The sequence below is a fragment of the Neofelis nebulosa genome, chromosome 18 (genome assembly GCF_028018385.1).
Source record: "Neofelis nebulosa isolate mNeoNeb1 chromosome 18, mNeoNeb1.pri, whole genome shotgun sequence".
NCBI classification, from domain to species: domain Eukaryota; kingdom Metazoa; phylum Chordata; class Mammalia; order Carnivora; family Felidae; genus Neofelis; species Neofelis nebulosa.
Genome location: NC_080799.1, coordinates 9,120,210 through 9,559,453, shown reverse-complemented (window position 1 = coordinate 9,559,453; position 439,244 = coordinate 9,120,210). Strand labels below are relative to the sequence as shown.

Here is a 439,244-nt window from a genome sequence, read left to right as displayed (position 1 = left end):
ATTTAAAAAGAAACCTCAGTTCTTTCCTCACACCATATACATAAATCAACTCAAGATGGATCATAGACCTAAGTGTAAAAACTAAGACTATAAAACTTATAAAAGAAAATCAGACAAAAATCTTAGTGATCTTAGGTTTGGCAAAAGTTTCTTAAAAGCATGAAGTATAAAAGGGGAAAAAAATAGAACTTCATCCAAATTTAAAACTTTTGTTCTTCAAAAGACTGCTATAAAAATGAAAGGGAAGGCACAGAATGGAAAAGATATTTCCAAAACATTCTCTCAACAAAGGACTGTATCTAGAATTTGCCAGGTATACATTTTTAAAGTTTGACATGGTTTGGGTTTTAAGTTGTTCACAAAGATTATGATGACTCAGGCACAAGAGCACAGCGTAGGGGATCACTAGGGGATTGACAGGGATCTAAGCCTGAGCCTCTGTTCCACTGCACTTGAGTTGTGGCTTCTTGGGCAAGTTGCTTAATATTCCCAACTGTAAAGCAGGAAGAGTAATAAAACAAGTGTTCATTCATCCAGCAAATATGTTAATCTCCTACTCTGGAGCAGGCACAGTACCAAGAAGTTTATAAGTTTACTATGTGATCATGGATATACATGTTTTTGTTTTTTTAAAAGCATATTCTACACAAGGAGGCAAGTACTGGAATAGAGGTATGAGGGTTTCTCCAGTATTTGGAGGATTAAACAAGAAAAGGATCCCATTTATGCAAAATTATCTCTCTATGTGTGTGCATAGATACATAAGAAAACAAAGATAGAGTTAGATCTATATTTACTGCATTGCAGCAATGAATTGTCAAATGGAAAAGAAACTGTCTGCAAAGTAACGCATACAGAATGATTCTACTTCAGCAAAAACTAGTAAACAAGATTTTCATAGAACTGCGTTTATGCTTTTGTATGTAAGTGAACACAGAAAAGGCTGTGACAGGGTACAATCCAGGCGACTAATCGTGTTATGGAGTAGAGATAGGATTTTATATATATAAGGAGAGATGATTGCTTTTATATATATTTTAATTTAAAAAATAAGGGCTCCTGGGTGGCTCAGTCAGTTAAGCATCCAACTTCGGCTCAGGTCATGATCTTGTGGTTCATGGGTTTGAGCCCTGCGTCGGGCTCTGTGCTGACAGCTCAGAGCCTGGAGCCTGCTTTGGATTCTATGTCTCCCTCTCTCTCTGCCCCTCCCCTGCTCGTGCTCTGTCTCTTTCTCTCAAAAATAAATACACATAAAAATTTTTTTAAACAAATAAAAAATAAAATTAAGAAAACTTAAACACAATAGTTGATAAACACAGAAACAACAAGAACACATCCCAAGATGTGCTTTTATGTTGATTACAACAGATTCTCAGCTAATTACTAGCTGGTGGCCAGTATGAGCTCCCTTTAGTCAGGTAGGGGTGACCTACACTTTACTATCTAAAGGCTTTGTCAGATGTTGGAATATTCATGCCAGTACCCAAAGCATTAAGTGTGTGTCTGTGTGTGTGGTGTGGGGGGAATCACCATCCATTGGAGAGAAGGGTAGTAAACCATAGGAGGCAGCAGGGCCCTGCCAGGAGTGGTCCGGGGTGCCCCGCACCTGCCTAGGGCAAGTAAGCCAGAATTGGGTGCCTATCCTGGTTGAGTCAGGAGCTAAGGCAGGACTTGAAACTGGAGCCCAGGGCTGTGTCAAATCAGTAGCCGGGGAGACAGGAACCAAGCCAAAGCCAGACAGGCAGCCTGTAAACCAGAGTGGGGGATGGATCCCTGTGATGGACCAGGGTCAGGTGTCTGCCGGGCAAGACGATCTCACCCTTCACTAGCAAAATAATGCCATTGACCAAAATGAGGAATATTCTGAGGAAAGATAACGAGTCCACAGATGTGTGGACATGCTGAAGTTCAAATGCCATACAGAGATGTCCACTGGGCTATTAGAGCACCAGAAGGGCTGGGTCTGTAGATATAGTTGGAGTTGTAGATGTAAGTTGAGGGTCACCCTCTTAGAGATGACAGGGAAACTATATGCCTGGATGAGAGAAGAGAAAGTGCTCCAGAGAGAAATTTGGGCAAGCCACATGGTGGGACAAAATATTTGCAAAACACTTACCCAACAGAGGATATATATCTAGAACACACCAAGTACATATACTTTAAAAAATTTTTTAATGTTTATTTAAAGAGAGAGAGCAAATGGGGGAGGGGCAGAGAGAGAGGGAGACACAGAATCTGAAGCAGGCTCCAGGTTCCAAGCTGTGAGCCCGACGCGGGGCTCAAACCCACGAACCATGAGACCTAAGCCAAAGTCAGATGCCCAACAGGTGAGCCACCCAGACGCCCCCCCCACAAGTACATATTTTTTTAGTTTATTTACCTATCTTGAGAGAGAGAGAGAGAGAGAGAGAACAAGTTGGGGAGGGGCAGAGAGAGAGAGAGAGAGAGAGAGAATCCTAAGCAGATTCCTCACTGTCAGCCCAGAGCCTGATGCGGGGCTTGAAACCGTGAACTGTAAGATCATGATCTGAGCCAAAATCAAAAGTCAGACACTTAACCAACTGAGCCAGTGAGGCGCCCCACCAAGTACACATTTTTAAGCTTTATCTGGCTATTAGTTATTCACACAGGTCAGGATGCCTAAGGAGCAAGAGGACAAGGTAGGAGACAAAATCAGGGATTTGCAATGACTGGGATGTGAGTCCGTGCTTCAGTTCCACCGTGTTTAGCTGACACTCAGATAAATGACAAGAAGCAGCCCCAAGAAATGGTCAAGGACCAGCAGCGAAAGCAGACTGAGGAATAAAGTGGAGCCTGAGAAGTGGAAGGGAAGCTGGTGGATTTCAAGGTCATCAGAGCCCTGGCAGGAGAGCATCGCAGGAAGGAAGGGGGTTGATAAACTGTCAAAGGCCAGGATGCCTGGCTGGCTCAGTCAGTAGAGTATGCGACTCTTTTTTTTTCTTTTTAAAAAATATTTATTTATTTATTGGGAAAATGCAAACAGGGGAGGGGCAGAGAGAGGGGGACAGAGGATCTGTGCTGATAGGCTGACAGCAGTGAGCCTGATGTGGGGCTTGAACCCCTGAACCAGGAGATCACGACCTAAGCCAAAGTTGGGCACTCAACCAACTGAGCTACCCAGGTGCCTTGAACATGTGACTCTTGATCTTGCGGTTGTAAATTCAAGACCCACATTGGGTATAGAGATTAGTTAAAAATAAAATCTTAAAAAAAGGGGGGGGGGTGTCAAAAGCCACAGAGAGGTTGGGAAAGGATGAAGACCCAGAAAGTAGAAACCCACGCCTTGAAGACAGGAGTGTGAGTAAATGTGTAGATGCTGCAACATTCAGGAGTCCCCAAGAAGGATTCCCGGGATTCACTGAGAGCTGCTATGCTTATGCTTACAGTTTATTATGGCAACAGGATACAGATTAGAATCCACCCAGGGGAGAGTTCAGGAAGGCTCCACACTCAGGGCTTCCCAGTGAAGTCATGGACAAGGCGAACTTTTCCCAACGATGATGTGTGACAACATTTTCAGGGTTTTGCCCACCAGAGGAGCCCCCCCGCCAAGCCTTGTGTGCAGAGTTTATTGGGGCTCCGTCCCATAGACATGGTGGTTGCCGTGTTGCTGACCTTTAGCCTCCAGTCCATCCAAAGGTAAAGCTGACCCTGCGTGGCCCAAAGCCCCCATGATAGGTCACGTTGTTGGAGTGTCCAGTGTGGCCAAGTCTCCCAGGAAGACAAAGACATTGCAAGGGCTTCTAGATCAGCGCTCAGGAAGGGCAGGCAAAGGTCAGACCTCTCGTGGGTAGGGTTGGTTCTTTGCTGCACAGATGCTCAACTGCAGTGAGTAGAGAGGTAACTTAAATATGAGCCAGGATGTAGTCACTAGGACCTACCGCAAGGCTCCAAAACACACGTGAGGAGAAAATGAAGGTAAAGGGTTTGCGGAGATTGGAGGAGGAGCAGATACACGGGGGAGATAGGGGGCGCTGCAGGGCTGCAGGCGGCTGGGTGAGGCCCACGGAGTCCATGCCACTTGCGAGAAACCAGGATGGGAGAATCTCAGGTTGCACCCAGACAGGGATGCTTTGGGGGCAGGCACTCTTCCGGGGGGGGGGGGGGAGGGGAGGCTCCCCGTTTGGTGGTAAGATTCTGAACTGGGACAGGGGTGTCACTTCCTGGAGAGGAGGAAGCTAGGCACTGGGTGGCAGGAGCTGATGGGGTCATCCAAAGGGGATGTGAGATTGCCCAGAGCGAAACGGGAAGCAAGGTTCCCCAAAGGGAGACATCTGTGAATAAGGGTGTAGCAGGATAGCGTTTTGAGCGAAGTCACTGAGGTTCCCCTTCCCCTTTATCCCCTCATCCATTCTCTTTCCCCTTTGCCCCTTTGTCTGTGGCATTTTCTGCCTCAGGGAAGGAGAGATCCCTCAGAAAAGTAGAAAGAAATGCTTTGGGCTAACAAGAGCCTAGGGTTTGAGCTTCAAAAGCCTGGAAAGACACAATTATGGGGGAAACAATAGGTTGGGAAGAAGAGGGGAAGGATCAGGCTATTCCATCCCCAGACCAGAGAAAGTTCTCTGACCAGGGGTTTGGGGACAGTCAGGAGAGTGCTTAGACACCCATCACGTTCCTGCAAATGGATTCTTGATCCTGGCTCCCTGGGCTGTGCCCTGGGGATGGAGAGATTCGGAGAATCTAGGGCGAGGGAATCTCCATTTTCCTTTTCCTAGGTGGGGCCCAGGGCAGCACTAAGATCCTAGAGACCCAAAGGACACATCCAGTGATTTTAAGACGTGTTCACAAAATCTTTAATATGCCGCCTTCAAAGGGTGGAGCCTAATTCTCCTCTCCTTGAATGTGGGTAAATAGAATAAAGCAGAAGGAACAGTCTGCGACATGTTAGCTGCCATGTCATGAGGACGCTCAAGCAGCCTAGGGACAGTGCACAGGGGGAGGAACTAAGGACTCCTGCCAACAGTGAACAAGCCATCTGGGAAGTAGGTCCTGCAGCCACGTTTAAGCTTTCCCAGTGGGAGGGGTGCTGTCGGGAAGAGAAACAGGTGCAGACTACTTGTGCCTGAGGGAACTCAGATTCTTACCACAAGAAAGAGGGACTCACAACAGAAGGGACCAGTGAGTGTCAAATGAGAACTACTTGCTTTACTGAGACCCCGAGCTGGACGATTCTGCCCTCTTGTAAAGGAGTTTCAGGCATCAAGAGCTGACAAGGGACGAGATGGTGGGTCTGGAAACTTCCCAGAGCCCGGCACACCAGGCAGCCGGCCATTTCTTCCCGGGACAATGAGGCCGCGCAACCAGGGAAGCACAGGCTTTGCAATGAGCTGACCTGCGGCCCAGTGCCAGGCCCGCTTGCTCACTGCCTAGTAATCACTTAACCTCTTTGACCCTCAACTTCCTCAGCTGTTAACTAATACCTACCCCAGTAAACTCTTGGAGTCAAGGAAACAATGCTGTAGTTATTTCTTTTCCTTTTTTTACCTTTAAATTTTAATTTTTATCAAAGTTGTAATATATAGGGGCACCTGGGTGGCTCAGTCTGTGAAGCGTCTGATTTCGGCTCAGGTTATGATCTGGCAGTTTGTGAGGTCGAGCCCCGCGACGGGCTCTGTGCTGACAGCTCAGAGCCTGAAGCCTGCTTCGGATTCTGTGTCTCCTCCTCTCTCTGCCCCTCCCCTGCTCATGCTCTGTCTCTGTCTCTCAATAATAAATAAACGTTTTTTAAAAAAAGTTGTAACATAGAGTTTTAAAATATCAAATAGCTCCCCGAGGCCAATAACAAAAACCCCAGTCTCCTCCTCTACCTTCTTTTTCCTCCCCCTTTCCCTTCTCTCTCTTCTCTTCCCCTCCCTACCCTTCTCCACCCTGACTTTCCTACTCCCCTCCCTGATTCTCTCCTCTCCTCTCCCTCCATGGAGAGGAGAGACCCACCTCCCTGACTCTCCCCTCCCTTCCCTAACTCTCCCCACTCCCCTCCCTAATTCTCCCCCTTCCCCTCCCTGACTCTCCTCTCCCAGAGACACCCACTTTCAATCCAGAGTCCCTTGGAAGCCCCGGGAACTTTAGAAACATCTCTGACTTTCCTTTAAATGATATATTTTTAGTCCTTTAAATATCAAAGACCAAAACGTGTTATCTACCGAATCTTGACATACATGAGATCATCCACTGATTTTATACAATTTCACTTATACTTTTGAATTTATAATACATAAATCTCAGTTTTACTTGTTTGTTTTTTTTTTTTTTTATATTGTGGTTGGTTCCGTGTAAGATTTTCATTTTGAAAATTCGTTTAAAAGAAAACAAACAACAAAAAGATGTGAGGGGGGCGGGGCGGGGCTGCGCGGGGGTGGGGGAGGGGCAGAGTCGCCCTGGCCTCCACAGCCGAAGACACTGCCTCCCTGAGCCTGGAAAAGGGACGGTGCCAGCGTGAGCCCTCGTTGTCCCTAACCCGCGCCAGATAAACACAACAAGGAGAAAGAATCCCCTAAAAGCAGGGGGAAGTGGAAAAAGTTCACGAGAAGGACCAGACATAATAGAATCAGAGTGCTTCTAAGAGCTGGGGCTGCAGAGCTTGAAAATTACCACCGAAAATTCCTGAACCGGCAGGCCCTTCTAGTGACACCAGAGGTAATGTGGCATATTAAGCATGACAGCAGATCACCGCGTCAATTATTTTGCAGGAAAACAAATCGAGGCACTGCAGTTCATCTGGACGTTGGGTTGAGCCTGACTTTTTTTTATTGCTGTTTTCCCTTCTCAGTCTATATCTCGGTTCTTCACCTCTGGTTGCACCCAGGTACCAAATAGGGTTGACTCGCTCAGGTGCATGAAACCCTCATCCTTGTCCTCTCCTGTCCGTGTTCCTCTGAACGCAAGTCCAATAGGACTGGTATTCCCGTGCTGGTTTTCAGACCTGTTCAATATCCCGTCACCTTCACAGCCGGCCCTCGCTCAGTGTCAGCTTGTGAACTCCCTTGTGTTAGGACAGGTACCACACTCAGGGCTTCACAGCCTGAGAAGCGTGCAGTACAGGTGTCTGTCCGGTAGCCTGGCTTGGGAAATAGTCCTAACAGAGAAAACGTAAAAGAACTCAACCTAGGGTTGATTGACTTAACATGCCACTTCAAGACTGGAAAAGGTCCTTATACTAAACTCCTGGCTGGCTTATAATCTAGCCTCAAGGAAAACAAACGAGCAAGTGGTTTACACTGCAGAACACTTTTTGGTTATAACAGGGGAACATTTGACCCTGTGGGGTTTTTAGTAAGGAAGATGAAGTCCTGCAGGAAAGGAAAGAATGGTATAGGGGTAAGTATTTCAGCCCAGGAATTAGATAATAAAAATGCTACAACTCCTGATTGCCATAAATGATGTCACCAAACTTGTGTGGACCTGTTTCCTCACCTCTAGAAAGACTTGGTGAGCCTCAGATTTGGCCATCTTGAATGATACAGGATAGATTAGGCATGACCCTTCTTGAATGAAATTTTCCTGCAAGATGTAGGCAGGATATATCTTCTAAGGTAAGAAAATACTGTCGCGGTGCCTGGGTGGCTCAGTGGGTGAAGCAACCGGCTTTTGATATCGGCTCAGGTCACGATCTTACAATCATGATCTCATGATCGGGACGTGGAGCCTTGCATCAGGCTCTGCACTGGGCAAGGAGCCTGCTTAAGATTCTCTCTCTCTCTCTCTCTCTCTCTCTCTCTCTCTCTCTCCCACTGCCCCTCCCCCTGTTTGGGTGCACTTGTGCACCTGTGTGCTCTCTCTCTCTCTCAAAAAAAAAAAAATACACTGTTAATATGACCTTCAGTTAAAGGTCATAACTGCTGCCATGCAAATTCTGCTTTCTCTAGAAATTTCTACTCTTTGAATGATGTGTATTGGTACGTTTTCCTTTCTTTCTCTTTTCTTTTCTTTTTTTTGTTCTTCAAACAGAATGTTTAAATTTGACTTACCCACACATGTCCTGGAAATAAAAGTTTCTGCCCAGTACTTACTGCTGGTTTATACATTCCTAAAGTCCATTTTGGAAGATCGGACCATGCCATAGTGGTTTTTTTTTATAGCAGTTGTTTTAATTTGTATAATTAGGTCCAAAGTTATGTTTTAAAAAGTGTTAAGGCTCTTTGTAAAGTGATTTGTGCTAAGCACATTAAAAGGTTGGTCAAGCGTTTAAAAAAAAAAAAAAGAAAGGATTTGCAAACCACTGAGAATGGTTTTGAAAATGCTTCACATGCTATTAGATGCTAAGGAGCACATCTCTGACCTTTGGGGGCGGGCAGCATCCCATAGGGCAGCTAGGGTGCTCTCCCCCTCACCTGGGGGACGTCTGATCCAATGCACCTGGGAGCCCTGCTCGTGAAGTTGGAATCAAGTTGTACCAACCAAATCCTGGAATGCAGGACCTCCCGTCTCCAGGCTTCTTACACCCCATCAGCAGGGGGTCAAGAGGGAGCCCATCATCTCAGACTCCATCTCCGCTTCCCTGGGGCTCCTCAGTGCCCTCAGGAGCCGGGAGGGAGTCCTGCCCTCTAGGAGTAAACCTGGCCCCCCTTGAATCTGCCTTCATCAAGAGGGGCCCATAGAGAGCCCACTAGGAGTAAATCCACCCTCCCTTGGCAGAGATCAAGAGTGAGACTCACTCAGAGGAACCAAGCCATACCTCCAGGGCTCTTACCCTCCACCCAGGGGTCAGCGGAGGGCCCTGTGTGCTCTGGGTAAGCCCACCACCCACCTACCCCCACCCTGGCCTCGCCCCTACTACCCGCCTTGACTACCCCAGCACTGCTATCACTGGGCCTCTTACCTCCAGCAGCCCCGAGAAGCAGCCTAGGCTCCCAGCTCACAGCTGTCCTCCCATGCTCTTATCTCCACCCACCTCCTTCCAGGCCCATCTGGTCCCCGAGTCCTACCTTCTCCCCAATTCTAGAAACTCTTCTGTACACTCTGGAGCTCATATCCTTCATCAGCAAAACTCCACATACCCTCAACCTTTTCCTCAATCTTCCTTCCCCTTCTGGCCCAGTGAACCCTGGCCCACCACTCAGGGTGGCTGGGAGGGGTGATCGCTTTCCCCCCACACCCAATAACCAGTGGGAGACAGGGTAGGAGTCTTCCCAGCTGCTCGGAGTTGCTTACACACTGTCATCCCTGCCCCCTTCCTTCAAATCAGAGCTTCAGCTTCTCCCTTAGGGCATCAGCTGCACTGCCTGGCACTCCTCCTCCCTGCTGATGCCATCGACTCCCCCCTCTCCCCGGTAGTTGTCCCTTCCTTCCCGATTGGATTAAGTGGGACTGTTATATTCTGATGCTTTTCCACCTTGGGAGTTCACTGACCCTGAGAGATGATCGCTCCCCGGGTTAGTTAATCCCCAGAGGTAGCAAACAACTCACGTGCAACTGTACCTTTCAGACACAAACCAGCCACTCCAGATCTACACCCCAACCACCCCCTCTATGGGGCTCTCGCACCCTGGGCCACTACCCATCTGCCCTGATCACCCCAAGGCTGGGTACCACACAGCTAGAGGCAGCCGCCGTGACCCAGAGCCAGCTGGAATTGTTCAAACTAAGCCTGTTTACTCTGCCCCGCCTGTTCCTTTCCACAAAAACCATAATAAAGGCTCTTGCTCGGGTTTCCTGAACCCCCTCTGCCTCCCGACCAGCCCTGGTGCTTCCCTGTGTAGCCCCGTGTCATTCCCTGTTCTCCACCTAGTCTCAGCCGCCCATATCCCAAGCTCGTACCCTTGACCTCATAGGTACCAATTACCCAATTCTGTGCTTGCTTCTCCCTGGCCACCTCCTCCTGTCTTTCCATCTTCCTTCTCTGGAACCCCGACTCCAGATTACTGGGTTTGCAATCCTTCAAGTCTACTGCCTTTTTGTTGGCCTCCCAACCCCACTCAGCCCTCCCCTGTTACTCTCTCAGTGACAGCCAAAGTCCCAGGTGGCTCAGTAGGTTAAGCATCTGACTCTTGATTTTGGCTCAGGTCACGATCTCGTGGTTCATGGGTTCAAACCCCATGTCAGACTGCGCTGAGAGTGCAGAGCCTTCTTGGGATTCTCTGTCTTCCTCTCTCTGCCCTTTGTCCCTTCCCTACTCATGTGTCTTCTCCATGTCTCTCTCAAAATAAATACACATTTAAAAAAAAAAAAAGAAGAAGAGGTGCGCCTGGGTGGCTCAGTCGGCTGAGTGTCCAACTTCAGCTCAGGTCGTGATCTCGCGATTTGTGAGTTTGAGCCCCATGTCAGGCTCTGTGCTGACAGCTCAGAGCCTGGAGCCTGTTTTGGATTCTGTGTCTCCCTGTCTCTCTGTCCCTCCCCCGCCCACACTCTGTCTCTCTCTCTCTCTCTCTCTCTGTCAAAAATAAACAAATATTAAAAAAAAAAAAAGAGCCAAAGTCCTGACAGTAAGTCACAAGGCCCTACACACTGTGTTGCCCATTAACTCCAAGGCCACTTGCCACTCCTTTTCACCTCATTCATCCTTCATTCATTACACTAGCCTCTAACAAAACCAGATACACTTCTACCCCAGGCCCTTTGCACTGACTATTGCAGTCGCCTAGAACATTCTTCCTTCAGATACCTGCAGGGCTCATCCCCTTACCTCCTTCAGATCTCTGCTCAGATGTCACCTGCTCAATGAGGCTTTTCCTGACCACCCCTAACCACTCCCTGGCCCCCTTACATTGTTCTAGTTCTTTCAGAGTTCTTAGCTTCTTTTTTTTTTTTTTTTAATGTTTTTTTTTTTTTTTTTTTTTTTGGACAGAGAGAGACAGAGCATGAACGGGGGAGGGGCAGAGAGAGAGGGAGACACAGAATCGGAAACAGGCTCCAGGCTCCGAGCCATCAGCCCAGAGCCTGACGCGGGGCTCGAACTCACGGACCGCGAGATCGTGACCTGGCTGAAGTCGGACGCTTAACCGACTGCGCCACCCAGGCGCCCCGAGTTCTTAGCTTCTAACACACTATCTAGTTTACTCATTTATTATGTTTGTTGCTTATCCTCTATCTCTCCCACTGAAACGTGATCTCTGAGGACAGAGATTTTTCTTATTCACTGTTGTATCCTCAGCATCTGGAAGAGTGCTTTGCGTATAAGTGATCCTTAATATTTATTTAATGAATGAACAACATACTGGCGCCTTGTCCAACTTTCTCATTGCATTAATAATAAAAACAAGACAAGCAGCAGTTGACTTTGTTACTCGCTGACTATACATGTCAGGCACCGTGCCCTCAGCTTTTTATGCGTTATCTCGTTCAGTCCTCAGAGCAGCGCTGTGAGCTCAGTATCGCTACGATCTCCATTTTGCTAGAAAGGAAATGGGTTAATGGAGGATCGTGTTCAGGAATTTATCTCAGACTTCCAAATTGATGAGTGGTGACCCTAGGATCCAAACCCAAGTAGCCTGAGTCCCTGCTCTCAGTCACTCACTTCGAACACGTGTGTGGAAGGTCGCGGCATGATTAAACTGCTTCGCATGTGGGAAGAATGCTTACAAGGGACACTGAGGCCCAGGAAACTGCTTGGTGCAGACACACTGTCAATCAAGCACCTCGAATCCGCTGGGGTCGCTTGGGAGGAGAAAGGGGGGAGTGGAAGAGGCAGCAACCCAGCTCCTCCCAGGCAAGCCCAGTCAGCTCCTGGTGCCTTTCTGCCTGTGCTCTAATGCGCTCGGCTCTAATGCACCCGGTAGGAGCCTGGCTCCCCCGGGAGAGCCTTAATGGACCCACAGAGTCACAGCTTCGGCTGAAACAGTGCATTAATAATGGAGGAGACAAGGTCATTAACAAACAGAGCAGGGAGGTAGAGAACAGAAAAAGAGGGATTGGTTTCTAAGGATCTATCCCCATTCCGGCTGATTCTTGGCTCTTGTCTCCTCAACCACAGCTTCTTTCTGCTCTGTTCCAGGGTCCTGTGTCTGCTGAGCCCCAAATAATCTAGATGGCTGGGCTCCTTGCCTGCCAGGAAACCATTTCGCCTGGGTTCCCTTGCCCCCAGCTTCCGTCCCACCTCAGAGCACACTGGAATTTGGGTGTGGGGGCTGGAGAGGATCTATCGAAGGGCAGAAGCGTGTTTGTTTAGGAAAAGCTGACCAGGTATTCTCAGATGTGACCCCCTCTCCATGTCCGCCAAGAGCTGCTGCTGCTGCTGTGAGTTCTGGTTTTATCTCCACCTTCCTTCACCTGATACATGGTGTTAAGAATTTACTACGCAGGGGCGCCTGGGTGGTTCAGTTGGTTAAGTGTCCAACTTCGGCTCAGGTCATGATCTCATGGTTCATGGGTTCGAGCCCACGTTGGGCTCTGTGCGGAGAGCTCAGAGCCTGGAACCTGCTTTGGATTCTGTGTCTCTGTCTCTCTCTGCCCCTCCCTCACGCATGCTCTCTGTCTGTCTGTCTGTCTCTCTCTCTCTCTCAAAAGTAAATAAACATTAAAAAAATTCACTATGCAGGGGCACCTGGGTGGCTCAGTCAGTCAAGTGTCCGACTCTTGATTTCGGCTCAGGTCATGACCTCACAGTTGGTGAGATCGATCCCCCACGTCAGGCTCTGTGCTGACAGTGCAGAGCCTGCTTGGAATTCTCTCTCTCCCTCTGTCTCTGCCCCTCCCCTGCTCTCATGTACTCTCTCTCTCTCAGAATAAATAAACATTAAAAAAAAAAAAAAAGAATTCACTCTGCATCAGACATTGGCCCAGGCGCTGGGCCAATCGATACATACAATCGAAATATGTATTCGATTATTCATAGAGGGTGGCGTCACAGAAGCAGAGAATTTGAAAATAGAGTCCAAGAGCACGAGCCCTGGAGAGGCCCCTGGTGGGCACGGCAGCCTCTGGAAATGAGTCCTAAGTCCAGCCCCCCCCCACCCACCCATCCCTCCCGTCCTGCTTGCTTGAGGTCCTCAGTATCTCTCCCATGGACTGTGCAGCAGCCTGTCTGCCTTTTAAAATTTTAACTAGTTTTTATTGTGGTAAAATACACACAACATAAAATTTACCACTTCAGGGGCGCCTGGGGGGCTCAGTCAGTTAAGCGTCCAACTTGGGCTCAGGTCATGATCTCGCGTTTCGTGAGTTCAAGTCCCACATCAGGCTCTCTGCTGTCAGTGTGGAGCCTGCTTCAGATCCTTTGTCTCCCTCTCTCCCTGCCCCTCCTGGGCTTGTGCTCTCTCTTTCTCAAAAACAAAGAATGTTTTATCTATTTATTTATTTTTAATTTTTATTTATTTATGAGAGAGAGAGAGAGAGCACAAGGGGGTAGGCAGAGAGAGAGAGGGAGACAGAATCTGAAGCAGGCTCCAGGCTCCAAGCTGTCAGCCCAGAGCCCGACACGGGGCTCAAACTCACAAACCACATGATCATGACCTGGCCAAAGTCGGACGCTCAACCGAATGAGCCACCCAGGTGCCCCATCCCACAAATATTTTATTTATTTATTTATTATTTTATTATTTAATTTTTAAAAAAATTTACACCCAAATTAGTTAGCATCTAGTGCACCAATGATTTCAGGAGTAGATTCCTTAGTGCCCCTTACCCATTTAGCTCATCCCCCCTCCCACAACCCCTCCAGTAACCCTCAGTTTGTTCTCCATACTTATGAGTCTCTTCTGTTTTGTCCCCTCTGTTTTTATATTATTTTTGTTTCCCTTCCCTTATGTTCATCTGTTTTGTCTCTTAAAGTCCTCATATGAGTGAAGTCATATGATTTTTGTCTTTCTCTGACTAATTTCACTTAGCATAATACCCTCCAGTTCCATCCATGTAGTTGCAAATGGCAAGATTGCATTCTTTTTGATTGCCGAGTAATACTCCATTGCATGTGTGCGTGCGTGTGTGTGTGTGTGTGTGTGTGTATACACACACCACATCTTCTTTCTCCATTCATCCATTGATGGACATTTGGGCTCCTTCCATACTTTGGCTATTGTCGATAGTGCTGCTATAAACATGGGGGTGCATGTGTCCCTTTGAAACAGCACACCTGTATCCCTTGGATAAATGCCTAGTAGTGCAATTGTTGGGTCATAGGGTAGTTCAATTTTTAGCTTTTTGGGGAACCTCCATACTGTTATCCAGAGTGGCTGCACCAGTTTGCATTCCCACCAGCAGTGCAAAAGAGATCCTCTTTCTCCGCATCCTTGCCAACATCTGTTGTTGCCTGAGTTGTTAATGTTAGCCATTCTGACAGGTGTCAGGTGGTGTCTCATTGTGGTTTTTATATTTATTTCCCTGATGATGAGTGATGTTGAGCATTTTTTCATGTGTCGGTTGGCCATCTGGATGTCTTCTTTGGAGAAGTGTCTACTCATGTCTTTTGCCCATTTCTTTGCTGGATTATTTGGTTTTGGGGTGCTGAGTTTGATCAGTTCTTTATAGATTTTGGATACTAACCCTTTATCTGATATGTCGTTTGCAAATATCTTCTCCCACTCCATCGGTTGCCTTTTACTTTTGCTGATTGTTTCCTTCGCTGTGCAGAAGCTTTTTATCTTGATGAGGTCCCAATAGTTCATTTTTGCTTTTGTTTCCCTTGCCTCCGGGGACGTGTTGAGTAGGAAGTTGCTGCGGCCAAGATCAGAGAGGTTTTTGCCTGCTTTCTCCTTGAGCATTTTGATGGCTTCCTGTCTTACATTGACGTCTTTCATCCATTTTGAGTTTATTTTTGTGTGTGGTGTAAGAAAGTGGTCCAGGTTCATTTTGCATGTCGCTGTCTAGTTTTCCCAGCACCACTTGCTGAAGACATTGTCTTTCTTCCATTGGATATTTTTTCCTGCTCTGTCAAAGATTAGTTGGCCATACGTTTGTGGGTCCATTTCTGGGTTCTCTATTCTGTTCCATTGATCTAAGTGTCTGTTCTTCTGCCAATACCCTACTGTCTTGATGATTACAGCTTTGTAGTATAGCTTGAAGTCTGGGATTGTGATGCCTCCTGCTTTGGTTTTCTTTTTCAAGATTGCTTTGGCTATTCGGGGCCTTTTCTGGTTCCATGCAAATTTTAGGATTATTTGTTCTAGCTCTGTGAAGAATGCTGGTGTTATTTTGATACGGATTGCATTGAATGTGTAGATTGCTTTGGGTAGCATCGGCATTTTAACAATATTTGTTCTTCCTATCCAGGAGCATGGAATCTTTTTCCATTTTTTTGTGTCTTCTTCAATTTCTTTCATAAGTTTTCTATAGTTTTCAGTGTATAGATCTTTCACCTCTTTGGTTAGGTTTATTCCTAGATATTTTATGGTTTTTGGTGCAATTGTAAATGGGATCGATTCCTTGATTTCTGTTTCTGTCACTTCATTGCTGGTGAATAGGAATGCAACCGATTTCTGTGCATTGATTTCATATCCTGCAACTTTGCTGAATTCGTGAATCAGTTATAGAAGTTTTTTTGGTGGAATCTTTTGGGTTTTCCACATAGAGTATCATGTCATCTGCCAAGGGTGAAAGTCCTGGCCGATTTGGATGCCTTTTATTTCTTTGTGTTGTCTGATTGCAGAGGCTCCCACAAATAAATATTTTAAAAAATTATTTAAAACTTTACCATTTTAACCATTTTTAAGTACACAGTTCAGTGTCAGGAAGTACATTCAGTGCTGTGCAATCACCACTGTCCATTTCTAGAACTTATCCATCAAACCCAACAGAAACTGTGTACCCGTTAGGTAATCACTCTTCATTCCCACCTCCCGGCTGGCCCCTGGTAACCTCTATTCTGCTTTCTGTCTCCATGAATCTGCCTCTTTCTAGATCCCTCATGTAAGTGGAATCATACAGTACTTGTCTTCTGCATCTGGCTTCTTTCATCCGGGATAATGTTCTCAGGGTTCATCCATGTTGCCACACGTATCGCCATGTGTCCTACTCAAGGCCGAGTAACATTCCATTGTATGTGTATCCCGCGGTTTGGCTATTCATTGGTCGATGGGCCTTTGGGTTGTGAATAATGTTGCTGTGAACATGGATGTAGCCCTCCCTTAGATAGTGTCCCCAGCCTGTTCTCCACACAAATAACAGTCATGATTTCCTAAAACTCAGACCTGATCATTGACTTTCTTGCTTAACATCCACAAAGAGCCCCTGTTGCTCACAGGGTGGACTCCTGATGCCATGGTGCAGCCATTTGCGTTTTCACAGTTCCTGCCCACCGTTCAGCCCCTCCTACCTTGCCCCTGCCATGCTGTGTGTTCTCTGGGGGACACCCTGCCCTTCCTGGCTTTCTGTGTTTCTGCACATGCTCATCTCTGTGCACAGAAGCACCACTCATGTTCTGAGACCTGGCTGAAACACCCAGCCTGCTTGGACCCTGAAAGTGAATGAACTCTACCCACCACCACATCCCAGCATTTACGGACTGGGTGGGGAAAGGGAGCATGGGCTCTGAGGCCAGGCAGAAAGAATCAGAATTCCCACCTCTGCCACTTGTTAGCTGGACGACTTCGGATGAGTTTCTTAACCTCTCTGTTTCTCTTTCCTCATCTCTAAAATGCATCATTGAAAGATGCTTTTCAGGAAAAGGCAAGGGGTGCCTGGGTGGCTCAGTCAGTTGAGTGTTCAGCTCTTGGTGTCGGCTCAGGTCATGATCTCACGGTTCATGGGATCGAGCCCCGTGTTGGGATTTGTGCTGACAGCGCTGAGCCTGCTTGGGATTCTCTCTTTCCCTCTATGCTCCTCCCCTGTTCACTCTCTCTTTCTCTGTCTCTCAAAATAAATAAAAATAAACTTAAAAAAAAAAGAAAGTAAAAGGCAAAATCATCGTTCTCATACAGGTAGAAAAATGAACACATTAAAGACTTTGTTTTACTCAGAATGAGGGAACAAGGCAGATGTTCTATCTGGTTCAAAAGAGAATTAAAAATTTTTTTTTAATTTTTGATGTTTATTTATTTTTGAGAGAGAGAAACAGAGCATGAGCAAGGGAGGGGCAGAGAGAGAGAGGGAGACACAGAATCTTAACCAGGCTCCAGGCTCTGAGCTGTCAGCATAGAGCCCAACATGGGACTCAAACCAAAGTCAGATGCTCAACCAACAGAGCCACCCCACTCCCCAAGAGAGAATTTGAAAAGCAGACACCTTCATAGATCAAAAATATTTAAATGAATGTGCAAATAGAGACAAATTGGGTCTTCCATAAGGAAAGGGGGTGTGCTCAATTGAACCCTTATTGAATGGAGCAGGATCCATATGTCCACCAGTTATCTCCACCTACAGAGTTGTAAAATAGAATCAGAATCTGATAAAGCAGAATGTTATTCTATTAGACGATGCATTTCTTTCTCTACTTGACTTTAGTCCCCACCAATATATTCTTTCTTTTCTTTCTGGGTGCAAGGAAGACTGAACTTCCGGTCCCCTTTGTGGTACAATGGGTTGTGAGCAGGATCGACAGGTGTCCCTATGGGTGACAGCACTCTGCTGCTGGTTCAGAGTTCTGTTTATCCTGAGTCTGCAATCCGGAAGGCATGGTTGACTTGGAATCCCTATTGGCCTGGATCCCTGAGTGTCTCCATGACCAAGGCTTCCTGCCCACCTGTGCTGGACGTGTGGTATGATGTCTGGACATAAATTGAGATTTGGGCTGATTTGTCCTGCAGCATAACTTAACTTATCCTGACTCGTCTCAAAGGAGGTTGTGACAAAAGCTTATTATGTGGGGCCTGGCATATAGATGTCACGTCATCACTCTTGTTACCTTTCCTAACATCACACTGTAGCACTTACTACCTTGCATCATGATACTGTATTCCCGGGTCTATACTTCTTTTTTTTTTTTTTTTTTTAATTTTTTTTTTCAACGTTTTTTATTTATTTTTGGGACAGAGAGAGACAGAGCATGAACGGGGGAGGGGCAGAGAGAGAGGGAGACACAGAATCGGAAACAGGCTCCAGGCTCTGAGCCATCAGCCCAGAGCCTGACGCGGGGCTCGAACTCACGGACCGCGAGATCGTGACCTGGCTGAAGTCGGACGCTTAACCGACTGCGCCACCCAGGCGCCCCCCGGGTCTATACTTCTTGCTAGCACATGAATGCCACGAGGTTACAGACCATGGTTGTTGGCCTTTGTATTCTCAAATAGCACCTGACCACCCAATGTTTGTAACAAATGTTTACGAATAAATAAGTCAAGTATTACTGACTTCAACAAGTTTAAATTTTTTAGAGCCTTAGATTTTTAAAAATTTTTTAATGTTTATTTATTTTTGAGAGAGAGAGAGAGAGAGCAGAGGAGGAGAAGAGGGAGGGAGACACAATATCCAAAGCAGGCTCCAAGATCTGAGCTCTCAGCACAGAGTCCAACATGGGGCTTGAACCCATGGACCATGAGATCATGACCTGAGCCGAAGCCAGACACTTACTGAGCCACCCAGGTGTCCCTGGAACCTTAGATTTTTTAAAATCTCTAAACTGGAGGGGGGAAAATTCCTAAGGGAGTTGTAGTGAATGAAAAAAAAAATCAAGGGGCTACGGGAACACTTTATCGTTTAAAAGTATGTGAACGTGAGGGGAATTTTTATGAATTAAAGAAACCAAGGCCTCCAAAGTTGGAGTGCCTGAATTCAAACCAGAACTAAAACTTGAGATTTTAGTACTTGAAGTCCAGAGGTTGAGAGGCCCTGAGAGGCCCTTCTATAAGTCTCCTTGGAGACATCAGCCACATGCATCTCTGGGGACCTACAGGGGGATGCTCCTTTTTTGCCCAGATGGAACTACAGAATGATCACACACTGATGTCAGTGAGTCCGTGGGGAGGGGCAAGTGCCTCCTGAGATTCCATCAGCCTGGGACCAGTCTGAGAGGCCCCTGGGAGCCATTAACCAAGGGACAGAGCAAGCACACCATCTTCTGGAAGTCACTTTGGGAACGTATGCTAGCTAAGTAGCTCAGGACTGTCCACGAGGCACGAAGAGATTTGTTTGTTTCCTAATTAGTAAAGCATTTTTCTGCCGTTTTGGTCTGAGGTCCAAGACTTTCAATTTTGTAGCTTCCCTGGGGGGTCATGTTGTTATAGGCAGCATGAGGAAGTGGACAGAACCACAGGGTGTGGGTGAAGAGACTGGGTATAGCCTGTGTTCCATCGCTCATGGAAGCGTGACCTCAGACCCACCGCTTCACGTCTCTACTTCTGTTTCCTTGAAAATGGGAACCATTCTGTCTTACTGACCTCACAGGGTTGAGAAATATGACAATTGTTATTCCATCAGACTGTACAAGCTGCACTACAATTATTGTTGGCATGCCAGCTTTCCATTTGACCGTGAACTCCTAGGGATTAGGCAAAGCCCTTGCCACTTTTATACAGAGTAGGTGGACATGCATGGTTGTCCAGTGGATGGAAAGAAGAAAAGAATCAATGAGAAGAAGAACCAGGTGCATTCCGGACAAAGGTGTTTATTACTACAATAGCCTTACGAAACCCTGGCAATCTTTCTGGACCCACCTCCAACCTCCCTCATGAAGCCTTATCTGCACACACTGGTCTCTCTTTTGGATTGCTCATGAGCATGCTTTCATGCATTGACAGGATTCAGGAGTTCTAAGGGACCCTGAACATCTATTCCCAGTTCCTTGTTTTAGGAATGAAGAAACTGAGGCCCAAGTAGATGGTGTCTCCAGTCAAACTCACACACGCCCCTTATCTTCCTGGGGTCTTGATCGCTTTGTGTGTGCTTCATTCCTCCCCTCCTCCCTTCCAGCACCTCCAACCCCTAAACTGTACCCTCTGAAGACTGAACTAAGTCTTCCTTTCCTCATCTTTCCCCTGCCCTCCTCCTGGTGCTTGCACAGGACCTTGGATCTCAGGCGGATCTTCAGTAAAGACTGGTAGTTAGAATGAATTTGTAAATCTGCCAAACTGTCAGGGAGAGGTAGTCTTTAAAAAATGGTGGGAGACTGTTGCCATCTGCTGGTAGACTCATGGAACTACAGTTAAAGGTCGGTCTTGCAGATAGGACCCATCAACGTGGGTTTGGTCTTGTTAGCTTGTACGTCTCTTCTATATACACGGCTCTGACTCAGAGTTGAGCCTGGGCAAAGGGTGTCTGGTAAAATTTTGCCTTTGGTGGCATAGTCCACAAATGATTGCGCATTCCTTCATTTGTGCAAACATATTTAGACTTACCCCTTGACCTCTGGGAGCCTGCATGCAGGTAGAGAGCTAAGACTATCAACTATCTTACAGCTATAAACAAGTACTGCCATAGTTGGAGAACAAAATATGCTGGAGTCCTTCAGAGGCAAGAAGGGGCTTCTGCCGTTTGGGAGCATGGAGGAAATCACTGAGATCTCATGGAAAATATGACCTTAACATTCTCATCAAATGGAAGAGGCATTTGGCATTTTGCTATTTGGGTCTAGTTTGGTGAACAGAATTTTGTCAGGGAGAGACTGGGAACGAAGAAGGAATGTTCCAGAGGAGGAAATGATGGAAGGAAATGACCACGTGAAGGCCTGAAGCGAGCGAGGGCTTGTCTCGTTATGATTCAGGAAAGCAGAGTGTCCCAGTGTGTTCGGTTGGGTGAGTGGCAGGTGAAAAGCTGGAAAAGTAGGCTGGGGCCCGGTCCAGGGAAACAGATGTTGGCAGTGCCCCACTCACGCCCTCAGGCCTTACCATGTACCCCAGCCTGCCAATATCTGCGTCTCTTGGAGGGCCCTCTCCGGTGGCTGTTCTGCCCTCATACACAGCAGGTGGAAAGTGCACCAGTCCCCTAGCCCCTCCCCCTGACCATCAGCCAATGACTGACTGGAGATGGTGTATAAATACCCTTGCTCCCTTGCTCCTTGAGTTGTGATAACTCTGAGACGTGTGTTTGACCGCCATTTCCCAGAGGTCCCTACAGGATTGAGCTCAGCTGCCTACGGTGGTAACTTGCCTGATAGCACACTCTTATTGGCTGCCTTCCCTTCCCTGTCTCACTTCCCTATTTCCTACTGGTGCCTCCTGGCATCACCGCCAAAATGTATTATGTGCACTAAAATTCTTATCTCAAGGCCTATTTCCAGGGAAGCTCAATCTAAAGCATCACAGAAGACCCTGGGATGCTAAGTTAAGAAGATTTGACTTCATGGGGCACCTGGGTGGCTCAGTCAGTGAAACATCTGACTCCTGATTTCAGCGTGGGTCATGATCACACGGTTTATGGGTTTAAGCCCCGCATCCGGCTCTGTGCTGACAGTGTGGCGCCTGCTTGGGATTCTCTCTCCACACCCCCCTCTCTGCCCCAATCCTGCTTACTCTCTCCCTCAAAATAAAATAAAAAAATAAAGAAGATTAGACTTCAAGTAGTAAGTGCTACCTTAAGGCCAAGTCATAATAGCCATTATTCCCAGACAGTGTCTTACACACTGCCATCCCTCCCTATGTGCTCTCTTGTGGCTGGGGCGGGGAGAGGGGGGGATCTCCCAGACAGTCTTTTTTTTTTAATGTTTATTTTTTTTATAGAGAGAGACACAGAGTGCGAGTGACTAATCTTTTGAGAGATTATTTGGAGAGAGAGGGAGACACGGAATCCGAAGCAGGCCCCAGGATCCGAAGCTGAACTGTCAGCACAGAGCCGGACACGGGGCTCGAACCCACAAACCGTGAGATCATGACCTGAACTGAAGTCAGACGCTTAACTGACTGAGCCACCCAGGCGCCCCTCCCAGACGGCCTTAATAGCTGGGTACATATTGCTATGCAGTAATTCAAGAATGCATATATCCCAATCTCTGTCCTCACGTGACGATCTGGCCCAAGCCTAGTACAATGCTGTTTTGGGGGTTCTGTTTTTGTTTTTGTTTTGCTTCTACTATTGGCCACAGATTTCCAAGCTTCCTTCTTTTATTTCCTTTCTGTTTAAAGAACTTCCTGTAGCCCTTCTTTTATTACAGGAAGCCAAGATTTTCACTTCTATCCAAAAGCAATAAGGCATCCCTGTCTTATTAGTTAAATGGATTAAATATACCAGTTAAAAGACAATGATTGGCAGAACAGATCTTTTTTTTAATGACCCAACTATATGCTGTCTATCTACAGGAAACTCCCTTTAAATATAACAATATAGGTAGGTTAAAAGTGAAGGCGGAAGAAAGACATAGCATGCAAATATTAATCAAAAGAAAGCAGGAGTGGCTAAATTAATATCAGATAAAGTGGACTTTGGAGCAAAGAAAATTACCAGGGACACGGAGAGACATTACAAAGAGATAAAGGTATGGTCAATCCACCAAGAAGACGTAGCAATCCTAAACAGACAACAGAGCTGCAAAATATGTAAAGCAAAAATTGAAAGAAGTGAAAGGAGGAATAGACATATCTACAGTTATACCTCAAAACCCCTCTTTCAACAACTGATAGTGTAGCAGGATTCTTGCCCAGAGAGTTATGACACCAAGACATTTTTTTTTTTTTCCAGGAACTTTGTTCCTGCCGGCACCACTCAGTTGGGTTCGTACCAGAAGAACTGAGCCCCGAACACCATGTGGCACGGTTTTTTTATATAGTTTTTTTTTAATGTTTTTGTCTCCCATACATGGTAACACACAAACGTGCAGTCTGATTAAGTGGTCTCATGTTACAAGGTCGTGAGGGATGGTGTCACGTATGCGTATAGCCAGGTTGCCTTGAGGTTTTTCTTTTTCCCCTGTCCGTAGGGAGCGGACCCTACCACTGCTCCCCTACCACTGTAGCAGAATGACTGCTACAGACAATCAGCGAAGAAATGGAAGAACGCAACAACAGCATCGACCAAGAGGACCTAACTAATGCTCAGAGAACATTCCACCTAAGAATAGCAAAGTACACACTCTTCAAGTGCTCAAGGAGCACATACCAAAGTACACTATATATTATGGGCCATAAAACAAACCTCAAATTGAAAAGAATTGAGCGCCACCTGGGTGGCTCAGCTGGTTGAACTTCTGACTTCAGCTCAGGTCATGAACTTGTAGTTTGTGAGTTCATGCCCCATGTCAGGCTCTGTGCTAACAGCTCAGAGTCTGGAGCCTGTTTCAGATTCTGTGTCTCCCTCTCTCTCTGTTCCTTTCCCGCTAGCACTCTGTCTCTCTCTCAAAAATAAATAAAGATTAAAAGTTTTTTTTAATAAAAAAAGAAAAGAATTGAAATCATACAGAATGTATTCTCTGACCACACTGGTATAAAACTACAAATCAATAACAGATAAAAGACACTTGGGACAAACACTTGGTAACTAAATAAGAGAATTAAAACAATCCATGGGCCAAATAGAAACTCTCAAGGGAAATAAATACACTGAATTGAGTGGAAATGAAATTGCAACATATTAAAATATGTGAGACACAGCCAAAGCCGTGCCAAGAGGGAAATTGACAGCATCCAATGCTTACGTCAGGAAAAAGGAAAAGTCCCAAATCAAGTCTAAAAGTCCCAAATTAAGTCTAAGCTCCGACCACAAAAAAACTAGAAAATAAAAACTCTCAACAAAGTGGGTGTAAAGGGAATGTACCAAGGGTGCCTGGGTGGCTCAATTCTATGAGTTGGTTCAGCGTCCGACTCTTCATTTCACCTAAGGTCATGATCTCATAGTCGTGGGATCAACCCCTGTGTCAGGCTCCACGCTGAGTGTAGAGCCTGCTTAAGTCTCTATCTCTCCCTCTGCCCCTCTCCCCTGTTTGCTCTCTTACTCTGTTTGAAAAAAAAAAAGTGGGGGGGGGACTCTATTTCAATGTAATAAAGGCCATATGTGACAAGCCCACAGCTAACATCATATTCAGTGGTGAAAACTGAAAGCTTTTCCTCTAAGACAGGAAACAAGACAAGGATGCCCACTCTTGCACTTTTATTCAACACAGTATTGGAAATCCTAGCTGGAGCAATTAGGCAAGGAAAAGAAATAAAAGGGGTGCCTGGGTAGCTCAGTCATTAAGCGTCTGACTTCGGCTCAGGTCACGATCTCACAGTTCGTGGGTTTGAGCCCCTGGAGGGCTCTGTGCTGACAGTTCAGAGCCTGCTTTGGATTCTGTGTCTCCCTCTCTCTCTGCCTCTCCCCTGCTGTGCTCTGTCTCTCTCTCTCTCTCTCTCTCTCTCTCTCTCTCTCAAAAATAAACATTTTTTAAAAGTTAAAAAAAGAGGAAAAGAAAGAAAAGACTTCTAAATTGAAAAGGAAGACATAAAACTGTCACTATTTGCAAATGGTGTGATATTATATGTAGATAACCCTAAAGACCATACCAAAAAAACCTGTTAGAACTAATAAATGAATTGAGTAAAGCTGCAGGATAAAAAATCAATACAAAATCAACACAAAATCAATACAAAAATCGGTTGCATTTCTATCCACTAACAATGAATTCTCAGAAAGAGAAATTAGAAAACAGTCCCATTTACAGTTTCAGCTGAAAGAATAAAATACCTGGAAATAAATTTAACCAAGGAGGTGAAAGACCTTTACCTTGAAAACTATAAGACGTTAATGAAAGAAAACTGAAGAAGGCATAAATAAATGGGAAGATATTCCATGCTCATGGATTGACAGAATTAATATTGTTAAAATGTCCATACTACCCAAAGCAATCTACAGTTCAGAGCAATCCCTATCAAAATTCCAATGGCACTTTTCACAGAAATAGAACAAACAATCCTAAAATTTGTATGGAATCATGAAAGACTCTGAATAGCCAATGCATTCTTAAGAAAGAACAAAGCTGGAGGCACCACGCTCCCTGATTTCAACTACATTACAAACTCATAGTAACCAAAATAGTATGATATTGACATAAAAATATACACACAGATCAGTGAACCAGAATAGAGAGCCAAGAAATAAAGCCACACATATATGGGCAATTAATTTATGACAAAGGAGTCAAGAATATACAATCGAGAAGGGACAGTCTCTTCAATAAATAATGATGTTGGGAAAACTGGACAGACACATGCCAAAGAATGAAATTGGGCCATTGTTTTCCATCATATGCAAAAATAAACTCAATGAATTAAAGACTTAAACATAAGACCTGAAAGCATGACACTCCTAGAAGAAAACATAAGTTGTAAGTTCCTTGACATCAGTCTTGGAGATGAGTTTTTGGATTTGACATCAAAGCAAAGGCAACAAAAGCAAAAGTAAATAATCAGGACCATATCAAACTAAAAGCTTTTGCATAAAAACAGAAACCATCAACAAAATGAGAAAGCAACCTAATGAATGGGAGAAGATATTTGCAAATGATATATCCTATAAGGGGTTAATATCCAAAATATATAAAGAACTTACACAACTTAGGGCACCTGGTTGGCTCAGTTGTTAGAGCATGCAACTCTTGATCTCTTGCGTGTGGAACCTACTTAAAAAAAAAAAAAAAGAACTACAACTCAACACAAAATACAAACAATCTGATTTAAAAATGGGCAGAGGGGGGTGCCTGGGTGGCTCAGTCGGTTAAGTGTCCGACTTTGGCTCAGGTCATGATCTCGTGGTTCACGAGTTCGAGCCCCGCGTCGGGCTCTGTGCTGACAGCTCGGAGCCTGGAGCCTGCTTCTGATTCTGTGTCTCCCTCTCTCTCTGACCCTCCCCCCATTCATGCTCTGTCTCTCTCTGTCTCAAAAATAAATAAATGTTAAAAAAATTTTTTTAAATAAAAAAATTTAAAAAAAATGGGCAGAGGACATTTTTAAAACAGGCATTTTTCTAAACAAGACATGCAGATGACCAACAGACATGTAAAAAGATGCTAAACATCACTAATCATGAGGGAAATGCAAATCAAAACCACAATGAGATATCACCTTACACCAGTCTGAATGCTTAGGATAAAAAAGACAGGAAATAACAAATGTTGATGAGGGGTGTGGAGAAAAGGGAACCCTCGGGCACTGTTGGTGGAATATAAATTGGTGCAGGCACTATAAAAATCAGTATGGAGGTTCCTCCAGAAACTAAAAATAGAAGTACCATATGATCCAGGAATTCCACTTCTGGATACCTACCCAAGGAAAACTTAAGTTTGAAAAGATGTATGCATCCCTGTATTTATTGCAACATTATCTACAATAGCCAAGATACAGAAACAACTTAAATGTTCATTGCTAAATGAATGGATAAAGATGTGGTATATATACACAATGGAATATTACTGAGCCATAAAAAAGGACGAAATCTTGCCATTTGCAACAACGTGGACGGAACTGGAGGGTATAATGCTAAGTGAAAGAAGTCAGACAGAGAAGGACAAATATATGACTTCACTTACATGTGGAATCTAAAAGACAAAACCAGCCAATCAACCAACAAAACCAGAAACAGACTCATAAATACAGAGAACAAACTGGTGGTTTCCAGATGGGAGGGAGTAAGGAAATGGGAGAAATAGGTGAAGGGGATTAAGAGGTACAAACTTCCAGTTGTAAAGCAAATAAGTCACATGGATGAAAAGTGCAGCATAGAAGGGAAAGAATTCAGTAGGCCAGGAAAGTAAGCATTTTTGCTGTTGTTATAAAAGGTATGAGGTATGGAGATGCACTTGTGTTGAGGGAAATAAAAGTGATTTTGTCTTCAAGTAGAGGTGGCAATTTCTCAGGGAAAGAGAAAAGAGACAAACTGAAATAAACATAGCAAGTTGTAGACGATTTGTGGAAGAGGAATCTCAGGAAAAGACTTTCATTATGATCCAGCTAGATAAGGTTAAATAACTTTGTAATAAGGGTTTTAAAAATAAGCTTTAATATCAGTAGTGTACATATATAAAAGTAAACCTTAATTTTTTTTTTTAATCTTCTGAAAGGACAAAGTTTTCTCAGATTATTGGTCTGCTTTTGATAAGATATTGTAAAGAGCTTTTCTTTACCTTTTGAAGAAACCTGCCTCAAAAGAAAAGGGGGGGGGGTTTCATCAAAATAATGTCCTGTTGGCTGTCTTTATCTAGTTCTTGATTACTTAAGTAAACTGAGTGTTCTAGGTATTAAAAGATCTAAGTTTTTGCTCAGCACTATGTGACTTTCTAAATTTGCTTTTAACATCTATTGTCACCATGGTTAAATGGATAACTAAGTATTGTTTTATAGTGACCTATGATTCTATTGACCTTGTGTTTTAAAACCTTTTTTAATTTTATTTATTTATTTATTTTATTTTTGAGACAGAGAGAGACAGAGCATGAACAGGTGAGGAGCAGAGAGAGAGGGAGACACAGAATCCGAAACAGGCTCCAGGCTCTGAGCTGTCAGCACAGAGCCCGACGCGGGGCTCGAACCCACGGACCGTGAGATCATGACCTGAGCCGAAGTTGGACACTCAACCGACCGAGCCACCCAGGCGCCCCTAAAACCTTTTGATATTTTGACAAATTTCCCCAAATCAAATTCTAAATATAGTCTTTTCGACCTTGAGTTAACTTTGAGTTTTTCCAGAGGGTCTCTGGAACATCTCAAAGGATCTGTTCTACTCCTTATAAAAATGGAGATATTGGGGTGCTTGGGTGACTCAGTCAGGTAAGTGTCCGACTCTTGATTTCAGCTCAGGTCAATAGTCCAGGGTTGTGGGATTAAGCCCCGCGTTGGGCTCTGCTCTGAGTCTGGAGCCTGATTAAGATCTCTCTCTCTCTCTCTCTCTCTCTCAGGGTGCCTGGGTGGCTCAGTCAGTTAAGCATCTGACTTATGCTCACGTCATGATCTCACTGTTCATGGGTTTGAGCCCCGTGTTGAGCTCTGTGCCAACAGCTCAGAGCCTGGAGCCTGCTTCGGATTCTGTGTCCCCTCTCCCTCTGTCCTTCCCCCATTCATTCTCTCTCTCTCTCAAAAATAAATAAACATTAAAAAAAGAAAAAATTTTTTAAAAAAATGATTCTCTCTCTGGCACAAAAACAGACACTCAGATCAATGGAACAGAATAGAGAACCCAGAAATGGACCCACAAACGTATGGCCAACTAGTCCTTGACAAAGCAGGAAAGAATATCCAATGGAAGAAAGACAGCCTCTTCAGCAAGTGGTGCTGGGAAAACTGGACAGCGACATGCAGAAGAATGAACCTGGACCACTTTCTTACACCACACACAAAAACTCAAAATGGATGAAAGATGTCAAGTAAGACAGGAAGCCATCAAACTCCTTGAGGAGAATGCAGGCAAAAACCTGTTTGACCTTGGCCACAGCAACTTCTTACTCAACACGTCCCCAGAGGCAAGGGAAACAAAAGCAAAAATGAACTATTGGGACCTCATCAAAATAAAAAGCTTCTGCACAGCAAAGGAAACCATTAGCAAAACTAAAAGGCAACCAACAGAATGGGAGAAGATATTTGCAAATGACATAGCACATAAAGGGTTAGTATCCAAAATCTATAAAGAACTTATCGAACTCAACATCCAAAAACGAAATAATCCAGTGAAGAAATGGGCAAAAGACGTGAGTAGACACTTCTCCAAAGAAGACATCCAGATGGCCAATCGACACATGAAAAAATGCTCAACATCACTCATCATCAGGGAAATACAAATCAAAACCACAACGAGATACCACCTCATACTTGTCAGAATGGTTAACATGAACAACTCAGGCAACAACAGATGTTGGCGAGGATGCGGAGAAAGAGGATCTCGTTTGCATTGCTGGTGGGAATGCAAACTGGTGCAGCCTCTCTGGAAAACAGTATGAAGTTTCCTCAAAAAATTAAAAATAGAACTACCCTATGACCCAGCAATTGCACTACTAGGTATTTATCCAAGGGATACAGATACGCTGTTTCGAAGGGGGACATGCACCTCCATGTCTGTAGCAGCACTATCAACAATAGCCAAAGTATGGGAAGAACCCAAATGTCCATTGATGGATGAATGGATAAAGAAGATGTGGTCTATATACACAATGGAGTATTACTCGGGGATCAAAAAGAATGAAATCTTGCCATTTGCAACTACATGGATGGAACTGGACGGTATTATGCTAAGTGAAATCAGTCAGTCAGAGAAAGACAAATATCATATGACTTCACTCATATGAGGACTTTAAGAGACAAAACAGATGAACATAAGGGAAGGGAAATAAAAATAATATAAAAACAGGGAGGGGGACAAAACAGAAGAGACTCATTAATATGGAGAACAAACAGAGGGTTACTGGAGGGGTTGTGGGAGGGGGGATGGGCTAAATGGGGAAGGGGCACTAAGGAATCTACTCCTGAAATCATTGTTACACTAGATGCTAGCTAACATGGATGTAAATTAAAAAAAATAATAAATTTAAAAAATATATATCTGGCTATGACTCTCCCAAATAACATTTCCAATTTTATCCCACCCTTCTGATGTGGAATCACTAGGAACAAAGACTGCCCTTGAGCCTCCTCGAAAAAGACTATGCCAGGTCCTCCTCACTGCTTAGATGGTAGCCAGACCCCAGGGACCTGAAGCTTGGGGACAGATCTTTCAGCTAAAGAAGCCCTCCACCTGACAGCTGGTCTTTTTTTCCCCTTAAGTTTATTAATTTACTTGGAGAGGAGAGAGAGGGAGCAGGGTAAGGGTAGAGGCAAAGAGAGAGGGGAAAGAGAGAATCCCAAGCAGGTGCCTCAGTGCAGACCCCCTTGCAGGGCTCGAACTCACAAACCGAGAGATTATGACCTGAACTGAAATCAAGAGTCGAACGCTTAACCGACTGAGCCATCCAGGTGCCCCCTGACAGCTGGTCTTATATGAACACTGGAGACCCTCTGCATCAAAGGACTAGAAGGAGAAGCAGCTGATATGGATGGAGACTGCTTCCACCCAAGATCATTTGAACCTGAAACTCTTTCTTCTTCCCATTCATTCCTTAACTCTGGTATTAGCCTGGAAAGATAACACCATCATCGGTATCTCCCAGGTCATTGCTGAAGGGGATAATCTCTGGAACTTAGAACAGTTTTTTATTTTGGGCTAGGAGGAAACCTGGCCTAACTGACCCCTGGTCTTTTGATCTCTTTAGCTGGTTACCTTCAGGTTTCAGCTCCCGATCTAGGACCATTGGGTTTATTATGCTGCCCCTCGTTTTGTTTTGTACAGTCATTTTTTAGCCTTGTACCTGTGGCCCATCAAACCCTTTGTAGAAATGATGGACCCCATGGGTGATGCTGGCTCAAAGTTTCAAGATGACCTCTAGTGATTACAACCTTGATAAGATACGGACTTTAAATGGCGAACACCCAAGAGTTATTTCTCTTACCTTTCCTTGTTACTCAAACGTGGTCTTCAATGGCCTCCATTTGCTCTGCACTTTTCCCTTTGACATGCAACATGATGATCAGGAAAGGTGCGGGACAAAACCACTAGATATGGAAAGCCTGACTCTGGAACAGTGATGATTTCGAGGAAAGATCTTGATCAAAAGGGGGGCGGGCAGGGAATGTGAAAATGAATAAAGAAAATCTCATTCAAAAATGGAGCTGGGACATCTGGCTGTCTTGGTCGGTATAGCATGTGACTCTTCAACTCAGGGTCATGAGTTCAAACCCCATGTTGGGCGTGGAGCCTACTTATAAAAAAAAAAAAAAAAAGAGTGGGGAGCCACAAAGGGAGAGGACTGAGGCACCACCACTCACACAGAGCAGCAGGAAGAAGGGAGATTTCCAATCTGCCCAGCAACTGCACGCTGCCCTCACCTGCAGCCAATGAGAAGCTGCAGCCAATGAGAAGCTTCAGCCAATAAGAAGCTAGCAGCCCAGTTCTAGCTCTCCTTTTCCTCCAAGGAGCTTTTGTGCCAAACAATCCCTGGAAACTTCCTCCTTTCCTCTGTAGAAGGTTGAGCTCCTCCTTTGTTCTCCAGACTTGCCCATGGTTCCCCCTAGTTTGCAATTTCTCTGCTATTTCAGAATCAACTCAATTGATGCTCCATAAACTTTGTTGCTTAATTTTTTTTAATTTTTATTTTGAGAGGCAGAGTGCATGCCAGCAGGAGAGGGGGGCAGAGGGAGAGAGAATCTTTTTTTTTTTTTTTTAATGTTTTATTTTACTTTTGAGAGAGAGAGAGAGTGCGAGCGAGGGAGGGGCAGAGAGGGGGCAGGGGGACAGAAGATCCGAAGTGGGCTCTTCGCTAAAAGCAGAGAGCCTGATGCAGGGCTTGAACGCTCGAACCACAAAATCATTACCTGAACCAGTTTGATGTGCAACTGACTGAGCCACCCAGGTGTCCCGAGAGAGAGAGAGAGAGAGAGAGAGAGGGAGAGAATCTTAAAATCTTAAGCAGGCTCTACACTGAGCCCCTGACATAGGTCTCAATCACATGACCCTGGGATCATGACCTGAGCCGAAACCAAGAGTTGGATGCCACCCAGGCACCTCTGTTGTTTAATTTTTAAGGTTGACAGTAGATAGACAATATTGATGTTTATTGATTGATACCTTATGAGCAAACACTGCCAAATATGGAGGCATTTCATTTACCCAGCACCAACAGGCCATGAGGGGTTGCACAGAACTTAATTTTCCAAACAACATAAACTTACCTCTCTAACGTGAAAACATTTAATGGGCATGCCCAAACATTAAACTTCCCCTTGTTGTTTTGTTTTGTTTTGTTTTGTTGCACAGAAACAGGAGGAAGAATTCCATACCAGTGTCAGTGCAGGGAACTGGGGGGACAAGCCAGGCAATCAGCTGAAAATACTGACTCAGTTTCTTTTCTTTGAAGAAGATTCAGGTTTTACTGAATAAGGATATTTAGGAGTACATCAAATCTTAATGGAGAAATCTTTATTAAAACCTTTCCTCCTCCTCCTCCCCTCTCCCCCGCCTCCTCCCCCGCCTCCTCCTCCCCCTCCTCCTCCCCCTCCTCCTCCCCCTCCTCCCCCTCCTCCCCCTCCTCCTCCTCCCCTCCTCCCCCTCCTCCTCCTCCCCTCCTCCCCCTCCTCCTCCTCCTCCCTCCCTCTCCTCCTCCTCCCCTCCTCCCCCCCCCCTCCTCCTCCTCCTCCAGCCCATGGGCCTCTTGCTGAAGAAAATCTCCAGGCTCCACCAAGGATAGCAATCTCAAGAGCAGGGTCCAGGTACCCTGGGGCTGAAGGTTCAACAGGTCACATTTGCTGCTGTGCTCTGAATAAAGAAATGTATCTTTGCACCCATTTTTCCTTTGGCTGTGCACAGACTTTATGGCCTTTTTTGGTAACGAATCTGCAGAAAAGAGAAGCTGACAGTCAGTACTGAGAACTTTTGTCTCCTGAAGAGATGGAAAGGGAGGGTCAGCCACTTGACGGACTCTCTGGCCTTGCTGCACCTGTTACATAGTTTCTGTTCCGTCTTCTGATCCTTCTTTCCCCTTGGCCCTGTTTTCTACTGGAGACCATGCTTCCAGGCCCACCTCCCCCAGGAAATCATTTCCAACAGCTCTAGTCCGAAGCATGTAACCTGTACCATGCCTCTTAATTCTTTTGTTTTAATGGAAAAGCTTTATTGAGACATAATTCAGGCACCATGCAATTTACTCTTTAAAGTGCATAATTTAGGAGCACCTGGGTGGCTCAGCCGGTTAAGTTCTCGACTTCGGCTCAAGTCATGATCTCATGGTTTGTGAGTTTGAGCCCCGCGTCGGGCTCTGTGCTGACAGCTCAGAGCCTGGAGCCTGCTTCAGATTCTGTGTCTCCCTTGCTCTCTCTCTCTCTCTCTCAAAAATAAAATAAAACATTAAAAAAAACTAAAAATAAAGCCTATAATTATAATTCACTGCTTTTTAGTAGATCCACGGATGATGCAAACATAACTATCACCCAGTTTAGAATCTTTGCCTCAACCTCCCAAAGGGAACCTCATATGCATCATGCTGCTTAATTCTTCTTCTTTTTTTTTGTCGTTATTTTTAATTTGTGGAATTATAGCACATGAAATCTTTAAGCAAAAACAGGCGATAAAAGCCCATCATGGTGTTTAATTCTTTTTTTTTTTTCCTCAACTTTTTTTTTTTTTTGGGACAGAGAGAGACAGAGCATGAACGGGGGAGGGGCAGAGAGAGAGGGAGACACAGAATCGGAAACAGGCTCCAGGCTCCGAGCCATCAGCCCAGAGCCTGACGCGGGGCTCGAACTCACGGACCGCAAGATCGTGACCTGGCTGAAGTCGGACGCTTAACCGACTGCGCCACCCAGGCGCCCCATAATTCTTAACCACATTATCCTGGGCTGTTTGCCGTGGCCGCTTATACGGGATTCCTGCACTCTCACGATGCTGTGCACTCATGGAGAGTGGGGGGTCATGGTTGATATCCCTGAATGTCCTCCAGCCTTCTGTCCCCTGAGACCACTCCTGAGGGTGATGAGAACCTAGGTCCGGGGCACTTTAGCCTGGAACAACTTGCAGGGTACAGTAGTATTTACGGGGCTCTCAGGCGGGTCCCAGCACAGGCAGAGAAAAACAGCCCACAGTGGGGAGGGGTGAATAAGGGAGAGGCAGAGTTTTGTGAACGTTTGAAAGCATAGCTGGGGAGCGCCTGGGTGGCTCAGTCGGTTAAGCGTCCGACTTCAGCTCAGGTCACGATCTCACACTCCGTGAGCTCAAGCCCCGCGTCGGGCTCTGGGCCAATGGCTCGGAGCCTGGAGCCTGCTTCCGATTCTATGTCTCCCTCTCTCTGCCCCTCCCCCGTTCATGCTCTGTCTCTCTCTGTCTCAAAAATAAATAAACGTTAAAAAAAAATTTTTTTTAAAAATTTTGAAAGCATAGCTGGGAATGTCTCTGACATCACTCCCATTGAAAGAAATATAGGCCAGCCTTAGGGACTGGTTGACCGGTGGCAGATTGTGGCAGAAGTGATGGTGTGTGACCTCACAGACAAAGTCATAGAAGGTTATGGAGTTTCTGCCAGGTTCACGGGACACTTATGCTGGAGCTTAGAACCACCTTGTTTTTTTCTTTTTTCTTTTTTTCTTTCTAGTTTTTATTTAGTTTTGAGAGAGACAGAGACAGACAGAGAGAGAGAGAGAGAGAGAGATGGAGCATGAGTGGGGGAGGGGCAGAGAGAGGGAGACACAGAATCTGAAGCAGGCTCCAGGCTCTGAGCTATCAGCACAGAGCTCAATGTGGGGCTCAAACTCACAAACCATGAGATCATGACCTGAGCCAAAGTTGGACACAATTGACTGAGCCACCCAGGTGCCCCCCTCTTTTTTAAAAAAATTATTTTTTATTAATTGTATTTATTTATTTTGGAGAGAGTGACAGAGACAGAGAGAGTGAGCAGGGAAGGGGCAGAGGGGGAGAGAGAGAGAGAGAGAGAGAGAGAGAGAGAGAGAGAGAGAGAAAGAATGAATCCCAAGCAGGCTCCACACTGTCAGCACAGAACCCGATGTAAGGCTCCAACTCACAAACCGTGAGATCATGACCTGAACCGAAACCAAGAGTCAGACGCTTAACCAACTGAGCCACCCAGGCGCCCCTATTCTCTCTTTTATACCCAGCACTTAGCACATTGCCTGGCACATGGTTTGAAAGTTAGGAAACCAAGGCTAAGGGTCACACTTGTTAGTGACAGAGGCAGGGTGATGATGATGACCTAAGTTACCAGGCTCCCATCCTGAGCTCATCCTGGCACTGTGGGGGTGTGCCCAGCACCCATGCAATCACATGGCCAGTAGGAACCCTGAAAGCCCAGACAAGAAATACTCACATCACAGCCCGCTGGGAGCAGCTGTTCCTGGTGAATTTATAGGAATGCACCCACTTCCAAGGAAGGATCTTGTGGCTATATTGGAAGCAGCAGAACTTGGCCACATTGCTGCCACCTAAAAAACAGGGAAAGGAAGGAGCCTGGAGGTGGCCCTTTGCTTCTCCTCCCAGCCTACCTGAGAAGGGAGTGGGACAGCCCCATACGTGTGGCAACTCCGAGGTGGACACTCAGGATGAAGATCAGGAGAACAAGAAAGCCAACAGGAAGGCTCTTCATGGTGCCACAAGCGGGGCCCTTCACAGTGTCCTCCCAAGTTCCTCCTCACTCCACTGGACTCCCTTTTATAGGGTTGAGTCGTCCCCGAAGAGAATTCCAGAGAATTTTGTGGTTGAGGCAAAAACAGCTCTTTTGACCCTGTCAGGTAAGAACAACCTGTTACCCAAGGAAGAAGACTAGAAAGAAAGGGAAAGTCCTCTGAGGGAAGGGGAGGAGCCAGCACCCCACTGGGAGTTTCTGCCTGCCTCTCCCATCCCCTGCTTTTTCTGAATCAATGCTTTCCTGTTTGAAAAGCAAAAGCAGAGGGAATGAAATAATAAATCTTGAGAACTGACTTAAATCACCTTAGAACACAATTGATGTTGTTCTGGACTGATCTCTAGCTCTTGACCCTAGCTTTCTTTGCTTCCTAAACACTGCTTATCTCTTGGTGAAGTACAGACAGTCTCAGGACAGGAGCACAGAGCAGCCCAGCCATGATAATGAATGCTGAAGAACAATGCTCGGGCGTGTGCCCGTCCTGTCTTCTCAGCGCCACACATCACCTGACACACAGGGTCAGAGCTGCTTGGGGGCACTTCAAGCTACCTCTTCAGGGTTAGAGAGCTCCAAATCAGACAGAACATCACAATTGCCTGGAGCCTGAACACACACACACACACACACACAACTATATTCCCTGTTCCTGCTTTGTACCTCCTGGATCAGGCTTTTTGGGAGGGGTATCCAGGAATCTATATATTAGCCAGATTTGGCCAAAATGGGGAAAGTGAATTCTAGAATGGGGCAGTGAATTTCCCCAGGAGAGTCTGGGGGGCAGGTAGAGAGGGACTTTCACATCTGTGTTTCATAACACTGTGTTCAGTCATATCCACCCCCGTCCTCCAGATAATGCCCCCTGGGGCTTTAAAATTTTGAGTTTAAGGTAAAAGAAAAAAATCCACTAGCCATCTAGAACCATAGAATTTTTCAGAGCTGTCTGAGACCCTTTAAAACAACACCCGCCCCCAACCACCCACCCAAGTCATCCAGACTGTTCTGACTGCAGTTCTGAACTCACTGCTGACCTTGTCACAAGCTAAGACAGCTCAGACTTTGACAAAGTCTTTTTAGGTTCTTTTTAAAATTTGGCTGAAATCTGGGGTGTCTGGGTGGCTCAGTTGGCTGAGCGTCCGACTCTTCATTTTGGCTCAGGCCGTGATCCCAGGGTCGTGGGATTGAGCCCCACTACGGGCTCTGCGCTGAGCTTGGAGCGTGCTTGGGATTCTCTCTCTCTTTCCTTCTGCCCCTCTCCTCTTCACACACACACACACACACACACACACTCTCTCTCTCTCTCTCTCTCTCAAAAAAAAAAAATTTGGCTGAAATCTATATTTTCATTGCTTCCACCAATTCACCAGATCTGTTTAAAAATGCCTAATTTCTCTTAGCTTCTGTTAGAAGATGAAGAAATTGAGGTTTTGGCCGATTTGAAGACCATTGTTTTAGTTTGGGTTCCCCTCAAGCAGGAGAGGAGACGAGGACCCCAGTGTAAGCAATTCGTGATCCCAGAAGACACCAGTCGAGGAGAGGGGACGGGAGGTGGGGGACAGGAGGACACCAACATGGAGGCGGGTGATCACGCAGGTTACTGCCAGGAGCAGCCACAGCATGGGGGTGGCTCTGAGGGGCTCGGGGCACCGGTGCAGAACAAGCCTGAGTTGGCCCGACTGTGGGGTGAAGAAGTGGGGATACTAACTCTCCACCTCTCTGCTTGTCAGTGACTGAAAGCTGCGCCCCATCATCCCTGTCTTGTCCTAGGAGCGGGCCAAGCGTGCTTGGGATCAGGGGAAGGGCTCTGAGGCAGGGGCAGGTGTCCTCAATAAGCAGCCTTTGGCTCACAGAAGTGAACGATAAGGGGATATGCATGGGGCCCCAATAGCACCTGCCACGATCATTATCATGTTTGTCCCCGAACGTTCTCTTTTTCAGGCTGAGCCCCCACCCCCACCCCCATGCCTTCAATTTGCCCCGCAAATTGGCCACCTTCCTACTGGCCACCTTCATGCCCCAGTTTCTGCTCCAGTAGCTACAGTGTGCTGGGCACCCAAAGGTTTCGTACATGGGGCACAATGAACAGTAACCACAGCGTTCTCCAACAGCATTGGCTATTGTTGATAGTGCTGCGGGGTACATGTGCCCCTATGAATCAGCACTCCCGTATCCTTTGGATAAATTCCCAGTAGGGCTATTGCTAGGTCGCAGGGTAGCTCTATTTTTAATTTTTTGAGGAACCTCCACACTATTTTCCAGAGCAGCTGCACCAGTTTGCTTTCCCACCAACAGTGGAAGAGGGTTCCTCGCCAGCATCTCTTGTTTCCTGAGTTGTGAATTTTAGCCACTCTGACCAGTGTGAGGTAGTAGTATCTCAGTGTGGTTTTGATTTGTATTTCCCTGATGATGAGCCACGCTGAGTGTCTATTCATGTGTCCGTTGGCCATCTGGACATCTTCTTTGGAAAAGTGTCTATGTATATTTCAATACCTTGGTGAAGGGGGAGGAAATGATATGGCAGATAAATTACTGAATCCTGGATCCTGCTCTCTTGCCCCCGTCCTCTTCCCTGTGGTTGAAGCCCATGACCCCTACCCTCCAGCCTGCTAGTTGGCCTTCCCACCTCATGTATGTATGGATATCTCAGAACCCTCAATCCCATATGGCTCCCGAGGTCTGGACTATAATCTGCATTCCCCACTACTCTGGACACTCTCCCAGAATTGGGCCTCTCCTGGCTCACCTCTCTGGGCCTCCCCCGCTTCCTTTTAGCTGATTTGCCTCACTATAGACTGAATTGTGTTCACTAATCCCCAGTGTGACTGTATTTGGAGATAAGAGCTTTATAGAGGTAATTAAGGTTGGTGGCTCAGTCGGCTGAGTGTCCGACTTCAGCTCAGGTCATGATCTCATGGTTTGTGGTTTCAAGCCCGCGTTGGGCTCTGTGCTGATGGCTCAGAACCTGGAACTTGCTTAGGATCCTGTGTCTCCGCCTCTCTCTGCCCCTTCCCCACTTGCACTGTTTCTTCTCTCTCAAGAATAAAGAAACATTAAAAAAAAAAAAAAAGAGGTAATTAAGGCCAAGGGTGGGGCCCTGATCTGATAGGACTGGAATCCTTATAAGAGGTGGAAGAGACTTCAAGATGTGTGCACACAGAGCAAAGGCCGTTTGAAGGCACAGTGAAGAGGTGGCCACCGGCACACCCAGGAGAGAGGCCCCGGGAGAAACCAAGTCTGCTGACACCTTGACCTTTGACTTGCAGCCTTCAGGACTCTGTGCTCCAGAAATAAATATCTGTCATTTATGGCAGCCCGAGCTGACTGGGTTCTCCCAGAAGCAGATCCTTAGGCAAGGATTTGAGCATAAACAAAATATTTTGGAGGATATTTTGCAACGGAATATCCTTCTGCTGGGGGCAGAACACTCCGTTCTGTGTCTGCAAAGACTCCACCCTCCCAGCCTACAACCCATGTCATCTGTTGGGGGAAGCCTTTCCTCCATCGTTCCCAGCTGGATCCCCTGGCCATCCTCCAGCTCCACATTATACAGAGCTGAATTGCAGATGGCACTCTCCACACACATCGGCTTACCCGTCTGCCTTCCTTCTTGGACGGTGAGCTCTTCCCGTTCATTTCTTCACTGACTCATTCATGCAACAAATGATTTTGTTGTTGTTGTTCTCCACACTGTGTGAGATGCTGAGATCCAGAGATAAACAAGACAGATGTGGTCTTGCTGAGGACGTTCTCGTGGAGGGAATAGACATGGAGCAGAAAACAATTACCCAATACCTTATCAATTACCCCTGGGGCATGTACTTTGATGCAGAAGCTTAGGGAGCTTCAGAAATGTACATCGAGGGAATCTGAAGGAGGCTAGGGTGCCAGAAGAGTCTTCCATTAAAGAAAGTGATCTTTGCATTTAGCCTTGAAGGACAACGTACTGGTTATTCCCCATTTGTACCCTCACCCTGCCCCTGCAATTCATCATCAAGGAACCGGGAAGAAGGCTTCTTGTTGGTTTTCATAAGCCTTCAGCACAGAGTCTGGAATCCATTTATGTAACACACGTTTGCTGGGTTCTCACAAGGCACCCAGGCACTGCCGCAGGCCCTGGAAGTACACGGTGGACAAGACCAGAGTTGAGTGAATGGAAATGGATCCTCTGTCTACTGTCCCCAGTGAGATCTGGACATCGGGGACAGAGCAGAAGGGGGCCCAGTGTGTTAGGAGGGTTTTCCCAGAGCTGGGCAGCCCCCACAAGAGGTAGGCTCCTTCCTAGTTTGGGTCTGATAGAAGCAGGGTGGAGTCAAGCCAAGAAAAACATATTCCCTGGAGTCAGAAAAGACAAACCTTTTTCCCATTTGCATGTTCCCAGTTACTCCACTTAATCCCCAAAGCAGTCCTGTGAAGGAGGTTTTAGTGGGCCAACCATCTCCCGCCAAGGAAACTGAGGTTCCAAGAGGGGAGAGAATTTGTTCAAGGTCACACAGCTCTCAGGCAGCAGAGCCAAGGTTCAAAGCCAGGTGTGTCTCAAGTGTGTGCCCTCTCCTGCCTCTTGAGCATCCCCTGTCCCCTGCTCCCCTCCCCTGAGAAAGGGCCTCAAGGTTAGCTTGCTCCGGGTTCTGTCCTGGATCCAAAACTAACCTGCAGTTAAGTGAGGATATCAAAGGAAAGGGCAAATAATGACAGGTACAGGTAAGGTGTTGCACCTGTTCGGGCTGCAAGAGCTGGTAAAGTTTCAAAGAGCTGACACAGAAAGGGAGATGCACTCAGTCCCAGGATTCACAATGTCCAGAACATAAAAACCAACCGCTCGTTGCTTGGGAGAATACAGCTCTTCCCGATTCTGAGCCCCATGAGAAGTTTCTCCTGGTAATCCCCGGAAAGCGTCACCCGGCACTATTGTGACCGGGCCATAACCACGGCGTCCTGGCAAGAAGCGCCCGTGCCATAGAGCTTGTCACTACTCGGAAGTTAGAACGCCAGAAGGTTGGTGACGTTTCTAGGGAAAGCCAGTAACAGGGTATCTTTTCCTGGAATCAGAAAACGCAGAGGCCAAAAAGCGACTGCTTGAAAGTGACCAAGGAGCAGCAGCATGACCGCAGATGGGATTGGGTGGGAGCCAAGGAAGAGAGGGAGTTGGGAGTGTAGTGGGTGGGCTGAGCATTCAAGGGGTCCTCTTGCTGTCTGGTTTGGGCCGAGCATTCGAGGCCTGTGAGTCCACCCCACAGCTTCAGGGGGAAGAAATCTTTAAGTGTCCTGAAGGTGTTTTCTGGAAACTGACAGAACTATAATTCTGGGAAGTTAGATAACTCTTAATAGAGATTCAATTCAGAGAAACAAGGCCGTGGAATTCGGCAGAACAAATGGATCTGCAAGATCTCAAAGAGGATTCAAGTACTTCTGATGGCAAAACATCTCCCTCGGCCAGATGAGCCTCTCCAGGCAGGTCTGCTTCCAAAATGGAAATGGGGATGGGGAAGAAGAGAAGCTGTCTCTCTGGAAGAACTGATCCGCTCGGGGGGACAGCCGAGCAGGGACTGCCATCATCACATGGCTGTCCAGAAGCACTGCCCTCTCAGCAGATGGATGGAGCCTTGCTGAGCCCAGTAGGTAGGCTGGCTTTTTGGGGAGAGAAGAATAATCAGGCGGGGCGGGGGTGGGGGGCAGGGGGCGGACAGAGGGAAAGGGTGAAGCTTGAAAAGTTCAAAGGCTTTGAACAAATATGAGACTTTATGACGTCGCCACCTTTATTTTACCGCTGCAGCCGCCATCTGAAAGCAGAAGGAGCCGAGACCATAGAACATTGTATTAGTGTCAGGGGTACAACATAATGATCGGACACGTATATATTGAGAAATGGTCACCGCAGTAAGTTAACATCTGTCCCCACACACAGTTACAACTTTTTCATGCAGGAAGAACTTTTAAGACCTACTCCCTTAGTGACTTTCATATATACAATACGGTATTGTTAACTCTAGTCCCGGTGCTACATGGGACACCCCCAGGACTTACTCATCTTCTACCCGGAGCTGGTACCTTTTGACCCTGCTATGCTCATTTCACACCCCACCCCACCTGCCTCTGGCAACGACCAATCTGTTCTCTGTATCTGTGAGTCCGTTTATAAAAAAAAAAAAAAAGATTCCACGTATAAATGAGATCATACAGTATTTGTCTTTTCTTGTTTAATTGACTCCGCTTTGCATAATGCCCTCAAGGTCCGCCCCTGTTAATGGCAGGATTGCTTATGGCTGAATTATTTTCCGCTGCATATATATACATCACCTTTTCCTTATCCATGCATCCGCCGATAGACACTAAGGTTGCTTCCATATCTTGGACTTTGTAAATTATGCTGCAGTGAACATGAGGGCACACATATCTTTTCAATTTGGTATTTTCCTTGGGAATGCAAGCTGGTGCAGCCACTCTGGAAAACAGTATGGAGGTTCCTCGAAAAACTAAAAATAGAACTACCCTACGACCCAGCAATTGCACTACTAGGCATTTATCCAAGGGATACAGATACGCTGTTTTGAAGGGACACATGCACCCCCATGTTTATAGCAGCACTATCGACAATAGCCGAAGTATGGAAAGAGCCCAAATGCCCATCGATGGATGAATGGATAAAGAAGATGTGGTCTATATATACAATGGAGTATTACTCGGGGATCAAAAAGAATGAAATCTTGCCATTTGCAACTATGTGGATGGAACTGGAGGGTATTATGCTAAGTGAAATTAGTCAGAGAAAGACAAAAATCCTATGACTTCACTCATATGAGGACTTTAAGAGGCAAAACAGATGAACATAAGGGAAGGGAAACAAAAATAATATAAAAACAGGGAGGGGGACAAAACAGAAGAGACTCATAAATATGGAGAACAAACTGAGGGTTACTGGAGGGGTTGTGGGAGGGGGGATGGGCTGAACGGGTCAGGGGCACTAAGGAATCTACTCCTGAAATCATTGGTGCACTAGATGCTAACTAATTTGGATGTAAATTTTAAAAAAGAAAAAAGAAAGTTAAAAAAAAAAGAAACAGAAATGAATAGTTTTCGTGAGTGAAGTGCCTCAGAGTGAGGTAAATCCCTATATGGTAACATTACTGTTGTAGTCATTGTATGTTATCTGATGTGTCAAATATTTTATTTTTTGCCAATAGGAGACATATACTGATTTTGTTGCTAGACTAGAAGTTTAGAAAAGAAGTTGGAACTATTTTCACGACATGAAGACCTTTTTAATAAATGGAAAACAGGAAAAACGAAATTTTCGTTTTGATTGTTATTCCAATGTAAACATTTTCTATCAACAACTAATTTTCTATATGTGTATGTAGTATCTATGCCCTGTTTTGACATTCTATTCTTATTATAATAAAATAATATATATATTAAAAATTTGAGATCAAATCAAATAAAATGTTTATTTGAGAGTTAATGAAAACAAAAAGTTAGTATTTTCCTTTCCTTTGGAGAAATACCCAGGAGTGGAATTGCTGAATTAATAGTTCCATTTTTATTCTTTGAGGTACCTCATACTGTTTTCCACCGTGGCTGCACCAATTTGGGCAACTGAAAAAAAAATTTTTTTTAATGTTTATTTTTGAGAGAGAGAGAGGGAGAGCGACAGAGTGTGAGCAGGGGAAGTGCAGAAAGAGAGGGAGACCCAGAATCCGAAGCCAGGCTCCAGGCTCTGAGCTGTCAGCACAGAACCCGACACAGGTCTCGAACTCACGGATCGTGAGATCATGACCTGAGCTGAAGTCGGATGCCCAACTGACTGAGCCACCCGGGTGCCCCTGGGAAACTTTTTAAAAGATTGCAACCCAGGTGCCCCCGAGGACTTTTAATTCACTTTTTTTTTTTTTTAATTTTTTTTTTCTTTTTTTTTTTTTTCTTTTTTTTTATTTTTGGGACAGAGAGAGACAGAGCATGAACGGGGGAGGGGCAGAGAGAGAGGGAGACACAGAATCGGAAACAGGCTCCAGGCTCCGAGCCATCAGCCCAGAGCCTGACGCGGGGCTCGAATTCACGGACCGCGAGATCGTGACCTGGCTGAAGTCGGACGCTCAACCGACTGCGCCACCCAGGCGCCCCTTAATTCACTTTTAAAGAGTCCTCTGACAGGTTTTGCTGGTGGTGGAGAGCTCTCCCAAACACAGGTCAACTTTGCCCTAACATGGCCACAAACGGAACCCAGTCCCTCCCTGACCAGCCCCTGGCACCCCGTCCATCTCCAGAATATGTCCTTCCCAAGGGAGCCTGAGAAAGAGTGTGGGTGACTCAGTGCATGTGTCATTGTGCTGGTGGCCTGTTCAGAAGTAGGATAGGAGGGTGTCACCTCACCATACGCAGAGCGGCCATCCAGGTCCATGGCTCGTATTCTAGAGCAAGGCCAGACAAAGGCAGAGCAGGGCATCTGGTGGACAGTTCCCATGCTCCCCACCGGTGCCTTCTTTCCCCAGACACATTTAAAGGCCACCAGAGAAATGAGACAGGAGGGAGCAGGGGCACAGAGCCTGCCGGAATGGACACAGAAGTGTCAGCCGGGGGTGAAGGGGGTTAAGAGGTACAAACTTGCGGTTACAAAGTAAGTCAGTCCTGAGGATACAACATACAGCCCAGGGAATATAATCAATAATACATTTTTTGAATGTTTATTTATTTTGAGGGGGGAGGGGCAGAGACAGAGGGGAACAGAGAATCTGAAGCAGGCTCCTCACTGTCAGTGCAGAGCCCTACGCAGGGCTCAAACCCATGAAGTACGAGATCCTGACGGGAGTCGAAGTCGGGTGCTTAAACGCTGAGCCACCTGGGCGCCCCTACAGTCAGTAATACTGTCATACCTTGTATGGTGACAGATAGTAACTACACTTACTGTGGGGACCATATCGAAATGTAGAAACATATCGTATCACTCTGATGTACACCTGAAACTAACAGTATATTATTGAATGTCATTTATGTTTCAATTAAAGAAAAGAAACTGTCAGCCAGATGCCCTGGCCCCTGCAAGACCAGCTTCAGCTTCTCCGCCTCCCAGCTGGGCTGGGTCATGCCCTCAGCTAACATTAATTGAGCCTCTACTATGTGCCAGGCACTGAGCTAAGTGCTTCCCATTAATGCCTTATTTAGTCCTCACAGTCAACTCATCAAATAGATAGTTCTATTATGCCCATTTTATAGATGTGGGAAGTGAGGCCAGACTACACGCCTACCTTGTGGAAATTAACAAAGACCACCCAGATGAAGACCAACACGTTATTCATTCAGAGCTTGCTACAGCAAGACGGTCAGCCGCTCTCACTGGTGTCTGCAGAGACTCAAAGGCAGGCCAGGGAACGGGGGTGGGGGGGGCTCAGAGTGGACAAACGGGGAGGCACAGGGGTGCTTCGGTGGGAGGTGGTTGGCCTGGAGAAGCGAAGAGCTTCTGTGATTGACTTGGGAATATATAGCTGGCTCCCTCTGGCTGGTCCTGAGTTGGAAAAGGGCTGGGGGGTGGGGTGGGACTAGGAAGCTGGCAGTCTCTGACCGAGTTGTGATGGTTCCGGGCCAGTTGCTGCAGAGCCCGTGGGTCAGACTTCTGTTGTCATCTGTGGTCTGGCCCCTGTCCCTCGCCTTCCTGTCTCCCCTCCCTGAATGCTCCAGCTTTCATCCATCCCCAGAAATAACGCTCTTCTTGCCAAGGGAAATCTCAGTCACCATTCAGATGCCAACCTCGTGCTGAGGATGTCTGCAGGATCCCCTCAACGCACACCCATAACGTCCCTCGTTTGTACTGTTAGCGTTACTCTTTATTCTGCTTTGTGGTCGAGTTGCAAGAGCCTCAACAGCAGCTGCACCCAGAACGCCTCCCGCCTTCTCACACCTTCTGTGACTCTCCACGCCCGAAGGCTTGTTTGCAACCGAGGGAGGTTGCTCTACTCCCACCTGCAGAAAGAGCACCCCTGCGCACAGCTGGCAATGACTGACGCAGCAGGGCTGTGATGACGGGTGGGTCTCACCCACTTCCCAGCTCTGACTGAGCTCTGCCTGGTGATCCTCCGTTCCTGGCCACCTTCCTTGCCTTGTGTTGTCTGGTGCTGCCTCCCCATTCTCTCGAGGTTACTCCCTGTACCTCCCTGTGCAATAATCATTGCACTCGGATCTTTGTTTCAGGGTCTGATTCCGGGGAAAACCCAAGGTTTAAAAGGGCTTGTTATTCCCATTTTACAGCTGAGGAAAACCGAGGCACAGAGACCGTGACATGTTTCAAGGTCATGCAGCTTACAGAGTAGGATTGGTACTAAACCCACACTGCTCTTGATTTGTGAGTGTGTGTGAGTGTGAGTGTGTGTGTGTGCGAGTGTGTGTTATTTTTCTCCCTGATTCTCTGAAGCCGGAGCCCCTCTTTGTCATTTTACAGCCTTGTCGTGCCTGCAACAGTTCCTTGTGCAATGATGTGTTCTGTTGAACTTTTTAAAAAATCTAATAGAATCCTGCTGTGCGTGAATGTTTTTACAAAGTTCATGACAGGACTCCCAGGAACAGGCTAAGACCACTCCTGGGATGCCCGGGGCTCAGGCTGCCTTTATCCCCTCCAATGGGCAACTCCGGATCATCTCTGGGGCACACACTCCCATTGTTCAGACCCCAACCCTGTCCCCACAGGAAGAGAGCAGGCAAGACACAATTACCTGAGAAGGAGAAATCACATTTTATTTGAACTGTTATTTGAGAAGAGCAATTGTGTCTACACTTTTGGCATACAAATCACACAATATCTCATACATGGGGGGGGGGGGACCCTGGAATCCTTCTCCTACCAGAACCCCGACTCCATCCTCACATTCCAAAAATGTAGGGAAAGAACCGGCCTTAAAGGCAGAGCTGGTCTTTGTCCCCAGAGAAGCACAGGGCAAGCCAGTCCATAAAGCGGAATGCCTCCCCCAAACCCTTTCTTCCCAAAGGAATTTAACAACCCAGGCTGGCCCCTCATCCTCACCCTCCAGGTGCATTTCATCACAAAAACCAAAGAGTCCCTGAAAACGTCATTAATTACATCCCATGAGCTGTGTGCGAGGAAGGCTGGGGATCTGGCAACGCGTGCAGCAAAGGAGCCCTAGATTTTGTTGGGTTTTTATACACCCGGGATTCTGGAAGTGGGGCAGGCTCAGGGCTTCTGTAGAGTGATGAAGAGCCACAGCTGTTGACAGGTCACCCGTACCCAGACAGACAGACAGACAGATCCCACTGCAAGACCCGAGGACCCAAGAAGCCAGCTCTAGGCTAAGCTTTGAGACACAAGCAGTGCCTGTCTGCAGGTGGGGCCCGATGCACCTGGGCTCTGGGTGCCTGGAAGGCAGGGAAGGGCCAGCATAAGCTCCAAAGGAGGGCGGACGGCTGCCACCATCTTCCTTCCAGAACCTTCTCCGCCAGCTCAGGGAAGGCAAGGGGCCCAGGGTGCATGAGCTCTCCCCCTCTCATCACTGGTGCACAGGCCCCAAGCTGAGGGCCGGGTGGTGGTTAGATGGCAGTGCTACTGGCAGGGGGCCTCTGCGGGAGGGCTTTGACACCCATCGCCCTGAGCCCCGTGGCCGCCTTCTTCCGCTTGGCATCCAGGTTCTTCATGTACGTCTGGACCCAGCGCTGCTCAGGGTCGCCACAGAACTTCTGGCCCTTCCGGGTGGTGAAGCTGCAGGAAGAGTGACAGGGCACACTTGAGACCTGGCCATGACCTTGGACCTCTTGACTTGATGAGGACGTGGGTGTGGAGGCCCACAGAGGGCAAGCTGCTGCCCGGGGCCCCCCTAGCAGTTCCTGACACGGTGTCTTCTCTCTGGGTGTCAGCATCTCTTTGCATCACCTGTTCTCAAGCTCCCTGTCAGATGGGGGGAGGCCCAGCCCTGCCTTTAGTTAATGTTGGATCTGAAGAGAGAGACACAATGTCTACCCACAGGGAGGAGAGGAAAGGAGAAAATGCACTGAAAACCTCCAGGGAGTGGCGCCTGGGTGGCTCAGTCGGTTGAGCATCCGACTTTGGCTCAGGTCATGATCTCTCGGTTCGTGAGTTTGAGCCCCACAGAGGGATGATCCTCTGTCCCCATCTCTCTGCCACTCCCCCACTTGTACTCTCTCTTTGTCTCTCTCAAAGTAAATAAATAAACTTGAAAGAAAGAAAGAAAGAAAGAAAGAAAGAAAGAAAGAAAGAAAGAAAGAAGGAAGGAAGGAAGGAAGGAAGGAAGGAAGGAAGGAAGGAAGGAAGAAAGAAAGGAAAGAAAGAAAGAAAGAAAGAAAGAAAGAAAGAAAGAAAGAAAGAAAGAAAGAAAGAAAGACAAGAAAGGAAGAAAACCTCCAGGGGTTAGTTAAGGTAATGGGATATGCCCCCAAATAGTGCCTAGTATATGTATATATTTATATATATCTGGTGCTCAAGAAATGATTGTTGTCTCAGAGTCCTCTTCCTAATCTCTTGGGGGAGAAAGCTGAGGCTCAGGGAGGTGAGGTGGCTTCCCCAGGATCAGAGAGCCAGGCCCTCCCAACTTTACTCCCCAGTGACCCTGAATGGACGGTCATCTCCCCTGCCCCTCTCGCGCCGGGGGTCCAGGAGAGGAGGTTACTTACATCACTCCTGCCTTGGGGCAGAGGCTCCCACTGGACAGCTGGTAGCTAACCACTCGGCTCTCTGGAACTTTCTTGGAAATGAAGGACATACAGCAGGAAGAGGGGATGGTCACAGAGCCTAGAGGATGGGAGAGAGAAGAGCCCGGGCTGCCTGAGACTCTGGGCTGCCGAGCCTGAGCCCAACACCTCCCAGCCCTGGGGCCACCGCTCCTCAACGTTCCGCTCCAGACCCAGCCCAGTCAGTCCTCCACCCTCCACTGTGCTGTCCCAGCCACACTGTCCTGCCTGACAGCCCCGGGCTGAGGCTGGAGCTCTTACCTGCAGGGGCAATGCGGTGGACACACAGGGCCAGCAGCAGGAGGCTGGCCACCATGGTTGCAAGGCCTGCCATGTGTGGGAGAGGGAGTTCAGGACCTAAAGCTGGGGTGCAGGAGGAGAGGGCCACGTTCCTTTCAGATCACCTTGACCTCCCTCTGCCTTTTATAAGGGCAGCTGGGAGGAAACACCCACTGATAGAACGTCCCCTCACCCCTTCCAGGCTTCTCTGAAAGTCCTCAAGGCCCACGAATCCTGCCAAGGGGAAGTTCTTGTGTAGCTGAGTCAGGGGTTATTTGGCGTATTCTAAGAAAGGGCTGGGGGAGGAGAGGATCACCCAATCTAAGTGGAGTGCAGAAGTTTTAGGGGCATAGTTAGAAGGCTGATGAGGATCCTTGGGGTGCTAGCTGTTCATTCCTGTGGGATCCTGGAGAAGTCCCTCACCTTTCTGAGCCTAGTTTCTTCCGTGGAAAATGGGTAAAGCCATCCTATCTCCTCCCACTCATTCATTCATTCGTTCATTTGCCAACTTGTATTCGGCATGTGCTATGTGCCAGGCGTCCAGTGGGGAGACATTTGCAAGTGTGTGCAATACGCGGTTACAGGTGCTGACCAAGTAGGCCTGGGCAGAGCAGATACTCTCATTGTCCACGTGCCCTTGGAGTCCTTTACCTCATTCACACACACTGGCTTTGGGTGGCCTTGCATTTCCAGTGCCCAAGCTGCCAAAGCCACCTCACTGGCAGGCTCTAAGAAGTGGGTAAGGACCCAGAAATTTACATCCTCCGGGCAGACCTTGACCAACATCTGTTGGAGGGTTACACACTCCAGATGCGGCATGACCTGCCCCACTTCCTGAAGTCCTGGCGGAGTCAGGCCAGCTTCCCTCTGTGTGGTAGGGCTCTGCTGACCCCCTTCCCTTCCGGATCTGCTTCTCCCTGCATTCCAGAAGTGAGATGTGGTCAGAGTTGGTTTCCCCTGGAGGCCTTGCCTAATGAATTACTTGCCCATGAATCCTCCTTTTAGGGTCTGTTATGAGGACCCCAATCTGAGACAAAGGGTAGGGAACATAGAAGGAACTGGCCATGGCCAGTTGTGCTGGAAGGAAAGTGGGGGATGCACTTGGAATTGACAGCTGGGCTGAGATATGGAGAATGGAAGAAAATGGTAACCATGGGTGGGGGGCTTTGTAGATCATGATGAGCAGTTCTGTTCTTAGAGATGGAAGTGACCTTGTCGGACAGAGGGAAGTGTGGCACTCGCTTCAGTCTGCCCCCCATTCCAGGACCCCAGGGTGGGACCCCATATTTAGACTCTTGTCACTGCTGCTTCCATGGCCAACCCCCTCCCCCAATTCTTTCCTTTCCACTTCTCATGGAAACATTCGGCTTTCTCTGGCCATCCAGGGCACCCAGCCACACACTGGTCACTCAGATGATGGCCAGTTGTGAGTCTGTGTCTCCCACGTGCCCATGAACACCAAGATCGATGTCCAATTTCCACACCCACCAATTCCCAAGCAGATCACCTATCCCATGGCCAGTGTTTGCAGAATGAATATACAATGGACCAATTCTGAGTTGCTCTCCACTGGACCAGGGACTCCCACGTGGTCTCTGCCTTGCATGGCCGGGGGTCACCATGCAGGTGGACAAGTCAGTAGGCAAGTCCTCCAATTGGACCAAGACCAGCAGCACCTGATCTCGCCACTGCCCTTCTTTACGGAGTGAAAAATGCCGAGTGCCCCACTCAGCTCCTCACTAGCCTCACACTTCCCGTCACCAGCCAGCAGTGACAATCCTCACCTGACAGAGTATGGGGAGCATTAAATGAGATGCCTTTTACACATGCAGGGGCTTTTGATTCCATCTTATGACATGCATTCTAATATTTGCTTCTCCACAGTGTAGGGGGGACTTTATGACCAAGGGGGAGAGGGCTGGAGAAGGAAGAGACCAGGCAGAAACAGCAAGCAGGAGAAGAATGAGGACAGAGCTGAACAGGGCAGGAAGCCCTTGCTGTCTGTGTGTTGCAACCCAAGTGAGTCCGTATGTCAGGGTCATTGGGTGAGAGCGTTTGGGGTAGGGTGCTTCGCCCTGATTGGGAACATCCTTCAGAGGCTTTTCCAAGGCTCTTAAAAAAAAAAAAAAAAGGGGCGCCTGGGTGGCGCAGTCGGTTATGCGTCCGACTTCAGCCAGGTCACGATCTCGCGGTCCGTGAGTTCGAGCCCCGCGTCAGGCTCTGGGCTGATGGCTCGGAGCCTGGAGCCTGTTTCCGATTCTGTGTCTCCCTCTCTCTCTGCCCCTCCCCCGTTCATGCTCTGTCTCTCTCTGTCCCAAAAATAAATAAAAAACGTTGAAAAAAAAACAAAAAAAAACAAAAAAAACCGCCAAATCTTGATGCTCTGACTGGGGAAGTAGGCAAGGCAGGGATCACCAACCCCATTTTACAAGGGCAAAATGGAAATCTACAAAGGGTAACTAACTAGACAACATCACAGAACCACCTATCCCGGCTCCCAAAATGGGAACATGCACCCTTCCAGCTTGAAGGTGTGGAGTCCAACAGACAGAGTGATCGTTAAATTTAAAGTTAGGGGCGCCTGGGTGGCTCTGTCGGTTAAGCGTCCGACTTCGGCTCAGGTCACAATCTCGCGGTCCGTGAGTTCGAGCCCCGCGTCGGGCTCTGTGCTGACAGCTCAGAGCCCGGAGCCTGTTTCCGATTCTGTGTCTCCCTCTCTCTCTGACCCTCCTGCGTTCATGCTCTGTCTCTCTCTGTCTCAAAAAAATTAATAAACGTTAAAAAAAAAAGTTAAAAAAAATTTAAAGTTAGAGCAAAAGAAGGAGCTTCTATTCTGCAATAGAAAGGGAGGACACAAATAGAAAGGGGGAGGAAGGGGGATAAAGGGAAGGAAGGAGGGAAGAGGGAAAGGGGGAGGGGAGGGAAAGAGGAGGGCAAGACAGCATGTACAGACCCAGTAGACTTGAGGAAAGGAGGTGGACAGGAAAGGGAAGGAAGAGGGGCCCTGTGAAATGTCCCGACCCCAGCTGAGCTCCAGCTCAGACCCTGCCCCTCCCTCACCTCCTGTGGCTTCTCCATCTGAGAGGTGGCAGGTGGTCAGAGCTGTGTTTCCCCAAGTGTGGCAGCCACATTACCACGTGATACAAAGCAAAAGATATATATATGAGAAATAAATAAATAAATAAATAAATAAATATATAAATAAAGTAGGTAACAGGACAAATAGCATGCACATGTGACAAAAATTGTGACCATGACCCAGGAATAGCTGAAGCCTGAGAGACGGGGCCAAGATGCCCCCTGAGGGCCTCTCCCATCCCACGTGCACCTAGGCGACAGGCGCCAGAGAGGAGGGAGGAAGAGGTTGGAGGCCAGGTGGGCACCTGGGAGGGGAGGAGCAGGTGAGGAAAATGGAGTCGTGCCTGGCAGGGAGCAGGGAGCAGTGGTCCCACCCTTGCAGAACGGCAGTGAGGGTGGCTGTCCTGGTTGCCTCTCCTACGTGAGCCACCCCAAGGGCAATGATGTCGCGCCAAACCCAAAGCTGCATGATGGGGGCCAATGGACATGAGCCAAGGGGGTGAGGGGACACTCTAAGACACGTCCCACTGAAAAAGAACTAGAAGTGGGCTGCTAGCTTGGACAAGAAATTACTTCCAGGAGCCGTGAGGTCACGACTTGAGCAGAAGTTGGTCACTCAACCCACTGAGTCACTCAGGTGCCTCCAGTCAATTGATTTTTGACAGGGGTACCAAGGCCATTCAATGGGAAAGGATAGTCTTTTCAACAAATGGTGCTGGGACAACTGGATATCCACATGCAAAAGAACGAAGTTGGACCCCCTACCTTACACCATATATGAAAATTAACTCAACATAAATGTAAGAGTTAAAACTATTGAATTCTTAGAAGGAAACATAGGTGTAAATCTTCATGGATTTGAATTAAGTAATAGTTTCTTTGATGCAACACCAAGGGCACAAGCAAGCACAGAAAAAAAATCATTGGACTTCACTAAAATTAAAAACTGCAAATCAGGGGTGCTTGAATGGCTCAGTCAGTTGAGCGTCTGACTTCAGCTCAGGTCATGATCTTGCGATTTGTGAGTTCGAGCCCCATGTCAGGCTCTGCGCTGACAGCTCAGGGCCTGGAGCCTGTTTCAGATTCTGTGTCTCCCTCTCTCTCTGCCCCTCTCCTACTCGCACTCTATCTCTCTCTCAAAAATAAATAAAAATTTTTAAAAAATTTTTAAAAACTTTGCAAATCCAAGGATACCATCTAAAAGATGAAAAGTCAGCTCACATAATGGGGGAAATATTTGGAAATCATTGGGTAATTCCAGTATCCAGATAGATTCTTCAGAAAGCTCTTACAGCTCCATAATAAAGACAAAAAAAATTTTTTTAATAAATGAAGAATCTGACAAGACATTTTTCCAAAGAAGACATTGGCATGGCCAATAAACACACAAAGAGATACTCAAATCATTAGTCATTGGGGACATACAAATCAAAACCACAATGAGATACCACTTTGCATCGATGGCTATGGAAAAAAAAAAAAGAAAATAAGCATTGGCAGGGGAAGAAATGGAAACTCTCATACCTTGTTCCTGGGAATGTAAGATTGTGTAACCACTGTGAAAAAGTTTGGCAGTTCCTCAAAAAGTCAAACATGGGGTTACAGCATGGTGCAATAGTTCAACTCCAAGGTACATACTCTAGACTCTAGAGAAGAGAAAACATGCTCATGTTCTGCCAGTGAATGTCCACAGCAATATTATTCACATTAGTCAAAAAATGGAAACCAGCTAATGCTCATCAGATCGTGAATTTATAAACAATGATGATATATCTATATGGTGGAATTTTATTTAGCTGTGAAAAGGAAGTACCGATACATTTATTGTGACAGAAGTCAGACCCCAAACGTCATATAGTGTATGATCCCATTTAGAAGAAGATCCCATTTGTTTAGAGTGGACAAATCCACAGAGACTTAAAGTAGATTAGTGGGTGTCAGGGGCTGGGAGAAAGAGGGAGTCGAGAGGGATGGGATTTCTTCTTTCGGGTGACAGAAATGTTCTGGAATTGGGGCACCTAGGAGGCTCAGTCGGTTAAGCAACTGACTCTTGATTTCGGCTCAGGTCATGATCTCACAGGTTTGTGAGTTTGGGCTCTGCTCTTGGTAGGGCAGACCCGCTTGGGATTCACTCTCTCCTCTCTCTACCTCTCCCCTGCCTGTTCTCTCTCTCTCTTTCTCTCTCTCTCTCTCAAAAATAAATAAACATTAAAAAAAAAGTTCTAGAATTAAATAGTGGTGAAGGTTGTACCAACTATGGATATGCTACTCAACTGTACACTTTAAAGGCATTAACATGATGAATTTTGTGTTATGTGGATTTTATCTCAATGAAAAGCTAAAGAAAAAAAAAAGAGCACGCAGAAGGTGAGAGAAGTTTCAAAATATTTGCCCAAATGGTGTGGCCTACATGAGTTTATTGAGGCCGCACCCATTCTCAAAGCCTCTCTCCCGTGGCTGAATTTGATCCAAAAGTCTGACTTATCAAACTGAACATAGGAGGGTAGGGGTGGGTGGGAGCAGTGGGTTTTTTCCCTGGTCCTTCCTGGACCCTGCACACACTTCCTGGCAAGCAGGCAGAAAAGGAGTCTTCTTTTGATCGGTTTCATGGCCATCTTCATAGAGTGGAGGTTTCAGATCCCCCTGACTCTCTTCTTTTTCTTCCCTGATAACCCTCCTCAGGGCCCAGCACCTCCTTACTGCCTTTATCCCTTGTTATAGAAACCTACTATTTTATAGAAAGGCAATAAAAAGGTATTTGCTCCAGGGGTGCCTGGGTGGCTCCGTCGGTTAAGCATCCAACTTCAGCTGAGGTCATGATCCTGCAGTTAGTGAGTTCGAGCCCCGCATCAGGCTCTGTGCTGACAGCGCAGAGCCTGGAGCCTGCTTCGGATTCTGTGTCTCCCTCTCTCTCTCTGCCCCTCCCCCACTCACGCTCAGTCTCTGTCTCTGTCTTTCTCAAAAATAAATAAACATTTAAAAAAATTTTAAAAAAAAGCATTTACTCCACAGATAAGTGACTGACAACAGTTTAACTGTAAGAGGCTTCTTGGATTCGAGGCCTCTGCAAATGAAGACAATGGGAGCCAGGCTTCTCCCTACTGGAGAAGCCCATTGAACATGGAGGGGGGGAAGGAAGGCTGTTGGAATGAAAGCAGAAGTATCAGTGAGTATACGTAAGTAAACATTTAGAAACGATGACATACCAGTGGCGACGAACATACCTAGTAAAAAAATTACTTCTTGGAAAAACAGCTGAATCTAGTCCTGGAGCAGAGAGGGTAGGGCCTGGAGCATCTTTTTGGGCCAGAAAGTGCTCAAAGAACCATGGGAAGGGGCGCCTGGGTGGCGCAGTTGGTTAAGCGTCCGACTTCAGCCAGGTCACGATCTCGCGGTCCGTGAGTTCGAGCCCCGCGTCAGGCTCTGGGCTGATGGCTCGGAGCCTGGAGCCTGTTTCCGATTCTGTGTCTCCCTCTCTCTCTGCCCCTCCCCCGTTCATGCTTTGTCTCTCTCTGTCCCAAAAATAAATAAAAAACGTTGAAAAAAAATTAAAAAAAAAAAAAAAAAAAAGAACCATGGGAATACGTCAAAAGGACATGGAAGGCAGATTGTAGGAGCTCACACAGGCCAAATCTTGGACAATTTGACCAGTAATAGTGATAATGATGGACTGAGAAACATGAAAAAGAATCCATAAATATGTTTTGGGTTGAATTGAGTCCCCATCTCCACCAAAAAGCATGTATATTGGAGTCATAACCACATTCTAGAATGTGATCTTATTTGTTTATGTTTTATTTTTGAGAGAGACAGAGCATGAGCAGGGGAGGGGCAGAGAAAGAGGGAGACACAGAATCCGAAGCAGGCTCCAGGCTCTGAGCTGTCAGCACAGCGCCCCATGCAGGGCATGAACCCACAAACCGTGAGATCATGACCTGAGCTGAAGTCAGACGCTTAACTAACTGAGCCACCCAGGCACCCCAAATGTGATCTTATTTGGAGACAGGGTCTTTGTAGAGATAACCAAGTTAAAATGGGGTCATCAGGGTGGACCCTAACCCACGATGATGGGTATCTTACTAAAAAAGGGAAATTTGGACCCAGTTATAGACATGCATAGAGGGAAGACCTTATGAAGACACACGGGGAGAAGGTGACCATTCACAAAGCAAGGAGAGAGGCCTGGAGCAGAGCCTTCCCTCACAGCCCTGAATGGGAACCATCCCTATGGACACCTTGACTCCTTGGACTTCCAGGCTCCAGACTTTGAGACCATGCATTCCTGTTGTTTAAGGTCCCTGCCCTGCCCCAAGTTGGTGGTACTTCATCACAGCAGCCCTCGAAGATTAACACAGGGGGAGGAGACAAAGCTCTACCTTGCAGTGGGATGCCAACTAATAAACAGAGAAAATGCTAGAACTAGAAAATCACTCATGGACACTAAAGCTCTAAGGTGACAGTGTGATGGGAAATGGGGTATGTCCATTGTCTCATTGTGTCTCCCCACACATTCTAGCTAATTACGAACAGAAAATCAGTAACTCGCCAGGAGGACATTAAAACAAGCGAATAAAAACAAATTCGAGTCTTCCTAATAAGGTTTGAAACTGGACTGAGGGTCAAGGAGAGGAACAGCTATGGTATGTTGGAACATTCTAGTCCCGGACCTGCTAAAAAAACAGCAACATGAACTTGGGCAAATCACTCACTTCTCCCAAGCTTGGATTTCCTCACCTCTGAAATGGGGTGGGGTGGGGTGTAGACTCATGTGGTCCTGAGAATCCAAAGAAATTATGGATGTGAGAGCTTTGGGTAAACTTCGAAGCACGGCACACCTACAAATCTTCACCATCCATGGGAAATAGATAAGCTGACAAATTGAGCCCCTTCCTTGGACAGCACAGAAGCGAATAAATATTTGGGGTCAGCGGGCCTTTCTGGGCCCCTAAAATTGGATTTCAAGGCATTCTGGCTCTGCTGTTTCTTGAATGGACTTTAATGATGAAGAAAAATGACTAGGAATGTATGTCCCACACTATTGGGGTTGTGTTTTTCTTAAGACCTGGGCCTGGGTGACAGCTATTTCAGGATGTGCTTTGAGGGGTGGAGAAAATTTCTCCCTCTTCATGATATGGACCATGGAGTTACCCTCTGAATAATGCCTCCTTTGTTAAAATGAAAATATGTCTCTTGGCAGGGATAACAAATCCCTCACACACACCCACTAATAAAACTGAAACCAGTCATCCAACCATCCATCCACTCATTGAACACTCATGTGTGCCAGCTTCTTGTTCACCAGAAGCACCTGAGGGTGTATTGCCCTTGGGGTCCTCACCCGGGGCTGTGAGAGACAAAAGCAATCACAATTAGAGGGGGAGGAAGTACACCTGGCCACACTGAAGAGTGGATGAGGACAGAGAACACGTTCTGGAAGACGTACCTCCTGAGCTGAGTAAGGCTGATTGAGGTGGGAAGGCCTGGGAGGGCAGCTGTGGAGACCTGAGAGGTGTGTTCCAGACCCTGGAGGCCACAGGTACAAGGTCAAAGAAGAGAGGTGACTTGGTCCAAGTCTATAGAGTTTTACAGAGACCACTCTGGCTGCAGGTAGGCTATGGGAGGGATGCAGGGGGTGGGGACAGTAGGAGGCAGTGAGGGGTGGAAAGAAGGGGATGTTTTTGAGAACTACTCAGAAAGCGGATTTGACAAGATTTGGTGCTTTGGTGATTGAGGAAGGAGCAGGAGCGGCCAGGATACCATTCAGGCTTCAAACTCGGGTGCATGGTGGGGATGGGGCCATTCAAGGAAGAGTAGAATCCATCAGGGAAAGCAGGTCTGTGTGGAAGCTATTTGGGGCTGTGGGGTTCAGAGTTGTGGTGGTCCTAGTAGAGCCTTTGAGGATGTAGCAGGCCCAGAGAGATTGCACGGTCAGATGCCCCCACCCGGCCCAATCCCCAGGCATGGACAGTAGAATGCCATGAAAATGGTGCACCCCCTACAAGCAGACTTTCCTGGGTTTGTTCCCTGCTCCTACTTACTCTCTTGGTGGCCCCGGGCAAGGTGTTGAACATCTTGGAAGCCTGGCCCATTTGCAGTAAAATGGGAATATGAGGGCGCACCTGCCAGGACGGTGAGGGGTCCTGAGCCTCAGCGAGGGACTCTATCCCAGGCCTGCATTCTAGGACTTGGCAAGTCGCCGCCAGACTAGACCTGCATCCCTTAGGCTATTTCCTTAAAGACCCACTTGGCTCCTTCGAACTCTCACCTGACTCTCTTATGGTCTCCATTCTGTAGGGAAGAAGCGGAGCCTCAGAGAGGCTGCGTGACTTTGCTCAAGAGCCCGAAGCCATAATGCAGCCCAGCTGGTCCTACGCCTTCCTAATAAAGAACCTGTACCCTTGCCACGGTGCCAGGCGGACCCAGGCTGCTGCACAGTGCCAATTCCGACAGGCAGAGTCCTCTTCCTCAGTTGACCCTCACTGCCACCCCGTTTCCTCAGGCTCCGTCAGCTCCCTCCTGGATTTCTGTCCCAACCTCCTAACCGAAGGTGGCTGAAGATGGACGGAGTGTCGGGGGTTTGAAGCAATGGGAAGTGACAGGAGGGTGCCAGGTGGTCAGATGGGCACAGGGGTGGGGAGCACAGGGGATTCAGGAAAGCAGGCTGGGGGTGTTGTTGCTACCTGTGTTCCCCTCCCCCCCTCCCCACCAAATGCACACACACACACACACACACACACACACACACAGTCCCACTGGAAACAGTGTGTTCCTGGGAACCACTTACCTGGAGATAACAAAGGGACAGCCTCAGCACCAAGTGCAGAAGCATTTCCTCTCGTTTAGTAGATCTGGGGTGGCAGGGAGAGTGGGTGGGAGAAGGGGAGAGTGCCCCCCCTGATCCCCGGGCAAGGAGAGGAGCCGCCTGCACATCTTACCTTTTTTTTTTTTTAATTTGAAAGAGAGGGAGAGTGTGTGAGAGGGGGAGGGAGGTAGAGGAAGAGAGGGGAGAGAATCTTGAGCAGGCTCCGTGCCTAGCTCAGATCCTGACACGGGGCTCGATCTCATGAACCTTGAGATCATGGCCTGAGCTGAAATCAAGAGTTGAACGCTTAACAAACTAAGCCATGCAGGTGCCTTTACCATGTTACCTTCAATTGTCTTGGAAATTCAGGAGCCCAAGTTTCCACAAGGACTTTTGAGAAGTTGGCTTCGTGGCAATACACAGACATCGACAGGTGCAGATGCAGGGGTGGGGGGACGTCCCCACCAGGAGAGCAGTGAGTCCACTGTTAAAACCGACTTCTCCCCCACCCCGAGCCTGGTCCTGGAAGGAGTGTGTCCCTGAGGGGAGATGGGTGGCAGCTATGGAGCAACTTGCCCTTTCGTCTCCTCATGGTAAGGCTTGAAACAGCTCAACTTAATAGGAACCGGAGGGGACAGATAGCAGCTAAACCCGAGAGCACTGCTAACCAGCTGGCCCAGTCTGCATAGTGCACTGGAACAGCAAGGGGCCTCAGGGATCCCCTTGTATGTCTCAGTGTCATTGCTGCCTCCTATACTTTGGAGGTTAAGGGAAACAGAAGCAGAGTTAAGCGGTAAAGCTCAAAGGAGGAAGACATCTTGTGGTGGGCAAAGCCATCCAGAAACAGATCTGACTGCCTTGGATGATAGTGAGGTTCCCACCAAGGCGGGTGGGGGTGGGGGGGCGGGGGGGGGGGGTCGTGCAAGCATCTTTTGGCAGAGCTCCGAGTAGGAAATTCAGGCTTCAGATAAAGAAGCTCCATCCAGCTCTGGGGTTCTGGGATGGAGGGAGAGACTCATTTTAGACTCAATGCCATTAGAACTCAGAGTCCACTGAAAGAGAAATACATAAACACATAATCACAGTATAGTGTGAGAAGGCATAGGGAGCAGAGAGGTTAAGAGTGTGGGCTGTAGAGGCAATTAGGCCTGGGCTCAGATCCTGGCTTTTCTAGCCTCTGTTTTGTCATCTGTGAAGTGGAGATAAAACCTTCTGCTTCCCAGGGTACTGTGGGGAGACAGAGTGAACCACTGCACATAATGTTCCTGGCATGGTACCTCACCTGCAATAAATGTTAACAAGGGGAAGTCATTGCCAGTGAGAGGCACCTGACTGCAAAGGGCTCTGGGAAGATGCAGCTCTGTGCTGGGGATCAGGGAAGCTTCGGAGGAGGACGAGCAGGAGCTCCAGAGGGACAAGGGGTCAAGGGCATTCCAGGCTTAAGGGGAAGAGCATGGGCAGAGAGAAACTGGATGAGCAGTGGAATATGCTGAGTTCTGGAAGATGCTAGGAAGACGTGAGATTGGGAGGTAGGGGGCAGGGGCTGGGGTAGCACATGGCATCTCATCTGTCCTGCCCCAGATGCAACTGGTGTATCATTCCTCACTGTCCAAAGAAGGCACTGTTGTCCTCCCTCCCTGTATCTGATAATGTCTCTGCTATTCTTGATTCTACCCATTTAACAACTCCTGGACTTCTCCATTGCTCCTCAGACCCATTCTGCTACCTACCAGCTTGCCTTCCTCCAAGCTATTCTGCGCATGGATGCAAGAAAGCCCCACCCTAAGATGCAAACCAACCCTGGTCACTCCCCTGCCTAAGACGCTTTGCTAGTTTCTCATCACCAACAACCAACTTCATCCATTCTCTCATCTCCATAATTTTTACCATCTCTGTCCACCACTTAATCTGTCATATACTTAATGGCTTTAAAAAATTGACTTCATTCAAAAATATCCATGAAATTATAGGTTTAGTATACTGGCTCTATTTCCCCCAATACACATTGAAATAAACCCAAAAGTATTAAAGTAAACCAGGTGTGGGTGCGTGGGTGGCTCAGTCGGTTAAGTGTTGAACTCTTGATTTCAGCTCAGGTCATGACCTCAAGGTTTGTAGGATCAAGCACCACATTGGGCTCTGTGCTGGCAGCATGGAGCATGCTTAAGGATGCCATGCCCATCCCCCCGACTCTCTCTCTCTCTCTCTCAAATGTGTGTGTGTGTGTGTGTGTGTGTGTGTGTGTGTGTGTGTGTGTTTCAGTCTGTAGCAGAAACTTATCCATGTTCTGCCCATATCCCCTTGTTCTTGCTAATTCAGGGAATGCTGGCTTGATTTCTGCCTGCCACCACCTGGCTGGCCTGCCCCCTGGGCCCAGGCTGACCTATTGGAGAGGAAGGCTCAAGAACTCCACAGGGAAGTGGCTGATACCAACACCAGTGATTCTCAGCAAACACCGTGGCAGATCTTGGTTGACGGACAGGTAAGATGGGGCCAGTGATGTGCTGGTAAATGTTTAACAACTGGCCCTGTGGGGGGAACTCTGATTTGTAGCATTTGCTGACTCCTATGGTGCAACACCCCTAACACGGCTGATTTCAAGCTTTCAACCTGACGTCACTGAAACCGGAGCTGGGAAGAGATGCTCTCCCAAGTAGACATGAGCCTGCTTTGTGTACCAGTGGGTGGGGCCCAGGAGAAGCCCTCTAAGAGGGTTCTTAAGTTCTGGGAGATGCAAGGAGGGAGAAAGTGGTGTGGCAAGGGAGGTTGGAAGATATTTACTAACCTGAAGCTCACTGAAATCCAAGTGGGTGCAGGAGGAGGAAAGTCCTCTGAGTATGTGCCCAAGGATACTTCAGGTGGGCCACAGCTGAGGCCAAGAAGGCAACGAGTCCCAGAGCAGAAGGAGACAGAAAGCCCTAACCACCCAGTTTTCCTGTCTTGCCTGAGGTTAGGCCCCATCCTTCTCCTTATAGAAATAGCTCTTATACAGAAGCCAGGGAAGGATCAGATTCTGCTGATCCACAGTATCTGGTAGCTGAAGAGCTCACTAAATGAAGAACTGAAAGACCATTCCTCCTGACGACTGACCCAGCTGGATTTCTTCCCTAAGACAGAAAAACCTGAGGCTAAAGTCACAGAACCCTAGGTCCTTCTCTGGGCTGCCCAAGGCTATTGAAGTTCTGGGTCTGGAGTCAGACATATGCTTCTCACGTACTTGACTCCCAAGACTCATGGGGTCCGTTGGAATAGTTGGGAATCTTGCTCTCTGGGTTCCAAGAGACAGTGTGTGGCAGGGAAGCTCTGTACCCTGGAGAGCTGGAGCCAGCGCCCTGATTCTGCCCTGTAGGGGGGATATGAAATTGGACTACAGGCTCTTCCTCCGTGCACTCATGAGAGAGTCACAAAAGCACTTTGCAAACTGCAAAGCCTTGAGCAGAAGTGAGCAATGGGATGAGCGTCCACGCAAGATCCCTGGGGAAAGGCTCCTGCACATTAGCTCAACACCAACCCTCACGCTGTGCCTGTGAACCATCTCTATCCTCAGGTGCCTTGCAGGGAGACAAGGTACATGAGAAAGCCAATTTTGTTCATCCTCTCCCTGGTGTCTGCCACTATGGAAAATACTCCTAAAGAATGTCTCCTTACAAGGAATGATCTCTTTATGTACACAGTCTGCCAGAATATAATGACTCCAAGAGGAGTAGCCACCGATACGATGGTAGTTCGGATGACTTCGCAATCTTTGAGAAACAAGGGAAGACACTGGATCGAGAGCTGATAGACCTAGATTCGAATTCCAGCTCTAACTTACTAGCTCAGTGGGCAAGGTACAGACTCTCTCTAAGCCTCAGTTTTCCTACCTGTAAGATGGGTAGAGTGATCCCCACCCTGTGTGCCAACCTGAAAGCGATGTCAAGAACTTAACTGAGTTAGTGGGTGTGAGTTGGGAGCTCCCCATTCAGGTATGAAGACTGGTAAGTGCTAATTTGGCTGGACCATAGACCTGGATCCTTAGAAAGGAATGAAGAATACCAGAAATGATAAATATGTGGGCAAAACCAAAAAGCAATCTTTTTTCTTTTAATTCATATAAAATACATAGACTCTTTATAGCAAAAGTAAAAACATTTTATTGTGGGGTTTATTACATATGTGGGTGCAAGACATATGATAACTACATGAAGGATGAGAAGAAATGGATCTACGTGGTTGCAAAGTTCTTAGAATTTCTGTCAAATGGTACAATATTAGCTCTAGACTGTGAAAAGTTAATGATGCATATTGTATTCTTTAACCATCAAGGTCATGCAAAGAGATATTGCAAAAAAAGCCAACAGATAAATGAAAAAGAAATTCTAAAATAAATATGCAACGAACCCCAAAGAAGATAGGAAAGTAGGAACAGAGGAACATAAAAACAAAAACAAAGGGTAGAATGAGCACAAGCCAAATAAAATGGTAGACTTCAACCCTAAATCATTACATTAAATGTAAATGGACCTGTGTTGGGCCTCCAACACCAGCTTTACATTCCAAGACTTACTAGAAGAACTCAAGACTCAGCATGCAGTTGTGTGGTTGCACTGATGTATTAAGGATGCACAGCTGGGATTATAAGGAAAAAAGACTCAGGTGGAGTCTGGAGGAATCCATACGCAGGCATCCTTCTTCTGGCTCCCTCCCATGAGAGATCACATAGAGCACACTTTTCCATAAGCCATGAAAATGCAGCAACACATGTGTGTTCCTGCACACAGAAACCCATTAGAGACTCAGTACTCGAGATTTTTATTAGGGGCTGGCCAGGCTGGCCTCTGTCTGACCTCTGTCAAAATTTCAGACTCCCTAGGGGCGCCTGGGTGGCTCGGTCGGTTGAGCTTCTGACTTCGCCTCTGGTCATGATCTCACGGTCTGTGAGTTCGAGCCCTGCGTCAGGCTCTGTGCTGACAGCCTGGAGCCTGCTTCGGATTCTGTGTCTCCCTCTCTCTCTGTCCCTCCCCCTGCTCATGCTTTGTCTCTCTCTCTCTGTCAAAAATAAATAAACATTAAAAATTTTTTTTTTAATTTCAGACTCCCTAAAGGAAAACAGATGCTCAGGGTACAGTGAATCATTTTTATTAGTTAATTATTGACTAGGAATATTCCAAGAGCCAAATTCCCAGAAGCCAACCAAAAGCCAAATTTGCAGGATGCCTGGGTGGCTCAGTCGACTAAACATCTGACTCTTGGTTTTGGTGCAGGTCATGATCCCACGATTCATGGGTTGGAGCCCTGCGTCAGACTATGTTGACAGCATGGGGACTGCTTGTGATTCTCTCTCTCTCTCTCTCTCTCTCTCTCTCTCTCTCTCTCTCTCTCTGTCCCTCCCCTGCTCATCCTCTCTCTCTCTCTCTCTCTCTCTCTCTGTCCTTCCCCTGCTCATCCTCTCTCTCTCTCTCTCTCTCTGTCCCTCCCCTGCTCGCTCTCTCTCTCTCTCTCTCTCAATATAAATAAATAAATACACTTAAAAAAAAGAAGGCCAAACTTGCAAGCAAGACTTTCTAAGGCTAAGTTTCAGCTATGCTACATTAACTCTTTTCTGCACAGGACTAAACACTCCAGTTAAAAGAGATTGTCCAACTGGATAAAAGAGCAAGATCCACTACCTGCTGTCTACAAAAATTGCATTTTATTATTTTTTAAAATTTTTAATGTTTTTTAAATTTATTTTTGAAGGAGAGAGAGAGAAAGAGCATGAGTGGAGGAGGAGCAGAGAGAGAGGGAGACACAGAATCTGAAGCAGGCTTCAGGCTCCGAGCTGGCAGCACAGAGCCCGACACAGAGCTCGAACTCACGAACTGTGAGATCATGACCTGAGCCGAAGTCGGATGCTCAACCGACTGAGCCACCCAGGTGCCCCCAAAAATTGCATTTTAAATATAAAGACACAGATAGGATGAAAATAAATTGATGGGAAAAGATGTACTATGTAAATAGAAGGATAGACATTTCACAGTAACTCACCAGGAAGACAGTACAACTGTGTGTGTATACATAATTATGAGTTAAAAATACATAAAGGTAATTTTGCCATAATTAAAGAAAGAAACAGGTCCACAATCATAGTTTGAGATTCTAATAACACAGCCTTCCCAGTAATTGATAGAGCAAGTAGATCAAAATCAGCATGTACATAGAAGACCTGAAGCACCATGACTTAACTGACACAGAACACTGCATCCAATACATGCAGAATACACATTTTCCCCCCAAACACACATAATATGGCCACTGAGATACACTATATGCTTGGCCAGTGGTTCAATACATTGTAAGAATTGAAATGTTAAAGAATGTGTTTTCTAACTACAATGGAATTAAGTTAAAACTCATAACAATAATGTACCTAGGAAAACATATTTAAAAATTAAACCAAACATTCCTAAATAATCCATGGATCAAAGGAAATTATAAAAGCTTTTTAATTAAATAATAATGAAAATGCAACATATGAAAAGTTGTGGGATGCAGTTAAAGCAGTGCTAGTTGGAGATTTACAGTGCTTAATGCTTATATTATTAAGAAAGAGAATGAAAAGAGAAAGTTCTAAATCAGTGACCCAAGTCTTCATCTTTATTTATTTTTATTTATTTTTTAAGTCTTCATCTTTAGAAACTAGATAAAGAACACCAAGATCAGGGGCACCTGGCTGGCTCACTTGGCAGAACATGTGACTCTTGATCTCAGGGTTGTGAGTTCAATTGGGTGTGGAGCCTACTTAAAATGAAACAAAATAAATTTTAAAAAAAAACCCACCAAGTTCAACCCAAAGTAAGCAAAAAGAGGGAAATAATAAAAATAAGAGCAAAAATCAATCAAATGAGTAACAACACAGAGCAAATTAACAAAGCCAAAAGTTGATTGCTTGAAAGATTAACAAAATTGATAAGATCCTAGCTAGATGGATAAAGAAAAAAAAGAGGATTGTCAGTACAGATTCTATAGACATTAACAAGATAAGAGAAACAACCAGTAGATCAGAGAAGAAATCACAAGGAACATTAGAAAACATTCTGAGATTAACAAAAATGAAGACCCAATACACGATGGGATGCAGCAGTACTTCCAGGGGCATGTATATCTGTACATGCCTATACGTAACAAAAAAGAGAATAGAAAAAAAATTGATGAAACCCAAAGTTGGTTCTTTGAAAATATCAACAAAACTAACCAACTTTTAGCAAGACTGGCCCGGAAAAAAAGGATCAGTAAAATTGGGAATGAAAGAGGAGACACTACTACCATCCTTATAGAAATACAAAGGATCATGAGGGAATACTATAAATAACTGTATATACCAACAAAACAGATAACTAGGATGGAATAGATTCCTAGTAGGGCACAAACTATCAAAATTGACTCAAGAGTAACTCAAAACTCTTAATAGACATATAATAAGTAAAGAGATTGAATTCATAATAATAATTTTAAAAAACCCACACCCAAAGACAAGTCCAGGCTCAGATGGCTTCTCTGGTGAATTCTGCCAAACATTCAAAGAAAGCTAACATCTAACTCTTCACAGACAAACTCTTCCAAAAAATAGAAGAGGAGGGAATGTTTTCCAAGTCATTCTATGAGATCAGCATTCCTCTGATGCCAAAGCCAGATAAAAACATCACATGAAAACTACATACCAATATCTCTTATAAATATAGCCACAAAAATTCTCAGCCAAATAGTAGCAAACTGAATCTAGCAGCATATAACAGTTATTACACACCATGACCAAGTGGGATTTATCCCAAGAATCCAAGGTTGGTTTAATATACAAAAGCCAATCAATATCAATAGAATAGAAGAGAATAGAATAAAGGGGGAAAAAACATATAATCACCTCAGTAGGTGCATAAAAAGCATTTGACAAAATTCAACAGTAGGCATATAGTACTCACCCCAATAAAGGGCATCTACAAATAACCCACAAATAACTCGTGGTTGGTGGCTTCCAGCCCCTCATTGGTCTCTGTGCTGACAGAGCAGAGCCTGGAGCCTGCTTTGGATTCTGTGTCTCCCTCTTTCTCTACCCCTCCCCCACTCACACTCTGTGTCTCCCTCTCTTTCAAAAATAAATGAACGTTAAAAAATTTTTTTCACTTAATAGTGAAAGACTGAACGCTTTCTCCCTAAGATCAGGAACAAGACAATGATGTCTATTCGCATTACTTTTACTCAACATTTTACTGGAGGTTCTAGCCAGGATAGTTAGGCAAGAAAAAGAAATAAAAGGCATCCAGATTGGAAAGGAAGAAATAAAACTATCTCTATTTGCTGAATACATGATATTATTTATAGAAAATCCTAAATAACACACACACACACACACACACACACACACACTAGGGCTAATAAATGAGTTCAGCAAGATTGTAGGATAGAGAACAACATAAAAAAAACGGTTGTAGGGGGGTGGCTGGTGGCTCAGTAGGTTAAGCGTCTGACTGAGTTTCAGCTCAGGTCATGATCTCACAGTTTGTGGGTTTGGTTTCTGCATCAGGCTCCACTCTGATAGTACAGAGCCTGCTTAGGGTTCTCTCTCTGCCTCTCTCTCTCTCTCTCTCTCTCTCTCTCTCTTTCTCTCTCTCTGAAAATAAAATAGACTTAAAAAAAACACAACAGTTGTAGGGGCACCTGGGTAGCTCAGTCAGTTAAGTGTCCAACTCTGATCTCAGCTCATGTCTTTTTTTTTTTTTAATGTTTTTATTATTTTTGAGAGAGGGAGAGAGTGCATGAGCAGGGGAGGGGCAGAGAGAGGGACAGAGAACCCGAAGTGGGGTTCCCCCCAATGTGGGGCTCAAATTCACGAACCATGAGATCATGATCTGAGCCACCCACGCACCCCTCAGCTCAGGTCTTGAGGTCTTGATCTCAGTGTTGTGCGTTCAAGCTCCATGTTGGGTTTCATGCTGGGTGCGGAGCCTACTTTAAAAATAAAATAAAAAACATGGGGCGCCTGGGTGGCTCAGTCGGTTGGGCAGCCAACTTCGGCTCAGGTCATGATCTCACGGTCCGTGAGTTCGAGCCCCGCGTCGGGCTCTGTGCTGACAGCTCAGAGCCTGGAGCCTGTTTCAGATTCTGTGTCTCCCTCTCTCTGACCCTCCCCCATTCATGCTCTGTCTCTCTCTGTCTCAAAAATAAATAAACGTTAAAGAAAAAATTTTAAAAAATAATAATAAAATAAAATAAAATAAAATAAAAACCAAGAAACAGTTGTAGGGCGCCTGGGTGGCTCAGTTGGTTAAGCATCTGACTTCAGCTCAGGTCATGATCTCATGGTTTGTTCGAACCCCCAGTCAGGATCTGTGCTGTCAGTTCAGAGCCTGGAACCTGCTTCAGATTCTGTGTCTCCATCTCTGCTCCTCTCCCACTCACACTCTGTCTCTCAAAACATGAATAAACGTTAAAAAAAAAATAAAAACAAACAGTTGTATTTCTACATACTAGGAATATACAATCAGAAAATAAATTAAGAAAACAATTCCATTTACAGTAGCACCAAAAAAGAATAAAAGAGAATAAAATAATAATAAATAAAATAGCCAAGAATAAATTTAATCAAGTAGGTGAAAACATTATATACTGAAAACTATAAAACATTTTTGGAAAAAAGAATCCCTAAAAAAATGGAAAAACTCAATATTGTTGAGTTAAAAAACTCAATACTGTTCGGGTTAAAAAACTCAATATTGTTAAGACAGCAATCTTCCCCAACTTGATCAACAGATTCAATGCAATCCCTAGCAGAATACCAGCTGGCTTTTTTGCAGAAATTGATGAGCTGACTCTAAAATTTATATGGACATTCAAAGGACGCAGAAGAGCCAAAATAATCTTGAAAAAGAAGAACAAAGTTGAAAGACAAACACTTCCCAATTTCACAACTTACTACAAACTAATCAAGGAAGTGTGGTCCTGGCATAGGAGAGACATATGGATCAACAGAATAGAACTGAGAGTCCAGAAGTAAACCCTCACATTTATAGTCAATTGATTTTGACAAGGGTGCCAAGGCCATTCAATGGGAAAGAATAGTCTTTTCAACAGATACTTACATGCAAAAGAAAGAAATCAAACCCCTACCTCGCACCATATGCAAAAATTAACTCAAAATGGATCTGAGACCTAAATGTAAAAGCTAAAACCATAAAATTGGAGAAGGAAACCTAGGAGTAAATCTTCCTAACCTTGGATTTAGCAATGGATTTTTAGATGTGGCACCAAAAGCAAAAACGACCAAAGAGAAAACAGGTAGACTGAACTCATTAACATTTAACATTAACATTTAACATTTAACAAAGAATGTCATCAAGAAAGGGAAAAGACACAGAAAAGGATAAAATAGTTGCAATTTATATATTTGATAAGGGACTTGTATCTCAAATATGTAAAGAACTTTTACAACTCAATAATAAAAGGACAACCTAATTCTAATAGGCAAAGAATCTGAATTTCTCCAAATCTCCAAAGAAGATGCTCAAATGACCATTAGGCATGTGAAAAGATGCTCAATATCAATGGGAAATGCATTCAAAATCACAGCGATAGTACTTTATACCCACTATAAAGGCTACAATTAAAAGGACACTAAAAAGACTCGTTATAATACGTATTGTGAGGATGTGGAAAAATTGGAACTCTCATGCAGTGCTAGTAAAACGTAAAATGATGTGGCTGTTTTGGAAGATAGTCTGGTAGGTCCTCAAAAGGTTAATCATACGGCCTTAGAATTCTGCTCTAGGACATAGAACCAAGAGAAATTAAGACACATGTCCACGCAAAAGTTTGTTATGTAAATGTTCATAGAAACATCGTTCATAATGGCCAAAAGGTAGAAACAACCCAAGTATCCATCAACTGATGAATGGATAAATAAAAGGAAATATATCCATACAATGGACTGTTATTGAGCAATAAAAAGAAAGGAAATACTGACATGTGCTACGTGATGAATCTTTAGCAAATATGCTAAATAAGCCACAAAAGATCACATATTGTGTGATTTTATTTAAATGAAATGTCATAAATGAACAAATCTATAGAGACAGAAAGTGTATCAGTGGTTACATAGGTTTGGGGGCAGGTGAAGAGGAAGAGAGGGGAAAAGAGGAGTGACAGCTAATGAATACAGGATTTTTGGAGGAGCGGGAAATGAGAGTGTTCTAAAGTTGTTCATAGTGGGGGCGCCTGGGTGGCTCAGTCGGTTAAGCGTCTGACTTCAGCTCAGGTCATGACTTCATGGTTGGTGGGTTCCAGCCCCTCATTGGTCTCTGTGCTGACAGCGCAGAGCCTGGAGCCTGTTTCGGATTCTTTGTCTCCCTCTTTCTCTACCCCTCCCCCGCTCACACTCTGTGTCTCCCTCTCTCTCAAAAATAAATGAACGTTAAAAATTTTTTTTAAATAATAAAATAAAATTGTTCATAGTGTTGGTTACACAACTTTGTGAATATGCTAAAAACCAATGAATCAGGCCTTTCAAGTGGATGAATTCTATGCTATGGAAATAAATCTCAATAAAGCTGCTATAAAAAAATAAGGGAATATTATAAGCAATTTTGATGAGAAAATTCAGCAAGTTAGATGAAATGAACAAATTTCTTGAAATATAAAACTTGCCAAAGATGTGTCAGAAAATCTGATTCTCTTTATAACTCTTAAGTAGATTGATTTCATTGTCAAAATCCTTTCCATGTCTCTTCAATAAATGATGTTGGGGGGAACTGGACAGTTACATGCAAAAGAATTAAACCTGACCGCGTAATCACCCCATAGAGACAGAGCGTGTGCGAGCAAGCAGGGGAGGGGCAGAGAGAGAAGGGGACAGAGGATCCGAAGCAGGCTCCGTGCTAACAGCAGAGAGCCCGATGTGGAGCTCAAACTCACAAACCATGAGGTTGTGACCTGAGCCAAAGAGGGACACTTAACCGACTGAGCCACCAAGGCGCCCCCAAATAATCCAATTTAAAAAATGAGCAGAGGACTAAAAGAATAGACATTTTTCCCAAAGAAGTCATGCAGATGGCCAACAAACACTTGAGAAGATGTTCAACTTCACTACCAGAAAAATGCAAATCAAAACCACAATGAGATATCATCTCACACCAGTTGGAATGGCTAGAATAAAAAATATAAGAAATAACAAATGTTATTTCTTGTGCACTGTTGATGGGAATGTAAATTGATGCAGCCACTAGAAAAAATAGTATGAAGTTTCCCCCCAAAATTAAAAATAGAAATACTTTATGACTCAACAATTCCACTTCTGGGTATTTGCCCAAAGAAAATAAAAACACTAATTCAACAAGATATATGCCCTCTGATGTTCATTTCAGCATTACTACAATAGCCAAGATATGGAAGCAATCTAAGTGTCTATCAATAGATAAACAGATAAAGAAGATGTGATATATATACAATGGAATATTACCCAGCCATAAAAAAAAAAAAAAAAGAAATTTTGCCATTTGCAACATGGACAGACCTGGAGGGTATTATACTAAGTGAAATAAGCCAGACAGAAAAAGACAAATATTGTATGATTTCACTTATATTAGAGTCTGAAAAACAAAATGAAACAAATGAACAAACAAAAAAACAGACTCATAAATACAGAGAATAAACAGGTGTTTGCCAGAGGGGAGGGTGGATGGGGGATGGGTGAAATAGGTGAAAGAGAGTAAGAAATACAACCTTCCAGTTATAAAATAAGTCACAGGGATTTAAAGTATGGGGGAGGGGGTGGCGGCTGGGTGCCAGACAAGCCTCTGACTTCGGCTCAGGTCATGATCTCACAGTTGGTGAGTTCCAGCCCTGCATCGGGCTCTGCACTGGTGGTTCGGAGCCTCCTGAGGATTCTCTTTCTCTGTCTCCCCTCCTTCTCTCTTTCTCTCTCTCTCTCTCTCTCTCAAAATAAATAAATAAACTTTTAAAAAATTTTAATAAGAAAAAATTCAATTCCTTGGGGCACCTGGGTGGCTCAGTTGTTTAAGTGTCCAACTTTTGATTTCAGCTCAAGTCATAATCTCACTGTTCTTGAGATTGAGCCCTGCATTGGGCTCTCCACTGAGCATGGAGCCTGCTTGGGTTTCCTGTTCTCCCACTCTCTCTGTCCCTCCGCCCTCTCAAAATAAATTTTTAAAAATAAATAAAACATTAAAAAAATAAAATAAAATAAAAATTCAATTCCTCCAATAGTGTCAAAATAAAATCGTTAGGGATAAATTTGGTCACAGATACATAAGAGCTGAATGTGAAAACTATAAAACGTTGCTAAATGAAATCATAGAAAACTTAAATCAGTGAAAGACTCAATATTTCTAAATAGTTAAATCTTCCCAAATTGATCTAAGGATTCAGTGCAATCCCAGCAATAAATCCAGAAGAATTTTGGAGAAACTAACAAGTTGATTCTAAAATTGATATGGAAATGCAAAAGACTTAGAAGAGCAAAACAATCTTGAAAAAGAACAAAATTAAAAGGATTTATATGGGCCACTGGGTGGCTCAGTCAGTTACGTGCCCGAATTCAACTCAGGTCATGATCTCACGGTTCGTGGGTTCGAGGCCCATGTCAGTCTCTGTGCTGACAGCTCAGAACCTGGAGCCTGCTTCAGATTCTGTGTCTCCCTCTCTCTCTGCCCCTCCCCCACTAGCTCTCTGTCCCTTTCTCTCTCAAAAACAAAATAAACATTAAAAATTAAAAAAAAATGTATACTCCTTGACTTCAAAGTTTACTACAAAATTACTGTAAACAAGGCAGAGTGATATAAGGATAATCATACTGGGGCACCTGGGTGCTTCAGTTGGTTAAGTGTCTGATTCAATTTTGGCTCAGGTCATGATCTCACAGTTCATGAGATTGAGCCCCGCGTGGGCTGTCAGCACAGAGCCTGCTTGGGATTCTTTCTCGCCCTCTCTCTTTGCCCCTCCCCTGCTCATGCTCTGTCTCTCAAAATAAATAAGTAAACATTAAAAAAATAAGGATAATCATATCAAAGGAACAGAATAGAGTCCCCAGAAATGTATATGCGTGTCCGTGGGTTGTGGTTTTGGTTAGCAATCGATATATAACAAGATAACCCAAACCCCAGTGACTTAAAAACGACAAAAATTATTTATTTGCTCACAGTGCTGCAATTTGGGCAGGGCTTAGAGGGAAAGCTCATCTCTGCGCCTCATGGCACCAGCTGGGCTTTTAAATCAGTGATCCCGTTTGACTAGGACCAGGGGATCTACTTCTAAGATGGCCTCTCTCAGAGCTGTTGGCTGGGAGCTCACTCAGCCAGAGTCCTCTGTTCTCCTCCAAGAGGTTCCATGGAACCTGTTACTGCGTTGTGGTCTCAACATAATTCAGTTTTATAGGCTTTGCCCAGCATGAGCATTACAAGAGGACAAAGCCCAATGTGCATGTACTTATCAAGCATCTGCGTGCATCACACCTGCTCATGTCCCATTGGCCAAAGACAGTCACGTGGCTAAAGCCAGCATCGACGTGGAAGTGTAAATGCAAGGGTGTGAATACCAAAAGACACGGTTTATTCCCAAAGTAGCACTCCACCCTGGTCCACTCACTGGCTGCTTCTCGTCTCTCCCACATGCAAAACACAATTATCGTCAGACTTTATAACCTATGAGAACGTGGTAAAGGTCAAACCATCCCAGCAAAAAGTCTGAATTCTGGACCAATCGACTTTTGTTTCTAACTAGGCTTTCTCTTTTAGAGCAGTTTTAGGTGCATAGCAAAATTGAGAAGACACAGAGATTTCCCATGTACGCTCTGTCCTCACACGTGCATAACATCCCCTGTTATCAACACCCCCCAACAGAGGGGTACGTTTGTTACAATCGATGGGTATACATGGACACGTCATTGTCACCCCGAGTCCTCAGTTTACGTTAGGGTTCCCTTTTTTTTTTCTTTTTTTCACATTTCTTTATTTTTGAGAGAGGGAGACACAGAGTATGAGCAGGAGAGGGGCGGAAACACAGAATCTGAAGCAGGCTCCGGGCTCTGAGCTGTCAGCACAGAGGCCGACATGGGACTTGAACGCACGAACGGTGAGATCATGACCTGAGCCAAAGTCGGACACTTAACTGACTGAGCCACCCAGGCGCCCCTCTTTTCTTTGTTAAATAAGCTCTAGGCCCAACATGATTCTTGAACCTACGCCCTGAGATCAAGAGTCACATGCTCTACCAAGTAAGCCAGACAGGCACCCCAGCATTTGAGTTCACTTTTGGTGGACCAACCAATTTTAAGAAATAGTGCTGCTTTCAATGCATATGTCACACTGATGACAGGGATAAAGAGTGTGTGTGTGTGTGGGTGTGACTACCTGTGCCAGCCAGTTTACCCATTCTCCACTCTTTCAAAGACTCACAAATTTGTAATTGTGGGGTGTTAAGATTCTCCATATTCCCCCTTGCACCAAAATTTAAATAAGAAAAGTAACTGTGCAATATTTTAAAAATCATTTCAGCTTTAAAAAATCTTTCATGTAGGGGGCGCCTGGGTGGCTCAGTCAGTTGAGTGTCTGACTTTGGCTCAGGTCATGGTCTCACAGTTCATGGGTTCAAGCCCACATTGGGCTCTGTGCCAAGAGCTCCAGATTCTCTGTCCCCCTCTCTCTGCCCCTTCCCTGCTCTCTTTCTCTCTCTCTCTCTCTCAAAACAAAAAAGTCTTTCATATTTAAAAATAAAATCTAAAGGGGTGCCTGGGTGGCCCAGTCAATTGAGCATCCGACTCTTGATTTCAGCTCAAGTCATGATCTCAAGATTCATGAGATCAGGCCCCACATTCGGCTCTGCACTGAAGCATGGAGCCTGCTTGGGATCCCCCCCCACCTCTCTCTCTCTCTCTCTCTGCCCTCCCTCCCTCTCTCTCTCTCTCAAAATAAATAAATAACATTAAAAAAATAAAATCTAGGCAGTTTTGATCAGAGCCAATGGAAGAGTGTCACAGCATTTACTGAGAAGGAGAAGGGAAAAATAAAAAAAAACACTTGATGCATTGAAAAGAAAATAGGTAACACGTACTTTACAACAATCACAGTGGTTTGTATATATTTTTTGAAATAAGTATTAGGCCCAAGCAATACCACCGGCCCAAGAAATACCATAATGCTCGTAAATATTTTATTCTTTAATAAAGAAAAAAGAAAAAGAAACACGTATTTTCTAGCCCCATCCACTGAAAAGGCCTGAAAACAATGACATTATGCAAAGTGCTCTATTTAAAACCTGAGACAACTTACGGACACCATGCTCAGGACACTTTCCTGAGTGATCCAAATGTTTCTCTGGGTGTACATGTGTCGGAATAAAGTAGTTGCATGAAATGTGAGAACAGGAATCAGGCTATTATTCCCTATAATATGTGCAACTATGTGAAAATTGGATATTATAAGGAAGAAAGAGACTTCAACATTACAGCTGAATGCAGTGTGGCTTAAACCAACCGCAAAAAGACATTTAAAAAAAATTTTTTTAACGTTTATTTATTTTTGAGAGAGAGCATGAGCAGGGGAGGAGCAGAGAGAGAGGGAGACACAGAATCAGAAGCAGGCTTCAGGCTCCGGGCTGTCAGCACAGAGCCCGATGCGGGGCTTGAACCACCAACCTCGAGATCATGACCTGAACCGAAGTCGGATGGTCAACCAACTGAGCCACCCAGGCGCCCCCTAAAAAAGACATTTTGACACACCTGGGAAAACTAAATACAGACTGGGTATCACGTGATTCCAAGAAATTACTGCCCATTCTGAAGGATGTCATAATGGCATTATGAACATATTACACCCTCCCAAAAAATCTTTATTTATTTAGAGACAAACTAAACTGGATAAAATGATATGTGGCCTGGGATTTACTTTAAAATAATACCAAAGAGGCACCCTTTCGGTGGCTCAGTCCGTTAAGCATCAGACTCTTGATCTCAGTGTAAGATCGAGCCTCGCATGGGCCTCTGTGCTGACAGTGCAGAGCCTGCTTGGGATTCTCTCTCTCTCCCTCTCTCTCTGCCCCTCCCCATCTTGGGCGCATGTGTGCACATGCACTCTCTCTCTCAAAATAAATAAAGTTAAAAAATAAATAAGATAAGGGGCACCTGGGTGGCTCAGTAGGTTGAGTGTCTGACTCTTGATTTCCACTCGGGTCATGATCTCACAGTTTGTGGGTTCGAGCCCCACGTCAGACTCCCCACTAACAGTGTGGAACCTTCTTGGGATTCTCCTCCCTCTCTCTGCCTCTCCCCTGCTTGTTGTCTGTCTCCAAATAAATAAATAAAGGCCAAACCTGAATCTGGCCCACTACCCCTCCACACGTGGAGCAAAAACATCTTTGCCATGATGTCTAGGGTGCAGCTGGCCTCAGACGCCCTCCTCAGTCTTCCTGGGCCTGGATGCCGCAGGGGAGGCAGAGAGTGAAAATGTGATGTTCTGGAAAGTGATGAGCTGATTGAACGGGGGATTCTGGAACATGTTTACATATGTAATTACCTGATGCCTGAAATGTGCTTCAACATATTATGAGAGTCTATTTTTTTAAAAAAGTTGGGGGGGGATAACAAGTATTGGTGATGATGTGGGGAAATGGGAATCCTGATGGCGGGTTCTTTTTTTTTTAATTTTTTTTTTTTTTTTTTTTTTTTTTTTTTTTTTTTTTTTTTAGAGAGAGGAGGGGAGCAGCAGGGAGGGGCAGAGAGAGAGAGGGAGACACAGAATCTGAAGCAGGCTCCAGGCTCTGAGCTGTCAGCACTGAGCCCGACCCAGGACTTGAACCCACAAACCGGGAGATCATGACCTCAGCCAAAGTCAGATGCTTAAACAACTGAGCCACCCAGGCGCCCCTGATCACTGGTGCCAAGACGTCGCTGGTGGGAGTGTTAGAACAGTGCAGCCGCTGTGAAAGATAGTACAGTGTTTCCTCCAAGTGTTGAAAACAGAATTACCCGTATGAGTCAGTAGGTTAAGCTTATCTTTTTATTTTCTGTATTTGGATGCTTTGACATCCGGGCATGGTTGAGACCGCCCCTCCCTCGGTTAGCTAATTCCTAGAGATAACAAACACCTGTGAGTGGCCTGTGAGTGGACCTTTTGCATGCAAACCACCCCTTCCAGGGCCCACACCCTTAACCACCTCATCTACGGGGCTCTCACACTCGGGGCCACTATCCCCCTGCCCTAGTCATCCCACGGCCGGGTACCCATGACCTAGAGCCTGCAGAAATTGTTCAAACGAATCAATCCTAACCCTGTTTCATGCAGCCTGGCCTGTTCCTTCTCACAGAAACCGCAGTAAAGGCTCTTGGCCACATCTCGCCCCTTCCGTCTGCCTCCCGCATGACTTTGGTGCTTCTTCCAGTGGCCCTGTGTGGTGTGGGGTGCCTCCTGTTCCTAGGGGTCTGTTCCTATAAACTTTCTCCTTCACCACAGTGATCTCCACGCACGCATGTCTTACCATACTGGATGGCTCCGTTGGTTAAGCGTCCGGCTCTTGATTTCAGCTCCGTTCAGGTCATGATCTCACGGTCTTGAGATCGAGCCCCGCATCAGGTTCCGCACTGGGCATGGAACCTGCTTGCGATTCTCTCTCTCCCTTCCTCTCCCCCTCCCCTGCTTGAGCACATGCGTGCTCTCTCTCTAAAACAAACAAACAAATAAATAAATACATAAATAATAAAACAAATTCCAGAAATACCCAGAAATTCCACTTCTAGGTATGTACCCCAAAGAATGGAAAGCAGACACTCAAACTAATACTTGTACATCAATGTTCCCGGCAGCATTATTTACAACGGCCAGAGGTGGAAACAATCCCAAATGTCCATCAAGGGAGGAATAAAAAAATTGTGGTATGTATATGAAATGGAATATCATTTAGCCATAAAAAGGGATAAAATACTGATCCATGCTACAACGCAGATGAAGTTTGAAAACATTATGCTAAGCAAAAGAAGCCAGATACAAAAGGTCATGTGTCCTACTCATCCAATTGTATGAAGTGACTTAAACAGGTAAATCTATAGGGACAGAAAGCAGATTAGTGGCTGCCAGAGGCTCAAGGGAGGGAGTCTTGAGCCCAAGGGAGCTTAATGGATTTATGGTTTCTTTGGGAGGTGATGAAATATTTTGGAATGACATAGGGCTGGTAGGTATACATCATTGTGAATGTACTAAATGCCAATGAGTGGTACATTTCAAAGTGGTGAATTTTACATTATGTGACTTTTAGCTCAATTTTAAAAGAAGAAAAGAAAAAAGAATATGGGATAGACTAAATGAGTGGGCATAAAGGAAATAAGATTGGCCAGGCATTGGTAATTATTATTATTATTTTTTAACATTTATTAGACACAGAGAGACAGGGTGTGAACGGAGGAGGAGCAGAGAGAGAGGGAGGCACAGAATCCGAAGAAGCAGGCTCCAGGCTCTGAGCTGTCAGCATGGAGCTTGACCCAGGGTTCGAGCTCACGGACTGTGAGATCATGACCTGAGTGGAAGTTGGTCGCTTAACCAACTGAGCCACCCAGGCGCCCCATTGATAATTATTGAAGCTGGTGATGGGTACTTGGGTTTCACTATACTGTTCTCTCGACTTGTATATATATTTAAAATATGCCATAAGAGGGGAACCTGGGTGGCTCAGTTAGTTGAGCGTCTGGCTCTTGGTTTCAGCTCTGGTCACTGTCTCATGGGTTTGTGAGTTCAAGGCCCTTGTCCAGCTCTGTGTTGTCAGTGGGGGAGCCTGCTTGGGATTTCTCTCTCCCTGCCTCTCCCCCACTCATATTTTTCACAGCAGCTGCACCACTCTAACATTTGTGTGCGTGTGTGTGTGTGTTTAAGAGGAGGGTTCCAGTGATAATACACTAGTGTCAAAGATTCAGGGAAAGATTTAAACAAAACAACAATAGGGGCACCTGGGTGGCTCAGTCAGTTAAGCATCCGACTTCGGCTCAGGTCATGATGTCACAGCTTGTGAGTTCGAGCCCCGCCTCGGGTTCTGTGCTAATAGCTCAGAGCCTGGAGCCTGCTTGGGATTCTGTGTCTCCCTCTCTCTCTGACCCTCCCCTGCTCATGCTCTGTCTCTCTCTCTTAAAAATAAATAAACATTAAAAAAAATTTTTTTTAAGCCATCTTCATTCATGGAACAGGGCCAAGTCCCCACCCCTTAGCAGAGCCCGGCGACTCTCAGCACCTCAAGAGACTAATCACTTTATGATCCGAGTCCTTGCCCACCCACCACCCCACTTCACCAACTCGGTTTCCATGTTGAATGATTCTCATCTTCTGTCCACAAAAAGGGAGAGTCGAGACCTTTCTAAATAAGGTCACATTATTTTCACTAAACCCTCAAATGAGATTGACTTAGAGCCTGCTTTGCCTATATTGAGACCCAGGTCCCCTCACATTATCCACCTCTGATTTCCGCATATCCCTCAAAGTGCTGCTTCTCATGGACACAAAGAGAATCTCCAGTAGGGTTTTTTCCCCTCTGACCTCTGACCACACCTACCTTTTATGATATGACCATGTCCTCATGCCCTGGGCACACACCTTCTCTCACGGTGGTCTCCACTGCCCCCACCTCTCCGACTCTTGGAGAAGCCATCGACCTTCCTTTGACATCCTACGTCCCTTAATTTCCCACAGAGCAGCTGAGACCAGGATTTAACATCTGGTAAGAGTAGACCGAATATTAAGGGATACTGGTCTATTGCCAGGTTGGCGCACTTGTTTCTGTGAAGGGCCAAATCATAAATATTTTAGGTGTTGTGGGCCACACACAGTTTCTGTCACATAGTCTAATTTGCTTGTTTGTTTGACAACCTTTTAGACATACAAGAACCACTCTCTTTTTTTAAAGTTAATTTATTTATTTTTGAAAGAGAAAGACGGAGAGAATGTGTGTGTGGGGGGGGGGGCGGGCAGAGAGAGAGGGAGAGAGAGAGAATCGCAAGCAGGCTCCGCACCGTCAGCGTGGAGACCGAGGTGGGGCTGGATCCCGCGAACTGCCAGATCACGACCTGAGCCGAAGTCTGACTCTTAACCGACTGAACCACCCAGGCGCCCCCCAAACCACTCTTAACTGTGTGAAGTAGACACAACGGGCTGGGGGCCGCTTTGGCTCCCAGGCCAGACTCTCCTCTGATGGTTCCAGCTGAGTCTTAGAAGGGGCTGCAATCAGAATCCACGGGTGTTAGCTCATCCCCAGGATCACTCACAATACTGTTCTTGCCCAATTTCCAGGGTCGGCCCTCGCAGTGGAGGGCAGTTTCTAGAGAAACTGCTGGTGTTTAGTCAGGGTTTTCAGAGAAATACACCCAAGAAAGTATAAAGATACAGCAATACAAATAGAGATAGAGATTTCCTTTAAGGAATTGGCTCACATGACTGGGGTGGCCAGGAGGCCACCAGGCCAGGGGAGCAGAAATTCAGGCTGATGTCACAGTGTTGAGTCCAAATTCCACAGGGCAGCAAACTAGAAACTCAGGGAGGAGAGCTCCAGTTCCAGAAACCCTCATCAGAAACCCTCAGGCGCCTGGGTGGCTCAGTCGATTAAGTGTCATGATCTCACAGCTCATGAGTTCAAGCCTCGCATCGGGCTCTGTGCTGACAGCATGGAGCCTGCTTGGGACTCTCTCTCTCTCTCTCTCTCTCTCGATCTCTGTCCCTCCCACTTGCTCTTTCTCTCCCTCTAGCAAAATAAATAAACGAACATTAAAAAAAAAAAAAGGAAACTCTCCATCTTTGCTCATACGGCCTTCGACCAATGGAATGGAGCTTATCCACATTATAAAGAGTAATCTGCTTTACTTTGACAACATTTACTTTTAAATGTCCACAGCAACATCTATCTTGGTGTTCAGCAAACAACAGGTGCCCGAGCCTGGCCAAGTTGCCACGGAATCAACCATACCGTGGCCTGTGTCTCGGAATTCGGGTTCAGTCGGCCTCGGGCCAGGAAAGAGAGGAAGCACTCTCTCTCTCTCCAGCCGGAGGCCCGCCTCCCTACACTCGATTTACGTCCAAGGATTAGCCTTGTTGCTGGACAGCAGACAATGAAATGTCTACTCTTTTCTGGGGAAATCACATGCCCACCCCCCAGTGATAAAGGACACCTCCCTAGTACTGATAGGAATTGAATTCTGGGACGTCTGGGTGACTCAGTGGCTAAGCATCCAACTTCAGTTCAGGTCATGATTTCGTGGCTCATGAGTTCAAGCCCCATGTCCGGCTCTGTGCTGACAGCTCAGAGTCTGGAAACTGCTTCGAATTCTGTGTCTCCCTCTCTCTCTGACCCTTCCCCCCTCAAGCTCTGTCTCTCTCAAAAATGAACATTAAAAAAAATTTTTTTTAGAACTAGTCTTTGCATCTTCTCCAGGACTTCAGCCATGCCTCATGTCACCTCTCCCCAAGCCCCTTTCCCACCCACCTTGTCAGCTCCCCCCCCAAACCCACAAAATTCAGTGATTCTCAGTGGTGGCCACTCCCCGGAATCATGCAGGGAGCTTCAATAAATATTGCCACCTGAGAAAGTTATCCTGAGGAGAAACAGGATATTTGCATAGTCCCAAAGTATATCCTTCAAGATTTTGTTAAGAATAAAGGGAGGGGTGCCTGGGTGGCTTGGTGAGTTGAGCGACCGGCTCTCGATTTCAGCTCAGGTCGTGATCTCACGAGATGTGAGATCGAGCCCCGAATGGGGCTCTGCACTGACCGTGCAATTCTCTCTCTCCCTCTCTCTCTGCCCCTCCTCCCACTTATTCTCCCTCCCTCTCTCAAAATAAAGAAGTAAACATGAAGAGAAAGAATAGAGGGAAAAGTAGTAACTCTGCAGTGCAGAATCCCAGAAGACACCTTTGTAACCAAAAGATCAAGGTGAATATCGCCAGAAATAAGATTTTATCAGGGGAAAAAAAAAAAAAGTAGCTTTTCCTCCTGTGAGTCTCCTATACTTTCACACAGAACACTTCACTTTTTTTCTTAAGTTCCACGCCCAATGGGGAGCTTCAACTCATGACCCCAAGTTCAAGAGTCACATGCTTTACCGACTGACCCAGCCAGGTGCCCCAGAACGCTCCACTTTTGACCCTTCTGGTCATCAAATGTGTGAGGTTTATCCCCACCAAGAAATTCTGTGTGACACCAGCTGGGTGTCCTACAATTTAACTCAATTCTATCTGGAATTAGCGTTGGATCCCACGAGACTTGTCCTCACTTCAGACGCCAGTCACCAAGTAGTAGGTCCCCAGGTTACCCACAAATTCTGTCCAACTTGGCTCCAAATTGGAGGTTCCCATGACCGACTCCTGCTCTGGATTCAATTCTGCTCACATAACTCAGGGAGACACCTGCTTACATTTACCAGTTTATTAAAGGCCATCACGTAGTCACAATTGTTAACTCCATTTTCAGTCCCTCTTCTTATTCTGGAGAATGAATGGAAGGTGGGGCTGAAAATCCCAAGCTTCTAATCATGGCTTGGTCTCTTTCTGGTGACCAGCCCCCATCCAGGAGCCCATCTACAGTCACCTCATCAGAACAAAAGCCACTCCTTGGGCACCTGGGTGGCTCAGTCGGTTAAGCGTCTGGCCCTTGATTTTGGCTCAGGTCATGATTTCACAGTTCATGGGTTCAAGCCCCAAGTGGGGCTCTGCGCTGACAGCAGGGAGCCTGCTGGGGATTCTCTCTCTCTCCCTCTGTGGCCCTTCCCCGCTTGCATTCTCTCCCTCTCTCTAAATAAATAAATCTTTAAAAGAAAAGAAAAGAAAAGGCAAGAGTAGAGGAACAGATTAAATTTAAATAAGGTCTGTCACCCAGTTAATAGTATTGTACCTGTATTAATTTCTTTTTAAATTTTTTAATGTTTATTTTATTTTTGAGACAGAGAGAGACAGAGCAGAGTGTGAGCAGGGGAGGGGCAGAGAGCAGGGGAGACACAGAATCCGAAGCAGGCTCCAGGCTCTGAGCTGTCTGCACAGAGCCCAATGCGGGGCTCGAACCTACAAACTATGAGCTCATGACCTGAGCCAAAGTCGGATGCTTAACCAAGGAACCACCTAGGTGCCCCATGTACCAGTGTTAATTTCTTAGTTTTGCTCTTTGGGATGTGATTATGTCAGATGTTACCATAAAGGGAAGCTGGGTGAAGGGTATATGGGAATTTTCTGTATTTTTTTTTTTTGCAACCCTTCTGTAAGCCAATATCTATCTATCTATCTATCTATCTATCTATCTACCTATAGATATCTATATATATCTACATTTATCTATATATCTATAGATCGAGGTCCAGATATTTCATCTCCTTAGATTTGGTCCTTTGTTCCAGCCTATCAGGATGCTGAATGCCTCCTGCCACATTGTCTCTACCCTTACTCCCAGATTTGGGCACACGCACTTGAAAATCAGGGTTTCTCCATCTTTTTTTTCTTAATGTTTATTCATTAAAAAAAATTTTTTTTTACATTTATTTATTTTTGAGAAACAGAGTGAGACAAAGCGTGAGCGGGGGAGGGGCAGAGAGAGAAGGAGACGCAGAATTTGAAGCAGGCTCCAAGCAAGCGGTCAGCACAGAGCTTGATGCGGGGCTCGAACCCACAAACTGTGCGATCATGACCTGAGCCAAAGTCGGACGCTCAACCGACTGAGCCACCCAGGTGCCCCTTAATGTTTATTCATTTAAAAAAATTTTTTTAATGTTTATTTATTTTAGAGACAGAGCACGAGTGGGGGCGGGGCAGAGAGAGCCAGAGAGAATCTGAAGCAGGCTCCAGTCTCTGAGCTGTCAGCACAGAGCCTGACGCGGGGCTTGAACCCACAAACCGTGAGATCATGACCTGAGGCGAAGTCGGACATTCAACCTACTGAGCCACCCAGGCGCCCCAAGGGCCTCTCTATCTTTATTTAAGACACCAGCGACAGCCTTGGACGGGAGGACAGAACTCTACAGCCCATCCCTAGATGTCCCAGTTACCATCCATCTGGCTGTCTCTGTTAGGGGACTGGGCTTGTGGTCTCAAGGGGCAAAGATAGTTTGTCAGGGAGGTTATCCAAAGCGTCCAGGATGAGCCAAAGAGAAAGTAGGAGCCAGGTCCTTACAGGACACCAAAGGTCAAGCCAGGGAAGCTGCAGTTGGTTACCAAGTTCACAGGGCAGGGCTGGCAAAGAATGGAGAAGACAAGAGGTTGGGAGACATGCAGACCCCGAAATAGAGAGGAGAGCAAGAGTAATGATGGGAATACCGTGAGGGCCACCCTGAACAGCTTCCAGTTCCCCAAATGTGCCAGCTGCCATGACTTTGGCCAAGCATTCCCTCTGCCTGGGTTGCCTTTCCTCCTGAGGCGACCTTGAGGAGACGCTGTTTACAGGCCATCTCTTCTGGGAAGTGTTTGCCATCTTTCCCAGGTAGAACTGCAGAGAATGGGAAGGAAGGGGGAAACGTTTCCTGTCTCTCAGGACAGAGAGCCAGTCCAAATACGGAGAAGCCGGGAATGGTTCAGGAGGTGGAGGGATACACCAGCCCTGGCCTGGAAGAGGCAGACAGACATGAGGCAGGTTGTAGCCCAAGAAGACCACACATTGTCAGAATGCACCACACGGGCTTCTGACTGTGAGCTCCTTGGAGGGGCAGAACCTTGTTCTAGTCACCTTCACAGCCAGGGCCAAGGCCAGCACCAAGGCCAGTGCTGACAGCTGGCCATTTTGGAGTGGACTTTTGAGTGATCCACTGACCAGCCTGAAAAGAACAGTACTGTGCACTCGGTCTCTGTCTCTCTCTCAATAATAAACATTAAAAGGGGCGGGGTGCCTGGGTGGCTCAGTCGGTCAAGCGTCTGCCTTCAGCTCAGGTCATGATCTCGCGGTTCATGAGTTTGAGCCCCACATAGGGCTCTGTACTGACAGCTCAGAGCTTGGAGCCTGCTTTAGATTCTGTGTCTCCCTCTCTCTCTGCTCCTCCTCTGCTCATGCTGTCTCTCTCTCTCTCTCTCAAAAATAAATACGTATTAAAAAAAGAGAGAGAGGACAGCACTCTGCCAGGTGAGCAGCGGTGCGGAACAGTGGAATCTGGATCCACACGGTATCTCAGCAGTTAAAACAGTGGAACAGAAGAGCTAAGGTAACTTTTAACAAGGAGGCTTGCAAACACCCAAACCTAAGCCCATCAACCCAATAGACCATTCAGAAATCATGGCTAAATGGCAGCCCTTGTGAGACAACTCAGGACTCCAGCTGATGCTAGACAAGGGGATGCGATGATACAACGAGGCACCTCCCACAGCTGTGATGGCCGAAGCTCCAAGGCTGGTTGGACTTTAGCCACGGTCCACTCTGGCCGCCCCTGCAGTAATGTCTAGCTTAGAGGCCTCCCGATTGAAAGGATGTGTTTCCCAAGTTTAAACCACATGTAAAAACCGTTTGCAATGTCACTGCTTCTTTTAGACGTGTGTATGTACGTGTGTGTGTTTGTATATGAACTAATGCTCTATATAAAGTTTCACATCTTGCTAATTTCATCTATCATTGTGACACGAACACTTTCTCACACTGAAAATTATTCAGTGAACATAGTTAACGGAATGAATGAGTTCTAACTCAAAGAGAGAGAGAGAGAGAGAGACAGCACAAGGCAGAGGCAGAGAAAGGAAGAGAATCCCAAGCAGGCTCCACACTCAGTACAGAGCCCAACGCGGGGCTCGATCCTCCAACCACGAGATCATGACCTGAGCCAAAATCAAGAGTCAGATGCCCAACGACTGAGCCACCCAGGCACCCCAAACACAAATTTAAACTGCAGCATAATACTGTGTGCAGTTATATCATCCTGGGCTGTAAACACACACCCATTTTACTAACACTGGAGACAATTTTGTGATTCTTTCTGCCATTACAAACAATGCTGTGATGAATAATTCAGTGTGTGAAGCCTCGCATATATTTGGGGTTGTCTTCTGTGTAAAATGGACGTGGATGTGTTCAGACCAGAGTGTCCAGGATGGAGATTGAATTTTGAATCCACACAATGCAATAACGTGTGTGTGTGTGTGTGTGTGTGTGTGTGTGTGCATGTACGCGTGTGGCACTTTCCATCTGATCAAACGCTTACCTCTTTCTCTCTTTTAAAGATACATCAGGGGCGCCTGGGTGGCTCAGTCAGTTAAGCGTCTGACCCTTCACTTCAGCTCATGTCATGATTTCACGATTTGTGAGATCGAGCCCCACATTGTCTGTCAGCGCCCAGCCTGCTTGGGATTCTCTCTCTCTCTCCCTCTCTCAAAATAAATAAATAAACTTAAAAAAAAAAAGATACATGAAAACCATGGGGATATTTAACCTGAAGAAGAGGAGACTTAGGGGAGTCGTCATTGTCATCCGTAAATACCCGGGTGGCCATCCTTTGAAAGGGAAGAGACCAATTTGATAGGGTTCCAAAGAACAGACTCTGCCCTCTGTTGGCCAAGCTCTGCCCTCTGTTGGGGTTGCGCATTTTCTCCCAGCCTTTCTTATTTTTGTACATCTACTTGTGAGTCAGAGTGAGACTCCATACTTCCTGTGAAATAAAGATGGGTTCTAGCCAGGAAAAATAATTGTCAAATCTTTAGCAAAAAAGAGATTGATCTAAGCTTATGCTGTCAGCAGAGTTGAGGTTTACCACTGAGCTGACCTCCCGCAAGAAGAGAACATTTTGGTCTGGGGTGCTGTGAAGGGATTGAGGTGAGGGCATCTGTGTTTATACGGGTGTGTTGAGAAATTTGGCTGCAGCTGGGAAGGGGGCAGAGGAAGTTGGGTCCAAATGTGCAGAAGAAGTTGCGGTTGGGGGCCAGTCAGTACTGAAGGATTTTTGTTTCTCTGGAAGTCATGAAACACATTGACCCAGAGAGCAATTGGCAACATCTCAGAAAGTGACCCTGGAGGTAGATATGTGTTGCTTGAAGACCTGTCAATCATTGAGAAACACGGAACTCTTGCCAGCACTGGGCCATAAGAATGGAAGGATAGTTGCCCTCAAGTTGCTAACGTTGCTGATGTAATGCTAAAGAAGGTGACGTTTAATTTAATGATCACGTATTTTAATAAGTACTTCTAAACCCCGCCCTCCCCCGGGGATACCTTGCAAAAGGTCTCTACCAGGGAGTAGGGGAAATGCTTCGACTTCCAGACACCCGCCCCCTCCCCGATATTTACCCACACACAATAGGAGAACCGGAAAAGGTTAACCACATCCAACAGTCTCAGGTAAGGGAAAGATGAAAGGCTGCCTACCCGGGATTGGGGGAAATTACTTAGCTCGCCCCAGCGATTCCCGGTGGCGTGTGGGTCCACTCTACACCATTACAACCAATGGCCATATCTGAAACAGACAATGGACTATGTGTTCCCCATGAAGGCTGAGCTGCTTTCTCATCTAGCTCCCTGCCTGTAAAACGTTGGGAGACCCAAAAGTTATTTCAAGTGTTGAACTAGTCGCTGTTTCTTTTAGTTCAGATTAATGGTTCTTTTGGCGCCATGGCTTGCAAAAATACTTAGTTGGCTTCATGATTTTTTTTTCAAGGGCAACCAACCACCAGCACCCCATGCTACCAAAACTCTGTTTTCCCATTTCTGTATCGAAAGCCCAAACCTTACTAGCCGGATTATCTCCCTACCAAGTTGTCTCAGATGAGAATTTTAACGAAGGTTTTGCCATTGCACAACAGGACTGCCACTTTCCCAATCGTGAATGACAGCGCCCTCGCGGTCCTCCATCCGGACCATGCCAATGCCTCTTATTTTTAGATTTTTGTACTTACTTCAGGCACTGATTTTTGTGTAGGTCAGTATTCACTATTATGTTACCACGGCCGCCCCTCAATCTCAGCAGCCTACAGAAGAAGGTAAAGGTTGATTTCTTGCTCACTTTACATGTATTCTAGCATCAGTCCCAGCTGTGCTCACATGTCCCAGGCTGGCAGAGCAGCTCGTATCTGGGACAACAAACAAGGCTCAAGACAGAGAAGGAGGACAGAGAACAATGGTGCAAGAGCACCGGCTCTTAGGACTTCTTCTGGGAAGTGGCCCATGTGACTCCTACTCACATGGTTTGTTAGCCATATTAAATAAATGACCAAGGGGCGCCTGGGTGGCTCAGTCGTTTAAGCCTCTGACTTCAGCTCAGGTCATGATCTCACGGTTCATGAGTTCAGGCCCTACCTCGGGCTCTGTGCTGACAGCTCGGATTCTGTGTCTCCCTCTCTCTGCCTCTCCTCTGCTTGTGCTCTCTCTCTCTCTCTCTCTCAAAAAATAAACATTAAAAAAATTAGATAAATAAATAAATAATCAAGGCAGGCTTTGTTGGCGGTGGAGGGAATCATCTTCTCACAGGGAAGAACTGAATATTTGGAACAATAACACAATCTACCACAAGGCCAATAAACAGAACCCTCTTTCTCCCCTGAGTTCTGAACTAGGGCACGGGACAGCTGAGCCAACACATAGACAATCAAAATGATTCCTTTGTTACCAATATAAGCTAGATTGAGGACCGCAGCTTGGCATGAGAGCCGACAAGGGACTGTGGACAGAAAAGGCCAGACTTGGAAACCTTACTGCCCAGCCGTTGCTTTGCTGGAAGGGGCAGGCCTGTAGGGGCGACCCTGCTCATGGGGGAGCAGAGAACTCGCTCCAAGGGAAGAAACAGGTTCTCAAGCAAAGGCAAAGGGGGCGGGGGAGAAACCTCACAAACTTTCCAGGCAAATAAGTTATTCCAACTTCCCTGAACCAGAATTAAGTGAACAGACAGAGGAAAGTCAGGAGGGCCATGCTAAAAAGCTCCGGCCACTTGGAAAGAAACAAGAGCAGTGGGGAAAAAAACCCTTGGGGAGTAGGTATCTTTCAGATGAGGAAACTGAACCCAGTGAAGACCAGTCACTCGTCCAAGTCCCAAGTGGGCAGCCGAATGCTCCCCAAGTCCAGGGAAGGGGGGATAGATTTCACTTAAGAGACATTACGGGGTGCTTCGGGAAGAAGAATTTGTGATTTAGGCGAAAAGCTTAAGACTGGAGGAGTATTTTCTATGTGCCTCTATGTACTCACATTTGTAGCTGCTGACTTCATAGAAGTCTTCTCTTTGTTACTGCCATGGACCCTTGCCCCTATTCCCACTCCCCAGGGAGGTGGCAGCCCAGGCCCATGAGATTGCAGGATCCAGGCCAGTGCCCCGGGGGGGTGGGGGGGGGTGGGGGGGGGGTCCACTCAGCCCCTCCACCGCCCCTCCCCGCTCCCCCGTTCCCCGCTTTGCCTTTCACAGGAATGTGATTCCTTCCTGGTAGCAAAGCCGAAAGACAGAAGAGGCCGACGTCACCGACGTGCAATTCCAGGATTTTAGGCCAGCTGCGTAGCCTGGAGGCGGGTCTGCAGCACAAACCCTTCCCCCAGTTCTTCCCCCGCACCCCCCTCCCCCGCAAATCCGTAGGGAAGCGGGAGAAAAAGGGAAGGCGCCCCAGTGTTGATCCCCTAGGACTCTGGTGGAGCGCGGTGGGGGCGGAGTCTGTTGTCAGGGCAACCCGGGGTGGCGGGCCCTGGGTCCATCTTTTCTTTTTTTTCCGGTTCGCTCTGTGTGCTCGCCTTTCCTCACTCTAGTTGCCAGAAGAATGCACACGTCATCGTTCTGCTTCCTCTTCTCTCCTTAGTTTGCTTGTTTCTCCAAGGTCTGAATCTCTCCCTACGCGATCAGGTTGACCTCTGTCATTTCCCCGGGTTACTCACATCCCGGATGCCTCCAGCCAGTCTTGATGCCTTGGCCTGTGTGATAGGCAGTCTCTCGATTTCTCCTTTAGGTCCACACTTCCCAAGCGAGGAGTTTGTACTTCCCTTTCCTGCCGATGAGCGGCCACAGCTGGATTCTGAGCCCAACCTGTTTTTTGGAGAGATTGATCTGGCACCGGTGGGGTGCGTGGGGTGCGTGGGGTGGGGTCAGTAATAATAGCTATAATTTATTGCTCACTTGTCTTGCCAGGTGTCTTACATACATTGCTTGTAATGTTTTGAGGGAAGCCTTACTGTGCACAGCTGAGAACATTAAAGCTAAAAGGATTAAGTCAAATCCCCAGCTGTGGATTCAAGCCATCACGGACTTGGCTCCAATGCCTGTGTCCTTCCTGTTCCCTTCCAGGAAACAGCCAAAGGCAGGGAGGCCACTTGGGAAGCCCCTAGAGATAACGGTGGCCCAAATGAAGACAACACAGTGGGAATTGCTGGGGCGGGGATGCCAGGAAGAGGCAGAGAGAAGCCTAGGGAATGCAGAGTCTGGGATGGCTGTGGTCCTGAGGAGGGACACACAGAGGTAGGAAGTAATTAAGGTCAATTATTTTTGTATACTACTTTATACAACTTCCACAAATATTAACTTGTTTGTTCCTCTTCACAGATTTGGGAGGTAAATCTCATTATCCCCTTGAATTCAGGTATTCTGGTTCAAAAGCTGATGCACTCCACCCCCCCTCCCCCACTGCCCCATCACAAACTCTAGGAATAAACTCCTATGAAGGACGTCTGACTGTTAGCCGTGGTGTAATTTAGGGTAAAAACAGTGGTGGCTATAACAGAGTAGGTGGGATCATTTCCGTCCTCCAGACACACCCTCCACCCTTCTCCATCATTCTCCGTGGAGTAGGCTGACCTTTATGCACTGAATCAGGAGTCTCTCTGGTCAGGGCGCCTGGGTGGCTGAGTAGGTTAGGTGTCCGACTTGGGCTCAGGTCATGATCTCACCCTTCATGGGTTTGACCCCACATTGGGCTCCGTGCTGACAGCTCGGAGCCTGGAGCCTGCTTCAGATTCTGTGTCTCCCTCTTTCTGCCCCTTCCCTGCTCACGCTCTGTCTCTCTCCCTCAAAAAATAAATGAACATTAAGAAAAAAAGAAAAAAAGAAAGGAGTCTCCCTGGTCCTCTCTACCCGGGACTCCTCTACCAGACAACTGCTGTCATCTGGCCTTTCTTTCTTTCTATTTTTTTTTAATATTTATTCATTTTTTTGAGAGACAGAGCGCGAGTGTGGGAGGGCCAGAGAGAGAGAGGGAGACACAGAATCTGAAGCAGGCTCCAGGTTTTGAGCTGTCGGCAAAGAGCCCAATGTGGGGCTCGAATTCATGAACCATGAGATCATGCAGGCGCCCCTAGAACATTTTTACCACCCCCCAAAAAGACACCATACCCATCAGCACTCCTTCCCCATTCCCCTTTCCCCCCACAACTTGGTGGCCACTAATGTATTTTCTATCTCTATGGATTTGCTTACACTGGGCGTTTCATACAAATAGAACCATGTGATCTGTGCTCCTGTTGGACTGGTTTCTTTCAGTGCACATGTTTTCGAGGTTCGTCTGTGTTGTAGCATGTGTCAGTCCATCGTTCTTTTTTTTTTTTTTAATGTCTACCTGTTTTCGAGAGAGAGAGAGACAGAGCGCGAGCAGTGGAGGGGCAGAGAGAGGGGGAGACATAGAATCTGAAGCAGGCTCTGAGCTGTCAGCACATAGCCCGATGCCGGAAGTCGGTCACTTAACCGAGCCACCCAAGTGGCCCAACACATCATTCTTTTTTACAGCCAAATATTTCTCTGTATGTACATACCACATTTTATCTGTCCATTCATCAGTTGATGGATATTTGGGTTGTTTCCCCTTGGGGGCTAATTATGAATAATATTGCTATGCACATTCCTGCGTACATTTTTGTTTGAACAGCTGCCTTCTCTTCCCTTGGGTATATTCATAGGATTCGAATTGCTGAACCATCTGATAACTCTATGAATAACTTCTTGAAAAACTGCCATTGTTTTATAGTAATGTCACCATTTTACATTCTCCACAGCAGTGTATGAGGGTTCTAGCTTCTTCACACCCTCACTAACTCTGTCATTTTTTCCTTCCTTCCTTCCTCCCTTCTTCCCTTCCTCTCCCCCTCCCTGCCTCCTTTCAATTTAGAAATCCTACTGAGTATGAAGAGGTATCTCACTACAGTTTTGATTTGCATTTCCTAAATGATTAATAATGTTGAGCCTGCGTTTATTCTGGAGAAGTGTTCAGTCAAATCCCTTGCCCAATTTTTCAGTTGGGTTGCCCTTTTGTTGTTGAATTATGACAGTTCTTTATATATTCTGGATCCTAGACCCTTACCAGATTTGTGATTTACAAACATTTCTACCATTGTATCATTTCACTTTCTGGATGATGTCCTGACACACAAATGTTCTTTTTTTTTTTTTTTTTTTTTTTTTTAAATTTTTAACATTTATTTTATTTTTGAGACAGAGAGAGACAGAGCATGAATGGGGGAGGGTCAGAGAGAGGGAGACACAGAATCCGAAACAGGCTCCAGGCTCCGGGCTGTCAGCACAGAGCCCGACGCGGGGCTCGAACTCACGGACCGCGAGATCATGACCTGAGCCGAAGTCGGCCGCTTAACCGACTGAGCCACCCAGGCGCCCCGCAAATGTTCTTAATTTCAGTGATGTTCGCCTTGTCTATATTTTTCTTTGGTTGTTTGTACTTTTGGTGTCAAAACTAAGAAACCCATATCTAATCAAAAGTCACAAAGATTTACACGTGTATTTTCTTCAGAGAGTTTTCTCCTGTTCCATCCTCTTCGTAGGGTCCTTTGATGCACAAGTTTTTCATTTTGATGAAGTTCAGTGTATCTCTTTTTTATTTTATTGCCTGTGCCTTTGGTGTCACATCCAAGAAATCATTGCCAAATTCAAAGTCATAAAGATTCCCCCCCTGCCATGTTTTCTTCTAAGAGTTTTATAGTTTTAGGGTTTTGATCCATTTTGAGTTCATTTTTGTATATCTTTGTCTTTTTTTCTTTTTGTACAAGATGAGGATCTGACGTCACTCTTCTGAGTGTGGATATCCAGTTTTCCCAGCACCATTTGTCAAAAAGATTATCCTTCCATCAGGGAAAGTTGCCCGTGGGTCTTGGCACCCTTGTTGAAAATCCACTGGCCACGTATGTGAGGGTTTATTTCTGGGCTCTCTATTCTATTCCATTGTCCACATGCCTGTCCTTAGGCCAGTACCACACCATTTCGATTACTATGACTTTGTCCAGACTCGTTCTTCATCCATCCTGCCCCCTTGCCCCCAACGCCTTCCCTGCCCTTTCAGGGTCTCCTGATCCTTCCTCTCCTCCAGAATGATTTCTACCATTCCCCTAATGTTGCTCTCCCCCTCCTTGTCCCCAGATCTTCAAGGGGCACCTTGAAGGATTCTCCCCCTTGATCTCTCCCTTTCTCTCACTCTGCAAACCCACTCTGTCAACCATCTCATGGGCTCTGCCTCCACACTATACTCCAAACCCATCCTCCTCTCTCCGTCCCCACTGCTACCATATGTCTGACCATTGTCATCTTTCTCTAGGACACTGCGCTACCTACTGATGGGACCCCCTATTTTTACTCTTGTCCCTGCCACACAGTAACCAAAGTCACCTCCTTTTTTCCCGTTTTTATTGTTTTAAGTTTCCTTACTTTGGGGGAGAGAGAGAATTCCAAGCAGGCTCCACACTGTCAGCGCAGAGACTGATGTGGGGCTCAAACTCACAAACCATGAGATCATGACCTGAGTCAAGATCACAAGTTGGACACTCAACCCACTCAAGCCACCCAGGAGTCCCTCCCCCCTCCCATTTTAAATATTTTATTTGTATTCAAGCATTCCACAGAATGGCCAACAAGCTCTTGAGAAGATGCTCACTGCCCCTAGTCATCGTGGAGAGATAAATTAACACTAAAATGAATGCACACCCACGTTGACAAAGACGGGAAGCAGTTGGAACTCTTAGTTACTGCTGGCAGGAGTATCAAATAAGAGAACCACATTGGAAAACTGGTGACCTCCAGTAACATTCAGTTGGTGCTGTTACAGGTTTGGGCTCTCCAGGAAGCACATTCTGAGATAAAGATTAATATTTATTGGCGGAGTGCTCTGGGGATCAGAACTTAGGGAAAGGAAGGAAGCACGATTGTGGAGGAAAACTAGTGCGTCATGCTGTCTCAGTGGGGGCCTCAGCCAACCCTGGGGAGTTTGAAACCACCGTGATGATTTAGCATTGAAAAAAATGAATTTTTATCCCCCAGCATCTTTATGGTAGCACACTATTTCCAATCATTAACCTTGCTCCTCCCACACTGCAAAATATTTTAGATATCATTCCATATTGATATATAGCTTCCTCGGTTTTTTGTTACATTTTGTTTTTAGGACTGTATAGAGTATTCCTTTGAAGGGCCAGACCGTAATTTATTTTTTTAATGTTTATTTATTTTTGAGACAGAGAGAGACAGCATGAACAGGGGAGGGGCAGAGAGAGAGGGAGACACAGAATCCAAAGCGGGCTCCAGGCTCTGAGCTGTCAGCACAGGGCCCGACTCAGGGCTCGAACCCACAGAGTGTGAGATCATGACCTGAGCTGAAGTCCGACGCTCAACCGACTTGAGCCACCCAGGCACCCCCCCCCCAAAAAAAATTTTTTTTAATTAAAAAAAATCACCGATAAAATTTAAAAAAATTAAATGTTTTGTTTTTATTTATTTTTGAGAGAGAGAAACAGAGGGCAAGTGGGGGAGGGGCAGAGAGAGAGGGAGACACAGAATCCGAAGCAGGCTCCAGGCTCTGAGCTGTCAGCACAGAGCCCGATGCGGGGCTCCAACTCACAGACCGTGAGGTCATGACCTGAGCCAAAGTCGTTGGAAGCTCAACCGACTGAGCCACCCAGGAGCCCCCAGACCGTAATTTATTAATAATTCCTATGGCAATGTACATCAGGATGTCTCCATTTTGTCATTGCAGCCAACACCACAACGCATAAGACATTTTCCACTTTACATCTGTCGCTCAAAATACTAGAGGTGGAATTGCCGCTTCAAAGATATGCCCGTTCGTCATTTTGCAAAATATTGTGAAATTTCCTTCCCCAGAAATTGTACCAATTTTCAATCCTCTCAGCAATGTGAACAGTGCTCATTTCCCCAACCTTTCTAAAGCATGAATGGGTCATGACTGCCCCAGCTTAACCCCTGTAAACTGCAGCGGTCACAAGATAACATCTCACCCCCCCCCCACACACACACCCGCAGCCTGGGAGGGCTTCCACAATTTGGCTCCTGCCCACCTCACATTCCATGACGCACTGAAGCCCAGTGCTGGGGGAGATCCTGAAGATCACTGTAGAAACCTGGATGCCATGCAGAAGGGGGTGGGAGGGAACTGGCTTTCCGTCCTCAGTCGGGGGGGGGGGGCGGGGGGGCAGGGGAGGCGGAGGGGAGATGCGTGTTCAGGCACCAGGCTTGCTGCTGGGTGCCCCCAACCTGTGAATGTGGAACAAGAGAACTGGGGAGAGATGGTGTGGCAAATGAGTACCACGGCAGGCTGCAGTTACCTTACCTTGGGGTGTTGCCGTCCAAGATTTGGGACCTAAACAGGACTACTCAACTGTTACAGGATTAAACTGTCTGGATGAGGGCCGCTTCCCGGGACAGCCAGCAGGTGGCAGCATTCTGCTTTGGGACCGGGCCTTTTCTCCACCATAGAGGAGCCCTGCACGGAGCTGTCCACCAGAGGGCAGTAAGGACGTGGCTCGGAGGCCCCAGGGCGGCGAAACGAAGCTCAAGTCGGGAACTGGCCGCCCACGTCGTTCTGCCCTTCCGCCATCCTCCAGCAACTGACGAGGCAAGAGAGACAAGTGCGGGGCATCAAGGAGCTGCGCTACTCAGTGCGCTCGGGCTGAGAGGCTGGGACGCCTTGGGAGGTCCCCCCAGGGACCTGATGTCCCGCGCCCCTGGTGCAGCTCCCCAGCCTCCCGCCCCGCCCCCAGCCCTAGGGAGCCCTGCAAATCATTCTGTGCCTTTTGCAGACGTGCCCTGGGATGGGGGGCGGCAAATCCAGGACACCCCAACCCGCCAAGATGGGTGGTTAGCCCTGGTCCCAGAGCTGTCTCAGCTGTGCAAAGTGAGGCATCTGGTCCTTGTTTCTCAGCTCCTCAAACAACCATTTCTTCCCCACCCAAGGACACCAGCTGTGCAGAGGAGGGACTAACAAGTGTGTATGAGCACCCACTATGTCCCAGGATCTACTCCAGGTACCAGGCCATAGAGCAGGTCTCTGCCTTCAGGGACCTCACAGTCTAGTGACAGTGACAGAGGAGGAAAGATGAGAATAGGCAAGATAGTTCGGGACAGCAGCAAGCACACCAAACAAAGAAGTAACCGGGAGAATCTGGGACCTGGGGAAGGCCCTTCCGAAGGAGCATCCGAGCTGGAGACTTGACAGCTAGCAAGGAAACCACCATACTAGGAGCCAGGAGAAGAACGTTTCAGCAGTGGAAGAGCAGGTGCAAAGGCCCTGAGGCGAGAAAGGCCTTGGCCTCTTTGAAAAACAGAAGGAAAACCAGAGTAGTGAGTGAGGGAATGCATTCATTTCCTGTCGCCGCTATAAGAGGAAATTGCTACATTACTGAATTACTACAAACTCAGGGTCTTAAAAGCAACACAAATGACCACATCACACCCCTTAGGATGGCTACTATCAAAACAAAACAAAACAAACAAAGCAAAACAAAACAAAACACCAAAAAACCCCCAGAAAATAGCAAGCATTGACGAGGATGCAGAGAAAGTGGAACCCCCTGCTCTTCGTTAGTCGGCATGTAAACTGGTGCTTTTGCCACGGAAAACAATATGGCAGTTCCCCCCAAAATTAAGAAGAGCACTGCTATGTGATCCAGCAGTTTTACTTCCAGGTATCTATGCGAAAGAATTAAAAGCTAAGTCTCAAAGAGGGATGTGTTCGCCCCTGTTCTTAGCTGCATTACTCACGATAGCCACAAGGTGGAAGCAAACCCAAGTGTCCGTCCTCTTGGACCCGGAGAAAATTTCGTATATACGGAGAATGGAATATCATGTACCCTTAAAAAAGGAAGGACATTCTAACACCTGCTACAACATGGATGGGCCTCGAGGACATGAGGCTCAGTGAAATAAGCAAATCACAAAACACACACACCCTGTATGATTCCACTTCTGTGAGGTCCCTAGAGTAGTCAAAATCATGGAGACAGAAGGTAGAGGGTGGTTATCAGGGGCTGCATGGAGCCGGGGAACGGGGGCTTAGTGCTCCATTGAATACAGACTTTCAGGTCTGGAGACGGATGGTGGTGAGGGCTGCACAACAGTGTGAATGTTTTTAACACCCTCCAAACTGTGCACTTAAAAATGGCCGGGATGGTAAGGGTTAAGCGTATTTTACCACAATTTTAAGACTGGAGTGAAGCCCCACAGATTTATAGTCTTGACAGTTCTGGGGTTCAGAGTTCGAAATGGACTTTACAGGACTAAAAGCAGAGTGTGGGCGGACCTGTGTTCCTTCTGGAGACTCCTGGGGAGAATCAGTTTCCTTGCTTTTTCCAGCTTCTAGAGATTGACTCATTCCTTGGCCGGCAGCCCCTGCCTCAACCTTCAAAGCCCATAGCTTTGACCCCTGCTTCTGTCTCCTTACCCTCTCTTCCTCTTGCCCTCCTGCCTCCTGAAAAGGACCCTCCTGTTTCCATGGGCTCAGGATAACCTCGACTCCTAACTTCATCACGTCTGCAAACTAGCTTTTGCTGCATGAGATAGCGTATCGATAGGATATGGATATCCGGAGGTTAGGACACAGACACCCTTGGGGGCCATTATTCTGTCTCCCCCAGGGTATATAAACTGGCAGAAAGATAAGCTGAGAAAGATTCGCAGGGAATAGGACACAGATGCACCTAGGCTCTTATGAGCTCTTATGCATAGAGCTCTTATGAGCTCTTATGCATAGCAGCAACACCTTCTGATTTACTTTTGTAAAAAACCACCCAATCGCACTTGCTCATGGATTTGATCTAGAAACTCCGTGTGCATGTGTGTGTGTGTGTGTGTGTGTGTGTGTGTGTGTGTGTGTGTGTTTTCTGTCTCTCAGCCTCAAAGTCTGGCACCTGGAGAACCAGACACTCTCCAAGCAGGAAGAGAATGCCTGGAAGAACAGAGGCGTCCCTGGGGAGCACACTTGAGGCCCGGAAGTCTCTCTGTAGACCAAGGGCAAAGTGGGTAGAACAAAAATGATTCATAGTCGGGCCCCATCCTCAAGGCTGACGATAGCTCTTCTTGGCTCATGCCAGTTCTCTACCCCCTGAGCTTAAGAGAAGGTCTTGGGGTCTTCTGGAGGCATAATTGGGAGAAAATGAGGAGGAGGCAGAGTCAGAGAGACAGGAGACTGTTGGAGGCTCCCTTGACTGTAAGATATGTGACATCACTACAGCTCTCGTTCTGCCAGGAGACCAAATGCACTTATCGTGGACCCCCCACTAAGTGGTAAGTGCATCAACCCTCCATATGTGTTTGTGTTTGTGGAGACTCAGAACCGGAGTATCCAAAGGGATTTTAAAAGCCATCGACTTCTACTTCCAAGTGGATGCTTGAATATCTTCAATATTCTCATCAAGTCACCACATGGCCTCTGCTTGCACACTACTAGTGACGGGGAGCTCACTACTGATCAAGGCAGTTCATTTCATGGGTGGACAACCCAAACCATCAGAAAGGTTTCCTTCCTTGTGTCCCGTGGTCTCGCTGCCATTTCCACCTTTCTCTCTCAATCCTTCCCTCTGGAGTGACACAGGATAAACCTACTCCCTCACCTTCAGGAAAAGCCTCCAGATAGTTAAGCCAGTGGTCAGGACCCCTGACGCTTTTCCAGAGAAATCTCTCTGGTTCCTTTCATTGTTCCTTGTCAGATATGATTTGAAGTCCGCCCACCCCTCCTGCTTCCTTCCGAATCCTGGTCCCTTTGGGTTAGACAAGCGCTAATTTCCTACATTCTCTTTCAGGGTCGGTGTCTAGAAGTAGACTCAGAACTCCGAGGGCTGCCTGACTGGCACAGAGGAGCTGGGACCACCACCCCCTTCCTCTTCTCAGGGCCTGGACCTGATTCTAGCAGCCCAAGTTCCCACACTCCTGATTCATATTTCGCTTCCTGTTGAGTAAACCTTAATTTTTATGCCCACTGCTGCACCATGAGAAGCATGAGTTAAATATACCCAGTGTTCATTTAAATGTGTCCCATTGATGGGGTGCCTGGGTGAGTCGGTCAGTTAAGGGTCTGACTTCGGCTCAGGTCGTGATCTCATAGCTTGTGAGTCCGAGCCCCGCGTCGGGCTCTGTACTAACAGCTCAGAGTCTGGAGCTTGCTTCAGATTCTGTGTCTCCCTCTCTCTCTCTCTGCCTCTCCCCCGCTCATGCTTTATCTCACTCTCTCAAAAATAAACATTTAAAAAAATTTAAATGTGTCCCATTGCTGTGTGTGTGTGTGTGTGTGTGTGTGTGTGCGTGTATATATATACACATACACACATATATACGTGTGTGTATACATGTGTGTGTATACATATACATATACACACACACACATATATACATATATATGTATATATAGAAAATCTCTGGAAAATTATACGGTTATATTTTAGTACTGAACACAAAGGACAAAAACAATCTCAGGTTCTCTTCCTGAGGCCCATGGGAACACAGACAGGGCCAGAACTACAGAGCGGGCAGAGTAGGGCCAGAGAATGGACATGAATGTTCTGCACAAAGAGCGAAGCATTGTTTCTTTTTCAGTAGCCCGTGTGGCTTCGAGTCAAATTTACATACAGGTAGCAGTAGGCGGGATAGGAGGGGGTAATAATGAAAAGGGCAGAAAATTGGAGCTTGGTAAACCAGAGTCAAATCCGAATCCTACCACTTCCTGCTTGTGACCTCGGGCAGGTTGCCTCACCTTCTTGGGCATCTGGAATCAGGGAAACACATTCTAGTTGTCTACCTAAAATAGCTGTACTCTGGAGAAGCCGCTTGTCAGATTTGAAGAGTTGAAATAGACCTGAAGGTTAAGGTGTTTATATTACATTCTAACGCTTCCAACGTCATCTCCTGCCCCTTCCTCTCCAATCCAGCCACTGAAAGCCGCCCCGGCTGTACTCCCAGCCAATTATGGGCCTAGTAGTGGGAGGATCTGAGTTCGAATTCTGTCGGCTACTCAACTGAATTGCTCAGGGCCCTCCTTAGACCTCAGTTTCCTCATCGGTATAATGAGGATAATAAGCACAGATAAGGCAGGTGCATGTGTGTGCGTGTGTGCGTGTGAGTGAAAGAGCTCTGTAAACCGCAAGACACTGTAATCATTGAGGCGATGGAATTCAAACCCGCGTCCCCCAATTGGTCCCGGCAGGGCACCTGCGCGGGCCCCAGGGTTGCACGCCAGAGGGCGCTGCTCCGACTCTCGGCGGCCAGCGCGCGCGGGAGGCTGGCGGCGCGAGCGGATTGGACAGCTCGACGCGGGGCGGGGCCGTGAGGAGGCGGGGCTTCCGGCCACCGCCGCCGCTGTTGCCAGGGGAGACAGCCGCAGGGAGGCGGAAGGAGCCCAGGACCAGCCGGCGCCGAGGCGTGGCGCAGGCACGATGGCGGCCATGGTGGTCTCGGAGCCCGGGTCTCGGAGCTGGTCCTTGTGTCCCGAGGTGCCATCCGCCACCTTCTTCACCGCGCTGCTCTCGCTGCTGGTGTCCGGGCCCCGCCTGTTCCTGCTGCAGCCGCCCCTGGCGCCCTCGGGCCTCTCGCTGCGGTCCGAGGCCCTGCGCAACTGGCAAGGTGAGCAAGCAGGGGCGGGGCCGGGCCGCGGGGGCCAGCCCTCTTCCTCCCACCTCTCCCGGCGCTCCCAGTACCCGAGCCGCGGGCTACGCCTCCGGCCACTCCATCCGCAGCGTCATTCTCCCCATCCTGTGAACCAGTCCCGTTTCCCGCGTCGTTGCCCCTCCAGAGTCCCATCTTCCCATTTACTCCATCTGTAGTCCTAACCTACCCGAATTTGTTCCCTACCTTGGCGCCACCGGCCTGGTTAAGGCCCCACACCCGTTCGCTAGCAAACCGGCTTCGTTCACCCATTGCTCGCTCTCCGAGGAGAAGGATTGTTTCCTCTCCCTGTCCCGTCGCATACACACCTCCTAACCTCCCCACTGGCAAAAAATGTCTCTCTCGCCTTCATCAGGACACTTAAGCATCCTCTGTGGCCACCCTCTATAAGCGTCCTGGCCTCTTTGGGGTTTAGAACGTCTTCTGCTTACTTGCGTGTATCTTAGGACCTGACTCCCTACTCCCAGCTCATGGGAGGGGGGAGGCATCTTGTACCTTGGGAAAGGTGTTTGTTTTCTCTAGGTGATTGAATATAAACATCCGCTCATGAGAGACATTCGTAGTCTTTGTCTCTTCCCCGTTCTTTTCTGGGGAGGAAAATGGGAAATTTGTATAGCTTTTGTTGTTTTGCAAAGCACACACTCATGAGCTTTAATCTCCATCCTGTGACGTAGGCTTTGTTATTCCCCATTATTTAGGTGAAACAGGCGTCAATAGGGAACCGCAGAGCTATTAAGTCTTGCAATTGAGACAGGAACACGGGTTTTTTATTGTATGATGTTTGGGAACTGGCGCCTTGAAGGTGTATTATGATACCCAAATCATATAGAGTAACTTGTAGAATCTTCACATTTATACTTGGAATTTCAGTTTATACTTGGAATGGTTTCAACAAATCATAAAGTACTCATCAGATCATGAAATTTTATAGAGATGGCCTGAGGTATATGGTTGCCTCCCACCACCACCCTGGATACACAGAGCGCATCCTCAGAGATATTTAAGATGTCAGGGTAAACCGAGCTCCCCCTTTTTCCCTTTAGCTCACAGCTTCTCTGAGTGTGGGGTTCGTGGGCATGTGAGTATCTGACAGATAAGAGACCTTTGAAGTCCTCAGATGTAATGCTATCATTTTAAATGAAGAAACCGAAGCTCGCAGGGCCCATGACTTGACTCAGCTTCAGCCAGCCTGGACATGACCGAGCCAAGATTCCACTTCAAGCCTTTAGGCCTCCAAGGTTATTACTACTGCCTCACCAGTCCCCTCCTTCACTTTAGTGTTTTGGCCTGGGGGGACATAAAAGTACATAAGAAGTGACTGCTTTTAGAAAAATAGGAGTAGTATTCTTTGCTCTCTTACTGCCATAAAGCATTGCTCTACCTGTAAGGTTGGGTACGCACTTTGAAGAAAGATGTCTGAGTTCTATATTTTATTAGTGATAGTTTTATAATCGTTGCAGGTGCAAAATAATTCATGGTCCCTTTTTTCTTCTCTGAACAGCCACTATGGAAGGAGAGGTCAGGATTACAGCCGAGGAGACTGGCACACAGAGTGTTAAGTGATACCCACTCAATCCACCCTGAAGCTGTTACAATTAATTAACCCTCAAACTGCCCGGTGAGATAGGTCAGTATTAAAACCTGAAATAAAAAATTAAAAAGGATTATGAAGCACGTTAACAAATTCCCAGACCATCCCATGCTAAAAAGTGTCATTTTTTCTTCCCCCCACTTGGAAGCCAGTCACAGACTCGCTCCAGGTCTGGGGAAGAGAGCAAGGACTGGATGCCACACTTCTGCTTTGAGTCTTGGGTCCTTCAGTGCTGTCTCCCACTGCCTTTCATGGCTCCTGGCTGATTTGCTCTGGTGCTGACAGCCTGCCACTCCCCCTTCCCGAGGTGGGTTGTAGCCTGGCTTTCCCTCCGGTAGAGCCCCTCGCGGTCAAGCCTCTAACCCTGTCCGTCCCCTCTGCAGTTTACAGGCTGGTGACGTACATCTTTGTCTACGAGAATCCAATCTCCCTGCTCTGCGGTGCTGTCATCATCTGGCGCTTTGCTGGCAATTTCGAGAGAACCGTGGGCACCGTCCGCCATTGCTTCTTCACCGTGATCTTCGCCATCTTCTCTGCTATCATCTTCCTGTCGTTTGAAGCCGTGTCATCGCTTTCGAAGCTGGGGGAGGTGGAGGATGCCAGAGGCTTCACCCCAGTGGCTTTTGCCATGCTGGGCGTCAACTCTGTCCGCTCTCGCATGAGGAGGGCCCTGGTCTTCGGCATGGTTGTGCCCTCGATGCTGGTGCCGTGGCTCCTGCTCTGTGCCTCCTGGCTCATTCCCCAGACCTCCTTCCTCAGTAATGTCTGCGGACTTGGGATTGGGCTGACCTGTATCCTTCGCGGAAGGGGACTGTAGGGTGGTGACATGGCAAGCGGTGAACCACGGTGGAGGGTCTGGGCGGAGGGCGGAGGTAGAGCCGCGGGCTCCGGTGTAGGTAATCCAGGTTTGAACTTCAGCTTTGAAACCCATGTGGTCTTGGGCCGGTCACTTCCCTTCTCTGGGCCAGAATTTTGCCTCCTGGAAAGTGTCAACATAGCTAGCTTTCTTTTCATGCCAGCGTAGCACTGCCAGTTAGTGAAATATTCTGACTTGAGGTTTTTTCATCCTCGTAAATGGAGGCATAGACCCTACGTTTGGCTAGTTATGGCATGAGTTTTCATGGGAAGAATCTGAGATACCCATGAGCTGGAGATGTTCCATGAAAGGAATAGGAAATAGGTTTGTTCGGGTTGGGTTGGGTTGGGTTTAGTCTTTTTGTCAGAAGAAACAATGTTTAAAATTTATTTTTAATGTTCATTTTTGAGAGGGAGAGAGCTCTTTCTCTCTGCATGCATGTCAGGGAGGGGCAGAGAGAAAGACTCACACACACACACACACACACACACACACACACACACACAATCCAAAGCAGGCTCCAGGCTCCAAGCTGTCAGTGCAGAGTTTGACACGGGGCTCGAACTCGTGAACCATGAGATCATGACCTGAGCCGAAGTCGGACGCTTAACTGACTGAGCCATCCAGGCGCCCCCAGTAGAAAATTTTTTAAAGACAGGCAGGGTCCTATGGGTGGTTAAAAACTTAGGATAAGCCTTCCAACCCTTGTATAAATATTCTGGCCGTTGCGGGGGGGGGGGGGGGGGGGGGCATTCTAAAATACAACATGGGTTACCTTTCTTCATTGTTTAAAAAAACATTTTTGGGGGCGCCTAGGTGGCTCGGTCGGTTAAGCGTCCGACTTCGGCTCAGGTCATGATCTCACGGTCCGTGAGTTCGAGCCCCGCGTCGGGCTCTGTGCTGACAGCTCAGAGCCTGGAGCCTGTTTCGGATTCTGTGTCTCCCTCTCTCTGACCCTCCCCTGTTCATGCTCTGTCTTTCTCTGTCTCAAAAATAAACAAACGTTAAAAAAAAATTAAACAAAACAAAACATTTTTTTAAGTGATCTCTATGCCCATCATGAGGCTTGAACTCACAGTCCCGAGATCAAGAGTCTCCTGCTCTACCAGCTGAGGCGCCAGATGCCCCCATGTGGGTTACTTTCTTCAACATTAGAAATGGTTAGTGTTGGAGGTTGAATAAGGTACATTCTTAAGATATTTTTCTTTTCTTTCAGTTTATTTATTTTAAGAGCAAGAGAGTGCTTAAGCAGGGGAGGGACAGAGAGAGAGGGAGAGAGAATCCCAAGCAGCACAGAGCCTGACACGGGGCTCAAACTCATGAACCGTGAGATCATGACCTGAGCCAAAGTCAAGGGTGGTTTGCTTAACCCCCTAAGCCACCCAGGCACCCTCTAAAATCTCTTTCAATGTGTGATTCTATAAGCTATTAGGGTAGGTAAATATATATTGATCACATAGTTCTTATTTATCTTATTTTAAAAATTTAATTCATTTATTTTGAACCTTTTTTTAATTAAAAAAATGTTTTTAATGTTTATTTATTTTTGAGAGAGAGAGAGAACGCAAGCAGGGGAGGGGCAGAGAGAGAGGGAGACACAGGATCCAAAGCAGGCTCCAGGCTCTAAGCTGTCAGCACAGAGCCTGACATAGGGCTCGAACCCATGAACAATGAGATATGACCCGAGCTGAAGTCGGAGGTTTAACCAACTGAGCTACCAGGCGCCCCAGACCTTTTTTTCTAATATGAAAATTTAAAGCTATAAACTCTTCTGTAAGCACTGCTTTAGCTGCATCCCACGAATTTTGATGTTGTCTTTTCATTTTTAATGGGTTAAAAGTATTTTCTAATTTTCTTTGGGATTTTTTCGTAGATCCAAGGGTTATTTACAAGTGAGTTGCTTAATTTCTATGTTTTTGGTGCTTTTTCACATTTCTTTTTGTTGATGATTTCTAATTTCCTTTCAAAAGGTCAGAGCACATTCTTTTGCAGATTGTAGTCCTTTTAAATTATTTTCTGGCTCAGCATTTGATATATCTTGGTGAACGTTCTGTGTGTAAGAAGAATGTGCATTCTGCGGTTGGTGGGTGTAGTGTTCCATTTATGTCCGTTAGGTCAAGGTGTTGGTCTTATTCTAGCCTTCTATACACTTACACTTGTTCTGTCAGTTACTGAAAGGGGACTGTTGAAATCTCCAACTAAAGTTGCGGATTTATCTATTTTTTCCTTGCAATTCTTGTCAGTTTTTGCTTCAAGTGTATCGAAGGTCTTACTGGATGCATACGTATCTAGGATTGTTATGTCATCTTGATGAATTCACCCTTTATCATTGTGAAATGGACGATTTTAGTCTCTGGTAATATTCTTTGTTCCAGAGTCTTTGTTAGCTGATATTACTATGTAATTCTACCTTTCTTTCTTAAAATTAGGATTTATAGGGTATATATATTTCCATCTTTATAGATCTTTTTTAATGTTTATGTATTTTCAAGAAAGAGAGCAAGAGCACGAGTTGGGGGAGGGGCAAAGAGCGAGGGAGACAGGATCTGAAGTGAGCTCCACACTGTCAGTGCAGAGCCAATGTGGGACTCGAACTCACGACCTGAACCAAAACCAAAAGTTGGACATTTCACTGACTGAGCCACCCAGGCACCCCTCCATCTTTATAGTTTTAATATGTTTGTGTCTTTAATTTTTTTTGTTAATGTTTATTTACCTATTTTAGGAAATAGAGATAATGAGCAGGAGGGGGGAGTAGAGAGAGAGGGAGACAGAGAATCTCAAGCAGGCTCCACGCTGTCAGCACAGAGCCGAACGCGGGGCTCAAACCCACACACCGTGAGATCATGACCTGAGCCAAAACCAAGAGTTGGGCGCTTAACCAACTGAGCCACCCAGGTGCCCCTGTGTCTTTAAATTTAACACATATTTCTTGGGGTTCCTGGGTGGCTCGGTTGGTTAAGCACCCAACTGTTAAAAAAAAACTCTTTTTTTTAAGTTTATTTATTTTCAGAGAGACAGTGCAAGCAGGAGAGGAGCAAAGAAAGAGGAAGACAGAATCCCAAGCAGGCTCTGTATTGTCAGCACAGAGCCCATGCAGTGCTCAAACTCAACCAACTGTGAGATCATGACCTGAGCTGAAATCAAGAGTTGGACGCTTGACTGGCTGAACCATCCAGGTGCCCCATATACCCAACTCTTGATTTTGATTCAGGTTATGATCTCATGTTGCTCATGGTTCATGGGATCCAGCTCTGTGTTGGACTCTGTGCTGATAGCACAGAAACTGCTTGGGATTCTCTCTCTCTCTCTGTCTCTCTCTCTGTCTCTCCCCCCCATGCTCTCTTTCAAAACAAATAAACATTAAAAAAAATAAAAATAAAACATGTTTCTTATAGATAGCATATAGTTGGTTCTCCAGTCTATCTCTGCCTTTTAAATGGTACATTTAGCTCATGTGCATTTAGTATAATTATTGATATGGTTGGGGTTAAGTCTGCCTGCTTGCTTTTTGTTTTTTCTTTGTCCCAAATGTTCTTCGTGCCTTTTTTTTCCTCTTTTCCTAACTTCAACAGAATAATTTTTTTGGTATCTCATATTTAAAGATAGACTCTTATGGGTTTGCTGTGTTTGCTATTAACTATACCTCTTTGTCTTATTTTTTAGTGGTTGCTGTAGAGTTTACAATATACATTTTTAATTTATCACAGACTACTTACAGATTATATACCACGTTGTATGTAACTGAAGAATCTCACGGAATTGTGTTTCTGTTTTCCTTCTTTTCATTCTTTGTGTTGTTATTGTCCTACGTTTTATTTCTACTGTTGTCATACGTGTTATAAACTTCACAATACATTGCTATTACTTTAAAAAAATTTTTTTAAGATGTGCATTTTTTAATGTTTATTTATTTTTGAGAGAGAGTGCAAACAGGGGAGGGGCAGAGAGAGAGGGAGACACAGAATCTGAAGCAGCCTCCAGCTCTGAGCTGTCAACACAGAGCCCAGCGCAGGTCTTGAACTCATGAACCATGAGATCAGGACCTGAGCTAAAGTTGGACGCTTAACAACTGAGCCACCCATACCCCTACATTGCTATTACTTTTGTTTCAAACAGTCAGTTATATATTTTTTAATTTAAAAAAGCAGCGTTTACCCACATACTTGCCATTTCTAATTTTCTTCATTCTTTTGTGTGGATCCAAGTTTCCATCTGGTATCATTTTTCTTTTGCCTGAAGAACCTCCCTTCATACCCATACCCCCCAGTAGGTACACTGGTGACAAATTCTCTCAGCTTTCAGTGCTCTGAAATTGCCTTTATTTCACCACATACAGAATTCTGGCCTTCTCTGATCTTCTTTCACTTTTAAAGATGTCATTGCATTACTCCTGGTTTATATTCTTTTATCATGAGGAGGCAGTAATCATTTTTATTGTTTTCCCTATATAATTCGTTGTTTTCCTCTGGCTTCTTTCACAGTTTTTTATCATTGGTTTTCAGCTGTTTAATTATCATGTACCTTTGGAGCGATTTTCTTTGTTTTCCTTGCTTGTAGTTGGTCATTGGATCTTGGATCTGTGAGTTTACAGTTTTCATACAAGTCTAAAAAAATTATCCTCGTTATGTCTCCAAGTATTTTTTTCTCTTCTACTTTCCCCACTTCTTCCAGGGTGCCAATTAAACATATGTTAGACTACTTAGTATTGTTCAGTGGGTCCCTGAGGCTCTGTTTATTTTGTATTTTTTTTAGCTTTCTTCCCCCTCTCCATTTCAGTTTGGATATTTTCTATTCCATTGCCTTCCAGCTGGGTGATCTCTTTTTCTTCAGTGTGTGCCCAGCTGTTAAACCCATCTGCTTGGGTTTTTTCCCCCTCATGTTGTATATTTCAGCTCAGGAGGTTCTTTTTTTTATATATATATAGTTTTCATTTCCATATTGGGATTCTTCATCTGTTCCTTCATTGTGTTTTCCTTTAAACCCTTCATATACTTCCGTATAGTGGCTGTTTGTAAAATAGCTATTTATAGTAGCTATTTTAAAACATTTTGTCTGTTAACACCATCATGTCTGTCATTTCTGGATCTGTTTTTGACAGATTTTCCTGCTGATAATGGACCCACTTTCTTGCTTCTTCACGCGTCTCGTAATCTTTTAGTTTATACTAGACACTGCGAATGCTGTGGTATCCAGGGCCGAGTTGTGGTTTTTTTTCTTTTTTTTTTAACAAGTGTTGATTTTTTTCCTGATAGGCAGTTCATTTATTTGGCAAGGCATTACCTTTTTGGGAGTCTCGTCTGAATGCCCTGGTGTCAGCGAGGTCTCTTTCCCCTGTGTGGTTAGAACTCGAGCATGTCCCTGCCCCCTGTGAGCTCCCTGTTGCTAAGCGAACAGCTCCCGGAGAGTTGTTCCCTCAGTAGCTCAGTAGCTGTTCTTCGCCTGGCTTGAGGCGTCTTAGCCTGTGGGTGTGCACATTGGCATTCAGCCAAAGACTCGGGGAACCCCATGCATGTTTCTGGAGCTCCTTCCCAGAGCACCTCCCTTCTCTCCATTACTCTGATCTGGAAATCCCAGGCCCTTTTTCCTCTCTGAATTCTTTATCTATCTCTTCAATTCAGGAAAAAAAAAAAAAAAAAAAAAAAAAAAATGCTCTTCTCTGCTTGGATTCCCCTTCGGATGCTGTAGTTTGGAAAGTGCCTCCAGGCTGAAAGCCAGTTCCATCTTGAGGCTCACTTAATTGTTTCCCTTTTCGTAGGTATCACAGTCTGGCAGTGTTTGCCACTCAAAGTCTGAAGGCAAGTGTGTAAAATGTTGTATCCTGGCTCACAGTTATCTATGGTGGGAGGACCAGTCTGGCATTAGGACTTCCGCAGAGTCAGAGGCAGAACAGACCTTTGAGGTCATTCTGAAGTCATCAGCCGCGACAACTTTGAACTCCTTCACAGCATCGGTTAATGCTGGAACTCAGCATTTGGAGATGTACTCCTCCCTGAAAGAATTTAGTAACACGCAGGGGGCATTTTTGGTTGTCACAAAGACTAGGTGCTACTGCCCCTTAGTCGCTGGTGGCCGGAGCTGCCAAGGGAAACAGTCGAGCCCCACAAAGAACTGTCTTGCTCACATTCCAGCAAGGAGCGCTGGCTTGAGGAACGTTCTCGGTGCTTCCTTACAGCCTTCCCTCCATCCCCACCCCCTCCCGGCTACTGCTGCTCCCCACTTAGGGTTCAGCATGCATGTCACTTCCTAGAGAAAGTCGTCTTGATCTCCCTAGACTAGCTTAGGGTCCTCAGCCTGGTCTTCCGGATAATCCCTTTCTTATCCCTACTGACCCTACCCTAGTGACTTACCCCTTGCCTGGCACTCCTCATTTCTTAGTTCCTGGAAGTAACAGATGTTCAGTAAACATTTGCCAAAAAGATGGATGGGTGGACAGACGGACAAAAGCTGAGTCTTTATGACTGCCTAGGCAGTGGTGGGTTGACACGGGCCAGACGGCCAGAGTGCCGTCACACCACTTGTTTGGGGCGGTGACGGTGTGGGGGAAATTGCTGCCGAAGAGGCCCATGTGAAGCTCACTTGGTCACGTTGAGGCAAGGTGCCTTCTGTTTGGGGACAAAGTACAAGATGTCAGTCCTCCCAGAGGGTGCTGGGACAGCCTCCTGCCTCATCCCACTGCAGGCACAGAGGCGTGTGCAGGAATGACAGGGCTCAAGGGATGGGCTGGGTGAGGTATCGGCACCGATCTGGCCCCCCACCCCCTGCCTCCCCCGACGGTTGGTTCATGTTCCCTCTGAGGTGCAGGGAATAGAAACTCAACTCTTGGTCTCCCGGAGCTCAGGCTGGTGGCAGAATGAGCGCTAATCCCCCTGCAGAATAAACGTGGGAACCTGTACTCTGTGAGGAGTGTCCGGCCCGCCTCCCTCGAGCTGCCTCCAATTTCACTTAATATGTCGACCTCAGATGGCCTCACCTACTGCTACTCCATCGACCTCTCAGAGCGAGTGGCCCTGAAGCTCGACCAGAAGTTCCCCTTCAGCCTGATGAGGAGGATTTCGGTGTTCAAGTACATCTCGGGCTCTTCAGCCGAAAGAAGGGCAGCCCACAGCCGGAAGTAAGTTACAGAATTCTTGGAGCTTATTCTTGAAGCAATTCCAGGGCTTGTAGAGAGAGTGTGGCTGGCTCAGTATCATGGGAGAAAGGGCCAGGGTGTGGGCAGATCCGGGCCCAGAACACGCGTGCACAAATGTCGTCTGAGCACTCGGGACTCTGGCCAGCCGGAATGGGAAAAGCCTTCATACGTCATCCTGACTGACTTGTGACAGACTGTGGGAGGGAGTGGCCCCATCTAGCGTTGTCACCAGCCTTCCGCACTGACGAGCACCCTGCACAGGTCCAGCCGGGCCCTGGCAGGGAGCCCTGGTAAGAAGCAGACAGTCCACACACAGCTGACGAGGTGGCTTGGACGTGAAACAGCACAGGGCCTGAGAGGCAGAGTTTTCTTGGCCACCCGGCAGGAGGTGAGGTTTCCAGTCTTCTGGTCCAGGCTCACTTCACGGAAGGTGCCAGGCAAGCCGCCCAGGCCCATGTAGTCTCACTCCTTCCTACCAGAGAAGAGGACCAAGGAGTTCGAGAGTCTTTCTCTAGGTGTCAGGGGGATAGGAGAGCCCAGTCTCGAGCTAAGGTCGCTTCTTCCAGGCCCAATTCACCCCCTTTCCACTGTTCCCCACTTCTGGCCTGTGGCTGCCTCCATGCTTAGACTTTACCATGTAGGAAGTTTTCTTCCCTTCAGTGGTCTCCCCAAAGGAAGCGACTCACTGTGAAGTTCAGATGCTTTGCCAATGGCCCTTTTCTACCTTCAACCAGCTGTGGAATAGATTCTGTGCTCTGGCCCGACCTAGATGCAGGGTTTCGGTTGACTTGGAAGCTGCTCTTTGTAGCTGATTTCAGGAGGTGGATGCCCCTGGCCTTCACCAGCTCAGGGCCCTTTGGCCATTTCCTAAAAAAGGGGACATTGGCAGGGGAGGGCACTGCTGGGGAGTACTGGGAAAACTAGAAATGCGCATGCACCCAGTTTGCTTCAGGCAGGTGATCCCTGGGGTCTAAATGTGGGGGAGACTGTTGAAATTTAGGTGTATTGTGGCTTGTAGGCTTTTCATTGTTGTTCTCATAAACTCGAGAGGGGACTTAAGGGGCCTTTGGGTGCAGACTTGCACCCTGCGAAGGAACCCTCCTTTCAGACAGCTGAGGGCGGTCACCCGGCATGAACTTACACCCCCCTCCCAGCTGGGAGCTCATCATGAATGAGAAAGTTCTCCCATGCTGAAGCGCAGCTGCCTTTCTGTAACTGGGACACTTGGGTGGTACATCTGATTCTGTTTCATCACGGCAGACAGATCCGGGTCAGGGAGGTGATGATCCCCCAGTTCTTTCCGCGTTCCTCACATGGCATGGCATACGGTTCCTCGTTATCCTGGCCTGGTACAGGCACCCGGGACAGAAAGTGATGTTTCAGATGGCCTGACGGGGACACTGGCATGACAACATGTGTGTTTGTCTTGGCAGTTACGCGGTCTGGACAACTTTGCGTCCTTGGAGGCTCTTGCAGAACTTCTGGTGGCCCAAATCCTCTGTTCTTTTTTTTTTTTTTTTTTTTTTTATTTTAACGTTATATTTATTTTCGAGACAGGGAGCATGAACAGGGGAGGGTCAGAGAGAGGGAGACACAGAATCCGAAACAGGCTCCAGGCTCTGAGCTGTCAGCACAGGGCCCGACGCGGGGCTCGAACTCACGGACCGCGAGATCGTGACCTGAGCCGAAGTCGGCCGCTTAACCGACCGAGCCACCCAGGCGCCCCCCCAAATCTTCTATATTCTTAAGAGTCCCAGAAGTGCCATTAAGTGCTTTGTTCCTGTACTTAAACTGCTGATTTGTAAAATCAGGTTCTTTTTAAAAATTTTTTTGATGTTTATTTTTGAGAGAGAGAGAGCGTGTGCAAGCAGTGTAGGAGCAGAGAGGGAGACAGACAGAATCTGAAGCAGGTTCTAGGCCCCGAGCCGTCAGCACAGAGTCTGACGCAGGGCTCGAACTTACAAACCATGAGATCGTGACCTGAGCCAAAGTCACATACTTAACTGATTGAGCCATCCAGGCACCCCATAAAATCAAGTTCTAACTGAAATATCTACAGATTCAGTGCAATCATCCACCACAAACATCAGTGGTATCGGCCATCATTGTCCACATTTGGAAGTGCGCCAAAGTTCAGGCTGTGTCTCCATTCGTGGTCCCAGCCACGTGGTCTGTGGTGGGGTCTTTAATCTCTGCATGGGCAGCTCCAGACATCTGGCTCGATGGTTCCTGCCGGCCGGAACTTTGAGCTATGAGTCTTCATTCCTGAAGCCACAGGTAGAAAACCTCACAGCAGACAGGGCCTGGGCCCGAGCCCTGTGTTACCCATTAGAGCCCTTCTGCCCTTCCTCCCTTAGAGGTTGGTCTATTCTCTTTGGGTGCAATTGCTGAGCCAGCCACAGGCACACTGATGGCCATGATCCGGTCCCACCTTCATCTCATCTGGGTGGCAAAGTCTGTGAGCGGTTCCCCCTCAGGTGGCCTTAGGAGCTCAGCGTCCCTTCATCCTACAGGCTCACTGCAGGCCTGTGAATGGGCGCTTCCCTCTCAGGGCATTTCCTGGCCGGCTGAGATTAACCTTCCTCCCCACTTGGTGCTCAGAGCTAGTTATAGAAAATGGCCAAAGCATGTTGTCCTATAAAGCCGTACGGTGATCCCAAGCTTTTCTCATGTACGATGATAGCTGGGGGGGCCTTGGCATCACCATGGGAATGACCGTTTTCTCTCTTGTTCCTTTCCAGGCTGAACCCTGTGCCCGGCTCCTACCCCACGCAGAGTGGCCACCCTCACCTGTCCCCGAGCCACCCTGTCGCCCAGATGCAGCATGCCAGTGGCCAGAAACTAGCCCCCTGGCCAGCCTGCGCTCCTGGGCACATGCCCAGCCTGCCTCCATACCAGCCGGCCTCCGGCCTGTGTTACGTACAGAACCATTTTGGCACAACCCCTAACTCCTCCCGTGTCTACCCGGCTACCGCGGGTGCCTCCCTGGGGGTCCAGCCCCCCACCCCTCTCAACTGCCCTGGCACTGTGTATTCTGGGGCCCTGGCCGCTCCAGCAGCTGCGGGCTCCAAGGAGTGCTCAAGGGTCCTGATCCCCTGATAGAGAATCTCTAGGGAAGTTCTCTCCCATCTTGCCTTTCTGAAGAAGGTCCTCTCCGAGCTGAGCTAAGATTTTCTTGACAAAAAATTATTTATCAAACACCTCTACGTGCCAGGCTCTGTGTCGAGTATTTTGATATATATCCTATTTCAACCCCGTTCATCCTCACAACTTTGTGAAGTGCGATTTAGCGTCACCAGTTTACAGACCTGGAGGGCGAGATGCTCTGCAGCCACATGAAGTCACGTAGTTTTCGTAGTGGCACATCCGGGCTTCTGGGCTCCGGGCCGGGGCCCCTCCCACCTGCCGCCCTGCCTCCCTGCCTCCCAGAGAAGGCCTGGGAGGTGAGGGTCGGCAGCGACTGCCAGCGGCCAATCCTAACTCTGCGTTTCCTCCCTGTGTGTGTGGTGCTCTTGGTTCCAGTGCCCGCTTGTCTGTGTCTACTCTTCGGGAGCTCCCAGCTGCCCTGCCGGGCAGTCCCCGAGCCCGTGTAGTATTTCTCCCCTGCAGTGGCCCAGCCCCCGCCCCGGCCTTGTGCCCAGGGGCGGTGAGGTGGGGCCGCGTGAGCCACAGCAGAATGCTGATGGATCCATAGTGTTGATTACCTTTGTATAAAGAAACAACCTCCAACCTGCCGGTGGTGTGTGGTCTCTTTGTGGTCTGGCCGGGGCCGGAGAGAGCAGAGCTGGGCAGCGGAGGAGGGGGGTGTGATGGTGAAGAGGAGAGGTGGATCTGGGTTGAGCGGGGCAGACGACCTACACGCGGTGGGGACCCGACGTGGCCGGGGTGTGGGGAGCCGGGGAGGGGCAGCAAAGGTGGTGGGGTAGCCGGAGGCGGAATCGGGCAGCTCGGACAACCGCGAGCTTGGCAATGGCAGGAAGCCACCGTGCCCCTAGGGAGCAGCTGCAGGCTGGGACCAACAAGGAGGGCTGCCTGGCAGGACCTCCTCCGAGGGGTGAGGCGGACACTGGCTGCACTGGCATGCGAAGCCAGAGGCCTGAGAAGAGGCCAGCTCCTCTGCCCATTGTCTCATGTACCGTCAGGGCTTCCCACGGACTAGATTAGCCAGAACCCACCGGCGAGCAAGCCCAGGAAATGGAGTTTGCAGGGGTCTGTCCCTCTCATGGAAGGCAGGACAAGGACAGGGCTGTGCCTGAGCCCGGAGGCGCCTGCCCAACCTGAGGGCCGTGGCTTCTGATCCATCGGCTGGAGCTCCTCCCGGTGGTCAAGAAAGCACGCCAACTGGCAGGTGTGTTCATAGATTTTACAATGCGTGGCCTTCATTTATTCCAGGAGCTGAATGGCCTGCTCTGTGCCGGCTTTTTAATGGGTCCTGGGTATGAGAAGTGGATAAGGCACACCCACAAGTCCGCCCAGCCGTGGGGGCCAGGCAGTGACAGGCACACCCTGGGTGGCCTGCCCTGGGTGAGGGGGTGGGGGACAGACTGTGAAGAAGGTTTCACTGGCTGAGCAGTTGGGTGTCTAGACCACAGCTGAGAGTTGTCTGCAAGCATAGAGCGAGTCTGGCAGGGCCCGGCCTGGGGCCTCTGTTCAAGCACCTGGGGCACCAGTCCCACGGTGTCACTCGGTGAGTGAAGTCTTCTGTGTGTCTCTGCAAACGTTTCCCCGACACTCCAGTTCCAGGCCTTTGTCCAGAAGCAGGTACGAGGACCACGTGTTCCCGGTGTGACAGGGCCACATCCCTTGTGTCCGGCTTACTACGTGGACTGGCTGGTCATCGCTGTGGGGGCTGTGGGGATGATCAGGCTGACGGGCCCTGTCACAGGTCCCTGAGTAGCACGGCTGGAGGGGACTCAGAGGTCATTCAGTCCCATCACCTCTTCCACTGCTACGTTTGCCAGGAGGCAGCGTGGGTCCAGCAGGACAGCCAGCAGCAGCCCCCAACCCGGGCCCCTGTAACAACCACTGCTCTGAGACGGATTCTGCCAAGTCCGTGTGATCCCTGGGCTTCCGTTGGTCTGGCTGCAGCTCATTTTCTAGGGCCTGGCGGGGATCCCAAGCCCCCTCCCCATGTACCTGCTGAATCTGCCACTAGTGTGTCCCCTGTCCATGAACACTGAGTGTGTGCTAAGTCTCTGGCTGGGACGAGAGACTGAGATAAAGGCGAGTCCACAGGACGCATGGGGCTGGCGCTCAATAAATATTTGCTGAATATCTAGATAGGTGAGCAGGTGATCCCTGCCCTTTGGAAGCTCGGGGGTGGGAGGGATGGCCAAATACGGAATTGAAATTCAGCAATGCTTTTCACGCACTCGTTGGGAGGCCTCCTGACCAGCCTGGAGAGCTGGAAACCGGTTGGATGCCAGGCACACACCCTTCCATAGAGAGAGAGGGAAGGAGAGAGGCGTTAACCACGGCTGTCTGTCGCATTCAGCTTCAGAGAAAGCCATTATTCCGTGCTCGTTAGAGACTGCTCTTGTCTCCCCAGGCGAGGCAGGACTCACTGCTGCCAGAGAAGCTTCTAGATGTTGTCTAGTTGCCCTGCTTTGTCAGCAGGGGGAGGGGGCCTCTACAAACATCCCTGGGCTGGGCTCCCCAGGTTGGGGGTCCAGAAGGGAAAGACTGGCTCCTATCCTATGAGGGAATCAGATTCACAGATACGCCCCACCTTGCGAGGCTTCCTTCTGTCACACACCTGTTCTTTCCTTAGTTCTTCCGTGTAGTGAACGCTGAGAGCAACCGCTGAGTTCCAGGCCTGTGCTAGGCTCTGGGGACACGGAGATGGAAGAGGACCAGTCCTGCCTTCGATGCGCTCACAGTTGGTTAAAGGAGACCTGCCCAAGGGCAGGGGCCAGGTGGATAGAGGGCGGACAGCCTGAACAAAGACCGGAAGGGGAGAGTCCAGGAGCCGGGAGAGGGGAGGCATGTGAGTATGGGGGCCGGGAGGGTGCGTGGGAAAGAAGATGGTTGCAGCAGCCCAAGCTGGAAGTGGTGAGAGCGGCCCGAGGGAGAAACGCAGCCTAGCACACACAGCGTCTTTCTGGGGTTACACAGCTTTCCCACTTGAAGCCTGGTGCTCCTGCCCTGCCCGAAGGTACCTGTTCACTCCCAGTGAGCAGGGTGGGGAGCGGCCCATAGTAGGGTTGGAAGCAGGACAATCCTAGAGGATGAGGTTCCCCCAAGCATGGAATGTGGGGGGAGAGCGGGGGAGGGAGAGCTGGCCTCCGAGTTGGGTGCTGGACTTCGGACTCTTGAGACCCGCAGGGGCACCACCCAGAAGTCCATCCCAGGATGCTTCCTGAGTCTGACCTGCTGGTCCATGCCTGGACAACTGCCAGCTCTGAGAGCGATACCCCAGCCCCGACCTGAAGCCTAGAACCTCAAGGATGTCCGTGCCATCTCCAGAGCTTGGGCCACCTGAGACCTTGCTCCAGGGTCCTGTTTTGAGCCTAGAGCCCCTCCTCCAAGAAATATCTCCAAAGGCTTGCCTGTGCAACCCTGCCCTTGAACCACGGTCAGGTCACATCCTGAGGCTGCCTCCTTAATGGAACCACTTCTCCTGGGGGCCTAGCTACAGCCCCGCCGGGAGCCAATGGCCAGGCGGGCTACCCACAGAGGTGGCACTGGGACAGTTCAGGCCTCCGTGGTGCACAGGGCAGTTGGCCCGTGTGTGCGCGCACACACACACACGGCTCCTACACAGGAACACGTAAACACAGATGTGACATTTTGAACTCACATATCTGGGCTCTCACCACACATCGAGTTCAAACCGGTAGGTACCCACCTGCAAAAACCCATATGTGGTTAAGGCACACGCCTACATGTATTCATACCTGTCCGTGCACAGATTCATGTACAAGCTGACCTGTGCACGGGTGCGTGCTGTGTATACACGCTCACATACGTGTTCCTTCGCAGGTGGGGGCCGCCTAATCCTCTCCCTCTCCCCTGCACCTTGCCCAATCTGACCCCAGCCTACCACTCCAATCTTCTCTCCCACCACCTCCCTGCCTTTGCCCCACACACCGTGCTGCTGGCACTGTGTGAATTGATCAGACAGCTGACAGGAAGCATCTTAAAATTGAGCAAAATCTTCAGAAACAGTCATGGCCTTTTGTGGCTTGTGATGAGCAGGGTAACAGGAAAGCCCTCTGGGCCCAAACCTCCCCTGCCATGTGCCTGTCACACACTGCCTGCAATTCTGCCATCAGAGGCCCATTCCTGTGAATTAGGCCTCATCAAGGTTCATCACTGAGGGAACACTGGAGAAGACCGTGAGTCCAGCCCTCACGCTGCATGCAGGAATGTGAGGCCCAGAGAGGGGAATTTATCTGGCTAAGGACACACAGGGACTCCGGTGATGGGGCCAACACAGAACCCGGGGCTTCTGACTCTTGTCTTTGCTCCACTGTTCCGGTGGCTGGGTAGAGTGGGCTAGGGGACAGCCGGGAGAACAGGTGAGGACTCCCATGTGGCCCAGCTGAGCCCCCTTGAATGCGCCGACTCCAGGAGCCCAGGCACAGAGTCTGGGGCACTGGTGCTCACAGGGCGCCCCGAGATTCTCTTCCATCAGACTCTCCTGTGGAGGGTGGTGGCATTGGTGTGTGGGAGCACTCCACACCCTTCCAGGATGGCTGGGGGTTCTGGAGAGAGACCCCTTCTTTCATCAGGCAGAGCCGGGCCCTGGAGCCGGGACATGCCTAGATGTACCCATTCCAAAGTGCAGTCGGGGATCTCCCTGGGGAGCAGCGAGCAGAGAAGGGCCCCTCCTGAGACTGGATGGGACTGACCTCCACCCCACCCGTAATCCCATCACCCTCCCCTTGCGGGGACCAACCCCACCCCCACTCCTGAAGAGAGATTTCAGCAGAGGCTATAAGGGCACAAGAGAAGTGTTCTCTCCCCCAAACCCTGGCCTTGCCCCTTGCCCCGTGCAAGGCCACACCCCCTGTACCCTTGGCAGAGTCCAGGCATCACCCAGCAAGAAGCAGACCAGGGTGATGAGAGACACCAGTGGCAGCCGCAGGGTGGCCTCACGCGGCACCTGCACACGGGCCCTCAGCAGCCCACCCACTGCCAGGGCGACTGTCCCCCTCTCCCCAGGGACCCAAGTTTCAGCCCCCACCCATCAATGCAACAGCCTCCGGGCCCAGCTTCAATCATGCCCAATACCTGGCACCCTTTGGTCAGTGCTATGGGTTGTTGAACCGTGTTCCCCAAAAAGATATGTCAAAATCCTAACCCCAGTCCCTGTGAACGTGACCTTATTTGGAAATAATGTCCTTGCAGATGTCATCCAGTTAAGATGAGGTCCTACTGGAATAAGGTGGGTCCTAAATCCAACACCTGGTGTCCTTTTAAGAGAAGCCCCGTGAATGGGAATGCAAGCTGGTGCAGCCACTCTGGAAAACAGTAGGGAGCTTCCTCAGAAAACTAAAAATAGAACTACCCTACGACCCAGCAATTGCACTACTAGGCATTTATCCACGGGATTCAGGTGTGCTGTTTCGAAGGGACACATGCACCCCCATGTTTATAGCAACACTATCGACAATAGCCAAAGTATGGAAAGAGCCCAAATGCCCATCGATGGATGAATGGATAAAGAAGATGTGGTCTATATATACAATGGAGTATTACTCGGGGATCAAAAAGAATGAAATCTTGCCATTTGCAACTACGTGGATGGAACTGGAGGGTATTATGCTAAGTGAAATCAGTCAGAGAAAGACAAATATCATATGATTTCACTCATATGAGGACTTTAAGAGACAAAACAGATGAACGTAAGGGAAGGGAAACAAAAATAATATAAAAAACAGGGAGGGGGATAAAACAGAAGAGACTCAAATATGGAGAACAAACTGAGAGTTACTGGAGGGGTTGTGGGAGGGGGGATGGGCTAAACGGGTCAGGGGCACTAAGGAATCTACTCCTGAAATCATTGGTGCACAAGATGCTAACTAATTTGGATGTAAATTTAAAAAAAAATAAAAAAGTTAAAAAAATTTAAAAAAAAGAGAAGCCCCGTGAAAACACAGGGCCAGGGAGAGGGCAGCTGTGTGAAGACAAGGCAGACACTGGAGGATGAGTCTATAAGCCAAGGAACACCAACAATCTCTAGAATCTACCAGAAGCTAGGAAGAAGCAAGGGAAAGATTCCTTCGTAGAGCTTTCTGAGGAAGCATGGCCCTGTCGATGCCTCGATTTTGGACTTCTGGACTTCAGGACTGAGAAAAAAATTGTTGTCTGAAGCCACCCAGTTGTGGTGATTTGTTCCACCAGCTCCAGGAGGCAGATACAGGCAGGTTCCTCTCCCCAGAAGCCTCCATTTGGCACATCACCGTCCTGCTCGGAGCCCCCAGGGGCCCCCCCACCAGCTGCAGGTAAATCAGGGCACGAGTCTGCCCAAGGCCCCCACCCCGCCCCTCGCCACCTCCCCACTTGCAACCTGTTGACTCCAGAGCATTCTGCTCTCGTGCGATGGGAGGGAGAGGAGGGTGGGAAGGGGGAAAGGAGTGAAATTTTGAACATGGGTGACTGGTGTCCTGCTGCAAATAGGAGGGCCAGAAGAGGGAAGTGGTCTGCAGGCAGGGGCATGGGGGGGTGGGGGGCGGGTTGCCATTTAGGGCAGTTTGACTATGAGGTCACCAGGGTGTGCAGGCAGAGATGGCCAGAGGCACTGGGAAGGAACTCGAGCTAGGACCCAGCCCCAGGTGGATATAAACAAGGACCTTCAGCTCCCTACCCTGCCCCCAGGTCTCTGCGCAGGACTGAGGTTGGGGCGGTGCAGGGGGGTGTTGCGCAGCCCAGAATTGGTTGAGGGCCCAGGGAGGCTCTCTGGTCAGAAGGCAGAGGGGAGCTTCTGAGTCTCCAGCTCCTGTCCCTGGCCATGAGGGCAAGTCACCTGGCTTCCCGGAGCCTCAGGTCCTGGTCTGGAAAGAGAGACAATTGCACCTGCCCCGTAGAGGGAGATTATAGACACAACAGAGAGGGAGAGGGTAAAAAATGCTTCTTTCTAGAGTTTGACTTGTGTGCCAGGTGCCGCTCCTTGCAGACCTTCCACCCCTCCCCTGCAGAATCCAAAGAGGAACCCTGGCCTTTAGGGAGGCTGCCAGCAAGAGGGGCCTGCACAGAGGGGCCTGAGGTGCTGTGCATCCAACAAGTGCGGCTCCCTCGGGGGCTGGAAAGGCTCTGTCAGCTTATCAGTGACAAACTGTGCAAGGTGGCCTTCTTCGGCAGGTGTCTGTCCACTGGAGGACAGGAACCACCTGGCAAAGCTTGTGTTCATTCACCGTACATCTATGGAATACCTACCGTGTGCCAGGCACTTATGCTGGGTTCAGGGGGCACAGCGGTGAGCAAGGTGGCCAATGCCTGCCTTCCAAGAGCTTAGTGATCTGTGCATGTATGTGTGTGTGTGTGTGTGTGTCTGGGGGGGAGGGAGGGAAAGACAATTAGCCAACAGACAAACAAAGCCATGAATTAACGAGAGCACAACACAGGGCAGGAAAGCCGCTTGATGAGACACAGAGAGCGGCAACTTTAGATCAGGGAAGGCCATCTGGAGGAGGCAACATTGCCACTGAGACCTGAAGGAATCCAAGGAGCAGCCATGAGAGGATCAGGGTGAAGACCTTTCCAGGTAGACAGAGGAACAAGAGCAGAGGCCCAGGCATGTTCTCAGAACAGAACAGAGTGGCTGGGGGGTGATGCACACAGTAAGTGCTTAATAAGTGCTTAATAAGCCCTGGGAATCTGCACATGGCTTGGGAGGCCACACTTGTGCTCTGAGCCCACCTGGTCCAGGATGATGGATCCTGGGAGCCTGAGCCCTGGCAACGGCCACCCTCTCACCCTTTTGCTCATTCACTCATTGACTCTTCACTCATTCATTCTCTCATCAAATAGTTACTGAGTACCTGCTACCTCCTGGGCCTCATCATGGGCTGGGCACGCAAAGGCTGCAAGGCTTGGTCCCCAGTATGTTCTGGTAAGGGAGACAGAACCCACACTAGTCCCGGGAGGCTCCAGGAGAGGCATCTGCTCACTTCCTGCAGAGCACAGAGAAGCGATCAGCCAGCACTTCGGGACCCAGGAGAGGCGTCCCAGAGGAGGTGATCCCCGAACCCGCCCCGGAGGGCCGAGCAGGCCTCTCCAGGACGGAATGAGAAGGGTGCTCTGGGAGGAGAGTATGTGCCAAGATGGATGTGTTTAGCCTGTTAGACCAGAAAGTGAGGTGAGGAAGCGTCCACGGGGAACCATGGATGTGGAGAGGCCATAGGGGCCAGGTGGGAGGGGCTCTGAGGCTCAGCCTAAGGGGTTTGGACTTAATCCTGCCGGTAGTGGAGACCACTGGGAGCCTTCTCTGCTTGTTTGTGCCCAAGTCTGAGGGGAGCCGCACAAATCACCCAACGATGAAGCAGGCTGAAACAGGCCTGCTTCTGGGGCCACTGTGCACCCAGGGCTCAGGGGGCTTGAGGAGGGAGGGCATTTAGAGACCGGCAGACCAGACCCTTCTGCAGGCCTGAAATCTCTGCCAAAGGGCGAGCCAGCTCTCTCTAGATCTCTCGTATGTTGGGCCGCCCAGGGGCGTTCCTGTGGTTGGCAGAGAAGGAATCTAAAACCCTTGAGCCTCATGTCTGTTCTTTGTTGGTCTCCACTCCCAGGTGTGGTCCCTCTTTGACTCTAGGGGCTCCAGGTATGCAGAAAGATCATCTGGCCTTAGAGGTGAGGTTGGGCATAACCAGATGCCCCGGATGGAAAGGTGGCGTGCGAGTGTCCCACTCCCCAGCTCCCACCTGCCCTGAACTCTTCCCCTCCCTGCCATCCCAGAGAGATCCCCAGGGCCCTGCCATCTGGAGGAAAGCTGTCGCCTTGGCCGTGAATGCTGGAGAGCAGGGAGCCCGAATCCCTCCCTGTCCTGTAAAGGAGGACAGCTGGCCTGAACCACAGGTGTCAAATTCCACTAATCTGATTTCTCTTCTTCTTACCTGGGATGCAAGGAGGGAGCCTCTCCTGGGGTCTGGGGTGGGTGGTGGCTCCCAATACCAGCATCCCATCAGTCTTTCTTGCCTCGGGGAACCCCATAATGGACTGGGGAGGAGTGAGCATGTGAGTGAGACACCAGAGTGTGCATCACCAGTCCTTGTGCCGGCTGGTTCGTCTCAGGGACAGTGCTGACTGTGCGGGAAAGGCCTTTTGATCGCCTCTGGTCCTGAGAGGAAAGAATCCTGTCCTGAAGCTGCATGGAGCGTCCCATCGCTTCCAGAGACTGCCTTCTCTGGATGAGGACAGCCCCGTCCCATGCTGGCCCTGTGTCAGCTTCTGCCCGGGCCTCTTGAGCCAATGTGGCTCAGTACCCCTTAGTGTTAGCAAGCTCTCTGGAGTGTTTGGGGTGGACGTGTCAGCCCCAACCCCTCACGCTGCAATCCCAGTCCTAATGCAAGAAGCCTGGGCCTCCCTGCAGGCCCTGGGCCCCTCCCGCCCCTGAGCTTCTGGTGGTTTCTGCACCTGGGAGAGGTTAAGCTTTCCTGAGAACCAGGCTCCGGCTGGGAGTCCTGTTACATTGGGCCACAGGGAGAAGGGAGCTGGAGCTTAGGTTGCTGCTGGCCCTGGGAGGCTCTGGGTGGTGTTAGGTAACAGTTCCAGCCCTCTCCAGCTTTAGGGAGCCTGGCCCCAACCCCCATCACCGGTCCTGAAAGGCAAAAATCCTGAGCTAAGTCCTGAGATCTGGCTTCATTCTCTCCAATGGGCTTTCAGGGGTCCTGAGCCTGTCACCCAACCCTGGGAGGCACGACTCTTACTACCATTTTATGGATGAGCATATTGAGGCTCAGGGAAGGAAGTGACGTGTTCGGTAAAGGCAGAGTCTTGATGGACACTTAGGTCTTCAGCTCGCTGGTCCTGCCCTGCTCTTCCTACTCTTCAGGCTGCCCCACAACCAGGGAGGGGGGCTTGCCGGGCCGAGAGCCAAAACGTCTCTGCTGAACGTGGCTTAACCAACACGGGTCTTCTCCGAGCTCTGTGCATGTGTGTGTGTGCGTGTGTGAATATGTGTGCATGCACGTTTCCTGTGTGCATGCATGTGCGCCCATGTGGATACGTGTATTGTGTGTGCACGCACGTGTTGCTATGTGTGTGTACGTGCATACTTGTTCACATATCTATGTGCCTGTGTGTGCATGTGTGGGGGCGGGGGGACTGAGTGCCTTTGTCTTTGTCTTGCCCCCATGTCCTTGCCCCCATGGCACCCTGTCTCCCCTCCCTTCAAAGGGAGCTCCCCTTCCTTCTGACCCCTCAGGACCCCCTCCTCTCACCCAGCCCCCTCCCCACCATAAACAAAGCTGCCATTTAACTTTTTTTTTTTTTACATTTATTTATTTTTGAGAGACAGAGCACAAGTGGGGTGGGGGTGCAGAGAGAGAGACACGCACAGACTCCGAAGCAGGCTCCAGGCTCCAAGCTGTCAGCACAGAGCCCTATGTGGGGCTCAAACTCACAAACCATGAGATCAGGACCTGAGCCGAAGTTGGACGCCCAATCAACTGAGCCACCCAGGTGCCCCTCTGTCATTTAACTCTTGAGGGTCACTTGGAAATCCCTGCCCTTGGCCTTCACTTCTCACTCCTACCCTGGTGGTCCAGGAGGCTGGGAGCGGGATAGGGGGACTAGTGGTTCTGTCTCTAGAGAACAGCTCTTCAGTGCTCTTGGCCTCTGGCCTGGGAGAAAGACACCAAGTAGCTGCCCTGATGGGGTTTGGGGGGCACCCAAATCTTGTAGCTGCTAATGGGACCTAGTCCCTCCCCAGCACCCCTCCGGTTTCTTTGTTTTGCAGCTCGGTCTTCCGAGAAAACTCGATACTGACTGTCTACTGAGTGCCAGAAGATCTGGGGACATCTGGCCAATCTCTACAGTCACTGGGCCCCTGCACCTGACCTAGGGGCGCAGATGGAAGAAGAGCCCTGTCCAAGGTCGTACAGCTGGGACACACGGCCAGGTGAAGTCTGGATCTTTCCTCTGTGCTTCAGCTGACGCTCCCTCCAGCCCAGGCTCATTGGTTAGGGGAGACAGTGGGCCCCTGGCTTTCAAAGCAGCCCATTTTGTGCTGAGCACTTGAGTCCAGGGCTGAATGTGGAGCATGCTCTCCCCGCCTCCCGGGGCCTTTGCACCTGCTGCTCTGGTTGCCTGGAGGCTTCTCCCCCAGATGTATGCATGGCTCATGGCTCACTCCCTGACTTCTTCCAGGTCTCACCCTACTTGTGCACTCATCAGAGATGCCCCATGTCTAAAACAGCACTCCGAGCTTTCTCACCCCTCGTCCCTGCTTTATTCCTTATAGCACCTGCCTACCCTCAGCTGACTTCTTACATAGGAAGCCTTCCCACAGAGCCAGCCCCAGCACCCCCTGTCCTGCTCAGCAGGCTGCCGTCTGCTGGTGTCCAGTTAGCATAGGTTCCTGCCTGTGGCTGTGCTCACCAGCCTTCGCAATGAGCCAGTCGGGCCCCAGGCTGTGCCAAGGGCCCACCGTGTGCTCATCCTGGTTTTGGACCAGGCGCTGCCACTGACAAGTATGATCTTGAGCAAGTCAAGCCCAGCTCTCTGAGCCTCAGTTTCCCCCTCAGAGACAGGGATTATAATCACCTCCTGCAGCTCGTTGCAACAATGAAAAGTTGGCTTATGTGAAAATGCTCTGTGAGCTGTAAAGGGAGGTGGGTAAAGCCATGGGCCACGTGGCTGGGGGACACCCAGCCCCAACCCCACACAGTGGTAATAATAATCTTCCCTTCCTCTAGGAAGGACGGCAGGAGAGTAAGATCATGGTGCTCTAGGTCCCTGTATTAGTTGGCTATTGCTGCATAACAAATGATTCCCAGATCCAGCAGCTTGGAATAGCAAACATTTATTATCTCACAGTTGTTGTGGGTCAGAAAATTTGGAGCAGCTTAGCTGGATGGTTTGGCTCAAGGCCTGCCTTGAGGTTACAGGTGGGGCTGCCAGCATCTGAAGCTGACTGGGGCCGGAGGGTCTGTTTCCCACTCACTCGCACAGCCATTGGTGGGAGAGCCCAGCATCTCGCTGGGTTTTGGCAGAAGGCCCCAGTCCTCTGCCGTGAGGGCCTCTTCTTGAGGCTATGTATTCCCACAGTGTAGCAGCTGGCTTTTCCCCAGAGCTGATCAGAGAAAAGGAAGTAAGGCAGAAAAGTTGCAATGTCTTTGATGGCCTAGCTTTGGGTCATATGTCATCCTCCTTCCTGTGTGGCTCGTGGTCACATAGGCCAGTCCTGATAGAGTGTGGGATATCAGGAGGTGAGATCACTGAGGGCCACTCTGGAGAATGGTGGCCAATGTCCCCTGCTCCAGGACTTACACAGTCACTTCATATGCCAGAACCTTCCCTTCCTCCTTCACCCTCTCTCTCTGTCACTAAAGGCCCATCGTAGGGCCTCTACAATGCCTCTTTGGCCAGGTCCTCAGTTCCTCCCTACTGGCCCTACCCAGTGAAGATCCTCGTGACTTCTCTCCTGAGCACCCAGGCTCTTCTGATCCAAAGTGCACATGCTGCATGCAACCTTTGTTGGCTCCCCAGCATAGACAGACTCCCAGGTGAGCCCCTCAGCCCCTGTGACTGGCCTCCTCCACCTCCCCAGCCTGAGCTGGTAGGCAATGGGAGAGGCCTTAGGCATCTGTCCCAGGCAGGGTGACCTATTGAGAAAATAGGGTTGTTAAGATATATTTGGACTAGTTTCCAGATCCCTCACTGTCCTCATCATCTTTCTGGTCATTCATTCATTCATTCATTCATTCAAATAGTGACTGAGTACCTACCTGCTAGGTCCTGTGTCAATCCTATGAAGTGAGTGTTATAATTATTTCCATCTTAGAGATGAAGAAACTGAGGCTTGGAGGTGGCATAACCTGTTCAAGTTCCCAGAGTAGGTGGGAATAGTCATATCTGGCTCCTGATGCCAGGGTCTGAAGCTTCCAAGCATGGACTATGGGGTGCTAAGGATGTCATATGTCCCAAAGAGGCCTCCCTCCCCTGGGCCCTACTCATAAACGCACAAGAAGCCTGGGCTTGGCTGAATGGGGCATCTTGGCTGTTTTGTGAGGGGTGAAGGCCTTGGCCAGGGCAGAGGCTGTTCCGGAACCAGCTCCAGCCTGACCTCGCCGTTTTCGGTGCCTGGCAGGGCCACTCAGGGTGGAGGCATTTCTCAGATACAGATACCCTAAACTAAGCCATCACACCATGCCCCTTTGCCCCATAAAAGGCCACTATGGGGCTCGAGTCCTGGGAAGGCAGGACGGTGCCCAGCATAGGAACTGCCCCTGCTGATTGGCCCTGCCTAGGGCATCTACACCCCCGGCTGCCCAGGTGGGTGCATCCTCAACATGGGGACAGGGCAGGTGCAGGGGTTAGGAGGCTGGAGACTGAGCACTAGGAGGTGGCAGGACTGCCCCCACCTTGTCCCTCTGAGGGAAGCCTGGTCCAAGGCAAGGAGGGCAGAGAGCAGGCTGTCCGTACCTGGCAGGACGGTGGGATTGAGACCTGAGAGGAGCTGGGGATGGGCAGAACGGCTTGGAAAAGGCTCGGTGAGGAGGCAGGTAGCTGGTGGGGCTCTGGCATGCCCTCTGTCCACCCCAGCCTGTGGGGGGTTGAGGGGAGGAAGGAGCTGGTGTGGTGCCTGTCCCCGACCTGCACCAGGCCTGGTGGTGTCATGGGACAAGTCCTGGATAGGGATGCTGAACCGAGGGCTCTACTCCCAGTCCTGCCAACCCATTTACTGTGTGACCTTGGGCAGGAGCTTCAGCCTCTCTGGGCTGAGTTTTCACATCTCTAGATGAGGAGGTTGCATGTGATGATCTGGAAGTTTTGTCTGTGCTGACTGTTTTTAAGTTTGTGGAAGGACCAAGTGACGTGCTACCCTCTTCCATTCTCTTCCACCTCACCGGCTCCCACCCTGTCCCAATCCTTCGTCCATTTCCAATTTCCAGCCCTGAGCCCCCAAGCCGAAGACCAGTGACTTCGGGGGAATTTTCCAGAGCCTTGCAGTGCACAGATCTTCACGGTCAACCTCTCTCTTTCCTGGAGGCTGGCTGGGCAGGCATTTTTGGCTTAGAGAAGCAGAGCGGAGTGCCCAAGGCCACATGGCCTGGGAGGCCCAGGGCTGGCCTGTCAAGGGCAGTGCTTACTACACACGTCTAGCAGGCCTGGGTGGGCAGTGGGGGACGCAGGGGAGTGCTGGCCCAGCTGCGGGGTGTCAGGCTGAGTCCCTGGAGAAAGACCCCTTATTTCTCTAGCTCTGCGCTTTCTGGACCATCCACGGGATGAAAATGTATACAGATTCCTGGCCCCTGGCCTCCTGAATGGGGTCCCTGGAATGGTGCATGGGGATTGTTCCGCCTCCTGAGGTTTGTAGCCGCTGGTCTGGATGACTTGGGAAAGGTGGGATGGGGTGAGGCCTCTCTGCAAGCAGGCCTCAGCCCTGCATGGGGGTGCCGCCTGCAGCCTGCCTGGGAGGCCGGACTCGTAGTGGCTGCTGTCTCGAATTGGGCACCCGAAGACACCTGGCTTGGGCCAGGAGCTAGGAGGGAGTTTATAAGGCATTCTTGCAAAACACATTCAGGGCAACAAGGCCGTAGCTGTTTTCTCTTTCCTGAACAACAGCGTCATCTTTTCTTCTTGGCCAGCTTGGCAGAGCCAATGTTGCCAAAAGGATTAAACTAATCCTGTTATCGTCCCTGTGGATCTCCGTGAGGGGCCTGATCGGATTTCCTTCCTTGTGGGGCACGACCCACCTGCCCTCCGCCCCAAAGCCAAAGGGTTTCTCGAAGGCCCTGGGAAGCTGCCTCTGGGGTGAACAGGGTCTCTGAGACCACAAGCCGTTTCTCAGAAATGCACTGAGGGCCGCTTGGGAAAGAATTTTGTGAAAAGTAATCCTGAAAACCAAAAGTGATTGGTAATGAGGGGTTGATCAGTGTCTTTTACTAGAGGGCTAGTCCTCTGAGGTCACTGGTTTTCCCAGAGAGATTTCTCCTGGGCTTCCCGCATGCAAAGCGCTGAACCCAGGCACCCTTCTGTCCCTCTCCTCGCCTTAGGAGCCATCTACTGGTTTCCCCAGCCATGCGGGCTCCCAGCAGTCATCTTTACAAATCGGAGAACATCCCAGCAGATATTTTCCCCTTCATTCAGCTTGTTACTCAAACCAGCTTTGGAAAGTGGGTAGGCTAGGGGTGCCTGGGTGGCTCAGTGGGTTGGGCATCTGACTTCGGCTCAGGTCATGATCTCACAGTTGTGAGTTTGAGCCCCGTGTCAGGCTCTGTGCTGACAGCTCAGAACCTGGAGCCTGCTTCGGATTCTGTGTCTCCCTCTCTCTCTGCCCCTCCCCTGCTCATACTCTCTCTCTTTCTCAAAAATAAATAAACATTCAAAAAATTTTTAAAAATTTAAAAAAAGGAAAGTGGGTAGGATCTCCCCTGTTTTGCAGACAAGAAACTGAGGCCGGGAAATGGGGACAACACACCCAGGGTCAGAGGCACATTTCCCTGAAGCTGCAAGACCCCCGTTTGCTGTAAAAAAAAAAAAAAAAAAAAAAAAAAGAAACCTGAAAATTATGGCTAAAAACACCGTGAGTGAGCTTTAACTTTTCTGTCGTTATAAAACATCCATCTGTGACTTTATTTCTCAAAATGGAACAAAATCTGGGTCATGGTATTTATTATATTCTATCCTTTTTTCTTATTTAAAAAGAATTTTTTTAATGTTTATTTATTTTTGAGAGAGCAGGAAAGAGCACGAGCAAAGGAGGCGCAGAGAGAGACCGAGACAGAATCCGAAGCAGGCTCCAGGCTCTGAGCTGTCGGCACAGTGCCCAACGTGGGGCTTCAACGAGCCATGAGATCATGACCTGAGCCGAAGTGGGACGCTTAATCAACTGAGCCACCCAGGCGCCCCTTACAGCCTTTTTTCTTAAAGGGGGCCCCAGTGTGCATCGGCCCTTGGGAAACCTGCTCTAGTCCTGCCAGGGTCCCTCGGGACCAGGTGGCAGGATGGCTCCAAGGCAGCTTGGAGCTTTCCTTCTACCTCCTCCTGTCCTTCCTCCTGCCCCTCCCTACCCCCACCCTGATCGCGTTCCCGCTGTCCTCAAGATGATGGGTCGGTATGTTTCGCCTTCTCTGTTTCTCTGCGGAGGTGGGTGGTGGGTTCATGAGCACGGACTGGCATAGATATTCTTACTTCATATGGTACTTGGAAAATAAGTCTATAATCTCTGTTAAAAGGGATTGGATTAACTCATATTGTAAAGGTGGAAAAGACACGGGGATGTATGTCAGCTCATTCAAAGGGAACTTGAGCCAGCCAGAGATTTCACAGATGGATGGGTTGCCTGAAAAGGCAGTGAGTGCCTCGTCAGGGGGTGTATGCAAAAAATGGCTGGAAGCCACTAGTTACTGAAAAAGTAGATTCCAAATTTGGGGAGGGGTGGTGTGTAAGGTTTTCAACACCTCCGGGACCCTGCGAGTCTGTGAGGGCGGGTGCATGGAAAGAGACCAATGCAGGATATAGGTGAGTGAGCACACAACAAGAGGTCTCAGGGCTGGGTTTGGGCAGGAAGAGGCTTGGAAGTGAGGGTGGCCTTGGCTGGATGAACACTCTGTCAGCTCAGCGTTGCCACATTTGGGGCAAGTGGTTGTCACCAGGGTGGCTCTCCTGACATTCCTCCCAGCTGTTCTCTGTCCTGTTGTGAGGCTCTTGTTTTTTTGTTTTAAGCTATTTCTTTAAGTTTATTTATTTATTTTGAGAGAGACAGAGAGAGAGAGAGAGAGAGAGAGAGAGAGAGGTGGGGAAGGGCAGAGAGAAGCAGAGAGAGAGAATCTCAAACAGGTTCTGCATTGTTGGCACGGAACCCGATGTGGGGCTCGATCTCATGAACCACAAGATCATGCCCTGAGCTGAAAACCAAGAGTCAGACACTTAACTGACTGAGCCACCCAGGCGCCCCGAGGTTCTTGCTTTCTGAGAGCCTGTGTCTGCACCAGGATGCTCGGGCCAGCTCAGCCCCTGCCCCTGCTGGATGCAGTGTACGATACCTCCACGGGGGTAGGCTTCTCCAGGTGGGACCCCGGAAGAAGATCTGCTCGTTACCTTCACACAGGTGCTACAGAGGTAGAACCTGACAGCTCAGAGGGACCCGAGAGCCTTACCTACAGCACGTCACACACCAGACCAGGTCAGAGCCTCAGTGTCCTCATCTGTATTATGGGAACATTAGTACACACCTTTTGAGATCATGTGAGGTTTTAATGAGATCTGTGGTTCTCAAACCTCAGCCTCCAACAGCATCCCTTGAGAGGGGGGCTTTCATTGACACATAGATTTGGGGGATCCCCTCTCTCCCAGAGTTGCTGATTCAGTGGACTTGGGAAGAGGTCTGATAGGTGGCATTTCTAGCCAAGTCCCAGGTGTGATGCTGGTTTGGGGACCACACTTCGAGAATCACTGAACTACACCAGTGTCCAGGAGACCACCAGCCCCTCCGGGCCAGGGATCAGCTCTACCCTACTTCTGTTTCTGCGAGGTGGCCGCTCAGGGCGGGCGCACGGCGGGTGCTGTCAGTACCTGTGCGCGAGCCGTTTGAACTGCGCTTGAATGGAAGCCAAGCAGTCTCCTCCTCAGAGGCCCTTCGAGATGGTTGTCAGCGGGTTCCGGTCGCCATAGCAACAGCTGGCCGCAGCTCGGCGATTTGGAGAACATAACCACGGGGCTCTTTGCGATATTGGGGAAAGAGCGCAGAGGTCCTGTCCTAGAGCACGTGGACAAGAACGTGGGCAATGTGGCTTTCGAAACCTCCCTTTGCCAGGCCACTGTTTTGCTGTTTGCTGGCAGTGAACCTACGAAGGATTTAAACTTTGGTTGCATAACAGAGAAAGGAACAAAGGGAAGGGTGGATGTGTGGCTAGGTAGGGAGTGGGAAAGAGGAAGGAACCCTTATTCCTGAGAACCACTATGCGCTTGGCCTTGACACACATAGACCTGTGTTATCCTCACCCAGGCGCTAAGGGGCCACGTCACAAGGGCCCTCCGGGGACCCTTCCAAGGCCACACAGCTCGCAGGGCCTTGGCAGTCCAGATTGGAAACCCAGTCTGCTGTTGCCAAAGGCCATGTTTGTTCCTTCACTTCAGGGCTGCCTCTTTGAAACTGTTGAACTTTGGACATGGTTAGAGGGACCCGGGGGTGTGGGAGTAGCAGGGAGGCGGTGAGGAAGGCTTGGGGAGAAGTGTTTTCAACACCTCCGGGAGCCAGGCCAGTAGGTTGGTCGTATTCTGGACTTCGCCCTTCGTAGCAACCGCCCCCTCCTCTTTATTCGCTTTCATGTTTGGATCCATCTGAGCCAGACTTTGGATGACGCACCCCCACCCCCAGTTCTGGCCAAGTTAACCCAGTAAGGCAGTGGTTCTTGTATTCCCATGTGCTGATTGATTTAAAGTTTCAATTTCTGTCTTGCCTGCAGAGATCCTGACCCAGTGGCTGGGGGTAGGGGCGCCCTAGGAATTGGCGTTTAACAGGCCCCGTGATGACTCTGTTGGAGGCAGCCCATTGCCTGCCCTTTGAGACATCCAGAGCCTCTGCCTTCCCCCGTATGTTCCAGGTGCCTTCTGGAAGCCCCCAGCTTTCAGGGCCTTCTTATTCTAGTGCCCCAGCCGCTTCTGCCCTCTCCTCTCTGCTGTTCCCTGGGAACAATTTATCCAGCCCCCACAGCACTGTGTACACACAGGAGAGCCACAGCTGTCCCCAGCTGGCCAGCACAGCCTGCAGCCAGCTTGGCCACATACACCTGGCTCATTAAGCCCAGCAGTCCACCCCTCTGCTCTGTTTCATAAGGACCTGGCTCACGACCAGAGGCCTGAACTGGGAGGGTCTGCGCAGGCCAAGCCAGCTGTCCCTGACACCAGAAAGGAACTGTGATGTCTTGAGCCCTTTGGAAAAGGGATTTGGGCAGAGGAACATCCCATCTGTTTTTGGGGTGCCCCAGCCAGAAGGGGCTGCTGCTCTTGTTCCCTGCCTCAGTTTCCTCCCCTGTAAGAGTGGGGACAAGACCAAGGGCTCATTGAAGAGCTTCAGGAAGTCCAGGGTCCTAGGCATGAGGTTTGGCCGTGGGCTCAGAGGTCAGGGAGGTGCGTCTTCAGGCTCTGCCCTCCTCTCCTCTTTGACGGTGAGGCTCACCTGTGTACTGGCCTTCTACCCCGCTGTCACACATCCATCCTTTTGCTCACGATCACAAGCCTCAGGATGCCTGTGAGAAGTGGCAAAGGCAGGCACAGGATACCTGCCCCCGCCCCCACCCCCCATTTTGCGGGTAAGGAAACTGATTTCTTATCCAGGAAGGGAAATAAAGAGACTAACCACGCATCTGGTTAGCAGTCAAAGCAGAATTTGGCCCTTGACCTCCTGATGAAGGTTCTGTGCTTCAGCGCTTGGGTGACTGCCTCATCCCTGGCCCTGCAGGTATCAGGAAATCTGCCTGTGGCATCGGGAAATCTGCAAAATCATTTCCCCTGCATGCTTATGGAAACCTCCCGAGGGAAGAGGGCCAGGGCGATGCTTAATTTGACAGACTTGGAGGGCCCTGGTGGCATTTCAGACACCACGTCAGAGAGCTGGTGTGACACTTAGCATTTTTGAGCAGTGAGGAGGCTGCCTTCAGTTTACCCGCCGCACCCCTCTGCATCTGTGGGCGGTGTCGACCCAACTTCTCTGAGCGCCCAGCTGACCTACGACCCACTTTGCTGTCAGCACAGAGCCGGACGGTGGGGGCCCGAACCCACAAACTGTGAGATCATGACCTCAGCTGAAGTTCCACGCTCAACCGACTTAACCACCCAGGCGCCCTGGGCATGAAGACTCTTAAAGAAACTCCAAGGTCATGGGGCACCTGGGTGGCTCGGTGGGTTAAGTGTCAAACTTCAGCTCAAGTCATGATCTCACAGCTCGTGAGTTCGAGTCCGGTGTCAGGCTCTGTGCTGACAGCTCAGAGCCTGGAGCCTGCTTCGGATTCTGTGTCTCCCTCTCTCTCTGCCCCTCCCCATTTGTGCTCTCTCTGTTTCTCTCTCTCTCAAAAATAAATAAACATTAAAAAAAAAAAAAAAAAAGAATCTGCGTGCCCATGAAAGAGGAAGCCTGAGTCAGAAGGAGTAGAGAAGAGTCAGGCCCCTGGAACAGGGGCCCCGAGAGGCTAAGGCCAGAGCCCTCAGCAGAGGGGGCTGCCTGGGCACAAGTGTGGGGAGTCCATACCAACCTGGGGAATGGTACCACTCCAAAGTAAGAGCTGAACAGAGACCTCAGGAGCTGAGTGGGTGTCCCAGGGTAGGGGTTGGGGGGAAGTGGGGTTGGGGAAGACCCAGCCTGACACTCCCAGGGATGGGGTGAGGTGGGAAGGGTTTGAACAAACTTGACAAGCTCACATGGGCACCAGGTTTGTCATAGTTCACACTTACTAGTTGTAGGATCTTGGGAAACTTGGGACAAATCCCTTCACTCTCTGAACCTTTGTTTACTCATCTGTCAAGTGGGGATAAAAGTGTATACTTTTTTTTTATGTTTATTTATTTTTAAGAGAGAGAAAGAGAGAGCACGCAAGCAGGGGAGGGGCAGAGAGAGGGAGACACAGAATCCGAAGCAGGCTCCAGGCTCTGAGCTTTTAGCACGGAGCCCAGTGCAGTGAGATCATGATCTCCCCTGAAGTCGGACTCCTAACTGCCTAACTGACTGAGCCACCCAGGCGTCCCACGTATACTTCTGAGAGAAGATTTGCAGTAACATGTAGAGAGTGATGAGCCCAGAGCTTGGGATCTATTTGGTACTCAATAAATGGTAGTTAGTCCCCTCTATCCAATAGCAAGTGGGAGCCCATTACAAGTGCTCAATAAGCATTTGGTTCTATAGAACAAGAGAAGGTTCCAAGGGATCATGGTGATCAAAAGTGATACAAGGTAAGATTAGCTTTGGAGGATGCTACAGTTTAAAGGCTGCTCCCAGGGAAAGACACTTTGTTGCAGGTGCAATGAGTTTTCACATTGTTCATGTTCTGGAGAACCTTATGGGGGAAATGTGTGGGACTGGACTGCCTGCAGCAGATAATAGCCCTGGTGCCCCCCCCCCCCATCACTCCCTTAAAAGATCACACATTCACGATGAACTGTTAATGCGGTCACACCTGCACCTGTTCAGTGGCGATGGCTCCCCCGCTCCAAAACCCAATAAAACAGGGCCCTGGACAGGCCACCAAGTCCTTGTCCTGCAATGACCACAGTCCAGTCCCTAGCTCCCACCGACCCCAGTCTAGTCTCTGTAACTCCAGCCCACCTTTCCCGAATCTTCTGTGGCTCATCTAACACATGCCTCCTGTTGCCTGTATTTGGCAAGACTTGGGGGCAGAGAGACAGACAGAGGAGACCCCAGACACAGACATGACCTGGAAGGACTCCAGATCAAAAGGAGACCAATATTCTGGAGATGTGACTTAAAGTAGGAAATAGTTGGGGCCTTGGAGGGCTGGACAGTAGTGAGAAGCCATCACTCCAGGAGGGCTAAGGGCAGCTTTTCGGAGGTGGGCACATTCGTGGGACACAGACATATAAACGTGAAACAAGAATGACATTCCTGATGGCTCAGAGGAGTAAAAATGCACAGCGCATACCAAGATTTGTTCAATTTTGCTGGAGTATAGAGTTTGTGGAGGAAAGTCATAAAGACCAAACTGGAAAGATAAGGCTGGCTTTTGAACACCCTTGCATTCCAGACTAAGGAGATCCATCCTTTCCACACACTTTGATTGTGCACCTGCTATGAGGACTGAAACAGATAGGAACTCACACTCCGTCCTTGACAGTGACTTGTCTGGATGGGGGCAGGGGGTTGTTCAAGAACCCTGGAGGGGGTCTCTGCAAAAAGCTTGATAAACCAGATCCAGGGAGAGACAGAAGACCTGTTTCTTTTACATCATGCCGGGGTGGGGCGGGGTGTGGGGGGGGGGGGGGAATGAACCTTTGGAAAGAGGGCAGCTGCACAGGAAGAGCCCTGAAGTCACAGGGCTGATTGGCTCATCTGTGCACACTCTGCCCAATGTTACAGCAATGTCAATGCCGCTTGTTGCCTGGACTTCCCACGTGAGACAAAGCCAAAAACACGTATAGAATGTAAACATTATCAAGCTCATTCGTGAAAATGTCGAGGGGCAGATGGCTGAACGTGGGAAGCAGAGGTGGGGGCACAGAGCAACAAGGACAAGGATACATCATGATAACGCCATCATGGAGTATGAAGAGATATGCCTGCAGTGGACGGACGGAGAAAGGTCCAAGGCTGCTGCTTCAATTATAAAGATGACTAGTAGAGGAAGTAAAGTAAGTTATAAGTAATTATGTTGAAATGCGCGGGCAAGGGAGACAGGTTGTGGTTTTAATGACCATTAGCAGGACTGAAGAGGTAGCACCTCAAATATGGGACAACAGTCAGCCACAAAGACATTTATTTACCAGCATGGAAATAAGGACCAGAATAAAGTGGTAAACAAGTTAAGAGGTGATTCTTTCTGGGCAGTGAAGATAAAGGGGAAAAGGAGGAGAATTGGCAGGAAACTCTTGTCCAAAACCCACATGTGTCTGATTTTGATTTCAGAAAAATCGAGTGTGTAGTTACTAATCTTTAGGGACTGGGAACCAGTAAAAGAATTGGTTCTTTGGCCAGAGACAAGGTTGTTTGGGTATTTTTAAAAAGTGTGTATGCATTCAACTTAGGGTAAGTAAATAGTGTTTTCTTTTTCTTCTTTTTTAATTCTTTTTTAAATGTTTTAAATGTTTATTTTTGAGAGAGAGAGAGACACAGAGTAGGAGTGGGGGAGGGGCAGAGAGAGCGGGAGACACAGAATCGGACGCAGGCTCCTGGCTCTGAGCTGTCAGCACAGACGGGGACAATGTGGGGCTCCAACTCAGGAACCCGCGAGATCGTGACCTGAGCTGAAGTCGGACGCTCAACCGACTGAGCCACCCAGGCACCGCAGCAACTTTCTCTGAAAACACAAACAGTAGGTCTCTACAACTGCTATCACTTTCATTTTTTGAAATCAATTTATTCGAGATTGTTCTATGTCAGCAGTGAACTTCCTCATTTGTCCTTTTAATTTTTTTTTCAACGTTTTTTATTTATTTTTGGGACAGAGAGAGACAGAGCATGAACGGGGAGGGGCAGAGAGAGAGGGAGACACAGAATCAGAAACAGGCTCCAGGCTCCGAGCCATCAGCCCAGAGCCTGACGCGGGGCTCGAACTCACGGACCGTGAGATCGTGACCTGGCTGAAGTCGGACGCTTAACCGACTGCGCCACCCAGGCGCCCCTCATTTGTCCTTTTTATAGCTGGGTGATATTCATGTACTGATGTAGCAACAATAAATGACAGTGTCTATTTCCCCGTGGCTCCGCCCACAGTGTCTCATCAAGTTTTTGGGGTTTGTCATCATCATAGATTAAAAAGGTTATCCCCCCAAAAAAAAAAAAAAAAAAGGGGCACCTGGGTGGCGCAGTCGGTTAAGCGTCCGACTTCAGCCAGGTCACGATCTCGCGGTCCGTGAGTTCGAGCCCCGCGTCAGGCTCTGGGCTGATGGCTCGGAGCCTGGAGCCTGCTTCGGATTCTGTGTCTCCCTCTCTCTCTGCCCCTCCCCCGTTCATGCTCTGTCTCTCTCTGTCCCAAAAATAAATAAAAAACGTTGAAAAAAAAAAAAAAAAAAGGTTATCCCACACTGGGTGTTGTATGGAAACCATTTTGACAATAAATTTCATATATTGAAAAAAATAAAAAATAAAAAAATAAAACTCCTAAGGAAAAAAAAAAACCCGTTATCCCAACTGAGTTTTGATTTGCATTTCTTTTACATGTGAGGTTGAAAAACTCTTCCAATGGTGAAAGGCCATCTGTATTTCTTTTTTTCTGTGAACTGATGATTCATATCTTTTGTCCGCTTATGTTAATTCGTTTTTTCTCATTAATTAGTGCAGCTCTTTATGAGGGAAACTAGTCCTTTGATTCTTAATAATAGCAAATATTTTTCATTTGTCTTTTGACTTTGCCTGTAGGTCTTTTTTTTTTCTTATGTTTATTTTTGAGACAGAGAGAGAGTACGAAAGCAGGGGAGTGACAGAGGGAGAGGGGGGTGGGGACAAAGGATCAGGAGCAGAGAGCCCGATAGGGGGCTTGAACTCATGAATTCAGAGATCATAACCTGAACCAAAATTGGATGCTTAACCAACCGAGCCACCCAGGTGCCTCCCGTCTGCAGGTCTTTGGCACACAAGTTTTTATTTTTATGTAGGCAGATTTCCCAACCTTTCATTTATGTCTTTTGGAGTTTGTCATAACTCAGAACTCCCTTTTGGAGATTAACAGGAAATTCTCCAATGTTTCCTTGTAGGACTTTGCCTTTTTCTTCTTTTTTACATCCTTTAAATTTTTTATCCATCAGGAATGTATATTGGTGTGGAGTGTGAAGTGTGTACCCAACCTACTTTTTTTTTCAGCGGGCCAGCAAGAGTGTGTTCTGGGGAGGACGAGACAGGGACAGGAAGGCAGGCAGCGAGCAGAGAGGTACGTGAAGAAGCTTCCCTGGAAGTGGGTGTAGAAGAAACCGGAGTGACACGCACAGTCTTCAGGAACCGCTGACATCATCCAGGTGAGAGATGAACCCAGGGAAGCCTGAACTAGGGCAGAGGCAGCAGATAAGGTGAGAAGGGGGAGGGAGGGTCCTGGATATAGAATCCATAGGACTTGGTTACTGGTTCAATGGGGAAAAGCAAAAGAAGGTGTCTGTTCCTGCCTCAGTGATCTATGATTAGCGATCAGTGTTGTAATTTGTGGCTTCACGGAAGCAGGGTACAAGGATTCAGAGTCAAAGGCTGAAGCCTCCCAGGGACACCCAGGGAAGATGTTCAACAAGATATTGGGAAGGTGGGAGGGAGTAGCAGAGATCTGGAAGAGGACTTTCCCCATCCCTCTCTTGAGGGCCAAGTGAAAGTTACACCTTTCCTTGCTTGGTTGGACAGGGTGCACCTCACCCTGAGGGCTATTACATTTATCACATCTGTTGGAGGGACTGGTTCAATGGGATGGATCAGACTGGTTCTTGACAGACTGGCTCCAGAAACCTAGAACTGGGGCCACAGGAATAATCTCTCTCAAAGTATTGTTGTTGGTTGGCTGGTCCCGTCTTTAAAGATGGAGAATGGGCTCTGAAAGAAGTGAGTTGCCCACTGTTTCAAAAGGAATTTGCAACAGAGCCTCCACTACTACCGCTATGACGACTACCACTGCTGGCAACGACTTCCATTTCTAGACCACTTACTACTGCACTGAGTTAAATCTTTTAGAAACACAAGTTATATCGCCTAGTCCTCCAAAACCAGTAACAGGCTCCCAGAGGTCAGCGCACAGAGCCTGATGCGGGGCTCAAACTCACAAAACCGTGAAATTAGGACCTGAGCCGAAATCAGGAGTAGGACGCTTAACAGATAGAGCCACCCGGGCGCCCCCAGAGGTGGGGTTCTTAACCACGACCCAAGCGGCCAGACCTTTCCAGCCAGAGGCGCCCTCTGCCCCTTCTCCGCCTCCGAGGTCCAGTGCTCGCCCCCAGCCTGATCACCTCCCGTCCCCTACCCCAAGCAGGCCCGCATTCCCGTCCCGGCCCTCCGCGAACTGGGTTAGGGAACTGGGCCGCGGAGGAGAGGAAGCGCGAACACACGCAAGCGGCAGCCGGCAGCAGCAGGCCAGACAATCTCGGCGCACAGCCACGGCCCCGCGGTGACCCACGAAGCGGGGCAGCCCGCCCGGGTACCGGCAGCGTAAAGAGCACTGAGACGCCCGCCGCCGGGAGAGCCCCGCGCCAGGCTCTCTGGCCCGGCGGCGGGGCGGGGCCGCTAAGGGGGCGCGGCCGGGCCGGACCGTACCAACAGCTCGGATTTGTGGGGGGGGCGTAGGGCGGAGGAGCCCGGCCCTGACAGCGTGCGCGCAGCTCGGTGGGGCGGGGCGGAGTCCCGAAGGCCACGCCTCCACCCCCGCGGCCGGCGCGGGCTGTGGTAGCGCCTCAGTGGTGCGGGCCTGCGTCCTGCTCTGGTGGCCACAGTGTTGCCTGGCCGCCCGCGGTGAGTGCGTGCTTTCGTGGGTGTGGGGTTGAGAGGTCAGGGCGCCGGGGCTCTGGGTGTCGGCGCTCCTGGGCCGGACGGCTTTCGGCCGCTTCAGCCGCCCGAGCCCTCGGCGCTGGGGCGGGCTCTCGGGCCGGGTCGCTGCGTGTCTCAACTGGCGCTCTCACGGAAAGCGCGGCTCCCACCCTGGCTCTTCCAGGGGCGGCCTTTCCCCTCGCGCTGACCTCTCGCGGAGGCTTGAGGGTCGTGGTTTTCACGGCCGAGGGCGCCCGACGGGCCCTTCCGCCGAGGGCCGAGCCTCGGTGTCAGAGGGCTCGAGCTGCAATCTCCGCTCCGCCACCCTCGGCCAAGCTGCTTTTCCCCTCTGAGGCTCAGTTTCCCCATCTGTACAATGGGCCTCAGGAGAAGGCCAAGTTATTGCGGTAACTCACGTAGGAGATGCTCTGTGAATGCGACTGGAACCGAATCCGACCCTACAGCATCAGGTGGACTCAGTCGAGGGCTCAGGGGAGCCTGCCAGCCCTTCCTCTCCTGAGAATCTTACGGGGTGCGGGCAAGGGCATCCCTGGGGAACAGTGCCCCCTCCAGGGCAGGTGCCTTGGCGGCCGCTGCGACACATCGTTGCCGGGGTCTGCTGATTAGTCGTGACCCCCTTAGCTCGTGGGAGGAATTGGGTAAGAGGTCAAGGTCTCCTGGGAGATGAGGGGGCTGCAGGGAACTTGCCCTCGACATTTTGCTTACATTTCTCAAGCCCGTTGTGTAAGCTGATGACCAGTACGGAAGAGTTTGGGTCCCTTTCAGTGAAGGTGGCCGCCCCTTCTCTCAGACCCACAAAACACAGCCTTTCCTCTGAATTTGGCTGGGCTGGGATTCTAGAGCTCTAGCATCCAGGGAGATGGGGCTGGAGTGGGCAGTTCTGGATTTGAATCTTGGCACCTTGGCAGGACCCTTAACTTCTTGGAGCCTTTGTTGCCTCCTCGGGAGTGCAGCTACTGATACAGCCCCGTCTGCCACCCACACAGGGTTGAGGTTCTGAGCATCAAAAGAGGCTTGGAGGGTGCCACTGAGAACGGTGACCTTCCGTGTGAGCAGATCAGTTAACTAACCCTCTGGGATCCAGTGTCCTTACTGCGCTGTTACTCCTCGGGCCCTCTCGTTTGGGGAGGAGACATTGGTTCCAACTCCTCGCAAGTTCTGCCCATGCAGATGGCTCCCCTTTGGGTGGTTGTGAGTCGTAGTTGGTAGAGCAGTGAACCCAGAAGGGAACGCGTTCTTTTCTCGGTGGCCCTCTGCGGAGGTCTTCTTTCCTTTTTTGAGAGAATGGACAGTCCTTGTGTTTCTCCTGGTTTGTGTACCAGCTGAGATGAGAAACTGTTTCATCAGGCAGATAGCTTCATCATTGTCTCGAGTGTCCAAAAAACAGGGCTGCATTTCAGAGAATGGAATATTAGCCTTCAGTTGTGTTGGGGTGTTGAAAACTGCAGAGGGGTCTTAACTGTCCCAGATTCTTTGTGTCTAGCACTTGGGGGAAAACAGCAAGTAGGTTTGAGACAGAGAGAACCCCAAGGATGTGCCTCAGCACCTGGGAAGAGCATTGACTGAAGCCGACGTAAGGCAGGTGAATACTTCTGGGTCGTATGAGTTTGTGAAAGGCCACGGGTTTGGTTGGTTGCCTGACAAACCTAACATTTTGGGACCTGCCAGTGTCTCTGAGTTGGTTCTTCCTTAACCCTTGAAAGTCAGGATCTGAGTTACAGAAGTCCACCTGTGCTCAGGAGAGTATTTGGAATCGGGACTGCTTGGCAAATCTAGAACATCTATTTGCTAAACCTATGGAGCGTTTCAGGTTAAGAAGAGTTTAGCTTTTAAACAAAAAAATTTCCCCCTGATGGAAGCTTCTGTAGCTGTATGACCTTCTGTGGTTCCAGAGATCCCAGCTGCCCCTGCAACATCTCTGCTTCCTTGTGCCTTAGGAAGGAGCAAAGCACAGGGCTGGGGGTCACGGAACGTGACTTCCAGCTATGACACTAGCACCGTGTGCCTTTTGGCAAACCACATCGGGCCTGTGGGCCCTCAATGTAATGCTTTGGGATTTAACTTCTATGTCGGATTCATTTGAAAATTAAAATCAGAGGGGTGCCTGGGTGGCTCAGTTGGTTATGCATCTGACTAGATTTTGGCTCAGGTCATGATCTTGCGGTTTGTGGGTTTGAGCCCAAGCGCAGAGACTGCTTAGGATTCTCTCTCTCCCACCCCCTCCCCCTCTGCCCCTTCCCTGCTCATGCTTGCACTCTCTTTCTCTCAAAATAAATAAATAAACTTAAAAAAAAAATTAAAATCAGAAAAAAATGAGATGGAGAAATGGCTGTTTTTATAAAAATGTATTTTTTTCTGTTTACAAAACTATTAAGTGCTCATTATTAAAATTATAGAAATACACAGTGTATCCAGTGAACATCCCTCATAGCCTTAGACTGAGACAAAAAATCACCACTGATGGTATAATACGTGTTTCCAGATATTTTCCTTCACATATAAAGACACTTATTATCTAACTTTGTTTTACTTAAAACGACAGAAATCTTTTACTATTTATTTTTACTATTTAAAAATTTTTTTAATGATTGTTTATTTTTGAGAGAGAGAGAGAAAGAGAGAACACAAGTGGGAGAGGGGCAGAGAGAGGGGGAGACACAGAATCTGAAGCAGGCTCCAGGCTCCGAGCTGTCAGCACAGAGCCCGACACGGGGCTCGAACTCACGGACCATGAGATCATGACCTGAGCCGAAGTCACACACTTAACCGACTGAGCCACTCAGGAACCCCTTATTATTTAAATTTTAAATACAGAGTCATACTGTTAAACAGTCATACTGTTTTGAGGCTTGCTTTTTACTCCTTACCATGATGTCTCTATCACTTTGTAAAGATCTACCTCATTCTTTTTTAAAATGACAGAATATTCCAGTAACCAGAATTATTGGGAAAAAATGTATTTTTTGCAGCTTTTTGCTATTATGAATTCTGCGGCAGCCTTTGTTCTTTATCTTTGTGCCATTGGGCAACTATTTTTGTAGTATGAATTCTTAGAATTAGAAGAGCTGGAACAATGTTTATGAGCTTTTAAATGTATTATTTAACAGATACTGAATACCATATACCAGGCACTACTTAGGTATCGAAGGTTTGGCTATGACAAAACAGGCAAACCCCCCATGAGTCTGACCTCTTATGGGGGGCAAACAACATAATGGTTTATCAAATGATACCTAATTTGGGATTTAACTTTTTATTGCATAGCAGATTCACTTAAAAATGAAAATCAGAAAAAAAGTGAAATGGAGAAATGACTTTTTATAAAAAATGTATTTTTTCTGCTTACCAAAAAAGAAGTGCTTTTTTATTTAAAAAAGACTATTACAGAAATATGCAATATAGACTGTGAATGTCCTTCATAGCCTTCCACTGCGACATTTTCTTTATCGAGAAAAATAATACAAAGGAGTGTGTGTGTGTGTGTGTGTGTGTGTGTGTTTATAGAAATGGTGTGACTTTAAATGTCAATTGGTATTAAACTCCCCTCCAAAAACAGTCCCTTATTATGTTCCCACCGGCAGAGACTCAGCATTTTTAAATTCAGAATTCTCAGATCAGTTGTGACAATGCAATGCTAATGGCAAAGAGTGTTTTTATTTCAGGAGAATGTATGCCAGACTCTGTGTTAAGTTTGTATTATGTATGCACACGTGTGTGCATGCACACACCCAATATTGTGTGCGTGTGTGTGTATTTTTAAGTTCTTCCGATGACCCCAAAAGGCTAGTGTTTTCATGACCACCTCACAGCGGGGGAGGCCATCTCAGAGATGCAGTCATTTGCTCAAGGCTGAGGGTGAAGCTGAGGCCTCACCAGGGCCCCTCTGCCTCCAGAACCTTCGCTCTCCTTTTGTGCTGTGTTATCTCATTTTCTGACTGTACAGGTTTTTTTTTGTTTTTTTTTTGTTTTTTTTTTTTGGGTGGAAGGGAAATCACATAATCCATGTAGTTGCTCAATAATATGATTGTTCCTCCCCACTTCCAATACCAAAACACCGGTAAGTATGTCTGTCTTTTCTTTTTTAATTAAAAAAAATATATATTTATTTTTTTAAGTAAATTCTACCCCTGACATGGCTGAAACTCACACCCGTTGAGATCAAGAGTTACACGTCCTTTCTACTGAGCCAGCCAGGTGCCCCTCAGTATGTCTTAATACGTCTCACTGTATGTTATAGTGTAAGAAACATAAATGAAATGAGTATCTTATATAGAGAGAGACAATGCCAGTCCATTATTATTATTATCATCATCATCATCATATAGGCTACAAAACAAAGCTTCTTTTTCTGTGTAGTTCTGTTGTCTGGCATTCGACAGAGATTTAGACTCCCCTGGCAGGTGGGAGAAGCTCCTGGGTCAGAGGTAGCATACCAGCTTATACAGGTGTTGGCTTGCTCCAGGCCTTATTTGGTTCAGCCATGAAGTGGGAGAAAGAATCCACACTCCACCTGCCTCCTGGAACAGTTCAAAAGGTGTTTATTTTCCAGCGGTTAATTCTCCCCATTCTTGGCAGTGTTTCCATCCCTGTGGAATGATGCTTAAAAACCACGTATTTGGCCCTCAGGTTCTAAGAGTCTGTTTAGAGCCTGGTGCAGGCGCTTGAGAATTCTGTCAGGGAGGAGAGCAAACATAAAGCAAGCAATTATGGCAGAATGTGTTGAGTTCGTTCTGGAGATAGAGCGTGTGAGATGCTTATCCTTGGTGCTGAGCCCAGCATGTGCTGGGGAACACTCAGGGTGAGCTGCTTTTATATAGGGGTCATGCAAGGCTCCACAGAAGAGGTGACATTTTATTTGGGTCTTGGAGGGTAGGTGGGATTTCACTGAACCCACGAAGGCACACTTCCCCCAGGGGGTGTAGGGTAGAGGTTGCCTGGGGCTTGGAAGCAATCTGGGGCTTATCTGAAGGGGTCTTGTGATCCATGCTAAGTGATGGGAAGGCTTTGAACTAGGTGGATGATGTGACTAGGACAGAGCAGCGTATTCTTGTAGTGGGTTTTCAGACCCTCTCACTGCCAATATCCTCCCTTCTGGGTGAATTGCTCATTTGGGAATCTTACGCCGCTTAAATCTGTACCCTACTGTTTTAGTCTTTTACATCCTGAAAGCGTTGTTCCTTTCCCAACCCCCTCCCTGGGTGAGGTGTTCACATTAGTCGTGTACCTGTCAGGGTGTGTGTGTGTGTGTGTGTGTGTGCGTGAAGGTGGTGGAGGAGTCCCATCAGGCAGACTGTGGCTCTTAGAAGGCTGGTGGCTCCTGTGGGTCGGGTCCACTGGCACCAAATTCATCAGCCTGTTATGCCTGATGCTGGTTGGTGTGGCCACTCGGTTGACGCTGGAGTATATTGTGAACAAAGCATCTCGGGGACCTGGTCCTTGTGGGTGTCTTGTGGAGAAAACTGCTGATGTGGGGGCTTTCTTTCACTTGTAAAAAGGTGACTGTGGAGGGGGGAAATCTCCTTTGATTGGGGTGCTGGAGGGGGAGGGATTCTGATCTTTGCACAGCACCTGCACATGGCTCAGAGGACTGGACACGCACCTCCCAGAAACTAATCAGTTTCTTTTTTTTTTTTTTTAATTTTTTTTTTAAATGTTTATTTATTTTTGAGACAGAGAGAGACAGGGCATGAACGGGGGAGGGTCAGAGAGAGGGAGACACAGAATCTGAAACAGGCTCCAGGCTCTGAGCTGTCAGCACAGAGCCCGACGCGGGGCTCGAACTCACGGACTGCGATATCGTGACCTGAGCTGAAGTCGGCCACTTAACTGAGCCACCCAGGCGCCCTGAAACTAATCTGTTTCAAGACTAAACTAGAATATAATGATGGGCCAAATGGTGGTATCATCAGCCATGGACTGTTTCTCAGGGAATTGGATTCTTTCATCTTTATGTGTTTTTGAGAGAGAGAGAGGGAGAGAGAGAATGATCGGGGGAGGGTCAGAGAGAGAGGGAGACACAGAATCCAAAGCAGGCTCCAGGCTCTGAGGTGCCCTCTGATGTGGGATTTGCATAATTTGCTTCTAGGTGAAATTTATGAATTATGTTTAGTCATTTTTTTTTTAATCTCCCCTCATTTAATCTTCAGTGCCTTTTCCAGTGCCCTCCCACCCCCTGCCTCCCTTCCATATGATCTGTTCCTTTGGTGCTCACGTAACAGCACTGTGACCTTGTGATACTTTGATCCTCACTGGCATACCACCTCACTGCATTGGGTAGGCTGGGTCTGTACAAAGGTTTGAGGGCGGTGTTGGAACACATGAACTTATGCTCACCTCTGAATCCAGAGGTGTTGACTGTATCTGTAGGTCACTTGGGGTCGGTTTTCAACACTGCAAACAGGGATGGAATGTGTTAGCCAATTGGGCTCAGCTGCTTCTGTGGGTGGGGTTTGGGTTGGGACTCATTCCAAACATCAGCAGGTTTCCTGGCTGGGATTTGTAGTCTTGTGAAGAGCATCGTTGGTTTCAGTTAAGGGTTTCAGAACCTTTGTGATTGTTTAAGAAACCACACAGTGTCATGTGGATAGGTTGAGCGCCGTCCTTTATGTAATGTGATTTGCAAACTCTAAAAGGTCGTGTAGCATGGCGACAGAGATGGAAAAGCTCGCTCCACCTGCCTGAAACCCCACCAGCAAGGTCTCTCTCCCTGTTAGTGACCTCACCCAGTTCCTGGTCCCTGAAGCTCTAAAGGCGAAAGACCGGTTGACCTCTGCCTTCCTCTTCATTCTCGGTTTCTACCACCATGCAGTCCTGTCTGTTTTTAGTCTTTGACTCTCTCTCCCCTGCTGTGGTCTTATCGCAACCCCTTCATTTCCTGCTGCAGTGGCCCCTAATTGGCCCCCCTGAATCCATAATTCCTTCCCACTCCTCTCTAGCACTTCTCAAGATCTATCCATGCTGGTTGATCTCCAAGCCCTGCTTTTTTTTTTTTTTTAATTGTTTGTTTATTTATTTATTTATTTATTTATTTATTTATTTATTTATTTATTTTGAGAGAGAGAAAGTGCATGTGTGCAAGCTGGGCAGAGAGAAAGGGAGAGCCCCCCAAGCAGGCTCCGCACTGTCACTACAGAGCCCAACACAGGGCTCGATCTCGAGAACCGTGAGATCACGACGGGAGCTGAAATCAAGAGTCGGATGCTTAACTGACTGAGCCACCCAGGCACTCCCTCCAAGCCCCCCTTTTATCAACCCCCCCTTTGCTCAAAAACTCATAGTCGCTCTCACTGATATAATTGTTTGGTGTTTTTTCCTTTTTCCTCCATCTACCCCTGTAAAGGATATGGAAGTGGCTTGTAATAAAAGGAGAGCCTACTTCTCTCTCTCTCCCTGATGGCAGTGTGGTTGGACTAGAACGTGAATTCAGTAAGAACAGGGAACCTCCCCATCATTGGCATGAGAGTCAGCCAGTGCGTGGTACAGTGCCATGTAAGGCAGGCACTCTTGCTGAATACCAACTGAAGAGGAATGAATGGGTGAATGAATGATTATGGCCCCTTTCTCCCTATTTTCCTGCTAAGCTTGTTCCTACATTTTGATTGAGCCCAGATGCCAATGTTGGGTCTGATCTGTATTTTTTGAGATTATTCTAAGATGCAATATGAACCTTTTGGAGGATTTTAGTTTCCCGTCTAGGTATGAAGATTTAAATGTTTCAAGTTTCTCCTGCAGTTAGTCGTTTATTCAGTAATTCAATGATTAATCATTTTAGGGGCGCCTGGGTGGCTCAGTCGGTTGAGTGACCGACTTCAGCTCAGGTCGGATCTTGCGGTTTGGGAGTTCGGGCCCTGCGTTGGGCTTTGTGCTGACAGCTCAGAGCCCGGAGCCTGCTTCGGATTCTGTGTCTCCCTCTCTCTCTGCCCCTACCCCACTCATGCTCTGTCTCTCTCTGTCTCAGAAATAAACATTAAAAAAAATTTTTTTTAATAATCATTTTATAATTGAAAAAGAGAAGGAACTTGGGTACCTTCCCTGTAATATTCTAGGTCTTCCTAGATATTTCTGGACTTGATCTGTGTGTCAAAAACATGAATAAATGTGTTTATTTAAAAAATTCTGAAGTGAAAAGAGGGTTCCAGTGTAACCTTTGATTGCTTCTCGGCCTTTTGGCTAAGATCAAGTATGGTGTAACCTTTGAGTGTCTGTTGCATGTCAGGTCCTGTGCTGGGTATTTTATATCTCATGTAATCATCCTAACACAGTGAGGATGGTCAGTGAGGGGACTGAGGCTGAGTGACAAGAGTGCCTAGGGTCCCACCGTGTGTAGGTGGTGTATCTGAACCACGGTCTGTCTGCCTACAAGGCCCATGTTCTTTCATGTCTCAGCTGGGTTTTAAGTTAGTTGAGTTCCAAGGCCAATCCTCTCCTCAGCCAAACCCCAAACCAAGGAGCCAGCTAAAAGCCGAGAGTCTAGTCATTGAGAGAAGTACACTGGGAGGCAGGTAATTGCACCAGAAGGCGGTCAAGGGAAGCTATTGGGTTAAGCACAGAAACACTCAGCTCAGCACTTCCTAGAAGGCAAGCCAGAGAAGGATGGGAACGAACAGCAAGCATTACTGAAAAAAGGAAGTGGGCCAGTTTAATACAAGAAGCCCTTTCCCTGGGCCTTCATCTGAGGCTCACTGAATAAGGCAGCGGAGCGGGTCCCGTATCCAGCAGGTGTTGGTAGGGCACTTGTGAGTACCAGGCCCTGTTAGAGGTGCTGGGACTGCGCCCATGTGTGGACACGACCGACGGGATGAGGGCGGCTCAGGCCTGGGCAGAGGGAGCGTTCCATAGAACAGAGGAGCATGGCCCACAGGGAGCCCTTCCTGGGACCCGCTTGGGTAAAGGCAGAGAACTTCAGTCTCCGTTATACTCCTGCAAGGGCAGACCTTTGGGGGGTGGGAGCAAGAGAAGGCTCGGCGTCATGGGGAAAGCAGTAGAATCCAGGACAGTGAGTGTGGAGAGTCCCTTTGCCAGAAGCAGGAGGCAGGCAGGCCAAAGTGGAGGCCCTGAGGGTCTTGGCACCTCCCACGTGCAGTGTCCTGCCACGCTGCTGTGGAAGTTGAAAGGCCTGGCTTGGCTTCGTGCCCCCTGAGTGACCATGGGCAGAGCTGAGATTTGTCAGAAAGCAGTCCTGATTGCGTTCCAGTGCTCCTGGCTGAAGGGCCAGCAGGCCGGGCCATCGGGTGTGGAGTGGCGAGTCTGGCCCAGGAGATTTTGTTGCTTCAGTCGTGTAGCAGCATATTCTGAGCCTCACGTTATGCCAGGCCTCCTGAGCACTGGGGGTACAGAGATGCGAGGTAGCTGCAGCCAGACACCAGCCTCTGTGTGTCTCCAGGGATGGTTTAGTTTTGAGCAATGCTTTCACCTGTCAGTACAGCCAGGATGTTAACTGCACAATGAAGTCTCATTCAGTGAAGCATTGATGGAAGCATCAATAACTCTGCCCTGCTCTGAGAAGGTTTTGAAAGGCAAGTAAAAGGAGAGGGTGGCTGTGATGCCAGCTGGTCTGGGTTTGAATCCTGGTCCTACCACTTATCCTTTCCCTGCCTTTGGACGAGGTACTTTAGCCTGTGTGGTAACTACTGCTCCTGTGCCTCAGAGGGTTATCGTGAGGATGAAATGAAATAATAGAATGGCATCTTACAGGTGCTTAATACATGTTAATTTTTGCAGTCAGTATTTGTTTAGGAAAAAAAATAAATAGATGAGGAAAACAAAATGATGGCAGTGGGGGGACCCGGGATTAGGGATGGTGTGTGTGACTGCTAGAGGCTCTTTAAGTTTGTCCAGAGTTCCCTGATGTCCAGAGAAAGGGGGGGGGGGGAGACAAATCAGGAATGGGGAGTGACTACTGATGGGTAGAAGACTTCTTTTGGGGGTGATAGAAATGCTTGTGAATTAAGCAGCAGTGGTGACCGCACAGTGGGTGAATATTCTGAAAACCACTGAGTTGCATACTTTGAAACGATGCATTTTATGATATTAGGTGAATTAGATCTCCATTTTTTAAAGTATATTTATTTATTTTGAGAGAGAGAGAGAGAGAGAGAGAGAGAGAGAGAGAGAGAGACAGAAGCCCAAGCAGGCTCTGTGATGTAAGTGCAGAGCCCAGCGCAGGGCTCGAACCCACGAACTGCAAGATCATGAGGTGAGCTGAAATCAAGAGTCGGATGCTTAACCAGCCGAGCCACCCAGGCGCCCCGAGAGCTCCATTTTAAAATTAAGAGGCCATGAGTCCTTGAGTAGCTGGACTCCCTCTGGCTCTGCCACTGGCCGCCCGTGCCCTCTAGCAGGTTCCGTACACCTGCGGCACACACATTCACTGCTCGCTGTGTATTTCTGTGCTTCCCCACGTTTCTTAGCCCCCTTGAGAGCCGGTGATGTGTGTCACTTCCAGCCGGAAGCATTTAAGAGCTGGGGCTGACCCCTCGCACAGTCTTCTCCCCACCACAGCAACATGGAATTTATATGGCGAGGTCGTGGAGTCACAAGGAAAAAGCTGCTTGAACTACTGAGTCCCCTTATGGAGACCAAGAACCTAGTGGTCACCTAGCTTGCTTCCACTAGACATTGCATAACGGTAGGCGTTAAGCCGCCTGGGGGTATGTCGGTGCCAGAGGAGGACACCTTTTCCTAGTAGGGTGGCCTGGAGAAATGTCCTCATCGCCCTCGTCCAGGTGCGCTGTGTGATGTGGTGCACATCTTCTCTAGCAGGAAGCCGCTGCAGATGCAGTGAAGCAGTGGCATTCATAACCCAGGTGTGTCCCCGCAGCTTGCTGTGGCCAAGTACGCGGCAGCTCTCCTGGAAGCATCTGTCAGAGGGAGCACGAAACCGTCAGCCTCAGGAGCCTCTCATGCAACCTGGTACCCCAAGTGACAGCACGGCCCCAAAGGACTTTGTTTTCCTAGTCTCTAGGAGAACGTGGTTCTCGTCTGTTCTTGTCTGTGGGTTGCATAGCGGGGGTTGTAACAAGCAGTGACAGAGAAGGTCTCAGGCCCTTCACTGTCCCTCTGGATTGCTGGCTGTGGGACCGTCAGTAATTTGCTCGGCCCTTGGGTCTTTGAATCTATGTCTGTAAAATGGGTGAAACAGGTTTATCATAAGAATTTAAAGGAAGAGCTCTTATGAAATGCCCGACCTTGTGTTTGGCACATAGTAGGTGTCGAGTCAGTGCGAGTTCCCATTGCCTGCCTCCTGCTTAGTGCGCGGGCCCTGCACTTGGCACTCAGTAGGACTCCACGGGCCTTTCTCTCTCCTGCAATTCTGACGATTTGTTTTTTGAGACCCAAGGGCACCAACCCTTGTCTCTTGGGGTTCATGAGGAATCCAGGTCATCAGACATTGATTCAGCACTTGGCTGAAGGACTACAGAGATGAATAAGCCATAATTCTTGACCCTAAGTTGTTCATGACCAGGTAGGAGACGTAGATGTGGAAGTAAGGAACTGTCTTACAAGGTGCGGCTTCATGGCGTCACTGAGCATGGGTAGGAAGGAGGGCAGATTTTATGGAGGAAGTGGCACTTGAGTTCATCCTTGAAGACACAGCTTTGATAGCCGCAGACAGAGAGGGAAGAACATTCTTAGTAGGGAGAACAGTGAAGCAAAAAGAGGCAGCAAACAGGGTGTAAGATATTGGGAAGCTGATGGGAAGACCTTGGAATAAGGATGCCACTGGATTATTTCTTTTAAACTTTTTATTTCCCACCAATTTTGGACTTACCGAAAAGTTACAAAAACAGTACAAAACAAGATTCCTTTTATTTCTCACCCAGCTTCCCCTGACGCTAACATCTTATGCAATTATAATACAGTTACCGAGAATAAGAAATTAACATTGGTACAGTATCGTTAACTATTAACGGAAGGCTGGCAAACTTTTCCTGAAAGTTTGGGGCCAGAAAGGAAATACTTCAGGCTTTGTGGGTTGTAAGGTCTCCATCACAACTCCCTGACTCTGGTGTTTTAGCAAGCTGTAGTAGGTCATCTGGATATGAATGAGCATGACTGTGTTCGAATGACACTTGATTTTCTTTTTTTTTTTTTTTTAATTAATTTATTTTTATGTCTTTTATTTTTTTTTTAGTTTACATCCAAATTAGCATACAGTGCAACAGTGATTTCAGGAGTAGATTCCTTAGTGCCCCTTCCCCATTTAGCCCATCCCCCCCTCCCACAACCCCTCCAGTAACCCTCAGTTTGTTCTCCATATTTATGAGTCTCTTCTGTTTTGTCCCCCTCCCTGTTTTTATATTATTTTTGTTTCCCTTCCCTTATGTTCATCTGTTTTGCCTCTTAAAGTCCTCATATGAGTGAAGTCATATGATTTTTGTCTTTCTCTGACTAATTTCACTTAGCATAATACCCTCCAGTTCCATCCACGTCCTTGCAAATGGCAAGATTTCATTCTTTTTGATTGCCGAGTAATACTCCATTGTATATATAGACCACATCTTCTTTATCCACTAATCCGTCGATGGACATTTGGACTCTTTCCATACTTTGGCTATTGTTGATAGTGCTGCTATAAACATGGGGGTGCCTGTGTCCCGAAACAGCACACCTGTATCCTGTGGATAAATGCCTAGTAGTGCAATTGTTGGGTCATAGGGTAGTTCTATTTTTAGTTTTTTGAGGAACCTCCATGCTGTTTTCCAGCGTGGCTGCACCAGCTTGCATTCCCACCAACAATGCAAAAGAGACCCTCTTTCTCCGCATCCTCGCCAACATCTGTTGTTGCCTGAGTTGTTCATGTTAGCCATTCTGACAAGTGTGAGGTGGTATCTCGTTGTGATTTTGATTTGTATTTCCCTGATGATGAGTGATGTGGAGCATTTTTTTCATGTGTCGGTTGGGCATCTGGATGTCTTCTTTGGAGAAGTGTCTACTCATGTCTTTTGCCCATTTCTTCACTGAATTATGTGTTTTTTGGGTGTTGAGTTTGAGAAGTTCTTTATAGATTTTGGATACTAACCCTTTATCTGATATGTTATTTGCAAATATCGTCTCCCATTCTGTCGGTTGCCTTTTAGTTTTGCTGATTGTTTCCTTCGCTGTGCAGAAGCTTTTTATTTTGATAAGGTCTCAGTAGTTCATTTTTGCTTTTGTTTCCCTTGCCTCCAGAGACGTGTTGAGTAAGAAGTTGCTGTGGCTGAGATCAAAGAGGGTTTTGCCTGCTTTCTCCTTGAGGATTTTGATGGCTTCCTGTCTTACATTGAGGTCTTTCATCCATTTTTGAGTTTATTTTTGTGTATGGTGTAAGAAAGTGGCCCAGGTTCATTCTTCTGCATGTCGCTGTCCAGTTTTCCCAGCACCACTTGCTGAAGAGACTGTCTGTCTTCCATTGGATATTCTTTCCTGCTTTGTCAAAGATTAGTTGGCCATACGTTTGTGGGTCCATTTCTGGGTTCTCTATTCTGAGAATAGAATTGATTCTATTGATCCATTCTCAGATCCATTGATCTGAGTGTCTGTTCTTGTGCCACGAAACCTGATTTTCAAAAGGAGTCAGCCAGCGGGGCCAGTGCTTGACTGTGATTTGCCAGCCCCGGACTACACAACATCCCTTATTTGAAATCGATCAGTTTTTCCACCAAAGTCCTCCCTCTGTTCTAGGATCCTGTCTGACATCCTGCCTGGCACTTAGTTGTCATGTCTCCTTCACCCCTTCCCATCTGGGATAGTCCCTTCACCTGTTCTAACCTCACTATTTTGAGAGAGTACCAGTCCATTATCTTCTAGAACACACCCCACTTTAGGTTTGACCAGTGGTTTCTCACGCTCGGAGGGAGGGAGGCAAGAATACCACAAAGGTGGTGTGTGCCCTTCTGAGTACACTGTTGAAAGGGATTCATTACCAGTGACCTGTGCCTTGATCTCCTGGTTGGGTTCGTCTCTGCAGGGCTTCTCCTCCATAAGGTTTCTACCTTACCCTTTGTAGTTAATGAGTATCTGGGGAGTGGTAACTTTGAGACTGTGCAAATCCTGCTTCTCCAGGGACTTTTGCCCACTAATTTTAGCACATCCAGTGGTAGGTCTTATCTGCAGTAGTACTTACTGTGGGTCTGATGCTGATTTTCTGTTTCCCTCTTCCCTCCTACATTTAGTAGTTGGAATTCTGTGAGGAGGCGCTGTGTCCGTTTATTTATTTGTTTATTTGACTATTGGATTATTTATATCAGGATAGACTCATGGATATTTATTTATTCTACTGTTAAAAACCCAGTACTCCTCTAGCTGTTAACAATCCAAAGAAGAAATTGAGAAAACAACTCCATTTACAACAGCGTCAAAAAAGAATAAACTACTTAGAGATGAATTGAAACAAGGAGGTGGAAGGGTTTTCCACTGGAAACTACAGAATGTTGCTGGAAGAAAATGAAGACAGTGGGAAGACATTTTGTGTTCATGGACTGGAAGTCTTCATATTGTTAACGTAGCCTCACCCCCAAAACAGCACACAGGTTCAGTGCGGTCTATCAAAATCCCAGTGGCTTTTTATGCAGAAATGGAAAAGCTGATCCTAAAATTCCTGTGGCATTGCAGAGAACTTCACATAGCCAAACCATCTTGAAAATGAAGAACAAAGTGGGAGGATTCCTACCTCCTGATTTTAAAACTCACCACAAAGCTATAGTCATTAAGGCAGTGTGGTGCCATTATAAGGATAGACCTATAGGTCAATGGAATAGAATTGAAATCTAGAACTTAATTCATGTGGATGTGGTCAGTCGATTTTTGACAAGGGTACCAAGGCCATTCAATAGGGGGAAAGTCTTTCCAACAAATGGTGCTGGGACAACTGGATATCCACATGCAGAAGAAATAAAGCTGGACCCCTTACCTTACTTTACACCATATACAAAAACCAACTCATGGTGGATCAAAGACCTACACACATGTCCAAGATAAAACTGTAAAACGCCCAGGAAAAAACATAGAGGTGGGGCGCCTGGGTGGCGCAGTCGGTTAAGCGTCCGACTTCAGCCAGGTCACGATCTCGCGGTCCGTGAGTTCGAGCCCCGCGTCAGGCTCTGGGCTGATGGCTCAGAGCCTGGAGCCTGTTTCCGCTTCTGTGTCTCCCTCTGTCTCTGCCCCTCCCCCGTTCATGCTCTGTCTCTCTCTGTCCCAAAAATAAATTAAAAACGTTGAAAAAAAAATTTAAAAAAAAAAAAAAAAAAAAAACATAGAGGTAAATCTTTTTTTTTTTTTTTTTTTTTAATTTTTAATGTTTGTTTATTTTTGAAAGAGAGAGAGAGAGAGAGAGACGGAACATGAGTGGGGGAGGGGCAGAGAGAGAGAGGGAGACACAGAACTCGAAGCAGGCCCCAGGCTCTGAGCTGCCAGCGCAGAGCCTGATATGGGGCTCGAACCCATGAACCGTGAGATCGTGACCCGAGCCGAAGTCCGATGCTTAACCGACTGAGCCACCCAGGCGCCCCATAGAGGTAAATCTTAACAACCTTGGACTTGGCAGTAGTTTCTTAGGATGTCAGAATCATAAGCAACAAAAGAAAAAGCAGATAAATTGGGCTGTTATTAACTGAGTGTTTCTGTGCCCCTAATCAGCATATGTTGAAATCGTCATCCCTAATGTGATGGAATTAGGTGGGGCTTTGGGGAGGGAATTAGTTCATGAGGGTGGAACCCTAGTGAATGGGATTAGTGCCCTTATAAGAAGTGACAGGAGGGCTTGTTTCCTCTTCGCCTTATGAGGCTGCAAGAAAGCAGCTGTCAACCAACTGGACAGCAGGCTCTCACCAGACACTGGGTCTGCTGGTGCCTTGATCTGGACTTCCCAGTCTCCAGAACTGTGAAAAATAAAGGTTTCTTGTTTAACTGCCTCCTCTAGGATATTTGTTACAGCGGCTTGAGCTAAGACATGGACTTCATAAAAAGTAAAAACTTTGGCGCGTCAATGCTATCAAGAAAGTGAAAAGACAACTCACATAATGGGGAGGGGTATTTGCAGATTCTGTATCTCATAGAGGTCAAGTATCTAGCATATGTAAAGAACACTCATAACTCAACAACAGCGTGAAAACAACCCAATTGAAAAATGAGCAAAGGACCTGAATATTCTTCCCAAGAAGATACACAGATGACCACAAGCACATGAAAAGATTCTCAACGTCATTCGTCATTAGGGAAATGCAGATCTAAAACGCCAGGAGCTACCACTTCACGCTCCACCAGCATGGCTGTTAACAACAAAAACAGACCCAGCAAATCACTGATGTTGGTGGGAACATGGAGAAATCGGACCCCTCGTATGCTGCTGATGGGAACGTAAAGTGGTGCGTTCGTTGTGGAAAACGGTCTGGCCGTTCCTCAGGGCGTGAAGCATAGCATTACCACATGACCCAGCAATTCCACTTGTACTCATGTACCCTGAGAATTGAGAACAGGCACTCAAACTATACTTGGACGTGAATATAGCAGCATTTTTTACGATAGCCAAAAAGCGAAAACAGCTCAGATTCTATCACCTAATGAATGTGTAAGTAAAGTGTAGTAGATCCATATGATGGAATATTATGCGGCCATAAACAGGAATGAGTGGCTGACACCTGCTACAACATGAATGAACCTTGGACACATTCAGCCAAGTGAAAGAAGCCAGTCACAAAGGACTGCTGAATGTGTGCTTCCCTTTATGCGAGATGTTCGAGATGTTCATAATAAGCAAATTGACAGACGGAATGTAGAGGAGAGGTTGCCAGGGGCTGGGCAATGGGGATTGATTGCTTCCAGGACACAGTGTTTCCTTTGGGGTGATGAAAACCTTCCATAACTAGATAAAGGTGACGGTTGCACGATATTTTGCATGTACTTAATTCCACTGTACTGCAAATTTAAGATGGCAAATTTCACATGTATTTTGCCACAATAAAAAAAAATAACCTTAGAGATGAATTACACCTCCCTGATCCAATAATATTATTTATTTGGGTGCTTAAATTGTTCTAGCTTTAGCCGTTTGGGACCTCCTTTGGGAGGTCTTCTGGTTCTTTCGATAGCCTCAGGTTTTCTTGAGCTTTTCCTTAATTTCTGGCACTATGCTGATGTTCCATGCTTGTTTTTTTGTTTTCCATGCTCCAGCCCTGGAACCAGCTCTTTCTTTTAAAATTTTTTTTTTTTTTTTTTTAGCATTTATTCATTTTTTGAGAGGCAGAAAGAGACGGTATGAGTGGGGAAAGGACAGAGAGAGAGGGAGACACAGAATCCGAAGCAGGCTCTAGGCTCTGAGCTGCCAGCACAGAGCCTGACGCGGGGCTCAAACTCATGAACAGTGATATCATGACCTGAGCCGAAGTTGGACGCTTAACCGACTGAGCCACCCAGGTGCCCCAGAACCAACTCTTTCTTTAAGGAGCCCTGGTTCTTTTTATTGGAGAATGGTCTTTAGAAACCAAGATGTGGGTGCTTGGTGACACTGCTGATTTTCACTCTGCTTTGCCCCAAAGAATAGGAATGGGAGGGCCAGTAACCCAACGTTCTTTGAGCGTCTGCCATGTGCCCTGTGCAGTTTCCCCCCTGTGACTCGCCCATAGCCCTGGTAGAGTTCTCCATGGTGATGACTCTCCATTTTAGAAAAAGTGGCCGAGGGAGTTGAGACTTGTCCAGCGTCCTGGAACTATTTGGTGGCAGAAGCAATTTTGAACTGGCTTTTATTTTTTTCTAAAGCTGCGACACCCCCGCTCCCCCCACTTGCCCTTCAGACCCTTCTGGACACTCCTCCCCCAACCTTTCTCATTTTGTGCCTCCTTCGTCAGGAAGCCCTCCCTAGCCACTTCGGCTCACACCAGCCTCACCCAACTGTGAACTGGCACTGGCCTCCTGTGCCATTCACTTTGGCAAGGAAGTCACTGCCACTTGTCTCTTTTCAGCAGAAGGGCAGAGAACATTCCCTGACTTAGTTTGTCTTCCCTTGTCCAGCTGGCATGGTGTTGAGCACTTGACGGGTGTGAAAGAGCCACTGTCTAGTATGAGTGTAGTGTTCCACCTCAAGGCAGTCTTACCTTTGACCATCATCCTCAGTGTTTCTGTGACACTTCACAGAATGCTTTCACATGCCTCATTTGTACCAAAGCTAGACAAGGATTCATAGTCCATCTCATTGGCTAAACCTTGACGAGGAGAAGTGATTTGCTAAGATTACGGTAAAGCCAATACCCAAATGTGATTTTTTGAACTCGACCCTTCTCACTATGACCCTCTGTCTGCTTTGCTACTAATACTATTTTATAATCCAGTGGACTAGAGAGAAATCAAGGAAAAAACCCGGGGCTGTTTGCCCCAGTCAATATTTTAGTTGAAGCTCAAATACTACTTTTGAAAAAAATTTTTTTAGTGTTTTTATTTATTTTTGAAGGAGAGAGAGACAGAGCATGAGCAGAGGAAGAACAGAGAGAGAGGGAGACACAGAATCCGAAGCAAGCTCCAGGCTCTAAGCTGTCAGCACAGAGCCGGATGTGGGGCTCAAACTCACGAACCGTGAGATCGTGACCTGAGCCGAAGTCGGACGCTTAACCGACTGAGCCACCCAGGTGCCCCTCAAATACTACTTTTGGAAAGTAACCTTGATTTCCTTTGCTGTGCCTAAAATCTAGGGGAATTCCACGGTCAGTAGATGACATAGAAGTAAGTAGTTACTCCCTTTCCTTAGGGGCTACTGGAACGGGGGCATTTGAAAATTTAATATAGTACTATCGCTGTGGAGGAATTCGCAAAAGGTAGGTAGGTTTTTGTTTTCTTCTGTGTACCTGCTGAAATGGTCTGAACAAGTAGAGGCTACCTTTCACGCCAGAAAACACGTGAAGTGGGCTAAAGGTGCCATCACTTTTCCATTCTGGCTAGTGGGAATTCACAGAGACTGAGGTTTGCAAAAGACTAGCCTCGTCTGCTGATGGTAGACAGGCTTGGCAGGATTTCAGAATCCTAAGCCCTGAGGCCGGAAGGGCTGTTGCAGTCCCTTTTAGAGGGACTTTAGACCTTCTGGGCTCTCTTCTGTGCCTGCCCTTTGCCAGGCGTTGTCTTCTGTCCCCCTCACAGTAGCCGTTGTTCACTCCCTGCCCCCCGCCCCTTTCGCTAGAAGGATTTGTACTGTATCAAGTGAGTAGGCTCAGACATATCTACGGCTTTCCTGTCGGAAGTCAAGGTGAGTTGATCAAGGACTGTTGAAAGACGACGCGTGCGAACTCACCCTGCTCCTGTGGGCTGTGGGGTGGGGGTGGGTGGCATTGGCTGAGGGAAGGGAGCTGGTCCCTCCAGGTCCAATTCAGCTGGAGGCAGATCTCTGGGCAAGTCCTGGTAGATGGAAGCCAGAATTGGACGGATTCTGGGAGTTCTAGACCTCAGAACCCAAACCTTACTTTCCCTTCAGTAAAGAAAGGTTGGCTTTCTCCAGATCCTGTTTCTCTAAACTCTTAAGGAAATACAGGAGCTTCTAGAAGTCACCCAGACTGGCTTCCAGGGGGTAGAGCTGACGCATTCCACCATTTATCTGCAAGTATTCTCATAGTTTGAGGCACAGAAGCAAACAGCAGAGGTTCTTTTCTTCACTATTTGCCTTGCACACACCTTGGTCTTGTACGATTCCACCAACAGCCCCTGTGAGGTAGGTAGTAACAGCCCGATTTTATAAAGGAAGAAACAGGCTCAGAGAGGTTTTGCGATTCGTGTGTGTGTGATGTTGTCATGACGTAAGGAGTTTAAACATACCTGTTTCCAGGCATAGGTAGTGTAAATGATTATTGAAATGTGCTTCCCCAGGACCCGGGTTCTTCCTTTCCATGTCACCCACTGCCCTGCCTTGACAGTCTCCCACCGGGAAGGGCTCAGGGGACAGAGGAGCAGCAGGTAATGAGTGCCTCACAGCAAGCGGAGGGCTAAGCGGTGGAACTTGTGTGTCCCCAGGCTGTGATCCTTGGGTTGGCGTGTGGTCATGACCCTGGGCCAGCACCTCCCCACACACACCTTTCCCACTTTATACCAGAGGGGTCTTATTTCCTGGGAATGATTTCCATCATTGAGAAGGCCCGTCTGGTCTGCACATCCATGTTCCCGGTCTCCTCTCTCTTTTTGCCCTTCTGGGGCACACGTGTCATGGCCTCCCTGGAGTGCTTACTGATTCTTGGATTTCGGGTTTGGTTTTCACTTCCTTTCCTCCCGGGCTTCTGTGAGCACGGTGCTTTGTAAAGTCGTTCCCTTCTCTCCAGGTCAGCAGGTGTCCTGCAGAGGGAAAGCTGCAGAGAAATGTTGTAAATTACTCTTTGGAAAATAATTTGTCGGTAAGTCTCCTGACTTACCTTGAAAATATTTATTCCTTTTGGGGCTCCTGGCTGGCTCAATCAGTAGAGTATGTGACTCTTGATCTCGGGTTGTGAATTTGAGCCGCACGTTGGGTGTAGAGATTACTTAAAAGAAATAAAAATACTTATTCCTTTTGACTCAGAAATATTTCTGAGACATATTCAGAAATTCCATGTGCAGATTCATCCTGAAAAGCTATCACTCATCATGATTATCACGGCATTGTTTATAATAGTGAAAATATCCAGCAAGTGACTCTTACGTTCATAGGCTAGAATAACATTTGAGAATTTATAACGTTCACAACTTAATACATTAAAAAAAAGTGGGACCAAATTATATATGGTATAAAACCAATAATGATAAAAACGAATTTATAATATACACATAAACAAATTGGTGAACCAGGGGCGCCCGGCTGGCTCAGTCAGTGGAGCATGGGACTCTGGATCTCGGGGGTTGAATGTTCGAGCCCTCTGTGGGGTGTAGAGATTACTTAAGAATAAAATCTTAAAAAAAAAAAAAAAAAAGCCTGTTAGAACAAGAACAACTAGTACATGTGTGGGTTGCATTCTTTAACTTCATGTGTTTAAATTTAGCATATTTTTTTCAATGGTCATATATATTAAAAAAAAATTTTTTAATGTTTATTTTTGAGAGAGAGAGAGAGAGATAGAGCACAAGTGTGGGGAAGGGCCAGAGAGAGGGGGAGACACAGAATCCGAAGCAGGCTCCAGGCTCTGAACTGTCCGCACAGAGCCCAACGCGGGTCTCGAACTCACAAGCTGTGAGATCATGACCTGAGCCGAAGTCAGATGCTTAACCGACTGAGTCACCCAGGCGCCCCAATCATATATACTTTTAACTTGTTTTATTTTGAAGTAGTTTTATTTATAGGAAAGTTGCAAAAATGGTGAATTCTTGATTACTTTTTACTCAGTTTCCCCCAAATATTAACCATGTTTGCTAAATTTTACCATGTTTGCTTTATCATTCTCTCTTCCTCCCCACATATACGTGTATATTTTTTAAACATTTTTTCCCCTGCTGTACTTGAGAATAAGTTACAGATAGGGTGCTCATGTATCCATAAGTAATTCAGTGTTTATTTTCTAAAATTCAAGGATTCTTTTTTTTTTTTTTTTACATAACCATAGTTTTTCTGAATGTGGAGTTTATTCATATTTTGCCATTCACCTCTCTTATAGCAACAGAAACTAGTTTCTTTTTCTTTTCCTGGCCCAAGATTGCATTTGACTGTAACCACTCTTCTATGCCCTAAAGCAGTTCATTATTTCCTTATAATATTTGCCCTTGACATTTTCCAAAAAGGCCATACTTTGTAGCATGTCCCTCAGGGTGGATCTGACAATGATAAGATTCAGATTATGTATTTTTGGCAGAGTATCACAGAAATGGCATTGTGTCCTTTAGAGCACCATGAAAGGTGGTGGGCAGTGTCACTTTGTCCCAGTATTGGAGCCATTACTGTTTTTTATTTTAATTTTTTAATGTTTGTTTATTTTTGAGAGAGAGACAGACAGTGAGTGAGGGAGGGGCAGAGAGAGAAAGACACAGAATCTGAAGAGGCTCCAGGCTCTGAGCTGTCAGCACAGAGCCCAATGCAGGGCTTAAACTCACACGCCGTGAGATCATGACCTGAGCCAAAGTCAGACACTTAACCAACTGAGCCATCCAGGCACCCCTGGAGCCATTCCCTTGGATCACTTGGTTATGGTGGTATCAGCCAGGCTGTCCTCCCTTCTCATCAAACTTTGACTTGCAAGTTATTTATATCAGTATTGACTTGGTCCTGTTCTTTTGTCCAGTGGGTTCTAATCTGTCGCTCTGGTATTTATTTAGGTGTTCAAATTGTCCCAGATTTGGCCAGCGGGAACCCTTTCCAGGACCCTATGTCCTTTTGACGCATCCCCCTCATTCTTTAAGCCCTTCGTTACTTTTCTGCACTGCAAGGTGACCCAGGCCCAGTCACTATTTTCCTGTCCCAGTTCTGGAGTCGGCCATTTCTGCAGGGAGCCCTGGTTCCTTCTGATGGGGAACACTGTTTAGAAACCAGGATCTGGGGGGCTAGATGGGTCCTTGGTCCTGGGGTATCCTCACTCGGCCCTCTCCGCAGACAAAACTAAGAAATACCCCCGCACACACACGTTTCCATGCACACACACACCCTCCAATTCCAGTGCAACAATGCAGCTGGCATCCCGTTTCTGTCTGCATTTGTAGCTCCCTTCTACAGCAGTAAGAAACCCAGCTGCCGTGTATTTATTTTTAATTTCCGATGTAACATGTGAATGTCACGAATGCCAGCCATCTCATTAAAGCGGACAGACAGGGACACCTGGGTGTCTTAGTCTCTTGAGCATCCGCCTCTTGGTTTCGGCTCAGGTCATGATCCCAGGATCATGGGATCGAGCCCCACATCTGGCTCTATGTGGAGCACAGAGCCTGCTTAGGATTCTCTCTCCTGTCCCTCCCCCACCAGGTGTGCACACTCTCTCTCTCTCTCAAAAAAAAAAAAAAAAAAAAAGACAAAGCAAAGAGCTCTTTAGACACTTACCTCTCTGGTCATAGTGTAGACATTCCCTAGAGGAAATCCCTCTGGATCATTTTTCTGGAGAAATACATAATTTTTCTATTTCATTAGTGGTTTCACGAGAGGAATATAACTTTTCATGTTCAGTAGGTTTTGGCCGTCTTCCAGTGAGAGGCCTATAGTTCTCCCTGCTTAGAGCCCCCATTGTGTGGCTTGGATACCTGAGCGTCCAGCTTGGGGTTCTTCGAAGCTGCAGTGAGCATGCTGTCAGTCCTAGTGAGAGGTGTAGCTCGAGAAAGGGCTCCCTAGACCCAGAGGGCTGGACGTTTTTGGTTTTTTTTTTTTCCCATGAGAAAACAGCTTTCAAATATTCTGGTCCAGTAAGTAACGCACACTCATTATTTAAAATGCAAACAGGGGCGCCTGGGTGGCTGAGTTGGTTAAGCGTCCGACTTCAGCTCAGGTCACGATCTCACGGTCTGTGAGTTCGAGCCCCGCGTCGGGCTCTGGGCTGATGGCTCAGAGCCTGGAGCCTGCTTCTGATTCTGTGTCTCCCTCTCTCTCTGCCCCTGCCCCGTTCATGCTCTGTCTCTCTCTGTCTCAAAAATAAATAAAACGTTTTAAATAAATAAATAAATAAATAAATAAATAAATAAAAATAAAATAAAATGCAAACAAATAATACGTTAAAAAGGAGTTGGGAAAAAAAAATTAAAACCTCATCCCTGAGGCACTGTTTTTGGGGCGATCCTCTGACGTGTCACTTTATGTGTACATGTACATGCTTTTCCATCACTGAGACCAAGCACACGTGCCTTTGTATTGTGGACATACACTCGCGCTGCGGTGTGACTCACACGCGGCCAAGGGCACAGACCATGAGTGCGCCACTCGCGGGAGTTTTACGTGGACAGACTCCCTGCTGCTGCCACCCCAGAGCAAGATAGTGCGCATCGCCCAGTGTGCCAGGAGCGTCCCTGGTGTCTCCCGCTCGTGACCCGGGCCCCAGAGGTAACCACGAGTCTGATGCCTGTCCCTGTAGATTACTTCTGTCTATTTCTTGAAGTTCATCCATAAGCGGTTGGTGCTCTTACATATTTGACTTCTCTTGTTCAGCATCGTGTCTGTGAGATTCAGCCCTGTTCCCGTGGGTGGGGGTAGTGCGCTCCTTTTTCATAGCTGCAGGGATCGATACTTTCTGTTGTTGCTCTCTTCTTCAGGACTGCTAACAGTAACATCTTGAGTCTGTGCAGACCGAGGTGGGTGGGTAAAGACGCAGTGTAGACATGATGATGGCGTCCCTGGGAAGGCAGAAGCCCCAAAGGGGCTCCTCATTAAAGCTGAAAGCCCCACTCTGTGTGAGGCCCCAGTGTTCTTGGGACTGGTGTCTTAATCCAGAGAGTCAGTACGTCCACCTTCCTTTTTCAGAGCTCTGTTCTCAGCCTCCCTGTTTTTCTTCCTCTTTTCTGAGTCCTTAGGCTGTGCTGTGTGATCTCCCATCACTGTGTCATCATCTGCCTTTGCTTTCCATGGCTCTTGTTGACTATGAACTAGAACTGTGTGTGTCTGTGTGTCTCAAAGGGTTCCGTGAAAGAGATCCAGGAACCCATATTTCAGTATTAACTCAGGTCAGAGACTTGGGGTTTGCCCCTCTGGCCTTAATCACCAACCTCAACCAGTCCAGGTTAATGAGCATACACTTGGCTGATCTAGTCCCAGGCTCCGGGGATGGCAGGCACTCTCTCTGTCATTGAGTTACCCAGCCTTCTGTTGACACATCTCTTATGATGGGGGCCCTGCTTCACAGCTACTCATTCTCCCTTCAGACTCCTTTATTAGAAAGTTCTCCTTGAACAGCGTGTAAATCTCTGTCCGCCATTACCAGGGCTCACTTCTGCCCTCAGGAGGCCTCTCCCTCCTCTGTTCTCTGATTACCCAAAGAGCAGATGGTCCCACTGCCTCTGAATCCTCTTTACGGTAAACCTTCCTGTACTGTTTCTCATGTGGCATGTTTTGAGGACCACTCCATCCTGGGACTCTTTTTTTTTTTTTTTTAATTATTTTTAACATTTATTTGTTTTGAGAGAGATAGAGAACAAGCAAGGAAGGGGCAGAGAGAATCCCAAGCAGGCTGTCAGCACAAAGCCTTATGCGGGGCTTGAACTCACGAACACTGAAATCATGACCTGAGCCTAAATCAAGGGTTGGACCCCCACCTGACTGGGCCACCCGGGCGCCCCAGGGGACTTCCCATCCCGGGGACTCTTTCTGATTGTGTTTCAATTTGTCTTTGATGCTAAATGTGGAGCCCTTCTGTAACTATCCCTCTCTCTTTTTTTTTTTTAAAGAAATTTTTTTTTAGCATTTATTCATTTTAGAGAGACAGAGACAGAGCCTGAGCAGGGGAGGGGCAGAGAGCGAGGGAGACACAGAATCTGACGCAGGCTCCAGGCTCTGAGCTGTAAGCACAGAGCCTGACACGGGGCTCAAACCCCCAAACCATGAGATCATGACCTGAGCTGAAACCAAGAGTCAGATGCTTCACCAGCTGAGCCACCCAGGTGCCCCTCATTATTTTTTTTTATTATAGAGAAAGAGCTCAAGAGCAAGGATGAGCAGTGGAGGGGCGGAGGGAGGGAGGGGAGAGAGAGAGAAAATATCTTAAGCAGGCTCCACACTCATTGCAGAGCTGACGCGGGGCTTGATCTCACGACCCTGGGATCATGACCTGAGCAAAAATCAAGAGGCGGACGCTAAACCGACTGAGCCACCCAGGGCCCCCCGGTCCCACTTCCGTCAAGCATAGCAGAGTACCATGGTCCGTGCTGAGGCCTCCTGCGTGGATGTGTCGTGTGAACCATAAGCTGCCCTGCGGGGAGGGTTCTGACTTGTTGGGGCTTCTCAAAAGCCTGTCGCTCCTATTCCTGCTGATGCTCTAGAGGCAGAGCAGACTTCAGAACTGGTCTGCCCAGAACTTGAGCAAACTAAGGCATGTCCTCCAGCTTCCTGTGTTTCTCATTTCCTCATTTGTATTAAGAATTAATTGAGGCAAAGGTCTAGGCAGCAGGATGAACTGGTATGACCTTATATGAGAAAAGCCCACACTCACAGCACTTCTGACCCCAGATGTGGGGGTGGGGGTCCCCCACAACAAGCAATTCTGTGACAGGAACTGGGTACCCTTACAGTTGAACTCAACTCTGACTCCATCTACCTGGGGCTGATGTCAGATCCCGCACGTGAAGGGCTCGGTCCCACAGGGCTGCTCCCCCCCCCCCCCCCCGACTTCAGATACCAATTGCAAATCCAGGTTGTCACCTGTGCATATGACTAATCAGCAGTAAAGGGGGGGGGGTCCTACAACCCTCTCCTCAAGTTCAGTTTACTTGCTAGAGCAGTTCACGCCACGCAGGGAAACACAGTTATTAAAGGACATGATAAAGGATACCGGTGAACAACAAGGTGAAGAGATACGCAGGGTGGGGTCTGGGAGGGGCCCCAAGTGCAGGAGTCGGGGTGCATCACCATGCTGGTATGTGGACACCCTCTGAACCGTGTACTGTTGGGATCTTGGTGCTCCCGCTTCCTCGGGTGGCATGCTTAGTCATTAACTCCCTCTCAGGAGAAGGGGACAGGCAGGGCTGAAAGTTCCAAGCTGCCAGTCATGCCTTGTCTCTCTGGTGGCCATCTCCCCTCCAGGAGCCCACCCAGAGTCTCATTAGAACGAGAGATGCTCTTTGTGCTTTTATCGCTTAGGAAATTACAAGGGTTTTAGGAGCTCTGTCCCAGGAATTGGAGGCAGAGACTGATATATATATTTTCTAGTATCTCATAGAGCTCCTGTGAAGTATGTTGTGCCCATCAGTTGCTCTGTGCTAACTTTTAAAACATTTTCTTTCTTTTTTTTTTTTTTTTAATGTTTATTTTTGAGAGAGCATGAGTGGAGGAGGGGCAGAGAGAGAGGGAAACACAGAATCCGAAGCAGGCTCCAGACTGTGAGCTGTCAGCACAGAGCCCGATGCGGGGCTCGAACTCACAGACCGAGAGATCACAGATCCCTGAGTCAAAGTCGGATGCTCAACGGACTGAGCCACTCAGGCGCCCCGCCCTGTGCTAACTTTTAATGGTGTTACTAAGTATCCCCACCAAATGCCCTGGAGTATTTGCCAAGAGTGTAGGAGAGCTGTGGGTTCACCCCACTTGGAGTTCAGGCCAGGTGGCCGTGGCCCCAGAGGAGGTGGTAGGAGCAAGCCTGTGTGGGCCTCTATGGCAGCTACAGTCCCAGTGGTCTGCTCCTCTAGGCTTTGTCAGCTCAATTTGTGCTGAGTAATGCTGGCTGTCTTGCTTCCTTCTTGCCAAGTCATGCTCTGACACATCCAGTTCTCCTGGCTTCCTTCCTCTTTTACATCATTGCATCAGATACAGGCCCAGTCATGTGTCTCCAGATCACACCCACAAGTCCCATTTTGTGTGTGTGTCGGGGGGGGGGGGGGTGGTCATCAGCTGGGGGCATTTAGGGCGTGCTGTGGAATGTTGGCCTGAGCACTTTCCAGATCAGGATGCCTTGGTCAAGGCCTCGTGATTGTACTGACATGGTGGGTGGAGGCACCATTGTCCAGGTTCCTACCAATGGGCATAGGTGTAATCATGCCACACCCCTGCCCGGTTATCCCTGGCTGCCCAGGGCCCAAAGACCCCAGACACATATAGAGGGCTCCTGGCCCCTTTGCACACTGGTCTCGGCCTATTTCCAAAAGCTTGTCTCTTTCTGACCACCTGTGCACCCACACATACAAACACATCCCATCGTAGCACACTTGAGTCGCTCCGGATTCTGTAGCTACTGCTCTTCTACGGTTCGAGCCTTGGTATGCACTTCCCCTGTCTAAACCCTCTTATCTTCCTTATCTGGCTGCTGGGCCTGGGTCATTTTTTCATGATGCTAGTCCCTGGGTGTCCCTTCTTTGATTGTCTCAGATGATCTTACCTTCACCTTCCTCAGAGCTCAATTTATTCCCCCATGGCGTTGTACCGGCTGGGACATGCTTATGAATGACAGCAATGAGTTGGCGCCTTCCATCCCCCAACCCTCATGGTGGCAGAGAAGATCCGATGAAAGAGAGCATATAAATAAGACTCAGAGTGTAACAACGCTATTCCCAGAATGCCCAGGACACAATCACAAATCACTCCCGTACTGAACACTAGGAAAATTTCAACTTGAATGAGAAAAAAACAATCAACAGTGATCAAAGTGACATCGATGTTGGAATCCTACAAGATATAAAGGAGAGCCAGACAATCATCTTAGAACTGAAAAATACCATGGCGAGAGCTCCATGGATGGTGCCATAGTAGAATGGTGAAGACAGGGGTACTTGAAAGTAGAGTGCTTGATGGAATTATCTAGTCAGCGGGGAGCAACGGAGAGACACGAGGCGGAAAAAAGTGAACGGAGCCTCAGGGACTTGGAGGACCCGTCACAAAACACGTTTACATCATCATCATCCTGGCAGTAGAGAAAGGGGGTGGGGAGCTGGAAAGATAGTCAAAGAAATAATGGCTGGAAGTCCTCAAACCTACAGATTCAAGAAACCAAGTGAACTCTAAAAATGGTAACTCCAGAGAAATCCACACCGGCCATGTCTCGGTTTGCAGGATCAACTTGGTGGGCAAGTTGCTAGAGAGGAATCTGCTGCTTTCTTGAGCCCTGCTTTTTAGAGGCCGCCTTGGGAAGGGCCCTTCCCCTGAGCACCACCCCCCCCCCCCCAATCTCTGGAGGATATTAGGCGGGAGCAGGCTTGGCTCCCTTGAGGGTTTTTCCTCACCTTTTTTTTTTTTTAAGTTTATTTGAGAGAGAGAGAGCGCAAGTGGAGGAGAGGCAGAGAGAGGAGAGAGAATCCCAAGCAGGCTCCACAGTGTCGGTGCAGAACCCGATACAGGGCTAGAACTCTTGAGATCGTGAGATCATGACCTGAGCCAGAGTCGGACGTGTAACCACCTGAGCCACCCAGGAGCCCCGGTCTCCCCTCATCTTGAAACCACTACTCATTGGCAGAGATTTGTGAACTTGAGCAGATGCTATTCCCACCGCAGCTGAGGGTGGACGCCATAAGGTGCCGGTGACTGCCGCTGGGTGATGTGCATGCCTGAGGGACAAACTAAATCGCTTGTTCAGGCTTCTTCCCTCCTCGTTGCTGCTTTAGGAGACCGGCTCACCCCGGTGTCGGTGCCGGGTTGCTCAATCAGTCTTGTTTACTGACCAGAAATTGCATACAGTAAACGCAAAGCCATAAGTACTTCCTTGAGGATGATTTTACGCTGCGATGTTGTGAAGAGTCAGATGGAGAAAGGGCCCTTCTGCCTTGTTTACCTTTTCAGACGTGCCAGGACGAGTCACCCTTGGCCTGCGGCATCACCTGTTGAAATTCAGGAGGAATGGTTTCTCTCGTATCTGTCTGCCTACCTACATATGTCCTTTTCTGTATGTAATTGTCTTCTTTTTTTTTTTAACGTTTATTTATTTTTTGAGAGAGACAGACAGACAGTGTAACTGGGGTTGAAGCAGAGAGAGAGGGAGACACAGAATCCGAAGCAGGCTCCAGGCTCCGAGCTGCCAGCACAGAGCCTGACGGCCGGCCTCGAACTCCAGAGCCACAAGACCATGACCTGAGCCGCAGTTGGACGCCCAACCGACCGAGCCACCCAGGCGGCCCATGTAATGTTCTTTTATAATAAAAACAAAAGCTCTATGTACAGACCTAACTTGTAGTAAAAGATCAGATCTGATGTGCCCTTTTTTCCGTGCCCAATTTTCCAGAGGAGAACATTCAAGCCACAGCCCTGTGGCCGAGAGCCTGCTCTGGTTAAGAAGTTGCTCTGTTTTCTCATGTACATTTTCCTTTTTGGTTTTGTTTTTTTGTTTCTGCTGCGGACAAGTGTTGCCTTTGGCCCCAAGAGCTCTGCACTTCACAGCGTTCCTCCATTTCACTAAATGTGGAAAGAAGAAACGGCCTACGGATTAGAGACTGTTCCAGGGCAGAAAGAGTGCACAGGGCTCCCAGAGTCTCCTTGGAGGGTCTCTGAGGGACTGTCCTGCAGTCAGTCACCCTGCCATACTTGAAGTGGGGAACATTCTTGTAAAGCAGGACATCCAAGATTTTCTCATCACAATCTTTCAGCCATCAGAGGAGAGTGGTTTTATACCAGATCGTGTGGAGGTGGCTCAGGGCACACTCCCAGAGGCACCTAATCTACCAGCGCGGTGCAAGTGACATCTGTCAAACTCTGCGTGAAGTATACCAGCTTGGGTTGCTAGTTTTGAACCTTAGCTCACGCTGCCTTTCTTTGGCCCGACTTGTGTCTTTGCCAGGCTGGGTTTTCAGGGGCTGTTTGGACCTGACTGCTGCATAAACAAAGTAGCCACGGGCCTGGGGAGACCGTGGAAATTTTACTAAGCTACCAGGGGCTCCGTGAGCAGATTAATTTTGGGAACCTCTGTCCTAGCAGATCACCACTTGGGCACACCGCCAACACCAGATGCCTTTTAAATCTGCTTGTTATGTATTATCGGTTCATGCAAATTTTATATTTCACGTGTCATAATATATTCACTGACACCTTCCATCCATTCCACGGGTAGTTATTCTGCATTAGATTGTGTGCCAGGCACTGTGCCAGGAAAGTATGACCCTGGCACAGTGCTTGGGAGTGACAGTCGAGCTGAGATTGTCAGGAAGCAACTGGAGGAAAAGCGTCTCAGGCATGTGTAAAGGCACTGGGGCAGGGGTGCAGAGACTTAGGCTGGGGATATAGGTGGGTGTCTTGTGTGTGTGCTTCAGTGTGAAAACAGTGACTCGGTGTGAAAATAATGGTTTAGCAGCTGTTCATGGCTTCAGCCCCAGTCACACTGCTGCTGTCCTCGAATGGGAAGCGTAGGGGTAAAGGGCTTTCCTCTCAGCGTGGCTTCCTTCTTGCCAGTCTGCCAGTCCTTCCTTTCCACTCTGTGCCAGATACAGAGGTACTTCCAATACTATTCCTCGTTCGGGAGCTCACAGCAGAGCAGGGGAAAGGCTCGTGTCTCTTAGGTCATTCTGCCTAGATGGGTCCTGAACACAGCCCTCCCCTGGGAAGCTGGGGCCCCGTTCTTGGTGTCAGCAGTCCTTGTGGGAAGACTTGTGGGAAGTCCTTCACTTCCCCAGAGTAGAAGGAGGCCTCGGATAAAATGATCATGATCTCCGGGTCTTTTCTACTGCTCCTCTGCCGCTCTTGTCTGAAGTTTTACACCTTGCAGTCAAAGCTGCTCTCAGTGCTTTTGAGACCCCTGAGTGCTGGCCTTGTCCCCCGTCCCGGTCAGGCCTCAGGGCCTGAGCCCCACCCTGGCTTGCTGCAGGGAGTCAGCATCCCGGTGGGCAGTGCCTGGTCGTCTCCCTGGGGTGCAAGAATGTATGGGGTTTCTTCCTCTGAACTTGAGGGGAGTGGCCCGGATGCCGAAGGAGGCAGTATGGTCAGGTATCAGAGCCAGAGGGAAGGAAAGTGCACGTAGCCTCACAAACTGCGGTAATGATATGTTATCTGTGTGATGCTTTGCAGATTATAAAGCCACCCGGTAATCTGTATGTCAGGCTGTGAACAAAATGAAGTCCTGCTCTTGTGGGCTGACTCTGCAGTCAGTGGAAGGAACGTATAACATAATGCCAGGTAGTGATCGGTGCTGAGAGGGAGTATGGAGAGGGAGAACGACCAGAAACTATGCTGAGGCAGAGTCTCTCTGAGATGGTGACATCTGAGCAGAGATCTGAACGAAGTGAGGGAGAGAACCCTACAGATAACTAGAGGAATGGAGTCCAGGCAGCAGCATTAACGTGTGCAAAGGCCCTGAGGCAGGAGCAGACCTGGAGGCTTGAGGGGTAGCAGGGAGGCCAGTGTGACTGGTGAGGAGAGGTGAGAGCGGTAAGAAAGGTGGAGGGGGCAGAGCTTTTAGATTTTGTGCTCAGTAGGACATGAAGCCATTTGAGGATTTGGGTTAGGGAGGTGACATGATCTGGCTTACTTTTTTAAAAGGCTCTCTCTGGCTTCTGTATGGAGCAGGCCCCTTAGAGGTCTGTGGCAGTGGCCTGGGCAGCTGGAACCAAATGTGGGACTGTGAATCCACTGCCCTCCGGCACACCATCCCTGCGGGAGCCCCCTGCAGAATGAGCTTTCTAGATGGCGTGGGCAGCTCACATAGGTGTCAGGAAACGATCATTGGTCATTTTCCTTCATGGCCAGGAGTCTCCCCGCAGTAAGGGGGGCTGGGTGACCTGAGTCAGGGGGAGAAAGGGCCATGGGACAGGGAGCTGACATTTGCTGTTCTGTGAGCTGGTGGGGGACAGGGGGGCTTTCCTGTGTCAGCCGGGCTCCGAGGGTCTGCACGGCATGACCCTGTGGGACAGATCCTCTCCCTCCATGGTTCTGTGAGAGCTTGGCAGACAGAAGACTTGTGGGTGTGCCAGACCACACTGGCAGGGTTGGCCAGGAGAATGTGCAGAACGAACATTGAATAAATCTTCAACGTGCATGAGTTCATCCTTGAATATGAAATATATCAAATATGATTATCGCAGGAACTGAGTCATTAGAAAAGCACCTCAGATGAACGAGAAAGCAGACAGCTGAGCCCAAGAGTCTGCTCTGAGTGGCCCGTGCCCGACAGGCCCCAGAAGGGCAGAGCTGGTGCTGGGGCCCTCGGATGCCAGAGCGGCTGCGGGGGCCAACCCTGGAGTTGTTTCCCAGCGGCCGGGACAGCGAGCGGAAGGCAGATGTGAGGCAATCTCGTGTGCCTGAGCTGCCGAGATGTGACGAAGGCTTTCCCCGCTGAGGCTGGGAAGCCTGGTAATGGTGAGAGCTGCCCGCTTGGTTAACAGCGGCAATTGCAAAATCGAGTGACGAGGTTGCAGAGGCGAGCTCAGCCTCGATAAGTGGCAGAAGCGTCCTGCCGGGCTTTCAGGTTCCCCGCGTTGCCCTTTGTGGACTCGGACCTGCCTCTCTGCCGGGTTTCAGTGGTGGCAGGACCGGGGGGGGGGCATCTTTCCAGGGAACAAATGAGGTTGGTGTGCTGAGGGTCCCTGGGACCACTGTCAGGCTCCGTGATTCGCCAGGACTCGCAGAGCTCAGAAAAGCTCTCTCACCCCCTGTTGCAGTTTATTATGGCAGAAGGATATTATGGCACAGACAGAAACCAGCAAAGGAGAAGGCTCCATAGGCTGAGTCCGGCAGAAACCAGGCACGAGCTTCCAGTTGGCCTTGCCCGCTGGAGTCAGCAGCCAGGGCTTAACACTCCCAGCAACGACGCGTGGCGACACGTATAAAGTGTTAGCAACCAGGGGAGCTCATCGGCGCCTTCTTGTGTGGGGTTTGTATGGGAGTCAGCCTAGCAGGCGTGGAGTGCCGCATCGCTAACCTCATCTACCCTGTCTCCCGCATCCCGGACGTCAAACCCAGACGATGCGATCCAGAACCCCAGCCATTCATCCTGAATGGCATGGTTAACGTAAACCATCTGAGCCTGGCCCAGTGTCTCAGTAAACCATCTGTAAGGCCCACGCTCATCAGGCGGCGTCTTCCCAGGGCTCAGAAGTGATTTCCCAGCAGCCGTCCAAGGGCCAGCCCTGGAGGCCTTTGGAATGTACAGGGTTTAGGGCCACCCAGGCCTGTTACACAGTTGGGGAAAAGATTTGCCCCGAAATGGTCCCCGTTCTCATGTGGAACCAAGCCCATGTGGGGCTGGAGGAGGCTCGGTGTCCCTGAGAGCCTGTGGCTTCTGTTCTCTATTTGCAGGGGGCCCAGTCCCAGCTCCATCTGTAGGACGTCCTTGGACTCCACAGGGCCATTTAATATTTTAGTTTCCACCCAAGGCTGCACCTGTGTCTTGGAGGGGCCAGCAGCTCCTGCCCCAGTGCCTTGCCTGCTGCTGCAGCCCTTGGGGCCCTGAGACCCAGGCTGAAGCTTTGAGGGGTGGGGGTGCGCCCCCGTGGGCCTCAGGCAGACCCCACTTCTCCCTGCTCATACGTGTCCCTTTCTCTCCCTGCAGATTCCTCTCGCCATGGGGGATTCCAACGTGGATGCCAGCGCCACCGTGTCTGAGACAGTGGCTGAAGAAGTGTCTCTTTTCAGCATGACGGACATGATTCTGTTTTCACTCATCATGGGCCTCCTGACCTACTGGTTCCTCTTCAGAAAGAAAAAAGACGAAATCCCCGAGTTCACCAGAATTCAGCCAGTGTAAGTGACTGTGCTCCAGATCCCTCTCTGCGTTCCAGAGCCCGTCCATCAGTCCCAGCGGTGCCCTGTCCTCAGACCTCGGTCAGGAGAGAGCCAGGCGACAGAGGTGCAGGTGGCCTTGCAGCATTTGGGGCTCAATCGGGGACATCGCCTTATCGGTGGCCTGTGCCTCAGAGCTACCTTAGCCTAACCCCTCGTGTTTCCACAGCGCGTTAGAGTTTACGAGGTTCTTTTACGTCTGTCCGCTTGTTCGAATCTCTCGTTGGCACCTCACAGGGACCAGAGTACAAGGTGCCATTTCACAGGTAGATAAGCTGAGGTTCAGGGGCACTACAAGTACTGCCCGAGGTCATTAGCACAGGGCAGAGCTGCAGCCGGCACCCGGTTCATGTTTGACCCCAGGCCCGTGATCTTTCTGTCTGTGACAGTTTTGTGAACAGATGGGTTGTAGCGGAGCTGTTGGCAAAGGACCACGTCGGGAGGCGCAGCTCACTGTCTTTCCGTCCTGTGGCATCACTGACACGGACAGGGTCGCAGTTTGGTGCTGAAGCATTTTTACCACCTAACGCTTGCCAATTTCCCTTTTCAACTGAAGAGAGCAGCCTCAAGCTTAGAGCTTTGGGGGCGACAGCAGAGGAGGAAAACTGGTTTTCTCTTCTCCTCGAGACCCGCACTGAATAGTTCTGTGACCAGATGTATGGGGAGTTCTTGCACACCCTTGGGATGCCTCCAGGTGTGATACCGTCTGCCTGGAGTTAGCCTCGGGTCCTCCGGGTGGGGGGCCCGGTCCCACAAGACTGCCCCCAGCTTCAGACACGAGTCTCAAGTCCCAGCATCACCTGTACTTATCAGCTAGAAACCAGAGCTAGAAACCAGCCTCCTCAGGTTTGATTCATTGGCTGCTATGGCTCACAGAGCTCAGGAAAGCAGTTTCCTTATTACAAGGTTACCAGTTTATTTTAAAGGATAGAAGACAGTAACAGCCAGGGGCGCCTAGGTGGCTCAGTCGGTTAAGCGTCCGACTCTGGCTCAGGTCATGGTCTCACGGTTCATGGGTTCAAGCTGCACGTCAGGCTTTATGGTGACATCTGTCCCTCCTCCAGCTCCTGCTCTGTCTCTCTCTCTCAAAAATAAACATTAAAGAAAGAAAGAAAGAAGTCCTTAACAGCCAGATGGAAGAGATGCAGAGGGCAAGGTATGGGGAAAGCTGCGGAGTTTTACACCCTCGGTGGGGGCGCCACCCTCCCAGCACCTCCAAGGAAGTGTTCAGCAGCCTGACACTTGAAGTTCTCCAAACCCTGTGCTCTTGGGTTTTAATGTAGGTGCAGATGCGACTGATTAAACCATCTGCCGCTGGGGGTTCATTCACCCACCAGTCCCCCCATCCCCGGAGGTCAGCAGCAGGCCTGGAAATTCAAACCCTCTGACCACATGGTTGGTTCCCCCTGGCAACCAGACCCATCCTTCAGGGCTTTCCAGAAATTGCTTTATTCACATAAACTCCAGAGTGGCTGAAAGGGGCTGGTTATGAGGAAAGGAAGACACCTTTATTGTTTTTATCACTTAGGAAATGCCAAGGGTTTTAGGAGCTCTGTGCCAGAAACAGTACAAAACCCAAATTCGTATTTATTATAAGTCACGATCTCACACACAGTCTCTGGCTTGAGTTTACTAATGGCACTGTTTGTTTTTTAATGTTTTTTTTTTTCCCCTAAGTTTATTTTGAGAGAGAGAGCATAAGCAGGGGAGGGACAGAGAGAAAAGGAGAGAATCCCAAGCAGCCTCCTCACTGTCAGCGCAGAGCCTGACATGGGGTTCGATCTCATAAACCTGAGCCAAAACCAAGAGTCGGACCCTTAACCAACTAAGCTGCCCAGGTGCCCCCATATTCTTTTTACTTTACTGATGTTTTTCAACCTTCCAGAAAGCTTTCTTGCAAGAAGTTTAAGTACAAAGGTAAATTAGCTTAATGAAAATATTAAGAGTGCACATGGTTGTTAGCTATAAAAACAGGACAGTGAAGGAGTGATATGGTGACGAAACCACTGTCCCCCCAAGACTGAGTTCCGAGTCCTTCCTGCAATCAGGTCACTTCTTCACATTCGCTGTTGGCTATGTTCTACCCAAACTCCAACCCTGGACACCTGCAGGCAGCTTTGAGTGAGGCCCTGGGCGGAGGGAGCCCTGGGGCCCAGCCCTGCCCTTGGGGGCTCCCTGAGTCCTGCCGGGAGTGGGTCTCAGGGGCAGGCCGTGGTTTCACACACTCGGGGCCAGGATTCCCCAGGCTGGGCAGGCTGGGCGCTCGGGGTCACATCCCCTCCTAATTCCCTCTCCCAGTTTTGGTAACCATTGTCTCCCCTGGAAAAGTTACGGTCTTCAAGCATCACAGGAGATATTCAAAGGACTCAGTTCTTGTACCACTGACAGGACATTAGTTTCCTGTTTGCCGAAAGCTCAGCAGATATCCACTGAGGCCCCGCTCTGCCCAGGTAGCCACAGATAAAATAGAGGAAGTCCCTGTGTTCGAGCTCACATCCTGGGTGAGGTCCTCCCTTCACCTTGCCTCAGTTTTCCCCTCTGGAGGGGAATGACCCCACCTCCTGGGGCTCGTGTGAGCATTAAGTGAGGTGCTGGAGGTGACGGCACCTAGTACGTTCCTGGTGCTGGTGGCTGCTGAGTCTGTCAGAGTGTATTTCGTGTCAAGAAGACAAAGGTGGTGTTTGCATTAACAAAACTGAGCCGTCAGGACGTTCAGAGGTACTTGTAGAAATGCTTTATGAAATGCTTTTGTGTGCATCGCCTAAGCATGGCCTCTGCGACAGCCCGGCACGCTGGGCAGGGCGTGGCTGGGAAGTCTCGGGGCCAGGCCAGGAGACACAGGCTCCAGGAACTCTGAGAAAGAGGGGGCAGGAGGGTGTGCTGAGGGAGGTGGTGTTGAGCAGGTCCTAGAAGGTGCTGCCACATCCCGAGGCTCAGAGGGCTTTGCCCGCAGAGGGCCAGCAGAAGGGACCGGCAGGCAAGCAGGAATCTGGCCTCTTGCATCCGGGGCTGGTCCAGCCAGGTGCCTTCCTGGGGTGGAAAGTATTTGGGGGGGTGGGGAATGTGGTACTCAAGATAAGGGATCAGTGTCCGGGTCCCAGTTTCCAGTGGCCCTGAGTTTCCTTGTCTGTAAAGCAGAGATGTCCCACCGCACTCCAAGAGAGGACGTGGGCGTGCCATAGGAGCACATGGAGCCACCGTCCTCCCCGTCACCTCTCCAGCCTCATGAGATGGACCTGAAATAAAAACAAAAGCCTAAAGTTTGTAGATTCTGTCTCTTTGCGGGGATGCTAAAACTGCCCTTCCCTCTTCGTAATCCTGAAGTTTCAGCCTTCCTGTTTCAGTGTCTGCTCGCTCCACAGGGCCTCTTGTCCCTCAATATACCATGTGGAAGCCTGCTGGGGCCGGGTCATGTGTACCCTCCGCAGGGGACCCCTTCATAGTGCAGGGGGTATGTTCTAGGGCCCAGACTTGGGTGACAAAGGTTCTAGTCCTGCCTCCATCACCTAGAAGGCACGTGAAGACGTTGGCCGTGACTTAATCTTTTTTATGTCTGTGCTCTGGAAACGATAAGCGTCCTTATCTCATGGGGCTGACACTGAAATGACATCATCAGTGAGCGCTTTGCCCAGGTCCTGGTGCTCTTGGTCATGGCCTTGCCCTTGAATGGCACGTATTATTGCTTTTATCCTTACTATTAATATCACATCCTGTCTCACAAGAGCCCTACAAGGAAGGCTTTATTACCCCACTTTGCCGATGAGGTAGCTGAGACGCAAGTAGCCGCAGAGTTTGCCCGAGTCCCGTCACTTACAAGTCGCAGAGCCAGCTTATCAAGCCACACCTGCAGACTCCACAAGCCACACTTCCCCCTTTGCCACGCTGCCTGATTTCAGCAGGGCCTCTCGTGGACTGCGTGGGGGGTGGATGGAGGGTCGTCGGGAGGCAAGTGGTGGGGGGCACTACAGGACGTGGGCCCGAGAGAGATGGGGAGGCCAGAAAAGGGAGTCCCGGGGCTCGCACAGTGAGGGCACAGTTGATGGGACATGCGGGCCTGGCTGGGCGTGAAGAGTCTGCACCAGGCAACTGCTCAGAGCAGGTTTGGGAAACGGGGAGACAGGATGCCTCTGGGCGTAGGCGGAGCAAGGGAGCAGAGTAAAACCCAAAGTGTAGAGATTTGGACCCTTTGCAAGCAGCAGGGGATGGGGTGACTAGAGAAGAGAGGCCAGGCTGCTAGAAGGAAGACACTGGCTTTTTCTCTTAGGCTTTTGTTTCTCGTGTTAAGGCTGAGCATGAGCTGTGGGTAGCAGGGTGAGGCCACTCGCCACTCCTCTGTCTCTCTGGTCCCCGTGGCCGACGGGGGGAGGCGAGGAGCAAGAGACCAGGGAGGGCCAGAGGGAAGGTCAGTTCTGGAAGGACTGTTTTGTTTTGTTCGTCACCTTTTTGCTGAAGTGTATATAACACGCAAACAGAAGGACACGGTTGTAGTGCACGGTTTGAAGGACGTGTGTAACCAAAATGGCCCCATGTTGTCTGTGTCACGGAGCATGCACTCTGAGGTTTACATGGAGTTCTTTGGTCGCATTTGGTATTCCATTCTGTGAATAATCTGTGATTTATTCTTTCTGATGATGACGGACATTTCGACGGTTCCCGGTCGGGAGAACAGTTGCAAACAGTGCTACCGTGAACATTCTGGTAGGTGTGTTTTAGTCCCCATAAGGCCGTGTCTCTGTTCTGTGTGTGCCGTGACGTGGCACTGGCAGGTCACGGGCACGTCCCCTCCTCATGCTTACTTTTATCACCTTTTTTATCGTAGCCACTCAAACAGGCGTGCAGTAGCATCCCGTCGTGATTTGCGTTTCCCTGAAGACCTACGACCTTGTCTGTCATAATGTTTATTGGCCATTTAGATACCTTTGTGAACATCTGTTTGCTCAAGACTTTGCCCGTTTCTTCCACTGGGTTGGTGGCCCTGTTCATTTGCCAGGGTTCTTTATAGTCTAGATATGAGGCCTTTGTTAGATAAATGCACTGCAGATACGATCTCACTTCTGTGACTTGCTCCTTACTCTCTTACTGGTACCTTTTGATGAGCAGAAGTGCTTGACTTACACTTAGCCCAATTCCTCAACCTTTTGGTTGACCTTAAACCTTGACGGTTGATGGTTCTGTGTCCAGTTTAAGAAATCGTAACTTATCCCATGGTCCTAAAAACCGTTCTCTTTATGTTTCCTTCTGAAAGCTTCCTTTGTGTAGCCTTTAAACTTAGACCTCCATGCAGCTGACGTTGACTTGGCTTTGGCAAGTTGTGTGTGGTGCTTCGAGGTTCATTTTTCCCCTGTCGGACATCCATCCACTGGACACAGCACGAGGTGTTATAAAGGCCATTCTCTTCCCACTGCCCTTCAGTGTCACTGGTGATATAAATCAGGTAACTGTCTGTATGCGGGTCAGTTTCTAGACTGTTCTGTCCTATGGATCTGTTTTCTGTTGCTTCATCGGGACCACACTATTCCATTTTCTGTGATCCCATAGTCACTCTGGACTTGATAATCTGTAGGCCAAGTCCCCCAGCTTTGTTCTCTTCTAAGATTCTTTTGTCTTCTTCAGGCCCTTGACATTCCATGTAACTTTTAGACCAGAATGTCAATGTCCACCAAAACCAAAGCGGGGAGAAAACAAACCCTGCTGGGGTTTTAGTTGGGATTGGATCAAATCTATGAATTAATTGGCACTTTACAGTATTGAGCCTTTTATTTTTTTATTTTTTTAATATTTATTATTTTTGAGAGAGAGAGAGAGAGCGCACGCACGTGTGCAAGTGGGGTAGGGGCAGAGCGAGGGGGACAGAGGATCCGAAGCGGGCTCTGTGCTGACAGCAGCGAACCTGATGTGGGACTCAAACTCACGAACCGTGAGATCATGACCTAAGCCAAAGTCGGACGCTCAAACAACTGAACCACCCAGGTGCCCTTCAGTATTGAACCTTTTAATCCACAAACATAGTTGTTTACCCCAGGGAGGTCTTCTGAGTTATATTAATAGCAATTAAAGGCTTGTTCAAGAGAGCAGCACGTTCTCTTAGTGATGGTGGTAATAATCCCGAAAGTGGCTCCTTGCCATCCACTCACACTTAGTCCTCAGCCTTCACTCAGCTTGTGCCTCTGGACAGAGCATTCCACGCTAGGGCAGCTCTTAGTCGCAGGGCGCCTGGGGTGTGATGGTTCCCACGGGAGTCTGAAGCTCCAGGACCCCCCCGGAGCCCCCACTTTGCTCGCACACGTAACACAGCGCCCTGCGTGGAGCACCCCTCTTGTCGCATGGCCATTTGTATTTCTGCCTCCCATGATGCAGAGACAGCGTCCCATTCCAGTCCGGGTCCGCTGTTGGACTAGCACTAACATGTACCTGTGGCTGCCTCTTGGGCAAAGTGGCCCACAGGCTGACCTTGGCTTACACGGGAGTTTTACATTTTTTTAATTTATTTTATTTCATTTATTTTTTAATTAAAAAAAATTTTTTTTAATGTTTATTTTTGAGAGAGAAAGAGAACTGTGAGCGGGGTAGGGACAGAGAGAGAGGGAGACACAGAATCGGAAGGAGGCTCCAGAGGCCTGAGCCGCCCAGGCGCCCCAAGGGAGTTTTACATTTTTAAATTACGACATTATTTGAAATTAGAACGCTGAAAAGGGTGGCACATCAAACCCAGACTTTCAGCTTCTCTTGAAAAAGAATCCGAGGCTCTGGCCCCACGGTGATGCCCGCCAGTGGTGGTAAAGCTGAGCAGGTGGCCAGCCTGGGCCGCTGGGCTCCTCCTCTGCTCTGCTGGAGGCAAGAAGCACCCAAGTGGCCTCCGCACATACCTCTGGCCTCACGTCTGGCGCCTGAGAGTGCTTTAAAGAAAAACAAAGCTTTTTATTGCGGAACGTTTCAAACAAACGCCAAAGGACAGAGCCCAGAAGATGTGAACACAGCCCCCCACCCACCGTAGAGGCTCGTTTCCTCCCGTCCCCGCTGCTCCTGGCTTATCTTAAAGCAGTCCTATTTCGTAATCAGTCATATGTGGATCCTGAATAAAGGAATGTGGATTTCTTAGCAAACTGGAAACACTTCATGTGAAATGTGAAAATAGTTCGGTCTTCTCCTCTCCTTTTTGAACGCAACTCTGTGCCATTGTCCTCACACCCCTGAGAGCCAGCGGCAAGCTTTGGGACTCTCAGACACCCAGGTGCGTTTGTTTGTCGTTCCCTGATTGACCGATCCGTATCTATTTTTTTCACACTTCTTCAAAAACTCAGGATCTAAACAAGATTGCAGCTGCACTGCCGTTGATAAATAAATCTTAAAAGTCTCCCTCCCTCAGAGGGCCAGGTATGTGGAGGTATAATTTATGTGCAGATGAGTCCTAACAGAGGTATGCGGTTGTGCAGCCAGTGTTAACGATCAAGATCTAGAACATTGCACGTGTTAGGGTGGCCGGTGATGGTGGGCGGCAAAGAATTGCACAAAGAGTGGGGCAACAAGCAGGACAGAGTTTATTCACTTGCCAAGGGAGGACGGCCAGACATCAAGAGAGGTGTCACCCCCGGTCAGGCTGGACCTTGTAAGCGTTTTTTGTTTTTTGTTTTAAGGATGTGATAAGGGTCACAGCTGTGCCCCGGGGGGGGGGGGGGGGGTGTTATGGGGAGGGGCTTGCTTCTTGGCCGGGCAGAACAGAAAGTGGCAGGTTTTTGGAGGGGGCTCATCTGGGATGCAGATTGTGGTCAGGCTGGAGGAGAATACATTTTGTAGTTGGGGTCTGTTTTCTGAGAATGTAGGGCACCTTGACCTAGAAAAACAAAGAGTTAGGGCCAAGTGCAGAACACCTGTGAGTTTTGTCTTTAAGTGTTGATTGGGGGGGAGGGGGAGGGACTTTGAATAAATTCCTTTTACCCAAAATCCCCGTGACCCCCTCCCCCCACCCTGTGTCCCTTTGCAGTTAACACCCACCCACCCCCACCTCTAGTGACCATGATCTTATTTGTGTCCCTGTACTTTTGCCTTTTCCCAAATGTCATGTGAATGGAAATATGTGGCTACAGCCTTCGGAGCCTGGCTTCTCCTCAACATGACAGGAAGTCTCTCACTGAACAGGCTTCCCCTCCATCCCTGGTTTTTCCCTGCAGCGTTTTTTTCCAGAACCAGATTGTTTGTTTCAGTTTCCCACAGTCTGGATTTTGCCCATTCCATCCCACTGGGGCTTGCTTCTGAAAAGCCACAGAGGAGCTCATTTTCCTATGTGATCTTTATCTGGGGGCTTGCTCTCGACAGAAGGGCCAGGAAATCCAGGAGCCAAGACCGCCAACTTCGTTTCCATCCGCCTGCGTCTGGCGGGTGCCGACAGATGGAGAATGAGCCGGACTTCGTCCGCATCCAGTTCAGGGTCACTCTTGCTAGAGAGACGTCCTTGGCTCTGCCGAAGGTGAAAATAGAAACACACAGGAGTTGTGCAAAGAGGAGAGTGTGTAGGATAGGCTTCTGTGGACGCGGAGGGTGGACAGTGCCTGAAGCCTCCCGCCGTCGGGAAGTGGCGAGAAGAGGGGCTCTGGGGTATTCACGCCGCCCCCGCAAGCGCAGGCCTGGGTTTTCCACTGCCCCCCTGACCGTGAGCGGCTTCACTGCCTTTCCTTCCTCCCTGTCCCCTGATGAGACCGGAGTGGCTTTGCCATTCTGCCTTGTGCCTACAACTCCAAAGGTGGCCTGTCCGGGAAGGCGTGGACCTCTTGACCTCGCTGAGTAGCACCCAGTGCTCACTGCTCGTGGTTCCCTCTCTGTGCCAGGCACCAGGGCGCAGGGGTAAGCAGTGTCCTTGGGGGCTCTCGTGCATGTGGGAGAGAGGAGTGTTGCCAGAGGCGGTGGGAATGCAGAAGAGGGTCAGCCCTCCGTGGGTGGGCACGTCAGGATTGAGGTGCCCCCAAACTGAGTCTGGGAGGCTAAGTAGAAAGCTGGCGTTGGCATAGACAGGCGGACATCGGCGAGGGTCCGTGGCACAGACAGAGCAGGGCTCACAGAGCAGAGACGTGTGCAGAAGCCAGGGCTCCACTGGCAATGGTGTGTCTGCCAGAGCCCAGGTAGAGGTCCCCGAGGGAGTTAGGTGTCATGAAGGGAGTCGAGGGTTGCTGACGGAATTGGGAATCATGAAGGAGTCGGGGGTCCGCAAGGGAGTTGGGGGTCACAGAGGCATTGGGGCTCATGGAGGGGACTGAGGTTGATGGAGGGGGTCGGGTCATGGAGAGCATCAGGGTTACTAGTGGGTTGGGAGTCACAGTGGGGGTCAGGGGTCATGGAGCTGAGACAGGAGAGAAAAGTCTGGGGGTAAATGTTACAGGGCCTCGGGCCTTCCTCGGGGTGGGTTTTATCTGACACTAAAGGGGACCCAAGGGAAGGACTGAACCGGGGCAGAGTCCTGAGAGCAGCTGGAGTGGCTTGGAGGAAGGTCACCCAGTGGCACTGGCATTGACCGGCGGGCACTGGCAAGGGGCCTGAGGTTCCGAGGAGAACAGCGCACGCAGAGCAGAAGGTGTCAGCGCTGCGGAGAAAGGGTTCTGGGCTGGGGCTTTTGTAAAACGGGGCTCTCATCTCCATTTGCAAATGGCAAAGCCGATGGAGACAAGAGACAAGGCATCTGAGCAGAGGATGACTTCTCTCTGTCACTGTCACTGGCGAATAACCCTGAGCAGGGCCGTGGACCTCAGTGTCTCTCTCGCTCTCCTGCACAAGAGCGCTGACCCTGCCTGCACCCAGTCTTCCAGAGGCACCGCCCCAGGGGTCTGTAGGGCTGGAAGGGAGAGGCCAGCGTGCTGCCCCGCGGTGTTGGGAAGGCAGGCCACCTGGGCCACGCACGGCAGGTGTGGAGGCCTGATGTGCGTGTTGGTGGATACGCGTTGAAGGCTGTATGGTAGGATGTCCCTGAAGGAAACGGCAGTCCCCTCGAGCCTCCGAACATGCCAAATGACAAGGGCCGAGGATCCCCGGGAGGGGCCGGGAAGTGTGCTCTCTGAGTGTGCCTGGTGACTCCTGTCAGCGGTGGTTGGCCCCACGGGGTGGGATGGGGGCACACAGTCTGCTCTGCTCATGGGCGCGGCCGTGCGCTGCTGTGGCTCTGGGCTTCCACAGGCCCAGAGTTGGCTTCCCACTGTCCCCGGAGCCTCGCTGCCCTTGGCTGTGAAATCCAAGAGCCCATCTGGCAGGGTGAGGAAGATTAAATGAAATACAGTATAGAGTTCCTTGAATACTAACTGTCATACAGTAGGCACTCAATAAGTTATACTTCCCATTCCCTGCTTTGGCTTTGACTCATGACCTCCCACCTGCCAGAGGGCAGCCACTGCTGGTGGCAGTGCCCTCCTGGGGTGCCCCCTGCTGATCTGCCCTTGTTCACCTGCTGGTTCTTATTTAAGCTCCGGGGAATCACTTTGTATTCACAAAAGGCGGCTCTTGCACACCGTTTGCTTTCAGCCACAGCCCTGGCTGGCCTGCCCCGGCTCACCCCTCTCTGGTGGCAGGCTCCTTGCCCCTGGGGGTGGAGAACCGGCCACCACACCGGCCCCAGAAGGCAGCTGTCCCACAGCGGCTGCCTGGCTGCCTCGTGTGTCACCAAGGGCAGGGGAGAGTCTCAGGAGAAATCCGTGCTGTAGAAAAGGACACTCGAGTCGGAGTTTTCCAAACTCCTCTGCGTGTTGCCGGGACTGGAAAGGAAATGAATCACCCCAGGGACATCTTGGTTCATCTTCATGCGAGTGACTCAGTGCTTTCATCCGCCCTCCCTTTCGTGCATCCCGCAGTTGACTTCTGAAGCTTGGATGGAGAGACTCCTGCTCCCAATTTGGGAGTAGAAAATTCTAATTGGACCCGCGTGGTCTCTGGGCTCCAAGCCCGACCCAGCTGCCATCTCCTCTGCTGGCTTTTTGTCCTGGGGGGCCACTGATGGGCTGCCCCCCGCCCCCCCCCCCCGCCGCCGGGAGGAAATGTCTCCGCAGCGAATGTGGGGTCCACCTTGTGGGGGGCAGGCCTGCCCTCTGCATACATGCTGCTCCCAGGTGACCTGGGCCCCGCGTCTTGGGCTCTGCTGCCCATAGTTCTTTTGTGGGGAGGAAGACAGGAACCAGAACTAATTTAATATGATCCTGAGGCGCCCTGGCAGCGGGATCAATGCCGCTTCCTTTGTGGAGAGACAGCCCAGCCATAGCAACCTGCACAGCTGCCTTCTAGTGTCTAGAAGAGCTCTATTCAGCCTCAAGACTTCCCCTTTTTTTTTTTTTTTTTAATTGGGAAAGGGGGAGGAAGTAGGGAGAAAGGACTCCGATATAAACAGTTACCAAGGAGACCCGAGTCGGGGTTGGAAAGGTTTTCTCCTTCCCTCGGTCCATACAGAAGGAGGAGGGGTGTACGCCCAAACGCAGGGCATCATGGGAGTCTCAGGCTGGAGTCCCAAGTCCTGCCTGTGCCCGTGGGGACAGACGTAGGCAGGGGCTCAGCAGACACTTCGAGAGGGCTGGGGAGAACTTTTAGAGTCCCGGGCCAGTCTGCCGGCCCTGCCAGCACTGCGGAGAGATGGACAGAGCCCGACTTCCTAGCCGCGGGCTCCCTGCCTGTTTCCCGGAGACAGCCGGAAGCTGCCTCTTCCCTTAAGTCGGGGTCGGGAGAGAAACCATGGGGTGCACGTACTCCTCTCCGCGGGACGAGCCAACCTTGAGAAGGTCAGTTCCAGACGTGTCTCTGCTGCAGACCACGCTGATGCCCCTCGGGAGGGGGCCCCTTCCTGGACAGGGATGCCCCAGATGCATGAGGAGGGTGCCCTGTGGAGTTGACCAGCAGAGTTGGAGCAGTCCCCTGGGGGGCTCAGCAGGGCATAGGACCATCAGCCCCTTTGGTCCTGGCTTGCAGGCTGCATTTCCCCACTTCCAAAGGAAGGGATTTGGACCGGAAACCAGGAAGGCCCCGGTCACCGAGTCTTCCACCTGGGGAAGATCAGGTTCCAGGTGCACATCCCAGGATGAAGCTGTCAGGTTGGGTTAGACCTTTTGAGGGCGCTCAGGTGTGGACCTGCACAGGCCAAGCAGGTGAATTCTGCCACCTTAAGCCTGGCATCAGGGCTTTGTGGGAAGCGGGGGGAGGGGGGGGTGGAAGGGTGGATTCTGCAGTTCCTCGAGGCCACGTGTGACCAGTAGGAAACTGTACCGTGTCATGTCGGGCCAATGACTGGAGGCAAGGGGTCTTCCTTAGTGTCCTTGGCTTTCCCTTCCCCCCATGGGGTGCGATCTGCCCCCGATCTCTGGAAGCCAGCCCTGGAGCCAAGGGGAAAAGATGGGAGCATTCCTCCTTTCCCAGGGGCTGAAGCACAGAGGTGCTAAGGCTTCTTGGGAGAACTTCCTCTAGGGGCAGGAGGGCTAGCCCATCTCTCCCCGCCTCGAACATTCTCAGCCAGACCTGGAGGGCCCCCCGGCTCCCGGAGCCACCAGCCTGGCATTCCGGCCCCATGCGTCTGGGTCAGAGGCCACGCACCCCTGGGCCGCCAGAGCTGAGCTCCCCACTGGCTGCACGGGCCTCATCCAAGAGCCTGTCAGCTGCCCGGTTTCCGTGGCTTTCCCTTGGGATCTGTTTTCTGTCTGAGAATAGAGCCCAGCCCTTCTGGGAGGCCTTTCCCGGTTTCGGCAGATGCCCTGTGGGTGGACTGTCTGGTCCCCCCTTTTGGTCTTAGCACATGCCACTTTGTGCCACTGGGCGTTTTTGAAATTACAGAGTGACCCAGGTGGCTCTCTTCTAGGGAACACCCTCTTTATCCCTGAGAGTTAACCACACTCCCAATGCTGTACGAGGAACAGGGAGGGGTCGTTGCAGAAGCCAAGATTCAATGTTTTCAGTAAGAGAAGTCCAAGGCCTTGCGATGCCACCACAGGCCCAGTTGGTGGCGGATCCAGGATTCAAACTGGAGCCTCCTCCCCTTCAGAGGGCTGGGCCGGCCCTTCCCTCCTCCATGATGGCCCTCGGAGCCTGTCTCTCCCCTAGCTGGTGGGAGGCCGTCGGAAGGCGGAGGCTGGCGCAGGCACTCAGGGCGGCAGGGCACCCCTCGTGTCTTCAAGCCCCCCTTCTTCAGATGTGGCTTCTATGGAAACCTCAGTCCTTGAGAAGAGACAAGAGTTTGCTTTTCTGCTGATGGCAGACCCTGACCCCTCCAACAGCCTCTCAGGCCTGACGCCCCAGAGGCCGTGCCCAGTGCCAGGCATGGTGCCCAGTGCCGAGGCCCCCACAGCTCCCCCAGGCCTCAGATGGAGCGATGAGTCGCGAACATCGAGTCGAGGGCCTGAACCGAGGCCTGTGCCCTGTTGAAGGTGGTGACAAACAGGGTGCGCTGAAGAGGAAAGTGTATGTTGTGTCTTCAGAGATGGGGTACATAGGAGCTCGTGGGACAAAGTTAGAGAAAGGGCATTGTGGGCAGAGACGGAGGGCGACCCAGGGCAACCGTGAGCAGGAGGTCGGTGAGGCCCAGGGGATCTGCAGGGTGGAGACGTGCTCTGCATCAGAGGCCTCTGTGTTCCTCAGCCCTGCATCTCTGACGCTGTCTCTACTCGGGACTTAGCCATTCCAATTGTCCTTATCGGACGGAACGTCCCAAATCTGTCCATATCCACGCACGTTTCTAAACCTAGAATGTAATTCTTATTTTCTTATTACAGAAGCACTACGTGTTCACTGTAGGAAGAACAGGGGTGAGGGGGTTAGGAGTAGACATCAGCCGTAGAAGGAGACAAAAGAGACTCCCAGGCGTTTAACACTGGGAGAGAACAATCCTTAACGTGCTCACGCATGCCCTTTTTTTTATTAAAACTGTTTATGCATTTAATTTTATTTCAGAGACCATGTGAGAGGGGCAGAGGGAGAGAGGAAATCTAAAGCAGACTCCACACTTAGCACGTAGCCTGACCCAGGGCTCGATCCCACCACCCTGGGATCATGACCTGAGCTGAAATCAAGAGTTGGATGCTCAGCTGACTGAGCCACCCAGGCGTCCATCACATGTGCGCTTCTGTACCTTCCCTTCTAAACAAAACGGGATCGTGTCGCCTGCATTATCCTATAACCTGCTTTTTTCCACTTACTGAATCAAGAACATCCTTCCACGCCCATAGAGGCGATCCACGCTTCCCTGTTCAGTAGTGAACAGTGTCATATTGTGCTGTGTAACCTGTCCAGCCTGTCCCTGATTTTTAGACATTGGAGTTGCCCCCAGTTTTATAACTATAAAATGTATTAAAAAAATTTTTTTTAATGTTTATATTTGAGACAGAGAGAGAGAGAGAGCACACAGTGGGGGAGGGACAGAGAGGGAGACACAGAATCCGAAGCAGGCTCCAGGCTCTGAGTTGTCAGCAGAGAGCCCGACACGGGGCTTGAACCCATGAACTGTGAGATCGTGACCTGAGCCAAAGTTGGACGCTCAACTGACTGAGTCACCCAGGTGCCCCCAAGCCTCGCGCTTTTTAGGTGTCAACTAAATGCATTTAGTTTGTTCCACTTTTCAGTTGGGGAGAAATTCACACCTCTTAAACTTCATCTTTCTGACCATTTTTTAAAACGTACGATCAGTGGGTCTTGAACACCCACAGCACCGTATGAATGGAAACTGCATGTGGTCCTGTGCCTGCTCTTTTCTTAGAGTATCTAATCAAAAACGCTCACCTAGCTGGCTGATACGTAAGCATCAGTTTGGATTTGAGTTTGATTTATGTTGAAATGCAGGCAGTCTGTTTTCCCAGCTCAGAACTCAGACGGTGAGCCGCGGTGGGAGTCCCAACCCTGTGCGCCTTGCTGTATTCACCTGACGGGGTCCTGGGAGAGCATGCGTGTGAGCGCACAGGTGGGCACAGGTGGGCACAGGTGGCAAGCGCTCTGGTTTAGGCGGAGCGTAAACCGGAAGGGCAGGGAAGACGTGGCTGCTCGTGGCAGGGCAGGGACAGAAGTCGGACATGCGATCCGAGATGTCCAGACAGACACCAGATTCTTCTGGAGTACGGGTCGGAGTGGGGGGTGGGGGGGCCCGGCCTGAGGGCCTCCATTCTTGCTCTTGCCCTGGCCCTGCCGCCATTAGGGGTGGGCCTTCCCCAGGGGGTGCTGGGTGGGCTAACGGGGAGTCAGGGAGGGCCTGCTCGGGGTTCCAGGGCAGCTGGGCCGTGCTGTGCTCCCCGCCAGAGCTCTGCCTGCGTGTGATGTGCTCAGTCTCTCCCGTGGTAGCCATTCTGGTGCGTGTGCAGAGCTCACTGGGGTTTTGTTTTCCGTTTCTCTGGTTACTACTAACGTCCAGCACCTTCCCATATGTCCCTTGGCCATTTAGAGACTGTCTTTAAGAAAGCGCTTGCTCAAGGGGCGCCTGGCTGGCTCAGTTGGAAGAACACATGGCTTTCAATCTCGGGGTTGTGGGTTCGAGCCCCACACTGGGTGTAGCGATTACTTAAAATCTTTAAAAAGATAAATAAAAAGGAAAGTGCTTGTTCAAGTCTTTTCACAGTTTTTCTGTTGGATTATTCATCTTTCCCTAATTGATGTGTAGGGATTCCTGAGATTCTCAGCTCAAGTCCTTTGTCAGATAGACATAAGTTGCAAACATCTTGTCCCATGCTGTGGCTTGCCTTTCATTTCCTTAATTTTTTTCATTTTTATTTTTTAGTGTTTGTTCATATTTGAGAGAGAGAGAGCAGAGGAGGGGCAGAGAGAGAGAGGAAGACACAGAATCCAAAGCAGGCTCTGGGCTCTGAGCTGTCAGCACAGAGCCTGACGTGGGGCTCAAACTCACGGATTGTGAGATCATGACCTGAGCCAAAGTCGGACACTTAACCGACTGAGCCACCCAGGCGCCCCATTACTCATTTTGTTTTGAATGGAGACAGCCATATTTTAGACGGGCTGTATTTCACACAATCTAAAGATTTACCATTCAGAGAAAGGTATGTTTTTGCACCTTGCTGGTGTAGGCCTGAGAGTCCCTGGCACGGCTCACTGGGCATCTTTACCTGGCCCTGCAGGCCTGGGGCAGGGAGAGAGAGAAGGGACAGGATAGGAAATGGGAGGGAGTGGGCACGAGGCCAGCAGCAGGGAGTGGAGAGTAGACGGGCTCCTCTCTGGAGAGGACGAGGTCCAGGGCTCTAGAAGGTGCCACGGTCACAGAGGAGGGAACAGGTAATGTGGCCCAGTGTGGGGGACGGAAAGGGGGTTCAGGGGTGGAGCAGGGGTCTGTCAGCAGAGGAAGTGGCTGGAGGCCGCGGTGGGACAGAATGCTGAGGGCCATCACGAGGCAGTGGCATATAAATTCGGTGCATCCGAGTGTGGAGCAGAATGTCAGGCGAGGCTGGGACAGCTTCTGAAGGGACTTGCCTGCCCCGGTCTGTGGCCCTGGGAGCCTGTGGGGATCAGAGGGGTGACCGGGCCATCGGAACTGTTGGCTGGATGGCGCGGGATGGGAGTCAAGCCCTCGACCCTCGTTCTCCTCTGTCTGGGGCCGCAGGTCCTGGCTCTGAAGGTGGTGGTGTCTCCAGAGGCTTCGGGCCTGCCGTAGAGGACACGGGGAGGCCCCCGCCCAGGGTCCTTTCCCCCAGCCGGAGGCGCGGCTCGGGCCGGACCTGGGGCTCCCCTCCGTGCTGCCACATGTGCCCCCTGCCCATCGGCTACTTCTGTTTTTCAGGACCCCCTCTGTCAAAGACAGCAGCTTTGTGGAAAAGATGAAGAAGACGGTGAGTTTTCTGTGTGTCTGTGCTCTTGGCGGGGGGTCGCGGCCCTGGCAGCCGGGGGAGGGAGGTCCAGCAGAAGGCCAGCTTCCCTGGAGCGGAGGGAGGAGTGGGCTAGAACATTCTCCTCTAACCAAAGCGTCAAAGGTGCTCTGCTTTCCTGGGACAGCTTACCCTCCGATGTTTACCTGGTGAACAAACCAGACTGTAAGGGTCTCCCCTCGCTCTGACTCTGGGGACTGTCCCTCGTCCTCCCTCCCGGTCCAGGCTCTGCCCACGAGCAGACGGAAACCTCACATAGCTGTGGCCGGAGCGCAGCTACAGCCTGATCCGGTTTTGTTACACGTTACGAGAAAGTACCTCATGCGCATGGTCAGAATCCCAAACTATTCGGGGGAAAGCCTCTCTCCTGCCACTCATCATCGTTGTTAGTATTTCATGGATCTTTCTAGAGCTTCTTGATGCACACGCGGGGGGGAGAAACCCAGATTCTCATTTTACATCTTTTTAAAACACAAAACGTGGCCTATTACGTACACGGTTATAAACCATGCTTTTTTTTTTTTTTTTTTTTTTCTTCAACGTTTTTTATTTATTTTTGGGACAGAGAGAGACAGAGCATGAACGGGGGAGGGGCAGAGAGAGAGGGAGACACAGAATCGGAAACAGGCTCCAGGCTCCGAGCCATCGGCCCAGAGCCCGACGCGGGGCTCGAACTCACGGACCGCGAGATCGTGACCTGCCTGAAGTCGGACGCTTAACCGACTGCGCCACCCAGGCGCCCCATCTTTTTTTTTTTTTTTTTTGGCTGATCTATGTTGGCGTTTCTTCCCTAGCCATTCAGAGACCCCGCCCTCGTTCCTTACTGTAGCTGCGTAGTGATTTCATCATGTGACCGTGAATCCTAGAATTTGTTTGGACACTGCCCTGCCAGTGGGCACTCGGACTGTTCCCAACTTTCACCTCTTACAAACGATGCTGCTCTGACTCTAGGCCAATTTCCACATCTGCTAATACGATAAAATCCCAGAAGTAGAATCATTGGACCCAGAGGTGTGTGCATTTGTAGTGTGATAGAAGCTGCCAGATTGTCCCTCCCCTGACCCCGGCTCACACCAGGGCACTCTCGTTAGCCGTGTGTGAGAAAACCCGTTGCCCCAAAGCCTTGCCAGTAGAGTGTATTGCGTGAGTCGGGGGGGGGGGGGGGGGAGTGCTAGTTTTCTAGGTTAAAAGCAGGTATCCCTGTGCACTTCTAATTTGCATTTTCCTTATGAATGCATTTCAGCAGATTTTTGTAGCTGATGATGGCATTTCTTTCTTTATGGATTCTCTGTTCAAATCTTTTTTGTTTTAAGTTTATTTATTTTAGAGAGAGAGCAAGAGCAGGGGAGGGGGCGAGAGAATCCCAAGCAGGCTCCACAATGTCAACGCAGAGCCCAACTTGGGGTTCGATCTCACAAACCGTGAGATCATGACCATAACCAAGCGTCAGATGCTTCACTGACTGAGCCACCCAGGCGCCCCCTCTCTGGTCAACTCTTTTGCCCACTTTTCTGTTGGGATTGAGCCCTCTCGAGGAATTCCTTAACATTATTAGGGAGATTAACCCCTTGTTTGTGACACGAGTTAAAGATATTTTCCCCAGTTAGTAGTTTGTGTTTTCACCTGGCGTTTTGTGTGTGTGTGTGTGTGTGTGTGTGTACAAGTTACACAGTGCACTTTATTGTTCTTCCTGTGACTCCTGGACTTGGAGTCATTGACTCTAAGGAGATGAAAGAATTCTTGCACGTTTTCTTCTGGTGCTTCCTAGTACTTTTTCCTTGTTCATAATTAACGTTCAGTCTGCCGGGAGTTTATCCCGGCGTCAGCCGCGCAGCATGGGTCCGGCTCCTTTTTGTGCACCGCTCAGTTCCGTGTAATAGCATCCGCCTTTTCTCCACTGCTTTTATCAAATACATAACTCCCGTATGTATTTGGACCTTTTTCTAGATTTTCCTGTCCCAGTGCTTTGATCTGGCTTTCTGTGTTCAGTATCCTACAGTTTCAGTTACTGAGGTTTTAGAAAGCTTATTTTGATAATCCTTACTGCTAGGCTCTGCCCCAGCCCCACAACTCTTCCCCTTTTCCTGGCCATTATTTCATATGTATGCATTTGGGGTAACAGCTTTAATGAGACAGTGTGCATTCCACACAGGTCACCCTTTTAAAGTAAGTATACACTTCAGGGCGCCTGGGGGGGCTCAGTCAGTCAAGCGTCTGATTCTTGATTTCGGCTCAGGTCATGGTCTCATGGTTCATGAGATCGAGCCCCACGTTGGGCTCTGTGCTGAGTGAGAAGCCTGCGTGGGATTCTCTGTCTCCCTCTGCCCCTCTCCACTGCACTCGCTCTCTCAGATAAAGATAAAAAAAAAAAAAAAAGCATATCCTTCAGTGTTTTTTAACGTTTTCCCAGATTTATGCAAACCATCACCACTGCTTTAGAACCTCTTCACCACCCCAAATGGCCACCCCATAGCCATTAGCAGCCACTTCCCACTAATTCCTAACCCCCACCCACAGCCCAAAGCAACCACTCGTCCACTTTACTAATTGCCTGCATCCCTTATAGAGTTGCCGGTTTGGGACATTTCGTATAAGTGGAATCATTCACTTAGTATCACGTCTTCAGGGTTTGTCCGGTCTGTGTCGCACATCAGCACTTCGTTCCTTTTCGCTGCTCAGTCCTGTTCCAGCAGATGAATTTATATTTATTTTTTGATATCACTTTGAGGAAGTAAAAAGAGCTGTTCAGATTTTTTGCCAGCTCACGTTGCATTTCTGGATCGATAACGGAGAACTGGACCTCTTCTATGTTGAGACTTCCCCTGCAAACCCAGGGCCTTCCCCTGTGGTTGAACCCTTAATCCGTAACTTCTTGCAGGTTCCTCCTAAGGCTTAATTTTTTTTTTAAGTTTATCTTGAGAGAGAAAGAGTAGGGGAGGGGCAGAGAGAGAGTGCGAGAGAAAAATCACAAGGAGCGTCCGCACTGCTGGTGTGGAGCCCGCATGGGACTTGAACCCACAAACCTTGAGATCGTGACTGGAGGCAAAACCAAGAGTCGGACGTTTAACCGGCTGAACTACCCGGCTTATTTTGAAGTTCTTCATATGTTTTGATGCTGCTGTAAACATTTAGCTGCTATTTTATATCCTGTTTTGTCCCCTTAGCCTGATATTCTATAAGCCTTTCTTTTTTATAAAGTAGTTTTTGTAAGTTATTATTTTAAAATAACTTTTTAGGGGTGCCTGAGTGGCTCAGTCCATTAAGTGTCCGACTTCGGCTCAGGTCATGATCTTGCGGTTCATGGCGTCGGGCTCCGTGCTGACAGCTCAGAGCCTGGAGCCTGCTTTGGATTCTGTGTCTCCCTCTCTCTCTGCCCCTCCCCAGCTCACGCTCTGTCTCAAAAATAAACATTAGAAAAAAATTTTTTTAATAAAGTAAAATACCTTTTTAAATGATTGGTAGAAAATTCAGGAAGTGTAAAAGGTATGCAGACATTTTAAAGCAATTATAATCCATACTTTTTTTTTTTTTTTTCCTTTGTACCTATATGTAGGGCTCCATGCAAAAACCAGAGACCCCTCTAGGGGTCAGGGCACTGAAATCCTACTGCTGAGAAACCTCATGGCTACATAAAGGGACCAGAAGGTGGCCAGTACCTCACTTCCACCTTCCAGACCTCATAAAGCACGTGGATTGGCTGGGCCAAATTTGCTGCCCCACCTTGAGAGTCTGGGGAGTAGAGTTCCAGCTGTAGAGGCCACAGGAGGAGGAGGGTGGAATGAAGAATGTGGGAGCCGGCCCATTGGGCACCTTTCCTTTTGTCTAGATTTTTATAAAGAATAGGTATTCAGAAAAACTTACCCATGATTCTCCATTTGGAGACTCTTGGTATACTTCTTGCTAGATTTTTTTTCCCTTGTGTGTGTGTGTGTGTGTGTGTGTAAATGTATATATGGACACCATTGTGCATAGAGAACAAAATTGGATTGCGCTAGAATACTGTTTGGTCTTTTTTTTTTTTTTTTTAATTTTTTTTTTTAACGTTTATTTATTTTTGAGACAGAGAGAGACAGAGCATGAACGGGGGAGGGGCAGAGAGAGAGGGAGACACAGAGTCAGAAACAGGCTCCAGGCTCTGAGCCATGAGCCCAGAGCCCGACGCGGGGCTCGAACTCACGGACCACGAGATCGTGACCTGAGCTGAAGTCGGACGCTTAACCGACTGAGCCACCCAGGCGCCCCATGGTCATCTTTTTTTTACCGAACATTACATTGTGCTTTTTAACGTGTCCTTTAAAAATCTGTCCGAAGTGTGATCTTGAGCAGCTGCATGTCTGGGTGGCCTTTGTCACTGTCCTCCACAGTAGCTGGCACTGTGGGACGATAGCCCCGGAGTGACTTAGGAAGACTTGGGGCAGGAAGGAAGAGGATGCCTTGGACAGACCTCACCTGCCTAGCCCACCTTATGGCCACCTAGAGTCTCTGGAGAAGCCTCTGGGCTCTTGGTCCCTCACTGACCCCACGTGTCTGGCCTTCCCTAGGGCAGGAACATCATCGTGTTCTACGGCTCCCAGACGGGGACGGCGGAAGAGTTTGCCAACCGCTTGTCCAAGGACGCGCACCGCTACGGGATGCGGGGCATGGCTGCAGACCCCGAGGAGTATGACTTGGTGAGTAGTCCCTACTCCCGACCCTTCTCCTGGCTCCCTCAGTAGCACTGACCAGGGCATCCGGATCGTGGACGTGTGTGTAAAGGGCGAGTCAGCCACAGGGACGGACGGGCCTCTCCTGTCGTTTGTCCAGGCAGCCAGCCGGCCCCAGGCATGCGCATGGGCCCCTGGCACCGCCCACGCTCAGCCTTCCCAGCTCAGCTCTGGGCGGGGCAGGGGGGGGCGAGGGGATGCAAGAGGGAGGGCGGGGGGCGTGGCCTGTTAATGAAGGGGTCTCCGCAGTCTGGGGAGGAGGGGTCTCCGCTTCTCCCTCCGCCCCCCTGCAGCCATCTCAGGGAGCCCTTCACTGGGCTTTGAAAAGAGGCTGCATTAACTGGTGTGTCTGGCCACTTGGGGACGGGCCCGGGGAGCCTGAGGTTTGGGGGTAGAGGCCCCCATTTGCCGTGGACCTGTCGCTCCCTCGGGCTACCACTGGACTCAGTCTGAAGGACTCAGTGTCCCTTCCAGGTGCTCTGCCCCCAGCGTGGCGCCGAGGGACAGGCTCACCTTGCTCACTGTCCTCAAGGGATCGGTTCTCTGCCCTTCCCCTAACATGGAAGCAGCTCTCAAAAGCCCAAGAAACTTCTAGCCGTCTGCTTGCCTCTTTCTGGGTCAGGGAGCTAATGACAGCCAGGCCACCAGCCCCACATAGACGCGGTGGACAGTAAGGGAAGAGGCTGACGGGCAAGAGGTCCTAGTTGCCATCTTTCTCCTCCCCTGATGGGGCTGCTGCCAGATGTACTTTCCCCCAAAACCAGTCTCTCCTGAGTTCACCACACAAGCTCTTCTGTCTCCCAAACCCAACCGTCCCCCACCCGCTCTACCCCCACCCTTGGGTCTTGGGGACCGGCACCGCCGCCCGTCCGTCCACAGACCTGGGTTTTAAGTTAGCCAGCGGCTGGTTAGGAATTTGCGAGAGCCCGGGCCCTGCTGTGGTCCCAGGACGTTGTGGGACCATGAGGTTCTCCCCCAGGGCCCAGAACCCAGCCTGCTTCTGCCTGTCAACACCCAGGCCCTTACACATGTTCTTTTGTGCCTGCTGTTCCCTTTCCTTTGGAAAGGCACTGGTTCAAATGTCAGCCCCCTCCATGCAGCCTTCTCTGACTGCTCGTGCCCCTTCCCAAGGGAATCATTCCCTCCCATCCCACAGCAGCCGCCCTGGGCAGGGCCTAGGCTCTCCTGTCTGCATCCCATCAGGCACACCCCTGACATAGGCTCAGTCACGGTCGCTGGGCCCGGGCCCTGCTCTCGTCTCTCCAGGCCGACCTGGGCAGCCTGCCGGAGATCGAGAACTCCCTGGCGGTGTTCTGCATGGCCACCTATGGCGAGGGGGACCCCACGGACAACGCACAGGACTTCTACGACTGGCTCCAGGAGACGGATATGGACCTCTCCGGAGTCAAGTATGCGGTGAGCCTCCCCATCTTCTCTCCCATGGCTTCTGCACCTTACGGTGCCTCTGGACCCTCAGTTCCCACCTCGTCCTGATGAGCCAGGGCAGGCCAAGGTGTCAGAACAGAGGCTTAGAGCGGGGGACACGGCGGGAAGGGCTGCTCACAGGTCAGGCCTCTCTTCTGCCCTGGGCCCCAGTGCTGACAGTCCCTGCTCCCGGGTCCCCAGCCCCACTTTGCTCCGGGGGCACTATTTGCGGTAGACCAAAGCAGGCTGACCGCTGTAGGCCGGGCCAGGAACACCGGGCGGGGAGGGTGAATTGACCCTGCTGGCCGCCCAGGGTTGAGGCCTAGGGGCCGCATGCCACTGAAACAAAGCCACTTCCGGGGGCCAGAGGTGGCCCGCCTCACAGTGCAAGTTGTCTGGAGGATGTAGAGGCCCACGGGTGCGGTGTACCCTTGGGCGGCACGGGGGAAACCCACCCCTGACCGCTGACCAGGCCTCAGACCCGTCCCTGGGTCCACACAGGTGTTTGGTCTCGGGAACAAGACCTACGAGCACTTCAATGCCATGGGCAAGTATGTGGACAAGCGGCTGGAGCAGCTCGGCGCCCAGCGGATCTTCGAGCTGGGGATGGGCGATGACGACGGGAAGTGAGTGCCCGGAGCCCCGACCCCGGCCGGCATGTCTGGGGAACCCACAGGGTCAGGGCCGACTCTGGCACGTGAGGGGAGCGCAAAGCCACATGTACAGGCATCACCGAGGGCAAGGGAAGGCCGGTGCCATCCCCCCCCTCACTTTTCTACATCCTCTGGGCTCCCAGCGCCCCTGCTTAGCACAGACGCCCCAACTGCCACCTGGTGGCTCGGGCCCCATCCCAGGGGGCTCCTCGGGCCGGGCGGGGAGAGGGGCTCCCTGGGGCCGGCCTCATTCCCTCCTTCCGCCAGCCTGGAGGAGGACTTCATCACGTGGCGAGAGCAGTTCTGGCCGGCCGTGTGCGAACACTTTGGGGTGGAAGCCACCGGAGAGGAGTCCAGGTGAGTGTGTGTCCGCACACGGGGTGGGAGACCTGGCCCGCTGGGTTCTGGCGGGGACGCCAGGAGAAGCTGGCAGATGCTCAGTCACAGGACCAGGGGGTCCTGGGTCCCACGTTAAGGCACTTGGGCTTTGCCTGGAAGGGACGGGCACTGGGGGGGGCTTTCCTCACCTTCTCCCAGAATCGCCTCGAAGCCTGCAGCACCCGAGGCTCCCCAGCCCTCCCACCATCCTCCGGACCCTCCCCACCTCACCGTCTCCCCTTGCCAGCATTCGCCAGTACGAGCTCGCGGTCCACACAGACATAGACGTGGCCAAGGTGTACACGGGGGAGATGGGCCGACTGAAGAGCTACGAGAACCAGAAACCGTGAGTAGTGAGCACGGTTGGGGGCCTGTGGCCGTGGGTGCCCCCAATGGCTGGCAGTCCTGTGTGTCCCTGCAGGCCCTTGCCCGCGAGTGGGTGTGGGTGGGAGCACCCATGACTTCACCTCCACCACACGGGAGGGCGTAAGGCCCAGAGCAGAGGAACAGAGGCAGACCCCCACCTAGGCCCTGCCCCCCTGGCTCTTCCCAGGGGTCCCTCAGTCCAGGGCATGGCCACCAGGAGACAGACACTTGCTCAGTTTGTACTTAATGTAACATTTTGCTCTAAGTATCCGGGGGTGGGGAGGCCCCTACCAGTGCCTGGAGCAGGACATCGGGAGTATGGCTGTGGGTCCAGGTTGAACCCTGGCAGGAAGGACTCACTTTCTTAAAACCTGCCTCAGTATTTGGACTTTTTATCCAAAAACAGCATTCCTCTCTTGGGCCCCTGACTTGCCTTACCCCGGGGCGGTGCCCAGATTCCTGGAGCCGCCCAGGAAAAAGTCCCCCTAACACCCTGAGGATTTAAGACCAGTGGCCCTGCTTTAACAGGAAACCCAACATTTCAGTGACTGTGCAGGCAGGACCCAGGCACCTTCTGTCATAGGGAGCCATCTACAAGGGGCCTGGTCCTCCTATGCACTCAGCCCACAAACAGGTAGTGGGTGAAGGGTCTCCCCCACATTTAGGAACCGGCTTCAGTTTCCTTATCTGTAAATGGAGACACTGATAACCTAGCTCTGCCCACTTCTGGGGGTCACTGGGGGCACTGCCTTGAATCTGGTTGGGAGAACCTTTTACATAATTGGAGAGGTTTCCTGGGGCCCTGGGAGGCTGGCTCTAAGGTTCCCTGTGTTCTGTGAAACCAGAAGGGTCCCTTGGGGGCAGGAAGATTCAGATTGAGGGCCTGGCCAATCACTGAGCTGCTCTCTTTCCCACCCAGCCCCTTTGATGCCAAGAATCCGTTCTTGGCTGAGGTCACCACCAACCGGAAGCTGAACCAGGGAACTGAGCGACACCTCATGCACCTGGAATTAGACATCTCAGACTCCAAACTCAGGTGCTGGCAGCCACCCCCTCCCCCAACCCACCCCTCTCAGAGCTTCCGGGCCCTGCCTTCCACCCCCTCCTGAGCCTCGAATCCACCCCCCCACCAACCCTAGGTATGAATCTGGGGACCATGTGGCCGTTTACCCAGCCAATGACTCTGCCCTGGTCAGCCAGCTCGGCAAGATCTTGGGTGCTGACCTGGACGTCATCATGTCCCTGAACAATCTGGACGGTGAGTCCTGGAATCGAGGCTGCCTGCCCTCCAGCCCGGGACCCGAGGCAGCCGGCAGGAATGGGCCCCTGGCAACGCCGTAGATAGGTTGAGCTGCTTAAGCCCAAAGCCCTGGTGCCCTCGTGGCCCTCAGACACAAGACCCCACGATTCCAGGTTCTGGAACAGATTAGCTGGGCAGCGGCCACTAACCCCAAATGCTTTTCCCCTCTCCCTGCAGAGGAGTCCAACAAGAAGCACCCCTTCCCCTGCCCCACCTCGTACCGCACGGCCCTCACCTACTACCTGGACATCACCAACCCGCCACGCACCAATGTGCTCTATGAGCTGGCACAGTACGCCTCGGAGCCCTCTGAGCAGGAGCACTTGCGCAAGATGGCGTCCTCCTCGGGCGAGGGCAAGGTAGGCCTGCTGCCACCGCACCCGGGGAGCCACCACCTCAGCCCTGTCACCTGGGCCACGGCGCCTCCCCTCACTCCCCTCCAGGTCTCACCCCGCATTTGGCCTTCCCCAGGAGCTGTACCTGAGCTGGGTGGTGGAGGCTCGGCGGCACATCCTGGCCATCCTGCAGGACTACCCGTCCCTGCGGCCCCCCATCGACCACCTGTGTGAGCTGCTGCCTCGTCTCCAGGCCCGCTACTACTCCATCGCCTCATCCTCCAAGGTGCGAGGCCCAGCCCACGTAGGGAGGACACAGCCGATGGGTGCCCTGAGCTGTGGCCCCAGCTCTGCCCCAAGCGCCTCATGTCCAGCGGGCTGGACCACGAGACTGCAAACGGCTCTCTACTGGTGTTGAGAGCCAGCCAGGACAGCTGCTGGAAAGGGGCTTTTGAGGTTTGGGCACCAGGAAGGGTGAGAAGAGCCCCCGTGCTGAGGAGGCTGGGGTGACAGGGCCAGGGGGGGCAGGAGAGAAGTGCCTCAGGTGTCTTCACCCCTGCCCCACTCCCACCAGGTCCACCCCAACTCCGTGCACATCTGTGCCGTGGCGGTGGAGTACGAGACTAAGTCTGGCCGCATCAACAAGGGGGTGGCCACCAGCTGGCTACGGGCCAAGGAGCCTGCAGGGGAGAACGGCCGCCGGGCCCTGGTGCCCATGTTTGTGCGCAAGTCCCAGTTCCGCCTGCCCTTCAAGGCCACCACCCCTGTCATCATGGTGGGCCCTGGCACAGGGGTGGCACCCTTCATAGGCTTCATCCAGGAGCGGGCCTGGCTGCGGCAGCAGGGTAGGTGTGTGGGCACGGGGTGGGGTTCCGTGGGGCTCCGTGTGCCTGGGTACCTGCTCACCCCTGCCCGCCGCCCCAGGCAAGGATGTGGGGGAGACGCTGCTCTACTACGGCTGCCGCCGGTCTGACGAGGACTATCTGTACCGCGAAGAGCTGACTCAGTTCCACAAGGACGGCTCCCTCACCCAGCTCAACGTGGCCTTCTCTCGGGAGCAGCCCCACAAGGTGAGGCCTCGGGCGACCCCTCTGGGCTGGGCCTCAGGGCCGCGGGACCCGCCTCGTCACCGTGCCACCTCTGCCCCCCCCCCCCCCCCCCAGGTCTACGTGCAGCACTTACTGAAGAGGGACAAGGAGCACCTGTGGAAGCTGATCCACGAGGGGGGTGCCCACATCTACGTCTGCGGGTGAGTGGGGGCAGAGGAGGGGAGGGGCGGGGTGGGGTTTGCCTGCCCGGGCTTGGGGGGGGCCCCTTGCCCAGTGCCACCTCCATCCTGCCCCAGGGATGCTCGGAACATGGCAAGGGATGTGCAGAACACCTTCTACGACATCGTGGCCGAGGTGGGGGCCATGGAGCACGCCCAGGCCGTGGACTACATCAAGAAGCTGATGACCAAGGGCCGCTACTCCCTGGACGTGTGGAGCTAGGGGCGGCCCGGCCCTGCCCCTCAAGCCCCACAGACTTGCTTTTCCCTGTAATCACCTTCCTTGCTCCCTTCTGCCAGTCTCCTGGCTGGTTTCTTGCCATGGGAGGTGGGCCGAGGGACCGGTCCAGGCCCCAGATGCACCCTCTGGAGCACCCCGGCCCCAGGGCATGTGGTCAGGGGAGACCAGGGCCTGTGTTTTGTGAACATCTCCGGCCCTTGGTGGCTGTACAGAAGGGGCTCTTCTCAGCTGAGCTGGGGCCCAGCCCCTCCGCATTATTTTCAATGACTGTAAATAATTTTAAATAATCTCTGGTCCTTGGAATAAAGTTCTGTTTTCTGTATTTTGACTGGTATTGCTTGAGCAGATCCGGGGCCTCCCCCTGGGTCTACTCAGACCCCCAGAGAGCAGCTCAGGAGCCCCGAGAACCCATGCTGTGGTGGCGCGGAGGCCCTGCCTCACCCTTCGGAGAGCACACGCCTCAAGCCACCTCTGTGCCGCTCTTCCTTTATTGAGGCTGCCGGCCCCCAGCTCCCCACAGGCCTGGGCCATAGGCCCAGGCCCCTCCTCTCCAGCACAGCCTTTGGGGCCCACAGAGCCCACAACACCCCAGGGAGAGCAGAAGAGACCCTCCCGGTTGAGGGGAGCCCCCTACCCCCTCAACACAGGGGCCAGAACCCGCTTCCAGGCCAGGGGTGTCGTAGGGAGCCGGGCGGGCGGGGGAAGGCCCAGGCTCATTCTTTCTTGCTCCCACGCCTCTGACTGTGGAATTTCTGGTGCACAACCCGCAGGGTGGTGAAGAAGTTGCCAAGGAAGAGTAGGAGGAAGGGGAAGCCGCACATGAGCACCTGGGGGAGGAAGCGGGGGTCAGGACGGGGCCGGGCGCCGGCCCTCCCGGCATGCCTCTCCGGGGCCCCCCCCCCCCCCCCCGCTCACCTGCCACTCCTTGCACTCAGGATCCCGGGCCAGGTTGAACAACGTCAGCGCGTTAAAAAGCTGCCAGAACTGGGAGGAATGGGAGGTTTCAAGCAGCAGATCCCGGTCCCCACTCGGGCCCAAAGCCAGAACACGGGGATGCCCAGCCAGACGCGCAGGGGCAGAGACGACTTACGTGTCCAAAGAAAAGAAAGGGCAGCAGGAAGGTGAGGCCCCGCCACATCCAGGACTGGAAGCCCTCTGCGGGGAGGAAAGAGGACAGAGATGGGCACGGTCTCTCAGACCCACGTGGACAGGAGAGGACTTCCCTTTCCGGCCCCCCTGTCAGGGCTCCCAAGCAGGGCGGCCACGCCCGACTCACCCACAGTGAGGTCCATAGTGTGCCTCTCGCCCAGGGCCCGCAGGCGGTACAGGCAGCCGCTCTGGTAGTAATACTGCAGGAACTGCACAAAGCCTGGGGCAGGGGCATCAGAACCAGGCTGGGGCCCCAAGTCCTCGGCCCGCCCCTCCCCGTGACGGATTCCTGAGCCGAGCGGGGCCCTCTGAGATACTCACTCTGGTACATGGAGAAAGACAGGAATTGGTTCCGGAACTTCTGGTACATGAGGCCGTCAGGCCTGAGGGAGAAAGCGGTGGGAAGGGTAAGGAGCTCGGGGGGCACCACCTTTCTGGCCCACACTCGCCCCCTCGACCCCCCAGGGCCCGGGAGCCAAGCCCTGCCACTCACCACGTCAGCATGACTCCCGACAGGAAGGTGGACACGTAATGATGGAAAACCCACCAGCCTTTGATCCTGCATACATAGGGAAGCCAGAGTCACTCCTGTCCCCTCAACCCCCGGGACTGGTGCTCAGGGACAGGGAGCAAGGCCGAGGCGGGAAGAAAGCAGCACCCCGGTCCGGTGCCTGCTTCTCGGGGGCCCGGGGCACGCACTCCCCCCCCCCCGCCCCGGGGAGCTCCAGCGCCCGCCTCGCCCCCTCGCCCACCGGGAGCCGTTGTTGATGAGGATGCTCTCTCGGATGGTCAGCGTGCAGTAATACCAGACCAGCAGGAAGTTGAAGGCGGCGTCTGTCACCCTGAGGAGGGGACAGAGGGTTGGTGCCAGAGCCTGGAGGGGGGCGGGGCCTAGTCCTGAGCAGCGCACCCACCTGGAGTTGAGGAGGAAGCGGCAGGTGAAGGAGATGACGATGAGGATGATGGTGAGGTAGAGCTTGAACTTCTCGTACTCGTCCTTGTAGGCAAACCTGGGTGGGCACACACTCGTGGGACAGGCCGGGGTGCCGGCAGGGCCCACCCTCGCCTCCACCCGGAAGGGAGGCTCCTGTTCCAGACACGCTTCCGCAGGAGGCACGGGCTGGCCCGGGACAGCGACCCCGGCGCTGACCGCTGCGCCCTGAGGCTTAGCCGGGCAGCTGGGGCGGGATGGAAAGGACCCGGGAGGGTGGCGAGCAGGGTGGGGACCCAGCCCACGACAACAAATTACTTAGCCTGCTTGCTCAGGAGTGTCACGTTGACATTGCCCAGAACCAGGCTCAGGTACAACCTAGGAGAGGGGACACCAGGTGAGGAGAGGCTCCGACGGGGAGGGCAGCCAAAGGCGCAGAGCTGGGGCCGCCATCCCTACCCGGACTTCCCGTGGCCTTGGCCTAGGGTTCCGACCTTGGGGGTGCTGCGGCCCCACTCGAGGGGAGGGAGACGCCAGGGCCCAGCCTCCCCGCCTGCTCCCCAGTCCCGCTCCAGGGTAAACCAGCAGCGTCCCCTCCCTGGTCTCTCCCCAGGGCCTCCAGGGCGGCCTGGCTCTCCCACCCTCCGGCAGCCGTGCCCACATCTCGGATGGCCCCTGCGAGCCCGGGGCAGGGCTCGGTGCCTGTGAGCGCACACACCCGCCATCACCTCCCCCATTCCTGCTACCTGACAGCCTTCAGCCCCCAGTCCGCCCCGCCAGGGCCCCCTCCCGGCCCAGAAGGGCTCCCTCCGAAATTCAGCCTGTGCCCTGACCCTGAGCCTCCCAGGTGGGTTGCCCCATGTGGACCCTGGCCCTCTCTGAGGCTTCCAGGCCCCCCAACCCCAGGCTCCTTTCCCAAGCCAGCTGAGGTTTCGAGCCCCCCTTGCACGTCAGCCACTTTGTCAACCCCATAACCCCCAGCTCCCTACGCCATCCCTGCAGTGGCCTCGTCAAACCCTCCCTCCAGGCGGCTGACCTCTCCTGGGCCTCCCTCCTCACCCTCTCTGCTCGCCCTCCCCTCACAAATGAGAAGGGCCCACGCCCAGCACTTCCCACCTTCCCAGGGATTTCCCTTTACTGGGTCTCTCACTCCGAGGGTCTCACCTCCCCGAAGGTATATGTGCCCAGGTCTTCACCAGGTACAAAGTAACACACTCACACACACACACACACACACACACACACACAAACGAGGGCGCAGCAAAAGCACTCCCCCACCCCCACCCCTAGGCCAAGTTCCAGTTGCTGGTTTCCCCTTCCACTCACAGCCAAGCTTGGGAAGAGCTGCCTAAATGTGCCCGTCCCCCAGCTCTTGGTCACCCGCTTACCAACTTCCACCTCCACCATCCTGTGGAGTGGTTCTCTCCAAGGCCGCCCTGACTTCCAGGAAACATTTCCCTTCCGTATGGCATCTGACCCCCCAGGCCATCTGGTCTGAGGCTGCTGTCCCCTCCTTCTGGAACATGCTCTTTCTCAGCTGTCTTGCTGCCTGCGGTCTCTTTTACTCGGCCAAGGGTTGTACACCGTCCCCTGCCACTCTCCTCAGTGACGGTGGCTGATCTAAAGGTCCCTCTGCCCGACCTACTGGGGCCGAAGCAAACTCCGAGGCCTGGTTTCCCCTCTGGTCGCCCACCACCTCCCTGAGCTCTGGCCAGACCTGCGGTTTCCACCCTCCCATGCCCGCCAGGCTCACTCCTTCGTGCTCCACGCTTTCCCTGACCTTCAGGTTGGGTGAGGCACCCCTCACTGTGCTCCTCTAGTTCTTGTCCTTCCTCCCCAAAGCACCCATCTCCGTGAACTGTCACTGTCACTCGTGCCATCTCCCGGACACAGGGCTGAGCCTGACTGTTCGGCCCAGAGTAGGTCGAGGGAACATTTGCCAGCCAAGCAACCAAAGGAAACTGCTCTTCAGGCCGCCGCCCAGGAGCATATTGAACGGAGTTTGGGGGAGGGGGGTCTCACCCATTCTTCTTGGGCAAATAGGCCTCCATATCGAAGAAGAGGCCTTGGCGCTCCTTGATCTGGTTCTCCAGTTCCCGTGCAGCCTCCTCAGCCTCCGACTGAAGGGAGGGTTTGCATCTGCAGGTGGACAGAAGCCAGAGTCAGGGCAGGGGGCCCCCAGGTATCCCCCGCCGACACCCGTGGGGCGGGAGGGTCAACAGGACCCAGCGAGGGGAGACGCCACGCCCGGGACACTCGGGAGTCCGTGCCAGCTCTCCCCCAACCCAGATCCGACGCCCACTCCCCAGCCCTAGGCCAGGGCGGTACGGGAGGCATGGGGGACTGTGGAAGCGGCGGGGGAGGGTCCTAACTTCTTCAGGACAAGAGCCAGCTCCTGGAGCCGCTTCTTCTGCCGAGTGATAGAGCTGGTACAACTGTTCTGCAGCTTGATCAGCTCCTCCAGCTTCAGGCGGTACAGCCGGTGGGTCTCCTGGGGAGCAGGCAGGGGAAGGCTCAGGCTGGTTAGAAGGCCCCTGAGCCAGCGCCTGCTGGACAGGGCGTGGGGCAGAGACGCCCCAGGGGCTCCTCTGGAGGGTCTGAGAAAGAAAGGAGACAGCCGGCCCAAGGACCTCCCCGAGGTTGCCCTCTCCCCAAGGCAGGCAAGGGGATGGGGCTCCTCCTCAAAGCCCAGAGGCCATCATGACCCCCTTGTCCCAGAAACAGACTAGTTTCTGAAAGTTTCTTGGTCTCAGCCCACCTACTAGTTGTTCCCACCTCGAGTTCGGCTTCTAGGCCCAAGGTCTACCTTCTGGACCAATCAGGCTGCCTGAAGCCACTCTGGTCCTCTCGGATCCTCCCGCCTACCCGGCCTGCTAGCACAGGGGAGCTGAGGTTGTCCAAGACGCCTGCTGCTCTGGCACTCCCCGCATCTGCTTCCCAGGTTAAAGGTCATCAGGCTCCAGCCCTTAGACCTCCAGCTGTAAGATCAGTCCTTCTACCCTTCCCCCAGCACCTTTGGCCCAAAGCTTCCCAGAGCACTTTGCCCTGGTGGGTGAGTTTCCAGAGGAGAAGCCTGGAGACAACCATAGGAAGTGTGAGGAAGGTCAGGCAGGGGTGGCCAGGCTGGGAGACTAAGTCTGCTCTGCTCAGGACTCCAGGAGAAACTCTAGTGACAGTAGCCTTGGCCAGGCCCAGGCTGGGCTACAAGGCTTCAGTGCAGACAGGAAGGAGCTGGAACCAGTACAGGAGAGATAAAGCCATGACCAAGTACCCAGCCGGCCTAGGTACTCTACCCTTGCTAGGTCTTCTTTTGTTTCTCATGGCCCAAAGGGGCCACCACACCCCCCTCAGAACCCAACATGTGCTGCATCTGCCACCCCTACCAACCAGTTTCTCCTGTCCAGAGGAGACCAGCAGCCTTCACCCCTCCCCTCGGGGCTCCCCACAGAACAGCACAGGGTGCATACAAGTCAGATCCAGACACTTCCTCCCATGGCTCCCTACTGGTATCAGAAAGATTCCAATCCCGTCCATGAGGTCCCTGCAGGGTCTGGCCCACCCACTTCTCCCCTCACTCTCTTCACAGTAGCCACATAGTCCTGCCTCCGTGGCTGCTGTCCTTCACCCTGGATGGGCCCCGCCCCCATCCAGGCACTTCACCTACACACCACTACCCTGCCTCCCGGGGGAGCCCAGACCTCCCAGCGCTGTCCTAGGGCGGGGACCGCGCTGCTGGCGCTGCTCTGGCACCAGCCGTGCCGGCGCCCGAGGCATGTTTGCGAGGTGACCGACCCAAGACTGGGCCTGGCCGGCTTTGACTCAGGAGGCCGCTCTCCTGGGAGAGGACGGGGCAGGGACCTCTTTCCGAGGCCCCCGCACAAGGCCCCAGGTCCGCTAGGTGCAGCGGGTCCCCACCAGGGTCGCAGCAGCAGTGCCGGCGATGGGGGCTGCCGCCGGACACTCATTTGAGGCCGAGAGGAGGGTCCAGCTAGCGCCACCAGCACCCAGGGCCTCCTCGCCCTCCAGTGCCACGCCAGCGTCCTCGACCCTTGGCCCTGAGCCCCCACTGCCTGACCCAGGGCTGCCCGACCCTTGACCTCGAGCCAGAGGGACGTGGCTCTGGGCCAATGGACGCCCGCACTGGCACTCACCTGGAGGCTCTGGAAGTCCTGCTGCAGCTCCTCCCAGTCCCGCAGGCAGTCGCCTAACGGGCCCGGGGCCGGGGGGTGCATGGCTGCCGGGCCACACGCCGGACAAGCCGAGTCTTGGGACCTCGCCGCAACCCCGGCCCGCCCGAGGCGCCTCAGCCGCCTCCGCCGCCGCCCCCGTCCGCTTCCGGGCTCGCGCCGCCAAGACCACCAATGGGAAAAGGCCTGAAGCTACCAGAGCGCTAGCCCCGCCCCCTGCCTGAGCCAATCCGAGCCCTGGGCGGGGCGGGGGCGGGGCCACGTGTGCTGGGGCGCTCTCCCCGCCGCTCGCAGCTCACAGCCCATCCTGGGGCTGGCGCGCGCCGGGGTCGCCGGCTCCAGCTCAAGCTCCACGGGATCGTGCCAGCCACGTGCTACGCCCCGCAGAGCTCCGCCCGGTCACGCTGACAGTAAACTGAAGCCCACGGGGGTGACCCCTGCCTCAAACACTTTCGTCCTTGGGAAAGCAGCACCTCTGCAGGAAGAGGATTCTAAGCCTCTTTTCTGGCTTGGATTTTTACAGCGTTAGCCTTACGGTCTCCCAGCCTCCAGACTCACCGCTACTGTCCTTGCAGGAGCCACCAGACTGCCCGTCCTAACACACAAGGCTAATCCCCACCAGGTCCCCAAAGAAAACGTGCCAGCGGCTCTGCCCTTCCTACCAGGAGGTCCCTAACCCACAGAGCCATTGTTTGCAGCCTTCCCAAACTCTGTTCCTGTTCCTAGCCCAACGGATTTCAGGCCTGAGCTGGCTGGAAAGCCCTTATCCGTCGGGCAAAACCCCACTCCTTGAGGGCTTGGGCTTCCGTTGGGGAGCAGGACAATTTCACCCTTCTGCAAAGAGTCCTGGAAGGTGAGATGGCCTTCACCTCTAAGTCCCTCCCCAGCCGCAGGTGGGTGGCAGAGAATGTTTGGTGACTGAACAGGGGCAGACATCCCAAATTCCCTGTCAGTCCCATCGTCTGTGCCATCTCCTGACTTGTGCTGTGGGTGCTTCCAGGGCTTGGAAGCACATTCCGAAGAAAATCCCCCTAAGACCTGAGGAATTTCTAGAAGCATGGGTGTGGGAGATAGGAGGGGTGGAAATCTCTTCTTGGGGAAGCCAGCCAGGAGGAAATGAGTGGGGAGAAGGAAAGGAACTCTGAAGAAGCCATCGGACTGGCTGGGGAGTTATAGGACCAGGGATGAGGCAACGGTGTGCCCCGTGCCAGAAACCTGTCAGAACTGTGGAGACTGACACCTGGGCTAAGGCTGGGCCTGGCATCTCTGGAGCTGGGCGGGGGGGGGGGGGGGGGGGAATCTCTGCCCATAGGTGGGCACTGTGACACCCCTGTGGACCAACGTAAGGCAGTTCCCCTGGAACTCCTCCCAGATAGCCTCCAAAGGGTCCAAGTCACCGGGGCGTGTGGGATAGCTGTTCAGACAGCCAAATGCTTTTCCAGAGGCAGCCTCAGGAGTGCAGGAAGGGTGTCCAGGATGACCCAGGGATGGGGGGATTCCTGCTGAGTCTTGCCTGCTCTGTGGCATGAACGAGGAGCCGGAGAAGAACCACTACAGGAGGCTGCTACATGACTTCAGACAGCAAAGGCCTTCTCTTTCCACACCAACCTGGTTACACAGCCTGGCCCAGTACCCACAAGAAGCCCCCAAGCGAGGTTCTTCAGGACCCATAGCTGGGCCACAAAAAAGATCAGTAGAGTGGATCCAAGATGTCTGTGACACGGTCTCCGAGGACGACCTTCTCCCACTCTGACAGCTGAGCCACCAAGCCCCGGTTTGGACTCATGTTGGTTTTACACTTCTTGACGTAGGCCCAGGACTTCTGTCAATGCAAGGAGAGAAAGCAGACCTCAGGGACTGGACCTGAGCCCTTCCACCTCTATCACAGCCAGCTCAGGAGGGACAGGAGGCACCTGCCCGTGGGCCAGCAACACGGCTTAATGGCTGGACACAGAAGCAGCAGCAGCCTGGAGTTAATACATCAGGGCAAGGAGTCATAGGAGCTGGCTCTGCTTTGAGCAGGCACCTCTGCGCATCTGCTGCTGGATATGGGGGCAGAGATCATTCTTAGTTCAGACGGCTCCTGTGAAGGCTGAGACAACACGGTGAAAGCTTCTGTGGGCAGGAGAGTACCATGCCCATGCCCGGCACACAGTGCAGCCCCAACAAAGGTTGGCATTGTGAACAGCTAAATGAATGGAAAGGGGAAGGGAACTGTGGGGAAATTCTCTGAAGAAGGGAACTCGCAACTGCTTTCCTTCAGGTGTCCACCTTAAAATGAAGGAAGGGTCATTACCTGAAGGAAGAGGACAAACTGGTCTCTATCTGCGTTGAGGACAGAGGAAAAAGGAAAAATGGGCCTCAGCAAACTAGGAACCGAAAAAACATACCTCAACATAATAAAGGCCATATAGGACAAGCCCACGGGTAATACCATACTCAACGGTGAAAGACTGAAAGCTTTTCCTCTAAGATCAGGAACAAGACAAGGATGCCAGCTTGCACCACCTCTATTCCACATTGTACTAGAGGTCCTAACCAGACAGGAAGGGAGGGAGGGAGGAAAGAAGGAAGGAAGGGACACCCAAATTGGAAAGGAAGAAGTAAAATTACCTCTGTTTGCAGGTGACATGATTTTATGTGTAGAAAACCTTAAAGATTACACCAAAAAATCTGTTAGAATGAATGAATTTAGCAAAGTTGCAAAATTACAAAACCAACACTCAAAATTAGTTGTATATCTATGCACTAACAACAAATGATCTCAAAAGTAAACTAAAAACAAAATTCCATTTACAGTGGCATCAAAAGGAATAAATACTTAGGAATAAACTTAACCAAGGGGGCGAAAGACCTGTAACCTAAAAATAATAAAACATGCTCTAAGGTATTTTAAAAGACACAGATAGGAGTGCCTGGGTGGCTCAGTTGGTTAGGCGTCAGACTTTGGTTCAGGTCATGATCTCGCAGTTTGTGGGTTCAGGCCCTGCATCGGGCTCTGTGCTGACAGCTCAGAGCCTGGAGCCTGCTTCCAATTCTGTCTCCTCGCTCTCTGCCCCTCCCCCGCTCATGCTCGGAGTCAGTGTCTGTCTCTCTCTCTCTCTCTCTCTCTCTCTCTCTCTCTCTCTCTCTCAAAAATAAATGAACATTTGGGGCGTCTGGGTGGCGCAGTCGGTTAAGCGTCCGACTTCAGCCAGGTCACGATCTCGCGGTCCGTGAGTTCGAGCCCCGCGTCAGGCTCTGGGCTGATGGCTCGGAGCCTGGAGCCTGTTTCCGATTCTGTGTCTCCCTCTCTCTCTGCCCCTCCCCAGTTCATGCTCTGTCTCTCTCTGTCCCAAAAATAAATTAAAAACGTTGAAAAAAAAATTTAAAAATAAATGAACATTTAAAAAAATGAAAAAGACACAAATAAATGGAAAGACAGCCCATTCACATGGACAGGAAGCCTTGATACTGTTAAGATGTCAGTACTACCCAAAGTAATGTATAGATTTAATACAATCTCTACCAAATCCCAACAGCATTTCATGCAGAAATTGAAAAGCCCATCCTATAATTCTTATAGAATCTCAAGGGACCCCCACATAGCCAAAACAGTCTTGAAAGAAAGAGAACAGCACTGGAATTCTCATATTCCCTGATTTCAAATCTCTGAAGCTATTACAAAACTATAGTAATCAAAAACAGTGTAGTAGTGGGATAAAGATAGACATTTAAGCCAAAGAAATAGGATAGACAGCCCAGAAATAAGCCCTTGTATATGTGGCCAAATGGTTTCAAGGAGGGTGCCAAAACCATTCAATGGAGAAAGCCCAAGTGGTGCTGGGAAAACTGGATACCCGCATGCAAAAGAGTCAAGTTGAACACTTAACCTTACATCATATATAAAAATTAACTCAAAAACGATTGAAGACCTAAGTGTGAGAGCTTAAACTACAAAAATCTTAGAAGAAAACATAGGAGAAAAACTTCATAACACTGGATTTGGCAATGATTTCTTGGATAGGATACCAAAAGTAGAGGGGATTAAAAATGGACAAATTGGACAAATCAAAAACAAACACACAAACAAACAAAACAAAACTTCTGTGCATCAAAAGACACAATCAGCAGAGTGAAAAGGCAAGCCGCAGTTTGGGAGGGAACATTTTCAAGTGATATATCTGATTGATATCCAGGTGCTAATATGAAGAATATAGAAAGAACTCCTAAAACTCAACAAAAAACCAAACAGCCCAATTGAAACGTAAGCAAAAAACTTGAATAGACATCTTCCAAAGAAGATACATGAATGGTCAATAAGTACACGAAAATACTTGCTCGACATCACCAATCATTAGGGAAATGCAAACCAAAACTATAGTAAGATAATGCCTCACTCCTATTAAGATGGTTATAATATTAAAAGAAAAACAAAAAACAACAACAAGCATTGGTGAGGATGTGGAGAAAAGGGAATCCTCATGTACTGTTGGTGGGAATGTAAAATGGTACAGCCATGGTGGAAAAACAGTATGGAGATTCCTCAAAAAATTAAAAACAGAGATACCATATGATCCAGGTATACACCCCAAAGAATTGAAAACAGGGTCTTGAAAGAGATATTTGTACACCCATATTCGTAGCATCATTATTCACAATACCTCAAACACGGAGGCAACCCAAGCGTCCATCAACGGATGAATGGAAAAACAAAATGTGGCATATATACACAATGGAATGTTATTCTATCTTTAAAAAGAAGGAAATTCTTGGGGCACCTCGGTGGCTCAGTCGGTTGGGCGTCCGACTTCGGCTCAGGTCATGATCTCGCAGTTTGTGGGTTTGAGCACTGCGTCAGGCTCTGTGCTGACAGCTCAGAGCCTGGAGCCTGCTTCAGATTCTGTGTCTGTGCCTCCCCTTCTCTCTCTGTCCCTTCCCTGCTCATTCTCTGCCTCTCTCTCTAGAAACAAATAAACATTTTAAAAAAATGTTTTTAAAGAAGGAAATTCTGACACACGCTACAACATGGATGAACCTTGAGGACATCGTGAGAAGTAAAATAAGCCAGTCAACAAAAGAAAAAATACTGTGTGATCTACTGATATGAGGTAACTAGCAGAGTTAAAATCATAGAGACAGGAAATAGAATGATGGTTGCCGGGCTTGGGGGGAGGGGAGAATGGGGAATTACTGTCTAATAGAGCTTAAAAGAGTTTCAGCTTTACAAGATAAAAACAGTTATGGGGATGGATGATGATAATGGCTGTACAACACTAGAAAGTATTTATTTATTTTTTTTTTAATTTTTTTTTCAACGTTTTTTATTATTTATTTTTGGGACAGAGAGAGACATAGCATGAACGGGGGAGGGGCAGAGAGAGAGGGAGACACAGAATCGGAAACAGGCTCCAGGCTCCGAGCCATCAGCCCAGAGCCTGACGCGGGGCTCGAACTCACGGACCGCGAGATCGTGACCTGGCTGAAGTCGGACGCTTAACCGACTGCGCCACCCAGGCGCCCCTAGAAAGTATTTAAAGATTTAAAAAAAAAATTATTTGAGAGAGAGAGAGCGAGCGAGCTCAGGTGGGGAAGAGGGGCAGAGGGAGAGAGAATCATAAGCAGCCTCCACCCTTAGCACAGAGCCCAACACAGGGCTCAATCCCATGACCCTGGGATCATGACCTGAGCCAAAATCAAGAGTTGGACACTCAACTGACAAAGCCACCCAGATGCCCCTAGAAAGTATTTAATACCACTGGACTGTATACTTTTTCAAAATGGTTAAGATGCACATAAGTAAATAAATGGTTGAGATGATAAGTGTTACATTATGTGTATTTTAACACAATAAAAAGAAAAAAACTGCAACGAGATATCACCTTACACCCATTAGGATGGCTACTATTTAAACAACAACAACAACAGAAAATCAGAAGTGTTAGTGAGGATGTGGAGAATCTGGAAACCTGGCACACCTTTGGTGGGAATGTAAAATGGTGCAGCCGCTGTGGAAAACAGTACAGTGATTACTCAAAAAAGTAAAAATAGAATTACCATACGATCCAGCCATTCCACTCTGGGTGTACACCCAAAATAACCAAAAGCAGGTGGCCAGTGGGGCTTGTGTTTATGGGTTCAACAGGACAGTAGCAAACAAAGAAATAGTTCTTAACTGGCTATCATCCCAGTGGCTCAGTGTAAAAGGAGCAGACAGAAATGCCTATGTTCCCATCTTCCCCTGAAACGGGTATATTTGCATACTGTTTAAGCTGCTGCCTGAAGGTCAGGCTTCCAATCAGCCCGAATCTAGATGCAGACTTAGATCCTCCCCTGGACCCCTGACAGGTCTTGGCACACCCTCAGCTATGGGGAGCCACTAAGAACAAAGCAAGCTGCTTTGACAATCAAAAAGGTGTGAGAGACAACCAAGAAATAGGGAAGGGTTGAACAATAAGGTTCATTTCCTACACCAGGCCATTCCTTCAAAAGACTGGAAGAGGTGGCTGTTTTCCCCACTGCATAGAAACCAACAGAGTCAAGGAAAATGAAAAAAAAACAAACAGAGGAATACATTCCAAATGACTGATATCCAGGTGCTAATATGAAGAATATAGAAAGAGCCCCTAAAAATCAACAAAAAAAAACAAACACCCCAATTGAAACATAAGCAAAAAAACTTGAACAGACATTTTCCCAAAGAAGATACATGATTTGTCAATAAGCACATGAAAATATTTGCTCACAAGATAAATCTCACAAAACAAGATAAAACCTCACAAAAACATCCTCATGAAATGGGGATAAGTGATTTACCTGATAAAGAGTTGATGTCATAAAGACGCTCACCGAGGTTCTCCTGAACCCCCTTGGTGGCAATTCCAGCTAAGAGACAGAAAACATAAGAAAGTACCAAACAGAAATCACAGAGCTGTGGGATACAATAACTAAACTGAAAAAGTACAACTAAAGGATTCAACTGCAGACTACATGAAGTGGAAGAAAGGATCTGTGGACTCAAAGACAGTGCAGTGGAGTGCATCCAATCAAAGCAGCAACAGAAGAAGAAGAAGAAGAAGAAGAAGAAGAAGAAGAAGAAGAAGAAGAAGAAGAAGAAGAAGAAGAAGAGGAGGAAGAAGGAGAAGAAGAAGGAGGAGGAGGAGGAGGAGGAGGAGGAGGAGGAGGAGGAGAAGAAGGACAAGAAGGAGGAAGAAGTGGGGGAGGAGGAGGAGGAGGGGAGAAGGAAAAGAAGGAGGAGGAGGAGGAGGAGAAAGAGAAGGGGGAGGAAGAAGAGGAGGAGGAAGAGGAGGGGAAGGAGAAGAAGGAGGAGATAGAAAAGAAGAAGGCAGAAGAGGAGGAGGAGGAGGAGGAGGAGGAGGAGGAGGAGGAGGAGGAGGAGAAAAGAAAAACAAGAATACCTTAAGGGACTTATGGGCAATATCAAGAAGATCAATGTTCGCAGTACAGGAGTCCCAGAAGGAGAAGAAAGAGAAAGGGACACAAAACTTATTTGAGGAAATAACACCGAAAACTTCTCTAACCTGGAAAAGGAAACAGATACCCAGAGCCCAGAGAATTCTAAAAAAGAGGAACCCAAAGATCCACACCAAGACATATCACAACTAATTAATCAAAAGTTAAAGACAACGAGGGAATCTTAAAAGCAGCAAAGGAAAAACAACTTGGTACACACAAGGAAGCCCCATTAGACTCTCAGCAGTTTTCCAGCAGAAACGTTGCAAGCCAGAAAGAAGCGACATGATATATTCAAAGCTGAAAGAAAAAACTGTCGACCAAGACTACTCTACACAGCATAGCTGTCCTTTAGAATTGAAGGAGAAATACAGAGTTTTCCAGGCAATCAAGAGTTGAAGGAGTTCATCACCTCCAGACCAGTTTTACAAGAAGTGTTACAGGGACTTAAAGCTGAAATGAAATGGCACTAATTAGTGTTAGGAAAAAAGGCAAGTATAAGAATCACTGGTAGAGTAAAATTCAAAATAATCTAATGTAAAGGTGGTAGGTTCACTTATAAATCTGGTGTGAAGGTTAAAAGACAAAAATACTACAAATAACTAAGACAAAAATATGTAAATTAGGATATCAAAAACATAAAACATTGGGAGGGGTAGTAAAAATGTAGAGTTTTAGACTGCGTTCAAACTTAAGTTGTTATCAACTGAAAACAGGCTGTTATAAGTTGTTTTATGTAAGTCTGATGGTAACCACAAAGCAAAAATCTGTAATAGATACACAAAAGAGAAAGAGAAAGGAATAAGCAAACCACTACAGAAAATCATAAATCACAAAGAGAGCAAGAAAAGGAAAAAAGGAATTATAAAACAGCCCCCCCAAAAAACAGTTAAAATGGCAGTAATTCCAAACCTATCAATAATTACCTTAAATGTAAATAGACTAACTTCTCCCATCGAAAGACACAGAGTGGCAAAATGGATTAAAAAAAAAGAGAAGACTCATCTATATGCTGCCTAAGACACTCACTTCAAAATTTTTTTTTTTAACGTTTATTTATTTTTGAGATAGAGAGAGACAGAGCATGAATGGGGGAAGGTCAGAGAGAGGGAGACACAGAATCCGAAACAGGCTCCAGGCTCTGAGCTGTCAGCACAGAGCCCGACGCGGGGCTTGAACTCACGGACCGCGAGATCATGACCTGAGCCGAAGTCGGCCGCCCAACCGACTGAGCCACCCAGGCGCCCCAAGACACTCACTTCAGATGTTAAGGAGACACACACACACACACACACATACACACACATACACACACACACACACACACACACACACACGCACACACACACACGCACACACAAAGTGAAGGGAGGCAAGAGATACTCCAGGCAAATGGAAACCAGAAGAAAGCTGAAGCTGCTATATCAGACAAAATAGACCTTAAGACAAAGACTATGATAAGAAACAAAGGTCACTATATAATGATAAAAGGCTCAATCCAACAAGAGGATGTAAAATTTGTCCATATTTATGCACCCAACATAGAAGAACCTAAATATATAAAGCAAATATTAACAGACCTAAAGAGAGATATAGACAGCAATATAACAATAGTAGGGGACTTTAATACCCCCACTTGCATTAACAGGTCATCCAGACATAAAATCAATAAAACATTGGACTTGAAGTACACATTAAGCCAGATGGACCTAACAGACATTTACAGAACATTCCCTCTCAAAGTGAAATACACATTCTTCTCAAGTGCACATGAAACATCCTCCAGGACAGATCATATGTTATGCCACAAAATAAATAATAAATTTAAGAAGACTGAGATATTATCAAGCATCTTTTATGACCACAGTGGTGAAACTAGAAATGAATTACAAGAAAACTGGAAAGTACACATATACATGGAGATTAAGCAACATGTTACTAAACAAACAATGGATCAATGAAGAAATCAAAAGAAATATCAAAAATATACTGAGGACACCTGGCTGGTTCAGTCAGTGGAGCATGTGACAATCTCAGGGCTGTGGGTTCAAGGCCCACATTGGGTGTAGAGACTGCTTAAAAATAAAATCTTTAAAAAATATCTTGAAACAAATGAAAATGAAAATACAACATATCAACATTGTATGTGGGTTCAAGGGCTGTGGGTTCAAGGCCCACATTGGGTGTAGAGACTGCTTAAAAATAAAATCTTTAAAAAATGTCTTGAAACAAATGAAAATGAAAATACAACATATCAACATTTATGGGCTGCAGCGAAAGCAGTTCTAAAGAAGGACGTTCATAGCAATAAATGCCTACATTAAGAAACAAAAACACCTCATGAAACTAGAAGAACAACAAACTAGGAAGTGGGAAATAACCAAGACCAAAGTGGAAATAGAGACTAAAAAGACAACAGAAAAGATCAATGAAACTAAGAGATGGGTTTTTTTTAAAGATAAACAAAATAGACAAGCTTTTAGCTAGACTCACCAAGAAAATAAAGGGCTCAAATAATATCAGAAATGAAAGTGGAAATGTTACAACTGATACCAAAGAAATGCAAAGGATAAGAGATTACTGTGAACAATTATACACCAACATACTGAACAAAATGGAAAAAATGGATAGATTCCTGGAATTTACAACCTACCAAGACTGAGTTATGGAGAAATAGAAAATCTGAACAGACCAATTATTAGTAACAAGATTGAATCCATAATCAAAACCCCCCAAGAAACAAAAGTACAGGATCAGATAACTTCACTGATGAATTGGACCGAACATTATTAAACACTTCGTTATTAAACACTTCCCAAAAACAGAAGAGGAGGAACACTCCCAAATTCATTCTACAAGGCCAGCATTACCCTGATGCCAAACCAGACAAAGACACAACAAGAAAAGAAAATTACAGGCCAATATCCCTGATTAGCATAGATGCAAAAATCTTGAACAAGATCTTAGCAAGCCAAATTCAACAATACATGAAAAGAATTATATACCAGGATCAAGCGGGATTGACTTCACGGATGCAAGGATGGTTTAACCTTTGCAAACCAGTCAATGTAATATACCATCATAACAAAATGAAGGATAAAAATTGTATGATTATCTCAACAGAGGCAGAAAAAGAATTTAGCAAAAATCAACATCCAGTTATAAAAATTCTCCAAAACGTGGGTATAGAGGGAATACAATACACTGCAACGTAATGAAAGCAATATATGACAAGCCCATCATCACACTCAATGGTGAAAAGCTGAAGAGCTTCTCCTTTAAGATCAGGAATAAGAGAAGGATGCCCACTTTTGCCACATTTATTCAACATAGTATTGCAAGCAGGAGCAATTAGGCAAGAAATAAAAGGCATCCAAATTGGAAAGGAAGTAAAACTCTTTACAAATGGTATTATATTTGGAAAGCCCTAAAGTATCCATCAAAAAAACATCAGGAATAATAAATTTGGTAAAGTTGCAGGATACAAAATCAATACACAAAAATCACGTGCACTGATAATGAACTATCTATCAGAAAGAGAAATTAGAGAACAATCCCATTTATAATTACACCAAAAAGAATAAAATCCCTAGGGATAAATTTAACCAAGGAGCTAAAAACGTATACACTGAAAACTGTAAGACATGAATAAAAGAAACTGAAGAGGATACAAATAAATAGATATTCCAGGCTCATGGATTGGAAGAATTAACATTGTTAAAACATCCCAAGTACCCAGAGCAATCTACAGATTCAACACAATCCCTGACAAAATTCCAATGGAATTTTTCACAGAAATAGAACAAACAATCTTAAAATTTGTATGGAATCATTAACAGACCCTCAGATAGCTAAAGCAATCTGAAGAAAGAAGAACAAAGCGGGAGGCATGACATCCTGATTTCAAACTATATTACAAAGCTATCATAGTCAAGGCAGTATGGCATGGACATAAAAATACACACATAAGTCAATGGAACAAAATAGTCCAGAAATAAACCAACATGTATAAATCTTCTATTAATTTATGACAAAGGAGACAAGAATATACAATGGGTAAAGGACAATCTTCAATAAATGGCATTGGAAAGCTAGACAGCCACATGCAAAATAGTGAAACTGGAACATTCTTCCTCCATACACAAAAATCAACTCAAAAAAAATTAAAGGCTTGAATGTAAGACCCCAAATCATAATGATCCTAGAAGAAAACATATCTGGTAAGCTCCCTGACATCAGTCCTGGTGATGATATTTTGGATTTGATACCAAAAGCAAAGGCAACAAGAACAAAAACAAACAACTGCATCAAACTAAAAAGCTTTTGCACAACAAAGGAAACTATCAACCAAATGAAAAGGCAACCTACTGAATGGGAGAAGAGATCTGTAAATCATATATCTAATAAGAGGTTAATATCCAAAATATATAAATAACTCTTGCAATGTAATAGAAAAAAATCTGATTTTAAAAAGAGCAGAAGATCTGGATGTCTTTTCCCCAAGAAGACATACAGATGGCCAATGGGTACAGGAGAAGATGCTCAGCATCACTAATCATCAGGGAAGTGCAAATCAAAATCACAATGAGGTAACAAATCACAATATGGCTATTACCAAAAAAATGTAAGAAATAACAAGTGCAAACAAGGATGTGGAGAAAAGGGAACCTCGATGCACTAATAGAACTGTAAATTGGTACAGTCACTATGGAAATAATATGGAGATTCATAAAAAATTAGGAATATGGGGCACCTGGGTGGTCCAGTCCATTGAGCATCCAACTCTTGATTTCAGCTCTGGTCACAATCCTAGGCTCCACACTGAGCATGGAATGGAGCCTGCTTGAGATTCTCTCTCTCCCTCTCCCTCTGACTGTCTCCCCTACTCACATGCACTCTCTCTCTCTCTCTTAAAATAAAAAATAACAACAATAAAATAAAAAGAAAAGAATTACCATATGATCCAGAAATTCCATTTCTGGGTATTTATAGAAAGGAAACAAAAACACAGGGCGTCTAGGTGGCTCAGTTAAGCATCTGACTTCAGCTCAGGTCATGATCTCACAGTTTATGAGTTTGAGCCCCACATAGGGCTCTCTACTGTCAGCATGAAGCCTGCTTTGGATCCTCTGCCCCCCTCTCTCTCTGCCTCTCCCCTGCTTGCACATGTGCACTCTCTCAAGAATAAAAATAAACATTAAAAAAAAATGAAATACAAACACTAGCCCAAAAAGGTATCTGTACCTCATCTTCACTGCAGCATTATTTACAATAGCCAAGACATGAAACAACCATAGTGGCCACTGATGGCTAAATAGATAAAGACAACATGGAACAGAATGGAACACACAATGGAATATTATTCAGCCATTAAAAAGGAAGGAATCCAGCTATCTGCAGCAACATGGATGGACCTTGAAGGCATTATTCTAAGTGAAGTCAGACAAAGAAAGACAAATACCATATGATCTCACTTATATGGAACCTAAAAAACAAAACAAAAACACACAAAGGCTGAACTCAGACACAGGGAATAGACTGAGGGTTGCCAGAGGTAGGGGCCAGAGGTGAGCAAAATGGGGAATGTGGTCAAAAGGTACAAACTTCCAGTTACAAAATAAGTCATAGTGATATACACAGTATGGTAACTATAGTTAATGCTGTACTGTATAATTTACAGTTACTAAGAGAGTAGATCTTAAAAGTTCTCCTTACAAGAAAAAAAGTTGTACCTATATGTGGTGATGGATGTTAACAAGACTTATTGTGATCATTTTGTAGTATGTACATAACACTGAACAATTGTTATATACCTGAAACTGATGTTATATATTAATTATATCTTAACAAAGAATAAAAAAGGAAAAAAAGAACTGAAAGCAGGATCTCAAAGATATTCACACACCCACAGTCACAGTAGCATTATTCAAAAAATAAACAAAAGGTAGAAGTAACCCAAAGGTCCATCAACAGATGAAGGGATAAACAAAATACGTATATACATACATACAATGGCATGTACCTAACAACATCAATATATGTGAGGCAAGGAGAAATAGATGAATCCACTGTCTAGAGACTTCATCACTTTTCTATCAGTAATGGACAGATATGGCAGGCAGAAAATCAATAAGGTCATAGTTGAACTCAACAGCACCATTAATTAACTAGATATAACTGACACCTATAGAATATTCCATCCAACAACAGCATATACATTCTTCTCAAGACCAAATGGAACATTCACAAGATGAATGTTCATCTAAATCAATCCTCTAAGTTTTCCTTCTTAGGAAACTAAGAAGAGTAAATTAAACCCAAAGTAAGTAGAAAAAAATAAAAATTAAAGCCAAAATCAATGAAATTGAAAACAGAAAATCAACAGAAAAAAGAAATCAATGAAATCAAAAGCTGGTTCTTTGGGGGAAAAAATCAGCAAAATTGATCAGCTTCTAGCAAGACTAAGAAAAGGAGGGAAGATACAATTCATTAATATCAGAAATGAAAAAGGGACATCACTACAGAGCCCATGGACATTAAAAGACTAAAGGAATACTATGAACAACATCATGTCCACATAGCATCTAGATAAAACAGACCAATTCCTTGAAAGACACAATCTGCCAAAACTCACACAAAATCACACAATCTGAATAGGCCTTTATCTATTAAAGAAATTGGATTAAAAACTTATCTTCCAAAACAGAAAGCAACAGGCCCTGATGGGCTCACTGGTGAATACTACATGCAACAGAATATCATTCATACTTAAAAAGCAAGGAAATTCTGGCACATGCTACAACATAGATGAACCTTAAGGATATTATGTGAAGTGAAATAAGCCACTCACAAAAGGACAAATACTGTATGATTCCACTTATATGAAGTACCTGAAGGAGTCAAATTCATAGACACAGAAAGGAGAATGGTGGTTGCCAGAGGCTGGGCGGAGAGAAGAATGTGGAATTTGCTACTTAATGGGTATAGAGCTTTAGTTTTGCAAGATGAAAAGAGTTCTGGAGATCAGCTGCACAATAATGTGAATGTACTTAACGCTGCTGAACTGCATGCTTACAAATGACAGAATGGTAAATTTCATGTTATCTGTACTTTGCCATTTAAAACAACAATAACAACAACAGTGGTGCCTGGGGCAGAGCTATGCAGTTGTAAAGTTTACTAAGTCCTGATCAGGTCAGATGGGGTCCCTGAGGACAAACTATAATCACAGTCCCCCACACTCACTGCTCACAACCCCTTTCAGCCCACAAAGCATCTGCTTGGACTCACAGAAAACACCAGTGAGATCGAAGGATGAAGGTATGTGGCCAGGTCACTCTTGGTAAGAGGCAGCAGCCAGCCCACAGCCCCATTCTTCAGGGTGCAAGGCCAATGCTCTTCCCACCACCTTGGGCTCTGTGTAAAGCCCAGATTCTCAAACTGTGCCGTGTGGTGGTTTTGGATTCCAGCTTTGCCACTTACAGCTATGGGGCCTTGGGCAAATTACTCAGCCTCTAGAAGCCTCCTGCAAAACAGGGATAATAACAATCTGCGGGGTCCTTGTGGTTTCATTATGCAAGAAGTATTCACAATGACCTGGCACTCTGCCAATAGTAGCCATTATGGTGCCTCAGGAGTTGGGTTTTGTTTTATTTTGTTTTGTTTTTCTCTGAAGATCTTTTAAGGGACAAAGTTACTGTCAGCAGTTTAAAAGAACTGAAATAGATTTCTGAAGGACTTGCTGGCTCTGGGATCCCACACAACCTTGTGCCAAAGCCTTGAAAGCCCAGGACAAGCAGGGTGGCTCAGGGTTCACCCCTTAACTTCCCACTTCTGGTCTTGGTGCCTCAGTGAGCTCAGCTGGGACCATAAGCCCAGGAAGCAGTATATTGCCCCAGTGTGGCCCACACTTTTTTTTTTTTTTTTTTTTTGCCAAGCCCATGGGCTCTGACCATCTCAACTGAGCTGACAACAGCCAGGGACATGGCTTCCCCAGTGCACGGAGGAGGACCCCAGGACCACACAGACAACAGGAGGAGGGAATGTCTTTCTGGACCCCAGGCAGCAGCAGAGCTGAGCCCAGGTCAACCTCTGTCAGTAATGCAGGGCATTGCTTGGTAATGGTTAGGAAAACCTAACCACCACACACGACTAACTCAGTCTGGAAAAGACCCAGCAAGGTCACAGTGGCAGTTCTTGCTGTCCACAGCTCTGGTTGCATAGCATTTTTTGTCAAGTTATCTAGATGGCATCTCAGGGCAGAGCCCTCAGCAACAGGACATCCCTGCACACAACACAGATTACTAATCCCAGGTTCCTCCTGAGAGGAGGACTTGGGTCCTTCAAGGACCCAAGCACCTGTCCTCCCACTGAGCAGGACAGCCACACCCAGATGGCCCTCGAATTCACTGCTGGAGTTCTTTGGGGACCCGTGGGTGGGCCCATGGGTGCCACCACATAGCCGAGGGGGCCTGGCCTTCACTGCTAGAGAACTCGGAGGAGCCAGGTGGGTGAACCCTCCCTCTTGCACTCACCCCAGCCAGCTCTGGAAGCCTGGGAGCAGAGAGAGGACTGTGATGTGCTTGTCAGGGCTGGGAAACATCACTAAATATCAGAGCTACAAGGCTCTCGCTCGACCTTTTTGTACCCAAACTTCACCATCCCATTCGAACTCCTGGGGAGCTCCTATCCTGGAACACCCCCTGCAAGCAGTGAGCTCTCCACACCTTCTGCCAGCTCCAGTCTTCTCCACATTCCAGCTCAACAAGGCAGCGGAGAAAGGGCCCCTTGCAGGCCAGCGCCCATTCCTGGGGAGGTGGCTGGAGAGGCATCTCTACAGGAACAACGGCACAAGCCTCCCTCCCCAGATTTATCAGCAACGTCACACCCTTCCCTGCAGCACACACCAAAACACTCAAGCAGGCAATGACCTCCGACAATTCACCTTGCACGGGGTGAGAACAGGGGTCTGGTTCTCTCGCTCCAGGCCTGCGATTCTGCATCCAGATGCTTTTCTTTTTCAATGGTGTCAATTGTGGTAAAATACGCATACAGAAAACTTACCACCGTAACCGGGTTTGGACGTACAGTTCAGTGGCATTAAGTGCATTTGCCGCATCACACAACCAGCACCACCATCCATCTCCAGAACTTTTCCATCTTCCCAAACCAAAGCTTCATGTCCATTAAACAGCTCCCCGTTCCCGCTGCCCCCTGCCCTCGGCACCCACCATTCTACCTCCAATGTCTGTGATTTTGACAACTCCGGGTACCTCATATAAGCGGAATCATATGGTATTTGTCCTTTTGTGACTGGCTTATTCTACTCCACACAATGTCCTCCAGGTTCATCCATGTTGCAGCAGGTGTCAAAATGTCTCCCCTTTTTAAGGCTGAGTAGTATTCCATTATTTGGATACACTACCCACTTATTTTCCCATCTGTCGATGGACACTTGGGTCACTCCCCGCTCCCGGCTACCGTCAGTGCTGAACCAAGTGTAGAACCAGGAACGTGGTTCTACAAACTTCGGAGTCTTTGCTTTCACTTCTGCCAGGTACGTACCCACAGGTAGAATTCTTGGCCGTCTAAGACTCCTTCTAGCTTGCAATTTCACCCCCACAGAGCACGTGGGGTCAATATCTAAAACCATCAGCAGTAGGCCCTGACCATGGTCATTCTTCGATGCTCCCCTTCCTCCAAGCACAGCCCTGGGCATATATGGGAGCTGTGTGGGTCCTACCCAAGTCCTCGGAAATCACGCACAAGCTGTTCCTCCCCTCAGGGCAGATCTGCCATTTCCCAGCGCACTCAAAACACACTGCCCTCGGCACCAGGAGCCCTGGTTCCACAGGGTTTGTGGAGATAGGTCTCTGCCCCCTTCTCCAATCTGGGTAAAGACTGTCAGGGTAGGTGCCCTTGGAGCCTGGGGGCGCTGCAAGTCTCTGGCTCCAAGCAATAGCCAAAACTTACCTCCCTGGGAGAAGCCTGAACAAATGCCAGTAGTCAGATTGAAGAGGGACGTGACGAGGGTGTGGCTGGCCATGGCCTTGCCCAGCCTGAGTCTCTGGGCTTGCCCCACACGCCAAGCCTCAGGTCTCTAATGTCACAGCCTCAGCCTCTGGCCCAGACCTCTGGGACCTTGCCCCTGGGTGTGTATGCTGGATAGAGCCCTAGACTTGGAGCTCCTTTCCCTGACCCCTCTCCCTCCCGCCCCCCAGTTAGGGCCCCAAGGTAGTGCCTGGGCCCCCTTCCTCCCAGGTCCAGCTCTGACGCTGCCTGCTGGAGGTAGCTGCAGTCTGATCCTCGCCTGGGGAGTGCGTACCTTCAAGGTCTGCCCGTTCCAGTGCATGAGGAAGGCCAAGATGGCCGCACAACTGCGACTGATGCCCAGGGTGGAAAAGACCAGGACGACAGAGCCAAGCTGGAGGTGAAGTTCTGCAAGAGGAAGGAAAGGCGGGGGACCTGCATGGCCTCGTTCCCTGTGGACCTTAGTTGCTGTAAGCGGACTGGCTTCAGGGGCCCATGGTCCAAGAGTGAGTTCGGACCCAGCACACCATGGCACAGGCTAGTCACGCAACATCTCTGGGACACTGTTTCATCACCTGGCACATGGAGGTCCTCAGACCTCACTGGCAGTTCAAGAGAATCACACTGGGTGTTCAGCATTATCATGCAAAGGTCTTTTTTTTTTTTTTTTTTTTGGCTCTCCAGGTTTCTAGCCCAAGAAGCTCAGTTACCAGCTGGCCTCCTGAGTGGGATGAGAAGATGGTCCCCCCAGGACATGGGGGTGCTGACAGAGGCAGTACGGCCTGGGTATGAATCCTGGCTCGGCCACTCACTGGCTGTATGGCCCGAGCATGTTACTCTAAGGCACAGTTTTATCCTCCAGAAAATGGGGTTACAGTATACTACCTACCTCAAAAGGTTTTGTCCTGTGCTTAGCCCCATGCCTGACACAGACAGGTCAGCTATGATCACACTTAATAACGCCCCTGAGGCTGAGGCTCGCCCAGTGAGGGGTGGGGAGGAAATCTAAGCTGGCATTCTGGGCTGATCGGGTAACCTCTGAGAACTGGAGATAAACATACCACATGCGAAACTGCAGACTGTCAGCACCGGAGGAGATGGTTGAGGCCAAGTGCCTCATCATATGGACAAGGAATCAGAGACACAGAGCAGTTAAGGACTGGCCCAGCAAGTCCCACCCAGCAAGGTAGGGCTGGAGAGGGGGCCTCTATGGCACAGGACTCTGCCATCCCAAGGTGGGACACAGGGCAAGTCACAGCCTAGATACTGGTCAAGTGAATCTTGCAACCTCCCAGGCAAATAAGGATGTTTGGGCCAAAAAGCCATTCTCTGGCCCCTGGTGCAGCCATGTGGGCTGGGGGCTAAAGTGGTACCCAGCAGGCAGCCCTGGGGTAGGGCCCCTGACTGGACTCAACCTCAATCTCTCCAGCCATCTTGCTCTCCTTGGGCAATCGTGAGCCCTGGGGTGACTGAAAACTGCACCCTCAATGAGGTAAGTGATTGGTGGGCACTGCCATGTGTGATGGGAGAACCAAAGGGACACTGGGCACACACACACCGGGGATCCTGGAAGTCAGAGCTGGGAGGGTTCTGGAATTTTCCATCCATTCCACCCATTGACAGGACAGGAGGGCAGGGATGGAGTATGATTCACCTCTGGGTTCCCAGAGCCCAGAGCAGGCTGCTCTGACCATATGCACCCACAGCAGGTGGTGGGGGGAGGGAGGCGGTCAACACTCTCATTTCCCAACAGGTGCAGTGAGGCCGGGACCAAGGGTTAAGTGGACCCAAAAGGGCCTACTGGTCCAGCCAGGGTCAGAATGCAGGGCGCTCAATCTGCAATCCGGTGGTCTTATCTGGCCCCACTACCCCCAAGGTAAACACGTGGCTGCCCTCATTGTCAAGGGCTCCTGAGGGACAGTTTGTCCTGGGGCTTGGCCACACCTAGCCGGGCTTGTGCTTGGCCCCACCCTTTCTTTCCTCAGTGCTGACAGTCACAATCAGAAGCAGAAGCGTGGACAAGGTACCACAGCCCTTCTGGCCCCTGGGCACAGACCAGTGGCTTCCTGGTTGGAGATTGCCCCTTACCGAGAAAGTGACAGAGATGCCTTAAAAAGGGGGAAAGGTTGGCTTCCGGGGAATCTTCTATCTTGATGTGCAGGAGGCTGTCAGCGTCATCTACAAAACTAAACAGAAGGAAAGCAGGCAATCGGGCAGCCTCACACACAGGCTCGCTGGAGCGGTCCTCATCCACAGCAGCAGGCAAATAACTGGACCTCTCGCAGAAAAAAAAAAAAAAAAGCCCCTACCCCATTGGTGTGTCATGTGGGTGAAGTCCGTTCATCTATGTAAAGCATTTGGCAGTCTGCTTGGCACACTTTTGAATAAACGCTCAAGAAACAGGACATCGTTATTATTATTAACCAAACGTGGTACTTTCCTAGAATATGGTGCAGAAAGTAAAATGAGGATGGGAAGGAACAGGTAATGAGCTGGGAGAATGCACCTGTCATGTTAAACGGAGAAAGCCCCAGATAGGAGATGGAGAGTGGTAGGGTGGCTGTTTTAGCGGTCAGGGAAAGCTTCACTGAGGAGGTAACATTTGAGCACAGGCTTAAAAGAGGTGATGGAACAAGCCAAGCAGTCATCTGAGGAAAGAGGGCCCTGAGCAGAGGAGAACAGGGCAAAGGTGCAGAGATGGAGTATGTTTGATGGATTTGAGAACCAACAGAGAAATCAGAGTGGCTAGAACTTTATGAACACAGGAGAGAGAGGAGGAGAGGAGGTATGTGACACGTTTAACGAGAAGATGCCTGCAGGGAGCTTGCAGAATGTCCAGCATGCCGTAAGTATTTGGTCAATGTTATTTATGAAGACTGCGGTCTACTGGTGACATTCAGCAGTATGCAGACCACTGTGGCACGCAGGAAGTTGCAGCAGATTCAGAAACAAAAATAGCCTGGTTTAGCAAATACAATTCCCATCCATCCATCCATCGATCCATCCTTTCCTCCTCCATCTATCCCTCCCTCCCCCCTCCCTCCTCCATCTATCCATCCACACCCATCTATTCATTCTTTCCTCAGACACTCACTCAATGACTATTTATTGTGTGCCAGACCGTGGGCTGGACCCTAGTGGGCACAAGATGAACCAAATAGGAGCTGGCCTCTCCCAACGTCAAGGAGCTCCCGGTCTGATGGGGGAGGCAGACACAGAAACAAATGGTCCCAATCCAACTGGCTAGGTTTGGGGATAAAGACCTGCACGTGATACTGGAGAAGAAGAGCAGAGAGAAGTTGAGGGAGCTGGGGAAAGCTTCACAGTGTAGGAGGCATCTAGATGGAGAAGGTAGAAGGGTACAAGCTTACTATAAAAATCAAATGCATTTCTATATACTAGCAACGAACAATCAGAAATTGACATTTTAAAAATACCATTTATAACCACATCAAAAATATCAAATACTTAGGAAGAAATCTGACACAAAGTGTGTAAAACATGTACACTGGGAAATTATAAAACATTTTTTAGAGAAATGAAAGAGCTAAGTAAATGGAGAGATAGACTATGCTCATGGATCAGGAGACTCAATGTTGGTAAGATTCTCCCCAAACTGACCTATGGATACAATTCAAACCCAATCAAAATTCCAGCAGGCTTTTTGTAGAAACTGGCAAGCTGCTTCTAAAATATATACAGAGGGGGGCGCCTGGGTGGCTCGGTCGGTTAAGCGTCCGACTTCAGCTCAGGTCATGATCTCACAGTCCTTGAGTTTGAGCCCCAGCGTCGGGCTCTGTGCTGACAGCTCAGAGCCTGGAGCCTGTTTCGGATTCTGTGTCTCCTCTCTCTGCCCCTCCCCTGTTCATGCTCTGTCTCTCTCTGTCTCAAAAATAAATAAACGTTAAAAAAATAAAATAAAATAAAATATATACAGAGGAGCACCTGGGTGGCTCAGTTGGTTGGGCGTCCAACTTGGACTCAGGTCATGATCTTGCAGTTCGTGAGTTCAAGCCCTGCGTCAGGCTCTGTGCTGACAGCTCAGAGCCTGGAGCGTGCTTCGGATTCTGTGTATCCCTCTCTCTCTGCCCCTCCCTCGCTCGAGCTCTGTCTCTGTCTATCTGTCTGTCTTCTCTCTCAAAAATGAGTGAACATTAAAAAAAAATTAAAATGTATGTGGAAATGCAAAGGAGACAACTTTGAAAAAGCTACAATAGTCAAGAGTGCAGAACTGGTATAAAAATACAGGCCAGTGAAAAAGAATAAAGAATCCAGAAAAAAAAAAAAAAGAATCCAGATATAATCCCACACACACATGGTCAATGGATTTTCAACAAAGGTATCTAATCAGTCCCACAGGAGAAGGATCATTTTTCTTTCAACAAATAATGGGGGCCCCTGGCTGGCTCAGTTGGTAGAACATGTGACTCTTGATCTCGGGGTCATGAGTTCAAGCCCCATATTGGGCACAGACCCTACTGAAAAGCAAAACAAAACAAAACAAAAAAACCCAAAAACTATGAACTTAGTTCTACATTTGGCACCATATGCAAGAATTATTTCAAAGTGGATCATGGACTTCTGGGTGATTCAGTTGGTTGAGCATCTGACTCTTGATTTGGGCTCAGGTCATGATCTCAGGGTCGTAGGATCAAGCCCCACACCCGGAAGAGATAAACCATGAGATCAATAACCTGAGCCGAAATGAAGAATCAGATGCTTAACCAACTGAGCCACCCAGGCACCCAGAGATGATCCATTTGTTATCAGGTGATTAGATAGCTTGAGTCTTTCAAGGAACGGGTTCATTTAATTGAAATTTCAAATGTGTTGGCATAAAATTACTCGTAATATTTCCTAATTATTTTTAAATTTTTAATTAAAACTTTTACTGAGGTCACTCTAGAGTCACCCGCAGTTATAAGAAATAACACAGAGAGATTCACTGTATGCTTTGCCTAGTTTCCCCAATGATAACATTTTGCAAAACTGTATTATAATAGCCCAGGATATTGATGCTGATGCAATCTACCAACTGTATTCAGACTTCCCCAGTTTTGCTTGTATTGTGTGTGTGTGTGCGTGCATGTGCACATGCATGTAATAAGTTCTATACAGATTTATCACCTGTGCGGATTTATGTATCCAGGAGATAAGAGCCAAAATACTGAACGGTTCTCGGGCACCTCAGTGGCTCGGTTGGTTAAGCGTCTGACTTGATTTCAGCTCAGGTCATGATCTCACAGGCTTATGGGATTGATCCCTGTGCTATCAGCACGGAGCCTGCTTTGGGTTTTCTGTCTCCCTCTCTCTCTGCCCCTCCCCTGCTTGCACATGCATTCTCTCCCTCAAAATAAAGAAACTTAAAAAACAAAAATACTGAACAGCTCTAACACTAAGGATTCCTCACGTTTGCCCTTTTGTAACCATACCTGCCCCACCCCGTGCCCCAAACTCAAACTTCCCTAATTTCTGATAACCACTAATCTGTCCTTTATTTCTAAAATTTTGTGATACCAAAAATGCTATACAAATGGAACAACAGGTAACCTTTTGGGATTGCCTTATTATTATCATTATTATTATCATTATCATCATCAGCTTGGTGTTAATTCCCTGGATATTTACCCAAGTTGTTGCACGTATCAGGAGTTCATTCCGTTTATTACTGAGCAGGATTCCATGGTATGTGTACGCCACAGTCTGTCCAACCATTCATCCGCTAAATAGCCACTGTGGACATTCGCACACAGGTTTGTGTAATTATAAGTTTTCACCTCTGTGGGATAAATGCCCACAGAATGCTTTTTAACATTTGTAGCATCTAGAATGAAAATTTTCCTTCCTCTGTACCTAAGATTGATGATTTTTGTCTTCTCTCTCTTCTTTTTTGATCAGTGTGGGATGGGTTTGGCAATATTATCGCTCTTTTCAGAGAGCCAGCTTTTGGTTTCACTGAGTTTCTGGAATTGTTTTGTTTTCTATTTCACTTATTTCTGCTCTTAATCATTTCCTTCCTCCTGCTTACTTTTTCTAATTTTTTTTTTTTAAGTGGAAGTTTAGGTCCTTGATTTGAAACTCTTCGAATATAGGCATTTAGGCTATAAATTTCCCTCTATGCACTGCTGTAGCTGCATCCACAAATTTTGACATGTGGTGTTTTTATTTTCATTCCGTTCAAAATACTTTCTAACTTCCCTTTTGGTTTCTTTTTGACCCATAGGCTACTTAGAAGTGTGTAACTTAGTTTCCAAACATTTGGAATTTTTCCGAGATACCTTGTTATTGGTTTCTGACTTAATTCCACTGTAGTCAGAACATAAAAACATAATTTTTATAACAAATTATTTGTCTTTTGACACTTGTTTTAATGCCCAGAATATTCTATCTTGGCAAAAATGTTCCATGTTCCCTTGAAAAGAATGTGTACTATAGAACACATTCAAAGACCAGAAGAACACTACTTTTATTGGGTAGAGTGCCTTATAATTGTCACCTAGGTAAATGTGGATGGTAGTGCTCTTCTAATCTTTAAAATTATAACCTATTGTCTGTCTGTCAAGAGAGATGTTGAAGTCTCTGATAATAATTGTGGATTCCTGGGGCACCTGGGTGACTCAAGTCAGTTGAGCGTCCAACTTCCACTCAGGTCATGATCTCGCAGTTTGTGAGTTCGAGCCCCGCGTCGGGCTCTGTGCCAACGGCTCGGAGCCTGGGGCCTGCTTCGGATTCTGTGTCTCCCTCTCTCCATCCCTCCCCTGCTCACACTCTGTCTCTCTCACTCTCTCAAAAATAAATAAACATTAAAAATTTAAAAAAATAATTGTGGATTCTCTAGAATCTAGCACCTAGATTAACTGACCACCTTCCCTTAATGAAATGAGGGGAATTTTTATGTGGTAGTATTCTTTGTTGTGAAGGTCAATTTGTCTAATAATGGAGTCACTCCAAAAGTTGTGTGTGTTTTTTTTAAATTAATCTTAGCCTAAATTGTCTTTTCCCATACTTTTATTTTTAACCTCTCTTTGTTTTGTATTCAAAGTATGTTTCTGGGGCACCTGGCTGGCTCTGTCAGAAGAGCGTGCAACTCTTGATCTTGGGGTCATGGGTTCGAGCCCCATGTTGGGTGTAGAGGTTACTTAAACTTTACAAAAAGAGGACGTTTCTTACAAGCAGCCTACAACCTCTGCCTTATAATTGGAGTATTTAGACCATTTGCATTTAGTGTCATTATTGACATGATCATCTTGCTATTTGTTTTCTATTGGTCTCATCTCTTCTCTGTTCCCCTCATCCTGCCTTCTTTGGATTGATGTTTTTTTAATTTTTTTAAATCTTTATTTATTTTTGAGAGAGAGACAGTATGTGAGCAGGGAAGGAGCAGAGAGAGAGGGAGACATAGAATCCGAAGCAGGCCCCAGGCTCCGAGCTGTCAGCACAGAGCCTGACGTGGGGCTCGAACTCACAAACTGTGAAATCATGACCTGAGCGGAAGTTGGACGCTTAACCAACTGAGCCACCCAGGTGCCCCTGGATTGATTTTTTTATGATTCCTTTGTATCTTTGTCTTATTCATTATAATTCTTTATTTTTTGTTCTATCTTTTGGCCACTGCTTTAGAGTTTCTAGAACACATCTTCAACTTTTTATTACATTGTACCACTTCATGTAAATAGGGTAAGAATCTTCCAGGTGTATACTTCTATTTTTCCTCTTCCTGCTTTAGTAAACTGTGGGCCATATTACCTCTACATATGTTATAATCCCAAAATACATTGTTACTATTTTTTCTGTGGTCAATTATGTTTTGAAGAGATTTAAAAGTGATGGGTAAAGTATTTTATATGTATCCACATAATTATTATTTCTAGTGGTAAATTTTATTTATGGTTTATCAAATTTGAAAAAATTTTGGCCATTATTTCTTTAAATATGTGTTCTGTCTCCTCATTTTCCTCTCCTTTGTAGATTCCAATTTACACATATGTTTGGCCTCTTGAATTTTCTTAATCTCACTGAAGTTCTGTTCTAGTTTTTCTTTTTTGCTTTTTCTTCTCTAGGTTTTATTTTGGACACTTTCTACTAGTATGTCTTCCAATTCACCAATATTTTCTTCTGCAGTGTCTTATCTGCCATTAATTCCAGTCAGTGTATTTTTCATCTCAGACATTTTCTTTTTCATCTCTAATCTAGGCCTCACAACTGAGGCAATACTTTTTTCTTTTTAACAACCATTTATTTTTAAGTAATTTCCACACCCAACGTGGGGCTTGAACTCACAACCCTGAGATCAAGAGTTGCATGCTCTACCAGCTGAGCTAGCCAGGCGCCCCGAGGCAATACTTCCCTGAGTGCTCTATTTGATGCCCAATATATAGTCAGTTTTGTCTCCTCTGATTGGAAACGCATACTACTCTGGCCTGGAGATCAGTACTGGAGACTGTACCATTAGCTCATTTCTATTGGTTTTTCTCCCAGCCTTGAGTAGTTTTCCTCACATTCACGTGTTTAGCAGTATCCAGCTAAAAACTCGGGGGAATTCAAGAGCTTTTTCTTTTCAGTTTATCTTATTTATTTTGAGAGAGACAGAGAGTGCATGCACAGGAGGGGTAGAAAGAGAGAATCCCAAGCAGGCTCCACACTGTCAGCGCAGAGCCCGATGTGGGGCTTGAACTCAGGAACCATGAGATCATGACCTAAGCTGAAATCAAGACTCAGACACTTAACTGAGTGAGCCACCCAGCTGCCCCAAGACCTTTTCTTTATATTCAGCTCTCTATTCTCCATGCAGTTCTCTCCCGCAAATTCTAGCCAGCTTGACCTCTCTGAATTCTCAACTTCATACCCTCAACTCAGAAAGAATGACGCAATCTGTCTTGGCCCCCTTCCTGTACTGTGACTTGCGAACAGTCTCCTACCAATACACTGGATCAACTGAGGGGCTCATCTGGGTTTTTTTTTTTTTTTTTCCCTTGTCTGAGGAATCAATCTCCTGTGCTGTCTGCTGGCCATTGTCTGAAAGCCCTCACTCTCACGTTTTGTCTGGGATTTGGGGGTTGTTTAAAGTGAGACTGTAAATGGGAATGCAAACTGGTGCAGCCACTCTGGAAAAGAGTATGGAGGTTCCTCAAAAAACTAAAAACAGAACTACCTTACGACCCAGCAATTGCACTACTAGGTATTTATCCAAGGGATACATGTGTGCTGTTTCGAAGGGACACATGCACCCCAATGTTTATAGCAGCACTATCAACAATAGCCAAAGGATGGAAAGAGCCCAAATGTCCATCGATGGATGAATGGATAAAGAAGATGTGGTCTATATATACAATGGAGTATTACTCGGCTATCAAAAAGAATGAAATCTTGCCATTTGCAAGGATGTGGATGGAACTAGAAGGTATTAATGCTAAGTGAAATTAGAGAAATACAGCTATCATATGACTTCACTCCTATGAGGAATTTAAGAGATAAAATAGATGAACATAAGGGAAGGGAAACAAAATAATATAAAAACAGGAAAGGAGACAAAGCATAAGAGACTCCTAAATATGGATGACAAACAGAGGCTTACTGGAGGGGGTATGGGAGGGGGCATGAGCTAAATGGGTAAGGGTCATTAAGGAATCTACTCCTGAAATCGTTGTTACACTATACGCTAATTTGTATGTTAATTAAAAAAATAAAATTTAAAACAAAAGTGAGACTATAAATCAGTCATGAGGGTGGAGCCCTCATGGATGGGATTAACACCCTTGTACAAAAGGCCCCAGATCACCCCCTTGCCCCTTCCACCATGTGAGGACACAGTAAAAATAGGGGTATCTATGAGTCAGGAAGCAGGCTGTCTCCAGGAATGAAATCGACTTGATCTTGAATTTCCCCAGCCTCCACACGGTGAGAAAGTAAATTTGTTTTATGAATCACCAGAACCATCAGTCTATGGTATTCTGCCATAGCAGTCCCAAAGGACTAAGACGGGGGTCATTTCTCAGAGGGCCTAAGATAAGCAAAGCAGGGAAACACAGGATACTTTGCTCCATAATGCTAAATGCCAGGAAAGCATTAATTGTGGTGAGTTGTTTTTTTTTTATGAGTACATTCATTTTAATTTTTTTTTATGGTCTATTTTTGAGAGAGAGACAGAGTACATGTGAGGGAGGGGCAGAGAGAGAAGGAGACAGAGTCCAAAGCAGGCTCCAGGCTCTGAGCTGTCAGCACAGAGCCCGATGCAGGGCTTGAACCCATGAACTGTGAGATCACGACCTGAGCCAAAGTCAGACGCTTAACTGACTGAGCCACCCAGGTGCCCCTGACTGTGGTGAGATTTAAAGGGCAAGTACTGAGTCTCAGTTAGAGGCAGAGGGTGCCATGGCCAAGCCAGGAAATAGACTATAAACCAGGAACAGATGATGGTAAGTACAGAGCCTTCAGCTCTATAAATGCACAGCACCAGGGATCTTACATACATACTTAATTTTTAAAAATCAATAGTATTTCTACTTACAATGGCCCTGCCTCCATGGAGACGTTGACATGTGCTTTGATTTTCAAATCTTTCTGAATTTTCGGGTCACAGGCTTGCCTGAAATTGCCCAGGTAGATTCTACCTGGAATTATTTCAACAGGGTAGGGCTGAAATGCATCCAGTTCCTGAAAGGAAGGAGAAAGTACTATAGAGAATATGTATGGTATATAACAATATAGTAGTATTTTCTTTCCCTAGGGAAGAAAATTTTTTTTATTTTGTTTTTTTTGTTTTTTTGTTTTTGTTTTTTGTCTCTCAAAATGTGGCTTAGCAAACAAACTTAAAAAGATACTCCAGAGGGGCGTCTGGGTGACTCAGTCAGTTAGGTGTCCAACTCTAGATTTCAGCTTGGGTCATGATCTCATGGTTTGTGGGTTTGAGCCCCACACTGGGCTCTGTGCTGGCAGTGTGGAGCCTGCTTGGGATTCTTTCTTTCTTTCTCTCTCTCTCTCTCTCCCTCCCTCCCTCCCCCCCCTCTCTGCCCCTCCCCAGCTTGCTCACTATCTCTCTCTCTCAAAGTAAATAAACTTAAAAAAAGGGGCACCTGGGTGGCTCAGTCGGTTAAGTGGCCGACTTCGGCCAGGTCATGATCTCGCTGTCCGTGAGTTCGAGCCCCGCGTCGGGCTCTGTGCTGACGGCTCAGAGCCTGGAGCCTGTTTCGGATTCTGTGTCTCCCTCTCTCTGACCCTCCCCCATTCATGCTCTGTCTCTCTCTGTCTCAAAAATAAATAAACGTTAAAAAAAATTTAAAAAAATTAAATAAACTTAAAAAAAAAAGATAATCCAGAACAGTGAATGAGACGGACATGTGGGCATTCAGAGAGACTGACAAGTAAGAACTTGAATAAGAAGTTAGAAGGCTGGTAGTAAGAGACGGGCGGAGCCACTGAATCATTGTACAGCACACTGCATCTGAACACCAACGTCCCACTTACCCCCACGGCACCTGTGTGCACTTTTCTGGGTGCACGAAAATTGGTGTCTAATCCCCCTTGACGCAGAACTGTGTAAATCCAGGGTGTGCTCAGTAGGATAGGGAGAGGGGACAGCCTTATGTTATGATATATCATAATTATATAATTACTGAAAGGATAGCCTTTTAATTATATAACTGTATATTATAATTATATCCTATTATTTTTGGAGGCCACCAAACTTTTAATACCTTCTTTAAAAAAAGAATGAAACTGGGGCGCCTGGGTGGCGCAGTCGGTTAAGCGTCCGACTTCAGCCAGGTCACGATCTCACGGTCCGTGAGTTCGAGCCCCGCGTCGGGCTCTGGGCTGATGGCTCAGAGCCTGGAGCCTGTTTCCGATTCTGTGTCTCCCTCTCTCTCTGTCCCTCCCCCGTTCATGCTCTGTCTCTCTGTCCCAAAAATAAATAATAAAACGTTGAAAAAAAAAATTTTTTTTAAAAAAAGAATGAAACTACCCACACGGAGCCTATTTGTCATCAGGAAATAAATTCTGAGGAGTTCTGATGTAGACAGGTAGGGAGAACAGGACACCACTTAAATGGAGACTCACTGCATTCCAGGTCCAAAGTTATAATATGAAAAATTGGGGTTTCTTTGAAAAACAAAGATCCTACATTTCCCAAAGCACGTTCTAGGAAACTGTGGTCCCTTCGCAATGCACTATGAAAAAAGCTTCAGAGAATCAAGTACATATGGGAAGCTGTACCTGACATCCCCATCTCAGAAATTGACAATGTACAGGGGTGCCTAGGTGGCTTAGTCGGTTGAGCATCCGACTTTGGCCAGGTCATGATCTCATGGTTTACAAGTTCAAGTCTCTTGTCGGGGTCTGTGCTGACAGCTGGAAGCCTGGAGCCTGCTTCAAATTCTGTCTCCCTCTTTCTCTGCCCCTCCCCCCACCTCTCTCTTTCTCTCTCTCTTCCCCTCTCCCTCTCTCTCTCAAAAAATGAATAAACACTAAAAAAAAAAAAAAAAAAAAAAAGAGGGAGAGGGGTGCCTGGGTGGCTCAGTCGGTTAAGTGCCCGACTTCGACTCAGGTCATGATCTCGCGGTTTGTGAGTTTGGGCCCGTGTCAGGTCTGTGCTGACAGCTCAGAGCCTGGAGCCTGCTTCATAGTCTGTGTCTCCTCCTCTCTCTGCCCCTCCCATGCTCATGCTCATGCTCTGTCTCTCAATAATAAATAAATGTTAAAGATAAAAATTAAAAAAAAAAAAAAAAGAAATCGACAGTGTACATTAACAAGTAAAGGTTCAAGAAAGTCCTGTGATTAAAAAAAAAAAAAAAATCCGCTCATTACAGTCACTATAGAAAACAGTATGGAGTTTTTTTTAAAAACTTAAAAATAGAACTACCATATGATCCAGCCATCCCACTTCTTGGTATATACCCAAAAGAAACGAAATCACTATTTTGAGAAAGGAATATCTCCCATGTTCCTTGCAACATTACCCATAGTAGCCAAGACACAGAAACAACCTACGTGTCCATCGACAGATGAATGGGTAAAGAAACGTGGTATGTATACAGAACGGAGTATTACTCAGTTACGAGAAAGAAGGACATCTTGCCATTTGTGACAACATGGGTGGACCCTGAGGGCATTATGCTAAGTGAAACACAGGAATACCTCCTTTTATTATGCTTCACTTTATTTTACTTCAAAGATACTGCCTTTTTCTTTTTCTTTTTTTTACAAACAACATTTGTGGCAACGCTGCATCGGGCAAGTCTATCAGTGGCATTTTTCCAACAGCATCTGATCACTTCTCTCTATCACATTTTGGTAACTCTCACAAAATTTCTAACCTTTTCATTATTATTCTATGTATTATGGTGATCTCTGATCAGTGATTATGACTCACTGAAAGCTCAGATGATGGCTAGCATTGCTAAGTAATAAAGTACTTCAAAAAAATTTTTTTGAGGGGCGCCTGGGTGGCGCAGTCGGTTGAGCGTCCGACTTCAGCCAGGTCACGATCTCGCGGTCCGTGAGTTCGAGCCCCGCGTCAGGCTCTGGGCTGATGGCTCGGAGCCTGGAGCCTGTTTCCGATTCTGTGTCTCCCTCTCTCTCTGCCCCTCCCCCGTTCATGCTCTGTCTCTGTCCCAAAAATAAATAAAAAACGTTGAAAAAAAAATTTAAAAAAAAAAAAAAAATTTTTTTGATGTTTATTTTTGAGAGAAAGAAAGAGCACACAAGTGGGGGAGGGGCAGAGAGCTAGGGGTACAGAGGATCCAAGGCAGGCTCTGTGCTGAGCAGACAGCACGATTCAGGGCTTGAACCCATGAACCATGAATGACCTAAGCCAAAGTCAGATGTTCAACCAACTGAGCCACCCAGGCTCCCCAGTAATAAAGTATTTTTAATTAAGGTACATTCATTGGTTTTTTTTTTTTTTTTAGATGTAATGCTTTCGTGCACTTAATAGACTACAGTATCGTCTAAACAGAACTTTTATATACACCAAAAAAAAGTCATCTGATTGGCTTTATTGCACTATTTGCTTTATTGTAGTGGTCTGGAACCAAACCCACAGTATTTCCAAGGTATGCATGTAAGTCAGATAGAGAAAGACCAATACTGCCTGATCTCACTTATATGAGGAGGAATCTAAAATGGCCAAATTCATAGAAACAGAGAGTGGAATGGTGGTTGCAGGGGGCTGGGGGATAGGGAAATGGGAGATGTTGGTCAAAAGGGTACAAACTTCCAGATATAAGAGGCACAAATTCTGAGGATCTAATGTACAACATGGGAACTTTAGTTAACAATACTGTAATACAGGGGCACCTGGGTGGCGCAGTCGGTTAAGTGTCCCACTTTGGCTCAGGTCATGATCTCATGGTTTGTGGGTTCAAGTCCTGCACCGGGCTCTGTGCTAACTTCTTAGAGCCTGGAGCCTGCTTAGGATTCTGTGTCTCCCTCCCTCTCTCTCTCTCTCTCTCTCTCTCTCTCTCTCTGTCCCTCCCCTACTTGTGCTCTGTCTCTCTCTCAAAAATAAATAAACATTAAAAAATAATTAAAAAAAAAAAAAAAATACTGCATCGTACTTGAAAGTTGCTGGGAGAGTAGATCTTAAGTGTTCTCACCACCACACCAAAAATTGTCGAATTAACACACTGTACCCTTTAAACTTGACACAGGCTCTGTGTCCATTATATCGCAATAAAACTGAAAAAAAATTACAAAATCTGTTTCAAGGAAAGAGGACGAGAGTGTTAGAAAGTGGTTAGAAAAAAAATTGTCATCAAATGCTAATTTATAAACTAGTTGGAAAACAGCGAATAAAGCATGCCAGTCTAAGACTACTCTCAAAATGTGCCTCCAGGGAACTGTTGAAAATCTTCCCAGTGGTTCCCTGGGCTGAGTTTTTGTAGCTCAGATGCTTGTAATAATACAGTAGCTATATATTTATTGTTGGTATGGGTTGAAAATCTACTTGTGATATTTAGTAAAATAAAACCCAGGCATAATGTCAAGAAAACAAACAAACAAAACCCACTAGCATTGTATACACTATTGTTTCCAATATGATCTGTTTAGAGGTCCCTTTTTTCCATGAGTGTTTCACGGGAAATGCTGATCTATGTAATTTCAAAGGTCAAACCTAGCTCTAAAATGCCTCTGGCCCCAAGATGGACTCAGAAATAACATCTGGGGCGCCTGGGTGGCTCAGTCAGTTAAGAGTCTTGATTTCGGCTCAGGTCTTAATCTCATGGTTCATTGAGATCGAGCCCCATGTCGGGCTCTGACCTGATAGCATGGAGCCTGCTTGAGATTCTCTCTCCCTCTCTCTCTGGCCCTCCCCCATTTGCAGGCATGCTCACTCTCTCTCTCAAAATAAATAAACAAACGTTTTTTAAAAAGAGAAAGAAATAACATTAAGTGATGAGGGACCATAGGCAAGCCACCAACCAAGCACCAAGCGCCAGCTAGCACAACCTCCCCACCCTCCAGGTGGGATATGTGTGACATTCCTGAGGCACTCCCGGCTGCCCAAGGACAAAGGAAAGGACAGGAAACAAATGGTTAAACTGATAGCATCTCCATCAGTTTACAAATATCTCATGAATCGCCTAATCCCCAAGAACTCCCTGCTATCTTAATGATAATGCTTTCCTAGAGGGAAAAACAACCTTAGCTGGACAATAGCTAGGGCTCCAGTAATCTGTTAATCCTCTTTGGCATATGGAAATCCCTTTAAGAAACTTCCTCTGGACTTTACCTCCCCCACCTCCACAGGATACAGGCAGTCACTCTGCACAGCCCCAGTGCAGCTCTTCCTGCCCACGGGTTCTGTCCCTGTGCTTTCATAAAATCACCTTTTTGCACCAAAGACGCCTTCAAGAATTCTTTCTTGGCCGTCAGCTCCGAACCCCACCATCACCCAAAATGTTCATCATTAAGTCCCGCAGGCTACTTGGCTGTTCATTTCAGAGGCTTCAGAGCCTTCTGGCCTCAGCACACGAGCTCTCCCAGTGAGCCCACTGCAAACCCACATTCTTCCCAAGCTGTCAGCCTCAAAAAACCTTTCTCCAAGAGCAGACACCAAGCCGAGCCAATTCTCAAGCATGTGAAAGGGACGAGTGACCCTTCCACCTGCAGGCAGGCCTGCTACTGACCCAAGGCTTCCCCAGAGCCCGGGCTGACATCACCCAGGATGCTCAGCTTGCTGGAGCCAAAGGAAACCCTCCTAGTTTCATCCGGAAAATCTCACTGAACACACGACACAGATCTGTCTGCTATTCCCGCTGCTTTCAAACCAGCTTCCTTTCCTGTGGCCGTGTGGCAGGGAGGAAGCACACTGTGCTGTAAAGGGCAAGGGCATGTTAATTCTAGATGACATGGTTTTGATACCTATGTCGACAAGGATGTCCAAATGAAGCCCACTGCCCTTGCCCCACACTGCCGCCTCCTTCCGTGTCCCCCCACCTGTCACCCACACCGGGAACCAGGGCACTATTCCAGGCTCCTCCCTTCCCCACCATGTCCTGCCCCCGCCTCCTCCCTCCCCAAGTCTAATCAGTGCCACTGCCTAAGTGCTTCTTTTTTTTTTTTTTAATTTTTTTTAACGTTTATTTATTTTTGAGACAGAGAGAGACAGAGCATGAATGGGGGAGGGTCAGAGAGAGGGAGACACAGAATCTGAAACAGGCTCCAGGCTCTGAGCTGTCAGCACAGAGCCCGACACAGGGCTCGAACACACGGACTGTGAAATCGTGACCTGAGCCGAAGTCGGCTGCTTAATCAACCGAGCCACCCAGGTGCCCCCTAAGTGCTTCTTAAAGCTGCCCTCTCCTCGCCATTCCCAGACCCACCTGCCCCCCACGGGTCTGCTTTCTGCACCGCAATCACCATCTTTCTCAAGTGCGATCTGACGGCACCAGCCCCCCCCCCCCACCGGGCTCACCACCATCTCTCTCTAGTGTGGTCTTCACATTTTAGTCCCAGAAGCTTTTGCTCTGAGCGAAACTTTATTTAAGGGAGGCCACATGTAAAATAGAGGAAGTTGCCAGTGGCTGCGTCTGAAGCGGGGTTCAGTGCTCCCATCACCCCTCCTGGGAGTTCCTTGGGGAGCAGCAGGGACACCCCTGCTTTATAGCACATCAAAGCACAAAGCAGGAGGCGAGTGGGGCTTTCATCCTTGCCCAGGAATTACTAACGAAAGTCCCAAACAGGGACAAATACTAGGTGCCTACATTCTATAGAGGGCCACAGATCCCGGGGCAGAACTCACCCCTGCAGGCACTGCTAGCTACCACCACCAGCCACCCCTCTTCCCAATCTATGCTAAGACTGGGGCCAAGGGCAAGTCACAGGTGTATACACATGTCAACGCTGACCCAAATGTACATTTAAATATGTGCAGTTCATCCTATGTCCGTTATACTTTACTAAAGCTTTTTTTAAAAAAGGGCAGGGGGTGAGTTATCAGCAGTGTGATGTTTGCAGAGAAATGCTTATTTCACACACTAAAAGGCCAATAACGGGGGGCTCCTCTCGGAGCAAGGAGTGTCTGGCAGGATGGGGAGACGGGCTATACACCTGGTGAGCTGAAAATCAAACCATGGTTACGTCAGACGAAGGAGGGCAGGTAGACATGAATAGCCTGGATATGGGAACACGTACAACCTCAGACAGGAGCCTCTGCCTTTGTGCCCAGGCTGGCTGGGGCAGCTGAGTCAAGATAAGGAGCAGCTGCAGCAAGGTCGGCCTGGGTCTCTTTCCTTACCATCACTCCCTTGTGGCTCCTTCAGGAATTCAGGTGAAGGAGTGTGGACATGGTCAGGGGTCACGGACTGCCAGAGGAAAACATTAATTGGGGGTGCTTCTGGCAGGAGGTCTCAGCGGGGTTTCTCTGAAAGATCCTTAGTAATAAATGGGCCCCCTGAACCAGGTCCCAGGAAAACCAGCAGCTAAGGCCACCGGCAACAGACAGAACAAGGCTGGGCCAGAGTGAGGAGGCATTTCCCCACCACTGAGGGCAGCCAGTCTGACAAGACGGGTCCCACTCTGGACCCCCAGCACCACAGTCACAGGCCCAGGAGCCGGGCAGAGAACAGAGGTCCCTATAGCTAACCCACCCCCCTTGCGACTCCCACCCCCACAAACCGAAGACTGTCTTCCAGCTCTGTGGGATGGAAGAACTGAGATTTGATCCAGATCTGAGATTGGAATGGTACACGAGCCTAGCTTGCACTGGACTGAATCTTTTTACTCTCCTTCAAAAAAATTATTTCACGGGCGCCTGGGTGGCTCAGTCAGTTGAGCAGCTGACTTCAGCTCAGGTCATGATCTCACAGCTCGAAGGCTTGTGAGTTCGAGACCCATGTCGGCTCTGTGCTGATAGCTCAGAGCCTGGAGCATGCTTCCGATTCTGTGTGTCCCTCTCTGTCTCTGCCCTCCTCGACGGCTGCTCACATTCTGTCTCTCTCTGTCTCAAAAAATAAAACATTAAAAAAAATTTTTTTTTAATTATTTCAGGGGTCCTTAGGTGGCTCAGTCGGTTGAGTGTCCAACTCTTGATTTCGGCTCAAGTCATGATCTCATGGTTCGTGGGTTCCAGCCCTGCGTCGGGCTCTGTGCTAACAGCTCAGAGCCTGGAGCCTGCTTTGGATTCTGTGTCTCCCTGTCTCTCTGCCCCTCCCCCACGGTCTTTCTCTCAAAAATAAACATTAAACTTTTAAAAATTATTTCAAAAATATACAAGAGCAGAGACGCACATCATAAACCCCTGTGAAGATCACTCATTTGCAAACATGACCAACTAGTGGCCAATTTTGTTTTCTCTATTCCCTCACCAACTTCCCAACCCACCCTGGATTATTCTGAAGGAAGTTCCAGACATTATATTGTTTTACCCATAAATATTTCACCACGTATGTCTGAAAAAATCCAGTTTATATGCACACTTCCCCAATCATTTTAGGATTAGATTGGAAGTGGCCAGAATTTATGAATCAGCCTAAGACACTAAGGGCAAAAAGCTAAAGGCAATTATCGGAAAGAAGGAACCCCCCCCCCGGAATGTTTACATTCCACTGTCTTCAGACCCTCCAATAAGCTTGACACTGCCCTCCAGGGACCAGCCCCCCCCCCCCCCCGGCCTGCAGGTCAAGGCCACCCCTGCATCCACTTCTCCCGCTCACCAGCTCCTCCTCCTTCCGGTTTGGCTCTAGGAGGTGCCTCTGGAGGCTCCAGATACCTAGGGTGCCCCTGGTCTCCCCCGCTAGCCAAGAACTCCTCATAGGTAGGGATGCTAGCTCACCCTTTCTTGGGTCCTCTGGACCAGTCAGGCCTTGTGGGTTCAGACAGCCGCCAATGGAGAGGCAGCCTCAAATCATGGTGCCCCTGCTGGTCTTTGGTGATGGCCCACCACCTGGAGCCCCCTCCCCTCAGGGATCCCTCCACTCTGGACGGGCCCCACCTCTTAAACACCACGCTAACTCTGGCTTGAACCTGGCGATGATAAATTCGTCACAGTGGCCTGGACCTCCTGCTGCCCCGTCACAGTGGCCTGGACCTCCTGCTGCCCCAAGTTCATTTCCCAAGCACAGGCTCCTACATCCCTTCTACGTCTCCCTGTCACCGGCCTCCTCTTTCCTCTACCCCAGCTCCCTACCCCTCCGTCCCCTGGGGAAGACTGGGGTCCCACCTGAGCCTGCCTGTGCTGGATACCCTGCCTTACCTGTGGCATCCAGATGATCTTCTGCGTCCGGAAGAAGTGGTATATGGCCGAGAAGCCCTGATAGCCTCCTCTCAGGATGCAGACGGGGTGGCGGGTGAGGTTGGCCAGGGCCCTGCCACACTCGACGGCAGCGCCAGGCACCAGTCCTAAGAGCGGAGACCAAAGAGGTGAATGTCCCCTGTGTGCGCACCATTCACCCTGAGCTCCAGTAGATGGTCACCTGTCTGGAAAAGCAGCGGTCTAGGAAACTGAGCAAATATAAATGGAGAGGAGTGTTAATAACTAAAATTTAAGGGGCCCGCCTGGGTGGCTCAGTTGGTTGGGTGTCCAACTTCGGCTCAGGTCGCGATCTTGTGGTTAGTGCGTTTGAGCCCTGCGTCGGGCTCTGTGCTGACAGCCTAGAGCCTGCTTCGGATTCTGTCTCTCTTTTTCTCTCTGTCCCTGCTCACTCGCTCTCTCACAAAAACAAACATTAAAAAATAAAATGTAAAAAGCCACTTGCTACTAATTAAGTTGATGCTTCTTTTCTGTAAACTCTTAAATTGTATAGATCCCCACGTTACTGCAAGGAAAGATGATTTAACAGAGAAATCTCTCTAATATATACACACAACACATATCGTATACCAGACAATTCACCTAAAGTGTGTAAGGTAATGGTTTTTAGGGTATTCACAGAGTTGTGCAACCTTCACCCCGCAAAAGGCACTCCTGCACCAGTTAGGTTTCGCTCCTTATTTCCCTTCAAACACCCAGCACGAGGCAACCACTGATCTAATTTCTCTCTACAGATTTGCCCATTCTGGACGTTTTGTGTAAAGGGAATCATGCAAATGGTGCTTTGGGTCTGGCTTCTTTCGCCCCGCATAAGATCTTCAAATTTCATCCATGTTGTAGCGTGGGCCAGTACTCTGTTCTTTTTTAGGGCTGAATACTATTTCATCATGTGAGTCTACCGCCTTTTGGTTTATCCATTCATCTGCCAATGCACATAGGGCCATGTCCACATCTTGGCTATTGCAGATGGTGCTGCTGTGAACACTGGCACGCAAGATTCTGTGGGCACGTTTTCACATACGTACCGAGGAGCAGAACTGAACCATACAGTAACTCTACATTGAACTTTAAAAAAATTTTTTTTAATGTTTATTTTTGAGAGAGAGAGACAGAGCATGAACTGGAGAGGGCAGAGAGAGAGGGAGGCACAGAAGCCAAAGCAGGCTCCAGGCTCTGTCTGCACAGGGCCCGATGGGGGGCTCAATGAATCATGAATCTCAAACTCATGAATCATGAGATCGTGACCTGAGCCAAAGTCAGACACTTAACTGACTGAGCCACCCAGACACCCCTACAATGAACTTTTGGAAGGAAATACCAAACTGTTTCACAGCACCTGCACCACCTGACACTCAGACCAGCGAAGCAGGAGTGCTCCAATTTTTCCACACCCTCACTGATGCTCCTTAGCATCCGTCTTTTGGATCGTGGCCATTCTAGTGGGTGTGAAGTGATAGCTCACTGTGGTTTTGACAATGTGTTCATCTTAAATGCCCTCGCTGATCCACAGAATCACCAGGAGACCATATGCATGCATATAGATATAGATATAGATATAGGTATGGCAGGAAGTTTACATAATTAAGGCTAAGCCAAGATATCCCAAGGCCAGGATCTGAACCTTAAAGAGAAATACCATGCAGCAGACTCTGGAGAGGCAGCTAAAGGAGAAAGGGAAGGGCACAGACTCAGGCTTCTATATCGAACCTTTGTCCAAAGAGAGAAAGCCAATTCCAGCAGGGGCTTCTGAGCCCAACAATGGCCTCCAGACCTGTCGGGAGAGACTGTATCTAAAGAACCTGTAGCTGGCAAGACAGGGGCCAAACCCTATCCTAGAAGGCTGGGCTTGGAAACCAGAATGCTGGGTGTCTCAACACCATCTCCCTCTTGAGCGAGAGGCTGAATAATGGCTAAAGGGTCAGAGGGCCTAGGAGAGGGGAGTCCCCAGACACACTGCTGTTGCCTTTAAACCAGACAGCTGCTCCCCCGCCAATGTCACATGACTGGCTGGAGGCCTATCCATTGGGGTGCCATGGGGTCAATGGAAGAAGGCCAGTTTCCAGGAGAATAATTAGAGATTCCAGGGGAGAGCCATGAGAATAGCCAGGGGCCCAGGCTACCCAGCCATGGATACCATGGGGTTAATATTTTTAAAACCTTAAATTCATTTTTAATCCCATTAACCTTCAGTTCTCCATGGACACGAGGCTTCATACATGTTGAACTGGGCACCCACTGCTTCAAAACGCCGGGACGACTTCCAGGCTAAGGGGCTTTCCATTCAGCAGGGAGCTTTAAGTTCAATTATTTTTGGTCCTCAGCACGAGGACAATTGGCTTGAAAGTCAGGCTGTCTTGAGAGAGGAAGAAAAAAAAAAAAATTCCCAAAGCTTCCCCCCATGGTTGTTGTGAATGCCCCAGCCCAGGGAACTCTACCCACACATATCAAGAGCCCAATTTGGGCAAGGGTGGGGAGTGTCTGTAATCCACATGTTACAAGGAAGGAAGGATGGTTTAACATAAGGGAAATGTCTCTCCTACAAGAAGGGGGCTGCCCTTGGCCTGGTAAAAGGAGTTTAGAGAAAGAGCCCCAGAGCAACATGGGTGGCTCCGTCGGTTCAACACCCAACTCTTGATTTCGACTCAGGTCATGATCTCATGGTTCGTGAGATCGAGCTCCATGTCGGGTTTCATGCTGAGTGTGGAGCCTGCTTGGGATTCTTTCTGTCTGTCTCTCTCTCTCTCTCTCTCTCTCTCTCTCTCTCTGCCTCTCTCCCCACTCACTTTCTCTCAAAATAATAAAACAAATATAAAAAAAAAAGAAAGAAAGAAAGAAAGAAAGAAAGAAAGAAAGAAAGAAAGAAAGAAAGAAAGAAAGGGAGAAAGAAAGAAAGAACCCACCGCAGAGGCCAAGACAAGGAAAGGTACTCTCGGTTCCTAAGAAGAGATCCAGCTGAGAAAGTGAAAACACCTTATCTGCAGGAACTGGGGGGTCCTAAAAACCACCTGTGCCCCATTTCTGCCACAGCAGGACAGGAGGGTGGTTAGCCTAACGCTGGATAGGAGAAAAGTAGCAACAGCCCAGGGACCAGCAGCACTCATGGAAAGCCTGAGAAGGAGGGCACAGAGCTGGGGGTAGGGAACTGCTCATGACTCACACTAGATGGGGACATGTCAGCCACAGACACAGCAAGGACAGAGGCCCGTGGCCACAGGCCACACAGGTGAGCTACACCTCACCAGGAGGGCAGGAGAGATGGACCCCTGCTTCTAGGATGTGTGATGGAGGCTCCACCCACAAACAGATTTCCTTGGAGGGGGTGGGGAGGTGCGTGCTTAATAGTAGGAAGGGGAAAGGGATTGTGAGAGAAACCTCGAAATGGTCTTTTACCCCAAAGACTGCGTTCACCTGAAAGATGCCATTTTAAAGGAGAAAAGAGCCTTGGCTGGGCAAGGTGTAGATATACGTGTGTGTGCGGTTTGAGGTCTTGCTGTGTTGTTTTGTGGTTGTGGTTTCCTAAGGAGTGAGAATGGGGGTCCCGTGGCAAGGTGAGGTCAGCTATAGAACGTAGAGGGGGTTATCTTTATTGACAACCATTTCCTATGGCTTTAGGGTCCAGCCCGCAATCTTAGGATTGCAGACTGGAACCCAACAAGATAAGCTTGGGGGAACAGGGCACAATTTCCTGACTAAGGACCTCCAGAAGACTGGTTTTATTAAAGGTGGAAGCCTGGCGCCACCTAGTGACCACTGTGGTGTGAATGCCCCGGGGCCATGGAAACACCCACACCTATTCGCAGCTGAGCCAGAAGAAACAGAGCCTCTGTGCCCCATCCTTCACTCTCTGCCCTTCCCTGCTCACGCGTGCTCTCTCTCTCTCTCTCTCAAAATCAATAAACATTAAAAAAAAATAAAGGTTGAGGGACACCTGAGTAGCTCAGTCTGTTGAGCATCTGACTCTTGATTTCGGTCAGGCCATGATCTCACGGTTTGTGAGTTCAAGCCCCGCATAGGGCTCTGCACTGGCAGCACAGAGCCTGCTTGGGATTCTCTCTCCCTCTGCCCCTCCCCTGCTTGCTCTCTATCTCTCTCTCAAAATAAATAAAAAATGAACTTTAAAATAAATTTAAAAAAAATAAATAAAGGTTGAGTCTGATTCTCCATCCCTTCAGAGTAAGCTGCACTTAGTGACTTCCTTCTAATGAACAGAATGTGGCAGAAGTGACCTTGGAAGTCTCAGGAGTCAGTTATAAAAAGCATGTGCCTTTCCTTTGCTCTCTCTCCTTCTTGGATGGTCCACTCTGGGGGAAACCAGCTGCCATGTCGCAAGGCCACGCAAGCGGTCCTATGGAGAGGTCTAGGTGGCGCAGAACGAAGGCCTCCTGGCCCTACCTGTGTGAGACACCTCAGATGCACATTGTCCTGGCCCAGCGACACCTGCAGATGACAGCGACCCTGGCCAGCATCTCGACTGCGATCTCGGGAGAGACCTGTGCCGGAACCTGGTACTGGTTAATTAATTAACCTTTGCTGCACTAAGCTACCAAATTGGGGGCTAACTCGTTATGTGGGAATAAATAACTCAACATGTGTGGGACCCTGAGTGAGTTACTGCATGTAACTTTCTGGGCCTCAATTTCCCCTTCTATAAAATGGGGGATGTTACCTATTAGGAAACCATTCTCTGTAGCTTCTCACGTTTCTTTCTACGTGTCCTTTGAGCAAAGGTACTGGCTTTTCAAGAACATCCGTATATCAAATGGCTTTGGAAGACAGATGGCTTCTCCCTCCAGAGTCAGGGGCGGGCAGGCTTTCTGCCCATTATCAAAGATTCAGGCCCCTGAGCTCAGAGTTCTCCTGGAACACAAGCCACCGTGTAGGTGGCTATTACCCAGCCCTCCTTCCTGGCACCCTGTGAGAGTCGGGGCTTGGGCACCAGCGTAGAGAATGGGGACATTCTGGTCACTTTCACTGCTCTGAGTCATGAAGTCCGTCGACTCAGACTCAGGAGCCTCAGGTCTTCTGCCAGCATCTGTGACACTGTGGCAGCCTTGCCTATCGTCTTGTGAGGAAGGGAAAACCTGAGCCAGACCCACCCCCGTTCTTGACGTGCCCATTTCTCACAGGGATGTTCTGCGGACTGCAGGCGTCGACCCGGGGAGAGCCTCTGGTATAGTTCCCAGTACGTGGCAGAAGTTATTCCCTAACTGTCAAGACCTACCCGGCCTGTCATCACAGTTGTCACCTTCCTCCTCTTTTAAGACGATCTCCAGGGTGCTGGTGTTGTGGTCATACACCACACAGTATCTCACACACTCCAGATCCACAGACTCCGGGAGAAGATACTCGCTCGCCTTCTACAGAAACCACAAGACAGGTGTGTGGGCAGGTGGGTTCAGTTGAGCAAACGCCCCCTGCACACCAGCACCGGAGGTCAGACCGTGCCCATTCCCCTGACTACACCCACAGGCACGGAAGCACCGAGAAGGGACCAGAGAGTTTGCAGAGCTCCAAGCGCCTTCCGCACCCACGTGCCCTGCTGTGAATAGCTGACCACAGCTGAGCAGACCAGAGACAGCGCCCGACCGAAGCAGTGCTGGTCCACTGACCGGCCCCGCAGCCCGCTAGGCGGCCTGGCACGCTTGCCATCGAAGCGACCCTGGCCAGGCTGATGACACCCTCTATGGGGGACGGTCATTGGCAGTGGCGGCCAAATCCAAAATCTGCCATAGAAAGGGCAGTAAGCAGAGAGCTTGGATAAACAGGTCACGAGCAAGTGGCTATAACGGGGCCAACTGTACACTCGAGTGTAGGCTCTCTGAGAGTGGGAACTTCTGCCTTTTTGTGGTTGCAGATGTACCCTGATTCTAGAAGAGTGCCCGGCCTGTGGCTATAAATCCAGTCAGAGAGAGGAAAGGGCAAACAGGAACCAGGATGTCATGAGTAGTCGGGGGCCGCTGAGTCACCAGGGTGGTGGACAACGGACGCAGGAACAATGCCCAGGATGCCAACGGGTGTTCTAGAGCTCGAGGAGGCCTGGCTGGGCACCGGCTGAGAAGTTAGTCTTCACTCGTTCATAGTGCTCCCCCAAGGCCCCCACTGCTTAAGGGATCCCGAGCCTGCCTCTGTCCCTTGGGACCTGGTCTGACTGACAAAGATGGCCAGACGAGGACCTGCCGGTGGAACAGGGCGAGTGTACGTCGACTCTACCTGAAGGCAGTCAGGCAAGGCCCGTGGAGGGACAGACCAGAAAGTTGTCTGGGACTGAGAGGGGAGGAATCACATTTGTCTGGAGGCACCAGGAGAGCGAGCGAGTGCTCAGGGGACCAGCAGGGTTTGGACAGCTAATGAGGGGAGGGGGTTTCCGGAGATGGAGAAGACACGAGCAAAGAGGAAGGAGAGGAGAGCCCACGGAGGCTGGAGCAGGCGGGAGAGCAGGAGAGATGTGTCTGGACATTCATGTGCCCTTTCACTTAAGTATTCACTGAGGATGCACTCTGCACGTACCCCATGTGAGGTTCTGGAATACAGAGGTTCAAAAAGGCAAAGGGAAACAGCCATGTCAGCCTGGAAGACTCAGAAAGGCCGTGGAGGGCAGGGAGGTTTGGCGATGGGACCGCAAGGGCGAGGGGAAATTTGCCAGATGGACAAGGGTGGGGGGGATGTTCCAGGCAGAAGGAACACTTCCAGGTGTTCATTTTAGTCAACAAACAAGTGTTGAGTTCATCCCAGATGCCAGGGACCAGACTGAGCATCTGGGACACAGTGATTAGCAAAGCTGGCACATACATCCCTGTGCTCCCAGCAAAAGTTCTGGAAGCAGTGTGCTCAGGGGGCCATGAGAACTGGATTTCCTAGACTAAGAGACTGTTGGTTTTGGGCACCTGGTGGCTCAGTCCGTTAAGTGTCCCTCTTCAGCTCAGGTCATGATCTCACGGCTTGTCAGTTCGAACCCCGCGTCAGACTCTGTGGTGACCACTCAGAGCCTGGAGCCTGCTTCAGATTCTGTGTCTCCCTCTCTCTCTGCTCCTCCCTCGCTCACACTCTGTCTCTGTCTCTCTCAAAAATAAATAAGCATTAAAAAAAAAAAAGTTTCTGGGGTGCCTGGATGGCTCAGATGGTTAAGCATCTGACTTCAGCTCAGGTCACAATCTCACGGTTTGTGAGTTCAAGCCCCATGTCGGACTCTGTGCTGACAGCTCGGAGCCTGGAGCCTGCTTCCAATTCTGTGTGTGTATCTCTCTGCCCCTCCCCAACTCATGCTCTGTCTCTCTCCAGCTCTTAAAAATGAATAAATGTTAAAAATATTTTTTTAATGAAAAAAACTTTTTTTTTAATTTTTAAATAATAAAAATTTAAAAAAAGACACTGTTGGTTGTCAACACCACTAATTTGATCACCATTGCCGTCAGGAGTGAACATCCAAGGAAGGATTTACTGGCATCTAACACATCTGGCAGGGGTGGGGAGCAACTGATCCCCAGGAAAACCTGAACCAGGGCTCTGAAGCCCAGACCTCCCCCTCAGGTGCTCCTCTCCACTCCCCCTGCACACAGACCACACCTTCTCAGACAACGTGCTCCTGAGGCCTGTGACACAGCCACCAGTGATGCCCAGACGCCCACCCCCCCAAAACTCAACTGCTCAATAGAGGAGGAGCCTGCTTCTCCGATCACAACTCCATTTTGCTCTTTTCATCCTAGGCCCATGGCCAATCACTGAGGCCTGGATCTGAATACTAGTTTAGGGCCTATCACCAGACACCTGTGATTTGGGCAGGAAGAGTTCCCCTCAAAAAAGGGTGGGGGTGCTGCAACAGAAAAGGAACAGATATCCACCACATCCACTTTTCGGGGGAAAAGATACTGCCACATTGAAGTGGAAATCCACTGTAGGACACGTTCCAATTTCGGCAGTGTTAAAATATGGGGGACTTATGTGCGTCTGAGAACCAAGGAAACGTGGGAGGGCAAGGTCATTGGGAGACCGGGTGAGAGTAGAAGCCTGTGTGCCCAGCGAGGGGGCTGGAGGGGGAGGCCATGAGCACCAAGTTGGGGGCCGTGTGTCCTGCTGGGGCTGCTGGTTAGAAAGTTGGGGAGGGTTGCCGAGAGGCGTCAGCCTGGCTGAGGCCCAGAGGAGGTCTCTTTCAGACCCAGGGAGCTGCCAGAATCAAAAGAATATGCAAATCTGAGAGTGGAGCCATACATCATCCCGAAGGAGCTCTGGACAGGCTGCAGAAGGCAGAGAATATTCTGAAATGGGGACTAAGAGCTAGAGTATGGAGCCAGAGAAGTGACAACCCCAGGAGGAAAAAAAAAAAAAGCAGATACTGATGGGTAGGGGTGGGGAGAGGAAGGTGTTAGGTCGCAAGCTTACCCTGCAGTCAAATACTCTACTGCTGAGCTACACTCCCAAGCAGTGAGCTTAACCCGGAAAAATGCCCGAGGCAGGGCCCACTCTGGGGAGGTACAGGGCACAGGGCACAGGGCCAGAGACGGAGTATACACCCGCAGGGCGGCAGTGGGAAGGGGAGGGGACAGTTTCTCCAGACAAAATTTTACAGGTAAAACTGACAGCCCAGGTAATCGCGGATGGGTAGTCGAAACTGGAAGCCTGAGGGAGATCTCTGAACGAGAAGGTACATGGACAGATCTGAAGCAGACCCAGGACAAACCGGGGGTTGTCTTCACACAGCAGCTGGCGAAAATGAAGCTGAACCAGGCAGACAGAGGAGACACCAGGGAAAGAAGGAACAAACTTGGAAGTCAGGGGTGGAGGATGTGGTCGGGATGACGGAGGACAGAGACGGGTCCTGAGTGAAGGCCCGCCCCACATTCTGACTCTGCCCGGTTATACCTTCTCCACTCGACGGGCTGTAATCACATGGCTCTCGTCATACTCCCATTTGGAACGCACATCTGGAAAGGAAAAGTATTTTTTTTTTAATGTTTGTTTTTGAGAGAGAGCACACATGTGCAGGGGAAGGAGAGTGGCAGAGGGAGAGGGGGACAGAGGATCTGAAGCAGGCTCTACACTGTCGGCAGGGAGCCCGATGCCGGGCTCATGCCCACAAAGCGTGAGATCATGACCTGAGCTGAAGTCGGACACTTAACCAACTGAGCCACCCAGGTGCCCGGAGGGGAAAAAAGTCTTTTTTTTTTTTTTTTTTAACATTTATTTATTTTATTTTATTTTATTTTATTCCCACCAACAGTGTACAAGTGTTCTATTTTCTCCACACTCAAACTAAGAGATAAAAACAAACAAACAAACCTTGAAATCTCTATTAAACGTCTTCGGTGAAAAGTTGCATGTCTTTCTATCTGTCTGTAGCCCGAGGCTATTCTAAAAAATTTTTTTAATGTTTATTTATGTTTTAGAGACAGAGAGAGACAGAGCACAAGCTGAGCCAGGGAGGGGCAGAGAGAGAGGGAGTCACAGAATCAGAAGCAGGCTCCAGGCTCTGAGCTGTCAGCACAGAGCCCGAGGAGGGGCTCAAACTCACAGACCGTGAGATCATGACCTGAGCCGAAGTCGGACGCTTAACCAACTGAGCCACCCAGGTGCCCAGAGGGGAAAAAGTCTTTTTTTTTTTTTTAACATTTATTTATTTTTGAGAGAGACAGTGTGCATGCACAAGCAGGGGAGGAGCAGAGAGAGAGAGAGAGAGAGAGAGAGAGAATCTTAAGCAGTCTCTACACCGTCAGTGCAGAGCATGATGCCAGACATGAACTCACGAATCATGAGATCATGACCTGAGCCAAAATCAAGGGTCAGATGTTCAACCGACTAAGCCACCCAGGCACCCCATGAAAAGTGTTCTCTTTAAATGTTTATTTATATTTGAGAGAGACAGACAGACAGAGCTTGAGCCGGGGAGGGGCAGAGAGACAAAGACAGAATCCAAAGCAGGCTCTACGCTGTGGAGCTGTGTGTCAGCACAGAGCTCAACGCGGGGCTCGAACACAAGCAGTGAGGTCATGATCTGAGCCGAAGTCGGACGCTTAACCGACCGAGCCACCAAGGGGCCCCAGGAAAAGTGTCTTTTAATAACTCAGAGTACTTGCACCATCTGCAACGTGTGTTTGTTTGGACAGTGAGGTGACAGGAATTGCAGTTCCTCTATTCCAGGCTGCCTGCATGCCTCTCCCGCCCCATCAGACCCACACCCACACAGCCCCTTAAGCAATGAGCCTTGGTATCTTTGATTTAGGGGAAGTTTTCTCTGAGGTCCAAAAAAGTGGGAAGGGGGAAAATCAAAGCCAGAGTGAGCTCATCCCAAATGCTCCATGGAATTTGAGACCCAAATTCAGACTCTAAAACCTACGAACTGAGGTTCTAAATGTCCCTGCAGAAGGTATGACACTGATGCCCTCAAAGTTGGGAGGAATGTGGAACAGGAACGGAGTCTCATGTATAAATTCTAAGAAGGACTGTTATCCAAAACATCATTTTTTAAGATATTATTTTTTTAAGTTTATGTATTTTGAGAGAGAGAACACACGTGAGCAGGAGAGGGGGAGAGAGACAGAGAGAGACAGAGACAGAAAGAGAATCTAAGCAGGCTCCGCACTGTCAGTGCAGAGCCTGACACAGGGCTCAAACTCATGACGTAAGATCATGACCTGAGCCAAAATCAAGAGTCAGCTGCCTAACCGACTGAGCCACCCAGGTGCCCCTAAAATATCCTTTAAGTAATCTCTACACCCAACGTGGGGCTCAAACTCACAAACCCAAGATCATGAGTCGTTTGCTCTACTGACTGAGACAGCCAGGAACCCCCAAAACATGATTCTTAAATTCAACAACAAACAACCCAATTTAAAAATGGGCAAAAGATATGAACAGACACAGCACACCAAAGAAGATGTGCAGGTGGCAAATAAACATAGAAAAAGATGCTCCACATCATGTCAAAGGAATGCAAATTGAAACAGTGAGATACCCCTACACGCCTATTTGTCTATTTGAATGTCAAAAACCTGGGGCGCCTGGGTGGTTCAGCCGATTAAGCGTCCGACTTTGGCTCAGGTCATAATCTCACGGCTTGTGAGTTCAAGCCCCGTGTTGGGCTCTGTGCTGACAGCGCAGAGCCTGGAGCCTGCTTCAGATTCTGTGTCTCCCTCTCTCTCCGCCCCTCCCCAACTTGTGCTCTGTTTCTCTCTCTCTCTCTCTGTCTCTCTCTCAAAAATAAACATTAAAAAAAAATCCAAAACACAGACAGCACCAAATGCTGGTGGAAACCAGAACGGTCCTTCACTTTGGAAGACAGTTTGCAGTTTCTAACAAAACTAAACATACTCTCACCAGCTAATGGTGCTCCTTGGTATTTACCCAAATTAGTTAAAAGTTTATAACCACAAATGTTTATAGCAGCTTTTTCATAACTGCCAGAAGTTGAAAGCAAAGATTTCCTTAAATAGGTGAATGGATATAGGGGTATATCCAGACAATGGAACACTATTGAGCATGCGTGCCTGCATGTACGTACACACACACACACACACACACACACACACACACACACAGCTATCAAATCTGAAAGAGACATGGAGGAAAGTTAAATGCATGCAGAGGTGAAAGAAGCCAGTCTGAAAAGGCTATATATTGTATGGTTCCAAGTATAGGACATCCCTGAAAACACACAACTGTGTAGACCATAAAAAGATTGGTGGTTGCCAGGGGTCAGTGGGGAGGGAGGGATGAATACACAGAGCACTCAGGATTTCTAGGGCAGTGAAATCCAGGATCCTGTAATGATGCACATATGTCATACATTTGCCAAAACCCAGAGAATGTACGACACTAAATGTAAACCCTGGGCTTTAGGTGATAACAGAATATCAATGTAGGTTCATCAGTAATAACACACACACCACTCTGGTGGGGGATGAGGACAGTTGGAGAGGCTGTGTTTAGGTGGGGGACGGGGAATTTAGGAAATCTCTACTTTTTAAAATGTTTACTTGAGGCGCGCCTGGGTGGCTCAGTCGATTGGGAGTCTGACGTCGGCTCAGGTCTAGATCTAATGGCTCATCAGTTCAAGCCCCACATTGGGCTCTGTGCTGACAGCTCAGAACGTGGAGCCTGCTTCAGATTCTGTGTCTGCCTCTCTCTCTGCCCCTCCCCTGCTCATGCTCTGTCTCTCTCTCTCAAGAATAAAGATTAAATATATATATATATATATATATATATATATATATATATATATATATTTTAAAAAAAAGGTTTGCAAGACCTTAAAAATAAAATAAAATAAAATGTTCGAGAGAGCACATGTACATGAGAGGCAAAGAGAGAGGGAGAGAAAGAATATGAAGCAGGCTCTGCCCTGCCAGCGCACAGCCCTACTGGGTGCGATCCCACAAACTGTGAGATCAGCACCTGAGCTGCGGTCAGGAGTTGGACGCTTAACTGTCTGAGCCCCACAGGCGCCCCAAGAAATCTCTACTTTCTGCCCAATTTTGCTATGAACTTAAAATTACTCTAAAAGTATTTCTTTAAAAAGACATAAGAGGGGGAGGTTTCTGGGTGACTCAGTCGGTTGAGCGTCTGACTCTTGGATTTTGTCTCCAGTCATGATCCCAGGGTTGTGGGTTCGAGCCCCGTGTTGGGCTCCGAGCTGAGCCGAGCCTGGAGCCTGCTTGGGATTCTCTGGCTCTCCCTCTGCCCCTCTCCCCACCTTGTGCGTGCCCGCTCTAAAATTAAAAAAATTAAAAAAAAAAAAAAGGACGTAAGAAAGCACAAACCAAAAAATACAGGTAAACCTAATTGTATTAAAATTAAGAACTTCTATCTTTTTTCATCAAAATACAACATTAAGAAGGTGAAAGGGCAAGCCACAGAGTGAGAAAAAAGATCTGTGATACAAATAACAAAAGACTTGTAGCCAGAGTTTATAAAGAGCTTGTGAGTCCATAAGACAAAACATCTCAGACATGTGACCATATCTTTATTTTAAAAAAAGGCCACATCCCTAGGCTGACCCCAGCCTCCCTTAAATAAGCACCTTCCTGAGAAAACTCAAAGTTACCAAAAGAACTTGCTGTTTGCCCAGCCAACACCTGAAGGTAGGGCCCCTGTCTCCCAGCCTCTGCGGAAGGGTAGGAATCTAACTTTGATAAGCTCCAGTCAGCAAACCCAGATGGATTTCACAGGGATCACACCCCCTCCGCCTCTTGTAAGTTTTCACTTTCCCCAGTCCCCTGAGCCCCACATTCCCTCTCCCTCTCCACCCGCCTCCCTCACTCCCTTAAATCACCCAGTGACCTCTGTGCAATCCAAAGCAGAGTTCAGTTCACACTGGACTCCTTCCTACTGCAACAGTATATTATTGACTAAAATCTGTCCTTGCCTCTTTAACTAGGGTCTGGCTTTGTTTACCTGTGGTGCTGTGCAAGCAACAAAAATGAATCAAGTACATGTAGCTAATGTAACATTACTAGGGAATTTTGTGTTTTGTTTTTTTTTAGAGAGAATGCACGCGAGCGGGGAAAGAGGAGCAGAGGGAAAGAGAAAATCTTAAGCAGGCTCCACATCCAGTGTGGAACCCACCGCGGGGCTTGATCCCAAGACTGGGAGATCACGACCTGAGCCCAAATCAAGAGTTGGACGCTCAAAAGACTGAGCCACACAGGCGTCCCAGGAGTGAATCTTAACAATATAAACTTGAGCAAAAGAAGTCAGATACACAGTCTGTATGGTTTAAAAACAAGCAAAACTAAGCAGAGTAAACTGTAAGCTCATTTCACTCATTAATATAGATGTGAAAATCAGAAATCATAATAAGCCAAATCTAACAGTGTGCACACACTATGTGATGATGAAGTAGGAACTATGTAATACTAGAAAATCACATTAAGGTATTAAAGGGGCGCCTGGGTGGTTCAGTCAGTTAAGCGTCTGACTTTAGCTCGGGTCATGATCTCGCGGTTCGTGGGTCCCAGCCCCGCGTTGGGCTCTGTGCTGACAGCTCAGAGCCTAGAGCCTGCTTCAGATTCTGTGTCTCCCTCTCTCTCTCTGCCCCTTGGTGCTCACACTCTGTCTCTCTCTCTCTCTCTCTCTCTCTCAAAAATAAATAAATATTGTTTTAATATTTTAATTGAAAAAAATATTGTAATATTGTGACCAATCACTGTGGAAAAATAAATGCTATTTTCCCACTATGCAGCTTTATAACAAACATACCCCTGAGCCTTATCCCACAGTCTGGTTTCAATGTTTCCAGTTTGCAAACTGTCTTTTCTGTGTGTATACAATAAATGTTTACTCGTTATTACTTCAGTGATTCACTGGTTTTGCTTTGGCTGTTTGGAACCTTTGGCAACAAAAGTTTCAATTCATGTCATGAAAAAAGTCTGTAGTAAGAACTTCTTTAACCTGTTGGGGAAAATTACTAAATAGCTACAGCAAATATCATAGCAAATTGGTAAAGGCAGAAAAAAGACAAACGCTCAGTCACGGTCCCTTGTAACACCAAACGGGAGAGCCAAGGGCACAGCAATGCAGTGAGATAAGGGGGGAAAAAAAAGTAAAATGTATAAGAACTTAAAAGGAAGAAATCAAACTGCCATTATACATAGATAAATATGGTGGTCTACATAGAAAATCCAACACAGGGGCGCCTGGGTGGCTCAGTCGGCTAAGTCTCTGACTCTTGGTTTCGGCTCAGGTCACGGTCTTGGGATTTAAGTTCAAGCCCCATGTCAGGTTCTGCACTGACAGCGTGGAGCCTGCTTAGGATTCTCTCTCTCTCCCTCTCTCTCTGCCCCTCCTCTTTCTCGCTCTCTCAAAATAAACTTAAAAAGAAAGAAAATCTAACAGAACCGCAAATAATTAGGATTAACAGGATAGCATATCAAGATTGCTAGATACAACATAGACGCACACATGCATATATATAAAACAATGGGCTGTAAAAGCCGGGGTCGGGGGTGGTGGTGGATAACACTTCAAAAGAGAAAAGACTTGTGGAAATACCTAATGATCCAAGGGTCTACCAGAACTCACTAATCAGTAACAGAGACTAAAGAAACGGATGTGCAGGGGCGCCTGGGGGGCTCAGTCGGTTAAACGTCTGCCTTCGGCTCAGGTCATGATCTCCCGCGACGGGCTCTGTGCTGACAGCTCAGAGCCTAGAGCCTGAGCCTTCATATTCTATGTCTCCCTCTCTCTCTGCCCCTCCCCCACTCACACTGTCTGTCTGTCTCTCTCTCTTTCAAAACAGCCAATGTGGGAAGTGTGCCCTTGGGAAGAATGCAGCACTGCATTTGAAGCAAAGCGTCGGGGCCCATGAGGCAATTAAGATCCCCGAACTTGGAGATCCAAGAGGCTTTCTGCCTGTGTTTGCATCTATAATCGTGGTCACCAGGAGCAGTGAGGAAGGGAGACGGTCTGCTCTCTGCAGAGGCCAAACATCAGGCTCTCGTCCTGCAAACCCAAACAACAGAGGCATGCTGGGAACACAAGTGGCTATTCCCACAAGTGGGAAACAGGTCTTCTCTTCTTTCCAGGTTTTTCTTCCCCTTAAACATATGACGTTTCTAGAGGGCATGGAGAAGTCCTAGATGCCGTCACTGTGAAAAGTTAGATAAATTTTTCTCTACTAGAAACATGATTTGATTATTCCTTTGGAGGGATCTTTTCAGGAAACAAAAAAAATCATGCCCATGGTTAAAAAAGATCAAAAAGGGCAAAAGGAAGGGCGCCTTGGTGGCTCAGAGGGTTAAGTGTCAGACTCTTGATTTTGGCTCAGGTCATGATCTCGGGGTCATGGGATCAAACCCCACATCAGGCTCCTCACTGAGCGTGGAGCCTGCTTGGGATTCTCTTTCTCTCCCTCTCTCTGCCCCTCCCCCATTCATGCACATGCACTCACTCACTCTCAAAAATAAACATTTTTTTTAAAAAGACAAGGGGAGGGGCGCCTGGGTGGCTCAGTCAGTTAAGCATCCGACTTCGGCTCAGATCATGATCTCACAGTTCATGGGTTCGAGCCCCACGTCAGGCTCTGTGCTGACAGCTCGGAGCCTGGAGCCTGCTTCGGATTCTGTGTCTCCCTCTCTCTGTGTTCCTCCCCCACTTGCACTCTGTCTCTCTGTCTCTCTCTGTCTCTCCCTCTCAAAAATAAATACAGATTTAAAAAATAATTTTTTTTTTTTTTTTAAAGGACAAGGGGCGCCTAGGTGGCTCAGTCAGTTGAGCATCTGAGTTCAGCTCAGGTCATGATCTCATGGTTCATGAGTTCAAGTCCTAAGTTGGGCTCACTGCTGTCAGCACGGAGCCAGAATCGGATCCTCTGTCTCCCTCTCTCTCTGCCCCTCCCCCACTTGCGCTCGCTCTCAAAAATAAACATTTTAAAAAATTATGTCAATGAAAGTATCTTAATAATATGAACATCTGGTTCAGTTGGGAGTTCTTCCATTTGACAAATGTAATATTTATGTGGAACTGCTGGGATCTTTTATTTTCTCAGTTTTTCCCTGACTGGATAGGACTGAAGCTAGAATTTTCCCTTTCGATAAAAGGAACACAAAAAAATGAACATGTTATGATGTACAACATGAGGACTGTAGCTAACACTACTGTAGGATATGTGGGAAACTTTTATTTTCTTTTAAGAATTTTTTTAAAGTAATCTCTACACCCAACATGGGGCTCAAATTCACGACCCCAAAATCAAGAATCATGTGATCTCCCATCTGAACTGGCCAGGCACCCCTGTGGGAAAGTTCTTAAGAGTGAATCCTAAGAGTTCCCATTGTAAGGAGAAATGCTCTATTCTTTTTATTGTATTTATAAGAGATGATGGATGTTAACTAAACCTATCACAATTTCACAATATATGCAAATCAAACCATCATGCTGTATGCCTTAAACTCCTACAGTGATATATGTTGATTATTTCTCAAGAAAAGTGGGGAAAAAAAGATTTGAAAAACTGAACACGTTATTTGTAAACTGATGTTTAGTAACTAGTCATAAACTTGAAGTACTAGAATATATTATAAGCCTAATTCTAGGTAGTCTTATGAATGGATCTCTTTTAACTAGTGTAAATATAAATTCAAAAGACAGTTTCAAGATTATTTTTTAATTTTTTTTTTAATGTTTAGTCATTTTTTAGAGAGAGAGACAGAGCACGAGCCGGGGAGGGGCAGAGATAGAGGGAGACACAGAATCTGAAGCAGGCTCCAGGTTCTGAGCTGTCAGCGCAGAGCCCTATGCGGGGCTTGGACCCGCAAACTGTGAGATCCTGACCTGAGCCAAAGTTGGTCGCTTAACCAATTGAGCCACCCAGGCACCCTGAAACTAACAGGAAATTTAAAGCTTGTTTTTCAGAGACCCGTTTCTCCCTAATCAGCTATGGCTTTTTTTTCCAGACCTCACTAACAAATCCACTACTGTCTCTGCAGAAGCCTAGACTCAAGGTCACTGATAGGGTTCCAGCCGATGAACATACAAAGCCCTGCATTCCTGACTGGAAATAAGAGCCCCAAACCCCATCCCGCTCTCAGAGCATGCACAGAGCCCCTTCTCTTTGCCCTAAGACGACCTCCTGAATTTTGCCTCATTTTAATGCTGTGTCCACTGTAAAGTGAACATGAGATATATGTTAACATACATTTGTGTGATATGAATGCTCCACCTTCCCTCATAAACAGTCTTAAGTTTCCCCATCCTTTTCATCAATACATATGAAATCCCAACCCCTAGGATTATCAAACACTTGTTCTCTTCCCCTTCAGGAAGGCAGATTTGAGGCTCGCCCTCCTGTCATTTGGCTGTTCTCAAACCCTTTCCTCGCTGTAGTATTGGCTTTGCTGTGCCATGGCGGGCAGACAAACTGGGTTCAGTTATAGCTTCTTAACAAGAGGACTGGGAGACGCCTGGGGGGCTCAGTTGGTTAAGCAGATCTTGATCTCAGCTCAGGTCATGATCTCATGGTTTCGTGAGTTCGAGCCCCACATCGGGCTCTGTGCTGACAGCATGGAACCTGCCTGGGATTCTCTCTCTCCTCTCTCTCTGCCCTCCCCTACTCGTGCTGTTCCCCCCCCCCAAATAAACAAACATTTAAAAAATTAAAAATGAACAAACAAACAAGAGGATTGGATGTGTTGCTCTAATCTTCCAAGAAGGGCCATTTTATTTTTTTTAATTTCTACAATCATGTGGTCTTTAGCTTTGGGAACTATTGTGCATATATGTGCAGATACAAATTTAAATCAGCATAGACCTCATCACATGTGCCCCAGATGACACTGACTTAAAATAAAAATAATCCATGAAGCCAAGAGTTGGCTCTTTGAAAAATAAAATCAACAAACCTTTAGCTAGATGGACTAAGAAGAAGAAAAAGAGAGAAGATCCAAATTACTAAAGTCAAAAATCAAGGTAGAGACATTACTACCAATTCCACAGAAATAAAGAAGACTGTAAAAGAGTACTATCAACAATTATACGCCAAAAATTAAAAAACCTAAATGAAATTGACAGATGCCTAGAAACACAAACCTACCAAGACCAAATCACAAAGAAGGAAAAAATCTGAGTAGACCTATAACCAGTAAGGAGATTGAATCAATGATCAAAAATCTCCTGGGTGGCTCATTTGGTTGAGCATCTCTCTCTCTTTTTTTTTGTTTTTAAGTTTATTTATTTTGATGGGGGTGGGGGGGAAGGGTCTTTTTGACAGAGACAAAAAATCAGAGGGGGAGGGATCAGGGCGGGGGAGAGAGACAGAAAACCAGAGGGGGAGGGACGGGGGGGGTGGGGGGAGACAGAGGATCAAAGCGGTCTCTGTGCTGACAACAGAGAGCCCAATGTGGGTCTCAAACTCACAAACCATGAGATCATGACCTGAGCCAAAGTTGGATGCTTGACCAACCCAGGCACTCAAGCATCAGACTCTTGATTTCCGCTCAGGTCATGATGCCAGGGTCGTGGGATCAAGTCTGGCAACAGGTTCCATGCTCAGTTTAGGCTCCATTTCCCCCTTTCCTTATTCCCTGCTTGTGCTCTCTAAAAAAAAATTTAAAACTCTCCTGACAAAAAAAAAAAAAAAAAAAAAAGAAGAAGAAGAAGAAGAAGAAGCAGCAGCAGCAGCAGCGTTGCATAGACCACTCAACCACTCTAATTATCAGGCTGGATCTATACAGGACATATATTCATAGAGGAGAGTTTAAACTATATTCAATATTATTATAATTCACATGTATATTCTTATACTGGTAGAGTTGACCCAAAGCAGATTTATAAGCCAGGTACAGTACATGCACTGAGGCTTTTCCCTGGTCTGTACTCTCCCCAAGTCCACTACTCTGAAGGGTCTTTTCCATTTCTGACCAAAAGCAGATCCCAGAAAAGATCTCATCCATCGCTTCTCACCAATCTAACACTTCAGAATTCAGTGTATTGTCTCAAAAGATGATGATAAACCTTTTGAAATCCCTGACCTAGAGATCTATTCATCCCCATAGAGAAGAATTTCATGTGTTTATTAAAATATTGATTTAGAGTGCCTGGGTGGTGTAGATAGTTGAGCATCCAACTCTTGGTTTCAGCTCAGGTCATGGTCTCATGGTTTGTGAGTACGAGCCTCACATTGGGCTCTGTGTTGATGGCATGGAGCCTGCTTGAGATTCTGTCTCTACTTCTCTTCTCTCTGTCCCTCCCTCACCTGTGCTTGCATGCTCGCTCTCTCTCTCTCTCTCTCTCTCTCTCTCTCTCTCTCTCTCTCGCTCTCTCTGAAAAATAAATAAACTAAAAAAAATTTTTTTAATATAATTTATTTAATAAAGAAAAATCAGCCCTGGACCTGATGCATTCACTGGTGAATATGTAAAGAAGAACTAATCCCAATACTTCTCACTTTTCAAAAAAATTGAAGAGGAAAGAACACTTCCTAAGTCATTCTATGAAGCCAATGTTACCCTGATACCAAAGCAAAAGAAACTACAAGAAAAACAGAGAAACAAAAAACCTACAGGCCAGTATGAACACTGATGCAAAAATTCTCCAAAAAAAATATTAGCCGCATATTAAAAGGATTACATACCGTAAACAAGTGAGATTTATTTCTGGAATGTAAGGATGGTTCAACATACCAAAATGTCAATGTAATATACCACATCTACAGAATGAAAGAAAGAAACCACATGATCATTCCAACCGATGAGAAAAAGCATTTGACAAAATGTGGTACACTCTCATAAGAAAGACGTGCAACAAACCAGGAATAAAAAGAAACTACTTCGACATACTAAAACCACATGTTAAAAAAAAAAAATGGAGCAAATGTCATATTCGATGGTGAAAGACTAAAGACATTTCCTCTAGGTCAGGAAAAACACAAGGATGTGGACTTTCACCGCTTTTATTCAACAAAGTACTAGAAGCCCTAGCCAGAGCAATTAGGCAATAAAAGGAAATAGAGGGCATCTAAATTGTAAAGGAAGAAGCAAAATCAACTCAGTTTGCAGATGAGATCATCTCATATGTGTAAACAGACAAACAAACAAAAAAAAGCAAAACAAAACAAAAAAAACCCTAAAGGGCACCTGGAGCCTGGCTTCGGATTCTGTGTCTCCCTCTCTGGCTCAGTTGGAGGAGCAAGTGACTCTTGATCTGGGGTTCATCAATTTGAGACCCGTGGTGACTGCAGAAATTACTAAAACAATAAACTTCTAAAAATTCCATACATTAAAATATATTCTTTGTACTGTAAAGTCAATGAGATTTGAAAAACCCTGAAGATCTGGCCAAAAAAAACAAAACAAACAAACAAAAAAAACCCTGTTAGAACCAACAAATGAATTCATCACAGCTTCAGGATATAAAGTTAACACACAAAAATCAGTCGTATTTCTATACACTCACAATAAACGACCTGACAAAGAAATTAATAATTCCATTTTCAATTATGTCAAAAGGAATAAAATACTTAAGAACTAATTTAACCAAAGAGGCAAAAGACTTGTACGTGGAAAACTACAAAATGTTGCTGAAAGAAATTAAAGGACAAATTAGTGGAAAAACACTCCATGTTCATAAACTGGGAAACAATGTTGTTAAGATGTCAATACTATACAAGACAATCTATAGATTCAATTCACTATCTATCAAACTCCCAATGATTTTTTTTATAGAAAGAGAAAAACACAGGGTGCCTGCGTGGCTCAGTTAGTTAGGTGGGTGACTGATTTTGGCTCAGGTCATGGTCTCAGGATTCATGAGATCAAGCCCCACATTGGGCTCTGCACTATATCTTCCCCACCCCCTACCTGCCCCCCCCAAAATAAACAAACATGGAAGGAAGGAAGGAAGGAAGGAAGGAAGGAAGGAAGGAAGGAAGGAAGGAAGACACATCCTAAAATTCATACAGAATCTCAAGAGATTAAGAATGGGACAGTCTTTTCAACAAATGGTGCTGGGAAAATTGGATATCCTCATGCAAAAGAATGAAGTTGGACCTTTATCTAACACTACATGCACAAATTAACTCAAGATGGATCAAAGACCTAAATGTAAGACCTAAAAGTATAAACTTGAAGAAGAAAACATAGGGCAAATCTTCATGACATTGGATTTGGCAGTGATTTCCTGGATAGGACACCAAAGGCATGGGCAACAAATGAAAAAGAAATAGGCAAACTGAACTTCATGACTGTTAAATTTGATAAGGTATTAATATCCAGAATATGTATATAACTGATAAAACTCAAAAGTAAAAAAAAAAAAAAAAAACGGATTCAAAAATGGGCAAAGGACTCGATCCCATATTTCTCCAAAGAAGATATACAAATAGCCAATAAGTACATGGAAAAGATGCTCAACATCACTAATCATTAGGGAAATGCAAATCACAATTATATGGAGATACTACCTCCCTCCTCTTAGAATGATTACTACCCCCCCCAAAAAAAAACAGAAAATAACAAGTGTTGACAATAACGTGGAGGAATTAAAGATTTGTAAACCCTTGTGTTCATGTAAAATGGCACAGCTGCTGTGGAAAACAATGGGGCAATTTCTCAAAAAATTAAAAATAGAATCACCACATGATGCAACAATTCCATTTCTGGCTTATATACCCAAAAGAAATAAAAGCAGGGGCTCAGAAATATTTGTACACCCATGATCATCATCATTCACGATAGCTAAAACATGCAGGCAACCCAAATGTCTGTTGACAAATAAATGGATAAGCAAAATGTGGTATATACGTACAACGGAATATTATTCAGCCTTAGGAAAATTCTGCAATAAGCTACAACATGAAGAACCTGGATGATGTGATGATGCTCAGTGAAATAAGCCGGTTGCAAAACACAAATACTGTATGGTTCCACTTACATGACCTGCAATGGTCAAAAATCATAGAGGCAGATGGGGCGCCTGGGTGGCTCAGTCGGTTAAGCGTCTGACTTCGGCTCAGGTCATGATCTCACAGTTTGTGGGTTCAAGCCCTGCATTGGGCTCTGTGCTGACAGCTCAGAGCCTGGAACCTGGCTTCGGATTCTGTGTCTCCCTCTCTCTCTGTTCTTCCCCTACTCATGCTCTGTCTCTCTCTCTCCTTCAAAAATAAATTTAAAATAACACTCAAAATTTTTTTTAAAAATCACAGAGGCAGAGGGGCGCCTGGGTGGCTCAGTCGGTTAAGCGTCCGACTTCGGCTCAGGTCACGATCTCACTGTCCGTGAGTTTGAGCCCCGCGTCGGGCTCTGTGCTGACTGCTCAGAGCCTGGAGCCTGTTTCAGATTCTGTGTCTCCCTCTCTCTCTGACCCTCCCCCGTTCATGCTCTGTCTCTCCCTGTCTCAAAAATAAATAAAACGTTAAAAAAAATTTAAAAAAAAAAAAATCACAGAGGCAGAAGGGAGAATGGGGATTTCCAGGGGATTAGGGATGGGAGGAATGGGGAGTTAGTGTTCAATGGGTGTAAGTTTTAGAGTTTACAGGATGAGGACTTATGGAGATGGATGGTGGTGTGCATAATACAGTGCAACATTATGAACGTATTTGATACACTGAACTGTATAATTAAAAGTGGCCAAAACAGCGCATTTTATGTTATGTGTATTTTATTGTGATTTTTTTAATTGGGGGAGAAAAAAAAAATCACAAGTTCACACCAATCAGAATGCAAAAATTTTCCAGGCTGACAAAACCGGGTGTCGGTAGGTATGGGTCTTACACTGATGATGGGAATGCAAAATGATCATCTTTTTGGAGGCAATTTGACAATAATGTAGTGAAAGCGGAATCTGCAACTTGTCAATACCATTTCTAGTTAGATACCCTGAAGAAATTCTTGCCCGTGAATAAGAGTTGCACAAGGCACTGTTCATCAATAGAAACAACGCAAGCAACACATCACGACTGATTAGCAATGGGCGCTACCCTGACAGTTAAAACAGATCTTCACATTTAGACATGGGGCAGGGGTGGGGGGGGGGCAGATCTCAAAAATTCTAAGAAAAAGCAAGCTGCAGAATGATTGTACATTACGGTACAATTTGTATAAATGATCAAGCCACACGTTATTTCAGGATGCCTGCATATATAGTAAAGATGTAAAAATACAGAACCGATCATCTTTGGGGAGGAGAAGCAATGGGATCAGGATGGGGTACGATAGAGGGGTACATCTATGTTAACGTTATGTACGCTGAATCTGAGTGGTGGGTACATGGGCATTTGTCAGCATCACTACGTATTTGCTGGATGTTTGAAATGTTTCACTTGACAAGAACACAGGTCTTCCAAGAACTTCTAGACCTAACCTGGAATGATTTCCAAGTCATGTGACAATTAGTAGCATCATTTTAAGCTATGTCGAAGGAATCTAAAGGTTTTCTAAAGTCATTTATTCCCTCATCCCCATAGATTTGTTGATTCACCAAAAATCATATTTTTAAAGCACTTACCCAATAGGCAGAGATAGTTGGGTTCAGTCAGTCGCGACAGTTTTGTGACCTGATTCAAGATGTTGTAAAGCTCTGTTGGTTCACACAAAACCAAACCAGCCATCCTACTGGGAAGAATCAATAATGTATAAGCTTAGTACCTCTTTATTTATTTACTTTAGAGTGAGAAAAAGCGCAAGAGCGAGCAGGGGAGAGAGGGAGAGGGAGGGAGAAAGAGGGGGGGAGGGAGGGGAAGACAACCTTAAGCAGGATCAGTGCTCAGCATGGAGCCTAGTGGACTAGTGCCTCTTTCCATTTTATTTTTTATATATATATTTTAATTTTTAATGTTTATTTTTAAGAGAGAGAGTGCAAGCTGGGGAGGGGCAGAGAGAGGGAGACACAGAAACGAAAGCAGGCTCCAGGCTCTGAGCTGTCAGCACAGAGCCCGAGGTGGGGCTCAAACTCACGAACTGCGAGGTCATGACCTGAGCCAAAGCCTGACGCTTAACCGACTGCGCCACCCAGGCGCCCCCTTCTTTCTATTTTAAATGAATGGCCAAAGATACTGGATTAAACTCTTTAACACACCTTCAAACAAAGATGAAAATAATCATGAAGGTGATCCGGAAAGCTTCAAAAATTTGTAGTGACATGTGCATCACAGCAAATCAAGTATTGTACACAGCGTATCTGAGCCAGAGAAATACACAGTAGGCTGTAATACAGTCACCGATTCCTTTCTTCTTTCATTTCATTACTCAGCACCTACTGTATACCAGGCACTGGAAATAACTGGTGAAACAGAGTACCCTCATGAAGGTTACAGCCTAGCATGGAATACAGACATTGAGCCAAAAACCACATTATAAACAGGAAAAGCATTATAAGAGTCAGCATCCAGTGTTGGAGGACAAGCTAACAGGAGGGCCTCATCTGGCTGGAGCAGACAGAAAGGGCTGAGATGCGACTGCTAGGCTGAACCAGGTGGCTATGCAAGACTTAGCCAGGCAGAGAAGGGAGAGAGGGTGAGGAAGGGAAGAACATTCAGTACTTGACAGAGTCCAAAGGAGGCTGGTGTGACAGCAGGTAGAGAGAGATAAGCCATGACCCTGCGGAGGGGCCTTGTAGGCTTAGGACAAAGATCACGGAGGCCAAAGTTGGGTGGAGAATCGCTGATGTGTACTGACAGAACTGCCCGCCCGGGCTGGGCTGGGCTCTTGTGCCCCAAGAACATGGAGGGGGAAAGGTTGGGCCTGTGCAGCCACTTGTACAGGGAGGCTACCTTTTAGCAGGGGTGGGGGCTACAAAGAGTTAGCCAGCAGGCCTCTGGCGGCCAGCAGGGGGCATGTGGGAGAGAAGTTGAGTCTAGGGATAATCTTGCTCAGGACAGTTAGGACCCACTTCAGAGTAACCAGTAGAATGCTCTTGGGAAAGGCCACCCCCCTCACCATGGGCCCTGGATCCTTCCCACTAAGTCAGACTTTGGTCCTCAGCCTCCCCTCCAACATCACCAATTTCAGCCTCCACATGGATCATTCCTATCAGCAGGCAAACATCCTCGGTACCCATCTCTGTTCTCTACAGAGAGACGTCTCACTCCCTCCACTTCCTCGCTTCCAGACTCTCTAGGTCCAAATCCTGGCTGTGCCGCTTACTGTCGGCTGCCTGATCAGGGGGGAGTAATTAGTCTCTCTGCGCCTCAGTTTCTACCTCTATAAAACAGGGCTATTAGTAATATTGCCACTTCTGTAAAAACCAAGATAATAGCACCTCCCTATTGTGTGTGGATTAATGAAATTACACATGTGAGACATTCTGAACAGGGAAGAAATGCAATCTTCTCCCCTGGAGCCCATCGAACCGTAGGAATTGGTTTTTTTTTTTTTTAACATTTATTTATTTTTGAGACAGAGAGAGACAGAGCATGAACGGGGGAGGGTCAGAGAGAGAGGGAGACACAGAATCTGAAACAAGCTCCAGGCTCTGAGCTGTCAGCACAGAGCCCGACGCGGGGCTCGAACTCACGGACCGTGAGATCATGACCTGAGCCGAAGTCGGACGCTCAACCGACTGAGCCACCCAGGCGCCCCAGAATTGTTCTTATCAAGGCCATCAACAATGTCCACCTTGCCTCAGCCATTAATCACTTCTCCCTGGGCTCAAAGGATGGAGCCTCTTAGCACTTAACCCAGTTCAGCACCCCTCCCTCCCAATACTCTCTACTCTCAGAACACTCCACTCCCCAGGCTTCTCTTCTCCCACTGTTTGTTGCTACTTGGTCTTCTGGGTGGGAGGCTCTACCTCCTCATGTTAAGAAAGTCCACGGGGCTCCTGGGTGGCTCAGTCAGTTAAGTTTTCAACTCCTGGTTTCCGCTCAGGTCACCATGATCTCACAGTTCAGGAGCTGGAACCCTTCATTGGGCTCTGCACTTGACACTGAGGAGCCTGCTTGGGATTCTCTCTCTCTCTCCCTCTCTCTCTGTTTATTTTAAGAGAGAGAGCACAAGTAGGGGAGAAACAAAATGAAAATAAAAAGATATTTAGATACATCCGGTCATGATCTCACAGTTCACAAGCTGGAGCCCTGTGTCAGGCTCTGTGCTGACAGCTTATATCCTGGAGCCTGCTTTGGATTCTGTGTCTCCCTCCTTCTCTGACCTCCCTGGCTCACGCTCTGTCTCTCTCTCTCAAAACATTAAAAAAAATTTTTTTAAAGATATATTTAAAAAAAAAAAAAAAGTCCTTAGGCAGTCATCTCTTTCCTTCTCTGTCTACACTCTCTCTGTAGGACAGGGCTCTCATCCTCAGCACCATTGACATTGACATTCGAGGCCAGATAATTCTGTGCTGTGGGGGGCTGACCTGTGCATTGCAGGATGTTTAGCAGCATCCCTGGCCTCCACCCCATAGATGCCAGTAGCAAAGCCCTCCCCACCCAGTTGTAAACAACCCAAACTGTTTCTGGATGTTGCCAAATGTCCCCTGAAAGAAGAGGACAAGTCACTGCTACTTGAGAACCACTACTAGAAGATCTAGAGCCTAGGGGTGCCTGGGGGTTCAGTCGGTTAAGTGTCTGACTTTGGCTCAGGTCATGATCTCAAGGTCCATGGGTTTGAGTCCCATGTCGGGCTCTGTGTTGACAGCTCAGAGCCTGGAGCCTGTTTTGGATTATGTGTCTCCCTCTCTCTGCCCCTCCCCCACTCATGCTGTCTCTCTCTGTCTCTTTAAAATAAACGTTAAGGGGCGCCTGGGTGGCTCAGTCGGTTAAGCGGCCGACTTCGGCTCAGGTCATGATCTCGCGGTCCGTGAGTTCGAGCCCCGCGTCGGGCTCTGTGCTGACCGCTCAGAGCCTGGAGCCTGTTTCAGATTCTGTGTCTCCCTCTCTCTGACCCTCCCCTGTTCATGCTCTGTCTCTCTGTGTCTCAAAAAAATAAATCAACGTTAAAAAAAATTTTTTTAAATAAAAATAAAAATAAATAAATGTTAAAAAAGCAACTAAAGAAAAAAAAAAAGATCTAGAGTCTAAGTGATTTGAATACCATTTATAAACCAATGAGTCCCAAATCGTAGTCCTGCTTGACCTCTCCATTGAGCTCGACCCACCTGGATGCCTCATTGAGCCTCTCAAACATAACATGGCCAAAACAACTTTTAATTCACACATGCCCCTACCTCCAATACCTCTCTTTTAGTTTCCTCAGCCTCAAAAGACAGCACCATTATCCACCTAGCTATTCAAGTCCATACCCCAAATCCCTCTTTCCCCCGGCCCCTCACATCCAATCTATCAGCTCTAGTACTTAAACATATTTCAAACCGATCCACTTTGCTCCAGCTCCAGAGCTAACCTTCTACACCAGGGTACTATCATCTCTCTCCTGGTGATGCCATACTTCCCAACTGAGCTTCTGGCTTCTTGCTTTCTCCCTATGATCTCATCTTTACATGGCGCTCAGGGCGATCTTTTCAAACTATGGGTGTCTTCGTCTTCACCTCACTGCCACCATTCGACACAATGCACTCATCGGTTTGCTTGCTTTACCACCAATCTTATCCTCTGGGAATGTGCGGGGCATACATACAACAAAGGGCAGGGACCTTGCCCTTTCGTTCACTGTATCCTCACCCAGTGCCCACGATTTTTGGTGAATGGTGCTCAATAAGCACACGTTGGATGAATAGTCACCATTCCTGCCTTCGTCAATGGGGCCATCTTGACTTGAGGCCACACAGACGCGCCTAAGGACCTCCCCACTCCCACCCCCAGTCACATCCCAGATCCTCTGCCTCTGAAAGCCCGGGTTCACTAGTGGCATCCAGGTGAAAACCCAGCCCCAGGGATCAACTCCTCCAGAGTTCTCTCCTTCCCCAAGGGAGAACTCTCCCTGGTCAAGCGAGAACTGCCCTCATCCGCTGATAAAGTATGAGAGGGATAAGAACGGCTCCTGAACCTAACAGCACAGTTTTGTGGGGTTTTTTAATGTTTATTTTTGAGAGAGGAGAGCATGAGCAGGGGAGGGGCAGAGAGAGACAGGGGGGAGAGAGGGTCCAAAGCGGGCTCTGTGCTGACAGCAGAGAGCCAGATGTAGAACTCAAACTCACGAACCAGGAGATTGTGACCTGAGCTGAAGTCGAACGCTTAACCAACTGCCACTATCACCCCTGCCCCTAAACGGCACAGTTCTGAAAGAGGACGCAGCCCTGTGAGCTAAGATCACGGGCACTGCTAGCCCGGGCAGGTGGAAGGCTTTCCACTTCTTTTAGTGCTGCTCCCACCTCTACAAGGTTGACAATGCTCTTGGCTCGGCTGTTGGGCCCTGAGAATATTTTGACATTTTGAGCTTTTACACAGACCATTAAACTAATGTTGGCAAGTTTTTGCCAAAAGTATTTTCCTTTGTGAGTTCCACTAAAGCGGACTGAATTCCTTGATTTCATTTCATCGTTAACTAATTCTGATTTTTTTCAATTTTGTTTAGCCAAAATTAGTTTCCCCAAGATCAAGCCTTTTTTTTCTGTGTGATTTTTACAATAAGGGTTTGATCCCTCAGTCAGATGTTTATCCTAGCAGCATTGACTATGATTATTTCTATCAAGCGTCCTTTTCCTAATGGCCTGTTCAAAACACTAGTGCCCAAATGGCAAGTTTAGGACATCCCCCTGTGGACTCTTTCAGCAGAGATAGAGATAGGCTCTTTTTGAGACTTTGGGGGTGGGGGTCAGTGTGATGGGTTTTGCAGGGGAACGGGGCAGGCAGATGGGAAGAGTGGCCAGAGGAAGCTGGCTTCAGGGGGTCAGAGAGACCAATCTTCCCGTGAATTGACCAGTTTGGGAAACCCACATGGCTTTGTGGGTGGCAAGCAGAGCCACCCCAAAACACTTGCACATTACACACCCACCAGTAGGGAAGTTCTTCACCCTTCACTGTAAAGGCCTGGCCTCTCTCTGAACCAGGCGTGTGTGCAGCTCTGTCGGCCCAGAGCTGTCTGGACGCAATTGGGCTGGTAAACTCCACTCCAGTGAGGACACAAGGTCTATATTCGGGGAAAACTGCCAGTTAGGAAGGGATGTTTCATTAGGGGTTGACACAGCCTGAGATGAAGCTGGAAACTAGCCAGACCCAGCCCTTCTTGCCTCCCTGTGCTTGAGGAAAGGCCGTACCAGATCCTTTGGGTACACAAGGACTTCCATTCTGGCTGATGGCATCGCCGACAGAGGCTGGGCCTCACGTCAGGCTTCTCAAAGGACCTTCAGGACAGAGTTTGGTCGACTCTTGGCCTCACACAGTCTGGGTGGACACAACTGATGGGCTTCCGGTGGAGAAGAGGCAATGCTCCATGCTCCTGGAGAAGCCAGCCCATAAGCTTTACTGGGGGTTCCTGGCTCGGGCTAAGCAGGAACCAGAGGACTGCACAGATAGGACTCAGGGTCCACAGCTAACCCCACTATGCTCTGGTTCTCTGTGTGAAGCAGAGGCTGTGCCAGGATGACCAAGGCTTAAACACAGGAACAGGCTTTAACACTATAACTATCACCTATAAACTGAAGCAGTTTACACAGGATTACACTGGAAAGGCTATAGGAATGTGACGTTGAAACGACAGACATAAATTGCCCAGCACTGGCCCTGGTGTGGAGCAGGAGCTTAGGAAACAGAAGTTCCTTCACTCCTACCCTCTCTCTCCTTTCAATTTCACCTAGGAGCCTCTGACAGCTCCAAATGCAGTAGACACAGAGCACCATTCAGAGAATCTCGGGCCAAGGAGCGAAGCAGGAGCTAGCCAAGTTTGTAAGTAGAGGGAGCCTTCGGTGTTGCTGTAGAGTCAAGATCCCCAAGGATCTGGTATAGCCTTTCCTCAATCACAGCCTGCCCCTTGACAAAACTAGAGCACATAGCGCCAGGCTGTAGCACCACGGGGTTGTGGAGGCTACCCGAGTGGTCTCGAAATCAGAGGCGCACCAGGTCCTACTGTTAGCGATGGCCAGAATCTCTGTATTTTGGAAGCAACAGGTATGGGCCAGGGGCCCAGACCCAGCCGCACACATCCCCATCCCTTGCCTTCAACCTTGCCTTCACTCCCATGTCCCCACACCTGGGTACACTACACACCTGAGAGGTACCCTACTAGTCCTAAGAGTGACAGGTCTTGCAGGCAATTCACCCGTCAGAGGTAGGGGCTGGTGAACTGCAACCAGTTTGGGTCAGGTCCCAAAGGCCGTGACCATGACATCTGGTCTCTTCTCCTCCCACTCGGCCACCAGCACTTGCCTCTCCTCTGCTCCTTGATCAGGCTTAGGCCTCCCTTTCTGCTCCTCTGGCACGGGTCCTCGGCCCTGACCAGGCTCTGGACTGGGCACTGCTCCTACTTCCCTGACCTCTGGCTGACCTGGGAGACGGAAGGCTCTGCTCCTGACTCAGATCGGCCACCGCTGGCGACTCTCAGCTCTTGGGAGCTCTTGGGAGCTCCTTGCCGGTGCTTCTTGCTGCCGTGCTGCTGGCCCACCACCTCCTACGTGTTCGGCCGGAACGGGTCTTGGAAGCCAAGTCCTTTGACTTCTGGCAGACATGAGCCACAGCTAAGTTAAAGCTATTTATCCCGATACAGTTCTGTTTTAAAACATCCAAGAGTACCTAGAGAACAATAAACTCCCATGCAAGGTGGAATGATTACCACCTTTCTAACTTTTTCTTTTAGCTCCAAGGATCTGAAAGGAGAGGTTGAAAATACTTCACTTGAGGGGAGCCTGGGTGGCTTAGTGGGTTAAGCGTCCGACTCTTGGTTTCTGCTCAGGTCATGATCTCACGGTTCAGGAGTTCTAGCCCTGCATCTGGCTCCGTGCTGGTGGTGCAGAGTCTGCTTGAGATTCTCTCTCTCCCTCTCTCTCTGCCCCTCCCCTGCTCACACTCTCTCTCAAAATAAATAAGTAAACTTAAAAATTTTTGAAAAAAAATACTTCACTTGAGGTATGATTTTAGGGTTGAAGAGAAGATAGGTTAGCACATATACTGCACATATATATATATTCATATGGGATATGTATCCAACATATATATAGGTTAGCATATATAGCAGCTAATAGCAGAGACAGGATAGCCCATGACCATGGTCTAAGCCTATTGTAAGGCACAAAACGGTCAGTATATGTGGATGTGGATGGCTTGTGTACGTGAGGGGTAGGGCAAGGAGTGGGGGGGGTCAATATATTCGCATATCATATATAAAAACATACAATGAAGAACAAACAAAATGAAACTATGGTGACAGAAGCAACAGTCTTGGGGGGACTGATGTAAAGGAGCATGAAGGAACTTTCTGGAATAGTGAAAATGTTTTATAGATTGTATTGGGGGTGGCGATTAAGGGTGTAAATAGTAAAAAAACAGTCAACTGAACACTTAAGATCTATATCATATACAAACCATACAACAATAAAAATAAATCCCCCTTGTAGATTCACGTTTGTGTGTTCAAAGATATGAATACGCAGGTGTGTATGTGTGGATAGGAGTGTATGCAGCCCCACTTGTACATTGGTGACCTTGGTCTAGGGTCTGGGCTGTGGAAACCATGTAGACTTGGACACACAGAAGTACACACTGCAGAATTCAGCTTGGCCTCCACAGCTGTCAACTAATCCCTTTCTCACTATTCATTTGCCCAGAATTTTCCCAGTTGCTATAACTGTTATCCAAACCTCCCCAACCCTCCTGGGGTCCCCATGGAGCATATTCTCTCATCCTATTTCTTGCCTGGGAAAGTTAAGGCCACGAGGTGTGAACAGCCCTTCTCAGCCAGCTGCACCCCCCCCCCCCCCGCCGCCAATCTCCTTTGGGGGCGGGCGGGGGGAGGCTACATGCTTTCTCCTGGAATCCTCTGACTTTATCCTCTCCCACTTAATCTTTCTCTCCTTTCAGGATCTCAGAGTTCTCCCCCCTCCTCCATTAGCATCTTTCTGAATTCCAAAATTCACAAGCCTGAGCTTTCTTGAAACAATTCATAAAGCCAGAAAGAAAATCCCTAGAATAGCTTGGCCTATGCCCTTTGAAGCTAGTGCAGGCAGAGAGGCAGGTGCCAGGTCCCAGCCCGGAAAAGTCTGAGGTTGGCTAGCTGTTAGCAAAGCAAGGAGAGTCAGATGCATTTGAAATGCCTTGCGCTCACCCAACTTCCACCCCAGGATTTTTTGGGGCAAAGGATGTGTGTTTCCTATAGATAAAATGTGGGCAAGAGAGAAGGCCAGCTAGAAGCCATCATAAAGGGACTTTGACCAAGATGACCACTTGGAGGCACAATGGGCCAACTGCAGGTAGTAGGGAATTCCAGAAACCAGGGGCTGAAGAACAACTGAAAGCAAGACTGAGGCATAACCACTTAGGTCAAAGGAACTGCAGCTAGAGACCCACACAAGCACCACATGGAAGATAATCAGCTACAAACTCCTGTCAAGCTCAGAGAATACTAATACCAGATGACACAGGGACCTTTCCTGCCCCTACCTCTACTCCTACAACTGCAGTCTGAAGCCACAGTCTTTCAGGGGAGGTGGGGGTGTGAGGAAGCAAGATGGGAGAAATGGAGAAGTCAAGCACTCTCCCCTCCAAGGGTGGGAGCCTAAAGCAAGCTTAAGAGAGGAAGAGGAGAGGCTTGGACACTGAATTCTCTTGATTTGACTACTAATGTAAACGGGACATTACGGCTATTGCACAAAGTCTGTTTTGATGACTGGGGTGATCCGAGAGCAAGCAAAGAAATAAAGCAAGCATGGGGACGACAACAAAGCTGTTTCAGGACTGCAGTAGGCTTTCTGGACGAGGCCCTGCATGTTCAGTGTAACAGTCACACATGCAAAGGACAGCAGAGACACGCCGTTTAATACAGCAGCTGTTAATGCTGTTATGAGCAATCTTGGGATTTGAAGGGAAGCAGCTATGAACTGAATGCAAGGCTGGCTTTTCTAACAGTCAAGTTGCTTGGGATGGCCCGAGTAGACAACTTGGCAAGGAGAGGGAGGGTGTAGCCCAGTTGTAGGAGTGTGAGACTCCATGATTCACATTTTTCTCAGGGCCTCACCTCTCTCTCCCCTCTACAGGGATGCCTTTGGCCCTGGCCTCTCTCATGGGTTTCAATCCCACATTTCATGTTGGAGTAACTCCCAACCTGTCCACCGATATTTCTATGTGGACAAATCACCATCACTTCTAATTCAACCCAACTAAAATGGAGCTATTTTTTGCCTCTCTAGCCAGCTCTCCTTCCACATAACCCCCAAATCCCATTTCTGTACTTATATACTTCTCAGTCTGATCTTCCACATTTCTTTCATTCCTTTTTAAAAAAAAATTATATATATTATATATATAATGTATATGTATATATAATTATATATACATATACATTATATATATACACATATATATGTATATAATATGTGTATATATTATATATATAATGTATATATATATATATACATATACATTATATATATGTATATATATATATAAAGGGAGAGAGGGAGCGAGAAGGTGCACACGCACTGGGAGGGGCAGAGAGAATCCCAAGGGGGCTCCATGCTATCAGTGCAGAGCCCGATGTGGGGCTCAATCCCACAAACCATGAGATCATGGCCTGAGCCAAAATCAAGAGTTGGATGCTCAACTGACTGAACCACCCAGGTGTCCCCATCTTTCATTTCTTAAACCCGCAAACTAATCAATTTTTCCCTGGAGACTTCTCCCTCATTGGCCCCACTCCCTCCATGTCTATGGCCACCGTAACTCAGATCTTTAACATCTCCTAGGATAGCCTCCCAAACAATTTCCCTGCCCTCCAGATCTTGCCATCCGAATCCTTGGCATGTTAAGGTCAGTCCAATCTTCCCCCATAGTGCCAGTGGCATCATCATAAACACTTGCTGCCTAAGGAATAAAATATAAACTTCTCAGCTAACATTCGTTGCTCCTGCACAATGTTTGTTCATTTGTTTTGCAACCTGCTTTTCTCAGCCTTATCTAAAGCTATTCAACTCTTCCAAAATTCAGAGATCTATGCTCAGTCTGCTGGACAGTAAAGGCTCAGGGATGAGAGATGTACCTGACCACAAGGTAGTCTCGGTTCTAGTGGTAAAATAGAGGGGTAAATAATTAACCAGAGAACAGTTGGTGGTAAGATACACTGCTCGTCTGCAGGTCCCCACTCCAACAGAGAGGATCTATTCACCATCTGTAGACTTGGGCTTTCCTAGCCCCAGGTTTTACTTTGGACTCTTCTTCCTCAACTCAAACACTTGCACCCCCACAGCCAGGCAGGGCTCTCTCTCTTCTCTGGAGTCGAATGGTCCCACTGAGTAACTCCCTCCGGAATGTCTCAGCTTGTTGCAGGGTTGGATGCACCTCCTGTTCTCATCGCACCTCGTAACTCTCCTAGTGTTGCCCATATCATGCTGCCTGCAATTTGCCCCTCTCTCCCGCTAGACTCAGCTCCCTGAACGCAAGAAAATGGGCGGATCTTGTTAAACCAACAACCTGCTGCACCTCTATCTGCCCCCCACCCCCACCCCTTGGCTGAGGGCAAGGAACTCTCTGTGTACCCAGGAAACAGTTGGGGGGAAAGGAAGCTTCTATAATTCAGCTTATAAATGTAAGTGATAAGTTCCTTGTGAGCAAGAACCACAGCTTTGCTTCCTGTCTGGATAAACTCCAAACAAATCCCCTTATAGCTGGGTGTCAAGCGACAGTTTCTCCGTACCTAAAGCAGAAACAATGTGGCCGTGTTCACAGCATGGCTGGGTACACCTGAGGAGTAGGGATCAGGTGACCGTGCAAGTTACCACCTAGATACCAGTTTCCTCCTCTGCAACACGGGGCTGCTTTCCTGAAACTGTAACGGTGCCTCGCCCAGCAGTGCTGTGTCCGCCATTCTCAGTGGTGGTGTTTGTAAAGCTCTCTGAACCCTAACAGAGGGTCCTGTGCACCTCCAAGGACTAGGGTACTGGTGGGTGGGCGGTACGTGTACGTGACCCGGGGGAAGGAGGGGTGCATCGAAGTGACTGATGAGAGGGGACCCCATTCTCCCACCCCACCCCCAGGGCTCAACCTCCTCTCCCCTTTTCTCTTCCAGAGCTTTCCAGAGCTCGGAGGCCCTGAGGCCTCCCGGAGCAGACTGGGTGGTCTGGGCAGAGGTCTAGGGCCCGGACCGCACCCCCTCCGCCGGGCCTGCAGCGCGACCTCGACCTGTCTCCCTGTCAGGGCCTTTGTCTGGAGCCCCACCTGTAAAATGGCTCCTCTAAGGCTCTTCCAGTCTAAATCTCGACCTCTTCCACCGCTCTGGTGAGAACTCTCCCTCCCACTCGCGACCGCGGCTCCACCACCGGCCGCACGGAACGCTTCGCGCGCTACGACCCTGCCCTGACGGCGCTTCCTGCGCGCAGAAAACGAGCCCCCGCAGTCCTTCTCCACCACCACCCAGAGATGGACGTGACACCGCGAGATTTGGGGGGCGGAGGGCGGAGCCGGAAGCCGGGCCATTCTCGCGAGGCCGGGCGGAGCGGAGCCGGCAGGGCCTGTACACCGTGGAGGTCGTTGGTGTCACTTGCCTCCGCCAGCTCCTTTGCCTGCCGGTCCGCGCCCCTCCCGCTACAGCCATGCTGTCCGCCCTCGCCCGCCCTGCCGGCGCCGCTCTCCGCCGCAGCTTCAGCACCTCAGCCCAGGTAGGCCCGATGAGGGGCTGCCTGCAGGCGGGGGTCCCCTGCCTGGGCCACGTGGGTTCTGGGCTCGCGAGCAGCCCTGATCCCCGGGGCCGCCCTAGATCGCAGGGCGGCCCGGTACCGACCCGCGGCTGTGGCGCCCTGGGCCGGCCCGGTTACTGTGCGGGAAGTGCCAAAAGAAAGCCCGGGAGAAAGTGGTGGGGGGAGTCCCCCAGCTCGTCCTCCGGACCCCAAGAGGACCTGTTCTTGCCCTGCATTCCTTCAGGGTTGAGAAGCCCGGGCTGCTTATTGATAACCAATAACTTTCGGCTGCAGGGCCCGAAAGTAATTTATGCTTGTATGCAACTTTCTATAGTACTAACCTTGTTCTTTCTGTAGCATCCGTACAAATAACGTGTAATTATTAACTCCATAATACAAAATGAGATACCGAGGGTAGGGAACTGGTCCAAGGTTGTTACACAGTCATTTAGCCAGAGGATTAAAAGCCAGCTCTTCCGCTCACCGTCAGTGGCTTTTGAATTACCAAGCTTCCTTTTAAGAACCTAAAGACGCTGCTTCCTCTTAAGGACTCTTTTGAAGGATCCTTCCTGCTGTGGGAGGACTGGGCCTGACCCCAGGTGTGGTGACTGTGCAACACTTGGCCTGGGAGTACTTAACCTAAGCTATTTTTAGGCATCTTCTAGGATGGTGGTTCTCAAACTGGTGTGTGTCAGAATCACCTGAAAGCTAATGCAGACCAGACCCAGGTTCATTGAAGGGAGGGTAGTACCTACACCTTTGTATGTTTATCAGGTGTCCCAGGTGATTCCAATATAACCAAAGTTTGAGAACCCAGGAGATGCCCACGTTGCCTCTTAAGCACTGCATCCAAAAGGGAGGTGATTAGTAAAGGAGATTCCAAATTTCTGCTTTAGCTTCTGTCCTTCAGGTCAGTTGCTTGTGTATTCAGTTCATTTGAAGAGTAAGTACACAGTAATAGCATTGAGTATCCATGCTTGCCAAGATCTGTGCTGGGTGCTGCAGGAGATAAGATGTCTAAGAAGTGGCACTTGAGATAGGCTCAAAAGGAGTAAACTTAGGACAGATGCTGAAGATTGATGCTGAGGAGTGGGGGGAAGGGAACTGATCACAGGTAACACCGTAGGATTTGCCGACAGATGGTCTGATAAATAGGGTTCCAGACGGAGGACACCAAGACTTCAGGCTTTGACATTGCTGATTGCTGAGATGGGAAAGACTGCTGGCAGAGAGTGGATTTGGACAGGGGGAGGCTATCAGGAGCTCAGTTTGAAATGTTGAGTTTAAAATGCGTAGTGGAGGGGCACCTGGGTAGCTCAGCTGGTTGAGCATCGACTCTTGATTTTGGCCCAGGTCATGGTCCCAGAGTCATGGGATTGAGCCCCGCATCAGGCTCCGTGCTGAACATGGAGCCTGCTTAAGACTGTCTCTCCCTCTGCCTCCTCCCCCACTTGCACTCTTTCTCTCTAAAAAATTAAAATAAAATGCATATGGACATAGAAGTGGCAGTATTGATGAAGGCATTAGAGTAAGTCAGAAAGATGAGCTTGATGAGCAAAGTAGGTAACATTGGTCTAGAGACTTTGGATCCTCTATCCTTAACAGTAAAAGTGAATCAAGTGCACAGCCTCAATATATTTATTTCTCCATGTGTGTACTCATATATGTGTTACAACACAAGAAAATAGAACTTTAAAAAGAAACTATAGTAAACTTACATCATAAAGCACACTGAGCAGTGTGCTGTTGACCACCACTCCTCAGCGCAGAAAAGGTCAGCAAGTTTGGAGACTGGTCTTTTAGGAAGAGATCACCAGTTAATCTCTGCAGTACCACAGATTCTCATCACATTGTAAAGATTCCGCCACTGAAGGACTGTGTTTTTATACATGTTAACTAAATTAACGAAACCTTGTAATAGACAAACAATGACATCACCTCAACATTGAAAGTAAAAGCGAGCGAGGAGGTCATCTCGGGTATCATAAGGGAGGAGATTATCTTATGTATCATAAGGGACCGATTCACTTAAGGACCCTGGTGAGGGCATCAGGTCAGTCTGTTTCTTTTTTATTTTATTTTTGAGTAATCTCCATGGGGCTCCATGGTGGATCCACTGCCCTGGTCAGCCTTGGAAGCCGGGCTGAGCAATCTGGGCATGAGGAACTTCAAGGAGATTTTTGAGCAAGGAAGTGAAATGCCCAAAAGTTTAATTTTCTTTTTTTAATGAAATTTTTTATTATGTTTATTTTGAGAGAGAGACAGAGACAGAGTGTGAGCGGGGGAGGGGCAGAGAGAGAGAGAGGGAGACAATCCAAAACAGGCTCCAGGCTCCCAGCTGTCAGCACAGAGCCCCATGCAGGGCTCGAACCCACAAGCCGTGAGATCATGACCTGAGCCGAAGTCAGATGCTTTACTGACTAAGCCACCCAGGTGCCCCTCAAAAGTTTAATTTTCTTTTTTTTTGTTTTTTTAATTTTTTTAATGTTTATTTATTTTTGAGACAGAGAGAGACAGAGCATGAATGGGGGAGGGTCAGAGAGAGAGGGAGACACAGAATCCGAAGCAGGCTCCAGGCTCTGAGCTGTCAGCACAGAGCCCGACGCGGGGCTCGAACTCACGGACCGCGAGATCATGACCTGAGCCGAAGTCGGCCGCTTTACCGACTGAGCCACCCAGGCGCCCCTCAAAAGTTTAATTTTCTGAAGAATGGTTGAAGGTGGTGGTGAGGGGCCAAAGATAGACAATGGAACAGGAACAGAAGTCAGGGACAGGTTGGGAAGGTGTTTGAGATGCCAAGTCCTTCCTGTCTTAACTGGCGGAAGGGAAGGCAGGATAAGGGAAGAGGCAGGAAATGCTTCTAAGGGTTTGGATTTGGGAGAACACAGGTACTATTTGGGAACAGGGTAGGAGAGATAGCATAAACTTATTTAGACAGTTGGAATGTCTAACAGAGCTGGGAATGTGGGAGTTGGAATTTGAGAGTTCCAAGGATTAGAGACAAGACGTGAGAGTGATAACTGAAGGTCTGGAAGTGGATGACATTGCCAGGCCTTGGGTTCTGGTTGATGTGGCTAGTGAGGTCTTCTGGGAAGTCAGGGGTCCCCCTTTACAGTACCAATTTAAAATTTTTTTTTTTTTCAACGTTTTTATTTTTGGACAGAGAGAGACACAGCATGAACGGGGGAGGGGCAGAGACAGAGGGAGACACAGAATCGGAAACAGGCTCCAGGCTCCAAGCCATCAGCCCAGAGCCTGACGCGGGGCTCGAACTCACGGACCGCGAGATCGTGACCTGGCTGAAGTCGGACGCTTAACCGACTGAGCCACCCAGGCGCCCCACAGTACCAATTTAAAAAACAAAACAAAACTGAGTTTGAATTTTAGTTGTTTATGCTTTTAGGGTTTACCTTTCTTAAGCAGATGGCACATGATGGGCGGTTGGTTGGGCTTGGTTTGGGGTTTAGTTTCAGGTTTTGATAACCAAAGTCCATAATTACCAGCATCCGTTGCCGTAGAGATCTGTGTCGATAGTATAAGGACCCTAGATGGCCACATGCAGTGCTTTGGATTTTTGTCTCTGTTTTCTCAGTTTGTCTCCTTCCCTGGCAGCTGCCTGCCTGCCTGCCTGCCAGGAATAATCCCCCTTCTCATTTGTTGGGTTACAGCAGAAACCAGCTCACCGAGGAATTTTGGTTAGGCCTTGAGTGAGCCTTATGGGGAAGGGTACCTTGTGTATAATAAGAGCGAGCTTCAGAGCACTGCTTAGAATAGATCTGTTCTTCTAAGACTTAGTTTTTCTTCTTTTCTTCTTTCTTTCTTTCTTTCTTTCTTTCTTTTTCTTTCTTTCTTTCTTCCTTTCTTTCTTTCTTTCTTTCTTTCCTTTCTTTCCTTTCTTTCCTTTCTTTCTTTCCTTCCTTCCTTCCCAAATTGAAGAATCAAATTGCCTGTGTTTGGCTTGTATCCCACTTCATCAATTCCTTTCATAGGAAAGGTTACCAGGAGGCAGTCATTGAATTAGTTATTCAGGATGGCTGGGGTGAGGGTGGCCTTAATTTAAGTCTCACCTGGTCATCATCCTTCACAGACTCCTCTTCCTCCTTTATGCTGGTATTCATAGGGCTCTGTCTCTAGTGCTCCTGTCACTCTGTGTTCTCTTTTGTGCCTTGTCCGTGGCTACCATTAATCCCAGTGCAGATGGATAGGACCTCCAGACCAAGCTTAAAGGCAACGTTGTCTGCTTAAGCCAGGAAGCTGTCATCCCAGATTTGTCCCTCTGCTCACCATCTGGATAGAGGGAGAGGGGAGGGAGTAACTGAATCACTTGTAGCTCACCCATCCTTCATGCTTGCCTTTATCCCACCCTTGAATCATGCTTGGACTATTGCAGTAGTCTCCCTGCCTCCATTCTTGAAGATCTACGTCTGTCTTCCATTCTGCCTCATAACTTTGTAAAACACAGTTCTGGACATGCTTTTCCCAGCTTTTAAGGCCTTTCAGTGGTCCTCCTTTGCCCAAAAGAACTCGATGCACTCTGCTAGGCCCTTAGCTTTGGCCCTACCTTCTTCCTTCCTCCACGTGTGTCCAGCAATGCTCGAGCCATAGAGGACTGTTTCCCTTCAGTAGGCCATATTCCATACTCCTCCCCCTGGCATCCATCTGGTAAACTCCTACTCATCCTTCAAAATCCCCCCCAAACAGCTCGTTCTCTTTGTACCGCTACCTTTCCCGGCATCTACCTGTGTGGCGCTTGTCACACTAGATGCCCCTTACCCCGTCTGCACGTCTTCCAGCTCGCAGGCCTTGTTGTAGTTGGCAAGTCATTCTAGCGTGTGGCAGGTAGGAAGTCCGCATCCCCAAGTACCGTGACAGCCTGCTGGTAGGTGCTTGCATGCGTGTGTGTATAGTTTTTAAAACTACAGGCTGCAGGGAAGGCAGCCTGAGTGAGGCTTGTTCCCCTTGCGGAGGGTGTGTGCAGTACGACCCGGACGGTGACAACATCTGTAGACCTAAGTTCCTCATTTTCCTGAGATAAGCTTCTGTGTTTCAAAAGAAAACTGGACCTTTGGACTGGTCGAAATACAATTGTGTCTTCTTTGGCACCATGGCCATAAAGGAGGCCCAGTGTGGTATTTTACAGGCTGTCATGTGAATACTTTTAATGCCGATTCTATATTAAGAGTCCTTTCTCTGTGCCCCTTTACAGAACAATGCTAAAGTAGCCGTGTTAGGGGCTTCTGGAGGAATTGGGCAGCCCCTTTCGCTTCTCCTCAAGAACAGCCCCTTGGTGAGCCGCCTGACCCTCTACGACATTGCTCACACACCCGGAGTGGCTGCAGATCTGAGCCACATCGAGACCAGAGCAGCTGTGAAAGGTACTGGGCACGCTGACCCTGGACTCTGCTTCTCTTCTCCCCGGTAGACCGGGATCCAAGCCGTAGAATAGAATTCTTCGACGAAACTACATCAGAGCCAGGGTTTCCATGTTCATCGTAGAACTGAATTTCACAAGTAATTAATGTCTTTCTGGACTTGAGCCTGTAAAAATTATATAGCAATATCTTTCAGAAGAAAACAAAGGTGGTCTAATCTTCCCATTTTTAATTTTTTCTAATTTGAAAAGACAATAGGATCAGGAAGGGGAATTTGGGGGGACTTATATATCCTGGTTATTTTAACTTTTTTTTTTTTTTTAAAGTTTACTTTTGAGAGAGAGAGAGCATGCGAGCGGGGCAGGGGCAGAGAGACAGCGGGACAGAGGATCTAAAGCAGGCTCTGTGCTGATAGCAGAGAGCCCGATATGGGGCTTGAACTCAGAAAACCATGAGATCATGGCCTGAGCCGAAGTCAGAAGTTCAACTGACTGAGCCACCCAGGCGCCCCTTACCTTTACTTTGTAGCAGTATTTATCCGTGTTACCAAATTGGTTAAACCATTTTTTTTTTAAGTTTATTCTTAGAGCGAGAATATGTACACACACACACACGCACACACACACACACACGCACGCACACACACGCACGCATACACATGCACGAGTGGGGGACGGGCAGAGAGAGACTCCCAAGCAGCCTCCACACTCAGTGCAGAACCCAACATGGGGTTCAATCCCACAACCCTGAAGTCATGACCTGAGCCGAAATCAAGAGTGGGATCCTCAATTGACTGAGCCACCCATGCGCCCCTTGGTTAAATCATTTTTAAGGCAATTCTGTAGTTGGTCACTGATTTATTATGCCCGTCCTGTTGGCCTTTGGGCTATTTCCTGTGTTTCTCCACTGGAGACACAAACACAGCTGTGACGAACATCTTCATCTTCACATCTTGTTTCTTAGGATTCCAAAAGTGGAATCAGGAGGTGTGACTATGTCAAAGATTATACCGTATTATACACCAAATGGCGGTGCATCGCGGTGGCAGTGATCCGTCTCTGCTGACGGTGTATGGAAGTGCCCTGTGTGGTGGTGTTTACACGCATCCTCCGCTGGTGCAAACAGCTCAGGAGGTCAACTGTCAGAACTTACGTTTTTGTGCCTTCCATAGCCTCAGTTGGTTTGCTCGTCCTCTTTCAGGTCTTCTGGAAGGTCCTGCAATAAGGAAAAAGTTCAAATCAAAGCAGATTTTGGTCACTGGAGCAAATTTCCCTTGAAATCTTTGAAAATGGACCTTTTCCCCTACGAGCAAGCAAACTAGATTCAAACGCTTAGAGTCCTGCGTTGTCAGCTCTGTGACTTTCTTTCATGGCGCTCAGTGTGCCTTCTGATCTGACCCCGAGATGGAGCTTTCGTCAGGATGATTGGGGAGGGAGATAAGCAGCTCTTTGACCTGGGGGCTGAGAAGGCCTTTCAGGAGCTAGCGGGTCAGGTGAAGGCAAACAGCGGACTTGGTTTGGTTTGGGGAAAACCTCTAGGGTTGGTCCATTCTGAATGGGTCGGGGGCTGGGCAGTTGGCGGCTGGAGGAAAGTAGCGTGAGAGAGTGCCGGGATTGTCAAACTCATGGGCATTAGTGGCCAGGAAGCACTTCACAGGTGGGCCTTGCACCTGAGGCCTTCAGTCGGCGTCGGACCCGGGTGGGGCTGGCCATCTTCCCCAGCTCTGTCCCCAAAGATGTGCTCGCCTGCCCAGATCAGAAACGGTGAACTTGCTCTTTCCTGGGGGGATGGTATTTTCTAGGCTACCTCGGACCTGAGCAGCTGCCAGACTGCCTGAAAGGTTGTGATGTGGTGGTTATTCCCGCAGGAGTCCCGAGAAAACCAGGTGTGTGTTTGAAAGCCCTGCCTAGTGTCTCCCTGCGGGTCAGGTGAGGAAGTGGTTTTCCTTTAAACTGGATCAAGTCATTGTTTCCATGGCAGAGAAAAATTCCAAAGGCTCCCCAGTACCTGCGGGATAGAGGGAAATCTCCTCCTTGGCCTGGCAAAAGACTTACACGCGTCTGCTGTGTCTGTCCCCTGCTCAGTCTGGTGCTTCTGTGCCCGCTGTCCGCGTGGAGTGCCCTTTCCTTCACCCGCCCCTCGGGAATTCTCACTGATCCTGGATGATCCTCCTCAGATCCCTCCCTCCCTGGTTCTTCCCCACACTCCACCCCCTCCACCCCCTCCACCCCCTCCACCCCCTCCACCAGCCTCTGTTTGGGCACGTGTCACACTAGGTTGTTTCTCCTACAAGATAGATTTCCTTGGAAGGGGGACCCTGTCTCACCCAGGGTATCTAACAACCGTAACAGAGCACTTGTTACACCTTTGGCAATTCCTTCCATGCTCTGTGAGCATGTTGAATTGGGTCGTTCTCAGGCATGACACGAGATGATCTGTTCAACACCAATGCCTCCATCGTGGCCACCCTGACCGCTGCCTGCGCCCAGCATTGCCCCGAGGCCATGATCTGCATCATTTCAAACCCGGTAAGTGCCTCTGGCAGGTAGGCCATGAATACTGTGCCGAAAGCTCAAAATTAGCAAAAGTGTGCAGATATGCTTACAGGGACAAATATCCGGTTAAGGTGCTGCAGGGGACAGATTGGATGAAGTAACTGGGAATTTCAGCCTGGGTTTTCCACCATTTGTGTGCCTTTGGGCAAATCACTTCCCCTCTCTGTGTCTTAGTTTCTCCACCTGAAAAGTCCGTCATTGTTGTTTTAATGTTTATTTATTTATTTTGAGAGAGCACGTGCACGTGTGCAAGAGGGAGAGGGACAGAGAGAGAGAGAATCCCAGACAGGCTCCGCTGTCCACACAGATGCGGGGCTCGATCCCACAACCCTGAGATCATGACCTGAGCTGAAATCAAGAGTTGGATGCTCAACCGAACGAGCCACCCAGGCGCCCTGGAAAAGTCCATTCTTTAGGCTCCATTCAACCCTGATGGTTGTGGCCTGTTGACTTCTTCTACTGTATTCTACTCGGGGTTTGCCCTTCCTGGTTCCCTGTCACACTTGCACAGCCACCCCAGGCCCTGCTCACGGGTTTTTGTAGGGAGCTTATCCTCCAAACCTGAAAGCACACGTGCTGTCTCCTCCCCGAGAAGACGGCGTGGCCCCCAAGCCTCCCCAGCAGCCCGGGTTGCATTTAACCACAGCCCTCTCCGTGCCTCCCTCCTGGGTGAATCTGGTCTCTGAGGATCGGGTTCTGGATAGAAGTGCAGCCACAGTGGTGTTGACTGGGGATGTGCCTGCCAATCCACGAGATTGTGCCCCACGAGAGGCTGTGCCCGGTGCCTCTGAGAAGCGGATCTCCACCTGGCTCACCCTCCTCGGGGCATCCAGTCAGCCATGGAAAGCAGCTGCTGCTGGGAAGCTAACCTGGTGCCTGATAGAAGTCCTGCCGTTTTCTTTTGTTTTTATTACATGTTTTCTATGCACCCGGCAACGTGTCCGCACTTGCTGTATATTAAGTCCTATAACCCTCACAGCCTCGTGGACTAGTTGCCTCCTCTGTGTTACGGTGAGGAACCAAGTCCTAGGAGTTGAGGAAGCTTGCCCAGGGTTGCCTCGCAGCGCAGCAGAGCTGGGACTTGACCCCGAGCCCTCGGTCTCTGGCCGTGTGCGATGCCGTCCTGTTTTAGGAATGGCCGTTCAGGTGTCAGCCCCAGCTGGGGAGGACGGTGTCCGGTGGAGCCGTCCTCACGATTTAGGTCGATAGCTGGCAAGGCACGTGCCCATTGGAGCTGTGGGCCCAGAAGCCACTAGGGGTAAACAGCACCTGCCAAGACGAAGGGCTCTTTGTTCACATCAGGGGGAAAAGAGGAAGTTGGCCCACGGTGACCTGTTCTGTCTTGAGGGTGACTTGCTTGTAAACAGCGGAGCAGTTTGGCACCTTAGGACTTATTAATGGTCTGGGGAAGAGACTTGTCCTTCCGTCGCATGCCTCTTCTCTCAGAATGCAGGGCAAGTTACGCCACTCTCTCGATCTACTAGGTTAACTCCACCATCCCGATCACGGCGGAAGTTTTCAAGAAGCATGGAGTATACAACCCCAATAAAATCTTCGGGGTGACAACCCTGGACATTGTCAGAGCCAACACTTTTATTGCAGAACTGAAGGTAAGAGTTGCGCCGGATATTTTTCAAGTTATGTTCCTGGCTGTCCTTGGCTGACCTATGGGCATAGGAGACCAGGCACTTAACACATCACTTGGGACTCCAGAGTCATCAGTGTTCTTGGGGCTTGCCCCTGTTGGGGAGAGTTGCCCTCACGCTTTCTTGGGCAATCCACACAGGCCCATGCAGGTTTGAACCATGGCCAGCTTCAGTCTTGACTCGATTCTGTCTGTCCTCCCTGGTGCCTTATGGGTCCAGGCTTTTCCTGGGTTTCTCGCTGGCTCAGCTGGGTTGTACTCTCCAAGTTCATTGCCTCTGAAAATTAGAACTAACAGGATTTACCTGCTGATTGTTAGACAAATGGTAAAGTTGGCAAACACGAAGAACTAAGGAAGGTTCCAGAAGGCCCGAGGTGTCAGGACTTTCGTTGCTGATGGATAGTTCTGGCTCCCTTCTTGGGTTGCCTCAGCGAGTTCGCATCTGGCCGGTTGCCTGCGGCTCCTTGGGCTGCCGACTGAGCTGCCAGGCCTGTCCTGGGGTGGGTTCGACACGGGCACCAGCTCTGGCGTCCTCGGTGCCTCTCGTTGGTCGCTTCCGAGTCTTGGGGTGTGGATCCAGCAGAACCACTTCCTCTGACCTAAAGAAGTGCCCTTCCTGAGCTTCAGGCCGTTTTTTTCTGACTTTGCAGATGAGGGGGACTCTAAAGTAGGAACAGGGGTCATGCGCACGGCCAAGCAAGGAGGGCACACACGACACCATTGACCTTCGTTGTACCCCCTGCTCCCTGTGCGCCTGGCAGGTTTGCCTCTGAGGCGTGACACCCTGCTTCAGCTCGTGCTGCGGCGCGTCCCCAGCTTCTGTGCTAGGCGCGGGTGTCCCAGAGATCCAGAAGATAGGGGAGCCCTTGGGATTCAAGAGACAATATTATCGAGTAACCGGTTCGGCGCGGGCGTGTAGGGCGGTTGTCTGAGTCAGGACCAGCTTTCTGGGTGAGCTTGTGCTCAGCTGAGTCTGACCGAGAACGGGCCGAGAGGGTGGGGTTCGGGCTTCCTGAGGCTCCCAGCCCAGTTTCATGGAAGCCACAGTGCTCATTCCCTTTGGGCTCTCGTGGTGCTACCAGCTCTTGGCCGAAGCACACCATCTCCCCCAGGCCCCAGACCTGCGGCAACACACTGGCTACATGGGGCTGGTTTGGTTACTTAGAATTACATAAAACTAGAAATCCGTGTCCTCGTTGCACTGGCCACATTTCAGATGTGGCTTCTGTGTTCTCGCAGAAAGTTCTGGACGGTGCTATCGTAGCCAGAGAAGTTCTGTTTGAGGTGGAGGAAGGGGGGTGTCTTGGCCCCTGGCAGAGACTCTAATGCTTGTCAGGCTTCAGTTCAGTGAATTGCCCTTTACCTCAGGTCTCTGGCGTTCTCAGAAAATCCTGAATTGTATCAGGAATGAATGTTGGCCCTTAAACCTCCAGCGTCTGGACCCTCCTCAGTCCCTCGGCCATCTCTTGCCCCCTTTGCCACCTTCTCTTTGCATTTCTGCTGATGTTGTAGGTATTTCTTGTACCCTAGGCCTCTGCTCATTTAGCCTAGAAAACGCTTCCTTTGGCAAAGTCCTCCTGCTGCTTCCCAGATGAAGTTAAGTCTCTCCCAAGAAGGCTCTCCCAGGCTAAGGAAGTGCTACCCTTCCAAGGCCGCCCCATGCGGCTGTCTTAGCACATGACAGTGGGACGTCATTTGTGTCTGTCTTGTAATCGACAGTGAGTGTCTCAAAAACGGGGGCTCTGTCTGTCCACGCCTGTGTCCCTGGTGACCAGCACACTGCCTTGGCACAGAGGTACCTCCACGTGAGCCCCCTGCTCCATGAACTTGATCCAGCTGTGTCCCCCTTCCCGGGCAAGGCTGGTTCCTAACTGAGGGCTGCTCTCTTTAACAGCCACGGCATTTGAGAAAAGTGGCATCATTTGGGGACTGCTCACTTCCCTCCCATAACTCCCACCAGATTCCTTTTTTTGACCGTCTTAAGAAATACCTGGTCCACAGATTTGTGGGGGCGTTGTGCCTCCGGTTTAACAAACGAATCAGCCTCTTCTGGCAGGCCCCCACAAAGAACCATGGGGTTTTGACCCCTTACAACTCAGTTTTATTCTGTCCTGATCACAGATTGAGCTGACAGAGTTCTTCTCACCCCCGGGTTTCCTAGAATTGTTTTTGAATTTTGCTCTAGAATGAAGGCAAGGGAATTTGACTTGTTGTCTCTGACACAGTGTAGGGACATGAGTCTGGGCTTGTGCTAGGAGAATGACATTAGCTCTGGGGAAGACGACGGTCATCCTCAGGTTCTGAGAAGATACCAGACTGACGAGGATCACCGGGGGGGACCCTACATGGAGGCCGTTTTCTGCTCACTGTAAAGGAAGACCCTCGTAGTAACCTTCCCAGATGACGCGTCACTCCGCACTGCCCCGTTCACACTGCTGCTCCACCATGTGGTGGGGCCGGGGGAGGGACTCTAAATACAGCTGGACTCAGTCTTTTGTGGTTTCTTTGTTCTGAGTTCCGTGGGTTTTTCCAGGATCGGTGCTTTAGGTGGATATGACATTTTATACTCAAAGAGCTTTAAAAATTAACAAAGCTTCATACTCTGGTGGCCAGGGTTTGGATCCAGCTCGAGTCAATGTTCCTGTCATTGGTGGCCATGCTGGGAAGACCATCATCCCCCTTATCTCTCAGGTAAGTGCGTCACCTTTGCCAGGAAGCCTTAGGATCACGAACGCCTTTCAGGGGTTCCGCTTTGAGGCACTAAAGACAGACTGACAAAGAACTCAGCATCTTTGTATTTCGAGAGGATTCCTGCTGTGGTTACGGCCCGCCCATTGTCTGGGGGGCTCTCGAGTGGCCAGTGGGGCTGCGGTTGGGCTCCGGCAAGTCGGGGTCCACACCTGCGGGAGTGAGCGCGGTCAGAAGGTGCTCGCGGCGGCCTGCTCCCAACACGGCGAGACTGCCGTGGGGACCGCTGAATTCCCGGGTAGGTCAGAGCAGGCAAAGCTGTTGTGTTTAAAAACGAGTAGAGACCAGGTGAACGCCACCGCGAATGAGGAAAATGAAACCAGTGTCCTGATCCCCGAGTTTAATGCACACGGAAGGACTCAAAATATTTGTGGTGTCCTCACCAGAAGTGCATAACGTTGTAAGAAAAGCATGAGGGAAATCTCCCGTAAATCTAAATTGAGAGACATTCTACAAAATGAGCAGTCAGTACTCTTGACAAGTGTCCCGGAAGACGGGACCACTAAGGAGTAGACTGAGCTGGGATAACCATCCGCTGGGGTCCTGGATCAGAAAAGGGACAGGAAAGGGACAGCAGTGGGGAAGTGGGTGACCTCTGGGTGGGGCCCGTAGTCAACATATCGATGAAGATTTTTCTGTTCCTTAGAATTGCCCCGTGGTTACGTGAGATGCTAACGTTAGGGTAGGCTGGGTGAGGGAAATCTTTGTGCTGTTTTTACGACTCTTCGCTAAATCTAAAATTAGTCCAAAATACTAAAAGTTCTTTAAAAATGAGTAGGAACCGGGAGTGCCTGGCTGGCTCAGTCACTGGAGCCTATGACTCTTAATCTCAGGGTCGTGAGTTCAAGCCCCAGGTTGGGTGTGGAACCCACTTAAAAAAAAAAAAAATGAGTAGGGACCGCACTACACCTCCCAAAAAGGTGACGTACTTTAAAGCAAAGGTGGTCTTGGTATCCCGTGCAGTGGCGGTGGGGGGGTCCTGCCATGACAGGGGGAGGGAACATGGGGTCTGGGAGTGGCAGCAGCCCCTGCTCACGTGCTCCCTGTGACTTTGGCCTGCAGTGTACTCCCAAGGTGGACCTACCCCAGGACCAGCTGACAGCCGTCACTGGGCGGATCCAGGAGGCCGGCACGGAGGTGGTGAAGGCCAAAGCTGGAGCAGGTAGATTCTTGGGGGACGACCCCCGTGTGGGGTGCTGATGCCAGAGGCCCTCCAGCTCACGGCTGAAGACTGGAAGGGCCCGGGCAGGCAGCGAACCCTTCTCTTAGCTTCAGATGTGTTCACTGGGTGGGCCCATCCCGCAGCAGAGGGCAGCTCGGCTGTGTGGCATGGAAGGGTGTCTGAGCTTGGCGAAGCCAGTTGTGTGCCATTCATGAGTTTGTAAAATGAAGAGACGCTGACTGAATTCTTCACCGCTAAAGGGGAAGATGTGGAAGATGTTACTTAGCTGACAGGGTGGCCTCTCCTGGGCTTTGCGGTCCCGGTGCTGGCTTGGCTAACCTGCCCGTGCCCTCCTAGGCTCTGCCACCCTGTCTATGGCATACGCCGGAGCCCGGTTTGTCTTCTCCCTCGTGGATGCCATCAACGGAAAGGAAGGAGTTGTCGAATGTTCCTTCGTTAAATCCCAAGAAACAGACTGTCCCTATTTCTCCACACCTTTACTGCTGGGGGTACGTATCCTGGAGGCTGTGTCTTGGGCTCGCGGAAGGAGGCTCATTGTCTATGCTTAAGGTCGGGAGCCCTGGCTGTTTGCTCTGTAATTTGGTTTCCCGTTGTGCGGTAACTGTATCCCGGTGCCTGGCCTGCACTGGGGTTTGGAGGGTGGACGCACATCATAGAATTAAGAGCAGGGAGAAACCTCAGGGTGAGGGGGGCTGCGTAGGAACCCACTGGCACGTGAATCCCTTCCCTGTGGCTCTGCTGGCTGGTCAGCGCAGCTGTCTCAGTGTGTTTCTTTCTTTTTTGTTTTAATTTTTTTTTAATGTTTCTTCTTGAGAAGAACAGAGACAGAGCACGAGCTGGGGAGGGGCAGAGCGAGAATGAGACACAGAATCCGAAGCAGGCTCCAGGCTCTGCGCTGTCAGTACAGAGCCCAATGCGGGGCTCGAACCCACAAGCTGTGAGATCATGACCTGAGCTGAAGTCGGACACTCAACCGACTGAGCCACCCAGGCACCCCTCGCTGTGTTTCTTGATGAGACACGTGTTCTGTCTCCAGGCAGCCGTGGGCACTTCTGGAGGAAAAGGCTTCCCTTCCCCATCCTGTGTGACGTCGCCCCGTGGCTCATGCTTGTTCATTCTTGCTCTGACCTCGGGGCGCGCCGAGCCCCGTCCCTCTTCCGGGGAGGCCTGGAGAGCTGGCAGAGCTGTGATATTTTCCAGCTCAGGTGCCCCTGCTCCCTTGCTCTTGCCCCTACCGGTTTTCTTCCTGGAATGTGTTGCAGACCCCCTTGGAACCGTGGTGTCTGGGATAGAGCCCCTCTGGCCCCAGTGCTTGGCTTCAGTCAGGCTGTTTTGGAGGCAGCTGTCCAGTCTGATGACCCTCCCCAAGCCTTCAGGGAGCAGAAACCCCTAAGTCTCACTCTGTTTCTGACGTGCGGGTGGCTGCTGACGTCAGGCAGATGTGTGGTTGCCTTCATCTTCTCCCCAGAAAGGAACTGTGTGGTGACATGCCAAGCCACCCAGGGGCCCTTCCCACAGATGCCCTGGTGTCCAAAGATCCCGGAGACAATGGCCCCGGGCCTCGGGGACTCCGTGTGGTGGAGAGACCCACTAAACAGACTAATGCCGTGACCAGTGTGGTGGGGCAGGCCCTGGAGTCAGGGAGGGCTCTCCAGGGAGATGGCCTGGAAGCCTCCCCTGCTCACACAGACACCAGCTCAACCGTGGAGGTGACACGGTGACAGACACCTGTTGTTTTCCTGATGTCACATCGGACCCGGGTGGCTATTACCAACTCGGGGAAAAGACTAGAACCCAAAAGTATGCTCTGTGTTGGGAAGAAAAACATTCGGCGCTGCTAACGACCAAGCACCCTGGGTGCCAAGTCGCCCGCGTGTGTTCTCACCGCCTCCTTTGAGGTGGAGAGTATGCCCGTTTTCTAGATGAGGAAACCGCCTTGGCCAGAGTGCACATGGTGTGAGTGACCGAGTCCAGATCCCAGCCGAGGATCGTCTGCCTGAAGCCCAGGCTCGGGGCAGAGCCGTGAAGTTCCATGGCAGGTTTTGCTCAACAGCCTCGTCCACAGAAACTGGCTGTAAAATTTACAGTATTTTTAGCGGTTGTTGTTAATTTCAGAATTGTCCGTTTTTACCACCTCCTCTCTCCTCCAGAAAAAGGGCATCGAGAAGAACCTAGGCATCGGCAAGATCTCTCCTTTCGAAGAGAAGATGATCACCGAAGCCCTCCCTGAGCTGAAGGCCTCCATCAAGAAAGGAGAAGAGTTCGTGAAGAACATGAAATGAGAGGGCAGTTGGTGAGCGGTCCGCGTCCCTAACTTATGAAGGCATCATGTCCCTGTAAAGCCGTCTCACACCCCTTCGTGTTTCAGTCGCGTTACCCACGAGTGTTGTGTTAACGTTGCCGCCCCTTCCAAATCGTGGGTCTGTCTGTGGGTGCCTCAATAAAAGCAGGCTCTGAATTTCTTTATCAAGGTCTCCGTAAACGTGCTTTCTTCCCCCTGCTTCAGAGGGCCTGGCATCACGAATCGGAAGATGTTATTTACATATTAGACTGACGCATGATGGTTTCATCAGTAGCTTCGAGAACATCTAGAATCTTTATCAGTGGCTGTCCCCCCCCCCCCCCCCAACCCTGCCCTGCAACAATGTGTCCCTCAGCTGTGCAAACTGAGGAGGGCTCGGCTCCGATTCCTGAGTCCTTGGAACGCAGCTGTGGCGGGGTGACAGCTGGTGGCACTTGCCCAGCTGCCCTTTTCCATCCCCAGTTCTTCCCACATGGTGGTTTCTGCCTAAGCAGACCGCTCCATCGTCTACGCTGGAGCTGCCTTGGCTGACTTCCGTCTCTCTCTGAACCCCATCGTCCCCTCACCAGGTCCGGGTGTTCAGAGACGGGGACTGCCCCAGGCAGAGTTGTGAGGAAAGTGGGGGCAGGAGCAGAAAAAACCAAAACGCCAGCTGCCGTGGCTGCGCTGGGGACACAAGAAGGCTGGCTCCGTGTCTTCATCAGAGGCCTAAAAAGGAACTTGGTTGTATTCTCTGGCCTTAGCGTAAATGGGGGGGACCTATTCCCATCGTCCGTGCCTGAGAAGGAACGTGGTGGTGACAACTGGATGAACTTAAGTGAAGGGCAAAAGGGCAGGTGGGGGCGGAGCTGAGCCCGGCGCCCAACACCCATGTGTCTACAGCAGCTTCTCTTTAAAACGGACGGACGTTATCATTGTGACATCGTTGTTTTGTTACGAGTCCTCAATATGTGTCTGCTGCTTAAAACCTAAAACAGCAGCCAAAAAATAAAGCAGGAAAATAATCGCTGGTAATAGAATCTGTCCTCTTGCTTATTTCGTAAGTTAACACTTCATGTGCCAGTTTGCATGCAGCCCACGCTTCCAGTTCTCTTACTGTAAAACAACCGCCCCCCCCCCCCCAAGTCTAGTTGCTCGAGAGCCACTTTATGCACCTCCCCCCCTTTCTGCATGTGGACAAGGTTCTGCTGGGTGGTCCCCACCCCACCAGGTGCAGGAACTGGCCAGTCTGGCCCATTGGAGACTATAGCTCGCCATGGCTGGTGTTGGGGGGACCCTGGGGCAGCCAGGCTTGTCACTCTCCACGGGGCCTCTGTGCAGAGTGGGCAGACTTCTTCCTTGACAGCTCAGGGTTCCCAAAAGTGCAAAAGCAGAAACTGCCAGGCATCAGGATGGGCTCAGAACCGGCCCGGCATCACTTCTGCCACATCCTCGTGCTTAAAGCAGGTCCCCCGGCAGGCCCCGGCGTGTGGTGGGAGCTGACTGGGCAGGGCAGGGCAGGCGGGCCTGGCTCTATAGGGGCCCACTTAGATGAGCGACCACACGTGACTCCTGTAAGCACAGATACATCTTCCCTTCCCACTTGTAATAATGGGGTAACCCTTAAGGTGAGCCCACAGTAATCTATTCCACTGCCATTAGATAATTCAGTTGCTGAGTTTCACTACTGTAGTTTATAGTTTCACTACTATAAAGGGCACGGCTCCGGACATCACCTTTGGAGTAATTCCACATGTGCAACACCACGCTAGCTCTCTGGGGTCATTTGCTGTGTCATGGGATCCTTGGGACAACCCTGACAGGCAGGACCTAGTGCTGGTGACTCAAAGCAGGTTGTCTTGTTTAGGATGGTCAGAGCCCTTCTCCACGTACCAGCGGTCACCACACAAAGGCCTCCCAAGCCTGTTTGCCAAAGATGCAGCTTCCTGGGGCGCCTGGGTGGCTCAGTCAATTGCGCCTCCGCCTCTTGGTTTCTGCTCAGGTCATGATCTCACAGTTCATGGGTTTGAGCCCCAAGTCGGGCTCTGCACTGACAGGGTGGATCCTGCTTGGGATTTTCTCTCTCTGCCCCTCCCCTGCTCACACACACTCTCTCAAAATAAATAAATAAACTTAAAAAAAAAAAAAAAAAAAAAAAAGATGCAGCTTCCTGACTCCCACCTCTCAAAAGTTCTGATCTAGCAGTCTGAGAAGGGGGAGTGGGGGACAAGAATGGAGAATGCTCCAGATTCTTCCAGACTGTGCTGGGGAAACGGCATTGGCCCACCCATCCCTTTGGACACTGGCTACCTCAGAGCTCTTTCTACATAGGTAGGCCTCCTGCCCTTCGGGGCTCAAGTCAGGTACGTTGAGAACCAGAGAGAAAAGTACAGATAAAGTAGGGCAGGACTCAGGACAAGGTTATTTCTGGATATTTTGGCAGAGGCAAGGATCCAGGGAGAGGCCCCACCGAGGTATTCGGGAGGGGGAGGAGGCTGTGAGCTGGGTAGGATTCCCACGGTCAGGGGAGCAGGATGGGCTTGTCTGGCAACAGCAGGGGTGGCTGGACTGGAGAGAATGGGCTCAAGATGTGCTTGAGGAAGGGCCAAGTGTATGGCTGGCAGCCTAGGGCACAGGCGGAGGGAGCTGGCACTATTCTGGGGATGGTCTTAAATGCCAGGTTGAAGAGCCTGGGCTCCACTCTGTGGAAATGGGGACCGGGAGGAGGATGCCAGAGGCGCCCACTCGATCCTAGGATGGGGCTTTTAACACCCCACTGGCCGGGGGGGGGGGGGGGGGGGGGAAGGGGGGGGCGGGGGGCAGGTGACACCCTTGCTACAGGCCTGGAGGCTGCCCTTTAAGTAGGGAAGATGCAGCAACAGAAAGGCTGAAGGCCCAAAATAGGGTGGCAGTGAGTGGGAGGGAAGGGATGACAGGGACATGGAGACGCACCAGCATCTCCCAGCCCCGTTCCCACCACGCAGAAGTCCATCAGCCAGTTATCGGGCGAGGGTGAGGCTAGCCGCACCCCCACTTTCAAGCTCCAATTATGTGCCTCCGGGTCCACACAGACCCGCTGCCTCCTGACACGCGATTCCGGTCCCCCTCGGCGCGGAACAAAAACCCAGGGACTGAGGGTTTGAGGGTTTGGTGTTAATGACCATAATGAGCTGGCTGAGCCCTTTGCAGGAGGAAGCCAAGAAGCAGCCTTTAGAAAGCAGAGGGGAGCCTGGCGTGGAAGCCGCGGGGCATCCGCGCCGAGGGTAATTGCATGGCCCAAGAGCCGGTCCCGCGGAGGAGCTGCGTGGATGCGTGGAAGTCCCGGGTACACACGGCCAAGTTGGCTAATGATAAGGAGAGCAGAGGGGTTCGTCCGCGCCGCTAGGGCAGGGGGGGTAGGGGGAGAACATCTTAACCCCCGCAAGGACCCTGACCTCGCTTGGGAGGGACCTGGGGCGCAGCCCAACCTCCCCTGCAGTTCTCCCCGGTTACCTGGAGAGGGCGCCGGAGGCTGGTGCTGCAAAGCGGCTCCCGGGGACCAGCAGGTCCGGTGGTGGAGCGAGGATTAGCATTCCAGAGCCAAATCCGGCTCTCTCCCCTGTCTGGTGTCTGCTCACCCAGACCGGGAGGGGCAGCCACCTCTTACAGGGTGGAGGAGTTGGGAGCCAGCCCAGAGAAGTCGGTGGAAACCGGCCTGGAGACACAATATGCAGGGAGAGGGTGGCCGGAGGGGAGGGGTCTGGGAAGAAACACCCCCTTCCCCGAGAGCCTCCCTGGAGACTCAAGGCCTTGCCCCTGAGCTGGTGGAGGGGAGGGAGGGTAACTTCCCACTTCAGTTAACCGGGTGACCTTGGGCTCCTCCTGTCTGCAGGTGCCCCGTGTGGACGGCAAGGGGCAGACCGCTGCTTCTGGCACCCCGAGGAAGTGGGGATTAGTTAACCCAGACCCAAGGTGGACAGAAGCTGCTGGATGGCCAGGAGAGAAAGCCCCGGGGCCTGAGGCCTGCAGCCCCTACAGGTACCCCGGGGCCACTTCCCCAGTTTCTAATCCCGCAGGGCCTCAGAGGGGGCTCCCCAGTTAACCCACTTTCAGAGGCCAGCCACACCCTCCCCCGACCTGCCTTCCTGGCCGGTGCGCTCACTGCGTGGGGGAGGGGGGAGGGGGAGGCGGCGCAAACTCCTAAAAGCAGCTGGAGCTAGCCAACCAGAAATGTTCTTGCATCCCCTTCCTTTTCTTCTGGATGCTTAACAAAAGTCCCTCATAAGGGTGCCTGGGTGGCTCCATCAGCTGATTTTGGCTGAGGTCATTGACCTCACAGTTCGTGAGTTTGAGCCCCCGCATCATCAGGGCTGGCTATTGTCAGTGCAGAGCCTGCTTCAGACCCTCTGTCCCCGCCCCCCGTCCCTCCTGCACTGTGCCTTCTCTCTCAAAAATAAAAATAAAACACATTGTTTAAGGTCCCTCATAAAATCCAACAGGGTCACCCAGAACCAGATGCCCAAAGCAGGGCCAGGTGGGTTGATGATCTTTGGTTGGTTTGCACCAGTACAGCTACTCTGGTTGTGAAATAGGTCCTGGAACCCACTGATGAGCAGCTCCTGCCCCAGTCTGCTAGCCCCTCCCCCTGGGGCCCCCTGGACCTCCCCACGGTGAAGGGGTAACTTCTGATGGCATGGCATCATCCAATGGATTAGCCATTGCCGAAGTTCTTTTGGTCATTAATTTTTTTTTTTTAATGTTTATTTATTTCTTTTGAGGTGGGGGAAGGGGCAGAGAGAGAGGGAGAGAGAGATTCCCAAGCAGGCTCTGAGCTGCCAGCACAGATCCCAGTTCGGGCCTCAATCCCACAAACCGTGAGATCATAACCTGAGATGAAATCAAGAGTTGGAGGCTCAGCCCACTGAGCCACCCAGGTGCCCCGCCCCAGTGGTTAAATATTTTAATACTACCCTGGAGGGGGTCCCTTCTGAAGAGGAACCAGAGAATAAGGCTGGAGAGTAAGCTCCCCACCCCAGCACAGGGCACCCCCCCCCCACCACCACCCCAGGCCTTGCTTCAGCTGGGGGTGGGGTGGGCGTGGGCGTCCAGGCACTGGGTTTTCCAGCAGTTCACCTCCCCGACCGCCCTCCCCGGGCCCAAAGCTAGTGAATGAAGCACTGATCTAAAACAAAAGCCTCTCTACAACCTATTAAATGGAAACAAAAGTGCATTACATGATTCCATGTAAAGTAGAAAAACCACGAAAAGTCTTAAAGCCCTGCAACACCCCCCCACCCCAACCCATCTGTGTTTGAATATTAAGTGCATAGAGAAAGGTCTTGAAGTTAGCCGGGTATTAACTTGAGGAATGAGGAAGTTGATTCTGGAGTGCGTGCTGTACATAGCGTGCCCTCAGCTTTTCCTTCTATATACTTTGTCTTATATAAGGGTTGAATTGTGTCCCTAAAAATTCAGATGTTGAAGTCTTAACCCCTGGTACCTCAGAATGTGACCTCTGGAAATAGGATGGTTGCAGATGTAATTAGTTAAGGTCGCACGGGGGTAGGGTGGGTCTCTAATCCAAAAACGACTGGTGTCCTTATAAAAAGGGGAAATTGGGGTCACGTGGGGTGGCTCAGTTGGTTAAGTGTCCAACTCTTGATTTCGGCTCAGGTCATGAGTTTGAGCCCCGAGTCAGGTGCATGGAGCCTGCCTGAGGTTCTCTCCCTCCTCTGCCCCTCCCCTGCTCATTCTCCTGTCTCTCTCCCTCTCTCTCTGTCTCTCTCTCTGAAAATAAAGAAACCTTAATAAAAAGGGTAAATTTGCACACAGACATGCGCACAGGGAGAACGTGTGAACACAAAGGCAGAGATGGGCGATGTGTCTGTCTGCAAGGCAAGGAATGCCAAATATTGCCTAAAAAACACCTGAAGCCAGGGGAGAGACATGGGATAGAGCCACCCTCATGGCCCCAGAACAAATCAATACCGCAGATGCCTTGATCTGGCCTCCAGGACTGTGAGACCATAAATTTCTGTTGTGGAAGCCACTCCTGTGCAGTAGTTTGTTATAGCGGACCCAGCACAACCAACATACTTTGTATAGTTAAATATTGCACAGTGAGAACGAAATCCTTCCCAACAGAGGTCAAAATGCACAATGAGTATCACTTGTGAAATTAAAAATCAAATCAAACTGAGCCTGGGTGGCCACGTCGGTTACGCATCCGACTCTTGGTTTCAGCTCAGGTCACGATCTCACGGTTTGTGAGATCGAGCCCCGCAACAGGCTCTGTGCTGAGAGTGTGGAGCCTGCTTGGGATTCTCTCTCTCCCTCTGTCTCTCTCTCTCTCTCTCTCTGCGCCTACCTTGCTCACTCTCTACCCCTCTCTCTGTCTCTCTCAAAATGAATACACATTTTTAAAAAAATCAAATCTGTCTTTCCAGAGAACATTATTGAGCTAACCCCAGACTCTAGCACCACGTGGGTCTTGTCATGTAATGCGGCAGCCACCCAGTGCTGCCCCTTTCACGGACAAGGGTGACCTGCCCAAGCTCACACAGCTTAAGTGACAGTGCAGGATGGGGGCCCAGGCTGTTCCCCAAACCCAGTGGCCTTTGCTCTTCTCGGGGCACCGTGCCCGCTCCCGGCGTCCTGACCACACTTCTCAGCTGTGGGGGGCACGGAGGCACCTGGTGTGTGGTGGGAAGATCCCCCAGACTTAGAGTCCAACAGCCCTGGATGCAGCCCTGGTCCTGCCATTTATACCCGAGTGACCTCGGGGCAAGGTCATGCTGAGCCTCAGCAAGCATGATCTCTTCTCTTCTATGAGATCGTGAAAAGCCCTTTACAAACTGTAAAGGGCTATGCACCAGGGAGTTGTAATGTCCCTGGTACCTGATTCTGATGTCACGTTCTGCCTAAAACAGGGCCGGCTTTTCCTGGCAGCCTCTGGAAACCCCTATCGACGCAACCATCTCCCACCGCTGTCCAGGCCGTGAGCACGTTTTGCCCTCTCTCACATCTGCTAAGCCCTCCCGACTCCCCAAGATGCTGCTCTGAGCCTCTGCAAAGAAGGAGGAGGGGTCCCCAGCTGAGGAACTTGGGCAGCCTCGAGGAAGGCAGGCCAGGGAGACGGACCCTCCCCTAAAGCCTCCAGAAGAACAGCAGCCCCGCTGCCCCTGGTTCTAGAACGTCTGACCTCCAGAACTGTTAGGTAATTTGACAGATAACAAGCCACTGAGTTTGTAGTAACTGCTACAGCAGCCACAGGAAGCTGGTGCGCCTCCTAGGGGTTTGCAGGCATATTCCTCTTAACCCTCGCCACAACCCTCTCAAGTGGGCACAGTTTGCATCTCCATTCCACAGCCAAGAGAACTGGTGCTCAGAGACGTTGAGTACCTTGTCCAAGGTCACACAGCAGGTAAAAGGAGCTGGGATTTGAACCTCTTCAGCGAGGAGCCTGCGGCTCGTACAGGGCCGTGCCTCAGACATCTTGGAGCTGGGCAACACTCCCTGCACATGGGTCGGTTGACCCTTGGATTTCTTGGGTTCCTTGGTTCACCAGTGCTCTGATGTCTTACATGCTTGTTGGGGGTGGGGTTCCACTGTGACCCCCCCCAGGAGGCAGAATCTTGGGGGCACTCCACAGGGGACAGATCCCTGCTCAGGGCAAGAAGTCACATCACAGTCCCTGCCTGCCACTGCCCAGCTACTCTCAAAGGCCTGACAGAGAGGCCCCGCCCTGCTCCCACCCTGTCTCTCTGTGGGTGTGGGGGAGGGGCTGTCAGATCACACAGAGCCTTCTCGCCAGCCCCTCCCCCACCCAGGGGACCGCTCTGCTAGCTAGTGTTGGCAAGTTCCTCCTGCCTTCACTCAGCCCCTCCCACATCCCTGGGAGCCCCAGGTTGGCCTGGTCCCTCTTCCGGAGGCCAGAGCCAGGCTGCCTCCTCCTCCTCCTGACCTGAGCCCTCCCTCCCTCTGAGACCCCTCCTCCCTAGGCCAGGGCCCCCCTCCACTGCAAACCCCACCTCTTGCCTAAAATAACTCCTTCCGCCCTGCTCTCCCTCCCAGGCTCCTGCTGGTGTTAATATTCTCCCAGCCAGGCTACAGGCAGACCAGGCCAGTAATTAGGTTAGCCTCCTGCCAGGGAGGTCTGCTGGTTGGGTTCCTGGGGTGGGGGTGATTGGAAATGCTCCTTTTGTGGGCTGGAGTGATTGTGTGTGTGTGTGTGTGGTGTATGGTATGCATGTGTGTAGTGTGTGGATGTGGTGTGTGTGTGCACGTGTGTGGTGTGCATGTGTGTGTGCGTGTGCGTGTGTGTATGCAAGAACCGCTCCCTCCTTTGTCCCTTTCTGCCTGCCAATTGCCTGGTGCGAGATGGCGGTGGCAGGGGCGTGGTGTGTGTGTGTGTGTGTGTGTGTGGTGTGATACGTATGCATGTGTGTATGTAGTGTGCATGTGCATGGTGTGTGTGGTACATGAGTGTACTGTGTGTGTGTATATGTGTGGTGTGCATATGTGGTGAGTGCATGTGTATGTGGTGGGGGGGTGCGTGTCTGTGTGTGTTGGGGAGCCGACATTGTAAGCTTCAAAGGCAAGTGCGAGATGCACCTGCGCTGGGCTGGGCTCGACGGTGCACTGGGACCTTGAGCCGCCGCTGCTGCCCGTTTGGAGCAAACCAGGAAGTGCCTGTTTGCATCACAGAGCATCTTATTCTCCAGAACTTTCCACATCTGCCATCTCACAGTGTGCCTGAGCGGAGGCCTCTGTTACAAACAGGGAAGCACAGAGGGCCTGCCCAGCCGCCCCCTTCCCCGAGCGAGCCTGGAGCAACTTTAGTGCCTTTATAGGATAGCTCCTCTGTGCCACGCTCCCACTAGATGTGGGTATGGTGTGAGGACAGTTAGCAAACTGAGGCTCAAGTCAAGTGACCTTGCCGGTGGTGATTCGTGGCCGGGACCTGAGACTCCATCCCAGGGAGCTTTCTATGGGGAGAAGCAGGGTCATAGCCTGGCTGTCGGAGAGGAGGGACTGTCTCAGCAGCTATGGGAGGGGCCGCAGGACAGAGTGCACTGACCACACGCCGTGGAGTCCCGGCCAGTGCTGGGCACCCGGCCAGGCCTCTCCACGGGGCCCTGCTGTGATTTAGGCACATCTACTGTGATGTGTGTCTAAATGTTGGGAACCAGCACGTCAAACCTGCCATGTCCAGGGCAGCATTGCTCAAACACGGCTGAGGACAGACAGCAGCCAGTTTAAAGAAAGCGCTCAACAGCGGCCCAGAAGGTACTTGGAGGAAGAAGAGTGTGGAGACAGAACTCCAATTGCCTAAGTTCCACTGGCAACATGCTACATTATAAATGACTCTATACTTCCCAGTGCCACAGAACCTTCCAGAAGGGAGAGTCCAGCAGGGCGGGAGTCCTCCGGAAGGACAGCCTGGAAGATGAGGTTGCTGAGGGTCAAGAGATGTGTGGCATGTATCCTCCAGACCCCAGACCGCTTCCCCAACCTCAACCCCCCAAGGCTGTGGAGCCTTGAGCAAATGACTTAATTTCCCTGGGCCCCAGCTTCCTCACTAGTATCGCTGAGAGGACTAAGTATACTAAGTCCACAACATACTGTAGGCACTCAAGAAATGGTGGCCGTCCTTATGATTTTCCTCACTTGGAGGCCGGGGCACTCTTGGGGCTCACACGGAGGCTCCTGGCCTGAGAATGGGGGCTGCTGGGAGGAGGGCTCTGGCTGGACCCAGTGGGAGCCAGAGATAAAGAACCGGGGTCCACAGGGCAGCCACAGGCAGAGCAAATGTGCAGGGCTTACCTGCCCCCCCCCCCAACCCTGGTCCCCCCACAGGGCTGGGCTAGAGCAACCTTTGTCTGAGCTGGCCTCTGGCTGCGGAGGCAAATGCAGCCTGCCGGGGTCCCTGGAGGAGTAATTAAAGCAGGGCCGGAGGGAGAAGGAGGGCCTGCTGCCGTCAGGGCATCAGGAGACTTCTGGGTAGTGTGCGATTAAATGCACCATATTTATACCAACTGTTGTGTCTGTGCGCACATACACACACGTGTGGCTCTTTTCTGGGTAGCCGGGCTCCCTCCCTGTCCATACCGACAGCCTGCCCCAAGCCACCCGCCGCCCTAGTGGGCATGCTGAGGTTGTCCCAGTCCAAGGACCCTGGAGCTCCCCAGGGGCTCCCACCTGGCCCTGCCCCCAGCTCACTCTGACTGCTGCCCAGGCCGCGGTAAGGGTGGGGGGAGGGGGGCTCTGGCAGATCCCAACAAGGACGTGAGTCATCTGTCCTTTCCTGTAAGGCAGGATTTCTGCAGCTGGACCGTCAGCAAAGGCCTCGTGGAAGAGGTGGCGCCTGGCTTAAGACCCCACGAGAGGACCCTCAGTCGATCCACTGCTGCCTCTGGGTTCCTGGGAGTCTGTGTCACTGTGGGTGTGCTCCTCCCCAGTCAGGCCATCTCTAGCCATCTCTGTCCCGGGGACACTTCGTGTCACCTGACGTGCTGGCGTGTTTCCGCACACGTGCACCCGCGTGGGCCCCGTGTTGAGGCCACAGCGCGTATGTGCGCGCTGTGTATCCGGGTTGTACCGGTGTAGAGGAGGAGCTGGTATTTCACGAGTGTGGCGTGCTGGCTGAGCGGATATGGCATGGGAGGGCGTTTGTATGAGGCACGTATGTGATATGTGTGTGGGCATACGTGTAAGGTGTGTACCCGAGGCATGGGTATGGGACCTGCGGGGGGGCGTGTCTCTGGGGCGTGGGTATAGGTATGAAGGAGTGTGGGGGCACGTATGTGGCACACGTATGGGACGGGGCGTGTGGCATGTATCGAGATACATGGGAGTTGTGTACGAGTCTGGCGTGTGGGTGCCATGTAGATGTGTACAGGGTGTTCAGGTGACCGGGCTCTTTTCTGCTAGCGGACAGACGCTGGACGTGAAACTGGGTCGCCTCCTCCAAGACAGCCTCAGCCACCTCTGCAGCCGCCCTGCCCCCTGCCCTCCCCCGGACCCTAAACTTACCCCATGTGCCCTGTCCTAATCAGAACACATGGTGTTCAGGCCTCCAAGGAATGCTTGCTGCACACTCCTTGGGGGTGGGGGTTCCCAGGCCATAGCACCTGCCCAGGGGGCGGCCTGGATGCTTTCTGGACCTGGACATAGGTGCCTGTGTGGGATGGAAGGACAGTGGGTGGTGTGTGATGGCCTATGGTGGCCTGCCAAGGAGAGAGAGGAGGTATCCACCCCAGGTCACAGTGACGGGTGCACCCCTCCCTCATCCCTCTGCCAACACCCTCCCCTCATTTCCACCCCATCTTCTTCCCCCTCTTTCTCTCCACACCCTACCTTCCCTCTGCTGGGCACTTAAAATGTTTTTTTTTTTTTTTCTTGAAATACAATACATACAGAGACGGTGTTGAAATTGTACGCATACAGCTCACTGAATTTTCACAAACTGAACACACCCAAGTATCCAGCATCTAGACCAAGGAACAGAACATTCCCAGCCTTCCTTGCCCCCCTTCTAGTCCCACCCCCACCCCCCACTCTTGGAAGAATAGTATCCTGACTTCTGACACTGTAGATTAGTTTGGGCTAATTCGACATTTTTAACCCCAACATCTGAGTCCTTCATCCAACCCGGAAGCAACATTAACTCTTCCCCGAATGTGGGAGGTGAGGAGAAAGCTGCGAGGCCATGCCGTGCTCAGGCAAAAGGGGGGAGGGCCTCACTGGCCCTCCTCACAGGCGCCTGTCATCTTAGCCCCTACTAAGTTCCACAGTTTGACCTTGAGTAATTAGCTTCTATTGAGTGTATCAGTTAAGGCAATGCTAGCTGCTGTGACAATAAACTCTGAAGTGTCAGTAGCTTATCACTACTTATTATTTCTCATTCTCTAATGGCCCTAGGCTGATATTCCTGGTAGACAGGCAAGCTTTCTTCCATGTGATAGCATAGGGACCCAGGCTCCTTCCATCCTGTGGCTCCCTCTCCCCTCTCCAGGGCCTTGGAGTCTTGTACGGTCTTCCAGCGGAGGGGGTGGGGGGGGGAGAGGGGGCAGGAAGGGAGGGGAGAGAGGGCACACCCACTTCTTAGGCTCCTCTTCCAGGAAAATGTCACTTCTGCCCACATCCCATTGGTGAGCATTAGTCACATGGTCTATCTACATGCAAAGTATGCTGGGAGATGTAGTCCCTGGATGGGCATTCACATCCCATTGACAACTATACACCCTGGAAGGGGAGCATGAACATGTGGCGGGCGTCTCTGTCACAGCAGGCCTCACGGGAAGGGAGAGCCCCAAGAGGGCAGAGTCTCTGCTCCTGGTTCTACCTTGCCTGGTACACAACACCTCATTCGCTTGTCCATTTGAGTGACTTATTCATTCATTCATTTGCAAATTCACACTAATTTTTCACCCACATGCTTTAAACATGCTATATGCACTCATCTGTGCACACACATCCATACACATGTCTAGACCTCCCATACACCTGTAAGATCTATTTGAGCCCTAAGGGCACAGCGGCTGAGCCAGCCAGAGTCACATACCCACCATGTGCACAGCTCAGGGGGATTCCCCAAAGGCCCAGGGGAAAGAGGGACATACTGAGGAACCAGGGAATTGGTACCCTGGTTCTGGGAGGTCTATCCCTCCCACAAGGACTATGTTCAAGGGCCTAAGCGAGTTCCAGCCTTGGTACAGAAGAGAAGCTGGTTGCCCCGGTCAGGGCAGTGGTAAGACTGTGCACAGCTCTGAGGCCAGTGGTCCCAGGAGAGAGCTGGGTTTTGGATTCAAGGCATTGCCCTAGCCACCTACCGACTGGGTGGCCGCAGGCAGCTCTGAAACCCTCTGGTCCTTGGTGTCCTCACCTGTGAGTTGGGACAATGATCTCCAGCTCACAGGCTCAACATGAGGATTCGAGGTCATGCGGATGAACACAATGCTGGGATCAGGCCAAGTTGAGAGCGTGAGTCACTCTCCCTCCTGAGCCCACTTGCTGCTGCTGTTGCTGCTGGCCCCCCAACTCCAGTCCATGAGAGCCTCGCACCAGGGTAGGGGCTGGACCACTGGGACAGTTGTGAAGCCTTGGTGGGGTTGATTCCAATGGAAAGCTATAAGGCAGAAGCAGGCAGGGCCCACGGCCTCAGAGTATAACCCACTCTCCCCATACCCTTCCCCAATGCCACCAAAAGCTTCCTCCCTTCATGCTCCCGCATCCCGGGATCTGTGCCCTCCAAAGTTCCCTAATGAAGGCAGTGCTTAACCCAGAGCAAGGGCTCCTTATGGGGGATTCACAGGCAAAGAGAAGAGAGCAGGAGGTGGGAGGGAGGAGGGGAGTGCAGGGGAGGTGAGCGAGGGAGGCTGCCGCCTCTGCTCATTTTTTATTAAAGATCCACTTCAAGGTCAGCCCAGCCTGTCTGCCACAAGGGACTCTTCAATTTCCCAGGCTCTGCAGAGAGAGAGAGAGAGCGGGAGAGAGACAGAGACAGAGACAGACACAGAGATGTGCCAGTGGAGGGGAAGGAAATGGAGAGGAAGAGGCCTGGGGTGGGCTGGGCAGAGGCACAGTGAGAGGCAGTGGTCCCTGAATGAAGTGTGGAACCAGCATACTGCTGGCCAAGGAGGGGGCACCAGGGTGGCAGGGATGGGACCCAGGAGAGAGGGTTGGGCCAGGGGCAAAGAGTGAACAGTTAAGGTACCAGGACAAGGGGAGTGACCTGGATGCCCAGGTCTTGTCGTTTGCCAGAACATCATTGGCCCTTCACCCATATCACCACTTTGCTGCAAGCTATGACCCTGAGAAGATCTATAATAATTCACAACGGAGCACAACACTCGGACGGGTATTATCAGCCCCGTTTTGCAGATGAGGAAACAGGCCCAACGAGGCTTACATCACTTCTCCAAATCTACCGCTAGTCAGCAGCAAATCTGGCTCCAGACCCCACTCTTCCCACTGAGTCTGTCACACCCTCCCCACACTTTGGGCCCAGCTCAAGACTCTCCTCCAAAAATGCCTCCCAGATTGCTTCAGAAGCCTCCTGAGGGCCCAAGTCCAGCCAGTCTCAGAAGAAGTTTTAGGCCCCTTGACCCCTCCCCACACTTGCCTGCATGGGAGGACAGTGGCAATGCCTTCAGAGTTCCTAGGCCCACGGCCAGCCAGGAGCACCCCAGGCACATGCTCATCGCTCACTGGAGGATCGACAATTCCAGGTGGCCTCAGACCATCACCTCTGGTCTTATGTGCCCTGGGTGGCTTTGCACAAATCCCCTGGAGTTGAGGTTCAAGGGACTATTTTTATCTTCCAGTTCCAGGCCTTTCTCTCCAGTGAGAACAGGATTATGCAATCACTCAGCTTCCACCGCGTGTCTGGTGCAGTCTCTTGCAAACGCCTGCTGGCCGCTCATGCTTGAATCCTGCCATCCTTCTGGGGCCTACCCACATGTCTCACACAAGTGTCACTGTGGGCTCTGGGAGGTAGGCCAAGGAAGGAGACTGTTGAATGACAGGGTAAGCCCAGGGTGACGGGGCTGTGAGGCATGCCAGGCAAAGGAACAGCCTAGGGGTTGAGGGGCATGAGCTCTTGGGCAGATGAGGGCCATTGCACCGGGTCTTCAAGTTCAGGCGCATGATCATGGGTCTACCAAGGTGTATGACTCAGTAGATATGGTGGTTTAAAGATGGCCACCAAGGGGCGCCTGGGTGGCTCAGTCGGTGGAGCGTGCAACTCTTGATCTCAGGGTCCTGAGTTCAAGCCCCACGCTGGGTGTAGAGATTACATAAATCTTTAAAAAAAAAAAAAAAAAAAGATGGCCACCAACTCCTTGCCCCTCCTCCCATCTAGAGGTGTCCCACCTTTGAATATGAATGATGAAGCAATTCTCTAAATGGAGTGGGGTCGGGGGGCTCAGTCAGTTAAGCGTCCATCAGCTTAGATAGATCATGATCTCCCGGCTTCATGGGCTTGAGCCCTACATCGGGCTCTATGCTGGCAGCACGGAACCTGCTTGGGATTCTCTCTCTCCCTCTCCCTCCCTCTGCCCCTCCCTCACTCATCCTCTCTCTCTCTTTCAATCTTTCTCTCTCTCTCAAAACAAATAAACTTGAATGAATGAATGAATGAATGAATGAATGAATGAATGAATAAGTGGAGTGGGTAACTGCTTTGACCAATAGAAAATGGGGACTGTTGGGGAGCCTGGGTGGCGCAGTCGGTTAAGCGGCCGACTTCAGCCAGGTCACGATCTCGCGGTCCGTGAGTTCGAGCCCCGCGTCGGGCTCTGTGCTGACAGCTCGGAGCCTGGAGCCTGTTTCCGATTCTGTGTCTCCCTCTCTCTCTGCCCCTCCCCCGTTCATGCTCTGTCTCTCTCTGTCCCAAAAATAAATTAAAAACGTTGAAAAAAGAATAAAAAAAAAAAAAAAAGAAAATGGGGACTGTTATGTCGTGCCTTCTGAGGGAGGGCCTTAAGAAATTGGGAGCTTCTATATCCCCTTCTTTGAAGCTGGCGTTTTCAGAGCCCTGAGCTGCCATGTGAGAAGTCTGATGACCCTGCTTGGAGATACCATATGGAGAGACCAGAAGGAGAAAGAAAGAGAGAGAAGAGGAAGGAGAGAAAGCAAGCTGAGCCTAACCCTCCAGCCATCCCCACCGGGGGCCCCAGACATGTGCATGAAGGTATCCCTGACCTTCTGATCCACAACCCATCCCTCAGCTGAAAGCCACCCCATGAGGGGCACCAGGGGGGCTCAGTCGGTTAAGTGTCAGGCTATTGATTTCGGCTCAGGTCAAGATCTCGTGGTCCGTGAGTTCAAGCTCCATAACGGGACTCCTCAATGACAGGGCAGAGCTTGCTTGGGATCCTCTGTCTCCCACTCTCTCTGCCCCTCCCATGTGCGCTCTCGCTCAAAATAAACTTAAAAAAAAACCCCACCCTATGAAAAGTGACCCCATTCAAAGCCTTGTGGTGCAAAAGAATCACCTACCCAAGCCCTGCCCAAATTTCCAACCCCCAAACTTGTGACATGTAATAAAATCGTCATTATTTTGAGTCATTACGTTTTGGAGTATTTGTTACCCTTGTAGGGTAAGTCTGGAGAGAGGCTCAGACACGAAAACATTTAATAAGCATTTAAGGTGGTTCTGATGCAGAGGGTTGAGGGGACACTTTAAGAAGCACCAGAAGAGGGGAGCCTGGGTAGCTCAGTCGGTGTCCGACTCTTGATTTTGGCTCAGGTCATGGTCTCAAGGTTCACGGGTTTGAGGCCTCTGTGCTGACAGCGTGGAACCTACTTGGGATCCTACCCCTCCCTCCCTCACTTGCACACACACTCTCTTTCTCTCTCTTAAAAAATAAGTAAATAAATAAACAAACAAATAAATAAACTTTAAAAATTAAAAAAAAAAAAAAAGAGGAAGAGGCACCAGAAGAGAGGGACTAACTCTAAGGTCAAGTGCCCCCAGGTACAAGTCTACATCATATCATACAGAAAGATAAATGGACAAGGCAGAGCCAGAGAAAAGAGAAGCAGAGTAGACTGAGGGGCAGAGAGGCAAAAAATTAAAATTAAAATTAAAAAAAGAGGGGGGGGGGAGACAGAGAGCAGCTTGAAGGCAGACAGAAAACTAAACAACTCGATTCAACAAGCAGTGACTCTTGCCTTCCGTGGCTGGTGTGGGAGATGCAGAGATAGGCATGACCGAGTCCTGCCTTCATGGAGTTTGTGCTCTAGACACAAGAAGGCACAGAAAGAGGGTGGCAGAGGCACAGCAGAGTAAGAGAGAAAGGGCAGCTGTACTGACAGCTCAGAGCCCGGAGCCTGCTTCAGATTCTGGGTCTCCCTCTCTCTCTGCCCTTCCCCTGCTCGCTCGCTCTCTCTCTCTCTCTCTCTCTCTCTCTCTCTCTCAAAAATGAGTGAACATTAAAAAAAATCAAACATGGAATTACCATATAATCCAGTCATTCCACTTCTGGCAATATGCCCAAAAGAACTGAAAGCAGGGACTCAACCAGATAATTTATACACTGATGTTCACAGCAGCATTACTCACAATAGCCAAAAAGTGGAAACAACCCAAATGCCCATTGATGGATGGATGGAGAAACAAAACACACTCTATCTACCATAAAATAGTATTCAGCCTTAAAAAGGAAGGACATTCTGGGGCGCCTGGGTGGCTCAGTTGATTAAGCGTCCAATTTCAGCTCAGGTCATGATCTCACGGTTCGTGAGTTTGAGCCCCACATTGGGCTCTCTGCTGTCAGCACAGATCTGTTTCGGATCCTCTGCCTGCCTCTCTCTCTGCCCCTCCCCTCCTCTCTCTGAAAAATAAATGAGCATTTTAAAAAGTATTTAAAAAAATAAAAGGAAGGACATTCCTACACCTGCTACACCATGGATGAAATTTGATGTTAAGTGAAATAAGCCAGACACAAAAGGGCACACGCTATATGATTCCTCTTATATGAGGTTCCCAAAGGAGACACATTCACAGAGAACAACAGTAGAGTGGCAGGTGCCAGGGCACTGAGGGGAGAGGAGACGGGGAGTTAATGTTTCTTGTGTACAGGGTCGGGTCCCAGTTTGGATTTGGGTGATGCCTGTACAGCATGTGGACATACCTGATGCCACTGAACTGTGCACTTGAAATGGTTAAATGGTAAATTTTATGTCATATATTTTACCACAACATTTTTTTTTAAGTTTCTTTATTTTGAGAGAGAGAGGGAGCATGCAGGCTAGCAGGAGAGGGGCAGAGAAAGAGGGAGACAGAGAATCGCAGGCAGGCTCCATGCTGTCAGTGCGGAGCTCAATGTAGGGCTCGATCTCACGAACCAGAGATCATGACCTGAGCCAAAATCAAGGGTCAGACACAACCAACTGAGCCACCCAGGCGCCCAATAATTTTTTTTAAAGGAGGGTCAGAGAGGAAAAGAGTGCTGGGCAGGGAGATGCTATTCTATACGGGGAGGTCTTTGAAGGGTTCATGGGTCAAGTGTGATTCAAGTAGAGATGTATGTTCCAGGGGAGAGAGAATGGGGAAGGGTGGGCACAAGATGGGTGTCCGGGACCTGGGCCAGGCAGACACCATGGAGGTGAAGAAGGCAGTTCCAGGAGGTGGAAGGTCTGCAGGGAGAAGGGGAACCAGAGGGAGGGCTAGAGGCCTCCCAGGGCTCTGACTCAGAGGCTGGGCTTGGGGGTGGGGGCGTAGAAGTGAGCGGAGCAGGGACCCAGAATGGAGTAGGCAGCACCTCCAAAGTCTTAACTGAAGCGAGTGTAATAAAGGGACAGTGCACAGAGCTGCAGGTGGGGATATCAGAACAAGCCAACAAGGACAGAAGAGCACCCAGATTCACAGCGGTAGGAGCCACCACCACTAGGCCTGATGTGCAGGGAGGTAACAATGCCAGAGCCTGGGCAGGAGCCCTGGAGCTGTGGACAAGGAGCCACTGGACCAGAGCTAGAGAAGAACTCAGTAGGGGAATAAATACCTAGCTTCTCCCTCCTCCTGTTCTTCATTCTCCTGGTGACGCTTCCCCTTGAATGAACCCAATCAATCACTAGTCAAGGGCAAGGGAACCTGGGTAATCAGTCTGCAGAGGTCAACCTCCCAAGGCCTGGAGGAGGGCAGAGAAGGGAGCAAAATGGACCCAGAGGGGCAAATGGAGAAAAACCAGCACAGATGGTGATGCCGTTTGTTGAAATGAATACAAGGGAAGGAGCCCTTTTTGGAAAATTAGCTGGCTGGTAGAGAGCCCAAGGTAAAGGCTTAGTCCTCGGAGGCAGGGCAAAGGAGTACAAGGCATGAGGGGGCTCCTGGGGCTGAGGGGCTACCCAGGTGTCCAGGGTTTGCGAATCCCAGGTCTGGTAGAATAGAGGGCCTAAGGGAGCTGGGGAGGCTAGCTTGAGCCAGCTGCAGGCCCCCCTCCCCTTTTGTCCTGAGGTACCTCCCACTGTGAAGCCAAGGGGGCAGCGTCTGCAGAGGCAGCTGAGGGGAGGGCAGGAGGAAGGGTGCCCAGCTAGGGCAAGGTGTTCCCAGACACTAGTCCCAAACAGCTGAGGTTTAGGCCAGGGCTGGTCAGGAACCAAATCAGTGTGGTGAGGTTTCATAAAGCCAACTTGATTTCATCAAAGGAACAAGCTTCCCTCTGAGGATGCCCCAGCCCTGCACCGTCTCTGGCCTCGCCTACTCCCCCTCTGTACACTCAGCCATGGCTCCCCAGGTGAGGCCAGGCCTGTGGGCCCTTCAGGGGCCCTCTCCCAGCCCTTGATCTGTCTACTGCCTACTCTGCTTTGGGAGGCCCAGCCAGGCAAAGGGGGCAGGAAGAGGGAGCACACTGGTGCTAGGCCAGCCCAAGGCCCCAGCAGATGAAATATTCATGCAGCCAGAAGGCAGGAGACCAGCAGAGGACTTGCCCCTGGGGCCATGGGTCTGTGGTAATGACAAAAGCAGCTGTAGCTCCTCTCCCTGACCCCAAGCTTTGTTCTGCAGACTGGAATGGGCCTGCAGTGCCAGGATGCCAATCATTCAAACACACTCCAAAGACGCATGTGGATGAAGAAACTTGGGAGAGTGGGGAAGGGAGGAGGGCACACACAGACACACACATAGACAGATTGGGCACACATGCACATAGACCTGCACAGACTTACAACAAACATACACTCCATCCAGGGATGATTCTCAGGGTCGTATACATGCCTTCTTAAAACCTACGCCCCAAGAGCCTCACCTGCCTCACCCTAGTCTGGGTGCCGCTCAAGTCTGCTCTGGCACTTCCAGCCCTGTTGCCTGGGACAGGAAGCTTCCACCAGGACACCACTAGTGGGTTCCAAGCAAAAGCCTCCTCCACGTTCCTGGCTTCCATTAAAGAAAGGTCTCCGGGATTCCAAAGCCTCTTCAGGAGCCTGCCCTACCTCTGAATTTCCTGCACTCAGCTGGCTCACTGTCCAGTCAAAGAAAGAAAGGTGGAAGCTGCAGGACGGACACACCACCCCAAGGTCTTGAAGAGAGTAACCAAAGGGTGACTTCGACTCACAACTCCAGACGCCCAACCAAGCACCACCAAAGGTCCAGCGATTCCATTCCCAAATTCCTCTACCAGTTACGATGGCCCTCCCCCTCCACCCTTCCCAGCCTCTGTCCAGCTACCAGGATGCGCGATAAAAGGGGCCTCCTGGGACGTCTCCCGGCCGGATCCCAGGGCCCTCTTAGACACCAGCTGCTCAGTCAGTGTCCTGGCGAGAATTCAGGATGCCGAGTTCTTTTTCCAGTTCAAAATTAATAACCTCCCTGGCCCCGGGCGACTCTGGGGACTGGAGTGCTCCCACCCGCAAGGACTGGACCTGATAGAACTACGGTGAAGGACAGTCCAAGCCCGACGCCCCGTCCCTGGCCTCCGCTGTGGGGGGCCCTCCGGGCCTGCGGAGGGCGCTGTGGAGGCCGGACCGCTCTGGCCGGCACGCGGGCAGGGAGACCGCCTCCATGGTGGTGCGCTGTCCAGCATTTCAGCAATCGGCGGCGGCGGCGCCCGCGGGGAGACGGAGGGCGCGGGGCCGTGGGGGCCGCGGAGCTGCCCTGTCGAGTCGAGCGGAGGAGGAAGCTGGGACTAGCGGGGCCGGAGGGCCTGGCTTCAGCACCCGGCGGAGCGCGGCGGCCAGCGGGGAGGTGAGAGCCCCTAGTGGGGCGGGGGCATTTCCCAGAGGGGCTGGGGCTGGGTTGAACCTCGGGCCTCCACAGTCGGACAGGGGCTCGAGGTCCGCAGGCCCGCGAGCAGATGGTAGATTGGGGGACTGCAAGAGTGTTTGATGGAGGGTGCCAGGCACCTGGGAAACAGAGATGAGGAACATTGTTCATTTCACTGAGAGGAACGGAGAAAGTGGGAACCCTGTGGGGTCATGGGCAGGACTCCCCTGGGCATAAATGGCCATGGCCTGGCCCATGAGGATGTTAGGGAGACGCTCAGCTGCAGCCCAGTTGCCCTCCCCCAGCTGAGGAGAAGGACCCGCTCCCTAGGGAAGGGAGAGATTAACGCAGGGACCCTGTGGATAGGCTGGTCACTGGGAGGGGTGGAAGGAGCAAGCCCCCACCTGAATGCTGGGCTTCTGTCCAGAAGGGGGTGGCAGCATAGGGGACAGCCTGGCCCCTTTCCCAGCTGCCCAAATGCCCCTAGGGAGGCAGGATCTGGCAACGAGAACTGGGTCTCACACAGGATGGCATTTACTCTCACACTGGGAAGAGGATGGAGGGCACAGAAGAGAAAATAGCCACCAGGAGTTTAGGGGGGTTCTCTGTGGCCTCTCTGAATGCCCAGGGAGAGTTTCTGAAGCTCCGAGTGAGCCCAAGCTCGGAGCAAATTCCTGGTAAAAAGGAGAGATAAGAGAAGAGACGCAGCCTCTGCCTTGCATCCTCTCCCCCCCACCCCCCCCTCCCAGGGCTCCTGCCTGGGCAGTGTTGAAGCTTCCTGCAGTTCCTGCTCCTGGCAGCAGGTCCATTGTGGGGATGGGTTTGGCGGGTAGAGAAAGAAGGGCACCCAGGTCTGGCCTGGTACTCCAATGCCTATGCTCTGTCCCAGCCATGACTTCTCACTCCCCTAAGACCACACTCACTTGCCCACTTCTGGCATCAGAGGGCCTGGGCTGGCCCTTTGTCCTGTGTCAAGGGAAAAGGCAGGAACTTAGGTGGAGAGCAGGGCAGGAGCTGGAGAGTTTCTCTGTGCATCTTAAGGTCATGGCCCCGGCATGTACCAAATTCTCCCCCAGCCAGAAATAGGACCAAGCTGGCTAGGAAATCGCTCCCACACATTACCAGCTTTTTGGTTCCTTAACTTTATGCCCCATCCCACTCTCCTGTGAGGGGTGGAGGAGGAATTCTTGAAGGGTGAATAAAGACTTGATTGGATTTTAAGAGGTGGGGGTAGGTGGGTAGGGTGTCATGGACTCTGAAGTCTGAGAGACATGGGTTCAAATCCAAGCTACATGACTTCAGGTAAGCCACTTAACCTTTCGGAGCCCGTTTCCTAATCTGTAAAACAGGTGTCATGTTAACAGTCTCTCCTTGGCTATTCCAAGAAATAATCCAGATAAGGACTGAGAAACTACTTTGGGGCTGTAAAATTCTGGGGGAGTGTTTGTCAGTTGAATGCAAGTAAGAATTTCTTAAGGAGGAGCTGGATAAAGGTGGGAAAGTTCTTAGCATTGTTTGAAGCACATCTTTCTCTTCCCAGAGGAGGGGGACACTGGCTGAGGGCCTTGGAACAGGCTCCACACTTGGCACAGTGCTACTGTTGATTCAGTCAATCCTCACAAAAACTTCCCAGGGAAGCCATCGCTGTCCCTATTTCACAGCTGAGAAATGAGACTCGAGTAGCTTTCCCAAGGTCACGAAGCACCCAAGCTGTCTTCCCTGGGTGCAGCTGATGACCTGTCCCAGCCCCTTGATATCAAGGCCCACTTAAATGCCAGTTTCTTGGTTCATGATGCCCGCTTTCCAGGTGGGGAGCCTGAGGCATATGAGTGAGGGTGTGCAGTGCAGTGAGGAGCTGACTCCCCCAAGGTCACTGGGATATTTGGAGGTAGAATGTGCTTTGAACTGGCCAGCTGCGTGCCCCCACCGCAACCCACCCCTGCCACTGTCACGCCTGCCAGAGGGGGAGTCTGGGTCTGGCAGGCCCAACTGCTCACTGCCGTATCCACTTCTCACCTCCTCTGCCTGCCAGCCTCTTGCTGACCTCAGCAAGCCAGTGACTGCCTGTTCCTTTCTGAGCGGTTAGCCCCCCCCCCCCCGCCCCCCGAGATGGGGCCATGGTCACAAGCCACTGCTAGTACTGCTGGGGTCAGCCTCCCCTACTGACTTTTCTCTTCCTCCGCCCACTGCTTGCTGCCCCAGGGGCAGAATCAAGGCTCCTCCTGTCCCAGCAGCCATCAGGGGTTCTGCTAAAGAGATGAGGGGAACTCACCCTCTCCCTTGACTCCTTCCCATATTCTGAGCCCCTGCCATGGACCTGTCACTTCATGTACGTTGTTTCACTTCATCCTCACGCAACCTGGTATCAAAGGTGGCCTTGATCCCTTTCACAGAGGAGCAAAACCGGGCCTGGAAGTGATGTGACTTTCCCAAGGTCACAGAGCAAGGTCTTGGTGCAGCCCACACCCACTGCCGCAGGGGCCCAGCGAGGCTTCCACAACATCACTCTGTCCTCAATTCCCCAGGCTCTCCTGAGTGAGGGTCAACCAGGGCACTGTGGGCCGGCGGGGGGTGGGAGGAGGTGTGTGGCAGAGGCAGCTGAAGGGCTCTGGGACAGGATCCCAAGGACCTTCCTTCTGGGCCCATCTCTGACCCTGGCTGCTTGTGTGACCTTGAGCAGGTCCCTTCCTGTCTCTGGGCCTTGGTGTCCTCAGCCATAAAATGATGGGGTTTGACCGAATGACCCCCCGAAAGCCCTGCCATCATGACGATTTTAAGATCTCTCTGCCCTATAAATCTGTGTGTCGGGAAGCCCGTGGTTCTATTGGCAGAGATAGAAGTCACCGCCAAGTGTTTGAAGGTTTGAGTTATTAGTTGGAGCTGAGATTTAAAATTCACCTGTCCCTCCCAGCTACGAACTTGGGGTCTTAACTAAAGGGGGGGAACAAAGCTTGGAGAGGCCCAGTGGCTTACCTGGAGACCCCAGATTCTTTGGCTGAGCCAGGATTTAGCCTTCCTGGCCCAGGACTTGAGGTGACCTGCAGGGACACTGAAGGTGCCCTCCACACGCCCCCCAGAGTTGTTCGCCAGACTCTAGGAGGCTCCCAGGACACACATACACAGGCCCCAAATCCACGGAAGCAGCAGGAGTGCAGTGCTTGAGGCTTATTCATGGTGTCGTGGGGAGAGGGAGGGATTTTGCAGCTGATGCTCTGAAGAGAGGATGCAGGGCCCTGTAGAGGGAGTGAGTCTGCCTGGTGACTAGTCCAGTCCGAGAGGGGAGGGAAAGCCAGGCAAGAAAGGGAAAAGGTCCTTCTCAATTCTAATACCCACCTGGGCCCAGCGGAAAGGTCAGGGGCCCAGAGAGGTGGGAGGATCAGAGAGGGCACTCAGAGTGGGGACAGAGAGGAAGGGGGGTGGGCTGCTCTATGGTAGGGGTGGGGGGGAAGAGGTCAGTGAGAAGGTAGGAGGCCCAAAGGAGCTGAGGGGGCTTATGACAGGCTCATCACCAACAGTTATAGACCCCAGCCTGACCCAGGCTAGGTTTTTCACTGTGGCTTTGGTCCCTGTTGACACCTCTGGGTTCTGCCCCTTCTCCTTCTTCTGGGTCATGAGCACAGGAGGGTGACAGCTGCACCCCTAGAGGCCAAGCCCTGTTGACTCCATGTCATCCAGAGTGGGGGGCTCAAGGGGCCTGGGCAAGTGACCAGGTCCAGGCTACCCAAGCTGGCCCTTGGCCTGGGAGAAAGGCCACAGTGGCCATGTGTGCTTTGGCTCCAGAGCAGCCCCCGACCCCCAGGGACACCCCTGTCCCCAACCAAAAGCTGCCGGCCCATCCACCTGCGGCACTGCTTCCTGGGCACTCAGCCTGGCCTCAGCCTCCTGCCGCCCCCAGCCTGGCCTCTTGCCCACCGCAGAGGCTTCTGTGCCAGCTGGAGCTGGCAGGCAGAGCGTAGTTCCCTTAGCATCTTGCCGGGGTCTTTGAGGCCTATGAGGCGGTCTGGGCCCAGTGAATCGAACCCCGGGGTGCAGGCAGCTCACTGAGCTGGGGAGCTCCCGGCCTATCTATTTTATTCCTAGCTTTGAGTGTGGCCTGTGGCTCCGAGACCCCTCCCATACTGAGCTCCATCCCCACCACCATCCCCCCAAACTCCCTGGGATGGAGACAGGTAGATAAAAGCAAGTTTCATTGGAGTCTTGTGATTCTAAACATAGTACACCTTCCTTGTGCGAGACCTGAGAAGTAGAGAAGCCAAGGAGAAAATGGAAATCATCTGTAGTCCCACCACCCAGAGATAGCCACTGTGAACATCAGAAGGTGGGGGGCGGGGGGAGGGTATTTTTTCCAGGATTTTGTCCATGTGTTCATAGATACATAGAGTTTAAAAACCGGGAGCATACTGCTGAGGGAAGCCAGCATCCCATTTTTCACTCTATCATGAGAATTCTCTGATGTCTTTAAAGATTCTTTAAAAAGCTGGCTTTTAGTGGCCATTTGAAGGCTGGACATGGGAAGAGCCACTTCCCAAGGGAGCCCGGGAGACCTGTGGGGAGAACCTTCCACCACCCCCGCTTCCCTCTTAGGTCGAGCACACCTTTGGAGTCTGCTGGCTGTGGGTTTCCCTTGGTGAGGATGGCTTTGGGCCCTGTGACAGTCAGCCCGGGACCAAGGTGGGGAAGGCCAGAGCTGCTAAGGGGAAAAGAGGAGCATGTGAGGGTCATACATCCCCCAGGAAAGGTGAGAACCTGAATCCAACAAGACCTAAGAAGAAAGCTTAGGCGATTGCCAGTCTCCTGGACTCTGATCTCATTTGGGCCCCAACCTCCACGACCACATCTGTTTCCTCCCTTGTAAAATGGACGTAATGCTACCTGCCCCCAAGTGTGCTATAAGAAGTGACTCAGGAAAAGATTAAACCCAGTGCGCTCAGTGGCCATCATCTGAGTGTGAGACCACACGGTCAAGATCTACTGAGCGCCTCCTATTTTCTGGGTCCGGTCTGAGCACTGAGGACACAGGTGAACCAGACACCAACCCTGAACTTGAGGAACTCCCTGACTAGTGGGAAAGGCAGGCATGAGGGAACTGACATTGACGACCTGTTGAGGTTCTGCCAAGGCTAAGATGACCATGGTGATGTGGGCAGCCAGAGGAGGCTTCTGGGAGGGGGGCATTTACGTTGGGCTTTCAAGAACGACAGGGAAGGTGCCAGAGAAGGCTGGGGCATGACACCCAGAGAACAGCATAGGCACAAAGGTATGAAAAGTCCTGGTGAGTAATCTAATGCAGCCGTAGCACACAGGGAATGCCTGAGAATAAACGGCGGAGGGCAGCCCAGCGGGGAGTGAAGAAGTCCCAGCCAGGTCGAGAAATACCTTAGGAACCACTGTAAGAGCAGAGGATTTATTTGGAAAGCAACAGAAGTCATGAGAGGCTTTGCAGCATTGTCATGAACTGGTCAGATCTGCCCTTTAGGAAGCCCACTCTGGCTGCACTGGGGCGGAGGGAAGGATGGAAAGAGGACAAAGAGGCTGGGCGTTGGGGGGAGGTGACTGCAAAGGGGACAGGTACCAGAGACACGCCTCTGGGAGATTTGACATGTATGTGTACGTGCACGTGTACCAGGCTAGACTCATTCAGGGAGGAAGAAAGACCCATGGGCCAGGGGCAGGGCTAGAATGGGGTGGGCAGCCTGTCCCCGCACCCAGCCCCAGCTGCTGGCACAGCCCTCGGGATCAAACAGAGAACCCCAGGCTGGGGGAGCGGGCGCCCGCTCAGGGCTCCCAGCTTCAGGGCTGAGAGAGGAGCTGAGCCACCCCTTCCCCAACAGGATGCCACTTCTGGGGACTTCTGGGATGGGAAGGAAGCTAGGACACCCAGGAGGTCCTGTCTCCAGGCAGCCCTGTCCCCCCTCCCTGTCTGGACCTGACACATGCTTATTGGTCTTTATGAGCCATCCTTTAGTGTCCCCAGAACATCTCTCTTCTCTGCCTCCAAATTCTCTCTCCCTCTGTCCCCCTCTGTTTCATGTATCAGAAAGCAGAGAGGATCATTCGCTCATTCATTCAATCACTCATTCGTTCATCAAACTTTTGCTCAGCAGCTCCTCTCACCTTAAAAGCTCAATTATCATTGTCATCCCCAAATCCTGTGCTAGGCACTGGAGAAAGGGAGGAGCATTCCCCAGCCTGGTGGGGAACAAGGCCCATAAACTGGTGAATGTTTTGAGACAGAATATGGGTTAAGGGGTGAGCATTCCAAGGACAGCTAGGGCCCTGGCGGTGGGGGAGGTTGCCTGCCCAGTGGACTTTGGGGCCAGCTTCACAGATGGACTTGCTAAGAGGAGTCCAGGTTTGCCAGGGAGAGGGGGAGAGGGGAAGGCATTTTTGGCAGAGGGAACAGCATGTGCAGAGATATGGAGGGAACACCAGGCATTTGGGGAACGGCATGGCTGGAGAGTCGGGGTCTGGACCCAGGCTGGGGAGGGAGGCCTCACAAAGGGCCACAGTGCCGGTCCGGGGAGCCTAGCCTTTCTCCTGTGGGCAGCAGAGAAACCATGGGATGTTTCCAGCAGGTAAGCGAAAGGCCAGAGCTGTTTCAGGAAGGTCACCACTGAAGGGCAAGCATGATTTGAACAGATGGAGAGAACTGGGGGCCTGCGGTGTGTTTTCAGGACACGGGTCACATGGCCGGGGGCCTCTCCTACTGTAGCTCAGCTCCTCCCAACCTGGGACACTCAGAACCACTGCAGCCATGGTCTCTAGGCATAGAGTACCCACCTCCGGATTTCTAGAACAGTCCGTGAAAAGCAGATTCCTGGGACCCACCCAAAATGATGGATTCAGAATCTGTGTGTGGGGCCTGGGGGTCTGCAGTTTTTTAAAGCCCCCAGGTGACTGTCCATGCTAGAGTTGAAAACCGGCGCCTTATTCACTTCGCATATGCTGTTGCCTTTGCCTGGATGCCCTTCCTCCCTCTTCTTCTACCTCTTCGAATTTCAGCCTCTGCTCACAAGTCTTCTGGACAATACCTTGTTCCAAACTCTCCTCCCTCCATGTGCTCCCGAGTGTCCCGTGCTACTTCCTTCTCGGCCCCTTTTACATTCTGTCCTGGCGGGTCATTTAGTCACCGTGAACACTCATCTGGCATTTCCCGCTCAGTCCTCAAAATATCCTATGAGGTAGCCAGGTCACAGCAGGGGGTACTGAGGCACAGAGAGGTTAATAAGGTCACCAACATCACCCAGCTAAGACACGGCAGGAACGAAGAGGCTGCACCATTTGATGGTACCCCGGGAGCTCTCTGAGGGCAGGGACCCTGCATTACTCACCGTTGCAGGTCCCGGGTGCAAACACGGGGTCTGGCATACGGGAGGTGTTCGGTTTCCACATCTGTAGGATGGGCTTAAGGATGACGATTCCCTTCCAGGACTACTCTGCAGCTCGGGGAAGTCCATGGCCCCGACAGGGGTCGAAGCAGCGAGGTGCCCAGTCTGGAGCAGGTGTGGTGGCAGCAGAGGCAAGGACTCCTCTCTGCGATTTTAGAGCGGAACAGTCTTCCAGACAATAGGCCTCTCTCCCTCCTCTGCTGTGCTGAGCTGTGGCCTCTCCCACATAAGTCAATCCTGGCCAGGGAGCAGGGGAGGGCATGTTACTGGGGTGGGATCAGACGAGGCCCTGATGAACATTCTGGGGCTGATGGCGGAGCAAGGTGAGACTTGGAGAGGCTACAGCTGCACGAGCCGCCCCCGCCCAACCTGACCTTAAGGGATTCACCCCTTCCTGGAGCAAGGAGAGCCCCCCACCATTCCTGCCTCCCACCCACAATCCCTCAGGAGCCGTAGGTTATTGTCAATGATGTTGTTAATTAACTGCTTAATTAACTATTTAGGCTAATCAGATTAATTGACATTAATTGGCTACCATTTGTCAAGGACCCTGGAAAGCTGTGCCTCTCAGAGTTGACGTGTGTGACTGGGGCTGAGCAGGGGAGGCAGCAAGGAGCTGTCACAGTGCCGCAGAACTGGGGGAGCAGGTGGCAGGCAGTGGCAGGACCAATGGCACCAGGACTGTGGCTCTCAGGGCTGAGCCGGTGAACTCCTAAGTCTGGCTCTTTACACTCAGGAAGTGCATCCCTCTTCCTGCCCCTCAGTTGCATTAAAAAAAAAAAAAAAGGTCTGATGAGGGACCAGAGGGAAAAGGGAGATGCTTTCCATCCCTAAGGGCTCTAAAGACCTCGGAAGGGGAAGAGACCTTAAAATCCTAAATAAGCCATGATCTAAGTAGGTCACCACAGAACAACTGCGGGATGGCATGCATGTATTCAGTTAAAGGAAAAAAAAAGGACAGATGAGCAGGATAGGGTAGATAAAATGTGCACAATATTAAATGTGATAAAATGATCAGATTTGTATTATTTAGTCAATTACAGCCCCCAAAACCCACAGTACATTTTTGTGCCTGTTTTAAAACACAACTTACAGTTTTAAATTATAGCACTTGAAACAAAAAAGAAAAAACTACTATGAAATGCATCCTACGTTTTGGAAAAAGAAAAAAAAATGCCAACCCACTCAAAACTGGGAGTGTGAATTTGTCTTCAGAGTCGTTCTCTTAAGATTAAATGGCTCCCACATCTAGTGCAGCGCTGGGCTGGAAGTTGGTAGCCTTGACTTTTTCGCTGACCCCTTGAGTGTCCCTTCTCCTCTCGAGAATCCCTGGCCTGTCTTCCTGAGAGAGTGTGTATGTGGAGCACAGGAGGTGTGAATTTCAAGTATTCTGGAGATGAATACAAATGTGGGGGGAGAAAGGGGTCCATTTTTGCAGGAGGGTCAACCTGCCAGGATGAGGGGGGTGGCTTCCTGGGTAAGAGAAGGGCCTTTTGACAAAGATCTCTAGCTTGGTAAGGGAAGACCTGGAGAACAAATGTGGGGTCTCTCTTCTCCCCTTACTGCCTGATCCTGCAGCCCCTGGGGGGAGGAAGGACCAGGAGAGGCTGGAGGCTGTTGCCTAGCAACGGGAGGCGCATCTGGATCGATGGGAATGGCAGGCGAGGCTCCAGCCCCCAGCCCGGCTCTCTCTTTGATCTCACCCGGCCCAGCAGAAACCTGGGGGGGATGCCCAGGGCAGCCTGCTTGATTAGAGCTGAGTCAATAGAGGGAATTTTCCATAATGAGATTGTGTGGGCAATGGAGGCAGCTGCCCTGGCTTCTCCTGTCACCCTCCCCAGTGGGTGGAAGGGGCTTGTCTGTCTGTCCTGCACACACCCCTCCGGCTGATTACTCCTGGAGCTGCACATCACCAGCAACTTTGATTCTTCTAAGTCTTGGACTGCCAGAGACTCAGAGCCCAGCCCTTCCCTGGCCCCAGTAGTATCCAGGCTCCTGACACTTCGTCCAGATGGGGAAACTGAGGCTCAAAAAGGAAAAGAGATCTGGTCACACAGCTTCTAGCTCATCTTGCCCTTCCTCGGCCCAGCTCCTGGGTGTGAGCCTGAAGGATCGGGTCCTTGAGTGGAGAAGGGGGCAAAGGGGATAATGGAAGCTGATGTCAGCCCACGGGCTCCTTTGACTTCACTCCGCGTTCAGCCCCAGAGGCCAACTAGGAAGAGTCCTCAGAGAGCAGGGAGTCCTGACACACAGATGCCTCTCCCTAGGATGCCTCACCAAGGCCACCTGGCTTGGACCCTCCCCAGGACACACAGATCACCTCTCTGGCAGCCCATGCCACCAGTGACAGGTCAGCCATACAAAGCTTCTTTCTCAGGCTCCCTATGCCCGAACCTCAGATATCCATTCTGGCTCAGGCAGCCACAGGGACACTGTCTGCTCCCTGGCTGAAGACTGCAGCTCCCGAAGGCTAGCGAGGGCCCGGAAGAGAAGTAGAGTGGGCTGAGTGGGATGCGTTCCTTTGTTCCACTAGGGTGAGGGGAAGGGAGACTAATGAACTCCTTGTTTGTGTGGTCTCAGCACTGGTCTACACAGGCCTGCCTTCCGGGTTGAACTGGTCGGCGTTATTGTCAATGACCAGTATTACACGTCCTGCTCTGGTCCACTGGTCTATAATACTGATCTGCGTGGGTCTGTGGGTTCCCGCACTGTCCACTGTTGATGTACCCAGTCTGAACTTCAGCTTCAGGCTCTCCATGGCCTGTCCTGGGCTACACTGGTCTGTACCGGATCTCACCTGGGCTGAATTGCCTATACTGCGTGCTCCTCTGTAGGGAGCAGAAAGCCGAGGCCTCCTTGTCTCTAGGGACCGGTCACCGAAATCCTCTGCCCTGGGAACCCAAACCAGAGCCAACAGGAGCAAGGACAGAGGTTCTGGGCTGATAGGCAGGGGCCTGGGTCCCAGGGTAAGTCCTTTGTATCCATTCAAGACAAGCTAAACTCCAAGGTTTACAAAGTATATGACAATGTGACCTGTGTGAAAACGTGAGCACACACAAAGTCTGGGCATACTAAAGCAGTAACCAGGGACTTTTCCTGCTGAGGTCTCTGGCAGTGGTAAAAACAAAAGGAGTGAGCTCCCCATCAGTGCAAACACAGGCTGACTTTCAGCAAAGTGTCACAGATGGCTTAATAAAGGTCCACAGCTTGGTTGCTTTGTGCCAAGCCCTGTGCTGGGCACAAGGGACACAAAGATGGATATTACCCTTGGAGAGCCCTTGGAGTCACTGCCCTCACTAGCCCAGGGAGCAAACAGTCACAGTAGGACGAAGAGAACTGGAGAGTAGTAGCCAGTGGGCAAGGCTCTGAGAGCACAGCAGAGGAGCGTCCCCCAGTGGAGGTTGCAGAAGGCTTCCTAGAGGAGGTGATGCTTGCGCAGAGTCTTAAAGGAAAAAAACGGAAAGGAAAGGGCATTCGGGGCAGAGGGAGCAGCGTGGGCCAGGGTGTTCTTAGGTGGACCAGAGTGTTGTGCGTCTGAGACACAGGGTACCTGGACAGATTGTTCAGGACCCAAGGGCCAGCTAAGCTGCCTGGGCTTTGTCCTGTGGACAGTAGGCTTGCCCACCCTCCCTTGCCTGCCCTGGACAACCCATCCTGGCTCTAGGGACTCAGATAGCCTGGCCGCATCCATTCCACGACAGACCCAGATTGCAGGGAGGGGACAGCTCAGAGCCCTGCCCGGGGCCCAGTGCAGGGCTTGGATGGGGGGGACTGGAGTAGGACCACGAGTGAGCGCTGCAGCCCAGGCTGTGGTGCCAACACCCCTGTGGGCTGCCCCTCCTAGAACCAGCCGTCCAGGCCCAACCCAGCCAGACCCAGCCCAGGGGCTCCGGCCAGAGCCTGCCTCTGGCTCCAACAGGGGCAGCAGGAAGCTCTGACTGCTGAATAATTGAAAGGAAGGCTTTCAGCGATTCTCCCTCCCCCCTGCCGCGTCTTCTCGAGGGTTGGGTAACAAATAGCAGTGCCAGCACCTCCCAAGAGAGGCTCCAAGGCAGGGAGGAAGCTCACGCTGCTAACCCTCTCGTTGCCAGGCTGGCTGAGTACTTCCTCCCAGGCCTCCTGCTGCAGCAGGTACTGGTCTCAGTGGGTGGCTGGCTGTGAAAAGCCGCCTTGTTGGCCCGTCTTTACAAGTTGGTGCTGATTTGGAGAGGTACTCATCTACCTGGTCCCGTTCTGATTTAGACTGATCTATATGCCTTACTGGTTAACTCACGCCTGTCGTGGTTTAGACCGGTTGGCATCATTTATGGGGAAAACTGGCGGTTAACACTTACTCATAGAACTTACTGTGTACCCTTAATTTAAAGGTGAATTACGTCACCCCTAAGCAGGGGAGGGGTGTAGGTATTTATATGAATCCCATTTTACGAATGAGGAAACTGAGCACAGAGGTTAAGTCGTTTTAAGGCACACAGTAGGTGACTTGAACACGGGCTGGCTCTTCGGCCACTTGCTGGTCTGTGCCTGGCTAATGTGCATCGGGCTGTCCCTTAGGGCCAGACCGGTCCATCCAAAGGACAGGGATCACCAAGAGTGAGGGCACCGGGCGGCAAGAGAGAGCTTTCCAAAATTCCAAAATGCAAATCTGACCATGACCTCCCCAGCTCAACAGCCTTCACTGACTTCCTATTGCCTGCAGGGTATGATCCTAGCTCCTTGGTTCCCACCCCCCAGCCCCCTGGCCCCCTGTGCTCAGCCCTGCACAGGCCTATGCTCTTCCCTCTTTCCTCTCCAAGCCTTCTTCCCACGCACCCCCACACTGTGCCCACAACTTCCTTCCTTCCCTTCTTTGTCCCACCAGCTCCTACTTCCACTTCAAGATCTCGCCTCCGGGAAGACCTCCCAGCTATGTCCCTCCCCACACGCCCCAGCTCAGTTGATGTCTCTGCCACATCTCCCATCCCAGTACTTAGCTTGCTATATTATAGGCATCGGTACATTTTCGCCTGCATCTCTTATCCTCTGAGGGGCCCTGGAGGGGCCACTCGCTGAATAGCTATGACACGAATGAGTGACCCGAACCTAGAGCTGAGGGTGCTGTTACCTGGCCCCGTGGCCCGTGGCCCCCAGCCCCACCCTCTCGCCTGGACAGCATAGGTCTTCCAGTTTGTTGCACCCCCTACTTGATTATCTTTACCCCCCTCCCCATGCTCATGCTTGCGGGCTGGAGGTTTGGAGAAGGGTCCCCACAGGGAAGGGAGGGGTTAATAGCGTCAGTGCCAAGGGTGGGAGGAGGCTAGAGGCACACCTGGATTCCTCTGCACAGTGGAGGTGGTCTTTCTTTTCCAGCTTCATAAAATATCTTGACACACAATTATTGTTGCACACTTCCTTCTACAAAGACCTGGACCCAGTTTCACAACCTAAGTACCTGGGTTTCCTGTGGGTAAGGTCCGTCACATTTCTGATAGCCACCAAGAAATCTTTTTCCTCCAGGAAACTCAGGAGGCGTGTCCCTCCCCACCACCCTCTCCACACACCGGGCTCACCCTGTGTTCACAGACCCCGCCTGCACCCCATCAGGCAGGCCATGCCATCCTGCCCCTCCTAGTCCCAGGTCCCTGGACCCTGCCGTGTCTCTGCCCTCAGCCCGTGCTTTGCCCTGCCTGTGCTCCCCCTTCCTTACATGGACAAGACTCACCCTTCGAAGGGCCAGTTCAAACATCCTTGCCTTTGTGAAGCCTTCTCTGAGCATCACCAGCAAAGACAGGCCCTCTCTGGTCTCTCTTTTTGCTCCCCCAGCATGGAAATCAGGATCGGTCTTCATAACAAGCATGTCACTGAAAGAATAAATGATCCTACCACGTCATCAAGTAGGGAGTATTGTCTTCAGTTTACAGATGAGAAAACTTGAGGCTTGGGGAGGCTTAATGACTTCCCTTGGTCACCCAGACTGAAGCGATAGAACTGGAATTCAGGCTCAAGTCTTCTGACTCTGAATTCAGAGTCTTCTTGTCTACCCCCCATCCCTGTCCTGAGCCAACAGGAGACAGCGGAAGGACCTTACTGGCAAGACGGCGGTTAAATTGTGCGTGGCCATGGATCTAGAGCTTGCTTGAAGCTGTGGCCTGTACCTTGAGGGGGTGGTGGCCCTGAGTCCTGGCACTATCGCTGGGAAGGTGGGTCTCTGGCGCACAGGGGCAGGGAAACGAACCCCCAGGAGAAGGGTGCTGTGCTCTGGGCCAGATAGGTTTCTGAACCCCAGGAGCAAAGGCAGCCCCTGGGGGCCTGCCTTGGGGTGCCCCGGTGCTGGGGGCTGAGAAGATGGGGAAGGGGAAAAGTGGCCTGTAGGGAGGGAAGGGAAAGCGGTCGGGGTCCGTCCGGCAAGCCCCCTGGAGTGGTGCCCATCCCCTGCCCTGGCCGGCCTCTGCCCTCTCCTCCCTCTACAATTAACTCCCTGGTTCACTCTGGGGTTTCAGTCTTCCCGATGTAATGACGACCCCCAAATCAGGCCCAGGTTACGGGCTCCCAAGTGCCAGACCCCCTGACCTGAGGCTTCCTAGACATCTTCACCCAGATTTCCGGGGATTCCTCGCACCCACTGTGTCCAAAAAGAGGACAGTCAACAAGCACCAGTATTCACTGCACGCTAGGCACCCACCATGATAGCGTTTCCCAGGGGTTAGTCCTTTACAGCAAATCTCTGGGGAGGATGCTATCATTAGTTCCATCTTACAGGCAAGGAAACTGAGGCACAGAGTTTCAGTCACATGACACTCAGCTCATGGGTTCCCAAAGAGCCGCCCTGCCTCCCCATCAAACCAGAGTTCCCCAGGACAGGGCCCACTCTCCCCCTCAGACACATATGTGTCCTGCGGCCGCCTCTCCCAGGCCTGGCCAGGTCGCTACTGACCTGAGCGTCCTACCCCTCTGAGCCCCGGGGTGAGTGATGATCTCATTAGCTGAGAGGCCTCCGGCCCCATCAGCAGACTGGACCCCACAGCACAGAAGGGCTGCTTCACTTTCACTTAATCTCTACCAGCAGAACTGGACTTGGAGGTACCAGCAGCCAGACAGTGTTCCATCCTGTTCTCAGCCAGGCCTCAGCGGAGCCCGGCTTGGGTTGAGGGAAGGAGGCAAGCCTAGGGACTCAGTCAGGGCTCTGGCCCTGGAGTCACTTCCTGGCCAGCAAGAGAGGAGATGCTCCCCTGCCCGCCGGCATTAAATTAGAGTTCCATGACTTCATGTGCATATGGGTGTGGCTGGCCCGTGGGACCTGACCCAGTGCTGAGGACAGCCTCGGGGCTGAGCTCTCGAGGTGGCTGGTGTGGCTCTGACCACTGACTACATCAGCAGGAAGAGGATGGGCTGAAGGCTTGGCAGTATATATACAAGTTAGCATTACCTAGATTTCTAGAGTAAGAAAGGACCCACGGGACCTTTGAGTCCAGCGTCCTCATCGTCCAGAGAGGGAGAGTGACTTCCTCGGCGTCTCACAGCCAATCAGCAGCAGAGAAAACATTTCCCATTTTCTGCCCCACCTCTAAAGGACTCAGTGTGAATGTCCCCAAGGACCCCAACATGTTATGGCTCAGGCCCCACATCTGCCTGCTTGACCCCCACAAGCTCCTCACTCCCGACGCACCCCTCATTTGCCCTCCACACTCCCCATCACAGTAAATGGCCTGCACCATCCATCTGGTCTCCCAAGCTAGAGACCCACTGTCATTCAAGACACTTCCCCCTGTCCTACATCCAGCCAGTCATGGTCCCGCCAAATCTACCCATTTCTTTCTTCCTTCCTTCCTTCTTTTCTTTCTTTTCTTCCTTTCATTTCTTCCTTCCTTCCTTTCCTTCCTTTCTTTCTTCCTTCCTTCCTTCCTTCCTTCCTTCCTTTCCTTTCCTTTCCTTTCCTTTCCTTTCCTTTCTTTTTATTTATTTTCAGGAGGGGTACAGAGAGAGAGGGAGAAAGAATCTCAAGCAGGCACTGCACTCTCAGTGCAGAGTCCTACATGGGGCTTGAACTCATGAACCATAAGATCATGACCTGAGCCTAAATCAAGAGTCGGACACTGAACTGACTGAGCCACCCAGTCGCCCGCATCCATTTATTTCTTGAATTGAGGCCCAGGCCTCATGTGCTTTATTGTCCCTGTCTCCAGCCCTGCCTCACCCCTTCTGGGAAGCCATCCCTGACCAACCAGGTTGAGCTGCAGAAACTCCTCAAATCCTTTGATCACACTACACCACTGGTCTCCCAAACCAGCCCATGAGCTCCCAGACTTTCATAACGTAAGGCCCAGAGTAGATGCTGGGTGGGTATTTGCTGAGTGAGTATAATGTCTGTCTCGTGTTGGAACATTCCTGTGATTTCTGAATTCACTTATCCTGGGATGAAATGAACTGCTTAGTTGTTGTTTTTTTTCAAGGTTTGATTGCTAGGAAAAAAAACAAAAACATCCTGTCTCGGACTTAGCTGAAGTCTGCTCTAGATGACTTCCCTGCAGGAGTCCTGGCTTTCTTCTGGAGCAGCCCAGATTGTCTAGGACTTTCCTCTTCTCAGTGTGATCGAGGACTCACAGCATCAAGGGCACTTGAGAACTTGTTAGAAATGCAAATTCTCAGACACCACCCCAGACCTACTGAATCAGAAACTCTGAAGCTGTGTTTTAACAAACCCTCTGGGTGACTTTGACGCCTAATAAAATTTAGCACTGCTGTTCTAGACGCCAGCCCCCAACTGCCGGTGGCAAACATTAACAATGCCCCAGAGACTTGGATTCAGTAGGTCTGGGGTGGGTCCCAGGTAGGATAGACATATAAGATACAAGACACCCAGTTAAATTTGAATTTCAGGGGTGCCTGGGTGGCTCAGTCATTTAAGTGTCCGACTCTTGATTTCAGCTCAGGTTATGATGTCATGGTTTGTGAGTTCCAGCCCCACATCGGGCTCTCTGCTATCAGCACGGAGCCTGCCTCAGATCCCCTCTCCCTCTCTCCTCTCTCCTCTCTCCTCTCTCCTCTCTCCTCTCTCTCTCTCTCTCTCTCTCCCCCACCCTCGCTCTCCCTCTCTCAAAAATAAATAAGCATTAAAAAAAAGATTGCCTCTTGGGGCGCCTGGGTGGCTCAGTTGGTTGAGCGTCCGACTTTGGCTCGGGTCATGATCTCACGGCTCATGAGTTCGAGCCCCGCATCGGGCTCTGTGCTGACAACTCAGAGCCTGGAGCCTGCTTCTGCTTCTGTGTCTCCCTCTCTCTCTGCTCCTAACCCACTTGCATTCTGCCTCTGTCTCTCTCATAAGTAAGTAAACATTTTTTAAAAATTAAAAAAAAAAAAGATTCCCTCTTAAAAATTTTCTGAATTTCAGATAAACAAGGAATTTTTTGGGTATAAGTATGCCCCAAATGTGAAATTCATGAATTTCTAGTTTAATTTTACTGTGCATCCTGTATTTTCATTTGCCAAATCTGGAAGCCCTACCTCATTTTAACAAGCTTCCCCACAGATTCAGCCAGGTTTGGCCTAAATCCTCCACCATCCTTCAAGTATTTCAAGATAGGGATTCTGACCACCTGTATGTTCTTATCACCTCCCCCTTCTAGACATTGTGTTTTTGTTGACGTAGCCTAAGAGAACACGCACTTCTGGCGCCACGCTATGATACTGACTCAAATTGGGTCTGTGACCATTGAAAAACCCCTAAATCCTTTCCAAACACGCTGCTTTAAATTATGTCTATCCCATTTTTAGAAAGTGAATTCGGGATCCAGTTTCCAAGTGAGGGGTTTCTCACTGTCCTGCTCAACCTTCTTCAATTCCTCCCATCTTTCCAGCCTGTTAAGTCCTTCTAGAAACTGATTGTATTTAGAAGCTTTCCCACATGCTGTCCTCTATGAATCTGATCATCAGATTATCAATGTTCCATCCAGTCAGTGGTGAACATACTGGATCAGACATGGGTGAGGACAGAGCCCTGTCCTGTGGTCCTTCACTAAATACCTCCATCTAATGTGACATCAACCCATTAATCAGCTCCCTTTGAGCACAGGTCAATCTATCCGCCAATTACAACGGTGCAGAACAGGATATTAGTTCCAATAAATCGCAATCTTTCTCTCTCTTTATGCAATTTCACAGGGATTCCACAAAAAATAATGTCAAATGCCTCTCAGAGAGACCGTGTGTCTGCAGTAACTCCCTAGTCCGCAGGCCCAGCAACTGCAACTTGGAAAGAAGCGGGTTTCATGTGCAATGACTCTTAGGGGCCTGGCCCCTCGTCTTGGGGTTCAGAGGTCGTCCTCCAATCACCTGCCTCTGATTCCTGTCTAGTGGCCTCCAACTCACCAGGTGAAGCTGGGAGAATCCACCGTCTGTCCTAGTGAAAATCCAGACTGTCCCTGCCCCCATGCCTATGCACCTCTCTCTTTTACTTCCTTTTTGTTGTTGTTGTTGTTAATTTAAAAAAAAAATTTTTTTTTAACGTTTATTTATTTTTGAGACAGAGAGAGACACAGCATGAACGGGGGAGGGGCAGAGAGAGAGGGAGACACAGAATCGGAAGCAGGCTCCAGGCTCTGAGCCATCAGCCCAGAGCCCGACACGGGGCTCGAACTAGCGGACTGCGAGATCGTGATCTGAGCTGAAGTCGGACGCTTAACCGACTGAGCCACCCAGGCGCCCCCTCTCTCTTTTACTTCTTAGAGACACGTCTGAAAGATTACTTGGACAGTCCAGCAATCTTACTTAGCCGGGCGTTCTCCTGATTCTAGGGATAGAACAGCTCGGGGTCTGGAGATGTGTGCTCAGCACTGCTCCCACCAGCTTCCCCTCCCCTGCCTTCAAGGAGCTCAAACAAACTTCTAGGCAAGGGCACCACGCCCATGTCAGAAGGAAAGAGTGCAAAGCAGCATCGCTCAGAACCTGGCTCCCCCGAGGCCTAAGCACTTTATCCCTATACCCTCAGCACGCCTCTTCCATTGCCAGTGCCGGGTAGGCTCTGGGGAACCAGAAAGAGGGATCCATCCCCCCAAAGCGCTCACAGTTCAGAAGGGGGGGTCAGATGCAAAGAACAAGTCGAACTTCCGTTATCTATAGAGGTGAGGACAGAGCTAGAGCACAAGGAGATAATGACTCACCCTTCCTCAGAAGCAGGGACAGCTTCCCGGAGGCAGTGACATCTGGGCTGGGCCCTGAAGGATGAACACAAGTCCCCCAGGTGGAAAAGTGAGGAAATGGAATCCCAGCAGAGGGGAACCATAGGACACAAAGGACTGAGCACATGCCTTGGGACAGATGACCAAGGCCGAAGGGCTGGATGTTATTTGCAGGAGGAGGTGTAGCAAGGGATAAAGTTGCAGGACAGCATAAGGCAAAATGTGAAGGGATCTTGCAACCCATATTAAGGACTATACCAGGTAGTCCTCTGTCCCGCCTCGTGTTGTGACATCTTCTGTTTGTTACTTCCACGTGCATTGGGCACCGCCCGCTCGCTCAGGCACTTTGCTGGCACTAGGAGTTGAAAGCCAAACTGTCCCCAGCACAGAGGGAGCCAGACCCATGAGTCCACAGTAACAACAGCGAGTGGCAAGGGCTCTGGCAGGACAGCACCAGCCACGGGGTTTAAGGGAAGCCTTCGAGAAGGTGGTGATGCCTATGGGCAGTGACTCTGGGGACACAAAGGAGTCAGGAGAAGAGAAGGAGTCCCAGGGAAAGGGAGCACTGGATGGAAAAGCCTGGATGCAAGAGTGATGCAGAATCTGTGCGGCAGGGTGTCCGTGGGGTGGTTACAGCTAGACCAGAAGGCAGGCCGTGGCACGACTTTAAGCGACCAGAAGCCACCAGAAGCTGTTACTCAGGGCATGACACAGTCTGATTTGCTCCTGGACTGATCTCTCAGGTTGCTGATGAGGGGGCGGGGGTGCGGGCAGGATGCCGCAGCAGCAGATCAGAGTGAGGGGCTCGGATTTTGGTGGCAACAGGAGGGGAGCGAGTGGATAAATGGAAGTGATGCCAAGAAGGGATGGGGGACCAAACTTGCTGACAGGTGAGCTGTGATGGGCCGGGGCAGCAGGGGTCTCCAAGCTCCACATGTGTTCCTGGCACAGGTGACCAACAGCCAGAAGGGTCACCCATGGGCCAAGCACTATGGCCAAGGCAGGTGGCGAACAGGGCCCCCAGAGCTCTGTGTGGGGCTTGATGAGTGTGGGATGCTGGTGGGTGACCCCAGGAGAGGCCCTGGTGGAGCTGGGGTGCAGGGCTGGGCTAGGACAGAGGCAGGAAGCTGGCAGGGCTTAGGGATGGAGAGAGAGGTTAGAAGAACAGGTTTGGTCTGTAAAGTCCCAAAAGCCTTCCTCTCCTGAAAAATCTGGATGATGCTCCCAGGCACAGGTAGGGACCAGAGGCTCGGAAAGGGTCAGTGACATCCTCAGGGTCACACAGCAAGGAGTGAGGAGCCTGGCCTAGAACCCAGGGACTTGGGATTTAGAGGGATGGACACATGAGCTTATGTTCTCATCGCCACTTCATCATCCCTGTCTGTCACTCTGTCCCCTTCTCTACCTTCCAGGTTTTGTGGCTCTGAACACCTTCCACCCCATCACTCTGAGGCCCATGAGGGGAATGTGTGTTGGGAGGTTGTGTTGCAGGAAAGGCCCCGTCCAGGATGTCCAGACATGCCCAATCCCTTCTTCCCACCTCCCTCCACCCCTTCCCTCTCTCCCATCCCACTCCCTGGGAAGAAGGCCTCCCTGTTGCTTAGCAACTAGCTGGAGCCTAGGAGAAAGGAAATGGAAATAGCTCAGGAGGTGCCTCCCCTCTGTCAAGATAGGTCCTTGGTGTGTGTGTGCGCGTGTGTGCGTGCGTGTGCTTGCACGTGTGTGTATGCCTACTCTACTTTGAGCCTAGTGTGGAGTCTTACCTTTCGAGACATGCTGACGCCCACCTCGCCCCGAGCCTGCAGGAGGATGTGGCTGTCTGGAAAGCTAATGTCAGTGCCAATTTGGTTGTATCTTCAGAAGCAGTGTTTCCAGAACAAAGGAGGGGACAGACCTGTGGGGCTTCAGTCTGGATCTGGCCCACCGCTGGAAGGCTGGCTTTGGAAAAGTTGGCCAGATCAACTGCAACCTGCATCTGTGGTGGGAATGCAGCTGACTTCATCTTCCTATCTCCGCAGGGCTGCCCTGGGAGCTGGGGACACACGTGACCGCATGGGCCAGCAGGACAATGGGTGTTTGGGGGGAGGAGGTGGGGGGTTCAACTGAGGCTGAAGGGAAAAGCAAAATTAAAACAAACAAATTTTACCTGGGGCACCTGGCTGGCTCTGTGTGAAGAGCATGTGAGTCTTGATCTCAGGGCTGTGAGTTCGAGCCCCACGATGGGTGTAGAGATTACTTAAATAAATAAATAAATACATAAATAAATAAACAAATAAATAAGCAAGCAAGCAAGTAACCAAACTTAAAAAACAACAACAACCTAACACGTTTTCCCAGAGACCAATGTGGTTGCCTACAACCACAAGGGAGTTGCAAGCAGGGGCTAGAATTCAGGCCCAGGAACTGGTACAAGGGAGAGAGGGTTGCCCTAAGCGGTTGCTAGGTCCCTCCCTGGAGAGGACTATTCCAAGCACAGGGCCCTTAGAGGCCATCTAGTCCAACCTGCATGGACCCACTTTACAGATGGGAAAGCCTGGGGTTCCAATCTCCCCTCATGCCCTGAGGCGTGACCCGAAGGTGCTAACCTGACGTCGGCCCCCCTCTGCAGCTTGAGGGGGAGCGGATTAGAGCCATGAGTGGGCCTTTAAATCTCCAGGATTAACCCGCGCGGAGAGGAGCTTAGCAGGTGGCCGAGAAGTGACCATCCCGCCTGGTGTCTGTGTCTGTCTCGCAGGGCCGAGGCCAGCGGCTCCGGGGCCAGCCGCCATGTCCTCCACCGTGAACAACGGGGCGGCCGGCATGCCGTCCCCACCGGACGCGGACGCGGCGAACGGCTTCCCTCAGCCGGGGGCCTCCTCGGGGACCTGGCCGCGGGCCGAGGAGGAGCTGCGCGCCGCGGAGCCGGGCCTGGTAAAGCGCGCGCATCGCGAGATCCTGGACCACGAGCGCAAGCGGCGCGTGGAGCTCAAGTGCATGGAGCTGCAGGAGATGATGGAGGAGCAAGGGTGAGCGGGCCACGGGGCGGGGCGGGTCACGGGGCGGGGCGGGGCGGGGCCGGGCGAGGCTCGGACTGCAGTCAGGCTGGGAGGGGCCACACTCGGAGCCAGTCCAGGTGGAGCCCCTGCAAGGCCAGAACTTGCCTTCTTGTATTCATTTATCAACCGTCTTGGCCGCCTGCTCTACGTCAAGCTCTGAACTAGGCTCAGATTCACAGAAGCCAAGGAGACACACAGTCCATGTCTTCCAGAAACATCCAGTTCACGGGGGGGGGGGGGGGGGGGGGGGGGGGAGAAGCATGTAAACACCTATGCTAACCAACTCAAGGTCTCAGTTTCCCCTTCTCCAAAACAACTCTATTGAGCTTCCTGGACTGTGCCAAGGTGGGTGCTGCAGCCAGGCAAGAGGGGACGATGGGCTTTTTTTAGTACAAGGCTACCTGTGGTTTCAGCAGAGGAACCCCAGCCAGCAGCCACACCCAGAAGCTTCAGTGTTACCTGTCCAGTTCAGACCCAGTCACAGGGACACACAAGTGCGCCAGCCACCGTGCTGCACACTGTTGGAGCTGGATCAGGGTCACTTCCTCAAAGACTGCCCCTCACTCCCTCCCCGACTGAGAAGAGAGACAACCATGTTTAGAGCCAACTCCAGCATAAAATGGATTGGAATCGTGGTTAAAGGACAGGACAGGAGAGGACCAAGCACTTCAGGAGCTGAGAGGAGACATTCGAATGGGCCTTGAAGGATGAGTAGGAGTTCGCCAGGGCTTGTGCATCGATCAGTCAGTAAGGCTCTTTTTAGGGACTTTCCTCAAAAGTCCAGTGGAGACAGGACAGGCCTGACACATGGGGCTGGAGGCAAAGAAACAGAACAAAGCCATTCCCATTTGTGCAGCTCTAAGGAAAGCTGGTGGTCTTGAGTGTCCATTTTGTATCTACCCTGAGGATTTTGAAACTATTGGGCTGGCTGTTGAGGGAGTCAAAGTGAGGAGCAGGGCCCGCCTATCAGGCTGGTACTGTTGGGGAGCTGACAAGTTGGAAATGCCCAGTGCACTGGGGCCCGGAGCCACACTGGGACAGACCGCATGTGTACAGAAGTGCTTCTAAGCCTCGCCTTTGTCCGTCCAGGCCTCCTGGGCTCCCCAAGAGGCAGCCAAGACATGGTTCACCATCACTCTAGAGCCCAGGAAGACACTGAGGCTCAGACAGAGACAGTCCCTGGCTGCAGGCAGAGCCAAGGCTGGGCCCAGATCCAGGGTCCTCAGGGAGGCTGCCAGGCAGGGCCCCTGAGACACAGAGACTTGGTGCTCATCTCCAGCTGGGGACCAGGTGGGGGTGGGGGGGTCCCTGCCGAGAGGGATAAATGGATGGAAAGCAGCTGAAGGCAGACGGAAAGGAGGCTTCCAGCTGGCAATGAAACCAGGTTTGATGAGCCGTGGATGTGGACAGAGGAAATGAGATCCCCAGGGGCAGGGTCAAGTAGGGCTGGGAAGAGGAGAGCCCACGGACCTTATTTCAACCTGCAAATCCCAATAAGTTGGGGAGACTTGGCAGTGAAGGGTTGGCAGGCAGGTGAGCGAGTTGAGGGAACAGGAGGGGCGCCTGGGCCAGAAGAGGGCCAGCCTTCTGCGCTGCATTCTTGGAAACTGTCCCCTCCCCCTCCCACAGCCCCACCTCCTTCCTGAGCCCCCTCTCTCCCCCTTGAAGAGCCCCATCCTCCCAGGGAATCCCTAAGGCACCACTCTCATGGTGCTCCTCCCCTCCCCAAGCCTCCTCCCCTCCCCAAGCCTCCTCCCCTGGCTGAATCTCCCTCTCCTCCAGGAGCCCCCAGACCCTCACGGCACACAAGAAGGTCCTTCCTGGATGAGGGCAGCCTCACACAGAGGGGATGGTCAGGCAGAGGTCATTTGACCATGACCTCAGTGTTGGTCCCCTGGCATCAAGGACCGTGCCTCTCTGGGATGCACCCACTAGGTCTCCAGTCCGGACCCCTTACCCTACCCAAGCCCTCACTCCAGATGGTCCTTAGTCTGGAGTCTCCTGTAAAGCTAGCTCTCAAGTCACCAGTGCGCCCCAGCCCCCAAACCCCTAGCGGCAGCCTGGTCAGTGGAGGGCACAGCCACTCTGGAACCCAACAATCCAGAACTGAGCAAGCTATGGCTACTGGGAGTTGTTCTACGTCCTGTGGGCTGAAGATGTACAGGGCTCTCCCACCTCCAGCCAGTCCCCAAAAGGTGCTCCACAAACACTGGGGACCCTTGCTCTGTTACAAAATCCGGTCATTAATATCCATTTCTACAAACACTGGTTCATTCGAGTCTATTTACCAGGTTCTCAGGCATTTGACAGATATTCCCACTAGTCACAGGAACACACATTCTTTGGCCCCATTAAAAAGCAATCCCTTCCTTAATATTGATGGATGGATGGCTAATTCACTGGTGATTGATGCTGCATTGCAATCACCTTCACGCAACCTGCAATCGCCATGGGGCCAGGGACAGAGTCCCCCACCTGTGTGATGTGCTGTTCCCACCCCGGCCCCAACCTGTGCCCCTTCCTCTGCCCCGGAGGCGGGCAGAGCCATGCTCTGGGGCTTGGAGCTTGGAAGCCTCCCTTCTCCCTGTTCTGTTTCCAAATCCGTCAAATGGGAAGAGGAAGACCGCCCACCCTGTCCGAGCTGGAGTCAAGAACAAATTAGTGACCCAGGGACCCAGGAAGTGATTACGTAGGAGCATCCCAGTCTGGGTGGAGACAGGCAGAATGAAACATTTTCAACTCTGAGGACCTCTTTTAGAATGCAGTATTCTGGGACACCTGCGTGACACAGTCAGTTGGTTAAGCGTCTAGCTCTTGATTTCACCTCAGGTCAGGATCTCACAGTTTGGGAGTTCAGGCCCCGCATCGGGCTTTGCGCCGATGGTGCAGAGCCTGCTTGGGATATTGTCTCTTTCTCTCTGGCCCTCCGTCGCTTGTGTGCTCTCTCTCTCTCTCTCTCTCAAAATAAATACATTAAAAAAAAATTTAATGCAGTGTCCCCTCACCCTGCCCCAGCCTCAGAGGGCGGTCCAGGAAGCAACGACGAATTTGGCACATCGTTCCCTCGTGGCCCATAGAGTGGAGGCGAGACAAGGGAGCCAGATTGCCTGAGCCAGGCGGCTGGGGCACTGAGACAGGTGTCATTGCTGTCCCTGTCCCCAGTCCCCTGGCCAAGCCTTCGACTTCCAGTCTTGCTTTGGCACGGCCGCCGGGCCTCTGCATGGCAGCCACCTTCACAAGGACGGGGTAGCAGCCTCCCTACCTTGGCCTTTGCCTCTGGGAGAACAGGGAGATGGACCGGAGGTGATTCCTGACCTGGGACACTGCTGACCTGGCAGGGGTGTGGGGTGGAAAAAGGCAGGGAGCCTGGGACAGCTAGACCCTCGGTCCCTCCTGCTCTGGGACAAAGGGTCCTTGGTCACTACTACTTATTGGGCAGCTATTATGTGCCATGCACTGTGCAGAGTGCTTTGTAAGCATCATTTCCCTTAATCCTTGTGACAGCCTTAAAAGACAAGTTACTGTCCCTTTTCACAGATGTAGAGGTCAAGGTCACAGAGCTAGAAAATGGGGGGTGCCAGGACTCAAATGCAGGACCGCCTGGTTCTCGGACCTCTTCCCTTAATCACTGTCCAACGTGGCCTCAGCTGAGGGCTGACCTCAAGAGATGCGAGGGAACAGGAGACTTGAAGGCAGCCGTTGTACCTGACACTTCTCTGCCCAGTAACCAGACGGTCATCCCTGGGTCCCCAGCTTCTCCTAGCAAGATGCTCTGGGGCATAGAGGGGTCCTCCCTAAGCCTCCAAGTCGATTCAATCCAGCACTCCCGGCCTCCCAATGGCCTGCGCTGAAGTTCGTCAACTTGCCTCAGACCTGCCTGCTCTGGGATGGGCCCTAAATTCCTGCACGTGTCCTGCTCCAGGTCTTAGCGAACCCTGAGTCCTGCTCCTACCTCCCGGCCCCCTATGCTCCATAGACTCCAGGAGTCTGGGGAACTTGGGCCCTGGCCTGAAGCCCATCCCACTCAACTGAGGATGTGGCCCAGCCTCGCTCTTGGGCCATCTCCCCAGCCCCACCAGGTCCAGGGCCCCATGGCCTGAGACAGCCAGCCTGTCTCTCCCACCCAGAGATCCACGAGTCAGGGTCTGGGCAGCGTGGAAGGGCCTCTGCTGTCTGTCTCAGTGTTGGTGCCAATGACAAGCTGGTCCCCTGAGAAGGCAAGAAGGGAGCAGTTCCTATGTGCCTGCACTGCTCAGAAAAGGGGCCACCACCCCTTCTTCCCGGGCACCAGGACAGCCCAGCCGACCAAGGGCTCTGCACTGCCCAGCAAACAAGGCCGAGGCATCTGCAGCCAAATGCCCGAGTCTGAGCCTAACAGGGACTGAGGTGGACATTGATGAGCATGAGCCAGTCGGCAGGCGGTCCCCAGGTCCCAGCCACCCTGCATCCTGGATGCTTTGCTGTCCACTTCTTCCCCTGGGCCCTCCCGCCCACTCCCCACGCCCACTGCCCAGCTCTGACTTCACGGTCTCCCACGCGAAGCCCTGCAGTAGCCAGTGCCGGCCTCCCTGCCTCCAGATCCCCCGCCTCTAGCCACGCAGCCACCAGAGTCAGGTGTCCAAAACGAACATCCAACCTTCAGACTGTTCGGTGCCTCTCCGTCACCAGTCACTCATTTGTCAAAGCAATTTGGAGGCCACATGTGGCAGGCAAGGTGCCGGATGCTGGGACACAATGGCAATGCAGACAGACAAGGTCTCTGCCCCCAGGAACCCCCAAGCCAGTGCAGGATACAGAGGAGTCAGTCAGCAGGTAACACAGGAGCTACCTGCTGGGACCTGGAGGCACAGGTTGCTATGGAAACACAACCTAACCTGGTCGGGGGTATCTGTCCTGCGGTAAACATCCCATGAGTCACGTCTTTGTGCTTAGCCATGATTATTTCCACTGGCTAAACCAGGAAGTTAATTTTGTGAGGCAAAAGATGTGCTCATTTCTCCCGGCTTTGGAAAGGAATTGCCAGATTGCCCTCCCAAAAGGCTGGGCCAATCCCAAATGCTTGTTGGAGAAGGGGAGGGAAGGAGGGTAGGAGAAGAGAGGGGAGGACAGAGATGGGGTCCCTGAGAGGCAACAACGTGCCATTTTCATGGACAAACTGAGTGCAGAGGCCTGGGTCTGCTGTGAGGACCGAGTGGAATGTGAGTGAAGGACAGAGACAAGACAGGACCCCGGTCCTATTTTGCCACCATGTTTTCCATCCAGGACAATGACCTGCAGCCCAGAGATGGGAGGGTGAGGGGATGAGGAGGCCAAGATTCATTTGGCAACAGACACGATATCTGCTGTGTGCCAGGCGCAGGGCACGGGGCTGAGCGCTGCGAAGGCCCCCACACCCTGCCCCGGGGCAGCATGGACACAGGCTGGAGGGGGAAATGCCAGAGGAGCCAAGAGGCTGTCACAGGGATGCAGTGACAGGGGATGATGACTGACCCCAGGGTGGGAGCAAGGGTGATAATTCTGGACTTTGGTCCTTAGCCTGAACCCAGGCTTAGGGAGGGAGGGGAAAGGGAATAGAGAAGTTGGGGGACTCCATTCAAGACCAGACTTGGGCCTCCCGGGTGGTTCAGTCGGTTAAGTGTCCGACTTCGGCTCAGGTCATGATCTCACAGTTTGTGGGTTCAAGCCCGGCATCGGGCTCTGTGCTGACCGCTCAGAGCCTGGAGCCTGCGTCAGATTCTGTGTCTCCCCTTCTCTCTGCCCCTCCCCTGCTCTCTCTCTCTCCCTCTGCAAAAATAAATAAACATTAAAAAAAAAAAAAAAAAAAAGACCAGACTTCACCCACCTCCCCCCCCAGACAGGGAAGCAATGGATCTGGTACTGGGATCTGGGACAAGCCGCTTGCAGCCTCGCTCTTGCAGAGGTTGGGATGAGTTGAGGACTTCCCAAGGCTATTGTAAGGATCAGGAAAGCGGAAAAGTCCTGGACCTTCACTTCGCCCTTAAAATGTCTCCAGAGAGTGACTGTGGCCTGGTGGGAGGGTGACCTGCCCTGGGAGTGGCGGGGACCAGGAGGAAGGGCACAGCTTCCTCCCCACAGTCTCCCCCCCTTCCCCCACCTCCTGGGACAACTCTTCCCTTTTTTTGGTCCATTTGTTTGTTTGGCAGGTCGTTGCTTGTTTGTTTAGTTGGTTGATTGTCTGGTTTGGGGCAAAAAGCCTTGAGCTTCCCCAGGGCTGAGAGCCTTGCTTGGTCATGTGACCTCAGACAGGTCTTTGCAAGCTGGAAGGTGCACTTGTGATGGGGGGACGGGGGGGGGAGGGGGGGGAGGGAAAGAAAGCCAAGAGGGCAGCCCTCACCCTCCCTGTGCCCCTGCAGGTACTCGGAGGAGGAGACCCGACAGAAGGTCAGGACTTTCCGGCAGATGCTGATGGAGAAGGAGGGAATGCTGACCAGGGAGGACCGGCCTGGGGGCCACATGTGAGTGCTCGCTGCTTGGGGGTAGGGGTGGGGGAGGGAGGGTGATCCGGAAACTTCAAAAACGTTCTGACCCCAGCGTGGCTGCTGGCTGACAGTGTGGCCCCAGGCTAGCCCCACTTCCCCAGTTATTACCACCTGTAAAATGGGCCCCGGAGTAAGCACGTGTTCCGGAAAGTGGGAACAGACACACCGAATATCATTGCTAGTGTGGCCAAAGAACCATCAGGTAAAGAGAGCAAGGGCTCCGCAGGGGTCACATCTTGCGCCCGTCACAGGACAGGAGGAACACCAGTGTACCATGGGCCGTGGGCTTGGCATCCAACAGGGGAGCTATGGGGAGGCAGATTTATCTGGGGTTAGAGAAACTGGGGACAAGAATGCCACACAAGAGTGCAGCAGGCTGCTGTAGGAGTGTGAGGGCAGCCCGTCCCTGCCCAGTCCCGGCCCCACTGGATGGCTGACCACGCCCCATGCCTGGCAGGCAGTAGGCACTGAGGGGGCTTCATGGAATCCACTCGATGGGCCTTCCCCTCCCCTCACTGAGCCTCAGAGCCCCACCCGGTTCTGGCTCTGGGCGGGACAGAGGCTTCTAGAGCAGCCAAGATAAATACTCCTGGCGTTTCTTCTCGGGGTGGGGGGGACTAATTTGAGGAGCAGGCATTTTGCCAAGGCCCCTAAGCCCCTGTCACTTTTGCTTACACCCCAAACAAAGAGAGAGCAGCATGTTCTGAGAGATTCTCCTGTTGAGGACAGAGAGAGAGAGACAGAGCACAAGTGGGGGAGGGGCAGAGAGAGCGGGAGACACAGAATCCGAAGCAGCCTCCAGGCTCCCAGCGGTCAGCACAGAGCCCAACGCGGGGCTTGAACTCACAAGCCTTGAGATCATGATCTGAGCCAAAGTCGGAAGCATAACCGACTGAACCACTCAGGCGCCCCTCCTGTCGCCATTGTCTTAAAGACAAACAGCATCGCAGGAGTAGCCAACCTGTGTGGGCAGCGGGGAAGCCCTTTCTTTGTCCTTCTGGATGGCTGGGGGCTCCTGGGGTGGGGAAGTCCCGCCATACCCCACCTAAACCTCACCTCTCTGGTTCAGGTATGGAGAGGAGCAAACACAGGGAAGCGGAGGCTTGCGAGGGGCTCAAGGGTGATCTGGGGGAGCCAGGCGATAAGGTGGCGCTAATCACCACCTCCCTCTCTGCAGCCGCCCTCAACTCACAGCACCCTCAGCCACTCCCGTGCCCTCCCTTCAGTGATGCCCATCCAGCCCCCTGCCCCCCACCCCCACCAAGAGCAGGATAGCACCTCTCTTCCCTTCCTAAAGCTCCTGAGAGCCGGATCCTCCTGCTGCTGCCCGCACCACCTCCAGACTCGGAGGTCCTGGCTTTCCCACTTGTGCCCCCTCAAATCACCCCAGCGCTTTTCTGGAAAATCACCCTCCTCTACACAGTGCAAGGGACAGAGGCCTGTGTGGACTCTCCTGCCACTTTCCCTGGCCCTTCCAGCAAGAAGGCTGCCCTTTTGGGGCGCCTGGGTGGCGCAGTCGGTTAAGCGTCCGACTTCAGCCAGGTCACGATCTCGCGGTCTGTGAGTTCGAGCCCCGCGTCGGGCTCTGGGCTGATGGCTCGGAGCCTGGAGCCTGTTTCCGATTCTGTGTCTCCCTCTCTCTCTGCCCCTCCCCCGTTCATGCTCTGTCTCTCTCTGTCCCAAAAATAAATTAAAAACGTTGAAAAAAAAAATTAAAAAAAAAAAAAAAAAAAAAAAAAGAAGGCTGCCCTTCTCCCCTCTCCCAGGCTCCTTCCTTCCTTCCTTTTTTATTTTAATGTTTATTTATTTTTGAGAGAGAGAGAGCACACATGCACCGCCCGCTCGTGAGCAGGGGAGGGGCAGAGAGAAGGGGAGAGAGGATCTGAAGCGGGCTCCATACTGACAGCAGAGAGCCTGATGTGGGCCTCGAACGCACAAACCACGAGATCATGACCTGAGCCAAACAAAGTTGGACACTTAACTGACTGAGCCACCCAGGTGCCTCCCAGGCTCCTTCCTTTTAATTGAATTCCCCGTCCTTCCTCAGCTCTGCTTCCTCCTCTGGCCACTGTCCCACGTTTTTCTCTCCTTTTTCAATCGAATTTCTGTGGACCATGAGGCACGTGTTGCCCCTACTTCCTTAGGCCATGCAGCTGTGGTGGGCTTCCGCCCCAATCCCTGGGACCTGCTGACACCAAGGCCTCCAGAGTCCTACTTCCCGTGGCCCGTGCTTCTCGGCAGGTCTGGCCTCTCTCTAGTCGGGGCCACCACTATGCTTCCCCTTCTAGAAGCCTACTTTTCCCCTGGCTTCTGTGTTTCCTCCTGCCTCCCCTGGTGGCTCTCTCTGTCTCCCTTTGCCCCTGCCCTCCTCCCAGATGTTGGGCCCTTCCCTCTGTCTTCCCTCTTCTCCCTGGGAGAGGGGGATCTCACCTGTTCCCCTGCTGAGATGCCTCCTGTCAGGGGGTGCTCTCAAGTCTTTGCCAGGGGTCTTGATCATATCTTCCCCTGTAAGAACCAGGATGCACTGGGAAATTCACCAGCGTGTCCATCATCAGAAGAAATGTCCTTGAGGGTCTGTGCTGGGTGTCCCCTCCCCCACCCTTCCCCGTGCTAGTGCTAGGAGCAGGGAGGAGAGGAGGGGAAGGGGGCCCCCTGCCCCCCCCCCCCCAGTGGCAACACAAACCTGAAACCTGAAACCAGGAATCACCAGCAACCCCTGACAAGAAACACCAGGGCCGCTTGAACCACGAAGCCCTTGTGTGTGCTCAGTAGAGGAAGAGAGAGCGACAGGCTGGGGTGGTCAGTCAGGAAGAGTCCCTTGGAAGAGGCAGTGTCTGGAAGACTCGATGATCAGGGAGCACTCCTGCTTTGGAGGCAGAGAAGAGTGTAGACTAGGCTGGGTCCCGGGATTCCGCTAGCTAGCGTGTTAGAAGATGCTATCAGAAGACTGATCTTTATCCGTTTTGTTTACTGCTCTATCTCTGGTACCTAGAACACTGCAGCTCGCCCGATTTTCCCCAAAGCCTGGGTTTCCTCCTCTACGTGGGAAAAGGGGTGGGGCCGGAAGGTTTCTTCTAGCTCAGGGAGCCAAAACAATGTGAAAATAGCACTCCAAACGGTGACTGAGGCAAGCTAAGGAGGCTGATGGTGGCCTGGATAACAACTCGCAGGCTGGGAGGAGCCCGAGGCCCAAGGCAGAGAGGTGACAGAGAGCTGGTGACCGATGGGTCGTGTGCCTTCCTGTGGACCTGGCATCAGACCGTGGATCTTCGCTTCCTAGCTCGGAGTCTGGGGTAGTGGAGGGAGAGTGTGGGCTCTGGTGTCAGACAGGTCACCTGTCCCAACCTCCAAGCTCCATGTTAAACCCCCGGGCCCTGGATCCCAGCTCGACCACACCCCGGCTGTGTGACTTGGGCACATCCTTGACTTCTCTGGGCCTTTGCTTCTTTACTTATAAAAGGGACCACTCGGCAATCTCTGTGCTCATGCCTCTGGCTTCCTGACCCCGATACCCCAACCCCCTCATGGACTGGATTTTGAGACATGGAGAAATCCAGTGCCCTCTTAGAGGGAGGTGACAATGCCAGAGCCAGTAGAATGTCACCTCTCAGGAGGAAGAGAGGAGGGATATCTGATTTTAACCCTCCATAGACTGTAAGAGCCTATGGTACCTCCCCTTCAGGAAAAGGGTCTTAAAGGGGCAGGATCACTCCCAGTGATCTTAAATTAATCTACCAGTTTGAGTGACAGTCTCTTGAGACAGACCGCCAGGACACCATATTGCTGCAGTACCTGGTCTGGATTCCATAGACGGTGGCAGCCGGTGGAAGGTTTGAGGGAGGTGTGATGTGGTCAGACAGGTGTTTGGGGACGTTCTTCTTGGAAAGAGGAATCAGAAGGGTGACAGGCGGGGAGAACCGTGGGGCAGCTGGCATGGCAATCTGGAAGCCAGATGACAGACAGGAGTCAGGTCCCAGAGACATTGAGAGAGGACACGCCTTTGTCCTTGCAAACTGATTGGTGTTGGGAGCCTATCTTACTCCCGAAACCCTCTGTGGTTCCCCACCATCCATGCAGCCCTGGATGCCCTGGCCTCCTACTGAAGGGTCTCCACACTCTCAACCCAGCCCGGTTCCCCGCTCCCAGCCTCAGGCAGCAGCCAGCCCGACCTGCAGTTCCCAGCTCCCTCCTGCTGTTCCCAGGTCCATGCCTTTGCTCACCCTGGGCCATCGGTCTGGAACACCCTGGGCCCCTCTGCACTGGTTCTAATTCACCCCATCATTCAGGGCTGCCTCTAAAAACCACTCCACCAACATTCCCGGGATAAAAGTAAACCGTTTTCCTCTTTGGAATCCACACAATCCTTTCTTACTTCTCGTGGTTGCTCTCAGTTCTATTTTGTTTTTTCCCTCGCTCTAATAGACAATCTTTAAGAATAATTGTTTTCCTAGTTATGTAACATTAAAAAAAATGCTCGGGAGAGAGGGTTTCTGGAAAACAATATTCATAAGCTACTCCCTAACACAGTGAGCAAATTCCAGTCTTTTTTTTTTTCTGTGCATCCGGTTTGCTGCATAGTGCGACATCTCTGTGCCTCATTGTTTTATCTATAAGATGGGAATTTTCATGACGGTACCTATGTCACAGAGCGGTTTGAGCATTAAATGATTAAATGAGATAAATACAGACACAGTGCTTAGAATCGTGCCTGACAATACGCCCCCATGCACTGTGTGGAGCAAGGGGAGGGGCCTCAGGCCTGACTCATCCCGGTTCCCGCCACCTGTCCTGCCATCTTGTTCATCCCTGTTCCTGCCACCGCTGCCCCTGTCCCAGGCCCCAGGCAGACCTGGCATGCCGGCTGAGTGAATGAGCTGGGAAAGCAGACCCTTTGCCTGGAATCCTCCCCTCCTCTGTCTGGACCCATTCATCTGTTGATTGGCCATTACGCTCTTGGCTAATGGGAAACAGAACCAGTTAATGAGAGAAGCTGCTGGCATGAGGAAGAGCATGTGACAGGCAGTCTTTACTCAGGTCAGAGTCTTGGCCGTGGTGGCCAGTCCAACACATGTCCTGTGCAGTGAGGACCCTTGGTCCGTTCGTTCTTGGTCTCTCGTCACTAGACCCAGACTGTTTGGCTGGCGTTGCTCAGCTCTGTGGGGGCTGGGTTCATTGTATCACAGGGGAGTAACGCCTCCCGGACCTATTCCACAGATGTGGTGAGGAGTCAACTAGATGACAAACTCGAATTTAAGGGCAGGAAGTACTAGGGGCACCTGGGTGGCTCAGCTGATTAAGCATCAGACTCTTGATTTTGGCTCAGGTCATGATCTCACATTTTGTGAGTTCGAGCCCCACATGGGGCTCTGTGTTGACAGTGCAGAGCCTGCTTGGGATTCTCTCTCCCTCTCTCTGTCCCTCTCCTGCTCACATACAGGTGCGTGCATGCTCTCTCTCTCAAAATAAATAAATAAACCTAAAAAAAAAAAAAGAGTAAGGGGTTACCTGGGTGGTTCAGTGGGTTCAGTGTCTGATTCAGCTCAGGTCATGATCTCGAGGTTTGTGAGTTTGAGCCCCACGTCAGGCTCTGTGCTGACAGCTCAGAGCCTGGAGCCTGCTTCAGATTCTGTGTCTCCCTCTCTCCTGCCCCTCCCCTGCTCACACTCTGTCTCTCTCTCTCTCTCTCTCTCTCTCTCTCAAAAATGAATAAACTTTTTAAAAATTTTTTAAAAAGAGCAGGAAGTGCTACACAAATCTAGAACTCCATGCATATCTAGAACTCCGTGCATACACCCACAACTGTGTCTATAAAGTAGAGGCCAGGGCTGAGCTAACATCTGCAGCAGGGACTGGCCAGTGAAGTCAAGGCCTGTCCTGTTTGCACAGGAATTCTCAAAGCCAATTGCATAAGTGAACTTGTATCCTTTAGTCAAAAGTTCCAAAACCAAAGGGGATGTTCCTTTCCTTCTCTGGGCCTCAGTTTTCTCATCTGTAAAATGGGGAGGTACAATTTCTCTAAATCAGGTAGTGACTCTGATTGGGATTTGTGGACATTCGAGGGCATTGAAACATTAGAGAACATTATTGTTGGTGATATTATCATCCAGGAAAGGCAGGCTAGGAGAACACAGGGTTCTAGCTTTGGGAGATCCTGAAAAACAGATGTGCTGATATCAGCTGCACAAAGTCAGCAAGAGAAGCGTCAGCCTAGGCCCTTTTATACCCCTGGAACCTGCAGGACACAGAGGTTCTGGAACCAGAAGTTTCTGAGACCTTGTGCCCCTCCCTGAGCCCACTACTCAATGCCCTGTGCTCGTACCTTCAATGCTCCCAGCAGCCGAGAGCCCAAGTAAATCTCTCGGAAGGGACCACAGAGTGAGAAAGGCCAGCTGAGAAGTCCCCAGGGAGGGAGAATACAGAAGCTCTGTCCCCAGGACAGAGGAAGAAAGATGTCTGTAGGGGTGCAGCCGGCAGAGCAGGAGGGCACAGTGTGGGGAAGGAGGAGTTCGGATGTTACAGGCAAAAAAGGATCCCTGCCCAGGGCAGTGCCCAGATGGAGCTGTTTTATTTTGTAAATAACCTTTATCACATTTTCGTCAGGATAGACTCCGGAGCTCCCTCCTGCCATCGGCTCACCCACAGTGTGCCCTTAAGTTTTGCCAAAGACCGTGTTTATGTGTCAGGCATTTGTGCGGCTGAGGGCTGTGTGGGGGTGACACCGTCAGGGTAGGGGACAGTGGGGGGGGTTGGCGCACGGGACAGGCCAAAGAGCTGGAGATTTCAGGAACAGGAAGGAGGCCACTGGCTTCAGGAAGAGGAATGTGGGGAAGAGCAGAGAGGTTTGAATGGAGGGGTATGGGGATGTTTGGCTCTGTGGGGTGCAGGGGGAATGACGTGAAGCCCCCCCCCCCATCGCCCCAGAGAAACCTCCCACACTACCTGTGCGACTTCAGGGTTGCCCCGGGCCAGGTCGGGGTTTAGGAACCAAACAGCATTCTTAATACTGGCCTCCAGGCTAGCTAACACTGTCAGATTTGGGTTACATTCTTTTTTTGTTTTTGTTTTTTTAAGTTTATTTTAAGATAGGGAGAGAGAGAACGAACAGAGGAGGGGGAGAGAGAGGGAGAGAGAGAGAGAGAGAGAGAGAGAGAGAGGGAGAGAGAGAGAATCCCAAGCAGGCCCCTCGCTGTCAGTGCAAAGCCCAATGCAGGGCTCGAACTCACAAACTGTGAGATCATGACCTGAACCAAAACTAAGTCAAAACACTTAGCCTACTGAGCCACCCAGGCTCCCCAATTCTTTTTTTTTTTTATACAAGATCAGTTCTTTATTTTATTTTATTTTTTTTAGTTTTTTGTTTTATTTTTGAGAGAGAGAGAAACAGAGTGTGAGCAGGGGAGGGGCAGAGAGAAAGGGAGACATAGGATCCTAAGCAGGCTCCAGGCTCTGAGCTGTCAGCACAGAGCCTGACGTGGGGCTCGAACTCACGAGCTGTGGATCATGACCTGAGCTGAAGTCAGACGCTTAACCAACTGAGCCACCCAGGTGCCCTACGAAATCAGTTCTTCAAAGAACAGATTAGTGGGTGCTCTCCTAGAGATTTGCTCCTGGAAATTCTTTCACCTTGTAGCTGTGGGGAGAAGGTGAGGGTGCATTAGTGTCTGACAGGGGTCCCTCTAACAGTGGCAACCATGTGTGGGACGACCGTCTGGGGCCAGGCCTGTCGCTCATGTAAGGAGCTTCATAGAGCGAATCTCACTTAATCCTCTCCTCAGCTGGGATATTCTTTTCGGGCTTGTAGAGATCAAGGCCTGGGGACTCAGTGAGCATGGTCATGCCTGGATTGAGACCTGTCTGTGTGAATCCAAAGCTCGTGTCATGTCCTTAATGCTCTGCCACCCCCAGTGCTGGCCTGCCTTGCTCCGGGCAGGGAAAGAGTGAGCCTGGCGAACAGCACCCAGGAGTGAGGGTAGTGGTACCCGAAGCAGGGCTGAGCCTCCATCTGGGAAGGGCACTGTCTGAGCCAGCAAGAAAGAATGGAAAGTGGGGAAGCCACCACCTTGAAGCCATTACCCTGGAGCTGGGCTTTGGAGGGCCGCCTCTGGGCTTGAAGAAGTTGCACAGTACTGTTTCCCCCAGGGAATCCCCCAGCGGCCCTGTGACAGAGTTATCACGCTCCTCTCCGAGAAGGGGCTCAGAGAGGGGGGATGACAGGTACAAGTCACACAGGGACTCAGGGCCAGTGCACGATGAGGCCACGCCTGCGGCTTCAAAGCTCATGCTCTAGCCGCAAGCCCCGCTGCCTTTAGGAAGAGAGCATCCCTCGGCGAAGCGCCCGCAGGGAGCGAACATCTGTGGCGGAAGACGGCTGTGGGCTCCAGAGCCGGGAGCAGGGACGGGACGCTGCGGTCCCTGCTGAGCGCAGGGGAGGGCTCTGCAAGATAGATGGGGAGCCGCGGAGGCGGCGGAGTGCCGGGGCCCGCGCCGGTGCCACCGGGCGGTGATTGATGACAGCCCGGCAGCGGCAGCGGGAGAAGAGCAGCCGGGCCTCGGGAGGCTGCGGAGAGGAGGGCGAGGAGAGGCCATGAATATTTCAGAGCCGCGGCCGGGGCGGGGGGACCGGATGGGGGCGGGGAGGGGGCTTGGGGACCAGGCCGGCGAGCGGGGTTAGGGAGCTAGGAGGGTGGGGAGAGCGGGGCTCACGAGAGGAAGGGGGGTTGCGGACGGGGAGTGGGCTGAGCGAGGGGCAGGGGGGTAGGGGTAGGACAGTGGGGCTCAGGGGCACAGGGATAGGTGAAAGGGGCTCTGTGCGGGAAAGGGGGGCTGGGGAGGGCAGAGGAGCACTATGAATGAGAGTGAGGGGCTCGGCGAGGGGAGGGGGCTCACTGAGAGGTGAGACCAAAGAAGGGGCCGAAGGGGCGGGAGGGCCCGGCTGAGGCCGGGTGTCTGCAAGGGAGGCGGCTCTTTGGGTCGCCCAGATCCCCGACTGACCTCCTAGGGGTCGGGGCCGCATCCCGCAGACCTTGCGGGAGGACCAGGCCTCGGGGCGCCGCGCTGAGAAAGGGGCAGGCGGAAGGCCCGGCCCTGGGGCGCGGGTGGTGAGCGTCCCTGTCGCCGGCAGCGTGGCGGAGACCCCGCGGCTGCTCGAGGGCGCGGAGCCGGGCCTGGAGTACGCGCCCTTGGACGAGGACGACGGCCCGGTGGACTGCGACTGCCCGGCCGCCTGCTACCGCGGGCACCGGGGGTACAGGTCAGCGCCCGCCGCGGCGGGGAGGGGCGGGGGGAAGGGGGCCGGAGCCTCCCCTCCTCCCTCACCGCCCACCCCCAACCCCCCACCCCCTCTCACCCAGGACCAAGCACTGGTCCAGCAGCTCGGCGTCGCCCCCTCCCAAGAAGAAGAAGAAAAAGAAAGGCGGCCACCGGAGAAGCCGGTGAGAGCGCCGCCCGGCCGGAGGGGGCGGGAGGGGCACGGTGGGGTCCCCCAGGTGCGCACCCTTCTGCGGGCAGGAGACCCAAAGTTGCATTTGTGAGCCCCGCGCCTCGCCGCGACCCTTTGCCCTTACAGGATTCCGCCCCCTCACTGTGCGGGGGCCCCCAACGAAGGGCCCGCCCCCTCACCAGGCTCCTCCCCCTCGCCGAGCCCCTCCCTTTCGCCCAGCCCCCTCCCCTTATTGGCACTCACCTACCCCAGAACTAGACACACTGATCCGGCCCCTGGGTCGACCCGCTAGACCCGCTCGCAGTCCCCCCTTCTCGCTCCCCCGGCGGTCCTGCACTCACCACCACAAGTGTGAGTGGCCTGGGGAGGAGGGGTTTAGGTGGGTCACATCTGTGGCTCCCCATCTGTGTGTCCCCCTCTCCTATCCCTTGCAGACTTCTGGAGCCCCAACTAACTCTGTCCAACTGTCTGTCCTTTTCTCTCCCTGGCCCTCAGCAAAAAGAGGAGACTGGACTCTGAGTGCAGGTCAGTATCACTGGGTACCAGAGGTGGGGCGGGGGGGGGGGGGGGACAGGAGTGGGGATGTCTGTGGGTGGGCAAGACTCCAAGACCATCCCCCAGAGGCAGGAGGCCTGCCACATCAGGCCCTGGACACTGCCAGTGTGCCAGCTGTGCCCACGGAGGCCAGAAATCCCACCATTGGAGCCTCTAACATTTGGGTTTGAAACAGCCCTCACTCAAAATGCCAAGGAGGGGGCGCCTGGGTGGCGCAGTCGGTTAAGCGTCCGACTTCAGCCAGGTCACGATCTCACAGTCTGTGAGTTCGAGCCCCGCGTCAGGCTCTGGGCTGATGGCTCGGAGCCTGGAGCCTGTTTCCGATTCTGTGTCTCCCTCTCTCTCTGCTCCTCCCCGTTCATGCTCTGTCTCTCTCTGTCCCAAAAATAAATAAAAAAACGTTGAAAAAAAAAAAATTAAAAAAAAAAATGCCAAGGAGGCTGAAGGGTGGCTAGGGGACAACACAGGCAGCTCCATCACCTACCTTAGGGACCTTGCTGGCCCTCAGGGCCTCGGTTCGCTTTGTACAATGGGCAGCCGCTTTGTACAATGGGCAGCCGGCTTCAGCTAGATGCCCGAGACACCCAGGTTTCCCCAGCATTTCCAGCTGCCCCTCCCCGTCCCGGGCACCAGTTCACTAGAGCCTGCCCCACCCTGTGTCCGCAGCTGTGGGAGCTCCTCACCCCTGCGCAAGAAGAAGAAGAGTGTGAAAAAGCACCGAAGAGACAGGTACCTTCCCTCCCCTGGGGCCTCCTCTCACTCCTGTCGGCCCAGGACCATGGCTGTGCAGATCTGTGTCCCCAGGCCACCCCAGACAAGCTCAAGAGAACCCTTTTGTGGCCCTACAGGTCTGATTCTGGGTCCCGGAAGAAGAGACGACACAGGTGAGTGATGCCCTGCTAAGGATGTGGACAGAGGCTAGTGCCACCCCGCGCGGGGACCAAGGCCCAAGGGAAGCAGTGATGGGAGGGGATTGGTGAGGGTCTTCCCTTGCTCCATCCTCCCTCCGGGACGGGACTCCTTCCTCCTTCCGGGAGGCAGGCAGGGAAAGTTGGGGGTGGGGGGCGAGAAGGAAGGCCAATTGTTTGCAAAGCTTTCTGGTCCCATGAGTCAGCCTTGATGTCAGGAAGGGAGAAGCTCAAGACCCCACATTTGCAGGGAAAGGGCATCCATACAGAAGGAAAGCTCAGTGGGTGGGAGACAGGTGGGCGAGCTGTGGCTGTGGCTGGCAGTTGTGTCTGGAGGACAGGTGCCAGCCCCCAAAAAGACCTGACTGACAGGCCAAGGAGCTGGCCTCCAACCAGGCGGGGCTGGGAGCCAGCATGGGGCTCTGAGCAGGACAGAGATTGTTCAGGATGGATTAGGGGAGGGGAGGGAGGAGGTGAAAGTCAAGAGCCCTGGCAGAGGCTGGAGTGGGGAAAGTAGAGAACGCAGCATGGAGGGAAGGAAGATGTAAGGCCGTCCCAGCCCCAGGGTGGGCATGAGGGCCAGAGGACCTCCCAGCAGCCCTGAAGAGGGACAGAATCCCCAGTCTCATTCCTGCAGTGGGAATTCGCCGAGGGTCATTTGCCAGGTGGGGTAGGAGCCTAAATAAATAATCCTGAATCTCTAATTTCCCCAATTTCCCATCTTCCCTTCCTCTCTTCCCCACTTCTCAGGGGCCAGTATGGGCCCCTACTGCCCCCTAGTGGTCACCATCCATCTGCACAGATCCTCTGGCCAGCTCCCAGGAGTCCTGGGAAGGACCTAGAGACCACCTAGGGCTAGAGCAGCTCCAGGTGGGGAGACTGAAGCCCAAAGCAAGCAACATGGGTTCTAGAACTAAAATCTTTGGCCTCCTGGGCCTGCCCCCACCCACTCTGCTCCTGTGAGAAACACATCCCAGTTTTTTCTTAGCATCACTTCATATTTGGTCAGAAAGAGGCATCTGTTCAGGAGTAGAAGCATCCAGCTGGAAATCTGGTGGCATCAGGGAGGGTGGGGCTAAGAGATCTACGGGGACCAGGGGTGCAGTGAGACCTTAGACACCTACTAGGAAACTTTTCAATCCTTTTGTCAAAGGTAGAAGGAGAACACTGTGGGGCCTGGCCCAAGGAGCTGGATGGGATGGGACTGTAGGGGGCAGGACTGGGTGGGGTGGAAAGCTTTGGGAACAGCCCTTGATGAGAATCCAGAGGACTCAAATGCAGGGAGATCATGCCCAAGGGAAAGCATTTCTTTCCTAAACCCCCAGGGAGCTAGCCCAGAGTTGGGCCACTCTCTGAGGGGGCAGAGAGGCAGGAAGCCTGGGCTCTGCCCTAGAGAGCCCCATCTGAGGGGACCTGGGAACAGGGGACACAAATTAGGTGTGGAAGGGCCACCCCCACCACCATGACTCATAGAGGGGCCTGTCCTGAGACCGATTCCAGAAGGAAAGGACAAGTCAGCCTTCTGGGGTGGTGGACACATCGCTTATGGCACCCCCAGAAGGAGCAAGACTCCGGCCCAGATGGGCAGTGATCCTGGGAGAAGGAAGGAAGGAGGCTTGGCTGTGTGAAAAGGAACCAAAGCAGTGAGGTGGGATGAGCGAGTCCACACCAGCTGGGGTAGGGGTGGGGGGCTCAGATCCCAGACAGGAACAAATCTCAGCTCCCTCAGCTCCCTACCTAGGCACACCCCCTGCTGGGCTCAGGCCGAGCTGTCCCCTCAGCCTCTGCTTTCTGCAGATCTCGAAGCCCCAAGAGCAAAAGGAAAGAGAAGAACAAAGAGAGGAAGAGGTGAGAACCTGTCACCATTCTCTAGGTCCTCCGCCTCCCTCCACTCTTCCCCCACTCCGGCAAACCTGGCCTTCTAGAAGCACGGAATTGGGCCCTTGGAGATAGTTCGTTTGGTCCCCATTGCCCAGATGGAAAAATTCCGACCCAGAGAGGAAGCCAAGAGCCCCTGTGAGTCAGTGGCAGAGCCAGAACTGGAACGGGGGCCTCTTGCCTCCCAGTCCTGGGTTCTTTCAAACTCTGTCTTTATTACTCCCCGCGTCCCTCACCCCCTAGTCGCAAGAGCACCAGCTGAGGAGCCAGTGAGGTCTTGGGGGTCCGGGCTGTCTAGAGAAGAGGGTGCTTTCTCCTAATTCCCACAAATGACCCACATGGACTAGAGAGGCTATTTCTGTAGGGTACTATAGGGGGCGGGGTCCCCCGTGGGGCAGTCAGGCGGAACTTAGGTACCGGCTGGTTTCTCTCCCAGGCCACACGCGGAGTCCCCAGGTCGGAGGCCCCGTCGCCACAGCAGCGGCAGCTCCCAGAGCCCCTCCCTCTCCTCCCACTACAGCGATTCCAGATCACCCAGCAGGTAGGTCCTGGGCCCCTTCGAAACGCTCCAGGGGACGTTCAGCTCGGTTCAGCTCTGCTGGGGGGTGGGGAGTTGCAGATCGAACCCTCCCAAGGGCTAGGGAAGAGGCTGGTGGGCAGAAGAGCAGTTGGTGGGTGGAAGTCTACCAGGAGGGTGCAGGTGCCCACCCCCCTGCAAATGGGCGAGGAAGAGCTTCCGGCCGCGGCTCTTGGAAGTCGAGGCAATAGGTGGGCCAGGGCCTTGCTCTCTAAATGCAAGTGAGAGGCAGGGGAAGGGGCAGCGGTTCCGCTCGCAGAGGGGGCGGTCGCACGCCGGCTGCCCGCCACGTCCCCTCCCCACGCCCCACCCCCCAGGCTGAGCCCCAAGCACCGAGATGACGGGCGGAAGACGGGCAGCCAGCGGTCCAGCGGGAGCCGGTCGCCTTCCCCGTCCGGCGGCAGCGGGTGGGGGTCGCCCCAGCAGAACGGCGGCAACAGACAGCGGAGCGGAGCGCACGGGGGCCGCCCCGGCTCGGCGCACAGCCCGCCAGATGTACGTACGCTTCGCTTTGCGGAGGGTTCCCGCGCCGTGCGGGCTGCGCCGCGCTGGGTGGGGTGTCACCGCCGGGCGGGGCGCGGTGAGTGTGTAAATGGGGGAGGGAGGCGCCGCTTCCCCGTCCCGGCTCGGCTCGGGAGCGGCCTGGAATGCTTAGTTGTTGCGCCCACCTGGCCCTAGTGTCGGGGCGAGGGGGGCCTGCAGGCTTGGGCCACCCTTGAGCTTGGCAAACTGATGGCCAGAGGGGGTTGACCACTGGGACTCCCAGCCAGTTGGGTAGAGAGCTGAGGAGAATCCGGGGTCTCCTGCCTCCCTCTCTCCAGGCATATTGGGGTGGGAGGGGCATGGACAATGCTAGGGGTCGCAGTCAGGAACCGGATTCAGAGACGGGGTCTCCCCTGGGCACCACTTAGGCCCTGAGCCTCCCTCTCCCTCTCCAAGCGCCCTCCCTCCCTCGACCCTCTCACTGGCCCCTCCCTCTCCCTCGAAGCCCTCCCCTTTCTCTGTCCCCATGCGGCCACCGAGCTGCATTTCTAAAGTCCCTTTTCCAAGGAGAGTGTGTCCTTTCCCCCAGGGACTGGCTGCCCACGTGTGGACAGATGTCTCAAACCTGCAGGCGCCCTTGTTCCCCGCGTTCCAACCTTCCTAAAGCACCTGCCAGTGTCCCCATTGCTCCCTCAGCGACTCCACACCAACACCTCCCAAAAACTGTTCCCACCCATCCTCCAAGAGGGGCCAGGACTCCTTGAGACCCACAAGCAGCTGTGGCGATGGCAGGGGCTGGCAGAACAGACAGGCTTCTCGGCCTTTCCCAGGTGGAGGGGCTAGGCTGGGCTGGGAAGGGGGGGGGGGGTTCTCCCAAGCCCCAGGGGAGCCCCACATCCCCTTGTATCCGTTGATCTCAGGGAGACGGGGCTGCAGTACTGGCAGGGGCATTGGGTGGGCAGGGGGACTTGGGGTGGACAGGCCTGCAGGTGCCCCCACCCCAGACCCTAAGGCTGCCTCCCAGCAGGGAGGGTGGGGGCTGCCCCTCCCCAGACCTCCGGTCTCAGCAGCAAACATGTCCGTGTTGGTCAGTTTCATTTTGATTTTTGGCTGTTTCCTTCACTCCCTTTATTTTCTCAAACACCCTTACCGCCAAGGCCTTAGTGAGGAAAGCCAAAGGCAGCAGACAAAAGGCTCTTGGCGTCAAGGTTAATTTTTGTTTAAGGACGTTACCTGTTTCAGGACTGCCCCACTTGGACAGGGTGCCAGGCGCCTGAGCTCCCAAGGGCCTGGCTGGGCCACATAGGGAGGATCACACCAGTGTCCCTGGATCTGTCCTGGGGGTGGAAGAGGACACACAAAGGTAGCTGAAGGCAGCCAGGACAGAGACAGTGGACAAACTCAGAAGAGAGTGTGCCCATCCCCCCACCACCATGGGCACAGAGCCCCCAAACACCTTCTCAGGGGAGCTTCTCATCCTCCTGGAAAGGCACAGAACGAAGCCAGGGCCAAAAGGAGGCTCCATCCCACTTCTGGTCCCTTCCCCTCCCTGAGCAGTAGGCCACCAAGAGCCCTGGACAGGTACAGACAAAATGGCCACAGCAACGAAGTAGACCCCAGGACAGAGCAACCAGGGAAGAGGGTGTAGCCTCCAGCCTTGGGGAGGGTGCCCTGTCGGCCGCACCCAAATCTTGACTGCCTCCCAGAATGGGATTCCATTTTGACATTGCTCCGGGAGCCTCCTGGGAGACGGCACTCTGTTACCCCTTTCACAAAGCATGTTCCCCAAATCCTCTCCCTTCCCTCGGGCCCTGCGAGATCTGGGACCTCAGGACATCCAGGCCTCTCACCTGCACCCTTCCAGGGAGGTGAGATGGGGGCGGGGAGGGGGGTGTGTGTGTGGAGACTTTGCCAGTCACCAAAAATGTCTTTGGGGACAAGTACTGGGGGGCGGGGGTATTCTTGGACGCTACCTTAAAAAAAAAAAAAAAAAAGAGAGAGAACAAACGGAAAAAAAGAAAAGCTCACCATTTTTAACCCCGTCTATGTTTTTGCTTGTTTTTTTAGCCTCCCATTTGAACCGTGGTAATATTGTGATTCCATTTTCCTGTTCAGTTGGCAAGGGAAGAGGGTGGGGAAGTTTATGTAACTTTTTCCTGTTTTGTTTTTGTTTGTATTTTCTTTCTTTTTCTCTTTCTTTTTTCTTTTTTTTTTTTTTTTTTTCCTTTGGTAATGTACAGAAATGCAAACTATCTCTCTGGTTGTTTTTTTCTTTTTTTCTATCTTCTATGTTGCTCTAGAATTTTGCTTTTGTGCGTGTTACTGTGGGGGCCTCTCCTCCTAATGCAGAGATGGGTCCTGAATCTCAAGTGAACATTGACCATATACATATGTCTTTATACTTATTCTTTTTCCCTTTGTAACCAGAATTTAAAAGGGAAGACAACTCTTAAAAAATGACTCCCACGCCAGCAGCCCCTGCGAAATCTGCAGCGGCAGCCAATCAACTCCTCAACCCCAGGGCATGTGCTGGAAATGCCTCAGCTTTTAAATGAACAGAAGTGGCCCCCCCGCTGTTCTTCCATGTCCCTGTCTCTAAGGAACGTTGGAGGGAAGCTGGGAGATGGGAGGAAGAGAGATATTTCCCAGGTCACCGGAGGAACATCCAGGGGCAGTGAGCACCCTATGGCTCCCCAGTTCCTTCTAGTATAAGATAGCTGGGGGAGACAGGGACAGGCTGCACAAGGCCTTCAGTGCCAGGCTCCAGATCCTAGAGGAGGGAGCTGTCCACACCTGTAGCCCAGGTGAGGGCTTCAGAGCCGGACATTCCCAGGCAAGACAAAAATCCTCATCTTGAGACAAAGGTCAGCTGGGTGCTGGCTCCCGCCATGGCTCTCTTGTTGTCCCATCCCAGGTCAGGATTAAACCCCCAAAGGGATTTCTGGGTTCTGCTATTTACTGCCAGGAGCTCAGAGAGGTCAAGTGACCGGCTCAAGGTCACACAGCTTTTTAGAGGTAGATCCAAAAGGAGACTCCAGCCCCCTCACCTCAAGACCACCAGCCAGTGGAGAGAGTGGCCAGTGGAAAAGCACACTCTGGGAGCCCTGAGTAAGGGGAGGAGGGCTTGGAGGTGGGTGCTGGTTGTCTCCGCTCCTGCCTTCCTCCTGGGGACCCCTTCGGATGTCCACGGCACACTCCCAGCTCTCAATTCCCTGGCACTGGGGCCCGCCCACACAGAGACCAGGGAATAGATGGGCCCAGCATTAAGCAAACCCAACTCTATAAAACTGTCACTTCAGTGACTCAGGAAACCCTAAGCTCTCACAGTTCACACACGTATGGGGACAGAAATAGTGAGGCAGAGAGGGAAAGGGGCCGCTCATGGTCACGTGATTTGGCGATGGAGAGGTAAGATGCTGAGCCCCAGTGCCAGAAAAGGTGTGAGGTGTTTAAGGACTTAGAAGGCGGGCCCCCTGCCTTGGCTCCACCTGTCCCTGGCATTGGAAGTGTCAAGGGAAGCCTCTCCATTTGGTGAGGGTGACGGAGAAGGTTCCTGAGCCAGGCCCCCAGGCTCTCTCTGGCCTCCGCCTCTGGCTCAAATTTCATCACGAAATAGGCAGCCTAGGGTGACCCGAGAAGAGGTGTCCCACCTGCTCCACCCCGGCCTCCCCCTCCTGCCCCCAGGAAAGAGCAGTAACCACAGCTGGGGGGGGGGGGGGGCAGTCAGAATAGGAAGCAGCATCTTGGCATTTCTCCCAGGCCGAAGCCAGAAGGCAGGAGGGGTGGGTTTTGCTAAAATGACGCCTAAGCAGAGGGGGAAAGCAGTTGACCTGAGGCAGGATCAGGCCTCCAAACTGAATCTGTGGTTGCCTTCCCTTTTAAATGCACTGATCCCTTCACCCCATCTGTCCACTCTGCCTCATTGTAATAGCTTCTCTCTCTTTGTTCTGTCTGGGCCCGCCTCTCTCTATTGCCCTGCCTGTCTGTTTTCCTTCTGCCTTTGTTTCTCTCTCTGTCTCTCTCTCCATCTCTCCCCCCACATGGGCCTCTCTCCCCCTGCTGCCAGCCCCTCCTGAGCCCACCCTCTGGTTCTGCTTCCATCCGCCGCCGCCGCTTCCTGCATGCCCTCTGGAGGTTTTCTGTTGTTTAAAGAGTTAAGGAAAGCTTGGCGATTGGAGCCTGCGGGTTTAAACCCAAAAAGAAAAAAACAAACAAACAAAGCAAACCAAAATGGCTGGGCAGGAGCCCCCTCCCACCCCTGGGACTAGACCGAAAGCCACCCTGGCTGCACGTGCAGGTGCCAGTTCCCAAGGGGGAGCACAGCTTAGAGTCACCGTCTTCCCCCCCCACCTTCTGCATTCCCAATGCGGAGATCTTCTTTTCTTTTTTATTATTGCATTCCTGTCCCTGACCACTGAGAAGGTAGGTATCCCGGCCCCGCTGTGCGCCCCGCTCGCTCCCATCTCCAGATAAGCCCCCTGCCACTCTGCTTGGTTTGAATGTGGTTTTCTTTCTCTCTCTCTTTCTCTCGATCTCGCTCTGGTTGGTTTTCTCTCCTTCCCTTTTCTTTCTTTACTTTAGTGACTCCTCATTTGTAACTTGCATTTTTTCCTCCAAATGAGCTACGTCCGAAAGCTGTGTTTCCTGGTTTGTCGTTTGGTTTTCTTGACTTTCCCCGACAACTTTTCTGGTTCACTTCCCCCCTCCTTTCCACCTTCCCTGCTCCTTCTTCTTCCTCTCCGACCCCACCTCCACCCCCACCCCTCCAAGCCCCGTCCCCCCCCACTCCCTCTCTTTCTCATTTTGTTGTCCGAATGCATTTCTGTGTGGTTAGCATTTCCAAGTTTGTGTTCTCCTCCTGAACTGTATATGCTGCGGTTGAGCCAATTTGATTTCTGTTGTCTGGAGTAGCTGCTAAGCCCCCCACCCCTCACCCCTGCCAGCCCCCGGGGCCCGTTTTGGCACTAAGCAGTGGTGGAGGAGCGTGTGCTGGCCTCTTGGCCTCCAGATCCTGGAAGAAGTTCTGGCTGAGGCCAAACCTGAGGAAAGAGCCCTGCCCCACCCTCCAGGGCCTGCTGGGCTCCCAAGGGTCCTGCCCTGGTGGCAGCTGGAGCTTTCAGGCAGGACCTACAGACTCTGGGGCAGCAGCTGGCACCAGGGCTGAACCTCACAGCTCCATCTTTTGGGTGTAATGGTCGTTGAACTTCAGGGGCCCAGTGAGCTGGCACTGGACTCAGAGGGCCTACTTAGTAAAGTTTCGGTGGGGCAATTTGGGGGATGAAGGGGACTCTCAGCTCACCCTCCCCCCTGCCTGGACCACTACTCAGCTCAGACAGGGTCTCCCTCTGCCCCCCGCATCGTTCCATCTTCTGAATTTGAGTTGAATGTGCAGAATGATTCGGAAAGGACAGTCAGTGAGAGCCAGGGTTCCCCAAGATGTTGGAGCGGAACCGAGCTTAGGTCCTGAGACTTGCGACTCCCAGGCCAGTGCCCAATCCAGCCACGTTGGGGGCAGGTCCTCGGACCCCACCGCCCACCCCAGCTCTTTAAACTGTTTCCTGTCTCACCTGGGAGTAGCTGCAGAAGTTTGACATCCCAGCCCTTGTGAGGCATCAGTGGACCTCCGTCCTCAGCTCTGGAAAGAGAAAGTCCGGCTCTTCACCCTCCTCGCCCCCCCCCCCTCCCCTATGTTGACCCCAGGGGCAGGTTGTGAGGAGCTCACCCACTCAGAATATTGCTTGGCTGTGAGTGGTGTTGGGAGGGCAGACAGGAAGTTGTTCAGGGAGAGAGAAATCACTCTGGGTCCCACGGGGAGACTGTCCCAGCCTGATGGGAGGAGTAGAGGACCTGATGTGACCAGGGACCCAGAAACGGGATCGCCAGATGCTGAGCTAGAGGGGGTAGTTAGCTGAGCCCTGGGGGAGAGGGGGTGGAGCATCTCAGATGCTCACTGTTCTCGTCCTTAAGAATCCCGGGATGGGGCTGGCACATCATCTTTTGCCTTACTCTTTTCCATTGCCTTTTCCCTCCAAACATTTCTTATGTAAGCTAAAGAGAAGGTATCAGAGAGCAGAGGGGCTCCTGGAAGCCTGGAAGCCGGGCTCAGAGACAGGCGAGGTCCTCTGTGTTCACTGACTCATTCACTCACACACACACTCAGCCAGCATCCGCTGAGCCCTCCTCGGTGCCAGGTCCTGTGCTAGGTGTCCGTGCCTGGGTTTGAGGGAACTGGTTTGCGGCCCCCACCTATCAGGCTGGGGCACTGACAAAGGTCACTCAGAACAATTAGAGGGGAAAAGCCGAGCCAACAGGTGGGGAACTCTGCTCACCACAGTAGGCCTCACAGCCCTGCACAGTCCATACTGAGAGAAGGCCCAAGGGTCTGTGGGATCACAGAGGAATGCACCTGTTTCAGGGTGAGGGTCAGGGGAGGCTTCCTGGAGGAGGTGGTCTTGATTGAGCACAGGGCCCATAGGCATTAGCCAGGCTGTGAGGGGGTGGTGAGGGCAGGGAAGGGGAAGAGGGAACAGGAGTCACAAAGAGCAGGCTTCTGGAGGAGATGTTTGGAGGTCCCTGGCCACAACAGTCCCGTCTAGCTATGAAATCCCATGGTGTCTGGACTGATTTCTCCCTCAGTTCCTGAGAAAAATGAGACCCGGCCAAGCTGAGGAGGGGGCTCTCACTCTGGCGGGACCATGGCGACCCTTTCTCCAGGGAGGTATGGGTGGATAAGAATGTGAGATTGGCCCAAGGAGTCTTCCCCCAGGGAAGGTGCTGTCTGCCGCCCTGCCCAGCAGCGCCTTCCTCCCGTCCTCTGCCATCCGGGCACGTGGCCATGTCCAGACCTTCCTGTGCTGCTCTGACCCCGTTCATCCATGAGGGGACTGTGAGTCACTTGTGCTCTGAAAAGAACCTTTCGACTCCTATACAGGCGCCTCCCCCAGCAAAGACCCCAGTTATCCCCACTTTATCGATGGGGAAACTGAGGCCCCCAGAGTTAGATCACAGCAAACTCATATCAGGGCTGATTCCAGGTGTGCCACTTTTCCACTTACCATCATCTTAAGCTATGGCATTTGGCTTGGAGGAGGGGAGAGGGAGAAGGACTTGACTTCAAGGCACGCCAGGCAGGAAGCTTCCAGATAAGCACAGGGGGTCTGGCACAGAGGTTTGGGCCTCAGTGGTTGTGGGCAGCAACGTGATGCAGGTGGGCATCCACCCAACCCAGAGCCTTTTTGCTCCTAACAGTCCCACCACACGCCCAGCCCAACAGTGGGAAGTAGAGAGGACCCCCCCGCCCCGCAGTGTCTGTGGGAAGGAACATTGGAGCCTTCAGTCTCCTTCCCCCACTGCTGGTCTGTCTCCTGGAGTAGAGAAGCTGGCTCAGATCCAGAGTCTAAGCTGGAGCCAGGGTTCACAGCCAGGTCTTGACCCCCATGTTTACTATTCTGCCCGCTTGCCTGGCTGCACCCCCGCCCCCCCGCATCAGAATAGCAAGCAAAGGCTTCTTTAGGGCGGGGTCCAGCGTTTCCTGGGTTTGGGTACTATGCCTTGGCCACCAGGGCCCCCACTCCCCTGACTGGGATCTGTTCACTTTCCACTCTCAGACAACCCAGGAGATAGGAAAGAACTTGGAAATGTGAAGATTCTGGAGATTGTTCTCATTTGCTTCCTCTGGGGGCTTGGGAGCTGTAGGTGCTGGCCACCTGCTGGGGTGCAGGGGATATGTGTTAGGAGAGCCAAGTGTCTCCTGGTAATGTCTCTTGACTTTGGAGCTGCCATTTCAGAGGGGCCATGGCTCCTAGCCCAGGATGAGAGGTGAGCCGGTCATCAGGAGAGCTGGGGTGCTCAGATATCCACCCTGCCCACCTATGCCTGCCTGAGCCCCAAAGGGAGACACCAGGCTCTCCCAGGAGGCCTTTATGGCCCATTTGACTCTGGACAGCTGCTCTCACTTGCTATGGCTAGTGTTCATTGGCTGCTTCAGCCACCAATCAGAGCTGGCTGTGCCTTTCCTCCCATGGGACCGACTTCTTGGCTCTGCCTCCAAGCCCTGGCTGGATCCAGGCTTGCACGGAAGGGCCTGGGCACCACCCCGCCTCCTGCAGGAAGCATAGGCCATGCCAAGGAAACCACGCTCCTTTCAGTCTCTGGCAGCAAGGTGCCCTGAGGGGTGGTAGGTAGCTGGTTTTGTTCTCCCATCCCAGGAGCCTGCCAAAAAAGCTTGGCCCAGACCCTGCCCCTCTTTGGCCCCGACCCTTGTAATGATTCCTTCTTCAGCAACGGCATTGAGGCCCTACTAAATGCCAAGTTCTGCGATAAAAACTGAGGTTACGGAGCTGAATCCAACCGAAATTTCTGCCCTGGAGGTGCTTTGAAGTCAAGTTGGTGCTGGTGGTTGGGGGTGGGGTAGACAAGTGGAACCAACTGTTACCAGATAGACAGAAAGCTGGAAACCCGAGGACAAGAAGAGGGGTCTGTTCTGTGAGGGGAGGAGGATGGAGAGGGTGGTCAGGGGTACACAGAGAATCCTGGAGTATTTGCTCTGGTAGGGACATCAGGAAGCAGAGCCCAACCCTCTCGTTTTGGGGGTGGGGAAACTGAGGCCCAGAGTGGGGAAGTGACTTAGCCAGGGTCACTCAGTGAGGCAGAGGCAGGCTCTCAGACCCCTGGTTGCCAGCTAGGGCCCTTTTGATGGTACCAGGCTCCCTTTCTGGTTTTCTGTACCCCAACCCTTGTGTCCTAACTGCACTTTTGGAAGAACATTGGACATCTCTATCCAGCAGTCACCCAAGAGGTGCCTGCTCAGGCCCGAGGAGCCGGGCGCGGCCAGTCCTTCCTCCAGAGGCGGTGTGGCCTCCTCTCGGCCTAGAATGGGGTGGTTGCGTTTTTTTTTTCTCTCTCTCTCTATCTCTCTTGCATTTTTGTGAATCTAATGATGAACTTACGCTACCACACTTTTCCCTTCTCTTACACACCTTACCTACTAAAGGAGGAAGTGCCACTTTATTGGTAAGTGGACGTTAACCAAGAGGGACTTAAAAAAAAAAAATCAGAACTTAAAAAAAAAAAAAAAAAGGAAAGGAAAAGAAAAGAGAGAAACAGAAAGACAGTCGGGTGTTACTGACAGTTCCACAGGTCTCTGCAGGGCCGGAAAACAAGAAAGAAAAATGTTAACAGAAAAAATGTCAGTTCCCCAGGAGTTCAGACATTGTTTTTGATTTTGGTATCTAATGACATTTGTGGATTTTGTTTTTTTATTTCTGTTTTTCCTCCCTTTCTTCGGTTCAGTTTTGAGTTCAGTTGTCCCGCCCCGCCCCCACCCCCATCTGTGTGCCGTGTGCCCCTTCCATCCCCTCACCCACCCCCCCACGCGCTGGGGGGGGCCTGGCCTGGGGGGCTGGCCCCGGCCCGGCCTCCCGGTGCCCGCCCTCTCTCTACTCTCTGCCGGGATCGTCCGTCCCATCGGGGGGCAATGCCAGCCCCCGTGCCCGTCCTGGAGCCCCCTCCGTTTCAGCCCCCCTCCCCCCACCGCTCCGTCCCTCTTGTGTTTTGCATGCCGAGAACCTTGCATGAGCTGCACTGTTGAGGCCAGAAGGTGGACACTCAGGAGAGGCAGAGGCAGGGCAGGCGCGGGGAACCGTGTGTGCGATGCTCCGGGACTGGCAGCCCCCGGCCTGGGCCCGGTGAAAGCCCCCTCTCCTTCTCTCCCCCCCCCCCCCCCCACCCGCCCGCTCTCTCACCCTCGACCTCGCTCCTTCTCTTGGCCTGTCCTCTCTCTGTCTCTCCTCTGCTCTCTCTCCCCCCCGCCTCTTCTCTCTGCTTCTCTAACTTCTCCTGCTCCTTCTCCTCCGCCTCCGCCTCTCTCTCTGCTCTGGACTCTCTCGACCTCCTCGGTTTCCTCTGTCTCTGCGGGCATCTCTTCCGCCCCGTCTCTGTCTGCGCCCCCGTCCCCTCCACCCCCCTCCGTGCCCTCTCTGCCTCTCTCCCCGTCAGAAGCCCAGCTCGCCCTCGCCCAGGGCCCGCGACCAGGCGGAGGCCGGCGCAGCCACGCCGCCCACGCGGGGCAAGGAGAGCCCGAGCCCGCGCTCGGCTCCGTCGTCGCAGGGCAGAGGAGGCCGCGCGGCGGGCGGGACGGCCAGGCGGCGGCGGCGGCGACGGCGGCGGCGGCGCTCCCGGTCCTCGGCGTCCGCGCCCCGCCGCAGGGGCCGCCGGCGCGCCCGGCCCGCGCCGCCCCGGGGTTCGTCGCGCTCGCTCAGCAGGGCCCGCTCCAGCAGCGACTCCGGCGGCGGCGGCGGCGGCGGCGCCCCCGGCCCCGGGCCCGAGCCCGGCTCCGAGCGAGGCCACGGCGCGCACGGGAAACGGTGAGCGGCCCCCCTCCCCGCCCCGAGCGCTGCCCCGCCCCCGCGGAACACCTGCCCCCAGCGGTCCCGTCCATCCCCGCGGAACACCCTTCCCGCGCTCTCGCCCCTCCCTCCCCACAGACAGCTTCCCCTCTCCACCGACCCCTCTCCCCCACCCCTCGGAACAGCCCCCCCCCGCCCCTCTGACCACTCTCCCTGCTCCCAAAGACCCCTTACCCCCCACCCACGGACTGTTCTCCCCACACTGACCGCTCTCCCTCCTCATTAAGCTCCCCCTTCTGTGATCACTCCCCCCACCCACGGTGCAAACTCCCTTCCACTCTGCAATTCTCCCTCTCTGCAAACTGCCTCCCATTCTCCTTCCCCACTCACTGAGGTCCCCCCTCACTGATCGCTCTCTCCTCACACACGGAGCCCTCCCTTCCCCACACTGATCACTCTCCTACCCAACAGAGTACCCCCCCACCCGCCCCGCCCCACACCCAGGATTCTCCTCCCATCAGGGAGCTCTCTCTCCTCCCTCACTTGCCCGCCCCCACCGATCACTCTCCCTCCACACCAGGGAACACACTCTTCCACATTGATTTCACTCCCCACGCCCCTATCCCAGCCCTTTCCCTGCTCAGGAAACCTTCCCCCGCGCCACCAACTCACGCATCACCTCTTCCCGCTCACTAACCCTTCTCTCCTGCATAGAACTACTCCCCTACTGAATCCCTTTCCCTCCCCTGAGCCCACTTTGTCCCTAGCTGAGCCCCCTCCCTGTCACCCGCACCCTCTTCAACACCCCCCCCCCACCCCCAGCCCACTTTCTCTCTAGCTAAGCCCCTGTCGCCGTGCCTCTCCTCCAGGACCAAGGAGCGGCCCCCGCGCGCTCGGCCGGCCAGCACCTCCCCGTCCCCGGGCGCGCACGGCAGGCACGGCGGCCCGGAGGGGAAGAGCTCGTCGCGCAGCCCGGGCCCCCACCCGCGCTCGTGGAGCTCCAGCCGCTCGCCCTCCAAGTCCCGCTCGCGCTCCGCGGAGAAGAGGACCCGCAGCCCCAGCCGCTCGCCGTCGCCCAAGAAAACCCTGGGCCGGTAAGTGCGGGCCCGGGGGTCCCCGCCGGGCGCTGGGGTGGCGGCGGGGCCGGGGCCGGGGCCGGGCCTGGGCGGGCTGGCCGGGCCGCGTCGCTCACCTCGGCCGGGCCCGCAGGGACAAGGACGGCGAAGGCCGCGCAAGGCACGCCGAGGCCGAGGCCGCCCGCGCCCGGCGCCGCTCCCGCAGCTACTCGCCCATCCGCAAGCGGCGCCGGGACTCGCCCAGCTTCATGGAGCCGCGGCGCATCACCAGGTACGGAGGGGCCCCGGCCGGCCCGCTGGGGACCTCCAGGGGAACGGACTGAACCCGGTGCGGGAGGAGAGGTGTCGTTCTGGTGGGGGCGGGGCGGGGGGGGGGGAAGGAAGAGGCCCCTGGAGGAGGAGAGGGGCCAGAACTGGAGGTGCTGGGGAGGTGGGACTCAGAGGCAGGGGTCTGAAGGCCCACGGAGGGGAGGGGGCTGTGCGCTCGGGTCTGGGTAGGCAGCAGCAGGCATGGAGTTCAGCTCCGGAAGATTCCAGCCATCCCTCCTGGAGCCCCTCCCTCTCTCCTTCCTCCCCACATCCATCTCCTGGCAATGATGTCTCCTTTTCTCCTTCATCTCAAGGTCCAGCCTGCCGAGTGGCCTGTGGCCGGCCTGGGGGCCGAGGGGACCCCCTCCCCACAGGCTGCAGGGGAGATGCCCATGTGAGCTGATCTGGCTCTGTTCAGCTGTCATCTGTCTGCCTCTCCTTTTCTCACTAACCTCACTGCTCACCTCCCAGCCCCCTGGGGAATTTGGAGGAGGGGGCACCAGCGGCCTACCCTCTGGGGCAGCTGTGGGAGGTCCCATCCCTTCCACTGCCCCTCTCAGTCCTATGGGGCTGTGCAGAGGGTGTGGCTGATGTGACAGAAGCCCCATCAGAAAGCTTCTTTGGCCCAGACCGGTGGGCGTGGGCCTGGGCCTCCGGGTGAGATTATGGTCTGTGTTCGTGGAAATCACTCTGCTAGCCCTAGACCCCTGACATGGGGTAGAGGGCTACAGGCAAAATTCTGAACCCAGCTCTGAGACTTTGCTGGGCAACCTTGGGAGATCAGTGTGCCTCTCTGGGGCTCAGTTCTCATGTCTGAACAATAAGCAGGGCTCCCTGAGCATCTTTTCAGCTCTAACATGGACCGATTCTCTAACCAGCCCTTCCAAGTCCTTGGTGATCCAGATCGCCATACGCAGAGGGTCCTAAGACAGCTGGAGCCCTGCACCTTCCACCTGGCACCCACCTCGGCCCCTCTCCCGGGCTGCCTCCTCCTCCTTCCACTAACGTACACCTGTTTTCTTCCTCAGAATTAACCCCACGCCATGGGGCACTGTTGCCCCCTTAACCACTCTCCTTTCTTTTCTCTGGGTCACAGCTTCCTGGCTTCAAACTAACTCCGGGCCGGCGGGAGGTAGCTGAGTGAGGAGAAGGGGCCGGCGGGACTGGGCTGGGCCATGGGCATGGGCAGCGATGGCCGGGGGGTCTCCTCCTTGTTCCCTTGAAGTGACCTGAAAAACCAAATCCTTCAATTCTGTGAGGAAGAGAGAAGCAGGGCTGGGCTATATCCACAACCGTTCCCATGCACAGAAACCACTACTTAGCTTGGCTGATGCGAGTTGTCTATATTTAAAAGTTTCATTTATTCAACAAATTGTTGAGCGCCTACTCGGGTCAAGCAGAGACTGGGTCCCCTTTCCCTAAAGACAAGTGAGCAAAAAACAAAAGGTCCAACATGAAATTGGCAAGTGACCACTGACTGCCTGATCCTTTTGGGGTAGAGGGCACTCCAAGGCCAGAGCTCAGGGGAAACTGAGGCAGGAAAGCCCTGGCCACTGCTGGGGAAGCCCTGGTCTGAGTGACGGGCCAAGCTAGAGCCTGGGGCAGAGCTCAGGGACCCGAATGGCCTGTAATCAGCTTTTCCCTCCTGGCAGTGCCCGAAAGCGTCCCATCCCCTACTACCGGCCCAGCCCCTCGTCCTCCTCCAGCTGCCTGAGCAGCGACTACTCAAGCCGGAGCCCCAGCCGCAGCCCCAGTCCCGGTCACAGCCACGGAAGCTACAGCAGCCGCAGCCGCGGGACCCGCAGCCGCACGCGCAGCCCCTCCCGGACCCCCAGTCCCAGCTACCACAGCCGGAGCAGCTCAGAGAGTGGGGGCTTCTGAGCCCGGACAGACCCAGCTTGGTGCCTCCTGGCATAGGGAGAGGCGAGGGGTCAGGCCCCAGGACCCGTGAGGGGGCCTGCACCCCACTGCTACAAGGGGGTCCCCGGGCCAGGGAAGACCTTGAGTGTGGGCGCCCTGCAGACAAGGAGGAGCTGGGTTCTGCTGCTTCTAGAGGGTCCCCACCCCCACCTCCTGCCTGCCCACCGTGTCCAGGGAACAAAGAGCCGTTGCGAACACAGGGATCGCCCTGTCCCCCTTCCTGCTTGATGCCAGCTCACCAGGCTGGGGACAGCTCGGTGGACCCAGGGACACCTCGGAAGGTGCCAGACCTGGAAGCCTCCCGCACCCACTCCACAGGGCCCTTGGCTCCTTTCTATCAACGCGCAGACGAGGAGGTGGGATGGCAGGCAGGATCTAAGTTAGACAGAAGGAAGAACGACCTAACCCTTGGTGCATCACCATCCAAGCTGGGGAGCGGCTTCCTTCTGAGCTGGCTGCAGGATCCTGGCTGATGGCTGGAGGCTGGCCCCACAGCCTCCCCCGACCCCTCCCCTGGCCCAGGAGGACCCAGACTAGGTGGGCCCCTAAGCCCCAGCCTGAGGAGCCAGGGAGCTTACTCTTGGTCCCACCTCTCCCTTCCAGGCCAGGCTCTCCCCTTCGGCCCTCACCCCATGCCCCGGGCCAAGGCCGTAGCAGCAGCCAGGCCTTCTGCATGACAAGAGGTGGGAAGTATAGATTATGCCGCATCGGAGCCTGACATCAAAAGGGGTTCAGGTCAGAAGGTGAAGAGAGAAGAGGTAGATGGAAGAGAGCCTGTGAGGAGTGGGAGAAGGCAACGCAGTCCAATGACCGAGCAAGCCCTGGTGTCCCAGTGTGCCCTGTGTCTGGGACATGGGCCAGATGGCAGCACAGGGTCGCAGGTATAGGATAACAGGCACTTCGGGGCCTGCCCGAGGGAGCTCTTCCTTCTCGGGATTTGGTGGGGAGGTAGTCAGTGGAGGCTACCCAGAGAGGGGTGCTACAGCAAAGGGTAAGATCTAGATGAAGGGCCTCGGCCTGGGACCTCGAGTGGCACCCCCCCACCCCCAGCCCTCTTCTGCTGCTCCCAGCCCACTCCTCCTGGGGCCCTCAGGGATCTCACAAAGTCTTCCTTGGCCCAACAGGGCATCTGCCCTGGGCTCCCACAGGGGGGAGGGGTCTGGGGTCTGGTCCGGGTTCCCCCCTCTCTATTTTCCCCTCCCTCTTTCTCCGCGGTGCGGATAAAAATTGGACTCTAATAAACACTCGGTGCCCGGATGGCAGGTGGTGAGACTAGGTCTCTGTGGATTTGGGCACCTGGGGAGTGTGGGGAGGGCATAAGGTCCTGGGGTCCTTCCCTCCAAGAAAGGAGAGGGTCGCGGACTCCACCCCAGAGAGGAGATCTGGCAGGAAGGAACCAGAACCCAGGGTGTCCATCTCCCTGCCTTAGTGCTGGAGCGGAGCGTGCAGCTCAGTGGGGAGGAAAATGGGGACCCAAGAAGACTTTCCTTTCAGCCTGGAGACCCCGTGGGCTTTGAACACCCCCACCTCCCTCAAGCCCCACACCCCACCTAGCTTCCCCTCCCATCATTGTCCTTGACTCCAATACACCCCATCCAGCTGACCCACCTCCTCCGGCCCTCCACGCACGCCCTCTCCACCTCCAAACGTTCAGGTGAGCTCCTGGTTCAGGACCTAGCTCAGCTGCCTCCTACTCCGAGGAGCCTTCCCGATCTCCAGCTGCAATGCCCACTCTCACCTCTGGGTCCCTCCAGCTCTTTGGGGTCTGTACGTGCCTTAAGGTCCCTAAGCTCTTGTTCAGCTTATCTGTGGGCATGCCTATCTTTCCCTAAATCTATGAGTTTCTGGAGCCAGGCCATGCCTTCTTGGCCTCTGCATCTCCCAAATAAGCACCTTTGAGATGTCTGTCAACTGAGTAAACAAGTGAATCAGGGAGCCAGGCAGCGAGCGGTTCCAGAAACCTTGGGGGAGGGCATGAACCAAAGGCAAGGTGCGGTGGTGGCAGATAGACACTAGAGGGCGACAGAGAGAACAGGAAAATTGCCTGTTGGTGGCTGGCCAATAGTGGCACAAAACTGGCCTGAATGGAGAGGGAGCCCTGGGGGATGGTCTAGGTCAGCCTGGAAACCCCAAGCTTCTGTCCTCAGCACCCACCCCGGCTACGTGGGGAAACAGCGTCCAATCCCCGGGGAAGGAGGGGGAGAGGACAAAGCCCCTGCCCACCCACAGACTGAGGGTTCAGCCTAAACTCTGCTCTACAGCTTAGGAAAAGAGAAAAAAAATACCTCCAGGAAGGCAAGCAGGAAAATAGAAAACTCCAATTCTGCACCTGGTAGCAAGGGGTGGAGGGGATGGGGCGGGGGGAACCTCCCCAGGATGTGGGCCTTTGGGGTGTTGTAGGTCCTCTCCTGATCTCTCTGCAGATGGGGGCCTCGGGGACCCCTCTAACCTTGTGCTCCCAATACGGTAGCTGGGAGTCAGGCTGGGCAGGGCTTCCTGTGTTGCGTTCTGGTGGTGTTTTCTCTTCTTAATTGGTTTCCCGCAGTCCCAGACCCAGGGTAGCAAGTCACAAGAGTACACGCCCAGTTTGGGTGTCCCAGATAGTGTCTCCCATCCCCTGCCTCTCTGAGATGCTCTTGAAAGCCCCTTGGACTCGCACCGGCCTCTCGGCTGAGGGCGTGTTCAGCAAACAGGCCCGATCACAAGACACCTGCCCTTCCTTCACCAGGCCCCTCTCTTCCACTCAAGGACACCCAAGACATGAAGGCGCTCTGGCTGTAGGGGCTCCCACCTCCACAGACACCACAGGGGATGCCAGGTCCTCCCTCTCTGCCTCCCTCCACTCACCACACACACACCCCTTCCAGCAGTATTAGATGGCACAGCGGCCAGTGCGGAGGGGCTAGGGGAGTGAGGGCGAGTGGAGGAGAAACTGTTGATTCACCACGCTGGAAGGAGCCTTCGAGAACATCCAGTCCAATGGTCTCATTGTACAGATGAAGAAAATGAGTCACGGGAGCCGGCTGCTGGCCAAGGTCACAGAGCCAGAGACACTGCAGGTCCCCAGACTCCCAGACTAGACAGATTCTTTCTGCTAGACAGCAGGGCGGGAGGGGCCAGGGGATGGATCCCCAGCCCTCCCCACATGGCTCCTCCTTGGCCCCCTTTCAGTGGCGGTGGGGTGAGGTGACACCCAAGGTTAGCCAGAAGCCTAGGGGGCGGGCAGGTTGGAGAGATACTCCCAGAGGGGCAGTATCTAGATGCTTCCAGAAAGATCCAGTGCCCCCCACCCCCATGTGCTCTAATTACTGCTGCCCATATTTTTAATTCCCAGTAAGCCCAGCGACTGGTACAACCCATCAGCTGTCAGGCCTCTCCAGGGAGCTCGGGCAGCTGCCTGAAGACTCTCGAGCTTTCTCTAAGGCTGAGCCAGGGAGGGAGCGGCTGGCTCAGCCACAGTTGGCAAAGGCCTGTCAAAGGTGTGGCTAGTGTGGCCAAGGCCTTGGGCTCAGTGCCAGGCAAGGAGGCTCCGAGGCTGGTCTTGGGTTGCTACAGAGTACCGCAGACTTCGGGGCTAAGGATGAGGGGAGGGGCCCCTCTGATCAAGGAGTCCTAGACCCTGCAGTGCCAACCTCCCCCCCCGACTCCCCTTGTGGCTACTGGGAAATCTCTGGGGGTGGAGTTGTCCTCTTAATCCCAGAAAGCCTAGCCCTGGCGGCTCAGTGCCCAGAATGATACAGTAGAAGATTGTCAAAGAATATTTGGGCAGGTAGACAAGTAGGGGCTGACATTCAGCCTTTGCTTCCCTTGCCCTGTGCCCAGGGAATAACGGTGTGACCTCCCGAAAGGGGGCCTGGTCAGGGCGGCAAGGGACTCCAGAGAGGCTGGCCCGACCTTCCCTCCCCCTTGGCTGCACACCTCCCCCTGCACCCACAAGCTCACAGACCACAGCCCTCCCTGGACAGCTCGGAAAGTCTCTCCCCTCAGTCAGGAGGCTTGAGTTCCAATCCACTCCCCCACCACCCCCTCCCGCCCCCTTGCCAGCTTTGTGACCTTGGGGCAGTTCTAACCCCGTTTTCTCATCTCAGAAACGAGACTTTGATAAGATACTTGGACCTGCTCTAGAATGCATACAACTGGGTAATTCACATTAGCCTAAATCTCAGTATCCAAAATGAAAGGACCTCTTTCCTGAAAAACAATGAGCACTTACTGAGCGCCAGGCACTTCCCATACATTACTACATTTGAGATTCACCACCGCCCGGCAACACGGGTGCCTTATTATTGCCGACGTTTTGCAGATGGGGTCGGCGGGCTCAGAGAGGTCACCAGGCCAGTGAACAGCAGCACCCAGATTCAAGCCCAGCCTTGTCTGACTCCAAAACCCAGTTTGTCCCCCACCCCACCCCCTTACCACCACCCAGAGCCACCCACGTCCCTTCCCTTGTGATTGGCAGGGTCCCTCAAGAACTGACCCGCTGAAGATTGATATGAACTCTCAGTCCTGCCCTCCCCCACCCACCATGGGCAGGGTGCTAGGAACTGTTGGGCCCTGGCTTACACAACTTCCCTGGCTGGGGCAACAGGAATGGACCCTCCCCACCCTGGCTTCGGGCAAGATGCAGGGAGCTACGAAGGGAGCTTCTGTCTACAAAGTGTTGGCAGGGAGGCAGCCCAGCAGCCCCCACCCAGAACGTGGCTGGGCCGGGCAGGACCACACTTGAAAGCATCCATGACCACATCTGACAGCTCCCTGTAGGGTGGGGCTCCTGGGCTCCAGTCTGGGCCAAGGTGGGCAAGCAGGGGCGGACAAGGGCCCTCCCTGGCTCCTGACCTCACCTCCACTTTACAGAGCTTGGGATGGGTGGGCCTGGGAATGCCAGGGAGTGAAGGCCTGGGGCTCGCTAAAGCTGAAACCCTTGTGGGCCGGGGGTGGGGGTGGGGGGCAGCCAGTAGCTCCCAAAGGAGACCCACTGGGCCCATGACACGACCCAGCAAGGGAGGTGGAACAGAAACAGGGGTTCCATCTACCTTGCACCCTTGGCCCACAAAAGTCCCAGGAGCTCAGAGGTGACCAGAACAACCTCAGACTCATGCCCTGGCCCCTGCTCTTCCTAGATGGGGAGGAGATGGAAAAGAGAAAGAAAGAAAGAAAGAAAGAAAGAAAGAAAGAAAGAAAGAAAGAAAGAAAGAAAGGAAGGAAGGAAGGAAGGAAGGAAGGAAGGAAGGAAGGAAGGAAGAAAGAAAGAAAGAAAGAAAAAAAAAAAAAAAGAAAGAAGGAAAGGAAGGAAGGAAGGAAGGAAGGAAGGAAGGAAGGAAGGAGGAAAGAAAGAAAGAAAGAAAGAAAGAAAGAAAGAAAGAAAGAAAGAAAAGAAAGAAGGAAAGGAAGGAAGGAAGGAAGGAAGGAAGAAGGAAAGAAAGAAAGAAAGAAAGAAAGAAAGAAAAGAAAGAAGGAAAAGAAAGAAGGAAAGGAAGGAAGGAAGGAGGAAAGAAAGAAAGAAAGAAAGAAAGAAAGAAAGAAAGAAAGAAAAGAAAGAAGGAAAAGAAAGAAGGAAAGGAAGGAAGGAAGGAAGGAAGGAGGAAAGAAAGAAAGAAAGAAAGAAAGAAAGAAAGAAAGAAAGAAAGAAAGAAAGAAAGAAAGAAAGAAAGAAAGAAAGAAAGAAAAGCATCCAGGAGCTCTCTCCTGAAGAGGAAACAGACACAGAGAAGGCATGAGATTTGTTGCTACCCTGAGCTCATTAAAGCAAGTGGCTGGAGTCTGGCTTCTAGTTTCTCAGGTATCTACAGGGCTCCCTGTAAAACTGGTTGGGGTTCAGCCCCAGCACAGCCCTGGGAAAGGGGCATTAAGCAGAGTGGGCCTCCTAAAGAGCAGAAGTGGAGGACTCCAAAGCGGGAGCCTCACAAGGGTAAGAGCTAGGGCACTAGAGAGGCAAGAGGCTCACTGTGCTAGCGTCTCACAGGAGACAGTACGCCAGTCACTATATCTCTTTGAACTCCAGTTTCCTCATCTAAAAAGGAGGGATAGGGGCACCTGGGTGGCTGAGTCAGTTAAGCATCTGACTCTTGATCTCAGCTCAGGTCATGGTGTCATGGTTTGTGGGTTTGAGCCCCAAGTCGGGCTCTGCACTGACAGCATGGAGCCTGCTTGGGATTCTCTCTCTGCCCCTCCCCTGCTTATTCTCTCTCCCTCTCTCAAAATAAACAAACATTAAAAAAATAAAAAGGAGGGATAATAGGGTATAAATCAGGAGAAAGAATGGAGGGGGGTCATGCCTATGAAAGCAGGAGACAGGGAATGTCAGGATTATGGCAGGAGCCTAGGTGCAGCACCCTCTCCCAGAGGTGGGAGGTGGGGGCCTGGATCTCACAGGTGGTCAGACAGGAGGTAGGGGCCCAAGGGCAGGCCTCAGGCTCCAAGCAAGTTTGAGAGAAATGTACCGCCTAGCGCTCTCCCTCCCTTGGTCCTGGGGGAATCATAAACAAAAGGGACTTTGAGATAATAATCTACAAAAAAGGAAACTGAGGTCTGGAGAAAGGAGGGGACTTGCCCCAAATCACAGTAAGTCAACAGCAAAGCCCAGGCTAAATTCAAAGTTACTGCCTTTCAAGTTCCCGGTCCAGGGCTCCTCGAGGAAAAATAAGATATATGGGGGGATTTGCAACAACTTTCCTCCTGACCCCCTGTCAGCACTGGGTTTCCGACCTGGGTCACTGCCTCTGCAACAGAGATACATAACACACTCTCCTTCCTCTTCCCCCCTTTAACTGCAGATAGATAAAATAACAACAATGAACAATGAGCAGGTACCAGGCCCTGGCCCTGGCCTAAAATCTCTACTTGCTTTAAGTTGCTGAATTCTCACATCAACCCAACGATGTAAGCATTTTTATCATCATCATCATCATCATCATCATCACCATCTCCATTTTCCAGATAGGGAAACTGAGGCACAGAGTCTGACTTGGGCACATCCACCCAGTTAGTGGCAGACCCAGGATGTGAAGTCAGACAGCCTGGCTCCAGAGCCCACACTCTCATCGACGACACCACGCTGCTTTTAAAGACATTACTTCATAGACACCTTGTGGTTCAAATCCCGGCTCTGCCACTTCTAGATACCCGTGGCCTGGGACAAGTAGCCCAGCCTCTCTGGGCTTTGTCCTCCAGGGCAAAGGCATAGGACTGACCACCAGCCGCGCCACCCAGCGCTTTACCGTCCAGGCCCGCGAGTGTCCGGCAGCGGGCACTGCACCAGCACCGGTGCTCCAGTCATTTGTTTTGTCAAACAACAGAAGGTTCCAGATGTGGGCAGGGCCTTCCTCGGCCCGCCCCCGCCCCGAGTGCAGGGGAGGAATGCAGGGGGAGGGGCTGCCCCCAGCCCGTCATTGCCTTTAATAGAGACCTGAAACACCGCCTGCTAAAAATACCCGGCTGGAGACGCATAAAAGCGCCGCGGGGCCGCCGCTCCGCACTTCTCTCTCCAAGCCTCAGCCAGACGCGCGGAGCAGAGCCAACATGACCGAGCGCCGAGTGCCCTTCTCGCTCCTGCGGAGCCCCAGCTGGGACCCTTTCCGCGACTGGTACCCGGCCCACAGCCGCCTCTTCGACCAGGCCTTCGGGCTGCCCCGGCTGCCCGAGGAGTGGGCGCAGTGGTTCGGCCACAGCGGCTGGCCGGGCTACGTGCGCCCGCTGCCCGCGGTCGAGGGCCCCGCCGCGGTGGCCGCGCCCGCCTACAGCCGCGCGCTCAGCCGGCAGCTCAGCAGCGGCGTCTCGGAGATCCGGCAGACGGCCGACCGCTGGCGCGTGTCCCTGGACGTCAACCACTTCGCCCCCGAGGAGCTGACGGTCAAGACCAAGGACGGCGTGGTGGAGATCACCGGTGAGCCCCCGGCCCTGCGGGGACCAAGCGGGCGGGGTGGGAGGTTGAGCCGTGGGCGCGGGGGAACTGGGCAGGGAAACTCCACCAAGGGACCCGGAAGACTTGGGACTCACCCTGCCCCCAGGCTCCGGCTCCGGCTCTGGAAAGGGGACTGCGTGTGCTTCCTCAGGGCCCTTCTGGCCCGAAAAGTGCTCTATTTGAGGGAAGAAATGGCCCCTTCCGGAGGAGACCTCCAGCCCCGCCCCCAAATGACCAGATCTCCGCGGGGCCACCCGCAGGCCCGGGGAAGAGGGGACTGACTGGCTCTGGCCCTGCTGCTTGCCCTAAGCCCGGGTCCGCAGAGGGGGCGTGTGCGCTTCCTTGGCGCCGCGCCCAGCCCCGCCCTACTTTGAACCCAACTTTCCAGAAGCTTCTGAGGGGCCTCGGGCTTAGTCTGGCCACTCACTGGGGCATGTGTGGATTTGGGCGGGCCCCTCCCCGCAGCTTCTGACCTCCTTCTCTCCCCCCCTCCTTCCCCCCCTAGGCAAACACGAAGAGCGTCAGGATGAGCACGGCTACATCTCCCGGTGCTTCACTCGCAAATACACGTGAGTCTTGGCCCCAGATTGAGGGGGGGTGGGAAGAGGGGTGCGGGGCGGAGGGGGCAGTGAGGCATGGGGGTGTAACTCTTGTCTTCCTCCTCTGTCTGTCTAGGCTGCCCCCTGGTGTGGACCCCACTCTGGTCTCCTCCTCCCTGTCCCCTGAGGGCACGCTCACCGTGGAGGCCCCCATGCCCAAGCCAGCCACACAGTCGGCAGAAATCACTATTCCTGTCACCTTCGAGGCACGTGCCCAGCTTGGGGGCCCAGAAGCTGGGAAGTCGGAGCAGCCTGCAGCCAAGTAAAGGCCTTAGCCCTGCTGTCCACTGCCCCCTGCCTCAGTAGCCATCACTGACCATCCCCACCCACCAACCTGTATGCTCTTTTGATACGTTAACCTTCTGTTTTTCTCAAATAAAGTTTGAAGCAACTGCCAGCCTCTGCCTCTGCCTCAGATCCAAGCTTCTCCAGGCCTTTCCCTGATTTTCAGTTGGGCCCTCTCTAATGGCCTGGGGTTCCGTGCCGTTTGCTGGCTGACACACTGATCACTTTTGCCCAGGGTCTCCTGTGTGCCGAGCCCCATGCTAGGCCCTGAGTCCACGAAGAGAGAAGAAATGATTGTAACTAGCTGTGGTGGGGGAAACCAGGTCCAGGCTTGGGCAGTCAGGGACTCAGAGGCTGCAGTCAGGTGCAGAGGGACAGAGCAGGGCCAGGGGAGGGGAGCTTCTTGGGAGCTCGGAGTCCCTTGCTGACTTCAGTGAGACTTCACTATTCTCCCCGGGAGGGGCAGGACCTTGTAGAAGGTATGGGAGGTGTAGCACTCCAGGTGACTTTCTGAGAGGAGGTTGACCTTGTCGAAGTTTCCATCCCCCAGTGCCCACGCATGCAGGAAGCAGGCCTGGGCTCTCAGGTCAAGGGCACTCTGCAGACGGTGAGTGCAGTGCGGCCCAGGCTTTGATGGAAAAGAGGCAAAGACCCTGACAGGGAAGACGTGCACTCCAGGAAGGGCCTGCCTTGACGAGCCCAGCCAGGTAGGAAGAGTCACACCTACCTGGGTCCTCTCCTTGGCCCTCGTCCTACCCACCATCCTCTCATCTCACCTGGCCCGAGAAGGGTTCGGAGGGATCTGGGAGAGGAACAGAGCAGATGGGGGTTTGGGAGCCCAGGGTGAAGTCTCTGAGAACTTGAGAGATCCCACACCATCTCCACCTACAAGGTCACGGAGCCTGAAGCTGCGGCAAGACACTGTGACATCCTGAGCCCACAGCCCGACTTGCCCGGGGTCTGTGAGAGCAGCCACGTGCACACATACACACGAGTGCGTTACCCTCAACACTGCGCAGCTCCTTAATTGCCACTGCTTGGTGCGGGGCTCCCTGTTGGGATACCACAATCTGGAGCAGGCAGGAGGCCAAAGCGGGTCCCCGGCTTTGAAGGCCTCGCTGGACCTGGAGGGCGGCCAACAAGGGAAATAAATAAACACATGGAACGAGGATTGTGCCGGCCCGGCTGGCAGCACAGGTCTGGGCCTGTTGGCCAGGGCACTGCCCCATCTACCCAGCCCTACCACTGTTCATTTCTTGAGCTCCTATCTCCTCAATCTGCCATCCTCCCCCCTGACAACACGCATGCCGCATCTCAGGTGTCTCCTGGACGTGTCCACATTCCTGTGGTCCCAACTGAATCAGCCCGTCCGGGGCTCGCCCTCACTCTGCTTGCCAGCTCCCTTCTGCCTGGCAGCAGGATGGCCCTGGCCTCCAGGGGTGTGGCTGCCTCCTCACGTCTTGTCAGAGTGGGAGCAAGGCCGCCAGCGAACTGGAAGTGTGGGAAAGCTGGTGCCAAGCTTTGACGAGGTAATCCTCTCGTCAATCCCCGCGTCAAGAGGTGTGGCTGGTCCTGCCTTCCACCTGGGCGCCTCGAGCCTCAAAGAAGTGAACGGACTTGCCCGGGTCCACATGGCTAGTCCTGGAGGGGTGGGGGTGGGGGGGGTAGGGACATCAGTGTGGCCCTGAGGCAGGGGAGGGCAGATTAGCTCAGACAGGAAGGCTGGAGAGGAGGAGGGCATATCGAAGTGTCCCACGCTTCAAGCTTGAAGTACAACCGAAAGAGGCTCGGTGGGGCCACAGCAGAAGGGGGATGCAGTGAGCCTAGGGGCCAGGGCTGCTCGAGGGGGCTGAGGGATCCTAGTGTCCAAGGCCATGGCCTGGGGCAGGTAGAGGTCAGCGCTCAGGGGACTGTCAGTGCCTACCACAGGAGTGAGTCCAAGGGCAGCAGCTTTGAGGTCTTGAGGGTTCAGGCCATCACTTAGGACACAGCTGGGCACAGGGTAGGTGGGTGGGAAGGGATTCAGTTCCTGCAAAGGAAACAGGCCCCAGTTTCCAGAGGAAACGAAGTAGAAGACAAGGAAAACTGTAGCCTGCCTGGGCCACCATGGGGCAGAGACAAGAGGGGAGTCCGAGGCTGGGCTGGCCCTATGCCCAGAGCACCACCACTCAGATATGGGGTCTGGGCCAGCACCCCTGGGTAGACTGGCTGGCTCATGTCTGCGGGTTTCCACCGGGACAGGCTGGCACTGGGCACTGGGACACCCGCTGTGGTCCAGGAGCATTTCCAAGCTTCTCCAGACCTTTCCCTGATTTTCAGTCGGGCCCTCTCTAAAAGCCTCGGATGTCCTTCAGGTCTGCAGACTCCAGACATTGGCCTTGATTCAATGAATGCTAGCAATAGGGCCCCACTGCTCAGCAGAAGGGTACCTGAGAGGCAATGCTCTGTGCTCCAGGCTGATGAGGACCTCAAGTCCCCGTGGCCACCTCTCACCAGCTCCAGCCTCCCTAGGATCTGTGGAGTGCACAAGCCATCCTCAGTTCCAGGCCAATCCCTGGGTCTCTCCTTTTCTCTCTCCCTCCCAGTTGTGAAATCTGCATCCCTGTTGGCCCTGCCTCTGGGCATAGGACCCAGCCAGTCAGTCTGAGTCTCTGCTCAAGGGACCAAATGGAGGAAACCTCTCAGTGACAAGCAGTATTATACCATTAGAGATGGGGTGGGGTGGGGGGGGGGAGGACATCCTGTGGGGTCTTAGTGGAGTAGGAAAAAGGGATTTCCAGAAGTGACCCTTGGATAGGCAAGGGGGAATCACATAGGCCAGGGCTGGCAAACTGGCAGGTCAGGCTGGAGGAAGGAGAGCAAGAGGGCAAGTGAGGGAGGTGAGTGGGGCCCATCTCAGAGGGCCCTGAAGGCCACGCTAAGTGTAGGCGACCACAGTGGAGAGGTTTAAACATCCTGCTTTATTTATTTTTTTTTTAAGTTTATTTTATTTCTTTTGAGAGAGAGAGAGAGAGAGTGGGGTGGGGGCAGAAGGAGAGAGAGAGAGAGAATCCCAAGCGGGCTCCGTGCTGTCAGCACAGAGGCGGACATGGGGTTCGATCTCACAAACTGAGATCATGATCAGAGCCGAGATCGAGAGTCAGACGCTTAACAGACTGAGCCACCCAGGCGTTCCCTAAGCATTCCTGCTTTAGGAAAAAGGGTCCAGATCTTAGAGGAGAGTGGTTGGCAGGAACCAGTCAAAAGGCAGGGGACAGTGTGCTGCTGAGGTGTAGTGGGCATGGGTCCCGCCAGGGGGAGAGGGAAAGGAGGACAGATGTCAGGATGTGGCAGCAGCAGGCTCCGTGGTGTGGGGTAACAGACCGCAGTGTGGGGATGTGGGGGGCAGGGAAGAAAGGGATCCGCTGAGGCTCTGAGCCCTTGACTCTTGTGGCTTCCTGCCCAGGTTGCTGATCTCAGTCTCCGTAAGTCCAGGCAGACCCCCAGACCTCTGCTGCTGGGGAATGAATTGTTTCCAGATAGCATCATCTTCCTTGCTACAAAACCGACTCAGGCAGGGTTTGCCAGGCACAGACTTCTCCATGGAGAGGTTGGGGTGGGAAGCAAAAGCCCGAAGAATGGCTGCAGAGGACCCTAGTGCTGGGTCCAAAGGGCATGGTCAGAGCACCTGTGTGATGGGGAAGGGGCAACCAGGCAGAGAAAGGAGAAGGCAGGACCGGAGCCTGGCCCATGGTTGATAGAGACCCCGGACCCCCTGGTCTTTTGGCAGCCACCCAAAGTCTCCTGGCAGAGCCTAAGACAGGGCAGGGCTCAGGCTGGTCAGGGTCCTATTGGCTCACTTTACCTTGGACTCCCCTACACCTCCCTACCCTGCCCCACCACCCCATGCAATTGGTGGGACCTGGGAATCTGAGACAGCTCCGGAGCTCAGGGCTTGGCCTCTGGCCCAGACTTGCACAGCAGCAGTGAGCTGCCAGCTCAGGACCAAAGCAGGGAGGAAGCTGCATAGGTGAGGGCAAGCCTAGGCTGGTCTTAGCCAGAATCTGGCACTGGGCCTGGCAGCTCAGACCCAGTGAAATGGGGGCTAAGCCCCACTCCCCCTCCCATGCTGCCCTTCCAGGAAAGTGGCCCCCCACCCCAAAATATATACTGTCTGTCCACCAGACAATGCCCCTGTGTGCCAGTCCTGAGGAGCACAGGGTTGCACGGGGGGAGACCCACACATGAGCAGGAAATATCTCCATCCCCAGCACAACCCTCTTAGCTAAGGGCTCTGGGTCCTCCCTTCTTCCACCTGGCCAGATGACTTTGGATTTCACTGCGTGCATCTCACTCTGTATCCCAAGGATGAGCCATGTTCTCATGGGCTTCTCACGAGACAGTTCTGCCAACCATTCCTTGTGCTGGGAGAGCTGGCAGCGTGAAAAATGCCAGGAATCCCAGGCTTGGTGAAGAAGGGACAGCTTCAGATCAGTAACAGAACCGCTGGATGGTTTCATGTAGGAGCATGGAGGGCAGAAGAGCCCTGGCCAGCCAGTCACCTCCTTCTCTTCCGAGGGGCAGACTGCGGGCAAAGGAAAGTCAAGTGCCCAGCCAGGGCTCCCAACACCCAGAGAGAAAAGGTCACGTCTGGGGACCCTGGGGAAACCCACCAGCCCTGGGAGGAGTCTCTGTAGCATAATGGCCCCTGCCACCCTTCCTTCCAGCCTTGTACACCTACCAGCCTGATATAACCACCCTGTCCGGACTATGGTGGCAGTAATTGGATCAAGATGTGGCACCAGTGGTCCAGGGGGCTGCCTCAGGGGAAGAAAGTCTACCCCCGCCCCTTGCCCTAGGCCAAACAGGGCAGAACTTACTAGGAAGGCTTGGATTAAAGAATGGATTGAGGGGCGCCTGGCTGGCTCAGTCCAGGGAACATGCGACTCTTGATCTCGGGGCCGTGAGTTTGAGCCCCGAGTTGGGTGTAGAGATTAAATAAATAAAACTTAAAAACAAAATGGATTGAGGTGGCATAAGCAGTTGTGTTCAGGAAAAAGCACTGGGCTGAGGCCAGCTCCATCCCTGTTGGAGATATGGTCTGGGGCCCACCCTGCTCTGGGCTCAGTTTCCATTTTGAGAGTCTGGGTGACCTCTGAGGCCCCTCTTGCCTTGGGTTGTCAGTGTTGTCAGCCCTATGCAGAATGGGCATCAAGGGAGAATCGTGAAGACTGGCAGCTGCCCAGGGTCTCCTAACAATGGTAGGAAGGCCAAAGTCCCAGGGGCACCCAAGGATATAAGGACAGCTCTCTGCAGGACCAACAAGGCCTGGCATGGGGAAGGAAGGCCTTCCTTCAGTCTTGGCCCTGACTCCAGGGCAGGTCCGGCTAACCCTTCCCTTCTCACATCCTTCCCCTCCACAAGATAATTTGAAAGGTTTTCTGAAAGTCCCTCCAGGATGGCTGAGTCTGAGTGTTCATTCAGGCTGGCAATGAGACAGGGACATTGAGGACTTACTTAGGTGAATGAATGACCAGAGAGGTCAGTGAGCCCTCTCCCCTAAGCCCCCTCTCTCTCTGAATTCTCCCACCCTCTCCCAGACCCTTCGGACCTTCTGCTGCCCTGCTGGCCTTCCCTGTCTCTCTCACTGCACCCCCCCTTACTCAGACCCACCCCTCACTGCATCCCTCCCCACCCCCAAATCCCTTCTCCAAACCTCCTCCCCTTTCTCAGAGTTCTTACATTTTCACTGAACCCCCACCCTCCATCGCTGTGCTTTCTCACTTCATCATGCCCCCTTCCATTCTGAGCCCCTCCCCATCTGAACTCCACCCCCAACTCTCTCTGAGCCCGGTGGGTAAGCTATCTTTTTTACAATCCCCTCAGTGGGCCTGCTGAAAACCCCCTTCTCTAGGCCTGGAAGAGCCTGGAAGCCTTGAGCCCTAGGAGTGGCCCCACAGGCCAATCTTTCAGCAGGGGTCCTGGAGCCTCCCGGGTAGAAGAGAGGTTGTAGAGGAGGAGAAACCAATCCCCACCAAGCATGCTGCAGGCCCTGCCAGCTGGGGCCTTGGGCTGGTGGTACTGGCCAATTCCAGAAAGGAAGCCCAGCCTAGGCCCCACCTGGGAGGGGGGACGGAGCCAAGTGCCAAGCAAGGCAGGCTCTGACTGCCCCCTGCCGGACCTTCTGGGGCTGGGCGTCCTCACCCTCCCCTCTTCCAGGCCCAAAGAGGACAGTCAAGGACTGCCCCCTGGTGCTCTCCCAGAGAGCCAACACTGCCTACCCCAGAACCCTCAGGAGTCTCTGCCCTCGTTCTAGGTCCTGCCAGGCCCAGAGCAGAAATGGGGCAGGGGACTGGCACCTTCAGCTCCGTGCCTTCCGTACCTTTGGCCCTGTTCTCTGCTCTGGGCCTCAGTCTCTGAGAGCCCTCAAGCCTCCTAGAAGCTCCGGTCTAGAGGACCCAGCTCACCCCCAGCCACCCCTTTCTCTGCCTTTGCAGGGTCTGGCAGCCAAGGCCTGGAGACCCCTTCTCTGCCCTGCTGCATAGATACTCGCCACCATTTCTCTTATCACAATTGGCAAGCACTGGGCACCTGCTAGCTGTCAATCACTGCTTAGCTTAGGAAACCCTCGGAGCAACCCCATGCCACTGAGAGGCAGCAGAGGATTGTGGTTACGACTTCTGCCTCTTGTGTCAAAACTGCCTGGGTCAACCCCTCATTGGGCCCACGTACTAACTGTGGGAACTCAGGCAAGTTACAAAGTCTTGGTTTCTTCCTCTGCAGAGTGAAGCCGACTACATGGACAAATACAAGTCTTGGACACCCAGCCACACTAGGTATTTTTATGAGGTGGACTGTATTAGTCCCATTTTACAGATCGGGAAACTGTTGGCCTGAAAGGCTAAGGGACTTGAGAGATTACACCACACAAATAGGACGGGGTAGGGTGGGCATTCAAAGCCCGGCCTCCTAAGCTTTCTGCCACTGACACAGCCCTTCCGTTTGGAACACGACAGACATGGCTGGGCGACAGAAATTTCACCTTCGAGAACCGTAGCCAGCCACGCTGAAGCTGACCCAGCCGTCTCCCCTCCCAGGCCCTCAGGCTGAATAAGCTCTTTGCTTGGAGAGATGTTTGGGGCGGAGATTGGGGTGCGTGCCTCCTGAACCTTTCCAACATCCGATTCTGGGGCTGGCCCTGGGCGGCCACCACGCAGTTCCAAGTTGGGAGTCTCTCTTTAAAGGCGTTGGGAAAGAAAGGGCTTTTTCAGGGGTGGAACAAGCACTGGCCGAAGGAGGACGAGGCTGTGACGTGAGGCGGGCGGCAGGTGAGGCTGGAGAAGCCTTGAACGCCAAAGACAGGCGGGGGGGGGGGGGGGGGGGGGGGCGGGGGGGGCTTCGTTGCATCCGGACGCCAGGTAACGGGGGCCACGGGGTCAGCATGTGCCAGACCCAAGTCGCCATCAGCCCTGAGCCCTCTCTTCAGCTGTGCGGATCGAGCCGGCTGTCTCGAGCCCAGCTTCCTCCTCTGCAATCTGCGGGAAACGTGGCCCGCTGGGGCCGGCGCCGGATGACGGCTGCGGAGGAAGACAGCACCGCAAACCCGCACAGGGCATCTGCGGTCGTGCCGGCCGTTCACAAACTGAGGGGCAGGCACGGGGTCAGGGGGAAAGCTGACGCCTGAGGGCCTGTCCCCTCCAACGCCCTCCCTCCACCGACCGCGGCAATGGACAGGGCCCGGAGACGTGACCAATCGCCTACACGGCCTCAGAACGGCCCGCACAGCCCAGACCCGGCTGCTCTCTGTGTGACGACCGCGCACGAGGAGAGTGGAGGCGGGCTGGGGGAGGGCGGAAGAGGGAGGACCGAGTGGGAGGGGCGCCGGGTCGGGAGCGAATCGGACCTGGGCAGCTGCGGGGGGCAGATCGGGGAGCGGGGCTAGCAACAGGCCGACCATTGGAGGAGCGGGACAGACCGGCCCGTGATTGGCTTTCGCCACTGCCGGAGATTGGAAGGCGGGCCGTGTCCCGCCCAGCTCACATCCGGGTATCTGGCCGGTCCTGGAACCTTCGCGATTCCTGCTGGTCAGACGCCCTCCCCCTCCCCACCCCAGTTCTTGACAGCGCGCGCGGGCTCGTTCTTAGTCCCGCGGCGGGACCGTGGTGGGGGCGAGCACCTGCGGGGGGCGCGCGGGGCTGTGCGGCTTACTCACGCGGCCTCGCCCGTGTGCCCGCGCAGAACTGAGGCCTGGCGGGCCCGGGTGTCTGGGATGGGAGGCGACCCGAGAAGCCGGAGGATGGAGCTTCTACGTGGGTTGGCGCCGAGGCGGCCCTGAGGTCTGGGTCCAGCCTCGGTGTCGCAGAGGCTTGCAAGAAGCAGAACCCGGGGGGATCCTGGCGGAATCCCGGGGAGGGTGGGGCTCCGTAGACGCGGACCTGCTGCAGAGCCGGGCGGGGCCCAGTTGGGGACAGCGCTTAGGCGGGGCCGGGCCCAGGTAGATGCCGAACCCTCCCCCACCCCCCAACCCGCTGCCGCGCGCGCCCCGGGCACAGCAAACCATTCAGCACCCCAAAGTAATGGTGCAAGAGCGGCCTGACCACTCGTCGCTGGTCAATTCTGGGGGGAAGCCGTGAGGGATGGGCCAAGGTTTTTTGTTTTTTTTTTTTACTTCTGCTATGCAGGCTTATTTTGGCCCTGTCCCCACCAGGCTAAAGAATACTTCGGGGAGCAATTATTATTGCTCCTTTTGCTTTTGCCCAGCAGTGGGATGTAGTAGATGGTTGGATGTTGGGGATCTGGACAGAATTTACGGAGACTGCATGGGAAGGGACTCCCCCCAAATGAGTCAGCCATAAAAGCTGCTCGTCCTTTATACCCGGCTACCCAGCCATTATTTCCTACATCTCTCGTCTCTATTTTCTTTTTTTTTTTTTTTAATTTTTTTTTTTTCAACGTTTTTAATTCACTTTTGGGACAGAGAGAGACAGAGCATGAACGGGGGAGGGGCAGAGAGAGAGGGAGACACAGAATCAGAAACAGGCTCCAGGCTCCGAGCCATCAGCCCAGAGCCTGACGCGGGGCTCGAACTCACGGACCGCGAGATCGTGACCTGGCTGAAGTCGGACGCCTAACCGACTGCGCCACCCAGGCGCCCCTCTCGTCTCTATTTTCAATGCGATCTTCAAATTTAGGGCAAGAGAATATGTTTCACTCTCAGTCTGCCTACAATCCAATGCCCTGCATCTTGGAACTCATCACTGAGGGACCACAACATTCCCCAAAAGAAATGTTTTCAGGGGCACCTGGGTGGTTCAGTCCGTTTAAGCGTCCAACTCTTGATCTCAGCACAGGTCTTGACCTCAGGATTCTGAGTTCAAGTCCCACACTGGGCGCAAAGCCTAAAAATTAGACTGTTTTTAAGACTAAGCAGCTTGCAAATGGAGAAGGCAAAAACCCTGTAAACCATGATGACCTTATACTTCCATATTTGGGGAGGCAAGGACTTTTGGAAGGCAATATGCTTTGATAACCTTATGGAACCCAGAATCCCACTAGGCTTTAAGGAACCCACCAGCTATCAAAACCCCATCCCTAAAATCTGTATGGGCTTAGTGCCTAAGAGGTAGAAGGAAGGGTTTGAGGTCTCTTCCTGGTCCCTAAGAGTCAGTAAGTAGGGGAACTTGTCCATCATTGTAGGAAGAACCAGTTTATACCAAGGTTGGTTTAAAACGAGTCTAGATTTATTCTTCTGATGTACATTCAGTATGAAGACAGCCTCTCAGACATGCCTGCCTGTTCCTGAGAACTCCTGGGAACATGGTGGGCAACACTGTGTTGCCACCTTCCCCAGGCATAGGGGGAGAACTGCAGACCGCCAGGACTCACACCCTGTGGGGTGCATGTGTGCTGGCTTGCAAAGTCAAAGTGAGACCGGGTGCCTACATAAGACTTTCTCCATCTGGGGGAGGCAAGAGAGGGCTGAAAGGAGGCAAAACATCCTAGCCTAGAAGACTCAGGTTCCCTTGGGCAGCAGGCACTCCCTCTCAGGCCCTGGTGCTGGCTACTGCTTAAGATCACCTGATTCTCAGTAGAGCACTATGAGGCTCCCATTTAATTTCACGTAAACCATTGAAGACTGGACGGAGGGGCAAAGCAAAACCCTTGTGCAAGTGCCCACACAGGGCTGGGAACAAGTTAAAGGACACAGGAGGAAACTGGACAAACCTGCAATGTGGGACATTCCATAAGACCATCTCTTGAGGGGCACCTGACTGGCTCCATCAGCAGAGCTCTTGATGGGAGTGGTAAGCTGAAATCCCACAATGGGTGTAGAGATTACTTAAATGAAATCTCTAAAAAAGACCCATCTCATGAAGATGCCTGGTTTCTTGAAAAAGTCATTATCCTAAAAGAAAAGAGGTGGAAGGAATAGAGGCTAAAGAAACCTAATAATGAAATCCAGTTAATGAATTAATTAGATCCGAGCTGGTGGTGGGGAAGGCATTGTGGGGATAACTTAAGGAAACCTGAATATGGGGTGACATTAGCAATTATTGATTTCCTTAGGTGTGATGACAATGGGGTAGCCATGTGAGAGCATGTCCTGATATTTGAGAGAAATATGAATATGGGGAGTAAATGTCATTACTCTCAAAGTTCCACAAGATACAGTGGGTATTTGGTTATACCATTCTTTTCAGCTTTTTTGTCTGAAATTTCTCAAAATGCTGGAGGTTCAGTGCCCCACCCAACACCACCTCCATTTAAATGGAGTTATATCTTTAGAGTAATTCCCCTCCCCCCCCCCCCCAAAGCTTACTTATTTTGGGAGAGAATGAGAGGGCATGATCAGAGGAGGGGCAGAGAGGGAGAGAATCCCAGGCAGGCCCCACGCTATTAGCGCGGAGCCTGACGGGCTCAAACTCACAAACCCTGCGATCAGGACCCAGCCGAAATCAAGAGTTGGATGCTTAACCGACTGAGCCACTCAGGTGCCCCTATACACGGTTAAAGTATCCAAGTAAGAAGTACTCACTGAGATCACCAGATTTCAATTAACCGTATTTAAAATCACAAGGCAAAACCTTCTTTGGACCAATAGTCACTGCTCGGAAGCAGAAATCCTTCCATCTCAAAGCCAGAGTCAACTCGACTGTCTCAAACTGAGCCAGGTAAGAATAGAGAACAGTGGTTTACCTCTAAGAGGAGGAAACGGATGGCTGGGAAAAGGGTGTGGGAGAGTGAGTTATTGATGAACCAGGGGTCACCCAACTGCTAGCCAGATGGTAAACATTTTAAGTTTCGTGGGCAATATACTGTCCCTTTGCACTTTTTTTACAACCCTTTTAAAATGGAAAACCAGTCTTAGCTCAAAGACAATACAAAAGCCTGTTTTAGACTACACCCTGGTGTACTTTCTTTTTTTTTTTTTTTTAATTTTTTTTTTCAATGTTTTTTATTTATTTTTGGGACAGAGAGAGACAGAGCATGAACGGGGGAGGGGCAGAGAGAGAGGGAGACACAGAATCGGAAACAGGCTCCAGGCTCCGAGCCATCGGCCCAGAGCCTGACGCAGGGCTCGAACTCACGGACTGCGAGATCGTGACCTGGCTGAAGTCAGACGCTTAACCGACTGCGCCACCCAGGCGCCCCAGACCCTGGTGTACTTTCATGTGCCTGCACTACCTACTGATATAAAACCCCCCAAACCAGCTAATGCTCCCCAAATTCCTGACTTTCCTCTCCTGCAGGTGGATAATTGAATGCCACCTCAGAGTACTACTTAAAATGGGAAATCCTGGCCCGTTTGTCTTGCCAGGTGTGGATGAAGTACAAACACAAGATACCAACAAACTTAACCTGGTACTGAAGGCTCTTGTCACCTTGACCCAGCCACTCTTGCCCCCACCCTCCCTCTCACTGACCACAGGTGTCTGGTTCATTAGAGGCAGGGTTTGTGGCCGTTCCCATTCGACCATTTATCCCAATCCATACCAGAACTGTAAAATTCAAACCAGCAGACTAACGAGCACTGGTATACCACACTGTAACGTTCTGATTAGGCTGGGTTACCGCTTACTGTCAACTCTGAGAATTAGACAAGTGTTACCCGGCTAGTTTTCGGCAGGCTGTTTTTCCACGCTTGGAGAACTGTACACCCAGGAGGGGGCCGCCACTCTCAGCCACTCCGATCAGCCAGCGTTAGTCAACACGCAGTCTCAGCTGACCAGCGCAGAGGCCAACGCGTGTGGTAATTACACATAAATAGAGTGCGGGAAAACTGCACTGGCACCGAACAGCAACTCGCTTGCTACATTCAAGTGCCCTGCCACTAAATCTCGTTTGACAGCCCTTCCGCCCCAGCCTTGGAATGGAGAATTCTGCTTTACGGGGACGCCCCAAGTAGAGTGGATCCACTCTTCCTAACTGCTCTCCTACCCCTACCCATCACCATTATTTAATTGCTTCACACGATGTTGTTTTTAACACTCTGGAGTGCACTGAGGAAGAGGACTTCGATCACTGGTGCCTCACATGGGGCATCCTTCAGTTCCTGACCTCTTTAAGGCCATCCACTTCCAACTACTTTTTTTTTCCCTTTCCAAATACTTCAGCTCAAAAAAACATCACAACAGATCGAGTGCAGGAGCAGGTATAGAGAGTCCAGCTGACCTCTACTAAGAGATCAGGAAAACTGTAAAAACAATGCTCTTTTTTTTGGGGGGGGGGGCACACAATTATTGTTCTTGAAGTTATTACTTAACATGTCATGGGTTTTTATTAAACAAATGAGTTATTTTTAATATCTGGTTTTTGATATTCTTCGAAACTGGATAGAAATGCAGCAACAGACAGCGTCTTAGCTCAAGAGAAATTTAAGTGTCCGTCCAAGTACTCTGAGCAAATTCCAGGCACTCATAATGGGAAGTTACACAGAAGAAATAGGAGTATAATGGCAGCACCTTCCAGGAGCTAACCCTTCTTTCTGATGAGCCTTGGTGAGCCTGTTATACTTAGCCCAGTCTGACTGCTCTGATGATGCCCGAATCTCTACTGTCCTATTGGCAAAATGTCGTCTGATGGTCTATACCCTCAATATCTCCTGCACTGAAAGAGCTCAATCACCATGTGCTGATGCTGGCTGACGCTCAGTTTCTTGGTCTTCCTGGCTGAGCAAAAGCAGCCTGGTGTTTGTAGGCCAAGTTCAGGAGGGCCCAGGACTGGGGCTGTGACATCTTGGGAACTTGGGCACGGCAGCCACTTCTATTTCCACAGCTATGCCTGCGGGGGCACTCTCAGGGTGGTTCTGAGTGACAAACGAGCCAACATGGGTGAATTCATCCAGCACGTGGCAAAAACTCGGTCACACAAATTGTTATTCCTAAAATGTGAATTCTGATTACTCAAAAAGTTAAAACAACAACAACAAAAACCCCACAACCCTCCACCTCTTTCCTGGAGCAAACCCAACCTGACGAGGAAAGCCTTTGTCCTGGCATTCTTCCTTCCTACAGACAAATATCCCTCCCCACAGTGATCAAGGCAGGACACACCCCACACACCCAGGGATGCAATTCTCATGGTGGCCACACTCTGACAGCTGCCATCAGCCAACAGTGGGCTACTGAGAGCTCAGCCCACACCAACTAAGGCTGCTGGCCACCTCAGAGGGGCTAAAACCACAAGACGGTTTTACTTACCAACACCTTTAAGTCCAAAGAACCATCTCATCTAAGACTTCATGAGATCTCCAACAATACTGGGAAACTAATGGAGTTACCAAACCAGGCACGTGACCCAGTTTTCATTCACACCCACACCCCCCCCCCCCCCCCCAAAGCTCAGAAGTTCTGTAATTTGCCCGAGGCCCAGAAGGGAGCCAGATTCAAACTCAGGTCTGTGCTTCTCCCAAATGATACCCCCAGAAGGACCTTTAGAGATCTACTTGAACGTGCTCGTTCTTGTAAGAGAAACAACGGAGGCTCCAAAGGTGCTATGGTTTTTCAAGGTCAGCAAACCCGGTCTGACTCCTAGCTAGTGGCGCTTTCCGATACAGTCTTGTCCCTTGCCCCCAGTCCAACTTCATTCTTTGAGCGGACAGGGGGACAGACACCCCCCCCCCCCCCCGCGTCCAAGCAAACCTTCAAAGGCAAATTACACTCATTAAATAAAACTAAGTGGCACTGACATCAGATCTGTAAGTTTATTTGCTCAATGTACGACAGCTACATAATGACTCACATTCATGATATTCCATCACTGAGGAAAACTGCTAAGAATGGTCCGTGTGTGAAAGAATTCCTTAGAGAAACACGGAGTTGGAAAAATAATCACTGATTAGACCTTAAAAATAGTTCACTGCATAACATGACAAAAAAGCACAGAGGCTCATTCAGAGAACATCTTCATTGTTCTCCTACACTGTAATAGTTATAATTTCACCATGACAAACACCAGACATTAAGATTAAGCTAACACTGGTGTTTCTTTTGCTCCCCCCCCCCTTAAAAACAAAATATATAACTGCATGTCACTATAGCAACATCCAAAACAGATCAATTTGTTACGATCACTATTTGGTAGAGCAAACTGTACCCCCAAAAGGAAAAATTAAATTAAAAAAACTTTAAAAAATTTGAAGACTTAATTTTTTTTTTGTCATAGGAATACATAACACCTACAGTATAAGTTAATAAATTTCAAGCTACTGTATAGAAATACAACACTAGCATGCACAATATTGTATCAATAGAGTAATGGAGGAGTAATCATTTCACTGGAGAGACAGTATCAGAGGCAAGTGCATTTCTTTAAAAATAAAGAAAAGAAAAGAAACCATTCAAGCTGCTTAAATATCAAGTCTCCCATCCCCTCTTCATTTTTAGCCCTCGGGTATAATTTTATCTTGCATTATTCTAAAAAGCAGCCAGAGCCAAAGCTGAAATTTGAAAGAAAAAATAGGTTTTGTAATTCCAGTAAATCATTTCCAAATGCTACAAGAAAGGACACAACACTGCTCACTGGACATGAAGATAAGTTAAGGAAAAGCCCCACCTACCCCCTCCCCCCACCCCCAATCTTTTCCCATCCATGGCATTGACTTTAGGCCCCAGTGATGGCACAAAAGCTGTACAGCTCTCTTCTAGGAGTTTACTGCTAGGGTTCAGTTAATTGGGACTTCTGCTCTAGCGTATGGAGGGAACCTTCTAAGGAAAGTCACGCTGTATAAACTGTGCGATGCCACAGAGCATCAATTCGTCGTACTTCTGGTCTTCACGGTCACCTGGATCCTGTCACACGTATCCATTTCCTAACCGTAAGTTCAATTTTGGTAACAGCAAAAGCAACGGTCAGTGTTTCCTCAATTATTACTCATACCTCTCCTTGACTAAATAAAACAAAGAAACAGACAAAACAAGTCTGGCGTCATTACCTGTCTCGGGAGTTCACACGGTTACTGATCTTCTAAAAAAGACTGAACACATACTCAACGGTTCGCGTTTTCAGAAAGATTTTTTCCAAAATGAGAAATGAAGGACCGAAGGCTAACTGAGAACAAATTTGTGGAAAACAGCAAGGTCGTTTCCCTTCAATTCCAAATCATGCGTCGACCACGCGCGAGAGAAAAGGACTCTCCAGCTTCGATGCTTTCGTTAAAAAGAAAAAAATATAGATATATAGAAAAAGTTTTGGTCAAGTAGGAGTTATTTATTATCCGAGGATGATTTTAGTTCATCTTCCTACAACAATTACTCGGGGAAGGAGTGTTTTCGGGGAGGAAAAGACTGACATGCTTACGGAGGCTCCCGCCATTGGACACAATGTGTATGACTAGAAGAGCTCTTCCTTCTGGATTTTTCTACCAGTAAGCTTCTAGCACCTGAATTTTCACACACTGCACCGCAGACTTTCTCAGGAGGACGGCCCAGCCTTTGCAGCCCCACAGCGTCTCCACCCCCTGGGCGCCGCCAGCAGAAGGTACAGTGGGGAGCACTCAAGTGAAGAGTGAAATGGCAGCATGATCCCTGAGGAAGGAGCTGTGGCAGCTTAAAAATCAGGAGTTCTCTGAAAATATCAACACAATAAATGACATACAGACCTGAATTTTCTCTATTTTTGTGGTGTGTAACGTTTCTATTAAAGCGAGTTATCCATTTTTGTGGCGGATTGAAGTTAAGAGGAAAGAAAGACAAAAATCCCACAGCCACCTGCCAAGCACCTATTAACCAAAACCTAAAGTAGCTCGGATTCTCCTCAGGCAAGCCTTTTTGGCCTAGGAGACAGGGAACAGCAACACCAACCCGGGTAAAGGCTGACTAAGGACGGAAAGCCAAAAGAACCAGCAAAGAAAAATGCACACTCGATGGCTTGATGTTACATATGGCTGTCATGTAGAAATACTGTAAACTGCAATTTAGTGTTAATACTGTCAACTAATCGGAGACTTCAGAAAACTGGCAAGGCCTAAAACCACAAGGATAAATATACCTTCTGTCCCAAGTCTGTCAGTTTGGGATTTAAACTATTCCCTGGCTGGTCGAGTGCACCCTGAAAAAAAAAAAACACAACAGAACAGAACAAAAATGCACGGCTAAAAACAGATGAGCTAGGAAGTACCCAGAACTTAAGATTAAGAGCGTATGTACATACAAATCCTTACTGGAACCACAGAACTTCCTGAATGAGGGCCATTCCATTTTTCAGTTTTCTTTTGGACTCCAAACCCTACTCTGGCAATAAGTTAGACTCAAGACAGACAGCTCCACCTGCATTCATCTACAGAACAGTCCGTATGCCAGTGTGAGGCTGCTATTCCAATACCAGCACAGCTAACCTGACTTTCCACTAGTGGTGTTTTGGCAAAAACGTCAAAGAGGCGATCAAAGACAGGACAGGTCGTGGGCTTCTCCCTGGGAAGGTCGTCCCTCCCTTCCCCTCCCCCACCCGACCCCCCACTCATGGGAAAAAAATAAAGACTGCGGTAGGAGCATCAGCGTGCGCTGCCAGTCCACCTGGGGGCCTTAGTTGTTGCCTTCTCCGCCGTCGTCGTCTTGCTGGTCGCTCGTCCAGAGCGTTAGGTTGTCGCGGAGCAGCTGCATGATGAGAGTGGAGTCCTTGTAGGAGTCCTCGTTCAGAGTGTCGAGCTCGGCGATGGCGTCGTCGAAAGCGGTCTTGGCCAAGTGGCACGCCTGCTCCGGCGCATTCTGGATCTCGTAGTAGAAAACGGAGTAGTTAAGAGCCAGGCCTAATCGGATGGGGTGAGTAGGCTGCATGTGCTCCTTGCTGATCTCGTGGGCCTCGCTGTAGGCCTTCTCAGAGGACTCCACGACAGTCGCCCTCTTCTCTCCAGTGGCCACTTCAGCCAGGTAGCGGTAATAGTCCCCTTTCATCTTCAGGTAGAACACTTTGCTCTCGTACTGGGTCTCACTGCAATTCTTGATCAGGTAGTTATCCAGCAGGCTCAGCACATCCTGACACACCGCTTCCAACTCCTTCTCTATCTTTTCGCGGTAAGCACGGACCATCTCTATCTTCTTCTCATTGCCATCTGCAGAGGTCTTCTGCTCGATGCTACTAATGACCCTCCAGGAAGAGCGGCGGGCCCCGACTACGTTCTTGTAGGCCACGGACAGGAGGTTTCTTTCTTCGTTGGACAGTGGCTCGTTCAGCTCTGTCACCTATTAGGAGGAGAGAACGAGGAGTCGTTATGGTCCAGATGATGGCAGTGGATTAATCCTATCTCTGTGCCACTAAAACACAAACAGACTCGTTGGCTGATTAAAGTGATTAACAGCCGTGGGGCGCCTGGGTGGCGCAGTCGGTTAAGCGTCCGACTTCAGCCAGGTCACGATCTCGCGGTCCGTGAGTTCGAGCCCCGCGTCAGGCTCTGGGCCGATGGCTCGGAGCCTGGAGCCTGTTTCCGATTCTGTGTCTCCCTCTCTCTCTGCCCCTCCCCCGTTCATGCTCTGTCTCTCTCGGTCCCAAAAATAAATAAAAAACGTTGAAAAAAAAAAAATTAAAAAAAAAAAAAAGTGATTAACAGCCGAGAACTGAGGCCGTGTGGGTGTACGGAAGGGGATGGAGGCGAAACGAACAACAAAGAAGGAAAACACTGCTGCTCATCAGTGGTGCCTGAACCCCTGCTTCCTCCCCGGGAAAGGACACATGCTTAGCACATAGCTGTTCCGAAGAACGATCAAAGTCGAGCTCCTAGAGGACAAACCAAAATTTGATCTACGTTGCAAAAGGTCAACAGATCTCTCCTGTAACATTACATACCTACCTACCAAATCCCGGGGGTCGTTAAGCACAGGTGGCCAACCTACCTCAACAGTTTTTTAGGAAATCAGACTGACCCTTTCCTTCTAACCTCGTCCTGTCTACTCAGTTCCGTCCCTCTTCAGGGAGAATATTGTGAGTCAACTTCAAGTTGACATTTGAGAAATGAGAAGGCTTTTCTGCTCTTGTGTTAAGACCGTATGAATTACAAATCTCAGAAGGGAAATCAAAACCACCGGGGGCATGGGACTGAGTCTGGCCACGGAGATACGTCAGCAACTGGGAGAACACGGACCTGTTGCTGTGTTCGGCCTAATGCTACGAGCAACACAAAAGAATGGAGAGATGAGCAAGGTATTTCTAAGCTGAGGTGGCCAATAGGAATTAATGCTTCTTTCCATGTGGGCATTTCGACAAGTTTCAATCTTCATCACCCCAAAGATTAATCACCCTGAGGAAGTTAAAGCAATGTCCCACCAATGATCTGTATTTTTAGGACTACCACACAACTGCTTAGAATAAAAAAGTCAGTAACACTGCACTGACTTAATTTATATTACCTGATGTCTGTCATATCAGAGCCAGACACCGCTGTCTGACAACATGTGAAATAGAAAATTTTACAAGGATAGGGCTTTTTATTCCTATCCAAAGGCACATTTTTTATTTGTCTGGCTATCCTATCTACACTGGTAGTCATACTAAGTCAATGGCTAAGCCACAACATCAGGAACCACGATTCATTCGCTCTTTCATAAAGTCTTACAGAGGACCAGACACCTCCCTTGTCCTGTCCTCTCCTACCTGTGGCTCCAGTCACGACACCTTAATTGCAACTAAACAAAACAAAAACTTCGCACTTCTGCCCTTTGTTCTTCCCTCCCTGAAATACCATACAAGTGTCAAGAATCCAAGTTAAGGGGCGCCTGGGTGGCTCAGTTGGTTAAGCATCCGACTTCGGCTCGGGTCACAATCTCACAGCTTGTGAGTCTGAGTCCCACATTGGGCTCTGTGCAGACAGCTTGGAACCTGGAGCCTGCTTCGGATTCTGTGTCTCCCTCTCTCTCTGCCCCTCCCCGGCTTGAGCTCTCTTTCTCAGAAATAAACATTAAAAAAAGTTAATATCCTCTATTCGTATCCTCTCTGAAACCTTCCCCATCTCTCCCTCCAACCCCAGTTAAAACTGGCCACTCGGGGCGCCTGGGTGGCTTGGTTGGTTGGGCGTCCAACTTCGGCTCAGGTCATGATCTCACGGTCCGTGAGTTCGAGCTCCGCGTCGGGCTCTGTGCTGACGGCTCAGAGCCTGGAGCCTGTTTCCGATTCTGTGTCTCCCTCTCTCTCTGCCCCTCCCCTGTTCATGCTCTCTCTCTGTCTCAAAAATAAATAAATGTTAAAAAATTAAAAAAAAAAAATTGGCCACTCTAGGGGCGCCTGGGTGGCTCAGTCAGTTAAGCGTCCGACTTCGGCTCAGGTCATGATCTCGCGGTCCGGTCCGTGAGTTCGAGCCCCGCGTCGGGCTCTGTGCTGACGGCTCAGAGCCTGGAGCCTGTTTCAGATTCTGTGTCTCCCTCTCTCTGACCCTGCCCCGTTCATGCTCTGTCTCTCTCCGTCTCAAAAATAAATAAACACTAAAAAAAAAAATTAAAAAAAAAAAAACAACAAAGCTGGCCACTCTACATAGTGTTATATTACTTATAGATGTGAAGAGTGGGGGGAGGACATAATCCAAAATGATATACCAAAACTATTTTGAGGAGTTGGGATACCAAGAGACTTTTTCGTACGTGTGAATCATTCACATTCGGTCTGTATGGCACTTTTATCAACTGGGGAGGTGGAAAGGGTTATGCTTAGTGCAACTGGTTGTATAAATTAAACAGTATCTCTGAGGAGATAATTAAATCAGAACACAAACCAAATCATGCATATTAATTTACGGCAAGCAATTCATTCTTTGAAAGAATTAATCACGCTTTGCTCGCTAATTCCCACAATATCCGGCAAATGACCTATCTGCAAGTATTTCTTAAACTCATCAGCCGCTTTTCTTATGTTACCCTTTTGCTATGCATTACTGGTTCCCCATTATAATGCTGGAGAACAGGACCTTCCCCAGACATGGCCTACATGAGACACAGAGTGAGGAGACAGGGTTTTTGTGCAGAAGGAAATCAGGACACAGGTGCTTTCTGTTCCATGACCTCTGACCCCCGTGGCCCTGTGGAAACTCCACTTCTCCAGAATAAGGCGGCTTGTATCGTCTCACGTCCAATTCTTTATATGTTCTAGGCTCTGGAGACACTATTCTCAGCCCATAGACCACACTGTCACTCCTGATGATTTGAGGCATATTCAGATAACCCAGAAGATCGGGGTTTTCCCAGGCCCACCATTTTACTAAGTGACCTTGGGTGCAAGCATTTCATCCTCCTGGGCATCTCATTTTCTTATCCGTTAAAATGAGAATTCTGCCTCTTTCATAAAATTACTATTAAGAGTGTATCAGATGAGGGGAGACTGGGTGGCTCGGTCAGTTGAGTGTCTGACTTGGTTTCCACTCAGGTCATGCTCTCACGGGTCACTGCCTCGAGCCCTGCATCAGGCTCTGTGCTGGCAGCATGGAGACTGCTTGGGATTCACTCTACCCCCACCTCTCTCTCAAAATAAATAAAACATTAAAAATTTTTTTTAATTTTTTTCAAAATTAAAAAAGCCTATCAGATGAACGGTAAAGTGCTCTTGACTCAATAAAGTGACAAAGAGGTGAGCAATTACTTTTGAGAATGCCTTGAATAGTTTTCCATTTTAATTCTCAGCATAAGAAGCCTCTAAATTTCTTACATAACAATCCGCTAGCTTACATCCCTCTATCAAGTATCGCTTCTCCATTTCATCCTGTTCTCTGTTCAAAGCTGAAATTTCTTTAGCTACCTTACATCACTTCCTTTCCAGAAACTTTAACATCATATAGCCTGAAAAAAAAACAAAAACAAAAACCTCCCCAGACTGGCTTTCAAACAGGCAGAGGCCTCTGTAAGCCTCAGGCACGCAAACCATAGGACTCCAGCCTATATTCACTGGACACTCGCCTCTAGTGCAACCTGATAACTGTCTCCGATGCAAAAAGAAGCCAGAGTGCCTAAGGCCATTGAGATCGAGTTCTGGCCTTTCCCCTAAATCATGCTGTCCTTATTTCCAGAGCCGGCAACTATTTAAAGCTCAAATGACCTCACCAGTACCCTATACTGTCAGGTCTCCTGCTGCAAATGCAGTAGGGCTGCAGAGCCCACGGGCAGCAATGTGCTTATGTCAAGACGGCACAGTTGCCCCAGACGGGCACACGGAGATTATGAAACGGCAGTATCGCCTTTAGATATAGTAACTTGACCACATTTGGAACATACCCAGATGTTCTCTGCCACTGAAGAACTAAGTTAGAGGGAAAAACCTTGAACTCTTAAAAAGTCCGCTCAAAGGAAAGATGAGGTTCCTCTAGGAGCTTTAAACAAGCACTTCAAAAACTCCTTAAGATCAAAATGACTTGTGTGACAATTAACCTGTGATTTTTACGTTCAAACAAGAGATCCCAAACAGGCTAGTTTTAAGAGTCAAGAGAACTTTTGAAAAGAGGAGAAAAAAAATTATTCTCATAGTGTCCAAAAAAAGGTTTAACCAAGATAGAAGGAGAGTGTTCGATGTGGGAAGATGAGAGAGATGTATCATCTGGGAAGGGAGAGACTTATTTTTCAAAAACAGTCACTGAATTGTTTCTACGAATGCAACACATTTAAATATGGTCCCCAAAATATACTGTCACGGCTGCTGGAAAATGTAGAAAGTCTGTATTCTCTGGCGTGTCACATGTTCCGCTTAAAAACAAAATGAAACTTTGTCTTTTCAACTCCTAGGATACTAGTCCAAGTTCAAATTTCTTTCGGTGAGTTCAAGATAAACAGAGGAGTAAAAAGACCCAGAAAATCTGGTATTCTCAGGTTAAGAACTAGAACTCCCCAAATCCCAGCTGCTAAGGAATCAGATATTAATTAGTGTCAACTGTTCTCCCCTAAGAGTTGATGCAGAGACTTTTCAACCAAAGATCAGCAACCCTCAAGATTCTTGGAAAGCTATTTAGAGGACTTTCTGACCCCAAGATTCAGAGCACTGAGTCATTTACAATTTCCTCAACTTCTCTATCAAGGACCTTAAACTGTAATGAACACAACTTCAAATGTTTAATCTTCTTAAATAAGAAAAAACTTGAATCAGACTTTATTTAAAATCTATTTCTATTGGGGCACCTGGGTGGCTCAGTTGGTTGAGTGTCTGGCTTCCACTCAGGTCATGATCTCATGGTTTGTGGGTTCAAGCCCTAGATCAGGCTCTGTGCTGATACCTCAGAGCCTGGAGCCTGCTTTGGATTCTGTGTCTGTCTCCCTCTCTCTCTGCCTCTCCCCTGCTTGTGCTCTCAAAAAATGGACAAATAAACATTAAAAAAATATATAAATAAATAATATCTATTCCTATCTTGCAGAAGCTTACGAAGAAGTTACAAAACAACAGTTATGGTGGTGACCACAAGACATCTTGATTTAAGAAAGCTGAAAATCTCCAGAAAGAACTGAGTTCACATTCCCAAAAAATAAGACAGAAGGGATGAACAGGTGGAAAAAAGGATGTTTAGGGCATGAAACTACTCTGTAGGATACCCTAATGGCGAGTACATGTCACTACACACTCGTCAAAATCCATAGAACATGCATCACCGAGAATAAACCCTAATGTAAACAAACCATGGACGGTAGGTCTAGGCCCACTGACTCTAACAGACCAGTCAAAAGACACTGACAGCACAGGACACTGTGCAGGCAGGCGGTGGCAGGGCAGGTAGGGGGCACATGGGAACTCTGTGCTTTCCGCTCAATTTCGCTGTGAACCGGAAACTGCTCTTAAAAAAAAAAAAAAAAAAGAAAAAGTCTATTAAAGAAAAGTAGAAAGAAAAAAGAGGGCTAGCAGACACTAGGTATAAGATTTGGCCCCGTCTTCCATTTTTTAGGGCCCTCAGGTGTGGAGTACTAACCACCCAGAAGGGCCAAGAAGAAATGAAAAAGATAAACACAGTGACTGCTGTATAGGAACATGCTATGCCAAAAACAGAAAAAACAAGGTGACAACGTGCAGGATGGGCATCAGCGTCCATGTAACGGACACAGTATCTATATGTTGTACAGACAGAAGAATAAACCATTGGAAAGAAACACTTTCAAGTGTTCTGCTTGAATACAGAACTAATCCTGTATTCTAGAGATGACCAGTCTACTAAATAACTACAAAAACTTTACAAAATAACCTGAAGCTATGTCTCGCCTGAGTAAAACGCCTTTAAACTTGAAAAACTTGAATTATAGTCTGCGCGGAAGAGTTAACTGGAGACTGCTATCTTTAGAAAGGTCTGCTGGCAAAGCTGACCCCTGGCTGGCATCTGAGAACTTGAATTTTGGAAGGGTTCCCATCATTCCCAGATAAGAATGGCTCCCTGTCCCTAAACTGTTTGCGCAAACAATGTGGTTCATGGTAAACACCTGTTTTCCTTCTAGGAGTCTTCATTTTTGGTATGTGCTAGGCAGGAAGTACTATGTGAATAGTCCCAGTAAAACCCGTGGTCACTAAATCTCTTATGAAACTCCTTGGCAGACACCATTTCACACACACACCCTACGCAGGAGTCCCTAGCAGGAGTCCCCTGGGGGAGAGGATTCTCGCTTGGGCCTGGTTTACTCTTTGCCCGAGGCACCTTTTTTCTTTGATTTCACTCAGTATGGCTTCGCCGTAATAAATCAACAGCCCTGAGCACAACTGTAGTACACTCATTCTGGAAAACTTGATAGAACGTGTCCTGTAAGGTCTGATGACAAGGAAAATGTACTGAAAAGCCATGCATCAGATAATCCACCAGACATTTGTTGAGCATCTATCTAGCACGTGTCCCACGCCACCACTCTGCGAAGACAAAACAGACATCCTGGAGGGGGCACACACTTATTCACTTTAGGTCACCAGCCACACAGGTGGATCTTCTGAGAGTAGCACGCTACCTGGGCAGTTTAGAGGAAATTTTAATTAGAAAATAACATCAGCTGGGCTTTAAAAAAAAAAAACAAAACAACCCGGCAGCAACCATCCTGGATAAACACTGTGCGGAAGGGAAACATTTCAGGAAGAGGAACATCCTACAACAGTCATGTAACTTCATATTCATCAGGGCCAACTGCAAGGTCTCACAGGTGACAGGAGAGCTGGCCAAGCACCGGGGCTTTTCTGATAGCCACCAAGTCCTGAGTTTTTTTTCACAACCACTCTACAGAGGCGGACATCACATTTACTTCACGGGTGTGAGGCAGAGATATGAAATGATTTTTCCCCCAAAGCACACCACAAACACACAGCAGAGACGGGACATAAACGTGGGCCCTGTGGCTTCAAGCCCTGTGTTCTTTGACGATATAAACGTTGCTGACACACCACAGAGAAAGGGCTGATTTCTCTAATACAGACCTAAAAATGAATTTCAGACCAACCAGCAACAGCAAAAGGAGTAAAAGGAACGGACAGTTGAAAGAAAGGGAAATACAAGCAGAGCACCCAAACCTCATCCATCACAAATGTTCGTTTTTTTCTCTGATCAGACGGGCAATATCTCAAGTCAGACGACTTATGAAGGTGATGGCATGGGTAAAGCACTCGCTTACAGTGGGAAACTATAAACTGGCAAGACCTTTATCGGAGGGCAATCTGGAAAGGACTATCAAAATTACAACTGCTCAACAACTTTTGACTCTGCAGCCCCCACTCCTCTTTTCAAAGTAAGCTCTATGCCCAACGTGGGGCTTGAACTCACAACCCCAAAATCAAGAGTTGTGTGCTCTACCGACTGAACCAGCCAGGCGACCCTCTGCAATTCCCTTTCTTAAAATTTTTTTTTTTTTTCAACGTTTTTTATTTATTTTTGGGACAGAGAGAGACAAAGCATGAACGGGGCAGGGGCAGAGAGAGAGGGAGACACAGAATCAGAAACAGGCTCCAGGCTCCGAGCCATCAGCCCAGAGCCCGACGCGGGGCTCGAACTCACGGACCGCGAGATCGTGACCTGGCTGAAGTCGGACGCTTAACCGACTGCGCCACCCAGGCGCCCCGCAATTCCCTTTCTTGAAAGGGATTCACTGCGTTATTGCTAACAGCTGAAGTCTGGAGCCACCTAAATGGTCTTCGGTAAGAGACTAGTTATTAGATTAGGACACATCCATACAGTGGAATTAAGACAGCCAATCAAAAAGTATTTGTGTAGGGGTGCCTGGGTGGCTCGGTTGGTTAAGCGGCCCACTTCGGCTTAGGTCATGATCTCGCGGTTCAGGAGTTCGTGCCCCACATCGGGCTCTATACTAACAGCTCAGAGCCTGGAGCCCACTTCAGATTCTGTGTCTTCCTCCCTTTCTCTCTCAAAAATTTTTTAAAAAAAAGTATCTGTGTATTCTCAGTGTACTTTCTAGAAAGGTCTGAAAACAGAGTGGCTGGGAGGCAGTCAAGATTGAGAAGGTTGAATTTTGACCCATTACGGTATACCCAAACAAACCCGCTCCACAATTTACCGTTAATCAGATCTACAATTAAAGTTTAAAGCCAATTTTGAAAAACGAGTTTAAAAAAAAAAAAAAAAAGCTGAAGCCAGTAATTTTATATAAACTAGTTTATTGATATAAATGATTGTATATCTGCTGGTTAGTGCTCACTACCCCACCCCTACCAAGAACAACTTTTTTCCATTCATTTTAGTTGTATAAAAATCGTCCACTGTATCTTTATACAGATTAGGACCAGTATATAGTATATATACCATAGATTTCAGCCCTGTCATTAAACCAATTATTATTTCGTATATTTTCCCATTTTATTCCCTACATAATCTTTGTTAAATCCAACACTTTTCTGAATTTTTAAAAAAATATTTTAATGTTTATTTTATTTTTGAGAGAGAGAGAGAGAGAGACAGACACAGAATCCGAAGCAGGCTCCAGGCTCCGAGCTATCAGCACAGAGCCCGATGCGGGGCTTGAACTCACGAACCATGAGATCATGACCTGAGCTGAAGTCGGACGCTTAAATGACTGAACCACCCAGGTGCCCCTATTCCCTACATAATCTTCTGGTTTCCAAGTATCACTCTCTTTCCCGTAGTTATACTTCCTATACTTGTAATCACATCTTCCTGCATGCACAAGGGCAATGTTACTATCGCTGATCATGGGCATCTTTGTTTGGTTGTGAATTTAATGGAATACTTCCAGTGTTTCATTCTTAAATACTGACTTTCGCTTTAAAAGAGATTTCTCGGGGTGCCTGGGTGGCGCAGTCGGTTAAGCGTCCGACTTCAGCCAGGTCACGATCTCACGGTCCGTGAGTTCGGGCCCCGCGTCAGGCTCTGGGCTTATGGCTCGGAGCCTGGAGCCTGTTTCTGATTCTGTGTCTCCCTCTCTCTCTGCCCCTCCCCCGTTCATGCTCTGTCTCTCTCTGTCCCAAAAATAAATAAAAAACGTTGAAAAAAAATTAAAAAAAAATAAATAAATAAAAGAGATTTCTCTACCATGTTGAGAAAGTATCCATCTATTCCGTATCTTTCTAAGTAACTTTCGTCATATTAGAAATGGGTTCTTTACCAAATTGTAACTTCTATTTTGGTCCTCCAGATAACGCTTTATGATTTAGTACTGTTATTCCCATTTTAAAGTTAGGAACATTAAGGCTCAGAGCCCCAGAATGGAACCCATACCTAATGGCTCAAAATCCTATATGCCTTCCACTATAGGCCTAGTTCTTAACCAAGGAAGGGGAAGCTTTTTTAAAAGTATCTCCCTACGCAGCCCTAACCCTTGAAGACTCAGTAGTGTGTGGAATCCATACTTCTGTTTCTCCAGGTTAAGAACTGCGGCACAACGTTCCTCAAAATGTGGAGTTACCACGTGACTCAGCAATTCCACCCTTTGGTAAGTACAGAGGAGATTACTGACAACATAACGTCCACACAAAAACTTGTAAACAAATGTTCACAGCACCACTAGTCAAAACAGCCCCAAAGTGGAAACAATCTAATTGTCAGCTGGTGAGCAGACAAAATTAAATGCAGTATTATCCAAACAACAGAGGAGGGACACAGGCTACAACATGGGGGACACTGGAAATGCTATGCCGAACGAAAGAAGCCCCTCACAAAAGACCACATACTGTAGGTTTCCAGTTTTAGGCAATGTCCCAAACAGGCGAATCTCTAGAAACACAGACTGCTGGTAGCTTAGGGCTCGGGGGTTTTGGGGGCAGGGGAGTAGGCAGTGACTCCCAATGGGTACAGGGTTTCTTTGCGGGGAATGACAATATTTATTCCAGGACTCAGACACTGGTGCCAGTTACACAACCCTGAACATGCTAAAAACCACTGAGAGGTGTCTGGGTGGCTCAGTCAGTTAAGCGTCCGCCTTCGGCTCAGGTCATGATCTCGTGGTTCCTGAGTTTGAGCCCCACGTTGGGCTCTGTGCTGACAGCTCGGAGCCTGGAGCCTGCTTCGGATTCTGTGTCTCCTCTCTCTCTGCTCTCCCCTGCTCGTGCTCTTGCTCTCTCTCTCTCTCTCAAAATTAAACATTAAAAAAAAAAAAAAAAATCACTGAATTGTACATTTTCAATGGGTGACTGGTAGGTGGATTTTACCTCAATAAAGCTATAAAAATAAAACCGCTGCACTGTATCATAGTCTACACAGCACTTTCACACATACCAGCAATTAAACATTAACTCACATGTTTGAGGAGTTCAGAATTCCAGATACTTCGTGCTTCATAATACATGGGCTTATGCAAAGAAAAGTAACTATAACAGAGCACAAACCTTGTGTTTTTAATTCTCCTCAAAATGAGAACAAGAGTACTGTGTTATGTTTATTGCTGACGCATACTTACATAAACCTGAAAAGGGCTAAGAAATTTACATTCCCTACCACAGGTTATTTTTCCATTATGATAATAAGCATCCAATCCCGCCATTAGGCGAGGGAAATGCCAAGGAGAGAAACACACTAAGATTACTTAACTTCCCGAAATACAGACAATCCACACGAATAGCAAACCAGAGCTCCCTTCCCTCTTACAGACCGAGTGAATGTCTTCTACCCTCTACCTGCATGCTTTCTGGGAGAACTCAGCCTAAACCCACCTTTAGAGATTCACTTCATGTTAAAACCTAGTTCATCTCCCTACAACTGCCACGGGCTAGCCTTAAGAATTTTATCTTTTGGGGCCAGAATCAATTCCTCATACAGGTGAAGAGAGCCCTCCTATCTCTGGATCTCGCCTGCTTACTATTTTCTATGATCTGGATACAATTCCCCTGCCCATCCCGACTCTCTTCCCCCAAAGAGGCTCCCTGGTCACTGCCCTTCAGCCTGCTACTTAGAATACAAGACTGCAAGCTTCAGCAAACAAATGAGCTAATATTTATAACTGCTGCTTTTACGACAGATCTGTGTTTTGGTGGGAAAGGGGGAACTCCCCCAGCTGAAAATGAAAACAAACTGGCATGTATGAAAGTGTTGTATAAACTATGGTACAGCACAGCAGTTTCTTGAAAACCACTCTACTGAGATATTACCTATCGGGCAAAGGCCAGAGATGCTATTGCCACACAATATTCAGGACAGCCATCCTACAGGAGCGAAGAATAATACGGTCCAAATATCGATGTAGAAAAACCCTGCACCAAGTTACCGACACTCGGGTCATGATATTCACATTCTTCGTCATACCACACACTTCTGTGCTCTCATGCTTTTCCAACCACCTAAACACACTTCCAGAACCCATAAAGAAAAATTATATATCCATCAGGTCCTAATTCAAATACTACATATGCTTCTTGAAAAATTCTCAGGCAGCTCTAATCACTGCTTACTCTGTGTAACTTTTACCTTCCACCTTTTATACTGTTTTTTTTTTGTTGTTTTTTTTTTTTTGGTAAATTTTTATTTATTTATTTTTGAGGGCAGGGGGTGGGGGAGGGCAGGGGAACACAGAGAGGAAGACAGAGAATTCCAAGCAGGCTCCGTGCTGCCAGTGCAGAGTCCAACACGGGGCTCAAACTCATGAGCTGTGAGATCATGACCCGAGCGGAAATCAAGAGTCAGACACTTAATCGACTGAGCCACCCAGGCGCCCCAACATGCTGCCGATTCCTAACGCTTTGTACCGTTAACTGTATACCTTTCCTTTCCCCAAGAAGACTGAAGTCCTTAAGGGGCAGGTACCACCTTGCACTCACCAATGAATCACCATGTTACACACACTTCTGAATGTGTAAGTGACATGAATTTACACATGATGTATCAAGCCCAGACTGTTTGCAAAAGTGGCAATAATATTTCTTCCCAACCCTGTACACATCTTCCTTTTCACTATGATTCTGTAGCTCCTCCTATGAAGAAATGGAATACAGTTCTCCACCCCACAGGCTGCACTCGGTCATGTGACTTACATTAACTAGTGGAATATTATCGAGTATAAGGCAAGCAAAGGCCTGAAAAGTGCTCGAGAGTCAGGAAGGGCTTGCTGCTAGGAAACTTCCACGGCCACTGTAGTTTCATCTAGCCAAACTGAGGCTGGCCTAAACCAAAAATACTTGGCCAAACAACAGAATCATGAGAAGTAAGAAATCTTTGTTTGGGGTAATCTGATATCAACAAAAACTCACTTATATACTTGTTTTAATATTATCTTGCAGTGTTAAATTCTGCTTAAATTAACTTCTGAAAATCAATCAGACTGAATTCCTACTGCGATCTCAATCAACACCCTAGGTCTCTTTGCCCCCAGCAGGTGCGATTGTTAAGTGCCATCGGCACCACATGGAATAATGAAAAGCTGAATTTGGGGGCCAAAATACAAGACTTTAAGCAAAAAAATAAGGCCATTTCATTACCCTAGATTCCACCCACTGCTCCAGTCTGATCTCACTTTCTAACAACTAGGACATTTGTCAAAACTTTGCTGTGTAACCCCACATAGGAGGAAAAACACCTGACCTGAATGTCTTGAAAAAATTCAGGTATACATATTCCAGTGTTCCCTTGGCTGGTAGTCAAATAACCCTATTCTAAAAAGTAATTCAATCAAAATTAGTTAAAAATTAAACAGCTTCTTCTACAAACCCATACTGACTTTCTTTTACAATAAGTTCCACTTTTAGGCCTTTTCTTTGCTTCTACAACTTCTCCCAGAATCAACGTCACGTTCACTTTCGTTGGGATTGTTCACCTATGTCCCTATCTCTTGTTCCACCTCCATTATCCAAGGCTATTCCCCCAAATCCATTATGAACAATAGTTCAGCTATCTCATCAAATCTGACAACTTCTCACCCAAGCTACACCCTTGACCTCTTTGTTCAGAATCACTCACTTTATTTTTTAAGTTTTTACAAGTTTGCTTATTTATTTTGAGAGAGAAAAGGAGCACAAATGGGAGAGGGAGAGCCAGAATACCAAGCAGGCTCCATGCTGTCAGCATGGGGCCTGATGCAGGGCTCAATCCCATGAACCATGAGATCATGACCTGAGCCGAAATCAAGAGTGGGACACTTAACTGACTGAGCCACCCAGACGCTCCAGAATCACTCGTTTTAAGTTTATTTTACTTGTTTTGAGAGAGACAGTGCAAGCCAGGGAGGGGCAAAGAGAGAGGGAGAGAGAAAACTCCAAAGAGGTTCCATAATACCAATGCAGAGCCTGATGTGGGGCTCGAACTCACGAACGATGAGATCATGACCTGAGCTGAAACCAAGAGTCAGATGTTTAACTGACTGAGCCACCCAGGCGACCCCCAGAGAAATCACTTAAAATCAAACTCTTACAACCTCCAGTAATACCAGTCCTCACTCCCACCTACTGGCACTCCCACCGTGCTCTTGAATCCCATCCTTTCTCTTCCCCTTCAGACTTTACTCCTTTCTTCTAAGATTCACCAATTCCATTGTTTTTGTTTAAATATAAACTTTCCTGTGCCTTGTCCTTCTGTTCCACGAGCTCTAAAGCATTCAAATGCGCAATCAGTCCAATCACTCAGCCTTTTTTATTCTTCCACCCAAAACTGAAGCGAGTAAAGACAGGGAGGGAGACCGAGGGACACACCAAGAGAAGACCAGCCGCTGCGCATTAGGGTTTTTCTGACCCTCTGCACTCACTGCCTAGCGATCCTTGCTTACCACTGCCTCTTTGTAGAGGAAAGCGACCACTAGGTAAGCAGATTCCAAGGCCTTTTCTTGGCAAACAACTTCTCCTATCGTTGCCTCCTCCCTATGCGCCAACTAAGTGTTTCTTCCCTCTATGAGCCCAGTGGTCAGTCGTTCTCTCCCCTGTATGTTCCCTCCTCCTCTCCTGCTCTTTCCCATTAACATATAACCCAAGTTTAGGGTGAAAACAAGTGATGCCTTTTAATCTCATTTTTTTTCCATCTCTTTATTTCCTACAAAATCAAGCTTCTGAAAGTTCAGTCTAGGGGCGCCTGGGTGGCTCAGTCGGTTAAGCGTCCGACTTCGGCTCAGGTCACGATCTCACGGTTTGTGAGTTTGAGCCCCGCGTTGGGGTTGTGCTGACTGCTCATAGCCTGGAGACTGCTTCAGATTCTGTGTCTCATTCTCTCTGCTCCTCCCTGACTTGTGCTCTCTTAAAAAATAAATAAATGTAAAAAAATTTTTTAATAAAAAAAAGAAAGTAAGCCTATACTTCCTAGCATTTCCTCCTTTCGTTTACTCCCCACCTCTCCACCCCTGTACCCATCTAGTAAAATGCCATTAACTATCCTTCCCATTTCATATCCCTAACCAATGTTCCCTTAAGCCAACTTAAATTTTTATTCGTAAAGGAACCCAACACTGCCGACCACTCCGCCTTTCCTGACACTCTCTTCCCTTCGTTAGCATTCTTTCCTGGTTTTCTGCCTTCATCACTACCAACTCGGCTTCCTCATTCTGGTAACTATAGAAGTGCTATTCCCCAGGGTTACATGTTTTGACTCCAACTCTCTGCTTTCCCTAGGTGACCTTACTACGCCTGGTGTTAACCACCATGGATATACAGTGACCCCCACTAGAATGGCAGTTCTAGAGGGGGAATGGGACACGTATTCTCCAGCTCTTGGACCAGAACGTAGTCTTTAGTTGGTCCTAAAAAAATATGTTTACTACGGGCACCTGGGTGGCTCGGTAGGTTAAGAGTCCAGCTCTTGGTTTCAGCTCAGGTCATGATCTCAGTTTGTGGGATTGAGCCCCACGTCCAGCTCTGCAGAGCCTGCTTGGAATCCTCTCTCCCTCGCTCTCTGCCCCTCCCCTGCTCGTTCTCTCTCAAAATAAATAAAAATATTTAACATCTAAAAATACACACACACACACACACACACACACACGCTTACGCTGTGCCAGGCACTACTCTAAGTGCTCCTCATGTACTATCTTGTAGCCATTATCTTTTATCTACTTCCACTTAAATGCTTCCCCAAACTCTGCAGGACAGCTGCATTCCTCTTCTCCATCGTTTTTCCTTCTTCCTCTTTCTTATTCTATCTCCGACCATCAAGTTGTCTCTGATCTACCCTATCCTTGTCCAGGTTCTCCTCCTTCAAACTAGACCCCTTGTAATGCTCTAATTAGTCTCCCTCCCTTTGTCTCGCTGTCCTTGAGTTTCCAAATCTCTCCAGGCCAAAAATCAGATCATGATCCTCCTCTGCCTAGAATCCTTCCATGACTCTCCAGAGCTTAGAGAAAGAACTCAAACTCCACAAGGCCCTTCAATAAACTGGTTCCTACTTACCTCTTTGGACTCCTTTGCTAATATTCCCTCAAATGCACAGTACTGCAGCAACCAACAGTGAATCAATGAATCCCGCACCACACTCTGCTCTTCTGAACCTACACATGCTATTCCCTCTCCCAGGACAGTCCTTCCTCTACATGTTCCCCCCTCCCTTGCAGTCCCCCAAGACACTATGCCAGCATCACTTCTTTAGGAAAGAGCCACTGAAGTCCAGTGTGACTTCAGTGCCCTGTTACTCTATTACGCCGTTACCATACCTGTTTGAAGTTTACCATATTATTTTCCTTTCCTCAGTAAACAGATCCTGTCCCATAAATCTCAAGTTTTAACTGCAGGACCTTCAGACGGCAAAAAATAAATAGAACGGCAGCATATCCATCTAAATTACTGATAACATCATTAGATTGGTCCGCTCCATACTTCAGAGCATGGATTCACAGCCAGGCTGTCTGGGCTCAGAGAGCTATCACATATGCTATCTACCCGCCCATGCACCCCCATACTCAGCAGGACACTGACCTTAAGGCAAAAAGGATTTTTAAAAAATGCCTGGCAAGTAACAGGGCGAAACAAAAGCAAAACGTGTTTACTTGCATCATCCTCTGCAAGTCCATTGGGTTTTAGCTCTTCTGTTGGAAGAATCTACCTCCCCCACCCTAAAGAAAAAAGGCAGCGGGGCGCCTGGGTGGCGCAGTCGGTTAAGCGTCCGACTTCAGCCAGGTCACGATCTCGCGGTCCGTGAGTTCGAGCCCCGCGTCAGGCTCTGGGCTGATGGCTCGGAGCCTGGAGCCTGTTTCCATTCTGTGTCTCCCTCTCTCTCTGCCCCTCCCCCGTTCATGCTCTGTCTCTCTCTGTCCCAAAAATAAATAAAAAACGTTGAAAAAAAAAAAAATTAAAAAAAAAAAAAAAAAAAGAAAAAAGGCAGCAAGAAAGGAATCCCAGTCCTGTAGTGATCACACTCTTACCCCACAGATAACACATCACCTGCATGTCAACTGAAGAGAAGCACCTTAAAATCAAGGGAAAAGTGACTATCAGCCGCCATCTGGATTAAATGGTTTAAGCAAGAAACTACTTTGCAGGGTGCCAAATTTAAATAAATGTAGGGAGACCCTGCTGCGAACTTGACCATTTACAGCAAAAAAGGGGTAATTTTAGGTCGGTAAGAAGCCATCTTCCAAGATGGTAAATCCCAAGGGGACCAACCAGTAAGCAAGTACGTAGATAAAAAGATTGACTGCTATGCTGCCACCTGGTGAAGCAGGTTATGGGGAGGTTTACTCCACTATTCATCTCAACAAATGTTTTGAAAATTTTCATATCATTGTTTTTTCTTTTTTTAAAATGTTTATCTATTTTTGAGAGAGAGAGAGACAGAGCACAAATGGGGGAGGGGCAGAGAGAGGAGGAGACACAGAATCTGATGCAGGGCTCGAACCCATGAACCACAGGATCATGACCTGAGCCAAGGTCGGACACTTAACCAACTGAGCCACCCAGGTGTCCCTTCTTTTTATTGTAACGTCCATTTTTTAGAATAATCTCTACACCCAACGTGGGGCTTGAACTTACAACCTAGAGATCAAGAGTCCCATGCTCTTCAGACTGAGCCAGTCAGGTGCCCCCAGGGTTTTCTTTTTAAAGGCAGTCATTCCAACCAGAAAAAAGTAACAAAAGGGAGATCTGTTGAGAGCAGATGTCTTCAGTTTATTTTTCTTCATGTAGTAAAAGGGCAACAGGGCATCCTTGAATTTTGAACCATGTATACGTTTACCTATTCAGTTACATTTTTCACTACTTTTAAGAACACGCAGTACTACTGATGATTTCAAAAGGCTTAAAATTTTATGCTTTCAAAAATTCCACTTTTGGGTCTCGGTCCTAATATACAAACTGTGGTCAAAGCTTTAGCCACAAAGAATTCATGGCAATTTTACCACAAATTTGCAAAGAGCATGGATGTTACATAAAAATATAATTATGACCCATCCACAGACTTATTCAGCCATTGAACATACTAGTAACAGAAAAAAAAAAAAAAAACTCCTTGAAATAATGAATGTCAAGGGAGAAGGCACGGTACAAAAGCAAGCCTAAACCCCAAGGAAAAAAAAGACATGATGGACATATACCCCTGCATGGGGAATTATGGGGATACCTATCTTTTTCCCCCAAATTTTCTAGCATCATAAAGGTCAGACGTTTTTGTCATCAGTCATCACCCCCAACGATGACTCCAAAGACTCCCTCAGAAATTAACATCCCAGGGCCCATAGGTGGGTGGCTCAGTTGGTTATGCATCAAACTCTAGATTTTGGCTCAGGTCATGACATGACCTCAGTTTCACGAGTTCAAGCCTGGCACTGGACCCTGTGCTAGCCGTCGGTGCCCCTCCCCAACTTGCACGCTCTCTCTCTCTCAAAATAACTAAATTTTCAAAAATTAAAAAAAGAAAAAAAAAGGACATTAACAGCATCCCCAAATTCAAGATACTCTACCATATTCCTTCCCAAAAGAAAACAAATTAGGGGCGCCTGGGTGGCAGCTAAGCGTCTGAACTTCTGTTCAGGTCATCATTTCAGAGTTTGTGAGTTCAAGCCCGGCATCGGGCACTCTGCTGTCAGCACAGGGCCTGCTTCAGATGCTCTGTCCCCCACTCCCCACCCACCCTCTCTCTCTCAAAATAAATAAATAAACTTAAAAAAAAAAAAAATTAGGGGCACCTGGCAAGCTCAGTTGGTGCAGCATGTGACTCTTGATCTGAGGGTTGTTAAGTTTGAGCACCCACGCTGGGCGTAGAGATTACTTAAAAATAAAACCTTTTCAAATTTTTTTTTTTTCGACATTTTTTATTTATTTTTGGGACAGAGAGAGAGACAGAGCATGAACGGGGGAGGGGCAGAGAGAGAGGGAGACACAGAATCGGAAACAGGCTCCAGGCTCCGAGCCATCAGCCCAGAGCCTGACGCGGGGCTCGAACTCACGGACCGCGAGATCGTGACCTGGCTGAAGTCGGACGCTTAACCGACTGCGCCACCCAGGCGCCCCAAAAATAAAACCTTTTCTAAAAAATTTTAAAAAATTAAAAAATAAAAATAAAAAAAAAGGAATATTCCTTCTCTACTACCCACTTGTTCCCAACTAGCTTTTCCTTGCTTCAGGATGCTCTTTTCTGAGTCTATCCCATGAATTCTCCTTGCCCTTCTGGACTGGGTCATTTTCGACTTAGTAGAAAAAATTTAGTGTCTAACGTCTATTTCTATTACACAGATGTAGTTACAAAGACTAGATATAGGTCGTATATGAAGAGCGGGGCATCATTTGTCAATAGCTTCTATCCCACCCAACCTGTCCAGCTCAAGCAGGAGAACTGCACCGGCAGGGGGCGTGGGATTACCTGCAAGGCTACCATCCATGCTGGGCCACCAGGGCACACACATACTCATTTGCTAGTTCTTGTTAGCTACAAAAGGAGCGCTGTATTGAACTGAAGGGTCCTGAACTGGAACAATTCAGGCAAAAGAAAGTTTATTTCCACATCCTTAAAGTACCGGCACCAGAGACCACGGTTTCCTAGATCCAGGTTATGAAAGTATGGGAGCTCAGGTGTTGGACATTTAAATGATATATCTCAAAACAAACCTGCGTCTTTAAAAAAGCCTTCCTCTTGGGGCACCTGGGTGGCGTCCAAGCTTGGTTTTGGCTCAGGTCGTGATCTCAGTTTGTGGGATCGAGCCCTGAGTCCGGCTCTGCACTGACAGCGTGCAGAGCCTGCTTGGGATTCTGTGTCCTTCTCTCTGCCCCTCCCCCGCTCACTCTGTGTCTCTCTCAAAATAAACAAACATTAAAATAAATAAAAATGAAAGCCTTCCTCTGATTACCTCTTACCCTTCTCTCCACCGCCACAGCTGCCCTACACACTTGGCTGTGGGGGAGGGCGGCTAAGGGATTCCTCTTAAGCTCCTGTCATTACATGTGCAGCTGCCCACTGCTGTCACTGTCCTATTCCCAGCTCTGACACCCCCGTTCTAGTAACAGAATTAAGAGGAGAAAGCTGACACTACACCTGGGTCCTACTCAGTTCAGCTTTCATCCATCTCTCCAAAAATACGGTATTACTCCAAAGATTAGGAGGATAAGACCGAGGAGTTTCTTTGGAAATTTATTTTCTAAACCTCATGTTTAAAAATTTCTGTTATGTGGGGTGCCTGGCTGGCTCAGTTGGAAGAGCACGCGACTCCTGATCTCGGGGTCATGAGATCACTTAAGTAAAAACTTAGAAGGGGAAAAAAAAAATCTGTGTATGTGAGAACACTCTCATTTCCATTTACCTAGTCACAACTGAATTAACGTTACGCAGCACATTAACAGTATTCAACTTATGCAAGGAAAAGTCTCCCTCTGTAGGACACACCCTTACAGGTGAAATGCTGATGAAAATTTAGCTTAGACTTCGCCAGTTCTTTAAAAAGAAAAGAAACAAAAGACTCATGCCAAGTCCTTAAGATGTAATTTTTATTGTTGCTGCAAGATCGTGGGACCAGACCAATTATTTAACCGTTTACCTTTAAACTAAAGCTCTCCTTTGGGAACTTCTGATCATTTCTCACAGAACGGTTTTGTGCACTATTCAAATTTATAAATTAGAAAAAACAAAACTCAAGGATCTCTACAAGTGCCCAATTTAAAAAGTAGGATGATGTGGTGGTAGTGAACCAAACTCAACAGCTCACACCTAAAACAGAATTTGGGGAGAAGAAGAAAGGGATTATGAAAGGCAAGGCCAAAAGGTAGATGATATTGGCAGGCTTCACAACCTACAAAGGCAGCAAACATAGCATCCTCTGGTTATAACCTTAAATATCTGGTTAAGCACTAACAGAACTTAGAAAATAAGACAAAAGATGGGCGACTGACCGGCTCAGTCGGTAGCACGTGTGACTCCTGATCGCAGGGTCCTGAGTTCAGGCCCCACGTTGGGCACAGAGCTTACTCAAACGAACAAAAGACGGTGGTTTATGTGTAATTTTTTTCCTCCTTTGACTAGTAAGTACCTAAGATGGCCTGTGCTCTCTTTCTCCCACATCCCACGGAATCTGATAGCAATACAGAAACAGTCAGATGCCCTGCCAGATAAAAGGGTTAAGGCTGGTGATTATGGGAGGGAGAAGCTCCTGGCAGCCTCAGAAGCCCCCAAACGATGTGTGTGACATCATATACACAGGACTATCAGTGTAGCATCCGTGCTTGAACAGCTAACCCTCTCAGCACTGCGCGGTGCTCATTAGGGTGTCGTGAGGTGCTCATTAGGGGACTGCTGCCACACAGCAGAGAAATCATTTACAACGAAGTCAGCACTGGAGTGGAAAATGAGTCCTAGTACGAACCCAGCAAAATTTCCATAATCTCCAAATGATTAATAGTTTGTTCCGATTTCAGATACATTGTTATTTATTTGGGGGACCATCATATGGTTTTTAAGCTCTGGAACTTCCATGGAAATCTTAATCTAGCTGAGACAAGTCTCTTTTCTTTTCAATTTATGCCAAAAAGGTCCAGATGTTAGAAAACAAAGAGAAGGATCCCGATTACCAGTGGCTGTAAGCTGCTGTGGTTACTTCATTATTGACACATTCCTGAATCAGTAATGTTTTGAAATCCAGCCAGTTATAGCCAAGCCATCATCCTTTTTAGAAACGGCATTCTCCCAGTTTTTCAGCTAGAGGGGACGGTTGCACAACATTGCGAATGTGCAAAATGTTACTGAACCGTACGCTTGAAAACGGTTTGCTGCATGTTACGTTGACTTTTACCTCAATAAAAACAAAATTATTTTTTCTTCTTAACGATTAGGAGTTAGGCTTAACAAATAAATAAGGCTTCCTGCCAATACTAGGGGATGAAACTCCCCCCACGGTCTGCTTAACACAAAGCTCTGTTAACAAGAATACACGTTTAGCAGCACCTTTTATCTGGATAGAATTCAAAAGATCCACGGGAGGTTGCTTTTTTTTTTTTAATAATTAGAAAAGGCACTTAATCGTCATTTCAGTTACTGCAAAGACTACTACATAAAAAGCCAACTGTTATCTGTATCCTTCCCACCCCAAAGAAGAGAACAATTGAAACCACATGACTTAGAATAATGGCTGGCAGAACTCCACCTCTGAAGTCTACAGAGGTGTCATTACTCCATTAGTGATAATGGCTATTGATCTGGCCCCTCCTGGAAGGGCTAGTAGGAAAAACACAATATTTAAGATAGGAAGAATTTTCAACTATATTGATTCCAGCAAGACTTTTTTTTTTTTTTTTTTTTTTTTTTTAATAGAATTAAGAAGGCCTTTTGCAAGCAAACCCCCCAATCGGGTCACTTCAACAAGAGGAGCCCAGAAGCTTTTCTCCCTCCGGAGGCGAATACTAGTATCCTACTTAGATTATTAACTTCTCTTCAGAGGCTATTAGAATCCGAAGGACAGGACAGAACCATCTAACAAGAAACATCTAGGTGTTCCCTTTCCCCTTAAATGGAAGACTACACACTTCTCTTAAAAATTAAACCTTGGGGCGCCCGGGTGGCTCAGGTGGTTAAGCGTCCGACTTCGGCTCAGGTCATGCATGATCTCATAGTTTGTGAGTTCAAGCCCTGCGTCGGGCTCTGTGCTGACAGCTCAGAGCCTGGAGCCTGATTCAGATCTCTCTCTCTCTCTCTCTGCCCCTCCCCCACTTGCATGCTGTCTCTCCCTCTCTCAAAAATAAACAGCAATAAATAAATAAATAAATAAATAAATAAATAAAAAACAAACAAACAAACAAACTGGCTGTCTCATTTGGAAGCCTGTGATTCTTGCTCTTGGGGTCCTGAGTTCGAGCCCCACACTGGGCATAGGGATTACTAACACAAAAAATAATAACTTAAGGAAAAAACCCAACCCTAAACTTCCCTCTTTCTTCCTTTTCAAAATATTGCATGCCGATTTTCATTCCTATTGTGTTATGTCACCCACACACAATTTATTCCTCCACACAGGCCCCAGTGACATTATTACTAGGATAATTTCATTAAATGCAAATAGTCTTAATCCCTCTATCATTAGGATTTCAGCCTTAGAAGAACACTCATTTGAGTGACAGGACAGAGTATTTTTCTCTGTATCTTTCTGTCTTTCCCAAATTCTCCATGAGGAGATGACTCTCATAAACAGGGGAAGAATCAAAGTTTTAGAAACAGTTACTATTTTCGAACACCTACTAATTTCTTAATCCTCACATCTTTTTCAAGGGGATATTGACCTATTTCACAGATGAGGAAAATGAGGGCCGGAGAGGTAAGCACACTTCCTCAGTAAGTAGGTTTGAAGAAAGGTCTGCTTTATTTTACAACTGCCCTTTCCTCCATACTGACAAGGACCAGAGGCACAAGAGAACTTTTGCCTTGTGTTTTGTAACCAGTTCTCACTCTCTAACATTACTGAAAACGACCCAGTAGGAAGTCAAGAGTTTTTTAAGGTTTTTATTAACACCTGCCAAGTTAATAATCTGCAAAAAACCCAAGTATACAGCCCACCCCAGCACTATGATTAAGACATATTCTTGTTTAAAATTTCTATCTTTATTCCATTATTGTCCAATTTTAACAATGAGACAAATGTTTAAAAATACAAATGTAGCTTATAAACTTTTGTGGGTAAACTAGAAATTGGAAAATGAATTGGCATATCTAGAGGTCACTGCTCTGCATGCCTAAAGGTAAATGATTATTCTTATTTTCTGGACCAATTCTTATCTGGTGGATAAGATGAAGTCCTCAATTCCACCTGCTTATCTGCTAATTTCTGCATTACCTTGGACAAATGCCATTTGCATACTCCCTACCAGCCCTTAGGTGCATTGCAGCCTCTGTGTCATTGTGTGTGACATCACTGGGTTGCTATGGATATAGGTGCGAGGTCACTCACTTTCCTGTGAAACTAGAAACATGGAAAAATTAGAAGAGTCTAAATAACATGAACTAAACATATTTCCAACACTGATATCTATTAAGAGCAGAACTTCTCATTTGAGCTTTAAAATGTTTTAAGGTAGCATCTGTGGCAAGACATTAACACGGCAATACTCCCCATTTCAGAATCAAGTCTCTTCCTTAATGAGATAAAAATCTTTTGGTACGGTAGCCGGCTTAAATAAAAAAGCATCAGCATTGTTATCTTTTATGAACCGGCAAAGTTGTTCAAGGATTAAGCTGGGATACCTACATTGCTTCATTAAAAAAAATTAACACGCAAGATACACTCCTGAATCCACTTCACACTGGAGATGCATTTTAAAAACCTTTGTTACATAAGACAGGAAGTTAAATGTTAAGACAGTGGGAGACCTAAATCATTAACCAGATAATTTCCCATGTTTTATTTAATAATGCTCAATATTTGCCCCCTCCTCTAATATCAAACTCTTTGATAGCCCATTAGATAAATGTAGTGTTACTGACAAAATGGTGCAATACAGGCAGGAATCTGCATCCCAGACAAAATGCGACAACTGGCCATCAGTATTCTCTTTTCATCAGCATGAGGATGCGCTAGCTTTTTTTTTTTTAAGCCTCGGATGTATCTAACAGAACAAATTATTAAAAAAAAAAAAGACTTTTTCCTCCTTTAAAATAACTCCTCCCAGCCTCCACCCAGTCTAGGCTCTCTGCAATATGACAAATGCAGAATCTTCTAGAATGACTTGATACTGCCTCCCACCACTGCTTTGTTTGCAATATCAGATTAGGGAGAATATTTTTTCGACTTATAGGAATTTCAACAGATGTGTGCCTATTTAAAAAAGAAACAGCATTTGTCACAAATTAAACCAGTCAGCTAAATGCATAACCTTTATTTTAAAGACAATACCTACCCTTTTCAATACAAAACACGTTAGGAAAAAACGGAGATGACATGTCGAGAACGATCAATGAAAACGCTAGCGAGAAATACGTTCCCCGCAAGAGGACGTGCTTTGGGGTATAGAGAAAGAGGAGCCTTTTGTTAACAAAAACGTGAGAGCAGCAAGGTTTCGATTTTGCACCACTGAGCCCAGGTTTTCAGGAGAGCCTACGTTTTTTCTGTGGAGGTTCTAAAGGATCTGTCAGGAGAGGCAATGGGGAATATCGGGGGGGGGGGGGGGTATTAGAAAACCAGGAGACCTGATGAGTGAATGGGAAAGGCGCCGCCCAGACACCAGGGAGAGAAAGAGGAACCGCATCCATGCGGTCCCCCCGCCCCCACGCCCAGGCTGGGAGGAGGGGAAGTGGGGCACAAAGGATGTTCACGGCCCCCGCTCAAGTCCCCAGCGGACCCGGAGACGCGGGGGCCAGAGACCCCGCTCCCGAGACCAGCCCTGCAAGATCCCGCCCCAGCCCGAGTCCGGGGAGGGCCGAGAAGGCAGCGCCGCCGGCCCTGGGGGACGCTCGGGGAGAGGCCGCGTCACAACCCGGGTCCCTATCGCTGCCGGGGCCCTCCCCAGCTCCCCGAGTGGGTGGGGAGGGGCAGTCAACGCTGCAGTCGCGAATGGCGACTAGTCCCTGGGCCGTCCACGCGAAGACCCGCGTCTGCGAAGGGACTGGGGCGAGGCGGGGGGAGGGGAGGAGAAACTCACGTTCTTCATGGCCGCGGCCATGTCGTCGTAGCGCTCCGCCTGCTCGGCCAGCCGGGCTTTCTGCACCAGTTGCTCGCGGTCCACCATCTTCGAGGGCTGGATCGGGCCGGGTGAGGAGACCGGGGCGGCCTGAAGGACTCGGAGGGCAGCTACGGCGCGGCTGGAGCCCGTGTGCCGGAGAGACCGACCCACGAAGCGAGCAGCTAAGGCGACGGCGACGGCGGCGGCGCGGAGGCTGCGGCTTGAGCTGCGACCGCGGGACCAGGCGCGAGGCGGCTGCGGCTCCTGTGCGTGCCGCGGGCGGACAACCCCCTGCGGCCCCTCCCACGCCGCGTGACGCAGACGGTCCCGCCTACCCGCCCGCGCACCCCGCCCCGGCCCCGCCCCGGCCCTTCCGCCTCTCGGGCTTCTCCTCCCCAACTCAGCTTACCTTCGCTTTCTGGGCGTCCCTCCCTTCCCCGCTGCCCCCCTGACAGTGCTCCCCGTTCTTCACTTTACCCCGGTTCCCGCGCCTCAGCTTCTCCAGATCACCCCCAACCTCGCCCCTCACACCGCCCCCCGCCCTGCCAGGTCCCCAGCGCGTGGGCCCCTGGGAATTGTAGTTTGCCCGGCAGTGGGGTGATATGTTGGAGAGATCAAGGACAAAGGGGCAGTTAGGACTACATCTCCCAATGGTCATAGCGCGCGAGCGGAGGTGAAGGGAGGGGTTCTAATTCCGCGGCCACGGGGGACCCCTGGCGGGGACTGAGGCTGCTTCAGTCTTAGCGAGTGCTGATTCACGGCCCCGCCCCATATTCTCCGGGAAATTACGAGGTGAGGGGGCCAGGACCTCAGCCCTGGACCCCGTCTAAGAGATAAAGTAGCAGCAGGCCAAGGAGGGACAGAGGAGAGGACACGCGTCCACCGTAGGTCCAAACTTGCCAGGGTGGTGCCCGCCGGCTGGATGGGTTGAATTACGGAGCTTAATATTGGGAGCTAAACTGTCACCCTCCCCCACAGGCTTCCATTTCCCCACACGCACTTTGAGGTTCTTGGACCTGATGAGGTGAAAACATGGAAGGACAAATACTGGCCGGGCATACTGGTTAATTTACAGAAAGGATGCAGCTGTCTTCAGGCTGACCCCCGGGGGAGCTCCTTCCTCTCCAGGGTGGAGTGTCAAAGATTAAATTCTGTTGCCAAGAGCCTACTGTATGCTTCACATGAGGCTGTTATCTGAGGGTTGACCAACCCTTCTCTCCCCACCTAAGACGCACACACTGAGGTCGGGCTGACAAATTCTTGCTCATATGCTTCCATTTTCAACATTCCGTGGAGCTTACACATCCATAGTTTTGACTGCACATTTTATTGGCTTCATTTTTTTCCCCCGGCAGTTATCTGTTGAGCACCTACTGTGTTCCAAGCACTGTTCTAAGCAATGGGGTACAGCAAGGAACGACACAAAAAAACCCTACCCCCCAAAAAACAGGTAAGATAAAGATAAATATGTCGAGTATGTTAGGAAGTGATAAGGAGTTAAAACAACAACAGGATATGAAGTGTTGTGTATGAGAATCTAGAATGAAGGAGTCTCTGAGAAGGACTATTCAGGCTCTATGCTAGATGGTAGAGGAAGAGGGCACAGAATCCTGCCCTCAAGGAATTTAGAATGTTTTAAGTGCTGTTAAGTTTTGTTTGTTAATTCTTTCGGGCTGGATAGGAAGAGGTTCTGAAAAGCTTCTCCAGGAAGGTTGGTAACATTTCCAACCCAGCTCTTAAAAGGATGTGTAGCATTTGAGAGCATGGAAAGGACACAGGCAGCAGGACTCAGAGGCACGTTTTCCCCTGACATATTTATTGTTAGGCAAAGAATCCAAAGTGTTTGTTGCCTTAAGTGACCGGGAGTGGGGTTGGGGATGGAGTCGGGAGCCAGAACAGGAGGAGCCCTGAATGGCAGGCAAGGGAGTGAAGTCCTTATCCTGAAATAAGTAGGAAGCCTGTGAGAGATTTTAACGAGGGCAAAAAATGATGAGGTTTGCATCCTGCGTCCATCATCGTGGCCTTCTCAGAGCACTGCACGGTGCCTGGCACACAGTAAATCTGTAGAATGTATGAAATAAAGAAATGAATTAATGAATGCATGCACTTTAGGGAGGCTGCCCCGGCAGAAGTGGAGGAGATGGACTGAGTGAGGAGAGGGTCTAGAAATTGCTCTCCCCACCACTGACATAGCATCTAGTCCCTCCTCTCTTACTACAACACTCAGCAAAATGCAGTCCTGGGGGTGAATAAACTCTCCCCCTTCTCCTGTCTCCTACATGAGTGTTCACCAAGTCATTCCTCTTCCTCTCTCTTCCTCACTGGTCCAGGCCTGGGCATCGCAGGTCCGTGGCAATGAGCCCTCATAGCCAACCCTGCTTGTCCTCCTGTGCATTAAATGTGTCAATGATTCAGGCCCCAGATGCAAAATCTTGGGAACTTCCTGGCTCATTTCAGGCTGCCTCTCTGACCTCTCCACATCAGTTCCTTCCCCCACCAGTTTAATGTGCATTAAAATAATAATAATTATTATTATTATTATTATAAAAATCCAGGCCAAATCTGGTTGGGAAAAGAAAGCAGATGCAAAGAAAAGGATGTTCCAAAGCCAAAGAGGAATGACATCTGCAGTCCCCACATCAAAGCTTCCCTCCAATGGTGCAGGGGAGAGCTGGCCCTGCCCTCCTTTCCTTTTTGATTTTTTTTTTTTTTTTTTTTTTTTTTTTGAGACTCTAAGCTTAAAGCTGCAGCAGCCCAGCCGTGCCTGGATGTTGAGAGGGCTGCTTCAGAGGCATAGCGACATTACACAGAACAAATGGCTTAATCTTCTGGCTTCTTTCGCCACTGCCTGGTACTGCTGAAAAACACCTGGAGCAAGGAGGTGGAAAACTAGCATCCTGGCTTCTGCCTGCCCCCCCCTCACCCCCCCCCCCCCCGGCTCTGTGTGCAAAGCCTGCCCCTTCTCAGGGTTTTAATTTCCCCAACTTTGAAGTGAGAAATCAAACGAAGTGAGCGCTAAATGCCCCACCCAGCTGCGACAAGACAAAGTTCTAGATTCGGCTTGTTCCTCTTCTTTAGCCTTGGCAACAGGGAATCTGTACCTGCAGACCTGGGAGATGATTCAATCCCAAGGATTGAGAGGCTCAAAATCGTCCCTGTTTTGTAGATCAGGAAGCTGAGGCACAGAGAGGCTGTATGACCAGCCAAAGATCACACATCAGTGACTGACTCAGATGATCAGTGACTGAATTCAAACCCAGGGAGATCGTCCAGACTCCCAATGGCAAGGGCACCCTTCCCTGCCCAGGCTGTGAGGACCTACCCTTTGGCATCTGCTCAGGAAGGGAGGGGCCTTGCCCTCTGGTGATGGGCCTGACATAAGGGCCCTGGGCAAGCACCCTGTATGGCTGACCCTCTGCCCCATCTCCAGCCCTGGAGGACGTGACCTTTAGATCCATGCTCTCTGGCTGAGCTGGCAGACAAGTAGGCCGGCCAGAGACATTAGTGTCCTGCTGTTTCTGTGCAGTCATAAATCACTGCAGTCCCATCCCCTGGCTCCTGGCTTCCTCCTGCGGCTAGAAAGCTCCCTGATTGGCGGGGAGGCGGCAGCAGCAGCAACATCTTCTGAAGCAGGCAATACTCCCCGCCCTGTCCTCTGGGAACACTTCCCTGTCACTCTCCTCGAGGGTTGGGCTGTGGTAGGGGCAGAGCACGTAACAGATTCAGAAGCAAAGGACAAAAAAGAAATCTCAGTGGGTGGCCCACCCTCCTGAGGAGAGTGGGGCAGTGAAGGAAGCCTGTGCTGGGAGGCAGGACCCACAGGTTGAAGCCTTGACTTTGCTATTGATCTTGCTGGGTGACCTTGAGCAAGTCACTTGACCTCTCTGGGCCTCAGACTGTGCATCTATAAAAGAAGAGAATTAGACGGCTGCTTCTTAAGATCTGCCAGCCGGTAGCAACAGCCTTTCAGCTGGCCTGCCTCAATGTCTTCCCAGCCTCTCCAGTAAAAGGTCTAAAAGATCTTTCCAAATAGACATCCCATCTTCTCCTTCCCTTGCCTTGGCTCCACCATACATGTCACTCCCCTTGCATATGGGCCAAAGTCACTTTGCTTTAGCCTGGAGTTAAAGGCTTTCCTAAGGGCCCCTGCCTACGTCTCTAGCTTCATTTTTCACAGGGCACTCGATTGGCATTTCCTAGCCATGTAGTACCCTCGTCCAACTCCGGGCCTTCTCAAAAGCTATGCCTTCTGCAGGGAACTCCTTCTACTCCTACCCCCATTCAATCCTTACCTCCTATCTTTCAGACTCAGATACTGTAAGTTAAACTGAACTGCTCCCTTTTGGAGCCCCTACCGGCTCCTATGCTACAATACTTCCGGCAAGGGGTTTAAATCTCCTTATTACCCTTATATGTATGAGTCTGTCTTTCCCTGAGGTCTTACAAACGGGTTCCTCAAAGACAGAGCTCCACCTGAGCCACCTCTGAGCTCCAAGCCTAGCGTGGAGCAGGTTTTCAGGGCAGTTTGGTTCAATGAAAGGGACTCTCCACTTCGAGAAAGGATTGGCCCGGTGATGGTCTAGCCTCTTGAGGGGGATTTGAAAAGTTTTACCCCAAAAGCAATGGTCATGGGCAAGTTGCAGCAAAAACTCGGGAAAGCAGAATCGTAAATAATCCCAGGAACAGATAGGGCTATGGCCAGAAAGGATAGTTTTGAAGAGCATCCGTACAGGATTTCAAAGAAGGGCCTGTTGACATGGGGCTCACTACCAGCAGAAATTCTCTGTTCTGCCTCCCTGGAGGCTGACCACTCCTCACCAAACCAGCTTCCCTACTCCAGGACCAAACTCTCAAATCCCCTAAAATCATCTATGAAGAGGAAGAGATTGAAAAGTCTAATAGATCTTTATTTTTTTTTTTTTGAAGATTTCATTTTCTTTCTTTTTTTTTTTGTTTTTAAGTAATTCTACATCCAATGTGAGGCTTGAACTTATAATCCTGAGATCCAGAGTCACATGCTTCATCAACTAAGCCATCCAGGTGCTCCTGACATATCTTTACATTTTAAGTTTTGCATTCCCCTAAAAAGAACCAAATTCAAAATTTACCACACCAATGGAATGTCTGTCACAGTAAAAAAAAAAAAAAAAAAAAAAGGTCATTGTCTCAAACAAAGAGATAAACTGTGCCATTCCCACGAGATGGGCGTTCCTGGCGCACCTGGGTGGCTCAGTGGGTTAAGCATCTGACTCTTGGTTTCAGTTCAGGTTGTAATCTTGCAGTTCGTGAGTTCGAGCCCTGTGCTGGGCTCTGTGCTGACAGTGTAGAGCCTGCTTGGCATTTCTCTCTCCCTCTCTCTCTGCTCCTCCCCAACTTGCTGTGGTGCACTTTCTGTCAAAAAATAAATAGGGGTGCCTGGGTGGCTCTGTTCGACTTCCTCTCAGGTCATGATCTCATGGTTCCTGGGTTCGAGCCCTGCGTCAGGCTCTGTGCAGACAGCTCAGAGCCTGGAGCCTGCTTCAGATTCTGTGTCTATCTCTTTCTCTGCCCTACCCTACTCATGCTCTCTCTCTCTCAAAAATAAATAAGCATTAGATAAATAAACATTAAATAAATAAATAAATAAATAACCTTTAAAATAATAATAATAAAGTAAAAAGAGGTAGGTGTTCTAGAGCAGAGGCGCCTGAGCTAGGATCTTCTCCCAAAACTCAGCTATGTAAACTTGGGCCAAATGCTTCACCAATCTGGACCTCAGATTCCCTACTGAATCTTTTTCTTTTTAAGTTTATTTAATTTTTTGAGAGGGAGTTAGAGCACGAGTGGGGGAGGGTCAGAGGGACAGGGAGGGAGAGGATCCCAACCAGGCTCTGCACTGAGCCCAACATGGGGCTCCAACGAACTCATGAAACATGAGATCATGACCTCAGCTGAAGTCAAGAATCAGATGCTCAACCACTCAACCGACTGAGCCACCCAGGTGCCCCTCCCCACCGAATCTTAAAGAGAAATCTCCACCCTGCTCTCTGAATCGTACGATGGCAGGAATATGTTCTTTGACTTGGTAGAAGGGTCTGAAGCAGCGTTCTGAGGCTTCGAACTCCAACGGAGGACTCGTGGGAGACTGATAGTGATGAGGCGGTGGCAGCCTGCCTACTGATCACACGGAGTGAGGTGGACCTTTCTATCTTTGGAGGATTGCAAGCTTCAGAGAGCCCACTAATGCCTGCTTATCTCAAGGAAGCAATTTCTCCATCAGCTGGAGCTGTATGGTGATGACATGAGCGGGTCTGGAGGGCTTGGGGCAGGAATCGGGGGTCAAGGGTCAGCAGATAAACAGTGATTCTCAAGCTGGCTGGACATCACTGCTTCCCAATACCTGGGGTTGGGGGAGTGTGTCGAGAATATAGAGTCCCAGGTGCAGCTTAGACATCCTGGGTCAGAATCTCTAAGGGTGGGGTCCGGGGAACTGTATGCTTTCAAAGCTCTCTGGGGGATTCTTCCTATCACCCATGGTCTGCCAGGGTAACCTCAAAAGGGCCTGGCGACTTTGAAGGAGGCAAGGCTGGGTTGCCTGAAGAGGAAGTCAAGCGGCCGTGAGGCCTTCTGAGAACCGGCTGGGAGAGGTGGGGGAACTGGCATTTTCTCGTGTTGGCCATTCTGCCGAGTCAGCCCAGCACTAATGCTTCCAGAGTGCAAATCCCACTCGGTCATGTAATAGGAACACTGGTGCTGACGCAGCAGGCAGTCGGGAGCCCAGGCTGCACCAGGGGACAGACACTCCGCACCACCTCCTCACTCCGGGCCCCGGGACAGGCAGGGGCCAGAGGCACTCCCTCCACGCCAAGCCTCGAGTGAGCCAAGACGACTCGAGAGCATGGGGCCTGCACCGTGCTCTGAGTTTCGGGCCCAGCCAGGCTTCCTCTCTGTCTTCCTGGAGTTTCGGGTTCATAATTGGAAGGGACAATAGGAGGACTCCTGTTAGTCCAGGAGAGGAATCCCTTCCTTACGCGGCACCCCACCTCCTGGGCGTCGGCCCTTGCTAGCACCCCTCCAGCCACAGATCATTTGCTGTTCTCCTGAGGTCCCCCTTCCTCTTCGGGACAGCACTCCTGTTCCCAGAGCATCTGTCCATTGTTCCTCATTCTGCTTCCCAGCATTGCAAGAAGGAGGAGAACGCTTCTCCCCAAAAACCTTTTATGTGTAAGGCCAGAACGCTGAAGCCCTGTGGTCTCCACACTGGACGGTTTCCCCAGCAGCGGAAAGTAGGTTTGAGCACATGCTTTTCTGCCTCCAGAGTGCCTGATATGCGATGCAAACGGAAAGATGGCCAAAAAGAGATTCCCAGGACACGCAGTACCGATTCCCTGCGCACAGAGGCTTCTACAAGGCCGAAGGACACTTTGCGACAAAGAGGGGTTTGGTCTCCAACCTCATGGCAGCAGCGCCCCTTCCCCCAACCCAGGCTGGGTGCCCAGCTACATCCAAGTCTTACCTGGGGGTCTATAATCGATGCTCCTCCCCCCAAGTCCTCACCTTAGTCTCTAATACTCAGAGAGCCGGGAAAGGCCAATAGGTGAGAAAAAAGAACAGGAGAGCGGATGTGATTGTTCCCATGCCCCTATAGACACTAGAGAACCCATAGCACTGATGAGGAACCCAAGGCACACAGAAGGTAAGTAACCTGTCCAGGTCATACAGCTAGCAAGTGGAGGCTTTGGGTCATAAAGGAGGTTCATGTGTCTCTTACTCCTTATCCACCATCCGGAAGCACCCAGCTGGGCCTATTTCTTTTCTTTTTCTTTTTTGATGTTTTTATTTAGTTGAGAGAGAGAGAGAGAGAGTGTGAGCAGGGGAGGAGCAGAGAGAGGGAGACTCAGAGTATGAAGCAGGCTCCAGGCTCTGAGCTGTCAGCACAGAGCCTGACGTGGGCTCTAACTCACAAACCTCATGAGACCATGACCTGAGCCGAAGTCAGGGGCTCAACTGACTGAGCCATCCAGGCGCCCCTCTTGGTTTTTGGTTTTGTTTTGTTTTGTTTTGTTTTTTTAACTTTTTTCAATGTTTCTTTGTTTTTTCAATGTTCCAGTGTTTTTTTTTAAACTTTTTTCAATGTTTATTTTTGAGGGAGAGGGCGCACAAGTGGGGGAGGGACAGAGAGAGGGGGACAGAGGATCTGAAGATGACTGGGCTTCAGACAGAGGATCTGAAGATGAAGAGCACTGACAGATGCAGGGCTCAAACCCACGAACCACGAGATCATGACCTGAGCCAAAGGTGGACATTCAACCGACTGAGCCCCCCAGGCGCCCCCAGTTGGGTCTGTTTCTAACGGAGGGAGGAAGTAAGTGACTTACTCACTCATGGGAAGGAGTGTGGTCTCTAGGGGAGTGAATCAGAGCAAAGGCCCTCCCAGAGAAGTTGGAGGGACTGCAGTTTCCAGGTGTACAGCCCACGGTGGTGGCCATCCATGCTGGGTTCCGGGCCCTGGGACAGTGAACAGAACTGCTCCGCTAATGACTTGCTGAATAACTTTAAACAAATTACTTCTCTTCTCTGGAACTCTGTCCCTCCTTTGCCAAATGAGGAACCAATGACTCATGACGCATCAGGTCAAAACAAGCCGCTTGAGCTAATACTAAAACCTTTACATTTTGATACCTTCTCTAAAATGATCTGAACTCCGGTTCTCCTGTGCAGATCAGAAGCACCCAATGATGTCACGGGGCTTTGCTGGCTATCTGTGATATCACAGGGCTTTCCTGGGTTCTAGGGAGGAGAGAACAAGTAAAAAGGTGCCAAGAGGAACCAAGGTTGGGAATCTCAGAATGGACCAGCCCTTCAGAATCTTCAGCTAGGAGAGGTTTCACGCAAGGCAGAAAAAATTGGCATTTTAGAACACAGGCACTGTGGCAGCTGGGACAGAGGATGGACTGGATGGGAAGAAGGCCAGAGGGAGGGAGACCACTTGGGGGGGTTCCTGTGAGAGGTGGGAGGTTGGGTCAGGGCCGGCCGTCGTAGTGGCTGTGGGAGGTGGGACATACCCAGCATGACTCCCAAGATGATCCCATTCTCCGAGATAGAACAGGCTTAAGGGAAAGGTGATGGGCTCAGTTGGGAAGTGACAAGTGTGAAAGCGTATCTAGGGGCGCCTGGGTGGCTCAGTCAGTTAAACATCTGACTCTTGGTTTCAGCTGAAGTCAAGATCTCACAGTTCCTGAGTCTGGGCCCTGCATCTGGCTCCGCCTCACATGGCAGAGCCTGCTTGGGATTCTCTCTCCCTCTCTCTCTGCCCCTCCCCCACTCGTGCTCACTCTCTCTCTCAAAAATAAATAAATTTGAAAAAAAGAGTATCTAAGTATAGGGTTGTTGAATCATTGTATCGCACACACGAAACTGATACAGCACTATATGTATGTTAACTATGCTGGGCTTAAAATATAAAAACCAAATTAATAAAATTTAAAATTTAATTTAGTTGAAAGAAAGAAAGAACATCCAAATGAGATGCCCAGGTTAGGGCCGGAAGTAGAAATCTGAAACAGCAGGCCCTCACGCATGGGCTCAAGAGGAGACTTGGAGGGAGCACCAGGAAAACCAGAGTTCCTGTGTCTCAGGGATCATGGAATGATGTGATCACCAGATCCTCCTGGTGCTCTATGGCCATGTTGCTAGATGCCTGCAGAAAACTCATGTGAGGGCAGAAAGGAAGACCTTTTCTTTCTCTCTTTCTTTCTTTCTTTCTTTCTTTCTTTCTTTCTTTCTTTCTTTCTTTCTCAATATTTATTTTTGAGAGAGAGAGAGCGAGCAGGGGAGGGGCAGAGAGAGAGGGAGACAGAGGATCTGAAGTAGGCTCCACACTGTCAGTGCAAAGCCCGATGCGGGGCTCAAACGTACGAACCACGGGATCATGACCCGAGCCGAAGTCGGACATTCAACCCACTGAGCCACCCAGGAGCCCCAGGAAGGCCTTTTCTTGAGTTAGGGCATCCTTGTTGACCTAGGCCAGCAATTTGGACAGCAAGGGGTAAAGGGGTGAAGAGTTAAAATGTGGAGCCGACTGCTTTCATCAGCAATTTAATGGTCAGATGAAGGAGAGAGAAGCCTATGTTCTGGCGGCTCAGGCAGAGGGAGGGTTTTATTTGTTCCGGAGGAGGCTGAGGGTTGTTTCAATGCTCAGAGGAGAGGCTGGGGAGAGTGGCTGGAAGAGGAGAGGACTGGGAGGGACAGGGGGGTGAGCTGAGGTGGGAGAGGGCAGGGTCCCCGGATGAGGGGTCAGCTGGGATGGCAGGTGGGTGGATGGGTCTCTGAGTGAAAAGCAGGGAGGTTCCTGGGAAGCTCTTTCTCTGAGAAGGAGAAGCTGAAGTCATTCGCTGCTGAGTCATGAGAGGAGGAGGGAGGTTTGAGGAAGTATCTGGGGAGGATGGGGGAGTGAGCTGGGGAAAGACCGGCCATTCCAGGACTGGCTGGACCCAGAGGCCACCACACAGGGCCCCTGTCCGCACAGACTTGTGCTTTTCACCTGCAGCCCTGGCAATGTGAGTCTTAGCTAAGAAGGCGAAGGTCAGATCACCCGGAGCAGGCAGTGGTCAGCTGTAGCCAAGTTGTTGAGGGGCCAAGGGTCTGGGGGACAGGGAGGGAGCCTGATATAGCAAAGGAGTGAGGGCCCAGATGGGCCAAGGACTGAGCTAGGTAAGGGAAATAGAGGCTAGGAGGGAGTCAGGCGTGGGAGGCCTCAGGGACAGGGAAGAGCAGGGAGTGGGGAGAAGGGAAGTGGATGTGACACAGGAGTGTCGTCATTCTCAGAGGACCCCCAAGGCCTGAAGAAAATTCTGGGGAGTAGTCATGGGTAAGGTTAAAGGTTAAAGAGCTTCCCCCGGAGGCTCTGATGCAAGACGCTTGTCCTGTGGATGCTGGAATCCCAGGAGGCAGGGCCTGGGGAAAAGGCAAACTCGCATCAGGCCACAGGCCTCAGGAATGCCACCTGGGACCGGCTGTTTGGGCAAAGGGACGAGTCACAGAGCTGCAAGGCCCGAGCCCCAAGGAAGGGGACTTGCTTGAGGCATTTGGAAGGAGCAGAACTGGCAGGACACCTCATGGCTTGGACCTTCATACCTCTCCATTCTGCCTGGCACAGAGGTCTGCCACTCACACATCTTATTCCCCTAACTGATCTCTGGGGCACACTTCCGCCTCCGAGATGGGTACGATTCAGGCCCTCTTGGGCTTCATAACAAAGGGAAGAGGAAGTCAAGGGCTTGAACAAATAGGAGCGTGACCACGGTGTACCCTGCTTGGTCGTTTGTGGGTTTTTGTTTTGTTTTTTGGGTTTTTTGTTTTTGTTTTTTTTGGTGTGGGGGGGGAGTTGTATTGTTTTTTTTAGTTTTTTTTATCCACTGGGTTATGCAGAGTAGAGAGCATTCCCAAGGGGCTGGATGTCCTGGGGATCCTCCCAAGGCAGGGGAAAGAGCAGGGAGAAGGTCTTGAGGCTGAGCTCCGTCCCCCCCCCCCCGAAAAAAACAGAGATCAGAGAACAGTAATGACAGAGAGATAGACACACTGTGGTAGAGACAACAGACCCAGAGAGAGAGAGAAGGAGAGAGACAAGGATTCAACAGAGGGACGGACAGGAAGACAGACCGCCTGAGACAGAGACGGGGAGAGAAGGTGCTGAGCAGGCTGGCCAGGTGCCCACGGCTCATCCGGGAAGCTGCTGGGCTGGACCCAATCAGTGCAAGATGGATGGCTGCTTTGGGAGGGCGAGAGGCCGTCAGGCAGGGCAGCTGGGCCGTCTCTCCCATCTGCACGACGCGCTGCAGAAAGCCCGGCCAGCTGACCCTGTTTCCCAATAGGCCGATGGTGGGGTGCGCCCTCGGAGCTTCCTCAAGGACAGCAGGAGGGTGAGGAAGGGCTCTGCTTTGGAGACACGGACCCCAGCTCTGCCTCTCACTAGCTGTGAGGTCTCGAGGCCATCGAGTTCCCTGGGCTGTCTTCATTCCCAGCTCTAAAATGAGAACCACCACCCCGGTCCTCAGTGATTCTGACATGTTTTCACCTGCTCCGCAGAAACAGGGACCTGGGTGAGCTGGGACGTCACAGTGTCCTTCAGGTCCAACAGGAACATGAAGGGAACAGATGCCTTCTGTGCCTGGCACCCTTTGGGGCTAGTTCCGAAAATCTGGCCAAGCAGTTTGGGCTGAAGGTGGTGGTGAGTCAGGAGAATAGGTTGTGACCCCAGGTCCCAGAGTTGCACAGCTGATAAAGATCCCACCAGTAAAGGGCTCCTATCCAGCTCCCCTTACTTCCAAACCCCGGCACTTATGCTCGGTGTCAACCCCCACAACAACAGGGAAATAGACAGGGACAAGTTTCATCGTTCTGTCCTAACCATCCAAGGGCTCTACTCCAGACAGTAGCCCTCAGCAGCAGGACTGGGTGAGACTCTTGCTCCTGGTCATCAAGGCCACCTGCACACTAGCCTCATCCAGTCTCTCTGCCGTTCATTTACCCCTTCATTCACTCAAACGTTGAACGTCTACCAGGTGCACTGGTAGGTGTGATGAGCCCAGGATGTGGGAAGAGGACACAGAGGGGATCAATCACCCTCTCCCCACCTATCCAAACCCCAGCTTAAATGTTCCCTCTTCCAGAAGGCTTCCCATAACGTCTACTAGGATTGAGGCCTTTTTCCACCTCTGAGCCCATAACACTTCTCCAAAGACCCACACCCTGGGGTCTTATACAAGGTCTAGGAACGTATATGCATTATATCCCTATAGATGGTCTCCTTTCTGGAGGCAGAGCCCACTCCCCGTTCATCTTTGCCTCCTACAGAGCCCAGCACAGTAGCAAGGGGTCAGGGTTCGAAGGATACATATTTGCCAGTCTTTGAACCTCAACGATGCATCATAATTACTGTCTTTAAACCTCAGTCTTTTCACTTGTAAAGTGGGGACAATAATCTTCACTTGCCAGTGTGGCCAGATGGATCAAATGAGATATTGCATGCGAAGTCCCCTGGCAAGCTGGAGGCCCTATACTCCTTGCAGCCATGGGCTGTTGCTAATAATATAGCAATCTCAGGGCCGGAGCTCGGCTCAGAGAGGCAGGGAGCAGGCGCCCCTCTGTCTGCAGCTTCCCTTGCCTGACGGTGTGGAGGGGTTCTCTGAGCCTGAAACAACCCAAATGTGGGCAGCCAGACTGCAGGGGCAGGAGAGAAGCTGTGGGAACCCGGATACCCAGTTTCCAAGTCTGCCTTTAGCTCAAGGTGAGTGACCTTGGTCGGGGTAGTCCCTTTTCTGAGCATGAGGTTATCCATCTGCCAAGCAGGAACAGTAATTCCGGGCTGGCAGCAGAGAGGAGGCGAGGCCCCGATGAGGGCTGCAATGCGTAGGAACCCCCACATCAATGTCCAAATACTGTGCACTTGCGGGGTCACAGAAGAGGAGTGCGCCAACCCCTCTGCAGACATCACCTCTTGCCTTCTATCCTGACTGGGTCAGACAGCAGCCCCTTTCCCTGGCAGACTGGGCATTCATTTCTGGGCCAGAGTGGTGCTCAAATACTTGCTGAATGGGAGAATGAATGAATGAATGAATGAATGAATGAATGAATAGGAACCCAAGAAGCATTAGAGCTCCCTTTAGACAGGTCAACAGCTCATCCTGTGCTCACTGTCTACCACTCCCACCAGAGTCCAACCACCCTCACCTCCCCTGCATTAATGCGGCAGTCTCTAGTCTCTCTACTTCTGTATTATTACCCGACAAGCTCTCTCTTCTCCATAGGATGCCCAGGGTGATCTTTATAAAATTCAGATCTCATGTCTCTCCTCCGCTTATAAACCGCTAGTTAGCCAACTGGTACCCTCACGATAATCTCCATAATCTTTAATGAGCCTACAAGGCTCTCCTCCCTTCTAAACCCATCTCGGTTGAACCTCCATTCCAGCCATCTGATTTTCCTCCCACCCCAATAAGGCCAGCCTCCTTTTCCTCTTCTGAAAAGTAACTTTCCTCTCAAAGTTTTCCCTGGCCTCTCCCCCCAGTATAAACTAGGGGCCCCTGTAACCTGACCCTCACTTAACACTGTTCTTTCCCATTGCCATGCTCATCAGGCTTTGATGGAATCTTTGCTTCATCTCCCGCCCGGACTGTAAACTCTTGAAGAGCATAGACCTGGTTTGCCCTGCAATGTAGCTTTTCATCCCTGCCTGGCACAAGGAAGGGGCTCAGAATATTTGATGAGTAGCTGAGTGAGCTGGAAAGAAAGACTGCAAGGAGTCTTTGAGAGTAAGCGCAAGCAGGAGCAGAGGCCAGGATGGGTGGCTGGAGAGAGGGGCAGAGCCAGCCTCCGAGACAGAGCATCTGGCCTTGACTATGAGTTTGAGAATCCACTAAGAGCCAGAGATCACCTTCCCAGCCTTGCCTATATCACGAAAGCCCTGAGAGCCAACTCCAGAGACCACATGGGCCACATCCTCAGAGTATGACCCTGCGCCCCCCCCCACCGCCCCCCCCCCCCCCCCCCCCCGTGCCTTTGCTCGGGTGCCTCTAAGAGCGCGGCTGGTTGTTAGACTCTCAGTCTAGTGTGCATGTCTGGGAGTGTTCAAGGGTGCCCTTCTCTAATTTGTTCACTCAAAAACTGGCTTTACAGTTTTAACAAGCCTCTGTAGGTTAATCCTCCCCTCTGGAAACAAGAGTGGAGACCCCAGGCGGGCCCGAGTGGTGGGCCAGCCTTTTAAGCTGCGAAAGGCCTCACAGAGTAGAAAATGTCGCCTGCACTCCAAGCTCCCGGCGGTCATTCCCCATCGTTCCTTCCCACGCCGCCGAGATAGGCTGCATCAGGGCTCCCTGGCCCAGGTTCCGGCCAGCCCCACCCGTCCAGTGGCCAGGGCCGAACACTCCCAAAAGCTCCAACGGGTGCGCCCGGGAGGGGCTATTTCCAGGGGAGGAGAGGGCGTCTCCTTTGCTTTAGGTTCGTCTCGACGGCACCTCGCAGCTTGCTGTGATTGGCTGTGCCTTTCCCAGGCTCTCCAATCGGGAGGCTAGCGCGGAGCCAGGGGTGGGGCTTCAGTTCCCACGCGGGACGGGCTCCTATTGCTTCTTCTCCTCTGCCCGCCACGCCACGCCCCGCCAGCGCCAGGGCGGTGACTCAGCTGGAAGGCGCGACCCGACTGGGCCGGAAAGGCCAAGCCGTGCCGCTCCCTCCGGGCCCGCGGCATTGAGCACTGAGCGGGTGGGACTCGGGCAAGGATTTGTGGGTTGGGGTGGGAGTCCCTACATCTGATTCCCCGATCTTTCTATGTGATCCGGAGAAGCTCCAGAGCCTTCTCTGTAGTTTCCCTTTTCTGCAGTAAAGATAAGAATACTGGGAGATCTTGAGACAAGCTAGGGCTAGTTAGTAGAAAGAGCGTGGGGCTTTTGGGAATTTACTCTGGTTGCAAATCCCTCCCCCTAGTTAACCAGTTGTGTGATCCTGGCCAATCGCCAAAGACTCGTGTGTAAAATCAGAGAAGGATTTTACCTTCATCCTCTGGTTGTGATGGTGAAAATAAGACAAAATGACATAGATACACAGAAGGCAGCAAAATTCCAATTAGGACAGCCAGCTTTGATGAGCAAAACAAAAAGGGCAGTTTTTGGAAAGCTAGCCCTGGAGGCTAGGCTTTGGATAAGATAGCTAGACAGTTCTGCATGAGAAATGAGCAAGAACCCAATTGAAGAGTGGGCAAGGCCTTGAAAAGACATTTCTCCAAAGAAGATATATAAATAGCCAATAAGAACAAGGAAAGATACTCAACATAATTAGTCATTAAAAAGGTGTAGGGTGCCTGGCTGGCTCAGTCAGTGGAGCATGCGACACTTTTTTTTTTTTAAGTTTATTTATT

General features: G+C 50.2%; 10 protein-coding genes and 3 long non-coding RNA genes across 22 annotated transcripts; 6 read left to right on the top strand and 7 right to left on the bottom strand.

Moving 5' to 3' along the window:
- Positions 1-31,930: 31,930 nt before the first annotated feature.
- CCL26 (C-C motif chemokine ligand 26) lies at positions 31,931-35,041 on the bottom strand. The gene is made up of 3 exons (XM_058710860.1): positions 34,819-35,041; positions 34,616-34,730; positions 31,931-32,133 (listed from the first exon to the last, which is right to left on the bottom strand). The coding sequence occupies exons 1-3, from the start codon at positions 34,889-34,891 to the stop codon at positions 32,037-32,039; spliced, it is 285 nt and encodes a 94-aa protein (XP_058566843.1). The 5' UTR covers positions 34,892-35,041; the 3' UTR covers positions 31,931-32,036.
- A 10,576-nt stretch (positions 35,042-45,617) lies between these two features.
- CCL24 (C-C motif chemokine ligand 24) lies at positions 45,618-48,059 on the bottom strand. The gene is made up of 3 exons (XM_058710790.1): positions 47,867-48,059; positions 47,549-47,666; positions 45,618-46,619 (listed from the first exon to the last, which is right to left on the bottom strand). Exons 1-3 carry the CDS (start codon positions 47,937-47,939, stop codon positions 46,451-46,453), a joined length of 360 nt encoding a protein of 119 aa, XP_058566773.1. The 5' UTR covers positions 47,940-48,059; the 3' UTR covers positions 45,618-46,450.
- Positions 48,060-88,259: 40,200 nt separating this feature from the next.
- LOC131501083 (uncharacterized) lies at positions 88,260-89,886 on the top strand. The gene is made up of 3 exons (XR_009256628.1): positions 88,260-88,729; positions 88,953-89,123; positions 89,208-89,886. It is a non-coding gene; the product is annotated as an uncharacterized LOC131501083 (long non-coding RNA).
- A 9,358-nt stretch (positions 89,887-99,244) lies between these two features.
- Positions 99,245-112,850, top strand: RHBDD2 (rhomboid domain containing 2). 2 transcript variants are annotated; one of them, XM_058710161.1, is made up of 5 exons: positions 99,363-99,500; positions 101,044-101,169; positions 101,517-101,924; positions 108,953-109,103; positions 111,863-112,850. In XM_058710161.1, exons 3-5 carry the CDS (start codon positions 101,762-101,764, stop codon positions 112,218-112,220), a joined length of 672 nt encoding a protein of 223 aa, XP_058566144.1. In that variant the 5' UTR covers positions 99,363-99,500; positions 101,044-101,169; positions 101,517-101,761; the 3' UTR covers positions 112,221-112,850. The 2 variants fall into 2 exon arrangements, with proteins under 2 accessions (XP_058566142.1, XP_058566144.1); XM_058710159.1 differs by lacking the exon at positions 101,044-101,169 and having other exon boundaries at positions 99,245-99,500.
- An 11,220-nt stretch (positions 112,851-124,070) lies between these two features.
- Positions 124,071-130,062, bottom strand: LOC131501084 (uncharacterized). Its single transcript, XR_009256629.1, has 2 exons — positions 129,804-130,062; positions 124,071-124,888 (listed from the first exon to the last, which is right to left on the bottom strand). It is a non-coding gene; the product is annotated as an uncharacterized LOC131501084 (long non-coding RNA).
- Positions 130,063-138,253: 8,191 nt separating this feature from the next.
- LOC131501133 (NADPH--cytochrome P450 reductase) lies at positions 138,254-200,416 on the top strand. 2 transcript variants are annotated; one of them, XM_058710852.1, is made up of 16 exons: positions 138,254-138,372; positions 172,395-172,585; positions 189,342-189,390; positions 193,968-194,096; positions 195,396-195,545; positions 196,056-196,180; positions 196,475-196,564; positions 196,833-196,931; positions 197,871-197,987; positions 198,091-198,209; positions 198,429-198,610; positions 198,723-198,872; positions 199,161-199,431; positions 199,511-199,656; positions 199,750-199,835; positions 199,932-200,416. In XM_058710852.1, exons 2-16 carry the CDS (start codon positions 172,407-172,409, stop codon positions 200,074-200,076), a joined length of 2,037 nt encoding a protein of 678 aa, XP_058566835.1. In that variant the 5' UTR covers positions 138,254-138,372; positions 172,395-172,406; the 3' UTR covers positions 200,077-200,416. The 2 variants fall into 2 exon arrangements, with proteins under 2 accessions (XP_058566835.1, XP_058566834.1); XM_058710851.1 differs by lacking the exon at positions 138,254-138,372 and adding an exon at positions 167,638-167,807.
- Positions 200,417-200,564: 148 nt separating this feature from the next.
- Positions 200,565-206,525, bottom strand: TMEM120A (transmembrane protein 120A). The gene is made up of 12 exons (XM_058710853.1): positions 206,326-206,525; positions 204,547-204,665; positions 204,197-204,313; positions 202,493-202,552; positions 202,158-202,253; positions 201,996-202,085; positions 201,737-201,802; positions 201,565-201,626; positions 201,371-201,463; positions 201,185-201,249; positions 201,010-201,078; positions 200,565-200,921 (listed from the first exon to the last, which is right to left on the bottom strand). Exons 1-12 carry the CDS (start codon positions 206,404-206,406, stop codon positions 200,808-200,810), a joined length of 1,032 nt encoding a protein of 343 aa, XP_058566836.1. The 5' UTR covers positions 206,407-206,525; the 3' UTR covers positions 200,565-200,807.
- Positions 206,526-207,930: 1,405 nt separating this feature from the next.
- Positions 207,931-286,260, bottom strand: STYXL1 (serine/threonine/tyrosine interacting like 1). Of its 5 annotated transcripts, none has more exons than XM_058710858.1 (9): positions 280,060-280,217; positions 267,515-267,618; positions 252,446-252,507; positions 248,811-248,946; positions 243,533-243,678; positions 234,350-234,495; positions 225,931-226,028; positions 224,123-224,250; positions 207,931-208,183 (listed from the first exon to the last, which is right to left on the bottom strand). In XM_058710858.1, exons 2-9 carry the CDS (start codon positions 267,615-267,617, stop codon positions 208,052-208,054), a joined length of 951 nt encoding a protein of 316 aa, XP_058566841.1. In that variant the 5' UTR covers position 267,618; positions 280,060-280,217; the 3' UTR covers positions 207,931-208,051. The 5 variants fall into 5 exon arrangements, with proteins under 5 accessions (XP_058566841.1, XP_058566840.1, XP_058566839.1 ...); XM_058710857.1 differs by lacking the exon at positions 280,060-280,217 and adding an exon at positions 279,261-279,438 and having other exon boundaries at positions 267,515-267,621; XM_058710856.1 differs by lacking the exon at positions 280,060-280,217 and adding an exon at positions 279,261-279,437.
- MDH2 (malate dehydrogenase 2) lies at positions 279,519-295,687 on the top strand. Its single transcript, XM_058710854.1, has 9 exons — positions 279,519-279,700; positions 284,925-285,093; positions 286,892-286,975; positions 287,509-287,618; positions 289,130-289,255; positions 291,904-291,981; positions 293,101-293,200; positions 293,558-293,709; positions 295,372-295,687. The coding sequence occupies exons 1-9, from the start codon at positions 279,635-279,637 to the stop codon at positions 295,501-295,503; spliced, it is 1,017 nt and encodes a 338-aa protein (XP_058566837.1). The 5' UTR covers positions 279,519-279,634; the 3' UTR covers positions 295,504-295,687.
- A 20,282-nt stretch (positions 295,688-315,969) lies between these two features.
- On the top strand, positions 315,970-373,022 carry SRRM3 (serine/arginine repetitive matrix 3). Of its 4 annotated transcripts, XM_058711983.1 has the most exons (15): positions 315,970-316,167; positions 337,461-337,731; positions 344,136-344,237; positions 353,383-353,511; positions 353,612-353,692; positions 354,196-354,225; positions 354,922-354,984; positions 355,104-355,139; positions 356,961-357,011; positions 357,478-357,582; positions 357,936-358,113; positions 368,098-368,465; positions 369,317-369,541; positions 369,657-369,794; positions 371,485-371,878. In XM_058711983.1, the coding sequence occupies exons 2-15, from the start codon at positions 337,493-337,495 to the stop codon at positions 371,711-371,713; spliced, it is 1,974 nt and encodes a 657-aa protein (XP_058567966.1). In that variant the 5' UTR covers positions 315,970-316,167; positions 337,461-337,492; the 3' UTR covers positions 371,714-371,878. The 4 variants fall into 4 exon arrangements, with proteins under 4 accessions (XP_058567966.1, XP_058567968.1, XP_058567969.1 ...); XM_058711985.1 differs by lacking the exons at positions 315,970-316,167; positions 337,461-337,731; positions 344,136-344,237; ... (4 more) ...; positions 355,104-355,139; positions 356,961-357,011 and adding an exon at positions 370,147-370,226 and having other exon boundaries at positions 371,485-373,022; XM_058711986.1 differs by lacking the exons at positions 315,970-316,167; positions 337,461-337,731; positions 344,136-344,237; ... (4 more) ...; positions 355,104-355,139; positions 356,961-357,011 and adding an exon at positions 367,094-367,113 and having other exon boundaries at positions 371,485-373,022.
- Positions 373,023-379,139: 6,117 nt separating this feature from the next.
- Positions 379,140-380,648, top strand: HSPB1 (heat shock protein family B (small) member 1). The gene is made up of 3 exons (XM_058711987.1): positions 379,140-379,634; positions 380,158-380,221; positions 380,328-380,648. The coding sequence occupies exons 1-3, from the start codon at positions 379,271-379,273 to the stop codon at positions 380,515-380,517; spliced, it is 618 nt and encodes a 205-aa protein (XP_058567970.1). The 5' UTR covers positions 379,140-379,270; the 3' UTR covers positions 380,518-380,648.
- A 14,056-nt stretch (positions 380,649-394,704) lies between these two features.
- YWHAG (tyrosine 3-monooxygenase/tryptophan 5-monooxygenase activation protein gamma) lies at positions 394,705-423,650 on the bottom strand. Its single transcript, XM_058711916.1, has 2 exons — positions 423,335-423,650; positions 394,705-398,193 (listed from the first exon to the last, which is right to left on the bottom strand). The coding sequence occupies exons 1-2, from the start codon at positions 423,419-423,421 to the stop codon at positions 397,537-397,539; spliced, it is 744 nt and encodes a 247-aa protein (XP_058567899.1). The 5' UTR covers positions 423,422-423,650; the 3' UTR covers positions 394,705-397,536.
- Positions 423,651-425,150: 1,500 nt separating this feature from the next.
- LOC131501621 (uncharacterized) lies at positions 425,151-432,083 on the bottom strand. Its single transcript, XR_009256840.1, has 2 exons — positions 431,713-432,083; positions 425,151-425,416 (listed from the first exon to the last, which is right to left on the bottom strand). It is a non-coding gene; the product is annotated as an uncharacterized LOC131501621 (long non-coding RNA).
- Between the last annotated feature and the right edge of the window lie 7,161 nt (positions 432,084-439,244).

Bases quoted from the DNA above. Each gene is read 5' to 3' on its own strand.
- HSPB1 (XM_058711987.1), top strand. From the start codon at position 379,271: ATGACCGAGCGCCGAGTGCCCTTCTCGCTCCTGCGGAGCCCCAGCTGG. The intron at 379,635-380,157 runs GTGAGCCCCCGG...TTCCCCCCCTAG, and splicing joins CGGCGTGGTGGAGATCACCG to GCAAACACGAAGAGCGTCAG. The intron at 380,222-380,327 runs GTGAGTCTTGGC...CTGTCTGTCTAG, and splicing joins TGCTTCACTCGCAAATACAC to GCTGCCCCCTGGTGTGGACC.
- CCL24 (XM_058710790.1), bottom strand. From the start codon at position 47,939: ATGGCAGGCCTTGCAACCATGGTGGCCAGCCTCCTGCTGCTGGCCCTG. The intron at 47,667-47,866 runs GTAAGAGCTCCA...CCCATCCTCTAG, and splicing joins CCACCGCATTGCCCCTGCAG to GCTCTGTGACCATCCCCTCT. The intron at 46,620-47,548 runs GTAAGTAACCTC...CTCTTCCTGCAG, and splicing joins TGCCCCAAGGCAGGAGTGAT to CTTCACCACCCGGAAGGGCC.
- RHBDD2 (XM_058710159.1), top strand. From the start codon at position 99,314: ATGGCGGCCATGGTGGTCTCGGAGCCCGGGTCTCGGAGCTGGTCCTTG. The intron at 99,501-101,516 runs GTGAGCAAGCAG...TCCCCTCTGCAG, and splicing joins GGCCCTGCGCAACTGGCAAG to TTTACAGGCTGGTGACGTAC. The intron at 109,104-111,862 runs GTAAGTTACAGA...GTTCCTTTCCAG, and splicing joins AGGGCAGCCCACAGCCGGAA to GCTGAACCCTGTGCCCGGCT.
- LOC131501133 (XM_058710851.1), top strand. From the start codon at position 167,667: ATGGAGAAAGGGCCCTTCTGCCTTGTTTACCTTTTCAGACGTGCCAGG. The intron at 167,808-172,394 runs GTATGTAATTGT...CTCTCCCTGCAG, and splicing joins ACCTACATATGTCCTTTTCT to ATTCCTCTCGCCATGGGGGA. The intron at 199,836-199,931 runs GTGAGTGGGGGC...ATCCTGCCCCAG, and splicing joins GCCCACATCTACGTCTGCGG to GGATGCTCGGAACATGGCAA.
- STYXL1 (XM_058710858.1), bottom strand. From the start codon at position 267,617: ATGGCTGGTTTGGTTTTGTGTGAACCAACAGAGCTTTACAACATCTTG. The intron at 243,679-248,810 runs GTAGGTCTTGAC...CTCCGCTCTTAG, and splicing joins CAACTGTGATGACAGGCCGG to GACTGGTGCCTGGCGCTGCC. The intron at 226,029-234,349 runs GTAAGTAGAAAT...CCTTCTGTTTAG, and splicing joins TCCATGGAGGCAGGGCCATT to TTTTGTAGATGACGCTGACA.
- TMEM120A (XM_058710853.1), bottom strand. From the start codon at position 206,406: ATGCACCCCCCGGCCCCGGGCCCGTTAGGCGACTGCCTGCGGGACTGG. The intron at 204,666-206,325 runs GTGAGTGCCAGT...CCTGCTCCCCAG, and splicing joins AGGACTTCCAGAGCCTCCAG to GAGACCCACCGGCTGTACCG. The intron at 204,314-204,546 runs GTTAGGACCCTC...GTCCACCTGCAG, and splicing joins CTGGCTCTTGTCCTGAAGAA to ATGCAAACCCTCCCTTCAGT.
- MDH2 (XM_058710854.1), top strand. From the start codon at position 279,635: ATGCTGTCCGCCCTCGCCCGCCCTGCCGGCGCCGCTCTCCGCCGCAGC. The intron at 289,256-291,903 runs GTAAGAGTTGCG...TCTGGTGGCCAG, and splicing joins CTTTTATTGCAGAACTGAAG to GGTTTGGATCCAGCTCGAGT. The intron at 293,710-295,371 runs GTACGTATCCTG...TCTCTCCTCCAG, and splicing joins CCACACCTTTACTGCTGGGG to AAAAAGGGCATCGAGAAGAA.
- SRRM3 (XM_058711983.1), top strand. From the start codon at position 337,493: ATGTCCTCCACCGTGAACAACGGGGCGGCCGGCATGCCGTCCCCACCG. The intron at 337,732-344,135 runs GTGAGCGGGCCA...GTGCCCCTGCAG, and splicing joins GAGATGATGGAGGAGCAAGG to GTACTCGGAGGAGGAGACCC. The intron at 369,542-369,656 runs GTAAGTGCGGGC...CCGGGCCCGCAG, and splicing joins CCCAAGAAAACCCTGGGCCG to GGACAAGGACGGCGAAGGCC.
- CCL26 (XM_058710860.1), bottom strand. From the start codon at position 34,891: ATGAAGAGCCTTCCTGTTGGCTTTCTTGTTCTCCTGATCTTCATCCTG. The intron at 34,731-34,818 runs GTATGGGGCTGT...CCTGTTTTTTAG, and splicing joins CCACCTCGGAGTTGCCACAC to GTGGCAGCAATGTGGCCAAG. The intron at 32,134-34,615 runs GTGAGTATTTCT...TCTTTTCTGCAG, and splicing joins TGCTCCCAGCGGGCTGTGAT to ATTCGTTACCAAAAAAGGCC.
- YWHAG (XM_058711916.1), bottom strand. From the start codon at position 423,421: ATGGTGGACCGCGAGCAACTGGTGCAGAAAGCCCGGCTGGCCGAGCAG. The intron at 398,194-423,334 runs GTGAGTTTCTCC...TCCTCCTAATAG, and splicing joins TGGCCGCGGCCATGAAGAAC to GTGACAGAGCTGAACGAGCC.